The sequence below is a fragment of the Gobius niger genome, assembly GCF_951799975.1.
Source record: "Gobius niger genome assembly, chromosome: 3".
NCBI lineage: Eukaryota > Metazoa > Chordata > Actinopteri > Gobiiformes > Gobiidae > Gobius > Gobius niger.
In genome coordinates, this window is record NC_136854.1 from 21,980,579 (window position 1) to 22,557,294 (window position 576,716).

The following is a 576,716-nucleotide window of genomic DNA, read 5'->3' on the forward strand; positions in this document are numbered from 1 at the left end:
TTAATAGTTTTATCTGTGCAGAGACAAACATGAATTACACTAAAAATGAGCTGATTATTTGGTGTTCTCCACTTTCCAATGTATTATTTAGTGTTTAAGCTTTGCGTGATTGAGATTGTGTTGGTTCTTTGCAAACAGGCCCTGGCTTGTAAGTAAATGGAGAACTTTAAATATGAAACTTATTTTGTTTTGATTTTTGTCTCAAGCTTCGATTTCTCACATTCCAGTTTGTGCTTCATAAAAGAATGACTAAAGATAGAAACAAGATCCAGGTTGTGTTGTGGGCGAGGCAAAAGTAAACAGAAGGACTTCTGAGACGTTCCTGGCAGTAGACTGTTTACTGGCTGTAGTCAGTGTGTGTTTATGACATATTATTCAATACACCTCTGTAATTACAATCATTATCAAGTGTTACATTGTTCAGACAAATCTCTTTAGGCAGTTGAATTATCCCTCATAGTCTTCACATTTGGACACATTTATTGGTATGTGTATTGAATTATCCACAATTAAATATCTCTCATATTGTTTTTGCTGCTACCTGTTCGTCTGTCTCTTCCATAATCGTTTAAATTGTAATATATTGCAGGTAAACTCCCTAATTTGCATTAAAAAGTGTCACTTTAACAATGAACTTATGCAACACCTATAATTTGGACATGTGCCACTAACGTCTGGTTAGAGTGAAGAAACACACACAGACAAGGATGTTGAAACAAGAGGCTGTGTGTGCAATTTCCTCTGAAACGAGTTTGAAGTATACGGCAAATTACAGGTTGTCAGGACAGGACGGACAAGATTTACAATTTGAATAATGTGTTGGAAAATGAGCACAAGTTTTGCTGTACTACGCAAACAGTATTTATTTATGGTGTACTGACTATAAACAAACACCTTTCTATCAGAACCACATTAAACATCAGTCATTTGAGCCGCAGTGTTTGTACGTCAGATCGAACAAAACGTCACCTGATCATCCTCTTCCTTTCGCTGTGAACGTTTGACGAACTTTGAAGTTTAAAAGTAGCGAATGTAAGATTTACTTTGTGTCCCCAGAAATAAACATGTTTAAATTCGAATTTTGGATTTTACTGATGGCAATTTGAGTGTTGATTTATTTTATTGATTGTTTTGGTTCTCATAAGGATTATCCGTTCAGAAAGACGAGTGAGCCCCACATTTAAGGTTGCCTGATCCTCTGGCTAAAACCATTTTGGAAATAAACTTAAAGGGGACTCTCTCCTCTTTCAACAATGTCAACACCCGTCCCTAATTAAGTCCCAATCGGTCTTTAGTGTTGGGGAGTAACTAAATATACATATTTAGAATACTCATTTTAAGTAACTGTATTCTGGTAAAGTCACACTTTCATTCATTTCATTCAGAATGTTGTTCAGTGGAGTAGAGAAAATAACCTACTTTTGAACACTTCAAAAACATGTGAACTTGTTATTGATTTTTGTCACAATAGGAATCAGTTGCCTATTACTATCCAAGATTCTGATGTGCAGATTGTTGAGAAATGTAAATTCTTGGGTGTGACTCTTTCTCATGACTTGAACTGGAGCTCACATACAATGAACTGTGCTAAGAAAGCGAGACAGCGCCTCTTCTTTTTACGCAGGCTTCGAGAGTTTACCCAAAATACTAGGATTCTTCTGAACTTTTATTATTGTGTAATTGAGAGTGTCCTGACCAGTTGTATTACTGTGTGGTTTGGTAATCTCACTCTGAAAGAGAAGGCGGCTTTGAACAAAGTGGTTCGCTCAGCCAGCAGGACCATTGGCTGCACTTTGCCGCTCCTGGAGGCCACATATAAAGCTCGACTACTGAATCGAGCTTTAAAACTAGCAAATGATGCCTCAGGCCACCCTGCTAAAGCCTTTTTTGAGATGCTTCCTTCAGGGAGAAGGTATCGCTCCATCATATGTTCTACTGATCGACATATGAACAGTTTCTTTCCTCAAGCTGTGATCACTTTAAACAAGGCACTTTAAACAGGCACTTCTATTATATTTATCGGTGTGGACTTTTATTGTACAATGTTTTGCCCTTAGGCTTTTAATGTGGCATTGTTTGTTTGTTCTGTTTTTTATATTGTGTCTTTTTACTTGTTTTACATATCGCACTTTGAGCTCTTTGCACATTTTTTTCCAATGTGGTTTTTCAAAATGCAAATGGCCAATAAATGAATCTGAATTTTAGGGTATTTAGAAAACACTTTCCTAGTATCAAAGGAATTTCCGTTTCATATTCATAGACATATTTATAGCTCTCTGTTAGTTGGGGCTGTGGGTGTTTACAAAGTGCTTTCATGCAGTCTGATTGTGGCAAATAAGTTCATAACATGTTTTAACCTTTCGCCGCTTTTATGCATGAATATTATGCAAATCATCCATCCATCCATACATCCATACATCTTCTTCCACTTTTCCGTTGCCGGGTAGATCACATTGCACCAGCCCCTAATGGCTCCTCCTGCAGGTGGTGGGGAGACCCTATACCAGGGGCACGAAGCCCCCGACAACAGAGCCCACAGGATCATTCGGGTGCTCAAATCCCTCCACCACGTTAAGGTGGAGGCTCCAGGAGGGAATAGATTTGATCATGCAAATCAACATGAAAGTATTCCAAGTATTCAGAATACAGTAGTACTCTGATACTCTGAAACGGCATACGTTTCTAAATACATTTTAAGGCAAGTCTTCAGTATTCTGTAACTAAATACAATTTCAAAGTATTCTCCCCAACACTGTCAGTCTTTTGCAAACGCGTGATTATTGAGCACTAGTGGAGGTCGCCATTGTGACACCTATCAATTGCACATTCATTGGTGATTGATGCAACATTGTGACCCCAGGTACACCCACTTGAGGTTATGTGGTGTGAACCGGTAAGTACTGAAACTGCTTGTGTCCCCATTGGCAACCCAACCCTACCCAAGTTCAGATGTAGTTCAAACGAGTAAGTTAATGCCGACAGGTCATGTTAAATTACTTGGTTTTGAACAGTTTTGCTGAGTTTTCCCTGGCCCAATGATTTCTATTTGCAAAAGGAAAGAAAATAGTGAACATTCTATAATGCAGACTTCAAAGATTATAGGGAAGCTTGTAATGTTGAGTGTAAGTATTGAAATCATGGAAAAGTGAAGTAATCAAGTGTCTTATGTCACCTGAACTTTATGACCATCCTCACTCTCAGTTATCCCAATGGTGTTTCGGGCAGAAGGCGGTTTATCACTTTATGAGCTACTGTAGTTTGACCTTTTGCACCGGCTATAGGTCAGCGTATTATTGTTACAGTTATCTGAATGAGAAGAGATATTATTAATAATAATTACAACTAGATCAAATATTTCAAGATATTAAAAATAGTCGACTGTAGGAAGGGGAGGTTGAAAAGAGTTTGGACAAAAGCAATATGTCAAAAATCAGTTTGAATAACAACAGGTGAACAACCACATGATGCCTGATAGATGGACTTGTGGGACTGTGGTGGTACTTTTGGGCAAGGCGTGGGTTGGAGTGTGTGAGTAAACAGGAGACATAAGATGTTAACTAGTAACCCTCAGCGACTGGAGTGATCGTTTACACATAGTTTAAAGGTAGCATTAAGAATTACCCAAGAGTCTATTGTTATTCAGATTGTGCTCCAGACCCAACGTCAGTTTTGTCCTTCTCTGGTTAAAGCTTAAATGTAAGATTAGGTTGGTGGTTTTGGAACTGGTTCACTCCGAAAAGACTCTTTTGTGTTAGTAGGAGTTCTCTGTATTTGACCCATGCTTCAAAGTCCCAGAGCAACCTGTGAGGAGCAGTGGAGACCCTTCTGGATTGTAAGCATGGAGTTTAAAGCAGTACAAAGTAACTCATGCCCCTAGAGGCCTTATGCGCCACTGCAGGTGTCGTAGCATGTTGCATTTTTTTCACTCGTCCGTGAGAGTAAATACTACACTGACAGAAAAGACAAAGGGAGAGAGGGATATTGTACATCCAATTACACAATGGAGATTTTTTCACTCAACCTTGGCTGTAAATATTGTTTAAGTGGCGCTAGCCCACAGTTAGCTTTGCCCGTTGCGCCTGTTAGCTTCTTCTTCGTGATTCCATTAGTGTGTATTGGGTCTCCGGGTCGGTGCAGGTAAAGCTGCAATTGTGGTTTTCTGGCCAGAGACACCAAGGGGAGATGAAAGACCCCACAAACATCCCATTAACACTTGTATTACTCCCAGAGGGACTACAAAAAGGATTTATTAAGTTAAACAAGTTGAGATGAACTATTGTTATATTTTACCTAAAAGGTTTCATCAAAGATATACTCATTAAGATTAAGAATTATGCACTAAAGCCTAACCATAGTCAACAGAAGTGAAAAAGCAGTATTGTGACGTACTGACGTACCAGTTGCGTTGACAACAAAGAATCATTTACTACTGACAACTCGGGCAGGGCTTCTCACACAAGAGTTATGGCACTTTAAAACATCCACTTGAGCTCCTTGTGTGATCTTTTGCACAGTGCATTAAGAGTTGAAGAGTCACTGTGGTCAACAGGGTGTGTCAGCATGGTTTTGGCAGTAATGAAGCTGTCAATCACCCGCTGTGGAAAAAGGTGTGTCCTAATTCCCTTTGTTGCATCATAAAAAGCGAAAATATCCTGCTGCTTGTCACAGATCAAAACGACTTTTGCGGACAGGGACACGCGCCTGTTGGAAAAAAGCGGCATAGTGGTTTGAGAGAGGGGTAAAAGATGCTGTATATGTACCATCCACGCCCCCCATGGCTGTATCTGTGGTGTGACTCACTGCTTTGAGGATGCTCTACGGATAAAAGGGGAAATGTTGCAGTTGCATTGATTTTACAAGATAGATTTAACTCCTGAATGACTGAGAATTAACGGCGTTCTATCAAAACAAGCTTGAGTTTTTGCTTAACTCTGGTGTGCTTGTAAAAACAATTCAAAGATACATTTTTAGCAGTTACTCTCAAAAAGGACACCATAACCGGCTAAGGCATCCAGACAAAGACGGAGGCTTGACAGGTTAAGTGTTGACCCAACCAATTACCGTACTCCAGCAGCCCAGTGTCATAAATCACACAACGTGAGAGAATAGGAAATATATTTAAAGATACTGAATATTCATGAAAACAAAGAAACAATGTGCAAGTAATATAGCAGGGTGAGTGCCAAACGAGTGACGAACACAGACACAGTAACACTTTGAAACATTCACAAACTCCTCGGCTCCTGTGGAAGAAATTCAGTGTTTAATACAGGTAAATAATTAACACAAGATTGTCCCACTAAAGAGACAATTGGGTCGGTTTTGATTGATCTGGCTCTCAACAAGGCTACTGCCACAAAGATAAGAGGAAACAATAAAAACTGTATGTGGTTCTTTGGATACACTTAACTAAGTGAGGCTTAAAGCATAACCAGTGCTCGACAAATGGCAGGTCAAGATAAAACTAAATTAAAAGACAGTGGAATCAAACAAATACATGGTAAAGGACAATACTTTGGACCTCTGAATTTGTTTGCAGCTTATTACAACCTTTTTTTTTATTGAACGACTAAACCTAATCCTCCGAAAGCCTTGCTGAAAACCGATGACATTCTTTGGCTTTTTTTTGCATCAACATTCAAAGGCACGCAGAGGTGCAAATCTTTCTGGTTTTGTGGGTCAGTGCAGTCATTCAAATCACATGTTTGGTACAGAGACAGAGGGTCATGAAACCCCGTAATGTCCTTTTTTGGAAGTGCTTTAATGTTCTTCTGTTTTGTTTGGATTATAACGGGTGAAGGAGGGCCGGTGTGGGAATAGCCTGTCCGTCGTGGGGTGTGTGAAGGCCCAGGCTGTGGAGTAGGTCTTGAAGACGCGAGACTGTACTCAGCAGCGCCTTCTTCTCTTGCTCCAACTCAGACACCTGCTCCTTCAGCTGACGGTCAGACTGCACCAGCGTCTCCACTCTGCTCTCCAGGCTACACACACGGGCATGGGACACCTGGGAAAGGAGACCTCGCGTGGTAATCACATGGTACAAATGGAGCTAATAACCTCTCAAGTGTCTGTTTTTTACCTGTAGTTCCTCGAGCAGGTCCAGGTTTTGCTGCCGGAGGCTTTGATTGGTCCTTTCAAGCTGTGCAGCCCGTTGCTGCTGGGTAAGGGTTGGGGGCGTGTCTAAAAGCTCGTCCTGCAGAACGTGATACTCCACTTCATAGGCCTGGAGCTGCTTAGATACATCCATTTCACACACCTAAAACAGATGCAATGTCCAGTTTGACAAGATGCTCACATTGTCTCATCACATTCAGAACAAAAGCAAAATTGAGCTTATCAGACAACCTCCAGGAGCTCAAGTAGACGTATACCGGAGTGATCACTACCGTAATCGCAAAAAATACAGGAAATAACCAATAATACATGTTCAATTAACATGTTTTATTAACGACACTCCAGACAAAAACACATAGCATCGAGAAAGGCTTATGCCAAAATGTGTTTTACTTGATGTTGTAGCCAAACAAAAGAGCTATGTATGCGAGTATTTCTGGTTGGATATTGATGTCCCTTCACATTTTTCTTTTTTTAAATTAAATTTGTCCTCTTTTGGGGGTGTAGATTTTGAAGACGCTTCGCTGTAGGGATGGTATTTGCCAGGTGATGAGCGGTGCCTGGTTTGACACTTGGCATTCAGGCCAAATAGATCAATCTTGGTTTCATCAGAGCAGAGAATCTTTTTTCTCATTGTCTGAGAGTTGTTTAGGTGCTTTTAGCAAACCCCAAGTGGGCTGTCATGTGCCTTTCTCTGAGGACAGGCTTCCGTCTACAAAGGCCTGATTGGTGGAGTGCTACAGTCTGTCTGTAGGTTCTTCCATTTCCTCAGAATAACTCTAGAGCTCTGTCAGAGCGACCATCAACCCGACCCAGGCCCTCCTCCCCTGATTGCTCAGTTTGGACGAACGGCCAGCTCTATGAAGAGTCCTAGTGGTTATGAACCAGAAGTTCAGAATGATAAGATAAGATAATCCTTTATTGATCTCACAATGGAGAAATTCACTTGTTACGGATGGAGGTCACTGTGCTCTTCAGGACCTTCAATGCTGCAATAAGTTTTCTGTACCCTTCCCCAGATCTGTGCCTAGAAAAAGTGAAGGGGTGTGAATATTTTCTTGACATTTAAAGTCAGGGGAAACTCGGAAAATTAGAATCGTTTAAAAGTGCATTCACTTCTGTAATTCAACTTTAACTGTGAAACTAATATATGATAGACTCATTACATGCAAATTGAGATATGTGTAATTTGTAATATGTAATTTTGACTATAATGGCTCAGCTTGTAAAAACCTCAGAAAATTTTAATATTTTGAAAATGGACTGTAAAATTATAACTTACAAAGGCTTGACTTGTGTCACTTTGCATGCAATGAGTCTGTATCATATATTAGTTTCGCATTTTAAAGGGGCTAGATGCAAGTCATTTTATTCTCACTACTGCCACCTCAGGTCTTATGCGTAACTGCAGCTTCTATATTAAGTTCGTGCATGACGGCACTTCGGACGAATTAACACCTTTTTGAGTGACAGTGCAGGATTTTAGAGGAAGTTGTGGTGAATAGGTCTGAGCTCATTCTACACATTAGGGGGAGGAAAATACATAATTGTAACATTTTTAATAAAATTTAGTATAGTCCCTTTAAGTTGAATTACAGAAATCAATGAACTTTTGAACGATATTCAAATTTTCCGAGTTTCACCTGTATGTCATATCACTAAACCAGATTTTAAAAGTTTTTTGCTTTGATATTTCTATATTATTACTTTGTCATACATTGAGTGCTCCCTGTTGATTTACATGGTATCTTTGAGGTCACGGCCCAAAAGGTTTTTGAACCCCTTAACTAGAGTACAAAAAAACTAAAATAAAACCTACCCAGTTAGATAAGGCAAATGCAATGTTATTACATGATGTGAACTCTCTTTTAACCCCATGAAGTCTATTTTATCACACACAATGCCTGTTTATTAGCGTTGAGACATGTCAAATCTAATAAAACTAAGTGGCCAAAAATATAACAAAAAGACCAGAACACTTTGTTGTTCCCGTTGTGTGGTCATACTGAACTATGCGAGTCACTTCACAGCTAACATACAGGAAAACAACATGCAGGTAAGTGGCACCGATGAGAAAGTCCTGCAAGTTCCTGCACGATTCAACCACCTTTTCTTATCTCCTCAAATTATAAAGGTCAACACATTCTTCGCATATGTTTGATAATGCAACACAGTGCTCCGCCCATTTTGAGTCAAGGATCACAACATTCATCCCAAGCCGACTGCAAGCAGAAGTGCGCCACATTCATTTGCTGTCACATTGTATTGTTCCTCGCAGCTACGCCCTGTATGTCGTCTTAACTTTCACCTGTTGCTATTTAAAGCCTTTAAAAACATATGCAGCAATGCTTTATGTGTGTTCCAGTAAAATGCAGATGACATGCACACCAAAGGATGGTGGTATATGGCCTTCAAAAAACACATTCATGTTGGTAAACAAAATCTGATGTGAGATAATGAGCACACCTTTCGCCAGTAGCCTGAGGTCTCGGCAGAGGCGTGGTGTACAAGCAACGCCGACTACAACGAGCGCTTGCCACTTCCTCGTCACTCTCCTCTCCTCTTCTCTACGAAAATGTGTTCAGTTCAGCTGAGGGTTAAAGCAGAACTAAGTAACTCATGCCCCTAGAGGCTATAAGCGGCACTGCAGGTAGCATGTTGCGTCTTTTTTACTCATGAATGTCCGTCAGAGTAAATACTACACTGACAGAAAAGACAAAGGGAGAGAGGGATATCGTGCATTGTGTCTTGGCTGCAGAATGGTGATCAAAACAACAGCATGTAGGCCCCCCCACTGCCACCCACAGTAGTGGAAAATATTCCAGTCTGGTACGGTCTATTGAATGAAAAGCTTGGAGAGGGAGCACTGCTGTACATAAAATCGCTATGGCATTTAGAAACACAAGATCGGGCCCTATAGCTCAGATAGTGAACAACAGCTTATTTGTTATTAGTGTCAATCAACATTAAAAAACAGTCCTGTGCACCATAGAAGAACACAGCGTCAGGCACAAAGACGAACCTGGTTTATCGTTTTCTCCATTTGCACCAAGCCTAAATTAGGCAAAGTGGTTTTGATGAAATCGACTATGGACTCCAGGCTGTCGTGTTGGAGGATGAGAGGTTTGTGGCTTCCCAGGAGACTTAAAGCTACCTTGAAGATGACCTCTGAACCCTGGTGGAATAGCATGTCTGACAAGTAGAGAAAAACAAAGGGTGATGTCAGAAATGAGGGTGGAATTTCAGCTCAACAAAAAAGAGAAATGTTACATAAAAGCACTTGGATCATGTCGCCGCTTCAACAAAGCCGTCAGTCACAGCTGTTGATCACGGACTTAAGCAGCTTTTAATGGTCAATACACTGACGTCAGAAATAAAAGTAAGCAAACATAAATACAGGTCTGGGAGGATATGCGGAGGTGTGTTTGTGTGAAGGCTTTTGAATGGAGCAGGGTGGGGAAAAGGGCAGGGCAAAAGATCATACAACAGATTAAGAATGGGAGGGAACGTGTGGCGCCTCACATTTGATACCAAAGGCTTCGCAATGAATGCAATAATGATACACGCGCAAACACACACACCAGCATGGCGTTACGCTCAGATAAGCAGAGGGAGCCGGCAAGTCTGGTTCAACGAGCGGGTACCGACAGTCACTTCCGCAGTGTGGAGCCGCAGGAGTGTATCACCGTCACCCAGTCATACAATCCTGATCAAAAGTTTAAGACCACTAGAAAAATGTGAGCCTCTCGCAGTGCTCCATCGCTGCTGCGATGGGACGCAGCAAAACAGTCATTTGGAATTTCTTAGTAGATCCTGAGGGTTATAGAACAAAAAGGTCAAGTGGGAGACCAAAACAAAAAACATCACAAGCGCTGAGCCGCAGGATCCGATTGGCGGTTCGTCAAGACACCTGGACGATCCTCGACCCAAATGAAGGCCGTATCTGGAGCCGACTGTTCCATAATCATCAGGATCTTTTCAGAAAGTCAAAATGTCATGCTGCGTCCCACCTCAGCGAGATACACTGCTTATGCAGCTCAACAACCCAAATACGCTCAAAAATGTATTAATTTCTAGCCTTTGCCATCATCACGACATGACAGGGTGAATATCTAACAGAAAATGACACTGAATCCACATTTTTGCACAGATTGTTGCATACTGAAGCTCTACTTGGAACCATGTTAAGATCCACCCATGCAAAATGGAGTGTATGATTAAGACAAAACCTACCAAAGACCCTGGCCACAAAGCCCAGAGGGAAGTGAGATGCAAAGATGGTGAGAAACCATGGCGTTGCGTACAAGCTGGGCCCAATCTCCTGCTGCTCCAGGTGAGTGTACAGATCCCTGTGGTAATCATGGAGCAGTCGTGACAACTGGTACATCTGAATCTGAATCAAAATAGCACACGTAGTGGACAGCGTTAAGTTGGTTTACTGATGTAATGGTAAAAATAAAACGTAATACACAAAGCACTTTACATCAAGTAACCACTCACCCCTTCACACTCTCATTCATACACCACTTACGCAGACACTGCAGTGCATTCGGTTGGTTAACAAAAGCCTCCTGTGTTTGAAATGTGCCACTAGTGCGGTTTCTTTGAAGATATAGAACTCTCTTCAACTTAATCTTAGAAATTTAACATGAGAATTATATATTATTACTGGACATGTTTTTTCCCATCAAATTAACAATACAACAGAATATCTTATTATAAGGCGTGTCTCCTTACTCTCCGAAGATTACGACTCTGCACTGTGGCCTCATCACAAACACAAAGAGAGCAGAATTCACAGACTATAATGTTGGGCACATGTCTGAACAGAGTCATGGTTCACATCAGTCTCAGCCTGACAACCCAAAGTAAATACAAACACTGTTAAGGCAAACAGACGGGCAATACTATGCACTATATCTAAATGTATATATAGATATATACATTGTTTAGGACAGTACATATTTAGACATATTTTAACCCTCTATCAAACCCAGGCACATTTTTGAGCTTTTAGACTTTTATTTTTTGCACAACTCCTACATTTTTAATGCAAATTGAGTGAAAGTTTCCTAGGGACTGTTTTTTGGGTGGTTTAAAATAATCTTATGTCATTTGGATTTTTATCCCATTGTAAACACTCTTAATACTCACATTAAGGGTGCTTCGACAAAAAAGTGTGCTTTGAACTCTAGAAAGTCATAAAATAATGAAGGATTGATATTATTTTTTATTTTGAAGGTCTGACTCTTTTCATGCATATAAAAATAATATTACTTTTTAAAAATGTTATAATAATTTTACACGATTATACAAAATAATTATATTTTATATATTATTATATAAAAAATAATAATATATAAACAATAAATTTAATATATATTATTTATAATATATAAATAATAATTTTATATTATTATAACCTTAAAGAGGAGAGTCAGACCTTAAAAATAAAATGTTTTGAAAAATATCGATCTTTCATTGAGTTATAGCTCTCTAAAGCAGTGGTTCTCAACCTTTTGGAGCCGCGACCCCCATTATAACAGGTAAAGGGGTTTGTGACCCCCCGCCCGGGTTTTACCGTGAAAAATAGGAACATTAGCCAACATAATTCTTAAAAAACAAAGAAAAAACAAATGGCTGAAATAAAACTCATCAAACTGTGATCAAATAATGGTACTCTGGTAAAGTAGCACACATGCTACAATAAAACATTTGATTATATGCTAGTGAAAATATGTGTATTTTATCTAAATGATCTGGCGACCCCCCAAATTTGTCTCGCGACCCCCTTGGGGGTCCCGACCCCCAAGGGGTCTAAAGTTTCAAGCACATTTTTGTGTCGAAGGGCCCACAACGTAAGTTTTCTTAAAGGTGTGATTGAGGGTTAATATACCTGTACCGCAAATAAATTTTCAATTCGGTTCAAATCATAAATGAAAAGTTGCCAATTACATGTATCTTTTTTATAGTGGGGAACAGATTCTGCCAAATGTATTATATTAACTACTGGTTAATTTGTTGTCAATTGTTGAATCTCACCTGTAGGATAATCATATCAGGCCGGTACTGTTTGCGTAAGCCCATGTCATACATCAAAAATTTTAGCATGTTGAAGGCATCCTCCTCCCCCATGTGTAACAGCAACACTCCGGCAATGAAGGACAGGCCCTGGCAGTAGCCCACCTACAATAACAACACATACTTGACATCAAAACAGTCTGGGACAAAGGAGAAGCCTTGGCCTAAAGGGCAGTTGACTTTACACTTGTAAATGCTGTAGTGAAAGAGGAAACTAAGAAAAGGAGGATACCTCAGGATCCAGCAATGAATAGGCCTTGAGCAGATTATAGAGTGACAGCTGCCCTGCCCCAAGCTGAGCCTGAAAATATGGATGAGTGGGAAAAGTGCGACCTGAGGTGGAAAGAAAACAACTATTATCTGATGAAGACACTCTACACACTTAATATAGCTGTGAAACACTAGACTGAATCTGCAGCCAGACAAAGAATCTATTGAAGCTGTAGATTCAACTGATACACAACAATAAAAATATGTTTTAATCAAAGATGATTTACACTTTTTCATATGACAGACTGGGGAAGATCGACTTTCTTCCGAAGGAGACAGCAGAGCCTCTGGGTTTGGACATGTGTTGGAGCAAAGTATACAGTCTCACAAACTTTGCCTGAGGATGCTAGACTTTACACTTTTGTGTGGATGTTACAAAGGCTCTCAGTGTATGAGCATGTGCCGACCCATTCCAAGTCATCTTTTTTACCAACACCACAATAAGCTCTTCTGAATGTGCCCTAATGCAAAGACTTACTACAGCCTAACATGTTCAGCTGCAGAGGACATGCACTATTCAAACATGACAGCATAATGAAGACCTGGGATGTGTGGAGGGAGCATGCTTAAGGCGGCTGACATGTAATTGGCAGCAGTGTGTGTGTGTGTGTGTTCGGGACCGCGGCCTTCTTGACTTACAACGCTGAGAGAAGACAACGATCACCGTGTGAGTGTGCACTGCAGGAATGTGCTGCAGGCACTTAATGTTTGTGAAAATAATGCAGCCATGACTCCTGCGCCTCCAGGAAGAGTCTGCTGTGATGTATGTGAGGCTCAGGCGTGTTCCAATCCTCTCCATATCAACCCTGCAACCTTTTAATGTGTGTAGACGGGGGAGCTGTTAGGGCGGGGTTAGGCGTTGTACGTGTGTGTGTGTGACTTTTTGGGTGGATGGTAGTGTAAAAGTGAAAAGGTGTGAGTTTCGAAAACTTTGTTGTACAAAACAGGAAAGCAAAAATGTTTGATACCGAGGTCAATGAGGATGGCATGCTGCTGCGATGTTAGCTGTTTGAGCAGTTCTTTGTAAGGAGTCTCATTGGCCGGAGGTCGGGCAGGGACAGTCTGCCGGAGGACAAACTGCTCAGACAGAAACTTCCAAATCTCCCCTCTGTGTTGCCTCGGGACACCTGTCGGACAGAGCACAGACAGAGTTAAGAAAGGGTGTGGTTACGCATATTGAGTGCAAACACGAAAAGGCATGCAACGCTTACATATTGTATGCATCCTAAAATACTAAAAATATCTGTAGGTCATATAAGGATGTGTTAGACACCTAAAGATGACCCTAGACTGTCTTTGTAAAATAAAATAGTACATAACAAAATAGCAGTAATCCTTCAAACTACGTCAATCACCTAATATGTGGATAATTGTCAACTTTTGAATGCAGGTGATCTTTAATTTGCCAATTATTGCATTGTTCAAGTAGCTCGTGGCATGGATCTACTGTAGATAAATTCTGCCATGTTTATCATGATTCTGAATTGTCGTTTGAGGAAGCTTATAGTATGTACCATGTGCAACAGCTGCATGTATTGTCTCCAGGTCAAACTTGACCTTTGCCCTTCCAGGAGTCCCCAGCATCTTCTCCCAAACCAGAGTGACCTCCTTTAGGCACGGAGTGATTTCTTCATAGTCCAGCTTCAGTCGCTTGTTTTGCAGATCATTTTCTGAGGCTGAAACCACACAAAAATATACGAAGAGTCAGAAAAATATGAAAAACTACAAAGCTGCAGAGATGGTGAGGTTGCATAAACTTAATAATTCTAGTGTCCAATGCATCGACCTGACGAACATACAAAACTGAATTCCAGCAGCTGCTGACACCAATGATCAAAGAAAGCGCAGAGACGCCCGTTTCTCTTTGACAACGCCCTTCCTCGCTCCAAAACAATTCATCTACAAACTTTCTCTTTTCTGGCAATTTGTCCACTTTACGCTAAAAGCGTTTCATCTTTTACCACATTCTGTCTTTCATTCCCTAGTGGACGTCCCCACCCAATCCGCCTCACAGCTCTGTCCGCCCAGTGACCAGCTGCACACAGATGACATCATCACCGTGAGACAGAGACAACAAACAAACCACCGGGAAACGAAAGGAGGTCGAGCAGCTTTGAGATGGGACTAATTAAGTAACGAGCAGAAATTAAATTATGTCGGGCACAAGCGACCCATCAGCTGATCCGCGTGGAGAAAACGGGAGAATGACGTAGCAATTGCAGTTTACTCAATGAATAAAAAACTAAAAATTCTTAAAATGGAAATTAAGTACTTTTGGTTGCGACAATATAAAACAATTTTTGAAAATCATCATAAAGGTAATAATAGTAATAGAGCTATCGATGCGTGACGGGTCCATCAAACTTTATTTACACAGCAGACAGGAAACTGAACTCTCCCCCTCCCTCCCTCCCTTAGCTCTCCCCTTTTGTGTACATAATATTATAATGATATATCATAATGTGCTACAAATGGCGCACCAATTTCTGTCTCTGAGTGCTTTTAATGTGGTACAATTGAGAACAAAGCTGGCTGAAATTTAAAATACAAAAGCTTAGGCTAAGAAAAAATAATAAAAATGATAAAACTGATTTTTTTTTTTTTTTTTGCATAAGCTGTAGGGGCAAAACTTCACAAAATGTTGTAACTGACTGAGCAAGAGTTTTATGGGAAATGAATGGAGATTGCAATTGGGAAGCAAAGAAAAACCACACCCTGAGTAAGAATAGATGCTGCAGTGGAGGCCACGGCTGAACTGTCAGGCTTATCAGCTGCTCCGCTATGACCCAAATCTCTCTGGCGGTCCGCTATTCGTTTCCCTGCGCCTCTGCCAGTGGACTGCTACACCCTTGATAACACACGGTAGGATAACATGCCGCGCCCTGGAGCTGACAAAGATACACAAAAGCGATGGGAGGAACTTTTCTGCCTCTATTGGGCACTCAAAGTATTTTACAAGGAGACAGGGCAATAAAAAAACAGATAAAAAGTAAACGGCGTGTGTGGATGAGTCAAAAACACAATCCATTTCAAGGTAGATAAAAACAGGAGTGGCAGTATGTCAATAAGAAGAAACTGGATTTTTCTATGTTAGCCCTGACCCACATTCTTATAGCACCCTACAATTTAAGGATCAGTTCTGTCAATGTGGATTAACAATTTGTACAACCGGCAGGTAGATTGAGATGTGTGTTGCCCACTGGGTCAGGAGAAAGGATGTATGTTTGGCACGCCCCCTAAAAACACACACGTACACAGCTGTGGTATAGGAAGTAGATGGAAAAACGTATGCCACATTTGGGGTGGCATCCAGTGAAACTAGAGAACTCAATATTCATTAGATACTAAACTAAGAGGGAAAAAAAGCACTTCAGCTTTAATGATTTTATGACTAGCTACTTATTATTGTGAGCAAGCAGATAATTAAATAAAATCCTGGTATGTCAAGTGAGTAACACTTGTCAGTAACATTCAAGTGTTGATAGACATGTTGACATTTTAATTGAACACAGGTGTGTGTACGATGCAGCAGTTGCAATAGCCACATTATCTGAGTGCTTGGACCCGTTTGATCTTATATCCAACTCACCCTGGAGTTTCTGGTTCTCGTGCTCCATCCTCTGCAGCAGAATTTGCTGCAGGATGGCCTTCCTCCACAGCTCCCTCAGCTCCTCTCTGCTCCTCCGACTGTGCTCCTCAGGCACGGGTCTCATACACAAATCCCCTGCAGCCAGAGCAGCTGGGCCTGGGCACACATGACCCCCGTCCAGGCACAGGTCCCCTCCTCGCTCTACGGGACACAAAATAACCATTTTGATTAATAATAATAACAACAACAACAGATGTGATTGGATAAATACTAATGATGCAGCAAAAATAGTCTTCAAATATGTCCTCATTGGATATGACTTGAAACCATTTGTTTATATGAATCAAAATATTTCAATACTTTATAAGTTATTGAACAATAAATGCTATTAGCATTTCACTTCTGAACTGAAGCAATTTGTCAGACATTCACAAAAAAAAAAAAGAAAGAAAAAACTTAAAAATAGACACATTTAACGGTTGGAAGAAATGCACAGAAGTGTTTGTGTGACTCCACCCAAAAGTACAGGGTGGATCCAAAACCTCAAAATACCCAGTGTTGTTTAGAATAGGCACATAACAACTATTCCGATAGCAAGTGCTTCTCTTTTACTTTACGTTGACCTGACCTGACACACAGGTATGCATTTATGCAACAATGGAGGCAAGGCATGTTCATTTAAGGTTAAGATGCATTTTATTGTCCGCTGCAAATACTGCGCATTTCATACACAAGGTTTCTCAATGCGCCTCAGGTATGGAGAGGCTCAGGAACGTAGATAATGAATGCCTTTCATTCCCGAGGAAATATTAAGAGCGGATGTAATTTACTTTAAAGTAAAATAACAAGGTTTGTGCCAGGTCAGAGAGCGACGTCTTTGTTTCTCTGTGTCATGAACGTGTTGAAACCTGCAAAAATCACTTTACAAACAACAGGCCCTTATGTTTTAAGTGAGGCGAAGACATGCCAGACATAGAGATATATTAGCTAGACAAACAGACTGTTTGCAGAAACTGGTTCACTTTAGTGTGATAAATTACCTTTTTTTTTTTTTTTACAAACAAAACTGCTGTCATCTAAAGAGCATCCATTAGCTGTGACCTGCACCATACTCCAGCCACTGATCCTAAAACAATCTTAATGCAGTCACATGCAACTCGAGGTGACATAAACCCCCTCCCTGAGCAAAGTGGGTCAACAAGACTGGGACTTTCCTCTGGCGCTGTCTGTGTGTGGACAGTCAACATGACCTTGAGCCCCGCTGCCGTCCTCACCTCAACGCACCAGACACACCCATGACCTTATGCATGAACGCACACATAGTGGATTCAAAAGTATTTATTAGCTGATCATCAGGCCAGCTTCTCTTAAGGCTGCACATTGCACAGTGACAGGTGTAACCCGTTAATCCCTTCTGAACGGTGCATTGTCTTTTAAAGTAGATTAAAGAATCATCTGATCCAAACTTGATCCTTTCCTTTTATTACACAAACGTATTCCTGACTGCTGACTGATAATCTACTGGTGTGTATACAGATAGTGACAATACATGTTGATGTATTTTTACAGGTAGTACCTGTTTATCACTTGTCAAAACGGTTTTCATTTGTTTGCCTCGGCTTCTAGGGTCAAACTGGGTACAACACTTTGCTGCCCTCAAGTGGTCAAGAAATAACGCCAAATCATAAACTGCTCCCAACGTCGAATAAGTAAAGACACTTGCAGCTATGTTTTTTTTTTTTCATAATAATAATAATGGCTTGTCACATTGATGCACGTTTACACAAGTAGCGGGTTATCTCTCTGTGAAGGCTGTATGTTTATATTGTAATTCAGGCCTCAGTAACCACAGCAGAGCAGCCTGTCAAAACGCACATACTCAAGGCCAGGTCAAAAGAGTTAAGGTGTGTCATTCAGACGCACGTTTCATAATTAGTTAATTTCATCAAACAATATCGTCATCCTTCTGCATTTGACATATTATTGCTGATTAATAATAGAAATAAATGCAAAGTAATTACTGATGACTAAAAGAATGACGACATTATGACGACAATGACATTAATACCTCCTACCTCCTATTGGACATTATATCTGCCATTATATTTACCTGAACTTTTAATTGTCATATTTATTGCTCTGTTTTATTGCCTTGATGTTTGGTACAGCCCTGTGAGGCGACTTCTGTTGTGATATTGGGCTATACAAAACCATTAAACTTGAAACTTAAATATTGCCAGATATTAATGATGAAAACAGCGTAAAATAACAGAAGGGATTAAAAGGAACAAGACGAGTTTTAAAGCAAGTTTTAAAGCTCATGCCCCTAGAGGCCTTTTTTTTTTTTTACTAATTAATCGTCCGCGAGAGTAGCAATTGAGATTTTTTTTTTTTCACTCGGCTGTAAATACTGCTGAATTGGTGCTAGCCCGCAGTTGGCTTTACCCGTTAGCCTGTTAGCTTCTGCTTCCTAATTCTATTAGTGTGTATTGCGCCTCCGACCCTGTGCAGGGAAAATTGCAATTGTGGTTTTCTGGCCAGAGACATCAAGGGGAGATGAAAGTCCCCCAATCTTCTTTAATTTGTTTTCTATATTTTCATCAAAGAGCCCCAAACAATTCAGTTGCACCGTCCCAGAAACAAGTTTGGCCCTTTATACACTTGCTGAAGATCTCTCATGCCATGCAAAAATGAGTAATACTGTTTGGAACACTATGTATGGACTCAAAATATATCATAGATTTAGTCGACTGAATAGTATTGATCAAAAAGCGCCGAGACAGTGTTAATTTCGTCGACTAAAATATTTAGTCTTAATTTTAGTCAAACTGTTATTTTTGACGACTAAAATTGGACTAAAACTAAATTAAAAGTTTCTCATGAGACTAAAACTATGACTAAAATGTCCAGATATTTTAGTCGACTAAAATAAGACTAAATAAAAATGAAAGGGAGAGACTAAAATCATCCAAACTTCTGTTGACCGTCTGAAAGAGCCTCAGATCATTTAAATTCACTGCCAAAGGAGCAGCTCTGAGCTTTATTCATGTGGAAGCAGCTACATAAAGCAGTAGAGCTTTATTAAATATGATTATAATACATATTATAAATGCAAAGTCGACTAAATTAATCTTATATTTAGTCGACTAAATTAACATGCAATTTTAGTCGACTAAAACTAGAATAAAATTGAAAAGATTTTTTTGACTAAATCTCGACTAAAATTAAATTACATTTTAGTCAAAAGACTAAGACTAAAACTAAATTAAAATATGTTGTCAAAATTAACACTGCGCCGAGATCCAATAAAAGTCCCGTTCTCAAATAACATAGCTGGTGGCGGTGATTGCCTCCGTTCTTACCATTGGCGTCCGTCCCTTTCTGTGGTGTGGCGACTCTGAGAAAGATCTGCTGCCTCCATGAGTGACGATGGCCGCGCAGAGGACTCTCTCCTACATCTGGCATGGGTACTGGTGTGGATAAAGCTGCTACATCGCTGAAATTGTGAAAGAACAGCAACGTAAATATAAGCACAATACTGAGAGTCAATGTCACAGAGAAAAACGGGCTCAATAACTAAACAGGCAGCACTGGTTGATTTAGTGCGTAGTGTACAAGGGACTTACCAGTACAACTAAGAAGAAACATAATTAAAATATATATATTGTTCATAAAAAAACAATGTATTGCCAAATTATTATTGTAAAATTAGGTGATGCAATATCCATATCGCAAGGAGCCATCATATTTTCCATGTAGGTTTCCAAAACATGTGAGAGTGCGAGGTAACCGACTGAATGTCCCATGTGTGTTCTTTAACATGCACTGTCCCGATCAAATAAACAAATAAACACAATCAACGCAAATAGGTCTGTTGCAAATGTGTGTACCTGCTTTTTGTCTCAGGAATCTCATTTTCTTGAACAGGAGCCAAAAATTGAAATTTCAGAAAATTGGGGACAGAGGAAGAGGAGTGAAGACGAGCCCGGAGGCCACCCAGAGGACTAGCATGGAGAGATGGAAGGAAAAATATGCAGCACAAAACTGAATAAATGGCACAACAATTAAAAAACGTAAGAAAAACAAAACAAATGCACGAGAAGCAGACAATGCACAGAACATGAAAAACTGTTGTACGCTAAGCAGGTGAATGGCCCGTCAGAGGGCGCTCACCTTCTTTTGCTGAGCCGGGCTCCGGTTAGAGGAGAGGAAAGGTGATATGGGAGCAAAGAGGAGCTTGAAGAACAGGGAGAAACAGCAGGTAGGGTGGAGTGGGTCGAAACAAGTCTAAACTCAGAACAACAAGCATGTGACGGATTATCTTGTTCAAGTCGTGAATTGTGTGAATTGATAAAGGATTTATATTGTCAGTCAGCATCCTCTAATGTAAATATTCTTGTGTGTTTTAATCAGAGTGCATTATTTACTATTCATTAATACAGTGATTGTTATCGTGTTATTGTTGCTCATTGACACCAACAACCCACATGCGAACTAGTGTACTGTTGTCGTCACACCCGGTCATTTTCATTTCAAATGTCAAATGACAGAGCTTACTTGCTTTGGAGCGGGCTGTCTGTGCTGACAGAGTAGTGCCGTACGAGTTTGGGTTTGGTGGCAGCAGAGGAATCGTGTGGAGCGTGGGTCACTGTGAGCACAGGCACGTATTCGGCCCCGGATGGAGTGGGCGGGTGGCTGTAGGTGCTGGCTCGCCGCCGAAAGCCCTGGCGCTGAGTGTCTCCCGGTGATGTCGAGGACTGGGGCCGAGCCAGAGAGGTGTCGAGCTGCTTCAAGTCACCGGTGGAGTTGTGGCACCTACAAATAACCGTGGAGTGTGAGTGTATGCAGGTAAATAAAGTACTAAGTTTCATTTCGGTGAGCACAATGTTTTCATTTGCGGTACAATACAAACTAGGACTTCTCTGTTTGAATCTTAAGTTAATGTGACCATTTAAAAGCCTCAAAATATAGATTTGTGATGGGCAAAATTAAGAAATCATGGGTGTATGTCATTAAGATAAGATAATCCTTTATTGATCTCACAAAGGAGAAATTCACTAACGTTTGTACGTACAACTTGTACATACAGTGTTTCAAAACTAAGCCCATGAAATTTGATTGCGATATATTCAAATCAACAGCAGGTGGCAGTATTTAACCAGAACGCTAATGAATCATTAGGTCGAGTAATAGGCTGTGATAAGCTTTTTGCTAAGCCTCTTAATATGCCTTTTGATGCTGCATTTTCCCCATTACAAAAACAAAACAGTTTTTGCCATTCCTACACCGTGCAGCTTTTAACCTAAAATGCCTTCCGATGAAGAGGGAACAGAGGAAAGTCAAAGAATATTTAAGTATTTGAGTGTGTATACTTGAGTGGGCTGGTCGGACGCAGCTGAGGGTCAGGTAAGGGGTCATACAAACAGGGCTGGTCTGGACTACTGTTGACCGTAGACACAGAAGAGCTGCTGTCACTCCTCTCATTGTTTTCTTTCTGAGCTCGAGCCCTGCTGCTGCCCTATCAACAGACCGGGAGCACATTATGTAACTCACAGTGTGGTACACAGCACAAAAGCAAACAGTCGTAAAGCCCCTGCGCCTTGGTACCTTCCAGATGCCTTCCAGAGACTCGGTGAGAGAACGCTTTGCTCGGCTCTTGAACTGTTCAAGTCTCTGCCGACTCGTGCTCTGCTGTTGGGCCTCTGCTGCCGCCGGGGCGTCCTCGCAAACCTATAGATATAAGACTTCAAGTGGTGTTCGGAGCTTAGATATTTGGGTGATGTGAGTTGTCTGAGTTACCAGTTTCGCGTCCGCTGGTAAGGAGTGCTGGTGTGTCTTTTGTCTTTCCTCGTACAAATGTCTCAAGGACGTCACGATCAGTTCATTTTCTTCTTGGTCCCCCTTTGGACGCGCCCTCTGCAGCAAACAAAGCAAAGGCACTGTGTATATTGGAGGAACTGTTGTTTTGAATTGTGCCCCTCAAAATAAAAAGAGGATACTCAAGAACGTACCATAGTGTTTTCAAAGACTGATGCTTGGTCATGGTTGTTCAGTGTGGCTAAATGTCGTTGCAGTTCCAGCTTGGTTTTGGACGGATGCAGGCCTGGAAAAATATGTAAAAGTCGCCATCTTGACTTTATAATGGCCTCTATTCATTACAGACCTGTCCATATACACTTCAATGAGGAAAACCTAGCATTATGCAGCATCAGATCTCCACTGTCATAAAAGTATGTTTCTACATTATGCATTTTTTCCTCTACCTTCTATTCTTTCACACAGTCTGTGGAGTTGGTGCATTGGGCAGCTGTCACACTGTTGGCTCTGAGTCTTTGCATTCTGCTGCATGGCGGCTACAGAGAAGGCCTGCTTCAAAGTCAACATGATTTCGTCTACCTGCAGAGCAAAAGGATAAGTTTATTGTAACAAAAGAGGAAATGGTCGGTCTGTATTATCATGAAAACAAGTTTCTCATAACTATAGATCACTAAGAAGAGAGCTTGAGCATCCGTTTGGAAGTGATATAATAATAATAATGGCTTACACTTGTGTTTGTTATAAATGTTAAAGGGTTGTGGAAATATGGCTGGAAAATAGTTGCAGCTAAAAAGAATTAAATATGATAATGATGGAATTATGTCATGCTTTTAAATTAAATTATACAAGTAATAAAATCCATAATATTTGTGAACTTGGGTGGAATTTTGTAAAAAAAAAAAAAAAAAATTCTTGTACTTGTGTCTCACCAGTATTTCATCAGCACACTGGAAAACATAGCAGACAAAGTGGAAGTTTCCTCCCTCCACTGTCTCCCTACAGATGAAGCCGAAGTGATCAACGTGGCGAATACCCTGCAGAGTAACAGTTGAAGGTTGAGGGACGTTAAATGAAGGTGGATTTTTACCCACACCCAGATCTATCAAAGATAAATGTGGACTTCATACCTGTGAGCAGAAGGAGATCTCTCTGAAGCTCTTCTCCATAGCCACTTTCTTCGTGTCTGGACTGACCAAATAGATCTGAGACCTCCCCACCTGAACACGAAGACACAGCTGTCAGGCGCTCCTGTGTCGCCAATGTGGTTAAAAGACATTTCTCAGACCACCTCCATCTCGTTGTTAGAGCTTAAAGAGTAAGAATCTAATCCAAATAGCAATTTTAATGGAAATACGAAATGGAAAAAGCGTGGTCTAATGCGCTCTGCAAACAACAGATATGTCTCCAAGGTTTCATCTTGAGTGTTAAATCTACACTGTAGTTTAGAGCTCTTCAATCATGTTCTGAAATGACTGTGATTCTTGTATTAGTCGAACAGGTCGAAAATCACAATTGTAAAAACAAAACGGAATTACATATTTATTTGCAATCTGTATCGTTTCCATTCCTGATCAAGGCAGAGAAATTAGAATCAAACTGGGCTACAGTGTTTCCTTTTGTGGTGTATAACACAGATTTAAGCACCGTAACAGACAGTAAAATAGATTTCTGTGACGTTATGTGTGGAAAACCTGGGGCTTCCGGTGCGAATGGTGACCAGTGTTGACCTGATGACAAAACAGGAACTCGCCTTTTAGCAACAAACCAGCGAGGTCATAAAGAGGTCAAGCTAAGAGTGTGGCCACTTCTAGTGCATTGTCAGCATTTAATTAACACGGCTGAGCAGAGGTGGGTTGCATGTACTCAAGCACATGCACTTTGGCAAGTAGTTTTTTCATGCAGTACTTTTTACTTCTATTTGAGTAATATTAAAATGAAGTATTTGCACTCCTACTTGAGTAAAAAAAAAAATTGTACACCTTGCCAATATGAGTAAATCTTCAAGTGGAAAATCTTAATTTTCACACGTAAAATACTAATAATGTATGTGTGTTTGTTTATGTAATAATGATTCCTTTTTATATGTTTTTATGGGATTTTCCTTGAAAACATTACAAGTGTACAATTACAATTGCTTCATGTTTTGTTTCTCATAATTTGTCGGTTTTTTTTACGCTCAAACCGTTCCCCAGGACTGAAGTAAAAAAGTAAGCCACCACTTTTTTTATACTTCTACTTGAGTAAAATTATCCTAAAGTAACGTTTCTCCACTTGAGTAAATATGTTTGGCTACTCTACCCATCTCTGCTGCTGAGGCCTTAGCCTAAGTAAGAAACAAGTCATTACCAGCATTATTTATTCTTGTAATGAAGAAATACATTACAAGAATAAATAATGTAATGTATTTGAGGAAAACAAACATCCTGAAATAGAAGAAATGTTCTTTTGTTTTTTCCCCCCTCCGAGGAGAAAACCTACCGTGAACAGCATAGTCCTGTTCTCCAACAGGCTGGTGGGTTGTATACCCGCGCATTTGTTCTGGGCATCAGTAGTGTTGTTATTGTAAATTTCTGGGGAAAGTCCATTTTCATCCAGGCCTTGTAAAGAAGGGAAGCTGTGGTCACGTTTGAAGAGGACAGGCCTTTTCGCAGTCGTCGGACTCTGTGCACCTGGTCCATTAGACTGAAGCGACAGCGCTCTCCTCAGTCCAACTGCAAAGCCGTCCCCACTTCCTTCTTTCTCAGTCTGTTCAGAGCCATGCAGCTGGCTGAACTTTTCAATACACTCGTCTATCAGAGCAGGAGGGGCCTTCTTGTGAGCGACAATGACGCGACCACAGAACAGCACCTCAAACTTCTTGGCAAAAGCCGTAGGAGAAATGGGTCCAGTGTTGTTGGGTCCACTTGACAGGGCAGAAATGTTGAGGGATTTTTCACTGAGGTCACTTCCTCCAGATAATGTGGAAGTGGCACCATCATCGTTACGCGCTGAGCTCTTCCCGACCTGCCTCAGCGTACTGATGATCTCAGGCACCTGCAAAACAATCAGATATTTGTGAACAATAGAGCACATCCTATTGAGCTCGTATAAGCACCAATTTACAAACTGAATTGGGAAGAGTCATGTGATTCAAAATGGCTTAAGACTGCATCCCAAATTATAGATTTTATTTGCAACATTATTTTGAATGATGAAACCATTGATGTAAACCAATGTATTTAAAATTGTCAGGGTAAAGCCACAAGTCACAAGACAAAAGCATGTCCTGGAATCCCAAGAATGTATGTGATTATGATCAGCTCTGATGGCATGAAGTAAAGCAAGTGAGGTTTTTGGGGTCAGTTTCTTTTCTTACAAGAATTGTTAAAGAACTAAACCTTAAGTCAAGTTACACTAACACACATTTCCAAATGACTGATGTGTACAGTAGTTTGGTTAAACATGATAAATACATATGACACATACTCCACTCGAGATGTAAACATCACACCTCTGAAGGCAAACTTGTAGTTCTGAAACCTACAGATCAGCTCCCACATAAGGGGACCTTGCGATTTCTTTTATTGAAGAAAACTGCAGGCCATTTACTTTTCAAAGCAGTCTTTGTAACATTCACTTTATATTCAGTCTTTTATATGAACCATTTCTGTTTCTTGTAGACTTTAACATGCCCTATACTGCACGCATGTTAGCATTATGCATGTATGAAACAATGCCTACTGTATGTGTCATAATAGCCAACAATCTGTCTGACACACAAGAGTTTCCAAAATAGACTGTTCTACTTTGAACACCCCAGACCTTTGACTTATCTAAACACAGTTCTGATGTTGACACAGGCGAAAAATACTATCAACAAACAGTGCTGCACACCTGCACAGACCAGAAAGAGGGAACTGAAATATCACAAAAGTCTGACAGAAATGCACACACTTCATTTTAGGAAAAACAAAACCCCCCAGACAGATATATATTCAGTGGCTAAACAAAATGAAGACAGAGGGTTGACTGAGGACAGCTCAGAGCCAGTGAGCTGTAAAAGGCACTCACTCACAGATCACTTTTTCAGTCCAGTTGTTTCCATGACTAAACTCCATCCAAACAGTTTGACACTTTGCTGCTGCCAGTTTAAGGCAAAACACCTTAACCAAGCAGAAAATAAAGTACACAGAAACAAATGAACAACCCTTATTCATTATTGACAAAATGCCAGAAAACAATTATTCAAAATTAATCTAAAATTTGATAGTTTACGTGTTGACATCACAGTTTAAGAACTTTTGTCAACAATGGCAATCTCCAGCACGATTCAGAGCTTACCCGTCCTAAATTATTAAGTAGTCTGACCATTACCATATTTTTAAGCTGCTTTTAACAAACTAACACTTTCATTGGTAAAGAGGATAAATGTTGGCAATCCACAAAGAAATAAAACAAAACTGAAAATGACATTAGACGAACAGTGACATTGGCTTTAAACTCCTGTGCCCTGTCGAATAGTGGGTCTTGTTTGCAAAGGCACTCAGAGGTGCAGCACAAAGGGAACAAAAAGGAGGAAGTAGTTGGGCCAGCAGTGGTTGAGTCAGACTCAGATGAGTGAGCTCATGGGGAGATGCCTTCGCTGCTACCTAATCTACAGACTGCTACAGTTTCAGCCCAGTCCTGCTGTATCTTGTCGAAGCTTGAATTGTGTTATTCATAACAACAAAAAGTGTGTCACACGGGCACACTCTGTACCACATACCAACGATAGTTTGATGCTGTGTTCTGTATGTTTCAATCTGTTCTGCTATCCGCATATAACCCCTTTAGGCTATAAAGTTATTGATAGAGTTTGGCTTTGTGTGCCGTTCATATACAAAGCTAATTATTAATTAATTAATTAATTTAAAAAAAGTATTTCTATTGACCGCTGGGAACTTGTTAGCTCTACCCCGTGATAGAGCATAGACAAATAAATGCAAAGAAAACAGATCCTGACTGTGTTGACTGATTGTGTAACCATCATGAGACTGTCTTATCCCATGGACTTTAAAGCTCTTCCTATAACTGATTTTTCCCTTCATCCACTTGTTTTTGAGTAAAGCCAATAAACTGCAATGCTGCAAAGTGAAGTGCGGAAGAAGGCCCCAGATGAGTGACCATTTCATGATGTTAATCTCCCACAGGAAGCAACTGGACAGGGCCCCAGGCGGCGACCCACACACTTGGCCTTTTACGGAGGAACAACACTGAAAATGCCCGGTAACTTCCCAAGCCAGAAATAAAAAGGACTTCTGTAGCTCTGACCTAGAAAAGGAGAAAATGACACAAGCCGTTGCAAAGTAAAAACAGAATCTGCCAAGTAGTGGAATAAATGAGACACAGTAGTATAAATATTAAGTCTCCAGCGACGGTTATTCAGTCGGCACACGTTAAGAAAAACATCTAACTTATTTTTCAGAAGCAAGAATAGCAATTGAGATTATGTTTTACACTGAAATGAACCGAAGTACTGATACTAGCAATATTAGTCCGAACCAGGTATTAAATAGTAATTCAAAAAATGTATTGAAAAAAAGCACAACTTCTGTCTGGACTAGGAAACTAGGGACGCACATTCTCTTCTATTTCTTGAAATGCTCAACAGCGATTTTATAACATTATATTACATGTGACATGTCCTGACAAGGACCAGGAAATACGACCATATTAGTCCAGTGCTCCGGTCTCTGCACTGGCTTCCTTTCCCACATAGAATAGAATTTAAAACAGCTCTGCTTATGTTCAAGTCTTTTAATGGTTTAGCACCAAAGTACATCTCCGACATGCTACAGCCGTATGAACCATCTCGGGCCCTGAGAACTTCAGGGAGAGGTCTCATGGTGGTTCCCAGAGTCAGGACTAAACGCGGCGAGGCTGCGCTCCAGTTTTATGCAGCAAAAATCTGGAACGGTCTTCATGAGGATGTGAGACAGGCCTCAAGTCTGACAATGTTCAAATCCAGGCTGAAAAAAGTTATTTTTACTAGTGCATATGACTGAAAGTCTTTTATCTGCACTCTTGCCTTTTACTGTAATTGATTAAATTTATGTTGATGTTTTATTGATTTTATCTGTTTTCTTGCAATTTCATGCAACTGTGAAGCACTTTGAATTGCCTTGTGTATGAATTGTGCTCTACACATAAACTTGCCTTATATAAATAAGGCTGCACATCAATATGAACAATCATCAAAAAGCGTCATTATGAACTAAAGACTGGAAACACCAGCTTTAATTGGTAAATTTTTCCTGAGTCCTTTTCTCACACGTTTTCTCACATTTTACACTATCTGTCTTCTTCTTCACATCATAATGATTAATCAGGAACTCTCCTAGACTAAACTGGGTCGAACTATCTAGACTAGAGATTAACAAAGTTGTACCATACATTGTTGAGCTCGTATCACAGTTAGACAACATTGTTCTGTGTAAATCTGTAGACTTAAATGTTGGGAGATAGATGTGCATTGATTGTAAAAGACAATAGTTAATAACTTATTTGTCTAGAGTTTACACTATAGTTATCGAAGAACAAACCATAGATAACTTATGTCAAAGTGTCTCATCTAGACAATTGTCCCTTAAAATCCAATGACACATTCAGGCAAGAAAAACTCTTCTACATTTCCCACAGTCATGTGACTTGGTCCGGGTGGAGACAGCACTCAAAAGTTCAAAGTTCAGTTCACAAAACCATAGACTGATAGAAATACATTACTTGCACAAATAACGGAGTAACCAGGTAATGTTATCTCCCAATTCAGATCAAAAATCTATGTCAACGTGGTCGAGATCAGATCAACTAATCAAATAAGAGACTGAGTGACTAAAGCTGAGTCAGGACAGAGTTGGCAAAGATTGATTCAGGCCAGGAAAGCTCATAGAAAATCTTTGTGTCTTTTTAAAAAGTGTGCAGATCAAGCAAGGAAACAAATGGCAGAAGATACAATGAGACAAAACCCCAGAGCTAGAAACAGATTAGCCACCAAATACGACGGCAGGATTTTGTCAGGACTTTTTAAGAGATGTTTTTACCTGCGCATAAAGTGTGTCACGTGAAACACTAGAAGGTGGAAAGGCATGTGACTGCAAGAGATTGAAAATGAGGGGATATGAAACGTTACAAACAGGATTGTGTTAATAATCCCAATGAGAATTTTAATCTAAAACAGAAAACAGGATGCAAAATGAGACCACAAATCGAGTGCCTTGTCTACTCATGTGATAGGCCTGTCACAATGACAACACATAAATAGGCATTTAAGCAAAATGTATGTACTGAGTGACAATGTATATTGAGCACAAAAATATATAGTTTGTCATTTATTGAGCGATAAGTCGATATAATAACAGGCATCATGTAGGATGATATAAATATGAGAATTATGTTGACCTGCCTATGTACTAAAAATGACCTTTCTTGAAGTTGTGGCACAGAGGTACTATTTTATCAGGAGGTGTTATCACTAGAGTGAGTCACTGGTTTGAAGAAGCCACTCAGACAGGTATTTCCTGTGGTTTACTTCACCACCAGTCAATAGTTCAATGAAGTATATACATTGATTGGTAGTAGTGAGTGAACAGTAGTGATATGACTAGATGATATGATAAGAGTCTCATTGACAAATGCAAACAAGCAGCAATGTAGTAAAAATACTATAGATGGGTTAACTTTTCCCAGACAGGCGCAATATTCAGTTCAATGTAATCTTTTGGTTTTGCAGCTCTCTTTAATTTGCAGTGATATGTCCAAACAGTGACCTGCAACAGGTCACGTGGTTCATAGCGAGTTAGGGAAGTGTAACCTGGTGAACATTTTAGGAAACTTAGATCTGGCCTACTTCTTGTAAATTGACGTCTTTAATAGTGACGCGACAAGAGATGACTTCCCAACTTTGAAAGACAAAGACGTGACGTATGAGGATTTGAGCGAAACACTCATGACTTTTGCCAACGACAACTTTGGCTAATTTATGCTAATGTGATACAAATGCAGCGAATTTATAATCCCACAATAAAAACAAATGATCAATCTACTGTTAGCTAACTGTCCACATAGCATAGCACATTTAACCAAACAAACCGACTGGATTTGACTCACATCTTTTTGCTCTTGTTTGGTGTTGAACAGGTTGAAGAGCTGGAGTCGCGCTTTCATCCCATTCGCCATAAACTTTCCAAAAACAACTCGGGATGGACCTCTCTTCAGTCGCTCCCGGTGGCCCTGAAACCTGCGCTGGTCACTTCATTTCAAAGTTGGGTTTGCTCTCCTACAGTAGCAGCAGAGTTGACTGCGCCTTTGCGGTGGATCAACAAAAACACGATCGCCGTGTGCCCGCGTTTCAAAGTAAGTCGTCCGCTCTGGAGTCGCTGCACGATTGGTCTTTATTTTGAAAGAAGGCGTGAGTTCAGTCTTGCCAACTTGATGAGGGACGGTCTCCAATGAGGTAGAGGAGCAGTTCCTGTCCCGGGACTCTCAAACTTTGGGCGGTGGACTTTTCTTTAGCGTTATCTGATGAGATTACATCCTTATGTTCGCTGTTTGACACTGCTATAGAGTTCGGGAATGTGATGTCTTATCGGTAAGTATTATGGGATTAACAGCAATTGTAAACTAATGGAGATTTTAAAAGATTAAGTACTGGAGCTATTGTTCACATTAAAACACTCAGCTAATGGAGTTGTTCCACACCTTTTTTTCTCCACTTTTTATACTGTTTTTGGCTAATGTTAGTCTATGGCAGGGGTGCCCAAACTTTTTGTCTCCGAGGGCCAAAATGAAAAAGTGCCTGTGGGTCGCGGGCCAAACACGGCGATGTCAAGCGTGAAACATAACTGCAAATAATAAAAGTTACTTAATTTTCTTTTTTGGTATAGCTTTGCATTTAATTCAATCTATGCAATTAACCTCTTAACTCCCGTCTGAACCGAGAGGATCTTTTTCCTCACGTCATCAGATTTTTTTTCCCATCATTTTTTTGTTGGGTATTCAACTCATTTTTGTAACTTTTATGTCATTATTTTGTCATTTTTTGTCACATTTTTGGCATTTTTTCGTCATTTTTTTCCATCAATTTTTCGTCACTTTATTGTCACATTTCCATCATTGTTTTCGTCTCAGTTTTGTCGCTATTTTCACAGCTTTTTTCCAGAAGCTTTTGGACTGGGGTAAAGCCAAACTGGAGAAAATGTGCTCAGTTCAGGTGGGAGTTAAGGGGTTAACATGCTACAAAAGCCTAGTTTTAGTAGAACAAAATCAATTATTGTAGCAATATAGAGCAAAATGGAAACAACACCTACAGTGACTTTAGCTCATTCATTTCTTTAAGTAAAAGAAAATGCCATATATCATTTTGAAAGTGTCAGTTCAGCATAAATTCTTTTATAAGTCATAGATGTCAACGATTTTTGCAAAGAAAAAGTTGGAAAACTGTGAAAGTTGATGCTACGACGCTCTGTGATTGATAAACACCAAAACACCAGAAAAGTGTTTCCTTAAAGGGACTATAAAGAGTTTTAAAATGTTCAAATTAAGTATTTTCCTCCCCCTACATGTTCCAGCCATGTCCTAATGTGTAGAATGAGCCCAGACCTGTTCACCACAACTGCCTCTAAAATCCTGAACGGTCACTCAAAAATGTGTCACTTCGGCCCGAATTGCCGTCATGCACGAGCTTAATATAGAAGGTGCAGTTACACATTTGGCCTGAGGTGGCAGTAGTGAGTATAAAATGGCGAACTTGCTTCCAGCCCCTTTAACTTTGCGAAAGGAGTGAAACAGCGCCCCCAATTTGACGCTGGTGGACAAAAAGTGTACTGCATCCATATTTGCCATTGAGAATGAACGGGAGAGAGAGTTTTTAACCAGATGCGGCGCAAAAGTAGGTCACCCTCTGGCGGGCCAACCTAATTGTTCTGGCGGGCCAAATTTGGCCCGCGGGCCCCACTTTGGTTACCCCTGGTCTATGGAAATGTATGCTAACAGCTACAAAGATGGCGGATCTCCATGGTAACTGTGGAATAATCATTTCATTAGGAAAACTGAAGCATACATTAGGCCCAGTATTAACTTAACCGAGCATATTTTCTTCAGTTTTGGCTTTACCCAAAAATAAAAAACGAAACGGAAACGAGGATGAAAAAGAGACAAAAAAAGCAACAAAAGAGTAACAGAAAAGTAAAAAAAAAAAAAAAAAAAAAAGCGACGATAAAGTGACAAAAAAAGGGATGAAAAACTGGCAAAATATATGGCAAAAATGCAGTGGTGGAAAGTAACAAAGTAAAAAGTACTACAAGTACAAGTAAAAAGTACAAATTATAGGTTCTCTTACTTTACTTAAAGCCATACCGTGTAGAATTTTACCCCAACAATAAAATTGAAATACAAGCGTTTATTTTATGACAAATATTTTCATCAAAAATACCTCATAAATGTACAAACAAACATGTGCTTTTGCTGTAAACGGCTCACCTCTCCTAAGACATGACTTTACCGGGAGTGGGTACATCTCCAGCTCGTTGCTAAAAGTCAGCAGGATTTCAGATTTAAACAGGTTAAGTTCTTATCCAAATCCATTCTTTGATCAACCACTGCAGTAATAGCATTATCTGTGTGGAGCTGGTCATTGGGAGAAGGTTTTGCACTGATGGCAACAGCATAGTCCAAAATGTTACGTGGTGTACCTTTTAAGTACATTTAATGATGAATACTTTTTACTTCACTACATTTTAGAGCCTGTATCTGTACTTTCTACTCCATTTTTTTATTAAAAATTGGGTTATGATAAAAGCATTTTATTTTCAAAGTGACTTCTCTACGATGAACTGGTTTAGTCCCACTTTAAACTTGGTTTAGTGGCTTACTCCTTTAGACCTGGTTTAGATCTGGTTTAGACCTGGTTTAGACATAATTTAGTTTGGGTTTAGACCTATAGTTTTTGACCTGCTAGTGGTTTACTCCTTTAGAAGGAGTTTGATTTAAATTATCTAAAAAATTCTGCACATAAAACTCAAACACTTTTACTTTTTACTTATAAAGTACATTTTACAATGCATACTTTTATACTTTTATTCATGGAAAAAAATGTATCAGACACTTTCACTTAAACTTAAGTACATTTTTGGTCCTGTATCCGCACTTTAATATTGAGTACTTCTTCCACCACAGCAAAAATGTGACAAAAATTTGTGACGGAAACGCATCAAAAAAGCAATGAAAAACATGTTTAAAAATCTGACGACAGCGCGGCAACAACGCGAGGAAAAGCTTTCAAATGAGGGGTTACATTGGCCTTAAGGCTGTGGCCTTTGGTAAAGCCAAACTGGAGAAAATGCACATACATTACAGTTATGGCAAGTGTGATATGTTAAACTCAAAGTAAAAATACTGGGCATTGAAAAGACCACATTCAATAATTGGTAGCATTAAATATATAAACAAAATGGGGATCGAAATAACATTTTCATCACAAATGCACCATAATAGTACCAGTGTTTGTTGTGCTATTTTGAAATGTACCCAATAGTGACATCTAGTGCCCAATCTTGTTGCCTGCACTGAACAATATTAATTTATTAACGCGAGGGGCCTTTTCTGTGTGGAGTTTGTGTGTTCTAGCTGTGATTGATGAGATAGCGCTTCATCTCATAGTCCAAGCCTTCATGAGGTGCATTAAATATCTACACAATGCCAGTTTAAGGAAATCTAATGAGCAGAAGTTGTGTAGATTACCAGAACATTCAAAAATAATTAACTCTAGAGACGCTACCATGAAAAACATGCATAGTAGGTTCCCCTCTAGGTCCAGGACTCCCCTGAAAAAGAGATTCCTAATCCCAGGGGGACTTCCCTGGTTTAATAAAGGTCAAATAAAAATAAAATCACATATTGGGCTCACAGGCCAATATGGACTGGAAATAACTCTGAATTTCAAAAGTCGAAAAAACATTCAATGCATTGCCCACATCACTGTGTGCCTCACTCTAAACGAAGACAACATTAAGCCTGACTTATTTTTAATCAACGATGTAACACTTTAATACTACACAACTACAACTGCCAATGATCACCATTCACTGCAATAGATATATTAAGTTAAAATCACTGGAATTTGAAATGCTTGACCTCAATAAGTCTGATTATAATATATAGGGGGAAAAATCTGCCATGAAATAAATACATTTTGAGAGTGTAAATGATACTTGATTTGAGGTGTACAAAAAGACTTATTCTGGCAGATATATTTACTTATCAACTTAAATCAAGGTCAAATATCCTGATTTCGAGAAAATGTAACTTATCCTTGGATTAGTTTTTGCACTGGTGATAAAGGTCAACATGTGATTTATTGGTTGGTTAGTATGCAGTGCATGAGCGAGCGTGCAATGATCAAATGTTTGCCACCCACCCTAACCACAAAGACTGTTGGCAATGCACCTCCTGTGAACCTCATTTCCTTTTGGTTCATAGTTTTCAGCTTTGTTTTCTCGCAGAGAATAATAAGCATTGATTTGCATATAATAACATTAAAAAATTGCTCTTTTAGTTCACACATACCTTGGTGCTTTCATTGCACTGGAAGACAAAGCAGGCACAATTCGAAGTCCCTTTGACCAAAAAGCCAAAGCTGTTGGGCTCCAGGCTGTTATGAAGGAGTTTGGTCACCTGATGTGGACGACATTCAAACAGGACCGTGTGCCTCAGAGGGTCCCATTCCACTCCCTCTACAGTGACGGACACACAGCGCACCCGTGATGCAGACACACAGAGGAGGACAGACTGATACCCATCACCTTTGGATGAACCCCGTTCAAGTCCAGGGAATTTGCCCCACTTGGTCCTTGAGATCTCGGCCACAACCCAGGGCAGCATGGTCATAGTGGTCAGGTGGTGGACAGGCAGGGAGCCCGTCAACTGGAGTCTGTATTGTATCTGTTCCTCTTCTTCATCAGCCATTTCACCCCATGATGAAGTTCTCCTCCTCGTGGTGGAATATTTCTCATTGTTCACAGCTGAAGTGGTGAGATTTAAAAGAGCGGGACACGAGTGGTGATTTGAAGTGAGGCCAGATTCAGAGGGTTTATGGCCTTTAGGATTCACTTCAAAGAAAAGTCCCTCCATGTTTCGAGTTCCCAGAGGTAAAGCTCATCTATTTCACCTGCAAAACATGAGAAAAGTAGCACAGTGCCAGTCAAAGGGCCATTTGAAGGATAGTACCAGAGACCACCTGGTGTTGTTTACACATGACACATGTGGCATTGGGAAATGACCTACACTTAAGAGTCTCAAGGACAAGCTATGTCAGGTATTCTGTGACCATCACCAAGCATGGAGCAGGCATTGTTTACTCCAAAAAGATTGTGAGGGTAAAGCAATAGTAGATCAACATATTGTATTACACACCAAATATGTATTAATCCTAAAATATTTAAACTGAAGCACCGAAACATGCCTTATCTTTGTCTGTCTTTTACACACAGAATATGTTTAACACATGTGACAAAACTTACAATAAGTAATAAAGTAAACCGTATGGTTTGACAGTATTTGTTAGTATTCGCACTGCTTACCTGTCAGCTGCACGATCCAAGTTACCTAGGAATGGTTATGGCCAAAACAACTGCGCACGCACACAAACGCTCAGAAATACAGGAAACAAGAGTTTGACAAGCGTCAGCCCAGGCTGCCTCTAGTTTGAGTTAAATTTAGACAGGCCCGTCTCTACCTCCCTCTTCTCCCCTCTGCATTTAGATGGGGCATGACAGGCGCATGCTGCTCGCATGCACAACAGGCTGCAAGCCAAAACTTATACGTGAACAGACACAAAATATGAACATTACAATTGATCGAATTGATTACATTTAGAAGTTTATTGTGAATATAACAGCAGGTTGACTGTGAAGAGCCACACAGTGGTTCTCAGAATACATATATTATATTCATATATATCTTAAAGTTAATTGATTTGTTGTTGTAACAATTGAGTTAAAAAATTACTTGCTTAATTTACATTAAATGTTTCTTTTAAAATTGAAATGCCACATACATGGGAATGATAACAGGAATGACTCATCACACAGATACTGTATCTGTGTATCTACATAGCTATTCCCAACAATAAAAGGTCCATCTGCTGGGAATTGTTTCATTACACATTAAATGAATCAGTACAATGAAAAAGCACCATGAAAAGGTATCATGGAAATGCAGAGTGTTGGTCCTGCACGACAGGTTCAGTTCAGAAATCCAGTATGTGCTACTCTGGCTTTGGCTGCAGTTTATTCTTCTGTGGCTGGAAGAAATGTTCAACGATGGCTTCAACCAGCTCGTCCAGCTCTTTGTTCAGACTAGTCACATCACTGATTTTAGGACAGAAACAAAGAACATCCAAATATTAACCAAATACATTGATTGTGTAAAATTTCCAGGTCTCTCTGATGTATTACCTGAGTCCAGGAGCAGCGCACAGTTCTGTGTAGTATTTAATTTTAGGCTCAGTGCCACTGGTTCTCATTGTGGCAACTCCGCCATTGGAAAATGTAAAAGTAATCATCTGACTTGAGCGAGAGGTGGGCAGAACCTGGGAATTGACAATGAAGACAGAATCAAAAGAGCTGCACTTTACTTTACAGTGCTGTAATATAACGGTGATAGTATTAGTATTAGTATAGTATAGGATAATACATTTTACAGACCTATTTCCATATTACCAAGATACAGAGTTTGGTTATGATTAGTCAAATAAACATGAATGCAAATTAGGTTTGTGTTTTTCCATCCCATTACCAAGCTATTACTGTTCTATAAAGTGAAATGCTACCAATTAATGTCTTAAACAAACAAATACTAAACAAGCTGCTGTGTGTGTGTGCCATTAGGAACGATATGTGTCCTGTAATCCTGATTTCAAATACACTCTGCATCCCTAATGTTTTTTACACTTACAGCTTTGTTATCAGGCTGGTTGCTGTCATAGCCAGTCGTCAGGTCTCTCACAGCAGTGATTGAGAAGCGATCACACGCAGAAGGGTAGGAATCCTTTTGTCCACTATAGTTTCTTAAGCGCTCAAACAGACTGCGGATAACATCTTGATCGTGGCAGATGAAGTAGGAGTTCTTACTTATGTGATATCCATAGCTGTGAGAAATAGGCAGCAATAATAGTACGATTAAGTACAATTTGTCACGTGTTGTTTATCTGTTTATGGTATTACTTACTCATTAAAGACAGTTGTGAGTTGTTGAGAAAGAGTTGTGTTTTTGGTTGAAAGATAAGAAATCATCTCGCCTGCTATTGCTGCGGCACTCACTCCATCCTTGTCCAATACTGAAGGACTACACATATAGCCTGTAAAAGAAAAACACACACGTGCATGTTTACTCCAGCTGCTGAGGTCACTCAGATAGGAATGATGCGTGAAGCTAATTAAAGCATCATAATCCCGTTGAAAGGAAACTATCTGAACAATGTGATTGTCATAGCTTGAATTACGGTTGTGCTGAAATAGATCGCACTAACAAAAGAATTTGCAAAGTATTTTGTGTCTGAATGAAGTAACCCACTATAACCACAGACACAGTTCAGTGACATACCTATGGCCTCTTCAAATGCAAACAAAACGGTCTTTCCCTGATCTAAAAGATCTCTGGCTCTGTTGCCCATCCACTTGAACCCAGTAAGCGTTTCCTGCAATCAAAATTAGGACTAGGTTTCATTTAATCCGTTCCATTTTGGTTTTGACTTTGAAGGAAAAATAATAATTTAAAAAACCTCAAAATGGAATCCCTCCTTCACAGCTATGGCCCGCAGGATTTTAGATGAGACGGTGCTCGACAGCATGTAGATGTTTTTCACTGCACACGCATCAGTGTTCTGCTGTTTCCAGCAATGAAGCATCCACCAACCCAGCAAGGCGCCCAGTTCATTTCCAGTGAATACACGCCACGACCCACTGACAGAAAAAACAACAAAAAATGTTTATTACATTAAAAGCAAACTTTTTAGATCGTTTTATCATAGTGCCTTGTGGTTCCGGGTCTTAGCAGTTCTGTTTTTTCCAGATTTAAATGCCGTTTAAACAGAAAATACTGCTCTGTACCGCTGGTCATACTTGAGATATGGCTTGCACCCGGTGTAGACATAATTTTGTCAAAATCTAAATAAATTATAGTCCTCAATTGATTTTGATCTAAAGCAGATGGTACTTGGAAGGCCAAATATTTTATGAGGAAAATGTCCATGATCCATAGCTATACATAATCAAATGTTTATTTGTTTTATTTCTGCAATTTGTGCAAAAATATCCATGTCCTTTGTTCATATTATCAAAGAAGCAGTGTTTCAAATAAGCACAAATAAAAAACGTTATTCATTCCAATCATTCCAGCCACAGCCAACTCATTTACGAATCATTGTTCTGTGATTAATTAATGTGTTTTCCTTTTTTTTTTTTATACCAAGCACACACACCTCTCCTGCTTCTCAGCCATCGCCAGCCGGTCAGCATCAGGATCATTGGCTAAAACTACTGTCGCACCCTCTTTCTCAGCAAGGGCAAATGAAAGGGTCTAGAAAAGACAAACACGCAGCATATCAACACAAACTTAAGACTTAAGATATGATGTCAAAATGCCATTGAGGTGTGTGGACATACCAGGACTCCCTCTCCCTCCTCTGGGTTGGGATATTTCACAGTGGGAAATTCCGGATCTGGGTTTTTTTGCTCTTCTACAGCATATGGAGGGTGAAGTTCAAAGGCTTTGAATGCTTCTTGGACAAATATATGGCCAACTCCATGCACAGACGTGTGAACAATTTTCACCTCAGAACTCTTGTTAATCTCTCTGCCATAAAAATACATATCTTTGATTTAGCACCTTATAATAAATGCTAAAAGTTGATTTGGATAAGCACCTGTGGCAACAATGTTTCTGGATAGCTTTGAAGTAATCCGTGTAGATATTCTTGTAGGGATTTTTTAGTAAAGAGCTTTTCAGCGCTTCTTCTATGTTCCACGATTCCGGCCAAGGCTCAAGGTTTTCCTCAATGGCCTTGGAGATTCCTTTGTCATGAGGAGATATAATTTGGGCACCATTTTCCCAGTAAACCTAAATGTGGGAGCAATCATGAGATATCTAATATTAACGGCAACAACATGTACAAATATTAGCTACAAAGCAATAAGCAGGTTACCTTATATCCATTATCCTGTTTGGGATTGTGAGAGGCCGTCACCATTATACCAGCACACAGGCCCAGATGTGAGACAGTAAACGGCTATGGCAACACAAATACATGAATTATAAATTATAGATGCAAACATTGTACAAACAGTGAGTTGCTACTCTACTAATAGTTATTAAGTCAACAGGCTATAGATATACATCAAGTCTTCCATATGGTTAACCCCATGTACACCTGGTCAATAATACAAGTGTTATGCAACATGTACAGAGAAGTGTTTTGTTAAATGGAATTTGCCCTGCAGTTTATGTCCACTCACACACAGATGAAAAGTTTTAGTGTTGAGCAATGGACAAAATGAAAGTCATTCTTTTTGAAAAAGAAAGGAAGAAGTTTCTGTTATCATTTATTTGACTACTCACCACAAATGGGGTAGGGGTAATGTCAGAGAACAGGTGCACAGGCACCCCTCGACTGATGAACACAGCAGCAGCTAGACTGGCAAAGCGTTTACTACTTCCACCACTGGGAGGATGAGCCCGGGCATCGTAACCAATCACTACACCTCGCTCCTTGAGGTTCTCAAAGCTCACCTCGAGGTACTGACAGAAACCCTGCAACACAATGACATACAATTTGAAACAGAAACAAAAGTGATACAAAAAGTGGTACAACAAGTGATTATCTGCCATCTCAGATAATCAGCAGCATCACGTATGATTTGTGTGTTATACACATTATCCGTCACAGACAAGAATGTGCAATGGCATGACTTCACATGTGACTCCTACGCCTAATTTAGCAAAAGAAAGGCAATTTACCAACCTGTGTGGTCTGGATAATAGTGAGGTCATTCATACGGGATACGCCAGGGCCCATGGCTGCCCTCAGTCCGGCTGTACCAAACTCCATTCGAGAGGAAAAACATTTCTTGAGTGCCTCCACATCCCCTTGATCAACCATCTCCTGAATCATGGCTGCAGTCTTGGGATTCTAAAATTCACAACGTTCACATTATATTTGATCAGAAATTGTTCTTAGCTAGGGCCAAGTCGTCCCATACGGCAAATCCTGTCTGAGCCACCAAAAAGCAGAGTCAATTTAATTATCCAAGCACAAATAATCAGATTCCCTGGTTCAATGTGACCTGATTGGTGGCATTGCCTGTCTATTTAAGGCTTATGAATGACTTTGTGTGTCGTGGTCAGATGTCCGTAGAGGGGGGTAATACTCAGTTACATTTACAACTTTTTGGAGTAATTGTGCTCTTGGAGTCTTACAATATGGTACGTTTTACTTGTACTTGAGTAATATCATAATGAAGTATCCCTTACTTGAGTAAAAAAAAACGTTGCTCGTTCCACAGTGAGTAAGTCTGAGTAAGTATGTGGCAAGAGCTTCATGTGACGCATAAAATAGACGTACTTTATTCTTCTGAATTTATTTTGGTATTCTTTATATTCTGTGTCTCATCATTTGTTTATTTGTTTATTTATCAGGATCCCCATTGGCTGTACCCATGGACCAGCTAGTCTTCCTTGGGACCCATTTAAGTCACTACTGAATCGTAAATCAGACTTCTTCCCTCAAAAAATACAATACTCAACATTTCCCCCAGGTACTTTTTTTTTCTCTTACTTGAGTAATTATTTTTGGTCACTATTCTTTCTTCTACTTGTGTACAATTTTCTCAAATTTTCTCTACTTAATATTTTAGCTACTCTAACCACCTTTGGATGTACCTTTTGTTATGGATAATTCACTCCAGAAGAGACATGAGCACAAAATACAGGCACAATACAACCATAAACTGCCCTCATTAAGTCATTTGATGATGCACTGAAGTGAGACTAGTGTAACTCAGGTGAACTTTTGCACCAAAGTTTAAAAAACTCAAACCTGAACCATCTTACTTGTTTACATGAAAAGATTAAGATAAAAACAAAACACAACAAGATAATGGACCAGCAGTAAGTCTACATATCGAGGTACAACACAGGATGTCTGGGTGATCGTCATCATAGTTGTCACGGCGCTCTTCCTGCAGACTCACTGCTAACGTGAACCATGGGCTGCTAACCTTGTCATGCAGGAGCCATTGCTTCACAGCTGAGTCCAGTCCGCTGTCGCCGATGGTGGAGGCGCCGGTTTCCATCTTTGTTCCGAAGCCTTGTCACTCTACAGCCAGACGAGGACAACACGAAAAACACTACTCTCGGATATACGGCTAGTAATGTGTAAATGATCCGCGTTGTGTTGAGTTGTATACACTTCCACTTTCACACTGGCTCCTGGGCGGAGTTTCTAGCGGAGTTTGCACGCTGTGTCACGTGCGTCACGTGATGCCTTCACGTACCGTCTCAAAATTGTATTAAGGCGAGACTCTGCAGGTGAATATGGAACATTTTTAAATGTACAGATATCAGTTTGAAACTTTTGCTGTAGATTACTGGCATAAATGTGAGGAAAAAAATATATTGCAAGGTTTCTGTCATTTTATGTTTTCATGTAAAAACAAGGCGTTTTATGCCTAAAAATGCCCAAAATTTCCCATCTTTTTGAGCTACGTTCAAATTTATGGTTTTATTTTATTGATAAATAAGTTACCGAGACTTTTTCAGAGGCGATTTTGCAAAACTTGTTTTGTTTTTAGAAAATGTGAAGTCTTTAGGTGATACTGACGTTGAGATAATGCATTTTGAGAAAAAGACACTTGAAATTACGTTTTCCTATGTAAATCTATTGGGAAACATTGAATCAGTGCAATCTTTTAAACAAGTTATTGTGAAGATTAGGTATATTTTTTTGTTTCCAGGTGAAAGCGTGTATGTTCAGAGACCAATCTGGCCCAAAACCTGAAAAAAATTAGTTTTGCCTGTAGTCTCTCCCCTTATTCTACACATCGGGCTCATGTGTAATGTGTTAAGCATTTTTCATTCTAATCTACCGTCTATGCACTAAACACATAAACAGTGGTTTACTGGAGGGCCAGTTAATTAACTATATATATGGTTAATTATTATCAATATTTAGTCTGCAATCACCATATGTGAATTATGTAAATTAATACAATTCTTACAAGATATTTTTGCTGCTGAGTGGGCTTTACAGGATAGAGGTGTCTAAAGTCCCTCTAATTTCTGGTGGTCCTCATGTTTCAGATTAAACCTCTCTTAAATGTACCTGGTAGGATGTTTCAATGCACTGACCACCAATCTTTGGCCCTCCACGGGAAACACTTCAATATGGACACCCCGGTCGTAGGAGCTTTGATTCTATCCAACATGCTGGACTGTGGGAATTGGGAAATGTATTATAAAGACTAATACCTCCCAGATGTAAATAGAAAACGCGCCCATGTATTGGAAACATTTTTTATTTAGTTTGCAATAAATTAATACAGAGTTAATTCACGCCATGGGGCATAATTTGGACAAAACAGTCTAAACAACACATTTTATCATTTCAGTTGACAATCGACTGACACTTTAAATGTTAATTAGACAGTAGACCTATAATGTAACGAATTCAATCTGATCAAAAACCAATGGGCAAACACCATATTAATTTATCATTTAAAAATATTAATTTCCAAATGCGAGTTGTCATTAGTCAGACTACTTAAGTTATGAGCTAACTAATGTAAGCAAAATTCTTCTCCTTCAAAATCTTTTTTGTTTCCTTTGCTTGATAAGAAATAGGTTTTCATCTGTTGGGTATGTTTTGTCTACCACATTTTTGTTTGCATTCTTCTTTGCTCTTTTTTTCTTTCGCCATTCTTGAATCTTGCCTTTTGCACTCCCAGAGGAAAAGCGCTGCTTGTCATTGGTCCAGCAAAGTGATCGGCCATTTTTCTTCATTTTTTTGCTCTTTTTCTTCCTCTCTACCTCCTCACCCTGCCCTCCAAATCTGGGAAAGTCATCCTCTTCATCTATAACTACTACAGCATTTGGTGCAAAGTCTCTTCTTGACTGTGGGACTGGTCTCTTGGGCTTCCATGGTTTTTCCAGAGAGACCACATTGCGGTTACTATGCTTGCTTGTTTTGGATACCGAATCCGAGGTATCAAAAAATATATGTTTAGATGAGGGGAGGTCACTTTTATAGCTTTGGCGTGGTGTATACCGAGGGTTGCCTTTGTAATGGATGATTTTTTGTTTCTTCTTTGGTGGTCCTGAGGTCGAAGGGGATTCTGGAACATATGGAATGAGACCACTTCTTTCCAGATCTTCAAGAAAATCAGGAAGGATAATAAGGAACATTATGTCATTCATAAAAAAATGTATGCTAATATAATCTTAATTTTGATGATTTACCTTGAACCTTTAGCTTCATTTTATGTTCTCTGCATTTGATTTCCTGTAAGCTGTCATAGTGATTTAGAACAGGCGTGGAGGGGAAGCTTCCTTTGAACATCCTCTGTCTGGAACATTGCTGAAAACACACACAAAATTATTCTTTCCAGGATAAGTGAGAAAGTCGTAATTTAGGGGAACTGTGCAATTAATAGTTATTTTTTTAAATCACATTTTGTATACACCAGTTAACCCTGTAGTTTAGACCTATACAGAGAGATTTAGAGATCCTTTTTCCCGGGTCCTGCAGGTGCACACTGTCATTGTGTCCTTGGGCAAGACACTTCACGCACCTTGCCTCCAGTGTACACTGCGTACACTGGTGTATGAATGAGAGAGTGAATGGATCAATCAATCAATCAAAACTTTATTTATAAAGCGCTTTTCATACAGAGTTGTAACACAAAGTGCTTTACAGATTAAAAGCAGTTCCCGCCCACCCAACCACCCACTCTTCCAAACAGACAACACTGCTCTCCCCACCCCCCTCCCCATAGCCACACACACACACGCAGCCACACACACACACACACGCAGCCACACACACACCCATACACGATGAAATAATGGACGTAGTGCTGAGTCTGGGTACAGATGAACCAGGTAAGGAAATGCCATGAGTGCCATGAGTGATTCCTTGATGTAAAGCTTTGGATAAAAGCGCTATATAAGTTAAAACCATTTATCCTTTTATCTATGCTTTTGTAATGCACTTAGTTTATGTATTTGTCTTGTTTAATAGTGTAAACTTATGGCATGATTTAGTACAACTGAAGTCTATTTTAGACCTGGTTTAGTCCTGGTCTGATCTTGGTCTAGGCCTGGTGGTATTTGGAAGGTCAAATATTTTTCAGGTTGTACTTAGGTTGTGTCAAACATGAAACACAAATGTAATTACTCTCTTATCCAGCTCTTATTTAGATTCATCAGTTCATTTCAAACACATTTGTAAACACAATTTAAGAGATCCCACAGTAAAGAGAAACACATTGTGCAGATTCTGATTATAATTCAAAAGGAAATAGAGAATGGGCATTCAGCACACATTTCATTACAGCCTAAAATAGTGCAATCACTCACATGTCCAAAATGTCCTTTGTTGCTACAGTTATAGCAGTATGCAGGAGTCCGTCCCGGGTCTTTTCCTTTGCGTTTTATGGGAGGCCCAGTCTCAGTCTAAAGAAAAAAGGAGAAAGGTGTCAGCAGAAAGCTAATAGAACCCATTATTTCACCCTAATTTCTCCCCCATCTCACTCCTCTCATGTCATTCCCCTGCTGTCTAATGAAATGGGATGCTGTGTATTGTATGCCGAATACAGCAGCGATATCAACCACTGATTACAGGGCCTATAGTCACAGGCCTGTAATGACCCAGTATGATAAGTAACCTTTATGTATGTGCATGTGCGTGTATGTGTGTGTATGTGTGTGTGTGCGTTGGACACTGGGCCCTGTCCCCTTTGGGCCAGTGTTCTAAAAGCCTTCCATGCTCCAGTGCTTCCAGCAAATATACACTGATAAAGAAAGAGAGGGCTGGCCAAAGCCCATTTAGGTGTAATGTCTCTCACTCGCACATGCACACCTAATGCTATTCCCAAAGCCCAGCCTTGATTCCAAGATTACACATCATTTGCGCTCTCGTCATTTCTTAAACATAGCTACCCTCTGCTGCTCTTCCTCAGTGTCCCTTTCTCCAACCCACGTTTAGCGCCCGCACTTGTTTTCCCCCGTTCCCTCTCTCTCTTTTCCGCTTGAGTAATTCCGCAGCCGAAAGGATGAATGCTATTAGGGCGTCGCGTCATTATCGGGTCAGGCCGGCCAGGGCCCATCTCCATCACAAAGGCCAGGAGATCACAGACCTCTTGTGAGTGCAGTCGCATACACAGGCATACACACATGCGCACACACACACAGCTGCACACCCCAAGGAGATCACAGTCCCCATCTCAACAGCCCCCCGCCACCCAAACCTCCACTATACCAGCTCCTCTTCCCATTCATCTCTCATGTAAATTGGCTGTTGGTCTGCCTCCCCCTGACCTTGGGCTTGTGTTATCTCTGCATGCTCTGATCCAACACACAGACACAACCAATGAAAGGGTAAAAGAGGAGTAATGAAATCTCCTCCTATTCACTGCTCAACCTGTGACTGACTGAGTCCAACCCTCCTTGAGCATTTGCATTTGAGAAAAGAAGATCGGCCTTATATGATATTAATTAACTTCATGACCCTTCACCTTGCTCATTCACGGTCTAATTTGATACTCTCATCATATCAGGGGAATCTAAATAGCTAGCATCGTATCTATTAAGTGTCTAATTTGTCTCTATGTTAATTCCTCGGCAAAATGGCATTGGCTTCAAAACAAAATACATGCTTTATATTCAGCTGACAATAGATCTTTTTCATGTCCTTTTGTTGACTAGAGACACTTATACTAACAGCAATGCCTTCAAGTGCTGCCCTTTGTTTTATAAAATAAATCATATTCTCCTAAATGAATTAAACACAGCTTTGCAGGGCTTAACATCTGCTGAAAGAAATGGTGTGATCTACTTTGCAGAGCCGCATGGTTCGTGGGAAACTACTACCGTACTAGCATCTTAAAAAGACGTCTATTGTATTTAGGTCTGTGTCTTCCTCCCCTGACTGAACACAGGTGTTGAACTTGAGATGTGAGCCTCTCCCACTGCCAGCTGATATGACAAGCAGAGCTCCACTTTGGGATACTTCGACTTGGACAAAAAGGTGTGCGGCGTGAAAGAGTGCAGAAGGGTATATGAAAAGGTCCCCAGGGCTTGGCTACGTTCAAACAGACAAACACACAAGGCGGCACTATTCCCACACAGTTGTCCCAACATGTCCACCCTGTTCCTCTAAGCCATGCTCTCCTCTGCTCCATGCCTTGGCTGCTGGTGGCAAAGCTGTGATAATCCTTAGGCCAACACAAAGCTCGGACTGTTACCAGCTACAATCTGAAGGAACACACACAGACATTTATCAAACTCAATCCGAGAAGCAAACAGGCTTGTACCGTGTGTGTGTGTGTGTGTGTGTTTGCAAGTGTGGGGGCCAGCAGCACTGTTTTGCATATGTTATTGCAGCAGTGGGGAGAGGTTTGCATATGTTACTGGACCCACAGGGGAGCAGCTCGGCATGCTTTATCATAGAAAACACAACTACTAGGCTCAGCCTCATACCAAAACAAACAGGCCTCCCGCACGTGTGCAACATGCCAGTATGTACATAAACTGCCAAGCTAATTAGACTGTTGCAAATTAGCTAGATTGAATGCCTATAAGGTGAACATCTTCTCATCAAAGAGTAACGTAAAGGAAAACAAAGACAACAGTCTTAATTCTCTTAACATGTGGGATTTTGAAGTGTGCATTTTAGAAAATCAATTACTTATTAGATGTGTTATAACAAGCAAATTCATGTTTTAATGTTACTGTAAGTGAGGATTCAAATGATTTCCAATAAAACAGATGTGCCCCTGGTTGTCTGCATAGTCCCTGGCCTTTCAAAAGACTCGCACCTTCATAACCTGTTTGTGTGGCTGTAGTGGACAAACAGCCTCTTTTGCTTGTTTTGAGCACATGAGGGGAAATCGAATCACCAGAATCACCAGAATCACCAGAATCACCAGAATCACCCAGAATCAGGGAGAACATTCACTCTTCACACACAGTGTGTGACATTGTGATGAGGGAGCAAATACCTCTGCGGCCACCCCCAGAGGAAGAAAATCTTTTCGGGGAACAACTAAACGTAATCTGGTCAAACCGTGACAAGCGGAACGGTGGATACAAGCTAATCTATTCAAGTCTAGGCCCAAGTTAAAAGTCAGGCTCACTGCAGAATTCATTTGGCACATTTTAGAACATTTAATTAGCAGCAATGACATATGGACAGCATGAAATAGGGATTTACTCGCAATACTGTAAGATGGACAGATCTTTTGCCCTGGTAAAATCCCAATTTTACATCTGTACCAACCTCACAAACATACCAGGCTTTCTAGACGCACAAGCACAAAGAAGTGAGAAGTCTGAAGTTCTCTGATAACACAGCGCCTGTGTGTGTGGAGGAGCCCGGCAGACTATTGTGTACACTCCTGCGGTTCGCATTACGGTACAGAACAACCACAAACTCGTCTCAAAAAGTGACAAAAAAATAAATAAATACATTTGGGCCACACTTTGATGCAGGTTAACGCAGAACTTGTAATTTCACAAAATTACTAGTGCAAGGTCAGTGTTTCCAATATCACAACTTGCAAGTGTGAACAATATTTTTGTCACTTTGAAAAAACGTGTTTGGCCAAAAAATAATAATAATGAAAATACAAATACAAATACTACTTAATACTAGCTCTTTGAGGGACCAATGTGAAGCGTTCCTAACTACCAGGGAAGCTGATGCTTAACTACAATAATGAATGAATAATAATTAACCCATATTTGGCCCTCAAGCCCCCAAGTAAGTAAGCACCCGGAAACAATGAAATGGTTTGTTCACAATACACTCGTGAAAAAAGTGTGGTTAAACATGTAGGACCAACCCCTTTGGTGGCTCCCTTCTCTCTACAAAACCTTATTTCTAACCAATGAATATACCTATGCCCCCCAATCCGCAATTTAAGGTAGAAATACAGCTGTCAAATCGGGAGTAGATTTTAGATCAATAATCAATGCAAAAACAAATAAAAGCTTCGTAGGTCAGCGTGACCGAAAAGATGCAGCAATAAATGTGTTAAAGAGTGAGACAGTGTGCGGGAGTGCGCCGTCTGCACCTGTCGCATCCTGGGTGTGCGGAGTCTTCCTCAGCAAAGATCCATTATCAATGAAAAAGTAATTTTAATGAAGGGATGTCAATTTGTAAAACCTAAATTTTTGAAACATCATGATTCATCGCAAACCAATCTGTAGATTTACAATCACAGTGTAAAGTATAGTCATTATACATAGATGAAAACATAGGAAAAAGAATAGCACACCGTCAACTAAAATGTATTTACAAAGATCCCATCAGGGGATTGGAGACTCCTCCTAAAACCCAGTGAAAAGTGCTGTAGTTTTCTGCTCACCCACTAGAGGCTGCTGTAAGCCCACTCTCTGTAAACTCTATACCGCTGTGAAGCGGATGTGAGACTCTCTGCTAAAGATATTTCCCTTGTGTTTACTATGGGCACACACACACGTGCACATACATTATATCACAGTATCAATGCATTTCTTTCAACCACCAAAGTTGCTTCTACGAATGGGCAATTTTTTAGGTGAAAGGAATTCTTGAAAATGAGAAAATCCATCTGTATCTAATGGTCTAATATGGTCAAGTTGATTAATGTTTCATCCACACAACTTTTCAACAAGTCACAATGTGGTAAGAGAAAACAGTTGAACTGCGGGCGACAAAAAACAATTTGTTCAACTAAAATTAAACTTGTCATTTGACTGTTTACAAAGTTGAAGAAATTCTTAACATTGGGTTCTGCTTCTCTGGAATCACAGCTGGACATAGATGGTCCAAATATACTGTATGACCAAATGAGGATTTTAGTGTTTTCATGATGCATTTTATACTAAAACACTGAAATACTCTCCTTTTCAGACACACAGTCGAGTCTTCAAATAATTTAAAAAAAGAACAAACTTTTAAAAATAATGAAAAAATTCTAATAAGAAATTCTAAGTATAATCTAATATATATATTTTTTTCTATATTTATTATCCCTTTTAAGGATTAGGTCTTTATAGGTGCAAACTCAATAAGACTGACATTTTTGCTTCTTAAGTGCCCTAGAAGTCCTGCAAGTTGAGGAAATAAAAGAGACAAGACAGGCTTAACGAGTATAATGTGAATTAGGAATGCCCCATGGAGAAAGACAGAGGGGGCCAAAGAAATTTGGTATAAAAAGGTAAAAGGGTGGAAGGTAAGACCCGAGAAATGGGCAGCGAGGTGGGGAAGACTTTGGAACAGGATTTTATTCCCGTGACGAACAAAAAGGTGAAAGGAAAAGTTTTTTTTTTCTTTTCACTTTGCCCTAAGGACATGACACACATAGATTTGCACCCCTTACCTTTCCCCGGGGAAGAGATCAATGCATGCACTAATACAGGCATGAAACGAAAATCCACTCTATACAAGAGCTAACACACATACCAGAGCCTGGCCAGAGCAACGATCGATAAACACACACATACACACACACGCGCAGGTGTCACTGCTGCTATGGACAGAGGGGCCAATCAAGGCTTACAGCGATATACCTGAACCAATCAGAACTCATGCCTAAATACGGGTTTCGCTGCCGGCTTTCCTTGCTAACTGTTGCCAGTAGAGCATGTGTTGGATACAAGATAAAAATGTAAGCACATAACACTATGAAACATTTAAGAAACATTAGGATCATCTTTGACCATTCTGAGATTGGAAAGGGACTCTCAGTGACTCTCAAATTGGACTTGCATATTTTTTTATTTATCTTTGTTCTTTTTTTTATTTATAGTAATATCTATTTAATACAGCTACACTGATTTTCAAATGATCCTGGAAAAAACAAAAACAAATGAACAATTGAGCTCCGAGTCCCAGTTCTGTTGTATAAAACTAACTTGCAAATATTTGCAGAGCCTTCTCTTTAGATGCTGACAAACTACATACATTTGAACTTTGCACTACAACAAGCAGACAATATAGTACACAAGGGATTGGTATGAAACTCCAATTGCTGCCTGTGGGACAGAGGCCTGCAATTCTATCAACAGTCAGCCAGCGGCACTCTGCTCCCAGATCACACAGGGCTTAGGGAGAAGTGACTGCTGCTCATGCATTTATGAATGATCTTTACATGCAGTGATGTACAGACAGGAGGTCACTCAACCTGCACTGTGGCCTTTACTGATGCCCCTCCATCCATGTCAGCCCCCCAGGCGTCACCCCACATCCACAGTTGACACTTTGGTGCATTTGGGTTACACAAAAATTGAAACTTAATTCCATTAAATTAGACTATATTATTAATGAGAACGAACAAACCTGCAGAGTCAGCATTTTAGTTTTCACTACCTATATCAGTGGCACAAAATACTCTATAAAAAGCTCCCCACAAAAGAAATAATCGCAAAGTTGATATGTTTGAAACATTCACTATAAAAATGTTAATAGTTTCATACCAAGAAAAGGCCAAATCAGCAGTACAGATGTGATAATGAAATTACACTCAGTTGGTGAGACTGTGTGAGACAGAAAAACATTATGAATAAACCAGAAACATTATGGAAATATTGCATTTATGAAATTCCCACCAAAACTGTTTTGGACACAGGTGAAAACGTGAGGGCTTACATTTTGCTCTTTTACCACTCTATACATTTGCTGAAATGGGTGAGTGTGTGTGTGTGTGTGTGTGTGTGTGTGTGTGTGTCAGTAAAGCCCCAGGGCTTTGAGGTCTATACTGTGTGGTTTAGAGGAGTTTGTTAGTGGAGGCCAGGTGCAGGAGACACACACCCTCAGATAAACGGACCAAGCACACACTCACACACATGGAGAAATGGAGCCGGTAGCTGGGAGGTCTGACAGAATGCCTTTTCACACCTGGCTGAGCCCAGCGGAAGGTGACAGAGTCACATCTCCCAAAGCGAACACACACACAGCCGCTCACATTGGGGAGTTCAGGGTCATAAGCAGCATCATGAATAAAATGAGCCCATCTTAAACAGGAGGACCCTGTGTACAGTGTTTGTGTGTGCAGGCCCCTAACCCCCATGCCAGTTTGGATGTGTAATGACCTTCTGTTCACAGTGCTTAAATGGCTTAAATACTTCAATTAGACCTAGGTCACAATCTTCCACCCGTTAAAGCACGCCATCACACACATACTAACTCAACAACCCTGAACTGAACTAAACAGTACAAGGTCCACAGAACAAGGAGCTCTCCCCAAGTGAAAGCAGAAATGTCACTAGTTTGATCAAATGCACTGTTGTGACATAATAACTAATTGCCTGTATAGAAAAGTGTCAGTTCTCTGTACATTTGTTTTTTATCCACAACAAAATCAGCTATTATTTTAATGCATGGTGCTGTTGTTGGTCCATTTTGCCCTCTCCTGAGGTTTGGGTGCCTAAAGTACCTCTTCCTCCTATCCTAAATCGGCATCAGTGCTGGAACTTCTGCCCCGCTTCCTCCTCTGTTGTGCACTCTCCCGCTGTGCTATCCGAGCGCTAACGATGCTGCCTTTTCATTAGACAGCCCCTGCTAATTAATCTCCATAGAGAAGAGTGACAGACCTCCCCCAACACAGACACACACAGAAGTGCACACTACGATATATGCATGCACACACTCTTCTTCCTCGCTCTCTCACTGCCTTGTCCCGTGTGGCGTTGGCAGCCCATTTCATGCTTTATCACGTCTTTTAATTGACAAACAAGCTGCTCTTTTCTCTTAGGCTGAGGTCTATATCACCCCCTCTGCTCAGACACACACATGCACGCAATAAGGAGCCATGAAAAGTTGTTCCAGATTTCAGGAAAGACACAAATAAGCAAATGTCTCCCCATTGACATATGGCCCATGTGGTGTCACACTTTTCTACTCTTTGACATACTGTCATATTCTCCCACACAGATGTCACTTGTGCACTTAGGTTGAAAATGATACAAAAAGCACAAGGTTGCCATCACTTCTGGCACTGTCCTAATCCCATGTGTTGTGTTTGCCTCCATGGTTCAGTCTTCTGCTACAGGGCAGAGTCAATACCAGTCATAACTAACTTATTGATTTGCAGCAATCATGTCGTCTATCATAATGCTTAAGGTAAAACACTGGCTTTTCCAATCTCTTTGGTTTTTTGCCTACTTTTAAAGTTAATCCTATTCCTGGAGAAGTACCAGCTTCCTTCTCAGCAAAACTTCAGAGAGCCTCCTGGATGAGAATTAAAATGTCTTCAGTTCAAAACAACCAACTTTTATAAAACATTTGTACTTTGAAAACGGATAAGGTTGCAAATAGTTAAACACTAACAATCTTTTTACTATCCTAATTGAAATAAATATGGATATAATAATGTGACTGCATATGCAATGCTCAAGTCCTACTTTGGATTGTAAGGTTTAGAATATTATTGCTCTGATGAGACACATTCTGCATGAAAAGATTTAAAAGTGTCACAGGCTGGAAGTGCGGGCTGCTGGCTTAGCGCCCTCCACCCTTCACCTTCTTTTACAAATTCTCAACTTTTAATTGGGACTTTGTGCACAACTTCTTACATTCACTGAGAACTAACTAAATGTGACCCAGTTATTTATATGCAACTATTACCTTGAAGAGTTTGAGAAAACAACTGATTTTTCTATATTATGTGGTTTAATTATGTAATGTGTTTTCAAGGTACATTGATCGAGAATTAGTTAAACTATTTTAATATTTTTTCCTGATGTCAACTTTTTTTGTTGCCTTTATTAATTCAGAGTTGCCACAGTGACCCACCGACTCCATTTGGTAGGTTTAAAAAACTGAACTATTAGTCCGGGGATAATTGTGTGTGAGTGGAGAGGTTTGAACAGTGCATCTTCAAGTTGGAGAGTTCAACACCAATGATCCTCATAAACATAAGTCTAAAGTGTTCATATGTAGTTTTAGCACTGGGAGTGAAACATTTAATGAGAGCATTTTAATAAAGTCAGCAATACTCACAGTTAAATGGTACTGTCTCCAGACTTCGGGACAGGCCTGGAAAAGAAAAAGAAAAGTTACCAGTAGTTGACAGAACAAGCCTTCATACCGACTACAGAAAGGCAGGTCAGACAATGGCAAAGGGCACAGTTTAACCATGTGACTTCTGCTCCTCTAATTTCTAACCTGCCCAGTGGCTAGTGTTTCTTTGCAGTAAACCAGTCGGCCAAAAAGGCTGTAAGTAAAGCAGGCACTGTCATTCTGTACCGGTGTATCCAAAGCATTATCTCCGGAGCTTCGCCACGCTGTTCTTAAGCGTTACGACATCCTTCCCCGACTGCCGTCACTTCCCACTGGGAAATTGAAAATGCCGCAGTCGCCGCAGGCAACAAGATTCATCTACTTACACACCTACTGAGTGAGACTGAAATGCGAGGAGAGGATTTAGCCCTCACTGTAAACTCCACAGCCTTTTACTTACTGGGGTTGTATTCCCTGAACTAAGTCCTGTGCAGATTTGCATGATAATGAGAATTGGCTTTGCATTAGAAAGTTAAGTGTTGCCTGTACAGTGAGTTAGACAATTTGCTTCATCTCTTCAGTTTTTGACACAGTTTTTTCCCCATCATCTACCCCCTCCATAGCCACGTCCGCCTGTTAGCTGGTTCCCTCCAGACCAGCGGGCGAGTGTGTTGTTGTCGAGGGCGACAGGCGAGGCGAGCGACATACTCGCGCTCCGTCAACCGTCTGTCTTTAATGAGAGACACAGAAAGGCCCAGGGGACAGAGACCTGACTCTGTCTCTGCAACACACACGCTCATCATTTGTTGGAGAATGAGAAATTTATGCATTCCAACAAGGAGGTAATTACAATGGCCAACAAATACAAACACAAAACTTTGTCATTAAAAACAATATGCAAATCAGTAGAAAAAGCATGGGGATTGAGAAGGTGAGAGAGGACCTATGTGGCCAGGTCTCCCCTCTCTGCTGTTCACCTGGTTACTCATCCATTACACACAGCACAGAACATGACTGACGTGAGCCAGCAGTCGAGCTGGAGGGAGGCACAGAAAAACACAAGGCGCTCCGTATACTGCAAGTGTCAATGGGCAGGGTAATGAACGCTGAAAAGGGATAATTGTCATTGATGGTCATTAGACTGACCTTTCACTTATGCACATGCAGACATGATGCCAAAGACATAACTAAGCTGTAATTGCTGAAGTGTATCAATTAATGTGAACAGCAGTGCGTGTTGACCCACTATCACGATGAGGGGACAAAATCATGTACAAAAATAAAAGATTAAACACAAAAATTCAACTGGAATGTGACTGATGGACATATAAGCACAGGTGGAAAGTTCTATTTATTTGCTTTATTGTGCGTCAGCTCAGTGCAGGAGTGCGAGGCACCACTTTCTACCACTCCGTGCAATCAGGTGGTGATGTTAACTCACATCATAGTAGTGTCCAGTCATGCCGCAGCGGTGGCACTTCTTGTGCCAGTAGGACCTCTCACTGCAGGGGATCTCCTCATGCCCCGGAAGTCCACAGTTGTAGCAGTGCTTAAAGGGACACTGGATCGCCATGTGGCCCACAGTGGCACAAAGGAAGCATGGCGGGAATTTCTTCAACACAACAAAACACAAGTTCATACCGTACACAGTATATTCAATCTGTATTTAAAGCAATGTTTGTTTTCAAAGTGGATTTACTTTGGGTTCAGGGCAGTTCTTGGACAGATGTCCGGTCTTGTCGCAATTTCTACAGTGAACGTTTTTGTCAGTATAATATCGGCTCGTCACCCTCGGCACTGCAGCCCTTACATTCTTAGCTTTATTGAAGATCTGGGCCTAAAACACACACATACACACACAATGAATGTGCCGTCATAGATTACAACAAATGATTGTATTGATATAAAAAAAAAAAAAAACACTAACCTTTCTGTCTTTGTCAGAGATCAACCACCGGCCACCATGTTCTTCAATATCTGGAAAACAGAAATATACAAATTGGAACAAAAATTGAAATCATGAATTAGTGCTGCTGTTGTAATGCTGTCACTTCTGACTAGGATTTGTTATGTTTTGCTTATGAAGTGATTTCTTTAAAGAACTTTGAATATTGACACTATAGAAATGATGAAGAATTGTGCACCCCGAGGAGTATGTTCATCTTCCTGTAAGGGAACACAGAAACTGCCACTGAGCAGCACAGCACATCTGTACGAGAGTGGCACTAACAGTGCCCTGAGGGAGTCCACTCTCTTCAGGCCCACAAAACTGTAACTGACATCCACAAAGTGGAACACACACAAATGCACAGACGCACGACACATGTACTCAACATAAATTATGTCATGTGGCATGACCCTCACAGCACACATGCAGGCACCCTCACATCGACCTCTGTGATTAGCTGCTTGACAGTCTTTAGCCTTTGGACAAACACACAGCCTTGAGCCATAATCAAATATTACACTCTCTTTTCCACCTTCCAATCTTCCTGTTCACAAACTCCCTCTATCCTCAACCTTTTTAAAATTCTCTATAGCCCACTTCTACAGCTCTTACTGTAATCCCATGTTTTTGCTAATGCAGCTGCAACAGAGATGATCACTCGACTTCTTTCTGCCATGACCTTCCATTAAAACAGTGATGTGAACACTGATTTTTTCATTGACATCATTAATCCCAGTTGCTCTAAAATTGTGTTTTGCCAGTAATATAGACACCTCGGTGAAAAGACGAGTTACTGTAGATCCTTACTAAGTTTTTAATCGACTGATATTGAGCACTGTCAGGGCTCCAGAGCGCTGAAAAGTTGATGTGTAGAATAGTTCATACATTGGACTTTTGTCATCACGACAGCTATGAAAAAAGGCTGCCTTGCTCTCCTCTCTCTTTTGGACAGAGCGCCCAAAACTGGCTTCAAGCTGCTAAAACCAATGCACTCCTTCACATTGACCTCTCAGGCACAATTATTCTGGTGACCCCAGAAAACATATTTACTTTGACAGAATTATGTCAAAGTAATTATGAAAAAATTATGAAATTTGGCATAAAATATACTGCCATGATGATGATAATAAATGTAAATAGTAAAATCATTATTGGGCCTGTTTTTTCATTTCATTAAAAAAGTAAAAAATATTAACAAAAATAATAATAATAAAAAAAATAGCATTTTATGGAGCTTTTCCCTATGCTGCATTTTGTCCCAGTTTGAAAAAAATCACTTTCTTTGTGTACATTTAAAACATATCCAGTTTATGAGCATTAACACAAGATTCACTTGATTTGTTTTGGATATAGTTTGTTTTGGGCTTAATGTGAAGCTAATGAATTTGAGTTTTCTATTTACAGTGGGAGGAATGTGTGAATTGGTCAGTTTAGCGTTCACACACATTTTCCTCCCACTGCACATGTGAGTCCACACTTTTTTTGTATCTCTTTATAAAATATTTATTTAATATTATCATCTAGGATATTTTACACCATTACTTTAATAATAAAGTGCATGAGTGGATGATCTGAACTCAGAAGCCGGAGGTTATTGTGGTCACAGAACCAAAAGAGGTCAAGTTGAAACAAAAGGTTAGAAACTTGTAATTTAACACCTCTGCTCTGAGTCAGTTCAGCATCAAATGGCATCTCCCTGCTGTGCATTGAACGCAAAGCGCAACCTGAAAGTGCTTTCTGATTTCAACATGTCAGTCATTATTTGACAGAGATTTACATGACAAAAAAATGTTTCTGTAACTTTACTTATGTCTAAAACAGCAGCCCAGTTTAAGCCTTTAGGCCTGTAAGAGTCCATTATTAGTCCTTTTTTTTCCGGAGGGCCCCAAAGTACCGTCCGTCACCCACCGGGAATCGCCCCGACTCTCCCGATTACCCAGCAGGCCACTGATCAGAGACCAAGTGGGGAATTCTATTGGAGCCTGAATGAGGTCTGATGGTGCGGATTGGTGCAGCTGTCAGCCTGCCCCAAAGGCAGTTGTGGCAACATAGCGTATTACCACCCGTGTTGCTGAAAAATGTTCTCCTGTGAAGCCCTTTGAGTGACTTGTGCTTGTGACAAATATAATTCCCTTCCTCTTTCCTATGTGCTTGCAATGTGTTTTATCATTGCACAGTGCAGTACTGTTACTGAGACTGTGCCAAATGCTGCACCAACCAAGCTGTTCCGGAAGAGGATGATTTGCAGAAGGGAGGGCATTTTACATAAACTTATCAGCATGGGCATGAAGCTGTCATTAAAATGAATTATAAACAATATTTATGAGCATGCAGTAAGCCCGTAGCATAGTGTTTGGTACAGTTATGGCTTTGGCAACCATAATGGGCTGAAAAAAGGTGTCTGCAGTCCCCCGATATAAAGAATGACATCAACAAGCAACATCAGGTTAATGTTGAGTGTTTGAGAACACAGTCGGCATTAGTGACTCTACCAAAGTCATTCCCAAAGCGGTTCCCAAGGGGGACTCCGCATAAAGAACAGGAAGCTTTCCCTTAATCTAAGGCCCCCCCTCCATCTTCCCAACACAGACAAATAAAGGGTGAAGCTCTTTGTCACGGGCCAGAAATCAAACACATGTGCGGAGGGGTCCAGGAGAGGAAGAGTCAAGGGTTGGGGGGGGGCTGTTGTCTGTATGCTGGCTCAAAATATGCTAATCAACCTGGAGGCCCTGCTCAAACCCACACCATTAGAGCTGCTCGATCACAGCCCTGCGGATCTGAAGAAGACGGAAGCCCAATAAGCAGATGGTGGCAGACTCAAGAGAGGCCTCCGCCATGTTGAGGGCAGCGGTTTGTTCTACTGATCCACGCCTTGAGGAAAAGAGCTGACGGATGTGATTCCAAAAAAAGAATAAAAATACTTATGTCTTAAATTATTCAAATATAGCAAATTATGAGTTTGTTCACGATGATTGTGATATTGCTGAACATAACCACATCTCTCCTTTGCAGGGTAGAGTGGGCAGTGGTGCAGAAGGGGGGACACTGAAACAGAGGGAGGACAGATCAGGGGAGAGAAGGCGACAGATGCTACCTGTCTGTCTCGTAGGTATACTGATTACTCCAATATGAGGAGAGGGAGGAGGCAGCTTGCCAGTTCATCAGAGCTAGCACAACATAACCAATGCACTAATACTGAATGTGTATGGGTGTGTGTGCGTGTGTGGGTGAGTATGTGTTCCCCTTCTTCCAGTGAGAACAGAACGGAAGTGTATGTGTGGCTAATGAACCATGAACACCCGGCTCTCTAGGGGTGGCACACACACACACAAAGGCAAAGCCAGTGAATATTAAGGGACCATCCATCTCATGGGACGGCCAGTGGGTTACATCTGATAACCAGAGGACGAGGACGCACACCCTTCCATCGACTTGGCACCTGCCAACCAACCTGTTACCATGGTACCTGCTGAGAAGTTACTGCAACTGCCATATTGACACAAGGTCTACGTTGGGCATTACACACGTTTATTTTACTAAAGAGGTCAGCTCCAAGAAATCATCTTTTCAATTCAGAGTTTATTTGTCAAAAAGCAAAATTCTTCCCAATTCACACCAAACATACTAGTTTTCAATTACAATTAATGACATGGTGAGCACAAGCAAAACTGATCAGAGCTGGGATGGAACTGCCAAGGCTCCATTTCATTAATGGCTGCATGTGGCGGTCAACTACTATTGTGGCCACAGCTGCCTTGAGGTAGACTCTCAGAAGCAAGGCTGCCAATATGCACCACTGACCCCACAAACCACCACCAACCACCCCCACACCACATTTAAATAGGCAAAGTGAGTTAAGAGTCTTGCCCATGGGCAAAATTCCTCATCCTCACACTTGCTCTACCGCCCAAGCCACTACCGGCTTTAAGCACATTTATTCATCGACTGTCTTCAGTGAAGCATTTAGTAAAGCCAATATTCATATGCAACTCACCGATACCTTCCTTGTTCTGATTACCGCATGATCATCCTCATACATGCAACAGCACATTTACAGCCTTCAATAAAAACACAAATAAAAGTTCTTTGCAAACACAACAGCAATTTCACCTCATCAATAACAAACAGAAGGCACACACTGAGTGAGGGGTACGACTCTCTTATGGCACAGGACCTAAAAGAATGTATGTACATATTTTGTATTTGCACAAGGAAGTCTGTAAAATATCTGCGCACTCCGATAAACCCTTGCTATAATGTGGTCACTGACTTCAAAACTCCTGAGCTGACAAAGCAGGAAAAGTCGAAAGAGTTGTCCAGAATTGTGCCCAAATACCTAAATATATCCACTTGCTCTACTTCCTGCCCGGAAGGAGTGGTTTGAACACCAGGTCTGATTGGTCCAGTTTTGTTTGGCTAAGAAAACATAGACATTGCATAACTGATGTTAACAGTATTTTCAGGTCAGCAAGCTAATTTAATAATTTGACAAAAAACATTATCTTTTTTGTAACTGAATGATAGCATTTTTACCTTGCTTTATAGCCAGACATAATTTACTCTACAGAGGAACTGAGGAGAGGACAAACACTAACTCACTGCTATAATAAATACAATTGTTTGCTTGTGGTTTTTGGATCGAAACTTCTGAATATTGGCTGAAATATAAATCTTATCTCACTCCTCTCCCCGCACGACGTGCATGTGCATTTACAAGCTGTTATCCCTATGACATCAAAGCCCCAGCCTGGCCCGCCTCACATCTATCCCTCTTTTCCTGTCCCAACACTTAAACAGGCATCCCAGGCCAGCCCGCCCATTGTACCGCGCTGTTGACTAGACCCATTAACACACTAACGCGCATATACACCCTGACACCAACACAAAATAGGAGAAAGAGAGAGGCCTTGCCCCCCCAAATGGAGGCTATGTTTGATACTGAAGCGACAGGGCCAGATTAGCAACACTATACATGACAATGGTGAGGGTGGGCGGAGTGTGCAGGCCTTATGTGTATATGTGTCCATCCGTGTGTGTACAGGGGGGAAAAGTGCTCCCATTGTACTATCACCTCTTGCCCTCTGCAAGGTTAAACACACCAAAATGGTTGGCACACAGACCCCTCAGCTTTTCTGTGCCCTTTTGTGGGCTTTAAAAAAGTCTGGTCAAGGGTGTAAAACACAAAAGCTGAAAGGGGATGGGAAGAGGGATGAACATGAACCATTAGAGGAAGACAGAGGGGCTGAGAGCGAAACGCAGGGAAGAAAAGCCAACTTTCGTAATCTTGAACCCTATAGACGACAACAGAAAAGAGGACGAAACAATTCAAACTACAACAGTGACTCAGATAGTGATTTAAAAAAAAATATATTTTATAAATTTAATAAAGGGAAACCTAGTACAGGGAATAAATTAATAGATTCAAGGTTCGAGGAGGCAACTGTCCAGTCACTTCTGATATTTTCAAAGTTACTAGTATACACAGTGTTTAACATCGGTGTCCAAAGAGCCAAAACGCTGAATTTGGCCATGTTCTAAATGCACAGACCTCAGAAAATAAATTATATTTAGATTGAAGCAATACTTGAAAATGTGTGGTACTGTTAATGTGGGGCACGTTCCAAGTTTATCCGAGCCAACCCACTCTTAATTATAGCCAGACTTCAGCTAGTCAACAGTTCTTCAAAACAGCATCTGGGCATGGGATAAACTCTTATTCCAAGTACAAGACTAATCACAACCTCACTTTTTAAATAGGGTATTGTCCTGGCACACAGCTGAATCTTTCAGATTGGCCATAATACATATTACCCCTTTACCCCCATATACACCCCCTGAGACACAATGTCACTTTCTTCATTTCTACTTAGCCTCTCCGACTTTCTGCTGGCAGCCAGGGCAGGGCAGGTGGCCAACCCTGTCAGTCATGGCACTTTTGCCACGTGGCAGCATCACAGATACCAATTACCACACAGCAGGGGCGCGGCCTGGCAACCGCATGGCAACCGCATGGTCCAATCAGGCTACATATCAACAGGGACCAAATCGGGCCAAAAAAAAAAGTGTGTGGTGTTTGTGTGTAAGCAACTTGTCCAAAACCGAGACAGGTAGCATTGTGCCGCTTTAATATCCGCTATCTTCTGGGTAAAAGATTCCCAACTCTAAAGCAAACTGAATCCCTCTCTATCGGACAATCAAACTGCTTGTTATTAAATGCACAATCGTGACTCATGACCAGCTCTCACTAGACAACACTAATTGAATTTTGCCTTATTCAATTACAGCAAACATGCATGGATAGTTTGTACCTTCTACACATTAGTGAACTTAGAAAAACAGTGAACCACGCCCGGCGTACTTTTAATTACACCCCTTTCTTATTGTATATTCCCTACAATAAAATACTCGGCTCTTCATTCAACTATGTCTTTAAAAAAGGATTAGGGCTTTAAAACTGTCTTCTAAAATAATGATGGCGTCTTACCCATGGCATTACACTTTTCATTAAATGCCAGCCACTAGGAACAGGGCTCAACTATTCCACCAATTTAACGTTAGGCACCAGTACATAAACTTAACTCTGTTTATTTTTTAACTGCGGGGCTCCGTAGGTTCAGGAGGCAGTTTGTACAGAACTGGGAGTCAACAAGTGTTTAGCATTTTAGATTGCCCTATGTAGTCCAGCAAGTCGAATATCGGTGGTTAAAAAATGGGCCAAATTATTCAGTGTGTCTTTTGTCTGAGAAACACAATGTCTTTTAGGGGCAAATATATTTTAATAAAACCAGTGAGTTGCAACCTCAATTTCATTTTGATGAATTTCCTCCTGTGGGAGTGAGCCAGGCTGTGGGTGGAGGGCGTGAAGGCGGGAGAGTGGCAGAAGAAGGGGGAAATGGGGGCTGGGAGGCAGATAGAATTTTCATGATTGTTATTTTTGTTATTATACAGAGAGAGAAAGGGGGAGTGGGGCTAGATAAAGCGCGCTGGTTAATCTGAGGCATTTCGCTGTGCTCTCTTTATCGGGCAGGTCGGGCACGTTCATGGGGTTCTTTCTCCGAAGGATCTTTGGCCCCGGTAATTAAGCTCCATTCAGCAGGCCGTGTTCCCCAAATTAAAAATTTGTCATTAAGTGGAATTTACCATAATGCCTTTTTATCTGCCGGCGTTTCAGCAAGCGCCCATCAATGCGTGTGTGTTTGTGACGCTAAAGGTGGAAAAATGGGGCAACAGGAAAAGGCTGGAGAGAGAAAGGGCAAATTGAAAAACAAAATTGACATAATCCTGGGCACAACACACAACAACCAAACCTTCCAATTTTCAAATCCACTGCCTTTGGGGTAATTAAATAATAGTGCTTTAAAGTTTTAATTTAGATTTAGCCTTTACTCCCACCACTGTAGAACGCACACTCACTCACACACGCACACACACACACACACACACACACACACACACGCACGCACACACACAGGACGATGTGTGCGTTCAAACAGACTTCATCCACAGAGATAGTCCTCCATGTTCAGAGAGAGTTGGCTAGAGTGAATGATTGAAGCGCAGAATCTGTGTCTCTGTAGACTTTATAAAACAATACAATTATTAGTCTTTAATTAGAGCGGCCTCTCTGCGGGACAGGGGACAGACAAAGAACAATGGAGGATTAGAAGAGGCGCTTCTAATACAGCTCTGTTATCGGCCCTTTAAAATTCTCTAAAAGTCTCTAATGCATCCGGTTGTCCAGCGCAAAAGGACACGGTTTGTCAAAAAAAAAAAATGGAGCTGACTTTGTGCAAAAAAAACAAAAAAAAGTATTGAGTTTGCCATTTTGCCATTACATATGGAAGAGGTTCTTTGGCTGTGGGTCTTTTGCGCGGCAGAATAAGAAACACAGCACAAAACTATGCACACTAGGCCAATCCTCCAGCTAGGTACTTGTGACTATGAACCTATCAAAAGATGGACCCGGAGCCTCGGACAGCTTTGACCCAGGGGTCTTTAAGGGTAAGTCAAATGCAGAGGACAATAAGATATACCTTAAACCTTCAGCCCGGGCCTCTCATCATAAAAAAAACACAGTGCTTCTCTGGATATTTTTTAACAGAACAGGCAAGTCACTTCATTTTGGCACTTTAATGCTGTAAATATTAAGGAACAAAACATTTCGGATGTGAATTTCAAACAACATCTCTCATCCTCTTACGTCTGTTTCCTTCATCTCTTTTCCCCCTGCATCCTGCCACCTCTCTGTGCCTTACCTCATCCCTTCTCCTCTTCTCTTCTCTCCCCTCCTCTCCCCACTCTTGGTAGTTGCTGAAATCCCATTCCCCGTGGGGCAAGCTAAATTGAATTGGCGTGTTTATATGAACAACAGGGCCGTTGCTTTAATATACCTTAGAGTTTATGCCTAATGCCTCGCCGCTAATACCACTGGAGCTTGCAGCCCTCACGCAACACACTCTGCTTTTATGGTAATCATAAAAGAGACAGAGACACACTTGAATGCATGAAAACAATACATACCAAGAGTGTAATGCAATATAGCCAATGAGTTTAATCACACTTCTTTGAGATCACCATTAAATGATCATGTTGCTTCTCATCTTCTTAAGTGTATAGCATGGGAATGGACGGAGAAGCTTTGTTTTTTTTTAGATTGGTGAGAAATGCAGAATATATCCGGAGATTTGGTTGAGGGAGTCGGTCATGCTCATCGACATGCAAACATCCTCTATTTTCTCTCCTTTCTTTCGGTCCTTCGTCCCCTTTTCTCTGCTAGATCTGTGTCAACCTACAAAAGGCCCACGACACAAAGGAGGCAAACGGGCCTGAGACACTCAACCCAATTACTATTGATCAGTCAGCACTCGGAGGACAGCAGCGCTCACCTGCACGCATGCATGCACTAACACACACGCACAACGGCACTATTGGTGACAAAAGTCTGCTAAGGTCAGGGTTAATTTTATGCATGAATTTGAGGATATCATTAAAATAATAATAAAATTATTCTCCAAAATGTATAGGAAATAAAAGATAAAGAAATTAGAATAAGAAAACATGTCAGCTCATGTCAGCAGAGGTTAATCAATTCAAGTGCATTTTTCAATACAAACTTAGGTTTGAATACTGAGCAGGGGTGCACAGAAATGCCAGAGCGCTCATTCTGTCAAACAGACTCTGCATTTATAACGGTTGATAAAATGTTTTCAACTTATGTCACAATAAGGGTGCGATTCAATCTGAAGTTCTCCTAAAACACAAAACAAAAGAAGTCTGAAGGGTCATGATGCAAGTGAACAACCGTTGGCACTAAAGAACTAGAGGCTAGGAATACGATAAACTGTGTTTTCTGAGGTCTGAGCTGAAATATCAATGACTAAACTCCCAAACGACTGCGAGTAACTATCTCTTTTACTCTGATTTTATCCACAATAATTAATTTTCTCTCCCAAGGCAGACTTCAGCTTTATCGGGCGCTCTCCGCCAGAATCTCACTATTCCATTTAACTATAATCCCCTGGATAAAGGACCAACCTATGTGTGCTAATGCACAGGCATGTGTGTACGCTGAGGCAGTGCACAAGCCAAGACTCAGCTGCATTCACACTGTTAGAAAGCAAGTGATGAGAGGACCAGTCTGTTCTCCTCATAGACATGGACTTTCATCTCAAAAACATTTCAGATGGAGTTCCTGTTAGTGACCAATGGCGTAAAGACGTGCCTCCGGGAGCTCCTGCTGAAACTTCTTACAAAGACTATCAGGGTGTTTTTTACCGACGTAGTGTGTACAGGTTTTGATTTTATAGACCTTTCTTCATTGCTTTAAGTGCCAAAATGCCTCCAAAGCTTAGAAATACGGACAACCAGACGACATCGAGAGTGCGGCCTACTCCAGGGCCTACATCCCCGACCCAACGTGACGAAGCTGGCGTTGACACCGCTAGCGCCGCCTTCGCATCGAGTATGTCGTCTGCGGACTTTAAAGCCGAACTTCTGGCCGCTCTCCGAGAAGAGATGGTAGGCATTTTCAAGTCTGAACTACAGATGGCCATGACCGAAAACCTATCCCAAATAAAGTCAGAATTGCAGAGTGTGAAGACGGAGCTGACGGCTAGCCTAGCCGCTACAAAGTCTGACGTGGGTGAGCTCAGGGGGACTGTGACTGAGATGGAGGAATCGCTGTCAACCTACACGGACGATGTGGTGTACCTCAAGAGTAAAGTGGAGAGCCTTTCTACTAAAGTTGTTGCTCTTGAAAACAAATGTGACGATCTAGAAAGTAGGTCTCGCCGCAATAACATCCGGATAATCGGACTACCTGAGCAAAAAGACGCGATTACCGCGGCATCTACCTCAGCTCTGCTTAAGGAAGCGCTTAACTTGGATAAAGCACCTCTTATTGACCGTGCTCATCGATCTTCGAACCCCAGGCCCAGACCCGGAGAACGACCACGTCCCATAATAGCACGTTTACATTATTATGCAGACTGTGCAGACATCCTACAACGTGCCAGAGTTCAGCAACGGATCAAGATTGGGGATTCTACAATCTCCATATTTCCGGACTATACAGCCCGGACGGCGAAAGCACGCACGGCCTTCAACGATGTCAGGCGACAACTCAGGGACATTCCAGGTATACGGTATGGTCTGATACACCCTGCTCTCCTCCGGATCACAACGAGCGGCGGGGTTTCAAAGGATTTCACATCCCCTGGAGAGGCTGCTGTTTATGTCAAAACTCTTAAATAGATAATGCTGATTTTAAGTGCCACCTACCTACAAAATGACTTTTAACGTTGTATTATGGATGACGCATTAATGTAAATTTGATTTAAAGCCATAAGTTGTGGTGGCACAAATATTTTATTATTTGGACAAGCAAATATCTTTCTCAGGTTCACACAAGTTGCACTGTTTTTGTTGGAAGTACACCCTGTGATTTAAGTTATACAATGTATTTTTGTTGTGCAGGAGCTCCTGTTGAGTATGAAGAAGTATTAAGACGACTGTCAGGTCTAATACATGGAGCTTAGTTGTTCTGTTATCGACTCCCAGTGGAGTCTGCACCGGTATCCTATCGTTTGGGGATGGGGTAGTGGTAGGTGCGGGGGGTGGGGGTGGCTGTTTTTGTGTGTTTTTTTTTTTATTACTTTTACCCTTTTTTCTTTTCTTTTTTTTCCTTTCTTTTCTTTTATTTCTTTTATTTTTTTTGGGTGTTGGAAATCAAAATGTGGTTGCAGTTTCTGTTTTGATATAAACTGAACATGGCCAGTATTAAAGCTTCAAATGTGAGATTTGCTAGTTGGAATATCAAGGGTTTGGGGAGTGCTGTCAAACGCTCAAAGGTGTTCTCTCATTTGAAACGTTTAAAGCCTGATGTAGTTTTTTTGCAGGAGACCCACATGCGAAATAACGACCAGACACGGTTGAGGTGTCCCTGGGTTTCGGAGGTATTTCACTCTAACTTCAATTCTAAGGCCAGAGGGGTTGCCATTTTGATTAGTAAATCAGTTCCATTCACACAGACTAAAATTATTTCGGATAGGGACGGCAGGTATTTGATTATTTTAGGGACTATACACCAGGTTCCAGTTCTACTTGTCAATGTATATGCACCAAATTTTGATAACCCTAGTTTTTTAAATAATTTGTTTAAGAATTTGCCATCATTAAATGATGTGTTTTTTATATTTGGTGGGGACATGAATTGTGTAGTTAATTCTCAGCTAGACCGTTCAAGAGCTAGTTTGAATCAGTCACAAATGGCTAAAACTCTTTGTAGTTTTATGTCCAACAATGGCTACATTGACCCCTGGAGAGTTCGTAATCCGAATGGCAGACAATACTCCTTTTATTCACATGTACACTATACATTCTCCCGTATTGATTATTTTTTTATTGATGCTAGACTGATGCCCAAAGTGACAGACACTTGTTATCATCCTATTATTATTTCGGACCACTCGCCTTTAACCTTGGACATTCAGATCTCATCTGAACCTCGTTACCCAACCCACTGGAGATTTAACACATCTCTTTTGTCTGATGACAAATTTCACAAATTTATTATAAGTACAATTGAGGATTTTGTATCTCTAAACCAATCTGAATCGGAACCCATTACATATGGGCTCCTGTGGGAATCTTTAAAGGCCTATTTACGGGGTCAGATTATTTCCTATTCTGCTCATGCGAAGAAATTGAGAATTTCAACTATTCAAAAATTATCGTCCGATCTGGAATCTGTGGACCAGCAGCTTGCTACCTCCCCGTCTCCAGATTTGTTAAGGAGGCGTGTGGTATTGAAAACAGAGTTGGACCTGATCACAACTAGTGAAGCAGAGCGGCTACTTCTACATTCTCGGTCCAAATATTATGAATATGGTGATAAATCTGGAAGATTACTAGCTCACCAATTGCGTCGTCAAGCAGCCTCACGTTTAATACCTCGCGTTAGAGATGAGCTGGGAGGGTTGGTGGAGGACCCTGCCCTTATCAATTCGGTATTTTCATCTTTTTATAAATCTTTGTATACTTCTGAATCTCCATCGGACTCCACTGATATGGATGTGTTTTTGCAAGACCTAGACTTTCCAGATATGAGCACAGATGTAATTAATCATTTGGATTCCTCTTTGACTACCCAAGAACTTACATTGGCTCTACAAAATATGCAAAACAATAAGGCTCCTGGGCCAGATGGGTTCCCGGTCGAATTTTTTAAGGCATTTCACAATCAACTCATTCCTCTGTTGCATGCCGTTTATGTCGAATCTCTGTCGAATGGTTCTCTTCCGTTTACTTTGAGACAAGCCTCTATTAGCGTTCTTCTGAAAAAGGAAAAGGATCCCGAACTGTGTACTTCTTATAGACCTATCTCTTTAATGAATGTCGATACCAAGATTCTCGCTAAAGCTTTGGCACGTCGTCTAGAGAGGGTGCTTCCAAAAATTATTTCGCAGGAACAGACGGGCTTTATAAAGGGACGGCAGCTTTTTTATAATGTCCGTACATTATTAAATGTTATCTACTCGAAAGGAGCCGCAGCCACTCCAGAGGTTGTAATCTCTGTTGATGCAGAAAAGGCGTTCGACAGAGTTGAATGGAGTTACCTGTTTTCAGTTATGACGAAATTTGGATTTGGGAATGTTTTTATATCATGGATGCACCTTCTCTATACATCACCTTGTGTCAGTGTTACAACTAATAACGTTCAATCTAGTTATTTTCCCTTAAATCGTGGCTGTAGGCAGGGCTGCCCTCTATCTCCCCTCCTTTTTGCTCTCGCGATAGAACCTTTGTCCATTTATCTGAGGTCTTTCCCCATTTTTAATGGCATTATGCGTTCTTGTGTCGAATTCAAACTTTCTTTGTACGCTGACGATTTGTTACTATATGTCACAAATCCTGTAATGGCATGCCCCATTATTCTTTCTTTCTTTCGCAGATTCGGTTTGTTTTCGGGATATAAGATCAATGTCTCGAAGAGTGAATGTTATCCGGTTAATGCCCTAGCAATGCAGCTCTCTCAATCTGATATTCCTTTCAAACTGAGTCCTACAGGATTTAAGTATCTGGGGGTTCATGTGGCCAGGTCCTACAAATCTCTTTATTCTGTGAACTTCTCTCCCCTATTGACTGAGATTAAAGCTGATTTCCAAAGATGGAGTTCCCTCCCCCTCTCTCTGATTGGTAGAATTAATGTGGTTAAAATGAATGTCCTCCCCAAATTCTTGTTTCTGTTCCAGTGCCTACCTATTTTTTTATCTAAAGGTTTTTTCAAAAGCATGGACTCAATTATAACTCAATTTCTGTGGAATGGTAAGAGACCTAGAGTTAGGCTAAAAGTTCTTCAGAATTGCAAATTTGATGGTGGCCTTTCTCTACCAAATTTGAAATTTTATTATTGGGCTACGAACATAACAAGAACTATATTTTGGCTAAAATTGGTCAACATACCTTGGTGTCAGTTGGAAATACAATCATGTCCCTCGTCCTCTTTACTGGCGATACTAGCTGGCGCAGCTTTAGTCAACCCCTCTGGCTTTACTAGTAACCCAGTGGTCATTTCCACATTAAAGATATGGTTTCAATTTAGGAAGCAGTTTAAATTTCTCATTCCCACCTCATCAAGCCCATTGTTGAGGAATCAAGCGTTCAAACCTGCATTAACTGACTCTACTTTCACTGTATGGCATGACAAGGGGCTGAAATGTTTTAAGGATTTTTATAAAGAGGGTGTTTTTTGTTCTTTTACAGAGCTAGCTAGCGAGTTCAATCTCCCACCATCACATCTTTTTAGGTACTTTCAAATTAGGAGCTGTGTAAAAGTTTTATTTCCTAATTTCCCACAACTCCCCCCTGATCAGACATGGGATGATCTTTTACGATTGAATCTTTCACAAAAATCTTTAATTTCAAAAGTCTATGGTACTATCCAGTCTTATGATGATCATTTAACCATTGGTATAAAGGAGGCCTGGGAGAAAGAGTTGGGCCTAACCTTTAATGTTGATTGGTGGGACTCGGTTTTGGGCCGTATTCACAAAACCTCCATTTGCGCCCGCTTGACCTTAATACAATTTAAAGTAGTGTTCAGATGTCATTATTCAAAAACCCGGCTATCACAAATTTTTCCAAATATAATTGATGTCTGTGACAGATGTTCTGGTTCACCCTGCAATCTTGCACATATGTTTTTCTTCTGCCCAACTCTAGTGAATATCTGGCAAACTTATTTTGACACCATGTCTAAAGTTCTCCTCAAGACCATTGATATATCCCCTCATTTAGCTGTTTTTGGTACTCCTCAAGACTACACCCGTTTTTCATTAGTGCAGCTAGAGGTCCTGGCTTTCACTTCCTTGATAGTGAGACGCCATCTTCTCCTTAATTGGAAAGCAACAAATGCCCCGTCCAACACACTTTGGATCACTGAGATCATGTCCTTTCTAAAATTGGAAAAAATAAGATACTCCAAACAAGGTAATCTCGCAAAATTTCACAATAAATGGCAACCATTTATGCAATTTTTCCAGGCTAACTAAGCCCAATTCCAACACACTCTAGTTTATTTTATTTATTTTATTGTATTATTACTATTATTTTATTTTTTATTTTTTATTTATTTGTTTTAAGGTAAAGTGTTATACCAACGCAATATATAGTAAGTTCATTAAATTATGATGAATGAATACGCTTTAATTTTTTTAATTATTATTTTCGCAATTACATACCAATTGTATTTACTTTTGTTGCACCTTAAATATATATTGTTTATATTTATATTGGAATTATTTGTGGGTTAATTTTATTTTACTTTTTAATATTATTTTTCCCTTTTTTTTAATTTTTTTTTATTTATTTTTTATTTGTATTTTTTATTATTATTATTTATTTATTCTCTTAATTCCTTTTTTTGTTTTGTGTTTGTTTTAGTTTGGTTTTTGTACATATAAAAAAGTGAAAAATTTGTATACAAATATGTTTGTTAGTGTTATCCAAGTGCTTTGACTTTTTTGTTGTTGTATGCATACCAATAAATATATGAAACAGAAAAACATTTCAGATACAAGATGGATTAGCACACAAGCCAAAGGTGCTGTTGTGTCCTTGGGCACCCACCTTCCCTCCAGTGTCTGACACTGTTGTCTAAAGTATGGTATTTGCGGTTGAAGTATGATAGTAACAGTTACGTGGCTGCCTCCAAAAGCACCAGTAGGCATTTGGTGAAATAAAATAAATAAAGAATATTCATAATCCTGTGCATTTATTCATAAACACTTTGAGTCTTTCTTTCCAGCTCCAGGAAACAAGCAAAAACATTTAGTATCATACTCACATGTGCATCATTCATTCCTAATGGGACATTTAATTAGTGCTGGAGAGCAGGTTGGATGAAAGGTCAACCAGTTAAGAGCACACCGTCTCACTTGGAAATCACACCCTCAGCATGCTCATTCATCAGCAAAGAAACAAGTCATAGCTCGACACAAACAAACACAGGAGTCTGAGACGTGCAGCACTGGATTGAGTGGAATTCTGATGAGTGCCAGCTCAGCCAGACCAGGCCCAGCTGGTCTGTGTCTGACGAGAGCCTTAATTAAGAGACATGTGGAGAAGCCTGGGGAATGACCACATACACACTGTACAGGCCTCCAGAGGAGAGCTGTTAAACAGGCACCAATGTGGATCTGTGGGTACACTGCCAAGTGCACTGTGCCATCCTCTGGGACCAGGCAGAAAACATCGCCACACTTTTATTAGGCGTCTTATTGCATACCACAGCAAGAACACTGAACCCAATTGTACCCATTTTGTTGTAGGTTGTAATTTTTGGAAGTAGATGCAATAACAAACTAATATCATCTATAACAGAAGTGGTGTCCTTGACACTTCAGCCACCTTGCTTTGAGTGCACACTGGCATGTAAATATGAGTTTGTGGGAGCAAATGTCAGGACGACAGACTGCAGTGGGTTGCTGTTATGTGGCATCCTCACGTTAATTCTCAGAGCCCTTGCAAGATAACAGGTTAGAGTTCTGAGGTTAAATCTTCAGGCATACGACTCATGTTTTGATCTGGTTCAAGGTTTATATAATAAAATAAGAAAATAACAAATATGAAAAAACAAATCTGTTATTGCACGTCAATGCTCACTATTACTACATTCTTGTCAATATCAACAAACTGACGACTGGATTGATCGGCCCGAATAATCAGAATCTGAAACCCAATTTTTAATGCCTGCAAATAGCAAATTGCAAACCTGTAATTATAAAAAATAATGTGAGGTCCTCTGTAAGTAACATAAAATATATCAACTTGTGTACTTACTAATATGCATTTTGGTCTGTATTTAAACATAAATCACAAATAGCTGTACATAAAAGCAAAGTTACAAGTTTCCAAAATATTTCAGACCCAATTAAAGAGAGCAATACTTGTCATGTAGCATGCCATATAGAATAAGACCTAAAGGTAAGCCTCAGAACTCCCTAGTAGAGGTTTTAATCATAATGGAGTTTTCAGAAAAAAAAAAAACATCAACGCTCTCAGGGTTCCTACAGGCAGCGAGTCGAATTCATAGCTTTTTAATTTCCTAATATGTATCTTAATGCCACAAACGTAACAAATCTGTATTTTATTTATTTAAGATTTGCAAACATTCCTTCGATTTCGATATTCAAAAGCAAACTGGACAAAACAAACACCTTAAGAGTAAAACATTTGTCAATTTCTATGTGTTTGACCATAACTTTTGGATTTTCAAAGTTGAGCCATGCCAAATGTTGATTAAATGCCAGTTTGAGTTTAATTTATTGCGTTTTAATTACTCTTAAGGCCTCAATTTTGCTGTTTAATTTCCCGCAGAAACCATGAATACCTCAGACAGAAATACATCGACATTCAAGAACTGTATCTTCAAACATGTAAAAACAAAGTCAATTGTTAATGGTGTTTTGTAAAACGAGACTTCCTTCACACTGAACAAATATTTTTTCTGCTTCTCTCAACAAAATTGTGTGAATATTAAATATCCCTACAGCCCCCCTTTAGCACCTTAGGCTACCAGTTAATAAAGCCCTCTCAACAAGCCCTCCCAGCAAAACCCGGCAACAATAAGGCAAAGTTCTTCAGTCAAATAAAAGAAATGAAATTAATAAACTCCCACAGGAGCCTCCTTTGACCTACTGTCACTCTCTAATAATATAATTTCCTGCGAAGTGATTGCTTAATTATAACATTATTATTGGTCATTTAAATTTACATTTGTTCCTCTGAGCGATGCCTGTACTCATTTCTGGACGTTTTAAGGACCCGTGTTGCAGGGTCGCATACATAAATGGACTTTTCTACAGTTGCTTCAGGCACAGTGTCTGCTGCTCGTCTCTAAGAAAGAGGTTCGAGCTCTCAGTGGGATATATTGGTTAAATAAAGGTTGAAGGATAACCAGGCGCTTCCCCCATGCACCCATACACCCACACACATAATAAACTACAGTAGGGACCCACCAGTCTCCAGTTTATTAGCCCTACCTCCAGGCTAGAGTCACCAAAACAAGGTCCAGTGTTTGCCTCAAATACTCAAATGTACTGAGATGTTTTGGCATGAGTGAAGGCCCCGAAAAACATCAGCAAAAAGATGGCCGGCCCTTCTTTTTCTGTCTCAGTCACAACTCAGCGAAAGATTGCTCTAGCGGGTTCAACTGCTGTGAGTGAACTCACTTCCGGCAAAGTGAGGCTGACACTAGAAATACTTCACACTCTAATGCGCTCTACATCCGTGCGTCACAGCCTCACTTTCACTAATGCCCTTTCATTTACAAAGATGCTCTTTCTTCTATACTCACAATGATATAGACAAACTGAAACACCAAAAGATGCAGTTGAAATGTGTGTGGGCGCCACACCAGTAGTATGAATGCTCAGAACTACATTTAAATACTGCTCTTCACAATAAATCAATACAAATGAGCACCTGCAGCCGCAGCCGCAGATGTTTGGGGGTGTTGTTTCATAATAGTTTCCCTGAATAAAAAGACATTTTCATAGATTCTGACCAAATTCAGTTTCAGACAGGATGCCAAGTCCTTTTCAGTTGTTGACAGTAAGACAAAGAGTATCTGGAAACTAAAAACAAGATTTAGAATAAAAGAAAAAAATATTGACCAACACGAATCAAGAAAAACAGGATGATTCAACAAATAAAGTTCTTATTTGCAGCGGCTATCAAAGAGTCTTTGCACTAAAAGAATCCAAAGTTCTGCACAATGCATTAAGGAATAATCGCATTCATCCGGCTCACACCTCAAGACCGTCAGCAGCAGCGTGGCTGATCCTGTTCAAGGCTTGTCTCTTCCATTTTAGTAAACACTCAGGTCCATCTTATTTACCCCGAATGTTAACACTTCGGATGCTTTTAAATTTCAGCAAACGTCCAATTAGAAACAATTTCCCGAGTCAAACACACCATATTCTCAAACAAACACTTTTTTTTTTATATTTGACAATATTAAAAACAACAGATGAGATACAGTTGATATGAAATGTCTAAATGTTTCTACGTGACCATCCGTCCATTATTCTAAATCTAACATATGGGATTTACATGAAATGCTGTGTCAGTTCAGGTCTAATTATTGCATTTAGTGAAATTCAACTTTTTTAATAAGTTCAATTAAATCAAATTTGATTTAAAAAATGTGGAATTACCACTTAATGTACAAATGACTATGATACATTTCTTTAAATATTTTCACACAATTGTTGTTGAATGAATTAGTTCAGCAGGATTTTAACCTCGTTTACATATTCTACGTTAAAAATGGGATAATACAAGTCAAACTATGGTGGCGTGATTTGATGGCGTGTGTGCCTGTGCAAACACTCTCTGGGGCAGCGTGGGTGTGGTGTTACACCTCGTGTGGCACTGGGCAGCCCAGATAAGAGCTGATCCTATCCATGCCTCCCTTCTGCAGCCCCTGCCCGCCCACCCACACTCTCCAAACACAAACCCACACTCTGTTACACGATGAACCACTGTAATCTCAGTTTACAATTAATGCATCAACACAAACTACAGAGCAAAGGCCTTGAACATTAACAGAAGACAATTATTATCCTGTATGAAGAGCAAAAACCCCTTACTCAGGATCCTGTAGCATATGAAGGCAAAAGTGAACAACTTAGAGGCCCCATCCGCTCTGAGTGACTTCTTTTCATTCAAACAATCTCTGTACAAAAGGATGTAAAGTTTTAACTCGGATAAGTAAAGTTGCTTATCCATAGCATGACCAATAGAAAGGCATCACAATGAACAAAATGGTCTTACCTTCCTCTTTTGTGTAACTTAGGAGTTACCTGAGCACACACAAACCCACACTCTGCATCAGTCGTACTTTGGCCAGAGACACACACAGTGTGATGTGATCAGCCACCCCGATAGTGAGCTACAGCGCACTCTCTAAAGCTTTAAACTAAGTTTGGTGTGCACTGACCAAGACCAAGGAGGACAAAAAACAAGGGAGTGGATGGGGGGAGCGAAAGAGGAAAAAAGTGTGACCAGTGAGAGAAGTTTAACCACTTACGATTCAAGTTTAGCTCCAACACACCCCGCCTCCGCCCGGATTCATTCAGCCCATGTACGTGCACACCTCTGTGGGTGGGAGAGGCACTCAACTGGATTTTGGGAAGCACTACTTTTACTCTCATGTTCCATCTGGTTGCAGTTGCATGGCTGTCCAACATCCAGATGCTCCTCACTCATCCCTCTTTGCCCTATCTGTTCTCCTGTGCTTATCCAGGGTCAAACAAACCCACCTACTGAAGAAGCCTGGGAGCCAGGTGACAGATAGACACAGCCTGGAGCCCTGTGTGTTCCTGCACCCGATAAAGGCAATATGGATCGACAGCTAAGATAAGATTATAAAAGTATGTGAACAAGTAACACTGTGTAGAACAGACTCGGGACAAGCAAAAGAGAAAAGGGATGAAAGGATTCAATTTGAGCCAGCGACAGGGGGACACAAAGTGTAGTGAATGTGATTTGATGGCAACGCTTAGATGGGCTTTAGGCGTACAAATACTATTAGTCACTGCTGTGCAAACCTGTTATATACACACACCCACACAACATAGGCACGTTGTCACACACAGCTGCAATGACATACACATAATAATATAGTTCACCTCACAAGGCGAGGATACCAAGAACTGTAATAGAAATTCAACCAGCCGCATCTCTGTGACCAAAAATGGCCTTTTGTCTCCAGTCCTTCATCAGACAGAAAAGGGTATGTGAATCTAATTTTTAGGGAGTAAAGGCTAACATACACACGTGCCAAGCAGAGAATCATGGATCAGCAAGCAACATTCTAATATTTATGTTTGTTTACAGATGACTCACTTTGTCAATGTTTTGAGTAATTCTGGGTAAGGAAATAAACTGAATAAATAAAACTTGACACTTGGCAAGATGTCATGTGATTATACACTCCGGCAGAAACAACCTCAACAATGACAATGACACTGCAGATCCCCTTGTCTTTTGAAAGCAACAACAATAAGAAGATTTATAGCAGTTTCGGGGGGAAATCTGTTCAGTGTATGGCCACTTGGTGAGAATAGGAACACAACTCAAAGGCCATTTTAGCATCAGACGAGGGGGGAACCTGCGCATAGCTCCTGACTATTAAGGCATATCTCCCTCAAATTTCCTTTCCATTATTCGCCCTTCTTTAACAAAACTCCCTCCCACAGCACACCCATGACCCCCCATGTGCAGACATGAGGTCAAGCTCCAAAGATCACAGGGAGAAGCCAGACGGAAGAGCGTGGGGCGGGGCAGGGCAAGGTGGGGAGAACAGGAACCTAAAATCCTTTTTTCCTCCCCAAAAGTCTCCCCCTCAAGTCTTCCCATATAGCCCCTTCTCTCCGCACCCACCCCTCCCGCTCGCTCGCCCAGTTGTGTTCAGCGGAGGCAGTGGGCACTCTTGCAGAAACATCAGCCCAGGGAAATTCAAATGAGGAGGAAATGTTGAGAGAGAGACACCCTGAGAGTGGAGAGCTGGAGAGGGCACAATAGTGAGAAAATAAAGGATCAAAAGAATGAGATGGGAGACCGTTGGACCGCTTTGGAGAGGGGGGGGGGGGGTCGGGTGATGGGGGAATGGCACAGGAGCGGGAGAGGTTGCTGAGGCTGCAGGTTTAGATAATGTGTAGATCTGAGGAGATTTGCAGGCAGCGTTTTTATTCGTTTTTTGATTACCCTTTGTTCCCTCCTCCTTCGGTTGTCTCAGTGTTTGTATTTGGCATTAGCGATTGCACCGGCGAAATGCACGTGTATGTACATATGCATGCTGATTAGAAGAGGAATATGTTATAAACACAAATGTTCGCACTTGCACAAACCAGCTTCACATGTCAATACGCAGAGACGCACTTAAAGATGCATCAGAGGGGCAAGGCCGTGGGTAGACAATGCCAGCATGCCTGGAATGCTAAAAGCTTACAAATGTGTCAACATGCAGGCCCACTCTCTGCATATGTACAGACACCCACATAAACTTTATGATTGTGCAGCAGTTAAACAGAGTGTCTTAACACAAGCAACACTATGAATTCTAAAAGCCAAGGAAACAACTGTGCACCCTAAGTCACAAATGTTAAAACAAGGATGGCAAAGACAAAAACATTACAGACTGAGTGTATATACTTTATCTCATAGGATTATTTGTTACGATACGGTGTTCTTGTAGGGGTTGTACTAATATAAGAGTGTCTGAGTGTCTGAGTGTTACCATCCAACTATCTGTACTATCTGTATCTAAAACTTTAAAATCCATCTATCCATCCATCTATTAAAACAAAAATATGTTGGTGAAGTAGTGGTCTCATTAATGCAGGTACAACAGTCCAATAGTCCTCTAAAAAAAGACAGATTTTGTAGGACTAGTTACAAAAAAACGATTCTAGACTGATAAACTATCTAATCTTCAAATGTTTTTTCCAACTCCAAAACTTTTGGAGTTAAACTAAGTAATGGTTTAGTTCCAAAAATTGTATTGACAAGTTGTATTAATTGTATTTATTTTCAGGCTCATGTGATCCCCCTTGAAAGGCTTCAGCCGAAACGTTAAGACAGATCCCCAGGTGTTCCAGACCAGTCACGTGGGCGGGTTTTACATACTTCTTATCAACACAGTGATGACAGAAAAACATGCGGTAAATTAAAGTTCCAAACATGAACTGAGAAATGAATAGCTCTACCGTCGTTATTGTTTTTCAGATAAAAAAATAACTGTGGCATGCTTGATGCAAGCATTTCCAGGAGTGGGAATATCAAGTGGTGAAGACGGCCTCACATTTTAAACTATCCCATCCACACACAGGATCGTCCAAAAAGTGATGTTATCCTGTGGGCATCTGATGGTTATTGGGCTGTATTTGGCTCTACACTGCGTTAACAAATTGTATTTCAGTGTCATAAAGGTAAAACAAAATATTTTTTCAATGAAAATCATGGTATTGTGTCTCAGGTCTCTTTGAATCACTGACATCAATCTCAGACGCCTGAGATGATTAGTTGTCAAGTTAAGCCCAGCCAAGGGAAAACTACTGAAAAAGGACATTCCATATTATTAAGCAGACCACCATTTTCAAGCAATGTGGGAAAGAAAAGGGATCTCGCTGATGAAAAGCGTGAAATAGTTGAATGCCTTCGACTAGGTATGAAAACCTGCGATATTTCACAAAAGATTAAGTGCAATCATCATACTGTTAAGAGATTTGTGGCTGACTCAGAGCACACACGGGTTTGAGCAGATAAAGGCACAATGAGGACAATTTCTGCCAGACAAATACACCAGATTAATAGAACAGCTGCTACAAAGCAGCAAACAAGCTGCTGGTGTCGGTTGAATCTCCCGAACATCAAGGTATACATGCGTTTCCAATGACATCACACAGTTCCGGTGGCCATTTTGAATACCGAAGTAGAATTATGCAGTACTACAACATGTAACAATATCTCTACTCAGGATGAAAATAAAAGCCAACTGACTGACCGTGGCATTTTTATTAACTCGTAATCATTGCTCAAGAAGATAACAGTAATATAATATGTAATATGTTTATGTAATAAAAGGAGCAAATATGGCACAGACGTAGCAGCTCTGTATGTGGAGCTACAGCAGGATTTACTAAAGAGCTGCTTCACTCTGAAGACTAAATGAACTCATCAAAGAAGAGACAGAAAAACTTTCTCTGTGATTTTTACTGTTTGTCAACAGTGTCTCAGTCTGAGCCAGTGTTTATGCTGCTCAAGAGCATGCTACCGGTTAGTCACTGTCATCAACCAACTGTCAATGGCTTCAACCTGATAAACATGTGTGGCTCACATCTATGAACACTGGGGAAATACTACAGTAACAGCTCTGACCTCTGACCTCTGTCACATGTTGTATCCAAGGCCAGATGTTTGTGGTTCAGTACTTTCTCTTGGAGAGGTCAGAGCTGAGCTGTTGAAGCTAAAAGCTAACCGGTAACATGCTAACATCTTAAATACTGACTCACTGGTTTCTTCACATAAACGTGTGTCTCTGGGGCCATCTTCTTGAGCAATGATTATGAGTATGTAAAAATGCCACTGTCAATCAGTTGTCTTTTATCTTCATCCTGAATAGAGATATTGTCACATTTGTAGTACTACACAGTTCCACTTTGGTATTCAAAATGGCTGCCAGAACAACAAAGGTCACATGACTGAAAAGCATGTATAGGACCCTCCAGAGGCCTGGGCTGTGTCCGAAACGAGCAGATTGGTAAGAGCTCTTACGCCAAACCGGATGTGCGTCAGCGTCCGCCATGGCAAGTTGCTTCCGAATTGGTAAGTCAGTTAGGAAGTAGTTAGGAAAAGGAGCCTTGATGCTAACTATCATGGCCACTTTAGCATAGGGACCTCTGATGCTAACTAACCGGTGATTAGGAGCTATTTGCCATCCCACAAGCCACTGCGCCAACCCCCCCCACCCCCCTCGACCCCACCCTGGAGTGATTCATGCGCAACCACTGTTGATTGACAGGAGCAAATTTAATAATAAAAATAATTATTATTAAAAATTAAGATTCTGCACAAGCCAAACTTTATAAAAGTGACAAAATCCATGTTGTCGTCACCACAGCTCAGTCACATGTCAGTGTTAAAGAGTAAACTCAGTAAACAGATTAAATGCTTTTGTTTTCGTTTAGTAGAAACTTAAGCCACATGATTCATTTGCATAATGTAGCTTTATGAAACAGCTGTTGAAATAAAAGAACACTAAAGGGAAATGTATGGATCATTTGGATTTATTTTTCTCCTTAAATGTCTTTGTTTGGACACTATGTTGTTGTTGGACACTGTACACTAGGGGGCGACATGCACTTTTGTTTGGCCTGCACTCCACCAATAACTTTAAAGAAGAAGAAAAACAGCTGTTGGTGATGTCACTTCCCCTTCCCTGTTTAAGGATGGACGGATTGCGCAAATGCTGCTGAAGCTCTAGTTCACTAACTGCATAGAGATCTAACAGTCGACCCCATGAAAGTTGACCTGTGGAGTCCCCCAGGGGTCAATCTTGGGACCCCTCTTATTCAACTTGTACATGCTTCCATTGGGTCAGCTAATAAACAGCAACAATGTGTCGTACCACAACTATGCAGATGACACTCAAATCTACGTGTCACTGACGGCTGGTGAACATGGGCCTGTAGATACACTCTGTCACTGCATCCAACAGATCAGTTTGTGGATGCAAAACAACTTTCTCCAACTAAACTCAGACAAAACTGAGATCATTGTTTTTGGCCCACAGGCACAAAGACAAAGTGTTGTCAGTCACCTTGAGTCTCTCTCTCTAAAACCAAAAAATCAGGTTAGAAATCTAGGAGTGATCATGGACTCAGACCTGAACTTAAACAGCCACATCAAAGCAATAACATCAGCAGCTTTTTACCATCTGAAAAACATTGCTAAGATCAGAGGAATAGTGTCAAAACCAGACTTAGAGAGACTTATCCATGCATTTGTCTCCAGCAGGTTAGACTACTGTAACGGCCTACTCACTGGCCTCTCTAAACGAGCTATCAGACAGCTGCAGTACATCCAGAACGCTGCTGCTCGAGTCCTGACAAGAACCAGGAAATATGACCATATTAGTCCAGTGCTCCGGTCTCTGCACTGGCTTCCTGTCACTCAGAGAATAGACTTTAAAACAGCTCTGCTCGTGTACAAGTCTTTTCATGGTTTAGCTCCAAAGTACATCTCTGACATGTTAGAGCCGTATGAACCATCTCGGGCCCTGAGAACTTCAGGGAGGGGCCTCCTGGTGGTTCCCAGAGTCAATAATAAACACGGTGAGGCTGCGTTTCAGTTTCATGCAGCTAAAATCTGGAACAGTCTTCACGAGGATGTGAGACAGGCCTCAACTCTGACAATGTTCAAATCCAGGCTGAAAACAGTTCTTTTTACCAATGCATATGACTGAAAGTATTTATCTGCACTCTCGCCTTTTACTGTAATTGATTAATTTTATGTTGATGTTTTTATTGATTCTATTTGTTTTCAACTGTGAAGCACTTTGAATTGCCTTGTGTATGAATTGTGCTCTACAAATAAACTTGCCTTGCCTTGCCTTGCCTTAAGGAGTTAGTTGCTAGTGTTAGTGCTTAGAGGCTACAATTTGATGGTTTCAGACGCAGCCTTGCAGTTGTGCACAAACCGTCTATCCGGCCTCTCCTAAACTGTTAACTGAATGCTGACGAGCAGAAACGGCTGCAATGGACCCAGAAATACATGAAGACTCATTTTCAAACAGTCTTGTTCACAGATGAGTGCCGTGTAACCCTTGACGGATGGAGTAGTGGATGGTTGATGAATGGCCACAATGTCCCAACAAGGCTGCGACGTCAGTAAGGAGGAGGAGGAGTCATGTTTTGGCCCGAAATCATGGGGAGAGCTGGTCGGCTCCTTTAGGCTCCCTGATGGGGTGAAAATGACCTCTGAAAAGTATGTGGAGTTTCTGACTGACCATTGGTATGGTACAAAAAGAAGAACTGTGCTCCCCCTAACAAAATCATCTGCATGCATGACAACGTACCATGTCATGCTGTACATATTTCTGGGCCCATCGCAGCTGTTTCTGCTCGTGAACATTCAATTAACAATTTAGGGGTAGAAGGATGGACGGTTTATGCACAACTGCAAGCCTCTGGACCTACACCTTGTTGTTCGGGAGATTCCAGAGGCACCAGCAGCTTCACATACCTGTTTCTGTTTTCTGTGGAGCAAAGTCGGGCAGTCAATGTGTGCCTCTGTTGCACTTTGACGTGAAGCGCGTGTGTATGTTGCGATCATTTGTGTTTGTCTTGATAGAGATTAAACGCGGACACAATCCATCTATCTATCTATCTATCTATCTATCTATCTATCTATCTATCTATCTATCTATCTATCTATCTATCTATCTATCGATCGATCTATCTATCGATCTATCTGAAAACTATATCTATATTTCTTATCTTATACAATTTCAGCACTATGAACAGTTTAGATGCTCTTGATGTAACCCGTGGTGTTCCCTGTAGCCGGTGTGGAGCCAGAAGCGTTCTAAAGCAGGGGCTGGAGGGGCCAGAAAGAGGTGGGTGTGGTTTATCAGGCTTGTAAACTTTGCACTGCCAATGCTGACCTTGATATTATACTTTTTTTGTCTGTTCTAATTTTTATTTTATTTTCTTATTGTTCATATTTCTGCCCCTTGAGATGTTTGCTTTTACTCATTGTACATAAGATACCTCTTTTTACTATTTAACTATTTGCACATTTCCAGCCTATTTTGCACTGATCTTATTGAGAAGAATGTAACAAGTGAATTTCTCCATTGTGAGATCAATAAAGGATTATCTTTTCTTATCTTTTCTTATCTTATGTTTGCCATTTTTCAACCAGTCTTAAAATTTAAATCAGTATCTTTATTGGGGCATTGGATGTTTATTTTATTTATTTATTTATTTATTATAGCGACAGTGCATATTAATATACATTATATATGTAAATATGCCAGAATTAGCCTAAGGGCTATTTTTCATCTGTAGTCCCTGGACAGTTATGTGTCCTCCTGAAGGGAATAAAAGTACAAAAAGTGTTGATTCTTACTAGTTGTTTTCTTCACCTGAGAAGGACAAAGCCTCCCAAAGATGCCCTCCCTCCTACATTTCCTCCTTACCTGAGCCTCCTCATAATCACCAATACATTTCTTCCTATAATAGTGAGATGTGCCATGAATGACACACAGTCTATGTGGGGGTTTGTTTCATATTGCATCCTGTATACATATTAAAATTGTCACACCTGTGTCACTCTCTGCCACCCCATCCAGGTTGAGTGAAATTGACTGGTCTCCGTCGTGCTGACCGTGGCCCAGAATCATCCAGTTCTCCAGGTTCTCGGAGTCCGAGGAGCTGCTTGAGTCCGACCCACACTGGGACTCAGATTCAGACTCAGAGTCGGAGCTGCTTACAATCATTTTTCTGGCCTGTGTTACAATAAATGTACTTTTAATGAAATACACAATGAGACACGGGAAAGCATGTGTATGCTCAGGAAATTAAATACATTTGGCCGTTGACTGCTTAACTTTCTAATACTACTGCTACTAAAAAGTGTCAAAAACAAACAAGTTTTATTTTTTTTATTACTATATGACAGCTTACAGCAGCTTTACCAGCTGGGCAATCTTAGGCAAATTATAAATAATAACACTATTACTCTTACTATTATTAGTATATTTCATTTATCAAAATTCCCTCATTTTGAGTAATCTCCTGTTGGGCAAACAGCACCATGCTGAGGGATGCTGTGTTTTAGCATATATGGGCACACAGACCCACCTCAGCATGTTGGTTTTTATTCAGACGCGTCATTTTGGCTAAAATAAATAAATGAATAAAAAATTATTGCTACTAAAGTTTGGTAAAAGTGGGAAACATATGATGCGGCACTTCTGAATTTAGGGAAGCTTTGACAATTGTGACAGAGATGTAACTTACCTCTTGTGCTGGGGTGGAGGTACAAAGCTTTAGTAGTCTTTGGCCTTTCAAAGCACAAATCCCTTCTTTCTCATCACTGTCCTCCTCAGAGAGGGTGATGACATCAGGGCTGGAGTCAATCACTATCACTTCTTCAAATACCGATGACGGCTTCTGACATTGGGGGTTTTCATTCTTCTTCACAGTTTTGGCCGTTTTCTTTTTTTTCTGTTCCGGTACCATTTCTGTTTTAGGTGTTGGAGACCTTTTTTCTGGAAGCTGTCCGAGTAAAAAATCACCAGACATATTCTGGTCATCTTGGATGCTCTCATTAACTTCTTTCCCTTTAGCTTCCAGCTCACTGATTTCTCCAGCATTGGAGGAATAGTGAAGTTGGCTGTAAAGGTGAAACTCCAATTCACTGTCTGGCTCTGACCCCTCCGAGTCATCCTCTCTGTAGAGATCATCCTCCAGCAGCTCGTTATGCTGGTAGCTACAGTACATCACACCCCCCTTTGTGGTGGGCAAAGGAGCCCCAGTTTCCAACACCTATTCTGGAAAAATAAACATCCATTAGTTTAAAATGCTTTCAATACGTAACACGTTTCAACGTAAAATATTCTTTACTTTATAAAACAGGAACTGTGACCTATAATTCAAGTTTAGAATTGTCAAAATCAGTTAATTCGTTTGTATGAAATCAAAGGGCTTGTTAAAGAGATGGTTCTTCGAATTAAAAGTCTAAATACATATTTTTGATAGCATAAGACTGTAAGGAAGCTATTCCTGGTCATTAGAAACCTACTGTAAGCATGACGTATTTCAGCATTTACAGTACAGTAATTCTTTATAACTCTTCTTAGGCTAATATAAAATATATATACAGTACAGATCTGTCTCTTCTCTTGCGCACACACTAACACACTGTTAACAGTGGACATAGAAAGTGCACTGGCCCATTGCCCTAACCAGTCCTGCGTGTCTGTGCCATGATGGCTGGAGATGATTGGCTCCCAGACCCCTCACACGGCACTAAAGCCATGGTACCCGGGCACAAACTTCCCGCCAGGGATTATAACACAGAACGAGCCTCACCGGGCCGCAATGAAGAGTCAGCAATGCAGAGACAGGAAGCCAGCAAATGAGTATGATAGATACAGGGACTCCAAGTTAGGCTATAGGGCCTGACTGAAATAGCGGGTGGTTTAGTAAACTTTAGGGCTATATGGGATATTAACTTAACTATAAATCATACGTTAACGTGTGATAATCCAATCGTGCTATTGTACGTTCATTTTTTTTATTGTATTGAAGGAGTGTTAGCTTCTCCGTTAGCTTTAAGGCTAACATGCCATGAATATCCACTTAATAATTGGAACATGCTATGGATGAGCAAATACCCGTTACCTGCTACAAATATCACTTTAAAACAGCAATGTGTCCAAGGTATAGGTATCTAATCTTGTGTTGTCATGCATCTCCACAGCCTACCATGTCTACTATGAAACTGTCCACGTGTTTATAAGCAGCAGCCGAGGCAGATGTAAACAATGAAACTTTAAACTCACAACGAATCAAACATCGCAAACTATATCCTTCAAAGAAACAAACAATGGTCATTTTACTTTCGGTAGATGTATGCTTACCTCCCGCATAAAACTTAAGACATAAAAGGGGAGAAGATGATCTTCTACTAGAGCATAAGAGAGGAGGTCAAATCACTTCCGGGTCTTTTCAACGTAAGGGTTTTTTGGGCCAATCACAGCGTTTCTCTGCCGGAGCGAAGAAACGTGGGCTGAACTGCAAGTAAGCAAGACTATTACCAAATAATAAAGACTATTAAAAAATAAGCAAGACTATATCTAAATAAGCAAGACTATAGCCAAATAATCAAGACTAATTCTAAATAACCAAGACTAATTAAATAAGCAAGACTATTTCAAAATAAGCAGGAGGAACAGACAAGAACATTATTTTAATGAGTTTTTTGGGGACATTCTGGAAATAGCTTAAACTATGTTTTTGTTGTCCAGTTATGTGCAAGTCTATAAAAGTCAAGTCACTATTGTAAGATTAAAGAACAGAGGTGTGTAGGGGACCCACAATATTTAGCCTACTCAAACAAGAGCAACGTTAAAATCAATTTAACATAATGATGAAGTAAAGACCTAAACTCATTCATTCATAGTTTTTATTTTTATTTTTAGCAATTAAGTAAAAAGTACAGTGGTAAAACTATTATACTACTGGTAACTACAACTCAAAAGGTTCATCAAGCAGTGTCTCAACATTATAGAGGCCTTGTAGGCTTCTTAGTAGTGCTTATTTTTTATCTAAATTCTGTGTTATATGTTTTATTCTATGGTTTTGTGTTGCACGATTGTACAGAGGAAAAATCGTAGTTTGTGAACCTGTTCTCAAACCATGGCAATAAATACTATTCTGATTCTGATATCCGATTTCCCAGCAATTTTCCCCCTCATTTAAGATAATGCAGGTGAATACATTTAGAGATCTCACTTTAAAGCTTTTGCAGCAGAACAGATTAGGCAATAAGAAAAAGTGCATTGCAAATTTTGTTTAATTTAATATTTATATATAAATATATATTTATATATATATATAATATTTCATAGGTTAAAAAAAATGAATTTCTTGTAACAAAATCTGAACAACGGATAGAATTTATGGGTTTATTTTGCTGATATATTAGAAACAAAGATGAACTAGTTGACATGTTTTTTGGAAATCAAAACTTAATCAGGTGAGAAATTTGGGGAAAAACCCTTCAAAATGTTGTTGTAACACTTATGTGGAGATATTGTCACCTCAGAGTTAACTGGAACAAAACCTGAACATTATAACGTTGTATTTTGCCAGCAGTGACCTCAACCAAGTCAATAACAGCAGACTGACTTTTCCTCATTGTGTTGCTCCAATACATGTAAATGTCAAGGCTTCTTGATTGTAAAAGTAATTATTAAAGTGTGAGCACACTTTTCTTGAATAAATCATATCCTTTCCTGAACAAAAGATCAAGCATTTCCCATACATTTTTACCACCTTCTCCTTTTGTGATCCTGCTGGATGCTGGGTGCTTTCACCTTTTCTCAATAAGTCACAAATATTAGCAATGAAATGTTGTGAATGTGAGCATTCTATGTGTATGCATGTTTGAGTGTGAACCTTCAGGCCTATGCTATTATTACATGTTGATGGGAATGTAAATCTATATGTAAATGTAATTCAGAAGACTGGCTTTCACCATGGGTCATATTTATGACATGCAGAATACTGCAAAATTGTGCTTTTGGGTCTCTCATTCAAACTGTGTAACATTAACATCCTCTTTTCCCTCCCCTGCTTATTCCATATCATGGCTGTAATTGTGAAGTCGGTATATCTAACTATGGGTATTATAATAATAGTGAGCGAATGGCATTGTGATATGGAATCAGAGGTTGAATACCATCTGATTCCAGGTGTTTTTCCATGCGTGTCAGTGCAGGAAAGGCCATCACTGGAGAAGATTGTTGCTATACAAAGGATAGCCTGTACCCTCTGTCCTAACGTTATCACAGTGTACATTGGCATACACACATAGGCCTATACTGCATTTGTTTTTGACGACTGCATATGGGCCCCTCTGCCTCTTGCACTCCCACACCTAAATTAGATGCAGGTTGGAAATGCCTCAGTGCCCTGGTGAAATTGTGATGCGGATGCCTGATTTTGCCTTCTATGCATTTGCCAGTATTTATTGTTATTATTTTTAGTTGTGAAGACCATTGGAATGGACGAGGCTCATCTCAAAGTGACCAGATCACTGGTGTGTTGAGGATGGATCAAGTGTCCGCAATGGAGACTCAAGGCCCCCTGATTTCCAATCACACATCCAACGGGATGGTTCTGCCTGATGAGTAGTTGTTATTGGGAAAAGCAAGTTAAAAGAAGCATGTCATTGGTCCCATTTTTGTTGTTTATATTTGTTTTGATGGGTCCCACTTTCATTTGGTGCAGGAGCATGTGGGCTTGATTCTGAAATGGCTTTTATTCAAACTGGATTCATTCACCAGCTGCAAGCTTATAGAGAATACCATTCAACATTTCACATTTGTTCACAAAGTCACTCAAAATGGATTTACAGTGAGTGGAAAATGTATGTGAACGCTTTGGAATTTCTCACATTTCTGCCTAAATTAGCCATAAAATGTGGTCTGATCTTCATCAAAATCATAAGAATGATTAAACAGTGTCTGCTTGAACTAATACCAAACAAACAATTACATGCTACCACATTTGTATTGGCTATAACATATAAAAACTCACAGGACAGGGAGGAAAAAGTCAGTGATCATTGTGTTCATCTAATCTAACCCAAACTATTCAACTTTGGTTTGCGAAAAGAGCTCTTGGATGCTCCATAGCACTACTGACAAAATATTCAGTGGACTGATGAACCCAAAGTTGAATTGTTTGGGCGGAACACACAAAGTCATGTGCGGAGGAAAAATGGATCAGCACAGAAACATCAAAACCCTATCCTCAATGTGAAGTGAGGTGCAGGGAGAATCATGGTGTGGGGCTGTTTTGTTTCTTCAGGGCCTGGACAACGTGCTATCATCAGTAGAAAAATTAATTCACAAGTTTATCAAGATATTTTGCAGAAATCCCTGAGACATTCACAACAGCGTGGAATAAGTGTGAGTGTGCGTGGAATTCTTTGTACTAAATAGCTGGATGACCCTGTAGCTGCAGATTAAACGTGCACAATGATCAGGATGAATCTTGGACCATTGCTCTTTACAAAACTGCTACAGTTCAGCGAGATTCCTGGGTTCACTTACTTTTTCTCCCTGTCCTGTGAATGTTTACGTGTTATGGCCAATAAAAATATTCATTCTTATGATTTTAATAAGGATCAGACCACATTTTATGACCAATTTAGGCAGAAATGTGAGAAATTCCAAAGCGTTCACATACATTTTCCTCTTGACTCTTGTCATTGTTCTATGCTTAGGGATAGGCAATGTGAGAGAGAATCGGTTATTGATTGTAAATACAGGGACTATTAATCATAGGTTTGTGAGTGATCTCAGTCATCCAGGTAGTATTAATCAAAATGAAGCGCTTCTATCTATCTACTTCTTCTTTGCTCTTTTGGTCAGAAAGACTTTCATTCAATAGCACTTAACTTACTGCATGCTTCTAAACATTATGAAAGTATCCCAACATGTAATAATAATGTCATATATTGAAGTTGAATAAGTACTAAATTCATTACAAATTTATCAATGTGGCTTCTATTTTTTCTTGTTTTGTTTGTTTACAATTCAACTAATCGTGGTGCAGTCGGTGGTTGAGGCTGCTGCCATACTATGCACAATGTTCTGATCTCCTCTCTGTGGGTTCAGGTCCCAGCTCCGACAATTTACTGAACGTCTGCTGTTCATCAAAGCCTATTGACCAAAAATCCTTTCCCATGAATTTTTTTGGGAGTTGATATGCCGCAAACTGAAAATTGTGAGCTAGTTCATGTAGAGGGTTGAAAACAAAACACAAACAGGAGATTTGACCATAGATGTATTTAATATCCAACATGTGACATCAGATTCACAAAGACTGTCTGACCGTATCTTCTAAATTATGAAGTTCAATCTCTATCTAAAAGTGCCATGTGTCTGTTCTCTCAACAGGGAAAAACAGAGTAAGCCCCACGACGCCTTTTCTAAGAGGGCGTACCAGAAGACTGTGTACAGGGATATTTAAAAACTCAGTTCCCTCAGTGTATGGGAGTAGGAAAGCCCAATGACAGCATCCCTGGCCACTCTTGTGCTGATTTATATTTACCTTTAAATACAAATACCCCAGGGGCCTGTTGTGCCACATTCTGTTTCACGGGCAAATGCTGCTATTTTTCTTTCAGCTCCTAAGCTCATAAAGGCACAAAAGTACTGGTGCCACTCAATACACAAAGCCTATCCTATTTGATTTGACTTCAAAATAATAATAAAAAAAAGTTTGGTACTCTGTAGCCTATTTACAATATATGTTTTTTATTTGTCGTATTAGCCAATGACATTTAGAAAATGAAATAAATGGGCTATTGCCTGTTCTGAATGTTATGTTTTGTTAATGTCATATTTTATAAGTTGACAATGCATGTTGAGGCCATTTTATATAGAGGACCACCTCCATGAAGCAAATTTGCTGGAGGTGGGGGAGACAACAAAATACTGTACTAAGCACATTATGTAAATGGAAAAGCTATTTGTCCTGACCAGCAATATGGCATCATAATTCATGTCCATAGAACAGTATGTACCTGTACAGGTAATCTACAGCCTAGGTCTTTGACTTCCCCATTAACACCTTGACCTCAAGGATCGATAATTAGGCACAAGGTTGACCTTGAGTCTCTGAGGAGTGGTGTGTTTGACTTGGTCCACAATGTAATATACGCGCTGCGTGCGACCCGTGGAGATAGAACATCCCAACTTGTTTATGTGTTTACTCATTGTTCTAATCGGCCTTTAGTTTGTGTGTGTCGCGGTTAATGTGATTCTTTCCGGTTCCGCTCGGTCAGAGCTCGGGTCACTGATCCAACAACTCTCCCCACATATTAATGACATTAATTAGCACAAGGAAGAAACAAACACGAGATTATTATTAATATCAGAAGTATGGCGAATTCTGTCAAGACAGTGGGGCAAAGCAAAATATGGAGTGACATCTCAGGGTGCGCGGAGGATGTGCATGCAGTAGCCACTGCCTGGACCTTTTCCGGCTAGTGGAAGCGAATGCAGTAGCTACTTTTTTCTAAAGTAGAGGAATAAGATAGGCCTACGTGCGTTAAACGTGCATCAAGATTTGGGCATTAGGCCATAGTATGGATGTGCATGTGCATGCTAGGCCTATCAGCTTGTAGTTTTGAGAGTGAATAAGCCACGATAGGCTGTGCAACGAGTTGCTGAAGGTTGACTTCTACAACCGGACAAACCTTCTGCCCCTCCAAAAAGTGGTCCTAATGTGCGGATTTTGATTTGTGATTTGAGTAATGAAAAAAGCTAAAGACAGGCTAAACGTATTTAAAATTAATGTAGATAGGCTAACTAAAGAAGTGACATAAAATAATAAGTTCGAAGGTCAAAGTTGGAGACAAGGCCAGATGGACAGATGTCTCGCGCTTTGTTTCTCTCAGCTGCAGCTGCAGCACAGACAGGTTATTCCGGAGGCACTGGTGCGATGGAGCCACCTCTGAACACAGCCTTTTTCTTTTAAATAACCTTTACATGTTTACTGATAAAAATTAGTTCATTGAGACAAAAAAATGCCTAGTTTTTTTTCTTATTATGGAAAAGTGAAAGGTGTCGGGCAACGCAAAGCAACGCTGCCACAAGGAGTTTTACCGTGCGTAATGCGTAAAGCGCGCCATGCGTAACAGGTAGATTCCGTCAATGAGAGCAGACACATTTGAGCAAAGTTGTTTCGAGTCCTGTCCAGAGCCCACAAGAGACAGCCTAAAGGAATAACACGGGCTATCATGTTCACTAACAAGAGGACAGAATTTTCGGAGAGATGGGCGTGGAGAAGAAAGTTTAGTGGAACTTGTAACAGATGCGCGTGAGGGGGGCGAGGACCTGCTGGAAATCCTCTTAAGATGTTTATCTATGTGTCTGTGCGCGTACACATCTAGGCCTCTTGCAGTAGCCTACTGCATGCACGTTCTTAAGAGAAGTGAAAGGACATGGGCGCTGAGAGTGCGCCCCTTTTACTCTGCGTGATCATTTCACGCTTCCCCCCGAAGCCCTTTTTCCACCTAAAGCGTTTAGTTGCAGCTGACTGAACACTTGCAGGGAGTGCATAGGGAGCGGAAGGGTCGAATTATTTTAACCTACAGCTTGGCCCAAAACTACTGTAGGACGGAGAGAGGGGGACACACGAAAAAAGTTTTTTTGTTCTTTTCCTTTTTTTTCTGTCTCCATCGCATCCAGCCCCCCACCCCCCTCTAGCACCGGGAACATGGAGCAAGGGCCCAGGAGCCCCGCACAACGGGCCAGCAGAGCAGGTAAGCACCAGCTCCATATGACCATTTTATTACGTTTTAACAAACTTCTGCCAACGCTTTATACATTTGTATTGATAATTTTATATCTTCTAGGAAAGATTAGCTTATAACAGTAGCCTGTTTTTATGTTTGTTCAGATCTGTATCAAGTTAGAAACTCTTTTTCCCACATGTCTTTATTTTTATTTATTTTTATCGCACCTTGTAATTTCTATATAGTTTTCACCTAAATCAACAACACTGAGTGATTATTTAAATGTATGGGACAATTTTGGTTTCAGTAATACCAGAAAGTTTTGTCGGCTTTTTTGCTCATTTAGATATAATTGAATCTGATTGACCTCTGTTGTGGCCTATATCGAAACATTCTTCAAATTGATTTTGGAGTGTCTGTGCGCGTGCCTTCACTTTTTAAGCCCACTTTATTATTCAACAGGTTTTCAGCGGCCTATTAAAACAGCAGGGTCTGTGTCAGGCTATCGACAATTTTTGGCACCCAGTGGATATCATATAATTTCATATCATTACACGCTGTGGCTGCAATCTTAAAGCAAAATAAAGCCTATGATATGCGACACGTGATAAAAAGAAGCACCTTTTTCCAATACAAAAATGCAGCTTAAACTCAACTTAAGTGCGCAGTATATAAGAAAATAATGCATGTTTGCTGTTCTTTTGTGGAGCAGGTCTTTAATCCCTGATAAACGCAAGAAGTGGGATTTGTTGCAAATGGATAATAACCCTTTAACCGCAAAGGAAATCAGAGTTTAAAAGAGGCCCTCATAGTCTCCCAGAGCCTTTTGGGCCCACAGCCTTCTACCTTCTGCCTCTCCATTTGCTCTCACTTTGAAATACGTGCCATGCTTACTAAGGAACTCAATCGGAATAAATGTGGATCTAATGAGACCCGGCTTCTATTCCCGCTCTGCAGCCTGGCCGTGCGTAAAGTGCGCACATTGAAGCTGGAGCTGCGGTGCCATCTCCCATACACGTGGACCAAGTGAGTTGTAGGCTAGGTGGTTATTATTTTAATAATAACTTCGGGAAAAAAAGACACAGACCTCTTGGGTCCTTAAGGTTATTATTAGAACTGTTCCTCTTTGAACCTTCACTTTCCAAAATGCTTCACTGGCTCATAAGAGAATGAGTCTGCGGCATTAACAGTTCTTTCTTTCTTTCTTTCTTTCTTTCTTTCTTTCTTTCTTTCTTTCTTTCTTTCTTTATTTCTTTTTTACTATTTCAAGACAACGGGAGCTCTTCCACAACGTCTAAATAGGTTATTATTATTATTATTATTTCTTTTACTTATTTCGGAAATACAAAAATAGGCCTAAAGGCTATTTAACTTTCGGCTCCAAGATTTGTAAGAGTAAAGCCTTAATCACACTAATCATTAAGCAGAGAAACTCGTTTAATTCTCCCTTCTTTCAATGAATATTAGATCATATCAGCCACCTGCATGGCTCAACATGGAGAATGTTGCCTTATTAAATGTTTTGTCCGTGCGTAATTTAAAAGCCATAGAAGGTTTTGTTCTTGCATCAACATTAACACATGAGCACATTGACGCACGAACGTGGTGGAAAAGTAAGATAGGCTATATATACCTCAATGAATAAGTACCGGAGAGGGAGAAAGCCATATGATGACCTCATATGGCACACTGACCTCAAACGCCCCAAGCATGGCGGCTATTTGCGGCTATAGGCGCGTAATGATCAAACGATCATTAGGCGATGGCTGACGTTAAGATGAAAATTCCTGCGTGGTAGAGAGGACTAACCTGGCTTGGATAAGCCTACCAGTCGCACTGTAGTCCCACCTCACACTCTGAGAAACCATACCCCCAGTAGTCCTATGTATTTATTATTTACGATATCACATAAGCAAATGCAAAACTTAAGAAAAGATACGGAAGCATTCTCATTATGTTTACAGTCAGCGGGCGTGTAATAAACGAGCCAGTGGAGTTAACATGCGCTATTAATTTTTCATTGCTTTTTTTTCCGATTCGAGACCCCGGCGCAAAACAAGCAGCCAGGCTTTAATGGAGGATGGATGAAATAGTGGAGTGGAAGGCAATGGAAAAGAGAAACGTTTAAACAACAGACTGTGCTTTCAATTTTGATTATCTCAACACATACTTACTAATGTTTTTAAAAAAGTGCACATCCTCAAACCTCCCAGCTCTTCATCCCGAACACTGCAGTGGTAATGAAATATGGTAATGTCCCTTGGTCCCCCGAATGTGAGTCGTCCCACCCTGATGGAAGTTTTTCTCCAAATTTCCAACCCTAAAGCGACAACAATTTGTATACATGATTGATTGTGTTTGGATTTTTTAATTGCTTATGTATTTAATTTGCGAACAAGACAATAGGCAACGACTGCAATTTGCTTTTGCGGGAGGGGATTGGAAGAAAAGAAAGTGCTGGGTTCTATGTCTCTGTAAATAAATAAACACAGTGTTTCTAAAGCACATCGGGATAGGTGGCAATAGGTGGCAATAGATGTGTTAGGAGATAATATAAGGAGAACATTTAAATGCTACAACCCGCTGTAATGAACTGGTATATAAAACATTCGAGCGTGCGTAACAGCTATGTTGATTCTTAAAAGAGCATTTTAGCAAAACCATTTGAGATATGTTGAGCGAAATGCGAAATCTAGACACTTTGGTGTGCATAGTTTTCATATTAATGTACTTGTGTTGAAATTCTTCTCCTATTTCGAGGAAAACTTTATGTGAGTGAGGGCCCCAAACTCAAACGCCCTCTTGTGGTTTTGAAGAAACCAGCAGCCAGAGGAAAGCACGGGAAAGGCCACATCTCATAGATGTCTTCAAACGATTTCAGCAGCGTCAGGTCTATGCGTAAAATGTGCGTTCAAATGTGTGGTGGAAGTTTTTCGTCCTCGGGGTCATTAGTGGATCAAACTCCGGCCGTTTCTGAGGAAATATCAGGTAGTCTGGCAAAACCGAAACATCACTTGGATACAGAAATAAATACATTCAATATCAAATCATAAATTAACCTTTTCAGAAACACTTTGCCTAGAGCTACATCACTCAGTTTGTTAATATGGGGATCTGAAGACATGTGTTTTTTTTTGAATAAATAACTGAATATAGTTGACAATAATACCAGAAAGTAACAAAAGCTTTAGATATTGTGAAACCATAGAGACCATATTGTTTATACTTTAGTTTTTTTTTTCACTCCTCCATTTGGTAAAGTGTAAAATATGAAGAAGCTAAAACGATTAAATGTCTGGAAAGAGGAAGAGGGGAAATAACAGTTTTTAATTTGGCTCCTGCTTTAGGCTATTTGTGTGGTTAATAATACAAGGACGAGGGTTAGATCTGCCCTCTCAAATCAGGTGGGACGAGCGTGTTTTGAATGCTTTGGTTTAGACCAAAGCTTTGCGCGCAGCTCGTTGCAATTGCATTTCATTAAACACGACACCCGTTTGGATCCGCAATCAATTAGATAATGAGTGCCGATGCATGTTTCATATGCTTTGCCCTTAGTTCTTTTCCTCAAGCTAAACATTTATAAGATTGTGTTCAAACAAGAAAATTACACACGCCAGTTGTTTTGATTTGAGTTAGAGAATAAAAATGCAGGTTAATGTTGGGGTAACATTTCTCTAAACCTTCATGTTCTTCACTAAAATAGGGTACAAAGTCAATTTTATATTGAAGTTTATATATATATATATATATATATATATATATATATATATATATATATATATATATATATATATATATATATATATATATATATATATATAAAGAGAGAGAGAGAGATATTAAAAAACATAGCTTCTTTTTTAATAGCCTACATCATTAATTAGCTCTTCGATATTGACAAGGACAAATTGAGCGCAAACTGTGGCGTTAGGTTTTAACTTCGTTAATTGAAATTAAACATCTAATAATTTACTCCTATAGCCGTGCGTCGCCTCCTCGTGGAACCGTATTGGCTGCTTAACAATACATTTGGGAGCCATTGGCCCGCAGGAACAGCAGCAGCCAATCATTCACCTCCCCCTCCCTTAGCCGTGTAGAGGTTTACAATGACGTGTCCTCCACGCTCACGATGTGATTGGCCGAAACAGCGGTGAGTGACGGGGCAGGTGGCCGGCGCGTGGAGGTTAGGATTGTTGGCGCTGTCCGCGCTGGAGCAGGTCCTGAAACGCGGTGCGCGCCACAGTGGACGCCAGGCGCAGCGTATGTTTCTCCGTCTCTTTTAACACCAGTGTCTGCGATCTCACGGCTGCTCTGATATTTTTAGGAGACAACTACTTGGACAAGTCAGGAGTGTTTTTGCTTTTGATCAAAGCCGGGAATTTCGTCTCAAAAGTCACGCTCAGACCGGGAGTCACGAAAAAGCCCATCAGCGCTGCCACTGCATCCTTCACTCACACTGGAGGACTCACTGAGACTGACCATCTCCACACGAACTGTTGCTGTTTTTACGCGTTCTTTAATGTGTTGTTCTCGCCGAGTTTAACGGAGACTTGAGGATGTTGTTATGCGCTACTCGAGTCGTGCTGAAGTTATAAGGTGACTGCAGCTGATAGTCAAACCCACTCTTCTCAGTAACTTGGGAGACAGATTTGCCCGAGACAGATCAATTTATGCTTTCTTTTATTTTTGTTTATTTTTTTCTTTCTTAAAAAAAACAAAAAAGCAACAGCTCAGAGGCAAATGTTCTTTAAGAACTCACCACCTTCGTTCCTTCTTTGAATTAGAAGGACCGGAGGGAAACGGAGACACTTAGGCTATAGTCTATTTCAGCGATTTGATTTAAAGACTGTAGCAACAAAAGGAATGAGCGCTGCTGCTGTGGAAAAGCTCCTCTGGCTTTGGACACTCAAAAACAGATCTCAGTGCGACCCGTCCTCATGAAGTGGAAATCCGTATTCGAGCACCAGTTTATTACCACAACCCCCCACGTCAAATGCTTTTACACTGTGTGTGTTTTTTACTTGATCAGTGTGGCATTAGTTCTGTTGACGAAGAATCGTAGCCTCGTTGTGATCGCAGACTCACGCTTGAAATCCAGCTCCTGCTCTTGTGCGCTTCTTTGGGCTGACGCGTAGAAAAGCGGCTAAGAAGTTGAAGCTGGGGGTCCGGTGGTGTTTTGAAGAGCCTCGTACTGACACGGGGCCCCACAGCCCCACATCACTCATGGAGATTCACTGTAAGCACGACCCGTTCGCGGCAATGCACAGTAAGTTTGGAATTATTTGATTTATTTTTGGCATCTCCACGTTTGCTCTAAACCACTGCGTTTGTGCTCATCAGAAACTAAATGTACTTCTTTTAACTGCTCCTATTTATCACATCAAAATCACCCTTGCATGCAAAATATTTTTTTTATTGTTGCACGCATCCATTTGTATCATATTCAGCTGTTGCAAAAGTTTCGCGCAAATGGCAAACGTGAGCCGCATGCAAACCATTACGAATCCTTTTAAAATAAGGGCTTTGACTTTTGTCATTTTATCCACACATTTTATTGCTTTAATGAAACTTGCAGTTTCAACAACATTACAAAATAATAAAACAACAGCACTTGTAACAGACAAATTCTTGCGTCCGTGTGGAATATTCCGCGCTTTTGTGTAAAAGTTGAATAGGTTTGTTTTGATGTCTGTGGATGAGCCTTGCTGTGTGTCCACCCCGTCCCCCTTTCTGAAGGGATAGAGTGAGGGGGGAGAGGGGCTAACAAAGCATGACTAAAAGCTGAACTTGATCCACACAAACCGGGTTAAACGCACTACACGTAGCGTCCACATACGCACAAGGTCTGCTCAGGTCTACTGATATAAAAAAAAAAAAAAAAAACAAGGCTTGTTGACCGGTAACAGTCAGAAGGTGCGTCCACTGTCCACGCGCACGCACACAAGTAGAGTAGGGATGTGGGGCTTGATTACTCAGTCGTGACTTGGCCGGCCTTATGTTATAGGTGGCCTCGAATGGATAAAGTTTAGTCACTCATTGGTTTTAATTAAAAACAGGCATTTGGGGCAACGATCACTTAATTCCGACCATTTCATTTTTAAAAACACCCACGATATTTATAAAACTGAATGAATGAAAAAGCCTTTTCCTTATTTTATTCCAGAGAGAATCGGTTGCACGTGAGTGACAGAGGTTCCCATGGTGCATTATTGTTCAAGATTAAATGTGCAGCTCACATCCATTCACATCCCAAAACTAGAACGAATCGTATTTCCTATAGCTACAGCTTAAACCACAGCCAGTGATGCGCGTTACTGCTGTGCACGCGGTGAGAGCCCGGGGCGCAGCTAAAGTTGAAGGTTGAAGGTCTCGGGACGGTTTAAAACGATTACATGTAAAAATGTCAAAGATACTAAGAGAGAAAATAAACCGTTACGCGGGAAACGTTTGGCTTCACTTGTGTCACTCTTTGATTGAATTAGCCCGATATTAATATACTATTTTAATAGCTATAGGCTGAAATAGGTGATAGTCTTATTTTTACTTTTTCGAAAGCGATGTTCGTGCACAAACTCTGTGTGATTTTTGAACTCTTATAAAGAGAAATGAACGCAAAACAATTGTATTTCTGCAAAGTGAAGAATTGAAAGCTATCAGTTTTGATGCACCGGGCCTTGCTTCTCTGTGCGGTGGTTTGAGGTCAATATAGGCCCATAGCAGCGATGTTTGAAAAATCTATAGCAGGTAATTGTGATGGTAATGAGTTGAATTTCATAATAACGCATTGTAATGTTAATGGTGGTATGCTGAATATTAAGTAGGCTGGACTGCGGCCTATACCTTGGTCAACCATTGGTGAATTAGTCAGAAAGAGAGGAGGAAAAAAAGGGAATCACTGAAACGAATGGCAAACGAATAATAATAGGCTGCCATTTGTCATCGTTAAAAAGTGACATTATTATGTAATTGTCATGATGAATTTGCGCGTAAGGAGAATATTTGACAACTTGCCGCTGCGTAATCAATTGAAAACGTGCTTTTACGCAGCATTATCTGAAACAATTAAAAGAATAAAACACGTCTTCATGCAATTTCTAAAACACACATCGAACATCTCAGGGATCTAAAGGGACTGTTTGCGCAGGAAAATGCGCATCATCTGTATTCCAATGTGCAACTTTCCAGCATTCAAACCAAAAGTCATTTCTTGCTTCTATTTTAAAGCGAGAGAGAGAGAAAAAACGCAGGGAAGAAAACGCTGGCGTTGTGTACTAGTGATTTTCTTCTTTGCTTTATTTTTGAGGCGTCAGGCCGTGACGAGGCAGATGAGAGGGAGAAAGATAGAGTCGTGGACAGAGGAGAAAAGCAGGGACAGACGACTCGGAGAGACACAGAGACTAATAGAGCTTATTTTCTGGATGGGAAAGCGCAAATACATTTGGCGTTATCTCCTTTCAGAAATAGTGAATCAATCAAACATTTAAGGAGGAATAGGTCTCCATGATCAGGTTCCATAAAAGCTAAATAAAATACAAGAGGGTTGCATATTGACCCCTAGTCCCGTCTGATTCCTATTTCCTTAAAGCTGTGGGGGAAAAAGCTGCTTCTACTGCCAACACTGTTTCCTCCTGAGACACAAGGTCCAGCAACAAAAACGCACTAATTTGGCATAATCTTTGGATCTGGTTAACAAAGCCTTACAGGCTGCATCTGCTAATTGAATATGTGGGAGCAAATTTGTTTGGCAACTACACTCACTCTCACACTTCCAAAGGCTTTATTTCTCTTTGATATAATCTGAAACTCTCCAAATCATAACACGCGACTTTAGCTGCTTTTCTCAACCCAATATGAGCTTTGAAATGGGAGCTTCTATCACTCACTTTTGTGACAGCCAATGATAAACAAATGCCTTCATAGAAAGTGTTAGTTTTTATTATCAGTATTTATGGGCTTGGTAAATAAATTTCAAATACATAATCCCAAGAATGTGAAAGCCTCAACAGCTAATGCCAACAGTAAATACACAGATAAGTGAATAAATAGTCATCGAAAAAGCTTTTTTGTAGGCTACAGTCATTCCTTTCCATCGCCTTACAAAGCATGGCGTATTGCATGCCGTGGCCCAGATAGCAAGGTGTGAAAGGACCCATTTCATTTACTCTTATCGGAAGAGAAGGCACAGAGAGAAAGAGGGATGAAGGGAGAGAAATCTGTGGAGATACATGTAGCTAGGCTTCCATAAACCTGCAGCCAAAGGTCTCGGGACATAATGATCATAATAAAATGGATGGGAGAAATCAGGGCTTTGAAACATTCTTACAAAAGTATTCTACGAGCGCACAAGAACTGAATCAGGCCAGGTCACCAGAATGTATGTGTGAGCACTTTCTGGCATTGGAAAGCACAAGAAGCAGTCCTTGCAAAGAGACCTAAAGAGGCCAGGCAAATAGAGATGTAGCAGTGCTGGCAAAATAAAGCCAGAGAAATGTCCTACAATTGCATTTTTGTTGCGTAACTGTAAAGCAGATCATTGACATTTATTAAAATATCCACAAATAAATGTACATTATAGTTTGATAATGAATAAATCTCTCAATCACAATGATAGTTCCATGATATGGAATGGATTTTAATATAAATTATGGCTATGAAGGTCATCCAAACAAAAAATCAACCTTTTGTTTTGGCTTATTAGTGATGTATTAAGTATATTTATTTATTTTATGTTTATTTATTTAGTCGGGAAAGTGCATGTTTACATGTTTACATGCAACACATGCATGTAAACACGCCATGCTGTTGTAGCTCATTTCCCTGCATTGGTAATCCCCCAGACTAGAGGCCCCGTCCAGCTGGGAATCAAACCCAAGACCTTCTAGCTGTGAAGCAAAAGCGCTAACCATTGCACCACAGTTCTGCAATAAAATCAGACACATTCTGGAACGTATTATCCATTATTACTACATTTTTTTCCAGACATTTGCAATTTTGTTCTTCCCTTAATTTGCTGTATCTTATTCGCTTCTGCTGACTGTCCGGAAAAAATGTTGCTAACACGGCTCCCCAATATTATTCTCTCCATAATTGCGTGTCTTGTTTCTTTAAATGTGGTCATGAATGTCACTTTCTACTGATCCAGCTAATGTGATTATGTAGCCTTCAAAGTTCGCAGTGCTTGTTACATTTCATGGTGTTCGGAAGCCCACTGCTACTGGAAACCCATGTTACAGAAATAGCTGGGACTGACTCTTTGCTGCCTTTTGTACAAAGTGATTGCTTTTTAAAATCGGGCTGTCTGCAGCCGCCATCTGCATAATAAGCCTTCTCCTACCTCCCAAAATAAAGTGAGAGAAGGTGTCATTTGGAAATAGTGAATTTGCTTTGACAGAGTTCGCGGCTTCAGACTCTATACATTGGTGAATTTAACATCAGTGTGTGTTGGGAGGGTCAATTATTATGCTATGCATTATGTTGGTGAAAAGCCAATAGCCAACACTTTAAAAATAATCACAATCATGTTATGGTTCCAGCGTCGCTTGTATTTTGAAATGGTAAATACTGTACACAATGTTGAAATAAAACTTAAAGAGCGTTCAGGTGGAGACTCTTTTCATTTACCTACAAAAACACACAATACGTAGAAAGAAAAGAGATTCAAATAATCAATTGATGAATTCTGAGTTTAAGTATTTTTTGGTCCGTACAGCTTTGTAAAGGAATACCAAATTCTGCCATGGAAAACATTTGTTTTAACACTATCTTAGTCTTTTTATTTAGAACATATCAATGTGATATTGTTTTTACATACACAGTTGATTTAATGTGTGTCAGATAGTTTATTTGTGCTGATGGAGAAATGAATCAGGCTGGTTCGGGGACAGCCTCGTGTTTTAGGGGGTATCCCTGCTGGGCTAATGTGTTTAAAATCTATTACCCCCACAGCAAGGATTAGTGTGCATGTGTGTGCTTCCCCCTAAAGACGTAATCACCATGGTAATACAAAAAGCCATGTGCTGGATTATGGGCTGGAGAAATTCTGGATTATACTGTGCCTTTGGTCACATATGTGTTCACACATACAGTATTCGCCCACTGCCAGCATTAAAATGACAGAAACCGTGTGCAGCACCATACGTTTATTTGAACCTACACATGCTGTGTTCTCACATATTGAATGAATAAATATACTACCAAGGTCAAGGTCAAATAAGTGACAAAAACCATCCCAAAGCTTAAACATTGGATTTCAGCTTTTAAAATGTTCACCAAAGTATTGTATATAATGATTTTACCTTCACAAATCTCCAAATGTTGCTAAGATGAGCATTGTAGAAAGTGCAGATAGTGCAGGTCATCTATTGCTGCTGCCCTTCTCCGTTAGCATTCTGTCGCAGTACCGGCAGTCTTTGGTATACTGTTCTCTCTCAGGGGAAATATTAGCTGTATCTCTCCGTAAAAGGGGCCTGGGCCAGGCCTTGGTCAATAATTAATTGAAATCCCTTCATTTACTTGCAGTGTTAGCTTAGCCTGCCTGCAGTGAAAATGGGCAAAGATTGCACTTTGGAAGAGTCCAACTGCTGCCATTATGCTGAACAAGATAAATAAGTGGCAGAAAGGAAATCACTGGTGTTTGAGTTTAGTGAACTGCCTGCCGCCGTGGGCAAGGGACCCAACTGAGTGGCTCTGCTAACTTTGCATACCATTATATGCTAAGTTACATGGCGTTTGCATGCTTATTTTGTTTCACTTCTGGGTAGTAATCGTGTGCTATTGTCAGAAACACAAACAGGTCAACAAAGACATGCAATTACTAATACTAATAAGACTGGATTTAACTGCTGCATACTGGTGAATACGTTTATAATTTAAGCTCTTGCCAATGATGGTCAGGTGGTCTTGAATCCAGAATCACATGTCTCTATGCTGGTCTTAAGCATAGATAAATGGACCTGCTGTAAAGATGCCTGTTAACTAAACCTGCAAATTGCTACATGCTTGAAGGCATGTCTATGAGATTGAGACATTAGTTAACTTTGTTCAAGCTATTCCCTCTTTCTCGGTCTTTCTTCTTAGGACATGGCGGGGTGAACCAGCTCGGAGGTGTGTTTGTAAATGGGCGGCCCCTTCCAGACGTGGTGCGACAGCGAATAGTGGAACTCGCTCACCAAGGTGTCCGGCCATGCGACATCTCACGACAACTACGAGTCAGCCACGGATGTGTCAGCAAGATACTGGGCAGGTAATAAGAACAAAGAGCTTTAGTATTTGTAGTTGTAGGTAGTAATAGAGACAAAAGGTCGCATTAATAGATTTGTTCCCTAATGAGTGCCATGGCCTTTCTATAAACAATCCATTATGTCATGCAAGGGCTACAAAAGTGACCAATAAGGACTCAGTGTACATTGTCATTGAAGTACAGAGTAATACATAATCATTTCAGCTCTGTCATTTTCATCTTGACCTCTCCTCCCTTTTTTTTTTTTTTTTCTCCACATCCACGTCCGTCTACTCCTGCCTATTCAAAGCTAAATCCAAGACTAAAATCCATGTTCGTTCCGTCCCCTGGAGAAGAAAGGCACACAAAAGGGGGAACAGATTCATCACTTTTTTTGGGGGGGTGAAATTTGCATCAAAATGAAAAGTGGCACCATATTTCTGCAACCCCTCCTCAAAAATGAAGGGGAACAAGGAAGGTAGCGAGTGGTAGTAAAAGACAATCGAAATGTTCAGGGGAAGAAGAAAAATAAAAAAAAAGTGCTCGACACAGAGACTATTTTGCGGGGGACAGAAAAAGGGGGAAGGATTAGCCGGTAGCGACCCGTAGCTATATCAAAAAATGTGTTGCTCATTGTTCTCCCTTTGGTCTCTCGCTCTTTTTTCCTTTCCTCTTTTTGCCTCTGTATCTCTCTCTCTCCCCTGTCCTGGACGTTCAACTCACTGAAGCGTTACTGCGAGGAGGAGGAGGAGGAGGAGGGGGAAGAGTTAGTGGAGATGGTGGTATTGGTGGGGTGTGTTTGTTTTATCCTCTTCTGTGTCTCTGTGGTGCCAGCGTAACAAAAAAAAAGAAAAGGAAAAAAAAAAAGAACACACCAACTCCAGTTCTCCATGTGCGATATCAATAACCACTTTATTCACCAATGATTTTCCTGTGAATAATTTAAATCCATTTTGGTGGTATTTTTCTCGAGCGATGCTTATGAGAGGAAAAAAAACAAATTGAATGCTAAAAAAGTGGCCCGAAAAAAGAAACGCGAAGAGGAAAAGAGAAAACATTGCGATGAATTTACAGAACAGACATCCAGGCAGAAGGGATTACTCCAGCATACAGTGCAAGGGAGAGAATGAGAAGGGGAAACAGGCAGAGCAGCAGGTTTAAGACTGACTGACAGCTTGCATCCGCGCACCGCATCCCCCCCCCTTTTTTTTTCTTTTTTTTTTTTTCTCCAAGTGGTGTAGCACATTTGCTGTCCCCCTGCCCCCTGTGCCCCTTGTGCATGCAAATACATTCATGAAATAGCCATGGTGGACACTCCGAAGCCAGTATGACTATCTGTGTCGAGATCAGAGGTGTTCTTCTTCACTTACTACAAACACCAACAATATAGATTACAATAATAGTTTTAGGATTTTGAACATCAGTGGAAGTCTTGCCCAAATAAGCGTCTCGTCTAACAATCTAAAATGGTTCCTCCGTGGCCTTTTTGAATAAGATTATAGCCGATATTGTCAATTATTTGTGTCAATTTACAAAGAGCAAAATCAATGCGCCATCTCTAAACACAATCTACTCTCAGCATTCTGTCACCAGGTTTATTTTGTGCTGATTTTGCTTGGCTCAATGAAGAGGATTGTGGACATACTGTACCTACGCCAGATGAACTGCCCAAGCTGCTAAAATGTACTGAATGGAGTGTTTTTTCCCTGCAGGTATTATGAGACAGGCAGCATCCGCCCCGGTGTGATCGGGGGATCCAAACCAAAGGTTGCTACACCAAAAGTGGTCGACAAAATCGCCGATTACAAACGCCAAAACCCCACCATGTTTGCCTGGGAGATCCGGGACAGGCTGCTGGCTGAGCGAGTGTGTGACAACGACAGCGTCCCCAGCGTCAGCTCCATCAACAGGTGATGCCTCAGCATGTATGGCAACAGGTAGCCGGGGAGGTGGAGGGAGGGAGCATATACTGTTTGGTATCTGTGAGGAGTAGTGACCAGCAAAGAAACCTCCATATGTATGAAGTGGCTGCAGCTCAGTGGTTCAACACGGTAGTACAATGACAAGCCTTCCCCCCCTGAGCATTGAGCTAGGACAGAAGGGACAGTGTAATAAGAGAGAGAGAGGAAGCAAAATAGGTGAACAAAGGAAGGGAAGGTGTGCTGGAGCAAAGAAGGGAATAAGCATCATATGAAAGGCTAAGGGCCAGGCATTGGGAAGAAGAAAAAAAAAAAAAAAGGTCCAGAGTAGCAGAGGGGAGCAGGGGAGGAGAGGAAAAGAAAGAACGGATGGAGAGAGGAGGAATAGGGTTTGCATGAGCAGCCAAGCAAAAAGTGTGAGGCCCCTCTGCCATGTCAGCCTGCCTCAGCCACTTCACACACATGTACACACATACACAGCCTGGCATATATAGAGCAATGTTCCCACAACGCTCATGTTCCTTTGTCGCCTCGATCCTCTCTAATATCTGCCCCTCTTCTTCTTCTCCTCCTCCTCCGCAGGATCATTCGGACTAAGGTTCAGCAGCCGCCAGGCCAAACGGGCTCAGTGACGGCTCACAACTTAGGTGAGTCTTGTCTACGAAGATACACAGTTCAGGGGGAAGCCAGATGTAAAGTTGAACTGGAACCAGATCAAACACGGATACAGCATTAGACAGGGCACAGTGTTGACCTGTTTTGCTTGAAATATTATTGGGTCTATTTATTAAGTTGATAATGACAAGGTTAGTTATTTTTAGCTGAACAAATTATATAATACGGTATAATATAATTTTGTTAGCATAAAAAATCAAGGTGTGCCATTTTGTTTGAATCTTATTGTCATTTTTCTTCCCCTTTTGTTGAACCTTTTCAATGCAGGCGAAGGTTTTTTAACCCGTTTTGTTTTCAAAGTCACTAATCTAAAAGGCCTACCCCTGAAGAGCATAAGGTCAGAGCTGACAGTATCTTTACCACAATAGTTTATGCATCAGATATCCTCATGTAAATCTCGTTAACACTTGGCAACATGATTGCCGCTCTTATTTGCCTTTTATTCCGGAGTTCCTCTATACCAATATTGACATGTTTCCCCCATGCATAAACTCACAATCCATTTACAGTTAGCTCAAAATTACCCCGCGTTTCTTCTCCTTCTTCTCCTCCTCGATTGATTTAGTCCTGTTAACCCCGTACATGTAAACGCCAGTGCTGGTGTGTCATCATGTCAAGAAATCCAAGTCTCTTTATTATTATGTTAATTTACATGCAACCCCCCCCCACACAGATATGCGATTGTGTTAAGATTTAAGTCTCCCAAAGCCATATATCTATTACCGTACTTCATACTATAGTCGTGGCCCCTGCATACATCCGCCCCAAAGTGGATCTCTGTCTCCTCGTATCTTCATAATCACGCATTGTCTATTAATCTAAATTAATTTCACACGCGGCGCTCCTTTGCCTCTCGCCCCGCCACACACACCTAGTCGCACCTAGACGCACATCAACACACAGAGATTACACAGATAAATGGTCCCACTCCCGGGCGGAAAATTGAACATTTGGATTTGCCGAATAAAAGCGTTGCGTTCCAGATAAAAAAAAAAAGAGAGAGAGAGAAAGAGAAAGAGAAAGGGAAAATCAGATAATTGAAGTGCTAAATCAAGTGTTGGAGGGAAAAAGGAGGGATATGCATTCATTATAGGCTCCTTGTCGTTAGCACAAGCGGCTAGGAAGGACCTTGATCCGCCGAGTTTGTCTATTTCTGTTTCGATCTTGTTTTATTTTGAGTACGTGTGTGTGTGTTTATTTGGGGGGGGGGGGGGCCTGCTGGGAATGCGGATTAGGATGTTGGGCTCTCTGTACCTTCCTTGTCCCTCCTGGGATACCATACTGTCACTCAGCCCCACTGTCCGCGTACAGGAGCGGCAGATAAGACGCCAGACAGCGACGCTTGTGTGTATGTCAGTGAAGCGGTGACAAGTATGTCGCTGTGTCGCCCACGAAGCAACTTGTCTCCTCCAGGGGAAAGATTAGAAAGAAGGAGAGGGGGGGTGAAAAAAAAAAAAGTCACACACACACATACATACACTCACGCCTGGCCTTTGTCCTCTTTCTTTTATTCTCCAGGTTCAGGGTTGTCGGCAAAGTTCGGGAAGATTAAAGTCAACCTGTGTAGAGATTAGGGAAGAGACAAAACAGTGAATTAATGAAGGGTTTTAGATCTCATCTCCATTTTCATAATCAACAGATGAATTTAAACCACCTTATTAACACCCGCTGGTTTAAAGCCACACTTCCATCAACAACTTTAAGAAACAGGCGGTTATAAGAACAGAATCAAAAGCATTTATGTGTGTTTTTCCAAAAGTAACACTTTCAGAGAACTTTCAAAACACAGGCTTCAGCGTAATTGCGACTTCTTTCACCATGATACAGATAAGGACCAGAGTTACGGCTTTATGTGTGGCCATTCAGGAGGTTTCCATCGTCGTCAAAAGTTGTGGATGTGATGTCTTGAATGAAATTGTATGAATAGCTTTTCATTTTCCACACAGCTGAAGCCTGTCATTGATATTTTGTAGAGTGGGAATCTTAGACAATCACATACATTGGCTTGAGTTAACGATAGCTCAATATGCACGACTTTAGACCATCCTCGCTGTGATTAAGGCTTGTTCATCACCATGGTTTACCTGCACGGCTGCATACAGATGTGTTTATATTGGTTTCCTACTCTTCATTGAAAGTATTCTGCCTGAACTCTTGCAGCAACATCTGTAGCCGGCACTCAGGTCTCTGCGGTGACCAGCGACTCAGCGGGCTCCTCCTACTCCATCAGTGGGATTCTGGGTATCAGCTCGGCGGCTGACGTGGGGAAGAGGAAGAGAGATGAAGGTAGGACAATGCTGCGTCCCCATCCATCTTTGTACGAAGTGCTGTATTTATGATCCCGCACAGTAAAACTACATTTGAAAGACATAACCCACAATTGCCTGCTATTTCCCTCCCGTCTTAGCCCACACTCGTCACAACCTGTCACATACTGTTGAGCTGCAAGACACTTTACCCACCTTACCTTCATGGAGTGTGTGACTGAGTGAACGGTGGTGGTTGGAGAGGCAAGTGGAGCGGATAGGCAGCCTCGCTTGTGGAAGCCTACCCCACGGCAGCTGTGGCTAAGTTGTGGGTAGTGAATGGATAATGTACAGTATTGTAAATGGACTTAAGCATCTGGGAAAGCACTGTATAAGACTAACGCATTTTCTAAATCCAATGGATCTCTCCTTTTGTTTACAAACCGTGCTGCATTGTGAGCCAGCAGAGAAGCCAGTTTATGCATGCGCTATTGATCATATATTCTGTCATCGCCGATCAATGTAGCTTGCATGTTAATAGAGGGGCGCGTGCTGGTCTATGTGTGTGTGTTTGGCGGTGTCAGCGGCATTAAAAAGCCATCACACCGACAGCCTCCTACCGTAAATGAGACAGGACCAGATGTTGGAGCAAGAGGGGGGGGTGACAGAGCACCACTGGGGGCTATCACACGCACTCGCTCAGGAAGACACACAAAGGTGGCGTTCGCGCTGATTAAGAGTGTGGTATTGCAGCGTACTTATGTAAGCGGAGAAGCCAGGACAGCTCAGGTGATAGACGGATCCTTTGGACTTTATTGACTTTGTGCTGGATTTTTTTCCCTCCTCATAACTGCAGTTACAACATCAGAAAATAGAGACATTTTGCTCAGTTTTAGAGAGGTTCAATCAAGGTTGGACAATCATCAAGATTAAAATCAATCAAACAATGTGGTGACTAAGTGCACATTAACGCAAAACACTAAAATGAAACACTTCCCAGCCATGTTGGTCTGTCCCAAGTCTTTACAGCACGAAAACACAATCTGACCACTCACTAATTAATGAATAAATGTTAACTGCTGACACTGCACTTGCAACATTTGCTTAGTTCTGCTAAAAAAGATTAAACCCCACATTGAAGTTTAACACCGTTCCCCTTTTCCCATTGCTAATCCCCATTTCATTTCAGACTCCTTTGGTCAAAGTCAATTCAAGATAATATATTTCTTCACTTTGAATTACATGTCACCTTTTGGAGCGTGCACTTAGCAGCCCTTTTCCCCCCATTTGCTCCAATTAGGTCTGGTTAAACAAAGCTATTACTGAAGTTAAAGTATAATTTTACAGTCGAGGCTATTCTATTTCCTCACCTCGTGTTGTACAAATGTTATCCAAGCTATTATCTCTATAGTGTACGACTTTATGTGTGTGGTCCGATCTGCAGTCCATGTAGAAGTCGTCTAATTAGCCACATTATTGTTCGACTTTGTTCACTACATGTGCGGTCTTTCTGTGCCACAGCCATTGTGTTCAAGATGAATATCCAGCACCACTGTTGCACGCTTACACTCCCAGAGCCTGTCTGGAGCATCGTCCTGGCCCCGGCTTCTCCTCTCGCTCCTGTGTGTTTGTGTGTGTGTGTGTGTGCAGTTTTCCTGTGGCAGAGGTCCGCACGCCAGGCTCGGTGGTCTAATTAACAGCATTGCTAATCACAGCTTCCATTAGAGCAGCCCCCACTGGATAATGACACACACACAGCGAGGGGCGACAGGGAAGAACAGCACGCAGCGACACGGACAGACGCAGACATACATTACGCAGCGGCATGGGCCTCTCACTCAAACCACACAATCACGGATATGTGCGCGGGGGTGACAACGTACGTCGAGAACCGCGATGGTTTATCAGTACAGTCTGAAGTAATACTATTTCATTTGGGATTGATATGCAGTAGGAGGAAAAACTTAAGGCAGGTGCGTAGATGAGGGAAAATCCCAGCGACCTCTTAGGCCTTAATCGAGCACATTTTCTCCAGATCGGCAAAGTTCCTCGACTGGAGCTCACAGCCTATAGGCCAGAGTAAGGCCTCATTTGAAAGCTAAGACCTACAAAATGGATTGTGACTTTTTTGCGTGTTTTCGTCACATTTTTGTCTGTTTTATTCTGTCTTGTTTTCGTCATATTTTGTTGCTCCCTTCATCACTTTTTCCCCATGATTTTTGACGCTTTTTAGTCATGTTTTTATAAAAAAAATGTGTTGCTTTTCTGTTGTATTTTCATCCTCGTTTTTGTCGCTGTTTAGTGTGTTATTGTTGCTTTTCTGGCACACTGTTGTTGCGTTTTTCATCCTCGTTTCCATTTGCTATTTTTTTCATGAAGCGTTTAGATTGGGTAAAGCCAGACTGGAGAAAAAGTGCTCGGTTCAGGTGGGGGTTAAGAGGTTGCAAGGTTGGCAGGGTTATCATTTTTCATTCACGGATTGATACACAATGAATGCAAGAACGTTTTGCCAAAAATGACCAACTCTAGACAGAAACCGAAGAGTTTCTTCAGCATTAGTTTCTTTCCATTTTGATTTTGCATCAATAAACACTTAGAAAATGGCAGCATTCAATACCAAGTCATGCGTGGCAAAGTATTTCTTAGCAATAAAACACTGCAACATAGCAACGCCCAGCATGTTTACTGTGCTGTTGAAGATACCTGAAGTGCATTGCACCATTCATTCACGTAATAGGTGCCTTACTAAAATCTCAATCCCACAATCTTTTTGACGTTTGTCCGCTATTACTAACTTTTACAATGGTGAAAACATGTTTGTCTTGTATAGTATTTTATGAAAATTCAAATAAACAACAAAATATGACCTTCTCTTGCACAATATGCCCCTAAGTCCCAAGGCAGGTGGTCCAGAAGGTCCAGAAGTAAGTTCTGTTTCCTTCATGAGGAAGCCTTGTGTATTCTAAATGTTCTATTTCTTTTTTTTAAATCCTCAAATTTGAGCCATAGATTACTCTGTCATTCATTTCCTTTATCATGTTTCGCCGTCATGCATAACTAAATCCTGTTGTCTACGCAAGCACATTTTATAAAAGCGTTTTTTCCCCCGCAATACATTTTTGTACCATACTTGCATGAAAACAGACTTATGCTCCCTGATTTAGTTCAGAAACAAACTACGTTGACGCCGCGGGCTGTATTAACGCTTTCCTTAACATCTTGATCCTATCTGCCTTTTTTCATTTCCAAGACAATGAGCGTGTGCGCCGGGGAAAGGGCCTTGAATTTTTGCTGTAACTGATAAAAAAAAATGGCAGCTGCCGTAAAGAGATGTGAAGACGAAAAGGCGGCTCGGTGGCATATGTGTGTGTGTATATTTTGGAATTGTGCGGGGGTAAAGCCCTGTGGTGACCTCTGGCCCCAGCCAAAGTGAAGGGAAGTAAGGGGGTGACCAGGTCTGAATCTGGATGAATCGGGTTGAATGGGGGGAACTTGACTTGCGGGGCCATGAGGGGACTTTTGTGCCTTAACCTATTATCTGAGCCCTGGAGAATAGATTTTGTGTGTGTGTGTGTGTGTGTGTGTGTGTGTGTGTGTGTGTGTGTGTGTGTGTGTGTGTGTGTGTGTGTGTGTGTGTGTGTGTGTGTGTGTGTGTGTGTGTGTGTGTGTGTGTGTGTGTGTGCGCGTGCGTGCGTGCGTGTGTGCCACCTCATACAGCGTCAGGGCAGGTGTTGGATCAGTCAAACTACTACGACCAGTACCACCTACTGTGGGTTTCAGACAGAAAAGTTTAGAGACTTTAATTTAAATGTTTCCGTTTTATCATGTAACAGAAGCTGCATACGTGTTCATTTTCTATTTGGAATGCTCCCTCCCATTCCCGGTATCAGGTACAACATAAGAATAAATGAGGAGTGTGAATACTTCCTGCCCTGCTGCTCAAGAATCACATGAGAAATAGTATCAGTTACATTTACTCACAAAGCTGACCCTTCACCCCCTGTGCATCCACTGTGACTCGGCAGCGCCTTGCCGGATAAAGGCTCTCTCCACGACATGAAGAAGAGAAGAACATGGGGGGCTCTGTCCTTCGCCCCAAGTTCCTCTGCGTAACCCCCCCCCCCCCGCCATAAAAAAAACACACACTTTGGTCAGTGAATCTATTTGGGGCAGACGCACGGACACCAGCCCATGCGTGTCAGACTAACTAAGGGCTGGGCGAACATTGTCAAGTGCAAAAAGGGCGCTTCATATTTTGAATGGATGTACATTTGGTCCACTGTTTCTAAAATGGACCTACTTCCAGTAAAGTGGGCGTGGCCTAGATTCTGATTATAACTAATCCATCCAGAGGAATCCCATTGTGTTCAGGTGTAGTTTGTTAGTATGACGTCGATTATGTTATGGTATGAGGACTTTCAGACACACGAGAATCTGTCTTGTGCTGCTCTCGCTGATCTGTTTGAAAAACCAAACCAAAAGTGGTTTGGGTTAAATGAACACTAATGCACAACGCGGCGATGACGGGAAAACACAAGGCATGCTGCTACATACTTTCAAACACACAGAACGTTTTTTTCAAAGATAAATTGTTAATGGATTAGTGGCCTGCTTTCTCCAATCCGACCTCTCCCCAAACGATTTAAACTGGAGCAATCCCTGACTGGTGTCAGTGCCAATGTTATTCTGCCAGATTGTGCATTGAACAAAGCAGCTTCCATTATAACATGCACAAAAAATAACAAGCTAACTGTATTCAAGTTTTTAATTGGATGTTCTTGATTCCGTCTGAAGTGCTGACAAATCTACCCCACCATTGATTCTGCGTGTACCAACAGTTTTATGTAATGAATATCCATCTTAAACCAGATGCCCATCCTGGCCTATATTTATCCATGCTTGGGCCATGGCTTATGAGTCTGTGTGGCTTTGTTCCTTTCAGAATAGGCTAGAAATATTTTTTTTTTCTCAAGGGATACATTTCAAGGCAAGTTATGAACAGTCTTGGAGCCTTTTGCATTAATAAGCCAAAAAGGCTAAACTGTGCACTTGTACATATTAAAAAGTCAAAAATGAAAATCAATGTTATTATCCCGGGTATTTCCATTCCAAATGCAGCTGTCCTTGAATTGCTAGTGGGATACCTGCATTTAGTCATGAGGCACCAGTATCAAAGGCAGAGCGAGAGGAATGAAAGCAAGTTAAGGAGATAGACAGAGCAGCCGGAAGAGAGTGGCAAAAGGCAGAGAGGCCAGGACAATAAGGCGTCATTGTTTGTTTTGTTCTGCTCTGAAAAAGAGGCAAGACGAGCGCTTCCCTTCTGAGACCGGCTCGGAGAGATAGAGGCTGCTGTGTGAATAGGATTTAACCCGTCACGCCGATGAGTTTCTTTACCCATCCGCTAATACAATGAGACCAGCCGGATATCAAGATACCACCCTGCAACATGCCCAAACATACGACATGCCCCCGACTGGACACTAATCATGATTATGATATTCAAATACCTCGGTGTGGTGAGGTGTCGAGCAGCCGAAGTGTTTACTCCAATAAGATGAACATTTCACGACTCGAATTTAGGAGGAAAGAAGAAACCATTCGAATAGTAGTAGAAACATTAAAGTCCATATGACAGGTTTTAATGCTATGACTTATTTAGATAACATCAGTCTCAAGTTCATCAGTTGCATAATTATCATTTTATTTCAGTGAAGCAGCAATTTGAATAAGAAATGTTGGGCAGAAAAGTTATTTAAATTTTTAAGCTGCTAACAGGAAGTGAGATGAAAGACGGTCACATTCCATAGCAGTTTGACTCATTTCCCATTGACTTAACATGGTTGGCACGGCAACAGCTTCAAATTGTCTACCTTCTTCTATGTCACTTCCTGTCCAATAAGGAAGTGAAACAATAAACATCACAAAAATGGCCAAACTAAGGAAAGCTGGGTACAATTTTACTTTAGCAAAATCTTAAATATAATTGTGTTAACTATGTTTCAGCAAAGTCTAACGTGTCATACGCACTTTAAGTAATACTAAGTGTTTGTGTAAGCTTTCAGTCGTCCACCATAAACAAAGCTTCTTTATTCATCATCTGTACAGACTTTCATTGTAGTGACTGTTTGAGCATAAACTAGTGATTGTTGCTGTATTAGTGACATAATCCTGCTGATACTATGCAAACTAATGGGTAAATTCTCACAATCGTTTTTAATAAGTACTAGAAAATAGATGAACGTATAAGCAACTCACTGTGGAAAGTTTCTAACGAAGATCTTGCTCAATAATCATGCGTCATGAGAAAACAGAAACGGGTACAATGTCTTCAAAAAGTTACTCAGCCAAAGGTGCGAGAGTGACTGATAACCACTCGTCTCTCTGCTCGTCAGTGTGGTCAGGTTGGTCAGTATCTCAGGTGGTGTTTATGTGCGGGACGGAGTGACAGCAGAAAAGCAATAAGCTGGCTGAAATGGTGCCATCAGAGCTACATGATTGATCAATTGAATTCCATCACGGGGACTGGCCAGTGGGATTAAATGGGTCGCCGTGGGTTACCAGGCTAAAGCATCATACGGGCTTTATCTCCCCCCTGATTGGCCTGTCACCGGGGACCAGCCCCATACACTGACTTGCTCTCCGAAGACGTATGTGAGGGGGTACAGGCGAGAGCGGAGAGATTATGATCGAAAAGGAGTGTTTGTGGGAGCAGGAGAAAGAGGTTTTGTGGAATGAGAAAGGACGGGGAGTTTTGTCGAGTTACGGACACAGAGATACAGTTGGTTCTGTGGATATCCTGACTCCAAAGATCTGCGGTGTCGGTACAAGAGTAGAAAAAAGGACTTGTCCAAAGTCGCATCAACACACGGATCAAACCTCATTTCAGTTTGTGCCAATTCTAAACATTGCACTGCGCCAACAAACATTGTACAACAAGATCTATTCACAACTTCTTCTTAATGAACCAGCCACATAGTGAGGGGATATTATATATATATTATTGCCAGAAATACAAAACATGCTCCTAGTGACCAACTACCAAATACTACCTCCGCAGCAACATCAAATGAACTGGTGATGTCCCGCTCCTAAAGTGATTAGTCAGGTTAGTTAGAGGCACTAAAGACACATTCTGAAGATGCATGGACGTTTATTTATGTTTTTTTTCCTGAAACATTAAATTAGGGAATGGGGAATAATGAAACTCCACATTTCATTCTTATAGCTGTAGCATGTGGAAAGCAGACCTTAACATTACCCAAAGACAATGCAGATAGCCATTTTTAAAAGCCATTCCACGTTTCATTTTGAGAAAGTCTTTTTTTGCTTTATCATTTTGAATTCGTCTGAGCTACAGATGACTCAGACTGGAGAATGGAAAAATACATTTGAATCCCCCAACCCCCACCTGCCTGTCATATCATTCTCCCCGGCCCCAGCGCACCTCCACACAAAACCAAAACACACAGTGACCCCAGGACTAAAATGGGCTCTTGGCAGCGGTTTGCCCAATGAATTGAGTCTATAGCAGGGGATTTTCACCATCATCCGCCCTTTTCTCTTTCTCTTTTTTTTTAATCATGTGTGGGCCACGACTCTTTGGAGTTCTTGTAATTGTCTCCCTCAGTCTGGCAATAACTGCAGGATACAAGAGCTTACGGTAGAATACGGAGAGCCTAGAAATATATATATATATATATATATATATATATATATATATATATATATATATATATATATATATATATATATATATATATATATATATATATACATACATACAGCAAAAAAAAAAAAACTCTTCCTCACGGCGGTCTCTCTTTCTCCTCCTGCTCGGGTCCTCTACCAGAGACCTGGGAGCTTGAGGGTTCTGCACAGTATCTTTGCAGTTCCTAGAACTGCACTTTTCTGGACCGAGATGTCTGATGTATTTCCTGGGATCTGCTGGAGCCACTCCTCCAGTTTGGGGGTCACTGCCCTGAGTGTATATATATATATATATATGTACACACACATATATTTATATATATGTATATATGATGGGGAGATGAGATAGATGGGGAAAGGGGAAAGTGTGGAGTAATGGACTGTATTTGTATATCACTTTCTCATCTTTCTCATAATCTGTACAGTTCATCACTATTTCAAACCTTTCGGTGCATAATGAACAAAACCTTTTTGCTATAATAACTCTTTCTGGATTACTGTCTTCTCTAATATGTCTCCCATCTTTGTGCAGGTATGCAGGAGTCGCCACTGGCCAATGGGCACGGCCATAGCGGGCGGGACTTCCTACGAAAGCAGATGAGAGGGGAGCTGTTCTCGCCGCAACAGATCGAGGTATTGGACCGCCTGTTTGACAGACAGATGTCCAGCCCAATGCAGGCCTGCCATGAGCTGTATGTGAGCTCAGACTTTGGCAAGGTAAGGGCGTGGTACTGCGCAGGCTCTGAGCTAAGATCTGAGAGAGCCATATCCCATATTAACATGCGCACCTTAAGCCTAACCCTTATTGTCCTGTAGTGTTGTATAACAGGACAGGACAATAAAGGCCTTTGTAAAATGCCTGTACTTTAAAGCTTGGCAACAATTGCTCTCTCTACTTGCTGCAGCTCAAAGCCTGTCCTGCGTGCTATGCTTTGCCTGCCATGTTCCTCACATACAGTGGAGGCTTTTGCTCTTTTTTTGTTTGCCTTTTTTAAGCCTTTTATACCATTTGCACACATTCTGGATGCAGTGTCCATTTTAGAATACCTAAGCTTAGAGTTCCATAACCCTTTTCCCTGTTTGCATGATTTTACCACAAAATATTATTTTGATAAGGAAAAAGTAGAATCAGAGCCATTGACAGTATCCACTGTCCATGATCAGAGCTCTGTGTTGGTTTTTGCATTGATGATTGAAATTAGACTGTGGTTGAGGTTGAGGTGAATTTTTTGGTACAGAGCTTTTTGTAGCCTCCTATACAGAGAATACAGTATGGCTTAAACAGACACGAATGAGAGAAAAAGCAACTCCATGAACTGCCTGATCTTCAGAATATGAAAGTAACTCATACTCGCATCTTATTACGAATGTTGCATCACAGTTGCATAAATGCGAGCATCAGAGTGAGTTTTTCCCTGCTTCTCTGTGGAGGGACTTGTGAAAGCTGAAGGAGCCACTCAAGAGTGGCCTATTGATGTTCCTATAATCGAGACACACTCCGGGGGTTAATGAGTATATTGACCCGACGCCTCATTATGACCTCACTTCCTGCTGCTCAGGGACACCCCCAGAGCTGTCTGCATGCTGATGCATCTTGGGAATGTGTTTTCCATGTTTGACTGTGCGAATATGAAGAGAACTGGTGTGTGTTTTTGTAGCTAAATGCTGCATCTAAAATGACCTCCTGCCCTTTGGATTCTCTGTAATGTAAATGTGAGTGGAATGGACAGGTGCATGCAGTCTGCGGAATAACAAAACCAAAACAGATAAGCATTTGTATTCTTGCCACTGTGTCTCAGATGTCTTCTAATCTGCAGCCCTCAAGTTAAAAATTAAGAAAAAAGATCGCGCGGATGTCCTAAAATGCTGTTTATAAAAGCTTTGAAGATCTGTTTTTCTTGTTTATTTGCTCAGTTAAAGTCAAGGCCAAAAGGACAAAAACATTAGCTGTGTAGAAGTACATAGCAGAACAAGTAGGTTGCAGCCTTAGACCTATAGGGCAGATTTTGGCTTCTTAGGCCATTCAACCACCTCTGACTGACATGGGGAGTGGAGTGGGGTGAGGGCGAGAGGTCGGTCAAGGAGCAGCGCTAGTGCCTCTATAGACTGCTTGGACTCAGGACTATAATGCACATGATTCCTGGGTCAGTGTCCTCCGTAAGCCCGGTCAAGCCGCCGGGGTCAGGCGCTAGCATAGGGGAGGCATTAAGGCTTGGGTCACCCCTGGGTCAAAATGGCTTTGGCGAACGGCATTGTGATTATAAAGAGGCACACACACACATGTACATCACTATCTGTCTCTAACTGTGCTCCTGTCTGGTCGATCATCCCCCCCTGCATTTCCCAGAGGGGTTGATTGACAGTCATATCCTTAACGTTGACACTCTGACAGCCCCGGCTCGGCCTCTTTGTGTGCGGCAGAGGTACGGATGTGTGAGTGGATGTGTGCACGAAGCTGGTCAAGGAGGGTCACGTCGTGTTGTGGCTGGCGCTCATAAAAGATGTTTGCTGCTGCTGCAGTGGGGGCAAGTTGAGGTATGCTTATAGGACAAAAAGGACATTGACTCTGATATGACATGGCTGCTTTGTATAATAATAGTGCAGGGTTCCACAGTGTATTGCAAATGTAATGTTATTGCATTATGCATTTATGTTATATATAAAACATGCAACATCAAATAATCTATGCTGCTAACTGAAAATGTAGATTACAAGTCATTGATCACAACATAGCGTTAATTTACAAGGTTCAGGTTAATCCCACTGTTGTTATCTGGATTTTACTAGTGAGGTCTTTTTGCATTGCACATTTTATCCATTCATTTTCTGCCTTTAGCAGATAGATTAAAATTGTTCTTGTCTCTAACACAGCCAAATTTTATTTTATCTGTCTCTTGCAGTTACTGTAGCCATGTCCTGCTAAAACCTTTTCCTTTCTTGCTAACAAGCCATCATTTGATCTCATCTCTCCCTCTTTCACTCTTCTCTATTAAGCCTTGCTATTAATTTGTGTCTGCACGTGTGAGTGTGCATGTGGGTGCCTGTCCAACAGAGTTCATTTGAATTTCCCTTCAATCACTTCATATTACTCTGGTGATAAATCAGGGGCACCAGCACAGACCCCACCCATCTGGGCTACCCCTAGCTCCAAAGGCACAGAGTGGTCACACTACATAATACTATTATTACTCGCTTTTATTTGTATTTAAACCAATGTTTAGCACATTCAGCACTGACGGATAAACCTATGCTGTAAATAGGCTATTGGAATGGTTAACCTGTAACAAACCATTTTTAAGAGTAAAGCAAAAAGAAAATAATGGTTTTGAAACAAAAAAAACTTTCATTTTTTACTATTAAAGGGCAGTGAGTATCAGTTGCTTCAGTGTATATCAGACTAGAGTAAAAATTCCAATGGTTTGGGTTTTATATATAAAATCATACCAAGCATAACATGTATTTGTTAGTCAATGTGTTTTCAATGTAGGCCTGATTAACTTGTGAAGGGATTGCCATAGGCGAAGGTACTGCCTGCTGCACCCTGGCTCTTTCTAAACACAGATGAATTGTTTCCCCTCAGTGGCTGTCTCAGTTTGAAGGCCTCTGAGGGATTTGTTTGTTTATGGTCCAGCCTTTTTCTATCAGGGGCGACACAAGACAATGCAAGAGAGAGATGGAGAAATCAGAAGCTATTGGAGAATGGAGAAAAGGGGAAATACTATTATGCAAATAGCGCAGGCTGACAGAGCATACACATGTGTGTGTGAGTGCGCGTGTGCTCAGGGCCGATTAGGGCTCATCTGTTATTGATGTGAGATTTTGACCAAACCATTACACTTCCATCTCAGAGTCACTATACCAATCTGCTCTGTGTGTGGGAGAGAGCGTCATGCGCTCACAGAGCTGAAGATGTCTGTTTGTGGCCATTATTATAGTTTAACTTGTTATAACTCAAACAATTTGATAAATTTGCTCACTAATCATTGGAAGTTTTAGAACACTCTTTCTAAAAGTAAAGTCCATACAAAATTCAGATAAAACACCCCACAGGCATCAACAAGAAGCTCTTCCAGAAGGATCACCTCAACAACAGACCAAATACAATACTTACAGTAACTTCATTATCTACTTATTATTTACAATATGTGAAAATTTTAAAACACCATAATTACCAGATCTGTTCTCGTGATCACAAATCTAACCATCTTTGAACCATTTCTTCAAGTTAAATTTAAACTGTTGCAAAGTTCTGCACTTTTGTGGAACCAAAGTCCAGGGTTCCAAACCAGTCCAGCCTTGGACTCTGCAACCCCTTCCTTCTTTTTGGCCCAACATCCAAACCCCCACCCAACCCTTTTTGATGAGGGTTGATGGCGCTGTATGAGCGGTGGAATTGACAACATTTACGGGGGCGAATGAGAATGATCCATCTTCTTTAGCGGGCCTGTCACCACACTGGCCAAACTTCATCATGGCCAATTACTGCAGCGCACCCCTTCTAGTGTCAGCTCTGCCGCCGAGCCCCCCATACCCTCCCTATCTACATGGAAACATGGACACATTAAACACCATTATAACAAGACAGGGGAGCAGTTACGGGGAAGAATGGGGGTATCGCACGTTGCGTAGAAAAGGGGGGAAAAATGGTGGTATGTTGTGAAAGGAGCGAGACAAGTGAGAAAATAGGTCTTAAAATGTGCCGGAAGTCTAAAGAGGCAGACAGAGATGTGTGTGTAGAAGGAGTAAAGCTGTTATTTGGCAGGTCACAGTCCAGTGGTTGTGCTGTGTTGACGAGCACAGGGGTGTTTAAGAGGTCAGTGAGCACAAACGCACACCTACACTCACAGGTCAGCCGCCAGCATGTACAGGCTCATGGGGTAAAAGCAGCCACTTAATGCACAAGTGAAAAAAAATCATTGGGACACTTGACTTTTATAGGGTCGGTTGATCTTATTGGATAGCCCCTTTTGTGATGAATTTATTTTCATTTCGATTTAATGTATCGCCTGATTGCTGTGTTGTTGTTTGTTTGAGGTTCTTCCTTTGATGAGTTAAGGAAATTCCGAGCTCAATCTTTGGAGTTTGCGATCCATTTTGTTTTACTGTAGAATATCTATGGCAACCCAAAGATAACAGTCGCTCCCTCAGTGTGAATTGAATCTGGCCGGTCATCATTGTAAGCAGCTGCGCTCTAAGTCACCATACACTGTCGCTTTCGCACATAACGGCTGATGAGGATAGATTGTCACTGATGTAGAGATAGGGTCACGCGCAGGTGAGAAGACTATCCATTCATCGATCTGTGTTTCAAGAGGCAGAGGACATTCTGTTTTACTTCCATTGTGACATCCACTATATCCATTGACCAGGCTACCGGTAATTAGACATGAGATGATTTGGAACACTGACAAAAATACTGGATTCCTTTTGCTTAAAGAAAACAATACACTAAACTAACTTAAAGGGATATTTCAGGATTTTGGACAAAGGGCCTAAGATTTTTTCTTTTTAATTCATGCTGTCCTTATATTTGAAGAGTTTGGTGGTGCTCGTGCTAGTGCTAGGCTAGCACATGTCTATGGTAACTAGTAGCATGCATTAAAAGTAGTCCGCCAAACGTTGCCATATCTGATTGTAGAAAGCTCCTTTGTGAATTCCACGTGTAGTAATGCCGGTCGCAGGTAAACAAACTACTGTAGATCCGGTAAGCTAGCAGATCACTCCACCGCTGCGTAGCTTACAACCAGGAAGCTAATGCTGCTCAAATATAACTTATTTTAAATGCAAAATGGTTATATTTTAAAAATTATTCAGTCAACACGTTTATATCAGTAGTCTGGTGTTATAAGTGATTTGCCTGAGGTGCACTGTGCTTGGTCAGACTGTTTTTAATGCAGGCTACTAGTTACCATAGACATGTGCTAGCCTAGCACTAGCTTAGCACCAATAAACTCTTCAAATATAACTGCATGAATTAAAAAAAAAATCACCAGAAATCAACAACACTCTGGATAACTAGGAAATCAGGCCCTATGTCAAAAATCTAAATCACTTTAGCCACATTCATACAACAAGCAGTATCTCCAGAACTCCATACGTGTCCCTGTGGGTGTCCGAGGCATCAGACTCTTATGTTGTTGGTGTGCAGAGATGATCACACTTGTTATTGTTGGTATCTGGGGAGACAAGAGGCTTTGTGTTAGCTGTGGTCTATGTGACGCTGCTACAGTGCGAGTGTTCAGTGCAGTATATGTGTGTGAGAGGGAGAGGATGAGGGGAGATGAAAAGAAAGAGCAAGTTGATCCCGTGGTTATAGACTGTTGGACTTGGTTGTACAGTAAATCCCTGTCTTTGTAAACAGATCAATAAACTCTGCGCTGTGCTGTGTGTGCGTGCATGGTGAGAAAGAGCTGCATGCTGGAGATGTAGGTTGATCGTATAGCTGTAAGGAATACGACTGCATATTCATGTATCACTATCATCGCAAAGATTTCATGTTTGTGTGATGTCTTGTTGTGGTTGCAGACGTCAGATTATTCGGCAATGGCCTCGCTAGCTGGTGGACTGGATGAAATGAAGAGCAGTTTGGCCAATCCCGGGACAGGAGCGGATTTAGGCGCTGCCGGTCCTCAGTCCTACTCACTAGTGCCAGGTAAGAAACGGTTTACCTATTTTGAATGACGTTTCATCCCCATCCTGCGCCAGTGTAGCAGGCCCATGGACATTATATTGACCCAAGAAAATACACCACTACAAAAACACTGTAGTCCAATCAACTTTCTAGTGGTTGCTATAATTTTCTTTGTATGTTCAGATTTGTAATAATTCTAAAACAGATTAAACAAAACAGACAGATTATATATTATTTTTAAATTGTCCAGATGTTCACAAATTGAAGTAAAAATAAAATGGATCAAATACAGCCAAACATTATAACAGTCCGTACTTATGCATGCTCAAACTTCAGACTGCAGTATTGATGTTGGAAACTGACTTTATAAACGCACATCGCTTTATTTAAAAGTGAACCACTTAATGTGATTCAGAGAGAGAGATGCTCTCATTCCTGTCCTCGCCGGCTGTAAATGAACATAACCAAAGTACTCAACCTGTTTAAAGAGCTCGGTGTCTCTCTGGAGAGACAGAAAGCCCAGAGCAAAGATGGAGCAGCTCTAGGTGGAGGGATGCAGCAGAAGTCAGTCTCCATTCAGGGGCGCTGGGAAAGGCGCAGCTTAATTAAGAGTAGACCGGGGAGCACTTGGACAAGGCTTTCACGTTCCCAACTGTAATGAGGGGAATCATAGAGCTGGGATTTTGGGATATCAGGGAATGGCCTCTTTTTTCCTGGCCTTCCAAACCACTGAGGAATATTACCTGCTCCAAACGAGCGCCGAAATGGAGCGAGGGAGCAACAGAGACATGAGGAAATGAAGAGAGAGAGATAAAATTTCCATTTCTGCTTATGCATGCAAACACATATGCGCACCGCTTTGGAATATTATGCATGCATTTCGGTGCCTGTCTTTGGCCTCAGAATAGAGCTCCCTCTAGGGGATCAGGTGTCTGCATGTTTGACACAATATTATTAGATCTGTGAGGTCTTGATATTCCAGAGTGAGCAATTAGTTTCCGTGTTAAATTATCAACATTTAAACAATCAAAGTAAAATTATTTATGATTAGTAACTATCTTACAGATAGCTACGCATAAAGCATGTCAACTTCCTCTTTTTTGGTGGTACCAGAAACCCCCCTCACCCCCTCCAAAAAAAGACAAATCTTGTGAGAGTAGATGACAGAAAATCCCCTTTTGCGGTCTGCTTTTCCGGTCTGGTGTATCAACAGTAAATTATAACACGTAGCCACTTTGCCTGTAACGGCATTGGCTGATGTAACTGTCACCATTAGTGCTGGTTTGAAACTGACACAAAACAGTGCCCCTCTTTCACACTATTTGGCTCAAACCTTCATGCAAACGTAACACTCAATGTGCTCTAGGGATAAGAAATAAATAATAACATTAAAAGTGTTTTATAAATAGTTACTTCTATTTTTACTTCTCAAGGAGAAAACTACCAGGTTGTGAATTCCATAGTTGGGAAGCATAGAAGGCAAGAGGTTTCAACATATTTAGTCTATGCTCTAGGAACTACCAGAGCCATGGGCATATGGGCTCATACTGGGTTAGGATGTTACAAAGATATTTAGGACTCAAGAGAACATTTTGTCTTTTGCAAACATTAGAATGCAGTTTAGCAACTCACTGGTTCAGCAGCATCTAAAATGATCGTCTATAATGGTATGAATTATTTGGAAAGCGCCTTCTTTGTGCTTATTCTTAGACAAACAAATAATAGCAGGTATACATATTGTAGTAGCAGTGGGGGCGAAAGCTACTGTCCCTCTTATATCTGCCAGTACCAGTGCTTGTGTAGCAGAGCGGGGTGATGTTTACTAATTATTAAAATAGGAGGTTGCCACAACGCCACCCAGTAGAACTGGGAAAATACCTTAACAACACAGATGAGAAGGCACACAGGTTCGAAATTACTGATGAGGCAGAGACGGTCACGATCAGTTTGACAAGATTTATTAAGGGCTTCAAGTTACTATAAAATGTATTTTTATTGTATTTTTAGTAGTAATTTATATCAATAAAAAAAGGCAAGGCACTAAACATTAAAAGTGCAACTGCACGCAAGAGAGCTGAGGCTTGGCCAGAGGTAGGGGGACAACACAAAGGGGCAGAAACTTAAACAAGAAGACACACAAAACAAAACACACCAAGTAAAAGTGCACCTCAAACCAGGTAAAAGGGACCACCACCAACGAAATCCACCACCACCTCTGGGACGGGCCAGCAGCTTCTAGGCACAGAGACACAATTTTAGTTTGCATGTCACAACCATTGCAAAAGGACTCGTAAACACTCCACATATTCCTCAAACAAAAACAGTGAAGTAACAGAATCGACGATGCGCCGAGCAGCTGGGCGTCTCTCCAGGTGATCGGACTGGGGAGATCTCAGTGTTCAGCTGTTGGTGCAGTGCAGAGTCAGATGTTGACTTGTGGAGTCAACGGTGGGCAAAACAGCGGCATCTATGTTAAACAGGGGGTATTTATTAGAGGCTGCCTAAATAGAAGCTCCACCCAGGGAGTGCATTAGCGCTTACCGCTTTTGAGGCTAAACGCAGCTCCTATGACGGGGAAAGGTGAGCAATCGGGAGACAGCCTAAATAGAAAAGCCACGTTACAAAAGCTAGCACAGATCGCGTTAAACGGGTTGGAGCTTACCATTACGGTGGAGCGCACAGCGCGTCTGTCCCTTCTCAGACGAGCGGCGGCCTGTACTACAAGTAAACGTCAACATTAGCACCAATAAACCGATTAAAACGAAAGGTACCGGTGCGCGTCTCACCTGCCATAGCTACACTCAACCCGGAAGCTGGACACGGAGGCGGAGAAAGTGTGCGAGGTCAGAGGACGATAGACCAGGAGCCAGGCATTTTTATAGGTCGCTAGTCACGCAAGTGACCAATCAGATGTTCCCTTAAAGTGGCAGAGCCCGCCTGCAGGCCATACTGCCACATTTAACCCCCCCAAGTTGCATCGTCGTCCCGACGATGAGAGGACAAACAAAACACTTAATGGAAGGGTGCGGTTAGGCTACTCCACTCCCAGATTAGAAAACGTACTCGCCGCACGGCGACACAACACAAAACGGTACTGCACAATCCTCGTCTCCCTACCAGTTAGGCCTATCCTGGTTCGACGTGGTGCCGTGAAGGCCGCAGTCACACATACAGGTGAAACACAACTTCTCTACAACGGCTGTGCCAATACACAAGGTAAGTGGGGAACGTCCCTCCCAACTTTACCTACCGCTGCCCAAGTTACCGCAACACCCTTCACAATTGTACAATTAAAAGCGATAGTGCCCCCTCATCTTCAACCCATTCGAGGACTGGATGAGGCCCCGTGAAGGGTTAACCGAGCACGCATTGTACGAATCCTTTAGACTGCTATGCCCGAATAAATCATGACTACGCGACTGTAGTAGTAATGGCTGCGTGTGAACGCTGTCGAAGGATGAGGAATTCAGGAGGGACGGCTACTGCAGCGGCCCCTAACATCTCACCAACATCTACCACTACCTGGGCGGGGTGAGCCACCCACTGACGACGGCGGGCACAGCACTCCAAGGGGACAAATGCTGTGACCAGGTACATCTCCGCCTAGTATCTTGTCTTACCCAAGAATACAAACCCTTTAGCAGACACTCAAAAGTTGGACGGCCGCTGTTTTGCCCCTTCAACGATACAAAGGTTAACAAAAGATACTTGGTACAATATTTTCAAACAAAATGACTGAAAGAAACACGTCTCGCCTCAATACAGTAAATCCTGCCAACAATAGCCAAAATGTAGCAGAGCGGGGTGATGTTTACTAATTATTAAAATAGGAGGTTGCCACAACGCCACCCAGTAGAACTGGGAAAATACCTTAACAACACAGATGAGAAGGCACACAGGTTCGAAATTACTGATGAGGCAGAGACGGTCACGATCAGTTTGACAAGATTTATTAAGGGCTTCAAGTTACTATAAAATGTATTTTTATTGTATTTTTAGTAGTAATTTATATCAATAAAAAAAGGCAAGGCACTAAACATTAAAAGTGCAACTGCACGCAAGAGAGCTGAGGCTTGGCCAGAGGTAGGGGGACAACACAAAGGGGCAGAAACTTAAACAAGAAGACACACAAAACAAAACACACCAAGTAAAAGTGCACCTCAAACCAGGTAAAAGGGACCACCACCAACGAAATCCACCACCACCTCTGGGACGGGCCAGCAGCTTCTAGGCACAGAGACACAATTTTAGTTTGCATGTCACAACCATTGCAAAAGGACTCGTAAACACTCCACATATTCCTCAAACAAAAACAGTGAAGTAACAGAATCGACTATGCGCCGAGCAGCTGGGCGTCTCTCCAGGTGATCGGACTGGGGAGATCTCAGTGTTCAGCTGTTGGTGCAGTGCAGAGTCAGATGTTGACTTGTGGAGTCAACGGTGGGCAAAACAGCGGCATCTATGTTAAACAGGGGGTATTTATTAGAGGCTGCCTAAATAGAAGCTCCACCCAGGGAGTGCATTAGCGCTTACCGCTTTTGAGGCTAAACGCAGCTCCTATGACGGGGAAAGGTGAGCAATCGGGAGACAGCCTAAATAGAAAAGCCACGTTACAAAAGCTAGCACAGATCGCGTTAAACGGGTTGGAGCTTACCATTACGGTGGAGCGCACAGCGCGTCTGTCCCTTCTCAGACGAGCGGCGGCCTGTACTACAAGTAAACGTCAACATTAGCACCAATAAACCGATTAAAACGAAAGGTACCGGTGCGCGTCTCACCTGCCATAGCTACACTCAACCCGGAAGCTGGACACGGAGGCGGAGAAAGTGTGCGAGGTCAGAGGACGATAGACCAGGAGCCAGGCATTTTTATAGGTCGCTAGTCACGCAAGTGACCAATCAGATGTTCCCTTAAAGTGGCAGAGCCCGCCTGCAGGCCATACTGCCACACTTGGATCTAGTAGATATTGAGTCTGTACAGTAAGTGAAGCACAGTGCGTGTTCATCTGCAGTCGTTCAGAGGAGACCCGCACTGGCTGGTTGACCTCTACGGCAAAAGCAGTAGAAAACAGACACATCAACACAACTGGCAACATGCTCACACACACCTCGGAGGATGTGGCCCTGTCTGCCCCCTCTAAGTTGGGCAGAGGAGAGTCCATCTGAGCTTGCGGTCCACCCTCGCCTCTCTCTCCTCCCTCTCCCCTCTCTCCCCTCGCCCTGTGCACTGACCCTGAGCGGATGAGTAGACCGTCTGCGCTAATGCCTTGCTGTCGCGTCAAACGCAGAGAAAAACTTTACCACGCCGAGACAGCAGAGAGGACAGAGGAGTGCGGAGGGAGCAAACAAATGCACGGCTCGTGGCCAGAGACGGGAAATATGGATGACTATGGAGCTGCTAAGGGGGGGAAATATAATGATTGAAACTAATTTTTATTAACACGTTTCAGCTGACAGATTCCAACATCCACATTTAACCATTTACAGCCATTGGGCATAATGTGTCCAAGCCCGCGTGAATAGAAAAAAAACGAAACCTTCTGTTCTCTGCAGTTGAAGTGTACAGAAAGCTTACAAGTGGTTGTCAAACTTCAGGTCTAAACATGGGCTGACACTTTCTGACCACAAGAGCCAAGGAGAAGCTTTTGCAAATAGAAGTGAAACCATGTCATTTTCTATTAAAGTGTTTACTCTAACTGCTAGGATGCAATGACTGTTTCCACGTTATTTCTATAATTTAATATAGGAATCCAAATGAAACCAAAATTAAAGCTAAGCCAGAGACTTTAATGCTAAGTGAATATTGAGTACCAATTGACATGCACCAATGAGCTAATTTCCCCAATGCAAATTAATGAACACGACCGCCATTAATTTGCAAATTCTGATAATATTTAGCAAACTACACTTTCAGTTTTCCCGTCGTCTTGTCGTGTTGGTTTCCTCTTTCTCCCCCTCGTCCTCTCGCTTGCAGTTAAGATGGTTAAGCGGAGGGGAAGTGAATGGGATTGATGGTGTTAACGTGTGAGGTGTTTATGATGATGATAAATGTTGGGTGCGTGGGACGGGGCGGGGAGGAAGAGAGAGGAGGGGGGTGTGATGATGATGAATGGTGGGCTCGTTCTCAGCGCACTCCCGGTGTCGACTACGTGCAAACACAGAGGAATGATTTGGGCCGACACACTGTCATGTAGTCTAATGCAGTTATAGATCCTATCCCGTAAGTGACAGGCCACGGGAGGAGGGGCGGGGCGGGCAACCGCGCAAACTAGTAGGAACTATACAGCGTTGGAAGCAAAGATGACGTAACCAATGTGCTGTGGTGCGAGTGTTTGCCGAATGATTTGCACTGTGTTCAGCCGAAAAGCACATGTAGATTTGCACCATTCCCTACACGGTCGAAGAGGATGATTGTTTCTCACCAATAAAAAACTTCTGATACGGTGAAATATGCCTGGACAACTGAGTACTTACATAAACATTTGGCCTATCAACTGAATAACTTTGTTCCAATTGATTGCTTGGAAAACAGTAGTAAGCGCAGTGTGTCGTTTTGTGATTACAGGTCGAGACTTAGCCAGCACAACTCTGCCCGGATACCCTCCTCATGTCCCTCCCACTGGACAGGGAAGCTACTCCACCCCTTCGCTCACGGGCATGGTAGCTGGTAAGTACCCTTGGAATTGCCAGCAAACTTGCATTCAGCTCATGAGGCAGAATCTTAAATCGATCCATTATAGCAGATATACATGAGAATTTTGCAACGACACTACACATACTAGTTGATGTTGTGTCGCCATGATGGCACCTCAACTTAAAGGGATAATTCAGGATTTTTGACATAGGGCCTCATTTCTTAGTTATCCAGAGTGTTGTTGATTTCTGGAGATTTCTTTTTATTATTATTCATACAGTTCTTATATTTGAAGAGTTTAGTGGTGCTAGGCTAGCGCATGTCTATGGTAACTAGTAGCCTGCATTAAAAACAGCGTGACCCAGGCACAGTGCATCTCAGGCAAATCACTTATAACGCCAGACTACTGATATAAATGTTTGTGTTGACTAAATATTTGAAATCTTACCATTTTGCATTTAAAATAACTTATACTTGAGCGGCATCAGCTTCCTGGTTGTAAGCTACGCAGCGGCGGAGGGATCTGCTAAGTTACCGGATCTAAGTTACCTGCGGCCGGTATTGCTACACATGGAATTCACAAAGGAGCTTTCTACAAATCAGATATGGCAACGTTTGGAGGACGACCTGATGATTTTGAAGAGGTTTTTAATGCAGGCTACAAGTTACCATAGACATGCGCTAGCCTAGCACCACTAAACACTTCAAATATAAAGACTGCATGAATAAAAAATAAATAAATATCTCCAGAAATCAACAACACTTCTGGATAACTAGGAAATGAGGCCCTATGTCCAAAATCCTGACATATCCCTTTAAGAGATAAGCATTATATTATGGTTCTGTATGTGCAGCTGATAGTCTAGGGCAGGGGTCTCCAACCTTTTTTGTACCCGGGCAAGCTACTTTTATGCAACAAAACATGTCGGAGAGCTACTTGTGCTTCAAAGATTCAAAGCTTTTCTACCTTCATTAGGCCCAAAGCCCAAATTCTCGTTTGAAATGTGTCTTAGTTGGAGTTCACCCAGGAGTTTTGTCCTTAAACGTTACTATATTGACCCAAATGTGTGTAGATTTGGTCTGCATGCTCAGAACAAAAAGAAAATGCATCTAAAATGTGAGTCAATAAGCGCACTGGTCTAGGGTTTAAGGCTGCTGCACATACTGTATGGCGGAATTGCTGTCCTCTGTGTCATGGGTTCGAGCCCCAACTCGGGCTAAAAAAGGGCAAAAAAATAAATAAATGGAAAAACAAAACTTTAGTGTGGTATATATCACATAGAGTACATTCATTTCCCCCCAAAAATCCAGCTTTTGCTTGGCTTGATACAGCAACAAAATGAGTTGATGTGACCATCCTTTTAAAAGTATATCTCAATCGCTAATCTCCACAAGTCTAACTATCAATATTTGCACAAAGCCTCTTACTGTAGCCCCCGCCTCCTCAGAGCTGACCTGTAACTGTACGCACTCTCCCGAATTCCCCCCGGGGCCTTGTGTGTATCTTCGGGGGGAGTATTTAGCGTCGCCACTTCCTCCTTCTTGTCTATCTCTACTCCGCCTGACAGAGCTCCCGGAGGGCGTGTGTGTTTGCATGCATCTGTAAAGGTAGTGTTTGCGCGCGTGTGTGTATCATTAGAAAGCAGCCACAGTAGCACAGCTGTCCCTCCTCAACATTAGTAATTTGTTTTTAATGAGAATCACCAGTGACCCACGACTAATTCATTCATTCCCTTCCACACCGCCTTTCCACGCGGCTTTTGTGTTTCAATCTTGGACCGCTTTCTCCTCTCTGCTCCCTCATATTGGTCAGTGCTGAAGTATACCTCAGAGGAAAAAGACGAAACAAAAATATATGCTCAAACATCAAAACACTGTTGTTTACAAGTTCTGGCCTCTTTGTATTCCCACTCATTCACTTCCACACATTCTCAGTGGACATGTCGGAATAGCACGTCTAAAGATGGCTAACCCTGTCGCCCTGTCCCCCTGCACTGGCCCCGTCCCACGCTCAGGTTTGACAGCATATTTGTGTGTGTGTTGGCATGCGACTGTTTTGGAAGTGTGCGACCTTGACACCGAGCTACACCAGGGAGAGCCCCCTTAGCCTCCTCCAGCTCCCCCCCCCTCTCACCCGCGGCCGCCTCTCCCACACAACCTGACACGTCGCCGTCACTACGGTGATGACAAGGGGAGGGATGCTCGAACCCGGGGATGCCATGGAGACCGCATCCCGACCCCACCTGACAGACGCAGATAAACACAAATATAAGAGCGGCTTCGGCAGCACAAAGAGAAGTCGCTACCACGGCTGCCTCAAAGCTGTGGATGCAGACCTCATCGAAATATATACTACAAAAGTTTATAAGTAGATTTTCAGTTAGAATTCAAGGGGATTGATCAGGTCAACAAATTATATACTTGATACTAGTGCGATTGCAACCAAGCAATTGAAGAGTATGTTAAGAAAATACTTAACATAAACACAAGGAAACACATCGTCGGCTGTTGATTGTCAATAAAAGTGTAATATAATCTGTGCACAAAGGGCCCAGAGGTTAAAGGTCATGCTTTTGAAAATATGACTTATTTTGAAGGATAACATTAGTTCATCAGTTGCATAATTATCATTTTATTTCAGTAAAGCAGCAATTTTAATGAAGAGATGTCATTTTTATATTTGAATTTTTAAGCTGCTGACAGGAAGTGACATAGATAAAGGTACATTTCCATAGCAGTTTGACTCACTCATTTCCCATTGACTTAACATGGTTGGCACGGCAACAGTTTAATATTGTTTACCTTCTTCTACGTCACTTTCTGCCGGTGTCCGATAAGGAAGTGAAACTAGAAACAACACAAAAATGGCCAAACTAAAGACAGTTGGGTACAATCTTTAGCAAAATGTTAAATATATTGTAATTGTGTTAACAATGTTTGAGCAATTTTGTCTAATGTGTCATATGCACTTTAAGGCTGCAGCACATATGTCACACTGTGCCAGCTTCATCATCTCTCCCCACTCCCTACCCCATTCACACTATACCGTCCTGTTTAAAGAAGCCTAACAAATAACAATACACTTCTATTAAGTTGAACTAGCGCACTTGCACAGTCAATATTTGAATCCTGTGCTATTTATATTGAGTTACTGAGACTTTGAAATGTTGGACATGATCATGAGATGTAAATTAGCATCTTTTGTCTTCCTTTCCTCACTTGTAGTGATAAAAAGCAGTTTGTTCAAAGATTTTATGACATGTTTTGAGTTAGGGATTAGACACGATTAAAGGCGTCAGATCCGCCCATTTGCCAAATTGTATTCTTGATCAAACCCACCCCTGGACTTTCTTGATCCCAGAATTCACATTTAGCGGTACAATTGCGAAATATAACAACTGCGTCTGAATTCTCCTTTGTACTGGAGCTGTGTGGCTGTTACCCAGAGTGAGAGGAGGGGATAATCTCCCAAGTTTGCTGCTCTGACTTGGACATGTTTTATCTCAGCACTTCTCAGGCAAATTATCCTCCTTTTTTGTCCGCTCTGTCTAATATCATACCTTCATTAAGCAAGCAACTCTCTTCCCCTGTTCTTCTGCTGTGGCTGCTCCGCGCGCTCTGTCTGCGCGTGCAGCAGGGGGGCTGACACTCGGAGGGGGTGTAGGAGAGCACTGAGGCAGAACCGACAGAACCAGAGGCAGAGGGAGGAGGGGGCACCGGGGTCTGTGACTGTCAGCGATGGGAGAGGGATCCCCCGGGACGAGTGAAGGTTCAGGAGAAAAACCAAAGGAAAGAAAGAAAGAGGAAAAAATGAAAACGGCAGAGAGTCAGCAGAGAGGATAGGACGGGGGAGAATGTTGTTTTGATGTGAAGGGTGATGGGCGAGCAGGAGCCAGACGTCAGCCAGAGAGAGAGAGGGAGAAAGAGAGGGAGAGGGGTATATAGTGAACCGGGTGAAGGGGAGATGAGAGAACGAGGAGACCCTAGACAGTAAGTAGTAAATGAGGGAGAAAAGCTATGCTATCATCCACAAGGCCGTTACACACCGGCTCAGCTCAACAGTCACTGCCAACACCCCTCAGGCCAGTATGGTCTATGCAATGTACACATATGGATTTATTTTATTTAATCGAAAGGAAGGTTCACAGATAATTGAAACCACAGATAGTGGTTAATGGCTGAGACAATCTCTCTGATGAATCTCACATTTTGACTCATGTTCAAATTCACAAAACATCAATACAGTAAAACTGGTTTAACTTCAGTGTTGTTTTGTGACTGACAGGCCGATCAGGAGCATGGAGTACAATCTAAACTGTTGCCTGTGTGACTAAACTTTTCTCTATTTGTTGTTGTTCTCTCTTCTTTCAGGAGGAGATTTCTCTGGAAGTCCATATTCTCATCCTCAGTATTCCACTTACAATGAATCATGGAGATTTCCAAACCCCAGTTTATTAGGTAAAGACACACATTAAAGTTGACCTCCTATATTGAGTGTTTATTGTTCTCCAGAAGTCAAGTATTATGTGAGTCTAAACTGATTTCTTATTGAAGTGAACGAGTGAGAGTGCCTTTAAACTGTTTTTGCGTGCATTTGGGCTTTAATATCCAACAGTTCAAGAGTGGCGTTGCTGTAGCTTAAAGTAATAGAGCCTGTTTATTACATATGGCAGTAATGGCCTGCAAAATACGCCACATTCTTGCAATGATGGAAGGATTAGTGTGAATTTATATTAGGAAAATTGAGTAGAGTCTATAAAACAAGCATATCAAGCATAAAATGTATTTCTAAAATCCATTAAAATATATTATCCAGTGTCAAAGTCATTTTTTACAGACTGATTTTAAGGTGAACGGGGCAAAGCTTTTCCTGTTCATAGGTCAAAAGGTCATACAGTTGTGAACTGAAGCTCACCTCTCCTTTTACTTCCTCTGGCTTTTCAGTGTTTCAGCAAGACTATGGTTCCCTCCTGGGCACAGATATCGGTTGCTCCTCAAGTCTCTTCACCAGCCAGGCAGGACAAATGCAAGGTAAGAAAAGTGTGGAAGGAGACGCAAAGGCGTCTAAAGTCCTGGATGAGACTAAATAGTTTGTCAGAAGGGCTTAATGCCTCACTTCCCCAAAGAGCCCCATGAGATTACCTGGGCTGTAGACAGACATAACCTGCCAGCGTGCCGCCATCTTGATTGATGGAAGTGACAGAGACAGGTGTGAGTGTGACCGACTTTCGTTTCAGTGTGCGAGGTTACAGTATTGAATTGACCTCTTCCCTGAGGAGAGAATAGACTCCGGGGATCAGTAGCTTAGGCTGGCACTTAGATAGACTGTTTAAGGTGTGTGTGTCCATGTGTGTGTGTGTGGGTGGGTTACGAGATAAAAAGAAAATCATCAGAAAAGAGAAAGTGTGTAAGCGGCGAGTACGTCTCATTGGTCAAACAGTCTGAAGAAAAAGGCATTTATGGTCATTAGATTCATCTGCTCATGTCATCTCATAGTCAACCTTTCACTCCTTACATTAAAAGTACAATGCAATCTGTGGACGGTATTGAAGCTGCAGTTTTCCCATTTGCCTTTGAGTCAAAGAATAGCTCTATCACAGATGAATGTCATTTACTCCAGTAATAATAGTATTCTTGAGTCATTGATATTCAGAAAGTAGTAGATCATTGTACATTACCATTAAAGGATAATCTGACTATTAAAATGTTCTACATTTCTTACTGTAGAAGAAGAGATGGCTACAGCTTTGTCTCTTGCCCATTCAATAAAAAACTACTTCCTACAAAAACGATTCACATCTGCCTTTACATTTGCCTACATACATTTGCATGTCCACCTGAATAAACGATCAGGCCTAGAAGTGACTAATACTTCTCTATAATGTGATATAAAGTGCTTCTTTTTAACGAGACATCCAACATATAAAGCTACACAATGAACGGTTTGCTTAATAATAATCAGTGTGTGTCTCAGTGCCGATAACTTTTCCATTTTTCTATGAGTTTAACATCAATCCATCGTAAACTAACCCAATGTTCATTTCCACAGGTTCACCATACTACTACAGTGCGACATCCAGAGGGGCTGGGCCAGCGGCTACGGCGACAGCCTCAGCCTACGACCGCCACTGACCCCTACAGCTACAGGACCACCTGGGGGAGGGAGGGATAGCACCAGGACATCTCAGTACTTAACACAAAAGTGACAAGACCATTCCGGCTGGCTTTTAGCAACACCATGACCATGTTTTAAACAAGCCAGTGGAATCAGTGTGCAGTTGAGAGTGAGTTCATCTTTGTAAATCTTTCTGCAACTTCACTGTCAATCAACCTTGTATCTATGCCATCCGATAGAGATGTAAAGACAATCCAAGCCCCAAAACGTTGAATGACCAAAATCCGCCATCATTTTTTTTGTCACTTTTGCTGTCAGTATCTAAAAAGCAGGAAAATATGAGACTTGCCATTCAATCCCACTGCGTTTGAAGCTTTACAAAAGAGGACATTTCACTGTAAACCTGATAAAAAAAAAAGCACAGCCCCAAATCTAAAATGAACCAGGGAGTGTTGTTGTACATGAAGGTGCTATCCTGCCTCCCCAGCCCAGATATAAGAGCTATTTATAATGGAGGAGAAACAGAGTAATATATTGAAGCTTTTCTGTGCTGCGCCCTGAACTGTGAGAGTGACTGCCTGTAATGGTCTATAATGTGTGTCATGCTGTTGTGCTAGACTAGTGATGATGACCAACATGACGCAGTGACATTTCTTCATCATGTTAGGGAGTATTTGTTGATAAATGTAAACAGACTGCGCTATTTGTTGCCTGGTATCAGTCAACACAAATGCCTTTTTTTTTGGAACTTACGGATCTTAATACTGTCTTTCTATTTCTCTTGGAGCTCCCCAAAGATGGGCCCCCCTAGTGGATCGGCTGACTAACTACAAAAGCACAAAGAGACTCAATCACTTCTTAAAGCCGCCATTTGAGTGTTGTTGTTTTTTTCTCTCCTCCCTTTTTCCGTGGCTTTACATCTTGAAACTGTTCTATAATGATGATGAAACTGCCTGGGTGAAGTAAACATATGTCTGCCACATCGGTTCTGTGCAGTGACAATGCATGATGCCAGGGTTGAGGCCTTACCCATTCACATCCGTTCAGAAAACGATAACTTTTCCAACTGAAATAATGTATTCTTTCAAGTTAACGTCAACAGTTTTTGTAAAATGGCCCACTTTCCGTTATATAATTTTGTATAGCGATCAGTGAAATAGAAAAACACAAAGTTGCAACGTTGATAGGTATTTCAAATACTCCCATGAAGTAAGATTAAGCTTTCTTTAACAAAGGTGTGCAGTGTCTTTAGCCATTGTCTGCAAGTGTTGACCTTCCTCAGCTTCATTGTTTTGGGTACGACTGTTCATTGCTTCTGTAGTTACTAGAAAACATTTTGGAAGCACCACATATGTGGCGTAACAAAAAAAAAGGTATTAATACTATTGAACAAAGCTATTAGTTTCTCAATCTGTTGTTCTTGAGTTTTGAACTATAGATATAGTGGCTTATTGTTTTGTAGAGTTTAAAAGTTGTGCACAAGCAACTCTAAAGAAGATTTTAATGAACTCCTTGCCTGCTGTGCCGAGCAGCGGGGAGCCTTTTCCTTTCCATTCTGTATTTTTCTCTCCAAGTTTCTGAGGCATTATCGAACCTGAACCACACCAGCTAAAAACAAGGACAGTGCCTTTAGTTTTATATGTCGACTACGCCCTTTGCTGACCATGTGTCTCTAAAACAAGATTCAGCCACCCTTGTGTGAACACTTTTAATAGCACACAATAATTTTAATACCAACAATTTATTATAGAAAATGCAGTTGAATACTAAAAAGGCACAACAAACGTAAAAGCCACGAGGTTCTTATCCAGTAGAAATGCATTATGTCACACCCCAGAGTAAATCCTTGATAGAAGTCCTTGAGGAGGTGCATTGGCCACGTCCAAGAAGCTGTGACACCAAACAAGTCTCCTCTCCATTAACAGGATTATTTGTTAACTATGCATCTTCATAAGGACACATCCGCCTTGCTGTTGCTTTGACCTAATTGGCTCACGTTCTGGGGGAGCGGACAGAATACTGTGTCGATTGGCAGCTGTGACATTGACTGCAGTGGGTGGTATACAGTGCACTACAGTGCGGCCCATAAGGACACACCCCCTTTTGTCCTTTAGCACGCTCTGGCCCCTCCCCTTGTGCCCCGCGTTCCCAAGGGGCGTCCAAACTGCTGTGCCATCAGAAGCTCATCCCGTCTTTTCACTCTAATCTCATCAGAATATCTCTCCTCGCGTCGTCCCGCTGCCACACACCGGACCAGATTAGGAATATTAAAACTGCTCTGCTGACCTTCCTCAAAAACCTCTTTTCTTTACACAGTGCAGAAATCCCCTTTCCGGTCTTTTCATACTTTCTGACTTCACTTTCTGACGATACACATCGTTGTGTAATGAAGAAGTCGGGTTTGTCTTCTTCATTATACAAATCCCAGGTATTGTTTGAATAGACATCATCTTTTATATCAAGTTAAATGGCACACAATATGCCAATCTCGCCAAAGTTTCCTCAAAATGTTTTGGGTCCAAACCAATTGAGTCTTCTCTGTCTCCCTCAATAGAAGTAGTTTGAGTTCCCATTAATACAAAATCTTTGCTTGATAAGAATCTGATTTGCTCTTAACAACCCCAACTTAATTTAGTAAATCAGTCTAGGGCCAATACTCATTTCGATTGTACGTTTTCAGTAAAATACCATCTTTCTTTTACAGTTAAAAAAAGGGTAAAAAAAAATACAAATGAGCTTTCATTTTATTATGACTTCTCAGCAAGTGTGTAGCACTGACTGTATCTCAATACAAGCCCTTGAAGATGGCTACTGCCTGGTGTAAAACCTGAGGGGATTCCAGCATCACTTCTTGACAGCAATTAGTGGCACAATCTGTTTCATGCTTGCTAATATAACTAGTCTTTGGACATATCTGCTACTGAAGTCTTACAATGCTCTGTACATCTTAATATTATTCAACTGTGGAAAAAGAGAGACGCACATAGGACTGAACCTACAAAATCAACTGTGCTGTTTTTTAATCAGATCAATCCAATCGAAAAGATACATATGTTTTCACCTTACTGTGGCCTTTCGTGTAACAATCCCGAGTTTGTAGTGTTCATGGCCCCCTGTCTGAGGGGGTGTTTATATCAGTGACATTTTGGTAATAAATATGAATTAGTCAAAAAATGTGGAGAAATGATCAATCCATCTCAAATCCAACTAAATTAACAATATATCTGTACCACTCACCAAAGCCTGTGACGCCTGTTTGAACGACAGAGTCTTGTACAAAAATAAAATAAACAGAAAAGAACTCCAGATGCAAACATTAGATGAATAACCTTCACATATTCTGGAGGGGAGGATTTAAAAAAGTAAAACAAAAGCTTCTTTAAGAAAATGTGTATGTTTTATATTCAATTTTCTAGTAGTTGCGAATAAAACTTGATGTTTTTTCTCCTTGTGTGTTGTGTGTTGTCTTAATATTTGAATGTATTTTACTGCAGTGAGAATTTGCCAAAGATATCATATCACTGAATCTATTCTTTTTTTCTGGTTTAGTTATTTTCATAATTGTGACCAATTTCTATAAAGAAATTTGGAATTAAATTGTGAATTCAATGTTCTGCTTATTTTTAATATTTCTATTGCTATTAATAATATTGATATTTTATTTTCATTCGTTGAGTTCACTGTGAAATGGATAAATAAATTGCGATTTTCTTGATGCATCATCATACTGTGTACCTGTCCATCACCTGAGTGACTGTTGTTGGTGAATTATTCCATTTATGTACTTGTAATGTGAAGCTAAGAAGGAATTATTTGTAAATATTTGCCATAATTTTATTGATCCTTCAGAATAAAAAATAATTTTGGAAGTTAAACGTGTTCCAATTTATGATTTAGTTACGTACTGTACAACCACTCAGATGAAACAACTCTGATCAACTTTTGACATATTAGTGTAAAGCTAACTATAACGTGCAGAAAACAAGAATCTTCATAAACGCTCATATTGATCCTTGACGTGTTTCATTAGATCAAAGGGGATTGGCATCTACTGGTCCATTGGCACCGGGCCCACTGCAGAGAGGAGCTGTAGTGTGTGTGTGTGTGTGTGTGTGTGTGTGTGTGTGTGTGTGTAGGTGTGTGTGTGTGTGTGTGTGTGTGTGCGTGCGTGCGTGCGTGCGTGTGTGTGTGTGTGTGTGTGTGTGTGTGTGTGTGTGTGTGTGTGTGTGTGTGTGTGTGTGTGCGTGTGCGTGTGCGTGTGTGCGTGTGTGTGCATGCGTGCGTGCGTGTGTGCGTGCATGTGTGTGTGAGTGCGTGCGTTTGTGTGGCTGGAGTGATAATGTGACACAAGGCATGACATGGAAACAACACACCTCACACTAGACAACAGCCTACCTCCATCTTGAGAGACAGGCCTGGCCGTCCGCACTCTGGGCACCTGTCCAGGACAGGCCTTCTCCTCTGAGTTCATGCGGGGCCAGAGACACAGTGGACTGAATGGAAGACAGATGGGATTGTGGTGTCAAGAAGATTGTTACAGTTTGTAGATGACGACAGCAATTAGCTCTTGGAGAATCCTCAGCCAGCAGGTTCACTTACTTATTCCACACTGTCCTGTGAATGTTAACATGTCATGGCCAATAAAAATATGATGCGGTATTAGTTTAAGCAGACAATTTTTACTCATTCTTGTGATTTAAATAAAGATCAGACCACGTTTTATGACCAATTTATGCAGAATGCATGTACTTTTTCCTCCCACTGTATATTAATTGGCAACAGGCTCCTGCTGCTTTTAAGAAGTTCCCCAAAAGAACTTTTGTAAACATTTCTGTTTATGTGAAAATATTACCCATAGCTGATATATCTGTAATCTCAGGCCAAGCAACACAAGAACACCGCCCACCCAGGCGCATTGAGTTGCCTTTTGTATGGAATACGCGGTATAAATAAAGTTGCCTTGCCAAATTATTTGTGTAACGCAATAAATTATGAATGAATGTGCTTAGGGAAAGTGTTTTAAGTTTGAAAAAACAGCCTACACCGTTTTTTCAGCGTGTAGGCCCCATGTGTTGTTAAATTAAAAGGGAAAATGTGTATTATGCAAATGATTACAGAGAAAAGACAAAGAACATTCATGGGCACACATCTCAGTGTTTCGCAGCAGATGCTAGGATGATTTATCAGATTCATGCTTGACAGTTTAGTTTAGCAGTCATGTGACACTGTGCCCTCCTGCCACTGCCTTGGATTATATAACACACTAAATACTGACATGCTCTATCTCTCCTCACACCCTCTCATCTTCCTGTGCACCCGGAGCCGACACACAACAATGGTACTTATGGAGGCCAAGAAGTCATGCAAATTAACGTCAGTCAGCATTGGTACTTTTTGGCCCTCCAGAGCCCCTGTAGGGGGGGAGGTGTGGTGCCAGCAGAATATAATTGGGCCTCAACTTATTAGTGAAAAGTGGTTTGTACAGAAAAGAGGAAAGAGCTTTTAAGTGTAAGAGACCCGCGGATAGAAGAAGAGAATGACAAAACAGGAACAGAGCGGTTTCAACAAATAAGCCTTTTACAACGGTTTCATTTTCTCTTGTATTTCTCTGTGTTTTTTTCCCTAATTGTCATTATGCAACAATTCAAACATTTAAACTTGTGTATCAGTCACATCATTTCAGCACCTTCACTCCTATATATATGTTAGTGTCATGTTGCTAAAATGACTGAGCTCTGATCTATTTTGTATTATTACTTGATGAGGGGCAACTAATCCTCCATCCAAGCGTTATTTCAAATACTTTAAATGTATCCAGTTATATTATATTTAAAGACACAAAGCACAATATGAGCTTTTCAGAGTAAATGAGGGGAAAAGAACAAATTCTAAAACTGTCTTGAATATTACAATAACAATATTAGGTCAAAATAGGCAATTCTATTCAGACAAAGACCTCTTTTTTGCCAAACTGTGTCAAAGTTAAACTAAATTAAGGCAAAACTGAACCGAGCACATTTTCTCCAGTTTGGCTTTATCCAAATCTAAAAGCTTCTTGAAAAAAAGTGTCAAAATAGCGTAAAAAATGAGACCGAATCGCACCAAAAATGTAACAAAGAGCGACAAAAAACGTGACAAACTGTGACAAAAAGTGATGACAAAAAAGGTCATAAAAGTGACGACAACGAGAGGAAAGAGATCCTTTTAGATCAGTTTTGGAGGTCTTAGCTATCAAATGAGGTGCTGCTACACTAGCCCATATAGGCTGATGTCAGTGAAGCTGAACTGGACAAAATGCCCTTGGTTAAGGCGGGGGTTAAGAGATTAATTAGAAAGATAATGACAAAAACAAGACTTTAACCAATCATTTAAACAATGTTTCATTCTTGTTTTAGACTTTGTAAAGTAAATATTTATAAATAAACTGGACTGGTCCCACAACACCACCGCCCTGTACAAGAAGGGCCAAAGTCGCCTCCACCTTCTGAGGAGACTGAGGTCCTTCAGAGTGAGCAGGCCTCTGCTCAGGACTTTTTAGGACTCTGTGGGAGACTCTGCTTCCCACTATGCTGCCGTGTGGGCCCCGGGCAGCACAGAGCAGGACAAGAACAGACTGAACAAGCTGGTCAGGAGGGCCAGCTCCGTCCTGGGCTGCCCCCTGGACTCTGTGGCGGAGGTGAGGGACAGGAGGGACAGGAGCTGAGCAGCTCTCTCAGTGCCAGACTGATACACCCTCAGTGCAAGAAGGAGCGCAGGGCCTTCATCCCCACTGCTGTCAGACTGTACAAGACTGTAAAGTAACGTGTGAAATATCAACCAATATGATTGTTCTGCACTGCTAACACTGATTATAACGTTGTTTTTGTAATATTCTGTTTACTTATTATTTACTGTTTATAGTTTTTGTCCCCACAAAGTAATTAATGGTAGCCATTATATACATAAGATATCACTATTTACTATTCAATTGTTTTTTCCTCACATTTCCTGCCTATATGCACAACAAGTAAATTTCTCCATTGTGAGATCAATAAAGGCTATCTCATGTTATCTTACATTTCAGTCAGATGGAGGACTTAGCTGATATCTATGTTTTAAAATTCACAGCTTAATCATTGCGCAGCCCTAATGTCTAGTTCTGATTTGCAAACACAGAAACTCTTAGTGATCTCACGTCACAGAGGAGAAAATCGTGCTTGACCTTTCCCCAGATGACATGCCCACCTCACAGTAACAGCCCTTTACATGCTCCCTCTCATTGCCCTTTTGCAGCAAATCGCAGACAGACGCACTACATACAGTGGCGTGTACAGTGCTTATGTCCGCCTCATTTCACCTCCCGCTGGACATCAGAAATCATGTCAACTTTTCATTTTCTCCTGTCACTCATCATCTCACCTCATGTACGTCAAGCACTGAATGTGCAGTCCACTGACAGCCATCGAAACAGTGTTGAACTAATAGCCTAACTAATACGTCTACATTTCTTGCCTTTTTTCCCCCTGACTCTATGGAAAGAGAGGGGGAGAGAGGGGTTGACAAGCGGCAGACCCCTCTTTGCCCTCCCGTCTGACTCTGTCCATCTAGCCCTTGCTCCCAGAGGGTTTGTCTCAGAGGATAGCACTATGATGAATAGGCCTGTCTCAGCTAACCTAGCAGAGACCAATTAGAGTAGAAGGAGAAGAAAGAGGGGATAGGAAGCCAAAATGAAGATATGGAGAGGATAGGAGAAGGGCAGATAGGTTAAAAAGGAGGTATAGGATTGGGGCACGAAGTTGAGACGGGGCGTAGACACAGTAGCAGTGCGAGTGTGGGCGAGCTGTCAGCGCTGAGGGAGAGAGGGATAGAGAGACTTTAACCTCGTCGGCCGCTGCTGCCGGAGAGACTCTGACAGCGCTAAACACAAGAACAAAAACGCACACTCCTCCTCCTCCTCCTCCAGAAGAAGTGCTGTTGTGAAGCGATCTTCCTCACTTATATTAACAAGGAGCAACACGGCAAAAGAACTCCGTGTGTGCCAGTCCCAAGCCAGGATAAAAGGTGTGTCAGGGAGGGCACCTGAAATGCAGTGGCTTAAGAAGGTTTTCGATACAAGAACTGCAGACCTGATCCACTGCTCTCAGTCATACTTTGGACATTCATAAAAGGCCTGCGGTTAACTTCATTCATCGCCCCATGATTGAGAAAGGTACAGTGGTAGTAGGTGGCTAAAGAGAAAAAGAAACGGAAATTATCAGTGCATTATCCAGTAGAAATCATTTCTTTTTGTTTGGAGTTTGCTGCTTTCTTTAACATGGAACACAAATGTGCAAGGAATACATCAGGGTGTATACGGGCAGAAGCAAGTCAAATTGAATGCAACTTAATGCCTTTTTAATCCCCAAATACTATATTTTAACACAGAAAAAAAGCTGCATGTTTAATTTCTTAGGATTTGCAAACATTTCATCAAACAGAGGAAAGAAGATTGGACAGAATTGGAAACTTTTGAGCAAAATTTCAGCCAAATCTAGACCATAACTTTGGTATTTAAGTTATACAGTAAAACATGTTGACCTATGTCATAATTTTCCAATAAATTTCGATTTATTGCCAGTTTGAATCCAATGTAATGCTTTTTAAAGACATTTAATGCCTTGATTTTGCCAACATTTGAAACAAAACATATAAACCATATCTGTGTGGTTTAATATTCGAACCACAAATCAATAAGGTCTGATCTGTTCAACTCATATAGTCATCTGTACAAACTTTACAAGGAAAGATAGTAATTTCACAAAAACTGGCTAATGGCTGTTACCAGTTTCACCAGGTGCCTCCCTATGACTAAACATGTCCTTCTGAGTGTTCTTCTGAAAGATGGAGCATACAGGACAATTTTGCCTATGTGGACCACAAATGGGCTATACTGTAACTTAAACTTGATCAAACCTTCAACGCGAAACGATTTCCAACACATGCAACATTGTGCCGCAGTGGTCGGAAGGGCTTCCACCAGCAGCAGATGCAATCATACTCATATTTTAACTCCTTGATACAGAGTAAAACGCAAAACAAACAAAAACATGCTACACACATGCTTTCTCTTACATTATGTTTTTATTTACATTAAAGCCATACAGCGAAAAAATTACAGGACAAACGTTGCCATGTCACAATTACTAACTGTGGAAAAACACTGACACGTGTCGTCAATGATACAGACACTGACGCCGCCGTTTTCACATAGAGTAATCAAAATAATGCATTTGGAAGAAAACCTACTGTATGTGAACCTCATGTTTGAGCTGTTGATGAGCTGGTGGTCCAGCAAAGTTACGAGTCAGTTCTGAAGGGGTGCAAGCTGCTCACAGCAAAGGCATGTTTTTTCTGTTATAAAATACTCATAACAAGGTTTTATTGGATCTCAAGTCATGGCTGGTGCCACTGGTAACTGTGCCTGAAATGAAGCCAATGACCCTTGTAATACCCTTTAATCTTAATTCCAAACTTGAAAACATTGCTTTGCTAGAACTTGGCCTAGTTTCAGAATGCCACACGTCCCACTGCCAAACTAATTTTCCAACTTCCCCAAATATTTGATAAATAGCTTTCGCCTGCTCTCCTATCACTTTCAGAATTAGGGAAGCTGTCTCTTGTCCTGCTCTTGTTCCTCTGCTCTATCACCGCCATCCTCTTTCCATCACGGAGACAATTACAAACAACCCGCTTCCCCATTTATCACTAACAATTAAACAGCACAGACACAAGCTACTTCATAGACAGAGGAAAAGGAAGAGCGAGAGAGGAGAGAGTAGACAGTGAGGCAGAGAGAGGAGGGCTGACAGCACAATTAAGGTTTTTAATTCTCTGCTTGAGTGGGCCGGTCCAGTCTTTATGCTAATTAGGATGCCACGGCCATGTAATAAATCTCTATGATCCAGCCTCATTTCCCCTCTGTCTTTCTGTCTGTCTCCGTTAGCGCACACACGGGCGCCAAAAGTTCTCCCATTTCTTTCACAATATAGCCAGGTTGTTAATGATTTCAAATAGGTTTTTTTTTTTTTTTTTTTGCCAGTGCAAATTTAAAGCCTAAGGCTAATTTTTAGGTTAGGTGGAAGTAACAAGTTATTTTGGTTTATTCTCAAAGGGCCACGTTACTGACAAATGAGTTTCATTCATGTTAACTAAATACATCTTTGATATAATTCACTCCCATTCGTTTATTTACTCAGATAACAGGCTAACATTTCCTGTGTAAGTCTGGCCAGGCCGTGCATATGAATCTGCCAAAGGAGATTTATAGGAGTAATTTATCCACATAAGAGAAAGCCGTGTTTACTGAGGAACTGTCCTTCTCAAGTTGATGGTTTTACATCTGGTCAACCTCTTAACTCCCACCAGAAGCGAGCACATTTTCTCCAGTTTGGCTTCTTCTAAAAGCTTCTTGAAATAAGCACCAAAATAGCCCCAAAAAAACACTATTGGGATGAAACTCAACAAATAAGCAACACACATATGACAATAACGTATCAAAACCGTTACAAAAAAAGCATTAAAAACACGGTGAAAAACGCAACAGAATAGTTATTAAAAAAAACAACAACAAAAATGGTAAAAAAGCAGCCAAAATGCAACAAAAACATGAGGCGTATAGGCTGTGAACTCTCCAGTAAAAAGCTTTCAGATTTAGGTTAAGCTGAACATGGAGAAAATGTGCTCAGTTAAGGCAGGGATGAAGAGGTTAAAGTGAATTGCAAACTTGCTTGATCAAAGCATATCTAAAGTGTATTTTTAGACTTCTATTTCTGGCCCGGCACAGAGCTGTTTACTCCCTGCTTGACCATCCTTTAATCGGCGCCTATACCCCATCCACTCTCTCTCTCACTGCACGCTCCCTTCATTAGCTTTCCCAGGACTTCCTCTTGCAATATACACAAAAATACAAGTCAAAAGCGGAAAACCTCCACTTCCTCTTTGCTTTTTTCTCTTTTTCAGTCATCTCCATTTGACGGACACATCTAATGAAAACACTGGTAGATGGGGAGAAAACAGTACAACAATCCGCAGATAATTGGGAGATAGATAAGTGGACTACGGCTTGAAGAGGCAGCAAGTAGATATATTTTCACCCTCATTTAGGCCACATGGACACACACTAATCAGAGCTTTTCTTGCCGTTGCTTTTCTAGTCTTTCTCTAAGCCAATTTACACACAGGGTCTGAGTAAAAATGTACTGTGAAATGTTAATTTAATAGATGGAAGGTAAAACAGCTCCAAACAAATTGACTTCAGCCCGGCGTTTTCAACCTTGATGTCCGTCTCTACCCCCAGCTTTATACTGGCACAATGTGTTCTTTCTTCTCATGTCCTCTTTAGCCAAGTGGGATTTGGAGAGGCTCAAAATAACAACAACTCCAAGTACCAAAGCTAGGTGGAGTAGGTATAGAGTCACATGTAGAACGGTGAGCACCAAAGAGAAACTGATCGAGGCAACGCACCATGGACAGGCCATCAGCAGGAGCAAGGAGTGATGCAGGACATTTAGGATGAGAACTGGGAGGGACAGGACTAGCCTGAGCAGAATGGATGTCAGCCAGGAGTACAGGGACAGAGGGAACAGCAGCAGGGACACGGTGGAGTCACTCACAGACGCAGCCTGCAAGAGAAAAGGCAAATGTCATTCAGAGTTTTTTTGAAACATTTGAAATTTAAAATTAAGTGAATTTTTCATTGACTCAATGGCAGAGATCGACCTTCAATTGCCACAGTTCATACAATAGACAAAAAGGAAGTGCTGCACACTGCCAATTAGGGCTGGACATTCATTGCAATCCAATGGCAATTTGAATGGTTGCAATGAGCAAATTACAAAGACAGCAATTACCTAGTAGGCAACACAATGACCTGTTAGGAGTCTTGTAATGTATAAACCTGTTAACCTTTTGGTTTAGACCTCTACAAATATGCTCTGAAATAATATATTGTAGCAAGTAAGTAAGTGCTTTATTTGTCATTGTACAACCGTACAGCGAAATAGTGTTCAGGTGTTAGTCCTGAGCCGCTGCGACTGAGCCGCGCCACCACTGTGGACCAACCTGACCAGCATGTTTTTTTGAGGTTGGTCAAACTGTAGCGGCCGTAGGAAACATGGCTGGCTGCCTTTGGTGATCCTCTGAGACGGTGCCGCACCTCTTGGATTTGTCCCTGTTTCAGAGCCTTCTTCAGTAGTAGAAATGTGTTGGCGCATTTAAAAAAGGCTTTTTAAACCTCACTGTCAAGAGTGCCTTGGAGTTTTTGTGCTTCTATTTTTTACTAGATACATATGAAGTGTCTTATCCAAGGACACTAAGTAAAATTTAAATCAACCATTTTATAACACAAACTAAACACTCACCTCACAAGGAATATTGTTTTTGCTGGACATCTGGGATGTCTGAAGCCCTGCAACAAGTGAAACGTATGTTAATGGAGCAAATCAAACCAAACGCATTTGCGCAATAAAAACTGCTCTCAGACTTACACAGGAAAAGTAGGATCAGGGTCAGTCCAAGCAAAAGCCTCATTGTGCACCTTCTAAGTAGAAAACAAAAAAATGATGTTGGCACAAAACTGGCAAAATCTACTTAAACATTTGACCTATATTTACAGGAGGTGAGAAATTCCATTTGGCGTTATAAAAGAAGGTCAGGGGAGCAAAGGTGATTCACATTCAAAATGCTTTCAGTCTCTGAATCAATTTAACCAAAACACAAAATCTTAAGACAACAGTAAAAATGCATTATATGTGCAGTATTTCATATTACAACATAACACCAAAAGGTTTATCTGCAATTAAACACTGTCAAATGTGGTGAAAGTTGACTAGAGCTCAAGTTAAACAGATTGTTTGTTGTAAATGAAAAAGAGAAAAGTGCCAATATTTTATCAAAATGAAAAAAATTACCTCATAAGTGCTCCTGGTGGTGGTGCCTGCTCTGTTGCTGAAAGTTCACAGTCTTCAAATCTTTAATCAGGTGTTGCCAAAGTTGATGATGACCTCATTTCAGACCACCCCCTTGTACATCTGATTGGATGACTGGATATTTCGGACTGGCACAGTTTGGGATTTTAGCGCCATCTGTTTCACTGGAGGTGTAATATCTGGATGGTCTAGTGAAGTAAAAAAAGGCCTATTAGGATTTTTATGCACAGTTTGTATTATAATTGAAGCTCAGTTGTAGAGTTTTAGTCCATGGACTCACAGAGTCTGATCCCAGCCCCCAACAATGCTTACTGTCACTGTGTCTTTGGGCAAGACACTTATCCTACTTTGCCTCCAGTGCATACTGTACAGTATGTACTGTATGAATGTGTGAGATTCATTGTTGAAAAAGTGCTGTAAATACTACTACCAAAAATACATTTCAGTTTTTATTTCAAGCAAAGTTTTACATTACAAGCTAGAAATGTAAAACTCAGTGTCTTAATTTAAAATGTATTGAGTGAAATAGTTGATTTAATTACTACTAAATTAACTTGCACTTGTATTTAGGCTGACCAGATTGGGAGCCCACACTGATTGGTCAAACTTCATGTTTGTAAATCAGCATTGAGGTGATGGACATTTAGATATTTATTTGGTTAATTCACTAAAAGTTGTGTTTGACATGGGACAGAGGACTCAAAACTGTGACTGTCCCAGGTAAACTGGGATGTCTGGTCACCCTATTTTAATACCAAATGTGCAGTGGGACAATACTGCCATCATACATGTACAGGCACTCACACACTACAACCCCCCAACTCTACATAGGTCTATATGAAGACGTCGGTCCAGCTGTTGTCCACAGTCCCTGACCGATGAACCCTTTCACTGCAGGAGACACAGCAGTCTCACAGAACAATGATATATTTTCACCTGTTTACTCTCACCTTCACCTCTGTCTTAAACGATCATTATACCCCCTACTCTCCTCAGACTCTATTAAGGTTAAACCCCCTTATCATCACCACAGCCCACCATTAATCTCCAGCTCCCTGCCGAGACGCCAAGGAGAGCCTGCCACAAACGCATGCCCATCAGCCGCAAAACTGTCAGGACTAAGTGGCTTCCTGCCTATAACCATGTGGAGCGGAGGAATGCTCTGGTAGGGAACTCTACACACATACAACACACAACCAGAGCAAAGATCATTATTGAAATTGCGCTCCCAACAGCCATTTTGCAATAATAATGATCAGCCACCATTTTCAGCACTTTAGGTTACAGTACAGTATTTACTCGGCCCATCACTACAGAGGGCCTGTTGTTATTTGAGGTTCCACTTTCATTTATATTTAGGCACATTCTAAACAGCTAACCAAATGTCACATGACTGGGAATGGTCTATTAATACTAAGAATAACACTTGATGACAACTTCAACTTGTGTGGACGTCGAACGAAGTGCTCCTAAAATGTTATTACGCCTCACAATATAGTACCACTTTTTATCCGCTTAGAAAATCGACATTTTGTGTAACTATACTTTTGTGTAACTATACTACTTGTAAACACTCACGTTTCGTATTTAAATAGGGAAAACATGGAAGAATTTGGTCACTTCGAACTTCATTCCCGTTTGGGTCCATAGAGGAGAGGCTACATGCTAACATGTTTGGTGTTTTTTGCGCGACTCAGCGCACACGTACAAACCAGACAGTTACGCATCAACTCGTCTACGCTCAGGTAAGAACATATCAGTAGGCTATGCAAAAACGGTGGCCTGTTCCTTTAACTGCATTACACTTTCAGAATCTAAAAAAAAAAAAAAGCCTGAGCATTAATATCATTAACTGGGTTCATGATCTCTCTGTAAAACACCCAAAATCTCCTAAAAAACAAACCTGCCCCCCCACCTGTATAAATATTATAGGCCTTTAAGAATGCTGTGATGTCAGCTGAAACACAATACTGTTGCCAGCAAATGCTATTCACAGACGATGCTATTTTTGCAGTGGACAATCAAAGAATGGATTTGGATGAGGACCTAACCAATATAAATCTTTGGAGAGGTGAGCCACTCTAACATTATTCAATTTACTGTGTGAAATGTTTTGCAGTATAGCTTTAAGAGCGAAGAACAAATGGACTAGGATGTAAAGTATTTTGAAACATACTAATCAAAATCAATTTTATGTCCATCATTAAAGTGTGGCCATAACTGCCTTTAAAACAAATGGCAGTAGTCATCTATATTCCTTGTGATGCACAACACTGTCTAAATTGTTCGAGAAGAGATGAGAGAAACGAAGGCTGAACAGGTGGATGGTGACAGGGTGTAAAACTGCTCTGTCAAACTACTGAACGAATCAAAGACAGCTCTTGACGTGAGCTTCTATCATTCAACTCACTCCATTTCTCAAATGAAAAAGTAGAGACCACAAACTATTTATTTTAAGTGTTTAGAGTGCAAGTATGCCTCTTACAAAGACATTTTGACAGATGGAGGATAAAAGGGTAACATACAGACACAAGCAACACATAAAACGTAACAGTGATTTGTAAACATATTCACACAAAAAATAATAACAAATTGATGCCATGTTCTTCATGTTATTCCACTACTTACAGCTACAGGGGAGGAAAATAAACATCAGGACATAAATATGGTAACAAGCAGCTAGAAGGTATGTAGGAAACAGGCTCGTTACATAGACATTTACCCCTCAGGAGAATTTCACTTATTAATTATGTGGAATGGAGATTAAAAAAAAAAAAATCCATGTTAAAGGTACACTGCAGATCCCAGCATGCGGTGCCGTATACTCACACAAGTAATTAGGAGTAGGGCATTAAGATAATATACAATTTAAGAAGGACATTTATTGTTAGCTTCTGGCCTTATTTTACAGATGTAAATGTGGTGCGTGACTGCAAATAGACCTGTTAAGATGTGCTGTTAAAATCCGTTGAAACAAAGAATTGAGGTTTTTTTTTTTAAATACTGGATGTGGACAGGACATCCTCCACCAAGTGCTTATACACCCATGCATCTCCCTTTAGCCTCTGACGTCGGACTCCCACAACATCAAGCTTCTGCAGAAGGCACACTTCCAGCTCAAACGCCATGGTCACTTTTCCATAGTCACCCCATGTCTGGCACTTTAAGGTGTACCTTAAAAAGAAGAATGTAGAGTGTCTTTTTGGCTGCTCAAAATCAATAGATATGATGCGTTTTATTTCCGTTTTTACCCTTTCTGTGTAAAGTCCACATTTTTCTCCGGGAGGGCAGACAGGATCTGATTCAGGACTTGATCTGGGCTTGTTTGATTAGTGAGAGTCACATTGTATTGCACCTAAAGAGAAAAAGAAAAAATCCTCTATACTCCAAATACCAAAACAAATACATATTTTGAACTCATGATAAATTGAATCGTTTGGTCATCTGTAAGCCCATACCTTGATCTTTCGTGGCCCATCCTGTGGACCTCGTCTCTTGCTGGGAGTGAGCATGGTGATCACTTTATCCAAGCCTCTCTCCAAGGAACCGAACATTTTTCCAGCTCTTCTCTTCTTACCACTATCTTCAGTGGCAGCCATGTCTAAAGACCGGGACCTGAGACAGAACCGGGAGAAAAGGAGTACTTTTACTGTGTGCTCACATTATGTTAAAAAGATTAAGGGGCACCACTTACCTTCTGTCAGGACTTAAGGTCATTATTTCTAGATTTGCTGGTTCAACATTCTCTGTCTTCTTTTTTTGATCTTTACGGGCACCAACTCCAACTAAAGTACAAAAATTAAATGAGTTTTCAATACAGATATGTTCAAAATAAACGTTTGTAAAGACTTTTTATGCATGGGCATTTCTTTATTTTCCACACGGTTTATATTGTGTGATTCTTATTGAAGACATTAAACTGTAAATGAACACATGGAATTATGTAGGAAACAAAACAGGGAAAAAATTATTATGCTTTATATTTTAAAATTATTATATTATAAATGATTTACTGTTTATACTTTTGTCCCCACAAAGTCCTGTGTAGTCATTGTACATAAGATACCACTATTTTAATTGTTTTTTGTTTATTTTTTCTCACATTTTCTGCCTATCTAAGAGAATTTTTCCATATCAGATTAAGAAAGGCTATCTTAGCTTATTTTAAAGGGACTATAAGGAGTTTAAAAATGTTAAAATTAAGTATTTTCCTCCACCTACATGTTCCAGCCATGTCCTAATGTGTAGAATGAGCTCAGACCTGTTCACCACAACTGCCTCTAAAATCCTGTACGGTCACTCAAAAATGTATCACTTCGGCCCGAATTGCCGTCATGCACGAGCTTAATATAGAAGGTGCAGTTACATATATGGCCAGAGGTGGCAGTAGTGAGTATAAAATGGCGAACTTGCTTCCAGCCCCTTTAACTTAAAATCTTCAAAATTGCCACCCTTTATTACAGTCTGAAGTGAAAATTTCAACGAGAAAAAACATATGGATGGCCTGTAAGAAAAGGGCTTCCTTTGTAACATAAAAGGCATAGCATCACACAAGCCAACTGACACAAACAGAGTTAGGCTTTAGAGGCAGGAGAACACATGTCACTACAGCCCACGTGGGACAGTGAGCAGGGGAAAGAGACAGCTACACCTGTCACAGTACACGCCTGGGGACAGCCACGCACAGACCATGTGTATGTGTGGGCAGCGTGTCACAAGACTTTCTGTAGAGCAGCTTAGAGAACACAGGCCGACAGAAGAGCAGCAAAGGACACGTATTTCAAGGGCCTAATACAAGCTTTCTACTCTCTCGCTCTAGAGCCAAGTTACAACAAAGGTTTGAGGAGGAAGCTAATGAGCTGGACATCTGAACAAAACTCCCTTTGACAAATAATTAAGACCTAAACGATTCTCCATTTATATTAGTGTCCTTGGCTTTTAGATAAGTGAATAGAATTAGCTTCCTGATAATAACCCTACCTTGGAGTTGACAGTGATAAGTGTCCGTGAGAGCAAATGAGTGTGTGTCCATTTTAATGGCCCAATGACAGCTAAATCATAGAAATATGAGTGGCTCTGGCAAAAAACAGGCTCAACAAATGAGTTTATTACCAGAAGACAATTTACTTGCAAATGTCTGGCATGTGGATGTGGCACTTGTGATTATAAAAGCTGTGTGAGGCGCAGAAAAGACTACATGAATAGCAAAGCAGCAAGTATTGGCCAATTCAAATATTATAATTTTTTAAGTGACGGTTTATAAATGATGCGGGGCATCAAAATGTTATCTCAAGTCATGCCTTACTGTTGTAATAAGTCTTACCTCTTGGAGAAACACAGGTTTTGGTTCTGACATTGCCATTTGGTGTGGTGAGTACATTCTTGTTGAGTCGTCCATTCTTTTTACTGGATCCAGGAGTTTGAGGAGGAGGCAACAAGAATTTCTCTGCGTCTCTCTCTTGCACAGCTATGTTCTCTTTGTTTTCAGTGACTTGCTCCTGCTTCTTTTCCCGCCTCTCAGGGCAATGTTGGATTGCTGTCCGTCCCCTTTCAGGCATCGGGCTCTGAGCACATCTCCGCTGTACGGCTGGAGATACCAGTCTCTGCAGACACATAGAAACAATGTGTAAAATTACAGATGAAACACAGTACTGTGAAAATTTAACAAACCTTGACTTTGCTAGGGCTTTTGTCCTGCCTCTCTCTTACACCATGGGGTGTATGTGATGTGACCCATGGGCAATCATCCAGGTACTCAGAGCAAAGGTCCAAAGAACCAACAATAACACCATCCTCATCCTCACTAAACTGAAGAGATTCTTTTGTCTACAAGAAAGCAGTACAAAAATCAGAGCATATAAAGATGGAAACACAATTTAAAATGGCATAATGATGTTGTAAGCAGAAGAACAGAGCAGAGGACTGTAGCTCTGCAGTCCTACCTGGAGTCCCTGGTGTAATGGAGAGCGCGAGTCCTCACAGAGCAGTGGTCGAGTGCGCAGTCTGACAGGTTTACCCCTTTGCTTCTTTGACAAAAGCAGCAGGTAGGTGGCTGTGGTGTGGTCATACTGCCACTGTCACAGATCACAGCAATTTAAAGGTTATCAACCAGCAATGGCCATAAGAGTTACACATCACACAAAATAACAGAACTACTATACTGTGAGGTTTTACTATTTTAGCTCAAAGGCAGGACACACCTCCTCTACGAGTGCAGTTGTGCTCTCTCTTGATCTCTTCATATTGACAGCCATCTCAGTGATACAGTCCTCATCAATGTGGCCTAGCTATGGGGGCAATGTAGAAAAAAAATAGACAAAAAAAAAAACAGTTTGAAATGGATAATGAATATATATAATTACAATGACAGTCAACAGTGATTTTTTTTTTTTTACCGGTTGCCTGCTGTGCCACTCTACAGGGCTGTTGTAGTCTTTTAACACCCAGGGATGATCCAACAACTGTCTGACAGTGAGGCGACGCTTGGGGTCCACCTAGAGGACACAGGAAAAACTGCAACTTAATTTTCAATTAAATCGTTTCATGGAATTGGAATGTGTGTCTGCATTGTGAGGGCTAAAACCAATTCAAAGCAGTTCACATGAAAATATCATCACTGTATTCAAAATCCGACCTGCATCATCTGGTTGAGGAGAAGGATACTGCCGGGTGAAAGCCAGTCAGGGTTGTCATATTTGCCTCTCTTAAAAGAAAACATACAAGCTGCTTTAGAAAAACACTCAAGCAGTTATATAAGTATATTACTGACATAAATTATAACATAACCGATATTTCCAGGTATACAGAAGTGAAGTGACAATGCACATACTGAGATCTTTCTGTACAGCACCATACAGTTGTCGTCGTCAAAAGGTAGGTATCCACAAAGCAGCGCAAACAGCAGCACTCCCATACTCCATACGTCGGCCTGGAAGTTACACATCACACAGCACCATTTCAGCTCCAAGCGTTTCAGACAGGATTTCACAGCTCAGTTGCACCAAGTCATGCACCAGCGAATATGATCAGAACACCATGAAGAAGCAAAATGTGGAACAGGCAGGTAATCATTAAACTTGGTAGAAAAAACAAATGGTTTTTAGGGGTAAAATAGACAGGTACAGTTCTGGTGTAACTGAAGCATTTTCACCTCTGAACCGATGTAGGCTTTCCCCTGAACGAGCTCAGGAGCAGCATAGGCAGGGCTTCCACAGCACGTCATCAGCTCATAGCTCAGACCGCCCTGCAAGAGAAGAGACATTAAAGAACATCATGGTGCTGTGCTGAATGTGTTGTTTTCATTCATTTAGGATGTGAAAGTGTAATTACTAAGAAGTGTAAAGTTAATTCTAAATACCTTAGGTCGAGCACACAGACCAAAGTCAATTAGTTTCAAGTTGTGATCTTCGTCAATCAACAGATTTTCCTACAAAGGAAGTACAAATTACACCACTGATAAATCAGACAAGATGGTTTTATGAACAAATATTTACCGGTTTAAGGTCTCTATGAGCATAACCCTGACTATGGACATAAGCAATGGCCGACACAATCTGCCTGAAAAACACTCTGGTCTCCTCTTCAGAAAGTCGGTCCTTGGCGATTATGTAGTCGAACAGCTCTCCTCCTGGACAGTACTGCATGAAGCAAAGCGTAGGGAAACATATTTTAATTTAAAAATACTGCCAGTGTTATCTACTACAATACAGTACATTGAAATTGTTAATTACCTCAATGATCATAAATATCTGTGTAGAAGTCTCAATGACTTGGTAAAGGCGACAGACATGCTGATGACTCAAATTCTTCATTGCCTCAATCTCCAGCTTCACACGTGGCAGATCATCCTGAAAAAAGTATCACCAGCTCTATTTTCAGTGCTACTTCTCTACTTGTGATGTTTTTTCGAAAACAAAAGCATAACATATTGATATATCTTCATGTACATGTTAATTTGCGTACCCCGAGATCTTTTTTGTTCATAATCTTTATGGCAACCTTTTCTCCTGTCAGTATATGCCTTCCCAGCTTTACTTTGGCAAAGCCGCCTGAAAGACAAGCAGATGGTAGATATCAACAATACCAGATACATGGCAAAATTGGTGAAACAGGCATGCAATTTTGTAGATGTTATTTAAAGAATTCATTAGGGACAAGAAATTCTAATTTTCAAGAGGTTTCCCAAAGATTTCCTATTCAGAATAGGGCAAGTATCACCCTCCAAAATTATATTCTCATTTCCTTTATCAAATGATACTTCTAGTTACAGCCCATTTTTAGTTCAGCTAAATCTGTTGTTCCAAATCGGCCTAGCTTGTCTGCATCGTCAACTGAACAATTGTAAACCTATTGGACACTCTAATACCTGAGCCAATAGTCTCATAAACTTCATAATATTTGTATAATTCATCAGCTCCGCGAAGCTCAGTCCTGTCCACTGGCATCGTCCCGAGTTCTGAGACAGCACACCTTCCTGAAAACAGAGGGAATGTTTCACACAATTGCACAGCCCCGATGTTGTGTTTAAAAAGCATCTGCCACGCGTATTTAGAATATAGTATATATGTCTCTTTATGTTAAGAATTGCTACTGAAGAGATTTACCAAAAATGTCCCCAAATCACCGCTGAATCTTTTTAAATAGTTAGAATCCAACACAGAGGATAAAATGAAGGCTTCGGGCTGAACTGTTTTGTTGCAGAAGTTTGAATTTCGCACGTCGTTTACGTAAAGACGTCAGCTCGGTGCTTCTGTCTTCCGGCTTGTGTGCGGCGAGCTGCAGCGCCCTCGTGTGGTAAATGATTGAATATACCACCGCTAACGGGGTAAGATCACGTTAAGCGTCGGACGGTTCCCAGCTATCACATTTGTTTGATATGGACAATATATCTTAATAAATATCTTAAGGTTAGGGCCAGGAGTTGTAAAACGCTTAAGTTCAGAAACAGGAATTATTTGAATTAGGCTTGGAAAAAGGTTTGGGTTTTGACAGTTTTAAAAACAGGTTTGTCTAATAATGTCTAATAATTATTTTATCTCTCAAACCAATTCTAAGTGCATTAAATGAACAAAAAACAACGTTCAAAAAAAACGTTCGTTCCGTCGGATGGTTCTATAGACACTGCCTAGTGCTAAATACAAATAATATTATTGATATCGGTTATAATTAAAGATACACTGAATAACATTTTGGATTATACTGTTGCCAGTAATTCAAAACATGCTCCTGATGACTAGTTCGTTAGTAGTTAGTGAGTTATCAAAGTATGGATTTTATTATTTAATTCTCATATTTAGATGTCCTTCAACATGGAGACAAGCTGGAGACATCCCGTGTTCTCAGTAAAGAGAGGACAGATTGCTCACAAGTTTCCAGGTTTTTTTCAACAATGAAAATATCTATAATTAAAGAAATGCTGACATTTTATTTTATTTTTTGGGTGGTGAAATGTCACGCAATGTGGCTTTAAATTTATTTACACCTCAACATAGTTTGGATGCTGTTATTTTGTCCTCTCAGAGGGGCTTTGGAGGACCCGGCCCGAAGATATCACATAAAACCAACTGACAGTCACACTGCACTACATTTATATTGTCAATCAATCAAGCCACTGTGCAAATCGGTTTACAATTAATTGTTTTCATGAAACATTTGTATTTTTGCGCATGTGTTTGGTCTACATCTTTCAGAATGGAAAACCTGTGCTTTGTTTGACCCTTAAGGCATATGCTGACCAGAGGTGTATTTACTGCCTGAGAGTTTGCATTCATCTGCATTGGCGTCAACCCTGTAATCAGGAAAAGGTGAGAGTCCAGCAGATCTCTGTCTCCAGTCATTTGATTTCACTAATGTCACTGTCTCACTTTCACTGGCATACTTAGATCTTTTGCCCATTACAAGTAATGAAGTCTGCTACATCATGAATATTTTTCCATTAAGTTGATATTAAATTGTTTAGCAAATCTGGTCACTAAACATTCGCAGTTATTGCATAAGAATTAATGTAAATCTGTTTTGAAGGACACAGTTTGAGTGATTGATTGCAACCTTTGTGTTTCGCATGGTCGTTAAGACGAGAGTCAGTTGTTAAGAAAACCGGTGTTTAGGTAATGTCCAGATGTCAGCAGGCTCACAGAACCCCTCATTTGCTCTCAGTGGCAGCTGGCCCAAACAAGACAGAGGGACATCAAAGACCCAGAAGCAGAGTGAGGACTGAAACAAACTTAGGTTAAAAGAAAGGAACTGTCCGTGTTAAAATGCAATAGTCAAAAGTAGCCTAATACAAATTCTTGGGGGAAATTATGTCTGTCCAGGGTCTCATCTGAAAACTACTTTTGTGCACATAGAGGCACTTTATTATTGTACAGTAACATACAACAAGCCATTGTGTGTTGCCTGTTTGGGCCTCTTAAAACACATTTAGAACACAGAAATAATTGTCAGGGTTGATTGAGGTTGGTCCCCTACTGATTTTAACACAAAAACATCCACCCATGTGTCATCTAAATTATTATTATGTAGCCGATTAGAATGGGTATGTAATGAAATTCAATTCCAATAATAAACGTATACATAACCAAAACTATTGCACAATTAGATGGCAAATTAGCCAAGACAACAATTTAGTCAGCTGTATACATTACAGTAACACTACGGGAATTAATCTAGGGTGCTACTTTCACATACTTGCAAGGCTACTGTCTGCATGTTTCTCTCAATCAGGCGTCTTTCACACACCATAGGCATATCCTGTATATATAATTTTTTTTTAATTTTTTTTTTAATTTTTGTTTTTAACGTAGCTACGGTAATTATTATCCTAAACTTCACCTAAACTTCTGAATTTTATTTTGGGAATGACACAGTTGGAGGTACCTCTTTGTACTCTTTTACTCTTTATTGTCCTCTGACCTCCCACTTTCTCGTTGACTCCACCTCACTAGGCCACTCTCCCCTGTCAAGGATGAATGCTCATATCCCAGTGTGTGATTCTGGATGTAAAAACCTCCAGCCTCCATGGCTCGATTTTGGCTTTTCACCTTGGGTTGGGGTAAAACCTTGGCTTTGCTCCAGCTCAGTCTTCACCTGGGAGTTCTCAACACAGCATTTGTTTCTGGCCTCTGGGATATAAAAGTTGACCCAACTTTTAAGGTAGGATTTGCATTTCAAGGAGGGGTGAGAAATTTAGGAACAATATCAAAATGCAAATAAAGTATTGTTGTCACGAATAGATTTTGATATGAGGATTCAGTTCACACAGCACATTTCACATGTTCTTGTCATTGAGAGGAGACTTTTATTTCCAACACATTTAAAAAGTGGGTACAGGTGTGATAATTCCTTTTAGAGACACAAGCGTTAAGTTAAATTTCAAATCAGGAACTGCTAGTTTCAAAAGATAATCTTCATATGGTTTGTATCATTATCTATTATACATTTGTTTGTATCCCTAGCAGAAGTATGAGACAGTGAGGGGAGACTTCTCCAGGACTTTTCTTCGGGTTGGCTATCACAAAATAACTGAGATTCCTGCAGGAGCCTACAACATCAGCATACATGAAACAATAAAGAGTCGGAATTACCTGGGTTCGTAATATAAGAAGGAAACTGTTCCACTGTAACTAATACACATAAAGACATTAATGCTACTTTTCTTCAGCCCTGCAGACTAACAACAGTGTGTCCATAATCAATGGAAACTGGGTGATTGATAGACCAGGTATCTTTGCAGCTGTTGGCACTCAGTTTATCTATAAGAGACCCAATGAGATTCGCTCACGTACCGGAGAGTCTATTACTGCTTCTGGACCGCTGAGTGAAGACATAATTCTATATGTAAGTATCTCAGACAGAGGAACAACATTAACAGATATGCAGCTCATATTCAAGTCTCCTCTGTGCAGCTGATCTACCAACAACCCAATCCTAGTGTGCATTATGAGTTCAGTGAGCTGATCACAGAGACAGAGAGTGATCCAACACATCAAGAAGGTTCAAATGCAAGCACCCAAGGTGAGTTAAGTAACCATCATTCTTGCAAAGTCTGTATCAAAACTGTCTCCTCAAATAACTCCTGTACTCTGCAGGAGATGTTTGAGGAGACTCCACTCACATCCTGCATAAAGAGTTTGAGATAATGCCGTCAGGTCGGCGATACAGTCCCTATCTATAAATCTATAAATGTAATACAGTAACACTATGGGAATTCATCTTGGGTGCTACTTTCACATACTAAAGGCTCGATATAAACGCTCTATTCTATTAACAATGTTCAATTTTGTGTATTATAAGCATATTGCTCAGAGTGAGTAAAATGTATTTGTGGCATGCTGTTAAAATATAGTATTTGTTATTTGTTATTTTGTTCTTAGGCACTAGATACAACTGTTATCATTATTAAAGATTTAATTATATGTATTAATGTCAATGACAACAATAGGAACATTTTAACAATGAATTATTGATTATATTATATATTGATATTGAAGATGTGTTTCTGCTCTACACGACTAACACTGTATAAGTGTAAATTATTTCTACTTTTCTACTTCTCTGTCTATGTTGAGGTGGAACCCCAAAACCACCCCACTCAGGGGAGATGTCCTATGAAAGTGGCATCTCCAACAACAAGATCCATGAGAGCTCCCATCTAAATCAAGTTCTAGCCACTCCGGCCATGACCACAAAACCCCAACCCACGTATGAGTGGGTGAAGTCTAGATACAGCGAGTGCAGCACCACATGTGGCACTGGTAAAGAACAAACAGCTTTACATGCATGCACAAAAAGATATTGCACACTCACTCGTTGTGTTGTTAGGCAGGCGGTACATGCTCTGGGACTGTGTTGAGAGAGATTCCCAGGCAACTGTCTCCTCTGATCTTTGTGACTCTGCTCTGGAACCAACAAAGTGGCAAGAGGACTGCAATCTTCAGCCATGCCCCGCATAGTAAACACACAACAAACACACTTTCATTTTGATCTTTCTGAAGCTAAGAGGTATCAGGGCATTTGAACATGAATTGTAAATTGCTTGAGCTAATTCAATCAAAATTATTTAATTGGAAATAAAAGTGAAGAGGATTCGGCTACTGATATTTAGCAGAAAATGTGGAATTAAGTGTGTGTTAAAGTGTGTTTTCTTCTCCTTTTGTTTGCCTTACAGCTGGGATTTTGGGGAGTGGTCGGAGTGCAGTAGGAGGTGTGGACCAGGCATTCAGCAGCGGCAGGTCCTCTGTCGCCAGGTCACTCAGGTGCACACCAACGGCTCAGAGACCTCCACGACTGTGACACCAGAGCAGTGTGGCTCCACCGATATGCCTGAGACCAAGTCTGCCTGTCAGCTCAAGATCTGTAGCCACTGGGAGGTCCGGTCTGAATGGAGCCCAGTAAGTGACATAATAACGAGATCGACAAATTCAAAATATCTATTCTCAGTACACAACATTGCACATCTGACAGTGTTCAGTGCCATGTGGAGTGGGTCAACGCAGCAGAGAAGTGCTGTGTGTCAGTAGCCAGGGGGAGCCTGAGCCGGATGAGGAGTGTAATATGAACATAAAGCCTGACATTCTGCAGAACTGTGACATGGGCGCGTGTGCTCGCAGCTGGCTCACTTCACTGTGGAGCCAACAGGTGGGGCTCCACTTTTGGTCAGAGTAAATGTTAAAAATAAGATAATATTCTTGATATGTATTGTGTGCACAGTGTACTGCAGAGTGTGGCAGAGGGAACCGAACTCGGACAGCCGTGTGCCTTATGGACTATGTGACAGATCTTCCTCTGGGCAGCTGTGAAGGTGAAAGACCACCAGAGGTGACAACATGTGAGACGGGCCCCTGCCAAAACCGCCTTGAGTGGTACACTGGGCCCTGGGGCCAGGTAAGTCAGAAGTACCTTCATTAGACTGTTAATGCTTAACCTTCTAAAGTATAGACATTATTTCTGCATATGTCTCAATGTTTGTAATCTAGTGTTCTGCAGACTGTGGAAATGGAACGCAGACCCGCAGTTTTGCTTGTATTGTGACTAATAATGGGCACATGGAGGTGGTTGACCAGGCAAAATGTGGCAGTCTCCCACGTCCAATCACAGCTCAGGTCTGCAATCTGAAGCCATGTGGAGTCCAGTGGTATGTCTCAGCTTGGAGCGCAGTAAGTGACGTATCGCAGCGGAAACCAGTGATAGAACTGTTCTATATCTGTGTTGCTGACTTTTCCTGTTCCTCTAGTGTTCTCGTTCCTGCAATGGTGGATACCGTGTGCGTGAAGTGCGTTGCCTGACTGACAACATTGCACCAAGCGAGAACTGTGACCCACACTTGACCCCGGACAGTCGAGAGGAATGCAACAAACAGCCCTGCCTCGCAGAGATAGGTAAGCTTCAGCAGTTATAGTGAAAACATTATTCTCACAGCCAGATAAATTACTTTGCAAAATTTTATGCACTATCACTTTATGGAGTGATAGTGCTGTTTATGATTTATATGTACATAACTATACGACACCTTTCCCTCCTTTTCAGATCCTCAGTGCAGTGACCAGTATCACAAATGCATGGTGGTCGTTCAAGCTAGACTCTGCATTTATCCTTATTACAAAAGTGTCTGCTGCGCTTCTTGCTCCCGAGCCCAGAAAACCTACTCAGCCACTATTCAGAAGAATAGGATACGGCGATGACAAATCCTTAAACCCATAGGTGGTTAGAGTAGCAAAAATATTTCCAAGTTTCCAAGTATAAGCATATTTCTAAAGAATCCATCAAAATAATTATAATTGTAGTGATTAATTTTCATATATCGAAGAATTTGAAGAGCATTTTGTCACTTACAGATTTACTCACAGTGGAATGGAGTGACCAAATGTTGCATTGCAATACTCAAGTACTTTGGATAAACTTACTCCATAGTTACATGGTTAAGTAGTACCCGCCTCTGCGTAAAGTACTTACCCTTCACCAAATGGAAAAGCTCATTAAAAACATGCTGAATAAATACTATAACTCACCACAGCTGGAAGGACTCCCAAGACAACAGTAAACAAAACCTATTACCAGAATGTGCTGTACTTAAATCCATCAGGTACAGTACATTATCCATCTTTCTAAATGTTTTATTTTAACAAACAAGAGTGAGTTATGAAATCACACTGGTTTTGTTGTTCACTGACAATCTGGGAAAGTTTGTGAAAAGAAAGATAAAGATGAATGTTGTGACTTTTGGTCAAATCAAGCTGCAGTTACATGAAGCTCTATAATGATGCACAGCACGTACGTAGTTTTGTGTAGGCGCAGAGAATATACAAACATACATTTATAGTAATACCTTTGCTTTAATGGAACCGCTGAAGTGACAGCATGTAAAAGGCCATAATTCAATCACAAGAACTTAAAATACAGAAAGTAACATCAAAACCACTGATGACAAATTCACATTGCATACTTTCTTGTAAAACAAAATGCAGCATGGAACCAAAGCTCTCCACACACACATGCATTTTTCCATCTGACTATTGAAGAGATTTGTTCTAGTGTGAGTGGAAGCAAGACTGCGCTGTTAGGTCCACTGTTGAAACTGTGTAAAATGAGCCTGGGCCTTTGGCATGAGGGTTACAGGGTCCACATTCACCAAAACCCACCACAGTCTGGACTCAGTTGCTTGGACGTGATCACCCCAAAACATTCAAGGCTCTTTCAATGCTGCTCTTAATGTTTATGGCATATTGTTTATGGGACTGTCCCAGATATCTGACACAAACAAGAACCGTCTACATAGCACTTTTTACCTATTATATTGTCTTGTGTATGATGCTCCCCATTGCTCTGGCATTGTAGCTGTTCAGTTGTATGTGTTAAAAAAATAAAATAGTAACTGGCAACTGACATATTTCGCCAAATTTCATTAATACAAAAAAAGAGAAAAAAAATCACACGATTTGTGCATGTTGAATAATTGTATGAAAAGTCGTACCAACATTCACCAATTTCATTACTATAGAAGTTTACAAAGACATAAATATTGCAGGTTAATACAGTAAAATAAAAATAAAGTTGATATATTTTTTTTTATAAATGATAATTTACTTGAGGCAAACCCAGAAACAGATCTTTAAAACTAGGCAAACAACAACAAAAACCTGAGGTCAAATGATAAAGTATATAAACATGTCTCGCTCACATTCTGCAGTAATGTGCAGTCATTTGTTACAAGCACACCAAGTGCAGGACTATAGGCAAAAAAGTCCTGTTCAGGGCAGACAATGGTAGTATGCAAGGGACTGCTCTGGATGTTAGTTGAACACTAGTTGGTCTGTGAGACACACTAAGGAAAATGTGAAGGCACAAATTGGAGGCAGCTTATCTCCAAGTATTCAACAGAAAAATTGTATCCAGGAAGATTTAAAAGGCAGGGGTGAAGGGAACGGCTAGTTTTGTAAGAGGTTCATGTCAGACGACAACAGAGACGAGGCAGTGGACCAGGTTAAGGCCAATTTACCGAAGATCAACACAATGAAATGCAGTTGTATATTAAATCTGATGATTACACAAAAATATATAAACATTTTTAACAAAGTTTTGTGAGAACCTGATCGCTACATGAATCTTTTTTCACTATGTTAAACTCATTGAGGGGGTGGGGGGGGGTGGGGGGGTGCGGGGGAGGCCGGTTCACTCTTTTCTGAGGTCATTACACACACAATTGTATAAAGGTATGTCACAAGAATATCCATACATGGGCATCAGTCTAATAATCCATAAGTACATCCAAGCATTCAAGGTGAGGACTTTGGTTTATAAAAGTTAGTCTATGTAAGATATAGGAACAAACGGAAACTGCACCCTAGAAAAGAAGCACAAGGAAATTAAGAATTAGAAATGTTTACACACCCATCTTTCAGTTCTGAACACCAGCATTCCTTACATTTTCTGTGTGTTCTGATGGCAAACATCGTAGGGGTAAACAAAGAAACAAGTACAAAAAGGAACTAGGACCGAGTTTGGAGGGCTTTAAGGGGTAGAGTTCAAGTTTGTCATTCCTCATGTGCAAGTCATATAAAAATGCTACAACCCATAATTTGTTAACAATACTTAAGGTTCAGGACAAGCCAAGTCACCTTTAGTTTGCAAATAGAAAGGGGCTTGGAAATTGGCAGGACAGCTCCATGATCAGCAACACAATGCAGTCTTTTCCCCTCTGCTCCATCCATTTATGTTTTGGTAGAGTTCATAGGTGTCTGCATTATACAGGACCTCAGTCAATAAGTTCATCCTGCTGCAATTGAATAAAAAAATTAGCGCATCTGTGGATCCGTCACTCGAATCCCTTGGATTTCAGCTTAGGTTTGCAATGTATAATGTAGTCCAATGATTCCATCAGTCTCTCACTCACTGTCAGTCTCTATGTCTGAGTCAGACCACTGCACTGGGCTCAGTTTGCCGTGGCGTTGGGCATACTCTATGACTGCAGTATAGCAGAAATAGTACTGGTCCCAGGTCTGAATGCTAAAAGCCCTCTGTGCGCGCATTCGGCGGACAGTTTGACAGACATCTACAGTGCCTATGTCTTCTAGACGTGAAAGGCAGATGTCCAGTGTGCAGAATGTACCTTAAAAACACACATACAAAAACACATTTTAAATTCATTATTATGGCACTGGTATAAGTATATCCTTGAATTATAGTAAAACATGTGCATACCCGTGCGACCGATGCCAGCACTACAATGGACCACCACTGGAGGTCCTCCTGGAGGTCCTGTCCAACTAGACCCCATGTTTTGTACTGCTGCTGTCTGTCTCTGAAGTACATGTTCACGGAAATCCAACATTGCCGAAGCACTTTTGGGCACTCCAAAGTCAGGCCAGCTTACATACAGGTAGTGATACACCTCTCGCCTTTCGCCAGACTGCGAGAAATGGATAATTTGCTTGGTTCAATCAGGATTTTAAAACAAAAACAATATTCTTATAATACGTACCTGTGTGTTGTACAATTCTAAATGGGACAATTTAAAGTCCTGAAACACCTGGATATGTGTATTTTTGACCAAAAAGTACTCGTGCTGCTCGGTTCTACCCTCTTCCAGAGGCCAGTACTGACCACATTTGACACGGCCACGTTCTACCACCCTAACGAGAAAAAAACACATACTCAATGAGCTCAAATAAGCGTATCATAGTTTAATTCATTAAGTATTGGATTAGGTCTGGGATATTTCATATTCAGTATTTATTCAGATTTGTGCTGATTTTACAGACATTTTTGGAAACAAACATATAACACACGTAAGTGATTATGTTGTCTCACCTTGTGGTCATAACTATAATTAGTACCATCTGTTCCCACACCATGCGCCAGAAGTCAACAAATGTTTTTGGCAGAGGACCTGAGGGACACAAAATTTGTTCAACTTTGCTGTTCAGCACTTCAGATTGGTTTCTCTTGCAAATTGTAAAGATGGCTGGATTGATGCTCACCCTGAGTAGCAATATATGCATTTCTTTTTTTGTATCCATCCATGAAGCTTGCATTGATGTAGTCTGATGTCTGCAGTCAGAATATTAAATCACACTGAGCCAACAAACAACAGTATCCATTCTAAACTCAAGAGTACAACACTTACCTCATCCTCACTATCACAAAGTTGGGTGAGTCGCACACGGGAGTGGTCCAGGCAAAGCACATCACTGTATCTATTCTTTATTTGATTAGCCAGTTTCCTAAAACAGTAAAACGTGCAGTAAAGTTTGTAAATTTACACTAAGAGTTATACTGATATAGTGGATGTCTTACTTTGAATAATCAAAGGTCCCTGCCGGTGGCTCCTTACGGATTTCCTCATACTCCTGGTAGATCCCCTTCTTCTTTTTTCTTTTGACATGCTCCACCAGGTCAGGCAGTGTCATACCTCCCTGATCAGGCATGTGAACAGACTCCTCCATGCAGCACTCCTCTCCTGAGGAGGACAGGTGCGGGGACTGATGCGGAAGACGAGGCAGAGACTTCTGAGGCAGAGGAGGAACTCCAACCTCCCCCACAGCCCCTGCCACATTGTCCTCAGACTTATCCTCCTCAGATCTGTTGGTCGAGCTGCTGATTTTGCCATCAGACATATCCAAGTTATCTTTTTGGGAAAGGGGTGTGTCAGGAGGCGTATCAGATTGTGGGGGGGCATGACGTCCACGGCCATTCATGTTAGCGTTGGGACTAGAGCGACTGTTCACAGCTGAGCCATTCCAGTGTTGGTGATTTCCCAGTGGCCTGTTGGCAGCAGAATTTGGGGCCGGTTGGTAAAGGCCTGAACCTCGAGTCCTGCCCTCCACACTGTCACAGTGGTTCTGAGGGTTAGCATTGTTATCATCATAGCAATTGGAGTTTCCCACAACATGTTCAGAACCTATCTGTGTATTAATGCAGGTGTGGGTGAGGTCAGCGCCAGCGCTGGACTTGTTGCACTCCAAACTGTAGGAACGCAGAAGACTTCCCACACAGTCATGAGAGTCCTGCATCTGAGTCTCGCCCTGAAGAGCATTTGTTTGGATATTGACACAGGACTGGATCCATGCCACATGGCTATACTGGGAGGTTCCTCCCAGATGCTCCGGGAGAGAGGAAACAGGGATGTGATTGGCTAACTCGTGGGCCCTCACGGTGCATACCTGAGTATAAAATTATACACATTTCAGTCTACACTATTACCTTGTTATAATTCCATGCAGAAGCATGTATTGCAGAAAAATTCACATACCCTTTCTCTTAACTTCTCACGGACAAAAAGCCGTAGAACTGCAAATGGAGCCCGAAACCACAGTGGTGATGAGACAATGAAGACACACTTCAATCGAGCTGGGAATGCTCCCTAGACAGCCAAATGGTAAAAACATCAATAAGAGGGAGTTATATTAAAAGCACATGATTCATGAAGCCATTTCAAATATTTACCTTGAGCAAATTGAGGATCTTGACACAGAGCTCATAGTCAAAGTTTCCGTAACTCGAGTTGGTCATGTCATAGATAAATATGAGCCCATCTCTTTGCGTTTGGATACTACGGGAAGACAAATTATTGCAATTATTAAGCTGTCTCACCAGCGGTCATTTAATTATCTAAAATAATCGACATATTTAATTTTTTCTAGATTGACCTGGTCTTATCGATTCAAACTGATGCCTATGCATCACCTTTCAAAAGGGATGGCTATCGTTAGGGATTTGCCAATACTGCTAATCTTAACAATACTCCTTATTGATCCGGTATTCTATTTATACCTTTTTATATATTTTTTTAGAATAAAGGGAAAAAACAAATAATGGCTATTAACCTCTTAACCCCCATTTTAACAAAGTGCATTTTCTCCAGGTCGGCTTTACCCAAATCTAAAAGCTTCTTACAGCCTACAGCCCAGTGTAATGCCTCATTTGAAAGCTAAGATCTACAAAACTGATCTAAGATTTTTCCTCAGGTTTCCACGAGTTGTTGCTGCGTTGTTGTCGTGTTTTTGCTACTTTTTTGTCGCTTTTTTGTAACTTGTTGTGTTTTTGCCGCTTTTTCATTGTCGTTTACGACCTCAAGTTATTTTCACACTTTTTTCAGGAAGCTTTTAGATTGGGGTAATATCTGGATACTTGGATAATGACAAGAGAAAATGTGCTTGTGTAGGTGGGGGTAGACACAGCTTGTCTGTGGATGTAAATCCGCTGGTCATTAAACATCACCTGTGGCCTGTGGTGCGTGTCAGCCTCCCGCCAGAAACACTTGTTCCTTAACTTTTTTGGTTATCGGGTAACTTTGTGAATGAAGATGAAAGCACATAACTAAGTGAGCGATTGAGTTTGTCTCTAAAAAAAACCCCAAAACTTTTGTGTTGTTGTAAAGCCTGTTTTGTTTGTGACTTTTGACTTAGTACTTTGTACGAAAATACTGGAGGTATGTTTGCTGCGCACCTGGCTGTCCCTGCCTCTCTCCTCAGAGCCACGTGCACGACTGGAGAGGGAGGGTCCACATCGTTTGCTCTCATGCGAAGATGAACAGATCACATGCAGGGGCAGACTTCTATGACCGTATGACTTCTACCGCACCAATAAGAGGATTGCTAAGGCGGGAGCTTTCCGGTCCAGGTGGACAGACGTGTCCTGGGGCCTTTATGCCATGTTTTGGTACGTATTCCTACCTTTCAATGGCTTTGTCAAGCTGATAGATGATAGCCTGCAATACAGCCTTGTGCGTTGTGGCATCAGGCCTATGAAGGCGAGCAGTGAAAAGTGCTAGAGCAGCTCCTTTTGCATCTCGGCCAGGCTATGAGAGGGTTTAGGTGGAGGTAAAATGTAAAATCAGCATAAATACGGATACATAAATGAACTCAGAATAAAAGGTTTGTCACTAACCAAGACAGTAAACTTTCCACTCAGCAGCTCAGAGCGAAGGGGCTCCTCATCAGGGTTGATATTAATGATTCCCTCTTTGATTCTTGTGTTCTGATTAAGACAGCACAGGACATTCATTCAAATTCAAAAGGGATTTTTTTTTTTACATATATTTGTAATCAGTTATATAAGTTGATGTAACAATAGTTTTAAAACAGAAAGCAAAGAACACACTTGTAAGTGTACTGTGGGGTGCTCAGTTTACCAGCAAAACAATCTAGAGTCCTATAATAATATAACTATTAAAATGAAAGTAAAACTTTAGGAAATGGATAAAAAAGTACCTTGTATGCTTGAAAGAGGTCAATAGCTCTGGAAACATCAAACTTGCGTGCCATAAGAAACTTAACAGCTGTAGGTTGGGACACAAGCCCAGCACTGTGTGGCAGCTCTCTACTGCGCACTTCACTCAGGAACTCTTCAACAGCCTGGGTGACAGAAAAAAGTATAGTAAATGATCATTCCAATGTTTTAGTGACAATATCCGGATCTACTTTTGTAATCACGGATCGCATACTTCTACACCAGATGCCCTTCCTTTTGAAGCCAAACACATTAATCTGAGTGGGCAATGAGCTTAAATGTCCTAATAAAAGTATGACCTGTCCAGGACACCAATCAACACCCTAGATCCAAGACAAGCACTTAAAAAATAACATATGCCCCAATAGAGTTTGAGATCAAATGTTACAAACTATCAAATAAAACTACCTTTTAGGGGGACATTAGCAAACATTGACTATAGACTAGAATGAGCTAAAATAATATTAAGTATTGGAAAAGAGCCATGACACAACTCCATTAGTCGGCAGGTCACCATTGTTAAATTAATCTAAAACAGTGTGTCCAAATGTACGCAATTATGCCAGTACTTTAAAGTATTTATAAATTATGGAATCTGTAGGAATCCCACAACTTTTAGCAGGTTTAATAAGACAACCCTGAGCTATATGAGCACAACTAGAGGAATAATCACCGAGACAACAGTGCTGGCCCACCAAGTAATCTAGGACCAACATAATTTGCTTCAGCCGACAGACCCAAACAGGCCCCATGTGCTCTGTATTACTCAGTCTAAGCAAGTTGTAAGATCCACATCGAAGTTTTAATAGTACACGTTCGTGCTAAAATACCATGAACTGATGACGAATGTAGGATTTGCGTATTTTCAAAAGCAAAGAGTATGTGTTTAATGACAGTGATATGGATGACCCATCCCCCTTACTAGAAAGTCACGACAACAACATTGCTAAGAACTGGTAATAGCTTCGTTTCTATGTATTGTCGACCATAAATCTGACTGTCAGAGAGAGCACAGCAAACCAGGTCCGACTGCGTATGAAGAAGTGTAGCTTTGGTAAACGGGCCAACAAATAAAATCCCCTTCTTTTGTTGCTCACACACGAAGCGTTATTACACCAAAACAAACATAACAACCAAGATTAAACAAAATCCTAAAAGCCTACAAAAGCTAGCATTAGCAGGGCGCATGTGGTAGCTGCATAGGCAACAGTGCCGTTATTTACAACACAAAATTCAGGGTGTGAGAATACTTCAGTAAAATGACTTGCGCATACGCCCAGTATGACATTAATATGTAACAACTGCTGAAAATGTTATAATCCGTGTGATGGAAAGTCACATTTTAAAGGGACTACAGCTAATAGCATTCGCTACTCTGTTAGCACACGCTAACTGCTGTCAGTCACACCAGAGTCACTCGATTCAAGAGGCACCAGGGCCATGGCAGTTTACTAACGTGCAATACTGCTATATTCAACCACGTGGCATGATTTGTGCCAACAACGGCCACGAAACGCTATTTGCCCAGTTGGAATGTAAAGACAGTTATTTGGATGGATAACTTGAGAAAATTCCAACAAGTTAACCTTACCAGCTGCTCCTGAGTTGTCAGGGCTTCCGCCATCTTGAAGCCTCCGCAACGTCGCAGCAGCGGGCGCGCCCACTACCCCTCGCTCACGACTCGCAGTGGCTTTGCCCGTCGTTTCGTTTTAGAAACATAATTTAATCTAAAAGCCCTTTATCGTGTTCTATTCGGGGGTTTCGATCGAATTTGGGGCCCGTCGTATTTGTTTTTCACGTAAAAAAAAAAAAAAAATCCTAAAAATGTGTGTGTAGACTTTTAGTAGTTCAGGAGTTTCCACCGTAGAGAAAAAGGTTGTTCAAGTCGTCATCAATCCAGTACAAACGACGACTTCTGAGCAACCGGATACAACCAGCTGCAGCAGGATAAATCCAAACATGCACGAATCAATGTATGTACAATGTCAATTATGTTAAAAAAAATAAAAATAAAAAAATAAAAAAAGGAGAAAAATAGCAGGTTGGTACTTGGTTATTTGTTTTGCTGAGTTGCCTTATTTACTGTACATTATAACTTTTTTTTAGAACCAGTAATTCACACAAAACGTTTTATATTTTTCTTATTAGCGGCACTTTTGTTTGTGTGGAACGATTTCTCTCACGAGCTGCTTTCTGAGAAACACTGGGGGCGGGGCTTCGTCTGGCGGATATTTTCAACTCAAGCCCAGCGCTGCTCAATGACATGTTTAGATTTATACACTGGGTTTATATTGATATGGTTTATTTAGAGGACCGCGTTCTTTCTTTTCTTCGTTGTAAACAAATCTTCATGTGATGTTCGGCTTAAGTTTGGTAGTTGTTAAACATGACAGCTTTGTGTTAGTAAATACAACGGTGTCTCAGTGATAACCAGTGTGTTTATTTTTGATCACTCGTTGATCCTTAACAACTCTCTTATAATGAGCCCCAAAAAGAAAAACTACATGGGACAGCACCACATCAAGAAAATACGGAGGTATGTTTTGAGACAAAAAAACTTTTCTTTTTTTTTTTTCCTGTAGTTGATTCCATAACTTAAACTCTTTGGCTTACCCACTGCTATTAGGTCTGATGATCCCATGGACAACTGCATTGAGGCAGGCAATGGTAACAAACTTGGCACCACAAGCGAAGACAGCGTCAAAGTGTGTGTTATATATTTTTAAACTGCACTTTGTTGTCCTTGTCCTCAATGTCATAAACTCTGTTGTAGGGGCCAGGACAATCCACATTAGCTCTTGATGAAGAGCTTTTGCAGGTGCTTAATGCTGCGGAAGTAACTAAATCATCAACCATTGTACATTCTGATAATCTATCTTCTAATATAATATTAAAAGACAATTTGAGTAATTCAGGGATCAAAAAGGCAGTAATAAGATGTGACACTGTTAGCAAGATGTGTGCTGCTCAGACAGACAGACGCGCATCCACAAAAAGTACTAACATCCCAAAGAGTGTCTGTGATAAAGTAAGAGATAATCAGAGACCTGGGTGGAGAGACGACTGCAAAGATCTTGCTCAGCGGCTGCTTTTCAGTGAAGATGGAGAGGAATCAGAGCACAATCCCCCACCAATGTCAAGCTGCACTGCAAGAAAGGATGACAACATTGTGCAGCGAAAGAACATCACTACTAAGTAAGCTTTGCTAAATCTAATTAATTATTGTGTTGCATCTGATTTACAAATACTATCTAATTGCAGTTTGCAAAGTCGCTCCTCCAGAAGACAGAGTCCACCTCAGTGTGTGGTTAAAGACAATAGTGGAGCTCACCATAATGCTTCCAGAGACTACATATTATTTAGTCCTACACAGTTGGCAGAGGCTCGGAAGAAAGCCCAACTACAGCAATCATTACAGAATAAATCTGCATCAGTGCTTACAGTTCCCACAGGATTAGATACCAGCGTGTTGAATAACACTTCACTCCAACCAAGTTTGTTGATCACCATATTGAGTATTCTACTGCATATTATGTTATATAGCATTGCATACGGATCTCTCTGTGTTTGTTGATTTCAGGCACTGCAATAGGTGCTCCCTCAGAGCAGGCAGAGAAGCTGTTGTTGTCTAGTTGGGGTTTACCCAAACCTGTTCTGGATCGCTACCACAAACTTGGAGTTAGTCACATGTTTGAATGGCAGGCTCAGTGTCTAGCAGTTGGCCAGGTGCTGCATGGAGGAAACCTAGTTTATTCTGGTAAGATGACCAATTACTGTAATTTATGAACATTATTTACCATCTTTCCTTTTTTCTAATTTTTTTCTCATAAAGCCCCTACTAGTGCTGGAAAAACTCTAGTATCAGAACTACTCATGCTAAAGCGTGTTCTTGAGACAAAAAGAAAAGCCCTTTTTATTTTGCCATTTGTCTCTGTGGCCAAAGAAAAGATGCATTATCTTCAGGTAAGAATACTTAGGGGCTAATACAAAGTAAAGTGTCAACAGTTATGTGTTTATTTCTTGTGGTTAAAGAGTGTGTTTGAAGAAGTGGGCATTCGTGTAGAAGGATACATGGGTAGCATCTCTGCTTCAGGAGGATTCTCAGCTTTGGATGTGGCTGTTTGTACCATAGAGAAGGCTAATTCTCTCATCAACAAACTAATTGAGGAAAATAGTATGGATCTATTAGGTAATTGTGATGATCAACTACACTTTTTCTAAAATTGGTTAGTAGAACATTTAATCTTTTTTTCTAGGTATGGTGGTGGTTGACGAGTTGCATATGGTTGGAGATTCTGGAAGGGGTTACCTGCTAGAACTTCTCTTAACAAAAATTCAGTATATTTCACAAAAACGGAACATAACAGGGTTTGTTAAATACAAGTTATACTTTCTGCATGGTAGATTGTCCATAAACCATCTGGATAATTGTTTTGATGTTCAAGGTCACTTTCGGACGGTGTACAGATTGTTGGCATGAGTGCCACTTTGCCAAACCTATCCCTTTTGGCCAAATGGCTTGGAGCCGAGCTTTATCAAACTGACTATCGGCCTGTACCACTGCAGGAGCATCTTAAGATTGGATGCAATATTTATGACAACAGCCTTTCTGTGGTTCGCCAGTTTACTCCTGCTTTGAAAATTAAGGTATGATACTAAGCTTTGAACCTAAACATGATGCAAGGAATCAGAACTGTGTCCTTTTTAGCGAACTGTCTTGTCTATTAAAGGGTGATGACGACCATATTGTAAGCCTCTGTTATGAAACTGTGAGAGAGGGCCACTCTGTTTTGCTGTTCTGCCCTTCAAAGAATTGGTGTGAGAAACTGGCAGATGGCATTGCTCGAGAGTTTTATAATCTCCGACATAAAAGTATGTGGTGTATTACAGTTATGAATTATCTTAACATTCCATTCCATTAAAGGCACCATACCTGATTTTATTTCTGATCATGGAACACATTTTTTGTGTCCTCCATTGATACTGAACACTACCTCTAATCAAAAAGAATTTGTATTAATTTCATGAATTTGCAGGCTAGTTTTCTAGCATTTGAAAGTGATCCTGCAAATTGTGAAATGTGCCTTTAAAAACATCCCTGTTAAGAATTAAGATGTTACAAATGTGTTAGGAATGAGGACCACAGCTATTATTATGATTTAGTGGCTTCCTTTTTACGTGTTTGTTAAAAAGTGAAAACAAAAATCTGGTATAGGGCCTTTAAGAAGGCTAATATTAGTTCATGTATCAATGTAAAATAAATTGTATTGCATAATACCAATGTTGAAATAAAATGACTGTCATCATCTTCCTTTTAAAAGCTCACACTGAACCTGAACCTCAGCCTGTGACTCTGGATATGGAGGGTCTGGAAGATGTTGTTGCTCAGCTGAAACGAACTCCTGCTGGCTTGGACCCTACACTCCAGCGCACTGTGCCTTGGGGAGTTGGTTTTCATCATGCAGGTGAAACAAAAACACATCAACTCACCAATTGAACTTATCAAAGTATTACAAAATGGCTTAACAAATCTTGTAGGCCTCACTTTTGATGAGCGAGACATTTTAGAAGGAGCATTTCGTCAATGCGCAGTAAGGGTTCTGGCTGCTACTTCTACACTGTCCTCTGGGGTGAATCTCCCTGCCAGAAGGGTCATCATACGAACCCCTACGTTCAATGGACACCTATTGGACCCACTGACATATAAACAGATGGCTGGGAGAGCTGGAAGGAAAGGAGTGGACACTACAGGTAATGCTGAATTATATTGAATACAATTGCTTTGGGGATTATTTGGATTTCATATTTACCCCATTTCCAGGTGAGAGTGTATTGGTGTGTAAAGAAGCAGAGCGACAGAAAGGAATCACTCTTCTCAAAGGTGATCTTCAGCCAATAAGCAGCTGCCTGGTTAGGAGGGAAGGAGAGGGCGTCACTACCAGTATGCTGCGGGCCATCCTAGAGGTACAGGAGTAAAGTAACAGCAATATGAAATAGATACTGTACCCTAACCCTAAAACACACACAAAACACATGTTTCGTTCTAGATCATTGTTGGAGGTGTTGCCAGCAAACCGCAAGATGTCCGTGTGTATGCTTCATGCACGCTGCTGGCTGCCAGCTTGAAATGTGAGGGGAGACAGACAAATGCAGAGACCAATAAAGGGGCAATCGAGGCCTCTGTCGAATGGCTCATGGAGAATGAATTCATTAATATCCAGAAAGAAGAAGGTGTTCACAACACGTATTCTAAGATTAACATACAAATTTATTTTAGTAATCAGTTGAGCCCGACCCATATGTAACAGCCAATGTTTTAGTATTGCTGATACAGATTAAAATAACCAACATTTTGCAAGTTTGAATGAAAATGCTTGTGAATGGCAACGACTTCCGTATGCAGCTTTCTACGTTTGTGATTGCACATTGCCATTGTGGGTAGCATACATTTCAACATAACCATAGCCTTTAACACTGTTTGTTGTTAATGTTTTAGCAAAAGAGATCAAAAGCTGATGTTGATTTTGAAATAAAGTAAAAGTATAAAGTTATAGGCATTTCTAACCTTCTGGCTATTGATTCAGCATCACTCTCTTAAATTCTATATGGGTTGGGCTCTAGTAACTAGCATTAGATGTTTGAACACTTACAGTTGCATTGTTTTTGTTCTCAGAGGAGCAGTACCATCCCACTCAGCTTGGTGTTGCCACTCTGTCTTCATCACTCTCACCTCCAGAGGCTTTGGGAATATTTGCGGATCTCCAGCGAGCCATGAAAGGCTTCGTGCTGGAAAACGACCTGCATATTTTGTATTTGGTACACATTCAATATTTTTTTGTCTTACTAAATCAGCAAGTCTGCTACCAAAGTTGATGTGACACAGCTGTATCTTAATTTTTCAACAGATCACTCCATTGTATGCAGAATGGACTACTATTGACTGGTATCAGTTTTTCTGTCTGTGGGAGCAACTGTCATCGTCAATGAAAAGAGTAGCTGAGCTGGTGGGCATCCAGGAAGGATTTCTTGCACGGTCTGTTAGTGGAAAGCTTGTTGCCAAAACAGAAAAACAGCACAGGCAGATGGCTATACACAAAAGGTAACATCTTCTTACATTATTTGGAGATTAAACCTTTTATGTCGTACCCAGTGGCTGTAGCTGTAGTACTGTATGTATAGCACTAGTATGTACTTTTGAATCTACAATATAGTAAAGATTGAGGTAATAATATATTTGATTGTATCTCATTTATCAAGCTTATTTATCGTTTTTAATCCACTTCTATCTACTTTTTATACGTTCACATTTAAAACAATGCCTGTTTTTAGGTTTTTTACCACCCTTGTTCTGCATGATCTCGTGAATGAGGTTCCCCTAGGAACAGTTGCAAAGAAATACAACTGCAATCGTGGGCAGTTGCAGTCTCTACAACAGTCTGCTTCCACATATGCAGGTACAAAAATACAAAGAAATATCTATGAATAATATTCTTTTATGAGAATACCATTCATATTAAGTGCTTAAATCTCATATGAACAAGGCTATCTGCCTTTGCTCTGCCCGATCCCGTCAGATCTCGGAAGCTAAGCAAGAAGGGCCTGGTTGGAACTGGGTGGGTGGGTGGGTGGTAGTTGGAGGGGCCACATTGGCAGCCTCGCTTCCATCAGTCTTCCCCAGGGCAGCTGTGGCTATATATGTAGCTCATTACCACCAGTAAATGAATAATGCACAAAATTGTAAAGCGACTATGAGCCTCTGGAAAAGCGACAACATTGAAGTGAATAACATCATTGAAGTTAATTATAGCCATCTACCTTTTTCAGGCATGGTAACAGTTTTTTGCAAGCGTCTGGGTTGGCACAACTTGGAGCTGCTCCTGTCTCAGTACCAGACCCGGCTTACCTTCGGAGTCCAGAGGGAGTTGGTCGACTTGGTCCGAGTTTCACTGTTAAATGCAACCAGAGCCAGAGCGCTTTATGCACAAGGTCTCTGTACAGTGGCTGAGCTGGCCAGGGCCACTGTAGCTGATGTAGAGAAAGCACTGAGGAACGCGGTTCCCTTTAAGAGGTATGTACACAATTTGCCTATTACATGTTGAGGCTGAATAACTAAGGAATGTACTGTGTGTGCCCTGTGAATGGAACTGGCCGTCTTTTCTGTGCTGTACTGTATGTAACTATGTTTGTCTAATTAAGCAAGCAGCTGTGTGAGCGCAAGTTAGTTAGTCTAGTTACAGTTGGTGTATTTAAGAGTTGAATCACTCTTACATACAAATTATCACGACAAACAGCAGTACCTGTAAAAACATTTTGGTTAATACAATTTAGACATTGAGCAATGTTTGAAAGTGTGTTTTTGATTTGATAAAAGCTCTTGTCTTTTGTGCTCATAGCTCTAAGCGTGCAGTGGATGAGAGCGAGTTTGATGCTGCTGAGAGAAGAAGTTTGCGGTGCGTCTGGGTGGCCGGTGGTCGGGCCTTGACCGAACAGGAGGCTGCTGTAGAGATCATCTCGGAGGCGCAGGTGCTTCTTCAGGAAGACCTGGCACAGTTAGGAGTTCAGTGGGACCCTTCACTACATCCTCCCGTGGCTCCTAGAAACCACGAGGACAGCACCAACTCTTCTGACAGTTCCTCTGAATCATTAATGGGCTCGCACGACATACATGTGAAGAACACTAAAGGACGCACTCATCATGAACAACGTATTGCAGTAAATAGTAATCCTCCTGCGGAGACCAATGGAGAGGATAATAGTGGGAAAACATCTGCAACAGAAGAAACTGTAAAACGTGTAACTACAAGTTTAATTAGGACTGTCGAAAACAAAAATGAAATTCTCCCCGTGTTAGAAAAAGAGAAAAACGCATCCATGCCAAAGATGGAACATATACTTGAAAGAAGCTTAACGCAAGAATTATCTGAAATTGTGTCAAGTCCGTCACTTCAAGCTTTGCCGAAAGTTATTCAGCCGCCGTCTTCACCTATGCTCCCACCTTGCTTTAGACCATTAGGGTCCAGATCCACACAAAGTGATGAACCCAGAAGAAATGGACAGTCACTTCCTCAACCAGGTGGACTCAGGCATTCTATGGTGCTCAGTAAGGTTCTCAATTCAATACAAACCAATGAAAAGTATCCGGAGGAATCAAACAATGCTGTTACAGATCCAAGGACTCCAGACAATGTTGCTCAAGATTCCGAGCTAGAAAAAGCAAATGTAAACTTGCAAAATTCTGTAATCCTTGAATCGCCCGGATCAGTTCCCCTCTTCTCTCCAGAGGCAAAACGACAACGACTAGCAAGTGAGGAGATGGAGAAGCTTTCATCCCCAGAGCTGTGTCAAGGTCAAGGAGAAGAGGTGAAATTTGAACACGAGAGCTTCGGCGAGAGCTTTGAGCTTGACAGTCAAACTGAGAGAATCATGGCACAGCAGAGCCTCCAACACCGGGCTGAGAACAACAACCATGGTGCCACGGTGGCTGAAGGAGAAAAGGCAGAAGAAAATTCAGTCAAAGTTGTGGAGGGAGGAAATGAAGTAGAAATGGGAGTCAATACAGACCAAGCAGAAGCCAGGTTTCATATTTCCCTCACGGATAGTCAAATGGAACTCATCCTTGATACCAGTGATCAGGTTAGTACAAGTATTAGCTTCAGGGAATACTGGCCTTTAAAATGGCAATCCACAGAAATAATGTATGTTTCAAAATTGTGGTCTGCAAGCCCAAAAAGTAGTAGAGTATGAAATGTAAATGACGCATCAAAAATTGGAATTAACCATCTGCATTTTCCCCCCACAGATCGGTCCTGCAAACAATGTGGCTGATGATCAAATAGATGGAAATTTTGTTGAAGATTTTAATTCAAGTACAAACCAGCCGACTTCAGACAGTCCTAACAGAAGCAGTAGTTTCATATTTGACAGTTTGTATGATAGCTTACTTTTGGCAGGCCTGAGCCCAAATAATGGCTCCAACAAATCAGATGACGAAGGGACAAAAGCAGATCAACACGGGCGCCCACTACTATCAACACTGGAGCAAAGGTGCAGCGTGCTTTCGGCCAATCAGGAAGCTGAAAGGCAGGAAGCAGTCCAATGGGGTGAATCTTCTTTCAATCTTTCTGAATGGGGAGACTCATTATTTGTTGGTGAGCATTTCCTGGAAAGGCAGAGCCAAATTCGACAGAATGAAAATGCAAAGACACATAATGCTGATAAAGCTTCTGATGTGCCACAAGACACATTTTCAAATGTTAGACAAGGAAGTGAGACAAAAGAAGATCATGTTGGGCAAGGGCAGGGAAAAAGTAATGTGGAAGTTGATACTTTGTCAGAACAATGTCTCCAACAGAAATCTGGTAATGTTTTCTGCAGCCCTGGAGTCCAAGAGATCTTTGACCGCTGGCCTAGTATGACGGAACAGGCTTGGCAAAACACAAGAACTACTCATACAAGCACTGCACATACAGTGTATTGTGCCAAAATCACTCAAGATCCTAAAATTGCATCCAAGCCTGTCTCACACAGACGAGACAATGCTGTTGACCTGGTTCCTCCTACTCAGCAAACGGCACCGGTCACACCAAGAGTCAAACTGACAACTTCTTCAGTGCAGTCCCCCCGTACTGCTCAGCCACTCAATCAGTCGACTCCCACAAATTCACTTCCTATCAAAACTAGAGTTATGAAATGCCCCATGTCTGAAACAGAATCCGCTGCAAAACCTAAATCAATCCTAAATCTGAATCAAGAGGCAAAGACAGCGCCAAAGCCTGTTGCTACTTCAAATACTGGACCTCAGGACAGTGCTGCATCATCGTCTGTTCAACCAAGGCCTCTCTCGGACCTGGAAAACCCAGAGATTGGCGAAGGATTTAGCTTGCAGTTATCACAGGATGTTAGCCCCACTTTGAGTAACCGCAGCGGAACATTCTCCATTATTGATGTGGCAAGTGACAGGCATCTCTTTAATACCTTCATGAATGAGTGGAAAACGAAAGGACGATACTCTTTAGCTTTGGCCTGTGAGAAGAGGGCAGACAGACTGGAACAGCTTGAAATGGGGATAGGAGCTAAGCACAAGAAAGGTGAGACCTGTGGTAAGGCTTTCAGTAAGTTTGTATTGGGGCTGGGCTTGTAATTACTAATAATGTCAAATTAAAGGAATAGGCCACTGTTTTTAAATACTGAGATATGTTCTTACCTTAGCTTAGACGAGTTAATGCATAGCTGTCTGGTCTTTATGAATGCCCTCAGTCACGTAAACAGAGCACAGACGGTGTTAACATATAGCCTCTCCTCTTCTCATCTATGGCTCCAAACAGGAGTGAAGTTGGAAGCGCCCAAGCTCTTCCACGTTTTCCCTATTTAAATATGGTTACATGAGCCTTTACACGATCCAAGTATAGTCACACAAAATTAAACATGTCGAGCTTGGTCGCTTCTAACTTCTCTCCAGTTTGGGGCCATAGAGGAGAGGACGAGAGGCTACATGTTAACACCGTCTGTGCTCTGTTTACGTGACTGAGGGCACTCATAAAGACCAGACAGCTATGCATTAACTCGTCTTTGCTAAGGTAAGAACATATCTCAGTGGCCTATTCCTTTAATATCAGATCTGTTGGTTTTACACTTTTGTTTTTCAACTTATTTATATTCTTGCTAACTGACATGTACCTCTGATCTTTCTGTGCACCGACTGCAGTTCCTCAGAAGCCTTACAGGATTGATGGTTTTCCAGTCAGAAACAATGAAAGGCATGTGCTGATTGGGCTGTCTGTCTGCTGGGGGGCAAGAGATGCTTTCTACATATCATTCCAGAAAGAGCAGAGCCAAGGTGACAACATGAATCAGAGCAATGCAAATCCTTGTGTTGCACTTATCTTTTATTATTATTTTATTTATTTTCAGGCCTCAGTTCAAGTTTGGCTCCTCCTGCTCTGGATGAGACATTGACCATCAACGAAAGACTGGAGCAAGTGAAGTTGTGTTTAGAAAAAGCACCCAATGGTTCAAGGAGAACTAATGTAATTGTGTATGATGTCATTGAGGTGTATAAGACCCTTGTTCTGAGTTGTGGCGTTAGCTTGGAGATGAACTGTGAAGATCCCAAGGTGAGCACATTTCAAGTGCAATACAATGTTTGTGGGAAATCCATATTGAGCAAATATTTAGTTGTTCACCAACAAGTTTGGCTCCAGGTTGCATGTTGGCTGATTGACCCAGGGAGTGAGGAAAGAATTCTCCACAACATGGTCACAGTCTATTGCCCTGAAGAGCTCCATCTGTTGGAAGGACTGGGGAGTGCACACGCATACTGTCCCCGTGTCAGGGCAGCCACTGAGAGTGTGCTTCTTTATGCTGTCATGAGCCACCTAACTGGGTTGCTAGAGAAAGATGGCCTGCTTGGTATGTGCACACAAATCAATCAATGCATATTTTATTTTCACAAATGTATATTTTTTCTTTATTTTACCAGACTTTTTCACAAGGGTAGAAATGCCATCTCAAGTGTGTCTGTCTTTGTTGGAGTTAAACGGAGTGGGCTTCAGTGTGGAAGAATGCGAGAGACAAAAACATGTCATGCAAGCCAAACTCGCAGTTCTCGAGTCTCAGGCATACAATCTGGCTGGACATAGTTTCTCCTTAACAAGCATCGATGATATTGCACAGGTTAGACAAACGAGCATATTTTATTCTACCCTGATAATGTCAAATATGGATGTATTTACTGTATGTACTTTTAGGTGTTGTTTTTTGAACTACACCTGCCTCCTAATGGTGATATTGGGGGCTCAAAAACCAAGAAGACTCTTGGCTACACCAGAAGAGGGGGCAAAGTGCGAGTTGGGAAACAGTTTAGCACTACCAAAGTACTATCAATTTCAGCTTACCAATATCTGAAAAAAACCCTAATAAAAACAGATTTTGAAGTTAGATTATTTTTTTTCCCAGGATGTTTTGGAGAAATTGCGCACTCTGCATCCTTTACCTGGAATCATTCTTGAATGGAGAAGAATCACAAATGCCTTGACCAAAGTGGTGTTTCCACTGCAAAGAGAGAAACTGTATCATTCTTGTCTTGATATGGACAGGATATATCCCATTGCACAAACGCATACAGCTACTGGTAAAAATCACTCATTATCCAAATGTAGCATTTGTAACTGATGGTTTTACTAACAGTTGTTCCTCTTTTAGGTAGGGTGAGCTTCACTGAGCCAAACATACAGAATGTTCCAAAAGATTTTGAGATTCACGTGCCCACAGTTGTGGATGAAAGCCCTCCTTCACAAGAGAAATACCACTTAATCACCAAATCAGGGTAAGCGAAGCATTTGATCATACAATGACAAATATATCAAGAATTTAATAAATGTAATGATGCTGATAACTCCTCTACTAATTAGAAGGAAAAAAAGGCGCTCTGTTGCATCCCCTGCTCCAGCAAATGCTGACAAAGGCCCTGCATTTTCAGTCAGCATGAGACATGCTTTTGTGGCTTTTACAGGTAAAAACATATTCCGGATCTTTGGTAACTTTGAAAATCCTTTTACTAATATATATTTTACTGTAGGTGGAATTATATTAGCAGCTGATTATTCCCAGTTAGAGTTGAGAGTTTTGGCTCACCTTTCAAAAGATAAGCGACTTCTTCAGGTTGGTTAGATACTTGTAAAACTCATAATAAAATGAATAAACATGGGCATAAGCAGTTAATTTTGTGGCTGGCAGGTACTTAATGGAGGGGCAGATGTTTTTCGCTGTATTGCAGCCGAATGGAAAAGTGTTGATCCTGAAAGTGTAAATGACAATTTGAGACAACAAGCAAAACAGGTAAAAACAATAATACACTTTGGAACTTATGTGACATGTAAATAAACCTCCACCAGTATTAAGTCAGATACCATTCTCTCTAATTACAGATTTGCTATGGCATTATTTATGGAATGGGAGCCAAGTCTTTAGGGGAGCAAATGGGAGTGGAAGAGGATGATGCAGCTTGCTACATCGAGAGCTTTAAAGCCAGATACAAAGGTATACTAATTAGGGATGGGCGCAAAAAGTATCAATACTAATTTGCATATGTGAAAAGAAGGTGTGGCAGGTATTTTAAACATAAAAGCACGATTTACATGATTTACATTTGTTCTGAGACAAAACAGTCCACAGCAGCAGAGTATTGAACTAAGCCAGTCATATCAATCTGGTTTAGATTCTGTTTGTCATTAAAGTATTAATTTTAAACTTTGTTTATGTATTTAATTTCACATTAACATTGTTTAATTTAAACAATAAAAAAACTGTTTAAATGTTAATTAAAGTAATATAATTTTAATTTCCCTATTAATAATATAAAATAATCAATTTAAAAATGTATATTGCTTGAAATACATTCACCCATATAAAATGACCATCGGTATCGGTATTAAGAAAAATTACCCCAAAAGTATCGGTATCGTATCGATTCCAAAAAATATGGTATCGCCCATCCCCAATGCTAATGTGTAGAATAAACTATATGTACATCTAAAATGATCCTTATCCAATACTTGTACTTGATTTCAGGGATCCATGCCTTTCTTAAAGAGACAGTGAAAAACTGTGTTAAGAATGGTTATGTTCAAACTCTGATGGGCCGCAGGAGGTACCTGCCTGGAATCACAAACACTAATGTGCACGTCAAAGCACATGTATGGTAGTTTTAAATTTATAGTTTGTTTTGTGCCTTCATCATATTTTCACCGTGTTCCCTTATTTTTCAGGCTGAGCGACAGGCGGTTAACACAACTGTCCAGGGTTCAGCAGCAGACATTGTAAAACTTGCCACTGTCAACATTCAGAAGCAACTACGGAAAACATACCCGACTGCTCCAATTTCCCACCAGCACACACCTTTAGGTAACAGAATAGTAATCCCTTGCTCTAATATTTTCAATCAAGTAGCTCTTACTTCATCCTTTCAATTCAAATGTCCAGACAAACTGCAACGCAGGAGTACTCCTCATTGGCGAGGCGCCTATTTTATTCTACAGCTTCACGATGAACTCATCTATGAAACCTCAGAGGAAAACCTCATACAGGTGAGGGATTCTGCATTCTGGATCTGGATAGATTCATTTTGGAATCACATTCTTAAAGCATTTGGTCATGTTTTTCACCTTTTTCAGGTTGCTCACATAGTCAAGAGAGAGATGGAGGCAGCAGTAAAGCTTTATGTAAAACTGAAGGCAAAAGTCAAAGTGGGACCAAGTTGGGGCAATTTGCAAGATTTAGATATCTAATTTATACATCTGTGTGTTGTAAATAAGATGCAAACCTTGATTTTTTTAAAGATTCACTGAACATGAAATGTATCTACTTCAACCAAACCATGGACTGTAAAATATTTAAAAATCTTAAACAGATGCAATAATTGAATGTGTCATATGAAACATTTATTAAATGAATAATACAATGAGTCAAGAAGCCTTATTCTTGCAGACATCTTAATATCTCACATTTTGGGACAGGACTGTTAATTTAATTCCATTGTCACATCTATAATGAACTGAACAACATTCAGTGCATTCTCAATTGAGGCATTTTCTGTTCAAAACTATTACACACCAAATTAAATTTCTGTTTTGGTCCAAACCTTACCAGATTTGATTGGTACAGGAGGTCTGCATCGTTACAGTAAAGTACAATTATTTTGGGAGTTAAAATGCCACTGTATCATTTCTTCAACCCAACCTAATTACTTGCATTACTCCTTTTAGTTCATGGCTGAACATATAGCTCGCCATGAACCACAGAATAAATCAGTATATAACAAATGGCAACAAAATGAGTAAAAAAAAATAAATACATGGCATTAATGCATACAAACATTTAAATAAACACGTAAGATGGCCAAGTCCATAGAAGTTCGCTTGGTCTCTCAAAAGTTACGTTCCAGCTGGAGGACCAATTTCGAATGCAAATCTGACATCTTGAGCCTGGCTCAATTCTTTCCTATTCAAGCACCATCTTTCTGTCCAGTCTGTTACGCTATGCCTTTACCCAACAGAATTTATTACCATTTATTCAAGGTTAACAAATGAAATTTGCACACATTTCATTGTAAAGCACTTAGCAAAACATCTTACTAATCCTTTATCCGCCCATAGCAGAATGTTCTAGTTCACAAACCAAATATTTGGATTGAAAAATGATATGAATGTTGAACAGTATGTGAACATAATAATTTAAGCAAACTTGCTGCTGCAAACAAAATGGATAGTTTTGAAGGCATCGGCATTATTACAGACCAAGATAAAAATAGATGATGATTTATTTCGTAAATGTACAGTTTTGCTACTTGAGCATGAGAGGATTCCACTGGGTGTGTCCGAGGCACCAAGGCCAGAATCGAACTTGGTGCCGCAAAAACATGGGACCAGTGATGGAGGCACATTTCTTGTTCATTGGACAGAAAATAACTTCGTAGCTTTGTCCCAAAGTACTGGTTTATAACCGCATAAAATTAAGGACACCAGAGGTTTGAGGAGGACATCTTGAAAGGTGTCAGGGCATGTTTCCACTGCTGCTGAAATAGTACCTGACAGGAGGACCGGGCAGATCCTCATCTCCATCAGCCTCAGGAGCAAAGGACACAGTGAGATCAACGTAGCGCCTGTCCACTGATGGTTTGATCAGTTTTTGCATCCTACACAGGCACAGAATGAATGGAGATCAGCTGCTGTCATTGATTGAAAAGGCTTTCTGAATTCCAAGCACTTACGTTAGTTTAAGTCTTTTTGAGTGTCCGGGCATGACAGGCACATAAAGCATCTTTACTCCATATACAACCATAGTAGGTTCAATTCCATATTTTTCCTAATAAAAAAGAAACAAAAAAATAAATAATAATTATAAGATTAAAACAGAAATTCAAAAACAATAACCTACCCTAACTGCGTTCATGAAGTCTGACAGAGTGAAGTCCTCATGTCCAAAAATCGTCCAACAATCCCAAATGGAGAAGTGGATATTTTCCCTTGGAACATGAATGAAGGGGAATGTTATTTCACTAACATTGTAACTTGTTTTTCTAAGTTATTATACATATGCTTGATTGATTACCCCATCCTTAACCATTGTACACACCTAATGAGTGTCTTCTTCACTGGTGCTGGTTCAGTGAACACCACAACAGGGATGGCCAAGTTGAAGAAGCAGTTTTTGAAAGATTCAAACTCAAAGCCTCCGACCACCTTGACCAGCTCTAGAGCCACCTGAGATTGTTTTTAATACATATTATAATTTCATATTTTTGGAATCTGCAATAGACAAGATCAGTAGACCTACCAGTCCTGCCACAGCGGCTGTTGCTGTAGCAATAGCAGGAATTATTTTACCAGCAATGCGTTTGGTCTTAAAGCGGTCTGCAGGTTCAATGGAGTACATTCTGGCTCTGAGAGCAGAGGCTGATGTGACAAAGTCCAAATGCCCATTGCTGTCATCATCTTTTTCGAACTGTAATGGACTCATTTGTAATGTCTCTGAATAATTACAAAAACATAAAAGCAAAAAGATCACAATGTTTTTTTCAGCACAATAATAAAATAATAACTTTTTTGTGCACAAACCTGAGGTGATGCAGTTTGAGGCAATAGCTTTCCCCAGCTTAAAAATTGCTTCTCTCTCTTCTTCACTGCTAACAGGCAATTTAACCTGATCAGGCTTTTTTGCAGTCTCTTCTGTTTCTATACTCTGCAAGTGACATAGAGCAAGTATTATATATTATAATATATCATAACAAAACATATATTTTGAATTAATGTTTTTTTTATTCATGGGCTAACATTAACCTTCTCTGTTGGCTGATAGTCAGGGATGGCAAACTCTGAGAGGATTCTGCAAACAACCTCTTCAGAGAAATCCTTGCAAATTGATACAGATAACAATGTGCATCAGAATGTGTCATTAAGTTATATGTTCAGCATCAAATAAAACAATGTAGGTAATGTTACCATTTCGGTATAGGCAATGTTATAAATCCCAGCATAAAGTCGAGCTGTGCTGACAATGAATGCTAGATGCCTGACATTAAAGCACATCAGAGTTATTAGAGTTGTGAAACACATAATTAATAATACATTATACTACTTACAAAGAATCATGCATGTCAAATTCGGTAGGTGCTGGTGGTCGTTTGGGGGACTGCCAAAATAAACCTAAAAAGGAGATCAAATCATTAAGAAAAGTGCTTACAGCTTTTTTTAATCACTACTTCAGTGGAAAACCTACTTCCATCTTTTAACCTTGTGTCCAAAGGGAAGGAGTGCAAAAGCTGAAGGGCCTGTGTATTAAAGATGGCAAAAAGCAAATTAGTATAAGTATTAGCTCAAAGAGACATTTTAAAAATGTACCTTTCTCTTGAAATACTTCTCAAATTTCAGGCGAGCCATGGTGATGCATTGCTCCCAATGACAAGGCCTTCTGCTGAGCAGCTTAATGACCTGGAACGAGCCCTCTAGACTCTCACCTGACCTCATCCTCTACAGATTAACAAATACATCATTGTCTTAACTAGAACACAAACATATAGACTCAACAAAGACTCACTGACCTGAAGGACAGCTTCAGCTGAAGAGTGGGTCTGCCAGAAGGAATTATACAAAGAGGGTTTGTGGACAAATGCATTCTCAAACTGCAAAGAGCAAAGAACACCCATCACATTTCATATTAAAATGTAAAATGTACAGTTTTTTAGAGAGGTTAGTTTTTTTTAAACCTTGTCTCTTGCCCATTGGATGGTGTGTTCTATAACGGAGGGGAAAGACTTGAGGGTACAGAAAGGGATTTCCTCTTCTGGTGGATCTCTCTAAAAAGCAGGAGAAAACAGACTTTGAATAATTGTAAATGCAGCAATGTTGTAATGTAGCTTACAGAAATCATACTGGAAGCAAAATGAATCAAACTTACATGACTATTGTAGGATTCAGTCAGGTTTGGCAAAATCACTTCTGTGTGACCTTTAGTGCCCATAGTACCAGAATCCAGAAGTGCTCTTTGGTTAGAAACACAACGGCTGACAATGAAAATATGGAAACATTAAGTACACAATAGGAACAGTAAATAGATGACATAATAATATAAAGATTAGGATGTACAACATATATACTGTGTTTTAAAGCTGTAACATTTCACTTACCTGTCGACATATCTGCGAGCTTCCACATTGTCCAGTGCAGTCACCACTAGGTTCACAGTGGAGTAGAAGCAGTCGCTGTAGATCCCTTCAGTAGCTGGACACACTTTGTTGAGATGAGCATCAATCTGCAAGTCTGGGTTAATATCTCGTGTAGCTTCTGCTGCTGTAATACTCTTTGGTTTCTATATCAAAAGGCACAGGTATGCCATGACGCATAGAGCTGAACACTTTACAAATGAGGATTTATTTTTAGGATAAATTACCTGTATGTGATGTGGCCTAAAAAGAAACTGGCGATTGAGATTGGATTTTTCAATCAGATCAGGGTCAGTGATGCAAACCTTAAAAAGAAAAACAAAGAAAGATTTCTGTAAGATACATTCAGGGCAGTTTATCAAAACAAGTGCTAAATAACAATTGCATGCTGGAAAATAGCATGTGACTGAATGGACCCCTGCTGCTGCTCCAAATGTAATTGTGTGTCTTGGATAATGCAGTGTAGTGGAACATGTTTTGTTTTGTCCTCCATTTGTATATTGTAAACTCAGAAAAACACTGTCCATCTAATTATATGGCATTTGTATCAATTTCATGAACTCACAGGCAAGTTTTCCAGCATTTCTGTGACCCTGAAAAGTTGTGAAATGTGCCTATAAACTTGTCCCTGTTAAGAATCGGGAAATTACAAATAAGTTAGAAAAGTAAGGAATGAGTTTGGACCAAAACAATCATATCAATTCAGTGGCTTCCCCTTCATTGTTCATAATTAAAAAAAAAAAAATCAGATAGAGGCATTGGCAACATATTCCATGATCAAACTATCATAGACTTGAGTATATCCTCATTAACATAAAGACATTTACCAACCCCCGTTTTTGCTCACTGGGACAACAGCAGCCCATTTTGCTTATTATTTAAGTTCACTGTGTCCTTGCAAGAAACTTAAATCTCAATTGCTTAGGCAGATTGCTCCACTTTTGCTCATGTAGCACGTGAGCAAACACTTAAAATTGACACCTTTATCAAGTGTGTATTAAGAACAAGATCTCATGTTCTACAGACTGCATTCATACTCCATTGGGCATAGTGTTTTAAATACTGTTAACAGCAGTCTTTTTTTGGTTTAGTGCCAGCTATTTCTTTTGTCAAAGATTTAGGGAAAAAGAAAACAGTGTTTTTACAAGTGTCGTCTTTTTTACACATAACATAATGTCATAATGACATTTTTTAGTCTGGGTATCATGTTTTCTATAGCACAGACACAGCACTTTAAAATATTTTTAATGATTTGTTTGCGTTTACTGACTGGTAATGCAGCTGTTCCCCTGTTTTTAGATTAATTTTTTAGACTGCATTTGACACTGTGGCTCATACAGTTCTTTCATCTCGCATTTTTTTTATGTGTCAGGGGGACAGCATTGGCCTGGTTTATGTCCTACTTGTTAGACAGGTCCTATTCTGTAAAGGTTGGGGACTTTTTTTCGTCACAGGCCCCAGAGTGCTGTGGAGTACCCCAAGGGCCTATTATTGGGCCTCATTTTACTCTATATCTCTTGCTACTAGGCATAAAACAAACATGGTATGTCGCATCATTTTTATGCAAACGACTCGCACATTTCTGTCCTCCTAAAGAAAAACAGTTCCCTGGCACCTGGCAAATCACTTTTTAAGTCTGAATGAGTCCATGATAGAAATATAGTATTTGGCCAAAATCCAATAGAATGTCTATGTGAAACTGACCAAATACTTTTTTTCCCCACTGTAGTTGTTTTTAATCTAACTCTTCTTTTGTTTTTAATTCTGACTTAGGTTCTCTTCAGCAGTTTATCAAACCCACAGCCACCAGCCTTGGCGTCATAGCCATGATGTTGATTTTAAGCTTGACAAGCAGATAAAAACTGGATTTATTCATGGCATCTTCGGCTTTTATCTCATCTTTAGATGTTTTTTATCTTTTAGTGATTTGGATCTCTACAAGTCTTGACAATTGTAATGCACTGTACACACTGGAATTAACCAAGCCAATCTAACATGCTTACAGTTAGTCCAAAATTCTGCTGCAGGTCTTTTAACTGGCACAAGACGTAGAGCACACATTACACCTATATTTCATCCTCACTGCACTGGCTCCCCATTCATTTTAGAGTAGATTTTTTTTCCAAATTGTATTGTTTGACTTTACTTGCTTTTCATTGTTTGTTTTGTTTTTGCACCTCATTGTTCCCTACACTCCTACCCGCTCGCTGAGGTCTGAGAGCCAGCTCCAGTTCATGGTCCCCAAAACCAGTCTTAAAGGTCAGGGTGACTGGGCATGTTCAATCTTTGGAACGCTCTTCTGTCACATTAGAACAGCGCCCTCTGTTAAAGCTTTTAAGTCTGGTTTAAAACACACTTTTACTCGCTGGAGTTAAACCTGGCATAGAGATTGTGTGGTTCTCCTGAGTGTCTTTCATTCATTTCATTTTCATTGTATTTTAATCAACTTATTAATTAACTTATTTTTTGATGGTTACATTAGTGCCAATTTGAACTGCAGCACAGGAGACTATGTGTTGATAAAATGTGCTATACAAATAAAGGTGGAAGGTGAATAAGATGAGGACTGCCTACCTCTCCAGAACATTTAGTTAGCCCGACACCAAGCAGAGCAAAGTTTTTCAACATTTCACAGCCGATGGCGCCACATCCCACCTGCAATTGGAGAATTGCAATACCAATAACATACATACATACATACATACTGGTAAATAATAGATCTAGAGAAGAATATTTTACCATAAACACTCTGAGCTTCTGTATTTCCAGACACATTGATTCACCAATGCAAGCTCGTAATCCATCATACCGGTCTCCTCGAGGATAAAACTCTTCAGCAGGAAGAGACTGCAGTGGCCTGACAACTTCCACAGCATCAATATAAAACTGAAAAACAAATGCAAATGATCAATTGAATACAGCAAGGCACAGGTGTATTTAGGCCTACAAAACTTATTTGTCAATTGCTTTAAAACAGGGGTAAGAAACATTAAATCTGAGGGCAAATACATTACTCCAGCATATACCTCCCACCATAAATGATTTTGAGAAATATAATTGCACATAGAGTTCGAAATACCCGTTAAAACATTGTAAAATATTGAAATACAATCAATCATTTCCTTCACAAACATAAACAATAGGAGAACCCCCAGATCATTCTACGTGGGGAACAACACAACTATTTATACATTGCAAAGCTTGAGCCACCATGAGGCTCACCCCCTCTAGGCTCAAGGCTGAACTCTGCCTGCGACTGGTCAAACTTGCCCAATCCTGCTATTAAACATACCCATTGCTGCAGAGGTGCAAATTTTCCTGTAATGGCTTTCAAAGCTTCCTGACTGGCAAATCCCCCAACAGCTGCCGCAAGAGGAGGCAGAACTCCCTTAGCTGTTCTCGATACACATCGAACCAACTCAGAATTCACTGGAACCTGTTAAAATAGATGTGAGAAAAGCCATTTATTTGAGTTGAGGTTATTGCATGTTGTTTTCGACCAGTAGTATCTGATTAAAATGTCTTACTTTGTACTTCATGGTGGAATTTACTTCTTCAGTTAACCTTAGTAAAATATCAGCATCTTGTAAACATCTGTTAATTAACAAACATTCAAACGATGTCAGTACACACAATCTTTTTTAACAAATATGTATCAAACACCAATATTGTTACCCAATATCTGGGAGTCTATTATGCTGTTCCAGGAAGTTGTCCAGAGCCAACATGATTATGTGAATTTGCAAAGGTGCCTAGTGGAAACACACACATTATAATAATGCTGCATTGCCATAACGATCACAAGTTTGAAGCTTAAATCACTTACCTCTGGCTTACTTAAGTCAGGGATCAGGACCTGAGGATCACAAAGCTGTTTGCCCATTGTTTCCTAAAATAATAAGGAAGTGAGTAACAACATTTACACCATTTGCATATAACTGGTATTTCTTCTGACTGAACTTACAAATTTGTATGTTTTAGACGTTTTTACCAGCACCACAAAACCTCCATGTGCATATGGACAGAGTTGGGTTGTGTCTCCTATTGCGAAACTGTGAGGAGAAAGAACTAAAAACAACAATGAAATACTCCAGTTAACAAACACTTTGCAGAAGCCACAACAATGTTACTTAAAAATAGTTATGAAGAACTTTTCAACCTGAAACCTCTCGTACAGTGCTGTTTAGTTCATCCATGCCATTGACCTCTCTAAAGACAACACACTGGCCTGTCTCCAGGCCATGGGGGTGGTTGTCCATGCAGGTAACTACACCAGGGTTGCCCTAATGACACACAATCACACAAGTATACATATTAATAAATTACAGTATTAAATTAAATATAATAACCACAATGCATCATAAAAATAAATATACCTGAGTAATATTTTGGATAAATATTTCTTTAGGCTCTTCTCCAGTTGCATCGGAAACTTCAAATTCTTCCCCAAAGTCACAAAAGACTCTGGCACAAATGCCATATGTATCGCAGCCAATAAACTGAAAAACAAAAATAAGGCACACCCACCAAAGGATGCAATATTTGACTTTGTGTGTTCAATGCATCCAACTATAGATTATTGAGCATTTTAGCAAAACAAACGATGTACTTACTCTGATGGGAGGTGACTGCGAGTGGCAGAAATCGTTCACTCTTTTCTGAAGGTTCAGTCTGGCTTCAGTCAGTATGACACACTAAAGACAACATTTGATTAAAAAAAGAGCCATATTAATCGTTGATACAGGCTTTTGATAACTTTTTATAGGTATTTAGACAACCTTTTCTGTATAATAGTAAAACCAAAATAAACTTTTGCAACTAAATTTCACCTGGTACTTCCTGAGAAAGCTGAGGTCCGTATTATCATCTAAAGGAGAGGAGGACATATCTACATGCACATAAGGATTCAACTCAGCCACCCGGGGACACACTGCTTCCACTCTGAAGAATGACATGAAAGAAGACAATTTGACTCATGCAAGCATCTTATGACAAAATTTGATGCATGGTTTTTACCTCTTCCTCTGAGAAGAAACATCATCTTTGCGTATAAAAAAGTTGGAACCTAGATCCCATGTTTCACACTGCTTTGTGTCGTGAAGAGTGACTGCCTGTAAGTGAATATGCAAAAATAAACCAACAGTATAATTCAGTCACTTGACATAGCCCAGTGATTTACAGAATTATTGTTACCTTGACACCAGCCAGCACAATATTCTTTGCTGCAAATAAGGTTACATGATATTACAAATATAAAATAACTATGATGAAACAGGATAATGATCATTAACATTTACCTATCTCTACCCCAAGTCCACACATTCCACTGAGAAACACAGAGGACCGAGCCATCTGGTGCATAGCTAGGTCACCCAGAACATAACGCTGGCGGCTGAAGACAAAACAGAACAAGAGGTTGTCAATGTATTGCAGTGGTTCTCATTTGCTAAAAGTTTGGGACCAATCTTCCAAGTGGAGACTTAAAGCTGGGATACCTGATTTCTCCTGTTGAAAAGTAGATTTTTTTTATTTTTGGCCCAAACTGATTTATAGCTGTTGTAATCCCTCCTGCACATCCAAATTGTTCAAGCAAATGAATTAGTATGCACGTTTGATGCCCATGTACAGCTTTGAGCAGTGGCAAAATGAAAAAGGGGGGACCACCCCCAAAATAATTTGCACTTATTTAGATTATATATTTTTTATCTTCTATCACTCAATAAAAATTTGTTTGAAGACAATACAACAAGATCTGTTTTTGGTCATGTTTACAACATACTCTCTGGTGGCAAAAATACATTTTACTTTACTTTACATCAAAAAGTCAGGTACCCCAGCTTTAAATAAAACTACTTTTCAACTTTTGTCAAAGCAATTTGCAGTTTTACACTATATTTAATATTAAAACAAAGTACCAACAGAACACTTTATAGATTCACAAAGACTGATCTTAGGACTATCTTTTAAAAAAAAGAAGAAAAAAAATGTATTGACACTTATCTTTATTTGAAAAAAAGAAAAGAAAAAAAGAACAACAACACACACACTTAAAATGACCCGTGATTCAGTTTTTGCTTAACTTACCTGTAAAGAGAGTCGTCAATCTCTGCAGAGTCCGATGCCATTCTGGGACACAACAATAAAATTAACTGCAGGCTGTAGCACAGCACGCGATAAAAACACTGAAGCAACGTAGCAGAATTGATATAGACTTATTTCAACAAGAAACCAACGCCCTCTGGAAGCTAACGACCAAATTGTAGAAAGTAACGTTAAAGGGTCAACTATTGCTCATGACCAGATAATACCATCTACTTAGAAGGTACAATAGAGTATTATTCTGATTTTAAAAGCAGTGGTTACACAAAATAGAACTCGTTTTTTACAAAGTATTAATGAGACATCCCGTGTTAGCACTTCGTACTGCTAGCTAACACTGAATGCCCCACTGCACAGTGCCGGCTGTCGATAACAAAGCACATGCACTCATTTAGCATGAGAACATTTATTTAGAAGACACATACTTATAAATATTTCACAACTGTATGTGAAAGAAGGCTTCAATAATGTGTAATAACGCGGATACGTAGCTACCTGTCAGTATTCAGGAGGAGCAGGAGGAATGAATGGCTCTGACAGGTTGAAACGGAAAGTATTTCCGGGTTATCCTGATCACATGATTGAGTTTATGATTGACTTAATAACAATATTAATAATTAAAAAAGGGTAAACATTGATAATAATAACAACAACAACTATTGTTATTATGAGGATGATTATTATTATAATTATTTTTATTATTATACATGCTTATTAAGTAAGTGAGTGCATTATTTGTCATTGTACAAGTGTAGGACCTACAACAAAATTGTGTTTAGGTGTTCGTCTGAGTCACTGCGACTGAGCCGTGCCGTCACTGTAGGTCAACCTGACCAGCATGTTTTTAGAGTTCGGGTCCTCTTCTGATCCTCTGAACCAACGCCTCCTGGTTTTGTCCCTGTTTCAAAGCATGGTGTCCTGCACTGATCAACTCCACCTCCTCCTTCCTCTTCCTCCTGCACAGCTCCCTCTGCTCCACAACAGTCTTTCACCATCTCCTTGTTTGTCCTTTCCTTGTTTCCTGTAGCTCCTCTTGTGGCGCCTCTACTGTGCTGCAGGTGTTAACTTTTAAAGAGCTGCTTTCTTCAAGACCATAATGGACTTTTTACAGTAAAAAAAAATCCACGGAACCCCACAAAAACACAGCAAAGATGTACAAAAGTATCCAGTAAAACAATGTGGAACACAGAAACCACAAATGCAGTGGGCAGAAAAAGGCAAAAAATGCAGCCGTATCGAGAGAGAGGGAGGTTGCTGCCTATTTACACATCGCCATAGACCCAAATGAATTAAGTCTAAATTTGGAGATAACCTGAAGGTATCCCAAGTACTCGTACCACAGTTTGAGAACAATCATCCTGGATAAGAGTAAACAAAATGTGCAGTCCATCTAATTTCTTTGTAACAAAGAGAAAATATTGGATTTTGAACTACTCTTGAAATAATCAAAGGTCAATAGACTGGTCAAACATTTACTTTCTGCTGACCTCCTGACTGAAATTGAACACTTATTTTCAGAAGGAGGATGTAGAGTAGCCAAAACATGTATTCAAGAATAACTACTCAACTTACTCAAGCACTATGCGTGAGAAGTAGAGTAGTCATATTACTAAGGGTAAAAATTGCCATTTGATCAAATTCTATTGTATGAAGAGCCAAATAAAAATAGATTAAAATATATATATATATATATATATTTTATTAAGTAAAGGTATTGATAGTCTCAAAATAATATTACTATGGTCTTACTTATAAAAAGAACTGTCTTAAACTACTGTGGAAGTATTAGTAAGTAAGTTACTTGCATGAATGTACTTGAGTGTAACTCATTATACCCTCCTCCGCAGCTTATTGTTTCGAGTGTTTAGATCTTACAAGTCATGTGGAGATTCCCCTTGTGTCTCTACGGCTTACAACAGGAGTAGGCAATGTCACACCCAGGGGCCAAAACTGGCCCTCCATCATAGAACCTCTGGCCCTCAAGATGATTTTGAGGAAAATTATTACACAAATCAGAGCTCAAAAGGAGGTCAAAGTATAGAAATGTGAAAAATACTGTCAATCCTTTCAAATTTCTTATCAGAACATCCATTTAGGCTATATGTGATGTACAACACTGGCATTTGTAGAAAGTGGTGCTTCCGGCCCTTGGTCTGTTGACGGTGAAAAAAAATCGGCCCTCCACCAAGCAAACTTGCCTAGCCCTGGCCTACAACATTATGTTTGTCTGTGTGTATCATTAAACTTTGGAGTCACCCTCCCTGTGTTCCTATTGGCCAGTAACACACATGCACCTCCCCTCTGCCCTGGAGCCTGACCACTCAGTCTTCTGGGTATGAACGCATTTGTAGGACATTACACTACATTGTAGAAAAACTCAGAAACTCTCTTTGCAATGTGGTGCGGTGTTGCCCTTCGTCCGCTGCAGCGGCTCTCTGCCACTTCACTGATTCCAAGCTCACTTCAGATTTTGCAAAAAAATATGTCAACCCTTCAACGTGTGTATGTGACTCGACAAATACCTCCTGATGGTCTCAAGATACTCCGTGAATCTGGACAGTGAGTCATTCTTCCTACTAATACAGTAAACTATTGACCTAAAAGTTAATTATTTGCTTTTGAAATTTCATATTTTTGATATAGTTTGTACAGTAGAATGCATTATAGAGCTAAAGGAACTATGACACTGATCAATGGCCTGTTATAACAGGTCTAATCTGGTACTGCTGTCATTCTTTGCATGTGTGCTTTTCCAGAGTTCAGTTTGAGCTGTGGGACTCCGATGACGTCCCAGTCCCCAGGTCTGACTTACTCCAAAAGGTCAAAGGTGTGGATGGGTTGCTCTGTGTGCTCACAGAGAAGATAGATGCAGAACTCCTGGATGCAGCTGGTCAGAAGAACACTATAATCCAATTATAAATAGAAAAAAGGTTTACATTAAAATGTTTTTCTGCAGGTCCAAATTTGAAAGTTCTTAGCACAATGTCTGTGGGGTTTGATCATCTTGATTTGGACGAACTTAAAAAAAGGTTTTTATCCAGTATATTGCTTCTGTGTTTGTAAATAATCAATGTTTGTACTCTTGATCTTTGGTTGTCCACAGAGGAATCCGTGTGGGTTACACACCGGATGTTTTGACTGATGCTGTTGCTGAGTTAACAGTGGCGTTGTTGCTGGCAACATCCAGAAGGCTGATCGAAGCCACACATGAAGCTAAGATGTAAATATTTTTCATGAGTATACACACTAAACTTCAACACATTAGAAGCTGGGGGAGTCACTAACGCTATACTTTGTGCTAGAGGTGGCTGGGGCACATGGAGGACACTGTGGTTATGTGGGCATGAACTGGCCAATAGTACAGTGGGCATATTTGGTCTGGGAAGAATAGGTAAGAAAGCAGAAAGCTATATTTAATCACAATGATAATTCAAAGTCTATTTTTATTTCTGTCAAAGGTGTGGCAATTGCTGAGCGTCTAGCACCATTTAAAGTTAAAAAGTTCATCTACACAGATGTTGTTCCCAGGCCGGAGCTCGCCAGTCAAATCAATGCAGAATTTGGTGAGAATTGAGATGTATTATGTGCATGTAGTAGGGATGAAGGGTTCTCAAACAAAGATTAATCTTTCATGAGTTGCATGAACTGTATGTAATCATACCTGGTTTTGGTTCAGTCTCTTTGGATGAGCTGGCAAAGCGATCCGATTTTCTGGCTGTGTGTTGCGCTTTGACACCAGAGACAAAGGAGATCTGCAACAAGGACCTGTTTTCTAAAATGAAGAACACATCAATCTTCATCAACACTAGCAGGTTTCTTTTATGTATTTTTCACTTGCTGGAGTCAGTGCTATGGAGAGTCTGTTTTTACATGGTGGTTGTAATGTTCCCTCAGAGGTGGTGTGGTAAACCAGGAGGACCTGTATGAGGCTCTGTCCACTGGGAAAATTGCTGGCGCCGGCCTTGACGTTACAGTGCCAGAGCCACTGCCAACAAGTCACCCTCTTTTTACCCTAAACAACTGTGGTGCGTGTACCAGCAGTTATTCATACTGTCACCACTTTGATTGGACATGGCCATTGATGTTTCTGCTTTTCTACAGTGATTCTTCCTCACATTGCCAGTGCATCCTACACAACTCGTAATGCCATGTCATCCCTTGCTGCCAACAACCTGCTGCTGGGTTTACGTGGGGAACCAATGATCAAAGAGCTCTGAGATTGATTTTTTTTTAACCTGTAGCCTTTAAAGACAGGACAGCAAAGACTGAAAAGGGGTAAAGAGCGAGGAGAGACATTCAGCAAATTGTCAGAGACAGAACCCATGACACTGAGATTGGAACAGTGCAGTATCCTTAACCACTATACCGGTACCGGCTTTGTCATGCCTTAAATGTGTAAGTTTCCTTGTGTATGTGTAGTATAATTTACTTAGAATCAACATGAACAAGAAAAATAATGTTTTGTTTTTTTATTATTATTTAGTCATTACAACATCCAACGATCTTTTACAGTAGAGAAATTAACAAAAACAATTCAAGTCATGAACTTAATTGTGGTAAAAATAACAAAATTTGGCCTTTTCGGATAAGGTGCAAGGATTAGATTGGTTTAGCACAATACAGTAGGCCTATGTTCATTTAAGTTTACCAAGAGGTGGGAAATGTGATTATTAGTACATCGTTGAACAATCTGGGTCTTAATATGAATATCGTTATCCCAATATTTCCTCCCTGAATATTTGCACATGATGTCATGGCGTTCTACAGTGAGCGGCAAAACTGTTATTCGATTCAATGGCACTATAGAGTTTATGTGTGTCAAATGTCCTTCTTGTTTAATAAATATAAACTTACTGAAGGCCTACCACTCATGGAAATTGATTTAAATAAAACGTTTCTTATATCGTTTCATCAGACTCTGAGGGAAACACTGCATGAGATAAGAACACAAAAGTTAGTTTGAACTTTTGCATTGTTAAATGACCCCGAATATTGCACTTTCACAAAGCATTTCAAAGGAATCATGAGATATTAGGACTCAAAAGATATTGTTTCACAACATTGATACAAATGACTCAAATACCTTGTGATTAAAAATGAGCACACCATTAGAGATGGCATAAAGATTTCAGCAATTCAATAAACCTCGAGTTCAATTTTGCAGTGTTTGGACTTAAGACGCAAATGAGGATTGGTTGGACAGTATCCTCGACAATCCCTTAGTGAAAACGAAGACAAAACCGATTACAAAAAAAAAAAGGAAAATAAAGTAATTACATTCACTTGTGGCTGATACAGTTCAACTTTTTCATATTTACATCTTTTACATTTTATCACAGTTAACAGTCACACCATGCAATGAAATATTCCCCTCTAGGGTGCTTTGGAGTTAGGATTAAGGTTTTTGTAACTGCAAGCAAGAAATTACACTAAATAATTACATAAACCACAAATTTATCAAAAATAGTCTTGGTATTACTCACTTGAGCATGGGTATAGAAGCACAAAGGTATTTTTCCATATAGATAAGCAAACAGACGGTACTTGTGATGTGTTTGAAATCACAAATGTGCATATTTACACACATCCATCAACACAGAAAATTGGACACATTATGTACAAGAGTAGAATCAATATGAATAAGAATGTACAATGGAAACTGATTTAATTGGTTCACAAAGTGGGGGTCGCAAGATGATTTTGAGTTGATTTTTTTTTTTTACATTACTGCCATTTAATTTGATGTATTTTTTTATTTAAAACCACAGCATATTGTAGTTATATTAACCCAAATATCAGAATACAGTATCCAAACTAACATCATTAAACTTTATTTTAAATGTTGTGCTCCTTAAAATTATAATAAATGATCATTACATTTTACAGAAGTGGGTTCCGAGTTGTTGTTGTTGGTCGAGTGATTTTGGAGGTTGCAGCCTGAAAACTCTGAACCCCTGAATTAAATGATCATGATCAATTTGGCCATTTTTATCTGACTGACCATCAAGTATTAATTCTTTGTACTGATTGAAAGTCTGACAATAGATCACATTTCATTGTGTAACTGTAAACAGTAAAAAGGCGCCAGGATCTAATTTGCGGGCGGGCAGAGCGATAAGCAGGTGGACCGGTAAATATACAGCTGGGCGTTGGCTTCATGAACATACATTAACCAAAAAAATATTCAAGTTTCAACATTAAATAAATAGCATACATGACAAAAGGCAACTGAAAGAAGTTACTGTTTGTAGGTTTAGTGAAAGAAAAGATGTGTAAGAGTCTGTTTTACATTGGCCATGTCCAAAATAAACGTGCAGTAGGCGATGAGAAGCAACTCATTCATAATATGTGCAACGCAAATCCCTTTTCTCTCTCAGTTGAGCACAAATATACGCACAGCCGTTCACACAAGTTTACACAGCGTTTAGTGAGCTTTTAAGTTTGTAATATAATCTAAAGCACAAACAAGCTTTATAATGGGCAGGATGACCTCAGATCTGACCAATAAAAGAATCATTAATATCTCAAAAACATTTTTTTGTACAGCACAAATGCTTGAAATAATAATAATAATAAAACAAGTATGAGTATGAGGGGCCAGGTTTGAGCAGAGGTGAATCTGAGAACACAGGGGGTGGGGCATTGAAGGGAACCATTGACAAAGGAACGGTCAGAAACTAACAAAAATAAAAATATTATTTTATATTTAACTTTCAGACTGCATGGAACAGCAGCTCATGTTTAAAGACTCAAGTTTAAACTTGTTTTACAAAATTGTCTCAGTATTTTCAACCACTTTGGTACACAGACTGGAGCCTGCACAATACAACTGAAAAATGTTGTGGTTTATCGAATATTGATTAAACTTTAAATCCAAATCAATTAGATTCAAAATTAAAAAAAATACCTATTGACTTGGACCATAACGACTTGGACGTGTCAATTAGTGACTTACTCCACCTCTGGTAAGTCCAGAAAGGAAGGGCATGAGTAAATATAATCTTCTAAATCACTGTATCATCAGAGATGAAAAAGACACAAAAAGGCACAAAATATCAATTATTTTGAAAAAATTGTACTCCAAAATACCAAACCTAAAAACAATGTGGCAGGCTTGAGGAGCAGGGACTGTCAAGAAAGGCCTAGAGCAGGGCATTTGACATGTTGCTGTTTTGCCAGCGCAGACATGTTGTTTTGGAATGCTTGTACAGGTGAGAGGACTGGCTGAAGCGTTTTCCACACTTGAGACAGGCATAAGGCTTCTCCCCTGTATGAACACGGATATGCTTTTTGCAGTCTGTCAAAGTAAGGAAGGTTTTGCAGCAGATTTTACAGGCATATTTGCGATCTCCCTCTACCACCAGAACATTATGTTCTGACAATGCTTTCTTGCACTTGGACAAGACATCAGCTGAAGCTCTAGTCAGGTGAGGGGGGAGAGATGTGGGCCTGCCACTGTTCATGCCAAACTCCCTGCCCTCATTGAGAAGGATGGGGTTTGTGAGAGTGGAAGAAGAGGGAGCAGTACCTTGTAGTACACTACTCAGTCCTTCTTCAGTCACCACACCCCCCGTCATTTTTGGGGCAATGCGTCTATAACCAGAATATGTCAAAGCTGAAGTAGATGGTCCCCTAGACCCCTGTGATGGATGCCCAAGGGTGTGCAGAGAAAGAGAACTGGAACGCTGAAAATCCAGGCCAAAATGCTCTCCATGCCCTCCAGCAGAGCCAGGTCCTCTAGAATTGGCCAAACTTTCGTGCAATGGGTGAAGGAAATAAGAATCTGATTGAAGGTTATCTCTGAAACTTCCATGATTCTCCAGACAAAGGGGAAGAGAGGATGACCCGGACTGGCTGGAGCTAGACTGTCCAGTCTCCCGCCTAACCAGATAGTGAGGGGTTAGTGAGGTCTCTCCTGTTGTGGTGTTTGGAAGGTCATCCTCTCCAGCAACCAGCCCTCCACTAGTGCTAGTAAACTCCTTTGGGCCTAGGAAGCTTGATATACTTAAGCCAGGTTTGGTGTTCAGACTGTTATTACTGCCAATGCCTTTTAGCAGGTGAGAATTGGACTGAAGCAGAGAGTCCGAGCTCTGATGTGGCTCCAAGGTAAAGCTGCGGTCACTGCTTTCTGGGCTTAACTCAACTTTCTCCTCCTCCTCCAGGCCGACAGCCGGGTCACTGGCTTCAGCCTGTGATGTCACATCACTGGCTTCATCAGGGGGCTCCGGAGAGCTCATAGGCTCGCGCTTGACTAGAACTACCTATAGGAACAAAGGGGAAAAGCTTTTAACAAACAAAACAAAATAATAAATCTTTTTTTTTGTTGCTTATTAGGAAACTATGAGACTCAGTTAATGTATGTCAGATACACAATTCTTTAATGCAGTGGTTCATAAAGTTGGGTCCGGGGCCCACTGGGGTCTTAGCATGTCTACAGAACATTTTTTTTCATTTTTATTTGCTACATTACACTACTTTAAAACAGTATTTAACCTACTGTCATTGCTAAATGTAATTTTAGCAGTAAAATAATAAAAAAAATCCTTTAAGTAATGTAGATGTATTATCAAATATATTTAACCTCTTAACCCCCGCCTTAATCAAGTGAATTTTCTCCAGTTCAGCTTTACCCAAATCTAAAAGCTTACAGCCTGTAACGCCTCATTTGAAACCTAAGACCAACAAAACTTGTTGCATCGTCGTCACTTTTTTGACATTTCTTTTGATTGCTTTTTTGTCACTTTTCTGTTGCTCTTTTGCTTGTTTTACTGTTATTCTTTGGTTGCATTTTGTGTTATGTCTATTTGTCACAATTATGTCGCTAGTTTTTTAAGAAGCTTTTAGATTTGGGTACAGCCAAAGTTTAGAAAATGTGCTAGGTTCAGGCGGCGATTAAGAGGGCTGCGATGTCCTGAACTTTGGGAATGGCTGCTTTAAGGAGATTAATTTGTCAGGTCTTGACACACATCTTTACCTTCTGTTCTTCTTCTTCCGCCCCATCTTCCTCTGCACTCAGTTTGATTTTCACCTCTGCCCTGTTCTCCTGAGGCTCGAGGTCATGCATGTCCTCTTCTTTGTTTACCCCTGCTTCCATTCTTCCCATGTCCTTCGTTTCACAGTGGCCACTGTCGGACTGACTTGGCATTTGAGGGTCATCTTGTGTCATACCTAGTAAGTTGCCAACTGTATCCAATTTAGAGTCATCGCCCATTTTGTGTGAATCAGGTGAAAGAATAGCTCTGTCCCCACCACCATTTATATGTTGCTCTCCCAAATGCCCCAGGATAGGACTAGATGGGCACTGCCGCTGTCTGTTTTGCTCTTCCGATAGTCCCACGGCCGATGACTTGCGTTTGTGGAAACGCCTGATTGGATAGGAGGATTTGTGTTCCATTCTACCACCAACTACAACTGTTCTAACACTATCTTCAGGTCCATCTAAAGCTGAGCTGACCAGGCTCAGACCCAACTGTTGTAATAAGAAGGTACGTTGCAATTTTGAACTTGCAGAATTTGCCAAAAGGTTTTGATTCCCAGCTATGTCAGTCTGCTGCTGCTGCTGCTGCTGCTGCTGTCGGTGGCGCTGCTGGTCCTGCTGAGGGTGATGATGAGAAGCTCTCTCAGAGGACGAGGACATGGGAAGGGTCCGTGTTGTCAGGTAGTGTTTGCAAGCTTTGACTACATTATTGAGGTGCAGATGTGACGCTGCTAACAGAATATCCATAACGTTACTTTCACCCAGCATAAGACTAGAGGTGTACATCATGTCCACTAGTGCAGCAAAAGCTTCCGCAGTCACCACCTATGTGAAAAGAATAGGATGAGACATCAAAGCAAAGACAAACTCACAACATACAGTGGGGGAAAAAAGTATTTGGTCAGTTTCACATAGACATTGCATTGGATTTTGGCCAAATACTTTTTCCCCCCACTGTAAGTAAGCTTGAGTACTCACCTCACTGTCTAACTGGATCATGTTCATGCTAGCATCTCCATCAGCAACAGTGAAAAGTGCCCTGAAATGTGTGCTGCAGGCCGCCAACACTGATCGGTGGGCCTTAAAATGTCGACTGCCAACTACAATGACACAGTCACACATTTGGCCATGAATACGCTGGTAGTTTAGCTGCTGAAATATCTGTTCAAAATGTCCAGGAAAATCCATGCCCCTAAAAGAAAATAGGATGAAAGTTCATGTAAACTGTTAGCAAACTATATAAGGTGTAGACTCAAAACTAGTAATACTGTAGTTACTGGCATTATTGCTGGTCATTCAAAAACTTCTGTGAAATTAATTTGATAATAACCCATTTATCAGTGTAGGCTATTTCACGTCTGTATAAACTGGAAAATAATCAGAAAACAGCAATAGTGCCTTGAGTAAAAGACAGCTAAAGTTATCAGAAAGATCCATTCCATTCATATTGGCTGTCTGAAATGTATGCTAGTTGGTTGTTAGCTCAGTGCTAGCAAAAAAAACCACTAGAATAGCGGGCTCAGGCGTTTGGTAAATCAGCAGTCCCTATATCTCCCGATCAACTAGAACAATGTAGCAAATGTCCTCTTGTATCATTGAAACTAATTTCTGCGATAAAAACGTTGTATATTTGCACTGACTTATCTGGCCTCAGGGCGCGCGGAGACTTCTGATGCCTGTCGGTTTCCAGGAAATGTTTGCGCCTTCAAATTTAATTAGCTGAACACCAGCTTTAATTCCACTTTTTGTTCTTTGAGCAACATTATCATTATTAAACAAACTTGATGCAGACCGACATTTTCACACCAGACTCACGCGGTGGCGCTGTGTGTGTGTTATCTGTTTGCAGCAGAGACATCGATCACTGGGTAAAGCAGGCAGTGTCTATTTGTCACCACGGTGTGACGCTGTTCCGTTGGCGGACGTTCGAAGAACAGCAACACATGACAACAAACATGGCGGCCTCCTGTACGATGGTGTGCTGTGAAGAAGAAAGCGAATCTGATAAAGCTGTTATTGGTAACTACAACTTATTCATCGCGTATCACAGTATATTACACAACCACAATGACAGCAAGTCAGCAGGTCTTATTGAAAACAATGCGTTCGCTACACATTGTCCACGTGCATAAGACAAGTCCATCATATAGACATAGTACACGCCTATGGAGAAAATATGTGCTTTTTTGTTTGTTTCTGTCAAAATCTAATGGAGTTTGTTTTCATTCTGTCTTAGTGCAATTCTCAAATGGCAGTGTTAAAAATACAGACAATCTTCAATTTGCTATGTTCAAGAACATGGATGAAAGAAACCCCAGGAAGAAAAGCAGACGCATGTTGGTGAGGCAAGCAACATCACTTAGGCCACACAGTGTGATTTTATTCAGTGTTTGTCGTAAATCTTATTCTCTCTGTTTTTAGGTCGCGGAATCGGACCGGCTGTCCTATGTGGGAGATAACTTTGGCGCAGGTTCCATGAAGTGCAATAATATGTGCAAGTGAGTTTCAAAAGCATCAAAACATACAGGAGTAAAAACAGTAGGGCAACTTTTCACATTTCTTTCAGATATTATGTTGGAGTTTTGAACAAACAGACCATGCAAATGGAGGTGCACAATGCTCAGCTCTTTAATTTGCAACCAGTTATTCCCGGTAATGTCAATATGCTGTATAGGCCCAACTGTGTAACATTCACCTCTGTGTAAAATTTTGACTCACTGATTATTTTTAACATCCAGGAGAAACTGAGACTGCAAAATCCCAAGATGAAAGTTTGACATACAGAGATAAGGTAGCATATCTTCTAACCTGTCTAATTGTATCATATGTGGAGGCAATCCAAAACTTACAACTTTTTCCCTCTGAAGGTTGACTCTCTGATTGAAGCTTTTGGTACAAACAAACAAAAGAGAGCTCTGAGTTCCCGGAGACTTAATCAAGTTGGCAGTGATACTCTACATCAGGCAGTGGCTAAGGCGGCTGATACCGTCATTGAACAGAAAGGCCTCAAAGGTATACAACTTAATCACGTTTCTCATATGCATATTCATGTTTTTATTTTTTACAAATATGTACTGTTTTTCTACAGCGCTCCAACAAGAAGTGGCAGAAACTGAGCACCAGGGCGATATTGCCTTGTACCTACCCCCCTGTAATGCTGAAGCTGATAGACCAGAGAATGTCTATGAATTTGAGAATCGTATCCTTAATGTGGCAGAAGTAAAAATTGTTTATTTCCGTAGTTTAGTGTTTCATCCTTAATGTTGACAGTTTTGACCTCTGTGGAGTTAACTGCTTTGAAAGATGCTGGTGTGAAGATGGCAGCTCTCACTCCCGAAGAGCTACAAAAGATGAAGGATGCTGGAGGGTCAGAATTTGAATTGTACATGTTTTGACAACTTAAGTGTGCAATGTTCATCCATGGCATATTTGTTTATCTCTTTTATAGGTATCTGTGTGTTGCATACCAACTAGAAAATCTCCCAAAAGATGATGAAACGAGAAATAAAATACTACGTTGTTCATTCTACCTTTCCATGCTCATCAAACTGGCTAGGCAGAGAAGCATCAATCGAAAGTGTGAGTTGTATTTACAGTACCTACCTGTCACTTTAGTTCTACATATCGCTTTAGATACAAGTTATATAGCTTGTACATGAAACTGTTTGTTTTACGTTTAGTTGGACAAGAAGATGAATGCCCACGCATCATTCAGAGTAAACTGTTAAGAACATTTACGGTGGAGACTTACAAAAATGGCAGGTATGTTGTATTTAAAAGGTCAACCATGTGTTCCATTTTACTATTGAAATTAATAACTTTAGAATATTTACATGTAATATTACCAATACTTTACAAATTGTATGCCTATTGGTTTTGTTATTGGCTTTTCTATTCTTGTTGTCTTACCCATAGTTTTAGTTATTTATAAATCTGTTTTTATTTCTAGTGTTCAAAATATGATTTCTTCTTCAATGCGTGCAAAGCTTGCAGCATATTGCTTGGCCCTGCTACTGCATTTGAATTATATGACTGCCAATCTAACATTACTGCACCGGGATTTGGGAATTACAGAGGCCAGGTAAGTGATGAAATTTCAATTGACAATATTGCATATTGCATTGAATGCTTCAAAAAGGATCCTTTTTCTGACAGAATGATTGAAGTGGCTAAATCAATGGGATTGACTCTAAGCAGGTCATCAAAGATCAAAGGAGAAGATACAACATTGCTCAATGACCACAAGCATGCTTGTCTTTCGTTACCTCTGGCAAAATATGATAAGTTTACTGAGAGGCGAAAACGCAAGAAGATGCATTGAAGACTTTGAGAAGTTAAAATCACTATGTTTATTTACAGACACTCATGAAAATTACATGTTGTGATTGTTCAAGATACAAAAAGCAAAAGTATTACAGTTGAGAAATACAAGCAATTTATTAGAAAATATCAACCTTGAATCAAAGGTATATCTAGGCACAAAAGACATCACACATTGCAAACCATACAATTTTCAACTGGCTCTTATCAGTCATGTCTGGTGGTGGTTGTGTTCTATATAGATACAGTAATAGATGCAAATGTACAATAAAAAAGGTTTATGATAAACATTACCAAAGAAAGGAAATTGAAGGGAAAATCCTAATGATAAAAATGTGTAAGTTTGGCGCATTTTCTTTTTTTTGCATAAAAACTCACTATAAATATTCTGGTCACTGGTTTCAAGGCACAGAAAAATGCTGAAATATGGTTCAAGCTTGAATCTCAAGTGCCATAACTCCTAAGATTTACCAAAATGTGCATTTTCTTAGAAGTGAGACCTGGAAGTGCAGACAAACAACTACTTAACATTCAATATCAGAAAGTTAAAGCTCAAGTGTTCTGATATTAGTGATGTTTACAGTATACATTTTATTGGCAATAAACTGTTTACCACAATATAGCCTTGAACAAATTCATTCGTTTTTCAGCCTCTTGTCAATTTTTGTAAACCTATCCTCATGCCCAGTGTAGACTGTCGTGTGTAGTGTTTAAATTACTAGTCAGTAATGCTTGCGACTTTTCACAGGATACAGCAAAACATGCTACCACTGTGGCATCCACTCTCTACAGAGGCACTGATCCTGTTGGTCATAGAAATTCCAAGTCGTGAAGGATGTTGAGATGAGGAAAGGCCAGAGGGAGAGCTGGATTGTGGACGGGGAGGAGGGCTTTCCAGTATCCAAGGAGAGACAGATGTGTAGCTACAAAATATAAAAATCAAATTAATACAATAGGACGCTAAGAAATGAGCGACTGGTATAAAATGTTTTAACCTGTTATGTTTTACAATACTGTTGTTGCGCAAGACACAATTCTCATTGCCTGGATCCATGTGCAGTAGAGTTTTTTTGTTTCCAGGGTGACCCTGAAATAAGGTATTGTCATGGACTATACCTTTCACTGCACCGAGTACAGCAATTCCACAACCCTGTGCTGGCTGGACACGATTGCGCAAAATCTGAAAGAAAAAAAAAAAAAAAGAGAAATTGTGTAAAACATTGTATTAAATAATTAGTAAGTTATGATGACTACAATACCTTAATATCAGTGCTTCCTGATACCTGAATCCCATATCCACCGTTTCCAAGCACATCATTTTCTACAATCTGTCCATTACCACCAAACACAACTCCATGACTACCATTTCCGTAAACACCGTTTCCCCGAAGTTCAACTCGACTGTCCCTCTCCACAGCGACACCAACTCGGCCATTCTCCAGAATACAGTTTGCAACAAGTCGTGTTAACTGACTGCTCTGAAGGACAGCGATGCCTGTTCCATGGTTACTATTCACTAGGTTGCTAAATGCATTGAGTGGTTCACTGCTCTTAACATACAGCCCAACTGCTGCAAACAAAACAAAACATTAACAACTTGATTCACAATGTTGTGTGTTGTATACTTTAACTTACCTCCATTGTAGCTCATGCAGTTGCCCTCCACAAGTGCCACACTGATGGACCGCCGGGCAGAGTGACGTTCATCTTCACTGTCCAGGTCACTCTCCCATGCAAACAGCTCTCCTTCGTCATTTAAGTTCTCCTGGGCCTCTCTTCCTTCTGCCTCTGCTCCTCTTCTCTCCCCATTAGCACCTTCATCTCCCAATCCATCCTGCCCTGGCCAGTTTCCCTCTCTCACTTCAACGTTCTCTGGATCCTTTCGACAAAATACTGCCAGTCCATACATGCAATTATGTGTGATGTAGTTTCCTAAGAGCTGTGGGAGGCTGGATGACATAACCCACACACCACAGCCTTTATTACCTGCAGAATACAAAAAAAGAGAAATAAGTAACAGCTCACTGAAAACACTTTTAATTGGCCAATTAAAAAATGTACTACAAAAGTTTCACATACCATAAACATGATTTCCTTCAATAAGTCCACGACCTCTTTCTCCCACCACTACGCCATCTGAAAAACCATGGCAAATAAAATTGTTCCGCAAAATTGGATCTCCCCCTCTACGAATGTCCACACCGCCCCATTGGTTCTCTTTGATCACATTGTCTGTGAATTACACACAAATATGCTGTTTTGAGCAACTATTTACAATTGACCAAACTGTTAGCCAATAGGCAGAAGTGGGTAGTGCTCAGTTACATTTACGCTAACTAACCTTTTGAAATAATTCTCTTTTCTTTTGCAAATAGGTCTTTCATACAGTACTTTTTATTTCTAGCTCTACTTGAGTAGCCTAACATTAAAGCAGTACTAAGTAACTCATGCCCCTCGAAGCCATAAGCACCACTGCAGGTGTCCTAGCATGTTGCGGTTTTTTACTCAGTAATTGTCCGAGAGTAAATACTACACTGACAGAAAAGACAGGGAGGGAGAGAGGGATATTGTACATCCAATTACACCATGGAGCCAATTATTTTTTTCACTCAAACTTGGCGTGGTGCTAGCTCACAGTTAGCTTTGCCCGTTAGCCTGTTAGCTTCTTCTTCGTGATTACATTAGTGTGTATTGGGGCTTCTGACCCGGTGCAGGTAAGTGTGGTTTTCTGACCAGAGACACCAGGGGGAGATGAAAGACCCCCCCCCCATCATCCCATCAACACTTGTATTACCCACAGAGGAACTACGAAAAAGATTTATTAAGGTAAACAAGGTACTACTTAGTACTGCTTTAAAATAAGTACACTTATTTGAGTAAAATTTTTTTTAACTAATTCCACTGCGAGTTAATCTTTAAAGGAAAAATCACATAAAAACTATGCATTTTTGTTTTCATTGATTCGTCATAATGATTTCTTTTTATATATTTTCATGGCATTTGATTTGAAAAATATTACAATTTTCACATTATTTCTTTTTTACTCCTACTTGAGAAATTACTTGGGACACTATTTTTTACTTCTACTTGAGTAAAACTGTTTTAAAGTAGCGTTATTGTTACTTAACTAAATATTTTGGCTACTCTAACCACTTCTGCCAATGGGTCATACCTGCTATCAGTCCTCTTCCATTCTCATTTATAGCAATACCTGCAGCTTGGCCCTGAAAAATGTGATTCCCACTAAGAATATAAGAAAAGTGAATACATGAGTGTACTTTGACAAATGTGGACCTTTCCTATTTTATTACATGTATAAAAATTATCACAATGTACAAATCTGACTTATGTAAATGGGGTTCAATATATTGGCATTATCATTTCCAAATACTTACCTAACCACAGGATTACCACTAAACAGTATATAGACGCCAGCCTCCTTGTTGTTATAGATCTGGTTGCTCCGTATGGATCCCTTACCATTCCCGAGTACCACAACACCGGAACGCAAACCGCTGTGTATCCTGTTACACTTGATTAAGGGAAAAAACAGAACACACATAAATTTTAAGTCGTCTCCACAATACAAAACAATATAGATCAAATGTCTTGTTGTCATTTAATCTGTAACTATGTACACATTTCAGATTTTAGTTACCACAATGATGGGGTTTGCTCCTTTTCTGATGTCTAGTCCCGCTTCTCCATTTGAATGAATATTGTTTTCTGCAATGAGACCGTGAGCAGAGAGGCGCAGAAACACACCAGAGGCACGGCACTCGCGCACTTCATTCCTCAACATGATAATCTAAAAAGGAAGTGACAAAAACAGATTAAGAAACTGATAATCAAATGATTTTATAGGTGTAACATTGTCAGAGTTAGTGCTCCGTTATCATTAACCAGTGCATTTAAGTAACTGTTTTGAAGGCCTTGTACTTGATAGTTTTATCACACAGTATTTATATTTGTGCTTGATTATGACTTACTACTTTGAAGAATCAATACTCTTATTGAATTATGTTAACATGATTTTTTTTCTTCTTTTAATTATTTTATTTGGATGACTATTTGGGAATCATTTTAACGTTACTCTTACTTGAAGTATTTTGGCTAAAGTACTTATCTCTGACAATAGTCCTAAAATGTATTAATGCAACTTACTGTGGAATTTTGAATACAGCGAACAGCATAATTTAGCCCACGGAAAACATTGCCTTCCAGCCGAGCCTGTCCGTAATTAGATACGTGGACTCCTCCTTTTCCATCTCTAAAGAGGCACCGTCTGAGTATGCATCCCAGAGTGGATGCAGCCAGCATGTTAGCCTCAGGATCTCGTTCGAGCTCTTGTTGAAAAGTGAGGGACTCTGGGGTTTCAGATGGTGGATCAGGACAAGAAGCGAGCGAAAGGGAACCATCCGACCGGGGCTTCAGAAGATGGGATAGTCCGTGCTGGTCACATGAAATTTTGTAATCCAATGTTAAGGAAATTCTGTTGTTCTCCTTTTCTCCCACTGGGTTTTCCTCTTCTGCTTCACTATGTTCACCATCACTCCATCCATCATCAATGACCGTGCCATGGCAGACAGCTTCCAATACAGCCTTCTTCTGCCATTCATCTAAGTTCATCTGGTTTTTAATATTACAGAGAGGGGGGTGAGGCCCAACAGAGGAGAAGGAATCAGGTTTAACAACGCTACTACTCTCTGACACAAAACACGTCGGAAATGCTTTAGCCAGAGCAGCCAAGTGCTTGCATGCCCAGTTTCGTTCTGACGTAGGGAGACCTTCAACAGTCACTGAGGCTGTATCACTGCCTGAAAAGTCACAGCTATCCAGTAAACTGAGGGCAACACCAATTAAATTGACAGAACTGCTCTGTGAGAAGGAGCAAAATCGAGCCTGGCAAGTTCCTGGTCCACGAATTTGTAGCTGAGCACCTTCGAAATTACAGTTGTCTAGTTGGACATGACCCCATGATGTCTGGATAAAAGGGAAGAACAATTTAAAATGCAACAGATTCAGGAAATGCACAGTTAATTACAAACGGTTACCTTGTATACTACAGTAGAAAACCATGGTGGCATGAAGACTAGGTTGCATAACCTGGCAGTAGGGCACTGTTGCTCCACACAAACTAGGAGCGCGACCTCACCCAGAGTGCCGAGCCCAATTATCTCCACTGGTATTTTTATTGTCAGTTCTGCCTGCTCCTCATATACTCCTGGATGGAGAACAACACGATCATATGGACCTGCTACTCCAAGAGCCCCACGCAAGGTCTCAAATTCACATCCTGGTCCAACATGCCAAATCCTGCGGTCTTTCCGACGGCGGAAAAAGAGACAGGCAGATGACTGGAGCTCTGGTCCATTCTGAGTCCATGTACGTGTGGCTAAAGCATGCTGTTTCAGGGCCTCTCTCCAGGATGGGGGCTCTAGATGAGGCTGACTGGGCCAGTTAGGGTGTCTGCACTCTGGGCAACCCAGGCACAATTGTCTCCAGCGGGTGTTATCTAAAGACAAGACAAGTTCACGCCAGGCCCGGCAGACCTGGCAGCAGCGCCCCAAGTCTGGGAGTGGAAGATAGGCCAAAATAAGCCTCCAGAGCTCCACGGGGAGGCTGCCCACCTCCATGGCAGCAGAGGCACCTGCTGGGAGTTCAGTGAAGGGAGAGGCACCTACAAACAATAACACAGATACACATTAGAGCAAACTAATTTTGAGTGTACACCATAATCGGATCAGTAAATTAAATGTGTATGCCTTTAAATGACAGGCACTAAATCAAATATTCTAACTCCCAAACTACAAAACACATGCCAGAAAAAAAACACAATAAAAACACACGCACACACAAAAACAATAATAATGATAATATAAAAAAACAGCCATTGCATTATCCAGTTTTCTCACTCGTGGTTTACGTTTACACTAAGGTACCGAGACTGATCCATAAATGTACAACATCACCGACATCCATCCACGCTCCTCCCATGACTAGCCTCAGTGTTAACAAACGCCTTATGCACCATAAGGTTAAGGCATCACTTCTATCACGCCTGCTCCATCAAAGTAGTTCAAATTTCATACCTTTCTGTGTTTCGCATGTCTGTCACCGTGACAACCATCCCAAGGACGTGCGTCGATTTCAATCCGTGAGGACGATCAGAGATGTTTCAAAATGTTTTTTTTTTTTTTTTTCCTGCCTTTTCGATCCAGTTTCCGACAGGAACAAAATAGAGCGGCTACATCTTCCGCTTCCTAGAGGTGGGCGTATTTAAAAGGCGAAGAACCAGGCTGGTGCGTTTACCCCAATGGGTGATGTGTAGGCCTACGTAACCACACTGTTAGGTTTGTTTGTATGGCGTGGATAAAATGTGCTGAAGGCTTTGAGGTAGATGGTCTTAGACAGCACATTAGTACATATTGATTAGTCCACGACACATTTTTCAAGATCTTTATTCACAGGTTAGATAAGTGTAGTTAACCAGCAGATGGCAGTGTCTCATCTCTCATTTCTACTTTAAGAGCGATTGAAACGAACCCACTGCCTGCTGCTCTGTGATTATATGGATTTGATCAATGCGCATGTTTTTTTTTTATATGCGGTTTATTACTGTGCCACATATATAACACTTAAACTATTATGATGAAGTAATTAATGCCACACATTATCGGTGTATTTGTGACAAAAAAGAAGAAGCATCATTACTAAGCGTGTAGGATGAGCTGAAGCTCGACTTGAATAAGGGCAAGGGCATATATTATAGCCTACTCCTACTTTTTATTTAATCAGGGAAGCTTAAAAGTCTGGTCCAGGCTATGTTGTTTTTGATGTAGACTAAACATAAACTGTGAAAAACCCTGCATTTACAAAAGAATATTGCCTACCATACAAATGTTTTTTTTTAAATTATAGATTTGATATGGACGGAACTAACAATATTGGACCAGATGCATAGTTTTAAATGTAGTTACAGATATAAATGTCACTATATAGTAGCCTACAAGAAACTTGAAACAGATGTCATAAAACTGTATACAAAAACTTTATTTAGAAATTAGTGGCAGAATATGCATGTAGAATAGATCAGCCTCCTCTAACCATCTTTTCAAATAAAGGCCAGCTATCCCTTTGTTGAGGGCTTATAGTATTTACCTGCAAAACAACAAAATATGTTATGGTAATTCACATAGTGTTTTTCAAAATTCATAATCTCAAATTGTTTAATCCATCTCCTGAAAGCTTTTTACTTTTTAATGTATGGACTTACTTTTCTGGTTTCTACTCAACATTCTTATGACCCACTGGGCATTGGGGTCAAGGCAAATTCTATGTCCGTCCGTTTTAAGTGTAGCACTGTAACACAAAGATGAGATTCAGTTTACACCATTAGTAATAATGATAATAATTAAAAAAAAAAAACTATTTTTCCCAATTATTGCTTACATGATCTCTGTCTCTTTGCAGTGAGAATTGGGTGGGTGTACCTCCACTTTTCCCAAGTGACGTCCAATGCGTCTTGACTCGTTTTCAATACACTGACATCGTAGATTCAAAGCTTGTTCTCCTTGTAGCACACCTACTATGTAAGTATTCGTTTGTAACTCAAGAACGCTACTCACAAAATGTATTGTACTGCTACATGTGACTCACCTTCAAGCATGGCGAGGAGGAACACCAGTAGCAAGGTAGAGGCAGGAGACATGGCTAGTACCACACTTGGTAGAGATGCAATACAACACAAAAGATATGGTTGCTTTTATATTCGGACTTACAAGTCAAGTCAAGTCACACAAACGTTTACCCCCCCCCTTCCCCTTCATTCCTTATTTCAACTTCCTGTGTTTACTTGCTGAAAAGTTAGGCTAGTTGTGCCAGGAATTTGTGAACTGCAGATGGTGTGCAATAATCTATTAATACTCTATAGATTTCAAAATTTCTCTGGAAATATGTGCATTTGCAGCATGCATACTTCTGCACAGATGCAAAAAGCATCAGTGACAAGCCACTAGTTCAGACCTGTTGACAATGACGTGTGGAATGTAGCATCTTAAAGGCCACTTAACTCATTTATAGACACATCTAGTTGTTAATCTTCTGTCTGTCATCCCAAACACACTGACATTTTCCTGGCATCTATGAGTTGTTTTTTCCTGTCTTAAGAGAGCCTGCCATAAGTTCACCCATAATTCATTATTGACTATCCTGTTTCAGCAGTCTCTCGCCTTGTCACTAATCACTAAGTGCACAATAGAAGAGGGCTGGGGCAATAATGTGTGTGAATCATTTGTGACTTTCCCAGCTCTAACTTTCCAGGTTGACTATATTCGAAGTCAGTATCTGTGTACATTCTCGTGTTCAAATTGAATGAATGAATTTTTATTGAACATGTTGGCAACACAACGCACCTCGACAAAAAATGTAAGCGTAAAGGCGGTCACAAATCAATAAGAAGAACAAAAGCAAACTTGTGAACTATTTCAAAGCCAAGTTTACAAACGCACATGTCCAAATAGCGGGAAGTAGTTATTTAACCCCACCCCCTATTCCAACCACAATTCAATGACATCCATTTCCTGTTCCTTTATAAAGTTTCTCAATACTCAAAAAAAGAAATGAAATAAAATAGACAAATAGTTGAAAAGAAAACACACAAGAAAAATCACTTAGAATCTACACAGTTCTGTTTTCTCTCATATTTCATAGTTTCTTTACATTTCTTTTTGAGCTGTTTCATAAATTGCTTTAAATCTAAACTTAAATCATTCCATAATTCGGCATCAGTGTCGGAAACACAACAATGTTTCATAGTAGATTTTAATCTAGTCCCTGAGGCTATACACATTTTGTTGTGTAAGAAAATATGTTTGTGTGTATTTGGCAAGGAATACTGCTGTACCTTATTTGGGCTGTTTGATGGTCTACAAGGTCAGTACGTTTCATTTTCATTTTCAAAAACAGTATTGGTATGGTTGGTTGGTATGATCAAGAAACTTGTTTTGTCAAATTGGTTTGGAATTATATATTTATCATTTACTGTAATAATCAACAATGAATGAATCAGCATCTTTACCAATGTGTGCTTTTAAATACAAGAGTTAGTTCACTCAAAAAACAGGGCTAGACAATTAGCTATTAAAAATAAGGAAATCATTGAAATAATTTAGTAATCAATAATTTCTATCTATTTCACATGCAGATGCTAACACAGGGCTAATCCTAAAAGCACAATTAAAAATAACCATTTGGCTGATCAAATGGATAAAATATTTTTTTAAATGAGAACATGCTTTCATGGAACCACTTGATTTAGTGCATGGAGCTGTCGGTGTTAATGATGGGTTCTGTCTGTCTCCGCTGCAATTGCACACTAATTTACAACATGTATCTGATTCATTCAATGCTTAGGAAAAATACGGACAGAACAGAGATGATGCAGAACAGAGAGTCTGAGGAGGCTGAAGGTCTGCTGCTGTGGTGAGGGTATTGAAGCAATGTGGAAGAGGGCTACAGCATTAAACTGAAAGGGAAAAATCAATGATGTGAGACTGACCTGGGAGTGACAGTCATACAGAGCAGAAAAAGGAAGAAAAAGTTATGCTTCAGTAAACAATTCTGTCTCGTGTGTATCAGATGATGCAAATACCGTAATTAAACTTACACCATTTCATGGAAGTTTAGGTGAGTTCGAGAAGAGTTTTTGGAAATTCCAAATGTCTCGCGCTACAGTATTTCATCACACTTCCTTCTTCTTTTTTTTTTTTTTGCTGAGTCTTGACATATTTTTTCTCTTTGTAAACTGTTTATTCTAAAGAGCTGTCTAGAGAAAGTTCTACCGCCATCATAGTAAAACACACTTTTGATTGTGCACAGCAACGTCAGTGTTGTTTCAACTTGTGTAATTGGCAGCTTGCCCCAGTCCCAGATCAGATAACTCAATTTTCTCCCCTGCCCATATAAGGCTGTTTTATAAAATCTCCCGGGGAAAAACAACAAATCTTTAAACCACACACACTGTATTGACTGTATGAGTGAAATATGATTTGTACCATTAGATCAGACTAGATTTTAATCACTTTTTATTTACAAGATTTTATTTACTCACTGAGGGTCTCGTGATAATGATATTCTAATTATCATTATATTATATATATATTATGACAAGTACCTGTAAGATGATGTGTTCAAATTAAAGCTACAATACTCTCAAACTTACATTGTATGCTGCATAAAAAAATGAATTGTGATAATGATTTTAAAATGCTATAGTGCCAACCCCTGCTAAAATCTTGTGTACACGTACACCGGTTGGGAGATTAGTTTTTAGTTTATTGAATGGACAGTGTGCAGTTACATTAAAAACATGGCTGTATCAGATTGGCAGACAGTCACAGCAGAAAAAGAAGACACAGTTAGAATTTATGCTTTAGCAAACATGTCTTTCTCGTGTGTATTATGCACACCATTAAACGTTGCTTACTCAGTTTCATGGAGGTTTTAAATCAGTTCGTGAAGGTTTTGGAAATTCCAAATGTCTACAGTGTTTCATTTTACTTCCCGTGGATTATAAAAGGATTACTATTGCAACAAGGATTACTATTGCAGGATTACTATTGCAACAACACAGTATCAGTAGGGTAAAACTAACCTGTCTCACGATGGTCTAATCTCAGCTCACGTTCCCTATTAATGGGTGAACAATCCAAAACTTTCTGCTCCACAATGATATGAAGCAGTGGTCTGGCTCAGTGAAAGGTCAATGACAATGACAAGACTCTCAATGCTGGAGTTAATTTGCACCTAAAGAGTGTGTCTGCTATGGGATAGGACAAGGATTCCTAAACCTTTCCAGCTGCAACCCCCAAAATCAGATGACAATGACTCGGAACCCTCACTGCAAAATTATATTTGAATTTAGATTAATTTCAGATGCCAAACATTTAAAATGCGGTTTATCAATGGTAGTTTGGTTACTATACTTTGATATTTGGCTTATTTGAAGTAAAATCAGAAACACATACCATTTAATGTTAGAATAAAAAAAACATCTGTCTTGAATTTTGGCTTGAGACCCTGAAGAGCCACATTATGCACTAACCCCGAATGATGTAATAACAGCTGAAAATGTAGTAAAATTTGACGCATTTTGTAATATTTTTATAATTTTGCAATAACCTATGATATAGTGTCATAAAATGTGCAGAACAAGTATGACGACTGCGCACTATTAAAGAATTTGCAAATACTAACTAGTTTACATTACATGCATCACTTTTTTTTAATGACATTTCATCCACATCATCATTTGTAATAATCTGCTTGTCTTTTTGGCTTTCACTGGAATTGCAATTTTACTATCTGATGATAGATCAGTGATTGATGATCTGTGGATATGAGCCAAACAACAAGAAAGAGTCATGTTTAGAAAGTTACAACATTTCACTTCCTGCTTTTGTGAATGAACGTCAGGGACGAATGAATCCTTATGAATCCTTCCGAACATGTTTGAACATGAGGTCAAAATTGCGTCAGGTGCATCAGAAGCCCTGCATGCTGTGGGAATACAGAAGTCAAATAATGTCTTAATATGGACCATACTCATGAGCTACAGACATTTGTATTTTTACTAAAACGTTATGTGCCCATTTTCTGGCTATAGATACAAAAATGCAAATATATATATATATAATTCTTTATTGAATCAAAACCTTAGTTTACAAGTATTATATGTCATAGAAAATGAATATACAGTAGAATGTTTGTTGCAGCGTTCAGCACAGTATCAACTTCTCTTTGTGTAATATGAAAAAAAATCACAATGAAACATTTCATTCAAACAGTTGTGTTTACTGTCAATTATTATTATTTGTAAAATTATTATTTACAAATAATAATTTATATACTCAACCTTGTGTTGCTTTTAGTGCAATAAAAAGTACAAATGGCTGATACATTATCGATCATGCACTTGAAAATTCCCACAGCTTACAAACTCCCCAAATTGTGCAACTCCGGAATGAGTCACTCCGGGACATTGGCTATAAAGGCGCAACACAAGCTTTCATTCTCCATGAGTGCAGCTGAATGTGGCAGTAGCAATAACGAAGAGAATCGACGAAAGCAGAGCACTTAGCTAACGGTGAAGTTAACAGCTTACTCTTGAGGACTTTGAAGATTTTTTTTTACAGCACAAATATGAAGTCACAAATTTTTGCCTGCGTTATGGTGCTCATTGTTTTCTTGGCAACAAGTGAAGGTAAGACGTTATGAGCATGTTATGTGAGATGAATAAGCTACTTTTGTGATTCCTAACCTGATGGTCTTTGTTATTGTTTGTAGGGATGAGCCTTGGAGTAGAGCTGCACTGTCGCTGCATTCTAACAGAGAGTAAACCTATTGGCCGCCACATAGAGAAGGTGGAGCTCATTCCTGCCAACTCTCACTGTGAAGAGACTGAGATCATGTGAGTATATGAACTGTAGCATAACGCCTCGTTGTTGAAATGGATCTCAGCAACACTACAGCAAATACAAACTTCTGATGGTGGTTTGCTTTTTTGGTGCAGTGCCACTCTGAAAAACACTGGCCAGGAGGTATGCCTTGACCCTGAGGCTCCATGGGTGAAGAAGCTCATTCAGAGGATTTTGTCAAGGTAAGATCCTGAGATTTATTTATAAATAATATAAAAAACAAGAAAATGAATCATTTTAACAATATAATAATATTTGTTTCTCTTTCATTTTTTTTCATTCTACAGCCAAAGACGTTGAAGCACGTTGAATGAAAACTTGACTAAAAGAAAGTCTCTAGCATTCAAGGGACTTTTTCCATTTGTTGATGCAAAAAACAAATAAGACAAACATAGTCACAAAGTGCTTTACTTGAAACAATTATACATTCACTCCATACTTGGTGGCGTTCAGTTTTCCCTGTGGGAGACTAACAGAATCGCTGCCGCGACTGCACACATCTGCACACATCTGCACACATCTGCGCCCACGGTCCCTCTGACCACCACCATACATTCACACACACATCATTCATCCAGGACTTGTGTACATGTTTTTAGTGGTAGGGGAAACCGGAGTACCCAGGGGCAACCTACGCAGACATGGGGAGAACATGCAAACTCCACACAGAAAGACCCCGTCCAGGATGGAACCGAACCTGGGACCTTTTAGCTGTGAAGCACAAGTGCTAACCACTGCGCTACCATGCCGCCCAAAGACTGAATAATCTGTTATTATATAATGTTTGTATCAAACATGGAGAATGACAAGGCTGGTCTTGTCATAGAGGTGGTCCTGTGCATTTGGTCAGTTTTATTCAATTTATTTAATATGAGTATGTGTATAAATACATATTTTTAATATTTATTTATGTATTTATCGAAACTATTTTCTACTTGTTTGTATTTTCATATGGTAAAATAAATAAAATATGTGAATCAACATTTTAGCGTTTTCCATTTATACCATGTACATTTATACATAGGCCTATGTACACTAGACATGACGAGTATTGACTGTACCTCAGAAACAAATCGTTTTCTTCGATGATTACAATCAATATATTCCATCAATTTTATTTATAAAGCACATTTTAATCATTTGTGCAGGTACATATTTGTCCAGCTTTAAATCATCAACATGGACAATAACAGCTATAACAATGCCAGGGTGTCTCTCTGTTGCAAAATGTAGAAAAGGTCATGTTTTACTGTGCTATTCAAATGTGCAATAGCGATCTGTCCCAATATTTGGGCCCAACAACGAAATGACTCCTCTGCAGACTATCCAGGAGCAGCCAGGAGGGACTGGTCTGCAGAGGGCAGTGCTCATGGCTGGGATGTGAGGCTGGGGGAGTTTCAACACACGAGATGTTAATATACGTTTAAAAACAACCATCAAAATTTAAAGTGATTTCTGCGTAGGGAACCAGTGCAATGATTTGGACGAGGCGTGATGTGGCTCCTGTGCTACTTCTCAATTGGATGCTGCAGCCTGAAGCCTTCTGTCATAGGCAGCTGAGCAAAGATTTAGGATAATCATGTATCATATCGTACCCATTTATGATTAATGACTTAAAATCCACGTTGGGGATAGTTTTCGTCTTTAAATGAACTGAATGTGTCACACTGAGGCAGACTATTCTGTGCACATTAGTGTTGGTCTTGACCTGTGTGGGATGCAGGGAAAGGGGCGGGGCTCCTGACACAGCCGGTGGTAGGTGCGCGGCGCTATAGTGCGGCGTATGATGCGCGTAGAAACAACACTCCCTGGCAGAGACGGACGAACCCGAGCCAAATCACACTGAAATGCACACAAAATGCTGCGTTTACGAGGCGTGATGCGCGTGTGAAAGAAAACAAGACCCCAGCAACACGACGGACGGAGCAGCCTATCTATATTGTCGCTCGGCTAAAGACGGTCTGTTCCTTCTGCCGCAGAAACCCCAATGCGCTTCGCCTCTGCATGACTCCCTGTCTTTGGTCTGCGGGTCGAGGACAAAAAACCGGGCGGCGTTGTTGACAAGCGTGCGTGCCACTGAGTGTGGTGGTGGATACTGTCAAGTGAATAGTCCTTACCCACATCTCTCCGCACACCTTTGGCACCTCCTTCAGGATGGCGTTAACGATCTGCACGAGGTTTACCGATGAATATCAGCTATTCGAGGAGCTGGGGAAGTAAGAGCATGTTTTTTCCCCCCTCATCTCGCATCATCATCCCTGAAATATCAGCGTGTTATGTAATAGGCCGCCTTGGCTTAGGGACGCGGAATCCGGAGCTCTGTGTTGCAGTGTGTTCCATTTGTGTGCGCTGGTGTAGTGTAGCCCACAGTATGCGACGAAGGCTACTCAGCAATGTAGGCTATTGTATTCTTCATTTAGGCCATCACGTTTTATCACCCATTTCAAATCCCGTTGACCCCATTTACCAGCAACATTTAATTGTGTGGCGCCACCATTGTCATTACGCTCATCAGCATGTTGCGTTAGGAGCGTCCAGGTGACTGCAATATAGCCAAGGGTATAGGCTATAGCCCGCCATTAGCTACTATTACCCTACATCTTAATGCTTAAATGTAAAATGGCGAGATTTGGAAGCCTACCACCAACACCACATACTTCTTTTAAATACCCCCCCTCACACCCCTCTTCCCGCGCTACAGAAATAGGCTACACTCTCGGTAATGCGACAGCACACCATGTAGTTGGCGATGACACATTCCTCAGCCAAGCACCGAGCTGCGGTCAATTACCAGACACGACCAGGGAATTCCTCTCTCCAGCAGACATGGAGAGTAGCTCAGGCATCAGACGAATACGTTTAGAGCCCTTTTGGAGCCTATGTTGACGCTCAGGCTGTAGGGCCGGGCTGACGCCTAGACAATGAGGATGATGAGGTGTAGGCCGGCATAAAATACACAACGTGTTTGCAAACTGAGGTGACTTCGGATATACAGTAGCCCTAGCTTACCCTAGCTCACTGCACAGCACTTTTACTTTTTTGTTTATTGGTTTATTGGAATCTCTCTCTCTCTCTCTCTCTCTCTCTCTCTCTCTCTGTTAGGCTATATATATATATAGGCTATATATATATATATATATATATATATATATATATATATATATATATATATATATAAAACTCTTCCTCACCCTCCGCGGGAGGTCTCTTTTTCCTCCAAGCTCGGGTCCTCTACCAGAGGCCTGGGATCTTGAGGGTTCTGCGCAGTATCTTTGCTGTTCCTAGAACTGCACTTTTCTGGACCGAGATGTCTGATGTATTTCCTGGGATCTGCTGGAGCCACTGCCCCGAGTGCCCCAATGACCACGTGCTACACTGATGCCTTCACCCTCCAGGTTTTCTCCAGCTCTTCTCTGAGCCCCTGGTATTTCTCTAGTTTCTCGTGTTCCTTTTTCCTGATGTTGAAGTCGCTTGGTATTGCTATGTCGACCACAACGGCTTTCCTCTGCTCTTTGTCCACCACCACAATGTCCGGTTGGGTCGCCATTACCATTCTGTCCATCTGCATCTGAAAGTCCCACAGGATCTTGGCTTGGTCATTCTCTACCACCTTTGGAGGTGTTTCCCACTTTGATCTTGGGGTTTCCAGCCCATACTCTGCACAGATGTTCCTGTACACTATACCAGCCACTTGGTTATGGCGTTCCATGTAAGCTTTCCCTGCAGCATCTTACACCCTGCAGTTATGTGCTGGATTGTCTCATTGGCCTCTTTGCACAGTCTACACCTGGAGTCTTGTCTGGTGTGGTAGATCTGGGCCTCTATTGCTCTGGTGCTCAAGGCCTGCTCCTGTGCAGCCATGATGAGTGCCTCTGTGCTGTCCTTTAGTCCGGCTCTGTCTAGCCATTGGTAGGATTTCTGTATATCCGCCACTTCAGTTATGTTTTGGTGGTACATGCCGTGTAGGGGCTTGTCCTCCCATGACAGGACCTCCAGCACCTCATCTTCTGTTCTCCATTGTCTGAGACATTCACTGAGCACGTCATCTGTTGGAGCCTTGTCCTTGATGTACTTATGGATCTTGGATGTTTCATCCTGGATAGTGGCTCTCACACTCACTAGTCCTCGGCCTCCTTCCTTAAGATAAGATAAGATGATACTTTATTGATCTCACAGATGGAGAAATTGTATTCGATGAGAGAGCATCCGGCAGCAGCACCCATTCAGTGCGCACCACTCTTTTTTTTTTCTTTGGTGAAAGATCGTTGTGTCGCGGCCGCCATCTTCACTGTTTTGGTCACAGGAGGAGCAATGGTTGATGGGAAATCCGTAGACGATGACCACGGCGGTGGAGCTCTTGCGCTTGGCCACGATGTTCTTGGCCACACAGGCTAGTGTATAGTCTCAGAGTGCTGGATTTGGGGTGGAACCCTCCATGCATGGTTAGGAGCTTAACATCTGTGGTCTGTATATATATATATATATATATGCAGTAGCCTATATATATGCATGTGTGCCTTCCAACATAGATGATCTTTTACTAAGTCCATTAGTCATCAATAATGCATACACGGTGCTTTCAGTGCTCCTCTTCTCTCCACTCACCAGAGTTCAAGTGTCCAGTGCAGAAGGAAGTCTGACTTAAGAATTTACAGGATTTTTATTTCACAATCTCAAAACCAGTAGCTGTAGTGCTGTAGTGAAAGTATAGGCACATTTATTTTATATAGCACTGAATGTTATATAAATAACACAATCATTTGCAAGTGTTGCATAATAGACACTTGAATTGCTCCTGCTGTGTATTGCTTCTTAACTTTATTGTTTTTCAGGAATAGTGCTATGCAGCTACTCAGTGTGCTGTATGAACATATGCCCAAGTGATGACTTGCTGCACTATGAAGGATAATCAAATAAAGATGATATACAACACACTGTGCTATTGTCTTTCCTTGACATAACCCACTCTACATTAAAAGTAAGCTTTCAAGTTGTTCACTGAAGACGCTAAATTAAGTGCATATTTTGAAAATAACTAAGTCATATTTGCCATAATTATTATCTATTTTTCTAAAAATATTCTGCTGTCCCTCTAGCTGATTGGAATGTAGCTGAAGGGAAGGAAAGACAATCGTTTTACTGCTTCTCACATGACACAAGTTACCCAAAGCTCTTCATAGGGGCCAATTTTTTATTCATTCCCTACACTCGGTGGTGGGCCACATACAGTACGAAGCCACAGTTGCGCTTGGGATCCCCAAGCGCAGACTCCCCAAGTTGTAGCTTGGATACAAAGCTGTTCAAGTTTGAATGGAGCACGGGATTATTGTCATTCTGGGGTTGGTTGCAAATTCCATGTAAATAACAAAGGGAGATTTTAAACAGTAAAATACGTTAAGAAAGTTAAGAAAGTTTTTAGACACAGTATAATGTGTTCACCAATAGTGACACACAACAGTTGAAATGGAATGGAAACTTATTTGTATCGCGCTTTTCACAACGACACAAGTCACCCGAAGCACTTCACTCCATACACGGTGGTTGTAAGATACGTATGTTGCTACAGTTTCCAATGAGGGAGACTGTGCGCCAATGCACCCTCTGACCACCACCTATCATTTATACATACACCTTCACCCAGGCCTATTGTACATGTTTTTAGGGGTAGGGGAGACACGGGGGGAAAAAGACCCCTGAGTGCTAACTGCTGTGCCACCGTGCCACCCACATTTTCCTTGAATTTTGCCCATTACATGAAACATGTGGTGGATGTGACTGCATTGCTGAGTGGAGCAGATGCTGGCTTTTTATGGTTGTGTTTCTAAATAAGACCAGAATCAGAATAGCGATTCTTCGCAGAGACCTTGGTGATGTTTTTGTTCTGTCTTGTCTTGTTGACATTGCCCAGGAAAGATGAGAGCGATGCCGGCCCAGTTGCTTTCTCCTGTGCTCCATGGAGGAGATTATTATTATTTCAGTTTTTGAAATTTCCAGATCAATATGCTTTTCCCCTGGTCCTCAACATTAGTTCTGACCACCTGGAGCAGGTTGTGGCCTTCTCAGCCCCAAGACTTCCCGAGAAATCTCTCCCGACCGTGCCCAGATATAATCCATCTTTCGTAATCCTTCCTTGTAACGAGAAGAAAGATCTTTAAACAGTTCCTTGCTTTTCGCTAATTTCTGTTGTAGTTCCATCATTTGATCACTCACTACAGTGGGGTCTGCTTTCGAACTTTGCGATAAACCAGGGCAACTCCTAGTCCTGTAAGCAGGTACCCTGTTAAGCCTTATGAGGTACCCTCATAAGCCCAAAAAGCCCATAAATATCATCTTCCATAGATAGCGCGGCTAAACACAAGACCTTTCACAGGCTACAAAGGACAAGCAGTCCTTCTTTCTCTTAAATATAGCCGACCTATTTTTCTGATCTTCATACATTTAGCTGAAAGACCAGAACACATGGACAACTGCACTTTGTTGTATACTGTTGTGTTATGAATACGTATGATATATATCGCGATACAAGGGTCATGGTTGCACTGATAAAAACATATGCCATGTTCATAGTAAAGGAATATTTTTCACTAGTGTAAGGAGTGGGGATTTAAACTCTGTTTTGAGCATGTGTATAGTCACTCTCAATATATTCAAATTCATACCTAATGTACTGTAAAGCAACTGAAGAAAGTGAAAGCTAAAATACTGCACTGCCTTGTGTCTGTGTTTGTTTTAGGGGTGCATTTTCTGTGGTCAGAAGGTGTGTGAAGATCTCCTCTGGTCAAGAATATGCTGCCAAAATCATCAACACTAAGAAGCTTTCTGCCAGAGGTAAGACTCATGACATGATGCGTAGAGACAGGAGCAGAAGGACATGCCTCCAGTCAGTGACATCCAAATTAACTTTGAACGTTGCCTTCTTTAAACATGCTTTCGGCCAAGCATGTCCAAGCATCACACATATGCATATTTGTATAAAAAGTATGTTTTGAATATAAAAGCACTTAATGTATATAGAAATGTTACCAGTATAAACAGGTATTATTTGAAAAAATACATTTGATCCTTGTCAGGCTTAGTGTAAAATTTCTCTCTGATTTTTGTATGATAGCCACTCAACATTTTGTGTTGAAAAGTGTCTTTTAATTTACAATTTGTGCCATTAGCTTTATTAAACATATAATACTAACATAGAAGAATGCAGAGGACATGTTAATAATGAAACATTTAATACATTTAATAAGACTCAAGGCCGCAATACAGTGTATAAATGAGATGAGATCATTCTTTTGTCAAATCACAAAGAAAATTGTTTCACTCAAACCCCTGGTGCAAATTTGGCAGTGTGGACCACACTTTGTGACTACAAGTGGAATCAGAGGGAGGGAGTTCAGGATGAAGCAGCTCTTCAGTCGGCTGGACCTGGCTCGTAGACTCTGCAGTCTCCTCCTTGAAGGCAATACACTGAAGAGTCAGAGTAATGGGTGTGTCGGAATAACCGCGACCCTGAAGGCTCAGTGGATGAGACGGGTGGAGTAAATGTCATGAATGCAGGGGAAAGGGGCACCAATGATCTCCTCAGCTGCTCTCACTGTAAGCTTGAGGCTCCTACGGCAGAATGCAGTCGTGGCACCGTATACCACACAGTGATGCAAATGGTCAGGATGCTCTATTGACCATCTGTTGAAGGTTCACCAGGATAAGTAATCCTTGATTTGCACACTCAGGAACGTTGTGCTGGTCACCCTCTCCACAGCAGCACTGTTGATTGACAGTGGAGCATGCTGGATGTACTCTCCCCTGCCTGGGGACTGCAGATAAAAATTAGCATTAGCTAAATCTGGTACAAAGCATCTTTTCGTTGAGATTAATGTATTTTACTACTAAACTAAACTAAACTATTTTATTATTGTCCATTATTGTCCCTGTGAAATAAACAAATACACAAAACTAAGACACAAATCACAATTTTCTGCACAAATGATTTCAAAGTTAAACAGATGATAAAACCAACTATAAAGTAATGTAAAACATGCTAAGGTATAGAAGTGGTGGTGGTTAGGTCGGTGGTGCGTTAAGTGATGCAAAAGAGAATTAGTACCGGTATATTGAGATGATTATTCTAGTTTTACCCAGTTGATATAATTTTAACTTGAAACACAATGCTTACAAAATTGGCAAATTCATTCGGAAAGGCAGTTTGATAACACAGGTGGGCCATTAACATTACATTTTATGATGAGAGCTGAAGGCCATGGCTGCACCATGGGCCACCATTTCTGCTGTTTTCATGGAAGACAGATAACCTGGCTAACACCAGGCTGCTGTGTGCGCTCGAATTATTTCGAACTGCACAACAGCCTGGGGACCATGGCCAAATCTCCGGTGGATTTGGGAACCAATCACAGAGCGAGGAGGGACGGCAAGACGATGACGCGCTATTCGATATATGGAAGCTTGTAGTTTATTTACGGATAATTTAAAAAAAAGTGTATTTACGGATCCAACATGACAGCAGCAGACACGATGGTATTTTTTGATCAAGCTTTAGACCTTGTTCTAAATAATTTAGCTCAAAAGTTTACAGCGGGTACGTCATACGTCATCTCATACGATGATATGATTGGCTGGGGCTACGTGCAGACGCATGAGACTCTTTTTTTTTTTTTTTTTCGTATCGCCCAATAAACGACTATGGACGATCGTAAACCACACCTCTCCTACGAGAAAATGAATTGGTGGTCCCCAGACTAAATATCACTTGTGATTTTAGTCTGGTGTTAGCCAGGCTAGAAGACAGAAAGAATAGTCAAAGAAGTGAGGTTTTATGATGCCATCATATGCAGCTGTCTCATTTTGGTGGTAACCCACCTTGTCCTTTTGGTATTTGATACTTTTCCGTGTAGCCCATTTCTTGTGTGTCCGAGTGTGTGTTCTGTATTGATGTGGTACTCTGGTTGGTCTTGTCGTCCCACGGGCGCAGCTCCTGCACAACCGACCCAGTTCTTTCACATCCATCACTGTAATTGTTGCTGCTGGCCTATTTGCCTTAGGCCTGGGACACGCACGTATATGCTTCTTCATATAATTCACTTGCACACATAAGCACATACATGACCTAAGAATGCCCAACAGCATATTTTTGATTACACTAACCAGTGGTGCGTTGCTCTGTTGCTGCAGCCAATAGGGTTGTGTCACTGCTGGGTTGGCAGCGATAGCTGGTGTTATTGGGTTTGTGGAAGTGGGACTCTCATCCGTTAGTATGATTATTTCAGTTAGCTTATGTCTGTTTTTAAGTTAACTAAGTTTAGGATTCACATTTAATGATTCAGCAAACAAAGGTTCCATGTTTTACTTAACTTTATTTTACAGTTGTGCTTTGGATAAGTAAGATGCTTATCTATTCTGTGTGGATATAAATTATTTATAAAGGGTGAACTTTTTATTTCTTTAAAAAACCCCGCAAACAATTATTAAGCAATTAACTTATCTGTTCGTGTATTCATTTTCATATGGTTGTTCCCTTATGAAGGCCACAAGAGCTGGGTCTTGGGTATAGTTTATGCCTTGGGTGTGCTATTACAGAGCTAGTGAGAAGTCAAATCAAGATTTTTACCTACCCTGCTTGACCAGGGTGCTGTACAATAAATTCAGAAATAAAGGTTTTCTCAGTCAAACAAAACCATATAATGGCATGAAAATGTCTTAGATGCAGTGTAGGGGTGCTGTGGTTACACTTGTAATACTAAATAAACAAAAAAGTACAATGCAGATTAATCACTTTATACTACACCAAGGTTTCTTTTGTTATTTTCAAGGGATATTTTTCACCATCAGTTGCTTTTGTCAATATACCCTGTCTTTATGGTAGTTTTGCATATTTTCCAAACAACAATTTTAATAATATCTAATATCGACGATATTGTTTTGTTTTGTTCCCCCCCCATTACTACTGTCCTTCCCTTGGTCTTTCTCATCCCTCCTGTGCTTGTGTTGACCCTCTTGCCGGCTGGTAATAGACACCTTGGCAGACGGACTGGTTGTCTCACTACTTTGCATGCTGGGACAGATTTTCCAAAAATACCACCAGGGCTTATCACATATGCATGCTTGTTTGGGAGTATACACACTAATGCAAACACGTTTCTCTCCGCTCTTTGAAAGGTTTACATACCGGGAATGCAGTCGAGTCAGATATGGTCTTACCCTCTATCCGCGATAAGCTCTGGTGCGGCAAGTCTGATTCCCTTTCTCTCCGGCAGGATCATGACCTCCCCCCTACCTCACTCCCCCAGCGTGTGTGCGTGTGTGCGTGTGTGCAGAGGTTTATGGGAGGATTGGTGGCGAGTATGTGCGCAAGTTGTTGCCACAGATGTACGTATGGGGCCATGGCACCAGTCACAATCCGCAATCCTGATTATGTGGCATTTCATTAAGACTGCTATGAGCCAGTAAATGAAAGTGAGAGAGTTAGAGAGAAATAAGGACAGCGACTGCAGCAACAGAGCGCTTCATAATCAGAAGTAGCAGTGGAGGGTGATCAGCGTTGGCTGTTTGAGAGTATGTGCTGTGCATCGCTCACAGCAGTTGTCCGCTCTGTCCATGCATGCGTCAGTGTCCTGTCACTATGACTCTGTCTGCGATCTCGTGTCACTTTCCATTTGCATATGATGTGCAGGCTTTTTTTTTCTTACTGTGGTGACACGTAGGATAGAGGGTAATTAAATGTAACTTTCGAATAGGACTTTGCAGTATACATTAATGCAAACTAACACATGACAATTTTGAGTCTTTTTTTAATTTTTTACGTTAACTGGAAATGAATTAGTATACGTCTACTTTAGTCACCATACATGACAGACACGATAGAACATAGAACGCACACTGTGCACCATTTACCCCTTTGCATCAATGAACCTGTTTGAATTAGCCTTTTGATTCTGTGGGGAATCTCATAGTAATTGTGATCTTAATGTGCTGTAACAATGAGCATTAAAATAATATTGTCTCTTTAGCGATGGCTGGAGACTGTGGAGCCCACACACAGGAGAGTGGAGGGTGGTATCAGTAGGTAAAAAGGCTGGTCACATGACTCACTGGGTACTTCAGGGCTAAAAATAAGTGCTTGCGTCACTCTCGGTGTCTCACACTGGCTCAAAGAGAATTCCTATCTTTAGAAAATAGCCAGCATTTTAGTTTTAGGCGCTTTTATCCTCGAGGCAAACCTTCTGTTTGAAAGTGTTATTTGTTTTTTCTGACAACACAATCATTGTCAATATATTAAATGTCTTTGGCCCATCAGTGGCAGTGGTTGCTGATCAAACCTATGCCTTTTGCTTGAGAAAATCCATTGATTTTCCAGAAGGTTTCCAGAAAAATTCAACACTATAAAGGTCATTGAACACCATATAATGCTGGACATTCTTAGATGCTCACTGCGACATTTCTTTCTTCTTTTCAATTGAGGTTTTTTTCTCTGTCTTCCAGCTTGTCTCTGACTCTCCCAGATCTTCACTTTGTCTTAATTTGTCTCTATTTGCGAAATCTAGGTTCACACAGTTAATGTTTAGTTCTCCTGTCTTTCACAATGAGGTTGTAATCCTGTTGTCAGTATAATTCCTGGCTGATTAGCATAAACTCTCTCCATGGTCTACATTCACAGGACACACAAAAGACTTTTCTTGCCTAATACCTTGTTGATAGGTGCGCCTCCACTTACAGCCCAAAAAGAAAAGAAAGTGAACATTTGCAAAGACTTGTATGGACTTGTCTGACTGCATGGTTTCCCGTTGTAAATTGTATGCATTAGATAAAGATCTTGAAAGAATGTACTTCGGTTATAACCTCACCAGTTGCTAGAGCATAAAAATGAACTTTATAGCTTCTCACAGCTAGGTACAGTACATATGGCATGTGCTACCGGTTACAATCATTATTGCAGGTCATTTATCTATGACACTGGCTGCCTTTTGTTCTGAAAGCAATAGAGTAATTGCGGATGTTATTCCTCCTAAATTAGGGACTGGTGGAGGGTGACGGTGTTTTGGGAGAGTCTTATTATCTAGCATGTTGAATAGAGTAATATGTGGGAATGGCATTATCCCTGTTCACATGACGATCCTCTCACTGAATTGTTCAATTCAAATTAGGTAAAATGGTTCACAGTAACCATAGTCTGCAGTGCTGGGTATATTCACCTACAGGACATGGCATTTGATTAGGCATGAAGACCAACGCCCCAAACACACTGCACTATTCTGTTTTTTACAACTATTACACTCCATAGCTTTGGTATTTATTTTTTTGTAGTATATCTTACAATAGAACATTCTCATAGTTTTGATGATAGGCTATCAACTTACAGTATGCTAATCGCCAGCAGGTGACCAGGGCAGCAGTGCAAAAAATAAATGTACAAAAAAGATACGTACTGGCAAATCTGCTTATCAGTGTTGAGAAGAAATCTCTGTATGATGTTCACAGGAGTGTGAACTGGCATTTTTAAGTATGGAAGAGGAAACAAACTTTTTTTGATGATATAACATTACAAACAATCTCAATAACAAAAACATCTACGAAAATATAAATGATGATGATCATGACATGGGACCTTTAATGTGTACTCTTCGCAAGCATAGCCAATCCTTACTTTGAACCACTGCTATTTTGTTCATGTCAAACATCATCAACTGGAGTCTGGCTTCCGTCTACTGTATATTCAATTGGGGAAACATTGTCTTGTCGTATGAAAAATGAGACCTTGCAGACATCAGAAGTGAATGATAATCGTCTCAATTACAGTCAGTGCAGTCCAGAGCTAAAAACGTTGCGTGTCCTGGTGTGCCTTTGTATGCACGTCTCAGCGTCTTCTATTGCCTGTGTTTGCTTTCTTCTATGTCTAACTCCAAATCTGATTGTGTTCAATGTACAGGATGTCCAACAAGCGCTCTCAGACACGTACTATATAAAAACTCCGCTCTGCTGCAGTGCAGTGCAGACGCGTCACATCACAAATGTCTACAAAATAAACAGGTTGCAATTTAAGCAAAGTACTTTTGCTTCCCCAATGAAGTTGTGTTGTTGGTGGTGTTGACTTGTTTGTTGGTCTTGTGTAATTGCAAGATACACACACACACACACACACACACACACACACACACACACACACACACAAATGGCAGAATTTCGACTATATCCCTGATAATTTGGGTCAGGCAAGGAACATTTTCCATGATTGAGCCACAAGAAGCCTACTTTAGAACAAAATATGATTTGAAAGAAATATTTCATATAAAACAAAGTGTCTCTGAGCAAGAAGATTTCAATGTTCAACCAAAGTCCTGGTTATTAAGTTTATCACGTACCAAATAATGAGAACAGCTGAACATTGAACCTAACTATGTTGCAAAATGTTATGTGTGAAATACATACTTAACTAGGAATCAAACATGCTTGGAGTGCTAATGCTGAGAAAATGATGTTTTTCAGACTGGATGATGATTTGTAGAGAGACGGTCAGGCGTTTATTACATTCATTGTTGTCAGCATTGACAAGCACAGACTACTGCAGCTTTACTCATATTACACAGTACGAATGCTGCTATCAGTTTTATATGTATTATGTTATTTATATTTTGCTCTCATTTTAGCTTGTGGCCAAAGTATTTTTGTTTGCCTTAATGCTGTTACTCTGCAGCACTCTGCTTGTTGAAGGGAGAAATAGTTGAATAGTGAATAGATGAGTAGTGGGACTGCTCTGTTGTTGCGGAAACAGCTGGGCAGACACATAGAAGATGTTACTGACATAGGTGTGTTTGTCCGACACAACATCCCACAGCAATGCAAATAAAGTGTTGTCACCCGGAATGAGGAAAGTGGAAGTGACACAAGAATAGATTTCCTTCTCTCAAAAATGTATACTTGTTGCTGTATAGAGGTGGTCTCTGTTGATATTGCATCTTGTCTATAACCCAGCAGTTTTGTTCAGATGAATAACCTGTCTTAAAGTGTGTGTGTAGCGTTGAATAATATTCTGTACTTGGTTTCATAAAGTAACTGATTTGTGTAGTTAGAGATAGTTGTGTGTAAACTCTCTGTGTCGGCCATTTGCATGCAAGGCTGGTTCCACTGCAGAGGAGAGAAGAAGCCTTACGCTCTGATTGGTGCAGGAGTTGCTAGACAACACATGTCCAGTCGGCTGGGAGGTGGACTACCTGTGGAGGAGAAAGCAGGAGAGAAAGAGGAAAAGAAAACTAAGGGTGAACGAATCACATATTTGTTTGTTTTTGACAGGGGCATTACAAACATGGTAGGTTTTTTTGTTGTTGCTATGAACATTTTTGGTGCAGTTTTGCATTTGCATTGAGAGTCTTGCTCTGTAGATGGAGCCTATTATAGAGAAGAGAATCAGCCCTGTATCATCTGCAGAGAGACATTATCAACCACTCTCCACATCTCTTTAGTGATATCTTAAGATCCTAAGTGTCTTTCGTAATAGTATATTTACCTACACTTCTTTGGCTTACCTGCAGCACACACTGTAGCTACAGTACCTGAACATAGAAACACGCAACATTGTGTCTCGACTGCTCTCCGCAGTTTCCATAGCATCAAAGCGAAAAAGCAGAGGACGAGGACACACTTTTTTTTTTGGTTTAAGTACAACTCCGATTGTGCTGTATTTCGTTGTTTTCTTTTGTCCTTAGGCAGAGTTGAAAAGGTTTGCCTCAGCACCATATTGCGTCACTCAGACACAACTACTGTTTTTAGTGCTTTTGGATGGGAACATTTCAGAGCTACTATTTATAAAATTATTTCAATTGATCAATTATTTAAATAACCACAATATGACATGTTTATTACAGTCAGCATTTTGAGTGAATGGAGCAGGTATCTCAATGATTATTGGCAAAGACTGAAAGTCAGACAGCTTTTGTAATTGTGTACACTAACACATAGGAACAACAGTAATATACTTCAAGGCTCCCTGATTATTCTTAACTGAAAATATTTAGCTTTTGGCGACATACTTACAACTAAATATAGGAAGCTTATTCTATATTCAGAGTAATGATATTGCTATAATCCTTTGTATTCTTCAGTGCAATTTCCTAGTGATTAATACTTAACGCTAACATTAATTTAGCCATATAAAGTCCTTACTATTCAATAAATCAGTGGTTCTAAACTGGTGGGTCAGGATCCAAAATTGGGTCACAGAACTGTTTTCAGTGCATCGCGAGTCTTTTAATATTTACAGTATGTACTAAAATAGTAGATAATCAGTACTTGAGTCTGTTAAAAATAATGTTACTGGGTTGTTTTAGCTTTATTTTAGCTTATTTAATGCTCAGTTAACAGATTTTTTACAAGTTTAAGTCGTATTTGGGTCGCGGCTTGTCATCCCAGGGTGATTTTGGGTCCCGACGCCATATCACTCTAAACATAGTGAATGTGTTTTTACAGTCGTAAATGTGAAGGCAAAGCTTGTGTAGAATGGTGTAAAAATATAAAATGGCAAGAAAGAAAGAAATATGGTTGTTTATGTCAATTTTGGACGTAACAGAAAAAGTATGATGGCATAACACTTCTCGAGTTGGTATAATATATATGTTGGTATAACACTGCTAGAGGTTAAGAGATGCATGCCACTATTGAACAATACTTGTACAAGTATTAAACTAATTTGTTGTTATTGTTCTTAGTTGCTCATATGCAAACATCAGGTCACATTAGTATTGTCTGGGACTTCATATGTGAGAAGGAGAAGAGCTGATGCAGTACATTAGTTTGGAGTCCCTTCATACACCAGCAGTCACTACAAAGTCTTTGCTGTCAGTTCAGTCAACACTAGTTTGCAGCTCCCTCTTTGTTGGATGATTCATCAAGCCGGTCGTGACAGCGAATGATAAAATGCAATAAAATGACTGTCGCGCTTTGTCTTCTGCATCGTTTATATTTCAGATCATCAAAAGCTGGAGAGAGAGGCAAGGATCTGCCGTTTGTTGAAGCACCCCAACATTGGTGAGCCACACATCCTCTGCTCAGATAACTCTATAAAGGCCTATTCATCTTGTCGACACAGTTACGATTCTGTGCAAGTGAAAGTATGAGCACGTGTAGCGGTGCGTGTGCGAGAGCGCTAATGATGATGTATCTGTGTGCCATACCAGCTGAGTCAGCAGAAAGACACTGGAGCCCTCCGCTGACCCTTTATATGCCTTTCCTCATTATTTCTCAAGAAAACTTCCCTGCCTTGTTGTTTTATGCTTTGACTTTACTTTTTCAATAAGTCTCAATTCACCCTCATTAACACTACAGTTCTAAACACATTGAGACAAGCAAATAAAAGTAAATGAAAAAGTAATGTGATTCCTCACTACCCAAGTGTGGATGTAGTACTAGAATGGAGGTGCTACGTGAAATACAACTTTTTACTAAGAGGGGTTTTAATAACATAACTATTTGATTATTAGATGAACCAGCTCTGTGAACATCTAAACATGCATTTGGACTAATGTTGTTGGTATTTAAACTCTTGGCATTGATGGTTTATGATAGTAACTGGGAACCCTTTTGCTCCTGTGTAGTACGGCTCCATGACAGCATATCGGAAGAGGGTTTCCACTATCTGGTGTTTGATCTGTAAGTAGCAACTTTGATGTACAATGTATGTAGTTTTGCAGAATTGTACGTAACATAAACAAACTGCACAATACAAAATGCAGCATGTATTCTGACTTGCTTGTGCTCTGACCTCAGAGTGACTGGAGGAGAGCTGTTTGAGGATATTGTAGCCAGGGAGTACTACAGTGAGGCAGATGCCAGGTAACCTGCACACACACACATAGCTGAGCACTGCTCTGCATCTCTGTTTGTGCGGACACTCGGTGTGTGCTGCGTACTTCACATATGGCCATCTTAGAGGTGTGATATTGCTGGTTGTCTCTGAGGCATATCCGGGAGTTATTTATAAAGGTGATTAACGACATACAGGCCACGGTATTAATCATGCGCTGCCTGTCTTACATTGTGGGCTTTATATTGAAGCTGTGCCTCCCCAAAGGAAAAGAAAGGCACACAGATTTGCAGCTTGTTCCCGTTCTCCTGTCATAGTTATTTTATTGCTTGGCCTTGTCTGCAAAATGCTCATATTGACATGATACCAACTGACAGAATACATCACGCTTAGAATTATACATAATAATAAAGAATTCCCCTACTGCTTTTTTCTATTCATTCATTCATTGCATTTGCTTTTTTCTTTCCCCGCTTTCAGCCACTGCATACAGCAGATCCTTGAGAGCGTTCATCACTGCCATGTTAATGGGATCGTCCACAGAGATCTCAAGGTTTGTATGACCATCGCAGTGAGAACCTGCGTCTGCCCTCCACCTATATTACTAGAATGTGCTTGTCTAAATGTTTTCCCATCAATGCCATCATTGTGACTACATTTATGATAGAGGCACAACTCTGTTTGTTGTTACATTCTTCTTTCCTTCACTTAGCAAAGAAAATCTTTCTGAGGCTTAAATGGCTGATGTGACATAAACTCATGTATTTCTTTTTTTGAAGGCCTATGTTTATTTTAGAAATAACAGCATGGTATTCAGGATTGTGAATCGTGCACATATAGGGCCGCAGATATTCGGTAACTTAATCTGATGTCCCCTGTAACCATAAAGATAAACATGCTGACAAACAGTACATGCATTTGTGGGACTAGGCTCTATCTATGCAGACAAGAATGGGAGCAATTATTAAGCAAAAACTTAATAATCATTTGCATAGTTATATAAAAATCAACCAATGTCATAAATATTCTCATAAAAGGCTGTACTCTCCTGAGGCATTAGAAGCATTTGTTTATTGAGAAAATTATATTTTGATTATATATATATATTTTTTTATAAATTCAGTTTCCATAATGTAGGATATGATGCAGCAGATATTGTTTCGAATTTATCCTAGGACTTTTTGAAACATTTTTAGATCGCTCTGAATTCATCTTTGTGTTAAACAGTGTTGAGTGCGTGCAGTTGAGTCATGTGTCCGCCATAACTGGCTGCTCACAGGCTGTCTGTGTTTAGACTCTGTAAATGTTACAAAATGAATAATTCATTATGGCACGCTGTCTATCTGGCCTCAGGTCTGCAAAGACCTTTCTGCACCTTTGTCCATTTGTGTATGTGTTTACTGCGGTGGCGCGGCCTACTGGGTTACACTTGTGTGGTGTAACCCATTTATGGCCAAATCACTCTTTTACCCACAGTTGCCATCACTTTTTTGTTATGAAGTGTGGACTTGGTGCCCACTCATGGGTTTGAAAAAACAAAATTTAATGTAAATAAGAATCCATGAGTGATTCACCTTCAGCCCTTTGTCCAGAGTATTGGTCCCGTGCACATCTGTTGTTCTGTCCATTGTGTGGCAGAAAGAGTGTTGCCTCAGACACTGATTTAAGAGCAGTTTAGCAACTGCAAACCCCTAATGTTTACAATTAGGATTTGGTTTTGGCTAATCTGACCTTAGATCTCTGTCTGTGAGCAGCATGTTGTCAGTGACCTATCACCTCTAACCTGTTTGACTCCGCCCCCCCCAGCCTGAGAACCTTCTATTGGCCAGTAAGCTGAAGGGGGCGGCGGTCAAGTTGGCTGACTTTGGGCTGGCTATCGAGGTGCAGGGGGACCAGCAGGCATGGTTTGGTGAGTATTCATCCATCCATTCTTGAATCACAGGAATAGTCAATCAACTTCCTATACAGCCACTGGTCATTTAGAGCAGCTGCCCATCGTCCTGCCATCCCATCTCTCCTTCATCAACCATGTTGCCCCCAGGTTTTGCTGGGACCCCAGGTTATCTGTCACCAGAGGTGCTGCGGAAGGATCCATACGGAAAACCTGTGGACATGTGGGCATGTGGTAAATAACTGAATATTGATTCTCTCAATGTTCCATGAAAAGCTACAACTGTGCTGGTCTGAAAAACCTAATGACTTAATTAGAGGCTCATGTTTTGTGGTTAGGGTTGCAATGTATCATTGCACTATGTATTGTGCATGTGACATAAGGCATTGTATTATGTTTCAGGTGTAATTTTATACATTCTTCTGGTGGGTTATCCTCCTTTTTGGGATGAAGATCAACACCGACTTTATCAACAAATCAAAGCAGGAGCGTATGATGTAAGAATATACAATATGCATGGTTTGCTGTCTAGATACTGTAGAGCAATGAGTCGCCAATTTAATAATAATAATAAAAAATTTTAACAGTTCCCTTCCCCTGAGTGGGACACCGTCACTCCAGAGGCCAAAGATTTGATCAACAAGATGCTAACTATCAACCCAAGCAAACGTATCACTGCCGCGGAGGCTCTCAAACACCCATGGATCTGTGTAAGTGTCAAAACACGTCATAGACTTGCACCTTTCCAATCAATATTTTGGCAAATGTTGTGATTCTCAATTTTTCCTGCAGCAACGGTCCACTGTAGCCTCCATGATGCACAGGCAGGAGACTGTAGAGTGCCTGAAAAAATTCAACGCCAGAAGAAAACTCAAAGTGAGATCATTTTCTTTCTTCCTCTTTTTAGTTCCTATTATTTCACTACTTACTCTTTCTGCTGTGGCTTTTTAATCACAATATTTCTTTCTGTCTGATTCTTTTCTTTTCACCATCACCTCTTCTTTTACATCACTGCAGGGAGCCATATTGACCACTTTGCTGGTCACAAGAAACTTCTCAGGTATGTTATTATTAGGCTATTGACAAAGGGTGGCATTTGAACCTTGCAATAAGTCTTGAGGTGAATTGGAAATACTCTGGTTTTCTCAACTGAGCTACAGAACAATGCAGTATTTTTGTCATCTTATAACTCTTCTGTCCTTCAAACTATCACTTTCCCACTTCGCCAAGACATGCTGTATCTGGTTGCATGTTTGCCATTTTATTGGCTGTTACTGTAGAATGTTTTCCATCTGATCATTTCTTTCTAAAAGCATTTGTACTTGTTTACTTGTTTCATTCATCTTTGCTTTTTTCACATTTCTTTCCTTCTTTTGTTTGGAAAATGGGTAACTACTTGAGGTAAGTTGTTAGCGTGGGGTTATTGCTGATTAAACCACTTATGGCTACAGTATGCATTTAACAGTCAGTTACACGTGCATGAAGATTCCCTGCCTGGTTTAGATGAAATGAGAGGAAATGCTCACAACTATAAAGCTCTTAGACCAAACGTTTATCTTAAACCGAGCATGCACATACTAAACATCTGGTATAAATAGAAAGAACGTGAGAGTAGAGAAATGGTGGAGACTTTAATCAGTATTGACCAATAAAGCTTAACTTCCCTTGAACAAAATGCTAGCTGCTCAAACTCGGACAGATAGTAGTTTCTAAAAGAATTATATATTTTTAAATAATAGTTTTTTTTATAGATATCCTCTGTGTAAGACCCTACCTCTGGTGGTTGCCATACCCCAAAACATACTGTATTTTCCGGATTATAAGTCACACTTATTTCATAGTCTGGTTGGGGGTGCAACTTATACTCAGGTGCAACTTATATATCAAAATATATAATTTCATGTTTGTTATTTTCACACTGACAGCCACTAGAGGGCGCTCTAAGCTTGTGTACCAGTATCTGCGACCCCTGTACGGTTGTACAATGACAAGTAAAGGATTTACTTACTTACTGTGCCACTGAAAATTAAAAAAAACAGTAAAGTTTGGAGTGAGCGAGTAACTTGTGAGGGACTGGCCAAAAGCAGAGGTTACTCTTGCTGCAATGAATATGACATTAAAAGCAAATCGTGGGCTAAAAGCTACATGGTTACAGCTAGAGGAATGCCCAGTTAGTTGCCAAGACTGGTGCGATTTATACTCCGGATCAACTTATAAAGGTTTTTTCTTCTTCATTATGCATTTTTTGGCTTGTGCGACCTATACTCCAAAGCGTCTTATAGTCCGGAAAATGCGGTAATTACCCGAAGGTAAACGTTAGGCCTTTCAATTCACTTTCAAACTTTCTGAAACTGAAACTACAAACTTCAAACATTCTATGCAAATTATCTTTTCTGTAATCTATCTTTGCATTGTAACCAATGTGTATTTACTGTTATGTGCAGCTGCCCTGGGACTGCATATTGAAATGAGCAATTCTGATACAAAGCATCTTTCCTTCAAGGTTAACCTGCTACTTGCCATCCCTCCTGATCAGGGGGTTAGGGTTATGATTTGGGTTAGCAACGGTTAATGTGGTGTAAGCTGTGTTTCACCCACACAGATCTTACTCATGTTTTTAGAAATTAATAGACGATTTCAAATGAGGCACTGCACACTGGCATATAGGCTGCAAGTTCTCCTGTCAATACGCTTTGAAATTTGGATATGCATAATTGCTAACCCTCTAACACTTAAGATAGCAGGTAACAGGTTAATGTATTTTGTCCAGGGTCTCTATCAAATAAATTAATAAACTAAACTAAACTTTTCTTTTAGAATTATATTTCTGTTTGATAAGTGACATGTCTGGTTATTATCTCTCTGTTTCTCTACTTGTTATGACTTAAAGTGTGTGCTATATTTTCTCACTTTTGGTAAGAGCATGTGTGGTTTACTATGTAATTATATTTTTAGTATATCCTCAAACACAGTATAACAACAAAATACTGATATTGACCATATTTACTAGAGCATTGCATCATGGATACTGTTGCTGGCTTTGCTTCTGAAACTGGAGGATGAGCAGTTAAATGAGTGGCTCGGTGCATGCTGGAATTGCTTTACTAACCTAGAATTCCAATATTAAAATGCTGTCTTTATTTTATTCCACAGCAGCCAAGAGTTTGCTCAATAAGAAGCCAGATGGTGTTAAGGTGAGCAGGCAAGATTTAATTTATTCTTTCCTGCATATGTTGTGTATGTTGGAACGTTCTGTCTTGAGTAGTATTTTGGATTATAAGTAGTTCTATGCATTTTGCCTTTGACAATTTTGTCATTCAGGGACAGTCACCTATCATTGGCCGTTACTGAACACTTTATTGATCTTGTTGCAAAGTATAACTGCTTTGAGCTCAGTATTCCATATCTAATATCTTTCTTCCTTTAAATGCGGGCATGTTTTCTTTATCTGACCATGTATTCTTTTCAAATTTTCTAAGGTCTATTATTAATGCACATGCTAATTCAGCTAATTCATTTGTCAAATTCCATATAGACACATATTGTGGTACAGTTTAAGTGTCCACCTGGTATGACCATCTTTTTTAGGATGCATTTCAGTAACTTTTTGTTTTGAATTATTACAGTGTGCGCTGAATATGAATCTGGGATCGCTCTGGCTCCAATCGTTTGGTTTAGCCAATCAAAGCCAGGGCTCAAAAATACAAACTGCAAATCCATCAAATCTTTACTTTTGAAAAATGTTGGATGATGTTTTATTCCATTGTCACCGCGTTGTTAATTAGTATTAGTAAAAGTGTCGGCAAATGTAGCACCCGCCTGCTCACAGCAATGCTGCCACGCGATTGGCCCAAACCACTGGTGATTTTTTTCTTATTCAAACACATTGGTGGGAGCAGCACAAGATGGACTCTTGTGTTCATGCAAACTCACAAATACCGCAAAAATTCAGCTTGCAGGCATGGTGATATTTTCACAGAAAATCATAAAGTATTCATATTTGTGTGTTGAATACGCACGTTTTCATGAATTGTTCATTATGATGATCAGGACTTATCTGACAAAAATAGCAATGTTTACAAATGCAAACCATTTGGTTCATTAAAGTCGTGTACCATTGTCTATGGAGCAGGCGGTCAATTTAAACAGTTGCTACAAGTGGGCAGAGAGACCGTGATGGTGTTAGTCATACACACATCAACTATGCTTTAGTGCTGTGTATTTTTGTAACTGGTCAGTAAAAATCCTGGGCAAGATTGTTCACAAGATGTGTGTGGGTCTGAAAAGTGCATTTGTGTCATATTCCCTTTACACTGCCCCCTGCAGGTGAACAACAAAGCCAACACAGTGACCAGTCCTAAAGACACTGGCCCTGCCCCTGCACTGGTATTGACACAGTACCTCACCCACACTAAGCCTTACACCCCCCACGCAACCCCTCTGTGGAGGAGGTACAGGTTCACCCTTCACAGCGTCTCAGTCATGACATTTTGATATTTGCTCTCTCTTTGACCTCACTATATTTTTTTAGTTTGAAAGCACACTGTGGGTAATACAGGCTGGTTCACTAACTAAATGTGAGGCTTTCCCTGAATGAACTGGTGTGTAAATGCTCTTGTGCCTGAAAAAGCATGTCTAAGTTTGAGCATAAACCAGTAATACTGTTAATAAATAGAATTCAGTAGTCACATAATTGTTATTGTAAATATTTTACATATTTTACTCAGCATGCATGGGACATGTTGAGCTGGACCACAAAGCTTTAACATACATTAATTATGGACGGTCAATTGGGAAACCTCTACCTCTACCACATCTGTACAGATCCCATTATATTGCTAATATTTTGTGCTTTTGGTGCTTTCATATATTGTTTAATCACCATTGTGGCATATTACAATGTTTATTGATTAGGTTCTTTGTCCGTATAGTTTATGTGTGCATTTATCTTGCTGCTTTAGGGGAAGATATTATATCTGCTATCAGCATCTTGGCTGTGGCTTATGGCTTGTGCATGCTGAATCGCTGTCTGACGTCAGGTCACATGGTCACTCTGCATGATGTCAAAAGCTCTGCTTCCCCATTTGCTGCTGTGTTGATTACGCATGTAGCACATGGCATCTTTTTTCTCTCCTTTGTCGTTCACCATGTGCACACACATCCATGGGTAGACACAGGCAAACTGATGATGTTATAATCTCCTATAATCTGACTGAGTGATTAGAAGCATTGAGCCTGTCATCAAGATCAATTCAAAGGCTGTTCTCTGGTGTTGCAGATAAACACACACACACACACACACACACACACACACACACACACACTGACACACAAAAAACCTATGCATGGAAAGCAGAAAAAGACAACTATATACACATCATTTAGCGATCATAACCAGTATGTAACCTCTACTTTATTATTCTAGGAACCACAGACAACTGTCATTCATAACCCAGTGGACGGAAACAAGGTATTATTTCTGTAGAGCTAATGATTTTCTATTCTCTCTTCAGTATAGTATTATGTATATGTTGAGCCCTTATTCTGTAGGCTACACATAATGTAGTGTGTAATTCATTTGGACTTTTTTGGTCACATTTTAATATAAAATAATATTATTAATAGTACTATTTCCAAAGGAATTGTTCAGACAAAACATATGCATAAGGAAATAGACTTACAAAGTTAATGTTATTATGTTTTTTTAATTTAATTTTATTTTATTGTTATTGTTGTTGTTTCATGTAATTTGCAGATGTGCATTTCTCTACTAATGTATTCTTTATGTTTACCGTGTGTTTGTTTTTTTGGAAGGAATCCATCGAAAGTGCCAACACCACCATAGAAGACGAGGACGTGAAAGGTAGACAGTACTTCTGCAGATATACTTTATCTTTTTATACACCCCGTCTTCAACGATGAATGATGATCCTTAAATTGGTCTCAGTACTCTCTTCTTCCCTGACATACATGTATATCTTTCCCTCTTAACTTTTTTTTTATGCTTCTTTATTTTGGCCTTCCCCTGTTTCCATTGAAAACACATATAACATATTTATTTGTGTTATATCCCTGCCCGTATGCATGCTGGGCTCTGCCCCTGTCCAGCCCTCCATCTGGGCAGCTTAGTGAGTGGCCTCTTGAGCTCTAAGAGTCGCTCCTCACAGATGTCAGAGTCCAGGCAGACCCCCACCTCCACAGTCCAGAGTAAGTTGCCAGCCAATAAGAAAAATGCCCTTTATTGTTCAGGAAAGTACATAAAAACTTGTGTTCTTGCAGCTCAATACATTTTCTACCCTATTCACTTCTTTGGTTCATATTTTATGCTTTTGTGTTTATGTTGCCTAAATTAAGTAACCTTTTTAATATCCCTCAGCCTGCACCAATAACAATAAAGGTAACTGTCCACCTGCTGCTGTTATTGAAGTAATATGAATTACTTTTTGTTTTTCAATGTTTTGTTGGGTGAAAAGAAAGTCATACATCTCTTTGCCTGAAAAAAATATTAGTCATGGAGGGCTTTAAAGGATGCACACTACATGTCTTGATTTTGAGAATCTGCTTTTGATGGCCATCCATTTCTAATAATTTTATATACGTAGTTGCTATCTCGTAGACTAGAACCTGTTTTCTGAAACTCACCTGTGTTTGAAATACTGGCATACATAACTGTCAGTTTAATATGAATGTATCTAACAGAGGATGTGTATGACTTGTGTTGTAGCCCGCAAGCAGGAAATCATCAAAGTCACAGAGCAGTTGATTGAATCCATCAACAATGGAGATTTTGAGGCCTATGCGTAAGTTTATTTATTCTTTTCACCCACTCAGTGTGCTAATTGACTTTCCTTTATGTTGTATCTTGACTTTTTTTTTTGTGATGATTGCAGGAAGATTTGTGATCCTGGTTTGACCTCTTTTGAACCTGAGGCTCTCGGAAACCTGGTGGAAGGACATGACTTTCACCGCTTTTATTTTGAGAACGGTACGTTTTTATATATTTGGCATTATTCCATGAGTAAACTAATTTGTTGATAAAGACATTTCGGAGAATTATTTTCTGTTGATAAATCTAACTTTAGTGCTCGTTTTGAATTGTGTACATTTTATGACTAATATAGACTTGGTTAAAATGGCCAGCTCTCTGTAAGGTAGTGTGGTGATTATAGTTTAACCTTGGAGGGAAAAAAAGAGGGAAAAAACACACTAATGAATAATGGCTGCTAAAAATGGAAGAATATCCTCAGTCGGGAACAAAATAGAGCAGATCAACCAGATATGTCCCAGAAACCTCAATCACTTGGCATTGGCAGTAGTTCTCAGTCCAGCAACAGCATACAAACTCTTATCAGTCACTTCAAAGTATGTTTTGTATCCTCTTAAACAAAATGCACATTTCTATTCTGTTTTATGTTTCAGCCCTTTCTAAAGGAAATAAGCCTGTGCACACTATCCTTCTAAACCCACATGTGCATTTAATTGGAGAGAATGCAGCATGCATCGCTTACATTCGTCTGACCCAGTACATGGATAGCAGTGGCATGCCCCGAACCATGCAGTCTGAGGAGACCCGAGTGTGGCATCGTAGAGATGGAAAGTGGCAGAACATCCACTTCCACCGGTCTGGTTCTCCGAGTATCCCCTCCCAGTAAGACATACACAAGGGTCACACACCAACATACTGTGCATAAAACTTTGTGAATGCACTGTCTGAGGTTCTCTGATGATGTAGTTAAAAGTACTTCATTGAACGAGGGACGCCTCGGACATTGCATTCTTTTTGCAGTTCCATGTTTTCACAGGTTTTATCCTGATTGTTTTCTAACTATATCTGGACCCACTGATGCCTGTTTACTGCTCATTTACTATTTTTCTTACTTTTTTAACAGTTAATGAATGATGCCAGCCCAAGGTCTTAAAAGATCAGAACAGCATCAACTGTAAGGCCATCCACTTGCTAATAGCTGACCAGTGAGCATCCTTTTACCTCTCGACCCTTCTGCACAACACACAACTACAGTACAGTAATGGCGTTTTCTCAATGAACATCATTCTGACCCACCACCAGGTGGCTGCACACCATATTTGGATATTGAAATTAGCATATTACATTACTTTGTTTTTTAAGATTTTTTGGTATGCATTTTAAATATAAAAATAGAGATGTTTAAAATCTACTATTGTAACCTCTCTGAAAAATTAATTATGTATTTTTATGTGTATTTATGTGTGTGCAATAAGACGACATTTGGGAGATCAGAATGTTTTATTGAGCTTGCTTTATTTCTAGTGATGTATATACTTACATTGTGATTGTTCATCAAAATCAAAGCAGACATTGAAATGGCAATTCTTGCCATCAGACAAATTATAACTTTAAACCCAATTCAGTTTATGAGCTACATTTATGTTTGCTATGAGCTAAGTCATACTGTTTTAAATGTCCAGTTTTAATAATACTAGCTTAATTTAAATGTAAAGAAAAGCAAAGCAGCTTACACTTTGCATTGAGATATGTTTGCCTTTATTATCAGTGAAATATGAATTATGAGAATGTAGCATATATGTAATATATGAAAATTCAAGACTATTGTGTAGTGCATGGGGGGTAATGTGAGTAAGTTTAAATGAAACTATACTATCTTCTGATTGATTTGTGAATCATGACTAGTTTGTTTGCATATGTTATTAATGTGGTACATCAGTCCTGTTTCTATTGTCTGCCAGTATCATGGAACTGTTAAAACACAGAAACAATGAGTATACGACATGAATATCAAAACTTCATATCCAAATGGAGCAATAGTTGCTCAAGCACCAATGACACTTTGTGTAAAATTAGAAGACAAAAAGGCATTTTCATAATGTTTGTACTGTACTGTATGTTTGTATGTATGTAAGGTTTCTGTTGTCATTTACCTCTTGTCATTTAAAGTGTGTTACATTGCCAGTTGTACAGAGGTTCTGAGGCAGCCTAGGAAAGTCTTCCTGGACAACTACAGTGATCAGTGGTCAGTGGTCACCTCACTGCTGCCGGACAGTGGTAGTGTCATCATTATTGTTCACTCTTCTAAAGGTTTCATTTTATTTCATTTTTAAGGGAAAATAAAGTTTTGGGTTTTTTGATGAAATGTATGATGTCAATGCCATGTACCACTATGGTGTGTACTTTTGCCAGCATGGCAATCGATGGCTTATGTTTATCAAATAAAATCAATTCAATGATGTGATAATAAATGAAGAATGAACACAATTATCTGTTTGAAGATTGCATGTTATTAGAGCTATTAAATATGTATTGCTGGTAAGTAAAGACCTATGATGAAATTGTTGTGCAATGTAGATTACACATATCAGTAAGATATGTAGATTTTATTTTTAATTATATATAAGCATTAACTATCTGTGCCCCAGATGTGAGGCAAACATGTTAAAATCAGTTATTGTATTTACCGATGAGAATCAGTGTTGATTTATTTGCTTCAGAATAACAAACACTTCATTTAAAATTTACATGTTTTGTTTTGACTGTCAAAGTGATGATTCAATGAAAAAGCTGTGTGAGGTTCACATTGGATTGCCAGATCCTAAGAGTAAAACCAGTTTACAATAAAAACAAAGGTACTATTCCTATTTGTATCTCTGAATCTCTACATCTGTCTATAGTCAAGTCAATTAGTTAGAGCAGGCCTCCATTTGTTAGTAATAATAACAATAATAATAATATTCTTAATGAAGGACTTTACATTTCAACAAATCTGAAGTGAAAGCTCAGAGCTTCCAAATAGGGTATGACATGTCCACATACTGAAATAAGTAATGAAAACATAATGTTTGTGTCTTATGAAACAAACATGTTATAGCTCATGTTATTAGTACATGGCCTACACATTGTTTAAGACACTCTAGTATTTCCCCACCGAGTACTGCATCTGGTGGTCTTTTTAGGAACTACATTTAATCAACGACGACTCAGCTAAGACATTTGTGAACATTTGAATGAATGCACCAGAATTTCCCCCCCCCCCCCCCCCCATTGCGATCAGCCAAGGACACATTGCAATCATTTTATTTTTTGTTTTTGAATTCAGATACAGTAATTCATGCCCTAGATATGTATACATACGCATTAAATTTAATTATATATACTGTCATCACAGAAGAAGGATGCTCAAAATAAAAGCATACCTGTCACAGTGAACTTCCACTAGTTGCATTGTACATTTCTCGAAGTCACAAAATAAACAGTGTGAGTGAATAGAATAAAATACATTACATACATGTTGTAGATAAATACAGTACAAGTACAAAGCTTTGCTCGCAGTTGTGAATAATGGCAAACTGAAGCTCTCGACCTGTCTAGATTCTGGACTATCACTCTTCTGTAACCTAAAAGCATGTTCCTGAAAAGCATTGGAGGATCTATTCTGACGTTCAGGTGTTAAATGTGTCCATTTACCAAAAAAACTGCTCACACAACCATTCACACACACGCACACATGCACACACAATGTCAAACTGATATGAAATAATACTTTGACACATTTCCCCAAAAAGACATTTGACTCTCATGATGGCACATTCAAAAAAGAAATACACTTACAAAAAAATTCAAATGAGATAATAATAATACACAAAAAAACAACAACAAAAAAACAATAATAATACATTCGATGCAATTTATAGTAGCTATAACATAGCACATGTAGGAACAGTTTTCATCACCCACACAATGAAAATATAGAAATATGGCAAAACATTCTGACATGAGCAAAAACCTAGATCGAGGGAGGTAGCGGCAGTCTACAAAACTATGCGTCTAATATGACAGATGTTGATTAGTCATGCCTGCTCTACTTCACACGAGTGGCTATTCATTTCTAGGCTACAGATGTCCATAATGCCTCTAGATAATAGATAATATAGAATTCAGATTACACATAGCCTGCACAAAACACAGAAGCAGCAGCAGCAATGGATTATGGTTTATGAGCCAAAGGTCTACATGACATCTTGACCACCTGATTTGAAATAAAGGCGAGTGAAGTGGACAGAAGTCAGCGATGAGAGGCAAGTGCACAGTCCAAGCATATATTGAGCAGAGCGGTAGAAATATTCTGTAGGTAAAATTTTCTCTAGAATAGGAGAGGTCTGCAAGTTATTGTATATGATGAATGTGTGAGTAATATACTGTATTTCTTGGTATGTGATCCTCTACCATAGTGACATTTACTAGCATGGAAATAAATATGGAAACAACAAAATGGCTTTCTTTGGTCACATACAGTAAAACACATAAAAGGATTTCAAACTAAAAACCAAAATGTGTTCTTCCAAAACTAACCAGGAAGACCGCGTTAGCTTTGAGGTGCACTGGTACACTCTGGGATTGCATCTGGCTAATGCATAGGATTTAAGGGTTACTTTTAGCTTGGGAGTGGGTTCAAGCAGTAATCAGGTATTCGCCTTGTCATTGTCTTCTCTGTGGTTTTGTTCGTGGTAGCGGTGAAAGAGCTGGTGGAGATGCTGCTTGAGGTCTGATGACTTTGAACCTATTGTAGGGCCCTCCACTCGCTCCGAAAGCACTAGTTTTCTCTGGCCCGCCCCCTTCACCACTGTCCGCCTGATCGAGCGGCCTTTACGCATCTGGGCCCTATAGGAAGGAACAGGTGAAATGAGACAAGTTAGACTTTTCAAAAAGAAGCAAAAAGAAACAGCAAAAACACGTTCCACAGCAAACCAACTGTTAAACAAACACAAGAAAATGTCCCATGCTTTACCGAGGTTAACCAACATTTTGTTACTGATGCCAAACTTTTAAACAAGGTAAAACATCCCACAAAAAGATATAAAAGCAAATGTTTTTAACTGCATTTTGTAAATATACTATTATTAATTTATGTTTTACCGTGTAGAAGTCATGAATATCAGTTTCCTAAGGGCAGTGATCACCAATAGGTAGCCCGCCAGAGCTCAAATCCTCACAGTCCCAAGCTGGTCTCTAGTTCCATCTACTTTGTTCTTGCCCTTGTCATAAATATTGGGGGACATGCTCCCAGTTTTAAGCTCATAAATACTGCTTAACTGCAAGCTGAAATCGACAGCTCCATCATTTTCTTGGTCCCTGTCTGTAGGAGGGCAATAGCTGATGTAAAAGGTACATGCTTATGATAAACAGGCAGGGCAGGGACACACAAAGAGGGAGATCTTGTGTCAAGCCTAATTGTCCTCATAGTACACACATTCTTTTGTTTCATGTATTACAAAATACATTACAAGTATTACAAAATGCAGTGGATAAAATGCATTGAGATAATTAGATAGTTAGTAAGTTACAATATCTAGTCTAATCCAGTTAATAAAACCGTAAGATCAAACATTATTATTAATATTATGATAAAAAAATCACTCTTCAACTACACAGCAACTGAAATAAAGCAGCGTCACACCTCTTCACTAAAGTCCCATCATCCTCGACAGTCTCCCTCTGTACCACATGAGGGAGCTCTGTATCATGAAAACTACTTATATAACTAATAGCCTATTGATGTAAAAAAGAAAATTGAAGTGTTTAAAAGATTAAAAATGTGAAACAAAAACAACAAAATGATAAACTGCAGTACAATTCTTTATTTTTTTACCAACCTGTTTGAAGTCATCTTGTGCTGAGGGGAGGTCTGAGGCCAAAGACACATCACCCTGGTGTGTCATTGTTCGCTCACCCTCCAGCACTTCTGTCTTCTCCACAAGACTGGCTCTTCCGCCTTCAGCCTTATCCTGCTTCAATGAACTCTCAGATTCAGTAAACGTCACCTAGATCCATTATAAAAACGTCCATTATTCAAAAGTATCCATTGTGTGTTTTATATATATCTAAACACGCCACACACCTCAGACTGGTCCCCTTCGCTCTTCACTACTGTCCTCTTGACCACTTTGGAGTACCCATCACCCTTGGATGCTTTGATGCTGCTGTGGGCACCTTTTTCTGATGACAGCTGTTCTAGCCCAGCATCATCAGAGGAAGAAGTGCATTTGCGGATAACTCTACGGGTAACCTAGAGAAGAGAAGAGTTTGTATTTGTAGAGCAGGGGCGTCGAACTAGTTTGGGTCGTGGGCCAAAATTCAGCCCTCACGGTGGGTCTTGGCGGGTCCTGCATTTAGAGCAGGTTTCCCAGACTTTTTGGCTGGGACCCCAAAAATGTACACGTAAAAAAACTCGGGACCTCCATTGTATAAAGTTATTGCCCCTAATGCTGCTTTAGGTCAGAAAAAAACAAAAAACATTTTAAAATGAAGTTAAGATGTGTTTAAACTGTTTATTTTGAATAATTGAATGAATTTCACAAATTATATGATGTTTTACACACGAAAATATACTAAAAACAGTCGTATTTTTTATTTCTCCCCGAGGGGTCCTGACCCCCACTTTGGGAACCACTGTTGTAGCAAATAGTTGTCATAATTGTAGTGTCTAGTAGTACGACAGAAGTGGGAGGATATCATTCATTCGGATTATATGTTAAGAATTTAAGTGTAGTTGGTAAAACCGAGATATGATAAATATTTTATTGAAATAATCAACAGATACTTTTGCAATCTGTACTCTTCCTGACAGTTTGGGAGATGAATAGGTTAAATGCTGGGGACACATTTCCCTACAGAGGCTACAGGCACACAAATGTAAATTATTTAGACAATAATTTGTCTATTTTCGCAATAGTCATCAGGCAACTCAATATTACCATAATGTGGTTAATATTGTGTAAAAATATAAACAAATAAAAATCACTATATTATAGCTTTAGCTATGTTGGAAAATTCAAACCAACAGATCAATCCACACTATATCATTAGGATTAATGCTCAAAAGCCATTTCACAAATACGATCTTTATTTACCTTTTTGACAACAGTGTGTCCGTTTTCATCCGTGTATGTTTCTTCAGACGTCGACTGAGATGGGAAATCAGCCATTTCATCTGCCTAGAATGACAATACAATTAGCTCTTAGTTGTTGTTATGTGATAGTGTTTTTGAAGTTCAAAACATATCGGGTTAACAAGGCAGTGGCACTTCAGAACAGCATTTACATTTAGGTTAGGTCAATTCAAAAGGGAAAACACAGCAAAGGATACTGATTACAGTGCAGCCATTGTGAAATTAACGGATTATTTTGATAATAAAAAACATATTTCTGTTGGAAGATTTAGACACAGCAAACCACACCACCCGTCATGCTAAAACAAATACCTTAATAATAACCCTTCTTCGAATTATCCTTGTGGTTAAAAATTCGTCATCAGAACTTTCTGACAGCGTTCCCAGTTCTGCTCTCATTTCCTGATTAATTAACAGATACAGCATTTGTGAGCAGTGATCAGCAGTGACAGCATTTGTGTTTGAAGCAAAGCGGTGATCGGAGTGTTATGGTGGACTTTCCAGCTATGGTTTGATAATTTCTTTATAAACAGGAAAGCACATCATGACAATCTGTGACAATCAAAGCTATACATCATGCTTGTAACAATGATTACTGACGATGTAAAAATAATTAGCCAATGTGTTTGGGAGCAAGGAGTGGCTATGGTCAACAGTGACATGCAAGAGGAGAGAAACTTAAAATTTCCATCCACAGCCACGTTATTAGCAGACATTCCTCTGTGAAGCAAATGTAATTTTGATTGATTTTAGGATTAGTTTTCTGGGCTCCATCTTACCCTTGACATCGATTCATTAGTGTCATCATCATCATCATCACTATCTCTCACGCCAGTTTCACAAAATGTCATCTTTGGTGGAGCCTCACACAAGGTGAACTCCTCATCTGAACTGTCTTCATTTTCCTCTCGTACATTATACAGAGGTTCATATGCAAAAGGAGAATCTTCATAATCTTCACTATCAGAGGGTAAAAGTGTTTGTTGGCAAGGTTGTTGATGCAATTTTGATTCAGGGTCTTCGGCTTCAGTCTCTGAGAAATCTGAAGCCCCCTGATTGCAGTCAAAGTAAGCCTCTGTGTCTGAAAGCTCAAATGTTGGACTTGCGGCTTTGGTTTGCACAGCATTATAGTCAAAAGTTGTAGAGACCTCATCATAACCAGGTGGGATGCAGTACTCATTCTCTAAAGGGGATAATGCCAGATCAGAATCAAGCGATGTTCGAGCTTCAAAAACCTCCATTATTACTGAATCTACTGAATACTGCAAATCAGCTTTTGGCTTGTCATCACTGATGGGTTTCTCCATTAATGTCGGTAAAAGTTCCTCAAACCCAAAAAATCTTGATGAGTCTTCGTCAGTCTCTGGTGCAGCCTTGGGTGAAGCATGGAACGTGTCAATTTTATCAACAGTGTCTGAGATTGGCACTTCACAATCTTGAGAGCTTGCAGAGTCTTCAAAAAGGGTGTTGTAATTTTTTTCAAAACAATTATCTTCCTCATGGCTTTTGCGTGATAGGCTTATATTTTGCTTTTTCTGACCATCATTCATTTTGGGCCAAGATACCATGGACGATGATTCAGCGGTTTCGTTAACTGTTTGGCTAGGCTGGATTAACACACCTAAAGGTTGATCTTCATCACAACTTCTGTGATGCTCTGTAGGGGTTGGTTGGTCACTGCTGAACTCCGGTTTTGGTTTCTTTGATATAGGGTCTTGATCTAATGGAACATTTTCTGTTGCAAAAGCTTTTGACAAACTATTTAAATCTTGAAGATATTCAACTGTAGGGTTCGTCATAAAATCAAGATCCTGAGAGACCGTAGAGAGTTGGAAGCGTAGAGTTATGTCTTCTTCTTTTTTGGTCTCACCATCACCAATTTTGGGGAAATGAGCCTCGGATGATGTTTCAGAATAGTGGGAGTCATCATCATGTTGGCTCGTCTTTATTACTGTGTCCATATTTTGCATTTCTTCAGAAATACACATCTTGTTTTCTTTATCTAAAAGGTCGGATCTTGATTCATCTGTCTTAGGTCTCATTTCAGTCATCTCTGAAGGATCAATATTGGAAACATCGGAGCCGGGTATGTCACAATTTTGAGAACTTGTTTTGTGTTTATCTTCTCTTTCACCTTCCAAATAATCCCCACTGTAACTGTAGTTAACAGCAGCTGGTGAATCCTCAGAAACTTTATTGTGAAGACAATCCTCTTTTGTTAGAACATTTTCCATTCTGGGGCAAGAGACCACTTCAGATATTTCAGATGTGGCGCTATTATTCTGTCGAGTCACAAGACATTCAACCTGTTCATCATTGTCACTGGCAAAGTCTGACTCGGCTATGGGCACTTGAGTGTCCATTTCTGTTGTTTCAGAGCGTGGTTTATTCTGCGTGGCTGTTAAAGTGTCTTCACTTAAACCTTTTTCTTCATTCATAACGGGGATCCCTTTGCTGGAAGAATTTGTTAATGGATCACATTGAGCCCAAATAGTCAACACAGGGTCAGGACGACTGGTCACATTATCTGGAATCTCTAAAGATTCCAACTCTCTACTCTCTAAATCTTCATTTTGTTTGCTTGATGTGATTTCAACTTGAGTCTCCCTGAGTTTAAAATACATCGAATGCTCTGGTTGTAGTTGTGTACTTTCAGTGGTCAGTGTGTTTGACTGACATGAAAATGGCAGTCTTTCATTGACGTGAACATGGGTTTGTTCTGAGGTTTCTGTAAGATTTGTCTTGGATGATGTGGAAATCTGCAAGAAATAATAAATAAAATGGCAGTTTAAAAAAAAAAAAGTAAGTCATGAGGAATGACAATGACGCATGCACCTTTTATGATTTATGAATGTGAATTATAGGAAAATTCATTTGTGACCCTTTTGGAGTTTAAAAATGTATATCATGAAAACAGAGCAGTTTCAGAAATGTATTTACACAAGAAGGGCACAAATGGACTTCCTATATCCAATGCAATTGTAAACAATATTTTGACGTGACACTGAATCCGATTCTATAATGAATTGCAACACCATCTAAACCAACAGCAGAGCGGCAGAATTACATTAAGCACATTAGTAAAATTCTGGCAGAACTCTGGCAACATTTTCTTGCATAGAAAAAATGCATTAAACGAATAAACCATTTGATGAACATTCACAAGGTACAAATGTTAGTGTACCAAACCCAGCAACACAGTCAGGCTATTTTAAAAGCTGTGCTTTATTAAAAGGCCATTCCTGCATTCGTGTCAGTGCAGTTCATTACTAATAACACTGCATTCTTTTGAGCTCGCTTACCAAAACCAGGGTTTGTTGACTCTCAAGCCCTCTCCGTATAGTCCAAAAATAATTGTACACATTGAAAAGTGCAGAGTTGAAGATCATGAAAAAATGTCCATTTTGTTTCCACGCTTTATATGAAAAAGTCTACTCCAATTGATTTGCAATTTGCATAGACAGTTTGGCTCTACAGTTGGCATGTGACTCAACAATTTCTACACATTTCATTTTTATCAATACAATCAAACATAAAAAAGAAAAAAAGAAAAAATCTCTTACAAAAAAATGCATAAAATTAAATCCAACACATACACTAATTGGATAAAGATAGTTTTGATAAAAGAATTGGAGTGTTTGCGCATCAGTATTGTAGAATAGCTCCATCCAAAGTGTCAGCATACTGTTTCTAATACAAGTAAGAAGACTGGGGTTCATTATTGAGTAGTTTTAAAAGAGTAATCTTTTATCCACACAATCTTTAAAAAAAGACCCATGTTATGTGTATTTTTGTTCATTTCTTAGACATTTTTGTTTGTTGTTTTGTAATATGGACAAATGCACAGTGTCCCCACGTGATTTCTTCCTGGACAATGAGATCGGTGCTGTACTTCCCTTCCCCTATCATTTACATTCACAATTAGCAGGGTCCCAAACAAATAAAGAGATAGCTCAGGATTTGGTAAAGGATGAGCCACTGATGGACATTCACAGCAGCGTGTTACAAACATCATGTGAATCCTGCCGGAAAGGAGACGCCAGTGGTCGTGAAGGAGGAACTTTTATCTTGGAGCTAAAGGTTAGTGCAAATCTTGAGCTATCGCGTCATTTCTGTGGGACCCTGCTAATTGTGAAAGAAAGAGATAGGGAGAGGAAGGAAGGCACTGATCTTTAAAATATGTGAAATGTTAAAATGTGTCATATATTAAAATGGAATAAAAAAAAATTACAGATTTGTTTTTCTATTATAGAGCGGATCATAAACATGTGCTATCAGACCTTTGGTTTGAAATTTGAGCCGGTGAAAGACCACTTCGGGCTCGAACGGTTTTATGATATGTTTTGTTTGAGTATCCAAAGACAAACTGTGATCTGCTGACACACTGGAAGTTGTCTGACAAACGTTACTGTGAGGTAGAACTGAAAAGACGGGATGGATCTCTTTAACGGAAGATTTAGACGTTTGATTTGTGCAATCACGACCGAACAAAAAGGATTTGTGACAAAAAGACGACTCATGAATGGACTGAGGAATTGGAGACTCGTCAGAGAAATCGGTGAATTCATCAACTGAAATAAATGATTGAGGAGACACAGATGTATGACTATGAGGACTGCTAATACATACATGAGGGAATAAAAGACTATTGGACATACTCACAGGTATTTTTTGTAAATCATCAGAAAGACTGTCAAGGGACATATCAGAAAATGTTAAATTTGATGACTGTGAAATTTCTGATGTTAAAATATGTTCATGAGATGGAAGTGGTGAGTCTGAAGAAAAATATTCAGAGGAGGTAAAACTTTGAGAAAAACTTAGGAAATAGTTGCAGTGCTGACATGTTATTTGGCTATGGAAAGGCTGTTCAACTGATCCCACAGATTCTGGGGAAGATGAACGGAAATCTAACAACCACTCTGGCAGTAGTGTATAGTCAAACTCAGAAGACAAAGACTCAGGAGACAAGGGTCTGCATCCAAATAGCCTGTCCAGTTCAAGGTCTGATATATCTGACAGTGGCGATTGTGCTCGAGTTTCATCAAAAAAAAATTCCAGGCAGAAATCAGTGCCTTCCCAGTCTGAGACCTCTGATACTGGTGTACAAGACCTATGCCCTGATGCATCATAATTCCAGTAAACATTATAGCATTTGAACTGAGGGATTGGTGAGTCGGGAGACAGGGGTCTACATTCACCTTGAGATTCTACTGAATCAGGGGAAAATGCCCTGTATTTAATGTTCAGGTCACACTCATCAATGTAAGAAGATTCATCAAAGAACAGCAGAGGACTGATTGCTCTCTCATCTGGCTGCTTGCTGTCTCGTGCATTGGCCGAATCTTTAAGATGAGTCCCTCGCACCACATCAGCATACGACAGAGTTCTTGGTGTAAACACAGCTCTGGTGGAGATTACTTTAGATTTGCTAAGACTTGCATTGTCTTCAGAGGTAAGAGAATCTGGTGTATCTGGTCTGCTATGGTCAAAGAGATCTTCTAAACCATAGGTGAAATCCTCAGTTTCTGACAACACTGATTGAGAAGATGAAGGTCTTCTTTGGGAAAATTTTAGGAAATAATTACAAGTCTGACCCATCATTTGACCAACTGTAGACTGAGGTTCAAAGGTCAATTCTTCATACGAAAGCACGGATTCTGGGGAGGATGCGCGGAAGTCTAACAACCACTCTTGCAGTAGTGTATAGTCAAACTCAGAAGACAGAGACTCAGGAGACAAGGGTCTGCATCCAAATAACCTGTCAAGTTCAAGGTCTGATATATCTGACAGTGGCGATTGTGCTCGAGTTTCATCAAACAGATTTTCAAGACAGAAATCAGTGCCTTCCCAGTCTGAGACCTCTGATACTGGTGTACAAGACCTATGCCCTGATGCATCATAATTCCAGTAAACATTATAGCATTTGAACTGAGGGATTGGTGAGTCGGGAGACAGGGGTCTACATTCACCTTGAGATGCTACTGAATAAGGGGAAAATGCCCTGTATTTAATGTTCAGGTCACACTCATCAATGTAAGAAGATTCATCAAAGAACAGCTGAGGACTGATTGCTCTCTCATCTGGCTGCTTGCTGTCTCGTGCATTGGCCGAATCTTTAAGATGAGTCCCTCGCACCACATCAGCATACGACAGAGTTCTTGGTGTAAACACGGCTCTGGTGGAGATTACTTTAGATTTGCTTGGACTAGCATTGTCTTCAAAAGTAAGGGAATCTGGTGTATCTGGTCTGCTATGGTCAAAGAGATCTTCTAAACCATAGGTGAAATCCTCAGTTTCTGACAACATTGATTGAGAAGATGAAGGTCTTCTTTGGGAATATTTTAGGAAATAATTACAAGTCTGACCCATCATTTGACCAACTGTAGACTGAGGTTCAAAGGTCAATTCTTCATACGAAAGCACGGATTCTGGGGAGGTTGTGCGGAAGTCTAACAACCACTCTTGCAGTAGTGTATAATCAAACTCAGAAGACAAAGACTCAGGAGACAAGGGTCTGCATCCAAATAACCTATCCAGTTCAAGGTCTGATATATCTGACTGTGGCGATTGTGCTCGAGTTTCATCAAACAGATTTTCCAGACAGAAATCAGTGCCTTCCCAGTCTGAGACCTCTGATACTGGTGTACAAGACCTATGCCCTGATGCATCATGATTCCAGTAAACATTATAGCATCTAAACTGTGGTATAGGTGAGTCGGGAGATAGGGGTCTACATTCAATTTGATATGCTATTGAATCAGGGGGAAAAGCCCTGTATTCATCAAACAGACTTTCCAAGCAGAAATCAGTGCCTTCCCAGTCTGAGACCTCTGATACTGGTGTACAAGACCTATGCCCTAAAACTTGACGATGCTGGTGAACATCATAGCATCTGAACTGAGGGATAGGCGAGTCAGGAGATAGGGGTCTACATTCACCTTGAGATGCTACTGATTCAGGGGAAAATGCCCTGTATTTATTGTCCAGGTCACACTCATCAATGTACGAAGATTCATCAAAGAACAGCAGACGACTGATTGTTCTCTCATCTGGCTGCTTGCTGTCTCGTGCATTGGCCGAATCTTTAAGATGAATCCCTCGCACCACATCAGCATACGACAGAGTTCTTGGTGTAAACACGGCTCTGGTGGAGATTACTTTAGATTTGCTAAGACTAACATTGTCTTCAGAAGTAAGAGAATCTGGTGTATCTGGTCTGCTATGGTCAAAGAGATCTTCTAAACCATAGGTGAAATCCTCAGTTTCTGACAACACTGATTGAGAAGATGAAGGTCTACTTTGAGAATATTTTAGGAAATAATTACAAGTCTGACCCATCATTTGACCAACTGTAGACTGAGGTTCAAAGGTCAATTCTTCATACGAAAGCACGGATTCTGGGGAGGATGCGCGGAAGTCTAACAACCACTCTTGCAGTAGTGTATAGTCAAACTCAGAAGACAAAGACTCAGGAGACAAGGGTCTGCATCCAAATAACCTGTCAAGTTCAAGGTCTGATATATCTGACTGTGGCGATTGTGCTCGAGTTTCATCAAACAGATTTTCAAGACAGAAATCAGTGCCTTCCCAGTCTGAGACCTCTGATACAGGTGTACAAGACCTATGCCCTGATACATCATAATTCCAGTAAACATTATAGCATTTGAACTGAGGTACAGGTGAGTCGGGAGATAGGGGTCTGCATTCACCTTGAGATATTACTGAATCAGGTGAAAATGCCCTGTATTTATTGTCCAGGTCACACTCATCAATGTAAGAAGATTCATCAAACAACAGCAGAGGACTGATTGCTCTCTCATCTGGCTGCTTGCTGTCTCGTGCATTGGCCGAATCTTTAAGATGAATCCCTCGCACCACATCAGCATACGACAGAATTCTTGGTGTAAACACAGCTCTGGTGGAGATTACTCTAGATCTGCTAAGACTAGCATTGTCTTCAGAAGTAAGAGAATCTGGTGTATCTGGTCTGCTATGGTCAAAGAGATCTTCTAAACCATAGGTGAAATCCTCAGTTTCTGACAACACTGATTGAGAAGATGAAGGTCTTCTTTGGGAATATTTTAGGAAATAATTACAAGTCTGACCCATCATTTGACCAACTGTAGACTGAGGTTCAAAGGTCAATTCTTCATACGAAAGCACGGATTCTGGGGAAGATGCGCGGAAGTCTAACAACCACTCTTGCAGTAGTGTATAGTCAAACTCAGAAGACAGAGACTCAGGAGACAAGGGTCTGCATCCAAATAACCTGTCAAGTTCAAGGTCTGATATATCTGACTGTGGCGATTGTGCTCGAGTTTCATCAAACAGATTTTCCAGACAAAAATCAGTGCCTTCCCAGTCTGAGACCTCTGATACTGGTGTACAAGACCTATGCCCTGATGCATCATAATTCCAGTAAACATTATAGCATCTAAACTGTGGTATAGGTGAGTCGGGAGATAAAGGTCTATATTCAATTTGATATGCTATCGAATCAGGGGGAAAAACCCTGTATTCATCAAACAGACTTTCCAGGCAGAAATCAGTGCCTTCCCAGTCTGAGACCTCTGATACTGGTGTACAAGACCTATGCCCTACAACTTGACGATGCTGGTGAACATCATAGCATCTGAACTGAGGGATAGGCGAGTCAGGAGATAGGGGTCTGCATTCACCTTGAGATGCTACTGAATAAGGGGAAAATGCCCTGTATTTATTGTCCAGGTCACACTCATCAAGGTAAGAAGATTCATCAAACAACAGCAGAGGACTGATTGCTCTCTCATTTGGCTGCTTGCTGTCTAGTGCATTGGCCGAAGCTTTAAGATGAATCCCTCGCACCACATCGGCATATGACAGAGTTCTTGGTGTAAACACAGCTCTGGTGGAGATTACTTTAAATTTGCTTGGACTAGCATTGTCTTCAGAAGTAAGAGAATCTGGTGTATCTGGTCTGCTATGGTCAAAGAGATCTTCTAAACCATAGGTGAAATCCTCAGTTTCTGACAACACTGATTGAGAAGATGAAGGTCTTCTTTGGGAATATTTTAGGAAATAATTACAAGTCTGACCCATCATTTGACCAACTGTAGACTGAGGTTCAAAGGTCAATTCTTCATACGAAAGCACGGATTCTGGGGAGGATGCGCGGAAGTCTAACAACCACTCTTGCAGTAGTGTATAGTCAAACTCAGAAGACAGAGACTCAGGAGACAAGGGTCTGCATCCAAATAACCTGTCAAGTTCAAGGTCTGATATATCTGACTGTGGCGATTGTGCTCGAGTTTCATCAAACAGATTTTCCAGACAGAAATCAGTGCCTTCCCAGTCTGAGACCTCTGATACTGGTGTACAAGACCTATGCCCTGATACATCATAATTCCAGTAAACATTATAGCATCTAAACTGTGGTATAGGTGAGTCGGGAGATAAAGGTCTATATTCAATTTGATATGCTATCGAGTCAGGGGGAAAAACCCTGTATTCATCAAACAGACTTTCCAGGCAGAAATCAGTGCCTTCCCAGTCTGAGACCTCTGATACTGGTGTACAAGACCTATGCCCTAAAACTTGACGATGCTGGTGAACATCATAGCATCTGAACTGAGGGATAGGCGAGTCAGGAGATAGGGGTCTGCATTCACCTTGAGATGCTACTGAATCAGGGGAAAATGCCCTGTATTTATTGTCCAGGTCACACTCATCAAGGTAAGAAGATTCATCAAACAACAGCAGAGGACTGATTGCTCTCTCATTTGGCTGCTTGCTGTCTAGTGCATTGGCCGAAGCTTTAAGATGAATCCCTCGCACCACATCAGCATAAGACAGAGTTCTTGGTGTAAACACAGCTCTGGTGGAGATTGCTTTAAATTTGCTTGGACTAGCATTGTCTTCAGAAGCAAGAGAATCTGGTGTATCTGGTCTGCTATGGTCAAGGAGATCTTCTAAACCATAGGTGAAATCCTCAGTTTCTGACAACACTGATTGAGAAGATGAAGGTCTTCTTTGGGAATATTTTAGGAAATAACTACAAGTCTGACCCATCATTTGACCAACTGTAGACTGAGGTTCAAAGGTCAATTCTTCATACGAAAGCACGGATTCTGGGGAGGATGCGCGGAAGTCTAACAACCACTCTTGCAGTAGTGTATAGTCAAACTCAGAAGACAGAGACTCAGGAGACAAGGGTCTGCATCCAAATAACCTGTCAAGTTCAAGGTCTGATATATCTGACAGTGGCGATTGTGCTCGAGTTTCATCAAACAGATTTTCAAGACAGAAATCAGTGCCTTCCCAGTCTGAGACCTCTGATACAGGTGTACAAGACCTATGCCCTGATGCATCATAATTCCAGTAAACATTATAGCATCTGAAATGAGGGATTGGTGAGTCGGGAGATAGGGGTCTGCATTCACCTTGAGATATTACTGAATCAGGTGAAAATGCCCTGTATTTATTGTCCAGGTCACACTCATCAAAGTAAGATGACTTTTCAAACAACAGCAGAGGACTGATTGCTCTCTCATCTGGCTGCTTGCTGTCTCGTGCATTGGCCGAAGCTTTTAGATGAATCCCTCGCACCACATCAGCATACGACAGAGTTCTTGGTGTAAACACAGCTCTGGTGGAGATTACTTTAGATTTGCTAAGACTAGCATTGTCTTCAGAAGTAAGAGAATCTGGTGTATCTGGTCTGCTATGGTCAAAAAGATCTTCTAAACCATAGGTGAAATCCTCAGTTTCTGACAACACTGATTGAGAAGATGAAGGTCTACTTTGGGAATATTTTAGGAAATAATTACAAGTCTGACCCATCATTTGACCAACTGCAGACTGAGGTTCAAAGGTCAATTCTTCATACGAAAGCACGGATTCTGGGGAGGATGCACGGAAGTTTAACAACCACTCTTGCAGTAGTGTATAGTCAAACTCAGAAGACAGAGACTCAGGAGACAAGGCTCTGCATCCAAATAACCTGTCCAGTTCAAGGTCTGATATATCTGACTGTGGCGATTGTGCTCGAGTTTCATCAAACAGATTTTCAAGACAGAAATCAGTGCCTTCCCAGTCTGAGACCTCTGATACTGGTGTACAAGACCTATGCCCTGATGCATCATAATTCCAGTAAACATTATAGCATTTGAACTGAGGTACAGGTGAGTCGGGAGATAGGGGTCTGCATTCACCTTGAGATATTACTGAATCAGGTGAAAATGCCCTGTATTTATTGTCCAGGTCACACTCATCAATGTAAGAAGATTCATCAAACAACAGCAGAGGACTGATTGCTCTCTCATCTGGCTGCTTGCTGTCTAGTGCATTGGCCGAATCTTTTAGATGAATCCCTCGCACCACATCAGCATACGACAGAGTTCTTGGTGTAAACACAGCTCTGGTGGAGATTACTTTAGATTTGCTAAGACTAGCATTGTCTTCAGAAGTAAGAGAATCTGGTGTATCTGGTCTGCTATGGTCAAAGAGATCTTCTAAACCATAGGTGAAATTGTCAGTTTCTGACAACACTGATTGAGAAGATGAAGGTCTTCTTTGGGAATATTTTAGGAAATAATTGCAAGTCTGACCCATCATTCGACCAACTGTAGACTGAGGTTCAAAGGTCAATTCTTCATACGAAAGCACGGATTCTGGGGAGGATGCGCGGAAGTCTAACAACCACTCTTGCAGTAGTGTATAGTCAAACTCAGAAGACAAAGACTCAGGACACAAGGGTCTGCATCCAAATAACCTGTCCAGTTCAATGTCTGATATATCTGACTGTGGCGATTGTGCTCGAGTTTCATCAAACAGATTTTCAAGACAGAAATCAGTGCCTTCCCAGTCTGAGACCTCTGATACAGGTGTACAAGACCTATGCCCTGATACATCATAATTCCAGTAAACATTATAGCTTCTGAACTGAGGGATAGGTGAGTCGGGAGATAGGGGTCTACATTCAATTTGATACGCTATTGATTCAGGGGGAAAAACCCTGTATTCATCAAACAGACTTTCCAGGCAGAAATCAGTGCCTTCCCAGTCTGAGACCTCTGATACTGGTGTACAAGACCTATGCCCTAAAACTTGACGATGCTGGTGAACATCATAGCATCTGAACTGAGGGATAGGCGAGTCAGGAGATAGGGGTCTACATTCACCTTGAGATGCTACTGATTCAGGGGAAAATGCCCTGTTTTTAATGTTCAGGTCACACTCATCAACGTAAGAAGATTCATCAAACAACACATGAGGACTGATTGCTCTCTCATCTGGCTGCTTGCTGTCTAGTGCATTGGCCGAAGCTTTTAGATGAATCCCTCGCACCACATCAGCATACGACAGAATTCTTGGTGTAAACACAGCTCTGGTGGAGATTACTTTAGATCTGCTAAGACTAGCATTGTCTTCAGAAGTAAGAGAATCTGGTGTATCTGGTCTGCTATGGTCAAAGAGATCTTCTAAACCATAGGTGAAATCCTCAGTTTCTGACAACACTGATTGAGAAGATGAAGGTCTTCTTTGGGAATATTTTAGGAAATAATTACAAGTCTGACCCATCATTTGACCAACTGTAGACTGAGGTTCAAAGGTCAATTCTTCATACGAAAGCACGGATTCTGGGGAAGATGCGCGGAAGTCTAACAACCACTCTTGCAGTAGTGTATAGTCAAACTCAGAAGACAGAGACTCAGGAGACAAGGGTCTGCATCCAAATAACCTGTCAAGTTCAAGGTCTGATATATCTGACTGTGGCGATTGTGCTCGAGTTTCATCAAACAGATTTTCCAGACAAAAATCAGTGCCTTCCCAGTCTGAGACCTCTGATACTGGTGTACAAGACCTATGCCCTGATGCATCATAATTCCAGTAAACATTATAGCATCTAAACTGTGGTATAGGTGAGTCGGGAGATAAAGGTCTATATTCAATTTGATATGCTATCGAATCAGGGGGAAAAACCCTGTATTCATCAAACAGACTTTCCAGGCAGAAATCAGTGCCTTCCCAGTCTGAGACCTCTGATACTGGTGTACAAGACCTATGCCCTACAACTTGACGATGCTGGTGAACATCATAGCATCTGAACTGAGGGATAGGCGAGTCAGGAGATAGGGGTCTGCATTCACCTTGAGATGCTACTGAATAAGGGGAAAATGCCCTGTATTTATTGTCCAGGTCACACTCATCAAGGTAAGAAGATTCATCAAACAACAGCAGAGGACTGATTGCTCTCTCATTTGGCTGCTTGCTGTCTAGTGCATTGGCCGAAGCTTTAAGATGAATCCCTCGCACCACATCGGCATATGACAGAGTTCTTGGTGTAAACACAGCTCTGGTGGAGATTACTTTAAATTTGCTTGGACTAGCATTGTCTTCAGAAGTAAGAGAATCTGGTGTATCTGGTCTGCTATGGTCAAAGAGATCTTCTAAACCATAGGTGAAATCCTCAGTTTCTGACAACACTGATTGAGAAGATGAAGGTCTTCTTTGGGAATATTTTAGGAAATAATTACAAGTCTGACCCATCATTTGACCAACTGTAGACTGAGGTTCAAAGGTCAATTCTTCATACGAAAGCACGGATTCTGGGGAGGATGCGCGGAAGTCTAACAACCACTCTTGCAGTAGTGTATAGTCAAACTCAGAAGACAGAGACTCAGGAGACAAGGGTCTGCATCCAAATAACCTGTCAAGTTCAAGGTCTGATATATCTGACTGTGGCGATTGTGCTCGAGTTTCATCAAACAGATTTTCCAGACAGAAATCAGTGCCTTCCCAGTCTGAGACCTCTGATACTGGTGTACAAGACCTATGCCCTGATACATCATAATTCCAGTAAACATTATAGCATCTAAACTGTGGTATAGGTGAGTCGGGAGATAAAGGTCTATATTCAATTTGATATGCTATCGAGTCAGGGGGAAAAACCCTGTATTCATCAAACAGACTTTCCAGGCAGAAATCAGTGCCTTCCCAGTCTGAGACCTCTGATACTGGTGTACAAGACCTATGCCCTAAAACTTGACGATGCTGGTGAACATCATAGCATCTGAACTGAGGGATAGGCGAGTCAGGAGATAGGGGTCTGCATTCACCTTGAGATGCTACTGAATCAGGGGAAAATGCCCTGTATTTATTGTCCAGGTCACACTCATCAAGGTAAGAAGATTCATCAAACAACAGCAGAGGACTGATTGCTCTCTCATTTGGCTGCTTGCTGTCTAGTGCATTGGCCGAAGCTTTAAGATGAATCCCTCGCACCACATCAGCATATGACAGAGTTCTTGGTGTAAACACAGCTCTGGTGGAGATTGCTTTAAATTTGCTTGGACTAGCATTGTCTTCAGAAGCAAGAGAATCTGGTGTATCTGGTCTGCTATGGTCAAAGAGATCTTCTAAACCATAGGTGAAATCCTCAGTTTCTGACAACACTGATTGAGAAGATGAAGGTCTTCTTTGGGAATATTTTAGGAAATAACTACAAGTCTGACCCATCATTTGACCAACTGTAGACTGAGGTTCAAAGGTCAATTCTTCATACGAAAGCACGGATTCTGGGGAGGATGCGCGGAAGTCTAACAACCACTCTTGCAGTAGTGTATAGTCAAACTCAGAAGACAGAGACTCAGGAGACAAGGGTCTGCATCCAAATAACCTGTCAAGTTCAAGGTCTGATATATCTGACAGTGGCGATTGTGCTCGAGTTTCATCAAACAGATTTTCAAGACAGAAATCAGTGCCTTCCCAGTCTGAGACCTCTGATACAGGTGTACAAGACCTATGCCCTGATGCATCATAATTCCAGTAAACATTATAGCATCTGAAATGAGGGATTGGTGAGTCGGGAGATAGGGGTCTGCATTCACCTTGAGATATTACTGAATCAGGTGAAAATGCCCTGTATTTATTGTCCAGGTCACACTCATCAAAGTAAGATGACTTTTCAAACAACAGCAGAGGACTGATTGCTCTCTCATCTGGCTGCTTGCTGTCTCGTGCATTGGCCGAAGCTTTTAGATGAATCCCTCGCACCACATCAGCATACGACAGAGTTCTTGGTGTAAACACAGCTCTGGTGGAGATTACTTTAGATTTGCTAAGACTAGCATTGTCTTCAGAAGTAAGAGAATCTGGTGTATCTGGTCTGCTATGGTCAAAAAGATCTTCTAAACCATAGGTGAAATCCTCAGTTTCTGACAACACTGATTGAGAAGATGAAGGTCTACTTTGGGAATATTTTAGGAAATAATTACAAGTCTGACCCATCATTTGACCAACTGCAGACTGAGGTTCAAAGGTCAATTCTTCATACGAAAGCACGGATTCTGGGGAGGATGCACGGAAGTTTAACAACCACTCTTGCAGTAGTGTATAGTCAAACTCAGAAGACAGAGACTCAGGAGACAAGGCTCTGCATCCAAATAACCTGTCCAGTTCAAGGTCTGATATATCTGACTGTGGCGATTGTGCTCGAGTTTCATCAAACAGATTTTCAAGACAGAAATCAGTGCCTTCCCAGTCTGAGACCTCTGATACTGGTGTACAAGACCTATGCCCTGATGCATCATAATTCCAGTAAACATTATAGCATTTGAACTGAGGTACAGGTGAGTCGGGAGATAGGGGTCTGCATTCACCTTGAGATATTACTGAATCAGGTGAAAATGCCCTGTATTTATTGTCCAGGTCACACTCATCAATGTAAGAAGATTCATCAAACAACAGCAGAGGACTGATTGCTCTCTCATCTGGCTGCTTGCTGTCTAGTGCATTGGCCGAATCTTTTAGATGAATCCCTCGCACCACATCAGCATACGACAGAGTTCTTGGTGTAAACACAGCTCTGGTGGAGATTACTTTAGATTTGCTAAGACTAGCATTGTCTTCAGAAGTAAGAGAATCTGGTGTATCTGGTCTGCTATGGTCAAAGAGATCTTCTAAACCATAGGTGAAATCCTCAGTTTCTGACAACACTGATTGAGAAGATGAAGGTCTTCTTTGGGAAAATTTTAGGAAATAATTACAAGTCTGACCCATCATTTGACCAACTGTAGACTGAGGTTCAAAGGTCAATTCTTCATACGAAAGCACGGATTCTGGGGAGGATGCGCGGAAGTCTAACAACCACTCTTGCAGTAGTGTATAGTCAAACTCAGAAGACAGAGACTCAGGAGACAAGGGTCTGCATCCAAATAACCTGTCCAGTTCAAGGTCTGATATATCTGACAGTGGCGATTGTGCTCGAGTTTCATCAAACAGATTTTCAAGACAGAAATCAGTGCCTTCCCAGTCTGAGACCTCTGATACAGGTGTACAAGACCTATGCCCTGATGCATCATAATTCCAGTAAACATTATAGCATTTAAACTGAGGTATAGGTGAGTCGGGAGATAGGGGTCTGCATTCACCTTGAGATATTACTGAATCAGGTGAAAATGCCCTGTATTTATTGTCCAGGTCACACTCATCAAGGTAAGATGACTTTTCAAACAACAGCAGAGGACTGATTGCTCTCTCATCTGGCTGTTTGCTGTCTCGTGCATTGGCCGAATCTTTAAGATGAATCCCTCGCACCACATCAGCATACGACAGAGTTCTTGGTGTAAACACAGCTCTGGTGGAGATTACTTTAAATTTGCTTGGACTAGCATTGTCTTCAGAAGTAAGGGAATCTGGTGTATCTGGTCTGCTATGGTCAAAGAGATCTTCTAAACCATAGGTGAAATCTTCAGTTTCTGACAACACTGATTGAGAAGATGAAGGTCTTCTTTGGGAATATTTCAGGAAATAATTACAAGTCTGACCCATCATTTGACCAACTGTAGACTGAGGTTCAAAGGTCAATTCTTCATACGAAAGCACAGATTCTGGGGAGGATGCGCGGAAGTCTAACAACCACTCTTGCAGTAGTGTATAGTCAAACTCAGAAGACAGAGACTCAGGAGACAAGGGTCTGCATCCAAATAACCTGTCAAGTTCAAGGTCTGATATATCTGACAGTGGCGATTGTGCTCGAGTTTCATCAAACAGATTTTCAAGACAGAAATCAGTGCCTTCCCAGTCTGAGACCTCTGATACAGGTGTACAAGACCTATGCCCTGATACATCATAATTCCAGTAAACATCATAGCATTTGAACTGAGGTATAGGTGAGTCGGGAGATAGGGGTCTGCATTCACCTTGAGATATTACTGAATCAGGTGAAAATGCCCTGTATTTATTGTCCAGGTCACACTCATCAATGTAAGAAGATTCATCAAACAACAGCAGAGGACTGATTGCTCTCTCATCTGGCTGCTTGCTGTCTAGTGCATTGGCCGAATCTTTAAGATGAATCCCTCGCACCACATCAGCATACGACAGAGTTCTTGGTGTAAACACAGCTCTGGTGGAGATTACTTTAGATTTGCTAAGACTAGCATTGTCTTCAGAAGCAAGAGAATCTGGTGTATCTGGTCTGCTATGGTCAAAGAGATCTTCTAAACCATAGGTGAAATTGTCAGTTTCTGACAACACTGATTGAGAAGATGAAGGTCTTCTTTGGGAATATTTTAGGAAATAATTGCAAGTCTGACCCATCATTCGACCAACTGTAGACTGAGGTTCAAAGGTCAATTCTTCATACGAAAGCACGGATTCTGGGGAGGATGCGCGGAAGTCTAACAACCACTCTTGCAGTAGTGTATAGTCAAACTCAGAAGACAAAGACTCAGGAGACAAGGGTCTGCATCCAAATAACCTGTCCAGTTCAATGTCTGATATATCTGACTGTGGCGATTGTGCTCGAGTTTCATCAAACAGATTTTCAAGACAGAAATCAGTGCCTTCCCAGTCTGAGACCTCTGATACTGGTGTACAAGACCTATGCCCTGATGCATCATAATTCCAGTAAACATTATAGCATTTGAACTGAGGTATAGGTGAGTCGGGAGATAGGGATCTGCATTCACCTTGAGATATTACTGAATCAGGTGAAAATGCCCTGTATTTATTGTCCAGGTCACACTCATCAATGTAAGAAGATTCATCAAACAACAGCAGAGGACTGATTGCTCTCTCATCTGGCTGCTTGCTGTCTAGTGCATTGGCCGAATCTTTTAGATGAATCCCTCGCACCACATCAGCATACGACAGAGTTCTTGGTGTAAACACAGCTCTGGTGGAGATTACTTTAGATTTGCTAAGACTAGCATTGTCTTCAGAAGCAAGAGAATCTGGTGTATCTGGTCTGCTATGGTCAAAGAGATCTTCTAAACCATAGGTGAAATTGTCAGTTTCTGACAACACTGATTGAGAAGATGAAGGTCTTCTTTGGGAATATTTTAGGAAATAATTGCAAGTCTGACCCATCATTCGACCAACTGTAGACTGAGGTTCAAAGGTCAATTCTTCATACGAAAGCACGGATTCTGGGGAGGATGCGCGGAAGTCTAACAACCACTCTTGCAGTAGTGTATAGTCAAACTCAGAAGACAAAGACTCAGGAGACAAGGGTCTGCATCCAAATAACCTGTCCAGTTCAATGTCTGATATATCTGACTGTGGCGATTGTGCTCGAGTTTCATCAAACAGATTTTCAAGACAGAAATCAGTGCCTTCCCAGTCTGAGACCTCTGATACAGGTGTACAAGACCTATGCCCTGATACATCATAATTCCAGTAAACATTATAGCTTCTGAACTGAGGGATAGGTGAGTCGGGAGATAGGGGTCTACATTCAATTTGATACGCTATTGATTCAGGGGGAAAAACCCTGTATTCATCAAACAGACTTTCCAGGCAGAAATCAGTGCCTTCCCAGTCTGAGACCTCTGATACTGGTGTACAAGACCTATGCCCTAAAACTTGACGATGCTGGTGAACATCATAGCATCTGAACTGAGGGATAGGCGAGTCAGGAGATAGGGGTCTACATTCACCTTGAGATGCTACTGATTCAGGGGAAAATGCCCTGTTTTTAATGTTCAGGTCACACTCATCAAGGTAAGATGACTTTTCAAACAACAGCAGAGGACTGATTGCTCTCTCATCTGGCTGTTTGCTGTCTCGTGCATTGGCCGAATCTTTAAGATGAATCCCTCGCACCACATCAGCATACGACAGAGTTCTTGGTGTAAACACAGCTCTGGTGGAGATTACTTTAAATTTGCTTGGACTAGCATTGTCTTCAGAAGTAAGGGAATCTGGTGTATCTGGTCTGCTATGGTCAAAGAGATCTTCTAAACCATAGGTGAAATCTTCAGTTTCTGACAACACTGATTGAGAAGATGAAGGTCTTCTTTGGGAATATTTCAGGAAATAATTACAAGTCTGACCCATCATTTGACCAACTGTAGACTGAGGTTCAAAGGTCAATTCTTCATACGAAAGCACAGATTCTGGGGAGGATGCGCGGAAGTCTAACAACCACTCTTGCAGTAGTGTATAGTCAAACTCAGAAGACAGAGACTCAGGAGACAAGGGTCTGCATCCAAATAACCTGTCAAGTTCAAGGTCTGATATATCTGACAGTGGCGATTGTGCTCGAGTTTCATCAAACAGATTTTCAAGACAGAAATCAGTGCCTTCCCAGTCTGAGACCTCTGATACAAGTGTACAAGACCTATGCCCTGATACATCATAATTCCAGTAAACATTATAGCTTCTGAACTGAGGGATAGGTGAGTCGGGAGATAGGGGTCTACATTCAATTTGATACGCTATTGATTCAGGGGGAAAAACCCTGTATTCATCAAACAGACTTTCCAGGCAGAAATCAGTGCCTTCCCAGTCTGAGACCTCTGATACTGGTGTACAAGACCTATGCCCTAAAACTTGACGATGCTGGTGAACATCATAGCATCTGAACTGAGGGATAGGCGAGTCAGGAGATAGGGGTCTACATTCACCTTGAGATGCTACTGATTCAGGGGAAAATGCCCTGTTTTTAATGTTCAGGTCACACTCATCAAGGTAAGATGACTTTTCAAACAACAGCAGAGGACTGATTGCTCTCTCATCTGGCTGTTTGCTGTCTCGTGCATTGGCCGAATCTTTAAGATGAATCCCTCGCACCACATCAGCATACGACAGAGTTCTTGGTGTAAACACAGCTCTGGTGGAGATTACTTTAAATTTGCTTGGACTAGCATTGTCTTCAGAAGTAAGGGAATCTGGTGTATCTGGTCTGCTATGGTCAAAGAGATCTTCTAAACCATAGGTGAAATCTTCAGTTTCTGACAACACTGATTGAGAAGATGAAGGTCTTCTTTGGGAATATTTCAGGAAATAATTACAAGTCTGACCCATCATTTGACCAACTGTAGACTGAGGTTCAAAGGTCAATTCTTCATACGAAAGCACAGATTCTGGGGAGGATGCGCGGAAGTCTAACAACCACTCTTGCAGTAGTGTATAGTCAAACTCAGAAGACAGAGACTCAGGAGACAAGGGTCTGCATCCAAATAACCTGTCAAGTTCAAGGTCTGATATATCTGACAGTGGCGATTGTGCTCGAGTTTCATCAAACAGATTTTCAAGACAGAAATCAGTGCCTTCCCAGTCTGAGACCTCTGATACAGGTGTACAAGACCTATGCCCTGATACATCATAATTCCAGTAAACATCATAGCATTTGAACTGAGGTATAGGTGAGTCGGGAGATAGGGGTCTGCATTCACCTTGAGATATTACTGAATCAGGTGAAAATGCCCTGTATTTATTGTCCAGGTCACACTCATCAATGTAAGAAGATTCATCAAACAACAGCAGAGGACTGATTGCTCTCTCATCTGGCTGCTTGCTGTCTAGTGCATTGGCCGAATCTTTAAGATGAATCCCTCGCACCATATCAGCATACGACAGAGTTCTTGGTGTAAACACAGCTCTGGTGGAGATTACTTTAGATTTGCTAAGACTAGCATTGTCTTCAGAAGCAAGAGAATCTGGTGTATCTGGTCTGCTATGGTCAAAGAGATCTTCTAAACCATAGGTGAAATTGTCAGTTTCTGACAACACTGATTGTAAAGATGAAGGTCTTCTTTGGGAATATTTTAGGAAATAATTGCAAGTCTGACCCATCATTCGACCAACTGTAGACTGAGGTTCAAAGGTCAATTCTTCATACGAAAGCACGGATTCTGGGGAGGATGCGCGGAAGTCTAACAACCACTCTTGCAGTAGTGTATAGTCAAACTCAGAAGACAAAGACTCAGGAGACAAGGGTCTGCATCCAAATAACCTGTCCAGTTCAATGTCTGATATATCTGACTGTGGCGATTGTGCTCGAGTTTCATCAAACAGATTTTCAAGACAGAAATCAGTGCCTTCCCAGTCTGAGACCTCTGATACTGGTGTACAAGACCTATGCCCTGATACATCATAATTCCAGTAAACATTATAGCATTTGAACTGAGGTACAGGTGAGTCGGGAGATAGGGGTCTGCATTCACCTTGAGATATTACTGAATCAGGTGAAAATGCCCTGTATTTATTGTCCAGGTCACACTCATCAAGGTAAGATGACTTTTCAAACAACAGCAGAGGACTGATTGCTCTCTCATCTGGCTGCTTGCTGTCTCGTGCATTGACCGAATCTTTAAGATAAATCCCTCGCACCACATCAGCATACGACAGAATTCTTGGTGTAAACACAGCTCTGGTGGAGATTACTTTAGATTTGCTAAGACTAGCATTGTCTTCAGAAGTAAGAGAATCTGGTGTATCTGGTCTGCTATGGTCAAAGAGATCTTCTAAACCATAGGTGAAATCCTCAGTTTCTGACAACACTGATTGAGAAGATGAAGGTCTTCTTTGGGAATATTTTAGGAAATAATTACAGGTCTGACACATTATTGGACCAACTGTAGACTGAGTTTCAAAGGTTGATTCTTCAAACGAAAGAACAGATTCTGGAGAAGTTGCGCGAAAGTCTAACAACCACTCTTGCAGTAGTGTATAATCAAACTCAGAAGACAGAGACTCAGGAGACAAGGGTCTGCATCCAAATAATCTGTCAAGTTCAAGGTCTGATATATCTGACAGTGGCGATTGTGCTCGAGTTTCATCAAACAGATTTTCAAGACAGAAATCAGTGCCTTCCCAGTCTGAGACCTCTGATACTGGTGTACAAGACCTATGCCCTGATACATCATAATTCCAGTAAACATTATAGCATCTGAACTGAGGGATTGGTGAGTCGGGAGATAGGGGTCTACATTCACCTTGAGATGCTACTGAATCAGGGGAAAATGCCCTGTATTTAATGTTCAGGTCACACTCATCAATATAAGAAGATTCATCAAACAACAGCAGAGGACTGATTGCTCTCTCATCTGGCTGCTTGCTGTCTAGTGCATTGGCTGAATCTTTTAGATGAATCCCTCGCACCACATCAGCATACGACAGAGTTCTTGGTGTAAACACAGCTCTGGTGGAGATTACTTTAAATTTGCTTGGACTAGCATTGTCTTCAGAAGTAAGAGAATCTGGTGTATCTGGTCTGCTATGGTCAAAGAGATCTTCTAAACCATAGGTGAAATCCTCAGTTTCTGACAACACTGATTGAGAAGATGAAGGTCTACTTTGGGAATATTTTAGGAAATAATTACAGGTCTGACCCATTATTGGACCAACTGTAGACTGAGTTTCAAAGGTTGATTCTTCGAAAGAAAGAACAGATTCTGGAGAAGTTGCGCGAAAGTCTAACAACCACTCTTGCAGTAGTGTATAGTCAAACTCAGAAGACAAAGACTCAGGTGACAAGGGTCTGCATCCAAATAACCTGTCCAGTTCAAGGTCTGATATATCTGACTGTGGCGATTGTGCTCGAGTTTCATCAAACAGATTTTCCAGACAGAAATCAGTGCCTTCCCAGTCTGAGACCTCTGATACTGGTGTACAAGACCTATGCCCTGATGCATCATAATTCCAGTAAACATTATAGCATCTAAACTGTGGTATAGGTGAGTCGGGAGATAGGGGTCTACATTCAATTTGATATGCTATTGAATCAGGGGGAAAAACCCTGTATTCATCAAACAGACTTTCCAGGCAGAAATCAGTGCCTTCCCAGTCTGAGACCTCTGATACTGGTGTACAAGACCTATGCCCTAAAAACTGACGATGCTGGTGAACATCATAGCATCTGAACTGAGGGATAGGCGAGTCAGGAGATAGGGGTCTACATTCACCTTGAGAGGCTACTGATTCAGGGGAAAATGACCTGTATTTATTGTCCAGGTCACACTCATCAATGTAAGAAGATTCATCAAACAACAGCAGAGGACTGATTGCTCTCTCATCTGGCTGCTTGCTGTCTCGTGCATTGGCCGAATCTTTAAGATGAATCCCTCGCACGACATCAGCATACGACAGAGTTCTCGATACAAACACGGCTCTGGTGGAGATTACTTTAGATTTGGTAAGACTAGCATTGTCTTCAAAAGTAAGGGAATCTGGTGTATCTGTTCTGCTATGGTCAAAGAGATCTTCTAAACCATAGGTGAAATCGTCAGTTTCTGTCAACACTGATTGAGAAGATGAAGGTCTACTTTGGGAATATTTTAGGAAATAATTACAGGTCTGACCCACCATTTTACCAACTGTAGACTGAGGTTCAAAGGTCAATTCTTCATACGAAAGCACGGATTCTGGGGAAGATGCACGGAAGTCTAACAACCACTCTTGCAGTAGTGTATAGTCAAACTCAGAAGACAGAGACTCAGGAGACAAGGGTCTGCATCCAAATAACCTGTCCAGTTCAATGTCTGATATATCTGACAGTGGCGATTGTGCTCGAGTTTCATCAAACAGATTTTCCAGATAGAAATCAGTGCCTTCCCAGTCTGAGACCTCTGATACTGGTGTACATGACCTATGCCCTGATACATCATAATTCCAGTAAACATCATAGCTTCTGAACTGAGGGATAGGTGAGTCGGGAGTTAAGGGTCTGGATTCGCTTTGAGATGCTACTGAATCAGGAGACGACGCTCTGTATTTACAGGGCAAGTCACAGTCATTAAAATAAGAAGATTCATCAAACAACAGCAGAGGAGTCACTGCTCTCTCATCTTTCGGCTTACTTTTCAGTGCACTAGCTGAATCTTTCAGATACATCCCTTGCTCCACTTCTGCATACGTCACAGGTCTAGTGAACAAGGTATCAGAGATTCTTTTAGGTTTTTGTGCACAATCATTAACCTTTTGTTTTCTTGATGTAAAGCATGTTCTGGAACAAGAGTCATCCGGCGTATTCTTTGACAGAGTACAAACATTTGTTGATGTTTGCGATGTTTCGTAACATGAATTTGAATTCTTGGTGTTACTGTCATCTTTTCTGGAATATACACATCCAAGAAAGTTAAAGACATATTTTGGTCTCTTAATAAATGTAAAAACATTTTGTCTCATTGATTCAGTATTTTGTGATTTCTGAGGTTGATCAAAATTTTCATGAGTGTTTTCATTGTGTATTTGTTGCTTTGTTAGTTTTTGCTGTTTGCGTTTAGGTCCTAAATAAAACAGTCCTCTCTTCTGCACAGTCTTCTCTTTTTTGTGATGATCTGTCACAGCTTTATCTAAATGGTCTTTTTTCTTTTCACTGCATATATTATTTGCAAAAGTTTTACTTGAAGTCTCTTCTGGGTTTTCATTTTCAGACAGTTGAGGTTGAACTTTTGAAAACCAGTAGTCTAAATATGATTGCTTTTCTCCTATGTTCGGAGATTCAAATTTAATAGACTTTTGTGAATGTTGTGATTTATGTAAACAAACTATTCCTTTTTTCTTTTCTGAAGCCACACCATTCTTGACCAATGGACAATTTGTTGAGTGTGAACTTAACATCATGTCAAAGGGTTGCATAGAGATTGATGGATTCTCACCAGAATAAAACAAAAAATAATCACAGGTTTGACGTCTCAGGTCAGCACGAGTGGGTTCAGAGAGTGCAAGTTCAAGAAATGAGAAACTACACTGTGAAGTTTGAGAGTCTGGTGAGCAAGCTCTACAGCGATCCACATCTTCCTCTACTGTAGAATTGCTTTGTAACAGTCTAACATTTTCTGTCTTGTTAATATGGATCCTGCCATAGGGTTTGGTCTTCAGAATATTTGTACTAAAGCAACAAGATGTCTCAGGTGGAGATGAGCTCAACCAATCAGTGCTAGTTAGTTGATCTTTATTATATTGTCTACAATGAGGATCTTTAACTTGGGCCCTGTCTGAGATAAAATTTGTAGAGTCACATGCCATACATGCAGTGTTTGTTTCTGGAAGCATGGTTAATTTTTCTTTATTATATTCCATTATCTTCATGGGTGGAACAATTATCCCTGATGTTTCGGCGTGACTCTCATCCTCATCGATAAAAGTCAAGTTTTCCATAAATCCAGCTGGGAAACCTTTAGAATTTGATGGATCTGCTTGCCTCTTCAAATATGCAAATACTTCTCCTCTACTTGGCTTCTGTGTAAGATTGTCTGGAACACTACCACTGTGCTCCTGTGATCCCAAAAGCATTGCGTCTACACTGGCGTCTTCAATCTGGGCCAAAGGTGCTTGCTGGTCCAAAGGTTGTGTGACATCTGCATTATCAATCTGTTTTGTACACTGAAAATCATGAGAAACCTCACTGAAGTCAGATTCAGCTTGATCTGATTCTGAAAGGCTTCGACCAAAGTCTTTGATAGTTACAGATGATGGTAAAATCACACCTTCAAATGTCTTGTATCTTTCTTTTAAAAAGACAAAGTGTTGAAGTGGTACAGTTTGTTCCAAGTCATATAGAGCGCCTCTTGTGGCGCCATCAGTCTCAGAACAATGTCGATTTTTCACTTTGCATTTAGTATAACTTTCCTCTTGGTAGTCCCCTCCTGCTTCTTTTAATGCCCGATGTGTACTTACTTGCTCATCCTCCAGGGCATAACTCGTTGGTTCTTGTATATTTACATCATCTGGATTCCAAAGGTTAGGATTCAATTCTCTATAAAAGAATATATGTGAATTATCATAGAAAGAAAATTAATGGTACTTAAATAAGTGAATTGTATTTACTGTGGAATCTCAAGGTCCTCCAGTAGATCATGTATGCTTTCTGAATGAGTGTGCTCGACAGTCTCTGCCCAGGAAGGTATATCCAGCAACGATGCAACTGAAAGGTCCTCTTCAGACACAGCTGGAGGTGGTCTTCGATCTCCACCTTCTACCCTTCTTACCACTCTCGGACTGTCTACATCCTCTTGCACTGAAGACAGGGCCACTGACACTGTGAAAGAAAAAAACAATCTTATTCATTGCAGAACAAAGCAAATAACATTTGTAAATAACCTTTACCACTGCAATACCTTCACTGTGATCAAGCGTCTTCTCAATCTCAGCGTAGGTCCTTGATGTTTGTTCAACAACTGACTTGTTCATTTGAGTTTCAATAAGATGTACTATGTCCATGCGGTTGATCTTTGTTAATCTTTTCACCAAACAATCCTCTGACAATGAGATATTTATAGTCAAATCATATTTTGTAACTTGTTTATCGGTTTATGCCGATAATGTCAAATATTTACCAGTGGCGTGTTTTCCTTCCCTTTCAACCCAGCGCTGTAGCAATGCATGGCTCTGTTCTTGAAGTGAATTGGGATTTTCCGTTCGTATGACTTGGATATCGTCCTCACTAAATTCAAGTTCTCTTGCAAGCTCTGCATAAGTAAAAGAAAACATCAGGTATGCTGAAGATAAAAACAAAAACAAAAACAAACACAAACAAACACCTATCCTTACCAGTCCAGCTGAAGCCAAGAAGATCTGCAATTATAGTCAAAGTCTCCTCTTTCCTGTCAGCATCATCTTGCCAATCTACTAAAATGTCACCAAACAAAGTGGGAATTTAATTTTTTTATGTTATTCACAAGACGAGCCATAAATGACATCATCAATCAAACACAACAAGAAACAAACTAACCTTGGCACAAACGCCATGGATTAGTATCTGAAGTTTTGTCTGATCTTGCCAGAAGCATGCATGAAGCAGTTGGACATTATTTTGGATGACTTTTGTCAGCTAATTGCAATAGCTGTAAAACTGGCTTCTGGGCTAAACTTAGTGAAGCTTGTCGTATTTTACGTTTTAGTAGAGCAATATGCTGTATTAGTAGAATGACATTTGATCCTTTTGCATGAGTGGTTTGAACTTTTGCAATGCAGCCATTCAATCTTGAGATTTTGCACATCCAAAAAACAACAAAATTAAAAAATAAAAGAAACAAAAATAGCAAGAAAACATGATATTTGCAATATACCATTGTAGACATGAAAAAACACATGAAAATCAAAGGCCACAAAAGGCAACAGACAGTGGAGACCTCATCATACCTGGTGTATACTCTGGAGTATGCTCAGCGGCGACTCTTTGCATCTGTGTTTCTACAGTGTCATCCCAGGTTGGCCTAGATTCAAATATGTCTTCTTTTTCAAAAGAAGACCGGATCGAAACTAAGGAATGAGCATCTGAATCTGACCTATGCGGGGCTGGGATTTCATAAGTAAAAATAACAGAATCTGGACTCCTGTGACTGCTGCTTGAAATCAAAGGAGATGACTGTTTTGTAACATCATATGAGGAAGAGTGGACATGAGCGACAGGTTTCTGAAGAGAATCGGCACAGTCATGTTTTATACTGATTTTGCTGCTTTCAGAACAACTTCTACTGTTTTTACCAAAAGCTTTACTTCTACCATCATCTTCAATCTCTGATCTAGTTCTGCGACTGAAGGCATTGCTTTGTATAGAGGAAGTAGTAACTTCTTTAAAATTGTTACCTTCCTGGATTCCTGAAGATGGGAGTGGATCTATCTTTCCAAGGTCAATTTCAATCACAGAGCACTGATCTTCATCACCCTCCTCCTCCTCCTCCTCATCATCAGATGATTCAGAAGATTCATTGCCCTGTTCTAAATGCACCAAAGAGGAATGTGTATCCAGCTGTAGGTCGGCAATAGTAGTGTTAAGATCAAGACCAAGATTTTCAATAAGTTCATTATCATTTGTAATGTACATCTCCAAAGCAGTGGGGGAACCAAGGTGAACTTCTATTGAGCTGCCTAGATTAGTTGAGCTGAGTGAATTAATGTCACTTGTCACTTTTTCAAAAGAGTTAGGGGTTGTGAATTGATCATTTTCTGCTTGAGAAGTTGTGGGAGTGTTCTTTTCTTCATCATCTTCATCTATTTGTAAAACTTGCTCTACTTCATCACCACTGTGTCTAATGGTCACATCAATGGCACCTCCTCTGGTCATTTCAAAGAGTTTTCCTTCCTGAAACAGAAATGGATCTGTTTCGAGTCCTGACTCATGAGAAGTTGATGTATCAAGAGGTCCAGTAGATTCAAGTTGAGATTGAACAATTGGGTCAGCTTTGGACCCAATACTAGTTTCGAGGTAGGCACTGGGGGACAACTGTGTTGTATATTCTTGGCTGCATTTCTGAGTTTTAGTTTCATGTCCCATTTCTTCAAATGTTTTAATCTTGGCAATCATTTTAAACATTTCCTCCTCGGAATATGAATCTTCATTTCTGTTATCATAATGTTCCTTATCATCACTGTTCTTTGGAGTCAAAACATCAAGATTGATAGTGTTATTAATGTTAGATGTTGAACTCTCACCTTCAGTGTCAGTCTGATTTCCATCTCTAGTTCTGTCAAAGACATTGCAAGCTTTGAGTTGGGAGAAATAATCTTCATACACCACTGGCTTTGATTCAATGTGCTTTGCTTCAGTAGGACTTCCCTCAAGTGAGTCTTCACAAGAGGACTCCCTGGTGGGACTTGGTTCTATGGAATCAGGAGATTTCTTTGAAGATCGATCCTCTATGACAGGACTTGACTCTAGTGAGTCTTGCTGAGAGCACTCACTAACTTTATCAACATCATCACAGTTCATCTTCTCCAAACTGTCTGGCCTTTGTGGAACTTGCTCATATTCAGTTAATTTAATACCTAAATTAGCAATTGTTGTACTTGCATCCTTAATGCCTGTAATCGTGTGTGATGGACATGGCTCTTCTTTTTCAGTGGGTTTATATGAGCCATTGTCAAAAGGTGTTGCATTCTTTGCGTCCACCGGGGTTATAGTTGTGTTATTTTCAGCTGTTGATTCTTTTGGGATATCTTTACACAAGATAACTTGTGTAAGGCTTTCATGAATTACTTCATCAGTTTGATGGATATTTGTTGTGTTTGTATTTTCTTCAAGGTAATGATCTAAATCACTACAGAGCAATGAGACCATACCTGACATATCCATTTCTACTGAATGTGTCTTTGTTGGTCTTTCAGTTGCTTTGTCTTTGAAGTGTGTCTCCATTACAGAACCTGATGATTCTTTAAAATCACCAAACTGCACTCCGCTGACCTCATCTGCAAATTTTCTATTCTGGACAGTTACCTGTATAGGGCTCTCAACAGTTTGGTATTCATCTGAACGATTTTGTATTTTCTGTGGATTTTTTTGCATAAATTCTTCTAAGTCTTTACTAAGGACAGAAATCATGCCCGTAATGTCTTTTTGTACATTCTCTTTCTGACTTTCTGACACAGCATTTTCTTGAATTTGTGCCTGTAAAACAGGGCTTTGTGAATATTCTTTGAATTGTTTATTTGAATCCTTCGCGATGACATTTTCTGTTTGGTGTTTATGATCATAAATACGATTCTCTTCCCCTTTAACAGCTTTAACTTCTTCAGATCCAGGCTCATCACTTTCAGAATACATTTCTTGTGCATTTGGAGACAGGGATGTCAATTTAGATGCATTTTGTTTTTCTGGATTCTTTTGTTCAGAGGTGTCCATAGCTTCAAAACCCTTGTCTGAGTCTTGATCACATGACATGTCCAGCAACTCTTGGTCTGTTGTTGATGTTGCAACCTGATCTAGTCTCTCTGATCTGGTTACTTTCCAATTTTGGGAAGAATTATCATTTCCTTTTTCAGAGTCAATATTTGTATCCATTGAACATATGATTACTGGTTTGTTATGGAGGAGCTGATCCAAGTCATCAGCGAGTAGTGACTCCATTCCTGACAGATGTTTTTCTTTTGTTTCTGTGGTATATTTTTCAATCAATGATTCTGTTTCATCACTCTTGGCATGCACAGACAATAGCTTTTCATTTCCTTTGGAGACAATTCTCAAGTTTTCACTTCCAATGTCTTTTGTTAAAACAACTTCTTCAAATTTTTCCTGAGCCATGTCCTTTTCTTCATCCTTTTGGAGTGGTATGCTTTGAAGACACTCATCTAAATCTTTGTCCAAGAGAAACACCATTCCTGACATATCTTTAATGATTGAAGATGCCTCTGCAGACTTGTGTCTTTCAATAAAAGCTTCTTTACATTCTGTTTCCTCCACTGTAAGTCCTTCATTGCTGGCTATTGTATCCTTTTGCCTGACTTCATTCATAGATGTTTCATTTGAAACAACAATGTAATCTCTCCTTGACGAGTAACTCAGCATTTCTTCTGTAACCTGACCAGTCTCAAGAAGCTGTTCATATTTTTCATCATCTCCAGAATATGAGTCAGTAACCTCTGTGAGCATTTCCGTCTCAACAGCTTCCAGCTGGTACCTCTCATCAACTGCAGATGAAGATGTTTCTGTTTCTTGCACTGTCTGTCTTTCATTGCTGGTAATTGTATCATTTTGCTTGACTTCATTTGTAGATGTTTCATTTGAAACAACAATGTCATCTCTCCTTGATGAGTAACTCAGCATTTCTTCTGTAACCTGACCAGTCTCAAGAAGCTGTTCATAATTTTCATCATCTCCAGAGTATGAGTCAAAAACCTCTGTGGGTATTTCCGTCTCAGGAGCTTCCAGCTGGTACCTCTCATCAACTGCAGATGAAGATGTTTCTGTTTCCTGCACTGTATGTCTTCCATTGCTGGTAATTGTATCATTTTGCTTGACTTCATTTGTAGATGTTTCATTTGAAACAACAATGTCATCTCTCCTTGATGAGTAACTCAGCATTTCTTCTGTAACCTGACCAGTCTCAAGAAGCTGTTCATAATTTTCATCATCTCCAGAGTATGAGTCAATAACCTCTATGGGTATTTCCGTCTCAGGAGCTTCCAGCTGGTACCTCTCATCAACTGCAGATGAAGATGTTTCTGTTTTGTCAATTGCAAGTCTTTCATTGCTGGTCATTGCATCCTTTTGCCTGACTTCATGTGTAGATTTTTCATTTGAAACAACAATGTCATCTCTCCTTGATGAGTAACTTAGCATTTCTTCTGTAACCTGACCAGTCTCAAGAAGCTGTTCATAATTTTCATCTTCTCCAGAATATGAGTCAGTAACCTCTGTGAGCATTTCTGTCTCAGGAGCTTCCAGTTGGTACCTCTCATCAACTGCAGATGAAGATGTTTTGAATAGTTGATACTCAGGATTATCCTCCAGTTCTGCTTTTATGTCTGCACTGAAGTCCTCAGATGGTCTGCGATCTGGACTAATTTGCATGTCTTCGAAGCTTTTGGCAGTGCTTATAAATGGCCCCTCTAAATTCACTGAGTCACTATTTCCATGTAACTGTAGCTTGTCTCTCACTATGGGTTCATCAATTTTATGTTGAGTTTGATCAGGACCTACCTGTGTTACGGCTGCAATACAGGCAGCGCTTATATGATCCAGTAAGCTTTTATCTTCTGTGGAGTTCTTTGCCTTCTGGAATGATTTTATTCGCTCTTTAACAGACAATGTCTCTTCCTTTGATAATTCCTCCCTTTCTTTTTGAGGATCAGTTGATCTGTAGCTTGTACTCACATTATCACAAGTTGTTTCCAAAATAAAGGGTGTGTCTTTGAGAGTGTGTGTTTGTAATTGTTCATTTGAGCAGCTCTGTTGAGATATTAGAACAGTTTTAGTGTCTATGGTTTCTGTCTTAGCAATAATTGAAGATGAAGTATCTTCTAATGCTTGGGACGTTTCTCTCAGCTCCTTAACAGACACAGACTCAGCCTCTGACAAAGGAAGGTCAGTCGCCTCATTGAATTCCACGGTGTCGGCAAAAGTTACCTTCTTTTCTACTAGAAACTGTGAAACCTCACACTGCTCTTTGGTTGGGGTTTGAAACTGATCCTGCTCCTGCCCAACGTCAGTCATTTGACAAACATCGGCCTGTATTATTAATTCCTTTGAAGAGCCTTGCCCATCTAAAGATTTGGATAACAAATTTGAAAGGGAGGGGGCTATAAGTTTTTGCTCAAGTGACTTGCCTTTAACAACTGTTTGGCTTGTCTGAAATGTTTTCATCAGTTCTTTCACAGACATGGCCTGCCCTTTATCTACACCTACAATCGAGCTGTGAGATATACCTATTACAGCCTCGGACGGATTGATAGAACTAGATACTGGTGGATCTTCTTTGTCTTGCTTTTCAATCTCTAAGTGAACATTTTGCTCGGCATTCTGTACTGGAGCTTCGGTTTCCTCTGACACACTTGATGCAGCTGGAACTGCTTTGTGTTCAAAAAGTCCACTTTTATTTTTGGATGGATCTTGTCCAGTTTGGAATGCTTTCATCAATTCTTTAACAGACATGGTCTCCTCTAATCTTTCCGTCTGTGATCTCGGTGATTTAGGAGATCTTGGGACACTGGGCAATTCTGGCATATCATCCTCTGTCCTCTCTGAAGGCTTTAAATGGGAGCCTTGTATTTCAGTATGTTGCTTTTCTTCTTCATCAACCTTACTCTGTAAAGCCTTAACTCTATTATTTATAGATCCAATAGAGGTTTCAACTATGACAGGAGAAATGGGTGGCTCTCCAACTGAGGTTGTTCCAGCAGGAGGCGCCTGAAGGACACTGTCACCATCTAATGACTCCACTGAGCTCATACGCTCCAACTCCCCTTCAGAGCTACTGCAACCTGATCGCTCCCTCTCGCGAAGTTTTTTGCGAATAGGCTTCTTGATATCAGGTGGTCGCCGCTTGCCTTCAGGGTGTTCTGTAGCTTCATTTGAAGTACTTTGGAGAAGATCATCTTCAGACCCACTCTTTGACATGAATGTCTGTTCCACTGAGTTGATGCTGTCTGTTGTGGTCAGCACAGTGTTTTTCTCACTGAAGACCTCCACTTGACACATTTGCACTTTATTGGCAGCTATGCAAGACACTTTTGTAGATTCATTTTGTTCATGAAGTCTAGGAGTGTAAAATTCTTTTTTTTCAGTTTTAAGTCTGGACTGTTCCACAGCAGCTAACAGATCATCCACCATTGCTCTAGCCCCAACTCTCTCCTCATTTGTTAAAATCTCTGTGTGTTCAATAGTTATATTGGACACTTTGATGTCTGACATATCAGAGAGAAGGTCCGGACTTGCAAGTGTTGCAGGATCAAGAGTTTGACCAACTCTTAAGGAGAATGTTTCGGTTGACTCCGATTCATCATCCTTCAATAAGAAAACTTTAATCAAATGTGTATAAAAACAGAAAAAACAGAGGCAAATGGGACAAATTAAGTGGGAGAAGAGAGACACAAAAATCTGTGATCAAGACAGTGACATTAAACGTCCATCTTCATTTGTAAAAGCAGAGAAGAGTCTTTGAGGCAAGGTCAAAGGGAAGATGAAATAGTGATCCAGAATAAGAGACAAGGGGAGCAGCATAAGCAAAGCCAGAGGAAATAACAAAACAGGTTCAAAAGGGCCAAGAAGAATGAGCTTGTTTGGGATGAACTTTATGTGAAACAGAAACAACCAAAAACCAACCCAACATTAGAAACAAAGGCAACAAAAATTCTCAAGATTGTTGTGGACATCAAAATTAATGTTTTTATAAAGTAACATTGAAACGCAGAAAAACGCTGAATAAAAGTTTAAATAATTGAACTCATAACTTTTTAGATCGTGAGGAGAATTGAAGTATGTATTAATATTTATTTGCATTAGAATAAATGTCATGTATTTGCATTAGTCATGAATTTATGTTTCGTAATGGATAAATGTTCATAGCAGTGTTGTAAATGGACAAATGCATGAATGTAATGGATAAGTCTTAAAAAAAATATTGAAAAATAAATAAGAATTTTGACAGTTGCTGTATTATTGTGCTTGTTTATAAAGAAATAAAGGTAGAAGCAGGAGTTAGTGTTAAGAGCAAAGAATGAGGATGCAAAGCAATGCATATAAATGCTGTAAACATTACGCAGAGTTGACATGCACATAAATGTAGACTTACATTTCTTGTCACTCTTCTCACTCTGTAAAAAACAAACAAAGCAGACATTGGGTTTTCAAGTAAATCATATTGACCTGTGAAATGAAATGTGATAAGTTTTATTTACCTCATCATCTGCATCTTGATCAGAATCAGATTCCTAAAAGAAGATACACATTTACACCAATAAATAAATAAAGCAGAGAGAGAATCAAACAAACAAACAAGAAGCTACAAACATGTAAAACAAAGTAAAATGTACCTTGGAGTATGTTGGCAGTGTGATGTTGAGGTTGCAGATTGCATTGTGATTGAGACTGCGATAGGTTCGTGGGTCCTTTGTAAAAGACAGACGCCCACACGGCTCTTGTGAAGTGTCTCGAATCTGTTAAAAGGGAAATCTATTACATATTTACTGAAACAAAATGATTAATATGTACTGTATCGGTCTGTATGCCAAACCTTAATAAAGAGGGCCAATCTATTTTCCTTGAAGGCATAGAAGCTGAAAACATGATGCTGCCCACTCTTGGTCAGGGGTACGAGGTTTCCAAAGCAGTCAGCATAGATCGGTTTTCCCTCAAGCACCTGTGTAAAGCAAGGTACCTGTATAATTCTGATTACAAAAACTCTATTCAACTTAAGACTGGCAATTTACATAGTACTGTTATTATTTTTAAATCTTTTTGAGTGTACCTCAACATCTCTACTGCGTGCAACCTCTGTGAAGTTCTCTTGCTGCTCCAGAGTTTTGTCCATCTTGTCATCAGTCATGCAGAAGCAGCGTAGTCGGGCCTCAATTGGGTCTAAGGTCTTAGCAAAAATGACAAACTTGGCCATGTAGGGCACACAAATGATCTCTCTGTACAGCTGTGTGCCGAAGCTCACGGACTCCTGGACTTGTCGGCAGTCAATAAGCCAGAACCTGGAGTCATGTAGGTCAACAAAATCAAGCTATTGCCTAGAATTGCAATTTATTTTTATATAGCTATATATTTCAAGGTGTTATAAAGACTTGCCTTGCTGACACATTTGTGGTGAAGGAGACACATTGGTTAACAAATGTTAGAGGTGTAGATCCTGTGATGTCTTCCCACTGAGCTGGAGTCGTTCCACCTAGCACAATGACATTAGAGTAAATTAAAGCCGCACGATTAATGATATCATAAGATAAGATACGCCTTCATTGATCTCACAATGCGGAAATTCACTTGTTTACATTCAGCTCTCAGAAACACGTAGGGTGTGCAGAATAGACAGGAAATATACAAACAATTAAATAGAAACAATGACTACCAAAAAACTAATGATATGGTATAGGCAGGTCATCCTTAAGCGCAAACGTTTCATTCAAATGAAAGAGACACAAGTTTTATTACTTCTCAAAATGGCTGCTTCACTAGCCTTGGCCACAGCCAGCTTCGACTTGAGCTAGACTCTATATTTACTGTATTTAACCAAGTTTTTAACCAAGTTTGGAGCCTTTTTTTTGGAAAACCTAATGAAGAAGCTTCAACAAAATGAGAGCCCCTAGAGTTGATTTCGTGAATGTGAATGTATGAATACTGTATATGCTGCATGTTTTGTTTTTTTGTGTGGGGTGGTGGAGGTGAGGTGGTGGAGGAACTGCAATATATTCAATACCCACCCGTAATACTGCAAAGCAATCTTAAAGTCGGTGTCTCGCTGCTGAAGGCGTTGTTCTGATCCTCACTGTTGGAGTGCTTGGGTACGGGGATTGTCATTGTAATTGGTTTATGGAACTTTCTTCGTCTTGGCTCTAACGTGACAATTGGGCTAAATATTGCTTTATTACCAAGACTTTTTCTCACTGTGTCAACATCAATGGGTTGGGCCTGTGTCAAAAGAGACAGAACGTAAGAAAGCACGCTCTCTTTAAAATGTCATCCTAATATGCCTCGAGCTTCGCTGCACCTGTAGGCCCACTCGGATCTTTTTGGTGAGCGCTCCTTCAGGGAACACAGCCTGGACCTGAGGCACCAGAGTACTGCTGAGGACCCCTCCCTCTGGACCAATCAGATGGCTGTCCTGCTTTACGCGGGACACCACAGCAAAATACTGGGGGAAGTCTCTTGTGATGATTCTGCATATTCTCTTCTTCTCAAGTTCTTCAGGCGAATCCAGCTCTGTCGAGGTTACATTCATTTATTTCAGTGAAGATATTCTACGTGAATTGAACAACTCTTACATAACGCACACTTACTTTCATCCATGCCATTGAGAATCTGGTTTAGTTCCTCTTCAGTGAATTCACAATGGTGTTCTCTCCAGCTTTCTCCGGTCTCACTCCTCAAGATTACAAGCTCTCGCTCAGTGCCTCGCAGTGCTGCAAAATGGGGGATCTCTACAATCACGGGTCTTGAACAGGAAGAAATGACAAGAAAATAGTGTTGATTGCAAGTTTTATCAAACATGAGGAGGAAAAAAACATTTTAATTAGATGACAAATAATCTCAAAATGATTAAATGTGACAACATGGGGAAAAATAATATTCAGTCAATCTGCAAAGCAATCAATCTGGAATGACTCCTGAGGCTGTTTGCGGAGAGGACAGAGCTACAGGGTAAATAATATGCTTCTAAAAAAAGGAACATTTGTGGATTCAAAGCAAACATTCAGCAGGAGTCTGACTGATTTCTGTGCATTTGAGAACTCAAAGGTCATGACAAACAAGCAGGTACAAGAAAAAATAAAGAAAAAGAAAAATATATGTGCACTTTTGAGAATAAATCAAGTGACACATTAAAAAAATGTTTATAATTTCAAAAAATATAAAGAAAAAGGAAAAAATATAAAATGATGAAAAAACAATGCCCCCACCCAAGGCCCTACCCGAGGAACTTGGTCCCTGGAGGACCCAGCTGAAGGATGCGACTGACCAGGCTCTCACCCTCGTTCAGAGGGGGTGGAGCAGTGGGCAGATGCAGTTTACTGATCCATGCGCAGCACAGAGATGAAGTCAAGAGGAACACATAAACACACAAATCCAGGTAGAACACCGAGAGCACAGATTCACTAACAAACTAACTTACACCACTATGGACTTACCCTAAGAATTGAGCTCCAGTGGGTCCCACTTCAATCAAACGACCAGCCAAACCCTCTCCCTCCACCATAGGAGGCATCGAGGCCAGGCGGTGCCTCTTCACCAGCCGGCATGTCACTCTTGTCGGTGCAGAACATTTCCTTGGTGGGACAATAATACGAAGCCCATTGTGACGGCAACCTCGCATGGCTCCGCCTCTAGCATCAACCATAAAACTGACCAGGAAGCTGTGATGATAGCAGCAAGTCAGAAAATGTAAGAAAAAGGTTTCTGTACAACACTTCTTTTTTATAGCATTCCCATTGGTGGAAACAAGCATTATTTGTCCATTCCAAAACATGCATATCAGACTTTTTTCTTGTATTTTATGCTAAATAGGCACGCATGTTTATTTAGTGATTATGTGCCAGTAATACTGCAGCGAAAAAAATAGGTTTTGAACTTCAGTATTAATGCTGTTGTTTTGTAATGATTTTGCTGAACCAAAACCTGGAAAAAACGATTAGGCGAAAATACTTCCCATAACAGTGCAAAAGAGTAAAATGTAATGTTGATGGACATTGTGGACTACCGGAATGGAATAAGATATAGAGATTTTAACAGTTTTGTCATGCCTTAGTAACATGGAACATACTCTACCAGGGTTACAATTTCTCATTAACAGAGACCATCTAATCTTCTACAAACTGCGCAGCAAACATGCAAATGTAAAAAAAAAGCAGAACACAATCTTGCAAGACTTAAAAGCTTCACCTGCTGTTGTCATGGTCTAGACACGGAGTGGAACGGCTATAGCAGAATACATCAGCCCACACACAATCAACAAGAAAGCCAAGTGACACAAAGGTAACAATAGACAACACAGAGGAGAGAATAAAACAAATGAGTAGAGTCCGACACAAGACAGAATACACAGCAATGACAGCATACTCTACAGTAGCAGAAAGGTGTGCTAAATCAAAAAGTATCAAACACATGGATGATGAAATCTTATTGGTAGATGTATTCTCATATTTTTGCAATACTGGCTTAAGTTAAATACCCAGAGTGTAGCAAAGTGGAAGATAGCACCACATTATCAAGGTGTTCTGCTCCCCAGCTCAGGCGAAATGAATCCTTGTCTTCTCTTGACAGAGCTGAGACCTTTGGATTATTGGTACATGTAGCATTAAGAACATGTCCAGTAATAATATAGTGAAACATTGTCAACAAACGCCCAGAACTTACTTGGTGACTTGAAATCATGTCTTCAATGAGAACTCCTTCTTTCTGATGGAAGCTGACAATTGTAGAATGCCAATTAAAATGCCAGTACTGTGTTTGCTTGTTTGCATGCATCTGATTTAAAACAAAAACATATTGCACCTGTCAAGGTTGTGACTCAAGTAGCTGAACCCATCCAGATAATGTCCCGGTAACGAATCGTCTCCCAACTCTCGCAGATCCTCGGCTCTCAGATATTCTCCTCCATCTCCTGTCATCGTATCCTCACCTGTTATACAGTCATAATTATATCGTAGGAAATCTCAATTGTTTCATTCAACTCGGTGCAACCACAAAACATTACAGTGGCTTTAACAGATCATCATTGTTATTTTAATAAGATCACAGGATTCATGCATTTACTTAAACTGTTTTGTGGATTAGTTAGACACTTTAGTTATTCTTAGTTCTTCTTAACTTAAAGCGATACTAAGTAACTTGTTTACCTTAAAGGAACTATACAGAGTTTAAAAATGTTAAAATTATGTATTTATCCTGTCACTCAAAAAGTTGTTAATTCGGGTGTGAAGTGCCGTCATGCACAAGCTTAATATAGAACCTGCAGTTACACGTGAGTATAAAATGACCAACTTGCATGTAGTCCCTTTAATAAATCCTTTTCATTGTCCCTCTGGGGGTAATACAAGTGTTAATGGGATGATTAGGGGGTCTTTCATCTCTCCCTGGTCTCTGACTGGAAAAACACAGTTGCAACTTCGCTGCCTCCGGGTCGGAGTCACCAAAAAAAACTAACACTAACTAAGCTAATAGGCTAACAGCCAAAGCTAACTGTGGGCTAGCGCCACTTAAACAGTATTCACAGCCAAGTTTGGGTGGATAAAATCTCCATTGTATAATTGGATGTACAATATCCCTCTCTCCCTTTGTCTTTTGTGTCAACGTAGTATTTACTCTCACGGACAATTAATGAGTAAAAAACTGCAACATGCTTCTACACCTGCAGTGGCACTTATGGCCTCTAGGGGCATGAGTTACTTAGTACTGCTTTAAAAAATTGTTATATAGTTATGAGTATCAGTAATATGCCAAGATAAGACAATCCCAATCCACAGCATGCAGGCGGCGCTGGGGAATTTGCTGTACCTTCCACTTTTACAGACCCTTCAGTGAAAGTCTCGTCATCAAGTCTAAAAGCTTTAAATTGTACAATTTTAAACCCCACGCTTCGAAGCTACTTAAGATATTACACTGTTCTATTTCAATAAAAAGAAGCATGTATATAAAAGGGTGTATTTTTGTGTTGCAACTCACCCTCTTCATCTGATACATCCAAGTTCTCTGTCATTGTCTCGGGTACGTTCAGCTTGTGTTTCTCTGTGACTGTCTAATATGTGAACGAGCCATGGTCACAAGTTAGTAACAATGTTTTAACAGAAGAGCACATTTGTATTTGAGCTTACTGTTGTAGTCGTGATGACCTCCTCTGTCACCACTTTGAGCGTGTCGACCACAGAGATGTAGCCCAGTCGTTTGGCAATGGACAAAGCAGTGTTTCCATTCTGAAAATAAATAAATAAATAACGGATTTTTCATGATCTTAACTATTTTTTAATCTCAAAGCATCTTTTATTTTTAATCTCACCATTGTGGTAGCATTAGGTTTGGCCCCATGTTGCAGCAAAACATTTATGACATGCGTGTTCCCCTGTTGTGCTGCCTGGTGGAGGGGTGCGTATCCATTCTAAAGAGCAAGATTTATTAGAAAACAACATTTATTGACAACTCTTAATGTTTGATCAAGCCCTGTGTTTAATGTTCACCTTTGTTTTGGCATTGACATTAGCTCCTTGTTGTAACAGGAAGTTCACCATCTTGACGTTTCCATAATGACAGGCTACTATAAGAGGGGTGTATCCAAGCTATGAGGAGAAATACGAGTATATTGAAGTAGTGATAATAATACTACTGATATATTGGCTTTGGTAAACTTCTGGTACCTTTGTTTGCTGATCTAAGTTGGCCTCATGTTTGGCGAGTACTTCAGCTGCATTTACTCTGTCCTCTTGAGCCGCGAGATGAAGAGGTGTCAGACCACTCTGTAAGCAAAAGATTTAAAACTAAATCGAATTTTTTCTGTACACAATGTGGACAGGATGTTATTTTCAAATACTAATGAATATACCTTGGTTGCTGCATTGACATGCGCTCCTTTGCTCAGCAGCAAAGCAGCCATCTCAGCGTGTCCTTCCTGAGCTGCAAGATGTAGAGGACTGACTCCCTGTTTAGTCAGTGCATTGGTCTCGGCTTCATACTGCAGCAAAGCAATTGCCAGGTTTGTTTGGTTCTTTTTAGCAGCGATGTGCAGGGGGGTGTAGCCATTCTGGATGAGACAAGGATGAACAGTTAAAAAGGTAAGATGATGAACAGTTTGCATAAACCAGAAGGCTGTAGTCTTACTTTTGCAGTGACATGGGGAGATGCACCTTTATCGAGCAGCAGTAGCGCCACCTCCTGGTTGTCATAGTGAGCTGCCACGTGAAGAGGAGACAGGCCATTCTGAAAAAGATGATAAAAGCATTTAAACCTGGCCTCATATTGCTCCAATTATCATTGCAACAAAATACCACATGAAAAATCAATTCTTCCAGCTCACCTTTCCTACATTATCAGTGAAAGCTTTCTTTTGAAGAAGTAAACTTGCTACATCAAGGCTTCCATATTTAGCTGCTACATGTAATGGAGTAAATCCTTTCTACAAGCAGAAAATACAGCTTGTATAAATGTTGAGAAGTAAGTTACACATTGTATTTCATATACAAAAATTAGCATTTCATTAAACAACTGGCTTTCACCTTCGTGGCCAGAGAGTGTGAGGCTCCGGCCTCCAGCAGCACAGCTGCAGTCTCTACCTGACCCTCTCGGGCTGAGATGTGGAGTGGAGTGTATCCGTTGGTGGTGGCGGCATCTGGATGAGCCATATGCTGTAAAAGCAGCTGAACAATATCTGTTTTTCCTAAACGAGATGATATGTGCAGGGGAGTTTGGTCCTCCTAAAGAACATCGTGAAAGAGGAAAAAAAGAGATGATGTGAGGGGCAATAAATACAGAATTAAAACAGTACACTTGAATTTATTCATTTTACGCAGGTTAACACACAGCAAATATTGCAATGAAATGTACTTGGATGAGAAGAACTTGTGAACTCACTTATATAAAAACAACAAAATATGTAATATGGCAACAACTTTCCTCTCACATATGCACAAGCTTCATACAGTCACACAAATAACAAAAAAAATGAGAAAAAATACAAAAGAATAAGATTTATAAATCTCAATTTACTGTTTTTTTCTTATGTTAAGTGCAGTAATTTAATGACAATATTAAAACTTACTCTGGCCATGGCATCCACAAATGCCCCATTCCTGAGCAAACAACGAACAACTTCCATTTGCCCCGCTCGCGCTGCCATATGAAGCGCCGTCTCACCCCGCTGAGATGACAGACAGAGAGGGAAAGTGAATGCTCTGTAGCAATATATTGCCATTTTTTATATATGAGACGCTTGAACATATTTCCTTCCACTGCAACTTCTCCCTCAAAAGGGGTGATAGTACTTACAATGTTGCGAATATCAGGAGAAGCTCCATTTTGCAGCAGAAGCAAAACAATGTTGAGGTGGCCCATGAAGGCAGCTACATGAATGGGAGTCAAACCAGACTGGAAAAGAAGGTTAAATAAACACCAGAGCTGACAACAGTATTTGTTGTTCGGTAAAATGTCTCACCTCTGTTATTGCCTGGATGGAGGCCCCATATTTCACCAACAGCTCCATCACTTTAACTCTGTTTTTCTTGCAAGCGATGTGAAGAGGAGTGAAACCATTCTGTTACACACACAAATACAGGGTGACAATATATAAGAATATTAAGGTGAAAAAACGAAGAAAACAAACATTGTGCATTGTGACACATTTGAATAGTACTCACCAAAGCCCTTGCATTAGGATTGGCCTTCTTATCCAGTAGCAGCTTGGTGACTCTGTAGTGGCCACAGTGAGCGGCAACATGTAGTGCTGTGAGGTAGTCCAGAGTGACATCATCAACAGGCGCCTTGTGCTGCAGCAGGAGCTTCACGCACTCTACGTGGTCCCCCTGGGCTGACATGTGAAGAGGGGACAGTCCATTCTGCGGGAAGAACATACAAACACATGAGGTAAAAATTATAGATAGTTATGTGCGTCTGAACCAAAAGTACAACTGCAACCTCTGACAGTGTCTAACCTTAGTCCGTGCAAGGATTGGGGCTTCTCTCTCCAAAAGTAGCTCCACTGCTGGGTCATGCCCGCTTCTCGCTGCACAGTGGAGAGGAGTTAGACCATCCTGAAAAAACAATAACACACAAGGATACACATTTATGCATAAGATGATTGCATAAATAGCAGTTTGAGGAGTAAAGAAAATAGTGACTTACTCTAGTTTTGGCATCGATCTCACCTCCACGGTCTAACAGTAAAGCCACCATGTTGATGTTGCCGCGTTTTGAAGCCACATGGAGAGGGGTGATTCCATTCTTTTTAAAAAAGGGAAACGACATCTAAATCCTATGTCATTCATGTCATTCAAGAAAACTGGCTTTCAGTATTAATGAAAAGTTGCATGAATGAACCCTTTTAGATCGGCCCTAATAGATCTGCCTTTAAAAAAAAATCTGTTCCATAAGTAGCAAGCTAACATGCTATTGCAAGAAGTTAGTGGGAAGCCCAGCTATCACCAAAGTCATGCTGGTATTATTAAGCTTAAATCGAGTACCGAGCATTCACGAAAGTCAGTGGGTAGGACAAGAGGACAAGTGTTGTACCCTGGCTGTAAAGTCCACAGCAGCTCCTCTGTTCAGCAACAACGTGGAGACATTCACATTACCGTAGTGAGCGGCGATGTGCAGAGGGGTGAAACCACTCTGTTAGAGACACACAGGGAAACAGCAGGCAATCACACCATGAGAAGGAAGGAAAGACAGATATGAGGAAGAGAATGACCATAGAAAAAGAAATAAAACAGATTACAGAACAAGTCAAGCAGATGCAAGAAACACAGCAGCAAAAGAAACAGTTACAGCATGCCACAAGTTAGCAAAGATGCCATTCATGCAGCACACCAGAAACAAACTTGCCCACAAAAAATAAAAAAAGATAAATAAATCTTCGCAGAATCAAAAACACATCATAACAACACGAGTGATTAACCATTCAATAATACACATAAAGCCTTGCATTATGTGTATGTCTTAATGGAAGATGAAGAGTCTAGCTACAATACATTGTGGGTGTCACTGCTTACCTTCCCATTCTGTGATACATGGTGCAGTTTAATTAAGGAAACAATTAATAAATGTTAACTTAAATATCAAATCTCATAAGAATAGTAAATATTGTGTAAGATCTTACATGCTACATACAGAAACAAATACCGGTAAGTGCATGTGTCCGTATGCATAAATACATCTAAAGTGACAGTGAGTGTGCAAAAACCTAAAATTAATTTTCCACATTTGAGGTGTTAGCCATGCAGGTCTGAGTGTAAAACAGTATTTTCATTTGCATGCATATAGTAGTGTGTCTCAACATGCAGTGCTTCCTGAACTATGAAGGAAAGATCAGAGCATATGAGCTGTAAAAGAGATGGTGAGAACATAAGGGTAGTAAGAGGTTTATAGGAGGATACCTCTGTGGTTCTATTCACCATCATCTGGGTGGGGATGCATAGAAAGAGGAGGAACAGGAGGAATTGGGATGTTAGGAAAGAGGCTTTCACAACAACACTGAGGTCAAAGATGAACTCAACTAGTAATGTATGTCACTCATTATGTCACCGGCTTCTATTTTCTCTTTCTTTATACTGCGAATTTATCCAACACTTAACATTTCTTCAACTATATAGGTAGATATTGTTTCAATATTTTTATTTGCAACTGAACATGCGAGAGAAAAATAGATCAACCTATTCTTCTTATTGTGATCATTATGATCATTATGATCAACAATAAACCATTAATGAAACCCCATCCTTCCCCTTGCACTTAGCCATCTTGAAAGGGTGGTGAATACATCTAACAATGTTCTGCTTCATATGTTCACATATTGTATTTGTGCACTTTTTCAACTGAAGTGCTGCTTTATAATAAGGGTATATGACTCCCTACAGGAGGAGGTCAAAGGTCTTCATGATAAAATACTAATACATTAACAAGGTTAATTCAGTCAATGAACTCATTAATCATGGTCATTTGTACAGAAGAAACCAACAGTGGCAATAAAGTATAAAGTTTGGTCCTAAACATCTATGAATGTTCTCCTTAAACTGAAGCGTTGCAGTTTTGATATATCATCACAAAACATATCATTCAAGTCTTTTGTATTCATATAGTTAAAAGAAAACAAAAGTTTTTAGATATTTTCAAACATGAATAATATCAACCAACAGATCGTGATCTACCATCTCAGAGGATTGTCTTCTCGAATTGCAAATAGTCAAATCATTATCAGCAACATTGATCAAATTAAATGTTGTCCATGTTATCAATATGACAGTGTATGTTTCTATGAATTACACATTTTTAAGCCTCCACCTCTTGTGTCTAAAGTAGGAATGTATCTGTAGATCTTCGGCCCAGCTGTCATACAAAGTAGCATGCAAGGCCCTCACTACGATTCAGTTAATGAAAGGGATTTCTTAAGCATGTTAGTTCATGAGTATTTTATCAAGAAGCCTCATGACCTCACTTTAGTTCATGATGAATTAATGTATGAAGTCATGTCCCCTTAATATAGAGCAGCACCAACTAAGCAAGGTGTGACTCATCAAAGGGATTTAGGCTGAAGTTTTCACTCATAAAGCCTAATCCTATATTACATTAAGATGATAAAGTTTATTAATCAACAAAATACAAAATATTCTTCGTGTGATAAGATTTTAGCCACCCACAACAATAAAAAAGAATGTTTTTGAATTAAATTTAATTTTATTCTGTACTGCAGCCCTTCCCTCACCTTCGACTGGACATCAGCGTTATGGTCGTTCTGCAGGAGGAGTGCCGCTGATTTAGTGTCGTCTTTGCGAGCTGCAATGTGTAGGGCAGGGAGGCGGACTTTTCCCTTTGTGTCATGCTCCAACAGCAGTGAGACCACTGAGTTGTGTCCCTGCTGTAGAGCAATGGCCAGCGGGGTGAAGCCATCCTAAAACAGGCACAAAACAGGGCTAAAAGTAAAGGGATGTATTTTATTTAGCACAGTTACTGGTATAAATACTGAGACAAAACACACCTCAGTGGCAATGCTTTGGTTTCCTTCATTTTCGAGCAGATATCTCACCACTTCTAAGTGATTTTCCTGTGCTGCCATGTAGAGAGGAGTGAAGCCATTCTGCACATGTACAAAAACAGGGACATTCATTATTACTGTATTTAATAATAATATAAAGGATTGTAGGAACCTATAATGTAATAGCGGCCAATAATGTAATAAGTTGTTACGTTATTAGCCTGATGTATGTAATGTAATAAATTACTCGCCATAATACATCAGTCTGACTTTATTTGTCTAAAATGTTACCAAATATTTAGAGTATTTTTCATCAACGACAATGTTTGTTTTGAGTTTTTTTGTTTTTCACTTGAGCTAGCATGTCAGTGAAGTGCCTTCATTATAACACGACCTGTTGTCATGACCGTCGTAGGAAAATGCATGTGAGCGGCGACAAGTTGAGTTAAAGTGCATATATCAGTGCATATTTGAAAATATGACTTATTTAGAAGGACAACATCAGTTGCAAGTTCATCAGTTGCATAATTATCATTTTATTTCAGTGAAGCAGCCATTTTAATGAAAAAAGTTTGGGCAGAAAAGTTATTTTTATTTGAATTTTTAAGCTGCTGACAGGAAGTGACATAGAATAAGGTCAAATTCAATAGCCGTTTGACTCATTTCCCATTGACTTAACATGGTCGGCACAGCAACAGTTTAAAATTGTTAACCTTCTTCTGTGCCACTTCCTTTCGGCGTCCAATAAGGAAGTGAAATTATAAATATCACAAAAAAGCTGGGCACAATCTTTAGCAAAATCTTACATATAATCGTGCATGATTGCTATTGCTATGTTTTAGCAAAAACTGTGTCTAATGTGTCATATGCACTTTAAGTGAAAGTTTTTGAAAATAAAGTCATATTGATGTATTATTACATTATTGGCTGAATTCATTACATTTGTGAACGATTTTCATCTCGTCAGGCAAATAACGTAACAACCAGCATTATCGGCCAGCAAATCGTTATTATGTTATTGGCCTGTTATTATGTCATCAGTTCCTACATGTATTATAAGGGAATACAAGGGATAATATAAGGGAATTCAAAAGCTGAATCCCATTTTACAAATACTGGTTCATCCTGCATTTCTATTTTGCAGTTGTATAATAGAATGTAGTTATGAACATGTAGTATGTGTTCATAACTACGTTCTTACCTGCGACTGAGTGTTAACATTAGCCCCTCTTTTGACCAGGAGCCTCACCACTTCTTTTTGTCCAGCTAAAGCAGCAATGTGGAGTGCAGTGTTCCCTTTCTGCAAAAAATAAAATAAAATAAATGAATATTCATTTTGTAATGTGTGAGTAAAAGTTGGTCCCTGAACTGCGAGGAGATGGGCGGGGTAAGTGGTCAGCTGTTAACTGGTAGCTGTTAATCTTGGGGCACGTTGAGTATCATGTAGCACACTCTCTGCCAAGCTGTTAAGCCCCGTCTTTCCCGTCATGATGCAATCTGATGTACAAGAGTGTGTAAGAGTGCTCATAAACTTTGCAAACTTTTAACAAATGTATTCTATATATTCTAAATATCTGTACCACTATTTTATACACACAAACTAATTCCAGTGTGCAAAAGAGTATTGTTTTGTTTATTCCACAAAGTTAAATTGCTGTAACACGCTGATAGGTGACTGGGGTTTGAAGTTTCATTGGCCAGAATAGATAGGATTTCAGTGAGACATATGCTCGACTGTACATTTGATACATATACATCTTGCTTGAATTCCGCCCAGTTCCTCTGCTGTCATCTCCTACTTTCTCTTCTGGGACAGCCAGTTGTCCCTCACTGCTTTCTCCCTCAGTGCTGTACGTACCAGTACTCTTTAAATCCAGGCTCAAAACTCACCTCTTCCACATTGCTCACTCACCCGAATATACTTAGCTTTTACCTTATATTGCACATCATTTTCAGTTGTGTACTTGTAAATTGTCATGTTAATCCTTTGTTTTTGTTCCTGTAAGGAATCCTTGAGGGTTTTGAAAGGAGCCCACAAGAAAGTATCATTTTTATCATTATTATTATATTTGCAAGTGGGGTTACCTTAGTGGAAGAGTCGACCTGTGATCCTCTGTCCAGAAGCTCTTCTACTAAATCCTTGTGTCCCTCTTTGGCTGCTAGATGTAGAGCATTTAATCCATTCTAAAGGGACATAGACAAAGATGTGCAGTCAGTAATCATCAAATTACCATACCATTACAGCAATTAGGCTTTGTTCTGCACATGTGCAAGTACAGATTAAGTGTCAAGGCATTGCTGTGAGAACATCATTCACATAGCTCCAGTTAAAACAGACTGAAATTAACTTTTCACAAATCACAATAACAGGCGACGCAACATCCACATCACAAGAAGCCAGAATACATTGCAAAATCAATAAGGTTCCCCATCTGACAAAGATTTACAAGTTTGTTTTTTTGCTAATGCTGCGTAAAACAAGGCAAGGCAACTGGAACATCTTTTTCCAATTTAGTTCCATGTTAATACTGATTTGGCATTTTTTAAGTCTTGTTTTGACACAATTGAATGAAAAAAAGAAAAATGCTCATAAACATACTGTGTTGAAATGGCTAAGAAAAATATTGCAAAATGCTATTGCTATTGCAGAAGATTTTTTGATGAAATACATGTTTGTAAATGAGTAAATCTAATTCTCTTCAAGGCCACATTACACACATTAATGTATATCCAAAATAGACAATACAGACAGTGACACTCATTCACCTCATCCTCTTCTTCTTCCATTCTGTATTTCTTGCACCTGTCCTCAAACCTCTTTCTTTTTCCTCTTCAACACTCTGGTTCCAATCTAACGTGCACTTTTAAATATTTTTTGCAATTTTGTTCCCACTAACGATACCCAGTTCTGTCCTGTGCCACCTCCAGATAAGAACACAACGAGATGGAGTATCCTGCCTCTGTGCGGCCCACTCCCGTCACTGGTCAAATAGTCAACGCGACACAACAGGCACGTACTAACTGTTGACACTTGTACACACGCGGACACGCACGCACGCGCCTCTCCAGGCACATCCCCAAAGACACAGACGGGGAAATGCCAAATGGTGAAAGCGGTGTCATGTTTCTGCACAGTCACAGTCATAGAGGGTATGTAGGACACCCACGGACACTCAGAAGTATGGATGCTCACATTTAGAAAGGGCTGAAAACAGCAACCTTTCAAGGAAGAAAAAGAGGAGGGCATTCCAGAGAGGCCACTGCTTTGAGGAGTGGCTATGATTTATTTATAATTAAAAGAGTATGTTTGGTGAAAGACAAGGACAAAATGTAAACTAACCTGATTGAAAGATCTAGAATGAACATTTGCATTATAATTTTTAAGATACTGTTTAACGTCTAGACATTTAGTTGAACTTGTCATCCTCTAATTTAGGGTTTAAACTAAAGCTCTAGAACTAAATCTGGATCCACACAGCTAACTATTTCTTCAGACTTTTAAAGGCTGATTTACCAATTCTGGGCTGATGCAGTGGTAATCTTTTTGTCTTTAATATCTCCAAGGATGTTTACCCATTGTACTCCAAAACTTAAATATGCAAATGTATTTCTAAACTGTAAGCAGCTTACAGATAGTGTAATGTACAACACTACACACAGCATTGGAAGGATTACAATATTATCTGAAATCAAGCAACACATACATTTAAACATCAGGTTTCTCAAAACATATTTACTCGTCTAAACACAAAGAGTTCACTAGCAAGTCCACCTGGTCTTTATAAATAAAATTCCTAATGCATCATTGTGCGCCACTGTTAGTCACTGGAATCTGTACTTTTTATAATACACAATACATAATACATACATAATACATTTATAACCCACAGATGTGCTGTGTACAGAGGGAAACAGTCATCTCTAAACAGAGTTCATTTCACCACTACAAAACAGGATGAGAATTTCCATGATCGAAAATGTTTGCACAAGCAAAGAAAACATCCGGCACTGGCGGTACATGTCCTCATCTTCTGTCTAATGATCTGTTATGATGAGACCATGGTACTTGACAACATTGCATACATTCAAATTGAGAGCTTAAGGTCAGGAAACTTTAATGATCTATCCTCCTTTCTCCGTCAAATCATAATTACACTTAGAGTGGAGTCGTGCTTCACATCATGCAGTTCCTGCTTCACAGCGCACATGTAACAACTGCAGGAGACCGGCTGATTTAAGGCTTAACACATATCTGTAGTAGTGTATGTATTTATGTGTGTAACATAAACACAACAAAACAGCAAATACTCAAAAACTGTGCATCCCATTTTCTATAATGACATAATATTTTGACATGTCTTTCATTCACCCTGCGGTACAGAGATCAGTTGTAACAAATATGACTTTACACATCACTACACATCAACTGACTCAGCGAAAATGGCACAATCCTATTAAAGCATTTCCTCATTTCACTCCGGCGACTGCAATGTCACTTGTACACACGCACACAGACACTACAAAACACACACCTCTTCACACACTGATTTAAACACGTGACAAAGATTCATTTCACTAATGGACTTTCAGCTTAGCGCAATGATCTCAATGCGGGTTCTCTGTCAGGAAAAAAAATGTGAATGGTGGAGATTATGATGCACTTAATCAAGGGCAATCTGGCTCAGGTTTGGAGACCACAGTATTATAATTATAATATCGAAAAGAAGTATGTTGAAGTATAGGAACTACTTCGACACACTAAGAGATAATGTCAGCAGAACACTCCCTCGAGTACTTTCCAGTTTGTCTAATATATATTTAAATTTTCTAAAACGTATTATAAATGATCATATCTGAATAATCATTTTCAGTGAATTAAAAAAGTCTCCATTGTACATGGGCACACTGAGATGGTGTATGTGGTATGTATCATGTGACTTAGTGATCAGATATGTTCTTCAGTAGCGACAAAGATAGCGCTCAAAATGTCAGCCATATTTCAGTCACCTGACTGAGGCTCAGTTGTGAAGGGCAGGTTTCTTGTGTTTCACTGGGTGTGTATCCAAACAGTCACACTGCTTCTCCGGTATGGTACACAAAACACAAGCAGAGGTGCCTATGACAACCAGTCGCACTATGGTAAATATAAAATGCTATAATAAACGAGCCCCTGAATAAACGCTTGTCCCTCGTCTCCTGTGGACCTCATGACTTTCCATTATTTAGGTCATAAAGACAAAAAAAGTAAGTGCATGCTGTAAAGCACAGAGAACTATTTAATACTGCTTTTACTCTGGACCTGAGAAGAGTGTGACTGAAGGTTGTGTGTGTGTGTGTGTGTGTGTGTGTGTGTGTGTGTGTGTGTGTGTGTGTGTGTGTGTGTGTGTGTGTGTGTGTGTGTGTGTGTGTGTACGTACGTGTGTCGTTACTGTAAGGAGAGAAGGGGGGGGGGGGGGGGGGGGGGGGGGGTTGAGAACAGCTGCCAGTGGGACAAGGCCATCAGTCTGAGTGGGGATTGGAGAGGAGAGGGGTGTGGTGTAGAGAAAAGGATAACTAAACTCAGTTGGTTGGGATGTGGCAGAGGGGGCTGGGGGTGTTGGGTGCCAGGGGTGGGTATGTGATGACCACACTCAGCTATGGGACGGACACGGCAGTGACACAGCAGTCAGTGACAGTTATGACCTACTGGAGTGTCATGTTTGATGGGATTAGCTTGTGGTAAACAAGAACTCGCCAGTCAGAACCAGACTTAAAGAAATCACTGCATCCCAACATTCACATTTTTGACGCAATGGAATTTGAGTAATAATACAAAAAGGCAGGCATCTATAGAAACAAAAAAATAACAACAGTTTTAACTTAAGTTCCATGAGAGCGGAACGGAAAGGAACTTGAGAGAAGTTTGATTGGGTGGGGGCGCCCCCTGATGGTTTACTTTTCATTGCTTCATTGCTTTAAATTCAAAACCAGCCCAGACCACTATGTGAGTGACCAACGGGTGTCGCGGTGGAGAAAGATGAAAGGGTTAGACCAGGGGTGTCAAACTCACTTTCCACACTTGGTGGTGGTAAGCTGCTATTGAAGCCACAGACGCCCTGGGGCAGAGTGTCCACTTACCACGTAGCTATAATGTGTTGTTCATATCCTGATCTCTTATTATATCAGTGCCCTCTGCTGAACACGTGAGAAAACCTTTCCTTTTTAAAAAAAAAAATGTAAGCGGCCCCCTAGTGGCTGGAATGAGCATTAAGGTTATTCTTTTAAAAAATCATAAGGGCTCAAGACTTACTTTTTAATTTTTACATACTCTGGAATTTATGCTCTACAGGGCAGGATCCTCATGTTTGACACCCCTGGGTTAGACCCTGATAAACAAAGAGGTACAGTAACTTCCTGTTTATCATCAACTTTTTATTTTCATTTCACCTCTATGTCCCACTCTCAACATTTTAATAACTTACCATGCAATGTAAGGGACGTTAAATAGAGTTCGATGCTTTCTATAAAGCCTTTCCATAAACAGCTGATGCCAATAATCTAGCTTTGTTTCACTGAACATTTAGCTCAGCCGTAACACCAAAACAGGTGGGTTTTTCTGGTTTTAGGCTTTTTGTTCTGAGTGTGCATTGTTCCTCATCTAATCACTGTATCTAATCATAAACCAGCCAGCCCAACAAGCAAACCAGGCAAGGCCTCATGGTCTAAAGTAGTCTGAGGCCCTTTGGGCGTGGAACAGTTTAGATAAGCTGTGGATGGCCCATAAAACTCTTTGTTCTGTCCTGTCCCACTCTCTCCTGTCAAAATGGCCCCTAAAGATTTATAAACAAAAGCAATGTAAGGTAGTTTCTTTACCTGGTTGCATGTGCTGATGTCTACACCATTTTTCAAAAACTCCAAGACTTTGTCAATGTTCCCTGCTCGAGCCGCTCGTAGGAAACTGGTGTTGCTGTCAGACTGAAAAGACAGAAAAAATGAATCATTAAATACTTTTAGTCTTACACAAATACAAATTAAGCTCATCAGACTTTTTTTTTGCACATTTAAAGTTAAACACAAATTAGGCTACTTGTTGACAAGTGGCCAGGAGTCATATTTGACTTACATCCATTCTGACCTAGTTTGCAAAAGCGGTAATTTTGGAAGGTACAGAATATCTGCTGACCTGGATCCTGTAAACATTCTAAGGATAGCTTGAATGCCTTCCACCAAAAGATGTGAACATAAATCAGTGCATTATGGTTAAATCCACTGTGGAGATTTCTGATACCAGAACAGACAACATTTATTATTGCTAATTTGGAATATAATAAAACAAAACACTTTATTTTATTTATCTTCTCAATTTAAAAAGTATATATTCATGAATCATGATGGTAAAATCTGAATTTGTCTCTCTATATTTATTGAGATTGATCAATATGAGGAATATGATCTATTTTTTGCCATATTGTGCAGCTGGTACTGTAATAAAAATCAAAATCACAGTTTGTACCACCACAAAGCACAGTGTCAAGTCAATGACATGTTTTCTATAAACAACACAATAATCTGCCTCTCCATCCAGTCTCCTAAAAAGCTTTGAAATGCATGTATTTCTAACAATTCATATTCCAGTTTTCTCTTAAATGTTTATGTTGGGTATATTGCAAAAAAACTGGAATCCCACTTTTCTTACAAATCACAGCTGTTCAAACAATGCAGTTGTTCTCAGAGTCTTATGCGTGTATAGGGTCTTAAGGTCAAAGGGCTTCACATTGCCATTGTTAGTGTAGAACTATTTGAAGCACGTTTAAGTCTGAAAAGAGATCTCCAGGACTGGTGTTGGACGACTAATTTGTGTGCACTGTGATCAAACACACTCACATGTCTGGATTAAGTTGACACCCTGATACCACAAAGGTCGCGGCCTTTCTCACACACTCTCAAACACATATTTTGCATGCTTTGACCCCCTCATGAGAGTTGCTGCCAAACCTTTAATTAGCGTGATCCCTACTACGCACCTATACATGCTGACAGTGCCCAACAACATGCACTGTATTCATGGAGTAAACAGAGTAATGAAGACTTTGACACTAATGTAGCACATGAGCAGGTTTCAAAAATCCAGAAAAGAAAACTCATGATATGCTCATCTCTTACCAAAGAATCATCAAAGTCATTTCCAGACTCAGCTGCCCTGTAGCAGTCTGTACGATGGTTACAGTCATTCTCACTCTTGGCCCTTTTAGGAGATCCACAGCTCTCACAAGATGTCGAGTTTCCCATTATAGTTGCATCGACAAATATCTATTAGTTCCACTTTGCTTCCTGATCTGCATTTGTCTATGAATTTGTTCTATCCTCATCTGGTGTTCTTCACCTTCGTCTTGTAACCATTTCTCTCAGTAGTCCACCTCAATCCTGAATACTACTTCTTCCTGTGAGCTATTTTTACTTGGGGAGGCCTGTCTTGGAGCATACCCAGCCCCTTACAGTGTGTGCCAGGGTGGGGTGCAGGACAGCTGGGCTCCATGTTGTCAGGAGAGAGCATGAGCTTGTGCTGTCAAGGAACACGAAGAGCCATCAAACTCAATGAAACTTTGGACATACCAGTAAGGTCAGGTTTCAATACAACTTCAAAACGGACAGTCTCGGATTACATAGAAAAACTAGATCGGCATTTGCAAAGTCTATTTGATCTCATTGAGGATTGGTGAGAAAAACGTTAACGGCAAAGCCTAAAGGTTTTTAGTCATTTTATTCTGAAGGAGAAAAAAAGGGAAGCATCACTCACACTTTTCCATCCGAACCGTGCAAAGCGCGGAAAACCCTTTCAGCGCTGTTTGTTTGTGTGTGAGCGCAATCAAACCATGCTCAGACCCAGCTTGGTTCAGGACTTTGGCCCGCTTGGAGGAGGTGGGCCAGAGTGCGGCAGGGTTGCTCATGTATTATTCTGTTCTCGTAGCCTATTTCAAGGCTGAGTATCATCCATGGAGGAAAGATGCTCAGAGCGACCAGTGCCTGTCTGCTCTGTCCACTGCCACAGCTGAGCGGAGGGCAGGCAGACACTCACATCGCCATGGGAGTCTGTCCACTCCCTGTCCTGCCCACTTACTGCGGCAGGTATGAAGCTGCACTGCACAGAGTGCCACCCGACCGCGCAAACATCTAGTCTACAGACTCATCGGGCCCATAATCTTACGGAGTTGACCAAAATGTGACCACTAAAACTGCACTAATGTGTTTTCATCCAGATAAAACTTTATGCTTCATTTCCAATTCAGTAAAGTCACTGATGAAGAGCACAGTTCACTCTCCTCCCTCTCTCACCCACCAGTGCCTGAGACTCCCTCCTCCTCCTCTTCTCTACTGATCCTCCTGTTTTTTTCTTCCCTTTTTCACTCCTGGAGTTTTTACTCTTGTTACACAAAGCTCCTCAAAATGCATGTAATGGCAAATCGGACTCAAAAAGACAAAAGTTACAACTGACAAAGCAATGCCACGTGGTGAAAAGTAGTTGAGGATCACATGCGTTATGCAATGACAATAAGTACATTGCTGGTGATGCATGTGCTGAGTGGAGAGACACAGGATTGATTGTGAGGCAGATTATCTGTGGAACTCAACAGGATTTATGTAGATTGAGACACAACCAGCTTTGTAATAAATCATTCTAGATTACATACATGTTATAATCCCATAGACAAAATGCCCAACCCTTAAGTCTATATATAAATCAACTGTATTAGCACTTAATCCTCTTCCTACATAAAAGGCTTATTTTACACACACATATGTAATAAGATAGATATTGGTGGGTAGTTCTGCCTGTTATCCTTTAAGAATGAACACATCTTGTATTTTATGACATGTATGCTGTACTGGCATAAATAATGAATATCTCTAAATAGAGTTGCCTCATGATTGTCCATTTTGGCATGCTTCCATGCACTCACTATAATATATTAGGCTGCGGGAAAACAATTCAAGACAGAGGCTATTGTATGATATTCAGTATTCCAGCAATGTAAGCAGTCCCAAAGCTAAAAACAAATGTGTACCTGCAGTTTTCGCTCACGCCTCGCTCGTTGGCGCCTTCTTTTCTCTCTAGCCTTCTGCAGAGCTTGATACTCAGGGTGTTGCTCAAGTTCTCTGACCTTCTTTAGGTGAGCTGCTGCATGGGCCATGACTGCCTCAAATTGCAAATCTGGTGGTCATGCAGAGGTAGCATAAGACTTTACCTATAGTTTGAAACTATAGGTAAAGCTTTTGTTCCTGTCCATATAAAAAGCAAAACCAATCTTTACTCCAGCACCACCAGTCCAGTACGAAATAAGAATGCCGGGCAAATGAATGTGGGCAAAGACAGGAGATGATGGCAGAATAGGCTTGAATAATGATGAGAGTAAGTCCTCCCTGTCACAGATCACATCTGATGGCCCCATCCAGATGTGCACAGTAAATGCAAATGAACAGCGCTTGAGCAGATGTGGGACAGTGCTAGTGCTAATACATAGAAATTACTCGAGGGTAAGAGAACAAACCATTTAAACTTATGTTAAACATATTTCAGCATTTAAAATTTGATTCTATTGGCACTTTAAACTAACTTGAAGGCAAATATTTGTTTTTACTTTACCGAAGAAAAATATATTGTGTACATTTAATTCTATCATTTCTACTCAAATACATTTTTTAACTGGAGTTTAAATTTTGGTTTAAAATATTCACTGTATTCATCATCAGAAGTATCGGGAAAATCAAGTACGTAAACGACACAGATTCAGCATCATCTGTTGGTTAGATAAGGTCGGTTTGATTTCTTTTTCTACTCAAAACCTCATTGCGAAGGGTCTGAACGCAGCTGATGGAGGAGCATGTGATCAGTGGAGCTCCACTTTTCCACAGGAAATGACGTCACCTCCGCAGGACAATGCTGTCTTAAACTAATCCAAACTAAACCTAACCCTAATCCTACCCTTCACTGATCACGTGACTCTCCATCAGCTGCGACCCTCTTGAAGGCATTGGAATAATTTCTGACTGAATATTTGTGGATTTACTGACCTCTTGTGGCCAGAGTGAGTTTCATTATGACAAGCACATTGCTTTCTAATCCATATTTGCACACTAGCGCACCCCCAATGGCATAGTCATCGTTCTGCCTGGAGATCACTGAGGAACAACAAAGTTTAAACATGGATCACGGGTTGTAAAAGTATACAGGTTGAGTACACACTGTTCTTATGTCAGATCATATATTGAGGGAACGCACCATTCATCTAAAGAGGGATGAGAAACAAGCAGTTCTGGCTTCCCCCGTTACACACAGGAAAGTGGGTTGGTCCGGCCTCAGCTGCACTGCACCTTAGCACTGACAGATTTGATGGCAGAAGGAAATGAACTGGAAATGGTGTATATGGGTCTACAAGGTTGTCATTTCAGCACCACGGACAGGGATGCTACTAACATCATTTCTGGTCCCACATAAAAAGCCTGATGTGCAAGTGTATTTAACAGCGGCAGTGTCATGCCAAATAGCTCTGCCACTAAAGGTGGAAGTGATAGAACCAGCACGATCATTTAAACCCCCCTCCCACACACACACACCCCGGCCGAGGTTTCCTCTGTCTGACTTGAGCTGCACTACCGCCCTCTGCTGGCCATTATTTACAAGTAGTTTGTTGCAGTGGTACAATTTGCTAATAAGACACATGTATAAAATATTTCTTTATCTTTTTTCTTATTTCTTTCTTATTTCTTGGGCAAAATAACCAGAAAGGAATACAGAAAATGCCATCTGTACAAGGGACACAAAAGAAAACAAACAGGCCTATACATTGGTACATGAAATGGAGTAGGAAGACGGCACTTATTTTTAAACCACCTAGATCTAACTTTACATTGTCCATTAAGAAAAATCTAGGAAAAAAACACATGAACTAATGTTAATTAAAGAAATTACTAGGAGTCCAAAACACATACATATAATACAATACCACAAATGCATATGGCATAATGACACAGTGATCTATGCGTCATTACATACAAAATGCGGGTGAACACAAGGTCTAGATTTCTCAATTTTCGCACAAATCCATATTTTATTGACTGCCATGTCACCTGACCCCGCACATCTCTGTCCATCTATTTACACTGGGACCATTTTATAGCTACTTACATTAGCAAAAGCTGATCAATATCATCTTATTGACCCCTTCATCCACTAGGTTGATGAGGATTAAGAGAATGCATTAAAAAGCTCCAGACCAGTGTGCGTCCATTTAGGAGTCACGTTACAGTGTGCAGGTTTTGGCTCCTGTAGGGAGACTGGCTAATGGTGTACGTTCCACTTTATAGATCCAGGGCTTTTATAATGCCCATTAGGACGGAGTGATAGACAGATACAAGAGGATCGTGTCATATGACTTGTCTGCACATGTGTTGACTATGTAGCCCGAGTTTAGTTTTACATGATCCAATATATTGACAAACATGCGTGGCCTTGGAGCCGGTATAAGTAACTACGATTTGAAATCAGTTACCAATAGGACGGCAAGATGAATTGCAAAATGTTAATTTGAATAGTTGTAATTAGTAAATCAATCGCAGCAGTTATTTAGGCAAATTTCCTCCAATGGAAAGATTAGACTAATGTAAAACTTTCAACTTTTTTTAATTTGAACTCTTAAACTAACTAACCAAGTTGGCCAGTAAAGTTGCAATTAGACATTTTTTCTAAAAGATTCAGTCCAAGTGTTGTGAATTATGACTATTAAAGGAATACTCACTTGCTTCTAACCAAATATACACTAATTGCGGTCATAATTATGATTATCGATATCATTATTAGTTATTGTGGCACTTGGCTCACAGTGTTGTTTATCGCTTGTTTACCTTCTAATGGACTTTGTGCTGACTGGTGAGAGGAGTCTGTGGGCCAAACATACAGTACATTATGAGCCATCAAGTTTAATGGAGGGAGGATGCTTCTGTTTTGAGACTTCAACCCGTTCATTCTTCATGATACAATCTGCAGCACGCACTTACTTGCTTTTCCCCAGACATGTTAGGGATGGATTTGTTTTTGTTTTGTCTGTTTTTCATATAAAATCGAATGATGGCCTGTTTAAGAGCACATGGTCAATGTAGAAATTCTATTCAATATTTAACCACTTTAATCCAGCAACACAATTCTCTTTCTTATTTAGTACAATACCATTTACAAAAGCATCGCACTTAAAAATCAATTGTTGCTTTAACAGCAGCATAATAGGTAATCATAGGTAATAATACTTCTTTGTCTGAACACACCTAACAAAACTCTGAAGATATAAGTAGCCAAAGTATATTTTTTATGCCACAGTCATTGTTACTCGGAGCAGACGTTTGATGAACACACACACACACACACACACACACACACACACACACACACACACACACACACACACACACACACACACACACACACACACACACACACACACACACACACACACACACACACACACACACACACACATTTCCCTTCAGGTTATTGATTCTAAACTGCAGCTGAACCCTGCATCATGTGATCACAAAAGGAGGGAGAAAAACGCCCACGTCACTGGTTCTGTCCACCTGGCTCCTTGAGAAAAACTTTCTGTATGTTTTCACTGCTAATTAAAGCAAATGTAAAGATTGGTTGGAATAATCCTTGACACAATGTGCATCAATAAAATAATTACACAGCCATAAACACAACGGAACACAAAGTCACTATTGATTTTGTATCAGATTTCACAAATGAGACTCGTTGAAAGTGGTTCAGGGGGATACACCCATTGTAATGTCAATACAAAGTGTCCAGTCGCTAATATACTGTACTTAAGAAACATGTAAACAAGAGTCAAATCTATTACATTTGTAACTGTGTGCAGAGACAATGGGGCGATGGATCTAAAATGTCGTCATGCTCTGTTTCATTTAATATTGGTTAGGAAAGGTCAGTGCCATACAGTTCAAACCCACTCGACAGTCTGTCTCAAAACTAGATTAGACAATATTTCACACGTTCAGCAGCACATGGTCTGGTTTATGTAAGGAACAGAATACAGTATACAGTACAGTATAGTATTTTTGAGTGGAGGAAGAAAAAATGGCGCATGGTGAGATGTATTAGATGAGACATTTACCCTTGATACAGTCACATGATCGGCCGGGGGGAAGACCAGGTCATAGAGAGAGAAAGCTGAGATGACCACACCTCACTGTAACTCAGAGGCTACTGCACACTGTATTATTCTGTTTACTGGGTACAATTCTACGTGTTGCTTTAAGATGCTATCGCTGGAGACATGTGGGTTATATTTAACAATGATTCATTTTTGCTAGATTAAATTTGGGACTTTTAAGGTCTTATTATTGGGTCCTGGTTTAGCATATTTTACTTTAGCTTTAGACCTTGTATAGTCTGGATTTAGTGCTGGTCTAAACCTGGTGGTACTTCACAGAAACAAAGCCAAATAGTTTATATGATGGTACTTGTGAGAAGTTTAAGAACTGCAGCTCTGCCTGTACACCAGGTGAAAAAGCATGTGTGACAATAATATCGAATGCCAGTACATATTGACTGAATGTAAACATGACTGGCAAAATGTCTTTGTTGCATACAAGTATAGATGTCAAAAAGGGAGGATAATTATGCATATTCATGATGCGGGTGTATTTGTCTTTTGGATTTGATCTGAAAAGTTATCGAGTCACGATTCCCCTCACACCATTTCTTTTGTACCTCTTTTAATGTTGTTCCTCAGCAATTTAAGTCCAGCATAATATAACCTCTCTTTCTGTCTCTATAAATAGATTGTGCACATTCTGCTGCCAGGTGTACATTATTTTATATGCTAACAGTTCGACCTCAAGCATCTTTGTTTCTATTGGTGGCGCTCTGTGCAATGACTTGGAAAACAGCAGTAACCCCACAGTAATTTACAGCATTCACTTATTCTGTTTGAAGTGCAGCCAAGTCCCCGGAGAAAAAATATGACGTCAGTTTGCCATGTCCATAAATGAGATAAGACCGAGAAACTAGTCCAACAGTGCTATGATCCTGCTGCAGTGGCAATCTTTCCTCGATGCATCTAAATTTGACCTTTGTTGGTTAAGACGTGTTTCTTCTGACGATCCAACTATAAGATACTTTATGACTTGACTCAAAAGGCAAATGCACCTGCATCTTTTGCGATTCATCAAATTTTAATTGAACTGTGATTAACAACGACTATGTCCAGGCACAGTTTGCTTTACAATGGAAAAGGTCTAGCTAATCCTGTGATGATAACAGCTTTGTTTGGAGAGAAATGACATGTAGGTTTGTCCCCTTAGTCTCAATAGTGTCAAATAATGAAAAAAAGCATCTAAGCATTCAATCAAATGTGTAATAAATCTGCATTCTGCTGCCTTTCCTGTGCCGTCGTGCTATTTTCACAGTGAAGCGCTTTGAAGTGTGTTCCTGTGAGGATCCCCAGCGCCGGCAAACATGAGAGAAGAGAGGAGATAAATCCAGACAGCAGACAGAGAGCCTGGGTACATTAGAATGAAGGGGGTGTTTCTGAGAAGCCTATTGATCACTGACCACGCCCACCACCCTCTCTCTGTGCCTCATTCAACTAACGGGAAATAAAGTCATAAGTCATAAATAATTAAGATGCTTTTAACGTTGATCTCAAAACACCTGCTCCCCCACAAAGCATGACAGTGCATCGGCAGACAATATGGGGCTTCCTTTTGTTTTTTTCATTGACATAATGTTTTGTTTAAGTCCACAACAATACAATGCACATATATCTGTCTGCACAAACAGTACACAGCTTTATGACCTTATCTAACCAGCTTGAAGATCATGGTGACAGTGAACTAGGGCTTGTCTGACATTCTCACTTCCTTCTCTTACCCAATAAGAGGTATCACATACCTTAGATCCTTGGAAAGGGACTTAGGCATTATGGAGCCATGTGATAGCTATTTACGTACAAGATGTGCTATGGCAAATATAGACTCTGGGCAGGAACGTCACAGGTTTCCTATGCGTGCAACAACATATGAAAAAATTCCCATCAAAGAATTGTTGCCTTCATAAACAACCATTATCCGACAGTTTTTAGCATGCATCTCATTTTAACTTTATAATCTCTTATTATGAACAATTCAATGAAAGAATGGTATGTTTTTTGTTGCTTTTACAGCTGCCGATCACTCTCATGAGTAATAATACTGATGTAATTACGTTTATATAATTACTCATGAGCTCTTCTAACCAGTGCTCTAACACTAAGGGCAAATTTACCACCCTCCGTAACCACAGAGAACCTTACATGCTACTGAGTGCAGCTCGTGCGCATGTAGCTCCAGTACGTATGGCTCAAACCAGCCTGAAGAGCTAAAGTAATGAATGCTCCATTAAGGACTCTCTTCCTGCAGAATCCCATCACTGAGCTCCCAGAGGAGACAGAGACAGGCAGCAAAGACAGAGCAGGAGCTGAAGAGGAGCAGATGAAAATGTCAAAAGGTGTGGAGAAACCTGACCTGCTGGGACATCACTGTTGTGGAAAAAGAAGCGGGGTGCGTGAATGGAACGCTAGACCAAGCCTATATACTCTCACTGACACTTCACCCACATTACCCCACATCAGTAAGTGGCCTGTTACAAGGATTGCACCTGACACAACGTAGTGACAAATCATAATTCAACACGAAAATGTAAGAAGCAGCTGCTACATTCATACAAAACAAACACAGGTATGTGTTAAAAAGATCAGAACAGGACAAAAACTGCATTTACAAACTGCAAAGTAAGATATTAAGGGCTGGCTGTAGGTGTGATGGTGATGTTGTCCTGTGATGAGAAAACAGACTGTATCTGTATTGCCTGACAACAGCCCAGAGCTGTGGGTTAATGCTCAATGACTCGGGTCCACTGAGCTCACACTCAGACACTTGCTCACACAAGAAGTGGCTATTTTTCTACTGCAAAATCACACTCACAGTATTTTTAGCCTGACAACTAACATCACTCTATTCCTTTGTAATTGTCCCACTTTGTCTTATGAGTATTTATTACACCTTAAACACAACATAAGATTTCTTGTCAAAGTGTTACTTTGTCCAAGTCAAAAGATGGAGACACATTTCCATGACACACTCAAAGCAAAAGCTACAAGTTATCATGTAAACATTCATCCCCAGTTCAGATGAAACGGTATGGACGCTCGTGGAACTCTTTTGACTGGGATGAGATCAGTGGCCCCACCCAAAGAAGAAGCTTGTGTGCATAGCTGCCTGCTTGGACTGTGTGTGTGTGGCATTGGAGTCCATTACTGAAATCACATTAGCCTGAAAGAGTGAGCTCAAGCAGGAAACAACCCACCTCCTACCATCTCCTGACTCTAGCCACCAAATACACCCAGGGTCGATAAGACCTGTGCATCTGTCCTCATACGCTCTTATCATGTTTCATATGAAGAGTGATGCTGAGTCAGCATTTATACCAAAATATTGACCTGTCATGAGAGGTGAGATCAATAAGATAGACATCAGTCAGCTATTAAACCTACAATTACACTGTTATTGTCTATTTGTCAAATCAAAGCAAGAAAGAAAAGAAAGTCTAGCACATGTAAACAAACAGTGATCTCACATCTGCCTAACTTTCTCACCAAGCCCTTCATGATAAATACACTGTCCTCTGCAAAAAGATGAAAAATAAGGCTCAGGATCAATAAACATAATGCAATTTGAGCTATTTAAGAAGGCTAATGATTGAGTATTGCATCTCTATGCAAAAATATGTCTGGGCTATATTTCTCAAGCAACTGAAGCATAACCCACAGACACTATGTCTCCTAAAACCTATTGTGCATAATATTTAATAGAGTAAAAGTAAGCTTGTTTGTTTTTTGACCAACACAAGTGGCACCATAGATGTGAGCAGTCTCACAGTCCTCGCTGAGATCACAACACCATTGTCCATGAAAACATGCATTGACATACGTGTTTGAACTCTGAAGACATCGACTGTGAATCTGTTTCATAACAAAACAGATAAATTAAAACGTGGCGGTGTGCTAGAGTAAGGCACCGCCTTTGAGAGCTCATACTGCCAGTGTGCACTGCTCGTTACACGGCTGGCTGGGCCAGTCAATGCAGAGAACGGGGTACAGACCCACCTGGCGGATCCGGCCCTGGTGAAGAGGAGCAGGATGTCCACCCTCCGGAGAAGTGCTGGCTGAGGAGGCCATCTTCAAGTCCCGGTCGGAGCCGCCGCCCCTGAAGAGACTTTCTTCAGATCTACTTGACATTATGGCTCGGGCTCGCAGCTGCAGCCGCCGCAGTCACGGGGGTCTTGTAGCCGGGGCAAGGTGATATCTCTTCGGGCCTCGGAATCAAGCAGGTTCGTTGGGACACGGGATCATTGTGTACAGTTAGTTCAGCAGCAGACAGGACGGTGTCCGTGCGCAGGCTGGAGGATGCTCCCCAGTGCTACAGGAGCCTGCGTGTGTGGAAATGTGAGCGCGCCGCAGATGCGCTTTCCCGAAACTCCGCAGGATCGCTGCTGCCTTCAAGGGCAATGGGAAACGTCACAGAGACTGCCCATTAAACTGACTAGGCCTTGCGCGCCGTGAAATACAACTACACATTTGAAACACCAAGCAAGACAGAAAAAAATGTCCCTAAACTTAAGCTACACGGTTCATTCAGATGTTAGAATTTGCGTAGCTTGTTTTTGAGTTAATACAAATGTTTTATGCACGACATGACACAAAGCAAAGTAGACACAAGCTATAGTCTCTGGCTAAGCTTATATAATAAATCAATCAAAAGCACTTGATGTATACCAAATTTGGTGGTATCAAACTGAAGAAAAATGGGAAAGATGTTTGCTACGCCGTTGCCATCAGAGCTTTTTTAGTACAAAGTGGAAGGCTTAGATCAGGCTAATGTTAATAACCGCAACATCTTATTAATATAATAACAATAATAATAACAATATTTCTTACAACGTTTGTAAAAATATAAACAAATCTTTATTACAATTTGATATTTACTGTTCACTATGAATGCACCACTGAAGTTTCCAAACCATGACTGACACCAGAAATTACAGTTGCACTTAACATAAACAAGTACAGAAGACAAATGTACATAGTAAAAAAAGAAAAAAGAAAAAGATTTTATGTTATCTTTTTAATTTTCAGACAGTAGATCCATCGGCTCCTCACTACGGTTGCACAGATGCGCTTCAACAATTTCTCCAAACAGCGTCCTCTTCAGCAAGTTGTAGGCCATGGGGAGAAGCTGCTTGACAACCTTATGGAAATACTAATGGGGAAAAACATTAAACAACACTAAAAAACACTATTTTAATCAAACATATGAAATGCTTACATGCGATCCGTAACAGAAGAGGTCTATTCCCAGCTCATAACCCATGCCATAGTCGCACTCGTCATTGGCAAACTGCACAAATGTGATCATCTCTTGTATAGGTCCAAATGCTTTAATTCGCTCTTCATCACTTTTTGCTTCAACAATGGCTTTGCAGATCTTTTTAAGTCCAGCTAAAACAGAAGAATACACACAAACATATATTTTTGAATTTCTCACTTGAATGCTCTGATGTCGAGCAATAAAGATAAAGATTACCATCAGTTTCTGGTAGTTCTCTGTATCCAACATCATTCTTGTCAACAGGAACAACTATGCCAGCTCCATGGAATGTCTTTGTGACGACCTAACAAAAAATACCATCACACACACACACACACACAAAACATTCAACATTGTTCTCATTTTATTTACAATACACAATGTTTCTCAGGTTATTAGTATCGGTGTACCTTCCTGTCTCTCTGCTTCATGTTTTTGGTTTTCTGCTCTAGGGACAAGCTCAGAGCCTCAGCTTTGTCATGTAACTTCTCCTCTAGACCTTCCAAATCTGCCTTCTGACTCCCCTTTTCTTTCTTCTTCCTCTGAAGATACAAACTGATGGCAAAACAGAAAGGTTCTGCATTGTTAAACTGTAAGTAAAGGGTCTATGTGGAGCGGCTGTGGCTCACAGGTTGAGCATTTGCCCAATAATTCCAAGGTTGCATCAACATGATAATAATTTTTTTTTAAAATGTTTTGTTTTTTTAAATAAACCAAAAGGGTGTACTCACTAAACTGCAGCAAACACATTTTCACCCATCTGTGTTATAGTACAGCCCTTGTTGGCATCACTTTCCCCCACAAAGGATGGAAGTGAATCTGGGGTATCTCTGCGAAGAAGACATCAAATTTGAATTCAATTTGGCAAATAGTCAACAGATCATTATTCATTTTTTAATCACGTACCTGTAATAGCCAAAGTGAAGCTTGTTGCAATCATTTTTAATTATAGTTTGCAACTCCGGTGGATCATAGAAGTATCTCCAGTGAAGATGTAAATTTGGTTTAGTCTTCAGTTTTTTGTGAATTCCAGCCAGAACCTCAAAGGGACCAACCAGCTGTAGCCCCAAAGTGTCTGTTAATGCACCTGTAGAGAGTAAAAACACAATATTATTATGGAAATAACACTAAAAGATTATATCAGATGTTAGACTGGTGTACCACAGGGGTCGTCTGGAAGCAGCTCCTTGCAGAAGTCCCAAAAGTGGTACAAATCTTCAGGCATTTCAAGTTTGTAAAGGTCTTTCAGCTCATCTCGTTGTTGTGGATTTACAGCTGATAAAGACACTTCCGTCGATTCGTCTGTGCAGGTTTTCTTCGGTTTTCTATTTTCAGAAACCGACTCCTGCACACAAATACAGATAATACATTGTACATTATATGGCCAACTCACGCAATAAAGGTATAGGTCTTTTAAATGTTGCTGAAAAAAGTAACGGTGTAATTTGTGAGCGTGTACAAGGCCTTTTTACTGTAATTTAAGATCTTTCGGCAACGAATGAATGACAACATACAACATTCACTGCCATATTGCCGTGTCCAGTGCTGCGACGCGGACATCATGCATCACATCTGCCCAAAGCGCACACCGCGGATTGCACCGTCCAAATCATTTGTAAAGAATCGTTTGTGCAGTTGAACATCCTTGCAAACCAGCGCATTTGTTGATAAAGGATTCGGGGCTCGATACTCGTACCTGAAGAGATTTTAGTTTTCTTTTTGCGCGCCCTGCCATGTTTTTTTCCTCGTCCTGTCGTTCACTTCCTCTGGCTTTCGAGCAGCACAGTGAAGCAGAGATCTCGCTGAAACGCGTACTGCTGCACTCTACTGACCACGAGAGCGGACTGCAACTACCCAGGCGTAGAAATACTCCAATAATAAGAGGGACCGGCCAATTGGATGACTTCAAGGATTGGCTTCAAGATTTAAGAAAGATTCAAGGTGAAGAGAAGATGCGAACTGACGACTTTGCCTGAAGGACAGGTAAATCCCCCCGTTGAACTATGTGATTCAATAAAAGTACATTATGTTTTTTTGGAGATTCCACGGCTTCATCTAAATGTAGCAACTATAGTGGCACTGGCAACATCTTAGCACCGTCTATGTAAAGTACATTTTTGCACAGAAAGTTTATAAGACCTAAATGTTGGCCTATTACTCCTTAAATTATACATTTTACTTGCTAGCCTATTCTGTAAACTTGAAATTCTTAGTTATAGTCTAGTCCAAACGATTTCCTCACTTTTCTAACACGTGTCTAGCCTCAGTTTTTCCCCCCACAAGGATGAGCAACACTGTTATTAAAATGGTAAAAACAACAACCAGCAGCTTGGTTTAAAAAAGCGTTTAAAAAAAAAGAAAAAGGGGATAGAGAGTTAGATGCACAGTGCACAAAGGTCTGCTTTTACATTATACTGAAGGACCATTATAAAAATCAGGTTTGCGAGCCTTGTTTCTTTAATTCTTTCTTTAATTGTTAGACTCTACATGGATGAACAAGTGCGCCCTCTGCTGGGTATTCCTGTGCCATCACCTGCAATGGGAGTGTGCGGCTGTGCGCCACTGACAGCTGCGCTGTGATTGGCTGCTGGGTGAGGAGGCTGCCATGACACGTTGGATGCTGCACAGAATCAGTTCCACAGCATCAGCAGGCTCAGCACCTCCATCCTCCCTATTATCCCACTCCTCTCTTTTCTCTGTCTCGTCCTTCAGACTGTTTTCCACTCATCCATCCTTGTGATTTCTGATTCTCTCCGGTTTGTTCCCTCTATGTGGGCGAGCCCAATTACACTGCCCTACTCTGGCACACTGCAGCAGAAGACGCACAGGCACCAGGAACAGCAGCAGCAGGCCGACCGGTAGGTGTGCTCAGGCCTGTCTTCTTTTTCTCTGCACTACATGCATTAGACATCATGCAGTCCTTTACTGCCTTTACATCACTGACTATCTTTGTATTTGACAGTAGTGTGCTAAAGGACAGAGGTGATCTATGTAGTCTACAGACAGGACTACCACACCCTGGCTGTATGTACCTCCAAAATGAGCTACACAGTGATGCAGAGGCATATTTTTATTCTCACACCCGGTTCTCCTGTACTTGTCATTTTAATGACGTGTGCCTGCTTTTGGTCTTACTATAACCGATAGCAGTAGTTCAAAATTGGTCTAGTTAGGTATGTTTATAAATGTCACATAAGGTCACATTTGGTAAATTACTTGTCTAATTTCAATCTTTTTTTGTCTTCCAGTCTTCTTCTGCCCCCATTCCCCTAACTATCATCTGAAATCCTCTCTGTTCCTCACTCTCTTCACCACATCTGCTAGCTGAGATTTTACCCAGCATGCCTTGTTCCTGGCCGCTCCGTTAGGCCCCAGCAGCATGGGCAGAGCCTGGGTGGGAAGTGAAACTAAGGATTGGAGCCTTCCCCTCAGGACGGGCGTGCTGGCAGGTCAGCCTTCCCCGGCTTCAGATGGGAGAGGACGCTGAGAGCCCAAAAATTAACCACACCTTCCTACGAGACTACGTCACCGAAGGTATCATAATGGTGTCATAATTAGCTGGTGTCAAGTGGCTGACTGCTGTGAAAGGACAGATTTCACATATACATTTCAGAGAGTGCATTTTGACTGAACGACTCTTGTTACAAAAATAAGATAATAATAAAGAGCAGAAGTCCCCATTTTCACTGGTTTCCAAAACCAATGAAAATGGTTATTGTCACTCAAGTCTTTTGTTATCTCTATAATGATGCTCTATTCATGGCTTTGTCAATTTTTCCTTTGTGCTAATCTTTATGCAGTATAATTACCATAAAATTGCCCCTGATTTCTCTGTCCTCCTCCCAGCTGATGTCATCTCTACTGTGGAGTTTAACCAGACGGGGGACCTGCTCGCTACAGGGGACAAAGGTGGCCGAGTGGTCATCTTCCAGAGAGAGACTGAGGTGTGTTATCTGAATGACTTTGGAGAAATAACTTTATTGTTACACAAAAAAACAAAACAAAAACAATGACTATATCTCCGTTTACTCTGCATTGAATAGTCTAAAGGGGAGCAAGAGGAGGCTGGAGACACAGGTGACTCTGGGGAGTACAATGTCTATAGCACCTTTCAGAGCCATGAGCCAGATTTTGACTATCTGAAGAGTCTGGAGATAGAAGAGAAGATCAACAAAATCAGATGGCTGCCACAACAGAATGCATCACGTTTTCTCCTTTCCACCAATGGTATGTAGTATTTGTAATAGGAGCAAGCTATGCACATATTGTTCATTCGTTAATACGTGCTTTATTGTTCAGCCATTGGTGTACTCTCATTTTATTTTGATGTATCTGAAATTACTAAAACATTCAGTTGTTTTTACTTCACAGCACAGTAAAGTACTTCACACATTTAGAAACGGTGTTGCAAAATACATTTTCCCTGATTATTTCTAAATGCCATTCTATTTCAATCCTATTATAAGGTTATTACTGTGCTGTAACGTAAAGTCCAACCAAACATTCTATATTTTTTACAAGTTATTTATTTTTAACAGAAATGATAAAAATAATTGTAAATTAAAGGATTGAATTAACCCCCTGGATGATTCATATAATAATATGATATTATGTCGTGTGCCAGATAAGACCGTTAAACTGTGGAAGGTGAGTGAGCGGGACAAGAGACCAGAAGGTTATAACCTGAAAGATGAGGAGGGAAGAATCAAGGACATCTCCACTATCACCTCTCTACAGGTGCTCAGAAAACACGTGGATACAGTTGCATTAGTCATTTTATTTAGTCAAAATTTCTCAATCATTGCTTTCTTTTTTTCTTTCAATTTCTAAGGTGCCAGTGCTGAAACCTACAGATCTGATGGTTGAAGTGCGACCCAGACGAGTGTTCTCCAATGGACATACATATCATGTCAACTCTATCTCAATCAACAGTGATGGGGAGACTTACCTTTCTGCAGATGACCTGCGCATCAATATGTGGCACTTGGGCATCACAGACCGTAGCTTCAGTATCCTTTTTTTTTTTCTTCAAATGTTTATGTTTGTAAGGCAATTCTAGTACTATTGTTATAGTATCTGTGCATAGCTTTTCATTTCGCGAATCATTGGATGGGTGACAGTGGTGCAGTTGGTAGAGCGTGATCGGAAGGTTGTGGGTTCGAATCCCAGCTCCCGCAAATGCACACTGTCATTGTGTCCTTGGGCAAGACACTTCATCCTACTTGCTTCCAGAGTCTGCGTACATTGGTGTATGAATGAGAGTGTGAATGGGTGACTGGTTCCTTGCTGTAAAGCGCTTTGGGCCTGATAAAGGTAGAAAAGCGCTATAAAAGTTGAGTCCATTTACCATAGCAGGGAGATGTTGGGGGCGGTGGTGATTCAGATGGTCTTAGGATCAGAAGTTGACGGTTTGAATCCCAGCTTGCGCAGGTGTAGACTGTCATTGTGTCCTTAGGCAAGACATTTCAACCACCTTGCCTATGTGTGTCTGCGTACATTGGTGTATGAATGGGTGAGTGGATCCTTGCTGTAAAGCGCTTTGAGTGTCTAATGTAGGTGGAAAAGCGCTATATAAGTTGAGACCATTTACCATTTATCGTGTGTGTGTGTGTGTGTGTGTGTGTGTGCGTGTGTGTGTGTGTGTGAGAGTGAGTGAGTGAGTGAGTGATTTATGGTGTTCTGATGAACTGATGGTTCAAATTCACAGCCTTGCTCCTGTCAGTCTACCCTAGGGCAGTTGTGGCTACATATATATTATGCTACCTCTGAGAATGGAGTGAACAAATAATGACAGTATAGTGTTTTGAGAAAGCTGTTAATTCAAGCTTGGAAAGCGCAAAACATTAATATGTTAATCATTATGTTTTTCTGAAATATTAATTTTACACCAGGCACTGGCAATCTACAGTTTCAGAACCACATGCTTCTCTTTAGACCTGCTCTGGTTGTTCTTTAACGGTTTAGTGAAAGGTGGCCTGGCAAAGTCCTGGCTTGGTTGTTTTGGATATGCTTTTGCCCTGGTGTAATCTGGGTTAGACTTGTATTAGTCTTGGTTTTGTACTGGTTTAGTCCACATTTTCATTGTAAACACACTTATCAAAATAAGTTTTGGTGTTTACTATTCGGGTTATGATTATAGTGAACCAGTCATTGAAAATAATTAAGCCATAAGAAAATAATAATATTGAGAATATTGCTGCTGGTTAAATACAATGCTGTTTACTGAGAAGCCGCCGTGAGTATGTCGGTCGGGGCACACTTGGTTGATTCCCATTTAACAAGAGGCTGACCTAGAAAATCAGAGATGCGTCTATGGAAGAAGAGTTTAAATAATTCACTCAGCAGTACACTTTCTACTGAGCCACACAGGACTGCCAGGAATAGAACAGACCAGAGGAGCGCTGCCACTGCATACTTAAGAGGCTATTGGGGTTCACTAGTTTGAATTTAGCACAGAATGCCATGTAGTAATGTTAGAGTTGATTTTGTAACTTGTATTTCTATCAACTCAAACCAGTGTTAAGGCCGTGACTGTGCACCTCAGATATTGTTGACATCAAACCAGTCAACATGGAGGACCTGACGGAGGTGATAACGGCAGCGGAGTTCCACCCGCACCACTGCCACCTGTTTGTGTACAGCAGCAGTAAGGGCACGCTGCGGCTGTGTGACATGAGGGCCTCGGCACTGTGTGACAAGCATGCCAAGCGTAAGAAACACACTGTCAAAGATGTAGCTTGTGCTGTTTTAGACTCATTTTTGTGTTAAGACTCAATTTATTGGACTTGGGTTGGGGCTTTGGCTGCACTTGTGAGCTAATAGAGGCGATACAGTAACTCAGATTTAGATTTTGTCTTTTGACTTGAGCAGTGATTTGTTCTTAGCTGTTTTTGAATCTAAATGCCTTTTGCTCCTGTGTGTGCAGTTTATGAGGAACCAGAGGATCCAGGAAGCCGGTCCTTCTTCTCAGAGATCATCTCCTCTGTGTCAGATGTCAAGTTCAGCCACAGTGGCCGCTACATGCTAACCAGGGACTACCTCACCGCTAAGGTGTGGGACTTACACATGGACAAGGGCCCAGTGGAGACCTACCAGGTGAAGTAGCATCGTCGTTCTGACTTAACCTCAACTTGTGATTTTATGAATATGATTGCCGCTTTGTTTTCTGTATCGTGTTACGACTGTGTTATATGTTTAATGTGTGTAGGAAACTATAAATGTTGTATGTGTCCTTAATTACAATTTAGGTGTGTCTTTTTGTAGGTACATGAATATCTGAGAAGTAAGCTGTGTTCTCTGTACGAAAACGATTGTATCTTTGACAAGTTTGAGTGCGTGTGGAACAGCTCAGACAGGTAAGCAGCTATGACAACAGCAGGGTTAAATTGTATGTCTACCTCAAATAGAAAATTATCTTCTTTTGCCTAGTATTTCAATTGATTAAAACAGGATTTGTATATTGGCAATATACCTCATGATAGATTATTTACCATTTCACCACAAACTACCTATTGCACCCAATTTGATTGTAGATTTTTAGACGTTTTTTTACTCATACAAATCCATAAAACAGTCTTTATCCAGTAGAAATGATTACGTCCAATAGCCTTATACAACATTATTTTCATCTCCTCCTTTTCAGTAATCAGCTGAGCTTCTGAAACAAAGTTCAATCTAGGTTGATGGAAGTTGCATACATGGATGTGTTTTTTTAAGAAGTCATGAAGTCATGCACGCAACTTTGCTTTTCTTGAAATACATTACTTTGTCAAGTTGGAAAAGGGTGTCAGGATCAACAGCTACCATAGAGAAAAACATGTTTTATAATATAAACATTCTTTTGGCTTTTTTGTGCATTCTTGTACATTGTTCCACGTTGGTGCTAAATTGATAATAATGAAGTTGTTCTTGTCAGTGTGATCATGACAGGAGCCTACAACAGCTTCTTCCGGATGTTCGACAGGGAGACGGGGCGGGGAGTGACTCTGGAGGCGTGGAGGGAGAGCAGTAAGCCACGCGCGGTGCTCAGGACCCGGCGTGTGTACACTGGAGGGAAGCGTCGCCGTGGAGATGTGGGCGTGGACAGCCTGGACTTCACCAAGAAAATCCTCCACATGGCATGGCACCCGGCTGAGAACATTATCGCCATTGCAGCCACCAATAATCTGTACATCTTTCAGGACCGGGTTAACCCTGACGCACAAGCGCAATGACAAGGACAGGAGCTTTGACTTTTGACTAACGGGGGAAGACATTTAGTTACAAGTACAGTACCTGGATTTAAAGTAAAGTGTATGCACTACTTCTCATTGAACTGCAATGTAAAATGTCTATAAGCACTTGATCTGATCCCTCGTGTGGCACAAACTGCAGGAGCATATTGTTGGTTGATCTAAGGCAAAAGGAAAACTGATCCATATTATAAGACCATATCAAGTTATATGCAAATAATTTGTACTGCTTGCAATTATCTTATGTAGCTCTTATCACAAGAACATAAACATAACATAAATAAAGAGTCACATTATTTTCTAATATAGGTGTAGAATCCTTCAATGTAGCCACGAACTCATTCAATTTGCAGTAAGCCTCATCCATGACAAGGTGGTTGTTTGAGGGGAAGGTCTTGGAGCAACTAGATGTTCTGCAGTGCAACAGTGAGAAATCAGATCATTCATTTCTTCTCAGCCATTGACAAAGAGGTGCCGGGTCATCTCTCCTCACGTATCTGCAAGTCTTTGAGAGAGGATGGAAGGACTAATAGTAACATACAGTGTAAGGATACAAGATGGACTGTACTTAAGTGGATCCACACAGACTGCATTCTTCTGTCCAGCTGAACCAGTCACTCTTTTAATCAGGAGCAGTGCTCTTGTGCTCTTTAGGGGATCCTAAATAATCTCTGTCCTATTCATGTCGCAATAATACCACTGCAGCCGGATGGTATTTTAGCTCCGAACTCTACTACAAGTAACACAAATGTATACCCTCTTTTTATGGTCTTAACTATGTACTTGATGTTTCAAATTCAATGTTATAATTTTTGTTCTGTCCCAGAAAGGCAAAACAGAAAAAAAAAAATGATTGTAATAGAAATAAGATTGTAAAACGTGGTTGGGTAACTGGCACCTACTGTATGTGATGGTAATATTGGAGAATGCAGTATTGTCATTGGATTGTGATATCAACTGTACATCAAGATCTGTTTCTACAATAACTTGGCGTTAAATTTCAATCAAGGATGATATAATTGGGTGGGTTCAGATCTATATAGCGGCTGGTTTTACAATCCAGAAGCACATTTTTGTTCCACAATCAAAAGTCATTATTTACAGGAGGGGCTATTATGGAAAGTAGTGGCTGAGGTATTTATTCTAGGTCAGAGGTAATCAGTGCAATAGTTTGTCATGTGTCTATATATTGTTCAAATACGCCATGCAGCATTGTGTATATTCATCACATCCCCGTAGCATTTACCTCATAGCGCCACCTGCTTCTCTCGGGGGCCACTCTACAAATGGACAGGAGTTAAAGGGTAGTTTGTGATGGACTATAATGACGTAACTTGAAATCTGATTGTTTACGGTGAATCCTCTATTATCAAGTGACCTTGGCCCAAATGGGATGGCGGTCCGGTGGTGTGTGTAAGCGTATGCACTGACAAGACTTTGTATCACAACATTGCCATTGGGATCAACTGTGTCCTCCTTGTCTGTCATGTATCACTGGCTTCAACACAAACTTTTCGTTTACGTGAGACATGAATTTAGAGTCTAGTCTTTACCGTCAGATACGTGTCCACTAATAATTGGTTTATGAAAGAGCAATATTGGATCCAGCGACAGGATCATTTTTTTATTCTTTGTTTTTTTTTTACACCCGGGGCAGGTTTTGGATTCTTACCAGAAAGCTGTAATTTCAGCCCAGATCTCATCATAGCCACCATCACGCTCTACACAAGGAGTGAGAGGAGCACAGCTGAAGCATGATGCCATTACCTAATGCTACTTGCGTATTTATTATACTGTAAAAACGCAGAAAAAAAAGAGAAAATCTAACAATACAAGAAATCTAAGTCAAAAGAGGTGAATGAAAGGAATGTGCATTAATAAAACTGAGATGTGTCTAAACATGCATGTCTAAGTCTTTTCATTGAAATGACTCCGAAGAACATTGTATTTTATCATTGCAGTTTAATTGATGACAAACTGTATAAGGCTCTCGAGTCTCACATTCACATTAACTCAGAAACATGTCTAAAATCATCAAACAGAAAATTGAAAAATTGACACTGAATCATCAATGTCAAGAAACCTTTGACAGAAACAATCGACATAATAAATATATGAATGAAGATAAAACGACAGTTTGAAAAAGAAATGTAGCCACAAACAATACAAAAACAGCATCAGAACATCTGCCAAAATGAATAGATTTATTTTTTTCAATAGAATGAATGTATTTTCAAACATTCCATACTGAAACAAGCTTTGAAAAACACTGCTATAACCAGTATGCTTCAGATTTCCCTGCTTCTGCATCAATATATAAATTGACATTTTGTTTGGTATTTCCACTTTTATAACAGAATAAAACAACTTGTAAACAAAGACTTTAAGTGTTAATTTAAGGTATTATTTTAGCAGACAGAAAAGGTGAAAAGAAGAAATCAAAGGCAAACTTAAAGGCTCTCAGTGTGGTGCGTCTCCAGTTCCTCTCAATCTTCACCTGCCGACCTCCGGTCAACTCTGCGGAGGGACAGTCCAGGCAATGGATGGCCTTGAGCTCAAAGGCCGGAGCCTTGGCCCCTAAACGGCCGTCCAGCTTAGTGCTGAACTCCACCAGGTTCCCAGGGTTCAGATTAAACAAAACCTGTCTAAACTCATGACTCGCCATTAAAAGGATATCTCTGGTTGGATCTTCCATGTCTGGTCTGTCTTCATAGGTGAAGCCCATAGTCACTTCAAAACGGTAGCTGTCAAAGCGTTTGACATGGCAGGGGTGTTTGGCCAATGCTTTTATCTGACAAAGCTCCTCTTCTTCTTGCATTTTGAGAAGTAATGGCACTGGAATAGGCTGAGAATCAGCTGCTAAAATATTTGCCACTGTAGAATTCTTAGGTTCACATTTTGGATAGGATTCTCCATAGAGACACCGCAGCCAGTCACCCATGAAAACAGGCAATATGTTTATCACAGACTGTGCTCCATTCTCTGTCTCTGCCACGCGCACATTCTTAAACCGCCCGGTCCATGTGACCCTATGTCCATGGAGGTGGCTACAGAAGATCTGAGTTTCGGCCATACCTTTAGACTTCCAAGATGGTGGCCCACACGCCTCGCTGTACTGGTGCCATGTTAGAGTGGAGTTGTAGGCCTTTTGTCCTTCAGCGTAGTACAAGTAGATGGCAAAAAATAAAAGCACCATCGAGATGCAAAGCAGAATGAGTTTGACAGGTCCACGGTGCGTCAGGGAGCTGAGGATGTCCAGGATAGAGGTGCTGAATCGGGTCCAAAGGCGCAGGGTGACAGGGATGGCACACACAACCAGGGTGACGATCACTTTGGTCAGCTCAAGCTCAAGAAACCATTTGAAGAGTTGGATGAAAAGCATTGTAGCGAGGCCAAATGCAAGAACGGGTAAGGCAAACAGGAAGAGGAAGTAGGCCACGCACGTGCGGATCAGGCCCACCGCAGAAGAATTCTGGAGGAGCACCACAGAGAACTCACACCACATGAAGCACACCATGTATGGCACCAGGAAGCAGTAAGTGCCTCGGAATCCGCGCATCCTGGCCATTCTGCAATGCAAACAAGTCATTAGAGTAGAAATCTATAAGAATCAAGCTTGATGAAATGAGAGCATTGAGCTTTAAATGTATATGGTAGAGCCAAACCGATTTGTTGGCTGGACGTTGTTTTATTATTATCACAATCTAGGCCCTTGTGTCACAAATATCAGCACCAAATTCCTTAAATATTCTAGAACATTATCATTTTTCTTTGCGACTATTTCTAGCCCTACAGCATTTGTTTGTTTCTTTGGTCAGGACAGTGCATGTTATTGAACACACACAGGACAGGAAAAAAGTGTAAATATAAAGCTTTGGCTTAAATGACTTGAATTGAGGAAATGCATCTTGTTTTGAGCGATTTTCACTCATTTAGATGTTATTCCTGATTATACAGATGAAAGTATACAGGTTATAAGGTAATCTTGCAGGAAATAAGAAAGCAAAACTGCCAATGGGATAAGACCAATTATATTACCCCATTGGCAAAGAAAATGACTTGAAATAAGATGAAATGTATTGAAATGAGTCAGAAATATCTCTGAACAAGTGAAATAATCGAGGTGAAAACTAAATCTTAAAACAAGTCAAATTTGGATTATTACGCTCTAATCTAACTAATCTAGTTAATTACTTTTTTCAGTGTGCCCCGTATTTCTGTGTCATTTCTGTGACAAGACACGGCCTTCTGTGTGGAGTTTGTCTATTCTCTATATGACCACGGACCAAAAGAATAGTTAAACTTTGCTTCTTACCTGAAAATTAGAAAGAATAGATACGCATATAGCAGACAGGGGAGACTGAGCTTCAACTCTACAGACTCTCCCAGAGGCACTGTAGCAAATGTGTGTCCCAGTAATCTTAATGCAGTCATCTTCTCTGGCAAAAACCGCGTCAGTCCACATAAAAATGATGCCACCTGGATCAGAGAGAGAGTTAAAAAGTAAGTAAGTACAGTGGGAACCAGATGTTTACGTACACTTTATAAAAAGACACGTTTGCATTTTTACTTTTACTTTTACACTTTTACAAAACCAAAACTTTACATACATTTCATTAATATTTGGTAGTATTGCCTGATGATGTTATCTATTTTGTGAAGTGCACCAGTCCCTCCCGCAGCAAAACAACCCCACAGCATGATCCTGCCACCCCGTATTTCAAAGTTGGGATGGTGTTCTCAGGCTTTTTTCTCCAAACGTGACGGTGGCCAAATTGTTTTTGGATTTGTCTCCAATTGTTATTCTATTAGCAAACTTTTTGATGTTTATTTTGGAGTAAGAGCTTCTTCCTGGCAGAGAACCCTCTCAGCCCATGTCGGTACAGTACTTGTTGCACTCCGGACTTACCAGGTTCAGCATCTTCACCAGGTCTTTTGCATTTGCTCTTGGGCACGTTTATCTCTGGGACACAGAACCCGCCTACTTTCTGATCTGTATCATGACTGGACATTTCCATCATTATTTGAAGCAATGAACCTGATGTCTTGAAACTGCGCTCAAGGATGAACCAGACTTACGCTTCCAAGGTCATGACATCGTCATCTGGGCTTTCCCAATTATATAGTCATAATCTCAGTGTATGTTAACTAGTAAAAAGTAACAAAAAAATAAATAAAACTTCGCTCATTTGCTCATTAGCAAATAGATTTTTTTTTTTTTAGGTCAATTCTAATTTACCTAAAAATATAAGAGTTGATTCTGGTTTCATGTCAGACAGTGAGAAAAAAAAATGCAAATGTGTTTTTTATAAAGTGTATGTAAACATCTGGTTTTCATTGTATGTACATTTATGTGTGTGTGTGTGTGTCTAATACAAGCTTACTTCTATGAGCATTGCCTTCCGTGCATACATTGCAGCTGTTGGACTGAGACTGTGATAGCTGATCACAGTGAAGAAAATGGCCACAGTGGAGAGCTCAGAGCAAGGGATCCAGCCCTTGTCAGCTACAGGGAAAGTGAAGATGACAAAGAAGACAGATATGATAAAATAAATGTACTGCTCAAGATTGTTCCAGCCAAAGTTGGTTTCTGCCTGTTCCACATCCAACTCAGGTTCAAAGTGAGTCAGCAGTGATGTCAGGGTTTTGAAATTTTCCCAAGTCTGGTAAATAGAACAGGAAACCAAAAATAAGTCTTGTTAAACAATGATAAGCATCATTTTCAACCATATATTGTTTAAACAATATGAGGCAGTTGAGTGAAATGTTCACCTTACCTTGCTGCTCTTAAATACACGGAGCGTGCAGATGATCATAGCTATGAAGGACAGGTAAAAAACCAGCAGTGGAATGACAAAAGCAAACAGGTCCACGGTGAGGTTACTGACAATGAAGAAGAAAATCAGTGCATTGACGTGTTGTGTCGGGATAATGGTGCTCAGCCACTGGACACCAGCTCGGGACGCCCAGTCCACCAGTCGCTCCTTCATCTCTATTATTCCATGTAAAGGATATTGCAGCATCTGTGTAAAAGTAGAGAAATTAGTAGCATCAAAAACATTTGTTTTGGGGAAATACTGCAGGGTTCCTCTGTGAAGTATAACTGAGGGTGGTGGGTGGAGCATACCACCAAGCGTGACTTCATATACATGGCTCTTTTTAAGGCCACCGTCTGGTTGGTTTCCAGCATCATTCCACCCCATGTGCTTTTTTGTTGCCTTTTACTCACTGGATGAGCCGTCTCAGCTTTAACCTACAGAACAACATTATGATAAAACAAGTACAAATCACATGTGAAATTGCTTTAATGTAAACACATTTGCCTTCAGATGCCTTAACTCAATCTGGCAGTTGCCTTCTCTGCATGTATCTTCTCTGTATGTGCTATGTCTGTGGTTCCCAAAGTGGGGGTCGGGACCCATTGAGGTGTCCTGAGACATTGGGTGGGATCCCCAGATGATTTCAAGATGAAATCAAAATAACAATGCTACCGTTTTTAGAATATTTTTCAGCGTAAAACAGCATATAGTTTGTGAAATCCATTCAATTAGTGGATCCAATACATTCACTTGATTTGAATTGCCCTAAAGTAGCTTAAGGGGCAATAACTTTATACAATGGGGGTCCTGTGTTGTTGACGTGTCAATTTTTGGGGTCCCAGCCAAAAAACTTTGGGAACCCCTGTGCTATAATCTGCGTATATTTAGTAATATTTTGTGTTAGCCTGCATGTATTTTGTTTATAAATATATTTCACATATTGTGTACCTGACAGTTGCTGCGAAGAAGTGCAGAGGAGGATACATCTTTGTTCTTGCTTTCATTTGCAGGTGCAGAATGAACAATTCCTTGTGCATACTTTTGAGTCATCTGAACAAAGTCATCTAAGTCCACCATCTGTTTAGCTGAAAGCATAAATGAAATGATTAAAAAAAGAAACAGTATAAAATTGAAACGTGCTCTAATAGGACTTCTGGACGGCTACCTTCATTGCTGACCATGCTCTCTAATACTTTTTGGGTTTGGCTGGAGGTTGGGGTGTCAGTCTTGCTTGCAGTGCCGCCTACTGCTGAGAAATAAGCACAGCACTAGTGAGTTCCAAACATAGCTGGCTTTGTAACGTGATATTGAAGATCACAGCAGCTGCAGACACTGAAGCCACAAATGGGAATAAATCATGCAGTTGACAGCAAAAAAAACAACATTTGAATCACAGTATTAGCGTAAAATAATTCCTAAAAATATAACACTGTTTAGTTTGATAGAAAAAAGGTACCTTGTGCTGAGCTGACCTGGCAGACATTTTCAAGCATTTCGGCAACGGCGACCTTTGACTTCCTGTCTGGGTTGAGCTTCCAGTACATCATCATGGCTGCTTTACGCACAGCCAGCTCAAACTTACTCTCTGTCGATAACCTCCGTACATCAGCTTCGTTCTCTTCTGTAATTCCTGCAGTGAAAGAAGTGACTCGCACCAGTACCACTATAGTGAGACACAATGTGTTGGATGATACCTTTTTTCTGTATCCAACATCGCCGCAGGATCTTAGCAGCCCCTTTTCTTCCCTGTTTTGCTGCTTTGATGAGCCAACTGACAGCTAAATGGTTATTTTCCTCAGTGTTCTTCTCTTCAGCCAGAAGAAGGTAGTGCTGACCAAGCTGCAATATAAAGAAAAAAAATAAAATAATGCCTATTATATACAGTATATCACCACAGGGGGTGGATATTTGTATTTTTAATAACAACTGCTGCTGATACTCCACAACAAACACTGATCCTAATTAAGCTTCGGAGACCCCTGGGCCATATCATGTGACTGTTTTCTAAACTTGACTGATACAATAGTTTCTGTTATGCAAGGAAAGCAGGATAGCCGCATTTCAAAAAGAGGACACCAATGCTCCTATAATAATTTAACTATTGCAAACAGCGCTGTCTCCACTGTGCTGCAGAGATTTGATTTTAATCCTTCCTCATTTCTTACAGACATGAGCTGTTGAACCATGTGGATCAGACACCCCCTGTGGTTATTTATATGCATGACATTACCATGTTCTGTTGGTTTGGGTGCAGTGTCTGTGTGTGTGCATTAATAGACTCAAGCGCATATACAATTCAGAATGATGAAGTATTTCAGAATATTCCTCAGGCCAAATGTTATGTGTGGGGTTGAATGACTGGATCATCTTCCAGAAGGCCAAAAATAGGCTCTTGACCAGAGGGAGGCTTACATGGCTTTCAAAACCAACTGATAAAAAAGTGCATGTTTTCACCCGAGTCTGCGCCCTGGCATCTCCCTCTGAAGCCTTCAGCTCCATCTGATCCAAAGTCAGGTCTTCTTCGGGTTCTTCATCTGCAGAAGAGGAGAGACTCAAATATGATTGACTAAAAATATTATTCAGAATACTACCACCATAACCTCAACCTAAAAATATTATCCAGAATACTACCATCATAGTCTTAAATGCTGTTTCACCTTCAACGTACTTACAGATCAACTGATCATTTTAGCATGAAGGCTTTGCTATTCTGTACAACACATTACGAACAACTTAGCACCTCACGCTGCACTGTGTCACAGCTGAGGCGCTGAATACTGAGACATATTAAAGTGCATACCAACATCGTCCTCATCCACGTCCTCCTCAGCTTTCCTCAATCTTTCCTGCATAATCACTTTCTTGGCCAAGTCCGCAAATGTACGTTTTCTTGTCAGTTTTGGTGGTGTCTCCTGGGTTTCCGTAGATGGTTTGGAATCAGTCAATGGGATTTTAGCCGGTAGTGCATGGACGTCTGAAGATGGAGAATCATCTTCTTGTGAAGATGACAGAGATCCACTTGAGAACAAAGCTCTGGCCGAAGGAACATGCTGTTGACCATGGGTTTTTGTGGCGTTAGGAACAATCTGTGCAGAGGGAAGGGCAGAGCCATCCAGGACAGGGTATGACCCCTGGCTGTTGACACTACTGGGTGTTGGTGACAAGTCCGTCTCCTCCATCTGGCGTGCGAAAAAAAAAAGAGAAAAAGAAATGTCACGTTTATCACACAGGAATGCATAACTTTTACAGCTGAAAAACTTTATTGGCATATTTAAAAAGCGATATTGTGTTCGTCTTCTCTTGCGTATTTATTGATTGAATGTGCCTCGAACCTAAAGTCGTCGGAAGTGGGCAAAATCATGACGCGTAGCTTGTTCAATTCAGTCTTACACCCGATGTTGTATATGAAACACATAGTTTTACCTTATATATCGATGTTTTCTGTTGTCGTGCTGAAGTTAAAAAGCAGCTGAATAATTCCTTGGAGACTCCATGTCACTCCGAAAGGCTCCATGAAACCGAAGACCCCGTATATGTGGCGGTAGCTGGACACTCTGGACTTCAGTGCTTAAAAAAAGAACAAGTTTAAGTCCCGCCCTCTTCCCCAATTGGGTGTGATGAATGAGCATCAGGAGGCCTCCTGCAAAGCCACTGGGTGTAATACTGCGGTCAAGTGAGCCGTCATCCGCAAAATGCCAGTCAAGCCAGCCGTAATGTTGTTTTGTAGTGCGCGATTACTGCCGCTAGCACGGTAGGCCAATGGGCTCAGGTTTAGGGACCGTCAACAATGTATTGTACGTTCTTTTACGACTGCACTAGGCCAATGCACTGAATAATAGGGACCGTCAACAAAATAATGTACGTGTAGACTACTGCGAATACGCGAGACCAATGTACGGAGAATTAGGGACCGTCAACAATGTAATTTCTCCTCTAAAAATTGAATCTTTCCGACATTTCGGATGCTATTAAAGACTCCTTTGAAAGGTTTCACTCATTTCTCTGTGGGTTATTGTTAGTCACCTCTCACACTCACTATGTGCATAATATGACCCAATTTCACTGTACAATTTATGAATAAATACACTACCAATATGCCCATTTGGAACATGTAACAAACGGTCCTTTTTCCTACATATAGGGAAGGTTTTAAAGAGTCCTTTGAAAGGTTTCACTCATTTCTCTGTGGGTTATTGTTAGTCACCTCTCACACTCACTATGTGCATAATATGACCCAATTCCACTGTACAATTTATGAATAAATACACTACCAATATGACTATTTGGTCATTTTGAACATGTCACTAAAGCTCCTTTTTCCTACATATAGGGAAGGTTTTAAAGAGTCCTTTGAAAGGTTTCACTCATTTCTCTGTGGGTTATTGTTAGTCACCTCTCACACTCACTATGTGCATAATATGACCCAATTCCACTGTACAATTTATGAATAAATACACTACCAATATGACTATTTGGTCATTTTGAACATGTCACTAAAGCTCCTTTTTCCTACATATAGGGAAGGTTTTAAAGAGTCCTTTGAAAGGTTTCACTCATTTCTCTGTGGGTTATTGTTAGTCACCTCTCACACTCACTATGTGCCTAATATGACCCAATTTCACTGTACAATTTATGAATAAATACACTACCAATATGACTATTTGGACCATGTAACAAACGGTCCTTTTTCCTACATATAGGGAAGGTTTTAAAGAGTCCTTTGAAAGGTTTCACTCATTTCTCTGTGGGTCATTGTTAGTCACCTCTCACACTCACTATGTGCATAATATGATCCAATTCCACTGTACAATTTATGAATAAATACACTACCAATATGCCCATTTGGAACATGTAACAAACGGTCCTTTTTCCTACATATAGGGAAGGTTTTAAAGAGTCCTTTGAAAGGTTTCACTCATTTCTCTGTGGGTTATTGTTAGTCACCTCTCACACTCACTATGTGCATAATATGACCCAATTTCACTGTACAATTTATGAATAAATACACTACCAATATGACTATTTGGTCATTGTGAACATGTCACTAAAGCTCCTTTTTCCTACATATTGGGAAGGTTTTAAAGAGTCCTTTGAAAGGTTTCACTCATTTCTCTGTGGGTTATTGTTAGTCACCTCTCACACTCACTATGTGCATAATATGACCCAATTCCACTGTACAATTTATGAATAAATACACAACCAATATGACTATTTGGAACATGTAACAAACGGTCCTTTTTCCTACATATAGGGAAGGTTTTAAAGAGTCCTTTGAAAGGTTTCACTCATTTCTCTGTGGGTTATTGTTAGTCACCTCTCACACTCACTATGTGCATAATATGACCCAATTCCACTGTACAATTTATGAATAAATACACTACCAATATGCCCATTTGGTCATTGTGAACATGTCACTAAAGCTCCTTTTTCTTACATATAGGGAAGGTTTTGAAGAGTCCTTTGAAAGGTTTCACTCATTTCTCTGTGGGTTATTGTTAGTCACCTCTCACACTCACTATGTGCATAATATGACCCAATTCCACTGTACAATTTATGAATAAATACACTACCAATATGACTATTTGGAACATGTAACAAACGGTCCTTTTTCTTACATATAGGGAAGGTTTTAAAGAGTCCTTTGAAAGGTTTCACTCATTTCTCTGTGGGTTATTGTTAGTCACCTCTCACACTCACTATGTGCCTAATATGACCCAATTTCACTGTACAATTTATGAATAAATACACTACCAATATGACTATTTGGAACATGTAACAAACGGTCCTTTTTCCTACATATAGGGAAGGTTTTAAAGAGTCCTTTGAAAGGTTTCACTCATTTCTCTGTGGGTCATTGTTAGTCACCTCTCACACTCACTATGTGCATAATATGATCCAATTCCACTGTACAATTTATGAATAAATACACTACCAATATGCCCATTTGGAACATGTAACAAACGGTCCTTTTTCCTACATATAGGGAAGGTTTTAAAGAGTCCTTTGAAAGGTTTCACTAATTTCTCAGTGGGTAATTGTTACTCCTCGTAGTTGTGGCCGTAAGGTCTCTGGTGCCTGTCGCGGCGGCAATCCCCGAACCCGGTGGTGGCGCCCGGAAGTAAGGGATGCCGTCAAGCTGAAGAAGGAGTCCTACCTGGCCTTGTTGGCGTATGGGACTCCTGAGGCAGCTGAGAGGTACCGGCAGGCCAAGCGTGCTGCAGCTCGTGCGGTCGCGGAGGCTAAAACTCGGGTCTGGGGGGAGTTCGGGGAGGCCATGGAGGAAGACTATCGGTTGGCCTCGAAGAGATTCTGGCAAACCATCCGGGTCCTCAGGAGGGGGAAGCGGTGCTTCACCAACACTGTTTACAGTGCGGGTGGGGAGCTGCTGACCTCGACTGTGGATGTCGTCGGTCGGTGGAAGGAGTACTTCGAGGACCTCCTCAATCCCGTCGTCACGTCTTCCAATGAGGAAGCAGAGGCTGGGGACTCTGAGGTGGGCTTGTCCATCACCCAGGCTGAAGTCACCGAGGTGGTGAGAAAGCTCCCCGGTGGCAGGGCTCCGGGGGTGGATGAGATTCGTCCTGAGTACCTTAAGTCTCTGGATGTTGTAGGACTGTCTTGGCTGACACATCTCTGCAACATCGCGTAGCGGTCGGGGACAGCGCCCCTGGATTGGCAGACCGGGGTGGTGGTCCCTCTCTTTAAAAAGGGGGATCGGAGGGTGTGTTCCAATTACAGAGGAATCACCCTCCTTAGCCTCCCCGGTAAGGTCTACTCCAGGGTGCTGGAGAGGAGGATCCGGCCGATAGTTGAACCTTGGATCCAGGAGGAACAATGCGGTTTTCGTCCTGGTCGTGGCACACTGGACCAGCTCTATACCCTTCATCGGGTGCTCGAGGGTTCGTGGGAGTTCGACCAACCAGTCCACATGTGTTTTGTGGACCTGGAGAAGGCGTTCGACCGCGTCCCTCGTGGTGCCCTGTGGGGGGTGCTCCGGGAGTATGGGGTCTGGGGCCCTCTGTTAAGGGCTGTCCGTTCCCTGTATGACCGCAGCAGGAGCTTGGTTCGCATTGCTGACCGTAAGTCAGACCTGTTCCCGGTGCGTGTTGGTCTCCGCCAGGGCTGCCCTTTGTCACCGGTTCTGTTCATTACTTTTATGGACAGAATTTCTAGGCGCAGTCAGGGGCCGGAGGGTGTCTGGTTTGGGAGCCTCAAGATCTCATCTCTACTGTTTGCAGACGATGTTGTGCTGTTGGCTTCAACAAACCAGGACCTTCAGCGCGCTCTGGGGCGGTTTGCAGCCGAGTGTGTAGCGGCCGGGATGAGGATCAGCACCTCCAAATCTGAGGCCATGGTTCTCCACTGGAAAAAGGTGGCTTCCCCTCTACAGGTCGGTGGGGAGTCCTTACCTCAAGTGGAGGAGTTCAAGTATCTCGGGGTCTTGTTCACGAGTGAGGGACGGATGGAGCGTGAGATCGACAGCGTCAGCAGTGATGCGGTTGATGTATCGGTCTGTCGTGGTGAAGAGGGAGCTGAGTCGGGTGGCAAAGCTCTCGATTTACCGATCGATCTACGTTCCCACCCTCACCTATGGTCATGAGATTTGGGTCATGACCGAAAGGACAAGATCGCGAATACAAGCGGCCAAAATGAGTTTCCTCCGCAGGGTGGCTGGGCGAACCCTTCGAGATCGGGTGAGGAGCTCAGTTACCCGGGAGGAGCTCGGAGTAGAGTCGCTGCTCCTTCACGTCGAAAGGATCCAGCTGAGGTGGCTCGGGCATCTGTTCCGGATGCCTCCTGGTCGCCTCCCGCGGGAGGTGTTCCAGGCATGTCCTAGTGGGACAAGGCCTCGTGGAAGACCCAGGACACGGTGGTGGGACTATGTCTCCAAGCTGGCCTGGTGTCGCCTCGGGGTCCTTTTTCTTACATATAGGGAAGGAAACAATTACCCACTGAGAAATGAGTGAAACCTTTCAAAGGACTCGTTAAAACCTTCCCTATATGTAAGAAAAAGGAGCTTTTGCTACATGTTCAAAATGACGTCATGTTGGTTGTGTATTTATTCATAAATTATACAGTGAAATTGGGTCAAATTAGGCACATAGTGAGTGTGAGAGGTGAGTAACAATTACCCACTGAGAAATTAGTGAAACCTTTCAAAGGACTCTTTAAAACCTTCCCTATATGTAAGAAAAAGGAGCTTTTGTTACATGTTCAAAATGACCAGTCATGTTGGTTGTGCATTTATTCATAAATTATACAGTGAAATTGGGTCAAATTAGGCACATAGTGAGTGTTTTGAGGTGAGTAACAATTACCCACTGAGAAATGAGTGAAACCTTTCAAAGGACTCGTTAAAACCTTCCCTATATGTAAGAAAAAGGAGCTTTTGCTACATGTTCAAAATGACGTCATGTTGGTTGTAAATTTATTCATAAATTATACTGTGAAATTGGGTCAAATTAGGCACATAGTGAGTGTGAGAGGTGAGTAACAATTACCCACTGAGAAATTAGTGAAACCTTTCAAAGGACTCTTTAAAACCTTCCCTATATGTAAGAAAAAGGACCGTTTGTTACATGTTCAAAATGACCAAATAGGCATATTGGTAGTGTATTTATTCATAACTTATACAGTGAAATTGGGTCAAATTAGTCACATTGTGAGTGTGAGAGGTGAGTAACAATTAGCCACTGAGAAATTAGTGAAACCTTTCAAAGGACTCTTTAAAACCTTCCCTATATGTTAGAAAAAGGAGCTTTTGTTACATGTTCAAAATGACCAAATAGGCATATTGGTGGTGTATTTATTCATAAATTATACAGTGAAATTGGGTCAAATTAGTCACATTGTGAGTGTGAGAGGTGAGTAACAATTAGCCACGGAGAAATTAGTGAAACCTTTCAAAGGACTCTTTAAAACCTTCCCTATATGTTAGAAAAAGGAGCTTTAGTGACATGTTCAAAATGACCAAATAGGCATATTGGTAGTGTATTTATTCATAAATTATACAGTGGAATTGGGTCATATTATGCACATAGTGAGTGTGAGAGGTGACTAACAATAACCCACAGAGAAATGAGTGAAACCTTTCAAAGGAGTCTTTAATAGCATCCGAAATGTCGGAAAGATTCAATTTTTAGAGGAGAAATTACATTGTTGACGGTCCCTAATTCTCCGTACATTGGTCTCGCGTATTCGCAGTAGTCTACACGTACATTATTTTGTTGACGGTCCCTATTATTCAGTGCATTGGCCTAGTGCAGTCGTTGTAATAATCTACGCTTAAAAGAACGTACAATACATTGTTGACGGTCCCTAAACCTGAGCCCATTGGCCTACCGTGTTAGCGGCAATAATCGCGCACTACAAAACAACATTACGGCTGGCTTGACTGGCATTTTGCGGATGACGGCTCACTTGACCGCAGTTAAATACGGGATGCGTGAAAACTTCATGTACTTCAAAAACTTCTCAAAGCCTATTGGCTCGAATCTAACCTTTTCAGTCTCTTGCGCAATAGGTAGGCTATACATATATGCAACAAGAATGTAATATAAGTAGCATATTTGTCTGATTAAGTATTAAGAATTAAGACTTTTTTTGTTAGGCTTACTGCATAATCTTTCACATTTTGACGTTTTTTTATATAACAAGGCATTAACAAAAATGGCTCGATTTGAGGTCTTGGTTCTTGGGAGCTCTCCAGGTTCTGAAAGCACATTTGGTAAAACAGCCCTCTTCCTTTGTGGATTTGAGGTTTTAATTACGTGTATAATTGTTGTAGCCTGATTATTATCAGATTCTGTACAGTGCATCAGGTGAACTTCTCAGACTGAAAATAGCGACAGACTCGTGTATTTGAGGGCTTGGCTCCAGATGTGGGTTAAAAGGTGCAGGGTTTAATCTAATCCGCTGATGCTCTGACCCACTGAACAATCACACAAAGGCTTCTCTGCATTTCATATGGTGCGTGGCTGTTTTAACCAAATAAAATATATGCAAATATTTGAGGCAACGCCTCCTTTAAATTGGCACTGCATCCATTTACGTGCAAGAGGGCAAGACTTTGAAGCGCCACAAAGACTTGCTTGCAGCGACGATTAAGAAGATCGAGTACGAGAGAAGCTAAGCTGCCGTGACCTGGTTAACGATCAAACGAGCCCCGTCGTCACAGTTTGGGAGGAGTGGGTCTGTCAACCACACCAGCCATGTCGGACTGCAGGAGAGAGTGGAACCGCGAGGACGAGCTCCCCGTGTACCTGGCTGGTCCAATCGCTGGGCCAAAGCAAAGGAAAAGCTATGGGATGTTTAGTTCCGTCGAGGGAGCCTTTGACAGCAAGACCATAGACTTCGACAATTATGCGGTGGGGAGAAAAGGGAGCCGCACCCCGAGAAGCAGCAGCCGAGAGAGGGTCCTGGACACCGAAGAGTCCAATGGAAAGACCCCCGATAACGCCCAGGAGGCCCCCCTGAGCAACGCACAGGTGGAACACGAAGAAGGCGACAGTGCCACGGGAATAACAGCAGCAACGACACAGAACCGTTTACTTGGAGAGGTATTGGCTATGATGGGCAAAAACAGCGTGTTGGTTTGTAGCTGTAGGCAGCTTGCATCAGACAAATCAAAGGAATTGAAATGAAAGCAAGCTTGAACTTAAAATGTGGGCAAACACGTTTGATTTTCACTAAAATGATGTCCATCATCTGTTTCAGTGAACTTCTTTGTACCAGTACAGTCAGACCATTCGTCTGTTGTTACATAGCGTTGGTTATTGCCTAGTGGAACTGTCCACGACGGCGTGGTGCTGAAGCCGCGCATACAGCACGTCACTTTTTGATAGGTAGCCGCTGCATGTAACTGAACACTGTAGCATTGTGGCTATGGGGTGCCTTCTTCCTTCCTCGTGCACCCCGACTGAAGCAGCCGCGCGCGCAGAGAGCTGTCACATGTGCGCTTCTTGTCATACCTCCACACTCACGTATGATAACTCCAGGAGCACAGCTTTCCCCAGGTTTGAGCTAAAACCGGAAACGGCTAGCGGAGTATGTAGGGGACAAAGGGGGTTGGCACGGCATAGGACACCGGGGGTGCATGTCAGAGGCCAGACCCCGAACAGGGGAGGATGACGGGGTGCACTTTGCAAGAGAATTGCATCCCCCATCTGACGGCAAGAGGGTTGCTTAGTCTTGTTGGCACTTGTCTCACAAATCCGACACAGGGGATTAAATTCTTAACGCGGAGAGTGGAAGCAAAGAGCATACGGCTTCTTCTATGCCCGCGTGAGGGAAAACAAAGAGGCCACACTTCTCTGGGCTATGTCTGCCTCTATTGGGCGTTTACTAACACCATCGCATTGAGATTATTATAATTGGTGTGGTAATGACAGAAGCCTAGCCAGGAAACAACAGCTTGCTAGAGATGAGGAGGAGCGGATAAATGTCGTAATCAAATTCTTCTAGACCACAGTTTATTGAGCGGGATGTTTTTTTTTCTCTCTTTTCTTTTTATAGACTACACTAAATAGACTAGCTGATCATCACAGACACTGGCAGAGCAGAATTATAGTTATAATGATGACTTTTCAGTTGAACCCTGTCCTAAGAAGTAGGTGGCAACTGTCTATCATCCTCTCAAACCATGAAGGTACCCAGCTGCTAAAGCAACATAACATTTGCATTTCAGTATCAACCAATTAGGGTGCACGATAAAGGAGGGTTTAAATGTATGTTTTAGAAACTTGCATGTGATAGGTATATTTGATGAAAGTCTTCTCCCACAATAATTGCAAGATATCTATTTACTTTTTTAAACTGCAGGGCGAAAAGTTGCTGATCAAAGGAGGACGAGTAGTTAATGATGACCAGTCCATGTTTGCGGATGTCTACATAGAAGATGGAGTCATCAAGTGTGTGTTTGTAATTATATCGTACTTTAGTTATTCATTCAGCAATCATCATTCAATCAATATAATATGCTGCTTTGTTTTGTGTCATCTTTGTAAATATGCATCACATCACAGGCAGGTAGGGGAAAACCTGACTGTCCCAGAAGATGTGAAGGTGATCGAGGCTAATGGGCGCATGGTGATCCCTGGAGGGATAGATGTCAACACCTGCTTTATGAAGCCCTTCTTGGACACTTATCCTGTGGATGACTTTCTGCAGGGCACCAAAGCTGCACTCAGTGGTGGCACCACTATGATCAGTAAGTCTGGACATAAAAAATAATAAACATAACGTAGATATAACAGAAGATAGGAAAGCTTTTATTAATTTATTTGTTAGGTACATGTATACACACCACACACCACTTCTACATGTAACACACCACAACATTTATACCTAAGAGCTAATTTGCAATGTCTTTTGAGGAATAAATGAACAATTTAGAATAGCATGTAGCATACATTTAAAATTAATTTTCAACATTGACACAAATGCAATGCTTTTCAATGCAATCAAAAGATGAAAGTAAATCTCAAGGTCTAGGTCCTCTTACAGCTTGGAAGACAAAGAGTTTCCCAGTTTATTGCCCGTGACGAAGGGGCCTAGCTGTTGTCTTCACATTTGTAAGTATTGAGTTGTAACTTTTGCCTTGCAGTTGACCATGTGATGCCTCAGCCTGATGAGAGCCTGTTGGCGGCGTTTGAGCGCTGGCAGGAAGCAGCCGATAAGAAGGCGTGTTGTGATTACTCTCTGCATGTGGACATCCCGCAGTGGAACGAAACAGTCAAGGATGAGCTGGAGTTGCTTGTACAAGACAAAGGTAGCCTTCATTTTGATTCTTGCCAAAGTTTGCCTGTAATTCTCAAGTTGTGCTTTGGACCAGTGCGACTGAGAATTTGGGACAGATTTAGAAACATTTTGGCAGAAAATGTGCTGAATCCTCTTACTGCACTTGAGAGCTTTTGTTTCATCACAGTGGCGTCATGGTGGTCGGGTGTAAAATAGGGTTGTAATCTTTTCTAAGTCAGAAATCACTTCACTTGTGGGCCTTGTGTGTTGAAGAAAAAAGACAACAGAGCTGTTTGTGTGTCCGGATGTTCTCTTAGCTCTTTCAGTTGGATGCTTTATGTCTCCTGTCTGTCTTACACTAAGAGAAGTTTTTGAGCCATCAAAGTTTCTATTTGTTTTAGGCGTCAACTCCTTTCAAGTGTATATGGCCTATAAGGATGTGTACCAGATGACAGACTCGCAGGTACGTTAATTATTGTCGGTCACAACCAAAATTCAGCATTGTATTATATGCTATAATATTTTAAATCTGTTTTAGTTATATCAAGCCTTCTCCTTTCTGAAAAAACTCGGCGCTGTTGTTCTTGTGCATGCTGAAAATGGAGATCTGATTGCACAGGTGAGCCTTACGTCTATATTCTAACTAAGTATAACAATAATAATGGTCGTCTAGATGATAATACTGTACATAGGACTGAGTTGGGATTTGCTTTGTAGAGCAGAGTTTTTGTGGATGATGGAGCCTTAAAGTGGATGCCCTGTTGTATTAGGAGCCAGTACATCTGCTATAGAGGAAGAGACGCAGCGACATGGTCTCTTTTAATGCATTGGGCTGTCTCATTTTTTTGGTCTCATCAGATATGGGTTCATCAACATTTCTTCCTTAGGTTCCTTTAGCTAATTGTCTGCATCATTATCTACTAATATACTACTATGCATAATCAGATCTGTCCACAAAAAACAAGACAAAATATTATATTTTTCTTGATATCCAGACTCTCCCTTGCTCTATATATTATTTTGATTTCTTTGCTGAAAATGATAGTCAATTGTAGCCATTTAGAAAACATACAATTGGAGTAGCAGCAAGTGATGAATTTCCCTTGCGGATTAATGAAGTATTCTGATTCTGAAAATGATGAATGGATATCTCTAAATACATTTTCTTTCCTATTCACATGCAGTGTATTACGTTTAAAAAAAAAAAAAAAAACATTACGACATTGCCCAGAAAAGAGATTTTTTTAATCCAAGTTGAAGCATTGAACATTGCATACTCTTCCTTTTGCCCCAACTTTCGCTAAACATAAAACGCAGCAGTAGCTTCGTGCACCTGGGAGGACAAATAGCTCTGCAGCTGCACAAGATGACAGGTTTATCTGAGGCCACGATTATTAGACTAATGCTGGTGATGAAGTATGGGTGCTCACAATGGTAAAGGTGAAGGTGCTAGCCAGGCTGACAGCTGTGATGAAGGAAGGCGACGGTCACTGGGAAATAATGCTCCTGATTAAGGTGACAATTACGCTGAGGGCTGTGATCAATGTGCTGATAAATGAGGCCAATAGATTGTAATGAGAGCAAGTGAATTATAATGATGCGCTGCCGAACCTATCAGTATTTCAGAGAGAGGCGCTTGATGCATCTTGGGCTGAGGACAGACGCTGGAACAGAGCTATGAACATGGCAAGGGCTCATTCACAAATAATACGTTCTATGCCCTTTGCAAATTGATAATGAATGTTTATTATACAGACATCAGATTGGAAATAAAGGTTCATTTATTTTGACTGGTAATGCATGACAATTAATGTGTGTATTCTATCATTGCCTCTCAGGAAGGAAGATGTGGGTTATATTCTTGAATCGCCCAACTCACTGTTCGACATAGAACATTGCCTTTATGCAATCCATGTGACGGGTCAAGAGAGTGACTGACTGTTGGCCAGTGTGTGCCACTTTTAGTTTATAATTGCAATACATAACAACATAAAACATGCACACAGGTTAATCTTCCACCTTGGTAGTCCTGATCAATCCTACCTCGAGATGGATCTCAGGAGGAGCACAGCTCAGGTTTCCCCAGCAGCATGGAAAGATTTTTCTAATGCAGCAGATCTACTACACTAAAATAAAAACACTATTGTACTACTGAGTAAAATGGTACTTTATAAACTTACAGTAGAAGTTTGACCCAACATGAATGAATGTATATAATACTATTACAGGAACAGAACAAAATTCTTGGCATGGGAATCACTGGTCCAGAAGGTCACCCTCTAAGTCGCCCTGAAGAGGTAATATTTTAGACACTCATTATCAATCTTTTTGACAAAGGTAAGTGTTTTTTGATTAACATTTCGAATTCTGTCAAGGTGGAGGCCGAAGCAGTCTTTCGTGCTATCACCCTGGGCAACCGTGTGAACTGTCCAGTTTACATCACGAAAGTTATGAGCAAGAGTGCAGCAGACACCATCACACAAGCCAGGAGAAAAGGTGTGATTACTGAGTGTACTATTTATGCTTATGTCCTGAAAGGCTTCGGGTACATTTTTTAATTTTCCTCCAAGGTTCTGTGGTTTTTGGGGAACCACTCACTGCTGGTCTTGCCACTGATGGGTCTCATTACTGGAGCAAAAACTGGGCCAAAGCGGCTGCCTATGTCACCTCTCCTCCTCTGAGTCCAGACCCGACCACACCAGATCATCTGAATACTCTGCTAGCCTGGTGAGTCTGAGGATTTTTCATCATTCAATTTATCTGCAGTAATTTATGGGAAAGGTTCACAACTCAGAAGACAACCACTGACATACAAACATTCTGTGCCTTGATCAGTGTTTCTCAAATACTAAGTATCTTCTACAGTTCTAATCTTTCTTTGATTTAGAGCAAATCTTTATTAATATTGTTGTCCTCCTTTTAGTCCATGGGCCAGACCAAATATCGGTACCGAAAAGGTGGCAAAGGCTATCGTGGATTTTTAAGTAGGTCCATGTCTGAGGTTTATATTTTTGTATGATAGCCTTTTCAGAGTTACAGCTTTATCATAGTTTTCAGCTGTTGAAGTGAACCACCCCCATGTCAAAAAAGTCGCTTTTGACACTGGTCCATATTATGGTTTAGGCCATTTCCAGCCCATTAGATACTGATTTACACCATTGTATTTGGTATCATTGTAAAGAAGACATTTTCATGTTTCATTTGAGCCCAAATGTACTACTCTGTGACTATTACCGTGGTAACCATAGCTCCACAAACACAAACCTGAGGACGTTTTTTCACCATTTTCACAAAAACAGTTTTACTATGTTTAACGCTGTTTCTTCAAGGAACATCACAGAGACAAATGGCTGATACTGGGTAACTCTCTAGACTCTGAGGATTCAGGAAATGTATAAAATGTCAGTACTTTCTCAGCTTAAGGCCTCACAGTGAGCCACGAAGTAAAAGAATGTCCACCTCACATGAGCCTCTCCCATTGAAATAAGCCTATATCTGCCATTCTAAGGTTGGAACAGCTGGTGAGACTTTCTGTCCAGGACAGGCCAATGCAACTTGAAAATGCATTTATAAAAATTACAATTATTCTGTAGAATATAAACTGTATCCTAAATTGTTAAAATAATATCCATATTATGTAGCCTACACAATGCACTCACTGACAGTCTCATTCACTTTCACTCATTCACTACTGAAACCACATCATTTTACATTTGTATTTGGTAAATAAATAACATTTCTAGCGATATAACATAGCAGACACCATTATCTTTTGCTTCTAGAGAGTTGTGCAGTTGAATGGCCCTGGGTAAAAAGACAAAAAGGGGTTAACTATCGCTAGATTTTGAGCCAAAAGCTAGGTTAGAAGTACCAACGTTTTCTACCGTACTAGAACTGGATTCTACAGAAAATTAACTCAGGGGACATGAAATGAAAAGAACAACATGCAAACTCCACACAGAAAGGTCCCACATGGCCTTGGATGTCGAACCCAGGAACGTCTTGCTGTGAGGTGACAGCTAGACATTCAGTCACTCTTGAATCCCCTTGTACAAAATCCATTATGCTGATAGAAAAGGGCGAAGGGAATACCTTTATGTCCAAGAAGACACACAAACTGCAGTTGGTTAGACAGTTGGTTATCCAAGAACCAAGCTTTTCCTGCAACAGTTGACAATAGCGACTCGTGACCAATGGCAATGTTGTGTTTTCTTCCAACCAGATTCCGGGAAGGGGCGAGGGAGAAAGGTGGTGTAAGAGTGGGGGGGTGAATTTCGGTTGAGTACAACCTGGAAACATAGCAGGACCGGCTTTACATCTTTTTCTCTCAGACACGGACAGTGGTTAACTAGTTAACTAGTAAGTTTTTAGTTTGACCTGATAGAGCTTATAGAAGCCCATAACACTAAAGGAAGAACATGAGGCAGCACGATGTAACCTGTTGTCTTGTTTGGAACAGCGCTGTCCTTGCGCCAGGTGGAAGAACTGGCCCAAAAAGTGTTGAATGCGCAGGAGAGATTGCATGCCCTCAGTGGTTAGTCTTAGTGTTTAGCGTTTTCTCACCTCTCAGCATGAAGTTCAATTTAGGTGTTTTTGTGTGGAGTTTACATCCTCTGTCTGTGTCTGGACAGATTTTTTTCACCTCCAAATCTGAGGCCATGGTTCTCCACCGAAAAAAGGTGGCTTCCCCTCTTCAGGTCGGTGGGGAGTCCTTACCTCAAGTGGAGGAGTTCAAGTATCTCGGGGTCTTGTTCACGAGTGAGGGACGGATGGAGCGTGAGATGGACAGACGGATCGGTGCGGCGTCAGCAGTGATGCGGTCGCTGTATCGGTCTGTCGTGGTGAAGAGGGAGCTGAGTCGGGGCAAAGCTCTCGATTTACCGATCGATCTACGTTCCCAGGTCTCATCACCTATGATCATGAGATTTGGGTCATGACCGAAAGGACAAGATCGCGAATACAAGCGGCCGAAATGAGTTTCCTTCGCAGGGTGGCTGGGCGCACCCTTCGAGATCGGGTGAGGAGCTCAGTTACCCGGGAGGAGCTCGGAGTAGAGTCGCTGCTCCTTCACGTTGAAAGGAGTCAGCTGAGGTGGCTCGGGCATCTGTTCCGGATGCCTCCTGGTCGCCTCCCGCGGGAGGTGTTCCAGGCAAGTCCTAGTGGGACAAGGCCTCGTGGAAGACCCAGGACACGGTGGTGGGACTATGTCTCCGAGCTGGCCTGGTGTCGCCTCGGGGTCAGAACAGCTGGAGGAGGTGTGTGTGGATCGGGAGGTTTTGGCATCTCTGCTGAGACTGCTGCCCCCGCGACCCGGCCCCGGATAAAGCGGAAGAAAATGGATGGATGGATGGTTTCTTCCATCAACGTAAAAGATGCACAGGCATCCTCTAACTTGGTGATTCTGAACATGAGCATGGCTGTCCACTGCTCCTGACATGTTCCAGGGGCAGATGGATGGGTTAAATGGTTAATTATTGTAAACAATAACGTACATCTTCGATCTGTGGCTCCAATTGAAATGCATTATCTGAATTACAGTTCACAAACAGTTGTAAAAGTTCAGAATATCCATAAATCTTCACTTCGTTGTCTTCTTCTGGACCTCGATCCCTACTCTGTGCATGTCCAAATCTAGAATCAATCGGCCTCAGACCCTTGTTCTTCTGCATTGTCCTCACCACCTCCCTATGCATACTTGCTGTTTTTCATCTCCTCATACAACATTCATGTGCACCTTGTTGAGTCCAGTCTGAGCATATGAAGTATCTTCAAAAACACAAATTTCAACAAAAGGACTCTTGTGATACATTCCTTGTGCTGGATAAAGCATTCTCATGCTACAATTTGCATGTTCTTTTTTCACTCTACACTTGTTGAGGTGTTGAGATAAAATGTGCACAAGATGCAACAAGAGACAATCCCAAACAGGAATGGTTTCAGAGGCGGAGCCTGCTGAGCTTCCGAGAGACAGTTTTCTAGTTGCATTTGACTGGGCTCGATATAACTATTGTCAGCCTGAGGTGATACTGAACCCTGCAAAGGTGGCACCTCAATAAGTGCCATCGCCAAAAGATTTGTTTCCAGCATATTCTGAAGAGCATGAAGAATTATGTAGGATATGGGCGCAACTCTACATTTAAACCTCCACAATCATCAACAGGTTTGTTACCTGCTAAGTTATGATGGGAAAAGCAGTGGCTCTACTCCAAGCTCCTCTTAGTTGACTGAGGAAACTCCTTTCGGCCGCCTGTATCTGCGATCTTGTCCTTTTGGTCATTACCCAGATCTTATGACCATAGGTGAGGGTAGAACATAGATCGATCAGTAAATCAGCTCCCTCTTCACCACAACAGTCACAGTAACAGCGATCACTGCCGATGTCGCACTGATCCGTCTGTTGATCTCACGCTCCATCCGTCCCTCACTCGTGAACACGACCCCGAGATACTTGAACTCCTCCACTTGAGGCAAGGCCTCTCCACCGACCTGGAGAGGGGAAGCCACCCATGGCCTCGGATTTGGAGGTGCTGATACTCATCCCACTTCACACTTGGCTGCAAACTGCCCCAGGGCAGCTGAAGGTCCTGATTTGATGAAGCCAACAGAACAACACCTGAGATCCTGGGGTTCCCAAACCGGACACCCTCCGGTTCCTGGCTGTGTCTTTAAGTTCTGTCCATAAAACTAACTAAAGTAAACTTTTGTTCATTCATTTATACAGCATATTTCATGCGCACAGACTCAATATTCCTGGGAAGAAAATAAATAAATTACACAACATAAAAAATAAAAAATAAACTCAAATACGTTAATACAGCACATACACACACAAAAAAACAATCCATGTACAAAGAACTTAAAATAACTTCAAAAAGCTGGAGAAATTGTTTAATCAAATAAAAATATGGACTGCTTTGCTTAGTCAACTGCCTCTGTGATTTAGTTCTGGATGAGGCTAAGCTGTAGTTTTGTGTTGACTCCTCATGTCCTGGTTTGAACACCTCAAACCTCACCATCTTTATACTACTATATTTGATTTATTAGTAATGAAATAAAACAACTTTACTGAAATGACCTTACAAAATTATTTACTTTATTAATTTGCTAATCAGTAAAAAAGGGTGATGTTCATAGTAAACGTGTGGTTTATGGCAAATTGAGCTTCAGAACAGAGCACAGTTTTCTACAGCAAATACATTAACAACTAAGTATAAAACAAATACACATGGTATTTTTGGCATAACCATGTGTCTACAAAGACAAACCTTTGGAATTATCTTGGATTGTTGAGACATTTTAGACAAATGTACAGGACTACATGTAGTAGTGAAAGAAACAGAATGCCATTGTGTGTATGGCAAAGTATATGATAAATAGCTATAATATATAAAATATATGAACAACTTTTTGGTGAAAATACAGAACTGTTCTTCTCCACAAATGTAATTTCAAGTTGCATTGGCCTGTCCTGGACAGAAAGTCTCACCAGCTGTTCCAACCTTAGAATGGCAGATATAGGCTTATTTCAATGGGAGAGGCTCATGTGAGGTGGACATTCTTTTACTTCGTGGCTCACTGTGAGGCCTTAAGCTGAGAAAGTACTGACATTTTATACATTTCCTGAATCCTCAGAGTCTAGAGAGTTTCCCAGTATCAGCCATTTGTCTCTGTGATGTTCCTTGAAGAAACAGCGTTAAACATAGTAAAACTGTTTTTGTGAAAATGGTGAAAAAACGTCCTCAGGTTTGTGTTTGAGGAGCTTTGGTTACCACGGTAATAGTCACAGAGTAGTACATTTGGGCTCAAATGAAACATGAAAATGTCTTCTTTACAATGATACCAAATACAATGGTGTAAATCAGTATCTAATGGGCTGGAAATGGCCTAAACCAAAATATGGACCAGTGTCAAAAGCGACTTTTTTGACATGGGGGTGGTTCACTTCAACAGCTGAAAACTATGATAAAGCTGTAACTCTGAAAAGGCTATCATACAAAAATATAAACCTCAGACATGGACCTACGTAAAAATCAACGATAGCCTTTGCCACCTTTTCGGTACCGATTTGCCAGATTTTGGGGTTTGGCCCATGGACTATTTGGGTTAGTCCTAGTTTAGACCTGAGTTAGTCCTAGTTTAGGTAGCACCAAGTGTGAAAGCATTGACTTAAGCCTTAAGTCTTAGGGCCAAGGTGAAGTAAGTTCACCTGCAGTTTTGCTCACATACACCTAACATCTGCTACTCACTTTTGACTGTCCTCAATTCCATAAATAGCTCCAGAACTACAGTCCTTCATCATCTGTTGCCGTGGATACCACGTTCCTCCTCCGCCTCTCTTGTACGCCTTTACTGTCTCCTCCACACCTGCCTCCTGCTCCTGCCTTTCAGGAGGTTCTTTTGTGTCACTCAAGTGTGGTGACACCGCTGTTGTCTCGGAGTTTCTACTGGGAATAATGGCTCTATTTTAAGCTTTGTTTCTAAGACGCAGCAGTAAAACCCGTTAATTAATAGCACTCACCACTGTAAACCATCAGATAAATGGCTTTAATTAACAAAGCAAAGTAAGACATTAATTCTGGTCATGACAACCCCCCTGTCTTGTACATAATAAGATAATGTCTGCAGAGGGCTCTTCATAAAACATTTATCCTTTACGATTTAGTTAGTGCTTCAAAGGCCTGTACTGCAGGGTTGTTGCACCACTCTGCCGCAGAAGACTGTTTGCCCTAGGCCCAGACAGGACTTGTACTTTTAATGCACATGCTCTTTAGGGACACCCAGTGGCTAAAACAGATAAGCATCTTTTGACGCAAAAGCTGCAGTGATTCTTACAAATGTCAGTCTCAGTACTAATGATATCACAGAGTTCATCACAAGCAAACTATCAAACTATCATCTTATTTATCATTTATTTTTAATACATTTTTCAGTGGGGACCTCCAAGTTGTAGGAAGTGCCCACTGTGCTTACAGCCTGGCCCAAAAAGCCATTGGGAAAGAAAACTTCACCCTGATCCCAGAAGGAACCAACGGAGTGGAGGAGAGAATGGGTTTTGTGTGGGACAAGGCTGTGGTGAGTTGTTTTTGTTTTGTTTTTCTTCCCTGCCTTCTGTCTATATTTTCTCTCTTGTTTTGTCTCTGATATCTTTCAGGCATTCGGGAAAATGGACGAGAACCAGTTTGTGGCTGTCACATCCACAAACGCTGCCAAAATCTTCAACCTGTACCCGCGGAAAGGCCGGATCACAGTGGGCTCTGATGCTGATATCGTCATCTGGGACCCGAACCGAATCAAGACAATCATGGCCAAACAGCAGCAGTCGGTGAGGGCTTGATAAAATGTGATTCGTCTCTATACTATAAAATGCAATACTGGCAGAAAAGTGACTGAGGGTAAAAGTGAACTGTATATAGATTTTTTGCTGCAAAAGCATAAACTCGCTTTTCTTACGCTTGGTCTAAAGTAATAATTCAATAAAAAAAAACAAAAAAAACTTCAGCCTGACTCAGAACACTGACAGTAGTTAATACATCCTGTCTGTGCTCTCTCAAATGTTCTATCCCAGAGTGGTGCAGCTTTGAGGGATTATGCCCCTCAACCCTCCACCTCCTCTGTCCCATCCCCCTAAACTCACTGCTCCAGCTCTGCACGCCTTTCACTCATTCACCCCCATTTTCTTAACTGCCCCGTCTCCTTCTTTAAGCCGTTTGATGAAGGGACCCCAGATGCTGCATGTTATCAGCGTTGTAAAATGGTGGTGGGGGGAAGATAAAGCAGTTCATCTTTGTTCTGCCGTAATTTCCATTTCCATAGCAATGTCCTCAGTCTGCGCTGCTTATCCCCTCTAACACAGGCCTCGGAGTACAACATCTTTGAGGGCCTGGAGTGCCGCGGGGGTCCAGCATTGGTCCTCTGTCAAGGTCGGGTGGTGTGCGAGGATGGAATAATAGAGGCTCAGCAGGGCACAGGGCGATTCATTCCCCGCAAGCCTTTCCCTGACCTGGCCTACCAGCGCATAAAGTTCAGGAACCAGGTATTGTGAAAACTGTGAATGTGTTTTGAAAGTTTGTACCTATTTTTTTTATTTTATATACATAGCACTGGTATTGAACCCATATTTTACCACTTACCCCATCGCCTTGACCCAGCGCATTTCCTCCAGTTTGGCTTTACCGAAATACCAGTGCTTTTTTTTGGTTGTATTTTCATCCTTGTTTTCATCTCTATTTTGACGTTTGGGGGTTGGGGTTAAGAGTTTCATATTTTTTCTTAAAGCCACACCGCGTGACATTTTACCCAAGCATTTATTGTATTAGCCTACAGATATATTTTTTCTATGAATGACCAAACAGTGTGTTCGCCCCGAGTGGCTTAATGAGACTTTTTCTGAGAGCGGGACGTCTCCTGCTTGTTTCCATGGAGATGTTGACTAAAGGCATTTTCTGTATCGAGCTGGACATTAGGAGCGTCTTGTATTACTCACATGATGACATAACACAGGGGTGTCAAATATGCAGGCAATGGGCCAGATCTGGCCCGCAAGAGGATTTAATCCGGCCCCTGTCCTGTAGAGCATAAATTCCAGAGTATGTAAAAAAAAAAAAAAGTAAGTCTCTCGCCCATTCCTGTGCGGAGTTATGATTTTTTAAAGAATTACCCGAATGCTTATTCCAGCCACTAGGGGGCAGCTTGAATTAAAGAAAAGGAAAGATTTCCACACGTGTCCAGCAGAGGGCACTGACATAATGAGAGATCAGAATATGAACAACACATTGTAGCCACATGGTAAGTGGACAGTCTGCCCCAGAGCGGCTGTGGCTTCAATAACAGCTTACCACCACCAAGTGTGGAGTCAATGAATAATTGCTACCTTGAGAAACTTGTGACACAGACATGTAAAGTGCAATACAAGCGTAAGCCGTTGTTATTGATTAGGCAACAGTCAAGTTGGGGCTTTGACCAAATCACAGCTCATAATTATTCTTTATTTATTGGAAAAATGTTAGTATTTTCCTGCTTACATTATATGTGGCCTGTGACCCGCCTTGGGAGCTGAATTTCGGGCCACGACCCAAAATTAGTTTAACACCCCAAATAACAGATTCAGACCCTATACAGCATTGGCAGACCCACTCAATTGCTAAGAATTGTAGTGGTGCTGTTTGTGATATTATTATTATTATTATTATTATTATTGTTATTATATTATATGATATATTTTTGTTTGTGCTCCATCATTTTTGCGCAGGTGAACAACACGCAGGGCGTTGCTCGTGGGATGTATGACGGTCCTGTCTATGAAGTGCCACTCACACCCAAATATATGACTCCAGCTCCTTCGGCCAAAACCTCTCCCACTACGAACCAACCGCCGCCTGTACGCAACCTTCACCAGTCCAACTTCAGCCTATCAGGTAGGGACCCCTGTACTCACTCAAAATCACGTATAGGCCTATGGCAAAAAGCAGAGTGAATTGAAATGCGTTTTATTTGCTTTGCAGGGGCTCAGGCGGATGACTATATCCCGCGAAGATCGGGCCACCGCATTGTAGCACCCCCTGGTGGCCGCTCCAACATCTCCAACCTCGGTTAAATGGAAAGAGGATTTTTGTTTTGTTTTGTGTGCGTGCGTGCGTGTGAGTGCAAGCGTACGACTGTCACTGTGAAGTTAGCGTTTTATGGTTGAAAACCTTTGTAGTTTTAGTTCAAGCAATCACTCTCTTTTTTTTTTTTTAGAACATTAGGTTTATGCGACTTGCCTTGTGTTCATGGTCACTGAGGAGAAGCACACTTCAAACCTGTTCACCCTGCGTGTAATTTACAATCACTGACATATAAAGTGGGCAATCTCACACAGATCATTCAAGCCACATGTGTCGTTAATACTGCACTAACTGTAACTAGCCTATTATAGTAAACCACGCCCTTTAGCTTTAAGCATGACTCTTGATGCATCTACTCTTAATCTCTCACTGTAAAGTCAGCAACAACACGGTGCTCCTTCCGCATCAAAAGTGCGTGTGTTTTTGCTGCATTTTGCATGGACTTGTTGGTGTTGCACTTCTAGCTATAGAGAAACACTAGAAAGAGACGGAGCGCATTGGTATTCATCAGCACAAGACCGTTGCATTGACTGTCTGCTTCAGCATTATGCATATATCTGTCTACGGGGCGAAAGTTTATTTATTTCAACGCTGCTGTGAAGGTTAATAAGCAATGCAACTTTCTTTCTATCGTCTGTAACATTATGCAAATCTATTTATAATGCCTCCTTAGGTATGACTCAAGCGGATAACGGTGGAAACAAATACATGTCGTACTCTGTGAGATGGATTTCCAAATTGCTCTTTCTGCGGAATACTTTATCGTGTCTGTGTTTTCCGACAGGAGCAGATGTGCTTATAGTTTTTTTTTTTTTTTCATATACCGACTTGCCATAATTTGCTTGTCCAAATGACACAGCTTCTCTTTAAAACAACCACACTGGAGTTTTATACTTATCTGGTTAGGCGCTTTTAGTGTTTATGATGCTTTTACCTTTTATGCTGTTTGTCTGGTGTCTTGAGTGGATTCAAAAATGATCAATAAAGACATTAATCTTGGTTCTTCCTGTTTGATTTAAATAGGAAATAGACCAACATTACCACTATAACTGCATAGTGAATGAATCATGGACATACAGTGAGAACCAGATGTTTACATACACTTGGATTTTCTTCCACAAGCTTCTCACAATAGTTGGCAGGGGTTTTGGTCCATTCCTCCAAACAGAACTGGTGTACCTGAGACACATTTGTAGGTCACCTTGCGTACACATGCCTTTTCAGCTCTGCCCATACATTTCAAATCAAATCAAATCAAATTCACTTTATTTATCCGTTAGGAACTTCATTTGCAGGAGAAGTGCCAGTATGGGCCCGATAAAAACAGTACATCCACAGACATTCAACAACATACAGCAATAATAAATACATTAAAAAAATAGACCAAGGTCCACACAGTCATTTATTCAGCAGGCGGATGGAGGTCGGGAGGAAAGTGGAGGTCGCCCTCTTTGTCCCCAGAGGGTGGGACCTGAACCTGCGCCCTCACGGCAACAGGGCGTAGTTTCAACTAGATTGAGATCAGGACTTCAAAACATTGACTTGGTTTTCCATAAGCCACTTTGTAACCAGTATTGGCCATATGCTTTGAGAATTGTCCATTTGGAAGACCCATTTGCACCCAAGCTTGAACTTCCTGGCTGATGTCTTAAGATGTTGCTCCAATATTTCCAAATAGTGTTCATTCCTCATGATGTCATCTATTTTGTGAAGTGCACCAGTCCCTCCCACAGCAAAACAACCCCACAGCATGATGCTGCCACCCCCGTATTTCAAAGTTGGGCTGGTGTTCTCAGGTTTGCAAGATTCCCCCTTTTTCCTCCAAACGTGTCGATGGTCATTATGGCCAATATATATATATATATTTCCCAAATTAAAGTCTTTATCCTTTTTTATTGGCAAACTCCAATCTGTCTTTTTCATGTTTCTTTTGGAGTAAGGGCTTCTCCCTGTCAGCCCATGTCGGTACAGTACTTGTTTCACTGTGGATGATGACTCCTACCAGGTTCAGCATCTTCACCAGGTCTTTTGCATTTTGTTCTTGGGTTGATGTTCACATTTCAGACCACAGCAAGTTCATTTCTGGGACACAGAACCCGCCTTCTTTCTGATCTGTATGATGACTTGACATCATACAGATCAGAAAGAAGGCTTTGTTTGAACTATCATTGATTGAACCAATGAACGTGGCACCTTGAAGTGTCTTGAAACTGCACCCAAAGATGAACCAGACTTGTGCTTCAAAGATGAACCAGACTCGTGCTTCCCGTCATCTGGGCTTTCCCAATTTTTTTTTAAAGGTATAGAAATCTTAGTGTATGTAAATGTTTGACTTTGTAAAAAGTACTACAAAATTGTGTAGAAAATTCTATCTGTCTTTCTTCTTGAATTTGACAAATAGAAATACTTTTTAAAATTCTAATTGACCAAAGAAAAATAAGAGGTAATTCTGGTTTCATGTCTGACAGTGAAAAAAAATCTATTCATTATTTTTGTAGCTAACTCATATCAAGAGGAGTATAGCTCAATTATTGAGCTATACACAGGCTATTATAGCCGACTGCGGTACTGCCGGACTCAAACTGGGTCTTACCTTGACAAGAGTGTGACAAAGTAATGTTTACCGCAGACTGTTGGCTTATTAGGGGCCCTAAAAATGCCATCGCGATATGTGTGTCATTAGCCGTAGTATCACAAACACATGCAGAGTCCCAGTGGAGTGTTTACTTTCATTCACGCCTCTGAGAATAAACAGCCAATTTACTGCAGCTGGTTCTCATGTTTCATCTGGCAGAGGCCGCTATTTCTTGTTCCAAAGAGATTCCTCACAGGAAAACTGACTTTGTTCAAAATTTAATTTATGCTGCCTCCTGAGGAAAACGTTAGGTTTGTCTTTAAGCAGTGGCAGGTTGATCAGCCTAATTAAGGTTCAGCTTTAAGCCCTTTTTGTGTGCTATTAGTGTATATTGTGTTGAGGAACACATTATTTCATAATCCGCATAGTGTTTAAGGGTTTCAATTTTATCTAAATGTATTCATTTTATTAATTTAGAACATTTTTCAGATATAAAAAGTAACATTCTGGTTTTGATTGTATGTTATACCACCAGTACCTTTCACTCTCCTGTGTTCACAAACAAATAAAGTGTCTGCCCTCCTCTGTGGGCTCAGAGGGACCGACTCAGACCTGGATGTGTCCGTGCCATCTGTTCAGAGACTATACACCAAAGCCCTGTGCCGGAGCGTCCCACACTTCACTGGTGCGAGTGCAGGGGACTGTGCACCTCTGAAGTGCAAAACAGAACATACGAGGATGATGTGTTTTTGTGAGGACCCAGGGCTAAACAGGTGCCAACGCAGAGGTGGCTGCTGCTCGGAGCTAATGCACGATCGGTGACACTGAGAGAGATGAGTAAAACAGCTGTTGTCCCACTGTTAACAAGTCCTCTGTGAATACTGCAACTGTGTCCAGTGCCTTTGTTATGAAGAGGCTACATATGAATGCACTTCAGTGATTAGCTATACTTACCATGTGGTCTACATTGCATTATGCTTTATGCAGCCCTTTTATTTAAGCTTGGGACTGGTTCAAGATGCTGACTCACACACATTGAGGTATATATGAGCACTTTCATTGAAACAAAGTTGAAGAAAAAAAGAAGTGCACTGGTATAGTCCAGTGGCCCAGACTTCCACTTCAAAATGAATGAAAGATCAGCAACAAACTAAGGACTATATTGTCTTTGGATAGTTTTCATTTATAAAGTTTACGGTAACAGTAGTAGATACATATTTGTAATTGTTGAATGCACATAGTATTTTTTATCTTTGTTGCAATATATATAATTTGATATCTAATCAAGAAACACCCACAATTTACCCTGCATTCTAATCATTATCTGATCCATACTGTAAACAAATTGCATTGGCTCAATACAGGGATAAAGGATACGAGGAAAAGCTGCTTTATAAAATGTATGGATGTTGTGCTGCAGCTTTGAGTGACGGCAGAGCTTTGATGAGTTCAGGCTGCAGTGACCATGAAGAGATGAAGAGACAGAAATGACAGCCCGCAGAGACACAGGCAGGATCAACCAAGCCCCCGCCGCTCGGCTTTACAGGCGCAGGATGTTTACACCTCACCTACAGCTAAGGTTTACCCTGAGCTGCGCTATATGACGGGATCTGATTTGCGGTGCCGTATTCTCTGTTAGACACTGGACAACCAACTAGGGGAAATTTAGTATATGAGAAGATGTAAAAAATATATTTCCAAACATATATTGTGTCTTTTGTTTTTTAAAGTACTGAAATGGTGTAACTCTGGGACCCACAATTGACCCACTGTGAGTATGTAATGTCCATTTACAGTGCTCAGTGTTACAAAGTAGTTTTGAATGGTATATTTGTTATCACTTCCGTCGGGTTGCCAGGTCCACAGTAATCTGCTGGTTTTGGCTGTGCTGTTCCATGTTAAATACACTATTTCAACAGACAAAACCTCAATTTCAAGGTGTTTGTTCAATGAGAGAAGGAGGTCTTGCATCATTGAGGGAGCACTGTGACTCTGTAAACAAGTTAAATACGTAGGAAGTATGTCTTTTGGGGTGTTGTTTTTTCCCTCATCTTTTTCTTTGGGAAGGTTTGGCCACTGATACCTAGCAACCCTGATCTCCATGGAGACAAGCTTTTTTATCTCATTCTCTTTTCTGGGTTACGCAGTAGGCCTATAGCTCGAATTAAAAAAAAAGAAGTGTTTGAAGGAATGAATCAACTTTTAGTGTTGCATTTCCCGGAATTCATTTGAAAATCTCATTGTTTATTCAACTGCATGTTTTCACTTTGACACCTTGAGTTCCTCTGAAGGCAGGATGGGAAAATGGAGGCAGCAGCATTCACAAAAAAAAAGAAAAAAAAAAGAAATCTTTTAAAATCCATGAAAGCATCTCACAACTCAAAAGTCCATTTGATATACTGAGCACAGTGCACTGAGGCTAAGATTGTGGGATTTATTCCCCCATATGCCTCCCTTCAACGATTTCCTCTATCCACTTAAAAATCAATCGCACCAGGTCTCAGGCCCAGAATTTAATTAAGAGTTCAAAGAATCTGACATTCTTTTTTGCACCGCAGACAACTTTGTGCCCATTCACCTGCCACAACAAAGTGATTTATTTACCAAAGCTTTCACAATAACTGCCACTCGGAGATAACTCCTGTCTAGCGCTTGATTCATCAGATAGGTTTGATGTTTCAAAGTGGGCTGCTAATATCCTTTATTGTGCGACTTAATGATTGTATTTTTTGAAAGCTGCCCCTGGGGGAATGTTAATGACATCAGTGAGAAACCTAATCAAATAAGGCACATTTGGCAGTTCATTTTCTATCAGCTAAAATTGAATATTTATCAATATACTCCTTTTGTGATGTTAATAGAAATGAGTGAATATGAGACAACTCTCAGTGGGTAGAGCGTTTGTCTGTGGACAGTTTAATCCCAACTCTGGGTTGGTGCAGTGAAGATTCACGTATGTATTTATTGCTGTTTCTATTTTTGTTGTTGGCCACCAAATGATTACAGCAGTTAAAGAAATACAAAGCAATACATTAAAGCAATACAAGTGGGATGGGATGATTGGGGGGGTCTTTCATCTCCCCCTGGTGTCTTACCACTTACTTCTGATACAAGGCAAGTTTTTATTTAACGGGAGACACTGCAGGTCTCTAAGCTTTCACCTAAACAAAACATATACCTAATCATCACAATAATATGTTGAAATATTGCACTGATTCAACTCAAACATCCATTTTCCCCTCCCATTGTGGCGACAATATCTCCACGTCGGTAGCGCCTACTGTACACCTATTTTGAAGACTTTATCAGAGGGATAAAAAAAGCTAATTCCAAGCCTGATTTATTGAGTTTTGAATTTAAAAAACGAGGTGAAAGTTAATTTTTTACAGATTTGTCCAAAAACAACAACAACAAAAAAACAAAAAAACAACTTAGCTTATTTAACAAGAGATCCAAAATCTCGTCTAAAAGGTCTTAAATAATATCACTAATATGTCAACAAAATAAAACCATACATGGGTTCAATCTGTTATTCAGATTGCGTCGCCGAAAAGATGGGACATTTTGGGCCTTTTTAGGCATAAAAGGCCTTATTTTTAGACTTGCAATATCGTTTTATCTCATATTTATGCCAGTGATCTACAGCAAAAGTTTCAAAGTGATATCTTTAAATTTAAAAAGTTTCTCTAATCATCTGCAGTGCCTCACAAAAAACAACAACAACCCTGCAATACTGCCAGATAGCCTCATGGTGGCACTATTGTATACCAGTGGAGGAGGGGGAGAAGGGGACGTTTGACATTGGAGTCCTTCACAGTAATCTTTGCAGGGAACACCTCACACAATCTCCGCATAAAGCTCAACATTTACCAGATAGTGCATCATGTCAGACGTGTACTTGTTTTCCAGAACATATACAACCAATAAATGATACAATACTTTTTTTCCCCTTTTATTTGCATATAGAAATGTTACAAATTATCCATTACAGTGCCGTTTGTTGTTCTTAAAAACTTGCCAGACACAGATATGTTTGCCGTTTTTAATGTCAAACTTTTAACATGGGTCATCTTCATACCAAACCATTCACCAAGACCTCGTCCTTCTTTGTCATAGCAAATGCGATTAGTTCATAATGTAAATACAGTAAAGATTCAGCGAAACCAAACAAAACGAAAAATAAATTAAAAAACAAAACAAAGGAAAATCTCAGCCAGCCTAGTATAAAACAAACACTTTTTCTCATTTTTCTCAAGTGCAGATTTTGTAAGCATGCCATAAGTCTTGTTCTGGTTCCATTTGCCTGGTTTCTACAGTGTAGTTTTAAATCTGTACATGGCTATTAGTTGATAACAGCGTAAAAGGGGGGGGGGGGGGACGACAGACTCACCATGTCCTCAGTGTCCTGTTTAAAAAAAAAAGAAGCAGTCTTGATTGGCGCACATGGCGCATCATTGGTGTCACTGTCTGTCTCCCCTCTCTGTTTTGCAGTAGTAGACCGAAACATATTTAAACGTGCAAGTACAAAAAAAGTTACACACGCCCACACAGGTTCATATACAGGAGTTCTGCTTCAGGAGTGTTTCAAAAAAGGTGCTGTAATGGGGACTGCCATAAAACAGCAGTGTATGAAATAAAATCTCTGCCACTTGTTCGGAGGCAGGGCTGCGAGGGTGAGTCTCTAATCCCGAACTGACTTCTTCTTCTTTTTTTTTTAATAGTAGTTCTCCAAAAAATCTTTCATCGGCCCAGACAGTCATAGTCCATCCATACCCTGCTAGATTGTTGCTGATTGTTTGTCACTGTTCTCTTCTCAAAGTCCGTCAAGTTGAGAGTGCTCAGTAAAGCAGCCGCGTTGGACCGGGAGCGAGCCTTTTTTTTTTGGAGCTAATGAAGGCTAAGAGAGTATATCAGTAGAGTGTGTCCTTAAGGTACTGTATATACAAAGTAGGCTCATACATACAGCATAACCAGCCAATGAAAAGAAAAGAAAAAAAGACAACAACAAAAAACATGTAACTTGTCCAGGCTGTCTGTCTTCCAGTGTATTTGGGACCACCAAGCAGCAATTTATGTAACAATTAGAATGCCCTGGATTACAATTTTGTAGTAATAGGCTGAACATAAAGACAATACAAGAATAGTGGACAAACTGTCTATTTTTGTCTGGATAGAAATTTGTACATTGTTTGGAGAACTTTCAGTATTGAATCTCCCCATAAAATACCTCACCATTGTGAAATACAGAACGGGGACCTTCAGAAGCTTCTTCTTGCTGTTGTTGTGAAATGACAACTCCCAGACTCTTACATTTGACTACCAGAGCGAGTCAAAGCTCCTGAAGATGGAAGATCTCCAACCCCAGTCCAGCAGGCAACGATATTTGAACATCTCTACTACAATTCCTGGACGACACAAACTAAATAAATAGAAGCAAGCTTTGCCCACTATTCTTCTATTGCCTTGCACATTGTCGCTCAATTTTCCTGAGTCTTTTGCATCAGTGTGTAGCAAGAAAACAAAAAAAACAAAAAAAAACAGTCATGTTTACCACCTGATCTAAAACAACCAGGAAATGCAAAACAAGACACTTTTTTATTTTTATTTTTACGGGCATTCTATAGCTCAGTTTCTCATTTCTCACACATTAAGGAAGTTGAGAGGAGTTACATGAGAAAAGGAAACTGGTTAAGACCACGGGGACAAACTAACCCTATTATCCTCTATCACACTCCTGAACCACACGCTGATGACGAGAATAAGAATGGCCTGGATCCGCACCTCCGCCTCCACCAGTGCAGCGCGGCGGAGTTTGTCTGTGGCTGCTGGGAAGGGCGAAATCTGAGGGAGCATGTTATCTCCAGCAGTCAGGAGCAGCAGTCTGGGCGTGCCTGGTGAAAGAGGGTCATGGCTCCAACTTTGTGCTGACAACATTGTGTTCGGTCGCCCGTAGCAACCCTCCACAGTGCACTCTTTTGTGGCGGAAAAGTTAAGGATTCCACTCTCTTGCTGCCATCACCGTCTCCAAATAGCTTACAGTGTTTTCTAAATAGGCGAGGGACTGTATCCAAAAGGCGGTGTAAAAAAGAGGAGGGGGAAGGTGGTGGCGGTGGGGGGGGGGGGGGGGGGGGGGGAGTTCTTTCATGCAGGTTTTCAATTTTTTTTTCTAGATTTGGTTTCTCTATGAGTCCTACTTACACTATGCAGAGTAGCACATAGTATCAGCATGTCATTACATACACAAGATGTCATTGGAATTCCCTTTAATGAAGCCCCACATATCAGTCAGAGAGATGAGTAATTATTTAAATACATTTCATGTTTAAATATTAGCCGGAGGGTAGCAGGCAAAAATGCTTGAGTTAGTTTTAATTAGGCAATATGTCCAGAGTATGGCAGCACACACACGCATGGGGGTGAACAAAGTGAGGATCTGGTTTCTTCTCGTGTCCTAATGTATGCATGTAAGTCAGTGTGCGTAATATACTTGAAGACACAGCAATAGGGCATAACATTATGATCAACTGGCGAGCACTGATGGGTTGATTCTGATGTGTTACCATGACATTGCCTGGAGGAGCTTGTCAGGGGAACGTCCACACAATTTGTTGTTTACATTTGTTGGTCCGGACGTGGTGGTTGGGGATGGCACGGACTCTTAGCTTTGCCGGGGGCGGACCAATGACATGCCCATTTAAAGCAGTACTAAGTAACTACCTCAATAAATCCTTTTCATAGTCCCTCTGGGTGTGATACAAGTGTTGATTGGATGATTGGGGGGTCTTTCATCGCCCCCTGGTGTCTCTGGCCAGAAAACCACAATTGCAGCTTTCCTGCACCGGGTCGGAGGCCCCAATACACACTAATAGAATCACGAAGAAGAAGCTAACAGGCTAACAGACAAATCTAACTGTGGGCTAGCGCCACTTAACCTACAGCCAAGTTTGAGAAAAAATTATCTCCATTGTGTAATTGGATGTACAATATCCCTCTCTCCCTTTGTCTTTTCTGTAAGCGTAGTATTTACTCTCAAGGACAATTAATGAGTAAAAAAACGTAACATGCTACAACACCTGCAGTGGTGCTCATGGCCTCTAGGGGCTCTAGGGGGAGCTACTTAGCACTGCTTTAAGGTTAAGAGCAATTTGAATTGAGACAAATCTGGAATTCATATTTTATTGACTAGGTTCAGGAGCCGGACCAAGCCTCTAATTGCATGAATACCCTGTTTGTACCAGCCACTCTCCCTCCTTTATGTCTCTTTAATCTTGATTCTAAAACCATTACATACCATGGAAAACTCTGCAAGAGTGTTCTGTCATGTTGATCATTAATTGTTCACTGTTGCAATTTTGGAGACGGTTTGACCCGAATATCTTGCAATGACATTTCTGCTCCTAAATCTTTCAAATATGTTCCACCATTTCCAATCCGTGAGTTCACTCGCCACCTAAAATATCTCTCACTCGCGAACAGGTGCCATGATCAAGAGGCCATTTGTCATTCACTCCCCCTTGTCATAATGTTATTCGGGATTGCTGGATTTTCTCTCCAAAGTTTAACGCACACTTTAAAACCATCATCTGTTGCCTTGCGTAACGTGACTGTATTTGCATGCTTAAGTGAGTACTCATGTCTGTGTAGGCGTCGAGCATGTACTACCAGTGACTGGAGTAGCACGCACAGTCTGGTGTGTGAGTCAATGGAAGATGTGATCTATTACACACATATGTACATACTGGCCAATCGAGAAGGCCAAAACAAAATACGCTTAGCACTGACACTATGGGGAACCTTGTGTCCTTGCTCAAAGTACAAAAATGAATCTATTCACATTGTAGCAGTTTGCTTGGAGTCTGTTGTGTTTTCCAAAGATACCTGATTTTCTCGGATCAGCACATTATTTTGTGTAGTTAACTGTACAGCAAGCTCACTTTGTTGCTATTTTCGTCCAGTACTTATGACTTCATTCTCTGGGGAGTTGTACTACTGATTGTTCCACTTTCCCAGTTTGTAGCAAAAAAAGGTTGATTAGGCAATAGAAAGATGTTGTTTTTGTAAGAAGTACCACCCAAAACGCTGCTATCAAAGTGGTGTTCTTCTATTTTTACTTAATAAGACCTTGGTGATGTGGACCTCATCCAAAACTGGCATATTGTTTTCGTATGATGCTTTCAAAGCTTTGGGGTTTACCCACAATCTGTGTTTCCCCTGTTTCACAGGGTCAGACATGCACTGGATTCTGCTTTAAAGAAGACGGAGTTGTCCACCTCCACAGACACTGATAGGATCATTGCCTGTGAGCAGTCAGTAGTTAAAAAAAAGAAAAATCTTACGAAAGGTAGCTCAGGTTAGTCCATTTTCCGCCTCCTTAAGTGTAAGTGCCTATAAATATTGGTTAGAATCCAAAGGTTCAATTTGATACATGAAAAAAAGGCTTTCATCTCTGACATGTTCACAGCTTTTAAAGGCTTCCCAAAATGGTGTTTACAAGCTTTAATGTCTTAATCCTCGCTCTTCAGTAAAGTGGTAGTTGCAGGTGCTTGGCTGGGCAGCTTGTCACAGGTACACCTCTCTCCGGGACAGTGTGAGGCAGGACGTGGTCTTGTAGTCCCCCCCTGTTCGGGTTAAGGGTATGACCTCCGGTGCTTCCTGGCTCTCCCCGGCTTCATCATCCCCTGGTTGGCGCCTCCCGAAGCCAGCACTGCTGAACGTGTCGTACGAGGCTGAAGTCATCTTGCGGTTGAGAAGGTTACGGTTGTGGTCGCCCATGTTGCGGTTGCCTAGCGTGCCGAGGGGGTCGCCGTTCGCCAGGGGTAACCGCTGGCCTTCTGCGCTGACCACCACACCGGGCTCTGAGCTGCCCGCACTGCTCTCGCTGTCGCTCTCGTGGTGGTTGTTGCCGCGGAGGTTGTTGTTGTCGTCCCCTGGTGCAAAAGTGGAGAGCCGCGGGGGGTCGCTACCGTGCCGTGGTCGACGGGGCGAGGAGCGCACGGGCATCCAGCAGGTGTCCGAGTGACCAAACTCATCACACTCCCTGGTGCACTTCCCGGTGAGGGCCACATCTGGCAGCTGTCGGGCATCTAATGAGAAAGAAAGATTTGTGAACTCAAATGAGCCAGGAGAGATACAGAGGTGGGGAATTCTTAACTAAATCAGGTTCTGGAAAATAACTGTTTGGGTAAATGTGCTAAAGATAGAATCCTACTTGTACCTAACTACCCAACCCCCTTCTCTGAAGAACAGCATATATGGTGTGCAAGCAAGAAAATGTGCATGTCACAGCTTTCTGGATATTGCTGACCACCTCAAAATCGTATGTGCTCACACGAAAAGTTTAAAGGTGAGGTTCACCAAACAATTTAAACATAATGGCCATTATCAGTAATTTGAAGAACAGTTTTGAATCTTTCTTGTTTATGCCGTAGGGTAATTGTAGGTCCCGAGAGAAAAAGCTTAAAAGATTATTGAGCCACTTGAGGCCACAGTGAGTGAACTGGGGGGCTAAATGTCAAAGGGTAAGTCTTTTGTTCATAAATCAAAACAGCTGATAGATGAGACTCATTTCTATACCACGCAAGAACACTTTGCATTTTTCAGGTTCTCAAAAAATAACTCCACTTTTTTATGGCAACAGAGATATTTTACTGCCTTAATGGAATATACCTCACTATATAATTCTAAAGCATAGCTTATTCAATTTCCGACACTCTGTAGCTCAGATAAATGCATGTGAAATCAAACGGGCAAATAATTCTTCAACATAATTGGAGCTAGCACAATGAATTCTCAGTTCAATCTACCTCTCCATCAAACCGTGACCAGAACTTATTAAAGGGCTAAACATCTTAAAGGTTTTCACATATGAGTGAAAAATTGCAATAAACTGAGAGCAGTTCTGTAGAAGTACAGTTTGCCACCACAACAAGGTCAGTGCAACCTTGACAACTGTTATATAAAGAATCAGGAATAATAAAGAATGTCATTTCAGCTTTGCAAGGAAAGGCTTTGGTTCATGGTCACATAGTTCATGGTCACATGAAGCACTATTGTGCACAAAGCGTTCTTAAAATCATTTTTCAGACAGAAATGTCGGTTGTTAACTGTAAAAATCAAAACGGAACAGCTACTTAGAAACAGGAGGTTAACACGAAAATTAATTAAAACTTAAAATATGCAGGGAAAGAAACGTCAATATCAAATAAAGATGATTTACAGCTAATGAAAAAGGAGATTACCGACATGTGCACAATTAATCAGTAGATACAACTATGTATTGTAAACTGCACAAGAAAAAACTCAGTTGATCTTGGAATTCAAGCAAAGTGAGTATTTGAGAGAGTGCCATTTATCAAGGGAAAATATTAAAACAAATCCATGTGGAGCAAAATGTAGCACTTTCTCTAAATGCGTATTTTGGTCAGAGAGGGAAGGAGAACACTCCCCAGACAATTGTTTTATAAAGGTGTTCAACCCGCTCTCTATAAATACACTGTAACTGTAAGCTTCCCCACAGCCATACCAAATGATGCCAAAAGAGCTTTATTGGCTGTTTATTTTGCGCCGTGTGTGTGACTGCTCTGACCGTTCTCCACATGCTCCTCTTCGCCCACACTGCCCTCCGGAGTTGTCCGCTCGTAGCCCTCTTCAGGCAGAGGCAGTGCTCCGAGTCTTGGCCCCGACGAACTCTTGCTGCTGGGTGTCTCCGAGTCCTCCAGTCCACTGTCATAGCAGCCGCCATCTTGGGCCTGGCTAACCACGGAGAAGGTCACCCGCCGGAGGGTACCCTGCAGGGGAGGAAAACATACAAACACAATATGGGTTTAATCATCCAGGACTCCTAATCTGAGCTGCTAAATCGGAGGGATTAGGCACATATGCAGGGGTGGTGGGCAAAGATGTGGTAAAGATTATCTGTTCAACTTGATTATGTGTTTAGCAGCTACAATGATATAGTCAGGAACCAATCACAGAAGTTTTTGTTTAAAGGTTTAATCCTGGTTAAAGGATTAATGCAGCAGGATTTTCGGGTTGGTGTTTACAAAACTCTGTCCAAATCAGCGTTATTTATTTTCTGTTTGGACTGTCGCCCGCTACAGCTGTGCAGTCCGGTCGTTTGGTGTGTGCCACATAAGCAGAGTGACCTAGGTTCAAACATCTGCTGCAGATGGGAAATAAATCATATGCACAGCTCCGTTCAGTTCGGCTAAAATTTTAGTTTCAAAATAATCTGTTCTTGAAACTTGTAAGATTTAGCTTTAACCTCCGCAAATGTACTTTTGATTGCCGCGTAAAATACCGCACTAGCAATAGCATGCTAAAGCAAGCAGGAGCATGCTAATGCTATCGAAAACTAATCAAGGCTGGGTAAGAAACTATGGTTGAAATACCTAAAGAAGCTTAATACAGTAAAATAACTACTGCTGAAGCCAAGTGTTTGTATTTTAGTTTAAGAAAAAACTGATCTAACGTATTTGTAATGATCAGATCACTTCATGTGAGTTGTTTATATTAAGGTAGGCCAGCCTAAAGCCTGTCATATACCCAAGGATATTAAGTGTAGAAAAGTCCAGTGATCCTTGTTTAATGTTAATAATATGTTTATCCATTAGTTTGTCAATAGATATAATTGATAATTGATCTGTAACATCATGACAATAAAATAGGACTTGGAGAGAAAAGAGTCAATTCAAAGACACTTTTAAGAAAGTCTCTTGGTATTGGTAAATATCAGATCATTGGCAGCCACTCAAACCCCAGTATCGGTGTCAATATCGGTAGCCTATCAAAAAAGCTGGATTGGTGCATCTCTACTTCAAACTAGCTATTCCAATAGCAGAGTACTGGTTCTAAGCACCGATAATTGGAGACTGTTGAGGCGGAAATTATATTATCTGATATAACATTTGAGCTATACACAACAGTGACCAATTATTTGCTGGCCTAAACAACCAATACACCTAAAATGATATATATGGATGATGGGGGGAAGACAGGGCACCCACAGAGACCACACGGGAACAGGGAACACACAAACAATGAGGGTTCCATAATATCACATTTCATGACAAAATATTAAAAAAAGACTTCTCTCCGCCTAAAACACCTAGAGCTCACAAGCCTTCGGCTGACTTCTAAGGCCCACCAGACTCCTTTGAAATGTCAAAATTTAAACGCTTGTAACAGTAGGCAGGGTGTGCAAGTTGTTAATAAATACTACCTCTGCTGACATCCCCCCTACTACTCCTTTAGTCAACGCTGTGAGGAAGACTGTTAACAACCTGCTGTGATCTACAAGTACATATCACCACATCTAGTTAGTCCGGGCCTTTTTGATGAGTAGGAGACGAAAAAAAATTCACAGAGGAATGTCCATAATAAGAGCGTGCAGGGAGAATATCAGAGAGACTTAAATGACTCCATCTCGCCTGGAGGGACCACTCTGCACTGGGAAGCCTATTTCTATACAACACCCCTCCAATCTCTTCCATTAATGTATCTGGGGAAGCTACCGTCCGGTTCATTTAGATCTGCTTTGAAACAGACTGCATAGTAGACTCACATTAGAGACCCGTTGATAAATTCATATTTCCAAAATGTCATACGATTGGCAACATTTTGCTTTAATTCAATTGAGCTGCATTTTGAGGGGCTGCTTTAGCAAACGGCACCTTCTTTACGTGCGCAACATTTTTAAGTGTATGTAATGAAGTACAACAAGACAGGAGCGCAGAGGTACACAAGCAGCTCAATTAGACAGAAGGGAAAATGAACTAAGAGCTTCCTCCTGGTGCCACCTCTTAACAGTTGAAGGAGAGTTAGTGTGACAGCGGGGGAGTGTGGGTACAAACAATGCTGTGGTGAAACGTATTAGAGTTGAAGTAGGAAGGCAGCAGATCTAGGAAGAGCTTCTTGTTAGTGCCTTCTTAACTTTCTATAGCCGACTAGGTATTTTTAGAGCAATCGCTAACATTGAGATGATTCAACCTCTTTCCCTCATTCCTGCTGCTGTGGCTCACAACAGGGGGATAGGATATGACAAAGAATGTGAAACAAGCATGAGGAGAGTTGGCAACAGTTGGGCACAGCTTTTGTCAGCACTGATAGGTGAGTTTTGAATCTAAATGGTCCTGAGTGTATGTAAATATGTGTGTCATTGTCTGCATAAGCTCTCTCACGGTTATCCGTGACCAAACCCGACCAAAAGCACATAAAGAATGTCCCAAACCTACTGACATATTGCATATATAAGAATCGTGGATTTTAAGAAACAAGGTAAATATAGTCTATTTTACATGGAAAACAGTGCAGCCTTTTTTTCCACTTATGGAGAAGCTTTAAAAGCGGCTCAATTGCACAGGATCATCGCAAACCTAATAAATAATCTATTACCATTTGTCCCACACCTGCATAGTATGACCTTCTGTTTAACCGAAGCCAGTTTCGCCTTATTAACTTAACTATTGCCTTAAAGTGGAGCTAGAACCAGAGACCCTTGGGTCAATTCAGCTTAGCTACATCACCAAGTTGTTGTGAATTGGATCAACCAATGGCGTGCTAGGTAACCAGGAAGGTCGGGATGTTTCCCGGTGGGTCACACCACTTTTGAGCTAGCTATACTGTCATGAAAGGTTCTCCACCTAAGGGCCATGGCAGCAAGGATTCTAAGAATTGTTCGTTGGTTTTGGTTGGATATCACTGAGATTATGACAAATTAATATCATTTTGTCGTGGGCTGCCCTGTCCTCAAAGGACTTCTAGTTTTCCCCATTTCACTGTATTGCCAAAACACTAAACCTTATATGCACATATTTTGATGTTGTCTCTCTTATAATAATAATAATAAAAAAGAAAAAAATCATTCGTTTTGCCTCTGTGTCATCACTGGGGATTTACGGTGATACATATGTCTAGCAGTTTATTGAGGGAATAAAAACAATTCCACGAGTGAATGAGATTAGGATTGAGGGTTTGGGGATTACCATATGAATGTAAATCCAGAGCGTATCATCATGGGGCATGCTTTGACTGACAGTAGTGAGTTTTCTAATATCTGAGGCTTGGTGCTAGTTGCTACATGCACCTTCTTTTACAGACTATTGGTTCCAGCATGAATCCATCCAATTCAATTTACCTCAGAATCTTCTGTCAATGACAGATACAGAAAACATGATTTTGCCCATTCCTTAACAAAAGTATGTCTCAAATGTTACACATTTCGCCTACCATTAAAGGTTTAATAGCCTCAATTTATACATAATGTGTTTCCACCTATATTACACACTCAAGGAACCTCTCACCCCTTCACACCACAAGGTGAGTGAAGTGTCTTGCCAAAGGATACAATGACAGTGTGCACCTGCGGGATCCAGGATTCTCACTGCCAACCCTAAGTGGGTCAGTTATAAGGTGACCCCTTCTAACATCTGAGCCACTGTTGCTCATACCTCTATTGCTACAACAACTACTGCTACTACTGCCACCACTACTTCTGCTGACACATATTGCTACCATTAAAGTATGCACGGTTACATACGCATTACTCTGCGGAGCAGTGGCTGAGTGGTTAACGCTCTCCCTACAAAGCAAGACGATCCTGGGTTTGATTCACAAACCTTCTTGTATGGCGTTTGCGTGGTCTTCCAGTGTCTGAATGGATTTTGGGACGTAAGATCGACAGATGGATCGGTGTAGCATCAGCAGCGATACAGTCGCTGTATCGGACTGTTGTGGTGAAGAGGGAGCTGAGTCAGGGACAAAGCTCTTGATTTACCGATTGATCTACATTCCTACTCTCGTCTATAGTCATGAGATCTGGGTAATGACCGAAAGGACAAAATAGCGGATACAAGCGATCGAAATGGGTTTCCCTCGCAGGGTGGCTGGGCGCACCCTTAGAGATAGGGTAGGAGTTCAGTCACAAGGGTGGAGCTCAGAGTAGAACCGCTACTCCTTCCCGCCGAGAGGAGGACCTACTCGGAGGAGGCCCCCGGAAAGACCCAGGACATGTTGGACAGTATGTCTCTTAGATGGCCTGGGGACACCTCGGGATCCCCCCAGAAAAGCTGGAGCATGTGCGTGGATAGGGAAGTCTGGGAATAATAGACAGTATAGTGTGAGGTTGTTTCGATGCAAATATAAATATTGCAGTTGTAGCTCGACTCCCTCTTTCCATCCACCTTCCCCTCACAGCTTTATGACGTCCCAATCAATACTTTGTCCTTGACCTCATTATGGGTCTCTAGTCTTTGCCACACAGGCTTTATTGACCCAGAACTCCACTACAACCTATTCCCTTTCCTCACACTGCATGCAAACTTCTTCCTTAACTCCAACTCTGCAGGGATTCACTGTGGGCACAGCATTCATATCTTACTCTAAGAAGGTCATGTGAATGTGATCGATACCCAGCCATAGGAAACTGACTTACTGCGCTTTGTTTCCACTGTGTGTATCTAAACATACACACATTGAGAACAAGTGAATTGCCCACAGTGGCAGTGTGAGATTAGCTGACGGTCTTTAACAGTGCAATTAACTGGTAATTGTCAGGAGTGCTGGGATAGCAACCACTAATGTCCTAATGAGGATAAGTGCGAGGCTATGAATGAATGAATTACCGCAGCTGTGTCAGAATCTTAGCGCATTTAGATATTAAGTAGGTCAGAATACTATACTGTAGTATAGTAGTATAGTGTAGTGCACTAGTTCCTAGTTGATTACAGCAATCTATGTCCCAGCAAGGATGATGACATATTCTTGGTGAAAAAGGCATGTATGTGCTACTTTAATTCCCCGCATTGAGCTTTCCCAAAATTGTAGTATTTCTCTGACGTTTTCTTGCCTTCTCATTTAATGCGTGGATGTTTTTGTTAACTTTTAAGATTGCCTCTTTTGTGCCTACCTCAATTTTCTTCCCCGCCTTCATCCTGCAATTGATGTTTTTCACTCGATTCACAAAGTGTGTTTTGTTTGTGTGCGCGCCTGTGTAAACGAGCTTTCTATTATTTGCTTGAGCTGTCGCAATTAAGACAGATGACCAAGTATTTGTGATATGTGCTGAATGCTGAGATACGTCCACACATGAGGAATTACACATAGTTGCCGGAGCACGCACCCACTCACACGCTTGAATTGGCAGAGGTCCAGTGTGGCCTATGAATTCACGGCCGCTGGAATATTAATTGGGTTTGACGGAGGACATAAAATACCTTCCCCTTAATCTGACACGGACCATTACGGTTCAATACTGACATGGGAGCTCTAGACGTTGCAGCAGTAGTAACATAAGTGCATTTGAGTGGGTGTGGGAGAAACAAACAGACTACAGTGGCATGCTCTCAGTGGAAGCTAAAGTTAACTTAAGACCATTGCATGATTTAAATGCGGCAGCAGCATGGAGGACTTTAAATTAGTATATAACACTGTGGCTCTCATTTGGTTGGTCGGGGCCCAAAAGTGGGTCGTGTGACCATTTTCAGCTCTTGGAAGAAAACCGGTGATAGATCGTTTAATCTAATCTTTAATTTTTCAGTCCATATAGGCTTTACTAGTTATATTAAGATTAAGGTGTACTTTATTGTCCTTTGCATTTGACCCATCCTTTAATGCTGCTGGGGCAACCCTGGGGACCGGATTTACCTATTGTGTATGTTTTTAGTTGATGTGGGAAAGCGTAGCACCCAAAGGGAACCCATCCAGACGTGAGAAAGAGAAACATGGTCTCACTTGACTTTCAGCTGCACTTTTTGATTTTATGAGTTACCATGGTACATTTCAACCACTGCAACTGCTACAACTACTAATGGCCTATATTTGTATTGTACTTTACAAGCTTGACAAGCCGCTAAGCTTATTTCTTCACTCCCCACACTTGACGGAAGATGTCTAGCCATATCTGCCTTGGTGTAGACTTAGAGAAGTGAGGCTCTTAGTCAGTGCTATTGGTCCCTCCAACCAACATCAACCAAAGTGCAAGGAAAAGTGTCTTGTCCAAGGACACATCAACCCAAAAGAAGGATTTCAGTTTTAAGACGAGCGCACTGACACCCGAGCCTCTGTTATACGACTACCATATTGACTTGAGAGCGAAGTGTTACTTTCCACCTCTGTTCAAAGAAGACACATATTCCTCGGCTGTGCAACGTGGGATGGTTCGATGGCAGAAACACTGATGCTGAAGGAAAGATCGTCATGCAGCACTGCGTGGTTTCCCTCACAGAGAGAAATCACACTGAAGATCTATATTGCACGGGGGTCAGACTTGAACTGTTAACAGTATTGTAATTAACATGGCACAAGCCAAGAACAAGTCTGATCAGATGTGACAGAGCGAAAAAGTAGAGCGAGACATTTAGGAACAGCACCCTGACCTTTTAAAAATAGAGTAATTATTTCAGGCTCCATAAACCTCCAGCTTCCACATCTTCACAGCCCCACTGAGATTTTTATGCCACGCTCTATTGCTCCACTATATTTCTACTGTCTGTGTGAAGGAAATTTTATGGCGTCCCTGTGAACTTCAAATACTGAAAATAAACTTAACCGTCTGAATCTTTGTGCTGTGAGTGAACCTTTGAAATTCAGGTTCTGGCTCTTGTACTCAAGTAAAAAGTACTGTCTCGTTTGACCAAAGTAGATGCAAGTCTTTAAAATACTTGATATCATCAGTAGGATTTCCTTACTATACTATTTTACAGACACTGAGATTACAATTACAGCTATTACAAATGTTATGATACTTATTTCGAGCAGCTACAGTCTCTTAAACATGGCATCAACTAATACAACTACTACTCTGAAAGCTGCAGCTCAGTGGATGGGGCTTTTTGCCCACTACACCATTACAGGTCTGAATCCTGCTGCCATCAACAGCCAAAACAATTCCTCTAAGTTGCCAGTGGCGACGTATGGCAAGAAAGTGGTACTTACCTTTGAGAATGTATTCATTATTTTAACTCAATGGTCGTTAGTCGAATCTAGTTGCTTTCTATGTCAGACCTGCACTGACGTCACAGCATGTTCAAGCACTTTTACAACTTAGACTAGCCAGCTTTGTAAATGTGTGCGTCCACATGGGTTGACTCAGGTCTTTAAAAACGGCGCAAGTCATCTTCCAGGCCTGTGTGAGGCGCTGTGACGCTAACACAGATGATAGAACAAGATGTAGAGGGCGTATGCGCAGAAAACTTTTGTGGAATGTAAGTACAGTGAAATCTGCAGAAGAGATGAGGAGGCGAGTTTATTCTTCTGGGACTAAAGCAGAAAAACCTGTCAGTGACTGGACTTTTACTGTCAGTACAAAAACACAGACTGACTCTGCCGTGCTTTTCACCAGTGGCTTGCGGACTGCAGTGGAGCAAAAAGAAGCGGAGTAATCATTGTAGATCCATGAGTTAAATTCATTATAGGGTCAGTAGATCATGGATAACAGACACCACTCTGGCGCTGTGATGTCATCGTTTTAGTAATAGTTGCGGAGATGTTGTAACAACGACGCCGCGTTAATGGCGTTTTAAGATCTTTCCTCTCCGGGAGCTAGTTTGGAAAATGTTTGTTCACAGACCCCCCAAAACACCGGGCTCGTATGGACGATACACCGGATTGATAAAATATCTTTGCGTTTGGTCCTCAGCTTGACTTCGCATGGACGGGGCCTCAAGCAGTAGCATTATGACAGCGGCGTGTGTTGGTAAGTGTGACGGCGTTGCACAGGTTGGCTCCGTCATCAAGGTAATTAGTGTGTAAACCTCGTCGCTGTCGGTTCAAAGAGAATTAACGAGCCCTAGTTAATTAACAGTCTCCCTCTCCCCTCGTTACATGTGTCGGAATATTCAGCCCATGTGTTTGTGCGCCGCAGCTGTACCCCTATCTGTGTCCACACACCGCAAGCAGGGACTGTTTATCCTCCTCTCTCTGCTCTGTATAATGTGGCCAATGCATTAACCAAAACTACAAATATGGATGCAGGTGGAGAGACGCTTTCCCCCGTGGCGCCTGGCTCATCCTCATTTGGCATAATTGCATCTTTGCTGATTCGTTATGCTGCATGTTTGTGATAGGTATTGGTTTTAAGAGTGCAGGGTTCGCACTTCTGAGGCTGCTTCACAGATTATATGCAAGGGGGGGGGGGAGGGATCTCGGTTTATTTGTCCCGATGTGTTTCCGCCGTCAACCTAAACTTCCAAGGCTCTACAGTACAGGGTGGTAAGTAAGAGTGTGTGTCACAGAGATGAGGTTTAGTTTCAGGGAGCAACTGTTATTGTGATCGTGACAATAACCACCCTGCCAGTTCCCAATTGTGCGCAGATAAAAAAAAAAATTCTTACAATTAGTAGCGCGGCGCACAAAGGTCTTTTCACAAACATCTCCTTGAATGAAACACCGAAGGACAAAGCGACTTTCATTCCACAACTCGGGAAGAAAAAAAAATCAGGAATTGAGTTTTTAAGCCAGTAATAATGAGAAGACGAACTAGCAAAATGTGTTTCAATGTTAATTAGGTTCTGCTCGTAACCAGTTGGAAATACGCTTGTATGTCCAAGAAGAGGCCAAAGGCAGCTGCATGTGTTTTGATGTAATAAGGCTGCTTCGTTTAAAGTGATGAATCGGAATCTATTTTGACTAATTGTGCTGATAGGACAAGCTTAAATCTAATGCAGCATAGGTCAATATCTGCACATTGTCTCGCGCTCGCCACATTCCTCTGAGTGGATTTAAGCAAGAATTCATTATGATATTCTTCCTATAATCACATTTGAAATAAACAGCTCGTAGCTCATGAAAGACGTGCTTTTCACGTGCCTCCTTTTCCCTTGTTTATTAAAAATGTAACAGACTGACTGTGGCGGAGCAGATTTGTACATTTTAATGAGTGGAAATAATGAAAGCTGAAATATCGCAAATATTTCGACAATCCTTCTTTAGAGGAGCGTACTTGTCCATTCATCCACAGTTCCAGTGACCTCCGACCAGTGCATCCTGTTGCTGTGTCCTTGGGCAATACACTTGATCCACCTTGCCTACATGTTGTGTGTGAGTGAATGGTAGCCAGAGGGGCCTCAGGGTTTTCTTCACTTCACGCCGTTCACCAAAGTAGCGCAGATGCATATTAAAGAGAAAACACTTTAGGCGTAAGGAACAGGCAAAACTAGGACGAAGGATGGCTTTGTGGGACGGGCATCAATCAAGAGGACAGGCGACATCTTGTTTGTAATCGCTCCCCGCAGACACCCCAAATTCTCCTAATGATGATTGAGGGGTAGACTTATGCGGGTACATTTTCCAAGTCAGTTGTCCTTCATTCAGCTCTCAATGACAGAATACGCCATTCAAATGAAATTCAGTTTGCCGGAGGGGAAGGAAGTCATTAAATACTACCCAAAGGTAAAAGTATTGTTGCTCACTAGGGTCATTGTGAAAATATACACAATTAACTCCACATTATCCCACATACTGGACAACCTAATCTAAAAGAATGGATTCATAAAAAATTAAAATAAAAAGTAATGAATGTTCAGTGTAATAGAGCACAAAGGTGTGATTATGTTCAAACTTTTCCGAAGTTATATTAAAAAGAATGACAGTACAGTCAGGCATTAACCAGTGCCACTACTTCTATAAATACTACTGGGGCCAAAGGATTTAGAAGACACTATACAAAAAGTACAATTAGGATAATGCAAATTCACTTTAATTGCTGAAGTAGTTTCTTTCCGTTTCTGACCTCAGCAGCTTGGTTCAAGTTACAAAACATTAATTAGCTTGTTCAGGCATTTTATCCGAAGAGGGTAAGACTGACCTCATCACCTTGACAACAGTATCTGTATAAGCTTTCTACAGAAAGGAAATGTGCCTAATCTCTGCTCCTTGGAGGAAGCACATAAGTTATTTAAAGCAATATCAATATCAGTGCAATCCCAGTATTTGTGTGTACACCAGTCAAAAAAAAAGTCTCTCATAACTTGATCGCTTGTGCACACAACAAACTATGAAAGTTAATACAGCAGCTCGCCATGAAAACAGACACAATGAAATGTACTCAGCCTATGTTGACACCTTTCGATCATGTTTCTCTCTCTCAATGACCTTTGCTCATGTATTCTTGCTGAATCCAAATGCACAACCAATCTATGCCTGGACTTGCACGTGCAAGTGTATATTCTCTGAAAATATAGTGTTATATTATAGACATAGGAAGACTAATGTAAAATGGTGACACATTAAGTGGACTGTATGGGCTACACATTCACCTATGGCCAATGGCGATGCTATGTAGAACAACCTTTTTACCTCCAACCAGACTCTTTCCCCAGCCGGAAAGGGGCGAGGGCAAGGGAGAGGGGTGGTGGGAGAGTGGGGGTGAAATTAGCTTTTGTTTGGATCGCGTTTCAGCCGAGTGCAGACCCGCGCCACAGCGGGACCAGCAGCATATTCTCTTTCTCTCGGGACACCGGACACGGACAGTGTTTAACTAAGATGAAAAGTTTTTAGTTTGACCTGTGAGAGCTTATAAAAGCTTATCATGCTACAGGAAGAACATGAGGCAGCGCAATATAAATGAGGAAAAGAAGTGAGGCAGCAAGAGTAGGGTTGCTGTTGCAATAATGCCGTAGTCACCGTCATTTGAAAAAAAAAAAGTGACCTCAAGTTACGTTGCAGTCACATAGCGCAACAGCTGCGCACATGCAAGATGACCGTCCCATTTGGAGAAATACTGTCCTTGTGCCAGGAGGAAGATTGGGCCCCTTGTGTCTAACCAATCCAATAATGTATCCTTCAAAAAGAGATGGGGACTAAGTCATCATCTGTACTGGTTGTTTAGAGTAGTGGACTTTTCATGTTTCACCATGAAGGCTTTGTGAAACACTGACATTAGAAGTAGCAGACTGACTCCTTTAAACAGTCGGGAGGGGCTAAGCTACAAAATCAAAGGTTTCTAAACTTTGTAAATGGGGACCTCTCCACTCCACTCCACTCTCCAAGACCTGTCTAAAAGAGGTGTAGTTTACTTCATAAAGAGATGTATTTCTTGTGTCTGCATCTTTCCCGCTGTGCAAGTTTTACATGAAGCACAAACTATACTCCAGATGCCTAATTATCTTTTTTAACAAATTATTAACCGCGCCGTAAGTGTGAACATGGTTTCTGTGAAATAACACGTTAAATTAACGGTCTGTGGTTTTTTGTTTAAAATCTCTAATGTTTTTTTTAACACCATGTTATTAAACCTGATATAGTATGTTAAACACACTGTGCTGTTTTTAAAGAGGGCTCCCTTAAAAGACAAGAGATAAAGTAACGTTTAGATACAAGTCATTATAAATCTGTACTCTGGAGTTGCCAACACATGTATTACTCAATTATTTGGGGGAAATAGTTAAGTGTAACAAAGGGTCAAAGCCTCTCCAGAATAGAGCTCTTTTTCTTGGTATTACCACGGATATTCAGTGGGTGGATGATCTTTTCACTGCAGCAAGAATAAAATGGAGTGACAGAAAACATCTCTTTGGTCTCTGTGAACATGACAGTCGTGCTAACATTTTTTTTTTTTTTTGACAATGATATATTTACACTCTTTTAAATATAGTGATCTATTTCCAAAACCTTCTGATGTGCATTTTCTGCAAATGCGCTTTTCACGGGGCTATACGCAACCACTTTTGACACAAATGTGCTTAAGGTCAGAGAGACATGTAAAGACACGCCTCCAGACACGCCGTGGACCAAGACGGGATAAGCGAGGGATGAGAAGGGACCAGACGGAGCAAGGTGGATCTGCACGAGTGACGTGTTGCGCAAAGACAAAAGACAGATGTGCGAAGTTTTTTGCATGACCGCAGACTCTGTGAAGTTGCGGCAAAGAGACGAGCGGATGAGACGTCGTGGTATTTGCAGAATGCATAAATGGTTCTGTGCAGGTTTAAACTCGGAGCGATGAAGCAATATGAAAAGCCCCTTCTTCCGCAGATGTTGATGAGCCGCGCGAGCTTTGCCTTCCGCGTGTACGCCGCAAACGCACACATTAGGCACACCTGCTTGTCCGCGCCGCACTCTTCACCGGCACATGCGAACACACAATGCACAATGCGAAGTGTGGAGTGTGTCTGTTGCAGTGGGATCACCTCTGCAGTAAGAGCGAGCCTCCCTCTCAATATTCCTCTCACACTAAAGCTCCTTTAACTCTGCTTTTTCATCATCTTTTTTTAGAACCCGCATTCTGTTAATATGGTACTTTTGGCTCTCAGGATAACACCTTAAAATGTAGCGGCATAGCGTAGAAGGAGCAACATTGCCGACATATAAAAGAGGATGTGGAAACCAAGAGTACCAATGGGTTAATAGTACATGGGCAGGCATGTTCGGAACAAGGTTTTATTATTCTGTGAAGTACTATACAACAAAAGTGCGTATCTTTTACAACAAGAGCCATAATCAACTTCACAAAACGATGAATATATACATATATCTACAGTGCGTCAAGTTTCTCTCTGTAAGCTATTTCAGTTATTTTATCTAAAGGCACCACTGAAAATTGTCTTCCCCTTGGCATGCTCTGATTTGCATATTGAGTTTTCCTAATGAAATGTAAGTGTGGCTTGGACGTGGCCCAAAAATTGCATTTGCTTCGACTAACTTAGCATGTGCTTTTTCTTCTTTTTTTACCACCGTGTTACACTTTTATGACCTTCAGTTTCAGCTGTTTTTCTTTGTGTGTCAATAAATTAGATACGCACACCTCCACGCGCGCAGGTGTGCACGGGAACATTTATGACTAAAATGCATGCTGCAGTGGGCGCTCCTCTGCTGATCTTCTCCCTCTCAATACTTCCCCGCATTAAGTCACCTCTCATTTTCCCCCTTCACTCTTCATCCCTTTGCATCTCCATCTCTCTGCCATCCAACTCCTCCTCGTCCGCCCTCTTCTCCTCTCTGCCTCGTTCTCTCCTGCTTTCCCCCCCCTGTGCTGCTCCCTTCCACAAGCAGGTGATGTAGAAGGCTGCTCAGCACTATCTGACTATCAGGCCCGAGTCTGTGAGAGGAATGATAATCACTGTGGTGCACTGCAGAGAGAGGGAGAAGTGGGGAGGGAGCGGGAGAGAGAGAGAGAGGAGAGGGAGGGATGGAGAGAGAGGGGGTTATGAGGTAAAGAGTTAGAGGGGGCAAGTGCTGCAGCAGGAGGAGGGGGTTTGTGTGTGTAGAGGTAGGGGAGGGGGTGAATTTAAGACCGGGGTTAGACTGCGGGACAGAGTCAAGCGCAGAGACAAAGAAGAAGTGCGTGAAGTGAGCATAGCTTTAGTAACATCGACGTCTTTTGTCATACTCGTCCATCAGCACGAGCCCCCTCTCTCCCCTTTCTTTACCCCTCACGCCTCCTCATTCACCTGCTGCATACTCCCCCTCACACACACACACACCTTTCATGACAGCCCGCGCCAGCACAATAGCTTGTCGTACAGCAGCCCCGCGGTATGAGCCACAGTCTTAGCCTTGTGTCTGAGTGCCAGAGAACATTAACTGCAGCAGCGAGGTCATCTGATCGGCACTATGCGGTCCTTTTCACTCCCTCTCCTCTTTCTTTCTCTCTCTCTCTCTCTCTCTCTCTCTCTCTCTATTTCTCCTCAACACACTGCAGCAGTCTGCTGCCAGCCCCCCACTGGTCAGCGCCGGAACTGCCTGCCACGTTGTCTGCCATCCTGATAATAAACTGTTATTAGGACAATGTATGTATGCAATTTGCTAATGCTCCCGGACAGTTAATCACTTTTTTTCCTTACTGGAAGCAATTAGAGAGGCACTGCGTGGTCTGTAATGATTATAATAACTACATAGTGAGAGAGCACGCTTTATTTAGAGAGAGTAACAATTGAGATTTTGTACAAACAGAAAAAATATCCTCTGCAATGCCTTTCCTATGGCTTTGTAACCATCAAGCTGTCCACTCTGGCATTGGGATTCCTCTTTTTTCTTTGTCTCCATCTGGGCTCCCTACCCTGCAGATATACGCGCAAAATCACTGACTCTATTCAATGCTTTTGAAGTGTTTATCCTTTTGTGCCACCAATGCAGTGTATGGGGCTGGAATTAAACAGAAACAAAAGCAGACAGAGTGAAACGTAAAGGGAGAGGCTTACACCGGACAAATGCCCCTGACACAGATTATGGCGGCTTTGTGTTGGTGTGTGCCGTGCATCACTTTCCACTGCTTGTCTCTAAAACAGTCATCTCTTTTAATATCCATGACAGCGAGCATTGTTAAGGGGGATGCAAACAGGATGGTGGGGAACAACCGACCTACTGTGTGCAAGTCAAGACCATGCATATGTATGATGCTATTTGGATGGCATTTACAGTCCATTCTGCAACCATGTGCGAGGACCATTATAAGAAGTGTGTTATGAACAGACTTTTCCCACCCACTACTATTGTCTTTTGTCAGAGCAGTCTTCACTACAAGATTCCACAACTACAGTCCTGGGTGATGTTAACTGAAATCTGTTTCTTAAAGTGCTTCGTGCTTCCGATTGACTAAACGCATTAATTCATATTAAGAAATTGCTTCCCACTGAGTGTGACTAAGAAGTGAATAACTAGTTTGCAAAATTGTGTGCCTTGAAAAGCCCATTTTAATTTTGATTACACTTTACTCTAAAATCAGAATCTAGTTTCATAAGTGATTTCTAGAGATCTTTGAATAAACTCTCAGTTGTCTGTCAAAAAACCCCATTCTTAAGCCGTCATGTGTTCTAGTGTTGCGGACGTTGTGCCTCTCACATAGGAGGCTTCATCAGTGACTATAATCTTCTAGCAGCAGGCTGATTATATCCAGTTGGGAAGGGTTTACCTCGTTATACTGTAGGTACACTACAAGCCCACACAGCAGGTCTTGATGATAGACAGTCAACAAGCAGCAGATACCAAGCCAGTGTAAACAGCTGTTGATGCTGATACTGTACGATAGAGCAAGATGTATGAAGGAAAGACTGGATTTAACGGTTATGTTATGAAACTAAAAGGCAAGGAAGTCTTTTGTTTTTGATAGAAATTGCACGAAACACATGGCAAGACATCAGCAGAGACAACATAGCAAGACTATAGAGCAGACTATGTTGACCATAACTTTTCTTTGACAACCAACATCCATATGACATTGTGCTAACCTTGTTTCTATTGTCTCCCGCGATTGATCAGAAGAGACTGAACAATGGGTATGTGAAACTGTAAACTGGAAAACACGGGCTCAGGCTAAAGACATGCTGCTGTCCACACAAGGCCAGTGGCCAGAAGCACACACACCCTGTTGAGAGTGATTAGGAGTGCTGCTGTGAACAATAGACAGAGTCAATAAAGTACCTCTGAGACATCCGGATACAAGAGCAAGGTCTCTATCCCTCACCTCCCCCCCATCCCCCCCCCCCCCTTGCGTTTTCTGCACATCCTGTCCACTTTCTCCTCTTTCTCCATCCCTATCCTCGCTCTATGTCAACTCAGATCCCGCATCCTCTTTCCTGTTTTTTTTTCCTTTTTTTCTCCCCAGTGCCTCTCTGTCCGTCGTTCCGTGTGTCCGTCTCACACGTCCCCGTCCCCTCATCCACCCTCCGTTCCTTTGTGCCTCCTGATGGGATGAGTTGACAGAAGTTGACACGCCGGAGCGCCACGTCGAACCGAAATGCGTCCTGACGGTTTAGAATCAGTGTCAGTCACTTCGCAAGGTTAAAGATAGCGCGGGCTAATGTGCTGTCACACCAGACAAACAGGTACACCATGGGCTTTTGATGCACACGCGCCGTGACAATTTCAAAGAGGACACGGATGAGTATTAGCATGTTTGCAAATGGACTGAGAGGAACAATGGAAGCACTTTAGTCAGTGATGGAGCCAAATGCATGTCGGTCAGGCGGGTTCAGTGGTTTTGAATCATGTGTCCTCGATTCATGTCTTATCTTTGTAATCGTTGGGTGCAATAATCATAAGTTCTGACCTGAGTGCAAGGCATGTGCAAAGTATAGGAAATATATTCAAGGGCAAAATAAATTTAAAGCAACTTCAAGTCAAGTGCAGTGGTGACTATTGACGATACTGTGTTTCTACAGATCTAGATTAAAGACTAAAATCATAGCCTTGGTGGAACTGCTAATACTACACTACTGAATTTAAAGCAGAACTAAGTAACTCATGCCCCTAGAGGCCATAAGCGCCACTGCAGGTGTCGTAGCATGTTGCGTTTTTTTACTCATTAATTGTCCGTGAGAGGAAATACTACGCTGACAGAAAAGACAAAGGAAGAGAGGGATATTGTACATTGTGCCACAACTCAATGAGGCAATGGAGATAATTTTTTCCACTAAAATGTGGCTGTAAATACTGCTAAAGTGGCGCTAGCCCGCAGCTTTGTCCGTTAGCCTGTTCGCTTCTTCTTTGTGGGTTGTCTTTTGGACAGAGACACCAGGGGGTGATGAAAGACCCCCAATCATCCCATTAACGCTTGTATTACCCCCAGAAGGACTACGCAAAGGATTCATTAAGGTAAACATGTTACTTAGTTCTTTAAGTGTCATTACAGGTTTCTCTGTGTGTTTTCTATAGCCAATATGTAAAGAGTAACAGTGTGGATTAGGATTTTTGGTTATCCCTTTGGCAGACTACTGTCCTCAGTCCTTAATTGTATGGTAAATCTTCAGGCTGTGTGAAAAACAAACGAGTGTGCTTGTTATGTGAGGTTTCACCAAACTACCATCAGTGTTTCTGCTGCATTTTGCCTGGTCTGTTTTTGTTAATACTGTATCGATCCGCAAGTTAAACGTTTAAAAAAAAATCGACTCGTGTCAGGTGACTCGACCATGAGTCAAATGTTCTGGCAAAACATGAAAAAAAAAACTGAAGCCACCAAACACACAATCCTTCTTATCGGTCACTATTCTATCACTGCCTATGAGTCAGGGCATGAATTCAGCCCACTGCCGTATACGCTAATGGAAAATGGTAATGGGGCACCTCCACATGAGAGCACGGGGCCTCACCGCAGCCCTATCGACCCTCTGTCAGACACTGTAGCTCACCAAACGTCTCCAGCCTCCTCTGCCTCAGCATCCTGACAATACCCCCAGTGTGTGTGAGAGTGACAGAGGCGGCGTTATACTGGGCAGACACACACGCACACCCCAACACCCCAGACACTGCACTCTTTCTGTCTACGGTGCATATTGGCCCCCCTCCCCTGTTGCACACACTCCATCATTCTTGTCTCTTTTGACGCAGGGAAGAAACATAAGACAGCTAGTCATATGTGTGTGTATGTGTGAGGCTGCATAATTAATGAGCGATTCATTTTCCTTGAGCTATCAAGTATGCTTTTGGTATGCAAACAGACATCTCCTTGTATTTGTGTGTGTTGGATACTCCAGAGACAGAGTGCAGAGTTGGGCCATTGAGCGGAAGGAGAAGGGAGGAGAGCTAATGAGAAAGCGGGGGAGTGTCCGGGCCGCGCACATTGATAACCTCAAATTGCACTTCAGCCAAATACACAGCGCTGGATTCATTTTAGCCGTACCTCTTTGAAAATGGCGCCTGCGTATTAGGGTGAAGAGAGGACTTCAATGGAGATCTATCCAGCAGAGTTTCAGAGGGCTCAGCCTGTGCAGAGGAGCCGGCCTGATTATTATGGCACAGCTGTTGAAGTTTAAATATGCTAATGTGGCACAGTTAATCCGCAGTCGGAAACATGTTGCCGGCTAAAACCACAGGTATAAGCACTGATAAAAATGTAGCTGACTCAGGGATGTGAGAGACAGCAAACAAAACTTAATAAGTAAATTGAGAATATTATCTAAGACATCCATCCTATTCCTGCCGCAGGGGACAGCAAAGCATCGGGGAAGTCAGGGATTTTAAAACACTAAGTAAAACGTAATGTTACTGGACAGGAACTATAACTCATTTTGACAACAGAATAATCAGCAAAGTCTTTCTTGTGAATAATGGAGCCATCCATCCTTCGGTCTGAAGAAACAAAAATATTGCAACACTAACATCCGACAGGTTGATTGGTGACTGACTGTATAAAGTTTTGGGACCATATTTCAATTACTAAGTCATAACAATACCCTTACAATAACTTACAGAGGAAGAGGATTACCATTCCTCATGCTCTGACCCACGGTCTGACAATTTGAGTTTAAAGTTTTATGTATGAAACTATGGCTCATTATTTACTGACATTTTTGGGGTACAATTTCTGAACTGCTCCCAAAGCTCTTACTTGATTGGCAGTAACCATGTGTTCAAATTTTAAAGTATCTTTAATGTTTAAGTAATGAATGCTCAACTTGACAATTTGTGCTAAAAATACACATTACTGCACTCTGAAGTGTGGAAGTTCATTCTCACTTTAGCTGGAACACAGCAAGTGTAAATTGTCTGAATCTGAATCACAGTGTCATGGAATGTCCCATGTGGGAGTTGAAAATGAATTATTCGTAACAACCGAGAGTACCATCGGGTTGTAAAGTCATACACAGCTGCATGCACTACCCATTCAAACCACATGAAAACAACCACATTCTTTGATATATAATTAGCAGTACTTCAGTCAATAATATGGAGCGCAGCGTTTGGTGAACCCTTGCACTCTCGTGTCTCCGCCTCTAGGATCTACTTGAAATATAACCATGCATGGTGGGCATATTTGCCTTGAAGAAAAAAAAAAAACCCTGCAGAGCATGTCGAGGTAAAACAGTTGATTCAACAGATTTTTTGATGGAGGGCTCCCTGTGATGGCGTGGTTGGATTTTAAAAGGGTCCATCGTCAGCAAAGGCCTGCATTAAGAAACACTCTGGCACATCAAATTCTAATCAAAGCACGCTCTTTTTAAAAGCCGTGAAAGCTTTCATGTTAACACGACACTGTGACCAAAGCTTTATTCACGCTTTTAAAAAGGAGACTGACCGGTCAATGAATGTGTGCTTCTAACAATGCAGGCAGATCTATGTCAACTCGCTCCTCTCATCTTACTGCATTTGTGTGTCTGTGATCCTCACTTACACAGCGAAGCAGGTGGGTACACACATTTTTCCATTTGGTTCGGCGGGTAGAATAAGCATAAATATTTATGCCACAATAATCTTGATAAGAAAGGTTAAGCGAGGTGATCTGATATAAGAATTTGACAGTCCTTGTGTATCCACCAGTAGTAAAATTACACATTATCGAGAGCCATGTATTCAAAAAGTAGGAAATAGAGAACCACTATTATAGTTTTAGAGTAATTATTCCCTCTGCTGACCCATTATATTGTTCTCCTTAACAATTGTGTGATCAGTGGTAATTTCTTTTCCCCATTCATTGGAAATTAACTTGGATACGTCCGTCTTAAACAGTGGGTCATATTATTATATCTAAAGTTGAACCGAAATTGATTGATATTTATGTGTAAGAACAAAACTCACAACAAATGGTAAAACAACCCATCCAAGCGTCAAAGAATCCAGACCTGACCTGCAAACAAAAGTTCATGGCCTAATCTAGACGTAATGCAGCCGATGTAGCTCAACCTCTCATCTTACAGCGTGTGCATAAATCACCTGTGCTCCTCGTTTACACCATGCGCACAGGTGGACACATTATGCAGCCAAACGCATATCTTTTTTTCCCCCCTGACTGAGCCATCTCAGGTTGTTGGCTCAGATGTGAGACGCCTTTTATGCAGCCAATTAGCGGCTGCCGTTTTATCCCCATGGAAACCTGTTTTGGGCTTCTAATTTGCGGAAAAATTTGCATGACTTTGATTACATCTTGTTTACGTGCTGCTGTTTATGTTTGGCGATCTGAGAGGGATTCAATAAAAAAAAGCATTTGTTTCCCTAGGACTTTACTTGATATCTTGGTAATATCTCCTATTCGTGAAATGGGAGAACAGAGCCCCTTAAATAATGCATGGCCTATCTGACTTGTATAGGCGAGGCAAGTATACCTGCACACAGTTGACCCATTAAGGGAGCGCTTTACTGTAACACTAAGCAATTACTGACTAATATCAAGAGGAGGGCTTTGATTTATCCTGGAGTTTATTTTGTTTTGGTTGTCCCGGTAGTCCACACTGTTTCCAAGTCTGCGCTTTTAGGTGGAGTACAAATGACTAACAGGGGGAACATATGGGAGGTGTGGGCAGGGCCAGTGTGGTTGGCCAAATGTATGTCGACACTACAGCCACACTCAGGGGCTCTTTAGGAAGGAATACTGTTTGGGTTCCCTGTGTTTTATGTTGTTATTCAAAAGTTGAGGTTTTCATCTTTCCTACTAAGAACTCAAAGGACATTCTGTTTGTGTAGTTGACTCTGTGCACAACTTCATATCATAACAACGCTGCCCAAGAAGTGACTTCCTGTTTCGATCCAGCACACCAAAATAAAAGCACCATCTTATTCATTAGTTCAGCAGTTCTTTCTTTCTGCCTAACTATTAAGAGACAAAACACTTAAAATGTGTGTAATTAATTATATTGTAATGTTGGCACGCTGGATCAAAACAGGAAGTCACTTCTTAGGTGGCATTGTTATGATTTGAAGTTATTTTTATTGATCCCACTGAGATTAAGAATCTCTTTTTCAGGGGAGTCCTGGCCCCAGAGGGGAATCTATTGTACATGTTTTTAGTGGTAGGGGAAACCGGAGAACCCGGAGGAAACCTACGCAGACTCAAGGAGAACGTGCAAACGAGGCGTGAGCGTGAACCGCTGCGCCACCGTGCCGCACAGAGTCAATCACAATCTTTAATACCATCGCTAAGGTCCTTTACAAAGGGAGCGCGCAAATTTGAAATGGTTACTTGTGGTCCAAACTCTTTTCTAACTTTCCTTATGCATATCTTTCCAGGTTTATCAACACAACTTTCATGGATTGATGTTGTCACAACAACTGAGCTGCTGTTCATCAAGAAAAAGTTTCATTAGATGCACAGTGATCTTTTCCCACAAATGTAACGAGAAAATATATAAACTAAACATCAGGTATAAGCATGATGTATCTACCTTACAGTGGTGGTAAGAAACATGTTGAATTTGGGCCATTTACAATTTCCTATTAGAAAAATGAATTCTAATTAAATCCAAGCGTGATCTCCCTTTACTTTTTAACACTGATTTGGCATAATTGTGGGCCTGTCAAGGACTGTTTTTCGGATTCTGAAGCAAAATGACACCAATGCGATTATTGAAGTCATGCCAATGTTAATGTAAAAACATACACCATTATGCCATCTTAACTAGACCCTCACTTTAGCTTTTGGTAAGCAAAACAGAAACTCATAAACTAGACGTTTATGAAGCGGCGTGCTAGGAACGGCATCTGGTGTAAAATCTGTGGCATGTTTATCAATATTCCACACCACGTTGGCAGCAGGGTAAAAAAAAAGTAAAAGACGCATGTATTCGTAAAAATGGTGAATTCCATCTCTTCTATTTCTTTCGCGGCGTTAAGTAAGTTAAACACACAGGATAATCCAACATGAGATTCCCGGGTCATTGCTATAATTTGGAGCAACGCCTGCGGCTGACGACTGCCCACTCATATTTATGTAACTTTGAGTATACATAGAGCAGGTAGAGAGCTCTGAGCCTCTCCTCCTCTCTCTCTCTCTCTCTCTTGTACGGAAATAGCCTGTAGATACATAGCTGTCTGTACAGGCGAGAGTGAAGCGTCTCCCTCCCTCCTCGCATGTCCTATAACCCTAGACCTACATACCTCATTTCAAGCCTTTTCATTCCACCCTCCACCTTCTCCACCGACGCTTCACCCCAAGGCAATACCTACAAACGCCCCACATTTTGCAGCCTCACATCTCTCAGTGCTCACTCAAGCATCGCCTTTTCCCTTCCTAGCCGCCTCTTCATCTCCTTACCCAATTCTCGGAAGTGCACCCACTACCTCCTCCTCACTTCCCAACTCTACCCACTGAGTTTTCAGCTACGGACCAGGAATTTTCTTTCTTCCTATCCCCGCTTTTTTTCTTCCCTGGCTCGGTTTCTTCTCCACTTTTCCCCCTATCTCCATCTTGATCTTGTGATTTATCTGTCTTCCACCAACAATCCAAAAACAGATGGCTACATTTAGCCCAGGGCAAAAACATTGGCTATGGACTAACAACGCTACGCCAGGGCCAGTATTTCACACTCACACAAGATCTAATAAGCTGATATCCACAGGAACTGGGCTCCCTTTTGCCCATAGCAAAAATGCATAAAGCATATTTCATAAGTACAAATATTCACACCTTAGGCTGGTTTCTTGGTTGCATGCTTAATTGTAGGGATGTGCAATATGCTATTTTGTACCCCCTAGTACAATTTCATTTTCTGTATAGGCTATAATAAACCACCATGGAAAAACTGACGGACATTGAACTAAAAAAAAAAAACACAACCCGATTTAATTAAATTCATTTTTTGTGATAGTGGGCAGTCAAATTTCCACTTGGACTGGTCGAAACTTGGCTCAAGGTTAGAAAAGAGATGCCACACAGAAAAACAGTTACTTTTGCAGAGAGCAGGGTTCATCTAAATGGCAGAGCTGAAGCGAAGAAGGCAAGATGCATGTGACTGTTCAGTGCTTTTGTGGTATGTTGTCTCTATAGGGGTGGACGAAAAGGAAAAGGAAGGTACAAACGGCTAGTTGCAGAGTAGCTGCAATTGACACCAATTATGATTCTTTGCCTTAATTTTTTTTTATCCTATCAGCAAAATCCACAAAGTGCAGATTTATGGCAGAGTTGAATTTAAAGCAGAACTAAGTAGCTTTTTTTTTTTTTTTTTTTTAACTTTTTTTATTAATTGTCCGTGAGAGTGAATACTACACTGGCAGAAAAGACAAAGGGAGAGAGGGATATTTTATATTGTGCCACAACTCAATTACACAATGGAGATCATTTTTTCCCACTCAAGCTTGGCTGTAAATACTGCTAAAGTGGTGCTAGCTCGCAGTTAGCTTTGCCCGTTAGCCTTGCCCGTTAACCTGCTAGCTTCTTCTTCGTGATTATTGGCGACTCCGACCTGGAGACAGGGAAAGGTGCAAGTGTGGTTTTCTGGCCAGAGACACCAGGGCTAAATAAAAGACCATCCCATTAACCCTTGTATTAGCCCCAGAGGGACTACGAAACAGGAGTTATTATGGTAAACAACTTCTTAGTTCTTCTTTAAGAGCCACTGGTGAAATTGATGGAAATTACCATATTGTTGGGAGAGTTAAAAAATAAATAAATAAAAGAAGCTTGGAGGCCATTACAGAAGTGTATTTAAAAGATGGACCGAGATGGAAAATGATGAAAAGAGAAGAAACCACTTAGTGAGAACAGAACGATCAATCAGTGGAAACACAGAGAGAGGACTGGGGAGTGTTTGTCTGATGTCCGTGTTTGGGCTTGTTTGTGTGTGTGTGTGTGCGTGTGTGTGTGTGTGCGTGTGTGTGTGTGTGTGTGTGTGTGTGGTCCCGTGGCGGGGCAGACATTGGGAGGGCATGTTGGAAAAAAAAGATGGCGTTTTATTGGATGAGTAACGCAGTAATGATTTCAGGAGCAGACAGTGTAAGGGAAGTGGTCTATGAGAAACTCAATCTCCCGTAACAATGCGCCCCAAAAATAGACGTGTCCGTTTGGGTGCATTCAGGTTTGTGCGTTTATGTATTCTACCCGTGGACTCCATTTCGCATACGGAGGCCCTCGCAGCCCAAAAAGTCTATTAACGGAGAGGGCAGCCTATTCAAGACACCGCTAATGAATTTTCTTATAGAGAGCCCTGACGGGGGGATAGGGGGGTCAACTGATATATTAAATGTGAGCAGTGGGTTGTTATTCGTGACACCTTTTACTAAGATTTTTCGTATTCGCAAAATTTGTTCTTAACTGAAAATGCTCTTCTGGAACAACAAAGACAACTACAAAAAAGTCAGCAATTTTACTTCAATTTTTACTACGTATTTTCACGTTCAAAGTATATATATACATAAATTTAAAATCTATATAAATATATATATATTTTTTTTTTGAATGAATGAATGAATAACAGTGACCAATGGTGTATAGAGCAGGCATAAGTCTAAATCATCTCTTGGTATCCAGTCACAGCCTCAAGTGTCCTCCGCCAAGGTCACTTTTAAACCTCCAGCCCTAATTCTGGTGACTTAAATTTGCCTTCCCTGCGCTTGTGTATTTGGACTTTTGAAAATCACTTCTGAAGCTGTCAATCTGCAATAGATTTGACACTTCTGCAGAGAAGGGCAGTGCTTCATCAACCCAAGTGCATCGACTTGAATAGCTTTTTGTAGTAACTGTATTTCTTGGAATAGTTTTATCATACGTCTTGCTTATTTTATTTGACAGTGCCCCTAATTAAAATATTTGGTTACTCTTTCTATTATGAGTATGTCTGTAAGTAATTTTTTTTTTAACATACTGCACAATCTACATGTACATATTCATACATTTTAATGAGTTTGAACTCCAATAAAATCTTCTTGCAGCTTATTTTAAGTATTTCATTTAATGTCCTATCAGTACAAAAACAGAATTTCACACTGACACAGTTGTTTTGTCCCCAAGTGGCACAGTACTTTACAAAGTACCTGTTTTACTTTTACCTGAGTAAAGTATTGAGTGTTGAACCAAAATTTCAAAATGTAGACGGTTGGCTTAAAAAAAAAACATAAGGAGACTTCAGCTTAATATTCTGACAAAAAAATCAACAAATCTTAAAAATCACTGTGCAACTTTTTAATTGAAAAAAAAAATGAAAAAAGAGTTGATATCTGTGCGTATTTGGCCTTGTTGTGAACCAGCGGCTGTATGAGGGTTCAGCAAAGCACCTTTACTTTCACGTGGCCAGTAAAACGCTCCAGAATCAATCGTTTTGTGGTTTTCTGGTGAGAGGGTCCGTCAGCAGAGAAAACCATCCAAACAATTCATCCTGGAACGTCATAGAGATCACTATGATTAAAGTAAAGGCGGTGATGACCACTCGTACGTACAGTCACTGGGTCATTACAAAGTCAAATGCACAGAAATATCAACTTTTTTATTTCACATAAAAAGTTGCATAGTGCACCTTTATTATTCAGACAATTATAATTGTCCTTGCAAAATTGAAAGGTTTCCTGAATTCATTTGCAATGCTTGAAAAATGGTGAAGTAAAAGATCTTGAAGGTAAACACCTGAACCAAAGGAAATGCCTTTAATCAATTGACTTTTGTAGAATTGAGTTCAATTCAAAATCCATTCACGCCAGTTCAGTCCCACCAGATTCAATACCGCTTAATACGCCCAACATTCTTTAGTGTGTAGGCGTATGAAACCAGTGACTGTCTACCATCCCTGTCTAAAGCTTTTGTTTAGCAACATTGCGTGAAATTGCTCAACCCACAGGTAACCATTAAGGTAATGCTGCAAGGCACGATGAGCCGAGTGCAGAACTATACTGTACAACATTAGAGCCATCTTCACTAGGAGAATAAAAGGATGTATCGCACTGAGGGGCGTGCTGCAGCTCTTTTGTGATTTGTTGTGCAAGAAGTGTGAAGGTGCAGGAGATGCTCGGAGACACAGTGTACCCAAGGCTCACACACGATACAATACAAATGGGATAGGAACTGATGTAACAGCGCGAAAACTTTCCTGCCATAATTTGGCATTGTTAGCAGAGTTTAAAAAGTGGCAGCAAAACGATCTGAAAATCCTTTTGGTCTGGCTGTTTCTGGGTGTTTAACTCGGAGTGAAACCCTATGACACTGCTTGGATAAGAACAAGGTTAAGACCAGCTATATTTGCCCCTCGGAAGTCAATTATTTGACAAAAAACAAAAAACGAATTCAATTATCTTTGACCAGTTGTTGGGAAATTTCTTCAAGAAGGAAAAATACATGAACATCACAAAAACATCAGACTTCTGCTATGTCTTTTGCAAAATTAAATGATGGTACGGCTGATCTTATAATTTTGTCCACTAATTTTAGTATAATGGTTCAGCCGGTGAGTTAATCATGGGTTATTATGTACATATGAGTTTTAGCGGCTAAGTAATAGGTGTCTCTGAAGCTGTGGCGTGTTGGAGCGTGTGTGGGGCCAAGACATTCCAACATTCCTCTCATTTTCAGTGAACTTGAGACAAATACAGAGAGGAGCACTTGTTAACACTGTAACATTATCGGTCAGTGTGTTATCATGGGGAGGACAGACAGACAGGAGGCAGCCAATCACAAGTGTGCTGTGGGGTGACCTTGATGCGTCTCCTTCCGATTCTCACCAAGATGGGCTTATCCGACCGGCTTCCTTTGTCGCACTTCCATTGTCCTGATGTTCTGTCATTCCACAATGGAAAAGCCACACAAAGGCAATGTTCGAAGAGCGTGTTTTGGCTTTGGTGTTGAACTTAAAACTACACAGCACTGTTTCTTTCTCTAAACATTTGGTATTTGTTTCATGCACATGTATTGAGCCATTATTAGAATGTAATTGAAGAATGTCTTAGAAGAAATGTAATCTAAATGGCTTGAGCTTTTGACATTTTTTTAGCTTTTGACCACGTTCCATCATTAAAAACATAACTGGAGTATTATTCTGCTTCATTCATGCAGGTTTCAGTAATCCCTTTCAACTTTGGTTGGGTCTTCTTCTGCTGTTCAAGCACTCTGATCTGTATTTCCTGGTATACTGTATGTTGCGTAATAAATACAATCTGAAAATGTCCTCTTTATTTTCAAAGCCCATAGTCCGTCTGGGTGCCAGCATTAGATAGCATGCCGTTGGGTAAAAATGGAGGCTCGCATGCTGTTTTTAGCTAGTTTAATCATCCCTGCCACCAGGGAGTTCCAACCAATTAACATTGCCCTGGTTGATAACGTCTCCTTTCTATACACACAAATAAGTTATAATATGTAGCATTACTGAAGTGCCCAAAAGCTTACAGTACTAACAGTATGTGTGACATGTCCACTTTAATAGACCCACAAGAAGTGACATGCCGCTCAGACAGTGTAGAGATCTAAATCATAAATCCAATAAATTTAACCAACTGGACTATCTTGATTTAAAAGCTGAAGTTTGCACATGACAGTGCACAGGAGTTTGAAATGTCCACTGTCACAATGCAATTTTTACCAAATTATGATCCAATCAAACAATGACGAGATAACACATAAACCAGAGATATTAGTCATAGAGATCTACACAACAGCGTTATGGTTCTCTGCAAATGACATTGTATTTCCTAAATACTGTCAGTCTTCATAACAGCAACTTTCACAAGTTCTAAGCTGCTTCACTGTAACAAGAAATGGCAGCAAGTACGATTCATGACGATACTTTGTCGTTTTTGAGTCCTATTTATAATAACTACTCTGCCATCAATGACAGCAACAATAGAATTACTTGTGTGATCTTATTGCATTCGAGACTTATCAGTGTATGAGCCACATACTTCACATACTCAAGGCAAGGTTACATACAGCTTTGCTCAGTTTGAAGTCCTATTAGGTGTTTTCACAAAGGCATGCGGAGTGGTTGTACAGAAGACACTATAATAAAGCATGTTCTTTCACATTTTGTTTTGAGTTGCCAGTCTGCAACTAGATTATGCAAAAAACTACAGCACCGATTTGCATAAAGACATTAGTAAAGGAGTAAGGCAGAGAGCAGAGCAGAACCCGATTAATCATTAGACAAGCTCAGAAGAGGGGCAGCTTTTATTACATGACAGAGGTTGCATATTTCCGTAACATGATCAAACTGCTGCAGTGCGAGTGAGACTGTAAAATATAGTTAACAGTCATAAAACATTTAGATAGCAAAGCTTGAGTGGACCGTGCTCATTAAGCTGCTAATTTTATTAAAGCTACCGCTAAAACCATATCTGGCGTTGCAGATCAAAGTGGAGACCAGAGTGCTTCAGAGCAGTTTTTAATTCATGACATGTCCATAAAAGGCACACAGAGACATGTTTAGTAAGATTGTAAGATTGTAAGATTGCACAATTAGCAATATATTGCTAATTGTGCAACTTAAAGTTTTAATCTTTTTAATATGAGCAACATATATTCAAGTCAGGGAAAATATTAAATAATTCAATGATGATATAATACTTAAATATTTTACTGAATACTGTGCAGTGGCCTAGAGGTGCGCTATATAACACTACTCGAGAGAGAGAGAGAGTTCATCCACTGTATGGAAGATGGAAGATATCTATACCATTCCGGTCAAGTGTAAAGTCAATAGTTCCTGGACATGCACATGCCGACCCCCACATCCCACAGGTGTCTCTATCGTTCGACTATGGCTCACATACTCCTGCTGATGCCCCCCCTCCTACACGGCCTTTGTCTGCAGGTTAGTAGATTGGTTTTCAGTCTGGTCTACTGCTGATCCCTGCTTTGGTTACCCTGCCCTTCTCAACTCCACGCAAGCCTCGCCTTCTACCTGCCCTGTGAACATATGGTGGGCTGTGTGGCCTCTATTTGGCTTGCCTCTAATAAATACATCAAGGCAGGGGTATTATCATGACATGGGTCACTGCTTGGTTACAGTTTGTCTGCAACAAAGAGAAACCGCAGTATGGAGGGAGGAGGGTGGGATTTTGTATCCGATTTGGCAATTGCCTTCACCTCTATGACCCTAATGTGCCAAGCACGATACTCCACTAATAGCACGTGTGCGCGGATGCGCTCATGTGGTGCGTCTGAGAGGTAACTGTGGGTCTATGACAGACGCTCATCATATTTAATCCTAGGGGATTTCGATGAAATGAAAAGCTGCTTTTCAATTTTATAATCCAGTAGACCTAATCTCTCTGCCTGCGCCCGTCCATACAGTCCAATTAGATGAACAAGACTCACTCAATAAGTCCTATTCACTGCTGAAATCATCTGCTTTGCCTGTCATCACAATGTCGGAAAAACACTGAAACACAGATTCCCCCATTTCAGACATTCTAAGAACATCTATCTATCTATCTATCTATCTGTTTTCATTCCTGCAAAAGCCACAAACCTTGAATTAATGGCATATGTCAAAGCCCTCAGAATATGTACAAAAAACGAATAACTTTTGAATATTCTCGGAAGTTTGCATGGATGACCTCAAAATAAAATGTTTGTTCATGGGAATGGAAACAAGTTCATGGCACATCAGCAAACAGAGAAATCACATCATCCCACTCAGCGATATGACAGCTACCCTGACCTTCACTCTGCACTCTGCAACAAAGCAATGTACCAAAAACGGCCAATCAACCCACCTATTGCAACTCTGCCTCAGTCCTGCTCTTGTTAACAAACCATTGATTAGTCTCTGAACTTGCGTGCGACTGTGTGTGTGTGTGTGTGTGTGTGTGTGTGTGTGTGTGTGTGTGTGTGTGTGTGTTCGATTGAGTTTGCTGTGGCCGCTCTCCTTCGCCCCCACACACACAGGCGCCTGGTCCAAGGAGAGAAAGTGCTCACTACAGTAAAAGAAGAAGAAGTCACACTAGTGAAAATGCTGAGTCGCTCTATTCCCGGAGGTCAGTGCGGTACAGAGGAGATGCAAAGGTAGCAGCAGCGGGGCAGTTTAGATTTGAGCCCACGCATATGGCATCAAGAGTGACAGAGAGGAGCTGACAGAAGCAACTGAAAGCAAAGCAAAGGCTAAAAATGGGCATGTTGCAGAGCAGGGAATTAAGAAAGTTACATATTGGCCAAATAGAAGCTGACAGAAAACACAGATAACCATAACAATTAAACCTGGCTATTTATGCATGGAATACCTGGAATGTTTTGTTTCTGTGCAATTTTAAACACACAAAACTGATCAACCTCAACATTACAATCACATATCATAATGTTAAGTAACTGTGATGCACTATATTCTGACATCTTTCTAACCCTCTACCAAGGAGATGGTCAAGTATCTTGGGCAGATTTGAACTCACACTGAACCTCTTAACCCCCCGCCTGAACCGAGCACATTTTCTCCTGTTGAACATTAGCCAAATCTAAAAGCTTCTTGAAAAAAAAAAAAGCGTCAAAATAGCAACAAACCCGAGGATGAAAAAAAGTGGCAAAATGTGCTGGAAAAGCAACAATAAAACAACACAATAAAACAAAAAGAGACAGAAGCACGACTTAAGAGTGATGAAGACGCAGCATAAAAGACACAAAAGAGCGACAATAAAACGCGACAGAAACACGACAAAAAAGCATAAAAAAGCAACGAAAGAGAGAGAGAAACAGTTATATAGGTCTGTTAAATGAGGTGCGACAGAGGCCAAGCTCTCCAGTCGAGATTCAAGTCAAGATTTTAGATCTGGGTAAAGCCGAACTGGAGAAAATGTGCTTGGTTAAAGTGGTTAATGTATTTAGAATTTTTTAATGATCTGAACTGTGATCTGAAGTATATAATCAAAGTGCTATTTGAAATATTGGGTCATACTGTACAGACATAGTATAGTATAGCCTTAGCTCTTAGAGGCTTATCAAAGTTACCTACACCTCCTTATGTGGAAGACAAATTTCAGATTCCAATAGCATTTTCACACCTGCACATCCAAACTCTAAATAGAAACCACATTGTCTTTTCAAAGTTATGGACGACTTTTAAGTAAAATCTAAAAGCAGACAATGATAAACAGAGTGCGTTCCCGTCGATGTCCTTGCGCACTGACGGAGGACAGCAGTCTGAATGATGCTGTGTGTTTGGGGAAAGTGATGGAGATTGCGGCGAGGGAGAGAACGAGGCCACTTTTGCCCATATTGACTGCAGTGCCATGTGACTGCTGTGATCATTAATGTGTCCTGATGCCAACGGGTATCCTGATGACCCACATCTCAGCGGTCCACTCTCGCTCTCTGGCTGCGGCCCAAACCAGAACTCTCTCTCCCGCTCCCACTCACGCTGCCCCTCCCTCCAGTCACAAGCACTTATCCTGCCTTTCTCCAACACTCGGTCTGCGCCCAACCTGAGGCAAAAAATAAACTCAACCGACAAAGCATTTGGGCTGAAGTTTTCGTGCTATTGGCTACAAGAACAAATGCATTTGGTCTAACAATATCCTGCAGATAGATCAAATAATGAGGAAACTAATGTTATCTGTATATAGTCATTGTTTTGAATGATGAAACTCTACCCAAACTACATCATACCTTCCATTGTCTCCAAGATTTCATTTTAATCTGGAGATCGCTTATCTGCTTTGTCCTCGGTTTTCTTAGTGATAATCTGTTGTAAATTGCATTGAATTCTGAGCACAGTAAGGCACTTTTTTCTAATGTTGTAGAAATCTGGTCCGTTGACTCTCTAAAACAAAGTAATTGCAGTGTGCGCACAAACCGTTTCTGATGTTTTGCCACTAAAAAAAAAAGTGCTACTTTCAAAGAAGAGACTAGGGATGAATGTCATATCTCGCTTTTGAAGCACTTGGTTAGGCAGCATAAAGCCTCCCATTTGTGAGCATTTGTTCGGAATAAACTCAAAGCAAATACGGTGCATTATCTAAAAACACGATTTCACTGTCATCTGATTTACACGCTTCCCGTCACTGAATAAATGAGCAGTGATATGGCACTCTCACACGTTCATGTCTTTGCCTTTTATCTCCCGTCCTGAAACAGTGGCTTTTTAGTGGCACTCGCCTTAGCGCACATCTCCCCTCTCCCTTTGGCTAACCTTTTATCTCTCTCAGAGTCTCAGGGGAGCATGTCCCCTCACTCACTATCACTGCTCTCTTGTCTCCCCACGTGCCCATCTATATCTTCCCTTTCTCTTTGCTCTTCCCTGCAAATAAATTTGGATTTAAAACACTCGCTGTGTTGACTGAGCGACTTTGTCATCGCTCTCTTTGCTCTCTAGTGCCTTCTTGTAGTCGCCCAGTTTTCATTAGCGCCGTATTTCTGCCTCAATTAATTGTGAGCTAGGATTAACCCATCCACAGCAGGTCACATGCCAATGCCAGTCTAAAATAGCATTGGCAGAGAGTTGTGTCAGGATATGCATCTGATACTTGCTTCAGAAGTGTTTCCCAACCTCTTTTCCTTAACATCCCCCCTGCTCGTACTGGAGAAAGGTAGAGCCCCCCAACAGTTCATGTCTGTGCCCCCCGCTAATGCATAATACCATTGTCCAACAGTGCTTACTGCGCAATACTTTTTTCTAGTGTCACTTGTCTGAAACAAGTCAAGCCATGTTGATAAAACACTATGCAAATGACTGCAGCAATATTTCAGCAATAGGTTCACAAGCTATACTGACCTAAATAGTCTTCAATGAAGGTTCTTGAGGCGTCTTCTGTATTCTATAGTTGAAGTGTCGAATGTCTCGCCTCTCATCCAAAAGGCTTCGTCAGTGCATTAAGTTTCCAGCTCCGTCCGTCTTCATTGAAGATGGACAACTCCTGTACAGGGACGTAGCCGAGCTGAACTCCTCCCTGTGGTCTTTATCTGGCTGGAACCCAAGTGTCGCTGACGAAGCCTTTTGGATGGGAGGCGAAACGTTCAACACTTCAAGTACGGAAGATGACTCAAGAACCTTCATTGAATATGGACAACTCCTGTACGACTGAGAGCCAACGCAGACATCTGACCTAAATAGATATGTTTGAGTAAATTTACCTGTGACACTGTTACACTGGGTCTTTCGGTGTGTTGAAATCCAAACATAAATCAAGCTTGTGCACTCTTTCTGCCAGTCCCAAACTTGACTAGTCGAGCACATTTGGTGATAAATATGTAAATCACCGCACACTAGGAGGCACTTGGCTTGCTGTGGTTAAAGGAAGGGAGATATGAAGCCGGCTCATTGGTCTGATGGTGCGCTGACTTTTGGATCAACACTTTTTGAAGAAGGGAGTTTTCACTGACCCACTAAAAAGCTTTGAAATTCAAACTTCTCCCCCCCTCATTTCCTCCCCTCCTAACCTCTTATAATTCCTTCCCACTCCTCATCTTATACTACTCCAAATTCGGAGAGCGTCCCAGTTCCTACATTTGGCTCTTGCTCACCACCACCTATTACTCCCGGTAGTCTATCTCTCCCTCGCACACATATATAAGCGCTCGCTTAAGTGACAGACACCCGCCGCCAACACAAAAACTGCTCAAACATTTCGCGTTAACAAATCCTGACACCACAGTCACACTTGAGCAGCCAAAGTCCTATTCCCTGCTGCATATAGAAGGATGGGGTGGTATTTTGGAGGCGTGGGCTCAGGTGGGGGTGGGACAAGAGGTGCACCGCAGAGGAGTTAATTACCACATGCGATCAATAATTCATTACGTTGTCAGTATGTGTGTCTCCGGGTCTCTCCTTATGTGCGCTGGCATGTTTTGAGTGCACGTAAGCATGAAGAGCAAACTCCCCTAGTAAGCATTTTCTTTCCCTTAGAACGGCAGATTAAGAGGATCGACTCCGTAATGGATTAACCTCGAGTGTGTACATGTGTTTGTGTGTGTGTGTGTGTGTGTCGCAGTGTGTGTTGGCTGGGGATCATGGACTCTATGTATGAATTGATTAGCCTAAGAAGCTCCTCTCTTCTTCCTTCTTAATGACCAGATCAGCACTTTTCGCCGGCGGAGGGGATGGATAAGTGGGGGGAGGTTGTCTGTCAAGAAAATGAAACGCCGACCCTTTAAGACAGTCGCGCTGTCATTCAAAGCTCACTCTCCAGAGCGCTCCCAGTGGACTTGAGAGACCCCGCTGTGTCTGGGTGTTTACTGTGATAGACGCCGTCTACGAGTCTGTGGATTCCACTTAAAGCAACACAATGTGACTCTTTCTCAAAACCAGCTTTTCTGTCGCGTCAACACATCGTGAAACACATTTTGTCATATTTCTACACAAAGACGTTTTCAAGACTTAATGATACTAGAAGTTGTAGCACTAAAGAAAATGATAGTAACTTCTAAGCTATTACACTTCAAGAGTAGTCAGGGCCGGCCCTAGCCAATTTGGCGCCCTAGGCAAGAATGAACTTGTGCCCCCCCTCCCACAAAAAAAGAAACAAAATGTTATTTTATTTTATTTTATTTTATTTATTTTTATTTTATTCTTTAATTTGTATTTCTGCGTGTTTCTTGATCCAAATAGCATGCTATAGTTGTTTGTTTTTTGTTTCTATTGGCTTTCTATTGGAGGAGGAACCTCCACTTCTGAAGTAAATTTACGAATTTTCATTACGATGTTACACGGCTCCCCGGGGATGTAAAAGGGCCAAAGGGGGCTCCTTTGAAAGATTGAAATCTCTAGTTTCCAACACAAAAGACCGCAAGTCTCGCAAGTTATGTTCGAAAATTGGCGATGTTGTAGATGGCGGGAGCATGGGGTTCAAAAATTAGAGCGCAATTCGCCGCCCCCTCCAGTACATGGTGCCCTAGGTGGCCACCTGAGTCTGAGAGTAGTTACGGTATATCTCTCAGTACTTTCTATTGCTATTTTAAGTAATCAATACTCTTACTTGAGTAAAAAAGTTCTTCTTCTACTGCAAATAAATCTGTGACAAAATCTTTTTGTTGAGATCAGAAATTTCACTACGTCATTGCTTAAAATCAAACTTTTACACTCGCTTTGGTAATATTTTCATTTATGACTTTTTCCCTCCTGGAATTTAATGCTGTTTGATATTTTGTTTCGATTATGTCACTACTACAGCATAAATCAGACCTTTTTACATTCAAACAGTTACTCACCAAATACTTTCTTTGTTGTACTTGAGTAAACTACACTGACCACTTCTGGGTTTTCAGTTTACTGCTCCACAAACATGTATTACTATATATCCAACATTGCAAACTACGTGTCAAACTAGGCATTTTCAGATTTATTTGACGTTTTTCAGTTAGTTTTACATTTTCCAAACATGTAAAGTGATCTAGGCGGTGCAGCTTCGCGAGCGATGGAAAGTATATAAAGTTTATAATGATTAGGGTGTAGTTCGGGAAGAGGCATGAAGAACTGATAACATAACATAACTTTCGAAATACCAAAATACCACATTGTGTTGCTCCAAGGGAATGACCATCTCAACGCCTATTTGTCAGCAGGACTTTGGTCATCCAACTATGCAAACACTGACGCTGGTGCATTCATTAAACATCTGAAACTGTCAGTAAAATCACCATATATGCTAATAGGACAAGGATAACAGCTTGACAAGAGAAACAGAGACAGAAAATGACCATTTACTCAGTTGGAGGTGACTACTCGCCCACTCACTTCATGTCCTCAGCGCGACAGAACTCCTCAGGGGATGTTCCACACAGAGATACTCCCTAAAAAGGATTCAGGCGGTATGCACATTCACATATTGTGCGGCTCGGGTGGGGGGTGAGTCACGTCCCCTGCATTAGATCCTGTTAAACAGAGGCCTCATGTCTGCCAGCAGGAGCAGTACAGCCACACTGCACTCACGGGCCGCGGACTTTTGACACGGACACAGACACACAGTTAGGCCCCTGTGACAGCTCCTTTGTCGAGATAAAATGTATGTTGGGATGGTAGCAACGGGGAGTGTGCTATGGTATGTCAGCAGATGTGTGAATCTAAAGGAGGAAGTGCAGTGGGAGGGCAGGGAGCGGAAGGAAACCTGTCAAAGGAATTAAGTAGAGAAGAGCTGAATTAGAAAATTATGTGCTGTGAAGCATGGGGTGACATCATAAAAGGAGACGTTTTCTGCTGTTCTAAAGTGTTTCAAGGTATTCTGGGGGGTTTTAGAGGTCATTCTTTAATTCCGTATTGCTTAGTACTATTAGGGATTAAAGGTTCTTTGCACCAACCAATCCATCATTCCTCACTCGGAATGTGAAACGTTTTATCAAGAAAATTAAGCATTTGCAGCAAAAATGAGGAAACTGATGGAAGCTTTACCTGTTTGCTGTACTTGTTCCCGGACTGGCACCCATACTCGGAACACTGGTCGGACCCCAGGGACATTGCGTCTGCGTTGCCGCTGCCTCCACTGCTGCTACTGCTGGAGCCAGCGCTGCCCACACAGCCCCCACTGCCCACAAACGTGTTGGAAGGGGGCAGCTCCTGGACGGCCTGGTGCTTCTTGCCCTCAGCGGGTGGGGAGTGCGGCTGCAGGTTGACCGCAGGGAGAGGAGAGCTGGATTTATAATGCCGGGCCAGGTCTGGACTGGACTGGTGCCTCCTCCCCCCGCCCATCCGCGGGCTGCCGGGGTCTCCGTCCACGGCGCAGTACCGGGCCGCTAGCCGCTCACTGGCGCTGCTCAAGTCTTCCTCGTCCTCATCATTGGGGTGACGTCTCAGGCCGTTCACAGTGACGATACCGCTGTACATAGACCTGTCTGACTTCCCGCCGCCGGTCACTGCGCCGCCTCCGCCACTGCTCCGCTTGTCCCGGCGGGGTTTGCGGCCGCGCTCGGAGCCCCCGCCGCGGCCCCCCTGTGGCAGAGTCCCGGGCGGGCTGAAAAAGTCCTCCTCCGGCTCCTTCTTACCTGCCTCATAGCCGTTCTTACCCTGAGCTCCACACTGGCGGGCCGTGACAACGAGCAGGATCACCAGGATGACCGCTGCGGCCCCTGCCAGGACGCCGATAGCTACACTCAGCCTCTGCTTTCCTAACGCACGCTCACTGTCTGGGTCCCCTGCAATGTCCAGGGACAGAGGCGCCATCAAACTTTTGGCCACCTGGGGAGAGCGACAGATAAAGAGAGGAGAGAGAGCAGAGCAGAGAATGAGTTAGTAAAGGATGACACTGCGGGTGTGAACCACAAAAAGACATCAAACAGCATCTTCAACTTAATTAAAGCCATCACCGCGCGCTAGTGGGGGAGCGCCGCCATTCTTCCCCCGACTTATAGAGTGTCACTAAATATATAATTGCTCTTGCTTCCCAGTTGCAACATTTCAAGTAGTGCCTGTGATCTCACATCATCCGCACCGGTACAGGCATGCGGCCCAGGATTAAGCTCTTAAAAGCTGATTAAAAAATGAATAATGGGGTGGGGGGGAAGAGCCAAACAGTGAGGGCAAAGGAGGAAAAGTCAACGGAATATACAGTCATTTGACGTCATCAACAACCGGGCAACAACGGCATCCCCGCACAGCTTCCTCATGTCTGTCTCATTTCTGTGAACAATGTGCGTATTGTAATTGACGAAGTGGGCGAGCATTTGGTATCACGATTTTTCGCACTGACACTTAAATGGATAAAGCATGGCTATAGCCCACTCCAAATATGTGCATGCATTCCGTGGCATCAATTCCGTGGATTTCTTGGTCTTCTTTCTGCTTTCTGTCTTTTGGGTTACAGCAAAGCATATCATCTGCCTCTCAATGCGCATTAACGGGCATGGTATACTCATTTAGCATTGTTTATTTTTACGCTTTTTTTTTTGCGCTCCTCCCCTCAACTGGACTTGGCACTGGCACAAATGGTCGAGTCGAGTCGAGACCCTGTGGGCTTTTTTATTTTCGAAGAAGAACAAATTGAACCAGTCCAGCGCAATTTGTCGAGTCAATAAGTACAGCCCGAGAAGTACACACTTTGCTGCAAGTAATAATCCATTTGTTCTATATAAATTCAACTATGCTCTTCTATTAAACCTCATTTAAGTTCACTACGGGGCAGTAATGAATTGCATATTAAAACGTGCCGCACTGAGGGATGGATTCATACGTGGATGCGGGTCCCCCCAACACACACACACACACATGCTTTTCGGCTTGAGCTGGAATAAAAAGGGATCGTTACAAAGGAAAAGTGCCCGCAGTCTAAGCGCGGTCATTACTTGTTATGGAAGCTCGCATGGCAGGAGACAATGAGGCTGTTGCAAGCTCGCACAGTCCACACAGCCATGCATCTCAATATAGTTAATCGATATCTAGAAGCCATGTGCGGATTTCCATTATACAACAACCCGTGTGATATATATATATACATATATATATGTATATATACTTGCTACCTACACGAGCCCACGAGGAGCATGAGCTGTCAGGGAGACGTCTCATTCAGCGGCTCTGACCCCCGCATCTCACGGTCCACGCGACAATTCTTTTAACCTGTCAAACCTGGCTATTATACAGTCGCGTAATCCCCGCAGCTGCACTGTGTAATAGGCTTCAGGAATGAATAGGTAAGAGATACAAAGTCAAGGTTAGAGAGAGAAGAAGAAAAAAAAAGTTCCAATTTTCTTTTCCAAGGGATTGGCAGAAAACTAAATAAAAGAACTCCACACGCGCTGTAGAAATTGTTACATACAGAACTGGAGGCTACAGCCCGAGCATATCGCATTATCCTCGGCTGAGAATAGTGCTGTGTTAGACTACATTGTTTTATTGCCATCCATCTCGGGGTGAAGTTTTATTGTTTTTAAGTGACTGGTTCTATATTCTCCTCTTGTTGTTTTACTGCGGAAGGGCCTTTATATGCCTGGCTCCACCCCCCCCCCCACTATAGTCTGCCTCATTGTTCTCGACTCGCCCGCAGTATTGCGCTTTCCATTCTCATTCTGCGGGGCATCTTAGTAGCCCGGCGCATCCCAGCCCCGTCTGCCGTATTGTGCTCGCGTGAAAAGGCACAAAGACAGAGAGGAGTTTCTACACCGCTCCTATTCAGTCGAGACTGAAAAGTGCAAGGTGTAGAGACTGACTTCTACAGGCTTGAGATGTAGAGAGCGCTGAATCTATACAGCGGAGCGGCAAGTGTGTAAATGTAAGTGCAATGGAACAGGCACTGCATCCCCCAAGACTCCCCACGGGATCTTCAATGCAGCAGCCATGTCCCGGGAACTGGCTTCACACCGCCATATATCTACTGTCCTCTCTAAGGGTTTGGTTATCTACATGCCACTGCACAAGCCGATGGTAAGAGCACGGATGGAAAATTTCCCCAAGACCACAATATTGACCTGAGCATTGTAGGCCCTAAATCTTTGTCTTACTCGCTCGATACACTTGTACTTGGGCAGAATACGAATCCAAACGAAAGCTGGAAAAGTTGAAAAAAAAAAAAAAAACAGGAACATAAGGCATTATATGATAACATCTAAGACATACATACAATAGATAGATAATGAAATATCTTCCATTTTACCGTTTTAGTCAAGAAAAAAAATCCTTGGAGAAGATTGTGTAAATGTGAGCAAGGTGTAAAATGTAAATACGATTGTTACTATACGCATTGTTTGTGTGTGTGTGTGTGTGTGTGTGTGTGTGTGTGTGTGTGTGTGTGTGTGTGTGTGTGTGTGTGTGTCAACCAACCCTGTTCTGCTTTATAATAATGATAAAACAGCTATTTAACAAATCACAGTGTTTTGCTGCATGAAAGTAAACTTTCTGGCACTACCTCAGATACGACTATCTTGGGATCTGATCACTTCAATATAACCAGCCATGTTTTAATATAAAAGGTGTTACAAATCATAAACACGTCAATCCAGCACGTTCAATTGCTTTCGTCCTTATGCTCAGAGGCTACAGCGTCACATTGTCATTACAGCTATTACCCGACATGTGGTTCACCCGGTGAAAGAAGTGGAGTCATTTTCCAGGGCTGTGCTGCAGAGGTAGCAGCCGTTTCCCTTCCTTAATTACGTCTGGCATCAATCCACGACGCAGTTTGACTTCATTATGAGATGGAGGTATTCTCTCCTCAATGACTTCTACTAAATTACTTTACCAAGTTCCTCCTGACAATCAAAATCTACAGAGCACAGAATCAAAGGTAGCTTTTAGAACAGCGTTGGAATTATGTGATTGGACTTAGTGGTGCGAGTTGAATGGCAAACACTGTTTTTTTCTTCTTCTTTTAAATGCTTTCTGACTTTGATGAGGAAAAATACGTATCAGTAGGTAGTGTGCATTTACAGTTTTACAGGATGGCACTGCATTTTTTCAAGGTTTACATCTTACTTACTTTATAATGTGTAATAAACAAGCAACAACCTGGCAGATTAATGCAGTGACTGACCCTGAAACACACACTGACAAAAATGATATATGTAGCATGTCAAAGCAGTCCTAAGTAACTCATGCCCCTAGAGGCCATAAGCGCCACTGCAGGTGTCGTAGCATGTTGCGTGTTTCTTTTACTCATTAATTGTCTGAGAGAGTAAACACTATGCTGAGAGAAAAGACAAAGGGAGAGAGGGATATTGTACATCCAATTACACAATGGAGTTAATTTGTTACACTCAAACTTGGCTGTAAATACTGTTTAAGTGGCTCTAGCCCGCAGTTAGCTTTGCCCGCCAGCCTGTTAGCTTCTTCTTCGTGATGCCATTAGTGTGCATTGGTGCCTCCGACCCGGTGCAGGGAAAGTTGCAAGTGGGGTTTTCTGGCCCGAGATACTAGGGGGAGATGAAAGACCCCCCTATCATCCCCTTAACATTTGTATTACCCCCAGAGAGACTACAAAAAGTATTTATCAAGGGAAACAAGTTACTTAGTACTGCTTTAAGTTTGAATAACTTTCATAAAATACTACCCACAAGTGCAATTAACTTTTTAGTATTGATGTTCAGTCACGTAATGGAATCTATCATGGATTAACTGTCTCCAACTCAGGGCCAGAGCAACACTGACTTCTGTTCTTATTTATTACAATAGAGAACAGTATTTAACTGAAGCAATGTTTTATACATTTATATCAGAGGCAAAGGTAAAACACATGGAATGAATGCACACATTTTCTAGTTGCTGTGAGACAGTTATATATACATTAGTCTATTTTTGCAGCCCATAAACAGTACAGTGCTGTTCCAATGTCAAACGCTACATCAAGGTTTCCCTCATCTGTAGAAAAAAGCAAACAGCCCTACTTATAAAAGAGAGCACAGCATATCCACCTAAGCTTTGTTTGCAGATGCCATGGTATAGTCGGCAAGCTCCATGCGTTTGCTTTGTGATATTTGTGTCTTGTTTCTGACCTTTTCCTTTGCTTTTTGGAGGCTCACAAGGCTCACTCTTAATGTCCCGTTTCATTAACAAACAGGTGCCCAGAGACCTTTTCCTCAAAGACAATCCACGACATGTCTAAAGCTGCCTTCCACGTGGAGCCTTACAAACCACAAATCTCAAAACAAACACTCCGACCACAAGGCCACTGAGACAGCGCCACTATTAGTCAAAACAGATTACAACACAGTAGGCACTTAGGAAATAATTAACTGCCTGTGTTTAAGAGAGTCGAACGTGTCACGTGGCATCAGTTTAATAAATAAGACGGAGCTAAATGTGAACACACATTGAAAGAAGAATTTCAGGAATGTCTGTCACTATAGTTCATTAGCCTACTGGGCTGATGTTGATTTGAGAATGTTTGTTACTTGGCTTGAAAGGTAAAATAGTGTATAGCAGGGTTTTCCAAACATCGTTGGCACTTCTTCTTGCTCTTAAAATGATAAAACTAGGAGAAAGAGGTGAAATGTCCTCAACATCATCAACCCAGTGTAACAATATTTGGAAATCTCTACAATGAAACACAAAATTGGAGTGTAATGGGGGTCATTTACCAAGTGTTTGCCCATGAGCAAATGGAGCATGTGTGAAAGTGGATCCGCAGAAAGAAATTATAAACTCATGCAGCATTCTCTCAACAAATCAGATTTGGGGCTCACATACTGTACACCAGGCGATGTCAAATGACTAAACATCCAAAAAGCTCACTTCCAGCTTGCACTTGCTATTTTGCACCTGTCGTGAAATGCGTTTCACCCAATAAATAGAATAAAATGTGATTTTATTGGGAAAAAACACCACAAGAAAACATGCTGTTTTACTTTGAGTGGATTCTCTTCAGACCTGCCAAACCCATTGCCATTCTGAGGACCCATTGCAAGAATTGCATTGTCCCTTTCTGACTGATCATTTGGACCATGTTTTTTATCAGGGTTTTGAAAACATTGAGCTGCTTATGTGATAGCATAGCAACATATAACCTGGAAAGTTTCGCAGGTGGCTTTAACATCCACAATATCCTCTGAACAATATAATAGTAAGTAGTAAGATATATTTATTACAAAGTCTAAACTGCAGAAAAGGGGGAGTAGGAAGGTAGTGAGTGAATTCATCAACAAACAGAGAATATATGAGACTGTGAGTTGAATTTGGTTCTAAGTGACAGCCTTGGAACTATTATGTGGCTGGCCTTTGACCAAGATTAATGTCCACCATCCAAAACAAGAATAAGCAACTCAGTCTAAAAGTGATTATTAACCTATACAATCTCTGCAGAATCTCTACATTCTGTAGCAAAGTAGCACTAAAAAACACCTTTCTTAACTTGTACTACCAGTTTGGGTAAGATATGATTTCTGAAAAACACACACATCTCTTTATAATATTAGGCACCGCACTGAACCAATAGGACAGAAGCTAACTATTTTAATGAACATACTTTGGTTTAGCCCATAATAGGGGGACAAAACTGGGAAAGGTCCATCTGTGTGCAGCTCAGAGAAACACATTCACCCATAAGTCCCTCTCTCACCAAGGCACACTCCTAATGTTCAGAGTTCAATGTACCAGGAAAAAGAACCACTTCAGTAATAACTGTAATTTCAAACAGTCATTAAAAAATGCAAGAGAAAATGAACAGAAAGAATTCCATTTACGAAGACTGTACGCTGCATGTAGCCTTCAGTATAATACAAAATACAAGGTTTTGAGATTGTACAAATATACACGCAATTACTTCTCTGGTAAATGGGCAGAAAATTATAACACAGCGGAGGAGGAAATAGTGCCCTTTTCTTATTCTATCATCAAAATGATCGTCCTACCAGTTATCTTTAACAGCTGTAATCAGTTGTCATTATTGTCTTGTCTATTGTGCTGTCGGTGTGGCCATTATTTGAATGGATCAAAGGCCGTATCATCACCGCAATTACCGGTTATCATTACCAGCTCTGCAGAACAATAGCAGTCTACAAGCTTCAAGTACACAGCATTATTCTTCAAAGTCACATTCTTTTTAGGTTGCATTATTGCGATTTTATATAAAATTTCAAAGTCTAGTATTACGGATGTATTGATCTGAAGACATGCACACTGACCACCCGTCTGTGAAATATTTTGTTGTGTGTCACATGTTCATCTGTCCATCTGTCTAAATCCAGTGTGTAAGAAACTATAATGTGTATATACTGTGCATTATGTGATCTTACGCCAGCAACAACAGAGCAGTTAGTTCCAACTGGCAAAGTGTTTTTTATTGGTTCTAATAAAGGTGTCAGAACACAGTGTATCACCATTTGCTGTTTTTGGAGATGGATATTAGGCAGGTGACACATACATAGTGTTACTGGCAATTCCTAATGCAAGAGCTCATAATGTTACACCTGAGTAGAGTAGCCTCCAACAATTGCTGCGTTAAGTGACCCAATCACTCATGAACAAGCCTGTATTAAACCTAATATCTCCTCCTCATGCTCACAGAAGTTCATCTCTCGCCGCTCATAATCCTTAAGTGGTAGCATTACTATTATCATGAATAATCAGACTGTAAACTGTGGGGAGGGACTTAGCCAAAACTCCACCCTGTGGTCTATATCTGGTCTGCGGGCTGAGCTGAAACTTTAGTGCGTTGACAAAGCCTTTTTGGATGAGAAGCGAAACGTTCCACTTCAACTACAGAGTACAGAAGATGATTTTCTGTGCACACCAGGGCTCCGGAGTAATATCTTAAGTTAGGTTTCACCGGGAGATCGTTTTACAGGAAACAATTTAGAAACGTCCCAAAAGCATACAAAAAACACTTCATATATTCACTATCTAGGGGCTGTTTGCCATTTCAATTCATCTTCTGATACTTTTACCATAATAAGGCATATGTTAGCACAAAATGATATAGGCCTGTATTATTAATTCAGGTCATCACCCCCAGTACATGCCAAAAATATTATTGTAACAACTATGTTTGACATGCTACTTAAGGGATGAGGATTAGATTTTTTTGTATAGATGCAAATCACATGCAAATTTATGCATGATAAAGGAAGCTTCTCAAGAACCTACAGAATATTATACATTTAATACTCATATTTTGTACAATGCATATAGATTCTATTAAAACCTCTTACCTGTGCATCTACCACAGTAGCGTTGGCCAAGGTCTCATTGATGAACACATGGACCAGGGCAGTGGCGCAGAGCGAGGGGATCCCGCTGTCATTAACCCGAACCACCAGCCTGTGCAGTCCCCTGTGCCGGCGTTCCAGAGGCTCAGCCAGGGTGATGACTCCGTTGGTGTGGCCGATCTCGAATAGCCTGAAGGGATTTCCCCCCACTAGGGCATAGCGAAGGTCAGCGTTCGGGCCAGTGTCTGAATCTATTGCGGTCACAGTTCGGACGATGGTGCGTGCACTGCTGGCAGGAGGCAGGAGGGTGTAGGATTCGTTAGCTGGAGATGTGACAGTGGGAGCGTTGTCATTCTCATCGGTTACAAATAGGGACACAGTGGCGGTGGCAGTCCTGCGTGGCTCCCCTCCGTCAACAGCCTTGACTCTGAAGGTATAGGCTGCGAGCTTTTCACGATCAAATGAATTGGATGAAAATATGGTTCCGGTGTTGTTCTCGATGGAAAACACTTCTTGATGCTCCTTTTCCTCTCCGTCTCCTTTTTCAGCTGGCTTCTTGTCATCTCCATCCATCTCCACAAACAGACTAAGTTCGGCGTTTTCACCTTCATCAGCGTCTGTGACTGTTACCATGCCTACGGGGCTGTTGGCGAGGAGATTCTCCTTGACGTAGAAAGTAAAGATTTCTTGGACGAACTTGGGAGCATTGTCATTGCGATCCGTCACCAGGACCACAACAGTGGCGGACCCTTGTAGAGGCGGAGTCCCCTTGTCTTTAGCAATTACTCGAAGTTCATATCGTTCCCTTTGTTCGCGGTCCAGAATACCGGTTGCGCGAATATCTCCATTGTCGGCATCTATGTAGAAGGGCCCACTTGCGGGAGAGTCTAAGGAGTAAGCAATCTCAGCGTTCTTTCCACTGTCTGCGTCTGAAGCCACAACCGTTAGCACTCTTTCACCCGGTGAGTTGTTCTCAGCAAAGTGGACCTCGACAACACTTTGGGCAAAAGTCGGAGCATGGTCATTGATGTCGACCACACGCACCATCAGTGAACTGTTGCTGGACAGGCTGGGGCTTCCTGAATCTACTGCTACTATGGTAACACTGTACTCTTTGGTGGTCTCATAGTCCAGTAAGGCAGAGGTGTGCAAGAAGTACTTTTTCTTGTTTCTGAAAAAACAAAGTTTGAGATTACCTTCTGAAATAGTCAAGAACATGCCTCCATCTCACGGTGCATATGTAAACATTTATATTATGCAAGCCTTATTAACTTTACTTATTTTATCCATCAAAGTGTTTGAGGGATTTCTATTTCATTTGATTTAAGAGTTGTGACATTTTCAAACTACCCCCACAAAAGACATATTAAAAAGTTTAAAAATCCTTCTCTAATGAAGTCTCACGTTTACAGATCATATTCTGAATACAAAGCAGTCTTCTTGTCAATATTTTAGTGAAGTTGAAATTTGCAAAGCTACTTGAAATACTTATTGCAGAATATCACTTGTGAATATAGTAGTGGTTAAAAGAGCTGTTTTAATAAATGCATTCATGGAAAAGTGGCTCAGCAGGAACTGTGTTAAGTTAAAACTCCACTTAAGAGTATTGCCCAAGGGCACAACATTTCCCTTGGGCAATTCCCTTAAGTTCCCCCCAAAAAATTCCGATATTGCTACACACTAGTGAATGAATGATTGAATGTGAAAACTTGTCTATGAAGTGTCTATAAGATGGAAAAACATGTGTTAATAGTCATAATGTAATCCAAAATCGTAAAAATAATAATAATTATAATAATTATAATAATAATAATAATAATAATAATAATAATAATAATAATAATAATAATAATAATAATAATAATAATAATAATAATAATAATAATAATAATAATACAGATGAAATACAGACAAATATAAATGTGTGGCCTCTGCTTTTTAGTGAAAGATATTTCCTAGAGATTCACAAACTTTGTGGATTTTATGAACTTTTCAATGGGAGCTTAATGGTATTACATTTTTGTATAACACAGACCCATTAGTCAGTGTTTGGCCCCTCAGGTATGACATTCCCCACCAGTCTGAGGTGAAATCTGGAATGCTTCATTACTTTCAGATTAGTGAGCCACTATTAACAGCTTGCTGCCACTGCAGTAAACTAGGCTACTACACAGACAATAAATTGGGACTATTTACCACACTGTACATCCTTACACACCATATTATTTAATAATGTAGAAGATAATATGGAATAACCAAACTGTTTTTTGCTTACTGTTTTTTTTTCTTTTTCTTTTTAAACTTTATGTGCAGTGGGGCTACTCTGATGTACCTTTTGATTTAATATAAAATACTATTTATTACAATTATGTGGTAGGTCAAAAAGTATGTGTTCAATAAAGATGTGCTGAACTGAAATGAACTTAACAGATCTATGTTTGGTTTATGACCCACTGCTTGCTATAAGCACTCATTACAATTAGCTATTTGGAGATTTTAGGCAGACTGGAACCATTTGCGATGTTCTCCTCACAGAAACAAAAGTCTAAAGCAATTAAACTGCACTAATGTGACAACATTAAGTCAGCTCATTGTTCAGGTGTGCCTCGGGCCATGGTGACAAATCAAATCGGAGCATCTTTTTGGGAGAGGAACACAGCTTCACAGTGAAACATGGAGAGTCAATCTACTGCAGCTGCTTGAGTGAAGAGGCGCGTTTATCTGCGATCAGCGGAGGGCTCCTTGTGGGTTGGCACAGTCAGGTGGATTAGATTCCTCCATAAACACAGCACTACAGAGTTCACTCTCCTCAGCAGACAGTTGTTGTTGTTGTGGTGTTCAATTTCACCACTAGGCCAAAACAAACCTAAGTTGACAGAAGTGGAGTTGGCAGGCATGAATACACCTTCTTTAAAAGGATCTTTAAAAGTGGTCTACACTTTTCAAGATCCTCTGATAAGCGCCAGATTTTTGTTCTTTGATAATAAGAAAAAGTTTATTAAAAAGTTTTGTTAGTTTATTTTTACTTTGAGTAAGTGAAGTTGAGGTTATTGTATGCACCATTATGTTCTGTGTTCTATCATTGTGTGATAGGGCTCACCTGTCGAAGGCTTCATCAGCAGGCAGAGGTGGGAGGGCAGTTTCTCCAGCTGGTTTTAGGGTGAACGGCACATCTCCCACCACTGTGCAAGTCACTGCTCCGTTCTCCCCTTGGTCTCTGTCTGACACCTGCACCAGGGCTACAGGGGTGTCCACTAGTACATTTTCTGGGACCAGTGCTGCCCCATCCCGAACTGGGATTCTTCCAATTTTCCTGATCTCCACACTCGGGACATTGTCATTCTCATCCCGGACAGACAGGACTACAGTGGTGCGGTCAGTGCGTGGGGGCTGACCTCTGTCTCTTGCGGTGACAGTAAACCTCAGCTGGGCCACTTCCTCTCTGTCAATCCTGTGGAGGACACTGAGCCATCCTGTAGCTTCATCCAGGCGCAGCAGGCGGCGGACAGATTCAGTGGCTGCCCCAAACACGTACTCCACCTGGCCGTTCACACCAATGTCTCTGTCAGCGGCTCTCACCTGGAGCACAGGTGTGCCAGGAGGGGCGTTCTCAGCCATCTCAGCCTCATACGTGGCCCGCTCAAACTGTGGGCTGTTGTCATTGACGTCAGTGATGGAAACCCGGAGCAGGGCTTGAGAGGAGCGAGGTGGGTTTCCTCCATCTCTCACACGGAGGTAGAGTTCATATGAGTCTTTTTGTTCACGATCCAATGTGCCCTTCACAATGAGCTGTGGTTGCTTCTCACCATCTGGTATATCTGCCACTTGGAGCTCAAATACACTGCTCCTGGCTCCTGTAGCGTCTCCACTTCTCCCTCTTCTGTCTCCTTCCACACGTGTGTTAGTGGTTCCTCCCACTGTACGCCTGGTGGAGGTCGGCACAGCTGCCCCATCCTGGATAAGCTCATATCTGTCAATGCCATTTTTGCCAAAGTCTCTGTCTGTGGCAGTGGGCAGGAGGTACAGAGTTCCTATTGGCCGGTTCTCCTCCACAGAGAGCTGGAGCACAGGTGAGGGGAAGGAGGGGGTGTTATCATTGATGTCTGTGATGACCACTCGGCCTTCGAAAAGGTCAACCCAGCTCTGGAGAGGCCCAATCACTGACACCTCAAAGTCCAGAAAGCACTCGTTCTCATCAAAGATCATTTGGCACTGTGGCAGTTTTTCTCTGTCTATGCGCTTGGGTCCCGTGGTCAGCTCACCGGTTACATTGTCTATCTTGAAGAATTCAGAACCACTCTCCAGAGCAAACGTTACGTCCCCGCTGCCTGTGCCCGCAGTTAAGCCCAGGTCTCCGGCCACGTTGCCGATTTTGACGTCAGGGGGGCCCTCCTCCGCCACTCGGTACCGGAGAGCTGAGTCGGCAATCGGTAGCTGAGTCAGCAACTGCAGCGCAAGCAGCACGAGGCTGCGTGTATGCACTGCACCAAGTCTCTGCATGGCTCCTCGTGGCTGTAGTACACCTCTATCTGCCTTTTACTAGTGCTCAGTGTAGTGTGCACCTTGCAGCGTGGGCGATGAGACTTTTATCCGCTTACCTTGTCCACACCGCGGACTTCAGCTTCACTTCTGCGCTGCAGTCACCTCTCCTCTCCCCAGGACACACGCTCGTTAGTTATTAACTTCTTCAAGAGAAATCCTTTTGTTTTAACAGAGCGTTAGTGAAATTAAAGAAATCCATCAAGCAAGAAAGAAAAGAAAACTGATTCGCCGGTCTTTAATCCACTCCAGAGTCCTTTCCTTTTCGTTGTTTCTTGGTCAAAATTGCAGCGCTATCCCGTAGCCGCCACTTCTTGAAGTCATTTGTTACTTCTTTTTATTCCAGTCACATTTGGGACAGCGGCTCTTTTTCACAGTTAGAAACTGCAATGCAGCACCCATACACAAAAGATGAACACTGTGCTTTATTCTCCGGCCAGCAACAGCAAAAAAAATCCTCACATCTCTGGCAAAGAAGAGGCAAAAAGACACAAAAGTATGTGGATTTGCGGTTCTTCAGATCTGCGCTTACATTCAGATCCAGGAGATTGTTTTCGACACACCGCAGTGAAGCAACGTGCCAAGCCGACGGATTCCTTCACGCAACTTACGCACAGACTAGACTTTCTTCTATAAAATTCCCTTCTACAGGACGAAAGCTGCTCTAGTCCAATCTTTACTCAAAGCTCAGATCCGGATTCTGGCTGCTCTGTGCGGGTCATAGTCCTTGCAGTATTGCGCTCACTCGGGATACATGTGTCGAGTGTAGATCATGCGTCTGTTTTCCGAAGAGTCCCGCATTCTCTCTCTCTCTCTCTCTCTCTCTCTCTCTCGCTCTCTCTCTCTCTCTCTCTCTCTCTCTCTCTACTCTCTCTCTCCTCCTCCTCGGGCTGTTTCCCTCTCACCTGCACTGCTCGGGACTGCTGCCGTGAGCTCCGTGGCGATGCTGCAGTCTCTCCCCTCTTTGACTCGGACTCCACTGCAACACTCGCTCCGGCGCGTAACTCGAGCGCTCAGCTGAAACGGGAGAGGCAGGCGGACAGACTTAAAGCGTGTGTGTGTGTGTGTGTGTGTGTGTGTGTGTGCGTGTTAGTGCGTATGCGTCGGATACCGGGGGACAGACCTCACCCCCCACCCGCCGCCTCCCCCTGCTCCATCCCAGCCCCTCTTGTCCTGTCATACAGCGAGATTAAATGGCTCTGTGTCCCGGGCCGCTGACAGCTCCTGGTGGGAGAATATCTTTGTTCACAATATTCATACAATGGACAAAAGAGGAGCGAAAAGCGGCGCTGCCTCTTATACCAGTCACTCACCGCTCACTCAGATTCTTGCTGCGGCAGCTCTTTTCGCCGGGACAGTGGGGCTTCATTCAGTGTTTTTCTGAAAGAGACCGATACTGTACATGCGTAAAAGAGTTAAGCTGTGCCATTTATAAGGGCATAGAGGATCTTGGACCAAATCTTTTGGAGGTTACAGCGCAATAGAGACCTTTCTATTGACTTCTCCACAATAGTTCAGTAATACATTTATGGATTTAATCTATTTGTGGATTAATCTTTTATGGGTTACATTTCTGCAATACACTTAGCTGTCCAGCAGGCAAAACGTGGTGTGACATACGATCACAAATTAAGTATTGCAATCATAATTAATGAGGCATTTCAATATGAATATGAAGATCATAAACATATGCATATAAGTGGCTCATATAGCGACTACAAGGCGCAGCCCCCCCAGCAACCATTCATAAATAAGCTTCCAATCTATAAATTAATTAACACAAAACAATTGCATTATAGAAGAGCTGATAGACCTTCTGTGTACAAAATGAGTTTACATACATTATCTTTTAATAGCTCAGTATATGAACCAATAAAGTCAGTGTATATGCCTATTATGTTTCTCTCCTCTCCTCCTCTCACTAACTGTATAGCCCCACACACTCTGCTGCCTTTGCCTGTGTGTCTCAGTGGAGCGCCATGCACCGAGGAGCGCATTGCAGCACTGCTCTGCTGCTGTATTGAACAGAGCCGGCGCTTCTACACCAGCGCTCTCTGCCTCTGCATGTATAATGCGAGGCTGCTGTACGCCTGCTTCTGCTGGACTGTTGTGTCTGGCAGCTATAGGGCAGGATTCTCGGTTTCTGTCTACATAAATGAAGTCACGACAAAGGCACAAGTGAGAAACTAAAGGAATTGAGCTCCAGCTGAGAACAATGATGAACTAAGATTGCTGCAGACATAACATTGCAGCAAGGATAATTCTATTGTCATCTGGTTGCATTCATTTGCTTCCACTGTAATTTGCAAAAAAAAAGGCTCACTTGACTCTCAGCTGATCCAGGCTTGGGACTGGCACAACCACATCACAAGACTTGCTTGGATTTGAAGGAGAGACGCTCACAGATGAGCAATGGGAGGAAAGTAAGGACTGAAGAACAGTGAGGGAAAATGTCAAAGTTTAAATATTTAACTCATACAACAAGCTGCAGTCACTGTGCCACACGCACTACCGACTGAGCGGTACCTCTGCACTCCGAGTTCCTCACAGCCTCAAAATGAATCATGATATCATTTGCCTGTTGTGAGCGCAAAACCAAAAGCGTGTTTAGGTTGAAGGACAAACTACAGATGTATCTCAATGAACGGCATAACAATCTAGCAAACCCTCCCATACATCTTGCTAATGCCAATGCAATGTACCTACTAAGTAAGTAATTAAGTAAGTAAGTGCTTTATTTGTCAACGAAATAGTGTTAGTCCAGGTATTAGTCCTGAGCCGCTGCTACTGAGCTGCTGCTACTGAGCTGCTGCTACTGAGCCGTGCCGCCACCTGAGCCGCGCCACCACTGAGCTGCGCCGCCACTGTGGACCAATCTGACCAGCATGTTTTTGGAGGTAGAGGAAACCATAGCACCCAGAGGAAACCTGGCTGGCTGTGCTCTGATGCTCTGAAATGGTGCAGTGCCTCCTGGGTTTGTCCCTGTTTCAGAGCATGGTGTCCTGCACTGGTCAGCTCCTCCTCCTTCCTCTTCCTCCCGTGCAGCTCCCTCTACTCCACAACAGTCTTTCACCATCTTCTGGGAAGAGCTTAGTTAATCTGTTTTATTCTCCAGGGAACGTCCATTAACCAGAACAATAGAAGGCACGTAAGCCACACATGCCTTCTATTGCTGTCTTGCCCGGATACCTCCTCATTTCTCCCTTTTTGTTTCCTGTAGCTGCTGCAGGTATGGGGGCTCTTGGTGCGTCTTCAGTGTCTTAGAAGAAGACATTTGTAGGTCTCAAATGGGTTTAGCTGATAAGTTAGCTGATTGTTTACTTTTAAAAAGCTGCTTTCTTCAGGACCCCTCTTTGCAGCAAAAAAAATAAATAAATACTATTCACCTTTACCACTTATATGTTGTCTTAAGACGAGGCAAGTTTATTTTCCAGCACAACGCGTACACAAATGCATTAAAAAATGTTTTAGAGCAGGAATATATTAGAGGTAGGCTACATAAAATTACTACAAGGTAAATTACATGCCCATAATTATGAGAAATCATTATAGTATTAAATTAAAAGCAAATAGTGAGGACACGATCGGCTACTTTTAGTTATCAAATGCAAAGCTGATTTTTACCACAGTCAGAGTGGAGGCCTGTCTTACATCTTCAGACGGACTTCCAGATTTAAGCTGCAAAAAACTGAAACACAGCCTTATCATGTTCCTGACATTGGGCCCAGCAGGAGACTCGAAATGATAAAGACCCTATACTTGAAGCAATACAATAACTATACTATAGTTATATATACAAACTATACATTTGACAAAATATAAATGTGTGCATTGTGCTATCAACTGTAAAGCATTTTCCATCCATCGTGAACTAGCATTTTGTTGTACAGTTTACATTAGTGTGACAGTATTGATCCTTGAAAGTTATGACCTGTGTTTATGAACAATGTCTTTGAAGAATTGCGATGTCAAAAATGCTTCAGGAAAGTTAGGAATTAGTTTGAACTACAAAAACTTACATTGTTTGTGAGATGGCCCTACAAACAATGTGATCAATATAAAGGGACAGCTAAATAGAGATTATAAGCAATAACAAAAAAGAATCCCTAAGGTCCCTGAGTCCTTGAGTCTACCATCATGGGCTTTACATGGTTGATTTAGTTGGCGCTCAATTGCAACTCCGCCTTGCACCATGGTTCTGTCAGTAGAAACACCCAATTTTTTTGCACATGTGGGGAAGGACGTCTAACTTGGAGCTGAGAAATAAAGTGGAGCTTGCGACAACAGCTGTGGGTCAGGTCACTTGACTTTTACCTCAATTGATGTGCGACATTTAAGTCAGATTTGACCTAATGGGAGAAAAATCATCCAATATAAATCTGTTGCCCTGTTATATCCGAGCCATTAAGATATAATTGAGCATGAATCCTCTTTCATCAGCAAATGAAGTGCTGTTTCAATTTGCATATTGAATGAAAAGTAAATTGTGTGTGGTGTGTGTGAGAGCTTATGTGTGCGGACATGCTTGTGTGTGCTGTGGTTAAAGACGCGATGTTCTTTGGAGAAACATAACCTGGCGTGACATCTGCTCTCGCCTAAAGGCCTAATCTAAAATGTTGATGTGGCCACAAAAAGGATCACAGCCTCGCCACCTGCCCACCGGGGTGACAGATAAGGACCATGCAGTATTTAGGGGCATTTGTACCCGCGACTGCCAAATAACAAACAAGCTATTTGCTCATTTCATAAATATTAGATGATGACTTAATGACATGCAACCTTCTTTATAGGATTCCCCGCTAGTCAGGGAACGGAGGGACAGCCATGGGAGATTATGAGCAATGAGCATGAGCAAAAGCTTTAGTACATTAACCCCTTAACTGATTGCATTTTCTCCAGTTCAGCCTTACCCAAATCTAAAAGCTTCTCGACTGGAGAGCAACAGTGTAATGCCTCATTAGAAAGAAAACTGGCTTTTTTGATGCGCTGTTTATGTCACTTTTCTCGTCGTTCTTTTGTCACTTTTTTTGGTGTCATTATTGCTTTTCTGGCACGTTTTTGTTGCACGTTTTTGTTGTTTTTTTCAAAGCTTTTGTCACACTTTGGCACTCTTTTGTGGCTTTTTTGTTTTGTTTTCGTCACACTTTTGTCACTTTTTTGTTGTGTTCTTGACACTTTTATATTTTGTTATTGTTGCTTTTCCGCCATGTTTTTGTCACTTTTGTGTTGTATTTTCATCCTCGATGTGCAAAATCGACTTTGTGAGCTTTGAACCTTGTTGTTATGCTATTTCCTTATCAAAAACACCCCAGGGTGGTTTTTGGCTTCATTCACTCAGCAATCCTCCTGAATCCTGCTCTCTGAGTAGCTGCTCCGCCCTCTTCTGGAAAACGACTGACTTGTTCCACTGTGACGTCAGAAAGGAACGGAAGTGCTCGACATCTGTAATTTAATGCCTTACGGCCTGATTTTAATTTGTTAAACAGCTTTTTCATTATTTCTGTTATACTGTCAATGGTTGTAAGAAATAAATAAATAAAATTTAAAAAGGAAGAGCTGGACGTGTCCGTGCTGCGCTGCCCCTGCAGAGAAAACACTCACACCCCTGAGCGACCTAACAGATGTCATGTTTGCACTGTAGGCTGTGAAGAAGGAGCTCTTTCTAACCTACTCTGGACACGCCTGTTCTTTTTTCTTACTTAACGATAATGTGTCAAAAATGCGCTTTTGGCTACGAGGACAGGACTTTATTCAACCTTCCTTAAGAAGAGGCCACTCGCCAAAACGCGTGTTCGATTGTGTTAGCCATTTATGAAGCTGTGTTGCAAATGTAACCTCCTTATAACTGCATTGTGAAGCAACTATATTATATTTCTACTACTGCAAAAGTTGCATCGGCTGCATCAACTCAGAGAGAGGGTGTGGAGTTAACTGAATCGAAGTGTTGTGTCTTCCGGGTTTGAAAAGTATCTCCAGAAAATACATATATTTATCACAAAAAATAGTGCTTAATAGTTGCAGTGGTACAATATATCATATACGTAAATGGGCAACACTTTATAGTAATGGTACATGAGTTCATGCATGATTTTCATGAATTTATGTATGAATTAATGTATGATTTCATGATACATTAATGCGTTTCTAAATCATGACTTCTCAGGAACAAATATGATCACATGTTGGTTCATGGATGACTTCATCCCTGAATTCAACGTGTAACTACTTTAATGAATGTACATGAAAATCTTAATAATTCATCATGATCATGGGGTTCACATAAGAATGCCATGAATTCACTAAAACGACAATGAAATGACAATAAAATAATCAACCAATCATGATCATGAGGATCATGCATTAACATCATGACTCATATGGAGGAAATCTACTTGCAAATTATGAGCAAAAACACAAAGTATAAATTCATAGGATAACATTTACTGCAATTCCTGAACTTATCATTTGCTAATCCTTAATATAACATGATTTCATTATGATTATGTCCCCTCAACTAAAGTGGTGCATTATCCTCAACTTTTTAACCTGTTAAAGACCAGCTGTGGAGATCTTATTTGGTGATGCTGTACTTAATAATTTGTAATGATTTGTTATAAAAGTTTTTTAGTTGTGTTTTTCACACAAAAATTCCACTTGAAAAAAAAATAATAATAAAAAATCCAGAAATCATCGCTTTTTCTTCAAGACTAAGGTGGTCTTTAACAGGTTAAAAAGTTTAAGGTAATGCACCACTTTAGTTACACTGCGTTCCAAATTATTATGCAAATTGTATTTTTGTGTCAAAACGGTCAAAAAATAAAAAATAATAATAATGAAACTTATGGATGGTATCGTGTCTCGGGGCTCTATGAATCACTGACATTAATCTCAGAGACCTGGAATGATTAGTTTTCAGGTTAAGCCCAGTTAAGGGAAAAACTGCTAAAAAAGGGTGTTTCACTTTATTATGCAGATCATCATTTTCAAGCAATATGGGAAAGAAAAAGGGTCTTTCTGCTGATGAAAAGCGTGAAATAGTTGATTGCCTTGGTCTAGGTATGAAAACCTTCAATATTTCATGAAAGATTAAGCGTAAACATCATACTGATAAGAGATTTGTGGATGATTCAGAGCACACTCCGGTTTGTGCAGATAAAGGCACAATATGGACGGTTTCTGCCAGACAAACACATCAGATTAGGAGAACAGATGCTACAAAGCAGCAGACAGGTATTTGAAGCTGCTGGTGCCTCTGGAGTCTCCTGAACATCAAGGTGTAGGACCCTCCAGTGGCTGCTGTTGTGCATAAACCTTCTATCCGGGCCTCCCCTAAACGGTTAATTGAATGCTGATGAACAGAAACGGCTGCAACGGCCTCAGAAATACATGAGGACTCATTTTCAAACAGTCTTGTTCACTGATGAGCGCCGTGTAACCCTGGATGGTCAAATCAATGGAGTAGTGGATAGTTTGTGAATGGCCAACTGGTCCCAACAAGGCTGTGACGTCAGTAAGGAGGGGGCGGAGTCATGTTTTGGGCCAGAATCATGGTGAGAGCTGGTCGGCCCCTTTAGGCTATAAAAAAGACCTTTGAAAAATATGTGGACCCCATCCTTCCCTGACCTCAACCCTATTGAGAACCTTTGGAGCCTTAACAAAAAAAACTTCTAAATGTAGAAAATCTTAGAAAAATGTCATTTGCAGTATAATTTGGAACTCAGTGTAGTGAATTCATGGTATTCTTATGGTGAATTATTAAGATTTTCATGTACATTCATTACAGTAGGTACACGTTTAATTCAGAGATTAAGTCATCCATGAACCAACATATGATCATGTTTGTTCCTGAGAAGTCATGATTTAGTAATGCATGAATGTTTCATGAAATCATGCATTAATTCATACACAAGTTCATGAAAATCATGCATGAACTCATGTACCATTATTATAAAGTGCTACCTTTAAATGCCTATACTTAACTTTGGAATGGCTAAAACAGCATGATACAGATCCTTTAATGGTATGTGATGCCTTTATGCTCATCATTCTAGAGAAAGACATCCCCCACAGAGCAATGGTACAAAAGTGTCTATAGCTAATCTTGTTATCGTAAGACATGGTTCTGTGAGTAAAATTACTATACCAATATGCAAATGAGACTTTGCTACTTATCAGACCAAGATCTCTCACACAGTCGTTTCTATTCTAAGCCGTCCGCAGCTCAGCGTTAAGACACAAATTCAGTGTGTAATACCCTCTAATCTGCTCAATTCAACTTTCCTTTTCTCATTAAGAGTGTTTTCACCATGTCAAATGGGAAGGCCACATGGGGCATTTGTTTCATGCACGTTTTAGTGATAATGTTTTAGAATTTTAATACAATCTGGGTTATTATGTAGGACTGTATCCTTTTGTTATATTGGCCACAGAAATGTGACAAATGGAATGGAAAAAGCACTTACAGCAGTCGAAGGCCACTGCTGTCTTCCCAAGGACAGACTCAGCTCCCGTTGTTATTGATTGTACAAGTCTTCACCGGGATAAAAAAGGCAAGAAGGAACAGTGTGCTACAAAAGAGATATCTCTTTTGAAATCCTTTTTTTAGGGAGAGTGCTGCCTGTTCTTGAACTGTACGGAGTGAACACAATATGCGAGTAAAAAGTGAAAAAGTGAAAAGTGGGTTTAGTGTTCGCCCTGTAGCCAAAGAGTAGCTCTCAAGTGTACAAAATATGGTTTGGACCCACAAGAAACCAATAAAATAGGCTTTCACTTTTTATTTGAGCAAATAGAAATGCTCTTCCTGGGGATGAAACAGCTAACGATGCGAAAATGGAAAAAATGTACGTAACTTGTTTGGTGATGAATGTGATACTTGCTGCTATGAATCTTGATATTGCTCATTTTATTTTTATAACTTGTTTACTTTTGTGGCAGATTTGGGTTACTGGTGTCAACTTGACACAGAAAAAAATATACTGTTGAAGAAGAAGCTGGATTCACTCTGCCTGGTGCTCCCAGACTTTCACTATATGTGTATTTCAATTCTGCACAGATTTATTTGCCTGTTTGTGACATCTTTATCAACCCAACTGAATTAAAAGATTACTATTGCATTTTTTACTGAGTGATGTGTCATTTGAACTACTGAATGCAAAGTGATTACCCCGTCAATGGAACGGATGCTAAATGCTGACTTACAATCAGACAGCATCCCAACACTCACAGTGACCTGAGGCACGTATGTTCACTTATCACACTAGTGCATGTTACCGTCATACCAATCAGCAAATATGTGGTCATCACACTCGCTCTTTAGTGTCTCCCATACAATCGAGCTTCAAGGGGCATCTGCCTTTGCTCTGCCTGATCCCGTCAGATCTCGAAGCTAAGCAGGAAGGGCCTGGTTGGTATTTGGATGGGAGACTGTTTGGGAAACACCAGGAAGCCTGGGGGACTGTTGTGAGTGAATGAGTGAGTGGTGGTCGGAGGGGCTGATGGCGCAGACTGGTAGCCTCGCTTCCGTCAGTCTACCCCTGGGCAGCTGTGGCTACAATAGTAGCTTAACACCACCGATGAATGAATAATGCAACATAAAGTGTCTTTGAGAGTCCAGAAAAGCTCTATCTAAACCAATGCATTATTATTATTATTATTATTATTATTATTATTATTATTATTATTATTATTATTATTATTATTATTATTATTATTATTATTATTATTATTATTATTATTATTATTATTATTATTATTTATTTTTCTCTGTACTACTAATAATTACAAGCCCCATTCCTGAACAATATTTCGTGGCAACTGTGACTTAAGCAGAGTTCAGTGGAGTATAAAAACAATACAATCAGTTTCACTGACTTGGGACAATTTAAAGCCAACAATTCATCGTTTTGTTTGTATAATATATACCAAAAGCCAACATCATGTTATAAAAGAAAGTACTAACATACGGAGACTCCAAATCTCATGAAAATACAAGAAATTCTTGTGTGGTCCCATGTCACAGAGTTGTAATGAATAAACTAATGAGTCCACCTCCCTGAGCTAATAGCTCCCATATCTCTGCATTAGTGCAACAGAGCCTTAATGACTCAAACAATTCCCTCTATGCTTCACATAAACCATACTAAATCAAAGAGTCTGTTCTTTCATCTATGCTTTTATCAAGTCTTTGTTTGACTGTTTATTTATATTAATGGCAAAGATAAATCATTATTGAAAGTTAACTCATTTTTAATTTAATTGAAATCAGAATGGCACCGTGTTTCTCTCAGCAGCCCCAGGGCAGAATCCAGTGGAACTTTTGCCATGTTGTTTGGTTGTAACTTACTGAGCTACATTTAGAAGTAAGTGTACTTATAAAATGGATGTATTCCATCTGTATAAGCAGCCGTTACTGCCTCAGACTGGGTTAAGTACTACGCTAAACTCCCAAGATTCCACTTGTCTCTCTCACATTTTTTTGTCACTTTGTATTCCTTATAATATCTCTCATGTCAGCATATCCGCGATTGCATTATCTGAGGCTATGAACTCTCTGTTTGCGCAACAATAACAGAGCAGTAAATATGTGCATTCATTCTCACACAGATGAAATTAAAGTCAGCCTCCAGCACAGGCTCAATAAGGTGCAATGGCAGTGGAGCATACTAACCAGCGCAGTGATATCTTTTCAAAGGAACATGAGACAGGAGCTGTAATGGAGCTGTAAAGAGGCCAACTCATTTGTGTTCCCACTGCGGGACAGGGGTATGTGTCATAGTGCTACTTAAACTATTGAACATGTCAATCCAGGAAGCAGCGGACAATGAGCGCGGAAGAAAACGTATTGGAGTCAAAGGTACAGGGAAATATATTTGTAATGTATTATGCCAATCTAGTTTGCAGTGACTATTTAATCACTAATAATAATAGTATTGTTATTATTAATAATAATAATGATAATAATAATGATAATAATAATAACAATAATAACAACAATAATAATAGTAATAACTAGTTCGTTAAAACGTAAAATGAGTTTAGACGAGGTCCGGGTTTGAAGCCAAGATGGCCGCCTCCCTGTGCGAGTGGGCGTGGCGCTCCAAGTGAGTTTTGGGGTTGTCCTGATGTCCCCTCTCACTGTGCCGAGTGATTCGGGCGTACGCCCAAAAACGCCCCAATTTTTTTGAATTGGGGTCCGCTTCCAGAGGGCGCTGTGGAGCCATTTTGTTGTGGGCGTGTCCAATTCGTCCATTATCATAAATTTTTTCGCTGCCTCATTGCCTCCACGAATTTTCGGGAGTTTTCGCCCACGTTTAGCGGGTCAAAAACGCGATCATTTCCGGAGAAAAAATAAATAAATAATAATAATAAGAAACCACCCAAAAACAATAGTCCCTTGCCAGGACTGCGTCCGGCTCGGGCCTAATAATAACAATAATAATACATATTATTATTATTACCACCATCAACCTTCCCTTTTGGTTCATGAACCGCGACAGGAAAGGATTTCTAATCAGGGTCATTAATGGTTTTGCTGTTCCTTTTATGTAATCCCAGATGTATCCAGCCAAAAGGGGCTGGATATGTAACAAAAATGCTTTTATTTTTAATCGGTACCATAGGAAATTGTGTATGAATGCATAACCTCTATATACTAGAAAATTACAATTTTAATCACATTTTGTTTATGTGAACAAACTTTTGCTTGATCAATATATAGAATAAATATCTTTATGACAATAAAAACTGTGAATAACTTGATGGCTACAAATAAAGTACAGTAATGTTTGATTCCCAAAGAAGAAAACCTGAAAACTTCCATTCCCATCCAGAGCAAAGTGATGGTTTGGTGGGATGTTTATGAGAAAGTCCCCCAGAGATTTACTCTCGGCTCGAGAGAAAGTGGAATGATTGTGGGGGCTTTAGCAATCCTCTGTGGCAATCCTCAGGTTGGCCGTTGTGCGTAGCACAGCTCTGTCTGTACCTGCCCTGCTTCTAAATGCACTACAGGACATGAGATGAGTCCTACGATGTGCAATGGTGTGAAAAATACAGGGACACTTCAGGGTAATTCAACTTTTCATTGGCTTACTGCATCAAGCTTGCCACAATTAACTATGCTATCTAGTTAGTAGATAAAGTGCACTAGAGAGACAATTAACAGTATAGAAGCACTGCTACCAATAAATACCACTTCCACAACTGCTAGATCTTTTACCATTGTCCACAGTTATCTGCATACATCAGATATTGCAGCAGGGAATTTTCTTTTTAAACCACTAAACCTTATGCTTGCTTAAAATTCTAGATTCTAGATCCACAAGGTAAGCTTACAATAAATAGAAAAAAAGAAAGAAGAAAGAAAAAGGTCTAGTATAGCGCATTCCTGCATCAGCACCATGGACAGTTGCTGGAGCTGCAGTTATTAAGGTCCTGTGGTTCTCCACGCTGCTGCTGTCCACTGTGCACAGTAATGGCTCAGCTTGATAACTCAAAAGACGGAGGAGATCAGCCACTTACTGAAAAGTCGGCAGTTCAATCCCAGCTTCTTATACGCGCCTGGAATCATAATAGAGTCCTTGCGAAGGATTAACTTTAAGACAAGTGCTGTTTGTTTGACCCCACATTGGGGCACAAAATGATTCATTGTTTGCATAGCACAATCAGGAATCATTTAAATCAACTGATGATCTGGGTAGATTCTAGTGGGTCAGGACCCAACAGTGGGTCAATAACTGATAAACTGATTTTTGAACAGTGCTTGAATTTTAGGGTGGAACTTTTTATTTTAGTTGTGATGAAGTGTGATGAAATGATTTGAGTCTCATTTTGTCATTACTGGTTGAATGTGGGGACTGAAGCAACACCAGTTGAAAACCCCTGATCTAATAAATGTATTAATTTGATTCGAACATTTTGATTCACAGTAATGAAGCTATGAGGAGATTGAATTGCAGTGTAATGATCTTGGAAAAGAGGTTGTCGTAGAGTTGAGGATAAATCTCACACAGCTTCAAATTAAAAGCAGCAAGAAAGAGAATGATGACCTCCCTCCAGCTCCCTTATCTGTTATTCCCTTCACCTGCAGGTAAACTCAACAAATGAGATCCTTAGAAGTGGCTTTTTTTCTTTTCCACTTCAGAATTGATCACGAGCAGAAGAATTTCAGAATAGCTGTGATCATTTGCACCGTTAATACATCAAAGGACAGAAAGGTATCCTTCCAAGATCTCCAGCAAGGATCATGGTCGAGAGTACCGAGCTGGACTTTAATTGTGCATGTTTTTTGTTGGGAAACCATAGCACCCACGCGCTCTATAGGGAAGGACCCTCCACACAAAAAGTCAGAGAATTGAGCCTCTGACTTTCTTGCTGTTTGGCAAGAGTGCTTACCCCTCAGCCACTGCGCCATGTGCTATTTTTCAAGTGTCTTTTCTTCAGAATTAAGTCCAGCTAGTTTTTGAAGTTATTTTAAAGCAGAACTCATGCCCCTAGAGGCCATAAGTGCCACTGCAAGTGTCGTAGCATGTTGCATTTTTTTATTTTGTACTTATTAATTGTCCTTGAGAATAAATACTACGCTGACAGAAAAGACAAAGGGAGAGAGGGATATTGTACATCCAATTACACAATGGAGATATTTTTTCTCTCAAACTTGGCTGTAAATACTGCTAAAGTGGTGCTAGCCCACAGTTAGCTTTGCCCGCAAGCCTGTTAGCTTCATCTTCGTAATTCCATTAGTGTGTATTGGGGCCTCCGGGTCAGTGCAGGGAAAGTTGCAATTGTGGTTTTCTGGACAGAAAGACCAGGGGGAGATGAAAGACCCCCAAATCATCTCATTAACACTTGTATCACCCCCAGAGGGACAATGAAAAGGATTTATTAAGGTAATCAAGTTACAGTTCTTCTTTAAGTTCCATCTGCCCTATCATTATCAACATTACAACATGAATCATGCTCAAATGGTTTCTTTATAAGTAAGTGCTTTATTTCTCATTGTATGGGCGTACAGTGAAATAGTGTTCAGGTGCTAGTCCTGAGCCACTGCCACTGAGCCGCGCCACCACTGTGGGTCAATCTGACCAGCATGTTTTGGAGGTAGGGGAAACCGTAGGTTTGGCCCTCCTAGGTTTGTCCCTGTTTCTGAGCGTGGTGCCCTGCACTGGTCAGCTCCTCTTCCTCCTGTGCAGCTCCCTCCGCTCCACAACACTCTTTCAACATTTTTTGGAAAGTGCTTAGCAGTCAATCTGTTTTATTAGCCAGAACAATAGACGGCTTTTGTTAGCTGCAGGTCTCACCTGGATACCTCCTCGTTTGTCCCTTTTTTGTTTCCTGTAGCTCCTCTTGTGATGCCTCCACTGTGCTGCAGCTCTGGGGGCTCTTCGTGCCTCTTCAGTGTCTCAGAAGAAGAAATTTGTAGGTCTCAAATGGGCTTAGCTGATAAGCCCGTAAAAGCTGTTTTCTTCAGGATCATTCCTCACTCTCTGCAGTAAAAAAAATCCATGAACCCCACAAAAACATGTTAAAGATGTACAAAAGTATCCACTAACACAATGCCACAAACAACCACAAATGCCGTTTGCAGAAAAAGGCAAAAAGATGAAGCCATACCAAGTATCCACTTGAGTAAATAAGTACTGTTGCTCTTATACTTGAGTAAAGTATTTGGCTACTCTACCCACCTTAGCGCTACTTTGCTACCCATGATGCCACCACTGCTGATTTCTGATGACATTTAAACACTCCAGAAACTTTTCTTCCAATTATGCATGCAAATCATGCATTCTCAGGTACCAATTATGATCCAGCCTGTTTTGCTACATTTACAGACTGTTTTTTACATTGTATTCAAGGTCTTATTAGTCATCTAATTATTTGCACATTCAGAGTTACACAGACTTAGATCGTATAGCGGCACCCAGCCTATTATAGCATTTACTTCCACGTGTCAAACGCTGAGACTACATGAAAGTGAACAGGCCCTGACAGTGTGTATACGCGGCACGTGCACCCACACACTCCTGTCAGTAACTGCTTTATTTCCTATACACCCTTCATCTCTGCGATCCCTCTTCACAGCTCCTCTCCGCTGTCTATAAAGATGTTGCCATTCTTTCCTCTTCCTTTCTCCATTTCTGACAAGGCTCTTGAGCAAGGTTTTAAACATTTCTTGACTCTTTACAGCCTTGGCTTACACAACGGGGCTCAAGCGAGGCTCTTATGTCTCTCGGCGAGTAATGTATGAAAAACGTGAATCCCTCTTGATCCGACACAGTGCCCATTTGTTTTGTTAATGCATCACAATCCCGCTTTGCCTCCACGCCGCTGCGGAGGAGAATGAAACAGCCATCTGAACACAACTGTCGGCGTTATGCTGCAAAGTGGGTGTCAATACTTTATGTGCCGCTGTTAGAGGACTTTATGGGCGTTTAACAATTGCCCCGACAAGGAGCTGGAGGATTGTATGAATGATACTCAGACTGAGGAACTGGAAAATATGACGTTCTACCCCTTAAATACTGTGGAGGCATTAAGAATTTGATATATAAGACAAGGAAAGGTGTTTATAAATATTGATGTGCTGTGTTTTTGAAAGGTATTTTAACCAATTAAAACAGAGAAGCAGAATTACTGTACTCTGGGTGTTTGATATTTATGTCTCAATATCTTCATTTACTAAAGCAGTCTCTCAACGCTTTTAGATGCTTATATGCTGGCACACATTCAGTTTGTTTTCCCTATACCAATATGGTGGGTAGACCACACACACAGTCATGTAACAGCTTTATATGAAGAAACCTAACACACTGCCTTGAGAAGTAAGATTTCTTGTGGCTTTTGTGAGTATCCCTGAAAATGAACGTTCAATGGTCCGCAGGAGAGAGGTCAAAGGTGACATTCTCTTTGGCCTTTTCCCACCATACAGGGAAGTTGTTTTTGAGGTTATTGGTGAGTAAATGTAAGTGCTTGGTTGTCTGTATTTGTATGATACCAATTATGAATTTAAGATTAAGTGATAATGGTAACATACAGGCACAACACATTGGCAAAAAAGTTTTCTTCACCACAGCAATGGTAAAGGTATACAGCAGACAGTCTGTGTGTCACCGTGCTCTGCAATGGATACCTTAAAATCAGCTGCTAAGTTGAATTGAAAAAGAAGAACTTCACAGCATGACGTTGGTGATTCTCTCTGGACTGTGACTTCTTCCTGCAGTGAAAGAATGTACCATTGAATAGTTGTAGGAGTGTGAGTTGATTAGTTGGAATTCCAAAGCGCATGCCCCACCATGCCTTTAACATCAGGGGTGAAAATAATTTGAATTCTTTTTGAAACATAGATCTAATTTGTCACTCAGGAGAACAGTGGCCTACATAATTGAACAGATTTTGCTTGGGTAAATGCTAAGACCTGCTGCATATGTGCTGAACTTTCTTTTTTCTGCATGCAGTTAGACCAAAACACCATAGAAGTGGTTGTTAAACAACCACCTTTTGAAAAATAAGTGCATTTCTATTTTTAAACCACACCTGAAGACACAATTTCTGTGCTCACTTCCACTTCATTTGCTCAGCATGCACACAAAGCACTAATAGTTTAATTCAGTGCAGTCTTAAACTCTCTTTTAGGAGTGTACCTCCCCGGCAGCAGCAGCAGCAGCACCCCTGGAACGTCATCAGCCTCGGAAATGCTGATGTATTGAAAAAGCCGCTGAGTCATTCCTAATGAAGATCAGGAAGCTTTCCCTCTTTCCCTGCTTCCCCTCCATCATCGGAATAACAAGCACTGGCACAGACAGCACAGGCTAACCCTGCTGCAAATGTTCCACTGCAGCAGCAGCTGTCAAAAAGTTACACACTGTCGGCAAATAAAATGCAAGACTGGAACTCATTTGGAGTCTCTTCTTCACCTTTATTTTCTCATATTGGTTTTGTCTTTTGAAGAGGCCATATTATGAATGCATTTTATTAAATTGGAAAAATGTGCACACACTGTATATTTCAGGAGTTCAAAATGGAATACGTTTAACAAACACAGTATAAATCTCATTGATGATGCACTTAGTGTAAACAGTAACGCTTTATAATAAGGGTACATCAATAATGCATAATTCATGATGAATTAATCATATCTTATTATAAAGCACTACCATGAAACATACTTCACATTTGGCGACACTGAAGTCTCGTGGGTCACTTAGTTCTTTGTGTCAAAGAGAGATGTTATTTCAAATGAATTGTTTTTGTTTATTATAAACATGTTAAGTTATTTATTTTTCATTTATTTGTCATTTATTTGTCCTCTGCATTTGACCCATCCTTCAATGCCGCTGGGGTAATCGCTGTAAGCTGGTGTTTGTTGCTCTACAGCATTGTTTACATTACTAACCCTAACCCTGTTATGATATGTCTTATAAGGCATGTCTCTTATGCCAATGCTAATGCTCAAAGGAAAAAAGGTAAAATTATGTATTAGCATTCCCCCCCTCGATTTCAATTTGTTTAAATTATAGGAATTTCTTTCTTCATTTATCTTTCAATGAAAGGAGTTCACAGATTCTCAAAAAGGTCACCTGCAGAGTGTTATTTCTCCTGTAGAGAGGAGAAGCTTCTGGACTCCTTCATCATACTTGCCCTTTCTCCGAGGTCCTGTTCGCCTGCTTACTAATTACCTGCGACTAACTTACCTTCTGACTAACTTACCTACTGACTAACTTACCTGATGACTAACTTACCTGCTGACTAACTTACCTGATGACTAACTTACCTGCTGACTAACTTACCTGATGACCAACTTACCTGATGACTAACTTAGCTGATGACTAACTTACCTGCAGACTAACATACCTGCAGACTAACGTACCTGCAGACTAACTTACCTGCAGACTAACTTACCTGCAGACTAACTTACCTGCAGACTAACTTACCTGCAGACTAACTTACCTTCTGACTAACTTACCTGCAGACTAACTTACCTGCAGACTAACTTACCTACTGACTAACTGCTGGCTAACTTAGCTGCTGACTAACTTACCCGCTGACTAACTGCTGACTAACTTACCCGCTGACTAACTTACCCGCTGACTAACTTACCTGCTGACTAACTTACCCGCTGACTAACTGCTGACTAACTTACCTGCTGACTAACTTACCTGCAGACTAACTTACCTGCAGACTAACTTACCTGCAGACTAACTTACCTGCAGACTAACTTACCTGCAGACTAACTTACCTACTGACTAACTGCTGGCTAACTTAGCTGCTGAATAACTTACCCGCTGACTAACTGCTGACTAACTTACCCGCTGACTAACTTACCCGCTGACTAACTTACCTGCTGACTAACTTACCCGCTGACTAACTGCTGACTAACTTACCTGCTGACTAACTTACCTGCAGACTAACTTACCTACTGACTAACTGCTGGCTAACTTAGCTGCTGACTAACTTACCCGCTGACTAACTGCTGACTAACTTACCCGCTGACTAACTTACCCGCTGACTAACTTACCTGCTGACTAACTTACCCGCTGACTAACTGCTGACTAACTTACCTGCAGACTAACTTACCTGCAGACTAACTTACCTGCAGACTAACTTACCTACTGACTAACTGCTGGCTAACTTAGCTGCTGACTAACTTACCCGCTGACTAACTGCTGACTAACTTACCTGCTGACTAACTGCCGAATAACGCAGTTAGGCCACATCTGGACGCTTGTCCAAAGTTGAAAAAGGGACTATGGAGTTTGCTTTCATGGTTAACTTGGGTTTATGAACTATACACGCTGCTGGGTCAAGGGGATTTTTAATTACTAGTTAACAGTGACCACTAGTTACTATTAACACGTGACCTGTATTTGCATTCTGCTGGTGTTGTGGCAACAACAATTGAAAGACAGTATGCATTTAAAAAATTGGAAACTTGGTATAAATTGCCAATTTTTTTAAGCCCACGCTTTGGCTTCAAGTTGATGCTGTTGCTTTGATCTCAATTTGCCAAATATTCTGAGAGACCCACACAACTGTCAACTGGATGTGAAGTTGGATGGGTTTATAGGTTGGCTCTTTTTGCACTTTGACATCATTCATTTTTAGATGTGTATTGTATGTTTTAAAGAAAACCAATTTATTGAACTTGTGCAAACATCCTAATGGCATGGAACCAGAGACAGAGAAAGTGCCAACCACTATTACATTTCAACAACAAAGGTGGTTTGACACATCTTTGGATTTATCCAATACAACACAAGGCAGATTGATTTGTAGAGCACAATTCAAATAAGGCAATTCAAGAAGTTCCCAGTTGCATATAATTACTAAAAGGCAGAAAAACAAGCCATAAAACATAAAAATGAATGACAGTAAAAAGTGCAGATAGAATACAGGAACAGTAGAGCAATATTTTTTCTGATCATTTTATTCAATCACTCATTTTATTGTCATCAATACACAATATCCAAAAATCGGATCTTACCTTCAAATCGTGCAAAAAAAAAGTGCAGAAGAATCTGAAAAAAAAAAAAAGAGCACAGAAAGCAAAAACATTCAGATGTGCAACACGTTATTTTACAACTGAGCATCTCATTTAAACATGAAAATCCTGCAATCACTCCTTCCTTGTGGTGACGGTCGATGTGCCTTTAAAGCACGGGAGGAAACAGTGGAAGCTGATGGAAGTTTCATTGGGAGAAGAGATTATCTTGTTTGATAGAGAGAGAGAACGGAGTCAGTGGTTGACGCCATCAGATTGGGCGCGTAATGAATGCGCTCTGATCTTGGCAGTGTTGATCTAGTTATTGTTTGTTTCTCCTCACACCTGCCTCAACGCGCTATTCCACAATGTTTCCCCTTTTCACTTGCCATGAGCCGCCCACTAATGCATGCACCATACGCATGTCCGTGCCTTTTGTGTGCGGCGGCTTTGTGTACCGGCGGCCGTGTTTTCCCGGTGTGATTAAACTCCCGCAGCGCAGCAATACCTCCCGCGTCTCCTCAAACTCCTCCCGCCGGTGACCTTTCTGTTGAGCACTTCTCACGTGCACACGCCTGGTCACAGCACACTGATGGATGGCGTTATTACCTGAAGCTTTTAAAGGCCCGAAAGGTGCTTAAGAGAACAAACATGGGTGACTCCTTTGTTCTTCCTCACCTCGGGAGGTGCGCACATACACCTACACGGATGGACACACCGCTGACATTACTCATTCCTGAAAAGCATTGTTTTGGTTCCAGCTCTTCCTGCAGTACATGCTCTCACCTGTGAGAATTATTCATTAAAGATTTACTGAGACTCTGCTACCTGATCTTGAGAAATGTGCATTTGTAAGAGTGAGATAAACAGTCACACACACACATATACAGTACACGTTTATTTGTTGCAGATCTGAGGCGAGGCATTGCTAAGCACTCTGCGTGACCTTGTTTTGTTGTTGCAAACTGTAAATAAGATCGGGGGAAGGAAATAAGCTGCGTTGTGATGGCTCCTGGTAAAAAAAAAGTTGTATTTCTGAAGTAGATTTCCTCTCTCTTGTCTTGTATAGTTTATATTATTTATTATAGTAGCTTGGTGGTTCCCAAACTGTGGTATGAGTTCCCTTGATGGGGTTGAAAATCTTTTTTAATGTTGTCTGACAAGCCTGAATGTTTAGAAAATAAAGTATAAGTGTGGCATGTTGATGGTTAACAATTAAGGTAGCATGTGGTAAAATCAATCCTTAGCTGTAACTAAGCGTAATAGTTACCAACAACGCCATTCCATAAATTGATTGATTCATTTATTATTTAGTTTCCCGTGGGAGAAATTTGACTCAGAGTCAGTTGCAAACATGAACACAAATACAGAGATATCAACACATTACAAAGAAGGACATTACAAAAATGATATTTTTAGTTAATTGGTTAGTCCATTAAGCCAATACTTGAGAATGGAGGCACGGTAAAACATGTGCCCAGAAGTGTTTTGTGGGTAAGGAATGGGTAGCTGGTTTGAACAATCTTTTGAATGAACATTCTCTCCACTGGCCTGCAGGACGACGCAGCAGGTGCCATGTTACGCATGCTTGAGTTAATTTTCATGAAGACAATTGTAATTGTAATGGCAGCATGTTCACGCCACTGGGAGAAGGACCAGCCTTTGTGAAGGTCAGAGCTTCCAAATACATTTCTGTTTTTCCATCCAAGCTTTATATCCAGTACAATCATGTAAAAAGAAAAACATTAAAGTGGTGACTCAGTATATCAATTTGCACGGAGCTTTTGTCTGTCTAGCCTTCTGTAATAAATATATATTGTTTTCAACATCTCCACTTCCCTGTATTTCTTCTTCTCTGTTTCCCCCTTCTCCATTTTTGCTGATTGCTTGGCACCATTAATATTTCATGTGTAATGTGTCTCTTTTGGGTAGCGTGAGCATGTGGACCCATCGGCGCGCGCGCATGTGTGTATATGTGTGTGTGTATGCGTGTGTGTTTGTGTGTGCGTGTGTGTGTGTGTGAGCGTGGGCTGTTGCCGCAGTATCAAATTGTGCCTTCACAGCTGTGGGTCAGTCTAAAAGCCGGTTGCGATCCGTCTGTCTACTTCTCAACCTTCAACCTCTCCTTGTGCTCTGGCCGTCCCGTCTCTCTCCCTTCACACAGGCTATTATCTGCATCCTCATGTTCGTGAGGGGGTCTTCCTCACTACTTCTTTGTATGTCTGTGTCTCTTTCTTCCTCTCTGTATATCCCTCCCCTGCAGCGATTTCACCCCCTCTTTCCGTTCTTAAGCATTACTTTCAGCCTGGGTGACTCACTCCACTTGTTTTTCCTCTTTTAACCTTTTTCCTTTTAATAAATACCCTCTCAGTTTTAAATCCGGAGTTTGGAGAGTACACAATATTTTGTTACTGTGTGCCAGAACATTGTGGCGAAACATTAGGGAATCACCTGTCAATCATTTTTTGGGGTTGAGGTTACAGGAGTTGCATGGACTGATATATAAGCTGTCTGTGGAACAATTCATTTGTGGAAGTTTTGCGATGAGAATGGAGATCACTGGTTCTCAGACTGTGGTCCATGTTTCACTGGTGGGCTTCTTCAGGTGTGTCTAAGTAATGCATTTCAGCCCGTTTTTTTAGTTTAGACATGGGGCACAACAGAGATGTAGTGTTCAGGCCCGGGACTCATGACTTGACACAAACATCAAACTGAGGGCTTGTGAGTTTAGAGGGACAATGACTCGTAACTCTACTTGAAGTTCAGACAAGAGGACTCCAACTTGGACCCAGACTTCAGCTCTCAAGTCCTTGGGATTACTGACCTCTGAAAAAGTGCTTAAATGCTATCAGAATTCATAGAAAGGAAAACTCTTCCTAAATGATCTAGACTTGGTTTTAGGTGATACGACTCTGACTCTGACTTGCACATTCAGAAATTGAACTTGCAAATTGAAGACTAGGACTTAGCCTCAAACTAGACCTGACTTGGACCCAAACAATGAGGACAAGAGGGCGACTTGGACACCTATAACCCTGACTCGACTACCTCTGATTTACACACAGACTTCAATTTAGTCTTCAAATCTATTTTCAATCCGGTTTTGTCCTGAATTTATCATGATTTAGGCCTGATGATACCTGGAAGGTCAAATAGTAGGTACTTAGTGTGAAAGATTTGAGAAACCACTGCTGTTATCAGCAAGAGACTGCCTGGATGTCTCAAACAAGAAAAGTACAGTACGTATTTTTTTTTTTTATTTTTTTTTTTTTTTTTTTTGCAATTTAAACTTTTCATTCAACAGTCAGAACAAACAGTGCCCACAAAAGATGCCAAAACAAATATACCTCAGCTCTTGTGAGACCAATGAGAACAAAATACAGCAGATGGTGGATTAGATTTACAATGTGAGACAAATTCATAAGTATAATTCAGTTGTACATGAATACTTTTTAAATGTAGTCGAAGTATTATATTTTTCAAAAGTTTGATTCCAAGGCAGATTTAAAAACACTCAGCTCCTCCCACAACACAAACACATTTACATTCATACTCACGCCTTGTTTATTCAACTGTGCTTCCTCTGCTTTGTAGAGGTTAGTGCAACCGTTCATAAAGGTAGATATTTAACAACAAATGTGACGAGGAATGGGGTGGAGGTAGACTTGGTGCAGAGAATGGAAAATTGTCACTTGTTGCAGCTTTAGTTCTGAAGAGAGACTTTGGACAATACCCACTTAATCAAAAGACTTAGACATTCAAGATAACTATTCAGTCAGACTTTCACTCTCTGTGGCCCCATTAATCATGCAATTCAACCTCCATGTCTTTTAACATGCAATGACCATACAGAGTCTACTTTGAGAGACTGGTGGCAGCGTGCCTGGATATCCACAATCTCCTTATGTGTGTGCCAGCACAAACAATTCTGCTGCAAAGTTTTTTGTGTGTACTCTAGCAAAAGACAGATGAAGTATTGATGCTGTCAATATGACTGATAGCTGTTTATTGAACTGTTCAGTTAGCAGGCTCGTCTGGCCACAAACATCTATTTTGGTGCTTGTGTGACGGAGGATTTCTATGCATTACTAAAACATCGATCAGCAGATATATATAATTTGACCGTAACTGGCCATCTGGCCAAATGCCGGTACATTTCTAGCTCGAAACACTGTAGGCACTTTGGTCAGTTATACCCTAAAATGCCTATACTGTAGGCTACACACTTTTTGAATGAGGCTCATGTTAACTGTGCCGGGACATTTACATAGGACTAAGCTTCAGTGGCCAGTGAGAAAACAGTGACTATCAATAAATGAAATGGTACATGTATTCAAATAGTGTGCCAGGAGTAATCTAATAAAACAATGTGTAGAAATATATCATTTCATTTGGAACTGTCAAGATGAATGTTATGAAGTTGTAATAACTCTGCCCTGCACAAAAGATGGACAAGTTACAGACGTACAGTATACTGTGTGGCCGCTGAGATGGTGAGTGCAGCGTTGAATGTTTCACATTAAATAAAAGCGATCTTTGCAGAGGCCACACAGCTCTCTATAGGGTGCCCGTTCGGGATGAATACAAGGGGACAAGACTTTCAGAAAACTAGGGCTCAGTGAGGTGCAGTCGGTCCACTTGGTATGCAAAGCTCTCAGCGTGAAACGGTGCTATAAGTCGGAGAAAGTTCAGAGGTTGGACTTGCTTTATATTAGCTGTCAAAAAAAAAAAGAAAGTTCCTCTGATGTGTCTTTATAAGCAACCCTCCCAGCTCTGAGGCTGCGTGTGTGTGTGTGTGTGTGTGTGTGTGTGTGTGTGTGTGTGTGTGTGTGTGTGTGTGTGTGTGTGTGTGTGTGTGTGTGTGTGTGTGTGTGTGTGTGCGTGTGTGCGTGCGTGCGTGTGTGTGTGTGTGCTCGCAGGTAAGTCTCTGAAAAGCCTCCCGCTGATTACAGGCACACACTGTCCTCTGAGCCTTAATGAACTGAACCACCAGCGAAACAGACTATCCATTTATCGGCCTCATCTTTCATTATGGGATGGGCGTGCGTGTACCCCTGAACGTATATCTGTGAGTGGGTGTGCGCTCTTGTGTGATTGGCTGAGGATGAGAGCTAGAGAGGTTGGCACTGCAACATTTCCGCAGAAGGCCGTAAAGCAGTAGGCCTGGAGCGCGGGCAGCATCTGTCCCTCCTCCGCTGCCAATGCAATCACATACACACACATTAACTCACATATTAACACACACACGCACGCACGCACGCACGCACGCACGCACGCACGCACGCACACACACACACACACACATACTTGTAAATCAGTACAAATGGGGACCTCAAGGCAAACTGCTCCATATGGGGACCCCATTTTTTTTAAGGGAATAGAGCCACCAAAACCACTCTCAAAATTTTTTCTTGAGCCTTGGGCTCCAGATGCAAATTTTGAACCAAAATCTCCTAAGTTTTCTTTTTTATTTTTTGTCCGGTAATTGGTGACTTTTGGGGACCTGTCTATTATGTAGTACCTGAAACAACCACCAGATGGCAATAGTGGGGAAAATGGTATTTCTTGTATTTTTTGTTATTTTTGAATGTTGGTAGATAGGTTAACAGGAAAAAGGAGGAGGTTTAAAACAAAAAAATCAATGCCCAACAAATGTTCATTAACAATGAAATATTTATTTACAAAAAAGTGAACATGGGTCTGTCGCCCAACGGTTTGCCAGTTATCATGCATGTTCTTCAACACGAGTAAGTTGGAGGGAAAGTTTAATAGAATTCTTGACTAGAGACCTGCAACGGGCGGGAATTCTCACGAGACTTGCAGGACTCGACACTAATTTTGTAGGATCGGTCAGGATTCATAAAGCCTTAGGCGGGAACGGGCGGTCAGACCAAAACATAATCCACAAAATCCATTCCTGTACAGGTCTCTACTTTAGACTCTTGCATAACTTTACGATTGCACAACAGTATGAAAACTCTACCTCTAGCTGTTACTTCCTGTATTTAAAGGAACAGGCCACCGGTTTTCCATACTGACATATGTTCTTACCTGAGCTTAGACGAGTTAATGTGCACCTGTCTGGTCTTTGTGCGTGCACTCAGTCAAAAAGACCAAAGATGTTGTTAGCATTTAGCCTCATCTCCACTCCTCTATGGGGCTAAATGGGGTTAAGTTAGAAGCCACCAAGCTCTTCCACGTTTCCCATATTTAAATACAGTTACATGAGTAGTTGCACCTCGACATCTGCGCAGTAAGACGCCAAAGTGCTTCTTAAGTGTTATTACGCCTTACAATATAGTTCCCCTTTTCATCCACTTAGAAAATTGACATGTTTAATTTTGTGTAACTATACTTGGATCTCACATAACCATATAGGGGGAACGTGGAGGAGCTTGGTCGCTTCTAACTTCACCCCCATTTGGCCACATAGAGGAGAGGAGGAGAGGCTAAATGCTAATGTCTATGGTTTCACACATCAAATCACAATCAGGCTCAGGCAAGAACATATCTCAGACTGAAAAAACAGTTGCCTGTTCCTTTAAAGGAATAGGCAACTGTTTGTACATACTGAGATATGTTTCTTACCTGAGCTGTGACGAGTTCTTTAGGACCTGTCTGATCTTCAGTCACGAAAAAACACAGCGCAGACGGCGTTAGCATTTAGCCTCTCCCTCTCTCCTCTATAGCTCCAAAACAGGTCAAGATAGAAGCTACCAAGCTCTTCCACGTTTTCCCTATTTAAATATGGTTACGTGAAGTGTTCCACTACAAAGTATAATTACACAACATTAAACAATGTGGATTTTCTAAGCGGATAAAAAGGGGAACTATATTGTAAGGCGTAATAATACCAGGAGTAGTTCGAAATCCGCGCAGTAATATCTTCACTTTAATGCACAGTAATCTTCACTTTACTGTGCGGATGCCAAATTACTCCTGGTATTATTACGCCTTACAATATAGTCCCCCCTTTTATCCGCTTAGAAAATCCACATTGTTTAATTGTGTGTAATTATACTTAGTGTAACACTTCACGTAACCATATTTAAATAGGGAAAACGTGGAAGAGCTTGGTAGCTTCTATCTTGACCTGTTTTGGAGCTATAGAGGAGAGAGGGAGAGGCTAAATGCTAACGCCGTCTGTGCTGTGTTTACGTGACTGAAGCCACGAGGGAAGACCAGACAGGTCCTAAAGAACTCGTCAAAGCTAAGATAAGAACATATCTCAGTATGGAAACACGGTGGCCTGTTCCTTTAAGGATCAATAAAAGCCAAAAAATATATATACAACAGGACAACGTTTTCTTTAGCCAACTCTTACAAAAACGGTTTCTGTCATCGTACCTAATGTGTCATAAGCACTTACTTACTTACTTATTACTTTCTTTTACAACTTTGTCGTCTCCCAGCCTCAATCCGGTTTTTGACGTAAAATTTGACACCCTCCCATTTCCTTGTTTGAAGTGCCCCAGCAGACTCTTCAATACATTGGATGCACTGCGCCTTACCAGGGACCTTTCCAGACTGAATGTTGTCCATGAGGGTTTCTTCTACTGCATTCACTTCCTGCACTGTCCACGGTCTCTTTTTTCCTTTAGATCCTGGAAGATATGCAAAAACTAGAATCAGAACACTTTTTATTGCCATTGTTTGAGAACAGGTTCACAAACTAGCAATGTTTCTCAGTACAATCGTGCAACAAACATAGAATTCAGGTAAAAATAAGCTATACAAACTTTAAATCTACAAGGCCATAAGGGCATGCAGAAAAAAAAAAAAAGTAAAATATAACAAGACGACAACAAAGACATAGACATGACTTACTATGACTTTACAGACAATAACCAATTGTATTGCAAGTAGTTGGAATGAGCTTTACCAGTGGAAGTAGACATTTCTTCTGTTGGCGTCCGTGTCTGCAGTCCCTTTCCTCCCGTCTGTCCTGAGTGTTCAAGACAAGTTATTAGTAAACTAAACTAGTATATAGCTAAAAATTCTCTTTTCCTTGGTTCTATGGGCATAAAGAAATCATTGATTTCACTCACCAACATGAAATTGTTTTTTTTTATGTTTTTTTTTTTTTTTTTTTGTAATTACAGCTTCAGCTTTATTTCTGTCCCTTTTAAATTAAATGTATGAATTGTGAGAGCAATATATACATGGTTCACACAGTAACTAATGCCAACGTCAACACGTGTTTGAAGACCCACAGAATAATAGAGGGGCCGGGGACTTAGCACAAGTTCCTGGATGTTTCTCCCATAAAATGTATCATCACTTCATTCTGCAACACTATCAGACATTTCTGACCAGTACCAATCCTTCCACTTCTGTTGCTCTTGTGTTGCTCGCTCCAGTCTCCCTCTCTTTACTCCTCCATCCCTGTTTGCATCCGTTTCTCCTTCGTCTTCTCTCCCCCTTCCTCTCCCATTTCTACTCCTCTCACTCCCCTCCTCCCTCTCATCCGTTTGCCTCTCTCCCCTCCGTCTGTCCTGTATTTCTCTCATCAGTCTCCTCCTCTCTCCCCTCCGCCTGTCCTGCATCTCTCTCCTTAGTCTCCTCCTCTCTCCCCTCCGTCTGTCCTGTATTTCTCTCATCAGTCTCCTCCTCTCTCCCCTCCGCCTGTCCTGCATCTCTCTCCTTAGTCTCCTCCTCTCTCCCCACCGTCTGTCCTGTATTTCTCTCATCAGTCTCCTCCTCTCTCCCCTATGTCTGTCCTGTATCTCTCTCACCCGTCTCCTCTCCCCGGTCACACTCTCTCTTCTTTCCTGAATCTCTTCTTCCCGAATCAAACAGCCAAACTCTCTCCTTCATTGATTGTTTAAAATACCTGGAGACTTCGAAGAAAACCCAGGGATATGATCTTCACTTCCTGGTTGAAGGTTTTGGAGTGCAGGCTCTCCCCTCTTCCTGGTTCCTGTGGACATAATGAGATTAATCTAAGCAAAATACAGGAAATAATTGTCTTGTTTTCTTGTCCTTGGTCTCCTCCCTTTGTGTCCTTCGCCTCCTCTCCCTCTCCCCCACATGTGTCAAGTGTTACTTGTTCAAATACCTGGAGATTTTGAAGATGACCAATCTGGGGCTGAGATTGGATCAGTTTCATCATCTGATGCCTCTGTGTCTTCCATGACCCCCTCTAAAAACAAAAATGAAATGGTTACCAGGACACTTAATAGATAACAGGAAGTAACAGTACATGGCATTGTGAAACTTATCTTACCTTGTGGATCTATATTTATTTGATCCAGATTCTTTCTATGTGGTTGCTTCTGGTGGGCAGATGAATCGTCGTCTTCACTGTCTGTGCTGCTCTTTGTGTGATCTGGGACATACTCATCTTGGCTACCTTCAGATGTGGACATGTCATCCTTTCTGGGGTTTGACTGAAAAAGACAAGACTCAATTATGGATTTGGGCATGCAGTCATTTAACAGGACACAACCTGGACGCAACTAGACCTGGACGTGAACAGGTCTGGACAGGAGACCAGACCTGGCTTGTGTCCGAATGTCCCTAACCCCTCATTCACTATATAGGCCTGCATTATATAGTAGTGTATAGTCCACTCATTCTGTTGGCGATTTGGACAGAAGCCACTACTTTCTCCGAGCTGCGCGACGTCACATGCACTGCGGCTGCAGATTTCTTTATTTCTTTTTTCTCAGAACTTATTCATTATACAGAGAGACCTTTTTTTGATAGGTTGACCTTGCTAAAGTTTCTCCATGAGTTGAGTGGCTGAGCTAAACCTCAGCAAAATAAAAAAAAAATGCAAAGTCAAACTTATTTGCTATATAAAAAAAAGTGTTGGGAAAATATATAACTTTCGTGGGATAGAGTAATCTGTTTTGCGCATAATCTGTCATGTGGACAGAGATATTTGTTTATATTGCTGTAGAAAACTCTTTATTAAAATATCCGGTTAACTATGGGGCGTTATTTTTTTCCTTATAGGCTATATGCACAGTTTCCCCACGTGACGTCTTCCTGGACAGTCAGCCAGACGCTGGACTTCTTGTCGCTGATCGTTTACGTTCACAATTAGCAGGTTCCCACACAAATGTAGAGAAGCTCAGGATCTGGTTAAGGACAACGAGTTACTGATGGAGTCACAGAAACGTGTTACAAACATCATGTTCGCTGTGAATCTGCCCCAAAGGAAACGCCAGCTGTCGTAAGGGACGGAGCTTTATCTTAGAGCTAAAGGCTAGTGTTGAAAAATGATAATATAACATGTAAACAAGTAAATATAATTTAAACTAACAGGACGATTCTTTTTTGCGCAGGCTCGTTCCAAACGCCTCGCTAGTTTTATTTTTTTATTTTGCGTTAGCCGCGTTAGCCTCAAGACAAAAACATCCACGTTATGAACACGGAGTTTCCTCCAGTGAAGTCGTTACGTCTCATGTAATATTTTTTAACCTGCTCCAGTCACATCTGAACTTTTACTCGCTGTCCTTTACCAAATCTTAAGCTATTGCTTCATTTCTGTGGGACCCGCTAATTCGGACAGGAAGGACAGCGTCTGGCTGACTGTCCAGGCGGAAATCACGTGGGGTCACTGTGCATATAGCCCATTACCCTGCAGTGTCTTGCCTTAAACAATATTGTATGCACAGACTTACAATTTGAGGTAGTGATGTAATTTCAAAGTTTTTGTGTGTTTCCTTTGTGAGCCACTCTTCATGTCGGGTCACACAGGCATCGTGGTGATTTCTCAATGTCTGCAGCCAACGAAAATATCTTACTTGTGACTACAAAACAAAACAAAAAAATCACTCGCTGTGTTTACATGTATCTGCCCTATAAACAGCATGAGACTTAAGGTTAAAACGTTGGATAAAACATTATGGCCATGTAGTGGTATTCCTTTTATACATGTATTAAAAAATGAATGAATAAATAAAGCCTTTTCTATACAGTACAGTGGTTCACAAGAAGAAGAAAAAACATCTCACCTCAGATTTCCCATGTCCCTCTTTATCCTTCGACTCATTCATTGTTGCTGAAAAAATAAAGTTGAGTTAACTATGGTAGCTGTGAACAATCTTTGCTTAACGTCCTGAGATCTCAGACATAGTCTATTGTCCCATTGTTAGATGAGTTATTTATGTTTAATGCCTCTGTGGCAGTCTCAGCTCCACTTCCCACAGCACATGGTGCTACAGCAGCTTCTTACCACTATGCTAAACATGTTCAATGTTATGGTTATTCTCAAAGCTAAGACTGGGTCAGACAGAAAAGTTATGGACGACCCAATGCAAAAAAATGCCCACCAGTATTGTGGAGCTCAAAATAAATGTCTAATTACTTTACACCAACGTTTTAACTGTATAATGTATTCCTTGTTAAAGAAAAGTGAGGCCACGTGAGTCTGGTTTTGCTAATGTACAACTAGCATGATAGCTAACCACCATGCAGCTAGCTAATCAAGCTAATATCCACTAAACTTTTCAACAATCTAATCTAAAAAAAAAAAGAGCCTCATATACCTTCCTTCAAGTAGACAGTTGAGCAAAAAATAAGTCTGTCTCTTTATGTATTGTGGTAGAAATGAACAGAAAAGCTAGCACATTGCCACAGTACTTAGCACTGTTTTTGAAACGTTTTTGAGCACATATCTTAGAACATGAACATTGCAAACTAATTTGTCATCTCTAACTTAGTTAACTCTCAAAAAAAGACTTACCAGTTTGTTGACTGTAAGCTACGTGACATCTGTCGTGGACGCAGATGCAGAGAGATGCAGAGCACGGGTAGTGGCACCACTAGCTCCTCCCCCGCAATACAAAATGGCGGCCAGGGATTTTGCAAACCAAAACAAACCAATGCTAATTTTTTAAAGAATATCAAAAGACAAAGGGTTAAATAAATTAGGCGAAGGAGGAATGGCATTTTCACATATGCCTACAGTGAAAATTGTGCCTGTGTCCACAGGCTACTTAAAGCCTTAATATCCAATTTATTTTTAGCATTGATTTCAAAAGAAGAATTCAATATTAAGAGTTTTAAAGCATGATGTCTGCTAATCAGCTATGCTCCAACTTTTGGACACAGAATAAAAAAAATTAAATTGAAGATTTGTCTAAAACTTTATAAACTGAAAAGTTTTTCAATGTAGTATTGAATGTTTTCTTTCTTGTAAAATATTGTGCAATGGTCGGTAGTTAGCACATAGCTGATAGCCTACCTGTGTGTCACGATGTAGTCAAGCCACCATTTTGTATAATGAGACAGTTTAGAGATGGACATTATGAGTACCTGTTTATCCTGGTTTGTGTATCACGATGTAGTCAAGCCACCATTTTGTATAATGAGACAGTTTAGAGATGAACATTATGAGGACCTGTTAATCCTGGTTTGTGTATCACGATGTAGTCAAGCCACCATTTTGTATAATGAGACAGTTTAGAGATGAACATTATGAGTACCTGTTTATCCTGGTTTGTGTATCACGATGTAGTCAAGCCACCATTTTGTATAATGAGACAGTTTAGAGATGAACATTATGAGGACCTGTTAATCCTGGTTTGTGTATCACGATGTAGTCAAGCCACCATTTTGTATAATGAGACAGTTTAGAGATGAACATTATGAGGACCTGTTAATCCTGGTTTGTGTATCACGATGTAGTCAAGCCACCATTTTGTATAATGAGACAGTTTAGAGATGGACATTATGAGGACCTGTTAATCCTGGTTTGTGTATCATGATGTAGTCAAGCCACCATTTTGTATAATGAGACAGTTTAGAGATGAACATTATGAGTACCTGTTTATCCTGGTTTGTGTATCACGATGTAGTCAAGCCACCATTTTGTATAATGAGACAGTTTAGAGATGAACATTATGAGGACCTGTTAATCCTGGTTTGTGTATCACGATGTAGTCAAGCCACCATTTTGTATAATGAGACAGTTTAGAGATGAACATTATGAGGACCTGGTAATCCTGGTTTGTGTATCACGATGTAGTCAAGCCACCATTTTGTATAATGAGACAGTTTAGAGATGAACATTATGAGGACCTGTTAATCCCAGTTTGTGTCATGATGGAGCATCACCACCAGTCTGTTGTTATTGTTGATAGGGATGCACCGATACTACTTTTTTCTAAAACTGTTATGAGTACTTTGACTTGAGTAGCCTACTTGCCAACACCGAATACCAAAACGAGTACCATGCATTTTTCTCAAACATTCTTGTGTATAGATGGTTTATAGACTATATCATAGCAGACTAGTTAGTAGTTACCCATTTACCTGAGAAACGTAGATTTAGTTATATGAGAATCTTACATATGCTATTTTATTCTTTTTTTTTTATTGAATATAATTTTCATTATTATTAATCATTTTTTCCAAGGCTTAATTTGTCATTTGTTTCCTGGGTCCTGGATACCTGATACTATCGGTGCATCCCTAAATGTTTGTTTTCTAGTTCGTTTTAATGGACCTCTCAGTCTTAATTGTTCTTTAAACGTCACTATTGTAAACAAAACAACAATATTAACAGCTTTAATATAGCTCCTTTTTCACAAATTGTCCCGACCGGCTCAATGAGGAAAGCAACCAGAAGGGCGGTTAAATACCAATTTTATTACAAAGTTTAACTCCAAAAATGGCAAAGGTGGCTGGGACTGAGCTGAGCCACCAGGCCAGATGCAGCCAATCTTAGGGGACAGCTGAGAAGCCACACCCAGTAGCCATGGGGGAGGGTGGAGCACCTGCATACAAAGAGGTGAGAGGGAGGAGCAAAAGCAGGACACAAGTCCCTCCCCAACACTCAGACAAGCCAATTTATAATTCTATTTGTCAATCCATCAACTGTATTTGAAGAGAACCATTCATACAAAATAACTCAAAGTGCTTTACAAATATTCACGCAATGGTTAATGACATAGATTTAATGACTGATTTAGACTTGATTCAAAGCAGCCAGCGCTGTTAATAAACGCCCTTGTAGTGAAGATAAAAAGATAGAGGCCGCTATGAAAGTTCATGGGAGGCAAATGATGTGGTGCACATTGAAGTTGGTTTCACGTTGGATGTTGGATATTCACTTCCAACACTTAGGTAGGCTACTGCTCTGGAGACACCTACAGCATGTTCCACACAGCCCACAGCTCTAGACTGGTGAAATCCTGTTCATGTGAAGCCTACATAAAATCACATTTATGGCACTTTTCTACCTTCATCTGGTAATAATCGTGGAGGCAAACAATAACAGTGATCGCTCCTAGGACAGGCTATAGATAGACTCAGGGCAGATAAAAGTCCCTCTGCAGATAGGGCTGAAGGCTGAAGAGAACATTTATTTTAGTTTTTATGATTTTCTTTTGGGTTGTCTGTGTTAACATATCATGTTAACATTACACTTATATTGAATTAAGTTGAAATAATAATCATTAAACGATAATGGTGGTGACTGTGGCACAGTTGGTAGAGCGGGTCGTCTCATGATCAGAAGGTCGGGGGTTCAAATTTGCGTACTGACCTTGTGTCCTTGGGCCAGACACTTCACCCTCCATGCCTCAAGTGTCTGCGTACACTGTTGTATGAATGAGAGAGTGAATGGTTCCTTGCTGTGTGCCTACAGTATGTAGGTGGAAAAGCGCAATATAAGTTGAGACCATTTACCAATAAAATATATCCATTTTAGTTTTAGCAATGGTAGCTAGTAACTTAAGAAAACCAGTTACCGTCAAGCCCTAAATATTTCTCATATCCTGCTTATTTGCTTTTTTTTAATTGCATGTTACATTAAACAACTAATATTTTCATGTATTTATAATGTAAAAGGTTACAAAGGTTGAAGTTGTAATAAGTGCAGTGCAACAGCAAACACATGGTGGTGGTGTTTTGTGGGGACTTGGTGATACACACTACCAGAACATGGTGTCATATGAGGACTGATGCAGTACCAACAGCCACCTTGTGGGGGCGCTGTTTTGTGGGGACCTGTGATACACAGAACCAGAACATGGTGTCATATGGGGACTGCAGTACCTCAGTGTGTCCACTAGGGTCGCATACACTCACACTAATTCAGGTTTTGGACATTCTGGGGACTTCTCAGGAAAAGTACATGGGGCCCATCTTGAGGCCATTTCTAGCCGTTTAAAAGCATTGTGCCTCTGGGGACCTCGAATGAGGTCCTCATAAGGTTTTAGGTCCCCACATGGCTGGTGTGTATACAGGTGGACGTCCCCACATGTGATGCTTTACAAGAACACACACACACACACACACACACACACACACACACACACACACACACACACACACACACACACACACACACACTATCCCCACACAATCTGACATACCCACATGTAATAACAAATTAATAATCATAATCAGATTCCATTTGGCTCCAGGTCTTCTACCAATTCATGATCTTTCCTGGCACGAACTGTCCAGGGCTTCCCTCCCAAAGTCTGTTCCTCGTAAGTCACGAAGATGTGCCAGGAAACTGAAGGTGTAATATTTTTGCTTTATGTGGGCATTAGAAAACTTTTTTTTTTTTTGGGAAGCTTTCACAATGGTATTTCATGCTTGTGTATTAAGATGATTCATGAAAAAGTGGTAGAAGTATGCAGCACCATGCTGTGTGCAAGCTTCAGTTTAAAAACAAAGAAGGTGACCATGACATCAGTGGGTTGAATGAAACAAAACACAAATCTGTGTGAGTTTTTCAGGTGTAAATATTGCAATGTGCAAGGTTAAAAAGTGAGTTTATCATTATGTGGGCCTTAAAATGCATGACTTCATATTACGGTACATTGTTTTCTGTTCGACATGGCTGTCATGGAAAGTGTAATTTCTCTTTTGACTCTTTTTGACCAATGCCCATTTCAAACATACATTTTTGCTGATTCGTAAAACATGAAAGAAAGTCACTTAAGAATAAATTTAAAAATGTATAGGTGAATATGAATGAATGAATTAATAACAATAACATTAGTGTAACCTCTGATGTATCTTTCTCTTTCTCAGTTCTGCTGCTGAGTATGAGGCGAAAACTCTTTTTCTAACATCATTTGCATATTGGTGGTTTTGAATCAAACAAGGCTATTGTTTGTTTTGTTTTTTTGAAAGTGAAAATTACCAATTTTTTTCCTTCCAACTTTTTCTTCACCAAGATCTTCATAACAAATTCTCAGACAATTTGTGTGCAACTATTTACAACGTTTTTTTTTTATTATTATTTATCTCTTTTCTTTCATTCTCTTATTTCCAAACCATTACTGAGAATACACTCATATTGGTCCAGGCTTGGAACTGGCACCTATACCTCTATTTTATAACTTATTTAGGCTCATTATTATCTCTAATCTCATGTCACAGTCCCATCCACCTTTCCCTCTGTCCATATCCTGTACACTTCTCATTTTCAATCCACCAGGCCCTCACTCTATTTGTCTTGCCTTTAAAGCTGTCTTTTTCAATCACACGCTCTGAGCTAAACTGGTTCCTCAGATATCTCCCTCTGTCGCCCGATGCTCATTTTCTTCCCTTTGCCACCTTTGGCTTGCCCCGTGAAGGCAACACACACTCATTACAGGTCTGAACCCCATCAAACAAACACACACAGAGGCCGGGCCACCCACGCTCGCCTTGTTGTGGCCAGGAGATTCTGTCATAACTCAAAGACTGACCTTTCATAAGCCGCAGCCCCAGACAGATGAATAGCTCCGTAGCAGCGCCTTGTGTGTGCGCACGTGTGCGTATTGAGTGCGGGACGGAGGCCATATTGTTTGTGCACATGTATGTGTGTGCTAAGCTGTGCATAACAAGAAAGACAGAGGGCCCGATCTTGTGTTTCTAAACACAGACTATAGTGTAGACTTTGCCGCTGACAAAGGGCACATTGTGAGATCTTCCTGCTCCAGATCTAGCAAATTAAGTGAGCTGTTGCCTGGACAGACTCTCATGGCCAATGACGATGCTATGTAGAGCAACCTCTTTCTGCAGCTGGGAAGGGGTGCGGGCAAGGGAGAGGGGTTGTGGGTGAACATGTGTTTTTGTTTGGATTGCCGTTTTAACCGTCCACAGCGGGACCGGCTGTACATCTCTTTCTCTTGGGACATCGGACATGGACAGTCTATAACTCACAGTGAGATAAATAAAATACCTGAAATACCTGTAAGAGCTTATATAAAAGCCTATAATGCTTAAGGAAGACAAAGAAATGAGGCAGTGCGATGTGAGGCAGTGAGGGCTGCTTGCAATAAACCCTGCCTCAGTCAACCTCTTTTTTTTATTTTTAAAGCGACGTCCTGTAGCCAGTGATGCAGTCACATAGTGCAGCAGCTGCATGCATGCAAGATGACCGTCTCATTTAGAGTAATGCTGACTGTCCTTGCGCCAGGTGGAAGATCAGGCCCAGACTGTTATTTTAAATGAATACGATCTAAAATTGTATTTATGCAATCGTTTTAGGACCTGTATTTTGGCAGTGGAGTTATATAGGTATATTAAATACCAGCAAAAATGGTCCTACATAATCAAAAAGTTTTTATGACACACATCAGTGTGTCGTAAAAAATAAGGACATATCATTGTTGACAGAGATGGGGTGTCCTCCTTCCCATTTGTCATGTTTAATATAATTATATTATTATTATTATTATTATTATTATTATTATTACTATTATTATTATTATTATTATTAGCCTATGCTATTTGCCCTCCTTTGTCCTTTGCCTTATTGCATTCATATTTTGTGCCTGCAGCTTTTTCGTATATATGTGCAGTTTTTTAGATGTAAATAAAAGACTAAATTCATTATTTAAGTACAGAAAGGAGCTCACAGCTGTGTGAGCTTGTTTATTTCGCCACATATAAGGCTACTTTATTCTGAGACACTGTGTTGTTTAAGACCCTCAGGACATGCTGGTATGCTATTGATAATCAATACAGCTTCTCCCTCACTACAGTAACATCAAAGGGATTTTTCCCTTTGGCAATCTACAGTAGGCCTATACATGTCCCAAAATATTGTGTGTACTGTACACACAATACACACAGGCATGTATGCATCTACAGTACAATAGAACACATTTGATGTTGTCGTTAGAACATGAATAATAGATTGCTTCAGTAAAACGTTTGAAACTGTTAAAGGGACTATATTGAGTTGTGTATATAGTAATACATGTTCCAGCAACATCTTAATGTGTAGAAAGAGCCCATACCTATTCACCACAACTCCCTCTAAAATCCTGCACTGTCACTCAAAAACGTGTTAATTCGGGTTCGAATTGCCGTCATGTATATAGAAGATGTAGAAGCTGCAGTTACACGTAAGACCTGAGGTGGCAGTAGTGAGTATAAAAATGACCAACTTGCATCTAGTCCCTTAAACAATAACCTTTGAAGGTATTTTTTTGATCATTCCAATGAATTCCTAACTCATAATGTGATACTGAGAGTCTGAGTGTATGACGCAGATGTGTACTGCATGCTGTTTCAGTCCGAGCCTTATAGTAACCTGGGCTCACTCACTCAAACGCATATAAATGGATCTACAATAGAAAGGTGAATGGATAAAACAGATTTTATATGTGGCATTTGTTCACTAAAGAATGCATCAACAAAGCAAACCAAAGCAGCGATGCCTCCGCCCCCAACAAAACCTTTGGGAACACTCACAATATACGGGAACACATGACGGGTGGAGACGAGTGCATTATAATGTGGAAACAGTTTTTATGAGATGTTTTGTTGGAAGAGTGAGACATGCCGAGATCAACACAAACGCAATGATAATAAACTTACAGTTTGGTGCTATGTGGGATGCCATTTTAGTGCTCGTAGTCTCGAACCTGTTCCCACTGCAGCTGATGCAGTGAAACCCTTCTTCTGTCCGGGCAGCCAAGCACCTACGTTCCGCTGTCGTTCCTACTTTGCTATCGAAGCTGTTCGTGAGGAAGCGCCGCCAAATATCCATGATTGATAAATCCACTTCATTTTACCTCGTTAGGACATTTCACAAGAGGAATATTTGTTTATCCGGTTTAGTTGAGCTGCACTTCTGATGGAACATCTTGCCCATGTGCGGTTACATGAGCAGTTTTCCCAGGTGAAGACAACAAAGGGGTAGCTACTAAGATACAGCAGAGCTTGGGGGGGACACTGTCATTGTAAAATTTTGATTGGCTGATTCTGTCAATCTTCTGTCAGTCATGCTGGCTGTCAATCATGTGTGCGGCCTGACAACACAGGGGTAGCACAATTTGTTGAGCAATATTCTGTTAAGACATTTTCCACATTTTTTCATTTGGCCAGAGCTCACAGAGAATGCCTACTGGCCCTGACAACCCACCATTAACTATAGGTGCAGGACAGATGTGACTGACCTGCTTGCTCTTTAAAACTGTGCTCTGGATACCATTTTGTTCCAACTATCTAAACAGTCCCTTTAAAATCCCCAAGCATTTGCTGTTACCAAACCTTCAATAAATTCCAATTAGCTTAGTTTTGAATCAATCCAATGGTCATAAACCAAACTACAATGCTGATGTACTACTATAAAGAGTCTTTGACTGTTTTAGTCAAAGACTCTTCATCTGAGATTGTGGTACTGTAGGTCCAGATGCCTATTTTATTTTATTTTTTTTAACTTCTGTTACAAGGTGTGATGCACAGAACACATTGCATTTCCTCTGTTGAGTATCTGCGAATTGCAGCCCTGTTCATCTGGACATACAGCACAATGGGACAGTTGGTTAATATGGAGGTTTCCATACCCAATGACTGAAGCATATTTGTTGACATTATAAAACTGCTGATATGAATCCATATTTATCTAAGAACAAAATGCATCTTCACAGACATTTTTAACACATCTCTGCAGCAGGCTGTTGTCCCAACATGCCTCAAAGCAACCACCATCATTCCGGTACTAAAGAAGTCACCACCCTCCTGCTTTAATGACTACCGCCCAGTAGCACTCACTCCAATTCTTTTGAAGTGCTTCAAGCAGCTCGTCATGGACCACATCAAGTCTGTTCTCCCTCCCACCCTAGACCCATACAGTTTGCTTATCGGACCAATCGCTCAACTGAAGGTGCCATCTCCACTGCACTTCATACAGCCGTCACTCACCTTGAAACAAAGGACTCCTATGATAGAATGCTGTTTTTAGACTTTAGCTCAGGATTCAATATATCAACTATAATCCTGCAGCTAATACACAAACTGCTCCACCTGGGGATCAACACATCACTGTGCACCTGACTGCTGGACTTTCTGACGAGGAGACCACAGGCTGTACGTGTCGGCGGCAAGTCCTCCAGAACCATCACACTGAATATGGGGGCTCCCCAAGGCTGTGTGCTGAGCCCCCTCCTGTTCACTCTGCTGACCCATGACTGCACTCCAAAGTACGACTTAAAATTTAATCAAGTTTGCAGACGACACAACAGTGGTTGGTCTCATCAGCAACAGAGACAAGTCAAAATAAGGGACTGAGGTGAGCAGTCTGGCCATGTGGTGCACCCAGAACAATCTCTCTCTAAATGTGGAGAAGACAAAAGAGATTGTTGTGGACTTTTCAAGAATGCGTGTCCAGCATGCTCCTCTAACAATCAACGGTGCTGCTGTGGAGAGGGTGACCAGCAAGTTCCTGGGTGTGCACATCACAGAGAAGCTCTCCTGGACCATGCACACTACATGAGTCACTTTTCTCCACAAGTTTAGAAGAGCCAGAGTCCCAGCTCCGTCATGTGCAACTTCTACAGAGGGACTATAGAGAGCATTGTGACCATCACTGTGTGGCACGGTGCCAGCACTGCCTCCTGCCGATGGAGCCTCCAGGGCATCGTGAGAGCAGCGGAGAAGATCTGTGAAGCCCCTCTCCCCTCCAGTAAGGACATGTACTCCACCCATCTCACCCGCAAAGCCGTCAGAATCACCAGGGACCCTGCGCACCCATCACACAGTCTTTTCAAGGTAATGCATTCAGGGAGTAGACTGAGGAATCCACAGGCCAGTTCCAGTCGACTGAAGAGCAGTTTTATCCACCAGGCCATCAGTAAGCTGAACTCCCTCCCTTCCCTGCACTTCTACCCCTCACTTCCCATCCCCTGATCCACACCAAGGATTTGAGAGAATGAACATTTCGATTCATTTCAAATTAATTGACAATAAAATCTTTGAATCTTCAAAATAATTGCCTCATTGTAAAAAACGGTTTCGCAAGTAATGTCATATTTCCATCATGGACGATGTAGCACATTGACTAAAGCATGAAAATTCGTCAGCCTATTTCGATTTTTCATTTTTGTGACTTGAATAAAGACCAAGCAAATTTGCATACAAAGTAATTAAAAGTGGTTTACGTGACAGAAGTGCAGTAGATGAAACAAAGAAACTGGCTTCCCTGTTAAGTGTAAATAAATGCGTTGTAACTTCACACTCAACTCTTTTCTCCAAAGAAAGTGGCATCCACCACATCTCCCACTTCAGGTCTGTCTTTCTTTGTTTTGCTGCGATCTACAAAGCCATGGTAACAACGTTGCCATGACCACCTTAAAACCACTGGCAAACTGGAGAGAAAAACTGAAAAGTAGGAGATGCAAAGATTGTTGTTCTTTCACAAACCTGTTACTTTGTATTTTACCTCTTTATATTGCGCCGTTTTCTCTTTTTAATTCACGTTCACTTAGAAAAATAGATTTGAATTAAAAGGAAATTTAGATCTCAATGTGACTTTTTACCTAAAGTGTTGTTTGCAGCATGTCTTTGGGCAGAAGTCATGTCGGAGACACGCACTGACATCAAAGCCTCACGCACACGCAGGAGTGACAGATCGGCTTTCATAAGTAGAGATAAATTATAAATCATGTTCCCACTCAGCGCGCCGCCGACAGACAGACTTTGGTTGTAAACTGCTGATACGGGCTGTTTTACCATCTTATCTCAGTCAAAAGTGAAGAAAAAAAAAGGGGGCCACAGATGACATTAAGATTGACGTTCACCCTGACGTGTGCATCAAGATTCCCTGGCTTACTTTCATTTTAAATTAGCTCACGGACGAGGCGTGTTGTGCAAAGTCCTACATACTTGCAAGATGAATTCAGGATCAATGGGGCGCGTTCACACTCTGCAGACTTAAAGAGAAGCCGTACAGTCTGTGTGTAGCTGTATATACAAATATAAAGTGTACAAATCACAGAAACCTTTTTTTTATTTTTATAATGCTTGGTTAGCAGCCATATCATACGTATTTGGCATTGATTTTATGCCACTTGTACAACACCCATTCTCCCCTGTTTGTGTGTATAGCTTACAACTTTACCATGACTATCTTTTACAAATGGGCTAAAACAAATCTTGTGTTCACTTTTTTGTACATCTTATTGTTTCAACTGTTCTATTTTTTCTTTCACCATTTGTTCTTAACGTTACAGATCTGTAGATTCAAGATGAACTTGAAGATAGCAAAGCCTTATATTGAGTGTAAGCTATTCATTCACAATAAACCATCCTTCTAAGTAGCACGCAGTAAATGTTTTGCATATTTTTCATTCACATAACACCACAGAAATTGTTTTGGCTTATAGTGAAGCAGACAAAGCAAACTGATGAAACAAAACACTGACTTTGTGCCGCTCCATTTACTTCAGGGAGCCAGTCCACATTTCAAAGCTGTGATTCTCCTGTACTTTGAAGACCAAAGTCCCTGGTGCAGTTTGCAGAGTTTTCAGGTCGTCTGGGGTCAGCCGGAGTCTGTCTGCGCATAAATTTAATGCAGGTGTCATGTCATTGGGAGTCACAGCACACAATTTGCTGTTGTCACTGTATTTTATAGCCTTTCACTTGAGTGAGAAATCAATGGCACGCTGATATTTCCTCTCAAACATTTTGTAGGTAAAATCCAGTGTTGTGTAAAACTGTTGTGCTTTTAATTCTGGGGACAGCTTTTAATTTAGTCCAAAAACTGAAAAAAATTAAACTCTCCTAAACTAGCCGCCTCAGGCCTAAATTTGATTCTCTCATTTCTAACATTTTTCACTCAGGTCAAAGTATGTTCAGGGGGGCAGTGACAAAGGCCACATTTGTTCAGGTTGGTTGGGTTCCATTCCGGGAAGAGTGAGAGTTGAGTATTCAGTTTCTCCCACTACTAAAACATGAACAATAGGGTGTACAATCATTTATAGTGGTGTATTTAAAAATGTCAGCGCTACAATATATCAACGTTTGTGGCAACATGTCTTTTAACCATGAATGGACCATTGCCCAAGGACTTATTATTACGTTAAAGGAACAGGCCACCATTTTTCCATTGTGAGATATGTTCTTACCTGAGCTTAGATGAGTTTATGCGTACCTGTCGGGTCTTTGTGCCCGTGGAAGAGCTTGGTCGCTTCTAACTTCACCCCGTTTGGAGCTATAGGAATATACTGGGAGAGGCCAAATGCTAACAACATCTTTGGTCTTTTTGCATGACTGAGGGCACGCAGTTCTTCCATACTGTGATTTGTTCTTACTTGAGCTTAGACGAGTTGATACGTGCCTGTCTGGTCTTTGTGCGTGCCCGTGAAAGAGTGTGGTAGCTTCCAACTTCACCCCCATTTGGAGCTATAGGAATATGCTGGGAGAGGCCAAATGCTAGCAACAGCTTTGGTCGTTGTCCGTGACTGAGGGCACAAAGACCAGACAGGTACACATCAACTCGTCTAAGCTCAGGTAAGAACATATCTCAGTATGGAAAAACTGTGGCCTGTTCCTTTAAATTTAGTGTCTTTTGTTGCCAGAGAGGGACAGTTTTTTGGAGGTCTGTGCTCTTGGACTTCTCTTTACTCAATGTTCACAACAAAACAATATTATCATTGTTATTATTATTATTATTATTATTATTTTTGCATTAACAAGATAAAAAAAATGCATCTATTTCTTGAGTAATGAAGCTATCGTGGCACTTGCCGGTTCTGCAGCTCCTGTGTCTGTCAAGTGCTGAGTCGGCACAGATTTACATTGACCAGTGTTCTAAATATAGCATAGCCATGAAAGTCTTTCGCTCATATGAAGATCATTGCGCATGTCCTTGTTATTCTCACCAGCTGACTATGTAAACTGGTACATTTTTACTATATGTGTCCAAGGTACTTTACTGCCTAACCTAATAGGAGACTCCAGAGACATCCAGAGCCAACTGCGTGAGCACCATTAGAGATGTTTGGCTCTTTTCTTCACTCAGAGAACCACAGTTACAACATAAGGGCAGTGGCACATGTGACAGAGTCCTTATCATCATCATCATCATCATCATCATCATCATCATCATCATTATCACTGAAGGCCCAACACCAAGATGTCAAGAACCCATACCTCACCCAGAAGGTACCTCAATGTGCCTGTTTTAGTGTTTACAAACTTCATGGAGATTGCAGTTTTCCAGAAAGATATAAAATCTTGACCAAATATCCCAAAATCTATGTAGTTTGTCTCTTGACATACATGTAAGTTTCCAGAGTCTGCCCATTGAGCCATTGAGATAGTCCACACATGTTTTGCTCTGTCCAGCACATTTCAATACATTGCTTGGCTTCCAAAAGACCGATGTCTATCAGTTATATTTACTGCAAGCACAACATTTTTAGGGTACAAATGTAAAATACAAATTAGATAAATGGGTAAGATCATTATTGTCTGTCCCAATAGAGGGACAGACAATAATCGAGTTTCAAGTACGGGATCAAGAGGAATCACTTTACCAGTAACTTGACCTTATACCAAGTTTAAATTTTAATGTAAAAAATGAGTGCCATACAATGTCTTTGGATCTCCTTCTTCCCCTCCCTCTAAGGTAGATTGGCTCTTTGGCAAGGGTTGCAAGGCCTCAATTTTCCACTCAACGCCCCTCAAGAGTTCAACCAAGGATCCTCCAACCCTCAAACAGGCACGCAGATGGATCTAAATACGCAATCTACTGATGTTGAATGGGCCAACATCTTACGGAACGGGAAAAGATAGGAAATTGTGGACCAGACTTGTCCAATGTAAGATTATGGCTTTACTAGACACCTCATAAAATGTGCGGAGCAAAGTGTACAAATTCGTCCAACTGCTGGAAATGCTTGCAAGGGAAGGGTACTATTTTTCATATGATTTGGAGCTGCCCTGCAATCCAGGGCTTTTGTGGAGAGATCCAGAGACATATCATACAAATTGTTAAGCATTGTGCCCTTTTCACAGAGACTTTTCACATTGGGCGATCAATCTACTCTCAAGGACTTCCCTACAAACGATGCAGAGTGAAGTCAAACTGCTCTAATGGTGAGACGAAAACGTATTCCTTCTCTGTGGAAGTCTCCCTCTGCCCCGCCGGTGGCCCAGTGGATTAAGGAACTTGGCAAACTGGCTGCATTGGAACGCCTTTCATATAAACTATAAACAAGATGGATTGCTTTCAGGCTAAATGGGACTCTTTATAGGTATAAGGCAGAGTAAGTTCCCTGTCTCTGAGGGACACTATGGGTGGAAAGACCAATTTTGATGCTATTGTCCTCTCACTGAGTGTGTCCTTTTTGTATGTGTTTTAGGTTTAAATCATTTCAAATTCTAATCATTAATTAATCGATGCCTGTATGATGATGATGATGATAATAATAATAATAATAATAATAATAATAATAATAATAATAATAATAATAATAATAATAATAATAATAATAATAATAATAATATATTATTCAAAGATAAAAATAAATGTCCAAAAGCTTGTTTGAAACTATTAATTGTGAAATACATGACAAAAACTACAGTTAATTTATCACTTAAGGCAAGCAGCATTTAAAAAAGAATTAATTACAATGTCACTGGAACGCTGCCTTTTCTCTGAGGACAGAAAGTGAAGAAAAAAAAACATGTTAGCAGATTGTCAGGCAGAGCAGCCTTTGTCTCCAGAGCTGGGTTGTCCTTTCTTGGCGTTTTTGGATGATATTTTGACACATTAATTAGTCTTTGGAGGTTATATTTGTGGTGATTTATGATAGTCATAATCATCTCTCCGATGTTGTCTATTGATTCCTTTATTTATTATGACACACAGGGCGTCTAATACCAAACGTTTGCTCATGTGCAAAATGAGTAGATAGTAAAGTGAATAAGCAGCAGAGTCATTTAGGCAAATCCTGTGTTGACCAATGAGACAAGCTTTTCCTGTGAACCAGCCCATCAGGTCCAATCAGAAGGGGAGGGAGCTTGATCGTTTACTTTTGAAAATTCTGTTCCTGCTCTCCTCATTTTGCAAACCTCACTGGTTAAAGCTACACTAAGCGACCCGTTTTTCCGGACCAGCATTGTTGCATGCCCACATAGCAGCGCTAGATGCGGCACATTCGCAAACAGCAACGAAGTTTGTGCTGCAGAAGTGGACCGGCGGCGCACCTCCCTCACCTCGCAGCACAACAAGCACAACCCCTCACCCCCACATGCCCCGCACCATGTAAACACGAACATGTGTAGACATTGCAAATGTTTGAAGAAGCCGAAGCCACAGCGGTTAGCGGATAACAGTTTAGCATTATGGCAGAAGTTTACAAAACAATCGTGAACTGATAAACATTTGACAGACCTGCTCTGATGCAGCTGAAATCCTCATGAAATGTCTGTTTGTTTAATAATCCAACATCTACAGAAGCCGCCAACATGATTACAGCAGAACTGAGAGGCGGTGAGTGTAAGGCGTTCAAGGGTTGCGGGGAAAAAAATGTTTTCTACTGTAAACTTAGTTAAACTTAGTAAATGGAAGTATTACGTTCTAAATGCCAAAAAAGAGACTTAAATGTAAGTCTCAAAATGTTTACTTTGCTATATATTATTATTTATGCTGAAAAATGTGTGTTTCACAAAAGATTTATGAGATTTCCGCATCTCATTGAATGCAATCAGAGCAGCATGTGGTCCATGATGGAGGGGAGTGAGAGGTGTGGGTGACGGGGGGAAAGCCACGTGAGGGGAGGGGGTTGTGGTGGAGCAGAGCAGAGCAGGTTTCTGCTCCACCAGAACCTCCACCTACTGATGGAAAAACCTCAAAAAAACATTGCTTGGGGCAGCTTTAAAGAGGGGAGGAATTTGATGGCATACTTTCAAATTTCACTCTATCCCTCCTCACATTGCAAATTACAGATTATCACTTAAGATAGATCGATAAATACTTTATTGATCCCAAGGGAAATTCATGCACACAATTTGTTGATTGATGGTTTATTTGTCAGACAAAAAAAATGTCTCCCAGGTTCCTAATATATATAAAAATAAATGCGTAGTTCAGCGTATTATATCCTTTTTCAGATGTGTCCCACATTCAATAGGGGACTTTGTAACAAACTATGGGCTTACAGACGAAATTGTAATACAAAGTGCAGAATTGGAAGCAAGGATAGAATAATGTGTGACAGCTGAAGTTGACGACCTCAAAGAAAGAATGAGGGATAGGAGGGAAACAGATGGCAGCGAAGGCGAAAACGGAGGTGTGGTGTACGTATTTGGGCAGACTGAGTTGAAAAGCGTAGAGAGAGAAGCAGGGAGCATGAGATGGCTGGAAAAGTCAGGGCTGAAGAAGGGAGAGAGAAAATCAGGCCATTCATCCGAGCCTCGGGAGACGCACGCACTCGGAATCCAGGATAACTCATTCACAAACGCCAGCTCCACTTTGTCCCGCAGTACCTCTGTCAGTCTCTGCCATACTTACCAAGTGGCCGGGACACCCTCAGAATACCTTAGCATTGTGACTGACAGTAATTTGCGGGACATGACACCCACACACACGTACACAAATGCTCCCAGTGCACAAAGCATCAAAACACCAAGAACTCCCCATACTCCCAGCGTTGGCATTTTTTTGGGATGCAAACCAAGATCTAAGCAATGCAGCGGAAAGCTCTGTGACTGGGTAATGTCTAAGCTAATAGGGGTTTTGATGACAAATAGACAACGTTTGTGCATCCGCAAGGCGAACACACACACGCACACACACACACACACACACACACACACAATGTGGGGAGTAAGTGCCGGAGGAAGCATACCGGAGCACTCTGGCTTCTCCCGCTCTTTCCTTTACCCCGTCAGATAATTGGTCTCCAGGGAGCCAGGGCTGCTTTAAGCTTAAAGGTAAAGCGTAATAACACAGTAAACACACATGCAAAACTCAGTGTTGAAAGGATTGAAAAATGCTCAGAGACAAACATGTCATAAAAAGTTATAATGGAATGGATGACAAACTCATGATGACATTTATATCACATATTTTATCAGATAATGTTTAGACATGAGGAACAGCACTCTTTCCATGACTGATGCCAATGTGCAATTCCTCCGTGCCACTTTGTTCTTAAGGATGGAGTTTATTTCATGAATTATGTATAATGCATCTTTCACAAACATGGTCACAAAGCAATTGACAAACGGACTTGTCTGAGGAAGGGCCAAAATGGCAGAAATGTCACGTCATGGTGCCAATAATATCATTTTGGGAACTAGCTGTGCAAAGTTGATTATTTCCACAATTTACATTCACTCCATATAGGGATGCACCGATACCACTTTTTCTAAAACCGATACAAGTACGAGCACTTTGATTTGAGTACTTGCCGATCCCGAATACCGATACGAGTACAAGGCATTTTCCTCAAACATGCTTTTTCAAAGCCGTTAGTATTTACTCTGCTCATTTACATTTCCTTGAGTAAAGTAGAAGAGAAGTTATATAAAAATTGAATATATGCCATTTTATTTTATTTCATTTTCATTCAATTTAATTTACCTATTTTTCCATGTCTGTCCATCGTAGAACCGCCCATGTCAAAAAGTTACTCAAAGCCTGTGCTGTATAGAGTTCGGGAATGTCTTGTCATATCTCTAAGCATTATGGGATTAGCAGCAATTGTAAACTAATGGAGATTTTAAAAGTTAAAATACTGGAGTTATTTTTACATAAAAACACTTGGACACCAAAGTGAGTTTACCAGCAGTAACTCAGCAGCTAATGGAGTTGTTCCAGACCTTTTTTATCCACTTTTTATACTGTTTTTAGCTAATGTTAGTCAATGGAAATGCATGCTGACAGCTGCAAAGATGGTGGATCTCCATGGCTACTGTGGAATTTCCCAAACTCTATTTATTCACTTTGATTTTATTTACAATTTGAATGGTTACTGGGAACTGTGTGGCTTTTCCCGCACGTGTGTTTTTAAGTATCGGCGAAGCCGTTAGCCGCTAGTTAGCAACATGAGCGGCTGGTCTAGAAAACACCAGCACTGTATAGTTTGTTGCTCTTTGCTCTCATCAGCTGAGAGGAGCGCTCCATAGGTGAGCTGCACTGAACGTATTGTGGTATCGGTTTCTGGTATTGGGACCATATTAAAGAGTATGAGTATGAGTACAAGCATAGGGGAAATACCCGACACTGGTATCCGTATCGATGCATCCATAACTCCATACAAAGTGGTGGTAAGATACCTGCAGCCGCAGCTGCTCTTTGGGGCAAACCGACAGAAGCATGACTGTACACATCTGCACCAACAGACACCACACACAAATCATTCATCCTATTATACATGTTTTTAGTGGTAATTGAAAGCAGAACACCTTGAAGAAACCTACACAGGCACAAGGAGTACAAGCAAATTCCACATATTCCATTCCATTTTAATTGGTAAAAACAAAAACATAACCATCTATAATTAAAGCAATAATGACTTGTAACTTCTTTTCGCCATTTCTGTTTAACAGACCCATTTTTAAGGAATAAGTTGCCCAGAGGCTTGACAACCACCACAAAAAATCCTATAATGTGGTACGAATTGTTCCTCAGCAGTCCTCTGAACAAAGAATTTGACAAGTAGTGGCTGTTATTTTGTATCAAAAGGCTTCAATTCTCCCTCCGTTAAAGCCCTTAAGAAATACAGCTGCTTTTGTTCCCATTCTGTTACAATACTGTAGATGCTCAACACAAGAGAACCGTTAACTGCGATCATGTTTTGAACAACAAAGTACTTGGCGAAAGTAGAGGCCACACATTACCCCTTAGAGTCAAGTGTGCAATGACCAGGCAGGTATATATGAAACTAATTATGTAAAACAACAAATAGCAATGTCTGAGTGGGCTAAATACTGATTTAAAGTGGTACATAGAAAATTCATTTGAAGATCTATATTTTTTCAATGTACTTGATTAGTAGACAAGATTTAGGGCATATATGGACTTCTGATTCTCTTGTAACTCAACTGTATTTTATAGGGACTAGATGCAAGTTGGTTATACTCACTACTGCCACCTCAGGTCTTGTGCGTAACTGCAGTGTCTAAAGTAAGCTTGTGCATGACGGCACTTCGGACCCGAATTAACTACTTTTTGAGTGACAGTGCAGGATTTTAGAGACAGTTGTGGTGAACAGGTCTGGGCTCATTTTACACATTAGGACATTGCTGGAACATGTAGGGGGAGGAAAATACTTACTTTTAACATTTTTAAACTCCGGATAGTCTCTTTAAGTAACATAGCAATCAAAATCCAACCAAGTGAGAAAGGTTATGTAGCACGAACATACACAAACTGAACCTCTTGTTTCAGTTTCATGCATTTCTTAAAATTCGTAGTTAACATCTTAAACTCATTGTCTCCATCTTAGATTTCAATGAGGTCGCTTTTGCCTCCAGGCTAAGCCCCACCCACCAAAATAAAATAAAAAAAACATTACAATGTTTATAAACAAGGACGGGGTCTGACAGTCCTCGAGTTCTGAATGTTGTGTCAGGATTAACAAAAATTGTACTCAACATGGCAGCTGATTACAATACTAATATATTGACCTTTTATTTACCCTGTATGACTTGAAGACTTTTCTGTGCGACAGAAGGCTTTAATGTTGCAGTATGGAGCAGTACATCCCACTGGTGCTTGGACCCATTGTGCCTGTGTCTCCGTGTGTGTGTGTGTGTGCGTGTGCGTGTGCATGTGCGTGTGTCTGTATGTGTAAGCCTGTGTGACCTTGTCAGGAGCGTTCCTATTTAATCATCTCAGGGAAATCTCAAACATTCTTTTAAAATTGAACATGAAAGGTAACCTTCTCTATTTTTACCCACTGTCTCTGCAGAGAACCAGGGAATTATCTTTTCCTCCCGCTTCCAATCCGCGGATTGAGCATGAAGAGAATGGGAAAGACAGAGAGTGAACTGGCTCAGAAGGAAGATGGGACAGAGACACAGACTGCGAGTGAGTGGGTTGGTAGAAAGACTTCATGAGAGAACAGCTCTGACAGAGGCAGAGAGGTAAGGGGGAAAAGTTAGCACAAATGAGCAGGGGAGCACCAAAGGACTGTGAAAGAATACAAATATTTGGTGTTATGCACAATGTATCAACGCTGAAGTGCAGAATAACATGTCCATTAATAAGGCACAGGCAGAGAACTTCTAATGAGGCAGCAGTGCACTGGAGCAAACAGCTTCAGACCAAGAGAGGGGTATGTACACTGTTCAAAGCACGACACATTGTGAAAAATACAGTACCAGCATATATAGTACCTGTTTATAACATATTTTTATAGATCCACGTTTATTTCATTTGGTCTGAGGGACTGCAGAGACAAGAGTAGAAACAATGATGTAACTGTCACCATGAGCTTGCTTAAGGGGACTTTGTGGAATACTTGTTAAGCAGCTGGAGATAACGTCTTTGGCGAAGACGCTGTACACAAATAAAACAAATAAAACAAATACAACTACTGATAAGGAACAACAACTGTCATTGGGCATATCAAAGAACACAGATAGATTAAGTAAAAAATGTCTAGTCAAATATTGCTATCTTGTATCTAATAATTAGTAATTGACTGCTCCTTTTCTGTACGGGTTACAGGTTATCTAAGATGAACTGGTAAGTCAGTTGTGATAGTATGTCAAATTCCCCCTCCCTGGTAAAACCTTGAGGTTTGAATAGAGCTGGGTAGCGTTAAACAGTACCTACTTGGTACTGATCGAAAAGCCCCGGAAAGAAACAATCTTTCATGCCTAGTTTGTCTACTGTGTTTCTTCCAGACATCAATTTATGACCCGCAGTGGGTCTAAAAAAAACAACATGAACGTGTGCACATATATTTTGCCGATTCAGTGCAAATGCTGGCTCTTAAAAAACAGTTAACATGAAGGAAGAAAACCTTTGTAATTATTAGAGATGGCAGTGCCGGTCTGAGCCAGGGCTAAACCAGGACTTAGACTAAACCGGTAGTCTGAATAAGAAAGGACTGAATAAGAAACTAGAGAAGAGCACAACACGACACTGACGACAAAAAAATATATTTTTATATATTTTTACCTGAGCAACATGCCTGTTGTTTACCCAACACCACGCTGTGTGGAGAATATCAAGGAATGTTTGTGGAAAAGTGAGCGCTCATGTATTAGACATTTTTGGTACAGAGATCATTTTAAAAAAGTAGACAGCTCACAATTGTTGTTTTGTTGAGCCAATACGTTGCAATGCTTTTAACATGAGTTTGATATTCTTTAAAGGATATTGTACCAAACATAAATGATTAGTGACAGAGTGAGTGCTCTCACTTTGTAAAAATCTTTGACATGTGAAGTACTTTCGCTTTGTCATCGAACAGAGCAGCTCATGTTTAAAAACTTAAGATGAAATCAAACTGCCATGATGTGGATCTGGCCTACCTCTGTAGCTCAGAAGTTAATAATGTCCTTTCTTTCTTTTTATTGCTGCTTAAATCAAGTAGAAATTCTGCTCATAACCTGAAGTTACTTGTGACACTGGTGTGTCGCTTTCTTTTGTGCGGTTTTAGGACTTCCTAAACAAGTTTATTTCATTGGTGTATTTGGTAGGTTTCCATCCGTTGTCCCCCATGCACACTCTCATACACACTCTCATGCATCCTGGCCTATTGTACATGTTTCATCAAACCCAAGCTGTGAAGCACGAGCGCTAACGGCTGTACTACCGTGCCACAACAATACTTTTTACACAGCTTTTGATAAGTATTGATACGGTACCGGTACCAAAAAGCAGGTATTGTTAATGTCGTCATATCGAAAACAAACAAACAAACAAACAAACAAACAAACAAACAAACAAACAAACAAACAAACAAACGGTACCCAACCATAGAGTTGAATAATAGAATTTCTCAAAATAGGAAACATGTTGATATGAAAGAAAGTAGCTGTGACATATTTGACAGTTATTTTTAAGTATTAATACATGTTAGTGTGTCTGTGTCTCCCAACGCCAACAGACTCTGTCAGAGTGTGGTATCTATAAAAGAAAACGCTATCTCAATGGCCGCCGCCAGGGCGCCGCCATGTTTATTTCCCATACCGACTTTGAAGCTAAGCAGGGACGGGCCTGGTTAGGACTGGGATGGGAGACCGTTTGGGAACACCAGGAAGCCTGGCGACAGTAGTGAGTTTGGGTGTGTGTGTGTGTGCGTTCGTGCGCGAATGTGTGCGCGCGGCCATCCAAACAGGGCGGTGTGTGCGCGTGCGTGCGCACGTGTGTGCGTGCGTGTGTGCGCGTGTATGTGTGCGCACGCGCATCCAAACAGGGCGATGTGTCCCATCGTCACTCACCCTAAACTGCAGCTGTAGACGCTCCGCACAGGTACAGGTACATCCTCCAAAACACATCTGCGTGTCTTTGTTTAAGTCTCTCCTGCAGTGACCGAGGCTGTGGTTCATTATAGATCCAGTGCTGCGTAATGTCAAAGACGCAGACAAATGCATATAAGATCCAATCCTGGCCGCATTCCGTCTCCAAAGCTTTGTCTCCGAAAAAAAGTACACGCAAAACATTGCCCAATACACGAGCCTCTAATCCAACGCGCTGCTCCGACTGATTTCTCCTCCGTGTGAGTAAAAGCGAAAATGAAACTACCACTTAACGAGCGCATGGCCTGCACTGCGTAGTTTTTTTCTTTTTTTTTTTTTACGTTGCTGCTGTACCATTTGTTTTCTATTTTGCTTTCACGTATTGTGAGCCCTGAGGTACATTTTATTCTAAAGCAGCTTGGAAAGCATTGCCTATTTTATTGTAAGGTTATAAATACTGTCTAACAACGACCATTAGGCTATTTCATTTCAAAACCAACTTATTATTTTTTTTATTGTACACTACCGTCCTGCACCGTGACCCAAACCGTTAGAGCTGAACCCCTAATGTTTATCCATAATTATCCCACTCTCTCTTGAATTCTATTCCCTGAGTTTAGCGAAAATATTGTTGTTGTAGTTTATAAAAAAGGAGTCCGGGTGCATCAAACACTCCAATTGCTGTTTGTTTGACATTATTTTTTGCATTCATTATTTTACACATTTGTAGTGGCCATAGTTTTTGGAATGGGTTGGGAACCACTGGTCTACAGCTGGACTGTGTGACGGGTTGGACATTTCTTTGTAGTCACTAATAATCTCAGAATATCAAATGTGGAGACTAGCGAGGCCCGGCCGAAGGCCGGGTCTCAGCTAGTAAATAATAAGTTACATACCGAATGTGGCAGTAGGCCCTCACATCCACCGGCAGCCTATTACGTGCCACCTGAACCTTTAAGAGGAGGTATCCTCACCTGCCGGCCCCCTTGGTCGCCTCTGACGTCACCCGCCGTTTGGGAGCTGAGCACGGAGCACGAGGAGTGGAGCCTTGTCCTACGAGATTGAGCCTTTTAGCGTTAAAACGTATCACAACTAAACTCCTTCTTGGACACTGGGATCCGGAGTGCGTGCCGACTTAATCTGCGTTGCCGGGGCGCATCGCACGCGCACAAGGCTCCGCTCCACCTTTACACCTACGGCCCGTGCTACATGCTCGGCATAGTCAAAGCTTCGGTAAGCCACCTCGTTTCCAAATAAACATTGATTTAAGGTCAACATCTTCTAACCTCCCGCTGTCTTTAGTGGTGGCGTCAAGCGGCTTTTACGCACAAGCCGAAGCAGGGTAATTCCCCTCTTGTGCGGTGCCTCGTCTGAAAGAAACTTCTGGTAAGCACCCTAACCCTCCAAACGGAACGAAATTTGTAGATTACATTAGCTCATTTTTGTATTTTTTTGTAGCGTGGCACATTGGATACGGCCACGTCTTGGATTGCCATCTATAGGCTACGCGCTGCGCGCTGCGTACGCTTGGTAGGTATTTTTGGTGTTCGGCCTCTCATGCTACGTATGGTGATGGACATTCTTACAGGATATTAATTCCCCAAATTTCACCTCTAGGATTGGGACACTCGCGGGTCTCTTCTCTCCTCTCCTCTCCTCCCCCCACCGTTGCCTCCGTTGCCCATTTGAGTCTTCCTTCAGCGTTTTAGTTACGCCCAACAACGAAAACAACGAAATAAACTGTCGCTGGACCCTCGGGTCTTGTTCACTGACGCCGCCGCCGGCTGGACCGCGGCCGCAAAAGGCGGTTCTGAAACTGCGCCCGTGGACCCACGCGCATCACGGGTAGGGCCTCCGGGCATAAGAACACTTTGGGGCTGCTGTGTTGAGGGAATCTGTGCAATACTTGTGTTCACTTGGTCATTTTAATTGAAAACGAGAAAGTAGTCTACTGAATTTTATCTGTTTGCACTATTTTGTTTGTCTCCCTTTTTTTTAACATTTACAAAATAAACTGTATATTTTCTATATTTTGGTCTACTGGTCCACTCTCTCTCTTATCTGCGCGAGCCTTATTTGTACCTATAAGTGTCCCTGGCACTAGTCTACTCCAGGGTGGCGTTGTTTGGAAGTGACTTGACTGAACCAATAAGTAAAACTGCCCACCGGCCATTACAGTTTTGGCGTTTGTACGGCAGGATCCGATTGAGTGTGACCAAGACCTATATAGAACTTGTACTAGTCCATATTATTTTGACTAGACTAGAGCATAGACTGTTGTGCATTTAGCTCATTGTGAATGCTGCTATTCTGGGATTTAAGGGCGCAAAATGCATATGGTTTAAAGGTCAATTGTTTAATTATGCATGGCTTGTTTTGAATTGCAGTGTTTATTTTCATGTTGCATGTCTTGCTTTTGCTGTGGTTATTTTGAAATGTGATTTTCCTTTGTTTGCACCTTCTAACTACAACCATTAGAGCTACCTTGATTCTATCTGAATTGCTCATTTCCATTAACGCTATTGTACCTCAGCGCGTTTCTTGCCTTTGGTGTACTGTGTGAACAATACAGCAGCAGCATTGTCCCATCTTTGTTCTAAATCGTATCCTGTTTTGGGTAAAAATAATAATAAATCGAAAAAAAATAAATCATGGAAGAACAACTGCGCGAATTGCAGGAATTAGTGAAACAATTAAAAACTGATAATGAAAAGCTGCGTCAGGAACAGTCTCGAATCAATCTAGAAACTGGCGCCGGGTCATCTAGTCAGGCTATTGAACCACCCACGCCTCCAGCACGAGTCTATCCTGGTGGAGATCGACTTGTTTTTGTGCCCCGGGATCGCAAATGCCCCATGTTCCGAGGTAGAACGGGCATTGGTTTAAGCGAGTGGTTAGAAGAGGCCCAGGCGTGTATAAGAGCTCGACATTTGTCTTTAGCTGATGAAGCATTTTTCTTATTTGACCATTTGGAAGGAGAGGCCCGCGAGGAGATAAAATATCGCTCCGCTGAAGAACGGAGCGACCCAAACAGAATCACTGCGATTTTGCAGGACCTGTATGGCTGTTCAGAGTCGTATGTGGCATTGCAAGAGGTTTTTTTTTCGCGCCGACAGCAGGAAGGGGAAAGTTTGTTGGAGTACTCCCTTGCCCTTTTGTCGTTAATGGAGAAAGTTAAAGCGCGCGCTCCTAACAATATTGTAAACTCAGAAATCCTCTTGCGCGACCAGTTTGTTGAACAGGTTCTGGATGGCAATCTTAGGCGTGACTTAAAGCAATACGTGCGTCGGTCTCCTGATGCGACCTTACTTGACGTTAGAGGCGAGGCCCTCAGGTGGGAACGTGAGGGGCTGCCGGGGGTTATGCGGGGCCGAAGCAATTCTGTCCCTTCCGCCTTTGGAATACAGTACGCGGTGCAGGGTGGCTATCAGCGGTCGGGCCAACACCCACCATCTAGTGAAGTCAGCGACATGAAGGAGCTTTTGAAACGCCAGCAGGAACAGCTGGACAAGCTGACACGGAGTATCTCCCGCTTAGAGACCTCCCAGCCCCGCCAGCGTGGCCGTTCTCCCCGTTCAGGCCCAGTAATTTGCTTGCGCTGTCAACAACCAGGCCACTTTGCAAGGGAATGTGATGGGCAACGGGTTCCATTCCGTCCACAGTCTTCGGGGCATGGTGGCTCCCAGCTGCATACGCCGTCGGAAAACTAGCGCCCACCGTGTTGCCGAGTCACAGCTCGGGTGGGGCACACACTGGCTCAAATAATCCTTGGGTAGGGCTTGAAGACGCTTCCAAATTAATTTCCTCTTGCCCGCACATCGATGTTGGTATGGGTGGTGCCACCGTACCTTGTCTTGTGGATACTGGGTCGATGGTTTCGACAGTTACAGAGAGCTTCTTCCGGAAGAACTTCGAGCCATGGGGAGAGGATCGTCTAAAAGCTTGCCATTGGCTAGAGCTTAAAGCTGCCAATGGTCTGTCCATTCCATATGTTGGTTACCTTGAGCTCGATGTTACCCTTAGTGGGAAATTGATGCCCCAGTGTGGTGTTCTCGTAGTAAGGGATCCTCCTGGACAAACTCCTCAAGTCCCAGGCGTGCTTGGCATGAACATTATCCGGAAGTGTTATCTTGAGCTATTTGGTCAATACGGGTCTGCTTTGTTTGGAAAGTCGTCCAGCTCACTCCCTACCCTCCTGGTAGAAGCAATGCAGAAGTGCCATGTTGCTAGTGTTCAGTCAGCAACTAAGCCAGGTCGTGTTCGGGTTCGCGGGAGGAGGGCTTGTCGAATCCCGGGTGGTGTAATGAAGCTAGTTACCGCCACTTGTTCTGAACAGTTTGCTAATGGGACTGTGCTCTTTGAACCACCAGAAAATGGGTTACCGGGAGGCCTCATGGCCTCACCAGCTTTGGTCCGTGTCAAGCGAGGTACAGCTTACATTCCGGTAGTGAACGTGGGTGTAGCTGATGTACTTCTTTATCCCCGTACTGTTATTGGTACACTAGACAGTGCTCGGGTTGTCAGCTTACCCACCGGTGTTGTTGAGGTCTCCTCTAGGGCTGCTCAAGTAGCTGGCCAGCGTACCACTTCTCCTGTCCTTGACCAGATTGAGGCAATTGATTTGTCCTGTCTACTTCCTGAACACCGTGATGCTGCCCAGTCTCTCCTTCGACAGCATGCCTCAGTCTTCTCTGCCACTGATCAAGACCTTGGCTGTACGAACTTGATATCACATGATATCCCTTTGATTGACGATGTTCCCATCAGACAACGACACCGGCGTATTCCACCCGCTGAGTATGAGGTTGTGAAAGATCATATCAACCAATTGTTGGAGGCGCAAGTCATCCGTGAGAGTTCAAGTCCATATGCCTCGCCAATAGTGCTTGTCCGCAAGAAGGATGGCACTTTACGGCTCTGTGTCGATTACCGTAAGTTGAATTCCGTAACTAGGAAGGATGCTTTCCCGCTTCCACGCATAGAGGAATCTCTTGACTCTCTCACTGGTGCTTGTTGGTTTTCAACCTTAGATCTGGCAAGTGGTTACAATCAAGTTCCAGTCTCTGAGGAGGATCGTCCGAAAACCGCTTTCTGTACGCCCTTTGGTTTGTTCGAATGGAACAGAATGCCGTTCGGCCTTTGCAATGCACCAAGTACATTCCAGCGGTTGATGCAAAGAATCTTCGGTAGTCAGCAGGGTCAATCATTACTTTTGTACCTAGATGATATCATAGTATTCTCTTCCAACTTGGACCAGCATCTAGAGAGGCTGGACGGGGTCTTGAGCCGTCTCCACTCTGAAGGTCTTAAGGTTAAATTGAAAAAATGCAGTTTCTTTCAGCGTGAGGTGCACTATTTGGGGCACGTCATCTCGGATAAAGGGGTGGCCACGGACCCTGAGAAGATTCGGGCTGTTGCAGGTTGGCCCGTGCCCACCACTGTGTCCGAGCTGCGTTCATTCATTGGCTTTGCGAGTTATTACCGCAGGTTTGTGGAGGGTTTCGCGAAGCTGGCCGCCCCACTACATCGCAAAGTGGCGGAGTTGACTAGCAAGTCCAAGGGGAGGTCAGTTAGGCTCAGCATGGAGAAATGGGACAAAGAGTGTCAGAGTAGCTTTGATGGCTTGAAGGAGCGGTTGACCAGCGCGCCAGTGCTGGCGTATGCCGACTTCACATTACCCTTCATCTTGGAGGTGGATGCCAGCCATTGCGGCTTGGGTGCGGTTCTCTCTCAGGAGCAAGGTGGCAAGGTGAGGCCCGTAGCCTATGCCAGTCGAGGGCTGCGAGCCACAGAGCGGAACATGTCAAATTATAGCTCAATGAAACTCGAACTTCTTGGCCTGAAGTGGGCTATGACCGAGAAATTTAGAGAATATCTTTTGGGACATAGGTGCGTCGTGTTCACAGATAATAACCCTCTGAGCTACCTTTCCACTGCAAACCTTGGCGCTGTCGAGCAGCGTTGGGCGGCGCAGCTGGCATGTTTCGATTTTGACATACGGTATAGATCAGGTCGGAGTAACCGCAACGCGGACGCCTTGTCTCGTCAACAAGACCACGGCCCCTTGAACCTGGATGCAATTGCTCCTGGTACCATCGTGCCTCATCCTTTGCAGCAAGTTCTCCACCCGCCATTAGTTGAAGTAACCCAGGCTGTTGTGTCCGCTTTGCCGGGTCACTCCTCTGCAGGCATCCGGGCCCGTCAGGGTTTAGATCCTGTTATCCAGGAAGTGGCAGTCTTCTGGAGGCAAAAGCAAAAACCAAACTTTGAGGAGCGGAAACGTTTGTCTCCCTCGGCGATGGTACTGCTTCGCCAATGGGACCGGCTGGTCGAACGTGACTCTTTGTTGTACCGTAAAGTCTTTCGCTCTGACGGCGGTGAGGCTGTGTATCAGCTCCTTTTGCCCGCCGCCCAACTCTTGAAAGAAGGCGAGAAGGTTTTGTTGCGAAATACGGGTGTTAGAGGCCGCCGTAAAACACAGGACATGTGGGTTTCCTTGCCTTATGTTGTCTTGAAAGTCCACGACGGTGGGGCTGTGTACACCATTGCCCCTGTCCATGACCACACTAGGGTAAAGACAGTCCATCGGTCTTTGTTAAAGGTCTTGGTTGGGGGTGGTCCATCTGAACAGAGTCCAGATGAGGGCCAATTGGGGGCTACTCCCCGCTTCGCGGAAGAAGATTCTAGTGATCTGGACTTGTGGGTTGTTTCTGAAACCCCGCAGCCTTGGTTTCCCGATCAAACCTTTGGAGGTCAACCGGTTACCAATCCTGCCTCCCCTGGGTTGGCGGTCCCCCTATTGGAAACCCCCACAGGGAGCTCAGGGCAATCTTCCCCAGTTAACGCTGGAAATGGTAGTATGCGTCGGACAATGCGCACCACCGCTGGTCGCCACCCGAATCCTCATAACTTGCCCCGTTCAGCATTGGGAACCTAAAATTGTGTTATTGGCTTTTGTGGACCAAGTTGTCAAGTCATCGTCGGGGCGACGATGCATGGAGGAGGGGTAGAATGTGGCAGTAGGCCCTCACATCCACCGGCAGCCTATTACGTGCCACCTGAACCTTTAAGAGGAGGTATCCTCACCTGCCGGCCCCCTTGGTCGCCTCTGACGTCACCCGCCGTTTGGGAGCTGAGCACGGAGCACGAGGAGTGGAGCCTTGTCCTACGAGATTGAGCCTTTTAGCGTTAAAACGTATCACAACTAAACTCCTTCTTGGACACTGGGATCCGGAGTGCGTGCCGACTTAATCTGCGTTGCCGGGGCGCATCGCACGCGCACAAGGCTCCGCTCCACCTTTACACCTACGGCCCGTGCTACATGCTCGGCATAGTCAAAGCTTCGGTAAGCCACCTCGTTTCCAAATAAACATTGATTTAAGGTCAACATCTTCTAACCTCCCGCTGTCTTTAGTGGTGGCGTCAAGCGGCTTTTACGCACAAGCCGAAGCAGGGTAATTCCCCTCTTGTGCGGTGCCTCGTCTGAAAGAAACTTCTGGTAAGCACCCTAACCCTCCAAACGGAACGAAATTTGTAGATTACATTAGCTCATTTTTGTATTTTTTTGTAGCGTGGCACATTGGATACGGCCACGTCTTGGATTGCCATCTATAGGCTACGCGCTGCGCGCTGCGTACGCTTGGTAGGTATTTTTGGTGTTCGGCCTCTCATGCTACGTATGGTGATGGACATTCTTACAGGATATTAATTCCCCAAATTTCACCTCTAGGATTGGGACACTCGCGGGTCTCTTCTCTCCTCTCCTCTCCTCCCCCCACCGTTGCCTCCGTTGCCCATTTGAGTCTTCCTTCAGCGTTTTAGTTACGCCCAACAACGAAAACAACGAAATAAACTGTCGCTGGACCCTCGGGTCTTGTTCACTGACGCCGCCGCCGGCTGGACCGCGGCCGCAAAAGGCGGTTCTGAAACTGCGCCCGTGGACCCACGCGCATCACGGGTAGGGCCTCCGGGCATAAGAACACTTTGGGGCTGCTGTGTTGAGGGAATCTGTGCAATACTTGTGTTCACTTGGTCATTTTAATTGAAAACGAGAAAGTAGTCTACTGAATTTTATCTGTTTGCACTATTTTGTTTGTCTCCCTTTTTTTTAACATTTACAAAATAAACTGTATATTTTCTATATTTTGGTCTACTGGTCCACTCTCTCTCTTATCTGCGCGAGCCTTATTTGTACCTATAAGTGTCCCTGGCACTAGTCTACTCCAGGGTGGCGTTGTTTGGAAGTGACTTGACTGAACCAATAAGTAAAACTGCCCACCGGCCATTACACTTATTCACTTTCAGATTCTTTAGAGATCACTCAGCCAGTCAAAATAAAAGTACAATATTTAAGAATGACAGACAGTACTGGATTTACAGGAGCAACATTAATCCATATATCAAACAGGCTAAGCATGTGTACACTAAACCTTTAATCCGTGCCGTTTATGAATAACACAGTTTATCCACAGCACTCCCTGAGGCCGGGTGCTTGACCTCCTGATTGCTTGACAGCACATTAATGACAACTTGTCATTTCGATCTGCTGCTACTCCACAACAGACAGGCCTTTCTCACTCACTCTGACACCTCCATGTTAGCATTATGCACATGTATTCTGCAGGCCTGCTAATCAAACTCTGCTCTGTGTGTCCATCACTGTGTCTGTGTTTCAGCTGTCAGACCAGAGGGCAGCGGCTAAATGCTAGTGTCGACTAAGCCCCGGGCAAGAGCATGGGGCCCTTGCGTTTGGCAGGGCTGCAGTATTTAAGGAAGCCATCCAAATCTGGTTTCACTCGGTCAGTACCCAGTGGGTCTGTGCCGTAAGAGACCAATTACAACTGCTGCAGAGCTACGGTTGAAAGAGCCAGTAAGAGAAACAATACACAAGTACAGTAGAAGGTGCTTTAAACCGATTGCTCCATATACTGTTTCTATTGTCATCTCCCTTCATCTGTGTCTGATCCTATCTTCTCTGTTCCTTAAGAAGCCCAATATTGTCCCCCCCGTATAGTGCATCACCAAATCCCCAGGGCTTTGCAACAACTCTCAATGTCAATTTCAATTTATTTCTATTTAAACACACACATTTAAAAACAACCTCAGTTGAACAAGGCACAATTTATATACAATATGCACAATTTAAATACACAATAAAACTTAAAGAAAGGTAATATAAAAGGCACACACTGTCAGGTCTACATCGAACTGAAGGCTAAACCAAAGCAAGCGAGTTTTTAATTTGGTTTTGAACAGACTGAGCCGAGTGCACCTCTGAGAAGGCTCAGTCACCTCTGGACACAAGCCTGGATTTAGGAACAGACAAAAGGAGCTGGTCTACAGACCTCAGATCTCTGGGAGGACAGTAGCAGCAACTTTGACAAACACTTTGGTGCCTGCAAATTTTAGGCATTTGAAAAACAATCAGCAAAACTGTAAAATATATTTGAAAAGGAACTGGTAGCCAATGTAAAGAGGACAGAATGGGAGTTTTGGACTGTGTAAAGGGAGTTACAGTAATCCAACCTTGGAGTGATAAAGGCGTGGATTGCTTTCTCTAAGGTTTTTTGTGGCAAGCTTTAATTTTAGCAAGGAGTCTCAGCTGGAAGTAGCTTGCCTTTACACCAGATCCAATGTGTTTTTCAAACATGAATCAAAAGTCACTCCAAGATTTCTAACAGTGGGGCGAATAAAGGAAACAAGTGGCCCAATAAGTTTGACAGGGGGATACAACTTCCGAATATGGCAATCTCTGTCACTCAGGCAGTTTGTCAAGGTTGTCAAGGACATTTTACTGGTGTCGACTGTAATTGGCAAATACATTTGAATATCATCTGCATATAAAGAAAAAGGGTTGGACCCAAAATGGATCCCTGAGGGGCCCCACAGCTAAAGGGAGACACAGTGGAGGAGTACTGTCCCAGGTGCAGGTATGAGCAGAACCACTGGAGCACTGTACCCTGGATGCCCACGCACAACTCCAAGACGAGATAACGTATTTCGTGGATGACAGTGTTAAATGCTGCTCTAAGGTCGAGAAGAACAAGAACTGCAGATTTACCAGTGTCCACAACTAAAAGCAGATCATTAAAAACTTTTATAAGTGCAGTTTCAGTTCTGTGTTGTAGTATAAACCCGACTGAAATGTCTCCCCAATCCCTATAAAATCAAGATAAGACTGAAGTCGAATATAAACAACTTTCTCCAAGACCTTCGACAAAAATGTGAGGTTCGAAATAAGCCTAAAATTAGACAGAGAATGTGGGGACCTGATAATATTTTTTGAGTAGCTCTCACCAACCTGTAACCTCTAATGCTGGGTTTACATAGACGCGATGCGTTGCGAATGCCGTTTTTCCGTCAATTCGTGGAGGTCACAACATAGCGTGTCCTTTCACAACAATTGGGTGAGATTTTATATACAGTGTATATGTTTATTAAGCAAGCAATCAGTCCACAACCGCTGGTTCGTATGACACTGGGTACTTGAGCTCATAGTCATTGCAGACTTCCTTTAGATTACAGATAATTTCATTGATGATTTAATAATGCATTTAAGTTAGGTATTTGTCTGGTTTACACATGTCTGGTTTACGCATAAAGTAAAATTATCGGTCCAAGTCTATTTTTAGACTTGACAACCACTGCTCTATACTAAAAACAACAACAATTTGAAATAGAATTATGTCCATATAAATGTTCAAAATGTTTATTCAGTCAATATTATTAATTTATCATTTACTGAAGTGTTGCCTCCAAGTCTTAGTTATATTGTCCCATCAAGGGGTGATTTCATGAAAGACTGTATGTTCAAGTTCTCTTCCCACACCTTTAAAAACAAAAACACCTCGGTTAGTTTGCCCCTTGACACCATTTATATTTTATGCAACTAATTACGCATGTTTTCCTTTAATGATTCAATTTTTGGTAGCATTAAGTGACAAGTGCAGATTGTTTCTGCTGCTCACATGGCATTGCTCTTTACTTGAGTGTAGGCATGAATATAACAGATTACTAGTCTAAAAATAAAACCAGAGCGAACAGCCTGTGTCTGAGATCATTTTATCACTGACTTTTGTGACAAACAATGCAAGCAAGAAGCAGAAAATAAACTTTGAAACCCAACTTTGACATACCCACACACAAACACACAATAGATAAATGTGTTATCTTAAGTTCGGAGCAGGACCACACCTCCCGGTCCCTCTCTAAAAACATGTACATGTCCTCTCCTCAGTCTCTCCTTCTCATTCATGTTTTTTGTGGATTTTGTTAGTTTGGTTTTCGTCCTTCATTAAATATCACCAGTTTTGTTGCAGTCCTGCATTTTGGGATTTCTTTTCTTCACACCACCTCCAACCATGACAACGAAGCCCCAAAATGGTGACAGAACATTATTCATCCTTGTCATCTTGCTTGTTCCATATAGTTATTTTACTTTCATTTGAGGTTGTGCTCCTTGTGAGTGAATGCCAGTGCAGTATAAATCATTCATCAGGATCATTAAAAGACTACACAGATAGGTAGACAGGGAATGGGTAGTGGGATAGATTGCCCCTTAGCCCCTTTCTCAGAGTCATACAGGACAGCGAATAAGGAGTGATTACCCAGCATAATTTGGGCCAAGCATAATGTGACAGCAACCTGCTGTATGTGGGCATACATTTGTATACATCTCTTATGTGGTCCTGTGCAACAATGTTAGCTGGAAGCAATAATAAAGAGTTAATCTTTTAAAAGGCACTGTAAATCTCTGCCAAGACACATATTCATAGTATTCATAATAAGCTAGAGAAACTTCTCAAAGCTCCAGCAAGTCACTACTCATTTGCATATTTGCCTTCATTGGGTGGGGGTGACGGGGAAGAGCTTTCGGTCCTCATCTTGTGTGCCTAAACACAGACTACGGCGTAGCCTTTTGCGCTTTGGAGGAGCGCACTGTGAGATCTTTTAAGGAACAAGCTTCGTAGAAGGCAATTGAGCAGCCATGTTAATTTCACAGACCTCTCGGGATCATTACAGTGAATGGGGCTGAATAGAACACTGGTTATCTCTTCTGCAGGTTTGACCTGATAGAGCTAATGCTGCCTTCATGTGGTGTCATTATTATGGTAAATATCACTTGCCGAGTCGAAATTGCACAAGAACACCACCTCATCTCGCATTTTCCACTGAGAAATTGGGAAGATTTTATGATGCCCGAGTTCCCGAGATTAAATAACCTTTGACCTTTCAACACAACAGAGAGCGGCAATGATACGTTTTTATGTCTAATAGCTGATTGTTATGCATTTCACTATTTTGCTACTCAGTTTTAATATCTCTTTTTCCACACTTATCGTCTTGTAAAAAAAAAAGCCAAATGACAAAAAGAATGTGAGGCTGTGAGGAGCGCAGTGCACAGGCAAGATCCCCAGCACTATTCTCTTTATGCTTTTTTGTGTAAGCTCCGGGGACAAAAAGCACATACATGTGAGAGTGCTCAGCTGCGCTCATACGGAGGCACAGAGAATAAACCAGCCGATCAAATGCATTACAAAAACAGTACTTTTCAAATGAGCACCTCAGCACCCAGAGTTGGGTGCTGTACAATGTACAATATCCCTCTCTCCCTTTGTCTTTCCTGTCAGTGTAGTATTTACTCTCACGGACAATTAATGAGTAAAAAAACGCGACATGCTACGACACCTGCAGTGGCGCTTGGTTCTGCTTTAAATAACAAACTCTTCCCTACACAGTATATATTCAGCCTGCTGCTAAAAGAGGCTGACGAGGCCACTTGAGGGGACAGGCGAAACGTCCTCCTTTTTAGAAAAAACGTTTTCTACAATCTGTCTTGATAATTTACAATCTTCTTCAACCAAACAGAGAAAGCAAAAAGAACGATTCTCTCTATTCTGCCATTTTAGCCACAATCCTCTGCCTAGCACCAATCAAGCAGCAAATCCATTAGCCTCCTCCCCATATTCTTCCTTCCGCTCCTTCGGGCTCCTAACAAATCTTTCACAGGATTTTGATTAATTTCTAACATCTGTCATTTGTCATAGTATTTTTGTATCTCATATTTGTATCTTTCTCTGAAATAGGCAGGCAAGGAGGCAGGAAAAACAAGGATAGAGTCAGATAGGGTGTTGTTATTATCCAGAAAGTCTATTTGTTCGTATGAGATTTGCAGGGAAGAAGCATGCACCTGCCTGACCTGGGCTGCACTGTTTACAAAAGTGTTGGTGTATGTATTTGTGTGTGACTGTGGTAAATCAGCCGCTTCTGCAGTGGAAGTGACTGCCAGAGTGACTATTGCAGAGGGATGTGCTGATAGAGAGGTTTTAGGGCAGTCGACTCCCGCCTTAGGCCTCGGCAAACTCTTAAAAATACAGGGAAAGGGAAACACTGTGCACAGTGTGAGGAGGGGGAGAAGTAGGAGAGATAAAGAAAACAGGACGACTGCAGAAAATAAACAAGGTTATGAAAAATTGGGAAGCAAGGGATTTTGATGGAGGTGCGAACCAAGGTCAGGCTTGTGACGCAGAGGCAGGGCCGGCCGGAAGGTGGGATATGAAATGACTGACAGTGCAAGATAAAGCTGGGTACGGGAGGAGGGGGACTTTAAGCATGATAATTCATTCATTAAGCAAGACCTTGACCGCCCGTTCTCTTCTCATACATCCTGATCTCTGCGCTAAATTGCTCCCTCTCTTCTTGCTCCCTCCCTTGCCCCCATTCTCTCCCACCCCTCTCCTCCCACCTCCACCCTGCTTAGTTTTCCATTTTTTCCTCCCTCTAAACGTCAGTGTTCTCTCATTACAGAATCCCGACTCAGCAACTCTCAGGCAGCGAAGGGGGCGGGGGGGAGGTAGAGGATGACTGCGTAGTGTCATGTGACTTCTCTTTGTTCACCTTCCTACTGTGCATGCAAGTGGAATACATACGCCTCTCCACCGGGGGATTGGAGCGCCCTGAGCCCAAATGAGATAAATAAATCCTTTCATAGGTAAACCAGTGAAGTGGGGGGAAATGTGATTTTTTTCTTCTTTTTTTTTTCTAACAGGCGCGCACTTCGGCAAACAAATGTGAAATCAATAAAGAGCACCCTTTAGAGATGTAAAGTGTGCCCTGGCTGCATGCACAAAAGGCAGGAATATCGCCGGGCGCGTGCAGTGAAAAATGATACGTTTGAGTGAATTTAGCTAAAGGAAAAGTTGGGTTGACACTAAGAGTACACTCAGCCGCAGCGGTCTGTTTGAAATGCGAGAAGCTGTTTAGATAAAAGAAAAGTGAGATTTGAAGTCGCTGAGGTGAAACACAGGAACAGGGCTGGGGATTTTAAAGCACTAATATAAGGCAACAACATTGTTGGTTATAGAATAAATGATGGGTGTGGCATAGATAGACATATTTTTTATCATTATTGTAAATTCAGGATTGTTTCTGAGACTCATGATGGGCCAAGACACACACGATGTCATATAACCATTCACATGAAAATCAAACCCAAGATGAATGATGGATGAGCATAGAGCACATCAGTTATGACACATTGATAGTCTATCCATCTCCTTTTAGTTAGCCATTGTTGGGTTGCAGGGACAGCAGTCCAAACTGCCTGGATCACACTGCACCAGCCCCTTATGACCCTTTTCGATTTATCACGCTTCAACTCACGGATTAGAACGTAGTAAACGGCTTCGCCTGGCTTTACTCGTCTCCTATTTCCATTAGAAATGGATAGTAGTTGTGGGCGATGCTCCAACAGACGCCCAACACTGGAATACGCAATACCGGAACAACAGAATGGTGATGAACGTTTTGTGGGCCCAAATGAGAACACTGAGGCCGTTTGAGGGAGTTCATGAAATTATTCAGTGGTGCTAAGCCAAAAAACTAGAGGAAATAAGCAGCTAAAAGACAAACAGAATACTATGTTGTCCTAACACCAGCCTAAGTTGTGCTAACTGTGTATAAATGAATGCCACCATCAGCAAAATCACCTATTTCAATAGGGGTATGATGTGAGTGACATGTTTGAGTTAGTGGTTGCACCCAGTCAAAACGCAGTCCATCAAGGGTAGATGAGCTCTGTGTCAAGTGGGTTTTGTTGGTGGAAAAGCAGCATTGGTCTCTAGCCGGTTGTAGGCCCATGTGAGGACGGCCCCATGACGCTCCTTCAGGCACAGCACTTGATGTAACCGGAAATTTTTGGCCACTCATCACTATAGGGCTTCTCAAACGCTCTTTGACTGACCCACCTGTTTGTTATTGGAGTTCCTGCCACGATGACATTTTAAAGATTGTTCATAAATGACAGCAGTATTTGCGTTTTCTTTTGAGTAGTTCAGAATGGCATTAATTAAGTTTAACCACTGGACTGTTTCTTGGTTCCACGAAATTGTCAATAACATTTTTTAACAACATAAAGACTAAAAACACAAGTCAGGCAACGGTACTTTTCTTTCTTTTTCCTCGCCTAGTTGAAGTTTAAACGAAAAAGGGAACAAAAAAAAAGTTAAATAGGATCAACCAGGCAGTGTGGAATGTTGTCAGGCATTCGGAGAAGTTGGCAAGCATAACTGGTTTTGCCAAATTAGTGAGAATCCAAATAAAAGGAAGCAGTAAATGTCTGACCTTAGCAATAGGGAGAAAGAAACACAGTCAGAGTATTACTTTTGTCAGGCTAGATAAGTAGTAAGATTGTGGAGAATAAGACAGATGGTGCAATGGAGTTCTCCTTCAATAATATGGACTATAAAGGAAGTTGACACTACTCACCTTTTTTTGGGCACTATGCCGCATGACAGTTCTGTATTTTTGCACAGTGCTGTGTAAAATATATGAGCTATATTATTATTCCAAGGCAAGGTTGCCACTACCATTTTTTTTTTTTGCAAAGGAACAATGACAGCTATTCGTACTACTGATGCTTTTTTCAGCATTGACCAAAAATTAGTACTGACCTCAAATATGGTCAAATGTATTGAAGCTGCAAACAGCAAATGCTACCCATGCACAATTGAAAATGCATTTTGTCATCTTCAGCTTGTCTGAAAAGTTCTGTTTTATGGCACACATTACTGTACCCCAAATGATCATCTGTCCAGCCTCTCTGCCAGACTCTTCTTCTCCTCTGGGGGATTGTCTGTACTGCCAGTCTCTGTCTTGTTGCCTGCTCGGACACACGTCTGCCGCCTGTCACATACCGGTCATGTTTGATAAGTCACTCACCTGCCCACCCCCTTCCGACTAAGACACTAACGTCATACACAGCATGCTGCAAATTATACACTTTCTCTTTTTGAGTATTTCCACTAAGGCCGCCGGAGACCAATGAGGCTCACAATGAACAGGAAAAGTATTTGAATTTCAACACTGTAGATAGTTAAGCAGGCCAGATTACACTTTTCCTATTCTTTCCAAAGGTCTGGGGCCTTGTTTTAGCTCGACGAGTCTCCAAAGAATGATTGAGGCATCAAGTACTGTATTGATCTGGTGTATGCAGATTTTACAGGGTTGATAAATTGTCTACCTATACAGTAGCTTTGAAATGTCAAGACCATGATTTTAATTAGTTGTGTGTGTGTGTGTGTGTGTGTGTGTGTGTGTGTGTGTGTGTGTGTGTGTGTGTGTGTGTGTGTGTGTGTGTGTGTGTGTGTGTGTGTGTGTGTGTGTGTGTGTGTGTGTGTGTGTGTGTGTGTGTGTGTGTGTGTGTGTGTGTGTGTGTGTGTGTGTGTGTGTGTGTGTGTGTGTGTGTGTGTGTGTGTGTGTGTGTGTGTGTGTGTGTGTGTGTGTGTGTGTGTGTGTGTGTGTGTGTGTGTGTGTGTGTGTGTGTGTGTGTGTGTGTGTGTGTGTGTGTGTGTGTGTGTGTGTGTGTGTGTGTGTGTGTGTGTGTGTGTGTGTGTGTGTGTGTGTGTGTGTGTGTGTGTGTGTGTGTGTGTGTGTGTGTGTGTGTGTGTGTGTGTGTGTGTGTGTGTGTGTGTGTGTGTGTGTGTGTGTGTGTGTGTGTGTGTGTGTGTGTGTGTGTGTGTGTGTGTGTGTGTGTGTGTGTGTGTGTGTGTGTGTGTGTGTGTGTGTGTGTGTGTGTGTGTGTGTGTGTGTGTGTGTGTGTGTGTGTGTGTGTGTGTGTGTGTGTGTGTGTGTGTGTGTGTGTGTGTGTGTGTGTGTGTGTGTGTGTGTGTGTGTGTGTGTGTGTGTGTGTGTGTGTGTGTGTGTGTGTGTGTGTGTGTGTGTGTGTGTGTGTGTGTGTGTGTGTGTGTGTGTGTGTGTGTGTGTGTGTGTGTGTGTGTGTGTGTGTGTGTGTGTGTGTGTGTGTGTGTGTGTGTGTGTGTGTGTGTGTGTGTGTGTGTGTGTGTGTGTGTGTGTGTGTGTGTGTGTGTGTGTGTGTGTGTGTGTGTGTGTGTGTGTGTGTGTGTGTGTGTGTGTGTGTGTGTGTGTGTGTGTGTGTGTGTGTGTGTGTGTGTGTGTGTGTGTGTGTGTGTGTGTGTGTGTGTGTGTGTGTGTGTGTGTGTGTGTGTGTGTGTGTGTGTGTGTGTGTGTGTGTGTGTGTGTGTGTGTGTGTGTGTGTGTGTGTGTGTGTGTGTGTGTGTGTGTGTGTGTGTGTGTGTGTGTGTGTGTGTGTGTGTGTGTGTGTGTGTGTGTGTGTGTGTGTGTGTGTGTGTGTGTGTGTGTGTGTGTGTGTGTGTGTGTGTGTGTGTGTGTGTGTGTGTGTGTGTGTGTGTGTGTGTGTGTGTGTGTGTGTGTGTGTGTGTGTGTGTGTGTGTGTGTGTGTGTGTGTGTGTGTGTGTGTGTGTGTGTGTGTGTGTGTGTGTGTGTGTGTGTGTGTGTGTGTGTGTGTGTGTGTGTGTGTGTGTGTGTGTGTGTGTGTGTGTGTGTGTGTGTGTGTGTGTGTGTGTGTGTGTGTGTGTGTGTGTGTGTGTGTGTGTGTGTGTGTGTGTGTGTGTGTTCTACATGATCAGTACTTATATAGATATTTTGAGGCTGCAGTAAACATTCTGCACACCGTTTTCACCTTAATTAAACATATTGGTGAATGCACAGATGTGTTGGAGCAGCTGAGATCAGAGGTGTAGGAAGACTGAATATATTTTTAAACATTATAGTCAAGGAAATAAGAGAAGAAGAACAGATTAAAGGGTTAACTTCAACTTCAATTTTCATAAATTTGACACTTACACATCTTCTCTAACACTGTTGATATTGTATCTACCTGGTGAATGATATGTCTTTCCATTGTGAGGTATCGTAATATTTATTTCACACAAATAAAGAATAATGAGAAGCTTTGTCTTTGTGCTCTCATTCATCCAGGGAGTATCCATCGTAGAAAAGGTTAAATCATCAACTACGTATCTTCAGAAGCATCTTCCTGTATCTTCTGTGACTAGAAGCGAAACGTCTTCAACTTTACCAGAACCCAGTCCAGTCGATGATTTAACCTTTTCTGTGGGCTGTTTTGTCGGAACAAAAAGCATTGGAATGATGTAGTCATCGGTAGCAAAGCATTTGCTGGCTTAGCTCCATTCAGGGTCTCCTGGGAAATTCCATTTTCAGACCGCAGTGCTGAAGCTCACACATATTGCTGTGAGGTGTCCATCTTTGGGTTTGGATCAATAATGCTTATAAGATTGTGTTTGGGTATATCTGCAACAGCAGTCTTTTCTCTTTTTTTGTTGTACATCCCTCTGTTCAAAAACAACCTGACAGGGAAATGACCAAGCACTGGACACATATATAGTACACTCTATAGCTACACTCTTTTTGTTTGGAAAATGATGTTCATGACTGGTGCAGTACTTTTGTAATGTTTATGAGACACTGAAGTAAGCTATAAGTCATTTAATTGTGTGGCCTGCTTTCAAACCGCCCGCCCAAACTTCTGCATTAGAGGCCTTTAGTCTTAACACATCCTGATGATAAATGGCCTCCAATATTCTACATTGAAATGTGACTGTGCCGATGCTGGCAGTACTCTCAGGGCCAGTGTAAAGCATGTGAAATGAGGACATAGGGTTGGTGTATATAGAGAAGCAAAATGTACTTCTTTGCTCTCAGTGGACTTGTACAATACTGTGTAAAACTTTACTTGGACGTAAAATAAAAAGTGGTTCACTACATTCATCATTTTGGATTTCACTGCAGCTGCTTTTTATATTTTCTAAATGAAATAATTCAGATGTATGGAAAAAGTGAAAGTAATTCAACCTTAATTATGGTAGAAAAGACTCCTGCAAAGGCCTGCAAAGGCTGTTATGAAGATATTCTATGCAGTGAAGACAGATTTATACACCTTTCTAAAATGTAGCTAAATTTCAACCATCATGTCCATAAAAATGTATTACTGTAGTTTTATAACATAAAGGAAACCAATTAATATATATTTTTAATGGCTTAACTTTTGGTTCAAGACTCTTTTGTCCCTCATGTCTGACTGCCATTCCCATAGCAACCTACAACACCCCGTCCTTATTGATAAAGAACTATTACAACATATAAATGCAGAAGTGGCTCGCTTGAAAGCATTGTAATACAGGGAAAGGTCATAGAAAACAGACTAGAGCAAAAAAAAAAAATACAGTAAATGTAAATTCACTGAAGAAATGCATTCAGGCGTGCGCCCCTGGGGACGAACAGAGACATTACATACTGATATTCTGTCAAAAACTTGCATGCACAACAGCACCACAGCAGCTGTAATTGGCGAAGCTTGTGGACCTTGTTGCATGTGTTGTCTGCATGCATTCAAATATTCAACACGCTTTACTTCTCCTCAGGCAGGTCTACGGGAGTGTCTCGATTAACTGTGTAAGCACATTTTTATTCCGGCTGTATTAAAATTACATGTGATGATGGATGGGCCTCTAATAGCCCACGCCCATGGGCACGGGAGCCATTCAGCATCAGTGTGTGTGTGTGCGTATGTGTGTGTGTGTGTGTGTGCATGTGTGTGTGCATGTAGAATACAGAGCCACAGGGTTAAGGTTAAGGTGTACTTTATTGACCCCTATAGGGAAATGTGTCCTCTGTATTTGACCCATTTTCCGATGCCACTGGGACAACCCTTGAGGGGCAGTAGGCAGCTGCATGGTGCCCGGGGACTCATCTCTAGATGTCGAGCTAATGGTCAGAATCAACCGGCTGGAGGACTAACCCATTGTAACTAGAATCGGTAAGTCTCCTTTAAATGTTTACTCGAAAGTCTGGTTAAAACACTGAATACGACAACAGTGGTAGAAAAAAGTAACAATTACTGTATTTCTATTGAAGATTTGGAATGTAGTGTTTTTTTTTTTACAACTGTGTAAACAGTGTGGTTGAAAAAAAACAATATAAGGTGCTTAGTTGGTGCTCAGGGATCTCAGGGAGAAGTAAGCAGAGGTTTAAATAAGATTTACAAAAAAAAATGAGTGGCGGTGAAGTTGTTATTTAATGTGATAGTCTGTAAGTTTAAGTGTTTTACAAATTCAATAGATAGTGTATAACTGACGCGTGGGCCTGCAATTTGACGTAACCTAAGTGACATTAAATTATCTTTTTTTTTTTCTAAAATCCCTCCCTTTGCTGATCTTAGCAACTAATCAGAGTCCGCAGTGCCATAACTTTGACCAATGAGACGAGCTTTCTTGTGAACTGGCCATGTCAGCATTTTCTTTTGAAAGGTCTTTATCTCTCCACATTTTGCAATCCTACAGACGATCACTTAAAGTTGCCAGATAAATCCCATGAATCAGGTTTATACGCTATGGCAAAAGACAGAGCCAGCCTACCTACCCTTCAATACCAAGTCTAAATTAGTCTACGAAGTGGTAAATAAAGCAGACTTGATTTTGCATACTCCATTATTGCTGCTGTGGAAAGATGCAAATTCACACCTGGTCAAGTGAGAAAAACTGACAATGCCGCCTGACTTTTATCTGCATAAAATACTTTTAATATTTTGAAAGTAAAAAAACTGAAAGGCGTAAAATCCAAACTACTTTCAGCTGTCAGTCAAGCAACAAAATGTAAAAATGCAAATTTCTTCCGCCAAAGTGTCACACGCAGCCAAGTTTGTAAGCAGTACTTGTGTATTATGTTAATAATAATCATCATAATCATTCACTCCTTAATCAATACTGGTAAGGCACGTTTGTAGCCACAGCTGCCACATACACCGAGGCTAGATGGTATTTCCAAATGGTCTCCCATCCAGGTACCAGGTAACCAGGCCCAACATTGTTTTTACATGTTACATGTTCGATTTTTTTAGATTGGCTTCTGTGTTGTGTTTCTAAGAACTGAAATAGTGTGTATGCAGTTGGAGAGTAAGACACATCTGCTTTGTTCTAGCGTTGAAGTTGTCATTTTGGAGTCAAAAAACCAGCAACTTCCCTTTCATCAAACAGCCTCTCTTTATTTGGGGCTCAACATTGTACACATTCATTGTGAAATACGAAATATATTGGGAAAATGTTCTGTTGGACTGACTATATCTTGTTGTATTGGGATCTTCAAAATCAGATTCTTAGTACATACTGTAAATAAGATGTGCTTGAGGTACATTTTTGGATTCCAAAGGTTCTATACGTTTCCGAAATAAATAAATAACAATTTAGGAAAACAACACTGACACGCACATGTTAAGGGTTCAGGTTACACCAAGAGGAGAGTAGAAAGTCTCTTTAAAGATGCATTAGGTCAGACAGTATCATGCTCACGGTGAACAGTATCCAGGTTTTCACCAACACACTTGCACAATCTCTCTTAAGCCCACACGCCTTTGGATGTGGAGTTCTGACAGGAGCATCGCCTGCAGCAAGAGTTGTCCTATCTAATAACCAGCCTAAAAGGAGAATACTGGAGAGAAGTAGAGGAGGCAGGAAAATGCTGAATATGTATTTTGATATGGCGAGCCAGCCAGGCATGAAGGTGAAGCATGCATCACTGTACTTACACATACTATAGTCACTGTTCACCAGCAACTGACAGACACAGATTCAACCAGACATAACCTATTTACGTGTTCCTACAACTCAACAAAGGATATGGGGGCGTTTTTGACCTTTTATAAAGCTCGGGAAAATAGAGAAATGACTCATTTCTAAGGCTGGTCTCAAGGTGACAAAACAAAAACAAATTATAATGGGAACAAAAAAGCACCAACATTTTTGTACAAAATGTGATGTGTGTTTTACTTGGTGTTGCTAGCCAGGCATCTAATCAGAATCTTAGCTTATCTATGGATTGGAGATCAGGGGCAGTTTAATTTTGTGTAACTATACTGGGATTGTAACTACTCACGTAACCGTATTTAAAAAATGTGGAAGAGCTTAGTCGCTTCTAACTTCACCCCCGTTTGGCCCCATAGAGGAGAGGAGGAGAGGCTAAATGCTAACAACATCTTTGGTCTTTTTGTGTAACTGAGCGCACACGTAAGGACCAGACAGGTACGCATCAACTCGTCTAAGCCCCGGTAAGAACAAATCTCAGTATGGAAAAACGGTGGCCTGTTCCTTTAATCTATCACGCTGGATCTGTATATCTTTTCAAAAGCATTATGTTCATACACCTGGGCTTCTACCACTAGGGCGATACTTCCCTGCACCTTCTTTTCACTTTTAGCGTTTGGTTTCTTTTTTGCGTAATAAGAAGGTTTCTGTAACTGACAGCTATAGAGTGTCTCTTTCTTAAAGGTGCTGACAGTATCTCAGGGAAATAGCTTTTTCATGCAGTGTCCTTTCTGACCAGAACAAATGGATGTGATGCCCGTGTCAGGAATCCGGAAAAAGCAATAACTTAGCCACGCAGAAAGTCTCCCTAAAGGTTTGCTCAGCCCCCACTGGAGAAGAGAATGACTTTACATTAAAAAAAAAAGTTGTGTCAATATCTTTATCATGCCAGGCTGGAATTAAGTTGTCACAAAAGACTGGTGATTTATGTTTTCTGGATTTATTATTTATCACTCGAGTGGAGACAATGCAGTAAAGTGAAGCATTTCTGAAGGGCACTGCTGTCCCGAGAGCTGACAACATCAACTTAGATTGATTATAAATGTATACTCTCAGTAAACATAAGGTGATGTCGGCACTGAAGTACAGTCACAATTCACACACGAGTGGGATCTGCTAAATGCGTTCTCTTCTCCTGAGTCTGTTTTAAAGCCACACTAACATTTCTTTTGGGTTGTGTTGTGGCGCATCAGTTGGATGAACGCGTGCTCTATGTGCAGGATGATTAATGCGAGAAAAAATACCAGAATATTTCAGAAGATGAAAAAAGTGTCATGAAGATTGCATCCATTAAGAGCACATTTGGTATTATCGCCGTGGTCAATCTGGAAGCTTTACTTTACAGTGAAGGGCACGGAAGTAAAGAAAACAATGCTTTCTTCGTGTTGCATGGTGCATTTGCCTCAACACAAATGACACAGTATACTATGCGTAAATATGCCGTGTTAAATGGGACGGTTAATGTTCTGAAGGTATGTTGAGGCGCCTCCCTTGAGACATCATGATATTTCATGGCTCATCATCTGGCAAAGCTTCTCTATTCTTATAGAGCCTGCAAGAATGCTTACAATGTGAGGGCAGGATTATGTGTTCGCTACAAGTGTAAAATGTTCGGCTGTAGTACGTTTTGTGGATTCAATGTCAGGGATGGGGTTCAGCATAAATTATTTCATAATCTTTTGCCCTCTGCACACACTTCAAAATTTAAAAGGTTTAAGGCAGAGCAGGCATGTCAGCACGACGTGGCCCAACACTGTGTAACCAGAGTGCATAAAGGAAAGTCAGCCACTTTGCAAGGATTTGGATATGCAACGGAAAGTGGGGAGGCATGAAATCCAATAATATGTTGTTTAAGGTGTGAGGCAGTGGCTCAGTGGTTAATGCAATGTCTGCAGATGCAACGGTCAGCACGATCCCAGCACTAGTCAATGCATGCTGTCATTGTGTCCTGAAGCAAGACACTTCACAAACTTTGCGTCAGTGGGAGCAAGTGGTTGAAAATGGTAAAATGGGCACAACGACAGTGTGCACCTGTGGGATTCGAACCGCCGACCCTCCGATCACATGATAACCCACTCTACTCTATGCACCACTGTCGCCAGAGGGGCACTCTATTAGCCAATGGCAACTGTGAATGCAGTCGTTTTCTGTGAGTGAATAATGCAATGTACAATACGTTGAGTATCTTGAACAAAGATAAAAAAAGTAAGGAATTATTGTGTCAATATTGGTTGGAAGGGTGGTTTTCTGGACAGAGACACCAAGGGGAGATGAAAGACCATCATCATCCCAATAACACTTATATTACCCACAGAGGGATTACGGAAAGGATTTATTAAGGTAAACAAGTTACTTCTTCTTTAAAGCCAATGTCAAGTTGAAATAGTACTCTTTGTATGACTTGATGAGATTTAATTTTGTTGCTAAATAAAAGGCTGATATATAGGCCGCAAATGCTTTCCCACTTCCAGGAGGCTGTCAAGAGTGAATGAAAATTGCTTTGAGCAGCATATGGGGTGCTTTAAGAAAGTATATTTTCAATATGTGTGTCTGAACATATTGCAAATGCTGCATTTCTCTTTAGTTTAGAAAATCAACATGATATCAAAAACAGTTTCAAAGGCACTGAGTATGGAATTAACATTATGGGCCTCTTTTTTTTTTTAATTTGACCTTTATTTAACACCAAAAGTCCCACTATTTTCGAATCTCTTTTTAAAGGAGTCCTATTTCAATTTCATTATGGTTCATTTGTATGTACAGCCACATTGAAGTTGTGCGGTGTTCTAATGTGACTGTGTGCGGCACGGTAAAGTGTGTTTTCTCGCTGAGTGAAGACGTGTGCATGCCTTTAGGGAAACTCCCTCAGCAGGTCGCCTCTTTCAAACCCGCGGGCCACATCGCAAACGCACACATTCTACTTCACACACAAGACACAACCCAACAGCTCGCTTTTCCCATTTGATGAGTTCCGTTGCAATGACACAAAGATGGAAAAATTGAAAATGGAGAAAGACAACAAAAGTTTGCATTACTTTCTTCTCCTGTTTTTTGTTAGAGTGGGCCTGTGAGAGGCAGCTGTCAGATTTGAGGCGGCGAGCGAGAGATGACCAAGTGACAGCTCCACACAGCAAAGAGAGATGGATAATTGTTGGGTTATTTAACTGGCAGTCCATTGTGGTTCATCGCAGCTTCTGAATGTACTGTATAGTCTCACCCAGCGATCATCCTCATCTCACCTTTAATACTGTGGCATGGTCCTTGCTAGTGAACACACACAGTTGGTTACAGCTTGCCTCGGGTCCTGGATTCACAGGCGGCACGGTCACGGACATCTTCAAGCTCAGGCTCCAAAAGGTCATCATGACTGAGGCACACGTGCTGCAGAAATGAACAGGCAAGGATGACACTGGTGCAGAAAGACGCCACCAAAGTGCGAAACTCTCCAGCGCATCTTCATGGTTCCAAATGCCTGTTCAGTGATGGAGCAGGAATGGCAGCGGTTGACGCGCTCCTCAACTCTCGTCCAGAGGGGGGCTTTGTTAGGGTGTAATAAGATGGGCAAGCCAGCTGGGTCGTAAATAATCCACATAGTTTTAACTGGATACTTTTGTACATCTTTGCTGTATTTTGGTGTTTTGTTTTTTTTACTGCAGAAAATGCGTATTAGCCATGAAGGACCCAGCTTTTTTAGTAGTTAAGTAAATTAACAGCTAGCTTATGAGCTAAAGACATTTGAGATCTACAGATTTCTTCCTCTGAGACACTGAAGAGGCACCAAGAAGAAGACCAGTGGAGGCGTCACAAGAGGCGCTACAGGAATGAAAAAAAAGAACAAACAAGGGGGTATCTGGGAAAGACTCGCAGCTAAGTCTCACAAATCTTCTATCCCTATAATTGTTCTGACTAATGTTCGTTCACTGGAGACTAAAACAGAAATTTGTCTGCTATACGCTCTTAGAAGATGGTGAAAGACTGTTGTGGAGCGGGGGGAGAGGAAGGAGGAGGTGGAGGAGCTGTTTTCCAGTTTCCCTTAAAGGCGACATAGGTGGTAGGATTTAAAAAAAAAAGGACATATAGAGTGCTCTTGTTATTTAAGCAAACACTGAATGGAAACAGACCCATCTGTCCCATTGATCTGTGTACCTGGGGTAAAATTGCAAAGGCGTGTACCTGCCGTCTCGCCTCGACTGATGCCATTTTCTTTAATCGGACATTGATCTCTCTAAAAATGGATCTTTCTGTAAATACATTTTAACAGGTCTGACTAGATCTGTTTTAAAACCAGCAACATTATTGCAGTTTGGTTGTCTCCTCCAGATGTCCGTTAGCAACAGTATCTCTTGGTGCGTTTCAACGTACAAGGAACTCTGGTTATACATAATTGAAATGCGCAACATCCCAGTTTCTCTATTAACAACTTCAAACCCATGCCCTCGTCGTTGGGGTGTGTAGTGTGAGGCGTACATTATTTGTCTGAAACCTGCGTCATTCCTGGTTTCCCTGCAGTTGCAGTTTGTTATAGCTTTGAAAGAAAACATGCAATAGCTTTACATTATAAACATGACAATGAGGTGTCATTGGCTGACTGATTATCCCTACAATTTAAATGAACAGGTATCATTGATGGAGGCTATGTGTGCCAGGGTGCAGGTAAGGGGGCAGAGGGTATGTTGTGTGGTGAATAGATAAATTACAAGATGCGTGGCACATTGTTATTTACTATTCTGACCCCGGCCTGCCTCTGTCTCGCCACACAGTGCATTGTAAATCAGTTTGGATCTGTCGGGAGGGCATGTCTTCTCTGTCAGTGTCTGAGCATTTAAGTGTGCGGTTGTCAGGAGATGAGCAGATGTCTGGACGCGGGTGTGCGTGGAGTGGGTTTGACTCCAGCTGCTTTATAGATATGTCTGACTAACAAGACTTCAGAGCTCGATCAGTGGGATCCTCTCTGTTAATCCGAGCGCTGTGTCTTCACTAGGTTTTGGTGAGAGCTCTCTGTATCTGTCCAATTAAGTGTTTTTTAAACACACTCTGGAGACAGACTGTACAAACTAAATACCTGTGTGCAGGGCTTGATATTGACTTTTTCAGTCACCGGTTGCTGTGGCTAGTGGTTTTCTAAACTTATTATCCACCAACTGATTTCACTGGCCAAAACTAAAATGTGTATACAAAAGTGAAAACGTGTATTAAAAAATGTTTTGGTGAGTGGAAAATGCTGTAACTCTCACCAGACCGGCACCGAAGTGTTTGAGGTTAATATCCACCATCCACCGCGGTCTCAAGCACCTGCCTCTCATGCGCTCCTCTCTCTTCCTCATTGCTTTGAGATCTTTCATTAACAGTGAAACTTTCTTTCAGAGTTTATTTTCTGTGCATATATCACATCACGCGACTGTATTAAGTCAAGAATTAACCAGATTGTCCTGACAAAAAGAGAAGAGAAAGTCTGTGTGCAGCCGCTGCGACAGTGAAGTGTGGAGCCGCGCTGTAGCATGCCCAGACAGAAGCGCATGGGGAGAGAGATGTAACCAGGCAAGGTGCTACACGAGACAGACCACAGACCCCGGTCCAAGGATGCCACGGGACAATATAAACTCTGGCAGAGGATATTTAGACTTACTGGATAGTTCTAGTGCAATGCGATTGACTTTTAAAGCTGGTATTTAAGTGGCTTCAGTAAGCTTATAAAAGTTAATAGGACCGCTCTCACCAGCCACTGTGGCTAGTTAGGAAGACAGCAATACCCGCCACAGCCGAAATCAAACTACCCGTTGGCGGGTGCTAATGTAGAGCCCTGCCTGTGTGCACCATTTGGAAAAAATATATAGGTCCCCTGGAAGATAAGATATGAAATAAAAAATCTCATAATCTTAAAGACCGCATTCATTCTCTACATTTTAAATGCTCTGTACTGGAATTTTGTTATTAGTGGTGGAATCTTTTGTTCCCTTCAGTATATTGAAAAGCAGAAATTTGTGAAAAAAGACCTTTGTGCACCTTGCATCTAACTGAAAAGCATTTTTATCATTGTGAACTAGCAGGCTAATTCAGTACAGTGACCGCATTGCTCCCAGAAAAACTTGCCATAATAATTTGGGTGTTTGAAATGCGCAAGAATGAGTTTGGAAGAACAACTAAGAGCTAAAAATCCTCACATTCATTGTTTGGAAACTCAAACATTAGGTAGAGGGAATTTCAGAAAAGTGCTTTATTTTTACATATACTGAACAATGTCTGTCCTGCGGAGATCCAGCTGAGCAGTGCAGACAATAAGGACCAAACTGATGACTATGTTTCAGTGGATCAGTGGAACAATGCAAACACTGAATGGATTCCAGCAGTTCAGGAAGGAATTACTGTAAACTCCTTTCTGTGAGCATGATGAGTTCACAAAAGTGTGAGCACTGAACTGTATGAACTTGGAATGTGAAATGTTCAGATATGTCTTCTCTTGATGTTATTTTTCGTCTTTCTATTTTTTTAATATACGATACCTTGAAAAGCTTAACCAAGGACGGGGGCTGCCTGTACACTACATTATCTTGTTCTGTCCTTGAAAATGAATAAATAAAAAGAGAAAACTTTACAGGAAGACAAAACATCATGTACTGTATGTTAAGTTAACTTATACTTTATTGATCCCCTGGGGATCAATAAAGTATGTTTGGCCCATCCTCAATGCTGCTGGGGCAGCCTGTCGGAGCAGTAGGCATCTGGCTTAGGCAGAAGAAGATAAGAGAAGGAGAAATTTATTTGTATAGCGCCTTTCACAGACATGGTTACAAAGCGCTTTACATGACACAGTTTTACATTCACTCCAGACTGGTCAGATCTATGTAGCTTCAGTTTTCCCTGGGGGAGACTGACAGAAGCGCTGTCGCGATTGCACACATTTACGACGCCTCTGACCACCATCATTGACAATGTCTTGTCAAAATCTTTCTTTTCTACCAGCTTTTTCTGAATACTTAGTTATTCTTATTTATCAAACTTTTTGTACAACCCATGTTATGCGCCTTTGAGTCCCCAAAAAAGTGCAATGATTATTATTATTAACTGTTATTATATAACTGTTATTGTAAACTTGACTTCCTTCTTCTGTGTGATATTGTAACCTTTTGGACACATCCTTGGTTTTGATGCAGTCACCCTATAACCATCATTGTTAGTGTGGTGAGTCAGCTGAGTGGGACAGTGCAGTGCCATTCTTTTACAGTTATTGCTCCTTTGCTGCTCACCACACTGACCTTTCCTTTGGAGGGCACTTGTCTTATTGAGTTGACCTTTCTGCCAACATTAAACACACAATGCTAAACATTGTGTGTTTAATGTTGCTAAACATTGCTAAACATTGTGTGTATGCAGAGATTTTTATGAAGCGCATTCCTGAGTACTGTGTCTATTCCAGCCTCTTGAGGACCGTCGTCAGTGATCAGTGATGGTTACAGTTCCATTTCCCTCGAAAAATGTATTTTAAACCAATATTGGCATGTTATAGTCATTTTAAAGACTATTTTCTCCATAAAATGTCTATTCCAGAAATATATAATCCAAACAAAATGTTCAGTAAAACTACCCTTGTGTTTAAAATGGTTTGATGATGTCCACTGTCAAAGTCAGAAATGACAACAACTCCATGTTGTTCATTTTCTCTCATTTTCCTCTTCTCATCAATAGGAACCCTTGCCCAAAGAAATCCTTTGACGCTTGCTCTGGGGGCTTCAGCAAATACATGTGAGCTACATTTTTTATACAATGCTATGTCTGTCCGCCAGTAACAGACGTGGTAGACATTCGTTTCATTTGGGATTGAGGAATATAACTTTTGTGTGTGTTTTGCTGTTGTAGATTTGTTATGAAGCTATGTGTTACTGTAGCCAAGGACAATAAAGTTTACCCTTAACCTTACATTACAGCCTTCACCAACTTTCATGTTAAAAACTATCCACATTGATAGATTTTCCATTGCCGCTGGCCAACAACTGTACAGTAGAGAAGCTGAAGTTTCCATGAAATATATCTTCAGGGGGGCCATTTGAATTCAGTTTGTTGATATCGTTATAGATATTGTTGAATTTAAGTGTAGGTTGGTTGGGTGAGTGTGACGCAAGTATATCATGTGTTTGTAAATGTGGGAGGGGGCGTGGGGATAATAATTTTAATCTGTAAAGCACGTTATGTTACAATTATTGTATGAAAAGTGTTTTATAAAGTTTTGATTGACTGATTGTGTTGAAACTCTGTAAAAAGCAGAATAACCCTTGCAAGAAAATCATAATATTTGTAATGCTTCATTGTCCATGAGCATATGAATATTTAGTGACATTTATAAATGTTAAATTCAGATTTTTCTTTGAGTAGATGTGAATGCTTATAAGTAGGCTGCCACATTTTTGTTCAGTCTGATCACACACACGCCCTTAAAAAACATTAAGATTTGTAGGTTTGTAAAATGCTTATTAAGATCCTGCACAAAAACCTGAAGAAGTGGGGGCTTCACTGCGGTCACCCAGTGCTCGACAGGTTGCCCTGAGGCACTAGATGAAAGATGAGGAACCATTTCTCCACTGGGACCATAAAGTCTGTCAATACAAATGCAAAAAAAAGAAGGAAAAAAAAGGAAATAGGATGCTAAGCACAAACAGTGTCCATTGGTGGATGAATGAGAGTGTGAATGGGTGACTGGTTCCTTCATGTAGTCCTTCAAGTGCTTTGGGTAAATTTTTTTCTTAGTTTATACCATTGTAGATCATAATCAGAGGTAAGTCTATTGTGTATTTTATTGATACATTATTGATGACCAGATATCCCTGCAGTAGATTCTCGAGCAGCTGCTGCCTCAGCTCCGATGCCAAGCTCATGAATGTGGAGCACTGCAGATCTTTGAAATGTTGGCCAGCGTGACAGCTGACAGTGACTCATGTGAGACTTCTTCATTTCCAATGGCCGCAGGTTGATGGCCCCGGTCCTAATGCGCTTTGTGACTCACCAAAATCTAATATCTTCAACTCAACTGGAAAAAGGCTTCCACATGGAATTAAAAGATGCTTTGAGGGCCCATAAAAAACATGTCTGCAGTCTATAATGGTGAGCTGTACAGAGACCAAGATGCATTTATGGTAGGTACATTCTTGGTTCTTTGTCCTGTGAATAATGACAAGAAATAACGTGAGCTGAAGGAAAAAACATTTGGTGAATTGTCTGAGCCTGTAAAGCCTCTACATTCAGGTGGAACACTTTGTATATATGCCAAATGTTCTCCCAATAAAAATGTAGTGTAGTGAATGTAGTGTTTTCTTTTCTTTTTTTTGTCTTAATGTACAAGATTTGACAATAAAACAAAAAGACAAGTAACCACTGTCTGTGTGTATTTTAAGTAAGTGGATTTTATTACAGCCTAAAGAGCACACTCAACAATACACCCACTTGTTTAACTTATTCGACCTGTTGTTACATACAGGCATGAGAGGCAGAATATCTAGTGTCATGTGGGTCATAAACAAAAATCTCATCTTTACAGCTCTCAGACAGTGAATGATTGCGCAGCTTGCCTGATAAACTGGTGGGTGTTGTAAGTCTCCTTTACTTGAAAAGAAAAATAAACATCTCAACAGAATAATACTGTTGTTTTATTCCCACAATTAGCCATTAGCAACTGCCGCATACTGCAAGCAATTAAGATTCTTCATGAGAGCTGCATGAAGAATTCCCTTTTTGTTTTTTGGAGCAATTTGTTCCAGTGGTGCCTGTGGCAATCTTTGCACTCTTAAAGCTGTTAAAAGCTAATAAAATATTAACATCACTCCAATTACCCAGCGTTTGACTCAGTGGAGGTAGTTGTTTACTGCTGCTTTTTGTGCATTCTGAATGTTTCTTTAAAACAACAAATACATCCTTTTTCTAAAATATTGCTCAATTGCGCAAATTTTTTGCTCAAATGTATATCATTCAGAACGTAATCACTAATTGCTCATTATTAACAGTATAAAAGAAATATATAGTATATATCATGTATATATTTCTTTTCTCTCTCTCTCTCTCTCTAGAGTACTGTACTATACTGTACTTGTAGCTTCACATGTTACACTGCCTGTTACAAACTGTATTATAAATACTCTCAAACAAGATAGTAACTATATATACTATATATACTATATATTATGTATGTATGTGTATGTATTTCAATGTCATAGTTAACTGGCGATTAATCGCAAATTAATATTTTTTATTTAAAGAAAAGAAACAACAGACATTTTACATTTTTGCATTTAAAGGGGCATTATGCAACTTTTTATGTGGAAAAAAAGTTGCTGTTTGTGTGTAATTGACATAGTGACCCAGCGGCTGCATGAGTGGTCAGCATGGCGAATTTACTTTCAATCCAGCATCCATTGTTTAGAAGGTTTTCACTGCTGACGAAGCTCTCCTGGAGCGTTGTAGAGACCGCTGTGATGAAAAGTAGCGGCGCCATGCTGACCACTCATTCAGTCGCTGGGTCAAACATCAACTTTGTTTTCCCACACAAAAAGTTGTATAATGCACCTTTTAAATACTTTAGCTTGTAAATGTTCACTGTTTCTAAAAATAACAAAGCTTTAAGATTCCTTTGCCTTAAAGAAATACATTGAATAATACAAAACAATATCAGCTTTATAATAATCATAATTATTTAATATTATTAGGCCTCAGGATTTATGTTATGAAATCTTATGCTGCCCTGCTTTATTATCTGAACAAACTATGGAAATGTGTTTTTAAGTTTACATCCTGAGCCAGTTGTTGCAGCTATTTTCAAACATTTGGACAACTTTTGGGAATTAGACAGTTTGTTACCTTAACTTGGACATCGAAGGATTATCTCCAAGATGTTGTTTCATATTCGACATATCAGCACCTTTTGCTGCAACTTTCTGAAGACTGGATTTGTCTGATAAATGTCCGTCAGTGACAATAACACCTTGTTATTATTATTTTATTTTTTTGCAACTAAAGAGGTCCCACTCTGCTGACTTCAATGTTTTTTTTTGGGTGGATGCAGCTCCGTAGGAACTCGTCCTTCTGCCTCGCTCAACTCTCGGTGAGTTTACGCGCTGTTTGTGGCGCGCAGCGGCTCGTTTCCTGTTAAGTCAATAAGCGATTTCAAAGGTGTTGTCAGCGGTGCAGAAGGAAAACAAAGCAACAAGTGCTCTTTCTCCCCCTGTAAACACGCAGTCACGTGACGCGCTCCCGTTTGACTGACAGCCCCGCAGCAGAGACATTCATGCGGCGGCTTTGTGTGTTGGCAAATTCAGACTTTTAATTAATCGCACGTTAAAAAAACTGACGCCGTTAAAAAAACTGACGCTGTTAAAATTGATTTGTGTTAACGCGATAATGATGCAATACTTGTTGTCTTATAATTAAGGCACAGAAAGTTTCAAAGCCTATTTAGTCAAGTGTGCAAAGATTGGGGAAAATTAACATGTTGATTATTTCTGATTAATATTGTAGTATGTAAATCAAAAAATCAAATGTATATTTTAATTTGCATTTTCTTTTTTAACAGAAAATCGTAAAAAATCTTAAAATCCTTAAACGAGAGCTATACAAACAAAATCATGCCATGTCCATAGACATCCTTTTATACAGTGTTTTGTTCTACTCCTTTGTACTTGTACTTGTTTGAGACTGACGCGGGTAACAATTACCCGCTAAAAGGACAGAGTGATATCCCTGAAGATTAAGTGACTTTATTTTGTGACAATTAAACTTTACGCGCTCTCCTGGCTCTCTCCCTTTTCTTATCTGTTCTTTTGTCCTTTAAACCCCATCGTCTGCAGTCCCTGCCTGCGCCTTCTGCTCTGTCTTTAATTTAAATTCTCCTCTCAAATCTGTCCTCACATCTGACACTATTTTCACTCCATGTTAAACATTAATATAACCCTTTTTTGTTCAGGCTTTTTCCACATCTGCCACACGGTGAGATTGACACGCACCACCAAGTAATTAAGTGCAGGTTAAATCTCTGGCATTTACACACAGGCGCTATTCATGCCACGAGTTATGAATCCCAGTAAAATGAATTGTGATTCAAACTCCTCACAGGGCAGACAAGTAGTCAGTCTAATGTAAAAGAAAAAAAAAAGCGTTATGTTTGTTTATAAGGACACCAATCCCAAGTGCTCCGATTCTGAAACTTGCCACTCAGAGTGCGTATGCGGCTTCAGAACTGACAAAACCTTTAGACAGAGCTGAAACACATCAAACCTATGAGAACAGTGGAATACGCCTGCATGACTGAGAGCCAACACATAAACACTTCCATAATAAGCCTCAAAAGTGCATTAACTGGGCCGACACATGGGCTTTAGATCATTAAATTGTTTTGAACATTTTAGCTCTGATCAGAGAAATCAAAGCAACTGAGAAAACTTTGGGGTTTTCTATAAAGTTAGTTCATCCACATTTATAAAGGATTTTGGGATGTAGTATATTAATCTGAAAAAGTTAGGTAATAATAACCATAAAGATTTACAGTATTAGTATTACCTGCTTTAATTACTTGCATTTTTACTCTCTTCAGCTGCAAAGTAAATAAATCCACCAATGAGTTCTGACTGTGACCATTCACATATACACAAAGGCACACTTCCTGCTTTCATTTGTACCAGTCCCATATTAAACGGCAAGTGTTATCTAAACGGCCAATTACCAATTAACAATGAAGGATTAATTGGCAGCCGTGCTCATAGACACATCTCCACACATTGGCGAATACTGTGTATTTAGCCTGTCTGTGCACTCGGCATGTGTGCCTGATTGAACACGGGCCTAATCAGCTGTATTGGGCTGTACAGCTCCAGTGCTGCTTGCCACCCCCAGAGCAGATTTATCATTCCCACATTGCAAGTGTCGTCACGTTTTATCTAAGACACGCCTGCTCCATTAATGGGGCCGGGAGTGAGGGCAGCTTTCATGTCATTAGGAAAACATGATACGCCAGTGATTTAAAGCTGCATTGGAATTGTGCTGAACGCAGTCGGCAATGCACTGCTGCTAAATAATGAGGGGGTGTTACTTCTTATCTTGTAGGAGTGAAACTGGGAGTGACGTCGGCTTGATTTAGTAAGCCAGGTAAGCACGTAAACTCATTGTACCATAGCTCAATCAAACGGTCTTACATCAAAACCCTGTTTCTCAGTAACTCTTTAATGTTTTTCTCTGTCTTGTAGGTAGGACATTTTGCTGATAAGAACCCAGCGGGAGGTCTGGTTATGTTTATGCGATTTAATCAGTATCTATTTGTTTAGCGGTCACAAGGCACAGCAAGCATATACAGCAGGACCCGCGTATTTTGTAAGCGCAATGCAGAGAGTGCAAAAAGCTCACCTAACATGACCGCACAGAGATTATTTGCACCACATTCTAATTGGGCTGCGGCATACAGCCACTTTGATGCAAGTTTATTCAGATGGAGTGCTGGTAAGCATTGTAATATTGTGCGTGTGGTGCATATATTTACATATTCCTTGTTGGCTTTAAGATTGAGTTGAAATTGAGCCCAGGAGTTTGTGCCTCTGGTGAAATTAATTTGTTATGACACTTTTCCTGATGTGGAAAGCTGAATTATCTGTGTGCAGGGGTGTGTGGGCCTGCCCACTTGCACATTCACCCTCACAGAGAGTCCAGAAAGTAAGGCAGAGAGAGAGAGAGAGAGGGAAGGAGAGAGACCGTATCAGCAAACAGGGCAGGTATGAGGGTGTTGGGCTCAGCGGGAGATAACAGACTTCTCCTTAAAACAACTCTCAAGGACTTTACAGGAAATTAACGCCAGTGTGATCTAGTCACTGCATGGCACACGCTGAAACACTTGAATACAAGCAAAAGCAAGACTTCTTTTTAATCAATGTCACATAAATTAATTTGTTCAGCGAAATACTCAGATATCCGGAAACATGAAAAGTTTTCTTTCCAATTGGAAGCAAATTTTGTGATTTTTTTTTTTAAGTATAATTTTTAAATTAATAAAACAGCCAAAAATGACGAATGATTTCCATAATCATAAACATTTTTTGTTAATGTTTATTATTTGTCAATAAGTGAAAAGAAGCAGCTAAAACAATTGATTGTAGCTTTTTGCGAGAAATCATTCGTTGTAGAGGCAATTGGAGTGCTGAAATGACCAGAGAGAGTCCGTAAAAGCTGGGTGGTCTTGAAACACTAAATACGTAGTGTTTCAAGACCACTACGTATTTAGAGGTCCCCCCACTCCAACATGTATGCAATGAGACGAAACACAACTCCTATCGGTTTGTTTTTCATGAGTGAAGAGCATTGACACTACAAGCCCAAAAAAGTTAGTTAGGCTAAAGCTCAGCCTTTTAAGCTTTAGCAACCATGTCACAAAAGTGATGAAGAACACCATATTACAGCAATCCGTCCACAATGATGTCATTCTTAGTGGGAGTGCAATAAAGGGCCCGTTTTTCAACAAGCACCTGTTATACCTCTAATGCGACAGCTGGGCAGGCAGTCTGGAAGGACAACTGTGCCCATCAAGTCGACCGGGGATTTACAACTATCTCCGCTGGGACAAAAGGGTCCAGTTTGTACTGAAATGAATGACCTCTCGACTTCACACACACACACGCACACACACACACACGCACACACACACACACACACACCTGGAGCAAAGGCAGGCTCCATCACCGTGCCGCTCTCCAAGGTCCTGAACACACCTCTAAACTGTCAGGGCACGCAGCGCTAATCCAGCCGGGCCCAATTCTTCTGTCAACACTGTGTAAGTGCAGAAGTGCAATGTCATGGTGGACCAAGAGCATAAGATGGCGAAACATTAAACAGATGAATAACTTATTCACCAGGTTATCGTTTGAGGACAAGAAAAAAAAAACTATTACAAACTACACTTGGTTCTCGGGAACTTATAATATATCTACTTCTGATGATACTACTTCAGCTTCTACTTTGTTGCATCGTAGTAAATATCCTACAATCTGTGGCTGCAAGTACTACTTTGCCTGACCAGCCAGCCACCACTACTTGTTGTTCAAGAGCAGGAGCATCCAGGGCCCTGCTTGCACATACTACACAATACTACCACTGCAGTAACATCCGTGCACTGCTGTTTTCTCCAAGGATAAAAGAAAACATCTGAGTGGCTTGTTGATTTCACCTGTACTATATGTCAGTAATTCTAACCAATTACACAGCATTGCTAATTAATACAGGCAGCAGAGTAAGTGTATTGCAGTTTCAAAGAACATACGGTATCTCTCAGGACACATGTTCAGGTTGTGTTTTTGACTAATTTAATCAGGCCTGCTCGCTGCATTTTAAATCTTGTTAGTGACACAGCCTGGAAAGTAGCTCACGGCATACCAAAACAGGTGTGTCCTTCAGGGCTGTGGAAGAACCAAAAGTAATTAATACTTCACTGTGTCTTCAATAAGGTATTTGTAATGTTTAGTTAGAACATGGGGTTAAAGGTTGCAAAGCACAAAGCTCAGTTTTATAGTTAGCGGCCACAGATTATGAACTATGGCCACTGTGGCGTGTAATGTGTTGAACTTGAGTGACATTTTACTTTTCTTTCATGCAATAATGTATTTGTGACAGTTCAGTGCTGTATCTCACATTAATGAACAATGTCTGGGTTGTACTACAGCTCAGAACAAATGCAAGAACACAAATAAAATGAAAATGTTTTTCTCTGGACCACCTGTTTGTCCTGTTAAAATTTGGATTGCTTTTCAGAAAAAAAACATGTATCATGCGGATAGGGATATTTTTGATCGCCGCGCAAAATACCGTGCTAGCAATAGCATGCTAAAGCTAGCGGGTGCATGCTAATGCTAACAAAAACTAATCAAGGCTGAGTCAGAAACTATGATAGAAATACCTAAAGAAGCCTAAGACAATAAAATAACCACTGCTGAAGCCAAGTGTTTGTATTTTAGTTTAAGAAATAACTGATCTAACATATTAATATATAATGATCAGATCACTTCATGTGAGTTGTTTATATAAATGGACTGGACGGGCTGCAATCTTGGCCTGTCTGCTAAGGGATCCTTCTGCCCTGAGTCTCAATAGCCTGTCCGTCCATGGGAGTGGATCTCTCCTTCTGTGGTTCTCCACAAGGTTTCTCTTTTCTCCCGCTGGGTTTTTGAGTTTTTCCTCGCCGTGCTGGAGAGTAAGGACGGGGAACACCCGCGCTGCTCGTCGCCACCTGCTGCTGACGCTTATTGGACATTATGTTTGCCTGGATACTTCATTCACCTGAACTTTACATTGTCATATTTACTGCTCTGTTTTATTTCCTTAATGTTCGGTGCTGCCCTGTGAGGCAACTTCTGTTGTGATATTGGGCTATACAAAACCATCTATTGATTGATTGATTGATTGATTGATTGATTGATTGATTGATTGATTGATTGATTGATTGATTGATTGATTGATTGATTGATTGATTGATTGATTGATTGATTGATTAATGCAGCCTAAAGTCTGTCATATACCCAAGGATATTTAGTGTAGAAAAGTCCATTGTTGATCCTTGTTTAATGTTTATGTTTATTCATTAGTTTGTCAATAGATATAATGGATAATTGATCTGTAATATGATGATTGATTGATTGATTAATGCAGCCTAAAGTTGTCATATACCCAAGGATATTTAGTGTAGAAAAGTCCATTGTTGATCCTTGTTTAATGTTTATGTTTATTCATTAGTTTGTCAATAGATATAATGGATAATTGATCTGTAATATGATGACAATAAAATAGCCTATGACTTCATTGATCAAATAAAATTGAGAAAAGAGTCAATTAAATTTTTCGTTCAGAGAAAGCCACTTTTAGGAAAGTCTCTTGGTATCAGTAAATATTGGATATCGGCAGACACTCGACCCCCAGTATCGGCATCGTTGGCAAAAAAGCTGGATCGGTGCATCTCTAATGAGGACAGTTGATCTGCAGTTCTTTCAGACAGATTTTTCACTTACTTTTTACTTAACTTTTCACACTTGAATCAATGGAAGTGTCATACTAGATGTTATGTCGTATTGGATGAGCAGCATTAACTGTAACAACCTCCTTGGAGCGAAAACAAGATAGTTGAATAGACAAGCTTCATGCTATAAATATATTTGCATTCACATCCTTTTCATTTGTCATCGTGCTCTTGGTGGAGCACAATACCTCAACAGTGCTCATTTTGAACGACACCTGCCTTTCTTTCAAACAAATATTGCGTTAAAAAAACAACAACACATCCTCTAAATAAATATTCCACTCAGCGTGTGTGCATTGTGGGTTTTCCTTCATGGGATTAGCGCTTCCTGAAAGGCAGCGAGCGTGAATACAGTGGCCTTTGAAAATGAGCATATTTTTAGAGGCACGTCAAGCCCCGCTCACCCTGGGACACCATTAAATCCCGCATTGATCAGGTAGATTGGATTTTTCTCCTCTGCATCATCATCTTGTGCAGGTATTTGACTGTGCTGTCCAATACAGGGGCCACATCCACCGTTGATGACACTGCAGATTCATCGAAAGGTGTGAAGTGGATTTTTTACAAGAACATTATCAAAGAAGTATCTTGATTTAGTTTTAAAAACTGTCTTGGGTGTTTCAGACTTTTGGCTTCAATATTTTTCGATCAAAATGCATGTTTGGCCAAATAAAGTGTTGAGAGAAAATGTATTTCTATTTTATTGATTTAAAAAGGACAGTGCGTATTAATGAACATCTACAACGTTTATGATCTACTAAATATGCCATATTACAGCAAAGATGCTAGTTTCCATCCAGTCTCTAGTACTGCACAGATGTTGAAAAGAAGCACTTTCTGATTGAGGTATCGCTTTGTAGTGTCACACTGCATAACGATGCAAAACAGTTTGAGAGACGGCGTTCCGTCAGAGCTTAAATGACTCGGATGAAGATGTAAACTCTTCACTTTTAGGTCGGATTATAATTTGACAAATATGCAACAAATTCAACAAAGTGTACATGGGATACACACCCAGGACGACCTTTGAGCCTCAGAATACACTGTCAAAACTCACCAAGCCATCAGTAATGCAGGGAATTGTTGTGTTGAGCGATGCATACCTCCATCATGCTGCAATGAATCAATTCAATAGTAAATGACCATGAAGCAAACTACAAACAGCCACTTAGGAGTTGGCAACCTTTCCTTGAATGTTATACTCATAAACGGCTTTTAAATCTTGCCTTGAATGTTTTTATATTTACAGTGTCTAGTGCTGCGGGTATTCATATTTTTCCATGCCGTTCTTTTTATACATTTTTTCCATCATCATTTTTGTTGTGTTTTTGCCATAGTTCATTGAGTCTATTTTGTAGGATTCTTTTGAGTGACTTCATTGCTTTTTGTAGGCTTTTTCTTTAACAGGACGGGTTTTGGGGCGCTCGCTCTTTCCTCTATCCTGCTGCGACCTGTGGCATCATTAGTTTTGGGATTTTTTATTAGTTTGGGTGTTACTAACCCTAACCGGCTTCTACGGCCCTGTATAGGATTGGCCCAGTGCCGCACCTTTTTGTTCCTTTATGGCCGGCTCACCAGCCACCACCTCATCATTTGTACTTTATAGTATTTTTGCACAGGACACAGGCGGTTAAGGAATTCCTTTCATTGACTCATATTTTTAACTGAAGCAAAGAACAACGAAACCAACAAGCAATCAAAGCAACACCAATAAATTAAACAAACACCTTTTTTTACCCTTAAAGGAACAGGACACCGTTTTTCCATACTGAGATATGTTCTTACCTGACCTTAGACGAGTTGATTGTGTACTGCCTGTGTCTGGTCTTTGTGCGTGCGCTTTGTTGCGCACAACTACCAAAGATGTTGTTTGCATGTGGCCTCTCCCAGCATATTCCTATAGCTCCAAACTGGGGTGAAGTTGGAAGCTACCACACTCTTTCACGGGCACGCGCATAGACCAGACTGGTACGTATCAACTCGTCTAAGCTCAGGTAAGAACATATCTCAGTATGGAAAAACGGTGGCATGTTCCTGTAACCTGCTTTCCTGTGTCCTTCATTAATATGTTTCAATCTGTGTTCGGGTTGTAACACACAGAGATGTTAATTATCAACCTATTGCCTACAACCTATGACCTGAACGTCCTGAACCTTAAAATAAGTGAATATACAATGTATATTCACTTATTTTATACACTACAGCATATTATTCTTTCTTCATTTCTACATACCCAGGCCTCACTGTAAAAGTACTGTGGTTCAGTGTATCAAAAACCTTAAGGGAGCTTAACGTTAAAGACCAAAGAATGAGTACGTTGAACTTCTAAACATAGTGAGAATCTCGTGCGGACTCGGTAAATGAATATCATGTAAGGCAAGGACCAATAAGGGCCAGTGTGAACGCAGCACACTCAGTAAACCATGCACACACTGCTGGTATGGATTTAATTGCCTCTATGTTTGTAATTATGTCTCGGCAGGAAGCAGAACAGAGCACCTGGAGCACTGCAGTGAACTACACACTGCCTGCACTCGTATACAAACCCTCTTAAATCGAAGAAAATGAAGGCTGGCGTCCGTCTCCTAACACTCAAGTATAATTTTAAAGCACGCATTAGAAATGGGCAGTTTTTCTTCTTTTCTTTCCTTTTTTTTGGCGCTTTACTTTTATGTTTTTCAAAATAGTCCAATTTGGTTAGATTGACGAACGCCACCGCAGGCTTTGTCGTGGTGACATTCAAAAATTGCCGGGGCTGCAAAATGCTTAAATTGCTTTCAACCAGTTTCTCTTGTTTGCTTATTTGTGCAAAACAATCACTCCATGGACTCAGTAGTGGGAGGAGGGTTGCGTGTTCTGTGTAACTAACAAACACATATTAGTAATAGCATTAAACCTGTCAGGGCACAGATTTCCCTCGCTGTGTTTCAAACAACATCGGGCCTTTTTCATTTAGTGTTCAAGAGTTTTTAATCAAAGGTTTGGGCAATGGATTTTATTTTGAAATTGCTGGATAGTCTATTTCAATAGGAAGGGGTCGTTTTTCAATGTTTTTGTTGACTTCGTGTAGGAAATGGTTTCTTCAGACTTATTTTTTGCAGGAAGCAATTTTCGCAGCTCACAAAGCAATGTGAGAAACGATTATGGTATAGAGCTGGAGCACTATAGGCAGTAGAAATCAAACCAGCGTGATTTTGCACAACAAATATGGAAGGGCATCCGGCACACAGGGGTCACGAGGCACATCGCACAAGTCCCGAGCGTGGAGAGAATGAAAAGATAAGCTTCACCTTCCATTCACAGTCGCAGCCAATTCCAGGATTCTTAGCACGCACCCTAATCTCCAACATTTAACATTTTTTGACATCATTTGAGCACTGAAGAACATGCAGAAGACTGCGCATTGAGCAAGATGATTCCCCATACTCTGCAGGGGAAATGCCTCAATAAAGATTTCGCAGTTTTTAGTTGAACGCATGACTCAATAACCAATAAAACGCTCAAATGTCAAGATCTCTGCATGGGCATAGTTAGAGACATGTTTGTTAAAAACACATTTACCTTATTTTATATTCCACTTGTAATATTCAAGAGCCAAGAGCAGCTAATGAAGAGCACATTCATTTGCCTATACTTACACTGTAGACTACTTTACATTTGCTGAGCTGCTGACTCTTGTTTATGTTCATCTCTGAAATGTTAAGAGCATAGGAAGTTAGGGGCTGTATGTAATTAAACCTGTCTGATAAATATCTTTCTGTGACTTTTAGCCATTGTGTCTGTGATATTATAAAGGATAAGTTAATCTGTGATTTCAACACCCAGGAATATGATGCTGGTCATGCTCTCCACAGCAGCATAATGTATTAGCTCAGTGTTATCCACTCAGTCTCACAAGGAATTCAGTGTTAATATTCTATTCATAAAATGTACATTTCCTTGGATGGAATTCACTGCACAGTGCTTTTCACGATGACACGTGTCAACCAAAGCACTTCACACAGTGTAGGGGATTTGTTCATTCACTCTACAAATGGTGGTGGTCATCTATTTTTGTAGCTACAGTTTCTCCTCGGGTAGACTGACAGAAGCGTGACTGTACAGACAAGGGGGAAACATGCAAGCTCCACATGGAAAGGCCCCGTCCAGCCAGGGATTGAAACTGGTACCTTTTTGCAGTCAAGCGCTAACCGTGGTGTGATTCAAGGACAGTTTGGAGATAGGATTTAAATGACTTTATTTATGTATTATTGAAAGCTTAATAAATTAGTAACTAAGTTTTGTAAGAGCAGGTTAGGTTACAAACTGTATTCGTATCACAAAGCAATTCGTATCAAAAAAACATTTGGAAATGACTAGAAAGCCGCCGGAGACCATAAGAAACGGGGAGCCAGCGCAATGATTTTAAAACCTGTGTAATGTCTGCCGGACCCTGGTCTTCACCTGCAGCTGAATTTTGTTAAAGCTTTAAACTTGATATATCCTTTTTGGAAGACCAGAAAGCAGAGCATTGCTGTGGTGATAAAAGCATGTATAAGAAGCATCTTATTGCTCTTTGCTTTTTATTCCTTTGATACAAGGTGTTTAATGGACAATATTACCGATGATGCTACTAAATGGCTGCAGTAAATGTTGCTGGAGGCTCAACAGCAGGATGCGGTGCTGGCATTGCAAAGCTTTGAATGGACTGGCCCCTCAGCACATCACGGACCTCATCCAAATCTACACACTAGCACTGAGGTCCGAGGGTCAGTTGTGATTCGAAAGCAATCTTTACATTACTTTTGGAGCCGTAAAGTTAAAATTTTACAACCCTTACTGATGGCTTTTTATTCTACCTTTGTACTTTCAAGTTCAAAAAGCAAATATGTTCTCTCTTTGACAAAGCAACTTTTACTTCCATCATTCCCCATGAATTCAAAACAAATGAATAATATCGTGTCAGTTTTTTCTCCACTCAAAAAAAAGGCTTCACAAACTACTGGGGTTCACTCTCCAAGCTGCACTGAGGACTCTCGCAGTAGCACTTGCCCACACAGTGCTCTTCACCAGGGCCTGTCAAAACTCAAAAGTCCAGGGAGCATAGGTCCACAGCTCCAAGGCAAGCGAACTCCTGACAGTGCAGCTCAAGTAGAGCTGGTCATTTTTGTGCATTGCAGTTTCTCTGAAGCTCTACAGGTGTGTGTGCGTGTGCGTGAGAGAGAGGAAGTATTTGATATTTATTTGAGATGGTATTCCCATGAGACGGTCTGGGCGGAGGAGTAGAGAGAGGAAGAGAGAATCCTGGAGTCAAGAGAGGCGCAGGAGAACAGCGCTGTGAGGAAGTACTAATAAGTTCCACCTCTGTGCAGTAACTGTCTGTCTGTATTTCTCAGCCCGACGGCACTCCACTCAACCATGTCAACCAGAACATGGCTGGAATTTGTTCTCAGTCAAAATCTCTTTCTCGGTAGTGTGCTACATCCTGAGATGCCAATGAGAGGAAACTGCTCGCAAGTGAAATAAAATCCTTTCATGGCAACTGGATTCCATTTCCCATTGTTGTTGATGATCCACCAACATTTTTTTTTTTTTTTTTAACCCAAAAAACTAAAGTGCAGCGTAAATGTATATACTTGTCACGGTTTAAATGAAATGACCAAAAATGCAGAACAGTAAAATTAAATGTAATGGAAAATCTCCAAGTTACAAAAGGCAATAATGCAAAAATTGAAACTACAATAATTAAATGAATGTCGTTAAATCAACATATAGGAACTGGCATCACCATTTATGTGTGTGTGGACCAAACGCTCTCTTTGTTTCTATGTTGGAGCCTAACTTTTTAGGAGAACCAGTCTTCCTAAACAACTGTTCGACAATGATATTCCTGTGCCATCTGCAACCCAGAGATTAGATGAAGCAGTCCTCCATAACTATGTAACCTCAGCTGTATGAAGGCGGTATCCTGAATCTCTCCTCATAAGATGGCCCATTAGTTCGTCAGCACCAGGGGCAGAATGTGGCAGAGGAGTGAGAGGTATGAACTGTGCTAATTGAATAGCAAAGCCCCAGTGGAAAGATCAAGTGTAGCCATCCTATTAGGAAGAATTAGTCACCCGCTCCCACTGGTGCATATGTTAGGCACTGTACACACCGCAGCAGAGTGGGCGTGTCAATATGGCATTTCACACAACACATATGTGACAATACTATGTGATTTCCAATTCAATAGGCTAACCTATCTCTAAAAAGGTTTTGGTGGACTATCATTACAAACAATATAGGCCACATATTTGAAACGATCCAGCTTTTTTGCTTCCGATACCGGGGTGTGAGTATCTGCTGATATCCGATATGTACAGATCCCAAGAGACTTTCTTTAAAGTGGCTTTCTCTAAATGAAAAATGTGTTTGACTCTTTTCTCCATTTTAATAAAGTCATATTTTATTGTCATGATGTTACAGATCAATTATCAATTATAGCTGTTAATAAAAATGGATAAACATAAACATTACACAAGGATCACTGGACTTTTATACACTAGTTATCTATGGGTATATGACAGACTTTAGGCTACATTAACAGGGCTGCCAACTCTCACGCTTTCACCGTGAGACACACGCATTTGAGTGCCTTCACACGCTCTCACACCACACTCCTCATATTACACGCTCAACTAAAAATCCTCCCTGACTTTTTGCAGTGAGCGGCAGCAGACGCTTTATTTTGTCTGTGTGCCTGTCCACGGCTCCTCTGGCGTGTGTTTGTGTGTCTGTCGGCGGCTCTAGTGATGTGATAAGAAATGGGTTCGCGGAGGTGAACGGCTCATTTTGAGCGCGGCTCCGGGGAAACAGCGAGAGAGCGCGCCCGAACGCTCCCAGCGCCAGCTCTCCCGGGCCATGCGAGAGAAAAAGGCGCGTGTGTTCCGTATGTGACGAGGCGGCTACAGGAGCCCCGACACTCACATCGTCCACCTGTTCGCTCAGCTCACTCCACTCCTGGCCGCCTCCAAAGCGATATCACCGCGCCTATGCCTCCTCCGCCCCGGTCACCTCGGCCGCTGCCCCACGAGGAGCTCAAAGTGAGCAGCATAAGGCAACGAGTTTGAGAAATAAAAGTCCTAATGAAATAATAAACAACGGTCACAGTGGAGATCGCGTTGAAGCTAAACCTCTTTTACTTTAGTTTTTTTTCTCTTTTTTTCCTCTTGCGCGAGGGAGAGAGAGGCAGAGAAAAGGTAGTTATTACCTTGAATAATCACTCAAAGTTTAATCATCAAACATCTAACATACTGCAAAATACAGGGATCAAATGTTCATATTTTTTAAAGCTTGTGCTACTTGCTTTTTGTTGGTAATAATTGGAATGACAGACGCAGAGAAACAGACATTGTGTCATTGTACCTTTTGGCAGGGCTGTAACGATGAAGAGGCCTCTGGGCATTTGCTGAGAGGCCCCAATTTGAAAGGGGCCCAGAAATATAATTCTTTAACACCAGTAAATAGACCAGCTAAAATTATTGTTTATGATCTAAAATGCACCAGATAGCAGGAAATCATATCTGAATTCTAAAAAAAATTCTTGGGGGAGGACCCCCACACCCCCCCTTCAGAGTGCCCTCCCACACTTTCAATAGGTTCTGATGGTCATGTGGGGTGGAGCCAAACCCCCTCTGATCCATAATGCAGCTCCTGATGTGCTCAGTCATGTTAAACGTAGACTTTTTTTGGGGGGGGGTTAGAACTTAATACGATTACGAGACACTGTCGCCATGAAAAAGGCCCCCCAGCTCGGGACCGACCAAAGTCTCACTCCAGAGTTTGGTGAAAAGTTGGCAGCCCTGGATTAATATAGACAACTCACATGAAGTGATCTGATCAATACAAATATGTGAGATCAGATATTTCTTAAAACTAAAATACAAACACTTGGTTTCAGCAGTGGTTATTTTATTGTATTAGGCTTATTTAAGTATTTCTATAGTTTCTGACCCAGCCTTCATTAGTTAGCTAGCTTTAGCATGCTATTGCTAGCGCAGTATTTTGCGCAGCGATCAAAAATACATTTGTGCAGGTTAAAACTAACTCAGCGATTGTATTGTGCAGGTTTTTAGCTTCACAACAACATACAGCCTGCCCGTATTCGCTTAGATTTAGTTGGTAAAAGTTGTGTTTTTAAGACGCTGAGAGCCAAAACTGGTATCGGTTCAGTATCGGATATTTGTAGCCGATTCCCAATATCGTATATTTCCAGCATCAGCTCCGATATGGATGGATAAACATAACACTTTAAATTGTATAAGATCCTACGACTTAACATTTTATGCAAAGTTTTCATCCCTATTTGAAACATCGCTATAGATGGAAACTCTTGGTGACTGAGCGCTTCCACAAAAGTAATTAAAAAAAAACTGGGGCCAATGTCCCCAATTATCAATGAAATATGCGCGACCAAATCATTACACATAAAAACTGTGCCTATACAATTGTCACTATATGGATCCCTCTAATGCATTTTTGTGACAGACAAAAGATAATTGGGTTGGGAGATGCACTATGAGACTATACTGAATAGAAAATGGCTGGTTGCCCAAACTACTTTGGTGGGAAGCACGAAGCCTTTCTTCCAAATGAGTAAGGTGATTTTTTTTTTATTTTTTTTTGCATCGTTAAGTGCCAAAAATCTAATGGATACGTTTTTTTTGTCTGTGTGCTGAACTGGCAAACCCAAAGAAGCTCTGCTAAAATAGGTTGCCATTTACTTAAAAAATAAAACTATAATTAGCTAAAGCAGAAGGACATTACAAGCTGTTATTGCCAAGTGGAGATGGATGGCTTACTTTTTATGGTAGAACATCTGATGGTCCCAAGTGTATGAATGAGGGGGAAAAAAGATAAAACTTGATTAAAAATGGAGTGCACCATAATCAAAGAGCATTGGTGAATACATGATCAGCCAGTCTTTGAAATCCCTAAATATGTTGTTAATCAGGTGATTTGTATCCTCTGCTGGGAAAACACTCTGATACATGTATGCTTTTCTTTTTGAAAGGAAACGCTTATTTCAAAGTAACCTTTAATCCCGTTCCCCGTTTGCCAAAATGCTTTTGATCAAGTAGTCAGTACCACAAGGCCTACCTTATGATTTGTGCTTGAATTTACTTTATGTCGCTTTACCATTTCAAAAGACAAGATGAGTCATCCAGGCGGAGAAGGCAATTTGAAGACTTATGAAGACTTCAAAAACAAACAAATCTGATGCAGCGACAATGGCTACGTTTACATGGTCTGAGGAATCAGATAACCAGAGAAATCACCCAATAATCAGATCTGATGCGTTTATATTCTCTGCAGAAATATGAGAATCCAAAATTCCGGGTTCAAAGATGGATTTTTAGAGCAACTGAATTGTCTCCACCCCTCCCTTCAACTTGGCCCACGTCCAGAACCATGTGGAGAATGATTGCGCCTCCATCTTTGGACTTGGAATCAGATTATCATCAGCTTTTTGGTCTCCATGTAAACGTAGCCAATGACAGGAAATTGTATAAGATCCCACGACTGAACATTTGATGCAAAGTTCTCATTATCAAAACCAGCAAAGACAACTATTGCAACAGCCCTGTCTCCTCCTGTGGTCGCCCGAGCTTACGTTACATTCAGAGGCTCCGCTGTTCGATCCGTATTGGTTTCTGCGTGTGCTCTGTCTGTCACGGCTCCAGCTCATCACTTTGTGGCTGAGCAGCAGAAAATGATAGCTCCAGCGGCTCGCCCCTCTCCCCGGGCCCATCCTGGCACACATCCACAACTCAAGTGCTGCTCAGGTAGAACATGAGCACTGAGTGAGACCGCTGCAACCACTGCTCTCTGAACAAATCCATTGCTTAACACAGTTCTCCACACACAGTCCTCTTTAGAGAGTGATTTAAGAGCCTGAAAATCAGCGTAAACATCAGGAAAAGAACAAATTACTGCATGCAAACTGAAGCCATTGTTTGGTAATAATTGTGATCTATTGTGTGGAAAAATGTGTTAAAAGCAATAATTTGCCGAGGTTATGAACTAATGGGTGAATCCATAACAGGATTAGGATGGCAGTTATTTCAGTGGCTAATAATATTCTAAACAGTAGAAGAAAGCCCATTTGCAGATCCACATCTAATCCTGGCCTAATGATTCTGCTCATGTGGTATTGATGTTACTATATTTACCCCTATGAGAAATTGTGTGTTATCTTTCCTATTAGGTTCAAAGCATGATCGAATGTATTTTGATGTTCAGTGAAATGTGGCAGGAGAGAACCAACTATACGGGCAAAGACAGTTTCACAGGCATATTTAGAAGCAGGTTAAATCCACAACATTAAAGGAAAAGTGCATGTGTGTTGTTTTTATGGTGTTTGACATATGATTACTTCCTTAACTCTCTCATTTTGTTGACTCCCATAGAGACACTGAGTGCTGAGGCTTACCCTTCTCCATGGAGTAAGTGTCATTATTCCCGTAATAGATGGTTGGGGGGCTGTTTCTCTAAAGTTTCCTGATTTCAGAACCTGTTTGATCTGTTCAATTCTGTGGGGAAACCTTGTAAAACACTCAATTTAACCAGATTTGGTAAATCTGCCAACTGTGTGTTTACACTGAATATCAGTTGCAATAAATCTTTTTTAAATTCCATATTTCCAAAGCATGTTTTGTTGCCATTTGTTCAGATGCTTAAATTAAGTTATTATAATTTGACTGTATTGGGAAGAGTCCCAAATCTGCCTGGTAAGATCTAAAAGAATCAAATCAGTGTATTAATCTGCTTGTGGTTCACATTGTCCCCTGCCTGGCAGGAAAACAGTAGTTTCAGTTTTTGAACAAAGACTGAAACAGTTTCTAACTTTGCTATGTTTAATTAATTTACACTTTCTACTGTGGATTCTCGACCTCTCTTGTTTTGACAGGAGCTTACCAACAACAGCAATTAGTAATTGTTCAACACCGAGTATAACACATTGTTTTCCGTGCTATGAAGACAAAATATAACTTAAGCTGGGGACAAACTAGTATTTTATCAAAATGTATGCCTTGATTTTGTACGTTGAAAGTATTCTTGTGAGTTGAAAAAATATATACATTTGTGATTGCTGCTTGCAATTTGTATGATGTAGCTTTGGCATTTTTGTGTTTTAAACTGCTAATGCTGGGTTTACACATAGGCACGATGCGTTACGAATGGCATTTTTTCGTCATTCGTGACTTGCCGTCGTTATGTGTAAACCCAGCATAAGCTAGCCGCTTGCAATGTCACAATTGCAAAGCACTACTATAGAAGTTTAGTACATAGCTATTAACAATCAACGACAGCACCAAAATTAAAGCACGTAGGTTTGGTGTTGATAAGATTACAGAGGCAATTCAAAATTATACAGACTTCAATTTATTTGTCATTCTTTAGTGAAATCATTTGTTGACCGTAGTTAATTTCACAATGTCACTAAGTGTATAACTTGCAATATTTTTATTTGTAAATCGACCATGCCACAAACCTGAGCGGGGCATTTGCATGGCTTGGAGCTTTGACAGCTTAGTCCAAGTCAACACGGCCGATCCACTCAGCACTAGTATGGCCGTAAACAGGAGAACTACCCTTGGCTGCGCCGCGACAGACTAAACATTTGACAGAAACTAGTTAATACCAACTTTAGTTATCGAATATTACGACAATATCAATTCTACCTGAGATGGCGAGCGACGAGGAGCAACAACCACCTAACAGAAAACTGAGTGTACAGGAAGTCAGAGGACAAACAATATACTATTTATCAGGTGACGGCCGGTGCACACAGCCAATCTCCGTCAAGTGGCAGTGCCCGCCTGCAGGCATACTGCCACACAAGCAGGATTTCATCCATATTTTAACTTTGGTTGAAAATAAGAGCCGTCTGCTTATACTGTTGCCTATCCTCATTTTTATTTTGATCCTACAGCTGTATCTCTATGCTCTATCAATTAATACGTTTATTGGTCTCGAGTACCAGTACCTGCCAAGTCATTCCTGTGTTCATGAGTGTTCAGTAATTTTGTATTATGCCTTTTGTTTTATGCCTTTAACCCACATATTCTTAAACCAGATCCCCATAAAAAGGTCATTGCCTGCACTGGGTTGTTTTTATATTAAGGATACGTTGCTTCTCACTAAACTCAAAGGCTTTGTTTGCTCAAATTAACTAGGCTATACAGTACCATGTAGTACCCAGACTTTAATGTTCCTTCAGGAGAGAAGTGTAAGCATTTCATCGGCTCCACCAATTTCTGCTCTCAATTTTATTAAATGGCATATACAGTGGGAAAACCTTTTGATACAAGGGCCACATTGGGTTTTTGAACCCAGGAGGATCAGAGTGGTTTGTTGTGTTTCAAACAAGTACAATTCTCAAAATGAATGTAATTGTTTTAAACACTTTTTTTTAAGCAACATAATAGCAGCAGCTATTTATTAACGTTCTTTATGTCAATGACCGATTGGTGGACTGTGTTCCCTCGCTCGCATCACTGGCAAAGCCTGCCACCAATAAAAGTGCCGCTCTCCTGCCGCTCGGGGCGACTTAACAGTGCAGCTCGCCTCTGATTTGTGCGTGTCTCTTGCGTGTTCAGATTTGACTGGTTGATGTTGTCGAAATGAGCTGTCACTGTCAGTTAACTTGATGACTTTGCAAATTTGATTATTTTGGGCATTTGACAATTATACTCTTTTCCCCTTGTTTTTGTATATTTTTTTCTGTTAAGAGCCAAATGTTGTTATTATTTACAGTACCTTACTTTTGCTAACTTTGCTAACTTGTATGCCCAGCTCTGGTCTGTCTGGTGTGAGTACACTGCATATCTGCTTGCCTATTGTCCCTAATGACTGTAGAGAGAGTATAATAATATCACAACAATATAAAATTAATCTCAATAAAACAAGTTATGATGGTCCAAATGAGGTTTGCTGTGTTTCCTGCCTTTTCACAACATTGACTGTATCGCTCTGCCTAATTATAGTCTTAAATCATACACATTTGTAGCAGATGTGGCGCTAGTATGATAAAATGCTTTGTCACCCATAGAACACACGTCGAAATGACAACATAGTAAAAAAAAAAAAACACTCGTGCTGAATAATGCCAGGCTTATTGTTGTTATGGGGAGTCTGATTTATCGCAGCTGATGTGGTTTTTATGAAGTGCAGTAATGGAAACAAGTCACTAGAGATCAATTTTTATGTATGTATTTCCATGGCAAGCGGATGGGGAAAGTTTGCCTGGCTTTTTCAAACAGGAACTGAAGCAGATGACACAGCTATAATTTGGTCTCTCAGATTCTCCATCGACAGTCATAGCACACACTCTGTCACTGATGGAGAGTCACGACTTCTCCAGTTGAAGAAATGTGCCACTTTGCGCGCACATGCCCGTACACACAGTCAACTTTTTCCGCGTCTATTTAAGCCCTCTGAATTAAAAACGCTCGCTCACAACCAGTATGCTATCACACACATACGAAATTTAAAAAGACTTCGGAGCCATGAAACCACATAATGAATAGTAATCACTGGCATTTCCATAACGCAACACATAATCCCTGGTGGAAATTCAAATGGAGAAATGAATTATAGACAAAATCAGCCAAGCACCAAAACAAGCGCAATAAGGTAATGAATGATAATGTTAAGTCAAATGACTGCTGAGGGTAGGGCCCTTTGAGAAAATGACGGTGCGCAAAACGGAGGATTTATTTGTGTGTGACGCAGATTACATTTATAATGCTCGAAGTTCCGCTGCGCTCACCATGGTACTGACATCGAACATATATATTTGAAATCTCAATGAGAAATGACTCTGCCATCCAAGCTTGATGGAAACAAAATCATGCATCATGCTTAAAATTATTAAATTGAAATGATGTCTAAAATGGGAGGGAATGAGAGACTGGACACGATTTTAAAACCAAACCAGATTACTTTAAGATAACTGCATTGCTCGCTACAAGTATAGAGGAAGCCATTTTGGCCTCATCTCACCAAAGAACCTTCTACCACATGTTTGCTGTATCCCCTCTGTGGCTCATAGCAAACAGCAAACGGGACTTTTAACAAAAAAAGCCTTATTCTAGCCACTCTTCCATAAAGGCCAGATTTGTGCGACTAATAGTTGTTCTGTGGACAGTTTCCCCCACCTGAGCTGTAGCTCTCTGCAGTTCATCCAGGGTCATCATAGGGTCATCTTGGTAACAGCTCTGGTCAGTGCTGTCCTTGTTCGGTCAGTAAGTTTAGGAGAACGGCCTGGTCTTGATAGGTTTGCGGTGACTCCATACTCTTTTCATTACTGAATGGTGTATTTAACTGTACTTTGATAGATGTTCAAAGCTTTGGAAATCTTCATAACCTAACCCAGCTTTACACTTCTCAAGAACTTTACCCCGGACCTGTCTGGTGTATTCCTTGGACTTCTTGATCCCCCCCACTGTAGTAAACCTGGAGAAAGCAATCATAAGTACAAAATGAAGCCTGCTTTTGCTACTGCTTGTGTCAACAACTTTCATGTGTAATTGGAGAGTAGGCTACATGAAGCCCCCTTACGAATACAAATTTTGTGGTTAAAATTCAAATGAAGAAGTTATAATTGGAAGGTTAGGAAAAGTCAGTTGTAACAAATGCAACGAGCTAATGAATGATAATAAGTAGAATGAGTGCTGGGGGCAGTAGACGCAGACTTTAAAAGAGAATTTATTTGCATGTAACGCAGGCCTGCCTCACATTCATATTTTATTTCTGTGTCATCAGAATTCAAGTGCCATTTCTCGACGGTGTGCCTTTAAAAGCAAAGGTAGACGTGCGTGTGCTCAAGGGAGTGAGTCCGTGTAATCTTCTGGTTTATGCAGCGAAGTTGGAGCTTATTAAAGGCAGTGTAAAGCAGAGAGAGTGTAATTACCAAACATAAATGAGAAGCTCTCACCCAATGCATTAAATTACCCTGAGAGAAGGAATGCCAGTCGATAATTGGACTTTCTCATCTGGGCGTGCATGACAGAACACCATCTTCAGTTAAGAAAACCTATGAAGATGTGTCGAGAGGGGACATAAAACGACCAGTAAATTCATATCTGATGTCCTTCTCTTAGCGCGACGGACTAATGTAGCCATCGCACGTCACCACAGTGATGGAGCCTTTGAGAGCCTCATAGTGACAAAACGTGGCCCATTTTAAGCTCCATTTACTCTCAACATTGTCAGAAATTGTGGAAATTAAAATTAAGTAAACATGACGGATCGTTGGGCGTTCACATACATTCAGATAAGTGTGTTTTGACTTGCGGGTATAGTTGTGTTGTAAAAATGTCCCAGTGTAAGTGAGTGTAAGTGAGTTTCTCTGAGGGGCCATTATTTAAAGGAATAGACCATTGTTTTTCCATACTTAGACATGTTCTTACCGTAGCGTAGATGAGTTGATGCGTACCTGTCTGGTCTTTGTGTGTGTGTTCAGTCAGGCAAAAAGACCGAAGATGTTGTTGGCTTTTAGCATCTCCTCCTCTCCTCTAGGGCCAAACGGGGGTGAAGTTAGAAGCGACCGAGTTTTCCGGGTGTCCCCTTTTTAAATACGGTTTCATGAGTAGTTACACGATCCAAGTATTGTTACACAAAATTAAACATGTCGATTTTCTAAGCGGATAAAAAGGGGCATATTGTAAGGTGTAATAACACTTTAGAAGCACTTTTACTGCATGGACAATATAGTACCTCTTTTTATCTGTTTAGAAAATCAACATGTTTAATTTGACCTATTCTTGGATCATGTAGCTACTCATGTAGCCATATAGATATAGGGGAAACGTGGAAGAGCTTAGTTAGTTTAGTTTTATTTGAGCAACAGATGCATACAGGTATAGTATACATATAACATACAGAATTTTTCACAACAAGATAAGAGGTATTAGTGCTGCTCAAAGGGAGTAGGAAGAAGTTAGTTATAACTTAGAAGCTTGGTCGCTTCTAACTTCGGAGGAGAGGCTAAATGCTAACAACATCTTTGGTCTTTTTGCGTGACTGAGCGCATGCACAGACAGTTACGCATCAACTCATCTAAGCTCAGGTAATAACATATCTCAGTATGGAAAAACGGTGGCCTGTTCCTTTAAGTCACACACACAAAAGTCCTGGGTTGGGAAAAGGGATGTACCTGTGCAATATAGAGATAATTTCAATCTTAATACCAGTATGGGACCAGTACGGCTTGGTATCCAAGAGTAACCATCTGAATGTATTTTCCCCTTCTAAAAACAAACAAACATACTGTCTATGTACAATTCAGGGCATTAATATGTTTGGTGCTGTTTTACAAATGATTGACATGTACTGTATAATGTTTCCAAAACTTGAACTTGAACAAATGATCTGGTGCTTTATTGTCATGGGATCATATCCGCTTTACCCGTACTTCCTACACTATTTTTTAAAATGCACATATAGGACACACTTTGACACCATTATTCCAGTTTTGCCAGTAAAAAGTTAAATCCCACACATCAAATCAAAGGTCATCTGCAGGGTAGGATTTAAAATGCTCTCGTAGCAGAACATGCTCAGCACATGGGCTGCATATTAAGAGCGCCTGCTCGGGCTCACCGCAGCTCCGGGCACGGGAGATTAATTGTATATTGGTGTTAGTGTGTCAGCGGAAATGGGAGCTCGTGTTTCCCTGGACTGTTTGTGATAAAGACTGATTGTCCGTCGATATATGTGAACCCCGGTATAAATTTAGCCTTGTGGGTGGCTATGGATACGTAAACCATATTGCACTTCTACGTTCTCGTCTTTTTTTTTTTTGCCTCTGCACTGTCCTTGCAGCGTCCTTCTCTCAGCCCATCCACTCTCTCTCTCTCTTTCTCTCTCTCCACAGTCATCTCTCCGGCCTTGCTCTGGTTCGCTCTGCTCCTCCTATCTCACCATGTCTTCTTTATCCCAACAGCCCTTTTTACACACACACACACGCACACACACACACACACACACACACACACGCACACGCACACGCACACGCACACGCACACGCACACGCACACGCACTCCCTCCTATTCCCCTTCCTTACATCCTCGCTTCCCTTCTCCCGAACTTTTTAGCACCGGGGGAATAACATGCTTGGGAGCTTTTCAGATGGAGACAGCAGAGAGAGTGGAGCTCCAATCACAGCCGCGGCAGACCTCTCAGAGTAAACACAAGGAGGATGCTATCACACAAAGTCAAATGGTGGTGCGCACGCTACAATATCAGATGAGTAAAGGGCAGGTGCCAGTTTAGATAGAAGTATACAGGAGAGTAGAAGAGGGAGCAAGCAAACAGGGCTGAGAATTAAACGCTGTAAGACTCGGGTCTAAGGAGATATAGATTTCACATTCAGTGTATCAATGCTAATGATTGCAGTTGAGTTACTTTGAAGTTTACTTTACATTCTTCTTCTGGCCCACTAGGTATTGTAGTGGTATTGCACATTGACATCGTTTACAGTTCACTCGCTCACATGTGTTGGTTTCTAGATATACAGGCAAAGGTGATTATGTCATTATTCTGACATTTAGCATTTGTGAAGCAGATGCAAATGTGAGTTCTGCAGCGATCAAAGCAGTTTTTTAGCGATTTGCACACCGCACTCATAATATTTGAGCAGTACTGTACACACATTATTATAAAAACGGCCCCATAAAAAGAAAAAAAGAAAAAAGGAAAAAAAAACCCGACACCGACAGAGGAGAGAAATGAAGATAATCAGAATAGAAGGATGGACAGAGCAGAGAGATGGAGAGACAGAGGCACAGTGAAGGGTTAGTTTGCTAAATGGGTCTCGCTTGATAATTGCGTTCTGTGACAGCTGACAGTAGCGGCACTTAATTAAAGGCAAGCAGGAAATGACTATTTATAGAGACTCCATCCCATCAGTGCTAAATGACATGGTGTTTTATTTCCTCACCACTGACGAGCTGCAGTGAGCGGACTTTTTTTTTTTCTTTGATAAGTGTCTTTTGGAAGGGGGTTAAGAAAGAAACTGATGTAACCAAATTAAACAAATTGAAAAGTTTGAAAATAAATGTGAAAACTATCAATAACACACACACCAAAACCAAGGATCCAATGGATATTAATATGCACCGTCTTCACTCTGCAGTTTATCATTCATATTATGTTCAGGCTCTTTTAACATCCAAACTTTTTGACCTGAGGTTGTTGGTAAATAATAAAAAAAAAAGCGTTGTCCTACACACTTTGGCACTTACACAGAGATGTGGTACACTTATACAGAGTTGGGTACATGGGTCGGTCACACCTAAATGCACGGTTTGATGGCATCCTGCATGACAGATTGAAATGTCAGCTCTGAAAGTGTGCACGGAAAGGCTGCGTGAAGATATGGCGTACACCCACCATTTTTGGCCGACTGATAATTTGCTTTATTAGCCCTCCTTGAATTTTGATTTTTTTTTTGTTTTTTGTATAGAACACCCTAGATTTATCTTGTGCATGAACTCACTTCACTGGTCTGAATTGAAAGGCAAATGTTTGAACTTACTGTGCCAAAAAAGTTGATTTATGTAAAACTAAGAATGCTTGACTATGTCCAATGATCAAACAGGGGCATGTGAACAGTGAGCAGATGATCTTGGCTCTCATGACATTCATAAGATCGTGTGAATATAATGGTGTTGTACAGCTATACAGACGGCATCTCTGGATCTCCCATATATGGTCATGTTTGAAACAATTGAGAAAAATCTTTCTCTAATTATTCAAAAACTACTTCAACAAATGCTGAATCATGAATATAGTTTCCTACTCAATAAAGATACAAAGACATGGAAAGGAGCAAAACAGCCCATACATAAATAATGGAGAATGATACTTCATGTTAGCATCGTGCAAATGCGAACATCCATATGGACCCGATTTAGACTTGACTTTATTTGTATGTGCTAAATACATTTATATTTCACCAGAAAATGACCTAAAAAGAGTGTAAAATTGTGTTTCCCTAAAGATTCTGTTTTCCTCCTCGGCAAAGCCACGCCCCCTTCTATGTCACAATGCCGTTTGTATCTATAGAGGCTGCTCTTTCTAAAAGGTGTACTATGCTTCTTGCAGATGTATTATATTTCTTCAAATGACATTTCTGGATGTCCTTTGGTTTGGCTGTAGTTACGTACCACAGGGATGGAGTCCAGTGGGCAAGTCTGGCCGGGCAGATGGCCTGGCACTGCTGACCCCCTATGACCTCATGATGAAGATCAACAATGTCACACTCAGATCCTCGCAGATGGACATTGTGAAATCATATTATTTATTTAAATCTGTTGATTAAATGTTTCATGGCTCCGCTTGCATAAAGATGTCACACATACAAGTCAAAAAAGTTGTTTATCTGTTTATATCTGCAATTAAAATATGATATTGATTTTAGAGAGTTCCAAGTATCCATCCATCCATCCATTTTCTTCCGCTTTATCCGGGGCCGGGTCGCGGGGGCAGCAGTCTCAGCAGAGATGCCCAAACTTCCCGATCCACACACACCTCCTCCAGCTGTTCTGGGGGGACCCCGAGGCGACACCAGGCCAGCTCGGAGACATAGTCCCACCACCGTGTCCTGGGCCTTCCACGAGGCCTTGTCCCACTAGGACATGCCTGGAACACCTCCCGCGGGAGGCGACCAGGAGGCATCCGAAACAGATGCCCGAGCCACCTCAGCTGGCTCCTTTCGACGTGAAGGAGCAGCGACTCTACTCTGAGCTCCTCCCGGGTAACTGAGCTCCTCACCCGATCTCGGAGGGTGCGCCCAGCCACCCTGCGAAGGAAACTCATTTCGGCCGCTTGTATTCGCGATCTTGTCCTTTCGGTCATTACCCAAATCTCATGACCATAGGTGAGGGTGGGAACGTAGATCGATCGGTAAATCGAGAGCTTTGCCCCCCGACTCAGCTCCCTCTTCACCACGACAGACCGATACAGCGACCGCATCACTGCTGACGCCGCACCGATCCGTCTATCGATCTCACGCTCCATCCGTCCCTCACTCGTGAACAAGACCCCGAGATACTTGAACTCCTCCACTTGAGGCAAGGACTCCCCACCGACCTGCAGAGGGGAAGCCACCTTTTTCCGGTGGAGAACCATGGCCTCGGATTTGGAGGTGCTGATCCTCATCCCGGCCGCTACACACTCGGCTGCAAACCGCCCCAGTGCGTGCTGAAGGTCCTGGTTCGTTGAAGCCATCAGAACAACATCGTCCGCAAACAGCAGAGATGAGACTCTGAGGCTCCCAAACCGGACACCCTCCGGCCCCTGGCTGCGCCTAGAAATTCTGTCCATAAAAGTAATGAACAGAACCGGTGACAAAGGGCAGCCCTGGCGGAGACCAACACGCACCGGGAACAGGTCTGACTTACTGCCGGCAATGCGAACCAAGCTCCTGCTGCGGTCATACAGGGAACGGACAGCCCTTAGCAGAGGGCCCCGGACCCCATACTCCCGGAGCACCCCCCACAGGGCACCACGAGGGACGCGGTCGAACGCTTTCTCCAGATCCACAAAACACATGTGGACTGGTTGGGCGAACTCCCACGAACCCTCGAGTACCCGATGAAGGGTATAGAGTTGGTCCAGTGTGCCACGACCAGGACGAAAACCGCATTGTTCCTCCTGGATCCGAGGTTCAACTATCGGCCGGATCCTCCTCTCCAGCACCCCGGAATAGACCTTACCGGGGAGGCTAAGGAGGGTGATTCCTCTGTAATTGGAACACACCCTCCGATCCCCCTTTTTAAAGAGAGGGACCACCACCCCGGTCTGCCAATCCAGAGGCACTGTCCCCGACCGCCACGCGATGTTGCAGAGACGTGTCAGCCAAGACAGTCCTACAACATCCAGAGACTTAAGGTACTCAGGGCGAATCTCATCCACCCCCGGAGCCCCGCCACCAAGGAGCTTTCTCACCACCTTGGTGACTTCAGCCCCGGTGATGGGCGAGCCCACCCCCGAGTCCTCAGCCTCTGCTTCCTCATTGGAAGACGTGACGACGGGATTGAGGAGGTCCTCGAAGTACTCCTTCCACCGCCCGACGACATCCCCAGTCGAGGTCAGCAGCCCCCCACCCGCACTGTACACAGTGTTGGTGAAGCACTGCTTCCCCCTCCTGAGGCGCCGGATGGTTTGCCAGAATCTCTTCGAGGCCGACCGATAGTCTTCCTCCATGGCCTCCCCGAACTCCTCCCAGACCCGAGTTTTTGCCTCCGCAACCGCACGAGCCGCAGCACGCTTGGCCTGCCGGTACCTCTCAGCTGCCTCAGGAGTCCCACAAGCCAACAAGGCCAGGTAGGACTCCTTCTTCAGCTTGACGGCATCCCTTACTTCCGGGCGCCACCACCGGGTTCGGGGATTGCCGCCGCGACAGGCACCAGAGACCTTACGGCCACAACTACGAGCAGCCGCATCGACAATGGAGGAGGAGAACAGAGTCCACTCTGACTCCATGTCCCCCGCCTCCCCCGGAATCTGGGTGAAGCTCTTCCGGAGGTGGGAGTTGAAGACCCCACTGACAGAGGGATCCACCAGACGTTCCCAGCAGACCCTCACAACACGCTTGGGCCTGCCAGGTCTGACCGGCTTCCTCCCCTGCCAGCGGATCCAGCTCACCACCAGGTGGTGATCGGTTGACAGCTCAGCCCCTCTCTTCACCCGAGTGTCCGAGACACGCGGCCGGAGGTCAGATGACACAACTACAAAGTCGATCATCGACCTCCTGCCTAGGGTGTCCTGGTGCCACGTGCACTTATGGACACCCTTGTGCTCGAACATGGTGTTCGTTATGGACAAACTGTGACTAGCACAGAAGTCCAACAACAGAACACCACTCGGGTTCAGATCGGGGAGGCCGTTCTTCCCAATCACCCCCTCCCAGGTCTCACTGTCGTTACCCACATGGGCGTTGAAGTCCCCCAGCAGAACAATGGAGTCCCCAGTCGGAGCACTATCTAGTACCCCTCCCAGGGACTCCAAGAAGGCCGGGTACTCTGCACCGATGTTGGGCCCGTAGGCCGAAACAACGGTGAGAGACCTGTCCCCGACCCGAAGGCGTAGGGACGCGACCCTCTCGTCCACCGGGGTGAACTCCAACACGTGGCGGCTGAGCTGGGGGGATATGAGCAAACCCACCCCAGCCCGCCGCCTCTCCCCGCGGGCAACTCCAGAAAAATGGAGAGTCCAGCCTCTCTCCAGGAGTTGGGATCCGGAACCCAAGCTGTGCGTGGAGGTGAGCCCGACTATATCTAGTCGGTATCTCTCCACCTCCCGCACAAGCTCAGGCTCCTTCCCCCCCAGCGAGGTGACGTTCCATGTCCCGAACGCCAGAAGCTGTGCATGTGGACCAGGTCGTCGAGGCACCCGGCCTCGACTGCCACCCAGTCCTCTCCGCACCCGACCCCTACGGATCCCTCTGCGGGTGGTGGGTCCACAGGAGGGCGGGCCCACGTCGTCCCTTCGGGCTGGGCCCGGCCGGGCCCCGTGGGCAGAGACCCGGCCACCAGACGCTCGCGTTCGGGCCCCAACCCCAGGTCTGGCTCCAGGGTGGGGCCCCGGCTGCGCCATGCCGGGCGACGTCACGGTCCTTGTATAGTGTACGTCCATGGGGGTCTTTTGAACTGCTCTTCGTCTGACCCGTCACCTCGGACCTGTTTGCCATGGGAGACCCTACCAGGGGCATAAAGCCCCAGACAACATAGCTCCTCGGATCATTCGGGCGCTCAAACAACCCCACCACGTTAAGGTAGCAGTTCATGGGGTTGAGTTCCAAGTATTATTATTTTAAGTGTGTTGGATACTAATTAATAAATGTCGATGTAATTAGTCTGTGTGCTTGTCTCATGTTGTGGTCTTTACTTTCTTACATACATTATTTATCCTTTAAAGTAACAGTGTATTTGAAAGAGCAGCACAGATGTGGCTCAATGGTCGTCTACTTTCAGAATTTTTGTGATTTTCAGGTTGCAAAACTCATTGAAGGCACTGGGTTATATTAAATTCTTCTCTCTTGAAAAAATATTTGTGAAATGTCTGGTGGGTGTCTGCTGTTTGTGGCTCCAAAGGTTGAAGTTCATATCTATCATTATTATCTCATCTCGGATATTTGTTTAAGTTCAAAGTCTGAGGAAGCTTTGCCCTGGGCTATAGGATATTAAAACCAAGTGGAAATAATTTGCTTGTAGCCTAGAGACCAAGCTAAACAGTAGAAACAGGACAAAGCCCAACATTGTTAAAGTGCTATTGTGCTGGTGACACTTTAAAATAACTGGACCTTATTTAGTCTTGATAAACAACACTAACAAAACTAATCAACCAAAAAGTTATGCCCTATTCCAGACCAACTCTCCTGAAGAATTTATCTGACCAGCCGTCATTAAGAAAAATACAGATTCACCTACAGGGAGTATACTTTACCTTATCTATTTTACATTTCAGAGAGTGCCCTTACGCACAACACATTCACCCAGATTTTTGGGACAAAAATTACATTATTTTTGGTAAGGCAGAATGCTGTCCAGTTTATGTCTCTGCATAGTCCACCAAGGCCAAAGAAGAGTTTAAACTCCGGAAGACAATAAAGACATAAAACAGATCAATCTAGTACTTTTCTTCATCTTACTTGGAGGACCATGCATCAATATTTTCTCAGACAGGCGCAGCACAGCTCTTCTACCCCTGCCAGAACTCTTGGCAGAAGAGGAACAACACACAGAACCAGGGCAAAACACATAAGTGCCTATAGTAGTTTAATTCATACTCACACTCCTGGGCTGAGCTGAACAGACTGCTCCCGTTTTGCTGGACAGCCTGGACCTGTCTATTTTTCTGCATGTTGCTCAATCCACTAATTCACTATATTCTGACTTTATGTCCACTTATTGTCTGCACCAGCATGCTGTTTGGGAACAACAGGTCAATGGTGGAAAATGAATGGTATAAGTTACTAACAGAAAGACAATCTGAAGTCTAGCTGTGTGCTGTGGCTTGTTCTGTAAAGATTTAAAATAACCATGGGACGTGTTACACACAATGTACAGTACAATGTCAACAAAACAGGTTTGTTGTTTATGATCATCTGATCACCATCATCAGTTGGGAAACTTAAACTGGAATCTCATTTGTGACACCAGGTGACGATCCATTTATCAAGGGACATTATTAATAATAACCATTATTAGGGTGGCAAAGTTACAGAGTTGATCCCCGGCTGGCTGGGGCCTTTCTGTGTGAGTTCTCTAGTTCTCCCTATGACTGCGTAGTTTTCCACCAGGTGCTCCGGTTTCCCCAACCACTAATAACGTGTGCTGTTCCAGAACACATATTTTATTCTTCACAAAAAACATTCTGATGTTGATTTGCTTTTGTGCTTTGGGTCATTGTCTCGATGCGGCTCCGTCCTCTTTTGAGCTTCCACTGTTGGACAGATGGCCTCAAGTATTTCTGCTAAATATCTTGATAAACTTGTGCATTCATATTTCCATTGATGATAGGAAGTTGTCCAGGCCCTGAGGCCCTGAGGTGTTTATGTTAACGATCATCTGAGCGACATAGTATACTAATAACATGAACTATTAGCCAATGTGCAGCTGCGCTTCTGGCACTCTACCCCAAATGGCAGCCATAGCTATATCTCAAGCATGTGTGGAGTGAGTGACTTGTGTCATGTGAAAGGCGCTATAGGATTCCATTCCATACCATTATTATATTATGTTATTATAAAATGGAGGATGTAAGCATCTGGAGCTTGGAGGATTCTTACAACAACAGTTTAGAATAAGCACAGTTTGGATTAAACTATAGTATATTGTTATACTATAGTTATAGTAATAGTGTGATTGGCCGAACTAGTACTGAAGAGGTTGTGAGGTTAATACGTGGTATCTCCCTTAGAGATAATGTTGTCCGCTCAGAGAGTCACAGAGCAGCTATTTAGCTCGGCCCAAAGTGCTGCGGTTGGAAACACATTGACCCTGAACCACCACTCACGGGTTGAGAGCCCTTTTAGGTCGAACTAACTAGAGCCGGTGTGAGAAGAACCCCCTTCAACAGAGTAGCCATTGGCCTCGCTCGGATCTTTGTGGTTTACTCTGCTCCATTTTCAGTCAAACGGCTTGTTCTAGTGACCTGTTGCTGATTATATCCCTGTAACTTCACATCAACAATAACTATGCATTTTCATGAAAGGATAAAAAAAGGGGAAAAAAAGCAACCTCACAGTTCAATTCGGTTCATGGTGCAAGTACAATCTAAAAAAATAATAAAATAGCATAAATGTTCATTGTTAGATGGTATTAATGAAAAAAAATAACAGAAATAAAAATTGCAGCGCTCTAATCAATAAAAAAAAAAAAGTGAGGTGTAGGCCGTGTGCTCGTTAAGTGGTAAGTTTCTGTTTTTGCTTTCCATACACGACAATTAAAGCACTCACCAAGCAGCACGTTTTATTTGAGGATCATGTTTGGGCTGTTCATAACATTCTGCTTGTACTTTTTGGACACAAAGCTTTTGAGGCTGGATAATGACCAGGATTGGATCTTAGGCATTTGTCTGTGCCTCTGACATTACGCTGTGCTCTGCATCTGAAATTCACCGTCAACAATAGGAGAAACCTTTGCAAAGCCCATAGACATTGAAAAATACTCCTGATTGCCATAATGACTACATTCGAAAGGGATTCCATGCTGGATTTACAGACTCCTCCTACCCTGCTCCGATCGAGCATGTTCCTAAAAGGGCATAAGGTCGGGATCTTCACTGCAGACTCGGCCCTCGCTGGGTGTGTAGTTCGGTTGTAACCGCGCCCGCACCGTCTGGTTTCTTGGGCACCAGGCTTTACAAGCAGCAACCTCGCGAACTGCATTTGTGGTTTCCACATTGTTTTACTGGATACTTTTGTACGTCTTTGCTGTGTTTTTCTGAGGTTCGGTGGATTTGTGGATTTTTTTATTGCAGAGAGTCCATAATGGTCCTGAAGAAAGCAGCTTTTTAAAAATAAACAAAAGGCTAGCTAATGAGCTAAAGACATTTGAGACCTGGAAATTTCTTTTTCTGAAACACTGAAGAGGCACGAAGAGACCCCACACCTGCAGCACAGTGGAGGCATCACAAGAAGAGCTACAGAACAACAAAGGGACAAAGCAGAAGGAATCCAGGCAAGACTCACAGCTCAGCCACACATGCCTTCTATCCCTCCTATTGTTCTGGCTAATGGACGTTCACTTGAGAATAAAACAGATTAACTGCTAAGCTCTTCCCAGAGGATGGTAAAAGATTGTTGTGGTGTAGAGGGAGCTGAGGAAGCTGACCAGTGCAGGACTCCACGTTCTGAAACAGGGATAAACCCAGGAGGCATTGCACCGTTTCAGGGGATCAGAGGAGACAGGAGGCAGCCAGCCAGGTTTCCTCTGGGTACTGCAGTTTCCCCGACCTCCAAAAACATCTTGGTCATGCTGGTCCACACAGGCAGCACGGTTCAGTCGCAGTGGCTCAGGACTAACACCTGAACACTATTTTGTTGTACGTTTGTACCATGACAAATAAAGCACTTACCTGTACTTGCTTACAGTTGTTTAAAACATGTCTAAATAGCAATGCTCTCTAATGGAAAACTAGCTTGTTCTGCAGTCGCTAGATGGAGGTATTGCAACAATGGCGGGCAATGGCGGCCCCCTTCATCGTAGTCATGGAATAGTGCTACCCACGGCCCTTGGCAAAGCCACTCAGATTTCATGTGGTTTTGGTAGGCCGGCAGCCTTCAGTTTAGTGGTAAGTGATGATGACATACACTCTGGTTGGGGGCACACACACATGGCACACGCTATGGACCTTAAATATTAAGAAATATCGACTAAAACTTGCACTGACACTTTCGTACGATGCATATCGTCAGATTTTTGCACCGCGCAGGTGTTACACCCCTACTGATTAGTTTTGCTAAATTTGGCATTAGCATCTCAAAATCGAAACTTTTGTTTGTTCATCACATTAGTTGTCTCAGCCACCGGCAAACAACAAATTCTTTAGTAGAAAAATAAAGGAATAAATCTGCCTTGATATGTTCAAAAACGTAATTAAATCTATTGTAACAACTGGTCGTTTCTTTGCCAATAGCCTATACTGTACATACAGTAAGAGTTTGTGTAAAAAGGAAAGATAATAATCATGCAACAAAAATAGTTCATAATTACAGTAAATGGCACTTTAAAATGATGTTTGAGCTGCTGTTGTCATGGTAACAGCTTTCAATGTCAGGGGAAAGTGATTTTTTTTCCAACAGATCTTTCAAAACACTGGCACATAGCTCCTCATTAAGTGCAAATCATACCGACACAAGCAGAGTCAAGTTCAGATGAATTCGTTTACAGTGGATTTTCCTCATGCATTGCACTGTCAACAGAAAACAACTGTAAGAAAGTCCCAAAGGTCACCTCAAAACTTTGAATAGCGTCTGTTACAAAATATTTTTAAAACCTGATTTAATCCCCAAATAAATAATTCTCATTTATTAATTAATGTCTCCTCTCCAAAGCACACCTGTGTCAATTGAATAGGCCCTTTGTCATCTATAGAAGTAATCACATTGATATTTTGTTCCATTGTAAACAAAAGGTCTCCAATCATCCATCATCTGTACTGGAATAAATAACTTTTGTCTACAAAGGATGTATGTTGGATTGCATGAGTAAACATATAATAACAATCTTATCAATTACAGTATAGAAATATATTTTAGACATCATTCTCTAATGTCACAAATTCTAAACAAAATCCTTTTAAGAAATACAAATATGTTAAACAGACGTCTTTTCTTTTACCTCCTCCTGGATTTATACTTTATGCTCTGCTCTTACGCTATTCTTTTACTTGTGCTCACATGTTTTCACCTACTAGCACCTTTTTTCTGCTCCTAGCACTTTTCTCCTGCGCTTTTCTCCTGCTTCTTTTTGCAGTGCACTTAAAATAGTTTTGATGATGACACTGCCTTGTCTGGGCACTTGAAGTGGCAGTGATTCACAGTCATCAACACCTGCTTACTTCCGCATTGCTGCAAGTCTTACTCATACTTTCTGCTTTTTGCATCATTCTGGTTTATTTAGTCAAACCTTGCTCACATTTATTCCCACAAAACTTTTTTTTTTACATGCTTTTTTAGTTGTCTTTTAATCATGTCTTCGCACAATTGCCTTTCTTACATTTTTGAACTCTACTTTTAATGTATTTGTTTACCAAATGATACAGTGTTGTGTCATGTGTCAACACACTGTGCTCAACACTGTAATATTACAGTAATACGCTGAACGTACCTGACAGCCATACAAGTTTGTAGATTGGTAGCGCTTCCTTTTCCAAAACTGCTGCTGTGTCGGGCAGCCTTTCATTAGTGTTTCAAAAAAGGACCCAGTAGCAGGTGGTGATGAATGTGAGGAGAGAAGGCCGCTCACATGGAGAAGAGATGCAGTCAGATAGAAAGTTGACAGAATTCTGAATAGTGTTCGCATTACCTTGTTATGTGTTGTGTCTGTTTGTAAATCAGCATACTATGTCAAGATCCCAGTGTCATCTGATCATACTGTATATGAAGAGCAGTTCCTCCTTGATGTGGCTTCACTTTGCTTGTGGGTGTAGTGACTCACAGAGACTGTTAAACCAATGTGGTTCACGGCTTTGAACAGTGACAACCCTATGGCTGCCTGTCTCCCTCTGTACAGTGTTGGACGTTCAAAAGTCACAGTCATGACTAGCAAATCAAAGGCACAGTGCCAAGTGCTCTTGATGGAAGATATCCTCTCTATTAGGAGAGGGTGTGCCGAGCCCATTCTGAAGACACCACAGAGAATGGAATGATTTATTTACTGAGTTACTCAAGGAAGATGAAGTTTGATGTCTTGGCAGCTGTTTCTTTTCCAAAACATGTCAGACCTGTGGTGTATGCCTTTAGGTTTTTGACAGGATTGCTGTGAACGTTCTGGAAGTCGTCTATTATCTGTTCTGCGATGAATAAATATTAGTTTTATCATTTACATAATAAATAAGTCTTGATACGATCTGCGTTAACAAGGTAATTTGTGTCGTCATTTGACATTTTTGACAGATTCATGTTTTATGAATGTTTAAACTATATTTTTTAAATATATTTTGGTAATGATTAATATTGAGGTGTGTTAAGTATTAATAAGGTATTAATAAGCATTAATAATTAAACTCCATGAATAATTTGCCTGTATAGCTATTAATAAGCTGCTTATTATACAATTATATTAACATACTAATAGGCCATGAATTATATGCTTATTCATGGTCTAACCTTAACCCTATGTTGATCAAGAGCCAGGTCTTGAGTTATCTTCTGTACTCTGTAGTTGACGTGTCAAACGTTTCGCCTCTCATCGAAAAGTCAGCGCCAGAGTTGGACGATGACCCCTTAATTAGCAGATGAAGATGTTTGCAGTCGAGGAAATTGGGGCGTGGGGTTTTTTGAGGCGTATGTGCTTAGAAGAAATGGTATTTTCACAGACTAACTCGTCATGTTTCTGGCAGGCTACTTAAACTAACATGCAAATGTTCAGACTGCAGGCCCAATTCCGATTTTTTATTTTATTTTATTTTTTGCCCCTATGTGACCTGTACCTGGACGGTCTGAACAGCCAGGTCACATATAACTGATTTACACGTCATCGATGCGCTGCAAATACCGTTGATTTTTGCTGTAAAGCAGACGGGAGCGGACAGCAAACTACACGTGCACTTGTTAGTATGAACTCAGCATGTGTGAAGCTGCTTACCTCTCCCTCTCCACGGCTGAAATCCAAAGTGACACGTTTCTCGTTAAAAACATCGCTGTCTCTGCTCCACAAAAGTCCATTGTCCAAAAAACGGCTTCTTTTCTTTCTCAAAATGATTCAGTTATTGATGTGCTTGCTCCGTTAGCTTCCAAAACTTTTACATTGCCAGACCCGCTGCGCTTTTTTCTGTTCACTTCCTCAAACAGCAGAGCGCCGTGTCGTGTACTGTGCATGTGTGAGCAGCTGCACCCCATAAACGGCCATGCAAATGTGTTAAGGTTCACTAGGAATACAGAAGATCAGTGTGCGTTTCTGACAGGAGGGGGCGTGGCATCACAATGGTGGCTCTCCATTGTGATGGACCATCGGAAAACAACCCTAGTCAGTGCACTAAAGTTCAGTTGAGCCCACAGACCAGATAAAGTCCAGAGGGAGGAGTTCAGCTTGGCTCAGTCTCCACCTCTATTAACAGCTACTTTCACCTGTGGGTAAACATCTTTGTAGTTCTAAGTCCTAACGACCCAACCCACACCTGTTTCAGTCTGAACGGGCCTAATCTCAACTAATCACTGCTATTTACCTGCCTATTGATCTGTCCTGGGCTAAGTTTCTTAAGCAGATTACTAATGTTTATGAATGCATCAGAAAGAATGCTGAACACACTGCGCCAGCATACAGTCTACAAGATTCCACACCTTATCACTGTGTCCACCATTGACAAGTGCGCCCTCCTCAGGACAATGTCAAGATGTCAGATGATTCCCCCCCCCAAAAAAGCATGTGTGAACTTGGCTCATGATGAACTTCAGACTATGTATCTCTATACCTGATATGGTACAGAATCCATTCATTGCCAGCTCATTGCTTCCTCAGGGGACTTGGGGCATGGAGAAAATGTGGCATGAATGTGCAGAATGTTCACATGCACTGATTTCAACAGGAAATCTAAAGCAGAGCAATAGCTCACAGGCTTGGTTTTATATGCCTCTATGATCCGGGTTTTGCTGCTACAGAAGAGACTGTATTGTTTGAAAAGATGAACATCGCCAAACTGTAAATTCCAACTCATTGTGCTTACTTGGAATAAATTGTAAACCCGATGCATAATACATAATCCCAATGTTAAGCAATGACTACAAGTAACGCTAGTATGATTAAGAGGGATTTCACAGTGTTACAAGCTCTGATAACTATACATGTAAGTACAGGCAACTGGGAATTCCTAGTACTGATTACTTTTGTTACTTAAATATGGTCTCAACCTAACACTATTAATCTTAGTAATGGGTACTGGAATATTCTTCTTCACTTTATGGTTTATTTGTTATTTAGATATAAATGTTGTAAAAACATCTATGTGCATCACGCTGGGATTAAAGAGGCAAAAACATACTGCTGTGCCATTACACACTGTGCACCTTAGAAGCATAAGTGCGATCATAAAATGCAAGGCAATCTTTTTTTTGTGCTCTTTTTCATAAGAATTGTCCTCCTTTGTTTCACTGCCAATCTCCCGATCTGGACGACTGTATTTAAGTCTATTCTTGAGCCAAAATGTGCTTGACCTTTGCAGGCTCCTATAACTTCTTACAATGCGAGCGATCTCGATGTCGTCACAACCGTTGGCCGTGGTAGGCACTTTACATTTTCATTTTTGATAAAAATTTTATTAAAATCCTATGATAGGCAAAAACAATGTCCATAAACAGGGCATTGCTTCTCCTGCGCTGTAACAGATCTATAATTTTATAAAACCGAGTTAGAGACCTGGATGCATCAGCTGTTGCCTACCATTCACCAAAACATTCGGCGAAAACTGCGGATGTAAACAATAACAGCGATCGCTAGTATTGAAAGCATTCTGTTGATAATCACACTGATCTTCACAGCAGGTGCTACAAATTGAAATGAATGAAAATGTGCACTTATCGTAGGAGCTTTTTCTCACTTGGGGTCCTTACAATGGTTCAGAGTATACTTACCACTCTGCGGTCACCAAATTAAATAACACATGTTTTATAAGGTAGAGCATGAGTCTTGTACTTTTAAAATATAAAAAAAAGATTGGAAAATAGTAACAACGCATCAATCTCTTAAAGCAATCACAAACACATTCCATTGCTGTAAAATGGAAAAGCAATTAATCACAATTTTCTCTTGAAAATGTACTTGCATAGAATAGAGGGTAATTGCAGAAGATTTATGATCTCCTAGTAATTATTACACGTAATTTCAGGCAAGGCAAGTGACAGTTTATATGAACACTTCACCTTCAGCTTTTCGTTTTATAACTGGAGACAAATACAGAACTCATCACTGTTTACTATATGACAGAGTAGGCTAGTCTTCCCTGTCAAATAGGAGAGGGCGCTGCATCTTATTTATTTATAAGGGACTTGTTGGGGAGCTTCCTGATTATCTCACATCTTATTTTATTGTTTCATTTACCTTTATTCAACCAGGATAGTCCCACTGAGATTAAGCATCTCTTTTTCAGGGGAGTCCTGGCCCCAGAGGGGAACCAACTGTACATGTTTTTAGTGGAGTATCCAGAGGAAACATACACAAACACGGGAGAACATGCAAACTCCACACAGAAAGGCCTCGTCCAGGTGGGAATCGAACCCTGGACCTTCTAACTGTGAGGCACGAGCGTTAACCGCTGCGCCACATGTGAACTAAACCACAGCTCACGTAGCAACACCAACACCAGGTCACATGACTGCTTAGTTCTGAGAAATGGACTCGTAAAGAGTGAAATTGGAAAAAGAAGCTTTTCTTGCTACGCCGCCCACAAGTGGAACGAACTACAAAGACTTTGACAATTGAACTCATTAAGTGCCTCTTACACATCTAAAACACTTAGTATTAGATATGTATAAAGAAAGTTGTACTTGTTTTAATTGATAATTGTAAAAAATCTTCTTGGAAATAATGTATTGTAATTCTCACTCACTCACTCCATTCATTGTCATTCATTTATGTTTCAAAATGTGTGTATAACGAGAAGCAGTGTGAGCGTGCATGTGATCCACTATAATCTATACCTCAACAAAGTGTGAGAATACAGAGAGCATCACGATTATAGGCAGGTGGTCATAATGTTATGCCAGGTTGGTCTGTTTGTGCGTGAGTCCGTACACCAGATTTTCTTATTTTCTCCCTGCATCCTCCCAGACCAGCACGGCTTTCATTTGATATCCTCAACAATTCATATCTCCTTTTTTTATTAAATTCTCTTCGCTCTCCATTCTGCAAATTATCTATTTACTGCAGGCGGCTAGTGCGGGCTACGTGTGCGATTGTGATCTAAGTGAAGCTTTGCGGAATAAAGCAAAGTCAAGGGAGCTGAGACAGTGGAGCAGCGAGGTAGTGTGTGATACAGACAGGGGAGACGAAGAATCGAAGAAACTGGATGAGCAGATGAAGAGGGGAAAGGAGGGGGCATGGAGACAAGGGAAATGGAGGGGGACTGAAATCCTCGCGGGACGCCAAAAGAAGAGGAAACACTTAAGATGACTCAATTCATCACGATCGCTGTTGCAAAAGGGAGAGAGATGGATGCAAAAAAAAAAAAAAAAATAGAAGCTAGAGGATGTACTGCAATGCATTAGCAAGAGTTGAGTAAGTGTATGAAGAGGCAGCACAAATATTATCAGTGGGCAAAGGGACACAAGTGTTGCTCTTAATGTTTGGTGTGCGACTTGAGGGAGATAGCAAGTGAGTTTTAGAGGAGGAGACAAAGTGATTTTTTTTTCTATTCCCGCTGCACTGATCCCACTAGAGACCCCAAATGTTCAGGACTTAAGGTCACTTTAATTAATGAAAGAAGACAAGGTTGTTTTGAAGGTTGATAAAGAAGAACTAATTTACATTTACAAACATGTCTGATTGGTTGGATGATTATGCTGTTTCTGATTTTTCAACAAATATTAGTTTTGATCTTTACTTTAACATTCAGTATATTTTAAATGTGTTAAAGAAAATGATATTAATTTCAAGGTTACCACTCTCTATACGCCAATGTACCTGTACTTCTTAATGAAAAAACAAACAAACAACAACTTACGGTATCTTAGGTTTTTACCGTATATCCACTGCAAGTGGCTGAATGGCTACATGCTAAATGCTGTATACTGCCCTGTTAACCTTAAAGGGGGGGTATTATGCAAAATCGACTTTTTCAAGCTTTACATCATGTTATTATGTCAGTCCCTCATTAAAACATGCCTGAAGTGTTGCCTTGGCACATTCACGTATTTTTGAGGGGTAGGGATAGGTTTGCCTGAGTTCTCCTAGGAACGCCCCCACCTCCTGGAGACGCCTCCGAGCTTTCGTCACCAGCCGAGTAACCAACCACTGCTCCTCAGCAGAACCCCCTCCCCACTGATGCCACAGACAGCGTGTGGAGGGGGCGTGTCGGAAAGGGTCAGAGGTTCTTAAAGAGACAGAGGTCTATTTCAAAACATTCGCTACAGCCATTTTAAGAGAGCAATTTTATACAAGGCAGTTATTCTAATTTACTGCATTACAGACCAACAGAAGGTTTCGTCATCATTGTAATGAGCTATAGACTGGTGCTATGTGATTGAATAAAGCATAATACCCCCTCTTTAACCAAGCACATTCTCTCCAGATTGACTTTACCCAAATCTAAAAGCTTCTTAACCTGAGAGCTCACAGTCTATAGGCTAGTGTAAAGCCTCATTTGAAAACTAAGACCCACAAAACTGAGCTTCATCCCAGTTTTTGTTGCCTGGCCTGCCAAACTTAATGTTTTTTTCATAGATATTTCAACAAGTCAGTCTCAGATATTTCAAAGACATAGTCTGGGAGCAAGCATGATCTAAACGATTTCCCAGTTGGCGTGATTGACAGACGGCATCAACCAACGAGAGCAACGCTTGATACATCGCAGGAACAATCGGCAGGAAGCCTTTCCAAAAACGTCCTTTTTAACGAGGATGTTATCATTTCTTGCTCCAGTTTTAGGGATTTAAAACAGACGAAAGAGCAGAAGATCCTCATCCCGGCCGCTTCACACTCGGCTGCAAATCGACCCCCTAACAGAACAACATTGTCTGCAAACTGGAACCTGAGGTTCCCGAACAGGACACCCTCCGGCCCCTGGCTGTGCCTAGAAATTCTGTCCATAAAGGTTATGAACAGAACTGGTGACAAAGAGCAGCCCTGGTGGAGACCAACACGCACCGGGAACAGTTCCGACTTACTGCCGGCAATGTGAACCAAGCTCCTGCTGCGGTCATACAGGGAACAGACAGCCCTTAGTAGCGGGCCCCAGACCACTTACTCCCAGAGCACCCCCCACAGGGCACACAGGGAAACACTGTATTTTGAAATTATTTTGTGAGAGGCTCTAAATGCAAACTTTTTATACGGATCTGCATTTGGTTGACCTTTTGAGGAGCAACTGTTCACAGTACTATGACCAAAGTAATCACAGATAAATTGTAGGTGCTTGTTACTTATTTTATTCGCATCTGTTATCAGTAGTTTCGCTGTGGGGGATGCACAGAGAACCACTGGCTTTGGGGATGCGTGTGTGAGTTGTTTACCTGCACCGCTCTCCTCCTCTGCCAGCTTTTCCTTCTGTTCCTCTTGTTTTGGTGTACAGGATTTATTCAAGCGCCAACCCCTGGCTGCTGTTTATTGCCCACAGCCAATACCAGAGCAGAATGAAGTGACTGTGCCATGCTTTGTCTGGATCCATCCCTCTGATATGCTGATACAATGGCACGCAGACCATCAGAGCTGCACAGGACAAACAGCTCTACAGATTGGCACCCAGTCCTGGTACTCTCTATTTTATCTGCTTTGTTTTCAATATTGGTGCATAATCAGCTCAGAGCAAGTGCTTTGAAAATTGTTTTTGTTGATAGTCCTATAATTGTCAGTTTGAACAGGGTTTTAAGGTTTGTTTTGTTGTTGTTTCCAAGTATAGTAGCATTGAGGTTCCTTCAAAATGTGGCAGAGATATGAGCATAATTACTGTTACTTAAAGTGAACATATTTTGTTTTTCTGTGAACAATATCTTCAGTGAGGTTACTTTGCACAGGGAAAGAAAAAGTCAAATTTGACAGTCCCAATACTCTTCCGAACACTTAAGGATAAATAAATGTGACTTTCACTTTACAACGGTAACGCTAAAAGTTAAACTAAACCTGCATTACATGAATTACTCTTCTATGAAATCGTGAAAGTTGGAGGCCTTGAGCAAAACCTTTTAGCTGTTCCCTGAACATGTTTCCAGCCCTCATCCTGTACATCCTAATTGTTCATAGCGAGACAGAGTTGATTTGTGATTTAATGATTTATTTATTTTTCATACAATTGTTATTACATCTTTTAAAAGCACTGTCTCTGCCTATTTAATACAACGCTACATTGGTGTCTGTTTTATTATTGACTTTAATTGCTTTGATAATCTCTTTATTAAGCTTGGTACTTCAGGTCACATTAACATTACCGTTAAGGGAGCCTTATGATGCATATTAAATACATTTGCCATTTCTTATGATTACACATGGGACACAATGCAGTCTCAGCATAGAAGCACTATCTTCCTTCTCCCTGGGCACTTCAAGCATGGAGGTTGAGTCTTCCCTCCAAACATCTCCCCAGGGATGTGTCAAGAGGGCATCTGTAGAAGCAGCACCCAGACATTTCCTCATAGCGCTACATTTTGTCAAACCTCAGTCAAAAGTACAGCAAGACTTCTCCCTCAAAACATTTCCAACAAAATATCTTCAGCTCAGCACATTTCTAAACAATCTTCCAACACAAGAACAGACTGTGTCAGGACAGAACACTGTGATGCGTGTGAAATCTAACTCATTTACAGTGAAGAGTCTGTCTATGTGTGTGTGTGTGTGTATAGGGGAGTGTGCGCATGTGTGTGTGTATGTGACTCTTCCATGAACCACGACACTGAACTTTATGAGGACAGCACTTTGCACAGGAAGTTCATAACTACACAAGATAAAAACGCCTGTCTATATTAAACCATGTGCACTCCTGTGAGAGCCTTTTGTCTCTCCAGTCTACACACACACAGAGCGCATTGTGGAGAGAATGAAAAGTGCAAGAGTGACAGGCAGGTGACGAGGTTCATCCACCAATCTCCGATTAGCTTTATTAAAAATGTACCAAGGACAAACGGAGGACAGGGCCTTAGATCTCTCAAGAGACCGTGTGAACTCTGGAAGGAAGGAACTGCCTTTCAGGTTTGGACACACATGCCTTTTACACGCACATTCATCGTCCAGAAAACACGCTGGAGACGGGGAACTGTCTAAAACTCCAATCTTTGAAAGGCAAAAGTGTGCCAGCGAGAGTTGGAGATGAGAAAGGAGGTTATAGAGGCAACGGCGGCTGGTCCCAAAGAGCCCGCAGTGAGGAGGAGACGACAGGAGCTGGGAAAGATGGAGGAATTAGAGAAGGAGAAAACAGAGGAAGCCATAGAAAGGTTAATTGAAGGTTGCTGTGTGATGATCTGATTCACCGAAGATCATTAGCCTTCCACAGCTAAATATTAATGATGCCAGAGTTGGACCGGCAGCTGGAGCATCCCGGTACTGGAGGTAGGACCCCGAAGACACAGACAAGAAGAATAGAAATGCACAGTTTGAGGCGCCAAGAACTAGGGGGACATAAATGTTTTACAAAGTCATTAACATAATTTGATGGAGGCTTTTGTCTCACTGCCTGCTGCAGTGAAAGTCCACTGAGTGCAAATGAGGGAAAAGGAGAACAGGGCTTAATTACTGCAGTTTTGAGGCAAAATTTCAACCCACTTCCAGCAAATATTTAAAACAAGAAGTTTCCAAACAAAAATAGGCAAATTATGTGCTTTTTTTGTAGGGTGTAATGATTTGCGGGATGTTTGTTGGGCCAAGATTTTAGTTAGTTTGGAGAGTGGTAGAGACACCGTCTGGAATCAAATATGGTTACTGCGCCTTAATTACAAATAAGTTTGGCCAATATGCTGTAAAAGCTGCTGCTTTTGAGATATATTTGAGTTTGCGGTGAACAGAAATATCCTCACTTTATTTTTTTACTCACTTTAGAAACTGTGGCTTATGAAGTGACATTAAGTAAGTGACATTAAAATGTTTATATATATATATATATATATATTGTCAGGGGTCAACTATACGCAACCGTTATAGGGTTTACTTTTGTAAACAAATACGACCGTAACAGTTTACAAAAAAGGGTATATTCATCTAAATTGAGGCTCTTAATCATCAGTTTTTCACTGTATTTAGGTCTTAATTTATACTTTTTGCACACGCGCCAAGACAAATGGCACATGAGTATCAGAAGTACAGGACACCCTGACAAAAGGTCTTTGGTGCAAACACTGTTGTGGCGCATATTGGGTATTGAACTGAAGCTTGGAAGCCTCGGTGGCACTGACAGATACAGCACTGAAGCAATTAATCATAAGCGCTGAGATCAAAGTTTCTCTCTGGAAACTCCTGCAGACTGGGCTGTTTAGTATTTTGTGTGCATGATCCTGCGGTTCCCTCTCTCTCCCCCTATCTCCCCCACACACATGTATCCCACCTCCACTTGTACAAATATCCCCTGTGGGTGCAGCAACCTGCCTCTGTTATGCGCTTTATTTATGGCGGTGCAGATCGAGGTGCCCGGGCCTTCTTCTTTCTGAATGCATTCAGGAGACATGCGAACTACAGTAAGTGGCTTTGAAATCCACAGTGGCGCAGTATTAAAGAATTTCCCCTATTAGTGAGCTGGCAAATGCTCACTGGAATGGAGACAGCTTACATGAATCACAGCCCTGATATTCATTGTGCACGTGTGTGTGTGTGCTAATGTGTGCATGTGTGTGTCTATTTCAAAAGAACTGTTTAAAGGAGGAATCCAACAGGATGGAGGGAAGGATTGGATGAGGAGACAAACACATTACTCTTAAGGTTGCAACATAGGAGCACATCTACAAAACTATTCATCTCTTTTCTCTCCCTCCTTGCTCGCCACTCTCTTCCATTCTTAGCTCGCCACTCTCTACCCTTCTTAGCTCGCCACTCTCTTCCCTTCTTAGCTCGCCACTCTCTACCCTTCTTAGCTCGCCACTCTCTACCCTTCCTAGCTCGCCACTCTCTTTCTTTCCTATCTATCCGTCTTTCCTCTGGAGCCCTCCTCTGCATTTTGTTTCATTAATCCGACTCTCCCTTTCGCATACATCCAAACACTTCATCCATCCCCTTCACATTACATCTCCAGTAATTGAAGACCTCTCTCTCCCCAGACGCTCCCCCTGTCTATATAGTACATATTACTGACCCCATCTTGCTCTTGTTTAACTGTGGTTTGCTTTAGCCTTTTCACCGCTTTAAATTCACCACCCTCTCCTTCACTCATTCTCTGCCTGTCCATCCTTTATTCACATCTCTGGGTTGGTTCCGCGTGTCTGACTGACTCGCACGCCTGACAGCAGCGCAATGCAGGGAAATCAAAACCACACATCCCACCACGTGTGGTTACTCAACGCCGCACTTTTAAGTAGCTCGCTTAAACTGGTGGTGTAACTTGCTCTTAAAGTTACATGCTTGTACGCACAGATGCAGGAGTTCTGGCCCGGTGGCTGAGACTTCACGGAGGTTTGCTCTGTGGCTGAGAGGAGCTGTATAATACTGCAGCAATGGCTTTGCCCCACCACACCCACGCTGTCTGTCTCGCATTTCCTCACTTCTTCTTCCCTCCTCTCCCTCTCGCTCTCCCATCATCTACATAACAGCCACCTCATTCCCCTGTGTGATCACCAGTTACAATCAGCTCCATTTGTGCTAATACGCACCCCTGCTGCCCCTCCACCACACAGGCTGAGCTCCACAGTATTCAGGATTTCCACAGTCATAGTGCAACAAGACGAGAACTCATGTGTATGTAGAGAATCTGTGGGATGCTGAATATATTAAGCAAACTGTAAATTCAAAGTTGTTTGTGATGCAGGAATAAGGACTTGCAACTGTAACATTAGGCTTGAACAGTTAACCAACTTGATGTTTACTTAGAAGCATTTCTTCAGAATTTGATAAATCCTGTTTGAGGATTTTTCATCACAAACAATTGATCCATCATTTTCATCACAAAGCCCAAGCAACAAAAGTTGACAGTGCCTAAAACAGCTGCTAGCTTTGCGAAAACAAAGCTTTTAATCAAAAGTTTAACATTCAGAATGAAAAATAAAAAGTTGAGTTCTACTTTTCTTTTGGTTTTCTTCAGTGTTACAATAAATATTGTTCACAGCTACCATACAGACAGCGGTGCTCAGAGCTATGTTTTGCAAAAGTGGACAATGGAGTGAGTGCCCAGAGCAACTGCACAATAGCACATTACCCGAGTATTGACATGAGTCGTAAAGTACTTTTGATCCTCTTAATACATCATTATAGAAGGATCGAGGGCTCATGGAGCTAGAGTAAGAGCGCTTATGCTTAAAAAGGCATCATTAAAGAAAGAGTGAGGCCAAACAGGCAGAGGCCCGAATAGAGGATAGTATAGTCGTCTATGCAGGTCGACGGTTCAATGCCAAATCTTCAAAGTGGTGGTAGGAGAGGCCACAAATGAACAGTCACGTTTCTGACAGTCAGCCCCAGGGCAGCTGTGGCTATGTCTGTTTTGTTATATATTTCATATTATGACTAGGAAAGCATTTGATCAAATTGACCATGAGAACTTGTTTTGCAATAATTCCAGATTCTGCACCAGGCCCAAAGATTCTCCCTCTATCAGCAAGGAGCAGTCGATGTATTTGGTGTTGCCTTGCACTTCCTGAATGATTCTGCAAGCACCAGTAAAAAAAGAAAAAAAAGAAGAAAAAAGAAAAACGATTGACCAACGCTTGTTCATGACATCTTGCCAAGGGAAAATGGATTGTCCCATTGCTTCCATTTATTATCCTCCTCCACAATCAGCAGTGTTTGTACTTTTCCCACTGTACATGCAGCTGTCCATTCCTCACGCACACACCCCCACACTCCCCAAAACCCCAGTATACCCCCCTTCCCCCATCTCTGTTCGCTGGTTTTAACCCCCCCAAGAGCCACTCATGCGTAGTGCTATTGTCTGTCTGCACAACACCGCTGCTTCTTATTATTCGGCCTCTACAGTGTGCAGCCCCGCCGCCTCCTGTTGTCACGCACCGTTCGCATTTATCCTCATCACTTCCCTGCTGCACCTCAGTACACCTTACACACATATACTCCAACACACACACACAAGCGTACACAAAGGAGCGTCCCGTTCTGCAGCGCGCCCCTTCTCGGGCCACTAGATACACCACTCGAGCACTCTTGTGGCCATGTATGCATCCCTCCACTGCTCCAATCCTTCCTCCCAATAGACTGCCTTTTCTACCGTGGTGCTGCGCTTGTCTTGACTTTTACCCCTGGGCACCTCCTCCATCCAACCTCGGACATTCTCCCCCGCAACTTGACAATTCGTTTGATAACATTTCATTCTCGCAGTTTCCTTCTCATTTATGTATTCCTTTATGTTTTCAGCTTTTATCACTTGGCAACAGTCTATCTTTGGCATATTTTTTACATGTGTGATGTGAGGTGAAAATTGATGTTACATTTGAAGGAATATCTTAAACAAAAGCGTTGGCTCAGTGGTTAAGACTCTTCTAGCAACAAGGTTCTGCTCTCATCTCTTAACCCACACCTGAACCAAGCTTATTTTGTACAGTTTGGGTTTACACAAATCTAAAAGCTTCTTGAAAAAAGTGTCAAAATAGCAGCAAAAATGAGGATGAAAAGGTGACAAAAACGTGACTAAAAAGTGATGGAAAAGCTGCACAACAGCCACAAAAGGCAGTCGGTTAAGGCAGGGGTTAAGAGGTTAATTTTCTGACCGGACGAGATCTTTACATGTGGAGTTTTGGTGTGTTTTTTTCCGCATGCAATTTTCTTCTACTGGATGCTCCTATTCCACCTATCGCTAAAAACATTTGAGTCTGGCTGGTGGCGACGCAACAGCTCAGGACAAATCCTCATCCGACCCCTTGCTGTTATGTAAAACATCCATGTAAAATGACAATAAACCTCTTTACCTTTAGCACAGTCATGTCCATTCTGCACCCTGTAAAGTGCAACATCTTTTTGTCTTTTAGCACATTATTTAATTCATTCATTCGTTTATTCATTCATTTACACATTCATCTTCTTCCACTTACGCACTTTCCACGCTCAGCACTTTTTAATCCCCAGGAGGCACCATAATCCCTTCCCTTTTTTTTTTTTGCTGCCAACTTTAAATAAAAAATAAAAAAAGCTGATGTTGAGCTTGCCTTGAGGTAATTAGCCACCTTTATTTACTTTTGTAGCGGACAAACTATTTGCTTGAAACGCTATAATTACCATGATTAGTTTTCCAAATGATTTTTCTGGGCGGTTATTTCTTTCTGTAAATACTGTATACAGTATAATTGCTTTGAATATTTTCTATAAACAATATTTGTCTGGCAGTACCGTATACAGGGCACAACAAAATCATTAATGTGGGTCGCAAGCTCCCAATACTAGACCCTATAACCTTAACCCAAAGGCAAAAGATGTTTCAAAAGGGTCAGTGGAATGAATGTGGGCATCTTAGTGAACAGAGTATAGACCTCGGATGTAAGTGGAAGAGCGTTTTGATTTATTATGACACATGATCCTATATCTTACCTTTCAACTTAATATATTTCTCGAAAGTTAAATGTAGCCATGCATTTATATACTCTCTGGTGGTTTTATAAAGGAGTATTAGTTCAAACAAACAAGCACGTTTCGCTTCGTTTTCTTTCATCAGTTGCTATGAGACCGAATTTCTCTGACTTTCTCGCGCAGCAAATTTAATTGACTTGCCTTACTTTTAATTGGAAAAACATGCTCCCTGTATCAGCTCTCTCAATTCCATTTGTTCTATCTCAAGACTCTCACCTTAACACTCTTTTCTCTGTGGCATCTATACTTCTCCTCCTGCCCCTCTTTGTATTCCCTTTGTCTCCTGCTCCTCCTCCTCCCTGCCACCCCTCCACCAGACACCAGCCTCCTTTACCTCTGCAAATGCTAAATTATTAATTGAGCTGCATTGACCATACAAAGAAAACAGCCTCCCTTATACACAGTGCCAGTCGGATCTGAGCGGAGGGCACACACACACACACACACACCGCAAACACTGTACGCCTGTGGACTCGTTCAAAGGTGCCATTACTGTTGTTGTTTGGAACCTAACATGCATATATTCCATCTGATCCGGGGCGTACATGTTAACTAAAGCCTCGGGCGGCACCCCCCATGATTCTACGCCATTACCCCCAGTTGGATTGTAGCTTGTGTCCCCCGTGAACCTCTCAACATGGGAGTACGTCTGCATCCAAGCTTTGAAGTTTTTGCTCCAAACATGTGTGTCTACAGTGTGCCTTTTTTTTATTTATTTTTTTTCTAACTTTGTGAGCAAGACCCAAAGAAGCTTCAAACGGCGACTGCAGGGAGCGGTCAAAGAATAGTTGAGCTCTAGTTTCATTAATCGAGAAACAATGGCATAATGTTTGAAATAGGCGAAAATATGCGAAAAGAGCAGGACACAGCCACTGGCCTCCAATGAATACTTACAACGATACACAAAGATGAGAGAAACACGACGCTGTAATAGATTATAGCCTTTTTATAAACCTGCACATTCAGAGAAATCCCATGCGGCTCATTCGAGAGTACATGAGCCTCGCCAGTTTTCCCATTCAGAGGACACACTTCCAGGGCCATAGTGCTAAGTGCGGCTCGGTCGGCCGGTTGTTTGCCCCAAAAAAGCAAGAGTTCGTGCATGTGGTCAACTGGTGCATCTCTCTTCTTTGAGGAGAGTGTGCTTATGTATTGTGCTTCGCGTTTCTTTGTGTGAGTAATGTACGTTCTAAATCTGGGATACGCAGTGAAAATATAAGCGTTTATATCATAATAACTAGGGATTCACTGATCCAATACTGGTATCGGATATTGGCACCGATACTGAATCCAATACTGGACCGATACCAGTTTTGGTTTTCTAAATCTAAACACAATTTGGATTGCCGCACAATATTCCACGGTTAGCATCAGTATGCTAAAGTTAGCATGCTAACGAAATGCTACTTAAAGAAGCCTAATTCAAAATAACCGCTGCTGAACCCGTGTATTATAGTTTAAGAAGTAACTGATCTAGCATATTTGTAATGATCAGATCACTTCATGTGAGTTGTTTCTATTAATGTAACCGAAAGTCTCTCATATACCCAAGGATATTTAGTGTAAAAAAAAGGCCAGTGATCCTTATTAAATGTTTATCCAAGAGTTTATCAATAGATATTATTGATCCTCAATATCATGACAATAAAACATGACTTTATTGATCTTAAAATGGAGAAAAAGAGTCGATAATTTTTTTCACGCGGAGAAAGCCACTTTTAAGAAAGTATCGGTAGTATCGGGTATCGGCAGATACTCAAAACCCAATATCAGAATCGGTAGCAAGAAAGCTGGCTTGGTGCAGCTCTAATAACAACTATGAAGAACTTTTCTAGTTTCTTTGGTTTGAGTTGTTAACTTTGTTGCGTGCCATTGCACCTATAGGTAGGGCCAAACCGAAAAGCTCCGGTAGGGGGCGGTATCGAAAAACCTTTTTTTTTTTTCGGTGCTAATTTTTGGTACTTTTTTTCTCCAAACATCAATTAATGATCTGCAGTGAGTCTAAAAAAGCCTGAACTCATGAGCGCAAATGCAGAAGCGAAGCAAAGCTATAACTTACAAACATTTCAGTCACTATCAGAGATAGCAGAGCCGCGGTCTGAGCCAGGACTAAACCAGGACTGTCCTGCGTTCTTCTCCAAGACTTCAGTCCTGGACTAAACCTGGACTGAATAAGAAACTAGAGTTCTTAGACAAAGAGCAGTGACAACACGGTATGACAACAAGAAACACATCAGCTTTACCTTTAGCTTTAGCCCTGCAGAGCCTGAAGTTACGCGCTGTTGTTTACAACTCCATACTGCACCAAATGGCAGCACGGAGCATTTGGGATCAAAGATTGTTTCTGGAAACGATGAGCGCTCACTCTGCATTAGCCATTTTTGGAACGATCTTTGACGTGTGAGGCGCTTTCACTTTGTCGAATGCGCCGTGTGTTTAGAAAATTTTATCTGAAAGAAAACAGTGCCTGATGTGGATCTGTCTCTGCAGCTTAGGAGGTAATGATGTCCTTTCTCTCTTTTTATCACTGCTTTAGTGGGAATTCTGCTAAAAAAAATGAAGTTACAGGTGACGCTGCTGCGGCCTGTTTTCTGTTGTGTCGTGTTTGTGCCGTTGTGCTGTTTGTTCTCCTGAATGATATTTTTTATAGACATTATTTTAACTAAATTAAAATAACATGGGTATCGAAAAAAGTACGTTAAGGCACCGTTACCGAAAAGAAGGAATCGTTAAAGTAGTGGTATCGGAAAAAAAACAACGGTACCTAGCCCTGCCTATAGGTGATCCAGAGCTCTGCGTTCAACTCCATAAAACCTTTTGTAGTACGTGTCTACTTTTTGCCACAGAAAGAGATTATGTGGGACTTGTTGAAAACTTCTAAATTTCAAAGGAAAAAGCAGTAAATATCAATTAATAGATACAGGAAAGAATAGATCAGTTGAAACACATCAGATCACACTGAACTTTAACAATACAGCTGTCAGCAGATTGTTCCTGTCAGTCCAAATTCAGACACATAATGGTGGTTTTCTCAGCGGTAAATGTAAAGAGCAGTTTTTGGCTGCAGTAGGTGCAGAGAAGCCGACGATCTTACCGTAAAAGCCGAAAGGTCAGAAACTTCAACAAGAGCGATGCTGTGATTGTCTTCGAAAAGATGCCCTAAAAAAAAGACGAACATCAAGATCAGGTATCTGCTCCTGTGCTAAGATTCAAACAGCCAGGGACAGGTCTTCGCTGTCAACGTGCTGTTACAAATTAGCCTTTAAATGCATGCATTAGCCTGCTGACTGCACAAAGCCAAACCAAACTATTGATTTCCTCTGATTTGAATATGTAACAGGCTTAAATGTGCTGCTAATTTCATCGAACGGAAAGTGCTTGTTTATGAAATCTTCAACATACATACACCGTATTTACCTGAGTGCTTTGCCACTAGTAATGGAGATTGTCAATTTCCGCGCTCTGTTAGCCAAACACAAGCTGGAATATGCAACAGATACACAATGTTATAAGCGTTTCATCCTCATTGGACACGGCTGTATTCTTTAGTCCCTGATTTGGCATGGAGATATCGCTCAAGTGCTTTAATTGCTTGAAGGGCTGAATGCATGTTGTCGTTTGGCCACGGGGGAGTTTGTATGTGTGTGTATGCGCGCTGCAGTGTGTTCGCAAGTTCAGCGGCGGATAAGTTCTTTTTTTATCCACTCACACATACGCATTAGAGAGACATCAGAGCTATGAGACACAAAGAGTGATTATTTACAGAAAGCACAGGGAGCACGCAAGCTCCATTTCACATGTGGCTGTAGCCGAAAGTGACAAGATGCTTATGCATTTTTTTATTTGTTTTTATTTATTTATTTTCTTCTTCAAGAGGACACAGGAGTGACCAAAAAATAATGTATGTAACAGTTTACACCAATGTTTTTTTTTTTTTTACATTATATCATTGCATCAAACAAACTTTTTCAGCGACATTTTGAGGGGAGCGTATTGGACAACTTGAGTTCAGACTCAATGAAAGGGAAAACATGTTTGACCATTGTTGATTGAAATATTTATTTGTAAGTTACATACATTTGGAGTACGTCTTCTATTATTGTGCTCGCCAGAATCTGCTAAATAAACTCAAAGCCCGCTCTCTACCAATGCAAATGAAAGCGGCCTAAACTGACATCACTGCTACGTGACTGACAGATGGCTTTGACAGGGCCACCTAATGTCCTTACTTTCACCCGGCTCCTCCCTTAGCGCTCGCCTTCACCCCTCCGAGAGTGATAGAGCACTCCCTTTAATATAAATCAGTGGAATCACAGCACGTCAGGAGTCCCAGTCTCCCTGTAGTCTCATCAATCTCCAGCACAGCCGGCCCAGCGCTCCGTCTCCGTCTCTGTCTGCACGCACTGTCGCTGCCTCATTCGAGTCAGCCCACCCACATGACTGCTTCTGTTCAACACATGGCTAACAAGTTTCACTATTATTGGCAAAACTGTTTTATGGATTTCGAATGTGCAGAGATCCTCGTGTTGATATGTGGAAATGCATTGATCCGGAGCAGTGTTAAAACTTAAATCTCTTTATTTACCACTCAATGTACCACTCACAGAAATGTATATCAATATCAACAAAAGACTGTTGAAGATACATACTGTATACAACCTTTCTGCAGAGAGTGTTTCTACTGTTACGCTGTTATCTCCACTACATCCATAAACTCTAATATCAACTCCACTCCGACCCACTTTGACATCAAAATCTGGATGAAACAATTTTGTCGAAATAAACAGCGACAAAATAGACATAATCATCAATCACGTCAAGCAAATAACCCGAACTGCATTCTTCCGTCTCAAACCCTGATTCACACTTTCATGACATCCAGAATTGGCTTCTGCAATAGCGTTCTCTACGGCGCACATTCTGAAACCCTCCCCGTGAACACATCACCCCTGTAACTTTCAGAACCTCCACCGGCTCCGGATCCACCTCATCGCATTCAAAGCCCTCCATGATTTGGCCCCTTAGTACCTTAATGACCTACTCTACCACCACTCCTCATCGCTCTCCCTCAGACGCCAACCTTCTGTCCCTCCCTCCAAGCGCCAAACCTGAGGGGGGGGCCAGAGCCTTCTCCATCGCCGCCCACACACTCTGGAACACACCGAAACCCACCGCTCTGTACCTGCTCTGACCTCCCCACCTTCAAGAAAGACAAACCCACCGAATGATGCCCTCTAGTTTTTATGTGCTGTCTTCTGCTGCACTGAAGGATGGGTCAAATGCAAGGGACATCTCTCTACGGGGACAATGAAGTACTTGTGCTCGGTTGGAGGGGGATCTCAGTGTCAAAGAGGCATCTTTCTGTACACTTACCTAACTATCACAGAAGTTATGCATCTTGCACGCCTTTGAAAGCTGAGGTTAAACTTTCTTTTTGGCAATAAAGCCGGTTTGAAATGGTACAGAGCCGAATAATAACATTTATCAGACTATAAAACATGATGTCAAATGTCCTTTGCTGTTCATTGCTCCTGTATTCTTTTACTTCCTCCAACAAACTCCTAAACAAACGCTTCTTTCTCTCTCTCGCATGGCCCCTTTATCTTCATCCAATTTGCTTCATATCCTTTTGAACGCTGTTTACCCTCTGCTTGCTCTCCCTATCTCTCCTTGGCTTCGCGCACACCCCCGTTCCCCTCTCCTTTCCCCCTCGGTCTTGAGACGGGGTGTGAGCTGCTGGTGATTCATGTAGTGTAAGATACTTCGCGCGCACACACACACACAGACATGCAGTCTATATATTTATGTGCTACCAACAAGGACACGTACCAGCGGGAAAGGAGATGATTGCTTTAGGCGGTTAGTTTGTTAGCGCCACATTAACTTGCCTGCTCCCTTGGAGTCGCATTAGCAGTGACAAAATTAACACCCAGCACAAGGTATAACTCGCAACAACTTTTTTGCTCAGAACTGATAAATCCACATTTAATAAGACAACATGAGAACAAACCTGACTTTGAGGTTTGTTATCGGCATGGTCCCTCATTAGAATCCGACTTTGATACACATTCTTTAAGATATGCTGCACACTAGGAAAGACAAAATAATGGCTATAGGGGCAATGTATAACTCCGGACAGCTGGGAACAATGATAAAGCACAAGTGAACCTTCGGGGGGTAGATATCCACAGGAGCCGGAGAGTCCACCTGCAACTTTTGCCAGCAAAGCAGGAAATGCATATACTGTACTGCCTATATTTTCTGATAACAGTGTACTTTGGGTAAGTTTTCTTTCTGCTTGTATAGCAGTAAATGTTTATATTAAAGATTTTGGACTAATCTTTAATAGAATGTATTGGAATCATTCAGTTTAAACCAACTATTTTAAACTGAAGTTTCATGAAAATATATACACTTTTCCATTTCAGTCATGTTGATGATTCATTTTGTACATGAAATAATATTGTATACATTGTATTTTTCTTCCTGGTACAATATCAACACGGGATTTCCAATTTAGATTCTATTTAGTAGTATTACATCATAATACTATCATGCCTACTATACCTACTTGCCTAATAAGGTTCTTTAGAACCTTGGGGAATTCATTGGACTGGATTGTGGGCAAGGTGCGGTGTAATTGGTGTAAACACTCTATTTTAATAATGTGGTAATGAGATACAAAGATCAACTTGGCAATGACTTCTGCATCATTATGTTGTTATTAAACAGTTGATGAGGTATTCAATTGCACAAAGTTGCTCTGTCATTGTGTGGGCCTGAATACATTTGCATCGCAGTGTGCTGATAGGATTACTGTGTATGGGTTGTTTGTCAGAGAGGTGAGCAGCAATGCTGTGCCACATGTACATGTTGATTGATGCGGGCAGTGAATGGCAGCTTGATACAGTGGGCAGGGTAGCACCAGCCAGGGGGCGCTGGTGATTGGTTCCCCCAGGCACTCATAACAAATGGATTGGCTCTGAGACTAAATTGCTGCTGGGCCCAGGCTGCTGTCCTAACACACCTATCTGCCCTGTTCTCTTTGGCTTTGGCTGTCCTCATAAGCTTGTTATCCTGTGGTTTTTAGATCTCCTGACTAATGACTAATATTCATGCTGTGATACTTTATCTGTCTGTATGAGAAAAATGACAATGGAGCTCACTTTGATATTGACTGTCTGCAGACAGTGTGCATAAGACTGAGTTACTGTGACTTTGATTAATAAAACAATGAGTACAAGTAGTCTAGCGGAGGCAGCTGTTACTCCATGTTCAGGACTTTACCAGCTGCTGCTAAACCAACATTAAAAGTGTCTTCATGCAAGTGTGTGCTTAACACTGTGTTCATTTGAGAAAGTGCTTCACTGAGTCTGTGATCCTGACTCCTTCAACACTTTGGATTCATCGGGGGTGTAAATGACGCCATCAGTTAGTGCAGAATGGATGTGATAAAGCCACTGCTGAGTCAATGAGATCCAATTATTTTTATCAAATGCCATGACACTCATGTGCACATAGCTCACAGCTCAGTAGGAGACAGGAAACGTGAATCATACTCTCTAAAGTATGCCATAGTTGCATACAAGAACATTTTTTTGTCAATATAACATTTTATTTCAATGGAGAGAACTATTTGTTCACTCTACTGTTCACTCACCTTTTGTGTATTTACTGCGTGAGAAAAAATCATTCATTTATGGTGTATTTTGTTTAAGTAATTCAATCTATTAAGCACCACATATCCTGCTATTCTCCCATTTGGGAAATCTGTATTTGGAATTTTGGAGAAAGGTTGTTGCACTAAAATTTCTTATTATTGAGAAAATGTTCGCACTTTGACTTTAGTGCTCCATTCCTGGCATCTCTTGTGCTTTCAGCTATCGAAGAGTATAATCTATTAATGAATTAGATTTATATAATGAGGGAATACTTTTACCACGCACACTCTCACAGGCCTCCAATCAACCGTCATATTGATCAAGGGCTGTAGCCAGACTTGTGTCAGTGTGTATTGGACCCTCTGGACTGAAGTACCCACAGACCAGCAGTAGTGAGATTACTCTTGTATAATGCTGACAAAACAAACTGCTGACTAAAAATCCGATCTCCATTAAGAGTGAAGTGTGGCAAATGTTTGTATGTTTGAACTAATCAAAGCACTTACAGGAGAGATTTATCAAAGTCTGTTTTAGACCACAAATGTTGGGGTCGGTATAATTAGTGATGGAACATTTAGAAATTGACATCTTGATTTGTAAAATATGATCTGATTGAACAAGGCCCACGTTAGTTTCACAGTGTAAATAAGTTGCACAGTAGGTTAATCCTGCAGCAAGGTCATTCTGATCATTAGGCTCAAGGCCACTGAAGGATGGGCCAAACGCAGACGTACAGTTGTACAGTTATTGCATGACAAATAAAGCACCTTAGTTTGTTAGATATCAGTACCTCAACCTTTTGGAGTTTTTGCAAGCCCCACACAGCCTGTTTTTTCCATTCAAAGTACATAGAAAATATACTATTATTGTTCAGCAATTATCTCACTACCCTCATATGGGTTCCAAACCCCAGGTTAAGAACCACTGGTTAAATACATTTAATGTTTAATGAAAAATAAAACAGTTTTTGGCTGCACTGGATATTTTTGAGGAAAGTTGTGTTGGAAATCTCAAAATTATTTGGCTTGTATCAATATGACCCATTTTTACATTTAGGCAAAATGTTCTGTTACCTTCTGCTGCAAGCTGGATTGTCAAGGATTTGTTTTTCTTCTGGATTGTCAAGGATTTGTGAGAAAGATTTTGCAAACTCACAAAAATCCATCTTATGTAACTCCCTGTTTTGTTTGAATCTGTCCAACTGCTGGGACAAGCCAATCATGAAGCAGAATTGTGGTTGAGTAGATTTTACACTTGTCCACAACACCATTCACCATTCAGTTTATTGACTTTTTAAGCACTTTAGTTCTATAAATTTGACTTGTTGTTGTAGAACTTTGTGGTTTTGCTACGTTTTAAGAATAAAATAAGGTGCTTGACCCAGTCAGTAGCAAATATCCCACTAAAACGTTACATGTTGCAGTATCTATCTGTCCGATTGATTGAGAAATCATAGCCAGTAGTAAATAGTAGTACGAGTTCAGTTTTTCTTCTCACTTTTAAACAAAGGAAGACAATTTATAGAAAACCTCAGAGCAAAAGAAGACATTAAATCCACAAATGTAACAATTGGCCACCGTATACTCTTCAAATGGGAAATCAATAAACAGTTACACACACAGTTTCTTCACACATTATTTCATTCAAGTAAACTAATAATTTAGCTTTTTTTTTTTTCATAGTCCTTTCAGAAATAACATTTCAAAAAAACTACTTAAAGTGTTCATTGAGCAAAAGATCTAAAATGGATTACTTAAATCAATCAAATATGTGAAATTAAAGTAAAGTGGTCTCTCATTCATTATCAGATAGGCCTATATCTAAAGTGCATTTTGGGTTAAACTTAACTCCCATGCAAAGCCGTCTCATGCTTAATAGCGTGTAACCGATTATAGACACATAGCTACACATGCATCTTAAACACTCGGGTAACACCTTATGGTAGATGCGCACTAACATATTTGAACACAGATGGCACTTGCTTCCCTTCCCCCTCAAACCTTGTGTAGCCATTTACTTTTATCACAGTTGACTGAATTATGAGGCATGCCGTACTGACGATGACTTTGAAATGCCATACTAGGAGGGAAAACACTTAAACTGGCTGCTTTTGATCAATTCTGGCTTTCAACTGTTACAGAGAGGCTTTGGCTTTGCATGTTCCATGTTTGCTGGCATAATATGTTTACTTGCACCTTGTTAGTTCAGTGGAGGTAAGGGAAGAGACACTGGCTTTATCGTGTGCAGTATATATATATATATATTATCCTTGACTTGTGCTTGTAACTGGAGCATCCGTTGCTTTCTTTGTACTGTGACATGTATCTATGGGTTGTTTCTGTTGGCTGGTCGTCCTCGTGGACTCCCCATGAAAACCTGCACCAACTGGCCAAGACTGTGATTTTTTTCTGCTCAATCACCCTTCCAACCTCCTAACCCCGGACACCACATAAACGCCACAAGCTGAGATACATAGGAAACCTGGTGCACTGACATGTTATTTATACGTTTGGGGGGCATTGTCAACCTCTGTGCAGGAGTGCATTGTGCTTTTTCCCCACAACTCTACTACTTGTCATATATTCTTCAAATACCCTTCCTCTTGCCACTTTCTGTGCCCTTACAACAGATTAAAGAAATCAGTGAGCAAGCGTGCTGGTTCTTTGTATTTTGGAGATATCAAATGGATGAATTAAGCTTGACTACGGTGTATTTAGCATATTAAGCACTGGGCTTGCCGTGTTGGTGGTGGTGTTGTGCATCTCTCTGCCTCTCCGGTATGTGCTTGCCTGTTTCTTGTAGATTTTCTTGGCCCAGAGCAGCACAGGGTGACAGATGTACATGCTACCTGCTGCGCTCCCCTCTCTGACCTCACTTCCTCCTCCCTCCAGCCAGTCTTTTAATCATCAAATCCCTACACAGACGCAGACAACTTTTGAGAATAAGTATGAACAGAATAGTACAGAACAGTAACTTTTGACAGTAATTTTACTTGTTTACCATTACATATCTTTTCCATAGTCCCTCTGGGGGTACATTTGTTAATGGGATGATTGTGGGGTCTTTCATCTCCCCCGGTGTCTCTTAGCAGAAAACCACAGTTGCAACTTCGCTGCACCGGGTCGGATGTGCAATACACACTAATAGAATCACGAAGAAGAAGCTAACAGGCTAACAGGCAAAGCTAACTGCGGGCTAGCGCCACTGAAACAGTATTTACAGCCAAGTTTGAGTGAAATAAATTATCTCCATTGATGTACAATATCCCTCTCTCCCTTTGTCTTTTCTGTCAGTTTACTGTCACGGACAATTAATGAGTAAAAAACCATAACAACATGCTACGACACCTGCAGTGGCACGTATGGCCTCTAGGGGCATGAGCTACTTCGTACTGCTTTCATCCTTTTTGTAGAGACCTAGCCAATTGCAGAAGAAATACTTCTGGCCGCATGCACTCATAATCCATTGTCCTTGAGTCATTCCAATCACATCACCCTACAGGAGGCATAGGAGCTAGAGGCATGCGGTTCACAGTGGCAACCCCTTAAGGGAAAAGGTCACATGAAAAGGTAAATCACTTTTAACAAGTGATGTGTAACTTTTTGCTATAGTTCTAATTAGTATCAAGAGTTCAGAGTTGGAAAATTGTACATGGGTGAAAGAACAATTAATGGATGTTATAGAACATGAATAATATTATCTATTTTTGATCCTGGTTGATCCTGGTGAGCTAAGGAGTAAATAAGCATTGTTTGGGTAGAATGCCGAAAGACCACAATAAAATCAGCAGACATGATGACAAGGATGTTTCCCCCTCTCAAACAATAATCACCTCACTTTTGGGTGTGAAGTGTGAATGTCATACTAAATGAATTTCAACCTGATGTGTTTATTGCTGTCATCTTGTATTACTCATGCCATGTTTGTACCAAATTTTGTTATTCTGTGAAAATCTTTTTTGTCTCTGCGCTTTCCCACAAATTGCACAAAAGTCTCCCCGGCTCCTGTCGCCCTCTCTCTATCTCCTCATCCATCCCCCAGAGCTGCCCAATCTCCCTGCCCCACCGTCTTTTTCTTCTTCCGATACGCAATATGAGAGGTATTGACTTTGTTCCGTGGCGCCGTGCACTTCCTCCTCCTACCACACAAACACCCACATCTGACAGATGCACCCTTGTACCTGCCATTCATCTTTCTGCTGTCTTTTCTGGCTTCAGTGCCTCCACGATTCAGTTCAAATGACACCTACTAAATGCGCAAACACAAAACTTCTTTTACAAGAAACCTGGCCGACTCTGCAGGGCGAACAAAATGACAGATGTACCTTTCCCTTCAAACGCACACACACAGCAGACTGCCACACTCCTGTTTAGGGGCAGAGCAGGTACAGTGGCATCTGCACACTTGCCTTACTCATATATATTTCATGTAAGGGAGTGACAGTGGGCCTCCCCGCGCAGTTGTTTGTGGGCACACCGAGCTGCGCAGTAGGAGGCAATCCATGCTGAGCTCCTCCGCAAGACTTGGCCTTCTGCAGTCTGAGTCATGAATTTTGACATGAAAATGTAACACCCACCGGAACGGATTAGATACTTTTTGAAAGCGTACGCTACTCACCAACTTTTAAACTCAATATAAACTTAAATTATTTCCCCAATTAGAGGAATTTTGAAAAGCTTGTGCTTTCAAAAAGTGATACCAAGTGCACAGACCAACATTTATCCGCAATGAATGATCTCTCACTCAAATGAAGCAACAGAATAAGCAATTGTGACAAGTGCGAGACATAATGTGAGGCTACACACGACGGCACATGCAAGACCCCACAAAGAGCCATCGAACGGGAGGTCAGGACCCAAGTAAACAGGACGGATAGCAAAGAGAGGGCCATGCAGGTGAAATTAAGGTGCAGTTGTGGGTTGGATTCTACAGTGTGTGAGCTGGGGGAGCGCTGTATGTGGAGAGGAGCTCCACATACAGCGCCGTAAGTCGAAAGTATCAAACATACTTGTTTGCTAACGATTTGAAATTTTGTAGAATGAGATTATTGCCATTGTTTGAGAACAGGTTCTCAAATCTGTGTGAACACACAAATAGTCATAACACAAATGTGCTCACACATGAGTAGCGCTACAACAGAGAATTGTTTGCGATAAGGGCTTATCGAGCCACACCTTCCCGACCTTGAGGAGAGTCAAGTCATGCAAAAACTCCTCTAGTGTGTCCTCAGCTTTAAGTTAAAATATTTTTTTAGAATTGCCCACACTTTAGACAGCCCTGCCTGAAGTAGCACTGCAGCACGGCTGCACACATCTGCGCCCACTACCAACCACTCTCTCACACATCAAACACTGGGCTGACATTGACTGTCATATCCTTGTCAATTCATCCACAACATGTATAATGCTATTAACATTATCTTTATCATTTGTATTACCTCTGCTGTATGCCTCTATTCCGTCATCACACAAACTGCAAAAGAAAGAAAAAGTGAAGACAGAAAGGGGCCAATGGGGGAGAGAGAGCAGTGATGAGAAGTTGCAGAGCCACTATAAGTGCTTCAAAATCTGCTGAACATGCAAAAAATATATCACTAAAAGCAGCCCAAGAGTTCAGGAGAGAGGGAAAGGAATTGGATGGAAATATTATGCCTACAGGACAGCATTAATTTACTCTCTGTAATTAAAATGTAGGCCTTAATTTGCAAGTTTTATTATGTATCCATTCACTGAGTCTGTGCACACTGTGAGTCATACTCCTTGGGTCTTACTGTATTGCTAGTTAAGAATAATGTCCTGGATTCATGTTAATGTCATGAATCCAGAACATAATTCCTTTGCATTTTTTCCATTACCAACTGGACATACTGACCGTAACCCTTGCAATGGCACAACATTAATGATCATCTAAATCTTAATCCCTTAACCCATTATACCTGGGCCCCTTTATCTCTTCAGAGTTAGATAGATATACACTCCAGGCTGAACAATGTGGTCAGGGGAGAGCAGATCTTTAGAGTACATAAGGTAAAGGTTATGATGTGGCAACTCCTCCCTTCTGGAGGATTAAAAGGCCTAGTTTGTAACCAGAAGAATGGTTGAACTGAGAATGAGAGATATTCAATATTTCTCTGCCCTCATTCCTTTGGTCAGTTGACAAGTGCCCATACAGAGGGGGAGAGGGGGGACTGGCATGTGTTCTATCTGCCACTTCACATTAAATAGAAGCAGGCATGGGCAGTCAAACCCAGATGGCCCTAGGGAAGGAGATTGAAGCAGTGTTCGGGAGACTTTTATTAAATAAATCCACCGTGCCATATAGCTATCAGACTGCACTTAAAATAGACCATCCACTCTTCACTGCACTGCACTCTTTGGGAAAAGGAGATCATGGACAACACAAAGGCATTATTGCTCATATTTAAAGGCTTTACTTCCACACAATTTAGCAGTGCATCATTGGTTTTGAAGGATGAGGGTGATATTTAAAGTACTGTACCAATAGCCCACTGTATTATCAAGTCAGAATTGCAGTTAATCAGAGGTGAGAGAATTATTAAGTAAATTCTGAATGAAAAAGTATTTTTTGAGAGGCCTTTTACAATACATTTGAGTGACATTCTACATATGAACGTCAGTGATTGGAATGTTCTAAAGTCGAAATGCCCATTCCAGACACTCCTGGCTGGCTCGCCAATCCAAACAGCTCAATTAGCTTTGTGTGGGCAAAGTTTATTCTACTTTGTTCCATCCATCCATTTTCTTCCGCTTTATCCGGGGCCGGGTCGCGGGGGCAGCAGTCTCAGCAGAGATGCCCAAACCCGATCCACACACACCTCCTCCAGCTGTTCTGGGGGGACCCCGAGGCGACACCAGGTCAGCTCGGAGACATAGTCCCACCACCGTGTCCTGGGTCTTCCACGAGGCCTTGTCCCACTAGGACATGCCTGGAACACCTCCCGCGGGAGGCGACCAGGAGGCATCCGGAACAGATGCCCGAGCCACCTCAGCTGGCTCCTTTCGACGTGAAGGAGCAGCGACTCTACTCCGAGCTCCTCCCGGGTAACTGAGCTCCTCACCCGATCTCGGAGGGTGCGCCCAGCCACCCTGCGAAGGAAACTCATTTCGGCCGCTTGTATTCGCGATCTTGTCCTTTCGGTCATGACCCAAATCTCATGACCATAGGTGAGGGTTGGAACGTAGATCGATCGGTAAATCGAGAGCTTTGCCTCCCGACTCAGCTCCCTCTTCACCACGACAGACCGATACAGCGACCGCATCACTGCTGACGCCGCACCGATCCGTCTGTCGATCTCACGCTCCTTCCGTCCCTCACTCGTGAACAAGATCCCGAGATACTTGAACTCCTCCACTTGAGGTAAGGACTTCTACTTTGTTATTTTTTTAATTTATTTATTTTAAGTTTCACTGTTTCACAAACTCTGATGTAGAATCGATGTTTAAAGCCACATAGTTGCAAAACCTTAAGCTTTAATCCAAACACTAAATAGCAGAGGTGGGAGACTCGAGTCACATGACTTGACTCGAGTCAGACTCGAGTCGCAATTTTCGGGACTTGAGACTTACTTGACCAAAGCTGCAAAAAGACTTGACTTGACTTGGGACTTGCTGTTTGTGACTCGAGACTTAACTTGGACTTGAGGCCAATGACTCTCAATGACTCTCAATGACTTGCTGTGACTTTATAGTTATTATTTATTTGATCAGGATTCATTGCGTAAAAGCGGCGCATTTATGTTTAAATATGGTAATTATCCACATGCGCGTTCGGCTTCCCGACACAGCGCTTCTAATCTATACAGCGCGTAAAGGCAGGAAGAAATAAGACGTCAAAATACGTGCATTAAAAGTTTACTAAACAGAGTGAAGAGGAGGAGATTTACGGACAGGAAAATGTTTGAAACAATGGGCTGGACCTACAGCGCAGACGGAGCCTCCAGAATGACGATGCGTAAGAGCTGATTAATCAACAGGAATCTTGGGGCTTTTCGATGTTTTAAGGCGTTCACACAAAGTTTACAGCATTTAGAGGTTATTTTACGCATCCGCACACAGCCCAGTGACAGCAGGACTGAAGGCTACGCAGAATCTACTTTGAGCAGGGGCGAATCCGAGTATACAGGGGCTGGGGCATTACAGGGGAACCACTGACAGAAAAACTGACAGAAACTAACAAAAAAAAAATATATATATATTATATTTATGTTTCAGACTGCAGGGAAAAGCAGCTCATATTTAAAATACTACCCCCGGGCCCCCTTCCTTAAAATGCTGTCCCAGCAATTTTGTACATAGACTGTTTATTTATAATATATACTGTATATTTTGAATGTTGTGGCGTTTAAATATTAATTAGACTTTAAATCCAAATCCACGAGATTTTAAAAAGTTTGATTTTAGCCTAAATTTTCAAAATTACGGTATCTTGAGAAAGCACTTATTATTTTCAAGATTAAACACATGAAAAGTAGACACGCTGGTGTTTGTGACTTGAGGTGACTTGCCGGCTAAAGCAAGACTTGACTTGACTTGACAAAAGCTATGACTTGACTTGAATTGACCCCATGACCGATTGACTTGGACTTACTTTGGACTTGGACCTTCACGACTTGGACTTGACTCGAGACTTGCATTTAGTGACTTACTCCCACCTCTGCTAAATAGACGACTACGGAACCAGGAACACGTCCACTTGTAGTTTACCCAGTTTATCCAATGCCATGTAGGTAATGTTGAATACATTCCAGATCTTTCTACACACCCCCGTGAATGGAATCTTTTAAAAGCCTCACTTCAGATGAATACGTACAAGTCAAAAGGTTGATATTTTTTGCTCTACTAGCTCATGCTTGAATGACATGGCAACGTGTCTATGCCTGGTTGATAGTAAAAGCACTTGTGAACCCTTATGAAAGCACAAATTCACTTATTCTCCTCAGCAAAGCCTCACTTTAACCAGAAATAATATTTGTTAGGAGATATTAACTTAGGGATTCAGCTGTTGCATAAATTTACCAATCTCCATGTTTTCGATGTTCTGTTAATGACTGCGATGAGAGACAGCTGCATGTGTGTTGGGAGAAAGTGTCCCCAGCTAGCGGACAATCACTCTCGGAAGATATATCTCTTCATAACACACATTTATTGCACAGCATGGTAGGTGGGACATGCATTTAGAGAGCCACTTTGATACACATACCCATAGAGAATAACTAACTGCACTGGTGGACTGTACATCACCCCAGATAGAAGGGCCTTTCTGCTGCCTATAGAAAAAGCTGACAATAACAAGCTTGATAGCAGTCATACATAGCCTCTCTGGAGGGATGGATGACAATAATATGAGTGTGCGTGTGGGAGGCATGTGTGGATGTGGAGGAGTGAACAGGAATCATTTGTCAAGTCCGTGAGCTAATAGTGGTGCAGTCAGAGAGGAGGACGAAGAACAGATGAATGCGTCACCCTCTGACCTTTTAAAGAAAAGCACGATTATACGATAAAGTTGTGCATTTTGTGGTTGAATGGATGGTTGATATTGGAATCTGAATTAGAAAAAGTAAAATCTCTCCAATTGAATTTCACTGGGGGCCAAAATATACAGTATCGGGAGTGTATTGCTGGGGTCCATAAACAAAAGCTCCAGTAAAATATATTTTGATTGAGAATATTTTTTTCAGTAAATGAATAATAATGTGCCTGACAGGACTGTAGCCTCGGCTTACACTTGTATTGCACTTAACAAAAACTGTGTCATAAGTCTCTTCTACACTGTGGTCATTATTCATTCACTCAGCACTTGGTAGTGGAAAGCTACTATTGTAGCTTACCACTACTATTGTAGCTTGCCACTACCGTCCTGGGACAGACTGACCATTTACCACGTGATTATAATGTGTTGTTTATATCCTGATCTCTTCTTATATCAGTGCCCTCTGCTGGACACATGTGGAATTCTTTCATTTCTTTATTTAAGCTGCCCCCTAGTGGCTGGAGTGAGCATTCTGGCTATTTCTTTAAAAATTCATAACTCCACACAGGAATGGGCAAGAGACTTACTTTTTACTTTTACATACTCAATTTGTGCTCTATAAGTCAGGGGCCAGGTTGAATCATCTCGTGGGCCAAATTTGGCCCCTGTCATACATCAATTAGGCTGATACATATTCTGGAATTTGCGAATAATCCAACTTCAATCATCATAGTGTGATAGAGATCACCCCACCCCATTCCTCATTTTGGTCAGTCATGCACTGAGTGAGTGGCAGCAATTTAACCATAATAAAGTAAAGCAGCGGCTTTAGTTGCAAAGTTACAAGGTAGTACAAGTGCACTTTAATCACAATAAAACGTTAATCTGTGTTTTCAGCAAGAAAATTGTGATATGATTTTTATTTGCTCACACCTTTACTGACTTATCCTTAGTTAATACTCCCATGACAATTAATTTAAGATAGCTGAGGGAACAATTCCCTCAGCTATCTTAAATTAAGCCTTTGACATTCAGCAGACAGGGCCAGGATCATTTAGAGTAGAGATCGAGCGCACCCCTGGTCATGCCCCAGCCAATTCCTCACCAATCCAAAATCAATCTCCAGTCCCAATCAATATACCAAGAATTCCCAACCAGCAAACTACAAGTCATTATAAACCAAATAAAATCAATGAATGTCACATCAAACTCAATTGTATCACCAATGATAGTTCCTCTATGAATAATTCTGTACTTGAACTGGAACTAACCGATATGTTGTAGCCAATGCAAATTCTAGTGTGACTGGTTCAACAGTGTGTTTGGTATAAGATGAGATAAGACAAGAATACCTTTCCCCCACATTGCATCATTGCAATAGTGAAGTGTCAAAGAGTGGCATGGAGTAAGATGGAGCAAGTGTCAAAAATAAGTGAAAGAATGAACGAGAAAATCAACTTCAACATACTCAAATATGACTGGCACAAAATGAAATAAAATAACTGGAAATTGTTACCAAGATAGCAGAAATTGTTTTGGTAATGGGCCAAGGAAGATGCACAACTGCTGAATGAGTTAGTGAATAATAGCTCACAGGTCAGAGCAGAACAAGAAGCTCTTCAGGCCTCCCAACTGAGCCTTCGATTACCCTCCTAATTTCTGTCAGAAAGGTTGTATCTAACCAAAACTCTTGACTTTACAAAGCACAAACAATGAATAAATTCTGAGCAGAAGTGATTCTGTGAAAGATATATATTAGAGGAGATTGTGCTGTATGCCTTCTTGAGCAAAAGGCCAGACCCCATTTAGTTCTGTGGTCTGATAGGGGCTAAACGCTCAGGTCACAACCACACGGCCCCTTTCTTTTTGGGGAGCTGACACTGCCAAACGGGAGAGTTCGGTGAGCTATAAGTGGTTTGGAGGATTATTGTACAGCTGAAATTGAGAACATTTACTCCTGCTGAAGACAAACTGCCCTTTCTGAAGGACTGAAAGACAGAAAGAAGTGGTCAGCATGAGGCTGTGTGGAGACTGTAGAATTGAGAAACTTTACAATCACTGTGTTTTTGATAGGGACATTTTACACTGTAATGAATATCCATTGCAATTACGGAAGCCCCGTGAGCTGCTACCTTAACGTGGTGGGGTTGTTTGAGTGCCCGATTGATCTGAGGAGCTATGTTCTCCCATGGCAAACAGGTCCGAGGTGACGGGTCAGACGAAGAGCAACTCATAAGACTTCTATGGACAGTACAACAACAAGGACCAAGACGTCGTCCGGCATGGCGCAGCCGGGGCCCCACCCTGGAGTCAGGCCTGAGGTTGGGGCTCGAACCCAAGGCCTGGTGGTCGGGCCTCTGCCCACAGGGCCCGGCCGGGCGCAGCCCAAAGGGACTACGTGGGCCCGCCCTCCTCACAACCTGCAGAAGGATCCATAGGGGTCGGGTGCTAAGATCCACGTGCGCAGCTTCTGCCGTTCGGGACATGGAACGTCACTTCGCTGGGGGGAAGGAGCCTGAGCTTGTGCGGGAGGTTGAGAGATACCGGCTAGATATAGGCTCACCTCCACGCACAGCTTGGGTTCCCGGATCCCAACTCCTGGAGAGAGGCTGGACTCTCCATTTTTCTGGGGAGCTGCTGACCTCAACTGGGGATGTTGTCGGGCCGGGGAAGGAGTACTTTGAGGATCTCCTCAATCGTCACGTCTTCCGATGAGGAAGCAGAGGCTGGGGACTCGGAGGTGAGCTCACCCATCACCCAAGCTGAAGTCATTGTGGTGGTTAGAAAGCTCCTTGGTGGCAAGGCTCGGGGGGTGGATGAGATTCGCCCTGAGTACCTTAAGTCTCTGGATGTTGTAGGACTGTCGTGGCTGACACGTCTCTGTAGTCGGGGACAGTGCCCTGGATTGGCAGACCGGGGTGGTGGTCCCTCTCTTAAAAAAGGGGGATCGGTGTGCTCCAATTACAGAGGGATCACACTCCTCAGCCTCCCCGGTAAGGTCCACTCCAGGGTGCTGGAGAGGAGGATCCGGCCAATGGTTGAGCCTTGGATCCAGGAGGAACATTGCGGTTTTCGTCCTGGTCGTGGCACACTGCGGTCGCTGTGTCAGTCTGTCGTGGTGAAGAGGGAGCTGAGTCGGGGGGCAAAGCTCTCGATTTACCGATCGATCTACGTTCCCACCCTCACCTATGGTCATGAGATTTGGGAAATGACCGAAAGGACAAGATCGCCAATACAAGCGGCCAAAATGAGTTTCCTTCGCAGGGTGGCTGGGTGCACCCTTCGAGATCGGGTGAGAAGCTCATTTACCTGGGAGGAGCTCGGAGTAGATTTGCTGCTCCTTCACGTCGAAAGGAGCCAGCTGAGGTAGCTAGGACATCTGTTTTGGATGCCTCCTGATCGCCTCCCGCAGGAGATGTTCCAGGCATGTCCTAGTGGGACAAGGCCTCGGGGTCCCCCCAGAACAGCTGGAGGAGGTGTGCGTGGATCGGGAAGTTTGGGCATCTCTGCTGAGACTGCTGCCCCCGCGACCCGGCCCCGGATAAAGCAGAAGAAAAAGGATGGAAGCAGAAGAAAAAGGATGGATGGATGGATGAACATCCATGGTGCCACAAAGTCATGTGTTCACTTTATTACTGTATAATTGTGTGATGTAGATATGTATTCTAGGATGTCATTGGGCAAATGTGAAAGACGGTGCTGCCTTCCATAACTTTGATCGTGACCCAGGCAGGCAGCTGATAATATAGTCTGAGTGGGGATTACACACACACATGAGCACACTAATACAGTGTAACCAGGTGGTTAAATATTGTTTTACTGCGAGTTTCAAAGTTCCTATCTGCCCGTGAACGCACCGCCACTCTCCGCCCGTGCTACTGATTGCGCGATTACAAAAAGGTGCGCGCGTGAGTTGGTTAGTGTCGGGGCTGGTATGCTGGCGTGTGGGTGCCTTTTTCGTGAGTACCTTTCCACCTTGTGTTATTTTAAAAACTATGTCTGTGCACTGGTTTAATTTAAATTGTTTGGCTAGGGTTTATTTTGTGGAGTTTGCTGGGCTGATGCTGCTCCTCGGAGGTGCCCCGAGCCCCCTGTTTGTGTTCCTCCTGTCTGCCTAAGGTATGTGTCCGTCTTACAGCCTAGGTTTGGCCAATTGGCAGTGAACTGACGTTTTTCTATGCATTTCAGTCATGTCCACGCTGCTCAATTAAAGCTCCGAATTTGCCAAACAAACGAAGTTTACCAAGAAATAATCCTGTAACTCAAAGCACTTAAAGCACTACAGCACCTTAGCGGGTTTTTGGGGGATTTGTTTGAGTTTGTTTCCTATTAACGTTTTTCTTTTGTTTGAGTTGATTAACGTTTGGTTTGTTTTTTTGTGAATATTCTCTATTTGGTTTAAATTCCCCATTTACTTTAGCTATGTTTTAAGTGTTTGTTTTTGGGTTATTCGAGGGTTATGTTTTAAACAACTTTAATAAAATTGAACTACAAATGTAAAATAAAAGATTTATATTTTTACTACCTCTGCTTTGGTTCCTTTGTTACCAGACTTACCTCGGGCATTGGGTTGGTTTAAATGGGGAACCCCTAGCCTAGCCCCGTGGTTACAAATTGGCGTTTGTTCGGCAGGATCTGGTGAACCAAGCAGAGTGTAGTTTTAATTTTTAGAAGAGCTGTTTTGGTGCTTGTAGTGTGCTTTATAGCAATTTAGAAGTTTTGGTAAAACTTTATAAAATTCGGAGCTTAATTGAGCAGCAGCTGGCGCGCCGTGGGACGGGGTCCGAGAACTTCGGCTACCGACGTCCATTCTACCAACCATGGCGGAAGAACAACAGCAGCTCCGGGACCGGATCCGCGAGTTGGAGACCGAGCGGGACCAACTACAACAGGAGCGGGATGTCGCCCAGGCAGGGCCTAGTCAAAGAGGAGCAGAAAACACGGGAACTACGGACCGGATCATCTACCTACCACGGGAAAGAAAGTGCCCCACGTTCCGAGGAAATCACGGTATCGGGATTGATGAGTGGGTTGAGGAGATTCGTGCAAGCATGCGTGTCAGGCATGTTGGACTGGCTGATCAGCCTGGGTTTATTTTTGATCATTTGGAGGGTGAAGCGCGGGATGAGATCAAGTACAGAACTGTTGGAGAACGTGAGAACCCTGAGACTGTTTTCAAAATTCTAAAAGAGCTATACGGGTGTCAGAAGCCTTATATCTTGTTGCAAGAAGACTTTTTTTCTAGAAGACAGTTAGAGGGGGAAACTTTACAAGAATTTTCACATGCACTGTTTTGTCTAATGGAAAAAGTGGTTGCCAATGCTCCCCATAGAATGACCAATTCACCAACATTGTTGCGCGATCAGTTTGTTGAAAATGTCAATAACCCTAATCTACGGCGAGAGCTCAAACGCTTAGTCCGGGAAAATCGAAACTATACGCTACTTGATGTCCGGTCAGAGGCCATTAAGTGGGAACGTGAAGGGGGTGTTGATAGTAGGGCAAATTTCCATTCGGTGCCATCCTTGTGTGCGACTCAAAGCGCTTTGATGCCACCACAGGGCCCCTCTACTGCTGATACTGTTGCGCAACTGGCCGCGCTTACTGCTTTAGTTCAGAAGCAACAGGAACAACTTGCAGAGATTACTCAGGCCCTTACTGCTGTAAAATCGCCTCTACCGACTTCTTCGGGTCCCAATAGTGTTATTTGTCATCGCTGTCAGCAGTCAGGCCATATAGCTCGGTACTGTAATGCCCCTTTTCGTTCTAGGCCCCCTCCTGTATATTCCTCTCCGGATGCAGCCCCCACTAGCTTTCAGCAGACGGAAAACTAGCACCCCCTATTGTCCGG

General features: G+C 41.2%; 21 protein-coding genes and 3 long non-coding RNA genes across 42 annotated transcripts; 8 read left to right on the forward strand and 16 right to left on the reverse strand.

The window, feature by feature from the left end:
* Positions 1–5,018: 5,018 nt before the first annotated feature.
* On the reverse strand, positions 5,019–35,547 carry tbc1d1 (TBC1 (tre-2/USP6, BUB2, cdc16) domain family, member 1). Of its 3 annotated transcripts, XM_079552738.1 has the most exons (23): positions 35,461–35,547; positions 34,448–35,048; positions 24,347–24,901; positions 22,996–23,085; positions 22,798–22,902; positions 22,315–22,447; positions 22,063–22,154; positions 21,851–21,967; positions 21,659–21,781; positions 21,424–21,569; positions 20,609–20,866; positions 20,225–20,338; positions 19,942–20,055; positions 19,414–19,547; positions 16,052–16,252; positions 13,977–14,138; positions 13,431–13,589; positions 12,425–12,525; positions 12,154–12,297; positions 10,345–10,504; positions 9,134–9,303; positions 6,077–6,253; positions 5,019–6,001 (listed from the first exon to the last, which is right to left on the reverse strand). In XM_079552738.1, the coding sequence occupies exons 2-23, from the start codon at positions 35,009–35,011 to the stop codon at positions 5,786–5,788; spliced, it is 4,035 nt and encodes a 1,344-aa protein (XP_079408864.1). In that variant the 5' UTR covers positions 35,012–35,048; positions 35,461–35,547; the 3' UTR covers positions 5,019–5,785. The 3 variants fall into 3 exon arrangements, with proteins under 3 accessions (XP_079408864.1, XP_079408866.1, XP_079408865.1); XM_079552740.1 differs by lacking the exons at positions 34,448–35,048; positions 35,461–35,547 and adding an exon at positions 29,993–30,256 and having other exon boundaries at positions 5,024–6,001; XM_079552739.1 differs by lacking the exons at positions 19,942–20,055; positions 20,225–20,338 and having other exon boundaries at positions 5,024–6,001; positions 35,461–35,545.
* Positions 35,548–35,870: 323 nt separating this feature from the next.
* On the reverse strand, positions 35,871–41,395 carry pgm2 (phosphoglucomutase 2). Its single transcript, XM_079554262.1, has 13 exons — positions 41,155–41,395; positions 39,900–40,067; positions 39,497–39,688; positions 39,084–39,167; positions 38,805–38,998; positions 38,545–38,734; positions 38,361–38,458; positions 37,662–37,842; positions 37,484–37,577; positions 37,109–37,238; positions 36,836–37,028; positions 36,337–36,470; positions 35,871–36,249 (listed from the first exon to the last, which is right to left on the reverse strand). Exons 1-13 carry the CDS (start codon positions 41,227–41,229, stop codon positions 36,147–36,149), a joined length of 1,836 nt encoding a protein of 611 aa, XP_079410388.1. The 5' UTR covers positions 41,230–41,395; the 3' UTR covers positions 35,871–36,146.
* A 1,148-nt stretch (positions 41,396–42,543) lies between these two features.
* On the reverse strand, positions 42,544–85,390 carry zcchc7 (zinc finger, CCHC domain containing 7). Of its 3 annotated transcripts, none has more exons than XM_079554182.1 (10): positions 85,298–85,390; positions 83,673–84,205; positions 82,975–83,158; positions 55,063–55,112; positions 54,835–54,972; positions 54,577–54,747; positions 53,136–53,171; positions 44,510–44,605; positions 43,391–43,508; positions 42,544–43,302 (listed from the first exon to the last, which is right to left on the reverse strand). In XM_079554182.1, exons 2-10 carry the CDS (start codon positions 84,153–84,155, stop codon positions 42,737–42,739), a joined length of 1,842 nt encoding a protein of 613 aa, XP_079410308.1. In that variant the 5' UTR covers positions 84,156–84,205; positions 85,298–85,390; the 3' UTR covers positions 42,544–42,736. The 3 variants fall into 3 exon arrangements, with proteins under 3 accessions (XP_079410308.1, XP_079410310.1, XP_079410309.1); XM_079554184.1 differs by lacking the exon at positions 85,298–85,390 and adding an exon at positions 85,143–85,169; XM_079554183.1 differs by lacking the exon at positions 85,298–85,390 and adding an exon at positions 85,059–85,161.
* A 6,030-nt stretch (positions 85,391–91,420) lies between these two features.
* Positions 91,421–138,674, forward strand: pax5 (paired box 5). 4 transcript variants are annotated; one of them, XM_079552816.1, is made up of 11 exons: positions 91,421–91,719; positions 102,769–102,934; positions 104,623–104,820; positions 105,412–105,476; positions 107,665–107,790; positions 115,990–116,174; positions 121,983–122,109; positions 128,653–128,754; positions 133,093–133,179; positions 133,666–133,752; positions 134,771–138,674. In XM_079552816.1, exons 1-11 carry the CDS (start codon positions 91,674–91,676, stop codon positions 134,851–134,853), a joined length of 1,272 nt encoding a protein of 423 aa, XP_079408942.1. In that variant the 5' UTR covers positions 91,421–91,673; the 3' UTR covers positions 134,854–138,674. The 4 variants fall into 4 exon arrangements, with proteins under 4 accessions (XP_079408942.1, XP_079408944.1, XP_079408943.1 ...); XM_079552818.1 differs by having other exon boundaries at positions 91,430–91,719; positions 115,990–116,090; XM_079552817.1 differs by lacking the exon at positions 91,421–91,719 and adding an exon at positions 95,905–96,958.
* Positions 124,357–124,808, reverse strand: LOC306960386. Its single transcript, XR_013792681.1, has 3 exons — positions 124,751–124,808; positions 124,630–124,688; positions 124,357–124,555 (listed from the first exon to the last, which is right to left on the reverse strand). It is a non-coding gene; the product is annotated as an uncharacterized lncRNA (long non-coding RNA).
* LOC306960385 lies at positions 126,464–126,800 on the reverse strand. Its single transcript, XR_013792680.1, has 3 exons — positions 126,743–126,800; positions 126,622–126,680; positions 126,464–126,547 (listed from the first exon to the last, which is right to left on the reverse strand). It is a non-coding gene; the product is annotated as an uncharacterized lncRNA (long non-coding RNA).
* A 6,930-nt stretch (positions 138,675–145,604) lies between the features above and the next one.
* On the reverse strand, positions 145,605–147,807 carry LOC306961277. The gene is made up of 4 exons (XR_013792746.1): positions 147,763–147,807; positions 147,340–147,392; positions 147,214–147,260; positions 145,605–146,475 (listed from the first exon to the last, which is right to left on the reverse strand). It is a non-coding gene; the product is annotated as an uncharacterized lncRNA (long non-coding RNA).
* Positions 147,808–150,395: 2,588 nt separating this feature from the next.
* Positions 150,396–156,483, reverse strand: melk (maternal embryonic leucine zipper kinase). Its single transcript, XM_079552782.1, has 18 exons — positions 156,384–156,483; positions 156,146–156,253; positions 155,743–155,828; positions 155,511–155,627; positions 155,274–155,417; positions 155,138–155,206; positions 154,931–155,023; positions 154,610–154,708; positions 154,415–154,483; positions 154,176–154,274; positions 153,981–154,067; positions 153,723–153,854; positions 153,451–153,606; positions 153,104–153,383; positions 151,475–151,565; positions 151,239–151,395; positions 151,032–151,135; positions 150,396–150,954 (listed from the first exon to the last, which is right to left on the reverse strand). Exons 2-18 carry the CDS (start codon positions 156,222–156,224, stop codon positions 150,777–150,779), a joined length of 2,040 nt encoding a protein of 679 aa, XP_079408908.1. The 5' UTR covers positions 156,225–156,253; positions 156,384–156,483; the 3' UTR covers positions 150,396–150,776.
* Positions 156,484–163,107: 6,624 nt separating this feature from the next.
* On the reverse strand, positions 163,108–171,216 carry ptpn9b (protein tyrosine phosphatase non-receptor type 9b). Its single transcript, XM_079552737.1, has 13 exons — positions 171,095–171,216; positions 169,485–169,628; positions 169,162–169,251; positions 168,948–169,072; positions 167,719–167,824; positions 167,525–167,635; positions 166,570–167,435; positions 166,400–166,496; positions 166,254–166,323; positions 166,084–166,162; positions 165,755–165,905; positions 165,475–165,682; positions 163,108–165,382 (listed from the first exon to the last, which is right to left on the reverse strand). The coding sequence occupies exons 1-13, from the start codon at positions 171,125–171,127 to the stop codon at positions 165,159–165,161; spliced, it is 2,304 nt and encodes a 767-aa protein (XP_079408863.1). The 5' UTR covers positions 171,128–171,216; the 3' UTR covers positions 163,108–165,158.
* Positions 171,217–171,954: 738 nt separating this feature from the next.
* polq (polymerase (DNA directed), theta) lies at positions 171,955–184,876 on the forward strand. The gene is given in 35 exon segments (XM_079552744.1): positions 171,955–172,039; positions 172,130–172,208; positions 172,277–172,698; positions 172,765–172,997; positions 173,084–173,260; positions 173,336–173,466; positions 173,536–173,692; positions 173,760–173,941; positions 173,944–174,150; positions 174,234–174,375; positions 174,825–174,968; positions 175,042–175,254; positions 175,325–175,467; positions 175,551–175,734; positions 176,177–176,319; positions 176,409–176,602; positions 176,833–176,957; positions 177,328–177,571; positions 177,897–179,136; positions 179,303–180,590; positions 181,208–181,339; positions 181,414–181,616; positions 181,704–181,911; positions 181,982–182,175; positions 182,250–182,375; positions 182,458–182,632; positions 182,704–182,827; positions 182,916–183,013; positions 183,080–183,162; positions 183,238–183,339; positions 183,429–183,540; positions 184,072–184,196; positions 184,269–184,404; positions 184,483–184,586; positions 184,674–184,876. Coding segments are annotated over 35 exon segments (7,740 nt in total). The 5' UTR covers positions 171,955–171,983; the 3' UTR covers positions 184,788–184,876.
* A 61-nt stretch (positions 184,877–184,937) lies between these two features.
* Positions 184,938–195,371, reverse strand: uba6 (ubiquitin like modifier activating enzyme 6). Its single transcript, XM_079553079.1, has 32 exons — positions 195,314–195,371; positions 194,804–194,845; positions 194,017–194,111; positions 193,913–193,941; positions 193,736–193,830; positions 193,549–193,660; positions 193,333–193,413; positions 193,096–193,218; positions 192,879–193,002; positions 192,684–192,787; positions 192,546–192,608; positions 192,395–192,471; positions 192,247–192,313; positions 192,012–192,155; positions 191,459–191,605; positions 191,294–191,374; positions 188,947–189,024; positions 188,684–188,865; positions 188,455–188,560; positions 188,264–188,353; positions 188,099–188,179; positions 187,899–188,027; positions 187,777–187,828; positions 187,640–187,703; positions 187,500–187,569; positions 187,338–187,409; positions 187,116–187,239; positions 186,835–187,028; positions 186,634–186,761; positions 186,436–186,523; positions 186,269–186,363; positions 184,938–186,193 (listed from the first exon to the last, which is right to left on the reverse strand). Exons 2-32 carry the CDS (start codon positions 194,842–194,844, stop codon positions 186,052–186,054), a joined length of 3,078 nt encoding a protein of 1,025 aa, XP_079409205.1. The 5' UTR covers position 194,845; positions 195,314–195,371; the 3' UTR covers positions 184,938–186,051.
* Positions 195,372–197,166: 1,795 nt separating this feature from the next.
* On the forward strand, positions 197,167–199,035 carry grhprb (glyoxylate reductase/hydroxypyruvate reductase b; the record flags this gene model as incomplete). Its single annotated transcript, XM_079554296.1, has 9 exons — positions 197,167–197,377; positions 197,575–197,708; positions 197,775–197,847; positions 197,922–198,038; positions 198,121–198,209; positions 198,277–198,381; positions 198,495–198,630; positions 198,713–198,843; positions 198,920–199,035. The coding sequence occupies exons 1-9, from the start codon at positions 197,214–197,216 to the stop codon at positions 199,033–199,035; spliced, it is 1,065 nt and encodes a 354-aa protein (XP_079410422.1). The 5' UTR covers positions 197,167–197,213.
* A 2,696-nt stretch (positions 199,036–201,731) lies between these two features.
* Positions 201,732–205,576, reverse strand: zbtb5 (zinc finger and BTB domain containing 5). Its single transcript, XM_079553580.1, has 4 exons — positions 205,436–205,576; positions 204,774–204,987; positions 203,793–204,620; positions 201,732–203,079 (listed from the first exon to the last, which is right to left on the reverse strand). Exons 2-4 carry the CDS (start codon positions 204,981–204,983, stop codon positions 201,961–201,963), a joined length of 2,157 nt encoding a protein of 718 aa, XP_079409706.1. The 5' UTR covers positions 204,984–204,987; positions 205,436–205,576; the 3' UTR covers positions 201,732–201,960.
* A 3-nt stretch (positions 205,577–205,579) lies between these two features.
* On the forward strand, positions 205,580–208,116 carry polr1e (RNA polymerase I subunit E; the record flags this gene model as incomplete). The annotated part of the gene is made up of 12 exons (XM_079553581.1): positions 205,580–205,814; positions 206,032–206,135; positions 206,217–206,293; positions 206,362–206,447; positions 206,534–206,586; positions 206,663–206,807; positions 206,884–206,994; positions 207,066–207,162; positions 207,244–207,374; positions 207,476–207,557; positions 207,745–207,876; positions 207,951–208,116. 12 exons carry the CDS (start codon positions 205,580–205,582, stop codon positions 208,114–208,116), a joined length of 1,419 nt encoding a protein of 472 aa, XP_079409707.1.
* Positions 208,117–208,845: 729 nt separating this feature from the next.
* fbxo10 (F-box protein 10) lies at positions 208,846–214,425 on the reverse strand. Of its 2 annotated transcripts, none has more exons than XM_079553579.1 (11): positions 214,208–214,425; positions 213,170–213,795; positions 212,280–213,098; positions 211,774–211,923; positions 211,511–211,647; positions 211,288–211,358; positions 210,195–210,347; positions 209,751–210,101; positions 209,375–209,682; positions 209,111–209,295; positions 208,846–209,038 (listed from the first exon to the last, which is right to left on the reverse strand). In XM_079553579.1, the coding sequence occupies exons 2-11, from the start codon at positions 213,749–213,751 to the stop codon at positions 208,858–208,860; spliced, it is 2,937 nt and encodes a 978-aa protein (XP_079409705.1). In that variant the 5' UTR covers positions 213,752–213,795; positions 214,208–214,425; the 3' UTR covers positions 208,846–208,857. The 2 variants fall into 2 exon arrangements, with proteins under 2 accessions (XP_079409705.1, XP_079409704.1); XM_079553578.1 differs by having other exon boundaries at positions 209,375–209,685; positions 214,208–214,423.
* A 726-nt stretch (positions 214,426–215,151) lies between these two features.
* LOC306960694 (C-X-C motif chemokine 2-like) lies at positions 215,152–215,916 on the reverse strand. Of its 2 annotated transcripts, none has more exons than XM_079553168.1 (4): positions 215,775–215,916; positions 215,568–215,703; positions 215,392–215,477; positions 215,152–215,276 (listed from the first exon to the last, which is right to left on the reverse strand). In XM_079553168.1, the coding sequence occupies exons 1-4, from the start codon at positions 215,824–215,826 to the stop codon at positions 215,245–215,247; spliced, it is 306 nt and encodes a 101-aa protein (XP_079409294.1). In that variant the 5' UTR covers positions 215,827–215,916; the 3' UTR covers positions 215,152–215,244. The 2 variants fall into 2 exon arrangements, with proteins under 2 accessions (XP_079409294.1, XP_079409295.1); XM_079553169.1 differs by having other exon boundaries at positions 215,568–215,700; positions 215,775–215,909.
* Positions 215,917–220,178: 4,262 nt separating this feature from the next.
* cxcl8a (chemokine (C-X-C motif) ligand 8a) lies at positions 220,179–220,909 on the forward strand. Its single transcript, XM_079553092.1, has 4 exons — positions 220,179–220,377; positions 220,461–220,584; positions 220,687–220,773; positions 220,879–220,909. Exons 1-4 carry the CDS (start codon positions 220,317–220,319, stop codon positions 220,889–220,891), a joined length of 285 nt encoding a protein of 94 aa, XP_079409218.1. The 5' UTR covers positions 220,179–220,316; the 3' UTR covers positions 220,892–220,909.
* A 1,432-nt stretch (positions 220,910–222,341) lies between these two features.
* Positions 222,342–248,640, forward strand: camk2d2 (calcium/calmodulin-dependent protein kinase (CaM kinase) II delta 2; the record flags this gene model as incomplete). 10 transcript variants are annotated; one of them, XM_079553046.1, is made up of 22 exons in its annotated part: positions 222,342–222,807; positions 227,325–227,419; positions 236,555–236,614; positions 237,181–237,235; positions 237,353–237,418; positions 237,870–237,942; positions 239,196–239,298; positions 239,431–239,514; positions 239,683–239,777; positions 239,868–239,990; positions 240,073–240,156; positions 240,298–240,340; positions 242,437–242,474; positions 243,607–243,666; positions 244,706–244,750; positions 245,095–245,143; positions 245,389–245,487; positions 245,657–245,677; positions 246,005–246,080; positions 246,171–246,265; positions 246,700–246,928; positions 247,170–248,638. In XM_079553046.1, exons 1-22 carry the CDS (start codon positions 222,746–222,748, stop codon positions 247,171–247,173), a joined length of 1,659 nt encoding a protein of 552 aa, XP_079409172.1. In that variant the 5' UTR covers positions 222,342–222,745. The 10 variants fall into 10 exon arrangements, with proteins under 10 accessions (XP_079409172.1, XP_079409170.1, XP_079409173.1 ...); XM_079553044.1 differs by having other exon boundaries at positions 242,434–242,474; positions 247,170–248,636; XM_079553047.1 differs by lacking the exon at positions 243,607–243,666 and having other exon boundaries at positions 242,434–242,474; positions 247,170–248,640.
* Positions 248,641–249,947: 1,307 nt separating this feature from the next.
* On the reverse strand, positions 249,948–317,629 carry LOC306961047 (uncharacterized protein). The gene is made up of 48 exons (XM_079553655.1): positions 317,222–317,629; positions 305,883–305,984; positions 301,116–301,214; positions 300,232–300,330; positions 299,034–299,132; positions 298,761–298,946; positions 297,436–297,459; positions 296,573–296,671; positions 296,186–296,284; positions 295,996–296,094; positions 295,702–295,899; positions 295,500–295,598; positions 295,334–295,432; positions 295,107–295,205; positions 294,565–294,762; positions 294,366–294,464; positions 294,170–294,268; positions 293,895–294,092; positions 293,710–293,808; positions 293,533–293,631; positions 293,355–293,453; positions 293,173–293,271; positions 293,024–293,096; positions 291,854–291,980; positions 291,716–291,767; positions 291,531–291,631; positions 291,242–291,277; positions 290,491–290,715; positions 290,275–290,373; positions 289,645–289,799; positions 289,356–289,567; positions 289,069–289,276; positions 288,440–288,536; positions 288,117–288,345; positions 287,883–288,008; positions 287,683–287,805; positions 287,548–287,580; positions 287,442–287,463; positions 280,576–286,668; positions 279,985–280,062; positions 279,771–279,902; positions 279,552–279,692; positions 279,262–279,472; positions 279,112–279,190; positions 253,183–253,266; positions 252,171–252,338; positions 251,926–252,093; positions 249,948–250,933 (listed from the first exon to the last, which is right to left on the reverse strand). The coding sequence occupies exons 1-48, from the start codon at positions 317,351–317,353 to the stop codon at positions 250,919–250,921; spliced, it is 11,610 nt and encodes a 3,869-aa protein (XP_079409781.1). The 5' UTR covers positions 317,354–317,629; the 3' UTR covers positions 249,948–250,918.
* Positions 317,630–318,224: 595 nt separating this feature from the next.
* Positions 318,225–320,272, reverse strand: hpf1 (histone PARylation factor 1). The gene is made up of 8 exons (XM_079552786.1): positions 320,179–320,272; positions 319,644–319,827; positions 319,389–319,569; positions 319,214–319,312; positions 318,893–319,037; positions 318,699–318,786; positions 318,441–318,613; positions 318,225–318,374 (listed from the first exon to the last, which is right to left on the reverse strand). Exons 1-8 carry the CDS (start codon positions 320,215–320,217, stop codon positions 318,240–318,242), a joined length of 1,044 nt encoding a protein of 347 aa, XP_079408912.1. The 5' UTR covers positions 320,218–320,272; the 3' UTR covers positions 318,225–318,239.
* Positions 320,273–321,065: 793 nt separating this feature from the next.
* ppp2r2ca (protein phosphatase 2, regulatory subunit B, gamma a) lies at positions 321,066–328,407 on the forward strand. Its single transcript, XM_079552955.1, has 10 exons — positions 321,066–321,340; positions 321,731–322,016; positions 322,329–322,426; positions 322,526–322,709; positions 323,107–323,219; positions 323,314–323,491; positions 325,027–325,191; positions 325,408–325,577; positions 325,746–325,837; positions 326,398–328,407. Exons 2-10 carry the CDS (start codon positions 321,953–321,955, stop codon positions 326,693–326,695), a joined length of 1,362 nt encoding a protein of 453 aa, XP_079409081.1. The 5' UTR covers positions 321,066–321,340; positions 321,731–321,952; the 3' UTR covers positions 326,696–328,407.
* A 635-nt stretch (positions 328,408–329,042) lies between these two features.
* On the reverse strand, positions 329,043–344,011 carry wfs1a (Wolfram syndrome 1a (wolframin)). Its single transcript, XM_079553090.1, has 13 exons — positions 343,503–344,011; positions 335,956–336,099; positions 335,333–335,711; positions 334,987–335,066; positions 334,227–334,371; positions 333,989–334,162; positions 333,698–333,781; positions 333,481–333,617; positions 332,841–332,966; positions 332,491–332,736; positions 332,098–332,376; positions 331,029–331,192; positions 329,043–330,282 (listed from the first exon to the last, which is right to left on the reverse strand). The coding sequence occupies exons 3-13, from the start codon at positions 335,709–335,711 to the stop codon at positions 329,109–329,111; spliced, it is 2,988 nt and encodes a 995-aa protein (XP_079409216.1). The 5' UTR covers positions 335,956–336,099; positions 343,503–344,011; the 3' UTR covers positions 329,043–329,108.
* On the forward strand, positions 342,558–357,828 carry crmp1 (collapsin response mediator protein 1). The gene is made up of 14 exons (XM_079553091.1): positions 342,558–343,091; positions 344,353–344,441; positions 344,556–344,740; positions 345,137–345,301; positions 345,672–345,733; positions 345,809–345,889; positions 347,499–347,567; positions 347,646–347,766; positions 347,841–347,997; positions 354,201–354,342; positions 354,422–354,592; positions 355,124–355,303; positions 356,519–356,684; positions 356,772–357,828. The coding sequence occupies exons 1-14, from the start codon at positions 342,744–342,746 to the stop codon at positions 356,861–356,863; spliced, it is 2,028 nt and encodes a 675-aa protein (XP_079409217.1). The 5' UTR covers positions 342,558–342,743; the 3' UTR covers positions 356,864–357,828.
* An 8,905-nt stretch (positions 357,829–366,733) lies between these two features.
* Positions 366,734–420,085, reverse strand: pcdh7a (protocadherin 7a). The gene is made up of 5 exons (XM_079553089.1): positions 417,588–420,085; positions 414,491–415,658; positions 406,311–407,093; positions 370,034–370,235; positions 366,734–368,531 (listed from the first exon to the last, which is right to left on the reverse strand). The coding sequence occupies exons 1-5, from the start codon at positions 418,985–418,987 to the stop codon at positions 368,008–368,010; spliced, it is 4,077 nt and encodes a 1,358-aa protein (XP_079409215.1). The 5' UTR covers positions 418,988–420,085; the 3' UTR covers positions 366,734–368,007.
* Between the last annotated feature and the right edge of the window lie 156,631 nt (positions 420,086–576,716).

Excerpts from the sequence above, each read along its gene's own strand:
- tbc1d1 (XM_079552738.1), bottom strand. The coding sequence starts at position 35,011 with ATGGAGGGACTTTTCTTTGAAGTGAATCCTAAAGGCCATAAACCCTCT. Across the intron at positions 23,086-24,346 it reads ACAGGACTATGCTGTTCACG|GTGGGGAGGTCTCAGATCTA; the intron begins GTAGGTTTTCTC and ends CTTCGTGTTCAG. Across the intron at positions 13,590-13,976 it reads ACATGCAGCTGTTGCACATG|GTGTCCCGAGGCAACACAGA; the intron begins GTACATACTATA and ends TCTGTCCGACAG.
- pgm2 (XM_079554262.1), bottom strand. The coding sequence starts at position 41,229 with ATGGAAACCGGCGCCTCCACCATCGGCGACAGCGGACTGGACTCAGCT. Across the intron at positions 38,999-39,083 it reads AACAGGATAATGGATATAAG|GTTTACTGGGAAAATGGTGC; the intron begins GTAACCTGCTTA and ends TCCCACATTTAG. Across the intron at positions 37,578-37,661 it reads AGGAGGGATTCCATTTTGAG|GAAACGCTTACTGGGTTCAA; the intron begins GTTTTTTAAATT and ends TTTTGATTGCAG.
- zcchc7 (XM_079554182.1), bottom strand. The coding sequence starts at position 84,155 with ATGTACTGTAGCTACCAGCATAACGAGCTGCTGGAGGATGATCTCTAC. Across the intron at positions 54,748-54,834 it reads AGAACTGCCCTGAACCCAAA|AAATTCCCGCCATGCTTCCT; the intron begins GTAAATCCACTT and ends GTTGTGTTGAAG. Across the intron at positions 53,172-54,576 it reads TGACTGGACACTACTATGAT|GCCTGTCCCGAAGTCTGGAG; the intron begins GTGAGTTAACAT and ends TTTCTTTTCCAG.
- pax5 (XM_079552816.1), top strand. The coding sequence starts at position 91,674 with ATGGAGCAAGGGCCCAGGAGCCCCGCACAACGGGCCAGCAGAGCAG. Across the intron at positions 91,720-102,768 it reads ACAACGGGCCAGCAGAGCAG|GACATGGCGGGGTGAACCAG; the intron begins GTAAGCACCAGC and ends CTTTCTTCTTAG. Across the intron at positions 116,175-121,982 it reads TGAGCTCAGACTTTGGCAAG|ACGTCAGATTATTCGGCAAT; the intron begins GTAAGGGCGTGG and ends TTGTGGTTGCAG.
- melk (XM_079552782.1), bottom strand. The coding sequence starts at position 156,224 with ATGCCAGTGGACAGGACTGAGCTTCGCGGAGCTGATGAATTATACAAA. Across the intron at positions 153,607-153,722 it reads CATTACACCAGGGACTCCAG|ACAAAAGAATCTCTTCAGTT; the intron begins GTAGGACTGCAG and ends GCTTTCTTGTAG. Across the intron at positions 151,396-151,474 it reads ACCTTAAGTCCTGACAGAAG|GTCCCGGTCTTTAGACATGG; the intron begins GTAAGTGGTGCC and ends GTTCTGTCTCAG.
- ptpn9b (XM_079552737.1), bottom strand. The coding sequence starts at position 171,127 with ATGGCGGAAGCCCTGACAACTCAGGAGCAGCTG. Across the intron at positions 166,163-166,253 it reads TGCATATATTGCTACTCAGG|GTCCTCTGCCAAAAACATTT; the intron begins GTGAGCATCAAT and ends TGTGTCCCTCAG. Across the intron at positions 165,906-166,083 it reads ATTATAGTTATGACCACAAG|GGTGGTAGAACGTGGCCGTG; the intron begins GTGAGACAACAT and ends TTTTCTCGTTAG.
- uba6 (XM_079553079.1), bottom strand. The coding sequence starts at position 194,844 with ATGGCATCGGACTCTGCAGAGATTGACGACTCTCTTTACAG. Across the intron at positions 193,661-193,735 it reads GTTTCTTCTCAGAGGAAGAG|AGTGGAAGCAGTGTGTCCCC; the intron begins GTAAAAACCATG and ends GTCATTCTTCAG. Across the intron at positions 187,704-187,776 it reads CACAAGGTTAAAAGATGGAA|GTTTATTTTGGCAGTCCCCC; the intron begins GTAGGTTTTCCA and ends TCTCCTTTTTAG.
- zbtb5 (XM_079553580.1), bottom strand. The coding sequence starts at position 204,983 with ATGGATTTTCCTGGACATTTTGAACAGATATTTCAGCAGCTAAACTAC. Across the intron at positions 204,621-204,773 it reads TGATCCAGTTAGACAGTGAG|GTGGTGACTGCGGAAGCTTT; the intron begins GTGAGTACTCAA and ends CTTTTCACATAG. Across the intron at positions 203,080-203,792 it reads CGGAAGAAGAAGAACAGAAG|GTAGTTCTAGTCAAGCGCGA; the intron begins GTAAAGATGTGT and ends TTGTTCCTATAG.
- fbxo10 (XM_079553578.1), bottom strand. The coding sequence starts at position 213,751 with ATGGAGGTGGGCAGCCTCCCCGTGGAGCTCTGGAGGCTTATTTTGGCC. Across the intron at positions 211,359-211,510 it reads AGTGGTAATCCTGTGGTTAG|TGGGAATCACATTTTTCAGG; the intron begins GTAAGTATTTGG and ends TTATATTCTTAG. Across the intron at positions 209,039-209,110 it reads AGTATTGTAAAACATAACAG|CTACACATCTGTCTCTCCTT; the intron begins GTTAAAACATTT and ends TATATTTTGTAG.
- LOC306960694 (XM_079553168.1), bottom strand. The coding sequence starts at position 215,826 with ATGTCTCCTGCCTCTACCTTGCTACTGGTGTTCCTCCTCGCCATGCTT. Across the intron at positions 215,478-215,567 it reads TGCAAAGAGACAGAGATCAT|TGCTACACTTAAAACGGACG; the intron begins GTAAGCAATAAT and ends TTTGTGTTACAG. Across the intron at positions 215,277-215,391 it reads GTTGAGTAGAAACCAGAAAA|GTAAATACTATAAGCCCTCA; the intron begins GTAAGTCCATAC and ends GTTGTTTTGCAG.
- cxcl8a (XM_079553092.1), top strand. The coding sequence starts at position 220,317 with ATGAAGTCACAAATTTTTGCCTGCGTTATGGTGCTCATTGTTTTCTTG. Across the intron at positions 220,378-220,460 it reads TTTCTTGGCAACAAGTGAAG|GGATGAGCCTTGGAGTAGAG; the intron begins GTAAGACGTTAT and ends TATTGTTTGTAG. Across the intron at positions 220,585-220,686 it reads TGTGAAGAGACTGAGATCAT|TGCCACTCTGAAAAACACTG; the intron begins GTGAGTATATGA and ends TTTTTGGTGCAG.
- LOC306961047 (XM_079553655.1), bottom strand. The coding sequence starts at position 317,353 with ATGTCAAGTAGATCTGAAGAAAGTCTCTTCAGGGGCGGCGGCTCCGAC. Across the intron at positions 293,272-293,354 it reads AACCTAATGCTACCACAATG|AATGGAAACACTGCTTTGTC; the intron begins GTGAGATTAAAA and ends ATTTATTTTCAG. Across the intron at positions 291,981-293,023 it reads GGATGTATCAGATGAAGAGG|GTGAGGATACGATGACAGGA; the intron begins GTGAGTTGCAAC and ends ACTGTATAACAG.
- hpf1 (XM_079552786.1), bottom strand. The coding sequence starts at position 320,217 with ATGGCAGGGCGCGCAAAAAGAAAACTAAAATCTCTTCAG. Across the intron at positions 319,570-319,643 it reads GCTTCCAGACGACCCCTGTG|GTGCATTAACAGACACTTTG; the intron begins GTACACCAGTCT and ends TACTCTCTACAG. Across the intron at positions 319,313-319,388 it reads CTTCACTTTGGCTATTACAG|AGATACCCCAGATTCACTTC; the intron begins GTACGTGATTAA and ends TCTTCTTCGCAG.
- ppp2r2ca (XM_079552955.1), top strand. The coding sequence starts at position 321,953 with ATGGGAGAGGACGCTGAGAGCCCAAAAATTAACCACACCTTCCTACGA. Across the intron at positions 322,427-322,525 it reads TCTTCCAGAGAGAGACTGAG|TCTAAAGGGGAGCAAGAGGA; the intron begins GTGTGTTATCTG and ends TGCATTGAATAG. Across the intron at positions 325,838-326,397 it reads GTGTGGAACAGCTCAGACAG|TGTGATCATGACAGGAGCCT; the intron begins GTAAGCAGCTAT and ends TGTTCTTGTCAG.
- wfs1a (XM_079553090.1), bottom strand. The coding sequence starts at position 335,711 with ATGGAGGAGACGGACTTGTCACCAACACCCAGTAGTGTCAACAGCCAG. Across the intron at positions 334,163-334,226 it reads ATGTTGGATACAGAAAAAAG|GAATTACAGAAGAGAACGAA; the intron begins GTATCATCCAAC and ends CTTTCACTGCAG. Across the intron at positions 333,782-333,988 it reads CCAGGTCAGCTCAGCACAAG|CAGTAGGCGGCACTGCAAGC; the intron begins GTACCTTTTTTC and ends CTTATTTCTCAG.
- crmp1 (XM_079553091.1), top strand. The coding sequence starts at position 342,744 with ATGTCGGACTGCAGGAGAGAGTGGAACCGCGAGGACGAGCTCCCCGTG. Across the intron at positions 343,092-344,352 it reads AGAACCGTTTACTTGGAGAG|GGCGAAAAGTTGCTGATCAA; the intron begins GTATTGGCTATG and ends TTTAAACTGCAG. Across the intron at positions 344,442-344,555 it reads ATAGAAGATGGAGTCATCAA|GCAGGTAGGGGAAAACCTGA; the intron begins GTGTGTGTTTGT and ends ATCACATCACAG.
- pcdh7a (XM_079553089.1), bottom strand. The coding sequence starts at position 418,987 with ATGCAGAGACTTGGTGCAGTGCATACACGCAGCCTCGTGCTGCTTGCG. Across the intron at positions 415,659-417,587 it reads GCTGATGAAGCCTTCGACAG|AAACAAGAAAAAGTACTTCT; the intron begins GTGAGCCCTATC and ends TTGTTTTTTCAG. Across the intron at positions 368,532-370,033 it reads AGAGGAGCATGTGGAGAACG|ATGCCCGACAGCTGCCAGAT; the intron begins GTCAGAGCAGTC and ends CTTTCTCATTAG.